The 533,748-nt window shown below is 37.4% G+C and overlaps 5 protein-coding genes, 5 long non-coding RNA genes, 1 other non-coding gene and 2 pseudogenes across 45 annotated transcripts, besides 75 other annotated features; 2 read left to right on the top strand and 11 right to left on the bottom strand.

Moving 5' to 3' along the window:
- Positions 1-10,784: 10,784 nt before the first annotated feature.
- LOC124900927 (uncharacterized) lies at positions 10,785-10,862 on the bottom strand (annotated as a pseudogene).
- Positions 10,863-29,870: 19,008 nt separating this feature from the next.
- Positions 29,871-39,230, bottom strand: LOC107986287 (uncharacterized). Its single transcript, XR_001741722.2, has 2 exons — positions 37,023-39,230; positions 29,871-36,204 (listed from the first exon to the last, which is right to left on the bottom strand). It is a non-coding gene; the product is annotated as an uncharacterized LOC107986287 (long non-coding RNA).
- Positions 31,956-32,005: an enhancer, noted in NCBI's record as "active region_21612". NCBI's record gives its function as "activates an Ori minimal core promoter by ATAC-STARR-seq in GM12878 lymphoblastoid cells {active_cell/tissue: GM12878}" and the evidence as "EXISTENCE:reporter gene assay evidence [ECO:0000049][PMID:35858748]".
- Positions 33,767-33,816: an enhancer, noted in NCBI's record as "active region_21611". NCBI's record gives its function as "activates an Ori minimal core promoter by ATAC-STARR-seq in GM12878 lymphoblastoid cells {active_cell/tissue: GM12878}" and the evidence as "EXISTENCE:reporter gene assay evidence [ECO:0000049][PMID:35858748]".
- A 2,332-nt stretch (positions 39,231-41,562) lies between the features above and the next one.
- On the bottom strand, positions 41,563-61,293 carry LINC02499 (long intergenic non-protein coding RNA 2499). Its single transcript, NR_046377.1, has 4 exons — positions 60,844-61,293; positions 60,371-60,421; positions 59,753-59,893; positions 41,563-41,683 (listed from the first exon to the last, which is right to left on the bottom strand). It is a non-coding gene; the product is annotated as a long intergenic non-protein coding RNA 2499 (long non-coding RNA).
- Positions 48,950-49,244: an enhancer, noted in NCBI's record as "tiled region #8651; HepG2 Activating non-DNase unmatched - State 23:Low, and K562 Activating non-DNase unmatched - State 24:Quies". NCBI's record gives its function as "activates a minimal TATA promoter and a strong SV40 promoter by Sharpr-MPRA in HepG2 and K562 cells {active_cell/tissue: HepG2 | K562}" and the evidence as "EXISTENCE:reporter gene assay evidence [ECO:0000049][PMID:27701403]".
- Positions 61,294-66,094: 4,801 nt separating the features above from the next.
- Positions 66,095-88,351, bottom strand: AFM (afamin). 4 transcript variants are annotated; one of them, NM_001133.2, is made up of 15 exons: positions 88,233-88,351; positions 86,107-86,155; positions 85,706-85,838; positions 84,023-84,234; positions 82,997-83,129; positions 82,275-82,372; positions 81,337-81,466; positions 78,010-78,224; positions 74,664-74,796; positions 72,347-72,444; positions 70,850-70,982; positions 69,869-70,092; positions 68,177-68,309; positions 66,986-67,046; positions 66,095-66,220 (listed from the first exon to the last, which is right to left on the bottom strand). In NM_001133.2, the coding sequence occupies exons 1-14, from the start codon at positions 88,318-88,320 to the stop codon at positions 67,026-67,028; spliced, it is 1,800 nt and encodes a 599-aa protein (NP_001124.1). In that variant the 5' UTR covers positions 88,321-88,351; the 3' UTR covers positions 66,095-66,220; positions 66,986-67,025. The 4 variants fall into 4 exon arrangements, with proteins under 4 accessions (NP_001124.1, XP_016863331.1, XP_016863332.1 ...); XM_017007842.3 differs by lacking the exons at positions 66,095-66,220; positions 66,986-67,046 and having other exon boundaries at positions 68,195-68,309; positions 69,869-69,914; XM_017007843.3 differs by lacking the exons at positions 66,095-66,220; positions 66,986-67,046; positions 68,177-68,309; positions 69,869-70,092 and having other exon boundaries at positions 72,403-72,444.
- Positions 75,089-75,590: an enhancer, noted in NCBI's record as "NANOG hESC enhancer chr4:74360223-74360724 (GRCh37/hg19 assembly coordinates)". NCBI's record gives its function as "activates a minimal SCP1, AML or CMV promoter by ChIP-STARR-seq in naive H9 embryonic stem cells {active_cell/tissue: H9 hESC(naive)}" and the evidence as "EXISTENCE:reporter gene assay evidence [ECO:0000049][PMID:30033119]".
- AFP (alpha fetoprotein) lies at positions 113,922-133,875 on the bottom strand. Of its 2 annotated transcripts, NM_001354717.2 has the most exons (16): positions 133,749-133,875; positions 132,885-132,936; positions 131,790-131,922; positions 129,437-129,494; positions 129,283-129,294; positions 127,668-127,800; positions 126,652-126,749; positions 124,974-125,103; positions 122,420-122,634; positions 120,629-120,761; positions 119,963-120,060; positions 119,343-119,481; positions 117,472-117,695; positions 116,199-116,331; positions 114,806-114,860; positions 113,922-114,465 (listed from the first exon to the last, which is right to left on the bottom strand). In NM_001354717.2, the coding sequence occupies exons 5-15, from the start codon at positions 129,288-129,290 to the stop codon at positions 114,816-114,818; spliced, it is 1,356 nt and encodes a 451-aa protein (NP_001341646.2). In that variant the 5' UTR covers positions 129,291-129,294; positions 129,437-129,494; positions 131,790-131,922; positions 132,885-132,936; positions 133,749-133,875; the 3' UTR covers positions 113,922-114,465; positions 114,806-114,815. The 2 variants fall into 2 exon arrangements, with proteins under 2 accessions (NP_001341646.2, NP_001125.1); NM_001134.3 differs by having other exon boundaries at positions 129,283-129,494.
- Positions 118,814-119,314: an enhancer, noted in NCBI's record as "H3K27ac hESC enhancer chr4:74316499-74316999 (GRCh37/hg19 assembly coordinates)". NCBI's record gives its function as "activates a minimal SCP1, AML or CMV promoter by ChIP-STARR-seq in naive H9 embryonic stem cells {active_cell/tissue: H9 hESC(naive)}" and the evidence as "EXISTENCE:reporter gene assay evidence [ECO:0000049][PMID:30033119]".
- Positions 118,814-120,186: a biological region, named in NCBI's record as "P300/CBP strongly-dependent group 1 enhancer GRCh37_chr4:74315627-74316826".
- Positions 118,987-120,186: an enhancer, noted in NCBI's record as "P300/CBP strongly-dependent group 1 enhancer chr4:74315627-74316826 (GRCh37/hg19 assembly coordinates)". NCBI's record gives its function as "activates an origin of replication core promoter dependent on BRD2, BRD4, P300/CBP, MED14 and CDK7 cofactors, with strong dependence on P300/CBP, by STARR-seq in HCT116 cells {active_cell/tissue: HCT116}" and the evidence as "EXISTENCE:reporter gene assay evidence [ECO:0000049][PMID:35650434]".
- Positions 119,315-119,815: an enhancer, noted in NCBI's record as "H3K27ac hESC enhancer chr4:74315998-74316498 (GRCh37/hg19 assembly coordinates)". NCBI's record gives its function as "activates a minimal SCP1, AML or CMV promoter by ChIP-STARR-seq in naive H9 embryonic stem cells {active_cell/tissue: H9 hESC(naive)}" and the evidence as "EXISTENCE:reporter gene assay evidence [ECO:0000049][PMID:30033119]".
- Positions 133,849-134,045: a promoter, noted in NCBI's record as "-169/+29 promoter fragment". NCBI's record gives the evidence for it as "EXISTENCE:reporter gene assay evidence [ECO:0000049][PMID:2462558]".
- Positions 133,849-134,045: an enhancer, noted in NCBI's record as "-169/+29". NCBI's record gives its function as "functions as enhancer of SV40 promoter; stimulated by dexemethasone" and the evidence as "EXISTENCE:reporter gene assay evidence [ECO:0000049][PMID:2462558]".
- Positions 133,849-134,131: a promoter, noted in NCBI's record as "0.3 kb promoter; -230/+29; SspI/HindIII fragment". NCBI's record gives the evidence for it as "EXISTENCE:reporter gene assay evidence [ECO:0000049][PMID:7541712]".
- Positions 133,849-137,617: a promoter, noted in NCBI's record as "3.7 kb promoter fragment". NCBI's record gives the evidence for it as "EXISTENCE:reporter gene assay evidence [ECO:0000049][PMID:2435718]".
- Positions 133,849-139,903: a biological region, named in NCBI's record as "alpha fetoprotein (AFP) 5' regulatory region". NCBI's record gives its function as "regulatory_interactions: AFP | LOC111832671".
- Positions 133,880-133,894: a protein binding site, noted in NCBI's record as "C/EBP site-1". NCBI's record gives the evidence for it as "EXISTENCE:protein binding evidence [ECO:0000024][PMID:17188819]".
- Positions 133,898-133,904: a TATA box. NCBI's record gives the evidence for it as "COORDINATES:motif similarity evidence [ECO:0000028][PMID:2580830]".
- Positions 133,918-133,945: a protein binding site, noted in NCBI's record as "-5C>A and -65C>T HNF1 sites; increased binding with mutations at -55 and -65". NCBI's record gives the evidence for it as "EXISTENCE:protein binding evidence [ECO:0000024][PMID:14699509]".
- Positions 133,986-134,008: an enhancer, noted in NCBI's record as "promoter HNF1 site; C/EBP site-2". NCBI's record gives its function as "enhancer when multimerized" and the evidence as "EXISTENCE:reporter gene assay evidence [ECO:0000049][PMID:15144905, PMID:17188819]".
- Positions 133,988-134,003: a protein binding site, noted in NCBI's record as "C/EBP site-2". NCBI's record gives the evidence for it as "EXISTENCE:protein binding evidence [ECO:0000024][PMID:17188819]".
- Positions 133,989-134,003: a protein binding site, noted in NCBI's record as "-119 HNF1 site; binding and promoter activity increased with A allele at rs587776861". NCBI's record gives its function as "positive regulation of promoter activity" and the evidence as "EXISTENCE:protein binding evidence [ECO:0000024][PMID:7684942]".
- Positions 134,035-134,055: an enhancer, noted in NCBI's record as "GRE". NCBI's record gives its function as "mediates induction by dexamethasone" and the evidence as "EXISTENCE:reporter gene assay evidence [ECO:0000049][PMID:11549270]".
- Positions 134,046-134,277: a transcriptional cis regulatory region, noted in NCBI's record as "Sp region; -400 to -169". NCBI's record gives its function as "negative regulation of promoter activity" and the evidence as "EXISTENCE:reporter gene assay evidence [ECO:0000049][PMID:1719374]".
- Positions 134,178-134,194: a dispersed repeat, noted in NCBI's record as "17-5". NCBI's record gives the evidence for it as "EXISTENCE:motif similarity evidence [ECO:0000028][PMID:1719374]".
- Positions 135,292-135,698: a silencer, noted in NCBI's record as "Sd region; -1822 to -1414". NCBI's record gives the evidence for it as "EXISTENCE:reporter gene assay evidence [ECO:0000049][PMID:1719374]".
- Positions 135,604-135,620: a dispersed repeat, noted in NCBI's record as "17-4". NCBI's record gives the evidence for it as "EXISTENCE:motif similarity evidence [ECO:0000028][PMID:1719374]".
- Positions 135,632-135,648: a dispersed repeat, noted in NCBI's record as "17-3". NCBI's record gives the evidence for it as "COORDINATES:motif similarity evidence [ECO:0000028][PMID:1719374]".
- Positions 135,638-135,668: a silencer, noted in NCBI's record as "31 nt silencer fragment". NCBI's record gives the evidence for it as "EXISTENCE:reporter gene assay evidence [ECO:0000049][PMID:1719374]".
- Positions 135,646-135,662: a dispersed repeat, noted in NCBI's record as "17-2". NCBI's record gives the evidence for it as "COORDINATES:motif similarity evidence [ECO:0000028][PMID:1719374]".
- Positions 135,669-135,685: a dispersed repeat, noted in NCBI's record as "17-1". NCBI's record gives the evidence for it as "COORDINATES:motif similarity evidence [ECO:0000028][PMID:1719374]".
- Positions 137,173-137,195: an enhancer, noted in NCBI's record as "C/EBP site B4 or B2 site-3". NCBI's record gives its function as "CCAAT/enhancer binding protein-responsive enhancer" and the evidence as "EXISTENCE:reporter gene assay evidence [ECO:0000049][PMID:15144905, PMID:17188819]".
- Positions 137,173-137,365: an enhancer, noted in NCBI's record as "domain B liver enhancer". NCBI's record gives the evidence for it as "EXISTENCE:reporter gene assay evidence [ECO:0000049][PMID:15144905]".
- Positions 137,177-137,195: a protein binding site, noted in NCBI's record as "C/EBP B2 site-3". NCBI's record gives the evidence for it as "EXISTENCE:protein binding evidence [ECO:0000024][PMID:15144905, PMID:17188819]".
- Positions 137,207-137,617: an enhancer, noted in NCBI's record as "-3.7 kb to -3.3 kb; HindIII/HaeII fragment". NCBI's record gives the evidence for it as "EXISTENCE:reporter gene assay evidence [ECO:0000049][PMID:2435718]".
- Positions 137,303-137,322: an enhancer, noted in NCBI's record as "C/EBP site B3 or B1 site-4". NCBI's record gives its function as "CCAAT/enhancer binding protein-responsive enhancer" and the evidence as "EXISTENCE:reporter gene assay evidence [ECO:0000049][PMID:15144905, PMID:17188819]".
- Positions 137,306-137,322: a protein binding site, noted in NCBI's record as "C/EBP B1 site-4". NCBI's record gives the evidence for it as "EXISTENCE:protein binding evidence [ECO:0000024][PMID:15144905, PMID:17188819]".
- Positions 137,324-137,406: an enhancer, noted in NCBI's record as "54 nt core enhancer". NCBI's record gives the evidence for it as "EXISTENCE:reporter gene assay evidence [ECO:0000049][PMID:2468995]".
- Positions 137,341-137,371: a protein binding site, noted in NCBI's record as "HNF1 AT-motif". NCBI's record gives the evidence for it as "EXISTENCE:protein binding evidence [ECO:0000024][PMID:14522900]".
- Positions 137,341-137,371: a protein binding site, noted in NCBI's record as "ING1 AT-motif". NCBI's record gives the evidence for it as "EXISTENCE:protein binding evidence [ECO:0000024][PMID:14522900]".
- Positions 137,342-137,365: an enhancer, noted in NCBI's record as "HNF-1 site B1; C/EBP B1 site-5". NCBI's record gives its function as "HNF1 and CEBPA-responsive enhancer" and the evidence as "EXISTENCE:reporter gene assay evidence [ECO:0000049][PMID:15144905, PMID:17188819]".
- Positions 137,347-137,358: a protein binding site, noted in NCBI's record as "C/EBP B1 site-5". NCBI's record gives the evidence for it as "EXISTENCE:protein binding evidence [ECO:0000024][PMID:17188819]".
- Positions 137,349-137,363: a protein binding site, noted in NCBI's record as "ATBF1 footprint site". NCBI's record gives its function as "antagonizes induction by HNF1A" and the evidence as "EXISTENCE:protein binding evidence [ECO:0000024][PMID:1719379, PMID:7507206]".
- Positions 137,629-137,661: an enhancer, noted in NCBI's record as "C/EBP site A7 or A2 site-6". NCBI's record gives its function as "CCAAT/enhancer binding protein-responsive enhancer" and the evidence as "EXISTENCE:reporter gene assay evidence [ECO:0000049][PMID:15144905, PMID:17188819]".
- Positions 137,629-137,993: an enhancer, noted in NCBI's record as "domain A liver enhancer". NCBI's record gives the evidence for it as "EXISTENCE:reporter gene assay evidence [ECO:0000049][PMID:15144905]".
- Positions 137,644-137,660: a protein binding site, noted in NCBI's record as "C/EBP A2 site-6". NCBI's record gives the evidence for it as "EXISTENCE:protein binding evidence [ECO:0000024][PMID:15144905, PMID:17188819]".
- Positions 137,657-138,057: an enhancer, noted in NCBI's record as "hE2". NCBI's record gives the evidence for it as "EXISTENCE:reporter gene assay evidence [ECO:0000049][PMID:15028291]".
- Positions 137,771-137,791: an enhancer, noted in NCBI's record as "C/EBP site A4 or A1 site-7". NCBI's record gives its function as "CCAAT/enhancer binding protein-responsive enhancer" and the evidence as "EXISTENCE:reporter gene assay evidence [ECO:0000049][PMID:15144905, PMID:17188819]".
- Positions 137,773-137,791: a protein binding site, noted in NCBI's record as "C/EBP A1 site-7". NCBI's record gives the evidence for it as "EXISTENCE:protein binding evidence [ECO:0000024][PMID:15144905, PMID:17188819]".
- Positions 137,893-137,920: an enhancer, noted in NCBI's record as "HNF-4 site A3". NCBI's record gives its function as "HNF4-responsive enhancer" and the evidence as "EXISTENCE:reporter gene assay evidence [ECO:0000049][PMID:15144905]".
- Positions 137,951-137,969: an enhancer, noted in NCBI's record as "HNF-1 site A2". NCBI's record gives its function as "HNF1-responsive enhancer" and the evidence as "EXISTENCE:reporter gene assay evidence [ECO:0000049][PMID:15144905]".
- Positions 137,972-137,993: an enhancer, noted in NCBI's record as "HNF-3 site A1". NCBI's record gives its function as "FOXA-responsive enhancer" and the evidence as "EXISTENCE:reporter gene assay evidence [ECO:0000049][PMID:15144905]".
- Positions 138,199-138,208: a transcriptional cis regulatory region, noted in NCBI's record as "NF-kB site II". NCBI's record gives its function as "mediates regulation by nuclear factor NF-kappa-B" and the evidence as "EXISTENCE:site-directed mutagenesis evidence [ECO:0005528][PMID:28970114]".
- Positions 138,544-138,553: a transcriptional cis regulatory region, noted in NCBI's record as "NF-kB site I". NCBI's record gives its function as "mediates regulation by nuclear factor NF-kappa-B" and the evidence as "EXISTENCE:site-directed mutagenesis evidence [ECO:0005528][PMID:28970114]".
- Positions 139,495-139,903: an enhancer, noted in NCBI's record as "hE2". NCBI's record gives the evidence for it as "EXISTENCE:reporter gene assay evidence [ECO:0000049][PMID:15028291]".
- Positions 139,667-139,691: a protein binding site, noted in NCBI's record as "C/EBP site 3". NCBI's record gives the evidence for it as "EXISTENCE:protein binding evidence [ECO:0000024][PMID:15028291]".
- Positions 148,614-165,809, bottom strand: ALB (albumin). The gene is made up of 15 exons (NM_000477.7): positions 165,690-165,809; positions 164,923-164,980; positions 163,335-163,467; positions 161,291-161,502; positions 160,609-160,741; positions 159,687-159,784; positions 157,971-158,100; positions 156,462-156,676; positions 154,929-155,061; positions 153,743-153,840; positions 152,427-152,565; positions 151,785-152,008; positions 150,457-150,589; positions 149,775-149,842; positions 148,614-149,004 (listed from the first exon to the last, which is right to left on the bottom strand). The coding sequence occupies exons 1-14, from the start codon at positions 165,766-165,768 to the stop codon at positions 149,798-149,800; spliced, it is 1,830 nt and encodes a 609-aa protein (NP_000468.1). The 5' UTR covers positions 165,769-165,809; the 3' UTR covers positions 148,614-149,004; positions 149,775-149,797.
- Positions 165,754-166,915: a promoter, noted in NCBI's record as "-1103/+47; SacI/BstEII fragment". NCBI's record gives the evidence for it as "EXISTENCE:reporter gene assay evidence [ECO:0000049][PMID:2304474]".
- Positions 165,754-172,411: a biological region, named in NCBI's record as "albumin (ALB) 5' regulatory region". NCBI's record gives its function as "regulatory_interactions: AFP | ALB | LOC111832670".
- Positions 165,769-166,174: a promoter, noted in NCBI's record as "0.4 kb promoter; -367/+39". NCBI's record gives the evidence for it as "EXISTENCE:reporter gene assay evidence [ECO:0000049][PMID:16608438]".
- Positions 165,833-165,839: a TATA box. NCBI's record gives the evidence for it as "COORDINATES:motif similarity evidence [ECO:0000028][PMID:3009475]".
- Positions 166,022-166,041: a protein binding site, noted in NCBI's record as "C/EBP site". NCBI's record gives the evidence for it as "EXISTENCE:protein binding evidence [ECO:0000024][PMID:16608438]".
- Positions 166,142-166,181: an enhancer, noted in NCBI's record as "Lf-B1 upstream element". NCBI's record gives the evidence for it as "EXISTENCE:reporter gene assay evidence [ECO:0000049][PMID:2304474]".
- Positions 167,454-167,674: an enhancer, noted in NCBI's record as "E1.7". NCBI's record gives the evidence for it as "EXISTENCE:reporter gene assay evidence [ECO:0000049][PMID:1321810]".
- Positions 172,331-172,411: an enhancer, noted in NCBI's record as "E6". NCBI's record gives the evidence for it as "EXISTENCE:reporter gene assay evidence [ECO:0000049][PMID:1321810]".
- Positions 199,981-200,688: an enhancer, noted in NCBI's record as "OCT4-NANOG hESC enhancer chr4:74235125-74235832 (GRCh37/hg19 assembly coordinates)". NCBI's record gives its function as "activates a minimal SCP1, AML or CMV promoter by ChIP-STARR-seq in naive H9 embryonic stem cells {active_cell/tissue: H9 hESC(naive)}" and the evidence as "EXISTENCE:reporter gene assay evidence [ECO:0000049][PMID:30033119]".
- ANKRD17-DT (ANKRD17 divergent transcript) lies at positions 211,073-310,930 on the bottom strand. Of its 2 annotated transcripts, NR_187399.1 has the most exons (5): positions 310,688-310,930; positions 267,711-267,832; positions 262,915-263,036; positions 220,200-220,324; positions 211,073-212,484 (listed from the first exon to the last, which is right to left on the bottom strand). It is a non-coding gene; the product is annotated as an ANKRD17 divergent transcript (long non-coding RNA). The 2 variants fall into 2 exon arrangements; NR_187400.1 differs by lacking the exons at positions 211,073-212,484; positions 220,200-220,324 and adding an exon at positions 252,143-252,269.
- Positions 226,289-226,790: an enhancer, noted in NCBI's record as "OCT4-NANOG hESC enhancer chr4:74209023-74209524 (GRCh37/hg19 assembly coordinates)". NCBI's record gives its function as "activates a minimal SCP1, AML or CMV promoter by ChIP-STARR-seq in primed H9 embryonic stem cells {active_cell/tissue: H9 hESC(primed)}" and the evidence as "EXISTENCE:reporter gene assay evidence [ECO:0000049][PMID:30033119]".
- Positions 230,009-230,508: an enhancer, noted in NCBI's record as "H3K4me1 hESC enhancer chr4:74205305-74205804 (GRCh37/hg19 assembly coordinates)". NCBI's record gives its function as "activates a minimal SCP1, AML or CMV promoter by ChIP-STARR-seq in naive H9 embryonic stem cells {active_cell/tissue: H9 hESC(naive)}" and the evidence as "EXISTENCE:reporter gene assay evidence [ECO:0000049][PMID:30033119]".
- Positions 230,509-231,010: an enhancer, noted in NCBI's record as "H3K4me1 hESC enhancer chr4:74204803-74205304 (GRCh37/hg19 assembly coordinates)". NCBI's record gives its function as "activates a minimal SCP1, AML or CMV promoter by ChIP-STARR-seq in naive H9 embryonic stem cells {active_cell/tissue: H9 hESC(naive)}" and the evidence as "EXISTENCE:reporter gene assay evidence [ECO:0000049][PMID:30033119]".
- Positions 243,152-244,351: an enhancer, noted in NCBI's record as "BRD4-independent group 4 enhancer chr4:74191462-74192661 (GRCh37/hg19 assembly coordinates)". NCBI's record gives its function as "activates an origin of replication core promoter dependent on BRD2, P300/CBP, MED14 and CDK7 cofactors, and independent of BRD4, by STARR-seq in HCT116 cells {active_cell/tissue: HCT116}" and the evidence as "EXISTENCE:reporter gene assay evidence [ECO:0000049][PMID:35650434]".
- LOC124900180 (small nucleolar RNA SNORA3/SNORA45 family) lies at positions 306,012-306,136 on the bottom strand. Its single transcript, XR_007058528.1, has one exon. It is a non-coding gene; the product is annotated as a small nucleolar RNA SNORA3/SNORA45 family (small nucleolar RNA).
- Positions 310,649-311,245: an enhancer, noted in NCBI's record as "NANOG-H3K27ac-H3K4me1 hESC enhancer chr4:74124568-74125164 (GRCh37/hg19 assembly coordinates)". NCBI's record gives its function as "activates a minimal SCP1, AML or CMV promoter by ChIP-STARR-seq in primed H9 embryonic stem cells {active_cell/tissue: H9 hESC(primed)}" and the evidence as "EXISTENCE:reporter gene assay evidence [ECO:0000049][PMID:30033119]".
- Positions 310,777-311,046: an enhancer, noted in NCBI's record as "active region_21610". NCBI's record gives its function as "activates an Ori minimal core promoter by ATAC-STARR-seq in GM12878 lymphoblastoid cells {active_cell/tissue: GM12878}" and the evidence as "EXISTENCE:reporter gene assay evidence [ECO:0000049][PMID:35858748]".
- Positions 311,207-311,606: a silencer, noted in NCBI's record as "silent region_15476". NCBI's record gives its function as "represses an Ori minimal core promoter by ATAC-STARR-seq in GM12878 lymphoblastoid cells {active_cell/tissue: GM12878}" and the evidence as "EXISTENCE:reporter gene assay evidence [ECO:0000049][PMID:35858748]".
- On the top strand, positions 311,298-496,720 carry ANKRD17 (ankyrin repeat domain 17). 25 transcript variants are annotated; one of them, NM_015574.2, is made up of 34 exons: positions 311,298-311,820; positions 392,563-392,716; positions 408,748-408,904; positions 413,930-414,077; positions 414,318-414,465; positions 415,983-416,216; positions 418,572-418,666; positions 421,046-421,283; positions 422,664-422,855; positions 423,223-423,332; positions 425,264-425,351; positions 427,329-427,456; positions 427,711-427,854; positions 428,253-428,355; positions 429,813-430,565; positions 434,834-434,979; positions 444,784-444,895; positions 445,038-445,183; positions 448,337-448,479; positions 449,002-449,215; positions 449,759-449,934; positions 451,246-451,408; positions 454,180-454,275; positions 456,188-456,304; positions 467,549-467,720; positions 471,576-472,023; positions 472,824-472,979; positions 475,868-476,017; positions 477,796-479,429; positions 484,650-484,847; positions 491,206-491,454; positions 492,563-492,741; positions 492,992-493,156; positions 493,806-496,720. In NM_015574.2, exons 1-34 carry the CDS (start codon positions 311,428-311,430, stop codon positions 493,863-493,865), a joined length of 7,809 nt encoding a protein of 2,602 aa, NP_056389.1. In that variant the 5' UTR covers positions 311,298-311,427; the 3' UTR covers positions 493,866-496,720. The 25 variants fall into 25 exon arrangements, with proteins under 25 accessions (NP_056389.1, NP_115593.3, XP_005265728.1 ...); NM_032217.5 differs by having other exon boundaries at positions 434,831-434,979; XM_047450039.1 differs by lacking the exon at positions 311,298-311,820 and adding an exon at positions 319,508-335,115 and having other exon boundaries at positions 434,831-434,979.
- Positions 313,646-314,146: an enhancer, noted in NCBI's record as "H3K4me1 hESC enhancer chr4:74121667-74122167 (GRCh37/hg19 assembly coordinates)". NCBI's record gives its function as "activates a minimal SCP1, AML or CMV promoter by ChIP-STARR-seq in primed H9 embryonic stem cells {active_cell/tissue: H9 hESC(primed)}" and the evidence as "EXISTENCE:reporter gene assay evidence [ECO:0000049][PMID:30033119]".
- Positions 459,356-465,751, bottom strand: LOC124900713 (uncharacterized). The gene is made up of 2 exons (XR_007058138.1): positions 465,663-465,751; positions 459,356-459,725 (listed from the first exon to the last, which is right to left on the bottom strand). It is a non-coding gene; the product is annotated as an uncharacterized LOC124900713 (long non-coding RNA).
- HMGA1P2 (high mobility group AT-hook 1 pseudogene 2) lies at positions 469,631-471,355 on the bottom strand (annotated as a pseudogene).
- A 1,553-nt stretch (positions 496,721-498,273) lies between the features above and the next one.
- LOC112268467 (uncharacterized) lies at positions 498,274-500,150 on the bottom strand. The gene is made up of 2 exons (XR_002959797.2): positions 500,067-500,150; positions 498,274-498,383 (listed from the first exon to the last, which is right to left on the bottom strand). It is a non-coding gene; the product is annotated as an uncharacterized LOC112268467 (long non-coding RNA).
- Positions 500,029-500,545: an enhancer, noted in NCBI's record as "H3K27ac hESC enhancer chr4:73935268-73935784 (GRCh37/hg19 assembly coordinates)". NCBI's record gives its function as "activates a minimal SCP1, AML or CMV promoter by ChIP-STARR-seq in naive and primed H9 embryonic stem cells {active_cell/tissue: H9 hESC(naive and primed)}" and the evidence as "EXISTENCE:reporter gene assay evidence [ECO:0000049][PMID:30033119]".
- Positions 500,029-500,611: a biological region, named in NCBI's record as "H3K27ac hESC enhancer GRCh37_chr4:73935268-73935784".
- Positions 500,092-500,611: an enhancer, noted in NCBI's record as "active region_21609". NCBI's record gives its function as "activates an Ori minimal core promoter by ATAC-STARR-seq in GM12878 lymphoblastoid cells {active_cell/tissue: GM12878}" and the evidence as "EXISTENCE:reporter gene assay evidence [ECO:0000049][PMID:35858748]".
- COX18 (cytochrome c oxidase assembly factor COX18) lies at positions 500,337-517,734 on the top strand. 6 transcript variants are annotated; one of them, NM_173827.4, is made up of 6 exons: positions 500,380-500,779; positions 501,967-502,067; positions 504,683-504,846; positions 505,197-505,318; positions 508,176-508,283; positions 511,809-517,734. In NM_173827.4, the coding sequence occupies exons 1-6, from the start codon at positions 500,447-500,449 to the stop codon at positions 511,980-511,982; spliced, it is 1,002 nt and encodes a 333-aa protein (NP_776188.1). In that variant the 5' UTR covers positions 500,380-500,446; the 3' UTR covers positions 511,983-517,734. The 6 variants fall into 6 exon arrangements, with proteins under 6 accessions (NP_001287658.1, NP_776188.1, XP_016863534.1 ...); XM_017008045.3 differs by having other exon boundaries at positions 508,176-508,287; NM_001297732.2 differs by having other exon boundaries at positions 505,194-505,318.
- Positions 500,546-501,061: an enhancer, noted in NCBI's record as "H3K27ac hESC enhancer chr4:73934752-73935267 (GRCh37/hg19 assembly coordinates)". NCBI's record gives its function as "activates a minimal SCP1, AML or CMV promoter by ChIP-STARR-seq in naive and primed H9 embryonic stem cells {active_cell/tissue: H9 hESC(naive and primed)}" and the evidence as "EXISTENCE:reporter gene assay evidence [ECO:0000049][PMID:30033119]".
- Positions 531,007-531,066: an enhancer, noted in NCBI's record as "active region_21608". NCBI's record gives its function as "activates an Ori minimal core promoter by ATAC-STARR-seq in GM12878 lymphoblastoid cells {active_cell/tissue: GM12878}" and the evidence as "EXISTENCE:reporter gene assay evidence [ECO:0000049][PMID:35858748]".

Genomic DNA, 533,748 nt, shown 5'->3' with positions numbered 1-533,748 from the left:
TTTAAGTGCATTATATTGTATTGGTGCCAATACAGCATCACATATTTAGGGTAAAGATTAAAGGTGAAACCTTTAGGAAGGTAACTTTATTATGAAGCTTATGATTAGGAAGGTAACTTTATTATGAAGCTTATTTCATTCAGTTTGGCAATAAACATTTTCAGTATTGGCATAGACAAAAACTCCAAGTTGCTTTTAGGGTTTTGTTCACTGTGGAAACTTGGCAGACAATTCCCAGCTTGGTGTGAGAGCCCATCACATCTACCTGAGCCCTTTGAAAGCTGTTTGATTTCATGTTTCTGTTTCTGCTCTTGAGAAGAAGAAAGCTTGTTGTTGAGAGAGAGGGGTAATTACGGTGGGTTTTCTGAGGGTTACAATAATTAGATTTCTCTGCTGGGTAAGAAAGGACAATTTCAGTGTAGACTGGCCAGTGTTCTTGAGCAACTTTGTGAGCACCTGAAAATTTATTTTGTTGATTCTTATTTTGAATATTAGATATGTTTGATGATTTATAAGAATAAGTGTAGATCTCATCAAAGATCCTACATTGACATTTTCTGGGATCATTTAAGCTCCCCATAGACACTAGTACTTTTTGATCCATTTGGACCCTTAGGAAAAGCAAACAAACAAATAATTACATTTGTGAGGAAAAAAAAAAGACAAAAAAAAGTAAAAACCTAAATACATATGATCACAAAATAGAAAAATGTCTAAGACTTAGCTGGGAAGGGCAGAACAAATTGGCCAAATAGAAGCCTCCACCAATCATCATTCTTCTCCACCAAACAGGAACACCAAATTTAACAATGATTTACACACACACACACACACACACAAAGAAAAAGAAAAAAAGAAAAAACCTTCATAAGAACCAAAAATCAGATGAGCAATCAAAATACCTGGTTTTAATTTCATATCACTGAAAGAGGCATTAAGAGGGTAGGAAAGACAGTCTTGCAGAAACCACCCATCCTCCATCCCCCAGCAGCTGTATGGTGTGGAGAATCTGTGCACTTGGGAGAAGGAGAGCACAAGGATTATGAGATTTTACATTTAACTTAGTGCTACCTTGTCACAGTAGAAAGCAGAACCATACTGAATTCATCCCATTTCTACCCATGGCGGGAGCATTTAGACAAGCCCTAGCCACAGGGAAATTGCCTGTCTCAGTCATTGGAATCTGAGTTGCAGCAAGCCTCAGAACCATGGGCTGAAGTTCTCTGGGATGCTAAAAAAAACATGAAATGCAGTCTAGACCACAAGGATTGCAACTTCTAGGCAAGCCCTAGTGCTGTGCTGGGGTCAGAGGCAGTGGATTTAAGCAGCACAAAACCTTGTGAGACACCAGCCAGGGTGGCTAAGGGAGTGCTTGCACACTCTTCTCCCAACCATAGGCTGCACAGCTTACAACAACTAAAGTGACTCCTTCCTTGTGCTTGAGGAGGGAAGAAGGAAGAATCAAAAGAATTTTGACTTGCATCTTGGTTACTAGCTCACCGACAATAGGATGGAGCACCAGGCAGAGTCATGAGACCCCCATTCCAGGCCCTAAACCCTGACAACATTTCTAGACACTCCCTGGGCCAGAAGTGAACCCACTGCCTAGAAGGGAAGGACACAGTCATGGCAGGATTCATCATCTGCTGACTAAAGGGTCCCTGGGCCCTTTATAACCAGCAATGATACTCAAGTAGTATGCTGTAGGTTTGGTTGAGACTCTGAAATGTGCTGGCTTCAGGCGAGACTGAGCACGTTTCCAGCTACGGTGGCTATGGTGAGAGACTCCTTCTACATGAGAAAAGCAGAGGGAAAAGTAAAGGGGACTCTGTTTTGTACTAGCTTGGCCACAGTGGAGCAGAGTATCAAGCAGGCTCGTGGGGTCCCCAGTTTTAGGCCTCGACACTTGGACAGCATTTCTGGACTGGTCCTGGGCCAGATGGGAGCCCACTGCCCTGAATTGTGAGTCATTGGCCTGGCAGCATTACCACAAGCTGACAGAAGAGGACTTGGGCCTTAAATGAACATCAGTGGTAGCCTGGCATTAGTCCCTGTAGGCCTGTGGTGGTGGTGGCCACAGGGAGATATTCCTTTGCCTGTGGAAAGGGGAGGGAGGAGGAGAGGGATGGACACTGTCTCATTATTTGAATGCCAGCTTAGCTACAGAATAAAAATCATCAGGTAGATTTCTAACATTTTTGATCCCAGGCCTTGGCTCCTGGACAGCATCTCTGGACTCACCCATGGCCTGGGGGAGCTCACTGCCATGAAGGGAAGGACACAAGCCTGCCTGGCTTCAGTATCTGCTGATTATACAGCCCTAGGGCATTGAGTGAATATAGGCAGCAACCAGGTGGTAACTACCGTGGACTTGGGTGAGACCCAGTGCTCTGCTGGCTTCAGGTCTGATGCAGTGCAGTCGAGTAATGGTGGCCACAGGGGTGCTTGTTTCATTTCACCCTAAGCTCCAGGCAGCTCAGCACAGAGAGAGAGAGAGACTCTGTTTGGGGAAAAGTAAGGGAAGAGAACAAGAATCTATGCCTGGTAATCCAGAGAATTCTTCTGGATCTCTTCCAAGACCACCAAAGCAATACTTCCACAGGCCGGCAAGAAACACAACATTGCCGGGCTTAGGGTATCCCCTAATGCAGATTGGCTTAAATCATAACACTCAAGTCCCTTTGAATACCTGGCAAGCCTTCTCAAGAAAGATGGGTACAAACAAACCCAGACTTTAAATACTACAATAAATACCCAACTCTTCAATATTCAGACACTGACAAACATACGCAAGCATCAAGCTCAGCCAGGAAAACATGGGGAAAACATGACCTCCCCAAATGAACTAAATAAGGGACCAGGGACAAATCCTGGAGAAACAGAGATATGTGACCTTTCAGACAGAGTATGCAAAATAGTTGTTTTGAAGAAACTCAAAGAAAGTCAAGATAACACAGAGTAGGAATTCAGAATTTTATCAGATAAATCTAACAAAGAGATTGAAATAATTAAAAACAATCCAACAGAAATTCTGGAGATCGCAGGAGAATGGCGTGAACCCGGAAGGCGGAGCTTGCAGTGAGCGGAGATCGCGCCACAGCACTCCCGCCTGGGCGACAGAACGAGACTCCGTCTCAAAAAAAAAAAAAAAAAAAAAAAAAAAAAAGAAATTCTGGAGATCAAAAATGCAACTGACATACTGAAGAATGCATTAGAGTGTCTTAATAGCAGAATTGATCAAGCAGAAGAAAAAAATGAAACAGATCTACAAGATCTAGAAAAATAAGCTCAAAACAGAAAATCTAATTGTTGTTGTCCTTAAAGAGGATTAAGAGAACGAGATGGGGTAGAAAATTTATTCAACAGGGTAATAATAGAGAAATTCCCAAACCTAGAGAAAGATATCAATATCCATGTACAAGAAGGTTATAGAACACCAGGCAGATTTAACCCAAAGAAGACTACCTCAAAAGATTTAATAATCGAACTCCCAAAGGTCAAGGATAACGAAAGGATTCTAAAAGCAGCAAGATAAAAGAAACAAATAACATGCAATGAAGCTCTATCTGGCAGCAGATTTTTCAGTGGAAATCCTACAGGCCAGGAGTGAGTGGCATTACATATTTAAAATGCTGAAGGAAAATACTGTTACCCTAGAATAGTATATCTAGTAATAATATCCTTCAAACATCAAGAAAAATTAAACACTTTCCCAAACAGACAAAAGCTGAGAGATTTTATTAGCGTCACAACTCTCCTACAAGAAATGCTAAAGGGAGTTCTACAACCAGAAAACAAAGGATATTAATCAACATTAAAAATCTTCTGAAGGTACAAAACTCACTGGTGATAGTATGTACATAGAAAAAGATAGAATATCATAACACTATTATTGTGGTATGTAAACTACTCTTAACTAGAGAGACTAAAAGATGAACCAATCAAAAATAATAACTACAATAAATTTTCAAGACATAGTACAATAAGACATAAAGGAAAACAACAAAAAGTTTAAAAGTGAGGGAATACAATTAAAGTATAGAGATTTTATTAGTTTTCTTTTTGTTTGCTTATGCAATCAGTAGTTAAGTTGTCATAAGTTTAAAATAATAGGTTAAAAGATACAGTTTGCAAGCAACATGGAATCTCAAATCAAAAATCATACAATGGATACATGAAAAAATAAAAAACAAGAAATTTAATCATACTACCAGAGAAAATCATCTTCACTAAAAAAAAGACAGGATGCAGGATGGAAGAAAAGGAAGAAGAGAACACCGCAAAAGGGCTGGAAAACAAACAACGAAATGACAAGGGTTAAGTCCTTACTTATCAAAAAAAAAAAAAACGTTGAATGTAAATGGACTAAACTCTCCAATCAAAAGACATAGTGTGGCTGAACGCATGTAAAAAAAAAAAAAAAAAAAAAACAAGATGCAATGATCTGAATGATCTGTTCCCTACAAAAAACACACTTCACCTGTAAAGGCACATTTACATTCAAAATAAAGGGATGGAAAATATATTCCATGCCAATGAAAAGCATAAAAGAGCTGGCATAGCTAGTTGGCATAGCTAGAATACACCTCCTGCTCAGCATATAATCATCCTCAAGACAGACCATGTGTTAGGTCACAAAACAAGTCTGAAAATATGCAAAAAATTGAAATAATATCAAGCAACTTCTCTGATAACAATAGAATAAAACTAGAAATCAATAACAGAGTAATTTTGAAAACTGTACAAGCACATGGAAATTAACATATTCCTGAATGACCAGTGGGTCAATGAAGAAATTAAGAAGGAAGCTGAAAAATTTCTTGAAACAAGTGATAATGGAAATGCGACATACAAAAACCTGTGGGAAGGCAGTGAAAGCAGGACTAAGAGTGATATTTATAGATATAAGCACCTACATCAAAAAAAGAAAAAAAATTTCCAATAAATAACCTAACAATGCATTTTAAGAATTAAAAAAACAGGAGCAACCAAACCCAAAATTAGGAAAGAAAAGAAATAATAAAAATTAGAGGAGAAATAAATAAAATTAAAACTAAGAAAACAATACAAAAGATGAATTAAACAAAGTTTGTGTTTTTAAAAGATAGATAAAATTGACAAACCTTTACCCAGACTAATTAATAAAAAGAGAGAGATGACCAAAATAAATAAAATCAGAGATGAAAAAGGAGACATTAAAACCAATACCACAGAAATTCAAAGGGTCATAGATGGCTACTTGGAGAAACTATATCCTAGTAACTTGGAAAATCTAGAAGAAATGGATAAATTCCCAGATATATACAATCTACCAAAGTTGAACCATAAAGAAATCCAAAACCTGAGCAAACCAATAGCAAGTAGTAAGACCAAAGCTGTAATAAAAGTCTTGCAGCAAAGAAAAGCCTGGGACCCAATGGCTGTGCTGTGAAATTTCCCAAACATTTAAATAACTAACACCAATCCTACTCAAACTATTCTGAAAAATAAAGGAGGAGGGCATACTTTGAAACTCATTCTATGGGGCCATTATTACCCTGATACCAAAACCAGACAAGATATTAAAAAAAAAAAAACCCACAACACTACAGGCCAATATCCCTGATGAATATTGATATAAAGATCCTCAACAAAATACTAGCAAATGAAATTCATCAACACATTAAAGAGATCACTTATCATGACCAAGTGGGATTTATTACAGAGATGCAAGGATGATTCAACATATGCAAATCAATCAATGTGATACTTCATATCAACAGAATGAAGAACAAAAACCAAAGATCTTTTCAATTGATACTGAAAGAGCATTTGATAAAATTCAACATCCCTTCATGATAAAAACCCTCCAAAAACTGGATGTAGAAGGAACTTACCTCAACATAATAAAAAGCCATATATGACAGATCCACAGCTAGGATCATACTGAATGGAGAAAAACTTAAAGCCTTTCCCCTAAGATGTGGAACGAAACAAGGATGCTCATTTTACCACTGTTATTCAACATAGTACTGGAAGTCCTAGCTAGAGCAATCAGACAAGAGAAAGAAATAAAGGACATCCAATTTGGAAAGGAAGAAATCAAATTATCCATCTTTCAAATGATATAATCTAATATTTGGAAAAACCTAAAGATTCCACCAAAAAACTATCAAAACTGATAAACAAATTCAGTAAAGTTGCAAAATACAAAATCAACATACAAAAGTCAGTAACATTTCTATATGTCGACAGTGAACAATTTGAAAAATAAATCAAGAAAATAATCTCAAATAACTACAAATAAAATAAAATACCTAGGAATTAGCCAAATAAGTGAAAGTTATCTGCAATGAAATCCATAATATACTGATGCAATAAATTGAACAGCATACCAAAAAATGGAACACTATTCCATGTTCATAAATTGGAAGAATCAATATTGTTAAAATGTCCATACTACCCAAAGCAATCTACAGATTCAACACAATCCTTATCAAAATATAAATGACATTTTTCACAAAAATAGAAAAAAATTCTAAAATGTATATGGAACCATAAAAGACCCAGAATAGCCAAAACTATCATAAGCAAAAAGAACAAAACTGGAGGAATCACAATTACCTTGACTTCAAATTATTCTACAGAGGTATAGTAAACAAAATGGCATAGTACTGGCATAAAAGCAGACAAATAAATCAATGGAACAGAATACAGAATGCAGAAATAAATCCAAACATATACAGTAATCTCATTTTTGACAAAGGTGCCAAGAACATCAACTGGGGAAAGGACACTGTCTTTAACAAATGATACTGGGAAAACTAGACATTCATATGCAGAAAATGAAACTAGATTTCTAACTCTCACCATATACAAACATCAAATCAAAATGGATTAAGACATAAATCTAAGACCTCAAATTCTGAAACTACTGCAAGGAAACTGAGGAAGCTCTCTAGGACATTGAACTAGGCAAAGATTTCTTGAGTAATACCCCATAAGCATAGGTGACGAGAGCAAAAATGGATAAATGGAATGACATCAAGTTACTTCTGCACAGCAAAGGAAACAATCAACAAAGTGAAGAGACAAACCACAGAATGGAAGAAAATATTTGAAAACTACCTATCTGACAAGAGATTAACAACAAGAATATATAAGGAGCTCAAACAATTATCATAATCTGATTCAAAATGGTCAAAAGATCTGAATACATATTTCTCAAAAGAAGACCTACAAGTGGCAAACAGATATATGACAAACTACTCAACATCACTGATCATCAGAGAAATGCAAATCAAAGCTATAATGAGATATCATCTCACCCATTTAATATGGCTTTTATCCAAAAGACAGGCAGTAACAAATGCCGGTGGAGGATGTGGAGAAAAGGGAAACCTTGTACACAGTTGATGGGAATGTACATTAGTACAACCACTATAGAGAACATTTTGGAAGTTCTTCAAAAAACTAAACGCAGAGCTACCATCCAATCCACGAATCCCACTCCTAAAAGAAAGGAAAGCATTATATCGAAGAGATATCTGCACTCCTTTGTTTATTGCAGCACTTTTCGCAATAGCCAAGATTTGGAATCAACCTAAAAGGCCAAAACCAGATGAATGGATAAAGAAAATGTGGTATGGAGTTCTATTCAGTGATTAAAAAAAAGAATGAGATCCAGTCATTTGCAACAACATGGATGGAACTGGAGGTTATTTTGTTAAGTGAAATAAGCCAAGCATAGAAAGACAAACATTGCATGTTCTCACTTATTTGTGGGAGCTAAAAATTAAAGCAATTGACCTCGTGGAGACAGAGATTATAAAGCTGTTACCAATGACTAGGAAGGGTAGTGGAAAAAATGGGGGACAAGTTGAGATGGTTAATGGATACAAAAATAGAGTTAGAATGAATAAGACCTTGTATTTGCTAGCACAACAGGTTGACTAGTCAAAAATGATTTAATTGTATATTTAAAAATAATGAAAAAATATAATTTGATTGTTTGAAATACAGAAGATAATGCTTGAGGTGATGGATACTCCCCCACCCTTGGCAAAAAGACTTACTATCACAGCCTGAGATGGGTTCTAATGTACCCTTTGATCAAGGTCTTAGGCATTCCCACAGTGGTAGTCCTTTAGCTTAAAGGCTTAATGAACTGTAATTCCTCTTCTACTTTCAGGGCTCCAATTGTAATAAATATAAATTTGCTTCCTCCTCACAAAAATGTGAGACTGGGCTGGGTGCGGTGGCTCACGCCTGTAATTGCAGCAAGTTGGGAGGTCAAGGCCAGGGGATCATCTGAGGTCAGGAGTTCAAGACCAGCCTGGCCAACTTGGGGAAACCCCGTCTCTACTAAAAATACAAAAAATTAGCTGGGCGTGGTGGCATGGCCTGTAGTCCCAGCTACTCGGGAGGCTGAAGCACAAGAATTGTTTGAACCTGGAAGGCAGGGGTCACAGTGAGCCAAGATGTCGCCACTGCACTCCAGCCTGGGCGACAGAGCGAGACTCCATCTCAAAAAAAAAAAAAAGTGATACTGTTTTGCTGCAGGGTAAAAAAGACCATCAACAACGGCATCTCACTGAATTTTAAACTATTCTAGGCTATTCCCACGTATCACTACATAGTTAGATACAAGAACTCAAGAGGAACAAAACTGCTAACATTAATCATAGCATCTCTAAGCCTCTCTCTCTCTATATATATATTGATATAGTCTTCTATATTAAGCCCAGAAGTTTTCTCCAATTTTTACTTGTATAGTATTTCTTCAAATAAAAATCATTTATAAAAGCCTAGACAGACAGATAAAAGTGAGATCTTCATTAGCTAAAGTTTGAATGGGACTCATAGAATGACACTGTTAAGGTATGTACACACACACACACACACACACACACACACACACACACCCTGGGGGATAGCTGACTTACACTCCTACGAGTCCCTAGGATCCTGTGAAAAATTGTTAGAAATTTGTAAATTTAATCCTTCCTCCCACTTTCAAACAGTACCACACTAAATTATTTGGGCAGATTATAACCTATTTAAGCTTGATTTTTAAAATACCTCTGGAGTTTAAGGTATCCTTGCTTCTTTGGCAATACATGACTTCCAAAATCAATCTTCTTGGGAAATTTCCCCATAAGCTTAACCCAAGATCTTTATATTTAATCTTGCCTATTTTCTCTGAACCTAGCAATAGCGATGAAAGTAATCTTTCTCTATATTTGTCCTTCCTGACTTCATGTATTCCATAGTTCCTTGATAAATCTCTAATTGTTATAACAAATGCTGTAAAAAAAATACTTGAGGCTAAGGTAAGGCAGAAGGAAGTCCTCTTAGAAGAGTACATTAATAAATGAGGAATTCCCTGCATTAAATATAAACAGGAATAATCACTTCCCAGTCGGAAATAGGCCCATGCCAGATTTTGTTATATAAAACATTGACTCGTATGATGGAATGTAGAGGACAGAGAAAAGAAAGGACAGATATTCCTTATGCTGAGTCCAAATTTTCCGCTATTTAATTTCCTAGAATTCTGGGCCTGTTGGGAGACTGCTAACATGTCACCAATCCTAAGACTTTGTAATAAACATTACCGGTCTATCCCTTCATGTCCCTGGTAACATGATTTTCAATCCCTTTTCCGTTCTGAATACTCTCTGGACATAACAGTTTTCCAACATACTCTTAAAATATGTTGTCTCTCATCTCTTCTGAAATCTCAATGCAATAATGGCAAAAAGATACAAAAAGAGAATAAAGCCTGGACAATGCTTTTAAAAAATGCACCATCAGTGTAAAAGATGTTGATGGACTTCTGGGGGGAAAACTGGAGAAAGCAATTTGAGATGATATTGACCAATATATTAAAGTGGAGAAATAGGAGCTCAGAATAGTAACATAAAAAGATATATCCGCAGTAAAAGACCAGAAAGGCATTGATTTCTGAGCCACTTTGATTCTTGTCTGGTGCCCAGCACTTTTCAAACTTCCCAAAGATGCCTGAAGCCACCAATATCATTTCAATATATTCATATTTACTTAGGTTAGCCAGAATTTAATTCCATTATTTATCATTTTAAAACCCCAACTGACATACCCGCAAAAAATACTGTGCAAATAGATGGACAAAATAATCAGTATAATGGTCCAATTATATGGACAAAATAATATTTTAAAATGCAAGGAACCAAAAAGTTTGTCTCCCAGTTGCCTATTTTGAAAAAAAAAAAACATATGTACATACATAACTTAAGAACATAGCCTAGCAAAACTTAAAAGAATCCAAGAATACAATATAAAATAATAGAAATAGTCAAATTTACTAAGGATTACACTGAAAATAAACCCTATGTAAATGGTCACTAATCTAACCTAAAAATAACAGGATCCAAACTGAAAGATAAATCAGAAGATGTTTTGAAATATAGCCTTAAGATGATGGAATATTCTATTACAGAAATTATATAATTAAGAACTTGAACTATGTTAGTGGTATAATGAAAATAAGTGCTTTGTGCTTTCTTTGTCAACATGGAAAAAGAAAGGCAAGTAAAAACTCAAAAAAAGGAAGGACATACTAGAAAATCATGTTCAAATTGCAAAAGTAAATACATGTGGCATGGTTTCCGCAGTTGATAGTAGGTAGTAGGTAGAGACTTTATTTAAACTTGACATCTGTAATGTTCTCTTATGAGAGATACAGGACAAGTCATTGACCCATAGGTTAATCCATTTATAGAACCTCTGTAAATAATATTCCAAGTAAACACCCTATTGAGTCTACTATTTAATGGTTTCTACATTTTAGCAGCCACCTATTAATAACAAACTATAGAAATGATCCCTGAAAGTATACTCTTAGGAGCCACCTATTAATAAAGCACATAGATGTTATATTTACAAAGCAAGATGTATAAATTTAAATAATGTGAATGAAAGTAATGGTATAGCTAGAAAAATAAAAGATAGGAAATATTGCAAATAAACCAAAGGAAGTTTTGACATGTTAATTATGTTTTGGACAATCAGTTAGATGCTGACTACAGTTGAAAGACCAAGAAATAGAATACAACCAATAAAACAATTAACAATATTTTAACTAAAAATTATTGAGAGAGAGTCTGTGAATAGTGTGGCTGAACTTAGCATAAGTTCACTGTGTTTCTTATGTGATGACTGTATTTTAAGAAACTATAAAGTGATGATGGTAATCACAGAAGAACTAAAAGGGAAAACTTGAAATTGGTTGTTTCTGGGAAATGGAAAATGTGTTCTACTCGTCTATTTGAACTTTTACCATGTTCATAAACTGAGCATAGTACCTCAGAATGATCTGGCTAGCATAGGCCAGGATTATCAGTTTGCTTAATCTGGTTCTTTAATTTTTCCCTTCAGAACTGAGTCCCAAGATTGCAGTAGCTTTGATAGTAGACCTATCAAATGTGGGAACTCATTGTTAAGTATGGACTTAAACCAAAAGGTCTTCTCACATGTGCTTCTGTTAAGCTACATCTAAAAGCAAAACAGTTTATTCTTATTACATTTCATGTTATTTTCAAACCATCATTTCAATCTGACCAAATTTCTGCTAAATCATAATAACTTTGTCCTATATTCACATTCTGTTGGCTAATAAATACCTAATAAGCAAGGAATAATAGTTATCTTTCGTCCTTGACCTGAAAGAATTTCTGGGAGTGGAATTTTCTCCTTGATCCAGTTGATGGCTATGGTTCTCATTATTTCATGAAATGTGAGATGTCTGCCTCTTCTTTGAATGGTTCAAATTCACCCTGGCGTATTGGTATATTAAGTGAATAAGCTATACACACTAGGCTATTATACCCTGTGTAAGTGAAGTAGACTGAGCTGCTCATTTTTCTCATTCTTTACATTTTCTTCTTACTCTTGTAAATATGCCAATATTGACATTGGTTCTTTTTTTCCTCCTTAAAATTATCCTTCATTCTTGGCTTACTTCTTAAAATATGTCTTCTCTCTTGTCTAAAAATGCTTTCTCCTCCCCAAATCCATAGTAGAAAGGCAAAGTTTAAGCCTGCCCACTCTCTCTTTTAACAGAAAAGAACAGGTTTGCATAATTGACTATTAGTATCTCAGAAAAAAAAAACAAAGAAAATGCTTTGTAGGTCCCTGGAGCAGTTAGTCTTTTAGAGGTATTGGAACACCTACAGACTGCCAGAAGCTGAACCTCCTCACTTGGGGATCTTGGCTCCATGGAGATGCCTGGGAAGCTACTAGGTATTATTCCTGTATACCATCGTCAAACCTAGACTTCTTGGGCAAACATAAAAGCCAGAGACTTACACAAATTTTCATGATAAGATTCTAAAATATTTTGATCATCTATTCCCACCGTTTTTGCTAAACCTTTTCTTTTTTTATTATATTTTAAGTTCTGGGTTACATGTGCAGACTGTGCAGTTTCGTTACATAGGTATACACGTGCTATGGTGGTTTGCTGCACCCGTCAACCCATCACCTACATTAAGTATTTCTCCTAATGTTATCCCTCCCCCAGTACCCACCCCCTGACAGGCCCCAGTGTGTGATGTTCCCCACCCTGTGTCCATGTGTTCTCATTGTTAACTCCCACTTATGAGTGAGAACATGTGGTGTTTGGTTTTCTCATCTTGTGATAGTTTGCTGAGAATGATGTTAACCTTTTCATATACTATAAGGTTATTTTTTAAATATTCCAGTCTTCTTATCCTATTTAATATCCTCAAATTCTTTCATTTTCTTTTATAAACATGTTATTTTTCTAGCTGTTTCAATATTTATTTTGCCATACATGGTTCCAACTCCTCAATCATTGGGAGGGGAATGGGGAACAATTTGTGATTGTCTATCTCCACCTTAGAAAAGTGGTTCCTAAAGTGTGGTTCCCAAATCAGCAGCATCAGTATCACCAGGGAACACGTTAGAAATGTAAATTATCAGGCCCCAGCCCAGATGAAATCAGATGAATCAGAAATTGTGTGAATGGAGCACATTCATGTGGTTTTACACACCTTACAGGTGATTCTGATGCACACTAAAATTTGAGAATTATTGCCTTAGAATAATCATACAAAGGTAAACCCAACCAAACTTTAGAGATTATGCATAATTATACATATTAAGCATTTTATCTGAAGATGTAGTTACAGAAAATTATAATTAGCATGATATAATCTTCAGATAACTTCTATTTTCTCTTTTAATTTGGGGGAAAATCCTAAAAGAAAAGAAAGGATAAAGATGGAAACAATTTTGAGATTTTTTTGTTTTGTTTTTTTATTTTTTATTTTATTATTATTATACTTTAAGTTTTAGGGTACATGTGCACAATGTGCAGGTTAGTTACATATGTATACATGTGCCATGCTGGTGTGCTGCACCCATTAACTTGTCATTTAGCATTAGGTATATCTCCTAATGCTATCCCTCCTCCCTCCCCCGACCCCACAACAGTCCCCAGGGTGTGATGTGCCCCTTCCTGTGTCCATGTGTTCTCATTGTTCAATTCCCACCTATGAGTGAGAATATGCGGTGTTTGGTTTTTTGTTCTTGAGATAGTTTACTGAGAATGATGATTTCCAATTTCATCCATGTCCCTACAAAGGACATGAACTCATCATTTTTTATGGCTGCATAGTATTCCATGGTGTATATGTGCCACATTTTCTTAATCCAGTCTATCATTGTTGGACATTTGGGTTGCTTCCAAGTCTTTGTTATTGTGAGTAGTGCCGCAATAAACATACGTGTGCATGTGTCTTTATAGCAGCATGATTTATAGTCCTTTGGGTATATACCCAGTAATGGGATGGCTGGGTCAAATGGTATTTCTAGTTCTAGATCCCTGAGGAATCACCACACTGACTTCCACAATGGTTGAACTAGTTTACAGTCCTACCAACAGTGTAAAAGTGTTCCTATTTCTCCACATCCTCTCCAGCACCTGTTGTTTCCTGACATTTTAATGATTGCCATTCTAACTGGTGTGAGATGGTATCTCATTGTGGTTTTGATTTACATTTCTCTGATGGCCAGTGATGATGAGCATTTTTTCATGTGTTTTTTGGCTGCATAAATGTCTTCTTTTGAGAAGTGTCTGTTCATGTCCTTTGCCCACTTTTTGATGGTGTTGTTTGTTTTTTTCTTGTAAATTTGTTTGAGTTCATTGTAGATTTTGGATATTAGCCCTTTGTCAGATGAGTAGGTTGCAAAATTTTTCTCCCATTTTGTAGGTTGCCTGTTCACTCTGATGGTAGTTTCTTTTGCTGTGCAGAAGCTCTTTACTTTAATGAGATCCCACTTGTCAATTTTGGCTTTTGTTGCCATTACTTTTGGTGTTTTAGACATGAAGTCCTTGCCCATGCCTATGTCCTGAATGGTAATGCCTAGGTTTTCTTCTAGGGTTTTTATGGTTTCAGGTCTAACGTTTAAGTCTTTAATCCATCTTGAATTAATTTTTGTATAAGGTGTAAGGAAGGGATCCAGTTTCAGCTTTCTACATATGGCTAGCCAGTTTTCCCAGCACCATTTATTAAATAGGGAATCCTTTCCCCATTGCTTATTTTTCTCAGGTTTGTCAAAGATCAGATAGTTGTAGATATGCGGCGTTATTTCTGAGGGCTCTGTTCTGTTCCATTGATTTATATCTCTGTTTTGGTACCAGTACTATGCTGTTTTGGTTACTGTAGCCTTGTAGTATAGTTTGAAGTTAGGTAGCATAATGCCTCCAGCTTGGTTATTTTGGCTTAGGATTGACTTGGCGATGTGGGCTCTTTTTTGGTTCCATATGAACTTTCAAGTAGTTTTTTCCAATTCTGTGAAGAAAGTCATTGGTAGCTTGATGGGGATGGCATTGAATCTATAAATTACCTTGGGCAGTATGGCCATTTTCACGATACTGATTCTTCCTACCCATGAGCATGGACTGTTCTTCCATTTGTTTGTATCCTCTTTTATTTCATTGAGCAGTGGTTTGTAGTTCTCCTTGAAGAGGTCCTTCATGTCCCTTGTAAGTTGGATTCCCAGGTATTTTATTCTCTTTGAAGCAATTGTGAATAGGAGTTCACTCATGATTTGGCTCTCTGTTTGTCTGTTATTGGTGTATAAGAATGCTTGTGATTTTTGTACATTGATTTTGTATCCTGAGACTTTGCTGAATTTGCTTATCAGCTTAAGGAGATTTTGGGCTGAGACAATGGGGTTTTTTAGATACACAATCATGTCATCTGCAAACAGGGACAATTTGACTTCCTCTTTTCCTAATTGAATACCCTTTATTTCCTTCTCCTGCCTAATTGCCCTGGCCAGAATTTCCAACACTATGTTGAATAGGAGTGGTGAGAGAGGGCATCCCTGTCTTGTGCCAGTTTTCAAAGGGAATGCTTCCAGTTTTTGCCCATTCAGTATGATATTGGCTGTGGGTTTGTCATAGATAGCTCTTATTATTTTGAAATACGTCCCATCAATACCTAATTTATTGAGAGTTTTTAGCATGAAGGGTTGTTGAATTTTGTCAAAGGTTTTTTCTGCATCTATTGAGATAATCATGTGGTTTTTGTCTTTGGCTCTGTTTATATGCTGGATTACATTTATTGATTTGCGTATATTGAACCAGCCTTGCATCCCAGGGATGAAGCCCACTTGATCATGGTGGATAAGCTTTTTGATGTGCTGCTGGATTCGGTTTGCCAGTATTTTATTGAGGATTTTTGCATCAATGTTCATCAAGGATATTGGTCTAAAATTCTCTTTTTTGGTTGTGTCTCTGCCCAGCTTTGGTATCAGGATGATGCTGGCCTCATATAATGAATTAGGGAGGATTCCCTCTTTTTCTACTGATTGGAATAGTTTCAGAAGGAATGGTACCAATTCCTCCTTGTACCTCTGGTAGAGTTCAGCTGTGAATCTATCTGGTCCTGGACTCTTTTTGGTTGGTAAGCTATTGATTATTGCCACAATTTCAGAGCCTGTTATTGGTCTATTCAGAGATTCAACTTCTTCCTGGTTTAGTCTTGGGAGGGTGTATGTGTCAAGGAATTTATCCATTTCTTCTAGATTTTCTAGTTTATTTGCATAGAGGTGTTTGTAGTATTCTCTGATGGTAGTTTGTATTTCTGTGGGATCAGTGGTGATATCCCCTATATCATTGTTTATTGCGTCTATTTGATTCTTCTCTGTTTTCTTCTTTATTAGTCTTGCTAGCAGTCTATCAATTTTGTTGATCCTTTCAAAAAACCAGCTCCTGGATTCATTAATTTTTTGAAGGGTTTTTTGTGTCTCTATTTCCTTCAGTTCTGCTCTGATTTTAGTTATTTCTTGCCTTCTGCTAGCTTTTGAATGTGTTTGCTCTTGCTTTCCTAGTTCTTTTACTTGTGATGTTAGGATGTCAATTTTTGATCTTTCCTGCTTTCTCTTGGGGGCATTTAGTGCTATAAATTTCCCTCTACACACTGCTTTGAATGTGTCCCAGAGATTCTGGTATGTTTTGTCTTTGTTCTCATTGGTTTCAAAGAACATCTCTATTTCTGCCTTCATTTCATTAGGTACCCAATAGTCATTCAGGAGCAGGTTGTTCAGTTTCCATGTAGTTGAGTGGTTTTGAGTGAGTTTCTTAATCCTGAGTTCTAGTTTGATTGCACTGTGGTCTGAGAGACAGTTTGTTACAATTTCTGTTCTTTTACATTTGCTGAGGAGAGCTTTACTTCCAACTATGTGGTCAATTTTGGAATAGGTGTGGTGCGGTGCTGAAAAAAATGTATGTTCTGTTGATTTGGGGTGGAGAGTTCTGTAGATGTCTATTAGGTCTGCTTGGTGCAGAGCTGAGTTCAATTCCCAGTTATCCTTGTTAACTTTCTGTCTCGTTGATCTGTCTAATGTTGATAGTGGGGTGTTAAAGTCTCCCATTATTAATGTGTGGGAGTCTAAGTCTCTTTGTAGGTCACTCAGGACTTGCTTTATGAAACTGGGTGCTCCTGTATTGGGTGCAGATATATTTAGGATAGTTAGCTCTTCTTGTTGAATTGATCCCTTTACCATTATGTAATGGCCTTCTTTGTCTCTTTTGATCTTTGTTGGTTTAAACTCTGTTTTATCAGAGACTAGGATTGCAACCCCTGCCTTTTTTTTGTTTTCCATTTGCTTGGTAGATCTCCCTCCATCCTTTTATTTTGAGCCTATGTGTGTCTCTGCATGTGAGATGGGTTTCCTGAATACAGCACACTGATGGGTCTTGACTCTTTATCCAATTTGCCAGTCTGTGTCTTTTAATTGGAGCATTTAGTCCATTTACATTTAAAGTTAATATTGTTACGTGTGAATTTGATCCTGTCATTTTGATGCTAGCTGGTTATTTTGCTCGTTAGTTGATGCAGTTTCTTCCTAGCCTCGATGGTCTTTACAACTTGGCATGATTTTGCAGTGGCTGGTACCAGTTTTTCCTTTCCATGTTTAGTGCTTCCTTCAGGAGCTCTTTTAGGGCAGGCCTGTTGGTGACAAAATCCCTCAGCATTTTCTTGTGTGTAAAGGATTTTATTTCTCCTTCACTTATGAAACTTAGTTTGGCTGGATATGAAATTCTGGGTTGAAAATTCTTTTCTTTAAGAATGTTGAATATTGGCCCCCACTCTCTTCTGGCTTGTAGAGTTTCTGCCGAGAGATCCGCTGTTAGTCTGATGGGCTTCCCTTTGTGGGTAACCCGACCTTTCTCTCTGCCTGTCCTTAACATTTTTTCCTTCATTTCAACTTTGGTGAATCTGACAATTATGTGTCTTGGAGTTGCTCTTCTCAAGGAGTATCTTTGTGGCATTCTCTGTATTTCCTGAATCTGAATGTTGGCCTGCCTTGCTAGATTAGGGAAGTTCTCCTGGATAATATCCTGCAGTGTTTTCCAACTTGGTTCCATTCTCCCCGTCACTTTCAGGTACACCAATCAGATGTAGATTTGGTCTTTTCACATAGTCCCATATTTCTTGGAGGCTTTGTTCGTTTCTTTTTATTCTTTTTTCTCTCAACTTCCCTTCTCACTTCATTTCATTCATTTCATCTTCCATCACTGATACCCTTTCTTCTAGTTGATCGCATTGGCTCCTGAGGCTTCTACATTCTTCATGTAGTTCTTGAGCCTTGGCTTTCAGCTCCATCAGCTCCTTTAAGCACTTCTCTGTATTGCTTATTCTAGTTATACATTTGTCTAAATTTTTTTCAAAGTTTTCAACTTCTTTGCCTTTGGTTTGAACTTCCTCCTGTAGCTCTGAGTAGTTTCATCATCTGAAGCCTTCTTCTCTCCACTCGTCAAAGTCATTCTCCATCCAGCTTTGTTCCGTTGCTGGTGAGGAACTGTGTTCCTTTGGAGGAGGAGAGGAACTCTGCTTTTTAGAGTTCCAGTTTTTCTGCTCTGTTTTTTCCCCATCTTTGTGGTTTTATCTACTTTTGGTCTTTGATGATGGTGACGTACAGATGGGTTTTTGGTGTGGATGTCCTTTCTGTTTGTTAGTTTTCCTTCTAACAGACAGGACCCTCAGCTGCAGGTCTGTTGGAGTTTCCTAGATGTCCACTCCAGACTCTGTTTGCCTGGGTAACAGCAGCATTGGCTGCAGAACAGCGGATTTTCGTGAACCACGAATGCTGCTGTCTGATCGTTCCTCTGGAAGTTTTGTCTCAGAGGAGTACCCAGCCATGTGAGGTGTCAGTCTGCCCCTACTCGGGGGTGCCTCCCAGTTAGGCTGCTCAGGGGTCAGGGGTCAGGGACCCACTTGAGGAGGCAGTCTGCCGGTTCTCAGATCTCCAGCTGCATGCTGGGAGAACCACTGCTCTCTTCAAAGCTGTCAGACAGGGATATTTAAGTCTGCAGAGGTTACTGCTGTCTTTTTGTTTGTGTGTGCCCTGCTCCCAGAGGTGGAGCCTACAGAGGCAGGTAGGCCTCCTTGAGCTGTGGTGGGCTCCACCCAGTTCGAGCTTCCCGGCTGCTTTGTTTACCTAAGCAAGCCTGGGCAATGGTGTGCGCCCCTCCCCCAGCCTCGCTGCCGCCTTGCAGTTTGATCTCAGACTGCTGTGCTAGCAATCGGCGAGACTCCGTGGGCATAGGACCCTCCAAGCCAGGTGCAGGATATAATCTCCTGGTGTGCCGCTTTTTAAGCCTGTCAGAAAAGTGCAGTATTCAGGTGGGAGTGACCCGATTTTCCAGGTGCCGTCTGTCACCCCTTTCTTTGACTAGGAAAGGGAACTCCCTGACACCTTGTGCTTCCCGAGTGAGGCAATGCCTCACCCTGCTTCAGCTTGCGTGCAGTGTGCTGCACCCACTCTCCTGTGCCCACTGTCTGGCACTCCCTAGTGAGATGAACCCAGTACCTCAGATGGAAAAGCAGAAATCACCCATCTTCTGCGTCGCTCATGATGGGAGCTGTAGACTGGAGCTGTTCCTATTCAGCCATCTTGGCTTCTTCCCCCCCAGTTTTGAGTTTTTTAACCATTAAGTTGAAGATTGTTGTTGGGCAAAAAGCATAAGAAAAAGCACACAAAAATCTTTCTATTTTTTTATTGATGAAGTAGTTCAAGCAAGTAGTATTCAGGCTCAAGAGCAAAAACATTTCAAGAAAATTTCCTTGGAAATTCACTTGGCACTTCACTTCAGCAGAAGTGTTTACTGAGTAGATACAAAATTGTAACTCAGAGAGATGTTTTCCTAATGTTTCATAAAAACTAAAAAGACTTTAAAATAAATAAATGGATTTTGGTGTAGGTGAGTTTATTTGTTTTGTACTAGTTCAGGGGTCAGCAAACATTTTCTGTGAAGAGAAATATTTGGGGCTTTACAGTTCATAAAGCAGTAGTTACTCATTCTGCTGCTGTAGCCTGAATGCAGCAGTGATAGACAATTTTTAAATAAATGGATGTGACCATTTACCAATAAAATTTTATTTATATAAACAGGAAGCAGAGCTTGTTTAGCTCAAGGGCTATGTAGTTTGCTTAATCTTGACTAAACTATAGACATATGACTTAACATAAGCATATGTGCAGTTCAGCTGAACAGGTAAAAAGGAGCCACTGCAGGTAAAGGCATTCATGAAAATTATTACCTTTGAAAACATTTCCCAAGGCCATTATTAAACTTAACCCAAGTCCTCACCAGCCCCAGCCTATTTTGCCAAAGCACAAAGCTACTTTGTGTTTGGTTTGTTTGGTTTTGTTAACTATACACTTGCATTTCTCTATTCAGACACTATCACCTGCTATATCTGAGTTTCCGCTCCTAAAGTCATATCACTGGTAGAGCAATCTGTGTCAGATCTCCCTGCCTCAGAGAATTTGCATGAATTTACTGTGCTACACGCTACCATGATATTCTCAGCAATTTAAGTCACACAACTATCTTGTGAAAAATAATTTACTTATTAACTATACACAATTATATTAATTGTATAAGTAGTCTCCTGGCAGTTGGTGTGTATGCATAGACTAGGACACTTTTTTCTCCTGTCCTTGATCTTTCCTCTATTCCTCAACCTCTATTCTCATGAACTTCAGACCACTGAGAAAATAAAATATTTTTTTACCTTGTTCCCTAGTTAAACCCCAAACCACATTCAGTGACTCTTTCTGATTATGCCCCAGAAACTTCTAGAACAAACCTCCCATTTAAAAGATACGCTTTTAAATTGTTATTTCTTTAAAATTTCTCTATATTTTCCAAGGATACCATTTCTGTACAATTACCAATGTTTTTCAATTCATCCTCTTTCCACCAACTGCCAATTCTAAGCATTCCCCCTCCAGCTGGGATCTTGACTGCTGTATTCATCTCTACTCATGTCTAGTCCTCCTGGTTTCCTCAAATGTTCATAAATATTAACATATTCTAAACCCAAATATAGCCAATTACTCCAATCCACCTAGACTGTGATTTTTCTCCTAATCCACTCATGATTGGAATGGGAAATGGTCTTGGCATTTTTTGTGGTAACTTTTATTTATTTTTTTACTTTAATAAACCCTAAGAGTGCTGAGAGAATAAACATGGAAACAAGGGAGTGTCTTGAAAACACAGTTTCACTTTTCTTTCCTTGGCAGCTCATCTCCAACAGGTGAACCAAATCCACAAAAATTGATTGGAACTGCATCCCTGTTGCACATGGTTCCTGCTTCACAAGGTTGTTCAGAAGCCGACATCAGAAATGAGGAGCAAAAACACAAGCACTCCCTAAGTTCTGGAAGGCCATCCTACAAGACTGCCTGCCTTGTTTAGAGACATGCACCAGCCAGACCTCTTCATTGTTCTCACTTTTATGGGTAAAGGCCGCTAAAAGGCCCTGATGTCCTCAGACTTCATAATATCCATCTCTGTTTTCAAGTTTATTAAACATATTTTTTCTGCAAGCAAACCTCCTAAACAGAATTATTACATTAAATTCTCTTTATGTGCTTATTATTAGGATAAACATTTTTGTTTTCTACTCTTTTCATTGTATATGTACCCATTGCATATGTAGTGGAATATTACAGAGACATTTTGGGAAGGAAGGTCACCCCACCAGATTATTTTGAAGAATAATAACCCCCCAGAAATGCTGTTTTGAAGAATAATGACAAAAATGCAAACATTATATGTTTGAAAAGCTATATTTAAAATAAAGGCAGTAGCCAATATCTTTTGAGTATATTAACATTTACCATAATTCATGCAATGTGCTAATAATTTTATATGTTATGTTATGCTTTCTATTGCCTTCTTTAAAAAGTTCCATATTATCTCCAGCTTGCATTTGTAACAGTGGTTTCACACTCCTTGGGAATAATTTAATCTGGACACATATAACAACAGGTGGGGTGCCCTTTCTTTTCAGAATGCATGAAGGTCGGGAACTACTTGTGAGAATTGATCCTGACATAAGAGGCCAGGCTCAAAGACTTCTACTCAGCAGGAAAGGCTTTCTTGGTTAGGGGAAGACAGGAGTAATCCTGTGGTTCCCAGCTGGGCCTCCACTAGACTCATTTCTAAGTCATGCAAGGATTAGGGTATGAAAACTACCAAAAAAGTACTTTCACTAGAATCTTGCAAACTGTTAAGACACAAATAGCCTTTCTATGGCACCCACTAAACATATACAATCCTCAGGGTAAGGGAGAGGTATTATCTTCCCTTCAGAATAAAACATAAAGAAGCTTTGCCATTTCAAGGAATCCAGTTTGCAACTGAGCAAGAGGAAACTGTACCTGGAGAGCATAACTATTCCCCATGGCGCAGGAGTAGTGCCCAGGAGAGCTACCATGGAGAATTCCTGAGAGGTGGAAAGGGGCGAGGAGTTTCATAAGCTCCTCTCAGAGGATTCTAGGGATAATCACTGGAACTGAAATTCTGTATAAGCAGTGAGTAGCAACAGCCTGCAACACCTGAATTATTCACCATTTAGATCCAAAGATTGATAGTCAGAAGGCAATTGTGAAAGTGTGCACACATATGTGCACTGTGTGTGTGTGTGCCTGTGTGTGTGCGTGTGTGTGCTTTAAAGTAACCTTATAGAAAGGCAGTGACTAAGACCCTTTCCTTGTTCCCAACTTCCTGTTAGGGTGTCGATTTTAGATCTTTCTGGCTTTCTCTTGTAGGCATTTTAGTGCTATAAATTTCCTTCTACACACTGCTTTAAATGGGTCCCAGAGATTCTGGTACGTTGTGTCTTTGCTCTCATTGGTTTCAAAGAACATCTTTATTTCTGCCTTCATTTCATTATTTACCCAGTAGTCATTCAGGAGCAGGTTGTGCAGTTTCTGTGTACTTGTGCACTTTCGAGTGAGTTTCTTAATCCTGAGTTCTAATTTGATTGCACTGTGGTCTGAGAGACTTTGTTATGATTTCTGTTCTTTTGCATTTGCAGAGGAGTGTTTTACTTCCAATTATGTGGTCAGCTTTAGAATAAGTGCAACGTGGTGCTGTAAAGAATGTATATTCTGTTGATTTGGGGTGGAGAGTTCTTAAATATGTCTATTAGGTCAGCTTGGTGCAGAGCTGAGTTCAAGTCCTGGATATCTTTGTTAATTTTCTGTCTCGTTGATCTAATATTGACAGTGGGGTTTTAAAGTCTCCCACTATTATTGTGGGGGAGTTTAAGTCTCTTTGTAGGTCTCCAAGGACTTGCTTCATGAATCTGGGTGCTCCTGTATTGGGTGCATATATATTTAGGATAGTTAGCTCTTCTTGTTGCATTGATCCCTTTACCATTATGTAATGGCCTTCTTTGTCTCTTTTGATCTTTTTTGGCTTAAAGTCTATTTTATCAGAGACTAGGATTGAAACCTATGTCTTTTTTTGCTTTCCATTTGCTTGGTAAATATTCCTCCATCCCTTTATTTTGAGCCTATGTGTGTCTCTGCATGTGAAATGGGCCTCCTAAATACAGCACACGGATGGGTCTTGACTCTTTGTCCAATTTGCCAGTCTGTGTCTTTTAATTGGGTCATTTAGCCTGTTTACATTTAAGGTTAATATTGTTATATGTGAATGTGATCCTGTCATTACGATGCTAGCTGGTTATTTTGCCTGTTATTTGATGCAGTTTCTTCACAGCGTCGACGGTCTTTACAATTTGGTATGTTTTTGCAGTGGCTGGTACCAGTTATTCCATTCCATGTTTAGTGCTTCCTTCAGGAGCTCTTTTAGGGCAGGCCTGGTGGTGACAAAATCTCTCAGCATTTGCTCTTGTGTAAAGGATTTTATTTCTCCTTTACTTATGAAGCTTAGTTTGGCTGGATATGAAATTTGGGGTTGAAAATTCCTTCTATAAGAATGTTGAATATTGGCCCCCACTCTCTTCTGGCTTGTAGGGTTTCTGCCAAGAGATCTGCTGTTAGTCTGATGGGCTTCCCTTTGTGGGTAACCCGACCTTTCTTTCTGGCTTCCCTTTACATTTTTCCCTTCATTTCAGCCTTGGTGAATCTGGCAATTATGTGTCTTGGGGTTGCTCTTCTTGAGGAGTATCTTCATGGTGTTTCTGTATTTCCTGAATTTGGATGTTGGCCTTCCTTGCTATGTTGGGGAAGTTCTCCTGGATAATATCCTGCAGAGTGTTTTCCAACTTGGTTCCATTCTTCCCGTCACTTTCAGGTACACCAATCAGATGTAGATTTGGTCTTTTCACATAGTCCCATATTTCTTGGAGGCTTTGTTTTCTTCTTTTCACTCTTTTATCTCTAATCTTGTCTTCTTGCTTTATTTCATTGAGTTGATCTTCAATCTCTGATATCCTTTCTTCCACTTCATCGATTCGGCTATTGATACTTGTGTATGCTTCACGAAGTTCTCATGCTGTGTTTTTCAGCTCCTTCAGGTTATTTATCTTCTCCTCTAAACTGGTTATTCTAGTGAGCAATTTGAATTTGTCTTATCTTTTTTCAAGGTTATTCCTTGCATTGGGTTAGGACATGCTCCTTTAGCTCAGGGGAGTTTGTTATTACCCACCTTCTGAAGCCTACTTTGGTCAGTTCGTCAAACTCATTCTCTGTCCAGTTTGGTGCCCTTGCTGGTGAGGAGTTGTGATCCTTTGGAAGAGAGGAGGTGTTCTCGTTTTTGAAATTTTCAGCCTTTTTGAGCTGGTTTCTCCCCATCATCATGGATTTATCTACCTTTGGTCTTTGATGTTGGTGACGTTCAGGTGAGGTCTCTGAGTGGATGTCCTTTTTGTTGATGCTGATACTATTCCTATTCCTTTCTGTTTATTAGTTTTCTTTCTAACAGTCAGGCCCCTCTTCTGCAGATCTGCTGGAGTTTGATGGAGGTCCACTCCAGACCCTGTTTGCCTGGGTATCACCAGTGGAGGCTGCAGAACAGCAAAGATTGCTGCCTGATCTTTCCTCTGGAAGCTTCATCTCGGGGGGCACCCACCAGATGCCAGCCGGAGCTCTCCTGTATATGTCTGTGGGCCCCTGCTGGGAGGTGTCTGCCAGTCAGGATAAACAGGGGTCAGGGACCCACTTGAGGAGGCAGTCTGTCCCTTATCAGAGCTCGAACGCTGTGCTAGGAGAACCATTGCTCTCTCTTCAGAGCTGTCAGGCAGGGACATTTAAGTCTACTGAAGCTGTGCCCACAGCCACCCCCTTCTCCCAGGTGCTCTGTCTTAGGCAGATGGGGGTTTTATCTATAAGTCCCTGACTGGGGCTGCTGCCTTTTTTTTCAGAGATGCCCTGTGCAGAGAGGAGGCACAGCAGCCTTGCTGAGCTGTGGTGGGCTCCGCCCAGTTCAAACTTTCTAGTGTCTTTGTTTACACTGTGAGGGGAAAACTGCCTACTCAAGCCTCAGCAATGGCGGGTGCCCCTCCCCCCACCAAGTTCCAGCATCCCAGGTCCAGTTCAGACTGCTGTGCTGGTAGCAAGAATTTCAAGCCAGTGGATCTTAGCTTACTGGTCTCCTTGAGGGTGGGACCCACCAAGCCAGACCACTTGGCTTCCTGGCTTCAGGCCCTTTCCAGGGGAGTGAATGGTTCTGTCTCACTGGCGCTCCAGATGCCACTGGGGTATGAAAAAAAAAACTCCTGCAGCCAGTTCAGTGTCTGCCCAAATGCCACCCAGTTTTGTGCTTAAAACCCAGGGCCCTGGTGGGGTGGGCACAGGAGGGAATCTCCTGGTCTGCAGGTTGTGAAGACCATGGGAAAAGTGCAGTATCTGGGCCGGAGTGCACTGTTCCTCCCAGTACAGTCTCTCACAGCTTCCCTTGGCTAAGGGAGAGAATTCCTCAACCCCTTGTGCTTCCTGGGTGAGGCGATGCCCCACCCTGCTTCAGCTCGCCCTTCGTGGGCTGCACCCACTGTCCAACCAGCCCCAGTGAGATGAACCAGGTACCTCAGTTGGAAATGCAGAAATCACCCTCCTTCTGCATCGATCTCATGGGAGCTGCAGACCATAGCTCTTCCTATTCAGCCATCCTGCCAGCCTCCCCTCCTTGCTCCCAAGTTCCTAAGTCTCAGGCTGCCTGTGGCACCAGGACTGCTGCCCCTGGGTCCCCCGCATTCCAGGGCAATGATGGAAGAAGGGGAAGCCAGGCCAAGCATGAGGAATAAACAGTCTTCAGTGGGCTTAAACCAGGAGTCCATGGGTCTTGAGGACCTCTGTGTATTTGTCAGTTTTCTTCTCTACATTCTTTTTGGCCTGTTTCCATAGCCTCATGAGCTGTTTCTTATGGTAGTGGAACTTGGTCTTCTCCTTTCTCTTTTCCTCCAGGGTAGCTGTCATTGCCTGGTACTTCCAGCCAACATCATGAGCCAGGCGCTCCCGACATTTATATATATATATATATATATATATATATATATATATATATATATACACACACACACACACTATATTTCTATACTATATATAGCGTATATATTTCTATATATACTATATATACTATGTTATATATACTATATATACTATGTTATATATACTATATATACTATGTTATATATACTATATATACTATGTATATATATACTATATATACTACGTATATATATACTATATATACTACGTATATGTAGTGTATATATATACTATATATACTACGTATATGTAGTGTATATATATACTATATATACTACGTATATGTAGTGTATATATATACTATATATACTACGTATATGTAGTGTATATATATACTATATATACTACGTATATGTAGTGTATATATATACTATATATACTACGTATATGTAGTGTATATATATACTATATATACTACGTATATGTAGTGTATATATATACTATATATACTACGTATATGTAGTGTATATATATACTATATATACTACGTATATGTAGTGTATATATATACTATATATACTACGTATATGTAGTGTATATATATACTATATATACTACGTATATGTAGTGTATATATATACTATATATACTACGTATATGTAGTGTATATATATACTATATATACTACGTATATGTAGTGTATATATATACTATATATACTATGTATATTTCTATATATTTCTATACTATATAGAATATATAGTATATATTTCCATACTATATTTCTATATATATATTTCTATACTATACATATCTATGTTTATAATGGATTTCTCTGCATGTTGCAATTAAATGATTGTTATTTTTTCTTTCTACTCTTCTGTATTTTCTAGATTTCCTGCAATAATTATGCATTACTTAATAGTAAAATAAATTAATATTTTAATAAAAATTAGGATAAGTAATATTTTTCTATACAACTATTCTGTACATATTCAGTCTTCATTCTAAATTAGGCCTAACTTGAAAAAAAAAACCGTGTTTGTGTCTCTATATTATTCAAGTCTGTATGACTAGGATATATTGTCAAATCAGATTGTACTACTTTTGAATAAGAATCATTTTTAACAAATTAATTCTTTAAAGTGATAAATATAGACTACTTCCCATTGGAATTGGTGGATTTTGTCTCAAAATATATTTTTTTACAGGAACAATATTGTTCGTGAGACTGAAATTCACTGGCAAACCCATAAAAGCTTAAGTCCCACATTACAGAAAGCAATCACTCCATGGGTAGCCTGGAGAAAATAAAATCACAGACCCTTCAGGCCTATGCAATGAGATTGCTCCATTTACAAAGCCTACTTGGGGCTTCCAAGGCCTGGCATAGGGGATTCAGCCCTGCAAGGAAGGGGACAAAGTTTACTGCTAGTTCATGCAAAATCTGGACTTCTCTTTTCTTCTAATATCACAAAAAGGGCACAAACTTTGAAGTCAAATGGACTTTGGTTTTAGTTAGGTCCTCCACTTACTCGTCTGTAATGGTAGTTGAGACACTTAACCTCTCTGATTTTCATCTATAAGAAGAAAACTTGAGCACTTATCATGCAAGGTTTTTGTGAGGACCGTAAATAACGCATTAAAAGGCTAAGCACAGTGCCCAGCACACTGAAGGCACTCAGCACATGAGAATGTGTTGATTCCCAAAGCAACAGAAACTTTGTCTCACTCAGCAAGATGGTATTATTGGACTAATAATATTTAGACCCTGCTTTGACAGAGTGAAACTTAGAGTAAATAAATTTGTGGAAATAAGCTGCCACTTCTTATAATCTTGGAGGAGGAGAAATAATATGAACCAGGGCCTGTGTTCTCCTGAAAACAGGAGCAGAGGTGTGCAAAGAGGCCAGGAAGGGTGGCTGGACACTGGAAGGGAACTGCCCCACTGTCAGGGGGGCACATTCTGCTAGTTCTGGGAAACTAGAATTTTACTATCTGACTTTTCCTAGAATAGTCATTTTTGGTAGATTCCAACAAAGGCCCCTAGCATCACTTTCATCACCAATGGAAACCATTCCAACAGAGAATGCATGGCCAAGGGACTGTCTTGGGTCTTGGCTCAGTCGTGGGAGAGGTGGGAGTGGAGAGATGGATGATTGATGGCACTAAGAAAGATATTTCTATGTCTATAGAAAAAAAAAATGTGCCTGACTCTTTTTCAAGACCCTGATAGGTGACTCAGTTCACCTCGATGGGTAGGATAGAAAGAATCAAAGGAACTGCCAGTCATTTGTAAGATCTCAATCACATTATGTTATCAGTAGCCAAGGCAAGACCAGCTACCCTGAGGTTGTGCATGCCACGTGTGCAACTGCCAAGGCCAAGCCCTTCATGCCCCATTCACCTCAGTCCCAGTCAGAAATTGAAGGCTCCCAAATCATGCTCCATCACACTGATGTTTTCCACATCTATAACCTGACCCATCGACTGCTCTCCCTGCCCTATTTAACTCTTCCTCTGACTCCTTCATAATCTGTGGCTTTTAGAAAACTTCCCTATATCCACAGCCTCTTCTCTGAACTTCTCTTTCTGGCTCTATACAAAACATGAGAGGCTCTCGTGAGAACAAAGCTTCCCCCCACAACCTGTCAGGAGGAGGCTATTTTTGCTTGAAAACCACTTACTTTAGCATCTGGTTCCTTTTTACTGCTTCCAATGTATCTCTCCATTCTCTTCTAAAAGCTGTAGCTTTTTTGAAGTACATGCCATTAAATCTGACAAATTCCAGATCCCTATTTATTTTATCCCACACAGAGAAAACCTAGTCATTCTCCTCATTTTTGATGACTTCAGACCCAGTTAATTGCCTCACTTTCCATGATTATCATGTCATTCATTATTCTCTGTAATTTCAACAACTACATTAATGATCCACATGCATGTTGGAGATTAGAACTTTCAGAACAGGCAAAGTCACGGATGTGGTTACCGAGTTCTCAATGCAGACAAACTGTTGCTTATGTCTCAGTGGGCAACATTTGGTGACAGCAGCTACCATCATCTTTGTGAACACAATCTACTCTATTTGTTTGAGACAGGAGTCTCACCCTGTTGCCCAGGCTGGAGTGCAGGGGCGCGATCTTGGCTCACTGCAACCTCCACCTCCCAGGTTCAAGTAATTCTCCTGCCTCAGCCTCCCAAGTAGCTGGGATTAGAGGCATGCATCACAATGCCTGGCGAATTTTACAACCAACTCTTGAGCAGATGGTTGTGGGGCTTTCTTACTGTAGAAGACTATGAACCTAAAAGAATATTTCCTCTTACTCCTGGCAATGACTGTTTGACCAAACATGAATTCTACCAAGCTTTCCTGAGTACCTGACATGATCTCTGATTTAGGATGAACACAGCATTAAACTGAGTTTAATTATATCCTTTCAGCCCTTATTCAAATGGCTCAATGGCTCTTTCAGTACACCTGGAAATGTCTTTTCACCTCAGGCATTGCTCTACCCTGACCCATCTTTTTTCTACTCATTAAGGTACTATGAAAGCTTATTTGGATAGCTGCAAAATCAGACTTGTAGTAAACAGCTTCTAAAATAAATATATGCATAGGTCATTAAAGCTTTTATTGATTTTCTAGCATGTGTAGGAATAGGGCTACAGCAACCATCAGGAAACAGTCCTATTCTCAGAGGGCTCACACCCTAGTGGGGGAGATAGACAGTACATTGGATGTATTAAGAGGAGTACCAAGTGCTGTGGGTGCTGCAAGGACACATAAGAAATTAAAAATAGGAAGCTTAATTCTATTAAAAATAGAAAAAGGCCTTACCCTTCCCTCCTTTTTTCTTAGTGTATTTACTTTAGAAAACTTAAAATTATTAGTACTGTCTCCTCTCTTTGAAATGTACACAAATCCTATTGAAAACCAGATATATTTTTTGTCAGCGTTATGCGCCAGAAATGTCTTTCTCAAGGACCTGAGAGACATCTTTTTGAAATACAAACAAGAAAAATAGCACCCCTATCTCCAAGTTTCTGTGGGAAGGTTTGCTTCAAGTTGCAAGACTACCTTCTCCCATAAAAATATAAGAAGTTTTTGTTTGGTTTTTGTTTGGGGTTAGTTTCCCCCACTCCCTGATAAAGCCACTTAGCTAACACAGTTAGTCACTCTAATCACTGAATAAAGTTAAGATTAATTACGTGTGATAAATGGTACGGCCAAGTTCTCTCACTTGAGGATGAGTTATTGTTTATATTAAAAACACGTGTGTAATGGGTTATGTCCATTTGGCTGCATAACAGGGTAAGATTTCCTTTAGTCTTTGGAATCTCTTAGTGGATGGCCTATGATGCACATTGCATATTGGTTTAATGCTTATTCAATTTTCTAAAAAACTAGATTATTTCTCCACTACCTTTGTGGAGAGGTTTCCCGAGGTGGGAGAAGATTTTGTTTACTTACATTTCCCCAACAGTGCACAAAGAACGGCATCTAATTCCATCCCATGGAGGTCAAGCAGGCTGCCCAAAGGAAATGATATCTAAGCTAAGATCTGACAATAACTCTGAATGAGCCAGGCGAAGTGGGGTGAGGGTGAGAGGGGAGTCTTTGGAAAGTTATTGAATGTCGTTTTATTTTCTTGAATGGAGGTGGTTTGAAAAGAGAGGAGGAGGCAGGGAGAAGAAAGAAAGCCTAGCTACAAAATCAGATTTACATTGTCTTTAAAATAGTTATTATTTCTTTATAATGAATGGATTGGAGATGGGCAGGAGGCAAAGTGAGGGAAGAAGCAGTTCAAAAGCTGTTTCCACCATTCAGGTGAGAGATGATGATGGCCTAAACTACGAGAGTAGTGGTGGAAGTCAGAAGATATGGAGAGAGATTTTAATAAGAAAGACTCTACGCAATTACATGTTGAGGACAACAAAGTATTAGAACCAATTACTACATTTATAATAGAAATGGAGTTGCGGGAAGAATTTAGTTTCTATAACAATCAATGAAACAGTCAACCTAATCAAGTGGTTCTCAAAGTGTGAACCCTGAACCAGAGTATCGGCATCACTGGTAATTTGTTAGAAGTGCAGATTCTCAGGCCTCATCTCAGACTTACTGGATCTGAAACTCGGGGTGGGGGAGTCTGTGCGTTTTAGTAAGTTTTCCAGGAAATTTTGAGGCCCCCTGGAGTTTGAGAACCATAGATCTAATTTTTATCCTGGGCATTAGCAACTGAATACAACATTTCTTTAAAAAAAAAAGTAATACGCCAAAAACTCTCTAAAATAAGAATAGCTTTTCTGGATCCATTATTCTGGATATTTAATTTAAGCTCAATATCTTAGGCTAATATAGCAAACTAAACTTTTCCTCAATACTCTGCTTTGACACAGAATTATAGTAAAATCTCAAAGATTACTCAAAATTGGCTTTTGTTTTTTGACAATTGAATTTTTGAAATACGAGGGGATTTCCCAGGCTCCCTGCCCACAAGAAAGGGTGTATGTTCCCACAGGCAAATAACTAATATATCTGTTTAGCTCTCTTCTTGGTGATGAAAATGCGAAATTTGCTCTGTGGATCTGACTTGAAACTGGAAAAGGAACCCTGGATTAGATCTCTGTCAGTCTTGACTCAAAATCATAGGCAAAGCCCCAAACTAAATGTTCAGGTGTGAGGGAGAGGTCTCTATGGGATTGCAGGAGGGCAGTCAGAGCCTGCTTTGCACCCTGACCTCTGGGCATTGTCTGGTATCAGAGGAATTGGCCTGGAAAGTAGTGTGAAGGCACCCAAAGTTAGGTTGCTGTCTATCTCATCAGAGAGAGCTAGGTTAATTCTCAGCTGACTTTTTTCCTTGGTCTCTGACATTTTTAAGTTTGGATGTAAACTCTTAGCAACTCTCAGCATCCGGAATGAACTAAAACCATCAAGCACAAATGTGAACACTATCTTACAGGCATCCCTGTCATGGAAGTTACTACCTCCTAACTTCTCATGTAAATCATAATGATTTTTTTACATGATAATTGCTTTTTACATACCACTCTTTGCAAAATCTGCTTCTGAAAAATAGAGATAATCAGTGTTAAACTATCATTGCAATAATTTATCTTAAGATTGCAAAAACATATTCTCATATAGTATAATGTAACTGTTTTCCTAAACCCAAAGCTTTATTTAGTTACTGAGTTTGCAAATATTGGAAGTCAAGTTTTGCTAAAAGGGAAACTGCCATGTATTTTGTGGAGAAAAAGTGGGACAGCAAGACTGGCCTTCAATTTTCTGTGTTATAAACTCATTTGTGGCCTTAAATGAAATACTTTACAAACACAAGGCAAATTATTTATCAAGCCAGAAAGAGAACCTTAGAGCTATTTTATCAAGGTAAGTTTGATTGGTCAGTGTGCATGTGTATGTATTGGTTATTTCAATAAAATGGGCTTTTTACATAAATGGCACAGATACAGAGATATAGACGTAGGTATAGAAATATAGATACATATTAAGAAGCCATGATTTAATAAAAGCATATACTTTTTATTTAGTAAAATATTTAGTATTTAGTAATAGTAATAGTAATAGATACATATTAAGAAGCCATGATTTAATAAAAGCATATACTTTTTATTTAGTAAAATATTAGTATTTAGTAAAATACTCCATGAATATAAATTGAAGTGAATTAAATGGATTCTCGAGAGAAAGACAAATTCAGAGTTCTTGAACCATGAATATAAGATTCCAGTGGGAAGGTACCAATAACCTTGTAGGCTTAGTTGTTTAGCAAGAGCGCTGGTTATCAGCTTAATTAGTCAGACCTAGTCCACCTTATCCTAACGAGCAGTGGCTGTTATAGGGAAAATTGTTATTGTTTTTGCAAACAGTTGGCCTGAATTTCACACTTAGCCCTGTCCTTACTGACTGTGTGACATCAGGCAAGTCACTTGAACCTCTTGAAACTCAATACTCTACCATCTATAAAATGTACTTAGTGACTCAGGCTGTTGTAATCAAATAGGACACTGGTTGTAAAGCTGCTTTGTAAACTCTAAATGTCCATTCTCAATCCCAGCACTTTGGGAGGCCGAGGCGGGCGGATCACGAGGTCAGGAGATGGAGACCATCCTGGCTAACGCGGTGAAACCCCATCTCTACTAAAAATACAAAAAAATTATCCGGGAGTGGTGGCAGGCACCTGTAGACTCAGCTACTCTGGAGGCTGAGGCAGGAGAATGGCATGAACCCAGGAGGCAGAGCTTGCAGTGAGCCGAGATTGCGCCACTGTACTCCAGCCTGGGTGACAGAGCGAGACTCCATCTCAAAAAAAAAAAAAAAAAGTCATTCTCCTGTAAGGTGTTATTATCATAATGACTCTTGTGGAGGCCTAACAGTGATGCCATCAGACAGTGCTTACCTGCAGGAGGCTAAATCACTCTCACTTATCCTTCTTTATGGGAAAGAAAGATGCTAGGCATACCTGCTTGAGCCCACTCAGGACAAGAGATGTTTTTGCCCTTCATTCTTCCATTTCTCCCCTCCACTCTAATAGTCTGTGCTGTCTTGCTATCTGCTACTATGCCAAGCAAACAGCTACATTCACTGTAAAGAAGAGATTGCAGAAGCTTCATGAAACACAGAATCCATAAGTCAGTGACTCATCCATAGAGTTGCTATAGTATGGTGATGTGGCCTGTGGTTTAGACGGAAATTTTATTTCTTGTCTAGTGTTTGCAGTTAGCAAAAACATGCACAATCATTTACGAAAGCATGGAACTACTAATAGCACTAGAATATTGCCTATTTTTATAATCATTTGTGAGAAAGGGGGTTTTTGCTTTTTTTTTATTTTTAAGAAAATTGTCCCACAGCTATAGCATTCCAAAGGGTTTTCTAATTTGTAGCACTTTCTCAATCCATTTTTATATACTATATCCACTCTTAAAATCACTGGAACTGCCAACTTTGGATATCTTTTTGAATATTCATAAGGAAACCTGTATCATATGAAACACATTAAAAGGTAAACAATAAAAGTCTGAGGTCATGAAGTTTTCCACAAAAGCCAATTATGACTATTAAATTTTAACTGACCTTAAAGCATTTGGAAACCTGGAAAGCTAGAAGAGAGGTTTTATTGCCTACATTTTAAGATAAGAAAATCAAATCAATACATGATTTTTTTTGTTTGTTTGTTTTTGAGACAGGGTCTCACAATGTTGCCTAGGCTGGAATGTAGTGGTGCGATCACCCCTCACTGCAATCTTTACCTCCTGGGCTTAAGAGGTTCTCCCGTCTCAGCCTCCCAAGTAGCTGGGACTACAGGCATGGGCTACCACACCCAGTTAATTTTTTAATTTCTTGTAGAGACAGGATGTCACTACGTTGCTCAGGTTGCTTTTGAACTCCTGGCCTCAAACAGTCCTTCTGCCTCAACCTCCCAAAGTGCTGGGATTACAGGCATAAGCCACTGTATCTGGCCAATTACATGATCTTTCTAAAGTCACACAGTAATGAGTGGCAGATTTAGAACTTGAGCCCGAAACATCCTGATTAACAACGGGTAGTTTCTGGCTCAGAGACTCTATTTACTTTTACTAAAAATAATTTCAAGTGTTTGGTGAGAATACACTTTTCCTAATAATCTTTAAGACTAAATTTTATATTAGTAAGTATGACCATTTTTTCAAAAAAAGTGCTGGCTGCCTGTCCCAAATAAACTTTTAAGTGAACCATCCATACATAATCTAAACATTCTTCTATGTCACAAGAAAGAGAAATTCGAACTCTAGAATATTTTCAAAGGAACAGAATTATAGAAGGGATCTTTGAAGTTATCTTCCAACCACCTTAATTTACAGTTGTAACACAAAAGCCTGGGTAAATCAAATGACTTGACCTCCATTCCACAGCTATGCACTCAAAACTAGGACTGGAACTCACATTTCCCAACTCACAGTCCAATGTGCTTTCCACTAGGAAGTTGTGCCTGTCAACATTTTACTACCAAATGCAAGTTTAGACATTTATAATAAGTGAGTTCAGATGGCAGCATTTACCTTTATTAACCAGTATCAAATATAATTTTGGAAATATAACTAAGATTATTCTACAAAGAACTTTGAGGAAAACTGAGATTCTGTTGTTCTGTTTAGCTCTAAATAACACTCCCTAAAGGGACTTTGGAAATATTTCCATTTCCAGACAATTTCCACAGCAATAATGTATTAGTGTATATTGAAATCAGTTTGCCTAGTTAATATACACTTCTGAATGCACACCAGAGATGTTAATACCCCAACTCTCTAATCTTTAAATGTTTTACCAAGGGTCTGGCAGTAGATATTAAGTTAATTAAAACAGAAGAGCTGACAAAGTATATGAATCTAAAGCTCTTGCTTATTTCTAAGTCCCTTAAAACAAAACCTGCATACACTTGACTTCATCTTTTTTTTTTAAATTCCTATGTTAGTTGTGAACATTTAAATACCAAGACATTTCTAGCTTCTCTCAAAATGCAGGAGACCCAACTACCTGAAGTCTGAGTTCCCATATGGCAATGTTTCTGGTGCTGAACAGTCACTGCCACCTCTGGACTCTACAAAGCATCTCCTCCTGCCCACAGTTCCCACTCCATCCCTGGCTGGCCCTTGTGGTCATTCGAGTTTGCAACCCTTCCCAAGGAATTCATAAATACATATTCTATCACTAAGAGTTTACAGAAAAACTGTATTATGCTTGTAGGAATTCTGGCTTGTAAGTGAATTGTTTGCATACAAATTGGTCTTCTGTAGAACTGCTGAGTGGCAGGGATGAAAGGTCAGGTGTGTCAGCATTTTCTGAGTTAATATGCCTTCCCCTTGGAATGGCACTGGCTGTTCACAGGATTGAGTGACCTTGCTGGATAGGATAGCCTGTTTAGAGCAGGGGTAGTTTATAAGCTGGCTCTATAAAACATAAAAAGGAGAAGTTATTTTTGAAGATTTCATTCTGAGATTATTTTTTATTGTTCTTAACAGAAAAACAGAGAAAAAGTTGGTAACTTATATTGCTTTATCCCTGGCAAACTGAGAGAACAAAGAGATCATTTATAGTGACTCACTCTAACAAAGAAAGCTTCTCTGCTTGACCATACTCAAGTGTCACAAGATTTTCAAACATCTCTTAAAGAACATAAGAGGAGACAGACTGTATTATTGTTCCCGTGTTTAGCCCAACAAAGTACAAATGGAGAGTTTTATTGTTTTTCTATTGTTGTTCTTATTTTAAGATCACAGTTTGGGAAGTATTTCATCTCTGAACCACATCACTATTTGTTAATTTACTATACACGTTGTATATTATTACTACTACACTTCCGTATGTACTAATAAACATATATACACAAATAATTGTGTATGGGTGTGAATAAGCTAGTCTCTACATTTAGAAACTCACACTTGGAGAGTGAAACAATTAAACAATACCAAGAGTGAAACAAACAATACCAATTATAATACATTATAAATAGAAGTTGTAAGAAAAGTACACATATAATGGTTTAGAAGAAAGAAGAGGGACTGGCTCCAGACTGGATGGAGGTCACCATGAAGATCTTGAACAATTTGAATCTTAAAGGACAAATAGAAGTTAGCTTGAAACAGCTGAAGAAAAAGAAGAGCATTTAGAACTATTCATCTTTATATATAAAGAGTCTTAGAGGTATAAAAACATGACATTTGGGAAATGACATACAAGGTATTTAGAGGCTATTGAGAAAAATTACCTTTAAAATGGTGAGGTTTGAACCAAATCAATGTCCAGATAGACTTAAGCACTTCTGAAAGGTAGAACTGATAATTTTAATAAACAACAATTAGTTTAGAAACAAAGTAGAGTGAAGAAAAATAATCTAGAATAATATAGGAGACTGGGTTGATGGTAGCACAATTTATTAAAATTGATATTCAGGAAAAAAGAACAGGTTTGAGGAGCGTGGCTAAAAAGCAAATCCAAATAGTTTGCTGTGTGAATATAGAGCTCAAGGATATTTAAGACTTCCGTGTAGCATCTACACATCTCTAAGCAGTCATGGATATAAACTAAGGGTTCAGGAAAGAAGAATTGGATGAAGATCTAAATCTAAGAGTGATACGTTGAAGCTACATTATGGCATCAGGTTAAGGCTGATAAGGCTGAGTGTGTGCAGCAATTAAGTAACTAGATGCACATGTATCCCTGAACTTAAAATGAAAGTTAAATTTAAAAACAAAAGAAGTTGCTTAGATAAGCAATGAAATATAAGGTTGACCAGCCTTCAAAATTTATCCATCCTCACTTTCCTAGCTAAATCTATTATCATAAAGACAAAAAGTATAAGATGCTTGGGTTTCCCTTGCTTCTGTTGACAATTGAGCAACATCCCTGAAATTTCTCTGGAAATAGGGAGTCTGGGCCTGCCCTGTAAGGAGAACTGAGCTTCCAGGAAGCCCAGTGTTGTCCTAAGTTGGAGAAAGTGATGTTAGGTAAATGTATGTCCTCAGAGGTCCACTTGTATAGAAACACAGTCTGGGCCAGGGAAGAAGCACACTGGGCAACAATCTCTTCCACCCCCAGCCCCACTTTTTCAGTTTCACGTGATGTTGGAGCAAAATTGTTCCTAGCTTCCAAGAGAAAAAAATACCTTTTCTCCTCCAGCCTTTACAATGCAGAAAAATTCAGTAAGTGCCTGAATCTGAACATCCAAAATCTTTTGTTCTCTGAGAAAGAGACTAAAGGATTTGAATGGATGGAATAAGTTGAAGTAGGAGATGACAAGGGCAGTTGAGGATTATGCCTTTTCATCTACATCTACGGCACTATGTGCCCTATTAGAACAGGCAAGTAACATAAGTGGAGAGAAAGGAGCCAGGTTTCCATTAACAGACTTTGTAAAATGAGAGATAAATGATTTTTCAAACAGGTTTAATCAAAAGGGGTGATTAACAACAGCAACAAAGTCTACAAATCTAGATATAACTTACACTGCTTTTTCTACTTCATAAGTAAATTTAATTACAGCATCTGTAAGAAACTTAAACAAATATATAAGAAAAAACAAACAAACAACCCCATCAAAAAGTGGGCAAAAGATATGAACAAGCACTTTTCAAAATAATTTCACATAAATTATGATATCTCAAAGATAATTCTCTAATATATTTTTGTTGCATTCTAGCTGTGATTAGAAAAAAACAGTTTATTAAAGAAGTCTTGCAGTAACAGAAAAAGTTAATCTCATTATTAATAAAGAAGGAAACAAAGATAAAAATTGTGTTTCTCTTCGAAATTAAAAAGTCTTCTACTGAGTTGTTTAAAAGAGGCCAAAATGCAGAAGTATAGCATGGTGTGTTTTATAAAATCTTTCTTTCCCAAAGATCACTTGTTCCGGAATCTCAAGCATTTAGAACATAAGTGAGCACAAGAAAGTAAGCAATCAAAAGTTCAGAGAGCCACCAGAACAAATTTCAATAATGTCTTAGAGTTGTATTTTGCTTTCATCCAAGTTACTAACCGTGTTATTTGGAACATATCTCATACTCATACTCATACTCCTAATCTTAAGTGTATGTTCCAGTTTTGTAATATATATTAGTGAACTCCCTCATCCCCTCAAATATTCATATCTTTAACTTAGGATTACTGCCAACTCTCTTACCAAGAAATGTTTCTAAATAAATAAAAACATAATTATGGAAAAAGAAGTACAGGCATGTTTTGTTAGGGTTGCAAAATTTTGGAAATAAATAAAATGGTTCAACAGAAGGGAAGGGTGACAGTTAAATAAATAATGTTCATTATTCTTGAGAAGATATATACTTCTAGTACAAAGTAGGTATGTCTAAATCTCTAATCAAAATTGTATATTCAGTGTGATCATATCATGTATAAAATAAAATCTGTGACTAGAAAAAAATAAGACAAGAAAATATACCAAAATTGGTATCTCTTTGTGGTAAGGATATAAGTCATATTTTAAAATTTCAGGGCCTGGTACGGTGGCTCAAGCCTGTAATCCCAGCACTTTGGGAGGTCGAGGCAGGTGGATTACTTGAGGTCAGGAGTTCCAGACCAGTCTGGCCAACTTGGTGAAACCCTGTCTGTGCTAAAAATACAAAAAAAAAAAAAAAAAAACAAAAATACCTGGGCATTGTGGTGCATGCCTGTAATCCCAACTACTCAGGAGGCTGAGGCAGGAGAATCACTTGAACCAGGGAGGCAGAGGTTGCAGTGAGCCAAGATCATGTCACTGCACTCCAGCCTGGACGATAGAGCCAGACTCTGTCTCAAAAAGAAATAAATAAATAAACGAAAGTTTAGAACAACTCCATATTTTTATTAAAAACATTATATTGATCACATATTGTTTTTACTATGAGTAACTGTACCTTACAGTGAGGTTTTCAAAAACAAGTTAGAAAATGCATGCAAAGGTGATATTCAAACCATAAAACTGGCATGATAATAATATTTTTATTTAATGAATATTATTAAATAAAATTTAATTATATTTTATAATTTATTATTATTTTGTTGTATCATACTCATTCAAAATCAAAAACAAGCAAATGTATTCACTTCTTCATAAGAGATTCTCTGAGGCTTTCCCTCATAGATCACATTATCTGATCATAGATAGAATGTTTATGCAATCTATTATGTAATTTTCTCTGAGAAAGGAGCAAACGCCACTAGGTACAGACACCCTGGCAGCAGCAAGGCTATAAACATCACAAAATGAGGAAGAAAAAGGAATCCCTAGCTTATGAGCATCTGCTTATGCTTAGCATTATAGGTGCATATTACACATTTAGCAAAAAATTTCCACTGAAAAAAATTAAGATTATGAAAACCTTGTAACTTAAAATAGTGTAAGTTATCTAAAAAGCTCACCTCTGTAAAAAAAAAAAAAAAAAAAAAGTCATTCTTTAGAAATGCTAGGTAATGGAATATAATAAGTCTGTGCATGAATACTGGTTTTTGGGGTTTAAATTAGTTTGAAACCGAAAGAAAACTATGACTGTTCTGCCTAGAAATTCAGAATTGGCTTCTAAAGGAATTGCAGTTCACCAGGAAAAGAAAGGAGAAGGAGGTAAGAAATATATATAAATAGGTTTAATGAAAATACCTGCAATCATTGAGTATGTAGCATATGCCAGAAACTCTTTAGACATAATATTTAATTTATGATATGAAGAACTCAACTTTTAAAATAGGCAACATTCTAATGGGCTTTGGAAGAAGATGAGATAATTTCTCACTGAGAAGATCAAAGAAGATGACAAAGGAAAATTCAGCACTGCATTTAGCCTTGAGGAATTCATCAGAATCTTTATCAAACTACTAATAATTTTCAGCATGCCTTTTGGAAAAGCCATCTGGTACTCTACCTCCTCCTGTAAAGTAAAGACGGCTATTGAGCATGCCAAAAAGTACCTTTAACCTGGAATTAATCACTGATTTACATCTACACAATAAAGGAGTAAAGGCAATAGTTATAAATATTAAGTGTGTCAATTGTATTTTGCAAAGGTGGCTACAACAATATCTCCTATACTATGCTCTTCTTACAGAGAGACTTTGACAATCCTCCCATGAAGAGGTAAGGTGTATATACTGTCTCCTTCAAACTGATGATGTTTTACAGTGTTTCAACAAATAGAGCATGGCAGAAGTGACTTCTAAGGCTAGATCAGAAAAGCCAAGCAACTTGTGCTCTCTCCACTAGAGTACTCCTTTTTGAAGCCATCGGCCATGTGTAAGCAGTCCAACTGACCTCAGGCTACCAGGCTTTGGGAAGCCCAAACTAGCCTAGCAGCAAGATTACATAGAGAGGCCCTGAGATTGTATAAGAAGAAAAAAAGATGTCAGACCAGTGACCAGGTGCTTCAGTCCACCAGAGTCCCAGATCCAGACATTGTCTGACTGCACCCATATGAAAGATCATAAGCCAAACACCCAAATGAGCCTTTCCTGAATTCCTCACAATAAAGTGGTAGTTGTCATTTTAAGTCATTAATTTTGGGGTGTTTTGCTATGCAGCAATAGTAACTGAAACATTAAACATTTATTATGAAGTAATATCTATGCTAGATCATACTTCTCAAATTTTAATGACTATATGACTTGCCCGGTTATATTGTTAAAGTGAAGTCTGTTTAGTAGGTCTAGATGAGAGCTTCAGATTCTGCATTTGCAACAAGCTGCCAGGCGACACACATGCTGCTGGTCCACAGTCCACACTTTGCATAGCAAGTTGACATAGGAATAGCATTTCTTTATCTAGAGGCATTCTGTCTTCTTTTCTTCTTGGCAACATGACTAAACAGCTGTTTCATAGCAAGTAGACATGCCAGGAGAGTAAGTCTATACAAGAATGGATGACTTCTAGAGGTTTCATAACTGTACCTGTAATTTGACAAACACAAAGTTGTATAACTTGGAATTCAAGAACATATGCTGACACTGTTTCTTAAAAACCTGTGAGTCATTGTTTTGTTGACGTGAAACTTCTAGAATTTCATGACGATGAAGATGAGTTAGGACTATATTTACCTGCATTAAATGTTTACTATGAACAGATCACTGTGAGGTAGGTCAGACATTCCTTGAGTGCCCATGAAATGACCAACTGCACCTTCCAGGCTAGTAGGGGAAGAAAATCATTGATTTAAACCTTTCGTTTTTACAGAGGGGAATGGTAGGTAGAAAGTTGAATAGTCTAAGCTGAATTGTAAATGCAGGATTGTGCAGCTGGTGCAGAGGAATTAAATTTAGAAGTATTGGTGGGTGGAGAAGAGTTCTCAAGAACACCCAGAAGTTTTTTCTAGACTAGGAAAGGTAATGCCATTGTCCCCTAAGATGTGTCATTCAATGTCACTAAATCTTCAGTCTTTATTTCACCTCTCTATTAGAGATTCCTCATGCTCAGTATAATGCCTGGGCATCAGACCTGCCTTTCATCTGTAATTATATCTCCTACTAGTCTGCAAAACTTGTGCAAAACTTACCCCCCACAACACACATACATACCCAACAAAAGCTGACATCACAGACAGAAATTGGCTGAATGTTCACAAAAAATCTCTTTTCTCTTCCTATATACACAAGAAAACTACTTTTCCAATCTGCCTTGACACTGGCTTGGAAACATGTAACTGAGTTCTGACCAGTGAAATATGAATGAATGTGCTATGCACCACATCTAGGCTTGGCCATTAATTTATTTGCACAGTTCCCTACTCTCTCTCCTTCTGTTTCCCAGTGACACTGGACACAAATGCTCCAGATAGTGTAGCTTCAAGATGGAAACATCTTGGATTCCTGAGTTACTCCTTGTAGAATTATAAGGAGCTGAGCTGACCTAGACAGAGCTAAGCTGCCAGGTATCAGAGTAGCCAAGAAGCAAAAATGAAGCAAGAAGCAAAAATGAAAGTAACAGTGAAACCTTTAATCACTTACAGGGACAGGATAAGCAAGAGGTTAACCTGAAGAAAATGGTGACTCCTCCTGATCAATTTTTTTCCCATGGACCAGCACCAGTCAAGAATTAGCAGGACTAGCATAGACACGGTATCTGGCTCACTCCTAAAGGAGCTTCCAAAAAAAGGCTCTTGGGATTTTATGGACGCTGGAGCAAGGGGAAAGGAAAGGGGAAAGGTCTGGGAGTGGAAAAGTCCTAAATATTGAGTTAGGGTGGAGAAATGTTTCTTCAAGTTTGATTCTTCAGCTCTTTAATAAGGAGGTCTCAGCAGAGGCACCTGAGGAAGGCCTCAGCTGAAGGCCTCCTATAAAGAAGCCTCCAAATGGAGGCATCTCATCTAGGAATGGTGATATGTATAAGAGCAAAGTCAGCCAGGGAGCCTGAGTCCTCAACTGCAACCTCCTTCAAAGATTGCATTTGCCACACCAAGACTGGTGTGGGGAGGGCAGCTTTGTGACTGCCTATTGTTTGTCACAAAAAAAAAAAAAAAGAAAAATCACATGTTGATTTTAGCCAGGAGTTTTAGTCAGACTCCTTAAGAGTGGCCTAAGGGAACCATTCAACTTAGACTGTGATATGAGAAAGAAATAAATCCTTATTGAATTAAATCACTAGAACTTTGGAGTTTACTTGTTAGCACAGCATAGCCTAGTTTATCCTATTATAATATTGCCCTTAATGAAAGTTTAGGATGTAATGTCTACAAAGTAGGCCTGTCACTAGAAAAATGACCCTGGTTCTCAACGTAAAAGAGCTAATGGGGAAGTGATAGATAAAGAACAGAGAAATGGTTCATGTTTTTATATCTCCCTCCCACCCCAGTTTCTTAGATAACATACAAATCTCAATTCCCGCAGCTTATCTATCTTCCACTCTTCTTGGGATGCCAATAAGGATAAAACTGCAGCAGCCATTGAAGTCCAGTCAAATGACAAAACAATTGAAAAAGAAATTATATCTCATGACAAAAGGCCTAGCATATGCTTAAAATATTTGAATAGATGTCCCCCATTTACACAGAAACTGGAAAACTAAATTACGCTAAAGAATGTGGCTAGAGTTTCTGGATTCAGGAACTATATCTATATATGTAACCTTATCACAATAGTATTTCCTGATGCTCTCTGGAGACTAGAGCCAGATATAGAATAATGATGCTGTCATGAAAGATGACAGATATTGTAAGAAACCTGAAGTACTAACCAAAAAATCAGTAGAGACATTATCTAACAACCAATGAGTACAGAAATCTTGTGGTAACATTTCTTTATGTTTAAAAATAAGAAATCTTTTCTTCTTGGTGGATGATTGAGGTAGTGGCCGTTAAAGTTAATTATATCAAATATTTCCAGCTCCTCTTTTTCAAGGTAAATGGTAGGGCTGCATGTTCACATCTCCTTTGAAGTGAAGTATGACAATATAACTTGCTGTCATTAATGGTATATGAGTAGAAATGATGTGCTTACTGCTGAATAGAAGCTTAAGAGATAATGCATGATTTAGTATCATCCTCTCCCTCTGACACAGCGAGCATATGGCAGGTGTTGAGATAAGGTCTTCATTGCCCTGAGTCCCTTAGTGACTATGACAGCAGACCTCCTACCAATCTACATTAGACAGGTGGCATAAGTGAAAAAGAAATTTTGTTAGGCTAAGTAAATTAGAGATAATTTGCTACCATGCTATAACTTTGTTTATCCTAGGATTATTATTTTTGCTTTTAACAGACTTATAAAGGAAAAAATCATCTGCAAGTCATGGAAGGAGAAAACAGGTCAGACACTAGATCAGATATTAGCAGCTGGGCAACACTTAGAAAAGTAGGCACATGCTTTGCATGAAACCTCCTCTTCACTCTCACTAAGGCACCCCAAATTTTGCCTCTGAAAGTTCAGTAAAATGTTTGTATCAACAGAGTGCATAATGTTAAACTTTGGATCCAATAACCCTGGGCATAGCTCTTTCGAGCAGAAAACCTTTTAGTAAGTGTAAATTCCCACACACTATACAATGGCCAAATAGATTTGTCATTCTCTATTGTTCACTTTTCTATACATTTGTTCATTGTCATATAGTTGACAGTTACTAAAATAAACACAAAATGTTCAGGACAAGGTATTTTTAATGAGAACTATCTGCCAAGAAAGATAAGGTAGGTTATTCTCTGGGTGGGGGCAGAGGACCTATTCCCCCTACCCCTTACAGGAACACCAAATTTAACAACCATCTACACAAAAAAAGTATGTACTTTATAACAACCAAAAATCAGGTGAGCAATCACAGTTCCTCTAGTTAACCTCATATTACTGAAATAGGTACTGAAAAGGGCAGAATAAAACAGTCTTGAATTGCCATTGCCACTCCTTTCCTACCTTCCTAGCAGCGGCTGCATGGCACACAGAATCTGTATGCTGGGAAGGGAGAGTGTAATGATTGTGAGACTGCATTGAACTCAATGCTCCACTATCACAGTGGAAAGCAGAACCTTGCTGTACTTAGCTAATGCTTGCCCATGGAGAGAGCATTTGGACCAGCTAGGTACAGGGAAATTGCCCATCTTAGCAGTTGGAACTTGAGTTTCAGCAAGCCTTGCCACTTGGGGCTGAAGTGCTCTGGGGCCCCACATAAACTTGAAAGGCAGTCTAGGCCACAAAGACTGTGATTCCTAGGTGAGTCCTAGTGCTGAGCTGGGCTCAAAACCAGTGTACTGGGAGGCCCAAGGACTACCGAGACACCAGCCAGGACAGCTAAGAGAGTGTTTAGAGTGTTTGCCCTCCCCCAACCCCAGGCTGCACAGCTCACAGCTCCAAAAGAGACCCCTTCCTTCCAGGTGAGGAAAGGGAATGGTAAAGTGGACTTTGCCTTACATCTTGGATACCAGTTCATCTACAAAAGAATAGGGCACTGGTCAGAGTTACGAAGCCCCATTCCATGCCTTGGCTCCCGGAAACATTTCTAGACACACCCTGGGACCGAAGTTAACATGCTGCCTTAAAGAGAAGGACCCAGTCATGGCAGGACTCATCACCTGCTGACTAAAGAGGCCTTGGGCCCTGAATAACCAGCAATATTACCCAGGTAGTATGCCATTAGCCTTGGGTGAGACGGAAACTTGCTGGTTTCAGGAGAGGCACAGCACACTCCCAGCTGTGGTGGCTGTGGAGAGATGCCCCATTTGCTTGAGAAAAGCAGAGGAAAAAGTAAAGAGGACTTCATCTTGTACCTTAGGTACCAGTTTGGCCACAATAGAGTAGAAAACCAGGCAGGCTCTTAAGGTTCCTAATTACAAGCCTTTGCTCTTGGACAGCATTTCTGGACCTGCCCTGGGCCAGAGGGGAGCCTGGAAGAGTGAGTCCCAGGCTTGACAACATTCACCACAAGCTGACTGAAGAACCCCTGGGCTTTAAGTGAACATTGGTGGAATCGTGACAGGACTCTCCATGAGCCTGTGGTGGTGGTGGCCATAGGGTGAGGCTCCCTTGCCTATGAAAAGGGAAGGGAATAGTGAGAAGGACTGTGTTACATGGTTTGAAAGCCAGCTCAGCTCGGCAGCAGTACAATATAACACCAGGTAGATTTTAAAGGTTTTTTTACTCTACTCCTTGGCTTCTAGATGGCATTTCTGGACCCACCTGGGGCCTAGAGAGCTCACCACTCTAAAGGGAAAAAGATAAGGTTGTTTGGCTTCACCACCTGTGGATTGTACAGCCCCAGGGCCTTCAGTGAACAAAAGCTATAGCAAGGTGGTAGTTACAGTGAGCCTAAGGCAAAACCCAGTACCGTGCTCCCTTAAGGTCTAACCAGTGCAGTCCCAGCAGTGGTGGCCAAAGGGGTGTTTGTGTCACCCCACCTCAAGCTCCAAGTGTCTCAGCATAGAGAGAGAGACTCCATTTGTTTGGGAGAAAGTAAGGGAAGAGAGCAAGAGTCTCTGCCTGGTAATCCAGAGAATTCTTCTAGATCTATTCCAAAACCACAAAGTGGTACCTCTAAAAGTCAATAAGAACCACAGCATCACTGGGCTTATAGTGTCCCCTAATGAATATAAGACTTAGATCACAATACCCAAGTCCTTCCAAATACCTGGAAAGTGTTCCCAAGAAGGATGGGTACAAAGAAGCCTAGACTGCAAAGATTATAATAAATACCTAACTCTTCAATGGTCAGACGCAGATGAACATCTGCAAGCATCAACACCATCCAGGAAAACACGACTTCACCAAACAAACTAAATAAGGCACCAGGGAACAATCCTGGAGAAAGAGAGATATGTGATCATTCAAACAAATAATTTAAAATAGTTGTTTTGAGGAAACTCAAAGAAATTCAAGATAATAAAGAGGAGGAATTCCAAATTCTCTCAGATAAATGTAACAAAGAGATTGAAATAATTAAAAAGAATCTAGCTTCAGTACCATAAGACAGGGTGAAAAATAAGAGGCCAGACACGGTGGCTAATGCCTGTAATCCCAGGACTTTGGGAGGTCAAAGCAGGCAGATCACTTGAGGTCAAGAAATAAAAACCAGCCTGGCCAACATGGTGAAACACATCTCTACCAAAAAATACAAAAATTAGCCAGCCATGGTGGTGCACACCTGTAATCACAGCTATTCAGGAGGCTGAGGTGGGAGAATGGCTTGAACCCAGGAGGCAGAGGTTGCAGTTAGCCAAGATCATGCCACTGTGCTCCAGCCTGGGCAACAGAATGAGACCTTGTCTCAAAAAGTGAAAATAAAAGATTAAAAACAATCAACCAAGGCCCAGCACAGTGGCTCACGCCTGTAGTCCTAGTACTTTGGGAGGCTGAGACAGGCAGATCACTTGAGCCCAGGAGTTCAAGACCAACCAGGGCAACATGGCAAAACCCCATCTCTACCAAAAAAAAACAACAACAAAAAAAAAAACTAGTTAGGCATGATGGTATGTACCTATAGTCCCAGCTACTCGGGAGGTTGAGGTAGGAGGATGGCTTGAGCTTGGCAGGTGGAGGTTGCAATGAGCTGAGATCACACCGCTGCACTCTAGCCTGGGTGACAGAGGCAAGTCATGTCAAAAAAAAAAAAAAAATAGAATCAAGCAGAAATTCTGGAATTGGAAAATGCAAATGACATATTGAAGAATGCATCAGTCTTTTAATAGCAGAATTGATCAAGCAGAAGAAAGACTTAGTGGGCTTGAAGAGAGACTATTTGAAAATACACAGAGGAGACAAAAGAAAAAAAGAATTAGGAGGAAAGAAACATGTCTACAAGCTCTTAAAAAAAATAGCCTCAAAAGGGCAAATTTAAGAATCGTTGGCCTTAAAGAGAAGGTAGAGAAAGAGATAAAGGTAGAACATTTATTCAACAGGGTAATAACAGAGAACTTGCCAAACCTAGAGAAATACATCAATATCCATGCACAAGAAGGTTATAGAACACCAAGCAGATTTAATCCAAAGAATACTATGTCAAGGCATTTAATAATCAAACCCCCAAAGGCTAAGGATAAAGAAAGAATCCTTAAAGCACAAAAGAAAAAAAAAATGCCATACAATGGAGCTCTAATACATCTGGCAGCAGAGTTTTCAGTGGAAACCTTACAGGCCGGGAGAGAGTGGTACCACATATTTAAAATGCTGAAGGAAAAACAAACAAACAAACAAAAACAGTTACCCTAGAATAATATATTCAGTAAAAATATCCTTCAAACCTAAAGGAGAAATGAAGACTTTTCCATACAAACAAAAGCTGAAAAACTTAACACCAGACCTGTCCTACGTAAAATGCTAAAGGGAATATTTCAATCAGAAAGAAAAGGACATTAATGAGGAATAATAAATCATCTGAAAGTACAAACCTCACTGCTAATATTAAGTACACAGAAAAAAAACACAGCATATTATAATACTGTGATGCATAAATTATTCTTAAGTAGAAAGATTAAATGATGAACCAAACAAAAATAACTATAACAGATTAAGATGGTAGAAAGGAATCAGGACTAGCTTGCAGCTCCCACTCGGACAGAGAGAGCAGCATGTGGAGACTCACATTGTAAATTTTTGTTCCAAGAACTATTGCAGAAACATACCAGGAAAGCTGAGAGAATCCACAAACCCTTTAAAGGAACTGGATCACCCCTGCAGGCTCCCTGAGATACTGAAAAACTGTGAGTCGGCTTGCTTTCTCAACAGGGAGGCTCATACTCTCGGGCAAGTTTTCAGCCCTCGTCACTGGCTGCCTGGAAATAGACTTGGTGCTTTTGGGGGAGCATAGTGGGAGGGAGACCAGCCTTTAGGATTGCAGGCTGCATGGGAGTGAGATGAGGCCTGTGGTTGCTGGCTTTCCCTCACTTCCCTGGGGACCTGTATGACTCAGCAGAGGCAACCATAATCCCCCTGGGAATATAACTCCATTGGGCTGGGAACCACACCCCCATCCCCCACAGCCTAAGCAAGCTCAGCCCAATGACAGGCTGAATTCAGACAAACCTATCCCTGCCCCCACTCGATGGTCTTTCTCTGCCCTCCCTGGTATCCAAAAACAAATGTCATAATCTCTTGGGAGCTCTATGGCCCTGCCCACCACCTGAGAAACCTGAATACTTAACCAGGTGTCCTTAGGGCAAGTTTGCATCCTCCCTATTGGACTGCAGTTGATGCACTCTTGAAAATCTTCGCCAGAGCAGGTGCTGGTATTCATGGCTGCAAGACCTGAAGATGGATGATATTGCAGGACTCTTTGCAGACACTCCCCAATACCACCAGCCCAGAGCCGGTAGCTCTGCTGTGTGGCTAGACTGAGAAGAGCAAAAACAATCACTACCATTTAGCTCTCAAAAAGCTCCATTGCTACAGGAAGGAGGAGAACACCACATCAAGGGAGCAGCCTGTGGGACAAAAGAATCTGAACAGCAGCTCTTGAATCCCAGATCTTTCCTCTGACATAGTCTGCCCAAATGAGGAGAAACCAGAAAAACAATTCTGGTAATATGAGAAAACAAGGTTCTTCAACATCACCAAAAGATCACACTGGCTCACCAGCAATGGATCCAAACCAAGAAAAAAATTTCTGAATTGCCGTAAAAAGAAATCAGAGGGTTGATAAGCTAATCAAGGAGGCACCAGAGAAAGGTGAAGTCCAATTTAAAGAAATCAAAAACATAATACAGGATATGACAGGAAAATTCTTCCATTAAATACATAGCATAAATAAAAAACAATCACAACTTCTGGAAATTAGCAAAATTCACTGGAAAGTCTCAGCAATAGAATTGAACAAGCAGAAGAAAGAACTTCAGAGCTCAAAGACAAGGCTTTGGAATTAACCCAATCCATCAAAGACAATGAAAAAAGAATTTTTAAAAAATGAACAAAGCCTACAAGAAGTTTTTGACTATTGTAAACATCCAAACCTAAGAATAATTGGTGTTCTTGAGGAAGAAGAGAAATCTAAAATTTGGAAAACATATTTGATGGAATAATTGAGGAAAACTTCCCCAGCCTTGCTAGAGATCTAGATATCCAAATACAAGAAGCTCAAAGAACACCTAAAGTCATCACAAAAGCATCATTATCTAGGCACATAGTCAACAGGTTATCTAAAGTCAAGACAAAGAATCTTAAGAGTTGTGAGACAAAATCATCAGGTAACCTATAAAGGAAAACCTATTAGATCAACAACAGATTTCTCAGCAGAAACTCTACAAGATAGAAGGGATTGGGGTCCTATTTTTAGCTTCTTTAAACAAAATAATTATCAGCCAAAAATTTTGTATCCAACCAAACTAGGCTTCATAAATGAAGGAAAAATACAGTCTTTCCCAGAAAAACAAATGCCCACCAGAACTGCTAAAAGGAGATCTAAATCTTGAAATAAATCCTCAAAATACACCAAAATAGAACATCCTTAAAACATAAATCTCACAGGACCTTAATAACAATAACATAATGAAAAGAAAACAAGGTATTCAGGCAACAAATAGCACAATGAATAGAATAATACCTCATATCTCAATACTAACATTGAATGAAAATGTCCTAAATGCTCCACTTAAAAGATACGGAATGGCAGAATGGATAAGAGTTCACAAACCAAGTTTTTGCTATCTTCAGGAAACTCAACTAACACATAAGGACTCACAAAAACAAAGTAAACAGGTAGAAAAAGATATTCCATCCAAATGGACACCAAAAGTGAGCAGGAGTAGCTTTCTTAGACAAATTTTAAAGCAACAGCAGTTAAAAAAGACAGAGGGATGTTACATAATGACAAAAGAACTAGTCCAACAGGAAAATATCACAATTCTAAATACATGTGCACCTAACTCTGGAGCTTTCAATATAAAACAGTTACTTCTAGAAATAAGAAATGAGATAGTGGATTCCATTCCAAGATGGCCAAATAGGAACAGCTTCAGTCAGCAGCTCCCAGCGTGATCGACACAGAAGACAGGTGATCTCTGCATTTCCAACTGAGGTACCTTGTTCATCTCACTGGGACTGGTTGGACAGTGGGTGCAGCCCACAGAGGGTGAGCCAAAGTAGGATGGGGCATCGCCTCACTTGGGAAGCTCAAGGGGTCAGGGGATTTCCCTTTCCTAGCCAAGGGAAGCTGTGATAGACTGTACATGGAAAAATGGGACACTCCTGCCCAAATACTGCCCTTTTCCAATGGTCTTAGCAGCCAGGAGACAAGGAGATTCTCTCCCACGCCTGGCTCAGTGGGTCCCACACTGACGGAGCCTTGCTCACTGCTAGTGCAGCAGTCTGAGATCGACCTGCAAGGTTACAGCCTGGTGAGGGGAGGGGCATCTGCCATTACTGAGGCTTAAATAGGTAAACAAAGCAGTCAGGAAGTTCAAACTGGGCAGAACCCACCACAGCTCAGCAAGGCCTACTGCCTCTATAGACTCCACCTCTGTGGGCAGAGCATAGCTGAAAAAAAGCCAGCAGAAACTTCTGCAGACTTAAACATCCCTATCTGACAGCTCTGAAGTGAGCAGTGGTTCTCCCAACATGGTGTTTGAGCTCTGAGAATGGACAGATTGCCTCCTCAAGTGGGTCCCTGACCCCCATGTAGCCTAACTAGGAGACACTTACCAGTAGGTGCCAACAGATGCCTCATACAGGCAGGTGCCCCTCTAGGACGAAGTTGCCAGAGGAAGGAGCAGGCAGCAATATTTGCTGTTCTGCAGCCTCTACTGCTGATACCCAGGAAAACAGGGTCTGCAGTGGACCTCCAGCAAACTCCAACAGACCTGCACCTGAGGGAACTGACTGTTAGAAGGAAAACTGAAAACAGAAAGGAATAGCATCAACATCAACAAAAAGGACATCCACACCAAAACCCCATCTGTAGTCACCAACATCAAAGACCAAAGGTAGATATAACCACAAAGATGGGGAGAAACCAAAGCAGAAAAGCTGAAAATTCTAAAAACGGGAGCACCTCTTCTCCTTCAAAGGATCATAGCTCCTCACCAGCAACAGAACAAAGCTGGACAGAAAATGACTTTGATGAGTTGACAGAAGTAGGCTTCAGAAGGTCAGTAATAACAAACTTCTCCGAGCTAAAGGAGCATGTTCTAACCCATCGCAAGGAAGGTAAAAACCTTGATAAGAGGTTAGACAAATTGCTAAGTAGAATAAAGTGTAGAGAAGACCTAAAAGGACCTGACGGAGCTGAAAACCATGGCACAAGAACTTCGTGATGAATGCACAAGCTTCAATAGCTGATTCAATCAAGTGGAAGAAAGGATATCAGTGATTGAAGATCAAATTAATGAAATAAAGCAAGAAGACAAGTTTAGAGAAAAAAGAGTAAAAAGAAAAAAACAAAGCCTCCAAGAAATATGGGACTATGTAAAAATACCAAATGTATGTTTGATTGGTGTACCTGAAAGTGACAGGGAGAATGGAACCAAGTTGGAAAACACTCTTCAGGATGTTATCCAGGAAAACTTCCCCAATCTAGCAAGGCAGGCCAACATTCAAATTCAGGAAATACAGAGAACACCAAAAAGATACTCCTCAAGAAGAGCAACCCCAAGACACATGATTGTCAGATTCAACAAGGTTGAAATGAAGGAAAAAATGTTAAGGGCAGTCAGAGAGAAAAGTTGGGTTACCCACAAAGGAAAGCCCATGAGACTCACAGTGGATCCCTCAGCAGAAACTCTACAAGTCAGAAGAGAGCAGGGGCCAATATTCAACATTCTTAAAGAAAAGAATTTTCAACCCAGAGTTTCATATCCAGTCGAACTAAGATTCAAAGTGAAGGAGAAATAAAATCCTTTCTACAGAAGCAAATGCTGAGAGATTTTGTCACCACCAGGCCTGCCTTACAAGAGCTCCTGAAGAAAGCACTATACAGGGAAAGGAACAACCGGTACCAGCCATCACAAAAACATGAGAAACTGTAAAGACCATTGATGCCATGAAGAAACTGCACCAATTAATGGGCAAAATAACCAGTTAACATCATAATGACAGGATCAAATTCACATGTAAGACTATTAACCTTAAATGTAAATCAGCTAAACACCCTAATTAAGAGACACAGGCTGACAAATTGGATAAAGAATCAAGACCCATCAGTGTGCTGTATTCAGGAGACCCATCTCATGTGCAGAGACACAAACAGTCTCAAAATAAAGGGATGAAGGAATATCTACCAAGCAAATAGAAAGCAAAGAAAAAAGCAGTGGTTGAAATCCTAGTCTCTGATAAAACAGACTTTAAACCAAAAAAGATCAAAAGAGACAAAGAAGGCCATTATATAATGGTAAAGGAATCAATGGAACAAGAAGAACTAACTATCCCAATATATATGCACCCAATACAGGAGCACCCAGATTCATAAAGCAAGTCCTTAGAGACCTACAAAGAGACTTAGACTCCCATACAATAATAATGGGAGACTTTAACTCCCCACTGTCTAATATTAGACAGATCAATGAGACAGAAGGTTTACAAGGATATCCAGCACTTGAACTCACCTCTGCACCAAGCAGATCTAATAGACATCTACAGAACTCTCCACCCCAAATCAAGAGACTATACATTCTTCTCAGCACCACATTGCACTTATTCTAAAATTGACCGCATAATTGGAAGTAAAATACTCCTCAGCAAATGTAAAAGAACAGAAATCACAACAAACTGTCTCTCAGACTACACTGCAATCAAATTAGAACTCGGGGTTAAGAAACTCACTCAAAACCACTCAACTACATGGAAACTGAACAACTTGTTCCTGAATGACTGCTGGGTAAATAATGAAATTAAGGCAGAAATAAAGATGTTTTTTGAAACCAGTGAGAATGAAGACACAACCTACAAGAATCTCTGGGACACATTTAAAGCAGTGTGTAGAGGGAAATTTATAGCACTAAATGCCCACAAGAGAAAGCAGGAAAGATCCAAAATTGACACCCTAACATCACAATTAAAAGAACTAGAGAAGAAAGAGCAAACGCATTCAAAAGCTAGCAGAAGGCAAGAAATAACTAAAATCAGAGCAGAACTGAAGGAGATAGAGATACGAAAAACCCTTCAAAAAATCAATGAATCCAGGAGCTGGTTTTTTGAAAAGATCAACAAAATTGATAGACCACTAGCAAGACTAATAAAGAAAAAAAGACAGAAGAATCAAATAGACTCAATAAGAAATGATAAACGGGATATCACCACCAATCCCACAGAAATACAAACTACCATCAGAGAATACTATAAACACCATTACACAAATAAACTAGAAAATCTAGAAGAAATGGATAAATTCCTGGACACATACACTCTCCCAAGACTAAACCAGGAAGAAGTTGAATCTCTGAATAGACCAATAACAGGCTCTGAAATTCAAGCAATAATTAACAGCCTACGAACCAAAAAAAGTCCAGGACCAGACGGATTCATAGCCAAATTCTACCAGAGGTAAAAAGAGGAGCTGGTACCATTCCTTCTGAAACTATTCCAATCAATAGAAAAAGAAGGAATCCTCATTAAATCATTTTATGAGGCCAGCATCATCCTGATACCAAAGCCTGGCAGAGACACAGCAAACAAAAAAAGAGAATTTTAGACCAATATCCCTGATGAACATCTAGAAAACCTAGATGAGATGGATAAATTTCTGGTAATATGCAACCCTCCTAGATTAAACCAGGAAGATGTAGAATCTCCGAACAGACCAATAACAAGCAGTGAGACTTAAATGGTAATTTTAAAAATTGCCAACAAAAAAAATGTCCAAGACCAGACAGATTCACAACTGAGTTTTATCAGACATTCAAAGAAGAATTGGTACCAATTTTATTGACACCATTCCAAAAGATAAAGAAAGAGAGAATCGTCCCTAAATCTTTCTATGAAGCTAGTATCCCCCAGATACCAAAACCAGGAAAAGACATAACAAAAAAAGAAAACTGAAGACCAATATCCCTGATGAACATAGACACAAAAATCCTCAACAAAATAGTAGCAAACCAAATCCAACAGCATATCAAAAAATAATCCACCATGATCAAGTAGGTTTCATACCAGGGATGCAGGGGTGGTTTAATATACATAAGTCAATAAATGTGATACACAACATGAACAGAATTAAAAACAAAAAATCACACGATCATATTAATAGATGCAGAAAAAGCATTTGACAAAATTCAGCATCCCTTTATGATTAAAAGCCTCAGAAAAATTAGCACAGAAGGGACATACGTTAAGGTAATAAAAGACATTTATGACAAACCCACCGCCAATATTCTACTGAATTGGGAAAAGTTTAAAGCATTCCCCTTGAGAACTAGAACGAGACACGGATGCCCACTTTCATCACTTCTATTCAACATAATACTGAAAGTCCTAGCCAGACAAGAGAAAGAAATAAAAGGTATCCAACTTGGTAAAGAAGTCAAACTGTCACTGTTTGCTGATGATATGATCACATATTTAGTACTTAGATCACATACTTAAAACCCTAAAGACTCATTCAAAAAGTTCCTAGAACTGGTAAATGAACTTCAGCATAGTTTTAGGGTACAAAATTAATGTGCACAAATCAGTAAGCTCTGCTATACACCAACAGCAGCCAAGCTGAGAATCAAATCAAGAATTCAACCCCTTTCAGAATAGCTGCGAAATAAAAATAAAATACTTAAGAATACACCTAACCAAGGACATGAAAGACCTCTACAAGGAAAACTACAAAACGCTGCTGAAAGAAACCATAGATGATACCAACAAATGAAAACACAGTCCATGCTCATGGATGGGTAAAATCAATATTGTGAAAATGACCATACTGCCCAAAGCGATCTACAAATTCAATGCAATTCCCATCAAAATACCACCATCATTGTTCACAAAAAGTTAAGAAGTGGAGAGACAAGTTAAGGTGTAGTTTTTATTAGGTTTCTTTTTGCTTGTTTGTTCATTTGTTTATTGAATCAGTGTTAAGTTATCGTCAGCCTAAAATAATGGATTATAAGATAGTATTTGCAAGCCTCATGGTAACCTCAGGTCAAAAAACATGTAGCAGATAAACAAAAAATTAAAAGCAAGGAATTAAATCATACCACCAGAGAAAATCACCTTCACTAGAAGGAAGACAGGAAAGAACTATATGGCAATAAATATTTTATACATAAAATAAAATACCTAGGAATTAACTGAAAAAAATGAGAGATCTTTACAATGAAACAGAAATAAGAATCCTAAAATTTACATGGGACCACAAAAGACCCATAGTAGCCAAAGTTATGCTGGCCAAAAAGAACAAAGCTGGAGGAATCACATTACCTGTCTTCAAATTATACTACAGAGATATAGTAACAAAAATGACATGATACCTGCATAACTGGTGTATGGTCTATGACATATAGACCAGTGAAACAGAATAGAGAACCCAGAAATGAATCCATACTTTACACTGAACTCATTTTTGACAAAGGTGCCAAGAACATACACTGGGGAAAGGACAGTCTCTTCAATAAATGGGAAAATTAAACATCCATATGCAGAAGAATGACACTAGACCTCCTAGCTATGGCAAAATACAAAAGTCAATTTAAAATGGATTAAATATTTAAATCTAAGACTTCAAGCTATGAAACTACTACAAGAAAAAAGTGAGTAATCTCTTCAGAACATTGGAGTGGGTAAAGATTTCTTGACTAATACCTCACAACCACAGGTAACCAAAGCAAAAATGGACAAATGGGATCACTTCAAATTAAAAAGCTTCCTCACGGCAAAGAAACAATCAACAAAGTGAAGAGACAACCCACAGAACGGCAGAAAATATTTGCAAACTACCCATCTGACAAGGGATTAATAACCAGAATATGTAATAAGCTCAAACAACTCTATTGGGAAAAATCTAACAATCTGATTTAAAATTGGCAAAAGATCTGAATAGACATTTCTCAAAAGAAGACACACAAATGGCAAACAGGTATAGGAAAAGATGCTCAATGTCACTGATCATCAGAGAAATGAAAATCAAAATTACAATGAGACATAATCTCACTTCAGTTTAAATGGCTTTTATCCAACAGACAGGCAATAACAAATGCTGGTGATGAAATGGAGAAAGGGGAATCCTTGTACACTGTTGGTGGGAATTTAAATTAGTATAACCACTATGGAGAACAGTTTGGAGCTTCCTCAAAAAAGTAAAAATAGAGCTACTATAGGATCCAGCTATCCCATTGCTAGTTATATACCCAAAAGAAAGGAAATCAGAATATTGAAGAGGCATTTGCACTCTCATGTTTAGTGCAGCACTATTAGTAGGCAAGATTTGGAAGAAACCTAAGTGTCCATCAACATATGAATGGATAAAGAAAATGTGGTACGTATACACAATTGAGTACTAGTTAGCCTTAATAAAGAATGAGATCCAGTCATTTGCAACAACACAGATGGAACTGGAGATCAGTATGTTAAGTGAAATAAGACAAGCACAGAAAGACAAACATTGCATGTTCTCATTTATCTCTGGGAGCTAAAAATTAAACAATTGAATTCATGGAGATAGAGAGGAGATAGAGAGTAGAGGGATGGTTGCCATGCCAGAGGCTGGGAGGAATAGTGAGGGTGGGAGGGGGCAGGAAGTGGAGATGATTAATATATACCAAGAAATAGTTGGAAAGAATAAGACCCAGTATTTGCTAGCACTACAGCGTGACTATAATTTTAAAAAAAACTATGCATTTAAATTAGCTAAAAATTTATAATCTGATTGTTTGAAACTCAAAGGATAAATGCATGAGGTTATGGATACCCCATTTGCCCTGATGCGATTATTGTGCATTGCATGCCTGTATCAAAATATATCATGTAACTCATAAACATATACACCTACTATGTACCCATAAGAATTAAAAAATTTTGAAAAGAGATATACAATAGTTTGCTTTCCTTATTTCCTATTTTTTGTTTGGTTTCTGTGAGAACTTGCCTTAAGAATTGAACTCTGAGACAATGCGTATTCAGTGTCAAATATCCAAATGAAAATTTAATAATTCAGTTAGTTTTCAAATATCTTTCAGTAGCAGTAAATATATGAGATTCTGTAAACCTCAGATGGCATGTGTTTTCAGATTTAGAGGGTAAGGGCAAACAATCATCATCTTTTGAAGCAGAAGCAAGTCAGAATTACTATAAAATAAGTAGGACTAGTCAAAGGCAGAAGTGCTTCATTTGAAATGTGTTTCTAATGAGACATGATTTTTTTTTTTTTGAGGTGGAATTTTGCTCTTATTGCCCAGGCTGGAGTGCAGTGGCACAATCTCAGCTTACCGCAACCTCTGCCTTCCCGGGTTCAAGCGATTCTCCCTCCTCAGCCTTCTGAGTAGCTGGGATTACAGGCATGCGCCACCACGCCCGGCTAATTTTTTCTTTTTTTTTTTTGTAGAGACAGGGTTTCTTCATGTTGGTCAGGCCGGTCTCAAACTCCCAACCTCAGGTGATCCGCCCACCTCAGCCTCCCAAAGTGCTGGAATTGCCGGCGTGAGCCACCGCACCCAGTGAGACATGATTTTTCTATGTCTACTCAGAGTCTAATAAAAGATAGGTAGGATTTAGCCCCAAGAAGATGAAGTTTAAAAATCTATAAACAAAGAATAAAATCATTCATTTACATTTTAAATTATTTAGCATGAGGATAATGGATCCAAAAAATATGTGGATTATAAGAATAGGTCAGTATTTATCAAGAATTTTCAAGTAGAATCACTATTTTCATGGGATTTGCTAATCACAAAATAGATACATTTTATAATGAGGCAATAATAACGCCAAAGATTTTCTACTTACTGGGAAAAGGATCCCATCATATATTTACTGTTTTTTTTCTTTTTCATATTTTCTCAGAAAATTTTTAAAATTAATACTTCAGTTTCCCAGGATTCATTATATGAGAATGTCAGACAATAGCATTCTGTGACAGAGGCACAAAATGTAAATTCTGTGTAACCAAATGTAACCAATGTAAATCAACCAATTAGTATTCTAGGTTATAATTCATTTTCTTGAGTGTTGGTTCTCAGATCCTGGTGTCCTAGGAATGAACTGATAAAATGTAGGTTTAGATTCAGGTGTGGTTGTTCACACCTGTAATCCTAGCAACTCAGGATGCTGAGGCAGAAGGATTGCCTGGGGACAGGAGTTTGGGACCAACCTGGGCAACATAGCAAGATCCCATCTGTAAAAAAAAAATAAAAGTCGGGTATGGCAGTGGACACCTGTAGTCCTAGCTACTTGGGAGGCTGAGGCAGGAGGATTGCTTGAGTCAGGAATTGGAGGCTGTCAAGAGCCATGATTGCATTACCAGCAATACCATAACTCAAAAAAAAAAGTTTATAAACCTACAACAAATACATCTAGGATATGACTCATCTACATATCTTTGTCTTATAAGCCCTTGCCTAATTATTCAAGCCCCTTCATAAAAACATCTTTTGGTTGCAATAGAGTTTAAAAAGAGAAAACAGGAGAACATAATTCACCTACCAATTGGTGAGTGCATTCTGAAGGTAACCATGTGACTTAAAGGTCCTGTGCTTCTCATTGAAATCTCTCAACTTTCTAACTGTGGTTTGTACTTCTCCATGAGTTGCTTTCTGAAGAAACTGAGCAACCATAATGTTGGAGCTGAAACATAATATTTATGTTAAAGATAGCCTCAAGCCCTTTTCTTCCATTGTTTTTTGTTATATCATTGCTCCATTCCCTCCAAAAACAATTAATGTTATTTCAAATTTCAGACAAAACAATAGTGATAATAAAACTCACATGTCTCTTACATTCTGCCCGGGTAATTCTGGCTATTAATATACTGTATGGCTGAATAAATGAGATTTTATTTGCTGCTGTGCTGCCTGAATGCTTGTGTCCCCTAAAATTCATACATTGAAAATCTAACCCCAAGGTGATAGTGTTAGTAGGTGGTGCCTTTGGGGAGGTGATTAGGTGATGAGGTTGGAGTCTTCATGACTGCAACTATTGCCCTTATAAAAGAAGCCCAAGGGAGCTGGTTTACTTTTTTCACCATGTTAAGACACCTCAGTAGGCACCTTCTATGGACCAGAATGTAGAGCCATCCCAGATTCCGAATATAAGGATGCTTACCAGATACCAAATCTGCCAGTGCCTTGATCTTGGAGGTCCCAGCCTCCAGAGCTGTGAAAAATAAATTTTTGTTGTTTAAAAGCTATCCAGTTTATGGTATTTTGTTATAGAATTCAGATGGAGTGAGATATTTGCATAAAAGAAAATTTTCCAAATTGAAATCCCTCTTTACAATTCTACAACCTATATTTGTTCTCTCATAAATTTCTAGATGTATTTTTATTTACTGTAAGTTAAGCAAATTCTCGGAATATGTCTTCACTTGTATTTAAACTGTATTCTGTGAATGACTTATATTCAAATATGTTGTGTAGGTGAAATCTATCATTGTTCTACAAATAAGCTGCATGTACTTCTGTTAACACTTCTGAATTAAACTTAATATTTCAGTTATTTAACTCTTTATATTAGAAGTTACTAGCACACCGAAAATTAAGGTTTAGCATTGGATATAAAAGTATAAACATTAATACCTTGCCAGGCTTAATTCGGCAAAGTCGGTGTTTCACACATCTTGGATCACCTCCATCTTCTTCATCATCTCCACTCACCAAAATCACATGCATATGTTCTCTATTGATAACAGTGTCATTTTTCCTATAATAATAGCTCCCAAAGAGCTTAGCAGTTGTTAAATAAACAAACCATTATCATTTACTATATTAAAATAAGAAAAGGTTTCAGAAACAGCTATTCTGAGTTCAACTTCTAGCTCTGGTACTTACTATGGTCTTGGGAAAATAACTTAAGTTCTCTGAGTTTCTGTTTCTCTGGCAATAAAATTTAAATAAGTTCTACTATATTGGGTGGTAGTTAAGATTACATGAAAGCATATATGGGCTGGGCATGATGACTCATGCCTGTAATCCCGGCACTTTAGGGTGCCAATGCAGGAGGCCAGGATGCCAAGACTTGAGGCCAGGAGTTTCAGACCAGCCTGGGCAATATAGTTAGACCTCATCTCTACAAAAAAATGAAAAACTACTCAGGTACAGGGTTAGGCCGCTGTAGTCCTACCTACTCAGGAGGTTAAGGCAGGAGGATCACTTGAGCCCAGGACGTCAAGGTGGTATGAATGATCATACCACTGCATTCTAGCCTGGATAACAGAGCAAGACCCTGTTTCTAAAAATAAAATTTAAAAATAAGAAAACAAAATAAGAAAGCATATGTGTGAAGTACTGAGCACAGGGCCTGGCACATAACAGGTACTGAATAATTTAGCTCATAATATTATTTCTGCTATTATTCAAAGTATTGCTTTGTCTGAAACTGCTTATCCAATTCTAAACGTAAGTTTAAAATAGAACATTCTCTTACCTAGAGTGGAAGTGAGGCTAAAGTGGAATATTCCTGTGTGTGTTGCTTCAATATATCAGCTCTCTCTGTATATTCATTCCACAAATTAATGTCTTGCAATTTTCAATGATTCTATTTACAGTAATGACCTCTGAAAAAGATAAGCCTTCTCATGTACACTGTAGTAGTCATTGTGGCTTACTTATCTTATCCTTATACCTGGAATATGTAAATTGTAAATAGGATTTTCCACCCGCATCTAGTAAACTTCTCTAACGAGATTGACATTTAATGTAGCTGAAGAAAACAAGAAAAGATGTGGGTTTAGCAGTCTTCATTACTTCGTGAGAACCTTTATGGAAAGTGTTCTATCATTTGAGAGAAATGAAGAACTTTATATTCTTTCCAAGTAATTACTATTAAAAAGAAACCTTTTTCTGGTGAATATTTTTTCCAAGCAACTATGGCCCTGATAAAACTGAGGAAATCTATGACAATGAAGAAATATTGCTGATGGATTGAATTCATTAATGAATACTGCATTTTTAAACAAGTCATGTCAATCTGCTTGTTTCTTTAAGATTTCAACATGCAAACTTTATAATTAAGTAATCCATAAACACTCTTGGCAAATGTTGGTCTGCAATACCTCATTTCTTAGAAATGATTGTTGACATGTCCAAAGTTCTAAAGTGGAAGGGAAGAAGATAAACATATACTACCACAGATTGACTAAATGGTCAGGGCTCAGGTTCTAATGCTGGGTACATTTTCAAGTCCCTGGGGAGAAGGGGAGTTAGGAGCTGTACAAGCATTGGGAGTGAACCTAAAAGAATGGGACCTAATTTATCAAACACTTACTATGGTCACTTTATATGACTCTCAGATAGTTAGCAATATTAGTATGTCTTGAATGAGAAATTAAGACTCAGAGTCAAGTAATTTGTTCATAGACTCACAGGTAAAAATTCATGTCTGTCTGACTTTACAGCCCACACATCCAAGAGCTAGTGTTAAGGCTGAGACACCAATATCCCTCAGCTATTGTCTGCTTTGCCTATCAACCAATTCTTGGGTCTAAGGCAGCAAACAGGTAATTAGTTACTAAATAACAATTGTAAGATGTCTATACATGTAAAGTCTAAAATTTTGAAAATGGGAGATCATGGGTTATTACTTTATTCTCTTCTCAATTTCCTCATTTTTAAATGGAAGGTTTGGATCAAATAAGCTCTAAGGCTGACAGTATCTTACTTAATTCTGCTACTCACATATTCTCAATACCATTTTTCTAAGCAAAAATATATCACAAGTGAGAGAGACATATTTGCCTGAAAAACAAGCCCAAAACATCTGTCATTATTTAGTTTTGGGACACATAGGCTTGTCATAAAGAATATGAAGGATGCTAGAGAGCCCACCAAGGTCAGCAAGGGGAAGACTATCTTTGGCAGGTCTCCATCATCCATTTTGAGGTCCTCTAAACAGTCTTAACATTCATTGTCTCTTTTGTCATGTATCCTTAGTGCTGTTCCCTTGAAATCTTACTCTAAACTTCTTAGAACTATCAAAAATGTACCTATTAAACTAAGTCCAATCTTTTGTCAAATCCTTTGGAAGAATGCTCCAAGACTGTTACCCACCGCAGACACTGCTATCTGATCACTGCACTCTTTCTCTCTGAGCTTATGCTCAGTCTTAGAAACACTCACAGCACAAAGCTGCAGGACAGCCACTATCAGTTGATTGGAGTTAACACTAAAAATTTTTTAACAACTGTTATGTGTGCTAAGCTAATTCCTCCTTAAAAAAATAACTGACCAAAATTAACATTCCTTGGGAACCCTTCTTCAGAGACATTTGCAATTAATAAGAGATTCTTGACAACATTTAAAATGTTAAATCCTTATCAGTAACTAGTGGTAGAATTCCAGACCACAGGAAAGAAAAGTAGCAAGGATTATTTAAGTAAAGGCAATGAGATAGGTTTTGTGATATCAATCAATAGACACCAGCACAGAATTGGCTCTAGAAGAAAATAAGCTCTTCAGGCTAGCCTTTAAGATAAAATATGGAAGGTATGCAAGTACAAGATGCAGTGATGATGTTTAATAAATACTATTTTCATAGAAAACTTAATTCTTGCCCAGGTCATAGAAATAGAGTTCAAAGAGGCCTTAGAAAGACCATGACTGGATGCCACCAAAAACCCAGGTGGTAGCTGCTCACACACATGCAGTCTTGGCATTGAGTATTGCAGCAGGAGGCTTATCACATGTATAAGCATCTCTAGTGTTAGAAAATTTTTTTCTGCATCAAACCAGATATGTTCTATTCATTGGTATGAGTTCTGTCCAAGTAATACAGAGTAAGACTAATTCATGCCCACTCCAAATCTCCTCCTTTTCAGGCAACTGTGTCTTTTGCAGAAGCCATTCTTCTCCCTCCTTTCCTGCTTTGATCAATGTGTGTTCTGGCATGGCAGTAGAGAAAGAGTTGTATGGCAGTTTCCATTGCCATGATAGAAACTTTATGATGGCGGCAAGTGCCTGGGTCCCTGATTTTGTATCTGCTTCTCTTAGCACAGTATTGAATACATAGCAGAATCCAGTATAAAATTAAGTTCACTAATTATGCTTTGTTTCACTTCCGTTTTCTAAATCTACTATCTATTGTTTAAGTAAAGCAATACTTCCTTCTTATCCTCATTGGTAAATGAGAGTGCTTGGAGAAAGTGGTTAGAGGACAAAATAACTTTATGACTTACACACCTGTTATCTGCTGGCCAATGTATTAAGTACTTTATATAGTAATTTAATTCTTTTCTCTAAAGCCTTTGTGACTTGATATTAGCCCATCCTACACAAAGAAATTGATGTCATAGAGTATAAGGAACTTATCTGGGGCTGTACAGTAAATTAATGGCAGTAGGGATATAAAGCACCCGCTGCCATCCCTTTCTCACTCTGCACCTTCAGCTTAGAGTGAGTGCCTGGACCCTGCACGTATGACATTGAAACGTGATTGCATGTTTACTGTCCCTCTCCCCTGCTTAGCAAGAAACAGGAACCAATTCTGTCTCATATTTGTATCCACAATGTCTGACACACAATAGAATTCTAATAAATACTTGTTGAATAAATCAATGAGAATCCCAAAGACTATGCTCTAAACACTCTACCAAAATAACTCTATGAATAGCCTCATGTATTATCTATTAAATGGCCAACATCTTCAAATGTAAACATTGGCATACAAAAATCTTCAAAGTTTAGAGAACCACCAGGAAAGCCAGGCCATGAGTCCATAACCAGTCTTCATTTCCTGAGTTACTTCTCCTTTGATATCAATATCAAGCATTTATATCACTAACACAACAGCAATTCTGGCTTGGAATGGAGGGCGAGAACCACCACTGTCATTGTTGCCTTGTACAATCATTCCACCTCTCTGAATAACAGATTTTGTAAGGCATGCAACATGGCCATACCTAAGAGGTAGTGTATGCAATGGTTAACAATATTGTTCCACAAAGCTGGAGGCATCACATTACCCAACTTCAAACTTCAAACCAAATACCGTGGGAGCTAAACATTGAGTACATGGACATAAAGACAGGAACGATAGATACTGGGGACTACTACAGAGGGGTGGGAGGGAGAGGGGTGTGGGTTGAAAAACTAACTACTGGGTACTATGCTCGCTACTTGGGTGATGAGATCCATACACCAAACCACAGCACCATGCAATATACACATGTAACAAACCTGTACATGAACCCCCTATATCTAAAATAAAAGTTGAAATTATAAAATATATAATATATATAAAATTCTGGAAGTATATATTATATTATATATTATATATTTTATAATATGTTACAGTAATGTAATATATTATACAGTATTATATATAATATATAACATTATTATTACATAATATATAATATATATGTTATATACATTTATATATAGTTCCAGAATTAGAGAACCTAAATTCAAACCCTGGTTCTGCCAATTACTAGTGATATCACACTGAACACATTAGTTTATCTCCCCAAGCCTTAGATTTCCTGTTTGTAAAATGTAAATGAAAATAATACCTACCCATAGAGTTATTAGATTAAATGAAATAATGCATGAAAACTAGCTAGAACAATGTTTGGTACATTGAAAACATTCAATGTCATCTACTAGTAGTAGCAGTAGTTGTAGCAGTAAAGTTTCATGCCCAAAATTCTCAGTTTTCTTTCTGGTAGTTTCAAGGACATCTTAGAGCACTGTGCCTACCCAGCTGCTATTCAGACTTCCATCTTTCATGGATAGGGAATGGTGCAGCCATGTGAGCAAAAGATGCTGATGGAATGAATGAATCATGATTGCTTGATTTTGTGATTAGGTTGATTTATGACATCGGTCTGAAAAATAACTTTACAAAATGTTGTGTTTATTGCTTGCTGCAATGTATTATTTCAGGTGACAGTTACAGAAAAATCCTTTTATTTTGTTCTCAGGAAATGCGATTCATCACCACACAGATAGGAAGCCTTCCCTGGAAAGAGAAGATAGTATTTCATGCATCAAAAAAACATGAAATGTTGAAAGTTGGGTGATAGAAAGTCGAGTATTTGAAAAAACTATTAGTGGTAACCGTGTTTTGTCCCTTGTAAATCCCAACCTACCTTCTGTTGAGGTCCAGGTCTCTCTTCACTGACACTGTATATAACTCCTATATCTACGCAACATTTTGTTGCTAAAGTTTGTGTTTCAGGTCTTACATAAGCCACAAAGGGGAGGGCATCTTTATATATCTTTTTGAAATCACAAACATATCGCTTTTTGTTCACGTAAATGCTGTAGCAATACCCTTGGTTTGTATGTGAATCATATCTCAGTAAAGCAATATTCTTAAAAGATTATTGGAAAGGGTCACTGAGGTCTGTCTGCCCACCTCAGTCCCCAGGGAGTTACCCCTCTTCTTTCTGTCAACATTCAGAGGTTCCATCATCCCTCCTTTGTGGTCCAGACAGCTGAATACATGAGTAGGAAGGCAGAGGACTTAAGCGCCTCTTGGTTATCTAGAAAACTGATTGAACAGCAAGAGAAGGGCAAGCACAAATGCAGCATTGCCACCCCATAAGGAGTGGCTGATACCCAGAAAAACACAGGAACAATATCGGGGTCTGTTAGCTACATGTGCATTTCTTGTTCATGTAGGATGAACCAGAAATAGACAAAGAAGCATGAGGGAGAAAAGGCAAGGAGATCAGATAAGCCACAAATACATTTGACATTTGAATGAGGCAGAGGGTATTACCTTTGGTGCTTTTTTCTTTACATATCTCCAGCAGCTGGCTTCAGTTGCCAATTTTTGGACTCTGAGGTGAGGGATGGAAATAAAAACACATAGGAAGAAAAATTTAAGACACTAGTTTAAATTTAGATAAGCATGTTTTCCTGAATTTTGAAGAAAATTAAATCATTCCCACGTTGTACAGGGAAACAGTAAACATTCTTTCTTCTAGTGAAAAAATAGACACCGAAAGGCTCTTTACAACTGCCAAAAATTCATCCTTTCCTTCACATGGCCCTAATGTACACACTCACTCAGATAAATGCTAGATATTGATTAATATCCTTTACTTAAAATTAGGTATATTTTTTAAAAACTAGTAATATGTACCCCAGAAAAATTTCCACAAACTAAGTGTCACTCAGAAAAGTAGATGGCTCACAACCAGAATGAATCACGTGTGTGAGTTTGTCTGCCTGTGAGTTTACATGAATTGTGAGTTTGGAGTGGAGTGAGTGTTCCTAGAAAAGAAACAGTGAGAAATAAAGTTGGAAAACAGTGAACAGGCATTTCCATGGAGCCATCCATTGGGGCTAACATTCACAGGTTGCTGAGGTTCAAACCAGAGCAAATGGCTACAGACTACCTTCACTGGAGCGAGGGCAAGCAAGGGACATTTCTCCCTTTTCTCCCTGACTACCCTTACCCTCCACTCCCTCATTATTCTCAACTGCAGGATGTTAGCACAAGGCCTGGGAAAGTGAGACAGCCACTCCTGAAAGACTTCACTTTCTAATACCCTTCCTGCTCTGCTCCATTTGGAGCTGTTTATGATTTCCTTTGCAAGTCGCTTTGACTCTGTCTTATTAAGATAATGAGTGGTTCAAAACCAAAAAATAAGAACCAAAGGTGTAATTCAGGGATAATTATTACCATCCTCATTTAAAGATAGTTAATTGCCATTCAGTTTAAGTTGCATGACTTACAAGACTGCTGGGGTTACAACCCAGGTCTTCCGACAGCTTTTTCTGTACTAAGGAGACACTGCTCAAAGTGTATTTCAGAGATGTCTACATATTAGTTGTGTAGCAATTGTGCTCTCAAATGTAGTCCTGGTAGACACTGCAGAGAGGAAGCAGTGTCCTGCAGGGTTCTGTTTTATTTTATTTGACCAGGAAAACCAGTTGAATTTCAGTAGAAAAGAAATAAAACTACCTCTTCATTAAAGCAGACTTCAGGACTCTCTGCTTTGCAGCACTTATCCACTACATTTGCGAAATTTGTAAACAAAGACTGCAGCTCTTCATCTGTGAGTTCATGCTTCAGCTTCACTAAGTTGACAAGAAACCTGTGGCCAAAAGATGTCAAATAAAATTAATTAACGCTTTCTTTCTGAAGCGTCTCTACTCCAAAATGCTTGTTACAGAATCACGTCTTGAGTCTCAGCTTGGGTGTGGGTAAAGAGTTGAAATATACCACTTTGAATGGGTCTTCTGAAACTTTCCTATTAAATTTAGAGAATGGTTTCCACAGTAACATTCTTTGAAGGGTTTTGTCACACACAAAATTATACAAAAAGTATTAACAAGGAGGAAGAGAGGGATGACGAGAAGTTGGCCAAGGAGTACAAAAATACAATTAGATAGCAGTAATAAGTTCTAGTATTCAGTAGTATAGTAGGAAAATTAAAGTTAACAGTAATTTATTGTATATTTCAAAATAGCTAGAAGAGGAGAATTGTAATGTTCCCAGTACAAAGAAAAGATAAATGTTTTAGATGATGGACATTCCAATTACCCTGACTTGATCATTACACATTTATGCAGTTATCAAAATATCACATGTACCCCCAAAATATGTACAACTATTATATGTCAATTAAAAATGATGTCAAAGGAGCAATTAAAAAAATAAGCTATCACAATTAAGTGTGACAACAGCCATAGACAATAATGATTTCCTTATTTTCTAGTAAATTCTAGAATTCCAGTATTCTAGTAACTTATAGAATTCCAAACTTCAGGGGGCAACCCATTGATGTCTTAAAAGTACATTTTAGAGTACATTTTTAGAGTAATTATTTTAAGTAATAAAATTTTAATGCACCAAAGAGGAAAATGTAATAAGTCCCGTATGCCCATCCTTCGATCTAAGAATTAACAAAAATTTGCATTTTCTCGCTTTCATTTTTAAAATGAAAACAGGATAGTTAAAAAGAATAAAATAGACCAGACTAGAATAGGATGGACTGGAAAATACAAGAGTGTATTGCACTGTGAATCTATGAATATTGCACATAATAAGAGTATTATTCTATTTAAAAATGAAAACATATATTAGGCCTTTATTATGCCAAGTATTATGGTATACATGACTACGTCTGATCTTTCCAGAAAATTCATGTCCAAAACAACCTCCATTTCCTCATATTTGGTAGCTGAATGTTGTCTCCACTACACATTAGGCAGACTCTGTCTAAATCCAAAAAACTAGGTCTAATTTCCTGGCATTTTAAAGCATTTATTGAGAAAATGAAAGTAAACTTCCTGGCCCTTTAGGCCTCTCCTTTGTAAACACTAAATGATATTCTCCGGGCATTCCCTCAAGGAAATGAAATTCATTATCAGCCTGCCTATGAGCCTTTTTGCTGGCTGCTGTAAACTTTCTAAAGGTAATGTTAGACTTGGACATTCCAAGTCTCTTTCAAATGAAAAGACAAGCTAGATATAAACAATGGCAAAAAAAAAATATGCACTTGTATTTTTCCATATAGAAGAGACTGGACAATTTGGTGGAAGGAACAGGATTGTGATATCAAAAAGACATATCCACTAGATAAACCTTCTCACTAATACATGGTGTGTCTTCAAACCAAAGAAAAAGAAGAATGGAAGAGATTATTTGTACCTGTCTGTCTTCCTCTGAAGCTCCTCATTCTGAGATTGACACATGTCTGCGTGAAAGGTAAATAAATCTTGAGAGAAAGGTGGAGGCACATATGTTTTATCAGCTTTCAAACTCTCAAAGCAGGGCCTTCTGAAGGCAAAGTTTGTTTTACAGCAGTGGTCCACAGCAGGGTTGATAGTTCGATTTTCATTTACTCCACATAACTCTCCAAAAACTAAATCTGCCTGTACCAACAAGAGTTGCAACTGAGATACGATCTTAAAACTTGAATGGAATTTCTAAAAATATGGTTAGATGAATACTTAGATCTTTCTAAGATCACTGTTAACCTCACTCATAAAACACATGCACTCATGACATATCCCTATATACAAGTAAAACTAGAAGCTGGGGTCCTAAATGGCATTATGACCAAAATCCAAGCCATAAGAATTTAGATGCCTACAAATTAATTTCTTGGTGGCATATAAACAAACTTTCAATTGCAAACAGACAGCTGCAAAAAGCCAACTGAAAGGGGCGATCAAACACTGTGGTACAGGGGTTTCTTCCCCTCCTGGCATCTGCCTCAAGGTACTCTCCACCCCAGCCCTAAAGAGATGTATTCAATGCCTGATTGCTGGATGAAGCAATGGGGCCAAGAGGAAGAATCTGTAACCTTACTTAAAATTATAAAGTTTCCTGTATCATTTTGAAACAATATTATGATTCCTAAATCATTTGTCCTAACAAATCCCTTCTAATACAATGAAGAAATAAGAAAGATAATTTGAAGTACTCTCCAAAAATATTGAAGACATTCTGTTTTACTTCTTAGGGTTTTCACAAAGTGAGCCAAAAGGAAAACTTGACAATTTTTGCTTAACAATATTAAAACAGTGAAGAAAGGAATATGGATAATCACGGTAAATCAATGAGTGCAAATATTCTTTTTTTTAAAAAAAAAAAAAAAGAGTAGTCTGGTACACAGGCCATGCTCACCAAATTATCAACACAGGCAAACTCTTCACTTAGCGTACAGCAAGTAGTGAAAGCTGTCACCATTTTCTCGCCAAGAGACACCAGTTCTTCAGTGGAGAGTTGGGGAGCTATCTTCGTGAGCCTGATGAGGTAACTGAAAGAACATTTGTCTGTTTGGTTCTGAATGAAAGCAGATACCCATTTTCCCTTGAATTACTGCTGAAGCCCAGACCCTTCAAGGCTAGCGACAACCAATATAGGTGCAACATGAACCTTAGCTCTCTCATAAAGTAGAGAAATATGTCTTTACTTCCTGTTTTCCTGCACCCTGCTTCCTATATCTATTTTAGCTTCCTTTCTAATTTCACGGTTGTCTCAGAAGCTCTTAGATTTGCCTCCCCGTGTTATCTTTAAGTATAGGAGCTCCTTGACAGCAAATACATTGGCTAGTATCTAAAATCTTGCTTAAAATAATTTACATCATTAGAAAATATTTTAAAGAAAGAATTTAATCAATATATGTTGTAAAAGGATAATCTGAGATGAAGAAAACTAAGATTTTTAATGAACTAAGTTTGAATTGTCAGCTAACAGCCAAATTGCAGAAATAGGAAAGTCAGATATTTTTAAACTGTGTTTTATTTTGATTTAAAGATGTTTAGTTTCAATAAATAATACATTAGCATGAGGCCAGGTGCAGTGGCTCACACCTGTAATCCCAGCAAAGTCCGAAGGGTTGGATTGCTTGAGCTCAGAAGTTCAAGACCAGCCTGTGCAACATGGCAAAACGCCATCTCTACCAAAAAATACAAACATCAGCCAGGGATGGTGGCTCACGTCTGTAGCCCTAGCTACTTGAGAGGCTGACGTGGGAGGATCACTGGAGCCTGTGAGGCAGAGATTGCAGTGAGCTGAGATCACACCACTGCACTCCAGCCTGGGTGACAGAGAGACCCTGTCTCAAAAATATGTAGTAATGATAATAATAACAATAATAATAATGATAATAAAATACATTGACATAATAATTGAAAAAAACCCAAACTGCATATTATTCACAAATGCTCACAAGAGCACTAAAAAGCTAAATATTAAAGTGTTAAACACATCCTGAGTTATTTCTATAAACTCAGGTAAGATAGCCGTAAGGCAAGGCAAGGCAAACTATCTCTTCCCCAAAGAAACTGTAATGACCTGAAATATGCAGTGTCCCACTTTGAAATGGGTGAGGATGCAGGGATTCTAGATTGGCAGTGAGAAAGCCAATGTCAAACAGAAACCAAAGCATTAGAGAATCAATGTCTCCAGAATCCTGTATTTCTTTTATTTTTAGCTTCATTTCTGATAAAAGATTAATGTGACAGTTCAATAGGCATTCTTGACTTTAAAAAAAAATTCTTCCAAGAGTTTATGAATCGGCCATAACTGAAAAACTTGACAGCTAACTTTTTTACGCTTCGAGGGATTATGTATTCAATTCTAGTGGCAAGTGTTAGCCCACTTGTGCAAACAACATACTGGTATTTCAAACCATCCTTCCCCAAATTCTGGAAATGTTTACATTCTTGTTGTACCATCTTGAGGCTTTTCTCAGTTGTCTCATTGAATTTGTCTTCCTGAAAATAAGAATAATCATGGTTACAAACATTTTATCTAAAATTTAACCATAAGCTTTACATCAATGTGTAGAATAGCATTTCTTATTTCTATGGTATTTTCAAATTCTCATTATTACACTAAATTCAGGGCACTTTTTACAAGCACGTGCAAGAACTTAATTTTTTAATTATGTATATAAAAATATATTTCTTGCTAAATTTAAAAGTCCAAATTTTTTTATTATCACCTTGTACATATTTCAGAGCCTTCCAAATTACAAAACAGAATTTAAATTGTATGTTGAAAATAATAACATTCAGTTGTCACTTTGAAGTGGCAAGAGCAGTTGTTATCTCCATTTTTAAGTAAAGGCAACTGGCCTTGTGAAATTAAGTGACTTACCCAGAATACCCCAGCTAGTAAGTGTTGTTACAGAACATTTTAAATCATGTTGCTCTTTTTGATTTTTTCATTGTTTAGATTTGGAACTTAAAACCTCCAACAGTTTTCTTCAAATATTTGATGGACTATCTCTCATGTGGCATAAAATTGGACATCTTCTGAGTGGCCACCAGACAGAGAACTAAACACCAGTGGATAGCTATTGTGGAGCAAATTGTATCTCCATGAAAAGAGAGAATTTTCTAGCGCTATGATTAATTTAAGGATCAGAAACAGACTACCTCATTAGGGACAGTTACAGAGCAGGGATCCAAGTCTTATTCCATTGCTCAAATTTGAGTGGGTATAAACTGGTGTTTGTGGCAAGTGAAAAAAAATGTTTTGCTAAAGCAAAAGTAGCACATATCAAAGGAAGGAGAAATAAATCAAAAAATGTCAAATTATTAATTTCTCTAATATGTATTCAGAAATACATATGAATTTATATGAAAAACACTAATTTCAACAGGAAAATGGGTAGTACACATGAACAGATTTTTCACAGAAAATGTGTAAATAGCTAAAATCATATGGAAAAAATTTAACAATTTAAAAATCAAATAAAGGTGTTTTAAAAACACAAACACTGTTATTTACATATAAATCTAGCAAAGTTAATTTCCATGTGCAATGTTGGTAAAAGTGACATTGAAATGAGCATTTCCAAGCACTGTTGTGGGGCCAGACACCAGAAACAACTTTCTTGACAGTAATTCAACAATTTGTGTTAAATGTTTTTTAAAGTTCATATATTTTGATCCAATAATTTTCCTTCTGATAATCCATCCTAAGAAAAAAGCCATAAATATTAATAAAGATAAATGGAAGGAGACGTTCATCTCAGGGTCACTTACAAAGTGAAAAACACCCTAAGCAAACATCCAAAATGTCAAACACACAGTAGGAAATCAGTTAAATAAATTAAATAATTATGATGGGATACCATCATTTAAAAAGAAGTTTATTTTCAAGTCTGTTTAATGACGTAAAAAGTTTTCTATACTAGACACAAGAAGAGTCAAGGACTAGCTTCCCTAGAGGGAACACAGCCCTTCTGACACCTGATGTTAGCCCCATGAGACTCATTTCAGGCTTCTGGCCTCTTGTGAGAGAATAAATTTTTGTTGGTTTAAGCCGCTCCCTTTGTGGCAACAGCAGGAAACCAAGGAAGCACAATTTATAACAACAACAACAAAAAAGTTTTCTATGATACCAAATAAAAAAACAGGTCCAAACATTTTCTAGGAATTATGCCAATCTTATTTTTAAAATACACGTATATATACGTATATGTACTGAAGAGTTGAACACAAATGTTAATTATAGCTATTTCCCAGTGGGAGAATCAGAAAAGGGTTCTTTGTAACCTTTGTTGCTTTCCTAATAATCAACAACAATCAATCATTACTTTTGAAACCATAAAGAATCCAATATGGCTTAATAAAATACAGAATATTTTCCTAGTCATCTACAGCAATCATTGCTTTTGAAATCATGTAATATCCAATACGGCTTAATAAAATACAGAATACATAAAGAAAAATGTAAATTTAAAATGTTTAATGGGAAGACTTTTTTGAATTAACACATTGGATTAGTAGTCCAAAACATTATGCATCAGCCAAACTGATGACATTGGCCTTCCCAATAATCTTCTTAGGCTGAATCTACAGTGGACTCAGATTAGCCAATCACATTTTCTACCCCCAGACTGCAGCAAAACTCTGATATCAATTTTTAAGTGTTTTCTAGTTGTTCTTTTTTGATTTTCTGAACCTACAACAATGGAACCTACCGCGTAACGGTAACAACCTGGAGGGTTTTCTGTGTTGCAGCAATTTCTCAGGAGATCTTTGTATATTTGAACAATTCTTAAAAGCTCTGGTATAGACAGGTCTGGATGTCTCCTTGAGTATTCAAAAGTAAACCTGCAATGTGTAAAATTTTGTATATTAGAAATTAGAGAAAGAGCAAAAAACCCAATTCCACTATTTTGTAATCCAGTCAGATCTAATACTGACTCTGCTTTCAAAAGCTAATTTTCTCCTCTGTCTTGGTCACAGAGTAATTTAAGAGGACATTTTGGCTATAGATCATTTTACAAAAGTTCTCTTCCATGGTACGTTTTAGATTAACAATATTTTTTATTTGAGAAGAGAGAATTAGTAGAATTATTTGGAACTAATTATTGGAATGATTTAATCTATAAAACATTGGAAATAATAAATTGTGAATATACTTTAAAAAATACATATTGCTTATAATTATGTTTGAAGATGCATTCAGATTTCCAACTTGACATGCTGGGAATATGGCTTCCTTCCCGCCCACAATGTGGTCTTCGTGAGAGATAGGGAGCAAGCTTTGCCCATTACTACATCCTGTCACTTGCCAACTATGGGAGTGTTTACGCCTTCAGCTCCAAATCACTGGCAGTGGCTTCCAAATCCTCTGTCAAGGACTTCAAGAGCATAGGTGGGTGTGATTTGGAAAGAAAGAGAGAGGAAGAAGGCTAACAGTTATTAAGCCCTTAGTAGGTGCTAGGCACTGGATCAAACTTTGGGCATAACAGATATAGATGTGCTTCCTGGACTTTATAAACACTTTCTCATTTCACTTCACTTAGTCCCCAAAATATGTACTGTTTTACAACTGAGGAAACTAAATCACAGACTGGTTAAGCACCTTCCTATCAATGGAAGATATAAAATTTGACCCTAAGTCCCCTGGGATGTTTACTCCATTCTTTACCAAGCGAACTCTTTTCTCAAGACAGAGATGTCATCTTGAAGTACCTCAGCTGGGCTATTTACAGTCTTCATAAAAAAAAGAAAACTCATCTATTCATTCACAATAAGTTCAGATCTTCCACGTTTTGTGAGCGCAATACCTCACAAGTTTTTCATGACCAGGTAACTCTTTTCATCCCCTCCCCACCCCTATTTTTTCAGGATTTGACCTTCTTGATTAATCTTGGTTTTTCTGAAACCATCTCTCCAGCTTCCCATTTGCTTTTTCAATTCCATTTGTGAGATATATTCCCATATCCCATGGCAGTAGTGCTTAACGTTCAGAGAATCAGGGCTCCTCTTAATATCTGATGTAAGCCATGGACTTCTTCTCTGGGAGTGGGGGAGTAACACACACACACACACACACACACACACCTAAAAACATGTCTCAAAATACTGTGAAGAAAAATCCCTGGAAGCTTACTCTAGGCTGGAGAAGCCACTGAGGACTTGCCTAAAATGTTCACATCCAGAAAGACTCTACCTTAAAACACTGAGCACTCTGACTTGGTGTGCTCACTGTTACTCTATCATTTCTCCCCATGTTTCAAACACTTTTTATGTTGTAATAGTGACGATTATAAAAATGGCTTTTATCTATCAAACACATATGTCAGGTACAATCTATCATTTTGTTTAATTGAACTTGATTTAATATCCACAACCATGAGAAGCCGTAGAGGACAGTAGTTATAAGACTAGGAGTTTGGAGCCACACTGCTTGCATTTGAATCCTGGCCACACCACATGTGTGACTTCGGGTAAATTACTTAACCTCTCTGTGCCTGTTTTATTATCTGAAAAATAAAGATTATAAAAGTATACTAACTTCAGAGGGTTGTTTTTAAAATTTGGTTGGTTAGTAGATGAGAGGCACTTAAAATTTAGTAAGTATTCAGTAAACATTAGTTGTTGTTATGTCCTAGATTTCAAGCCAGATTCCCTTCCAGAGCTACAGGTTCACATATAAAATTCTCTTCTGATAGTTCCAATTAGTTATTCTACTGGTACCTCAAAGTCAATGTGCTCATACTTAAACATATTATCTTTCTCACAAAACCTGCTACTTTTTCACATTGAATGGGAAAACTACCCACCCAGTTATCCAAGCCCCAAACTGGGATTTTCTTCAGATGAGGTTTCTAAAAACTGAAAGTGAATTTGTCCTTCCTCATTCTTCCATTAAAACCATTCAGTGGCATCCCATTACTTAGCATGCCTGCATGATCTGGCCCCACCTACCTCTCACCATGCTGGTCTCTCGCTGCAGATGCCCTACTCACAGCCACATACACAACAAACCATTATAAACTTCAATTCATGCTCTACCTATCTAGATTACCAAAATTTCTTCAAGTACCACTTCCCTATTAAGCCTTTCCAGGGTCCCTATATACAACTGACCATTTCTTCTTCTGTTCCCCTGCATTACCTAGAACAGGATGCTATTAGAAATAAAAGAACATTTTTTGCACTTATTTATTTATGTTTGTCTCTTCTCACTTTATACTCTCTATAGATGAAGGCTTCCAGGAGATAAAAAAAACAAACAACAACAAAAAAAAAAACAGTAAAGTCCCTGGATTATATTACATTACTAATAAACTTTAAATTAATAAATATTCTTTTTTTTTTTTTTTTTTGAGACAGTCTCACTCTGTCGCCCAGGCTGGAGTGCAGTGCGTGATCTCGGCTCACGGCAACCTCTGCCTCCCAGGTTCAAGCAATTCTCTGCCTCAGCCTCCTGATTAGCTGGGATTATAGATGAATGAGTATTCTTATATGAATTTTATATATGACAAAAAAAAAAAGCACAGAAAGGTTAACTTGTCCCAGCAACTCAACCAGAACTCAAATATAGTCCCTGTGGCTCCAAGTTCACTAGTCTTCCCCTTAACAGTTGTAGATGGCATAGCATAGCAGTTAAGCCTGCAACTTGCTAGGCCAGGCTTCCTGGAGTCAAATTCTTACTCTGTCACTTTTTAGCTGTGAATCTGAACAATTCACTTCATTGTATCTCAGCTTGCTCATCTGAAAAACTGGGAGAAATTGTACTTATTTTGTATGATTGCTGTAAGAATTAAAATAGTTTATCTGTATAAAGTATATAGTCCCATGACTGGCATATATTAAGTGCTCAATAAATGCTAGCGATTATTTTAATAATACAGTTGATTTTTTCTTAAAATTGTGTGAAAACTACACTCTATAGCCATGATTTAAAAAAAAATTATATGATACCTAGTGAAATAAACGGTACCATGTCCTTCCACCTAAATTAGCAACAAAAGTCAAATCTTATAAGTTTCTTTCTGTTTCCCTTATAAATTCAATAAAGAGTTATATTACTTCGCAAAGAAGGTGTCTGGGTCAGCATCTCGTTCTTGACACACATTTTCACTGTCAGTAAATTTTCCTTCTCTTAGAGATAAATCCTTTGGTCTATCATCTTTGTTTGAGTTAATTATGCACTGGCCGCGCTCTGGTATTTTCTTTTCACAGCACTCTTTGATTTTGCTGGAGATAGAATCTTGTTTTGAACAAATATGGTTCATAACCTTGCTCTGTACCAAATAAGAATGAGAGATTATTTTACTTTCAGGCTGGGTTTTCTTCCATTATGGAATGATGGCATGCAAAACCAGTCATGATCGCAGCATCTGGAATCACTTCATCAATTAATTTGCTAGATAATATTTGTTTGAATTAAATTTTGGATTTACTTAATGCACATGAAGTTTTACATTAAAACTTCTCAGGATTTAAGATGATATAATTATGAAAAAATAGGCTGTACTATAGATTCACATCCATTATTAAGCATTAGTCTTTTAAATAACCCTCCTACACTGATATATTTACATCTTATATTCTAAATGTTGTTTCTTTTCCATAAGAGTCCACTTGTGTTTTCAGTGGAGGCCACCAAAGACATGTTACTATAATATCTATAATCCTGGTCTTCTCTTGTGGCTGAGCACATGGCAAAATCAAAATAAATATTTGATAAATGAATGAAAGAATGACAAGTGAGTGAACTACAGCAACTACCAGATGACGATTCATCAAATATAAGAAGCTATTCCACTCATGGTATCATTTTCTAATGGATATCATTTTCTAATGGATATCATTCATTTGAAGCTGTTCAGGTTAGCAAATACTGCTCAAATGGACAACTTTATTCTGTCCCCATCCCTACCAATTGCCCCAGTTCTAACCTCTACATAAGAGTTGGGAATTAGAGAGAGGGTGGGGTTATCTTATTTACACATTAGTTGAATAATTTTTAAAAACTGTTCTGGGCCCTTCCAGACTCTAGAATGAGACTGCACATTATTTCCCCTCTCCGTTTCAGCCTCACTTGAATTATGTTGAGTTACAGCAACACACTAGACTATTTCAAGCCTTTATGACTTTACTCAAGCTATTTCCACTGACGAATCTTCTGGTGAACATGGAGGATAAGGAATAAGATGAAGCTCAGGACTGAGGTAAAAAATAAAATGGGGATCGGCACCATGTTTCCAACAAACCACATAGAACCAGGAAGCCAATCTTCAAAAAGACATTTACATCTCATGTAATGCCAGCATTGTTCTAGGCAGAGCATCTCTTATCCTCTGGGAAGTTACTTCTATTTTCAGTTAACTGTAATTCAATTCCTCTTATTTCTCCAAAAAGACATTAAAAAGAAGGAAATTTGAGACATAATCCCTTAACCTAAGCCTCAAATTTCACAGAAAATCTATAATTATATCCTAATTCAGTACCTTAGATTTCACATTATAAAACATACATCCTGGCTAATACAGTGAAACCCCGTCTCTACTAAAAATACAAAAAACATTAGCGGGGTGTGGTGGCAGACACCTGTAGTCCCAGCTACTCAGGAGGCTGAGGCAGGAGAATGGCGTGAACCCAGGAGGCGGAGCTTGCAGTGAGCCGAGATCATTGTCACTGCACTCCAGCCTGGGCGACAGAGCCAGACTCCGTCTCAAAAAACAAACAAACAAACAAAATCCTACATCACCAAGAACAATCAAGCAATACAAAAATAAATCGCAAAGGAGATTGATTTAACTTGGGTACAGTTAGGAGCAAAAATAATTATTGGGAACATCTGTTGTCCATTGTTTGAAATAAACATTTCTCAATACCCTAAAATTCAAGTTATTTAATTGACATGCTATCTTCACTGTAAGCCTAAAAGTTGAATCTTTCTTTCTTTCTTTTTTTTTTTTTTTTGAAATAAGGTTTCATTCTGTTGCTGAGGGTGTTGGGATTATAGCTCACTGTACTGTATCCTCGAACTCCTGGACTCAAGCAAGCCTCCCTCCTTAGCTTCCTGAGTCCTGAGTAGCTGCAATTACAGGTGCAACCTATCATACTCAGTTATTTTTTTAATAAAATTATATTACCTTTGAATGCATGAGCAATTTTTTTTCACTTTAAGTTCCGGGATACATGGGCAGATGTGCAGAATGTACAGGCTTGTTACATAGGTATACGTGTGCCATGGAGATTTGCTGCACCTGTCAACTTATCACCTAGGTTTTAAGCCCCGCATGCATGAGCTACTTTGATGCTCTCCTTTCAGCACCCAATCTCAACCCAACAGGCCCTGGCCTGTGTTGTTCCCCTCCCTGTGTCCATGTGTTCTCATTGTTCAACTCCCACTTATGAGTGAGAACAGAATGCATGAACAATTCAAACTATGCCAACAATATTCGTACCAATACTTTTCCTTGGAAAATCACTTTAAAGATTTCTAGAGGCTGGGAATTGGGGAGATGTTGGTTAAAGGACACAAAATTTCATTAGGACAGAAGGAATACATTCAAGACATCTCTTGTACATCATAGTGATTCAATGATGAATTCATACCACTATATTGAGTACTTTAAAATTGCTAAGATTTGGAGTATTCTCACCACAAAAAAATAAGTATGTGAGGTAATGCATATCTTAAATAGTTTGATTTAGACATTCCACAATGTGTGTGCATGTATACATTAATATATATGCATATATAACATGTTATATATACACATACATATATATCATGTTGTATACCATGAGAATATACAATTTTTAATTGTCAGTTAAAGGCCAGAAAGGAAAGGGAACGTGGAAAGAAATGAAAGGGAAAAGGGAGGGAACAGGAAAAGGGAAGGGAGAAGGTAAGGAAAAAGGAACCAAAAGAGAAAGGGAAAAGAAAAGTTAAATTAATGTATCCACTTATTTGGAAGGACTATACCTGAATAGCGTAAGGAAGCTCAGGGAAATCAGCTCTTAAAAACATAATGTTAACAAGTCATTCCTTGAAATTTACTATTTGTTTCCAACCTCTCTAAAAGAGGATTTATAATGTAAGAGAAAACTTCAATCTGTACTAAATGAACTATGAAAAATTTGAAATTTCTGAAGTTTTACATCAAGACATTTAGCCATATAATATACAATCTATTCAGTAATCTTTAAAAATTCCAAGTATAAAAAATCCCAAGGTTTATTTATAAAAATGTTTATATTTCATTTTATGCTTTCATTCAAAAGTTAAATCACATTCTGATTTCATTGTGGCAAAGTAACCACATATCAGGGCAACTTGAGAATAAAAAAATGATAATTGCCAAAAATCACTATTTTAACTTGGTTTTAGAGAATATTCACCGTGTCACGGATGCACTGCACAACATCCCCTTCACAGCATCCATCATAGTTGGAAGAAACATCTTCTACAAGAGAAATAAGCTCCTTAAATTCAATCTTGGGGAATTTTTGACTGAGTATCGCAATATATCTGGAAAGAGAATTGATAAACCACAAAAATAATTTGAACAGCAAGTAGAACAAGTGGGAGTAATTTGCTAATATGATATGAATAGCTACAAAAAGTATTGCCACCATTGCTGTTGTTGTTGTTTTTATAGAAGTCTTTATCAAATAGTTGGTGCACAGCCTACATGATCACTTTGAAAATCTTAGGGTGATATTTTAAGAGCCCCAAAGTCCTGGATGTGAAAAAAAACAAAACTGAGAGGTGTGCTTTCTTCCATAATTATTATAGTAAGACATGCTGTGTAAGGCCACCACTTCCTATTGTAAGCTCATGGCAGGCATAGATAATTCATGATAGAACTCTTTCCTGCTGATCTACCTGAAATCTCAAAATTTTTCTCAAGACATTGCCTTAACACCCATTACTAATTGATTAGGGTGAGCACTAGAGATAAAATTTATCTTTGCAAGCACTAGAGATAAAATTTATCTCCTCATTGTTAAAGTCAAAGACCAATGGATGAATTATTTCTAAAGCACTTGTGGGTTTTATAACCCTGGTTTGAAACATCCAGAGCAGTTCAGATTCTCAATTAACCTAAATATGTCTCAGACCCAGCCACCATTCTCTTTTGGGTCTCCTCACCTCCCAAAACTTCTCTCATCTCAACCTAATGTCCTGGTCCTGAGCTGTCTAAGTAGGCTCAGACTCACCCCAAAGCCCCTAGGTACTAGGAAGAATATAAATAAAAAGTTATCAACCATTTAACAAAAATGGGACACAGACAAGGAAATGCAAGCAGAGACAAGACATATAGTATAAAACTCACATAAAGTGTACAACTTTGGTTCCAAATTTCAAAAGTGCCCCACAGACATGTTTTTGATAAGAAGAAAATGCTTTTAAATATTGTGTGACAGGTATTGCCTGAAGAAGAAAGAGAAAATTCTTTTGAAACAATAGCAAAATCTCACTATTCTCTTATTTTTTAGTCATATTTCATTCAAACTATTACAAAATTTGTTCAGAGACAGAAAATCTACAGGATTTTTATTTCAGTAAACACACATATTAAAAGAAATATGCACTTACGGCACATCACAAAGGTAGGACCAGTCTTGCTGATGATTGAATTGCACTTGGTAAAAAGGTGCATAAGTGCTCCCTTGGTGGGGCAGCATGCTGTGAGCTTGGCCATCCCTACTGAGATTATACCATGTTGTTTGTAGTCAAAAGACTACAAATTGTCAAAGATAAAAGATAAAATGTCATCATTCACCCTGGGCATTCACTCACCAGGGCTTCCTTCCAATTTACAAAGAAAACAAAGCTGGAAGAGAGACCCTGAAAATGACTGGCTGTCATTCAAGAGTCTCAAGTAAAGAGAATATTTAGATCAGCACCTGGTGACCAATGGTTTGAAAATCACTGAATGTGACAAGAGAACATCATATATGGTAAGCAAGCCTTTTGCTATAATATAAGTCAGGGTCTGGATCTGTGGTATTGAGTGATTTCTTATCCTCTTCATGGAACAAATGCTATACCCACCCTTGTTTGAAGGCAGTTGACTTTGTTTTGTTCTTCACAACATGATTTGGCCACCTCCTCAAAATGAACAGCAACAGTTAGAAGTGTAGGGGCGAAGACAAATGGGTTCCTTCTGGCAACTTCATATAAAAAGCTATAAAAAATAAAAATGAAAGAGAGAAGACGGGTGAGGGAAGAAACAGGAAGCAATGAATGTAGACAAGGGAAGGGAAGGGAAGGGAAGGGAGGGTAAGATGGGAAGGAAAAGAAAAAATAGAAAGAGACAAGAAGAGCAAGTTGTAAAACAAGGTAAAAGGAAGAAAGGTTTCCAGTTATAGAAAACTTCAATATAAGGCAGCATTAACCAGTTCCCGATAAGAGTCCTTTGAAGTCCTTATCATTGAAGTTGCTAACTCCAAAGTAGGAATAATGATTGCAATTCTAATCCCAAACACTGAACTGTGGCTATTGTCCTTCCATCCACATGCTACCAGCTGGTCAGCAGTTCTCTCTTCCATGTTCAAAGAACAGCTATCTATACACACTCTATCTGAGATTCAGGGGTCCTGTTTACTTTTTTTCAGATAAATTTGTGATTTAGATTTAGATTTCAAGGAGCATACCAACCTTCCAGAAAAAGTCTGTTTCTGCAATGACAGCACTATATTAAAAACAGATGTTTTGCTAAACATCCTGTAATTGAATGTCTGCCTGAGGTGAAAACAGCAACTTCCCCTTGGGAAGAGTATATTATTTCCTCTACTGTGCATCCTACCAATTTAACACCATGTACACACCTCTGCTCTAGGACTTACCAATTAGAAGATAAAATTCGTTAATATAATGGTCTTGTAAGCAGGGTCCATATCTTGATCATAGTTATATCCTGAACACTGAGCACAGTATCTGACACACAGTATGTTTTGAATGAATGAAACAATTAATCAATAAATTAATGAACCCAGCCATATTTATTTGAGATAGATATTAGATTCAGCCTAAGACTAATTCTTCAACTGGATCATTTTTTACTAAGATTAAACTTACTGATTTAAAAGGGATTCTCTGTTACTTTCATAAGCCTGGCATTTCTCTTCGGGATCCAGGGTAGGGAAAGGAGGCAGAAATCCCACATCAGATTTCTTGTTATAGAAGAAACAGAGTCTTCTTTGAGCATCAACCTTACTGCAGCAGTGTGAGAAATTATGCTTTTGTGGCAGCCCCTCCATAGCACATATTTTTTCCTGTAAAACATTATTCTATACAACAGAGAAGAAAAGGACAATTTTTAGTCATGGTAAAGTAAAGCTTCTGTACTCACTGAGAAAACACAATGACTAATTTTCCCACCATTACCAACAGAGCTCCTTCTCTTTCTCCTACTCCTCTCCTTCCCCTTCCCCTTCCCCTTCTCCTTCCCTTCCCCCCCTCCTTCTCTTCCACCTCCTCCTCCTCCTCCTCCTCCCCTTCTTCTTCTTCTTCCTCTTCTTTTTCTTCTTCTTCTTCCTCTTCCTCTTCCTCTTCCTCTTCTCCTTCTCCTTCTCTTTCTCCTTCTCCTTCTCCTCCTTCTCCTTCTCCTTGTTTTCTGCTTCTTCTTTGGAATGGGATCTTGATATGTTGTGCAGGCTAGATTCGAACTCCTGGGCTCAAGTGATCCTCCAGCCAAAGTGTCCTAAATAGCTGGGAGAACAGGTGTGCCAAATCAAAGCATTTTTACCCAAACCCTTGACAATCATCCTGCACTTTCAGAATCTTTGTTCCTCTGTCTTGTCACAAGACACTTCCACCTCTTACTCTTCCCTTGCTGCCTACATTTCCCTTCCACCAGGCTTTTCTACTCACCTCCCAAGGTGATGACATGCTGGTATGTTAATGTATTGGTAGAGTGTTTAGAAGTAGTGTTTAGTAGTAGTTTTTTGGAGATGCAGATAGTGATTCTACTTGGAGGAGGCCCAGAAAAGGGATGTAACAATAGAATACATATTGAGAGAGGCAGCTAAGGAGGTACCTCTGTAATTTCATGTGCAGTTTCAAGCTATGGCTTCCTCTTCTGCCTGAACATATAGGGCATACTGTATACATACTGCAAATACACAGCAATCTCCTTCTGTGCATCAAAATACAGAATTAGTATCTTTTCCAAGGAAAGTACCTTGTTCTAAATACCAAAATTAAGCAAAATGAAAATGCTGCGCACAGAACATCTTTCATTTCATATTTTCAAGCCAGAAATTTTCTCAGTGTTGGGCAAAAAATCTTGTGTGTTTAAGAAACACAAGCAATTGGCAGGGCACAGTGGCTCACGCCTGCAATCCCAACACTTTGGGAGGCCAAGTTGGGAGGATCACTTGGGGTCAGGAGTTTGAGACCAGGCTGGTCAACATGGCAAAACCTCATCTCTACTAAAAATACAAAAAAATTAGCTGGGCATGGTGGTGCATGCCTGTGATCCCAGCTACTAGGGAGACTGAGGCATGAGAATTGCCTGAACCCAGGAAGTGGAGGTTGCAGTGAGCCAAGATTGCCACTGCACTCCAGCCTGGGTGACAGAGCGAGACTCTGTTTCAAGAAAAAAAAAAGAAGGAAAGAAAGAAAGAAAGAAGAAAGAAAGAATGAAAGAAAGAAAGAAAGAAAGAAAGAAAGAAAGAAAGAAAGAAAGAAAGAAAGAAAGAAAGAAAGAGAAAGAAAGACATAAGATAAAAGGAAAAGAAACACAAGCAATTTACTTACAGGTAATTTTGAACACTCTGGGAGCGTCTTGTCAGCCATACATCTGTCTTTGTATTCTACCATGTCTTTCACCAGCTTTTCCATTTCTTCAAAGGTTGCTTCCTGAACATACTGAGCAAATGCAATGATGGTGCTGCAACAGTTCACATGGGGTATACAAAGATCAGTTGCAGAGTTTCCATTTATGGTCAAGAAAAAGTCACAGGAACATCCTGACTAGCCTCAGGAAATTATCTATTGTAATGGCTATAAATTTTACAACTTCTTTGCCTGAATTTTATAATTAAAGTTGTCTTCTTGGATATGGCTTCTATTTAGTTAAATTACTTTTGAGAAGCATTAACATTTCTAGAATATATCATTTTAAAAATCATCATCAAAAAGTATTTAGCACAACTCACATGTATTCAATATTATCTTCTATAAATTTTTGAGTACTATTGAAGTTCTCTGAAAAGCAAGAATATTTAGGTTATTACATAGCATGGTTTTCTAACATTTTTCAAATAAATAACTATACATGGCATTTAAGTGTATAAAATACAAAATAGACCACTGATGACAGGAGATAATTTTGCATATTTAACAAGAAACAAATAAGTCATGTGAACAAAATAGGAAATCTTAGTCATTGTTGATTATGTGTTCAAGAAATATTTACCAAATTGAATTGACCTAAATAAATCTTAATCTGACTAGACTTTAAATTTGCCATTGATGGCTCCCCAGATAGAAATGTCAAATACATTACCATGCTAAATGTCTATCATTTATGACTAGAGAAGTGATATGAAGATTAACTAATGGCTGATTCAATGCCATAACAGAGCCTGATGAGAGATGCTGTAGCATGCTGGTGGTCAGCATAGTTTTTAGCGCTACTCAGTCACAGCTATTTAGGTCATCTCCAGATCCACCTAAAATCATGGATTCCCTCCCAATGAGCATACACTAATTGGAGCATATTTATGTTTGTTCACATAAGCTACATTTATTTTTTGCAAAGTGTTGTGCTGGACCCTGTGAAGCAATCAACAATGACTAAAATATCTCCCCTTGACATCAGGTTCCTAAGCTGCTCTCTAATAGAAGTTACTCGTGCATGTGACAATAATCTAATTTAGAATGGGATTAAGTTGGGAATGCTTTATGAATCCTGGGTGAGAAAGAAAGAAAAAAAAGGATTATAGGAGGAGTGAGATATGAGTTGAGCATGAGTAAATGTAAGAGATTCAGCTGACGGAAAAATGAAAAACCCTGTCTGTCTGTGTGGAGAGAGAATGATGTGAATAAATGCATTAAGAAATCTTGAGAAGTATTTAGGGAAAGTCAATCTATTTTGATGAGAAAGTGGGTCACAAAGAGGAATAATGGTACCTAGGATAGAAAGAACCTGGGCCCAGATTATAGGAGTCTTGTATATAAAGCTAAGGAGTATGGGCTTCATTTGGAAGACATGGAGAGCCCTGGAAAATGTTTATATAGGATAGTAATCTGATCATTTCTATACACTAAGAAATACGAGTCAGGTAGTGGTATATGTAATGTCATGGGACTTTCCACAGTGCCAGACAAATAGAAAAAGGTAGAAAGAACTATTGTCAAATAAATGGGCAAAAGAAGGGTGGATGGGACAAAGTAAGAAGGCCATAGGAGACTTTGCAACTGTCACACTGAGAAATCAGCAAGATCTAAATTTTGGTAGGAGTAATGGAAATGAAAAGGAAAATATAGATACAAAAGATATTAAAGAGGCAAAAAATCAAGATTTTGAAACAGGTTGTTACGAGGGAAAAGGAGCAGGAAAACTCAGAAATGACCAGTCTTCACTAGCTGGTATTGTAGGGGCATGTCAAATTGAGTAAGACACGTAAGACACGATCCATGCCTTCAGGGCCACTGCCATGCTTAGGGCACATTTGTTCAAGTCAAAGAAAGGAGCTCCTTCTAGGCCAAAAAGGATTAGAAAAAGACACCTCCTCTAGACATATGAGGTTCAAAATATTTCCCCTTTGGATGGAAGAAATAAAAAAAGTCATCCCTTCCTACAGACTGAGATGGCCTTGGCCAGGCTCAGGAGGGATGTTCAAACTGTACAGTTGAAGGAGGAACTAGGTTCTGCATTCCATAAAGATATAGTTGGGAAATATGTTGGACAACCAAAGGTTCCAGAAAAATCCCAGTTAACATCTATTGTTCCACTGTTACCATAAACTATACATATATGCAAGAAATACCAACATTAAAATCCAAATGTATCTCCCAGCAACACTTTCTGTCCTGTCATAGACTGCTGATTATTCTTCAGATGTGACAACTCTTTCTTCATATAGACTTGGTAATATAAAAATTACCATCAAAATAAAAATTCTGAAAAGGTTAGTTTTGGATAACTGGTTAGCCTATGTAAATTAGTGAGAGGGTGAAAAAAGCAAGTAAAGAATTAACTTGAAAGAAAACAAAATTTTAAAAATAGAAATTATCCTAACTGGTCATGCTTTAGCTGATATACAAGTAAATTTCTTACCTATATCCCGAGGTTGTGTGGGCAGGGTTAGGGATTCAGTCAAAAAAAACAAGAAAAAAATAAAACCTGTAAGTTTTAGTAGTTTCATCTTTGTAGAAACCACATTTACAAAAGAAAGTAATGTTGTTGAGGAAAATCAAGTTTTTATATCATTCTTTCACATTATCAGTAAAAAAGTAACCTATTTAATCTATTTCTGAAATACTGAGTATTTGATTTTTTTGATCACTCTGCAGAATTCTTGCTAAATATTAACCAGAAAAAAAAATTACCTTTGTGTTTCGCTGGAAAAAATCTACTGAGTTGGAACAAAAGTCCACAGGCTAAGTATGCACAATACTTAATCAAATAGACAACCAAAAAAAAACTTAAAATACTGCAAATGTTAAAGGAACAAAGGGCCAGAACAGATATAATCAAGCAATCTCTCTTATGCATATATATCCAAAGGAAGTGAAATCAGTATCTCAAAGATATATAAATATGTACGCCTACTATGTACTCACAAAAATTAAAAATAAAAAATTAAGAAGATATACCTGCACTTCGGTGTTTATTACCTCATTATTCACAATAGCCAAAATATGAAAACAACCTGTCAGTCAACATATAAAAAACTAAATAAATAAATAAATCTCACACGCACACACACACACACACACACACAATGGAATACTATTTAATCTTTAAAAAGAAGGAAATTCTGCCATATGAGAATATGTGGATGAACCTGGAGAACATCATGTTAAGTGAAATAAATCAGACACAGAAAGAAAAGCACTGCATAATCCTACTTATATGTGGAATCTAAAAAATCAAACTAGAAACAGAGCATAAAATGGTGGTTATCAAGGGCAGGAGGTAGAGGAAATGGGGAGATGCTTGTCAAAGGGTGCAAAGTTTCAGTTACGTAGAATGAGTAAGTTCAAATGCATCACATGGACTACAGCTAATAATACTGTATTGTATGCTTAGAATATGCTAAGAGACTAGGTCTTAAGAATTCACACTGTCTTAAAAGAAAAAAAAATAGATAACTGGCTGGGCGTGGTGGCTCACACCTGTAATGCCAGCACTTTGGGAAGCCGAGGCAGGTGGATCTCTTGAGGCCAGGAGGTCAAGACCAACCTGCGCCAACATGGCAAAACCCTGTCTCTACAAAAATTAGCTGGGAGTGGTGGCATGCGCCTGTAATCCCAGCTACTCAGGTGACTGAGGCATGAGAATCACTTAAACCTGGGAGGCAGAGGTTGCAGTGAGCCGAGATCGCGCACTGCACTCCAGCTTGGGGGACAGAGCAAGACTCTGTCTCAAAAATAAATAAATAAATAAAATACGTCAAGAGACGGATGCGTTGATTAGCTTGGCTGTAGTACTCAAGTCACTATGTATATGTATTCAAAACATCATCTTGCACGCCTTAAATATATATATTTTTTATTACCTTTTTTTTTGAGACAGTCTCACTCTGTCACCCAGGCTGGAGTGCAGTGGCGTGATCGTGTCTCACTGCAACCTCTGCCTCCCGGGTCCAAGCGATTCTCCTACTACAGCTTCCTGAGTAGCTGGGATTACAGGTGCACCCCACCATGCCAGGATATTTTTTGTATTTTTAGTTGAGATGGGGTTTTACTGTGTTAGCCAGGATGGTCTTGATCTCCAGACCCTGTGATCCGTCCACCTCAGCCTCCCAAAGTGCTGGGATTACAGGCATGAGCCACCACACCAGGCCTTTAAAGTAAAAAGAGTTTTTTAAATGCAATGGAAGCCGATGAGAACTTGATAATTAAAATAAATAATTACTGGAATATATTATAACACAGGAATTTTTTTAAATTCATGAACCTATACCAATACAAAATTAAAAATTGGGAAAGGAAAGTTCTTCTCTACAGAAGAATGCCAACTAATAATTGTAGTTAGAAACAAAGCATAAACATTTGTAACCACCATAGTAATAGCTGATTTAGGCCAGTTTCATGAAAGAATGATAAAGTCATAGGTGAATAATTATTGAGGAATAGCATATTTATACTTTCAAAATATCACTTCACAAGTCACTCATTAATTTAAAAGTGCAAAACACATCTTTGCAGGTGAATACATAAACAATGATATAGTCACTCTATGGATTCTTATTTGTCTTTAAATCTAATGAATATTAAAAATATGTCATATCAGAGGAAATATTTACTAAATGACTTTTGGTAAAACAGTAGAATACAAAATTTTATATGTGATGTGTAGAAAATGGCAGGGTGGACAGACTCACTAAACCAAAGAAAGGGAATGAGAGAGATAAAAGAGAGACAGACAGGGAGACTGAGAGATCGATTTTGTCTCCAAACAGAATTATGTAACAGTATGGTCAGCATCTTTGCTTGCAGTTAGTGAAATGTCCTAATTGTGCTGTCCTCTCATTGTTGCCTCTGTTCTAATTGCCTTTTGTCAGATGATTAAAAAGACCAAAACTGTTGCTAAGTATATTCAATTGGTAGTCAGAGATCCATTCACTTTTTATTTTCTTCTCAGATATGGTACTTCTTATTTCCAATTACTGGTTGACATCTGGCAAGTAGAAAATAGCTCTAATTCATCTATTCCACAAATTTAGTCCTCCCTACCATTAATAAGCATGGGATATTTTTATGGCCATATGAAGTGAAATAGCAGTATGTGCCTACTTAGAAACTTAATGTATTTAAGCTAATTTTCTTCCTGGTTATTTTGTGTATTTGCCTCAAATGATCTAATTACTGACCCCTTCATTAATGAGTAAAGTATTTTTAAATTTTCTTCAGTAAATACGTCAAATTTTGCTTCAACAGTATACATACATACATACATACATATACATCCATACACTGAAGAAAGAAAGAGAAGAAGCCAGCAGTATATGAAAAGCTTGAGAAAATCCTGGAAACTATAAAACAGATGGAATCAAGTTAATGGAGAAAATAGATAAGAGCAAGCTTCAACCCAAATCTTGGGAGATGACATTCATTCTTCCCAAGAGCATTCCAGAACTGTTTCAAGTCTAAAGAACATAAAGAACCGATATGGGCCATGGGGAAATAATCAGGAGAAGAAGCTAAAACCTTATATTCTGAACAGCTAAATTAGGACAGCACATTACTTCCTCCTCTCTTTCTCTACCACCACACACAAATATATAACATACTTGGGTAACAATGTTTGATATCTTTTACATCTAGGTCAAAATCCAAAAATGACTCTTTCTTAGTTTGGATTTCCCAAAAGCAGACCTCTAGGGAAAGACTTGTACTTTATATGGAAGGCAACTGGAGGAGGCACAGTGAGGAAGTAGGACCAAAAAGGGAGAAAAGCAGCCAATAATTCAGGTGTTAATGAGAACAATAATAGTGTAGGCAACTGGGATGTAAGCTTGTTCAGAACTGTCTGGGAAGTGGAAGATGCCCTAGAATCATCCTGACAGAGGACTGAGAGGCTGGGCCATTATTCCATTAACTGAAGACTACATGAGCAAGAATAACAATCAAGACTAATCAGATATACCTGAGCAACAAAAACAATAATTCATAATTATTCATAATTCAGGAAAAAAGAAAGCTATTGAGGCACACATTCTAAAAACATCATAATAGTTAAAACAGTGTGATGATATGGGCAATATGCAGATACAACAAAATGAAAGTCTAACATTTGATCCAAATTTTAGCCTATCTGTACAGTAATATACTTCTAAAAAGATCAGAGATCCAAATGTAGAAATTAAAAAAAGAGAAATTATAGAAGTACCAGAAGAAAGATAAGTGATGAGGGAAAAACTGTCCTAATTATAATGCAAAATAAATTCAACTACATAAACAAATTTTTAAAGACTTTGCATGAAGATTTGGCTGGGCAAGACTTCCTACTAGACACAGCCAGGTGGAACAGCCTTCCCTGAGGGACTGAGATGACTGGCACACTCCTAACAGATCTTCAGGGGGAAGGCACTGAGAGTGGACAGAGGAAAGACACAGAAGCTGGGCTGAAGTGGGAGGAAGCCGAGAACCCTGCATGGGGTTACTATGCACTGGGACTCACTCCCAGACCCCAACAACTCTGGGGGAATGGGTGAGTTGAACTGGCAAGGAGCAACTCGCTTTCACCACGGGCCTCAGGAATCCTGACATAGGAGACCCCTCAACCACCATGGACACTCAAGTTGGCAGAAAGAGCTGCTTAGAGAAGTGATAGGGGCCAGCACAACAGCTGATGTGTAGGCCAAAGGGATTGGTACAGAAGTATCTGTAACAGAACACAGCCAAAGACACCCATCCCCCTAGGCTCGACTTGCTCCTACAGGAGACTTTAGCCCTAGGAGAACTGCAGGACCTAAACTATAGAGGGTGGTCTCGCCCACCAGACAGGGCTGGTCTGACCTGAGCACTCCTTGGTCTGCTGGGCAACCTCGGGTGCCGTGGGGCCCGCATCACAGCTCCTGCACTGGCAAACTGTGCCTAACCGGCAGAAAGCCCCAGCGAGGCAGCCGCCATGGCCATGCACCGGCCCACCTGCTCCCTCTCCACACTGCAGCATCTCTCAGACACACAGCAACCCTCCACCCCCCACCTGCATCACATTGCAGGCACATGTGTGCACACGTAGGTTTTGTCTTCCTAGCCCCGCAAGTGTGCCTGTGCATGAGTCCTGCCTTGCCACTGCTTCAGTGGGGAAGTGCATTTTGTACCCCCTCCTCCCACCAGACGGGCCTTGCAGTTGGAACCTTGGTGGGCACAGAGCCAGACAACACTGCACCCTCCAGTACCCTTCCCTTGCACCAACACAGCCACAGGAGTGAAACTAGGCACGGAGAACAGCAGACCCTCCCCTATGCTGAGCAACCACCCCTGCCTGTGGCTCATAGAGAGCCAAACAGACCTGCACATACCAGTGCCCTGCCCTCCTACCAACACGACCACCAGTGGGACCATGCACACAGTAAGCATCAGGGGTCCTTCACCCTCCCCAAGCCATGCTGCCTCTGTCACTGTGGTGAATGCCCACACCCTGCTACACAGCCAACAAGTGTGCACCCCACCGTGCTGGCTTGCTGACGCTGCCACTGCTGCTGACACATGTAAATTAAGACAGATCCTAGGCCAGGCACAGTGGCTCATGCCTGTAATCCCAGCACTTTGGGAGGCCGAGGTGGGCAGATCACCTTAAGTCAGGAGTTCGAGACCAGCCTGACCAACATGGCAAAACCCCATCTCTACTAAAAATGCAAAAATAGACAGATGTGGTGGTCCGTGCCTGTAATCACAGCTACTTGGAAGGGCAGGAGAATCGCTTGAACCTGGGGGATGGAGGTTGCAGTGATCCAAGATCATTCCATTGCACTCCAGCCTGGGCAAGAGTGAGACTCTGTCTCAAAAAAAAAAAAAAAAAAAAAAAAAAAAGACATCCTGATGCCACCACACTACAAAATGCTTTGTGCTACTGGCACATGTGAATTAAGACAGATCCTGATACCACTACACTACAGAATGCTTTGGCTGACACCATTTGATCACTTGATATGGTTTGGTTCTGTGTCCCCACCCAAACCTTACCTAGAATTGTAATCCCCATAATCCTCACATGTCAACAGGGTGAAGTGTAGGGTACCAGGTGGAGGTAATTGGATCATGGGCGTGATTTCCGCATGCTGTTCGCATGATAATGAGTGAGTGTCTCACGACATCCGATGGTTTTATAAACATCTAGCATTTCCCCTGCTTGCACTCACTCTGTCCTGCTGCCCTGTGAAGAAGGTACCTGCTACTCCTTTGCCTTCCACCATGATTGTAAGATTCCTCCCCAGCCATGTGGAACCGTGAGTCAATTTAACCTCCTTCCTTTATTTACCCAGTCTCAGGTATTTCTTCATAGCAGTGTGAGAATGGACTAATACAGTAAATTGATACTGCAGAGAGAGGGGTGCTGCTATAAAGATACCCAAAAATATGGAAGTGACTTTGGAACTGCGTAACAGGTAGCGTTAGAACAGTTTGAAGGGCTCAGAAGAAGACAGGAAATGTGGGAAAGTTTGGAACTTCATTGAGACTTGTTGAATGGCTTTCACCAAAATGCTGATAGTGACATGGAAAATGAAGTCTAGATGGAGATGGTCTCAGATGCAGATGAGAAACTTCCTGGTGACTCTTGTTATGCTTTAGCAAAGAGACTGGCATTTTGCCCCTGCCTTAGAGATCTATGGAACTTTGAACCTGAGAGACAGAATTTAGGGTGTCTGGCAGAAGAAATTTCTAAGCAGCAAAGCATTCAAGAGGTGACAGAGCATAAAAGTTTGGAAAATTTGCAGCCTGATGATGTGGTAGAAAAGAAAAACCCATTTTCTGAGAATAAATTCAAGTCAGCTGCAGAAATTTGCATAAGAATGTTAATTGCCAAAACAATGGGGAAAATAAATGTCTCTAGGACATGTCAGAGACCTTCCTAGCAGTCCCTCCCATCACAGGCCAGGAGGCCTAGGAAGAAAAAATGGTTTCATGGGCTGGGTCCAGGGCCCCCCTGCTGTGTGAAGCCTTGGGATTTGGTACCCTGCTTCCCAGTTACTCCAGCCATAGTTAAAAGGGGCCAAGGTACAGCTCATGCCATTGCTTCGGAGGGTGTAAGCCCCAAGCCTTGGCACCTTCCATGTGGTGTTGGTCCATTGAGTGCACAGAAGACAAGAATTGAGGTTTGGGAACCTCCACCTAGATTTCAGAGGAGTGTGAAATGCCTGGATGTCCAGGCAAAAGTTTGTTGCAGGGGTGGAGCCCACAGGGAGAATCTCTGTTAGGGCAGTGCAGAAGGAAAATGTGGAGCTGGAGCCAGCACACAGAGTCCTCACTGGGGCACTGCCTAGTGGAGCTATGAGAAGAGGGCCACCGACCTCCAGATCCCAGAAAGGTAGATCCACCAACAACTTGCACTGTGCACCTGGAAAAGCCACAGACACTCAATGCCAGCCCATGAAAGCAGCCAGGAGAGGAACTATACCCTGCAAAGCCACAGAGATGGAGCTTCTCAAGGCCATGGGAGCCCACCTCTTGCATCAGCATGACTTGGATGTGAGACATGGAGTCAAAGATCATTTTGGAACTTTAGGGTTTAATGACTGCACTATTGGATTTCGGACTTGCATGGGGCTTGTAGCCCCTTTGTTTTTGATTGTCCTATTGGATTTTGGTCTTGCATGGGGCTTATAGCCCCTTTGTTTTGGCCAATTTCTCCCATTTGAAATGACTGTATTTACACAATGCATGTACCCCCATTGTATCTAAGAAGTAACTAACTTGCTTTTGATTTTACAGGCTCATAAGTGGAAGGAACTTGCCTTGTCTCAGATGAGACTTTGGACTTCGACTTTTGCATTAATGCTGGCATGAGTTAAGACTTTGAGAGACTGTTGGAAGGACATGGTTGTGTTTTGAAATATGAGGACATGAGATTTGGGAGGGACCAGGGACAGAATTATATGGTTTGGCTTGGTGTTCTCACCCAAATTTCACTTTGAGTTGTAATCCCCATAATCCCCACATGTCAAGGGCAGGAATAGGTGGAGGTAATTGAATCTTGGGGCCAGTTTTCTCCATGCTGTTCTGGTAATAATGAGTGAGTCTTACAAAATCTGATGGTTTTATATAAGCATTTGGCATTTCCGCTGCTTGCACTCACTCCATCCTGCCACCCTGTGAAGAAGGTGCTGCTTCTCCTTTGCCTTCCACCATGATTGTGAGTTTCCAGGTCTCCACAGACATGCAGAACTGTGAAACAATTAAACCTCTTTCCTTTATAAATTACCCATTCTTGGGTATTTCTTCATAGCAGTGTAAGAATGGACTAAGACACAACCCATCTGAGTGTAGCGAACAGTGGTCCAGAAGCACCTCAACCCTCCACAGTGCAGTTAGATTCCTAACTTTGAGGAGCCAGAGAATGAAGTCAGGGCCTGATACAAATCCTCCAGAATTAGAGCACACAGTCCAGGAGTTGAGAGATGAGTGCTGGCCCCCTAAAATCTTCCATAAATGAAGCAAGTCAGCTGAACCTACTTTATACCACAATCAAACCCTTAAGGTCATCAAACAAGATAAAAGGAAAAAGAAACCCGACCAATGGTCAGAACTTCAAAGATTGAAGAAACATCAGCCCACAAAGATAAGAAAGAACTCTAACAACTCAAAAAGCCAGAATGCCTTCTTTCCTCCAAATAACTGCTCTACCTCTCCACCAAGTGTTCTGAACTGGGCAGAGATGGCAAAAATAACAGAAATAGGATTCAGAATATGAATAGAAAGAAAGATCACTGAGATGCAAGAGATGTTGAAACCCAATCCAAGAAAACTAAGAATCACAATAAAATGACACTGGAGCTGACAGACAAAATAGCCAGTATAGAAAATAATATAACTGGCACAATAAAGCTGAAAAACACACTACAAGAACTTCATAATGCATTCACAAGTATTAATAGCAGAAAAAACCAACCAGAGGAAAAAAATTTCTGAGCTTAAAGACTGACTTTCTGAAATAAGATAGTCAGACAAGAAAAGAGAAAGAAGAATGAAAGGTAATGAACAAACCTCTAAGAAACATTGGATCATGTAAAAAGACTGAATCTACAACTCATTAGTGTTCCTGAAAGAGATGGGGAGAATATAAGCAACTCGGAAAACAAATTTCTGGATATCACCCATGAGAACTTCCCCAACCTAGCTAGAGAAGCCAACATTCAATTCAGGAAATGCAGAGAACCCCAGTAAGACACTCCCCAAAAAGATAATCCCCAAAACTAATAATCACCAGATTCTCAAAGGTTGAAATGAAAGAAAAAATGTTACAGGCAGCTAGAGGGAATGAGCAGGTCACCTACAAAGGGAAACTCATCAGACTAGTAGCTAATCCTTCAGCAGAAACCCTACAAGCCAGAAGAGATTGGGAGCCAATATTCAGCATGCTTAAATAAAAGAAATTCCAACCCAAAATTTTATATCCAGCCAAACTAAGCATCATAAGCAAAAGAGAAATAAGATCCTTTTCAGACAAGCAAATGCTATGAAAATCTGTTACCACCAGAAGTGCTTTACAAGAGCTCCTGAAGAAAGCACCAAATATGGAAAGGAAAGACTATTACCAGCCACTACAAAAAAACACACTTAAATACACAGACCAATAACACTATAAAGCAATCACACAAACAAGTCTGCAAAATATCCAGCTAACATCATGATGACAGGATCAAATCTGCACATAGCAATACTTACCTTGAATGTAAACAGGCTACATGCCTCAATTAAAAGATACAGGGTGCCGAGCTGGATAAAGAACCAAGACTATTGGTATGCTGTCTTCAAGAAATCTATCTCACATGCAATGACACACTTAGGCTCAAAAGAAAGGGATAAAGAAAAATCGACCAAGCAAAGGAAAACAGAAAAAAAAAGCACAGGTTGCAATCCTAATTTCAGACAAAATAGACTTTAAACCAACAAAGATTAAAAAAACAGAGAGAGACAGAAGGGCATTACATAATGGCAAAGGTTCAATTCAACAAGAATACCCAACCATCCTAAATATATATATGCACCCAACACAGGAGCACTTGGATTCACAAAGCAAGTTCTTAGAACCTTAAAAGAGACTTAGACTCCCACACAATAATAGTGGGACACTTTACCACCTCTCCACTGACAATATTAGACAGATCATCAAGGCAGAAAACTAACAAAGATATTCAGGACCTGAACTCAGCCCTGGATCAAATGAACCTGATAGACATCTACAGAGCTCTCCACCCTAAAAGAACATAATATACATTCTTATCACCACATGGGACACATACTCTAAAATCAACCACATAATCTAATAGAAAATACTGCTCAGCAAATGCAAAGAACTGAAATCATAACAACCACTCTCTCTGACCATGGCACTTACAAATTAGAAATCAAGACTAAGAAATTCAGTTAAAAACATACAGTTACATAGAAATTGAATAACCTGCTCCTGAATGACTTTTGGGTAAATAACGAAATTAAGGCAGAAATCAAGAAGTTATTTGAAACTAATGAGAACAAAAATACAACATACCAGAATCTCTGGAACAGAGCTAAGGTAGTGTTAAGAGGAAAATTTATAGCACTAAGTGCCCACATTAAAAAGTTAGAGCTCAATTTAACAACCTAAGAGCACAACTAAAAGAACTAAAGAATCAAGAGCAAACCAACCCCAAAGCTAGCGAAGACAAGAAATAACCAAATTAAAGCCAAACTGAGGGAGATTGAAACATGAAAAATTGTTCAAAAGATCAATGATCCCATGAATTTGTTGTTTGAAAACTGTAATAAAATAGACCACTAGCTGGACTAATAAAGGAAAAAAAGCAGAGAAGTTCCAAATAAACACAGTTAAAAACAACAAAGGGGATATTATCACTGACTCCACAGAAATACAAATAAATATCAGAGAATATTATGAACACCTCTATACACACAAACTAGGAAATCTAGAAAAAATGGATAAACTCCTGGAAACATACAGTCTCCAAAGACTGAGCCAGGAAGAAATTGAATCCCTGAACAGAACAATAATGAGCTTCAAAACTAAATCAGTAATAAATACCATACCAACCAAAAAGAGCCCAGGACCAGACAGACTCACAGCCAATTTCTACCAGATGTGCAAAGAAGAGCTGGTACTGTTCCTACTAAAACTATTCCCAAAAATTAAGGAGGAGGGACTCCTACCTAACTCATTCTGAGGCCAGCATCATCCTGCTAACAAAACTTGGAAGAGACACGAAAACAACAACAACAAAAACAAAAACTTCAGGCCAGTATCCTTGATGAACATCAATGCAAAAATCCTCAACAAAGTACTGGCAAACTGAATCCAGTAGCATGTCAAAAAGCTTATTCAGCACAATCAAGTAGGCTTTATCCCTGGGATGAAAGGTAAGTTCAACATACACAAATCAACAAATGTGATTCATCATATAAACAGAACTAAAGACAAAAACAAAATGATTATCTCAATAGATGCAGAAAAGACTTCTGATAAAATTTAACACTCCTTTATGTTAAAAACTCTCAATAAACTAGATATCAAAGGAACATACCTCAAGATAATAAGAGCCATCTATGACTAACCTACAGCCAACATCATACTGAATGCACAACAGTTGGACACATTCTCCCTGAAAACCTGCACAAGACAAGGATGCCCTCTTTCACCACTCCTATTCAACATAGTATTGGAAGTCCTGGCCAGAGCAATCAGGCAAGAGAAAGAAATAAATGTCATCCAAATAGGAAGAGAGGAAGTCAAATTATCCGTGTTTGCAGATGACATGGTCCTCTATCTAGGAAACCCCATAGCGTCAGCCCAAAAGCTCCTTCAACTGCTAAACAAGTGCAGCAAAGTTTCAGGATACAAAATCAATGTGCAAAAATCGCTAGCATTTCTATACACCAACAACAGTCAAGCTGACAGACAAATCAGGCATGCAATCCCATTCACAAGTGCCAAAAATAAAATGCAATACTTGTAAATACAGCTAACCAGAGACGTAAAAGATCTCTATAAGGAGAACTACAAAACACTGCTCAAAGAAATTAGAGATGACACAAACGGAAAAACATCCCATGCTCATGGATAGGAAGAATCAATATTGTTAAAATGGCTATACTGTCCAAAGCAATTTATAGTTTCAATGCTATTTCTGTCAAAATACCATTGAAATTCTTCACAGAACTAGGGAAAAACTATTTTAAAACTATTTTAAAAACTATTTTAAAATTATTGTGGAACCAGAAAGATCCCGAATAGCCAAGGCAATCTTAAGCTAAAAGAACAAAGCTGGAATCATCACACCTACAACCATCTGATCTTTGACAAAGCTGACAAAAACAAGCAATGGAGAAAGGACTCTCTATTCAGTAAATGTTGCTGGGATAACTGGTTAGCCATATGCAGAAGATTGAAACTGGACCCCTTCTTTACAAAATATACAAAAATCAACTCAAAAGACTTAAATGTAAAACCCAAAACTATAAAAACCCTGAAAGGCAATCTAGGCAGTACCGTTTTGGACAAAGGAATGGGTAAATATTTTATGACGAAGACACTGAAAAGCAATTGCAACAAAAGAAAAAATTGATAAATGGAATGTAATTAAACTAAAGAGTTTCTGCATGACAAAAGATCATCAACAGAGTAAATAGACAACCTACAGAATGGGACAAAATATTTGCAAACTATGCATCTGACAATGGTCTAATATCCAGCGTATATAAGGAACTTAGGTAAATCTACAAGAAAAGAAACCCGTTAAAAAGTGGGCAAAGGACATGAACAAACACTTTTCAAAAGAAGACATACATGCGGCCAACAAGCATATGAAAAAAAGCTCAACATCACTGATTGAGCTCAACATCACTGATAACATCATTAGAGAAATGCAAATCAAAACTGCAATGGGATACCATCTAACACCAGTCAGAATAGTTATTATTAAAAATTAAGAAATAACAAGTGCTGAAAAAGTTGCAGAGAAAAAGTAACACTTATACACTGTTGGTGGGAGGGTAAATTAGTTCAGTCGTTATGGAAAAGAGTGTGGTGATTCCTCAAAGACCTAAAAACAAAACTTTAACCCAGTAACGCCATTACTGGGTATATACCCAAAGAAATAGAAATCGTTCTATCACCAAGATACGTGCACCTGTATGTCCATTGCAGCACTATTCACAACAGCAAAGACATGGAATGAACCTAAATGCCCATTAGTGGTAGTCTGGATAAAGAAAATATGGTAGATATACACCACAGAATACTATGTAGCCATAAAAAATAACAAGATCATGTTCTTTGCAAGAATACAGATGGAGCTGGAGGCCATTATCTCTAGCAAATTCAGGAATAGAAAATCAAATACCTCATATTCTCACTTATAAGTGGGAGCTAAATGATGAGAACACATGGACACATGGAGGGGAACAACATACAATGGGGCCTGTCAGAGAAGGGAGGGTAGGAGAAGGGAGATCAAGAAAAATAACTAGTGGGTACTAAGTTTAATACCTGGGTAATGAAATAATCTGTACAACAAACCCCCATGACACAAGTTTACCTATATAGCAAACCTGTACATGTACCCCTGAATTTAAAATAAATGATTAAATATATATATATATTTAAAAATAGAAAAACATAGAGACATCACTGGTATCATAATAATAAAAAGAGTTTACATGAAGAAAATACTACAGGCAAAGTAAAAGCACAAAGGAAAAAATGAGAAAATATCTACAACTTATATCACGATATACGAAGAGCTCCTGAAAACTTGAGGGAACACAAAGACCGATAATCTCATAGAAAAATAGCCAAGTGATAAAAACAGACAGTGCACCAAATGAAAAAGATTAATGAACCTTAACATAAGAAAAAATGCACATAATAAGAGAAATGCTTATCTAAGCAATAACACAGCACCATTTGTTACCCACCTAGTTGGCAAAAATCTAAAAGTTTGACAACATACTGTGAAGATAAAATTGTGGAAAAATAAGCCTTCTCATTCATTGCTGGTGGGACTGCAAAATGGCACAATATTCATGGAGGAAAATGTGACAATATCTTAAAAAATATGCATTTATCATTTGAGCCAAGCAATCCTCTAATAGCTACCTATACTAAAAATACCCTGTCAATATTACTAAATGACAAAAGCACTAGGGTAATCATTGTGGCATTATTTGCAATAGCAAAAGTCTGGAAATAATCCAAATGTCCATAAATAGAAGGTCAAATGAATCAACTATAACATATCTACACAAAGGAATTATATAAAGCTGCTAAAATTTCTGAAGAAAAAAATTACAATATGTAGCAATCTTCAAGATTATATTTTTAAATGAAAAAGCAAGGTATAGAAGAATACATGTAATTTGCAACCCTTTGACTAATAAAGGTTAAGATGACATAATAGGAATATGCTGCTACATATATTTGCTTAGATCTTTAAAATAAAGAATAGAATGGGTAAACTAAAAACTAAAAAATCTATTTTCTATAGGAGCAAGTAGGAACAGGGTAGAAGAGATAGAAGAGAAAGTGAGACTTATCTGAATATATACTTTGTTATAGAGTTTAGCTTTGGAATCATATATTTTACAAATATAAAAAATCAAATAAATCTAAAAGAACAGAAAAAGCAATCTGAAAATAAACCAAATGAAACTAGGTAGCTATAAATTGAATTTATGACACAAGCACAAACAAAAAACTATTTTAAATTATTTTAGGGCACCGTGTTTTCACTGTAAATTAGTTGAATATGCTTTCAGAAAAAACAGCTGCAAATAAATCTTTTTAAATTGACAATAATTGTATATGTATTTATGGGATGCAATGTAATGTTTTGATACATGTATACATTATGAAATGATTAAATCGAGCTAATTAAATCTATACACTCACACACTTATCCATTTTTCTGGTGAGAACATTTGAAATTTACTATTAGAAATGTTGAAATAAACAATACATTACTATTAACTATAGTCACCATGCTGTGCAATAGATCTCAAAAACTTATTTCTCCCACCCCTAACCTCTCTGGTAACTACCATTCGACTCTCCACTTCTATGAGTTCAGCTTATTTCAGATTTCACCTACGAGTGAGATCACACACTGTCTTTTTGTACCTGGCTTACTTAACTTAGCATAATGTCTTTTAGATTTCTTAATGTTGTCTCAAATGAAAAATTTCCTTCTTTTTTCAAGGCTGAATAGTATCCCATCCCACAATTTCTTTATTCATTTACATGATGACAAGCAGTAAGGTTGCTTCCATATCTTAGTTACCGTGAATAATGATGCAGTGAATATAGGAGGGCAGATAACTCTTCAACATACTGATTTCATTTCCTTTGTATGTATAGCTAGAAGAGGGATCGCTAAATCATATGGTAATTCTATTTTTGCTTTTTTGAGAAACCTCCATGCTCTTCTTCATATCTCCATATCCTTTTCTCCCCAATCTTGCCAACACTTACTGTCTTTTGTCTTTTTGATAATAGTCATCCTAACAGTTGTGATGTAATATCTCATTGTGATTTTAATTTTTTTTTTCTTGATGATTAGAGGTGTTGATCATTTTTAATATATCTGTTGGCCATATGTATATGCTCTTTTGAGAAATTCCTATCCAGGTATTTTGCCCCTTTTTAATTGGGTTATTTGAGGGTTTTCTTCTATTGAGTGATTTGAGTTCCTTGTATATTTTGGATACTAACCCTGTGTCAGGTGTATGGTTTACAAATATTTCCTCCCATTCCATGGGTTGTCTCTTCACTCTGTTAATTGTTCCTTTGCTGTGCAGATTTATAGTTTGATACAGCCCTGTTTATCTATGTTTGCTTTTATTGCCTGTGCTTTTGGGAATCAAATCCAAAAAACCATTGCCCAGAACAATATTATGAAGACTTTTCCCTGTGTATTTTTCCAGGTATTTTATAGTTTTAAATCTTACAGAAAGTATTTAACCATTTTAAGTTTATTTTTGTGTGTGGTGTAAAGTAAGGGTCCAATTTCATTCTTTTGTGTGTGAATGAAGAGACTGTCTGTTTGCCATTGTATGTTCCCAACATCTTTGTTGAAAATCAACAGAGCGTAATTCATGGGTTCATTTCTAAGTTCTCTATTCTGTTTCATTGATTGATGTGTCTCTTTTATTGTTTTGTTTTGTTTTTGTTTTGGACAGTATCAAATGTTTTGATTACTATGGCCTTGAAATATATTTTGTAGTGCAGTTCCTGCAGCTTTGTCCTTTATATTTAACATGATTTAGGCTATTCAGGCTCTTTTATAGTTTTTATATAAATTGTAGGGTTTTTTTTCTACTTTTGTGAAAAAGACCTTTTGAATAGGGACTACATTTGATCTGTAGATTACTTTGTGTAGTATGGACATTTTAACAATATTAATTATTCCAATTCATGAATGTGAGATATCTTTCCATTTATCTGTGTTTTCTTCATGAATATTTTATAGTTTTCAGTAAATATTGATTATATATGATTATATGTGACAACATAATCTTACATATAGAAATCCCCCAAACACTCTGGCCTTTTAAAATGAGATTGGAAGTATTTCCTTCTCTTTTATTTTTTGGAAGAGTTTGAGAAGGATTAACATGAGTTATTCCTTAAGTGTTTGGTAGAATTCAGCTATGAAGCTATTCAGTGCTGGAATTTTCTTTAACTGGAGACTTTTACATTACTGATTCAATATCCTTATTCATAATTGGTCTTTGCAGATATTTTGTTTCTTCATGATTCTGTCTTGGTAGCTTATATGTTTTATGAATTTATACATTTCTCTATGTTATCCAATTGTTTGGCATATAATTGTTCATAGTAGTCTTTTATTCTTTGTATTTCTGTAGTTATTAGTTTTAATGTCTCCTGTTTACTTTTTGATTTTGACTCTTTTTGTTAGTCTAGGTAAAGATTTGTTGATTTTATCTTTTCAAAAACTTAGCTTTTAGTTTCATTATTCTTTTAATCATTTTTCTAGCCTCTATTCCTGTTATTTCTGCTCTGATCTTGATTTTCTTTCTTCTACTAACATTGGGCTTAATTTTTCCTTCTTTTTCTAGTTCCTTAATGTGTAACATTATTTATTTGAGAGGTCTCTTTTGTTTCTCAATGTAGGCATTTATTGCTATAAACTTTCCTCTTGGAACTGCTTTTGCTACAACCTATAAATACTGTATATTGTGTTTTCATTTTTGTCTCAAGACATGTTTTAATTTCTCTTTAATTTCATTCTTCATCTATTGGCTTTGTTCAGGAACACATTGTTTAATTTCCACATTTGTTACTTTTCAAGATTCCTCCTGCTATTGATATCTAGTTTTATACCATGGTCAGAAACAATACTAGATATTAATTGTATAATTGTGGTCAGAAAAGATACATTAAAAAAAAAACTATGATTCCAAACTTAAATTTGTTAAGACTTGTTTCATGGTCTAAGGTATGATCTATCCTGGAGAATGTTCCATGTGCATTTGAGAAGAATGTGCGTTCTATCGCTGCTGGATGGAATGTTCTATATATAGGTGTTAGGTCCATATGCTCTGACATGTAGTTCAAATTCAGTGTTTTCTTATTTCTGTCTGGATGATCTGTCCATTGCAGAAAGTGGAGTAGTAAACTTCCCTACTAGTATTGTATTGCAGCCTATCTCTACTTACAGATCTATTAATTTTATTTTATTTATTCAGGTGCTCTTACGTTGGGTATATATACATATTTATCATTTTTATATCTTCTTGATGAACTGACCCTTTTATCATTATATAATGATTTCTTTGTCCCTTTTTACAGTTTTTAATTAAAATTCTATTTTGTCTGAAATAAGTGTAGCTACCTCTGCTCTTTTGGTTTCTATTTGCATGAAGTATCTCTTCTACCCATTTACTTTCTGTCCCTGTGTGTCCTTAAAGGTGAAGTCAGTCTTTCATAGGCAGCATGTAGTCTTGTTGTTTCTTATCCATTCTGACACTACATTTTAAAAAAAATCTTTTTACATTCAAGGTAATTATTGATGGGTAAGTACTTCCTACTACCATTTTGTTTATTGGTTTCTGGTTGTTTTGTATATCTATTGTTCTTTTCTTCCACTCTTGCTGTCTTCCTTTGTGGTTTGATGACTTTCTGTAATAATAGACTTTGGTTCTGTTCTTTTTTTCTTCCATGTATTTACCATAGGTGGTTGTTTTGTGGTTATCATGAGGCCTATATAAACATATTACACTTTAAACAGGCTATTTGAAGTTGATAACTTTATTGCATGCCAAAACTCTACACTTTCACTTCCACACACATATTTTATGTTTTTGATGTCATAATCTATATCTTTTCATAACGTATATCTCTTCACAAGTTATTGTAGTTGTAGGTTTGTTTGTTTGTTTTGAGACACAGTCTCGCTCTGCCACCCAGGCAGTGGTGCAATCTTGGCTCCCAGATTCAACCTCTGCAACCTCTGCCTCCCAGATTCAAGCAATTCTCCTGCCTCAGCTTCCCCAGTAGCTGGGATTACAGGTGCACACCACCACGCCCAGCTTTTTTTTTTTTTTTTGTACTTTTAGTACAGATGGGGTTTCATCATGTTGGCCAGGGTGGTCTCGAACTCCTGACTTCGTGATCCACCCACCTCGGCCTCCCAAAGTGCTGGGATTACAGATGTGAGCCACCGCACCCAGCCTGTAGTTGTAGTTTTTTAACAGTTTTGACTTTTAACCTCCATGCTAGAGATATTATTGATGTACACACCATCATTACTGTATTAGAATATTCTAAATTTGACTATGTGCTTACTTTTATAATGAGTTTTTACTGGGCAGATGTCCTCACAGAAGTATTTCTTGTGTACGATTGTGGTGGCCTTTGTGCAAGGTTGTAATTTTTGCAGAGTATTTTGTGATAGGTCTTGTTATTACACATTCATATACGAGAACCATCTCTTCGTGGCCTTCTCAGCTCTATTTTTCGGAATATTTAATGCATGTGACTCTATTTTGATTCTGAAAATTTCCACAGAGATTAATTAGTTTCTTTTCATGGTGTCGCAATTCCTTGATACTTCATAATCCTTGTGTGTTTGCATTATGTACATTTGAAAAAACAGCCAGCTCTTTTGGACTTTATAGGTGTTCTTTGGCATAGAGAGAACTTAACTATTTAGGCTAGCCTGGGATTCTGAATGGGCCAGCTCGTAATGACCACAGGCAGGCAGAGCTTACTGTTAGTTCTCTATTTGGACTGGGCTTTTGTTCTGACATCAGATGGGGCTGCTAACTGGGCTGCACTTTCTGTGTAACTACAGGCTAGGCACTTCGGTTAGAGAGAACTGATGGATAGGCATTGCTATTATCTATGACGAGGCAGGTTTATAGACTGTATTTCCTGGCCAGGCACTACTGCTGTTTGTGTTCTTCCATTGGACAGGGCTGCACACTAGGCCCCGTGTTTAAGCAGATTTGTTGCTTGGGATGGACATTAACAGAGCCTATGAGCCATAGAAATGCATAGTTGAAATTTGCCTGATTTCCTGGGCAAAAGTTTAAGATGAGCTCTGAGGCTGGGTCAAGTTGCTGTTATGACTTCCAGATTGGGCAGCGTCAGCCCTATGCTCTGCAGAAATGTGCAAGTTTTTGTTTTCCTGGCCAAGTTTTTATCTCTCCCTTGTTTCTAAAGAATAGCTTTTATGGATAAGGTGTTCTTGGTTAAATTTTTTTTTCCTTTCAGCACTTTGAATTATCATCCCACTCCCTCCTGGCCTTGAAGGTTTCTATGGAGATGTCAGCTGCCAGGTGTGTTGTATCTCTCTTATGTTATTTGCTTATTTTCTCTTGCTGCTTTCAGGATGCTCTCTTTGTCCTTGACCTTTGAGAGTTTGATTATAATTATGTCTTAGGGTAGTGTTAGCCCTTCAATTTTATCTTTCTTTTTCAAGGCTGTCTTGGTTATCCTAGGTCCTTTGCATTTCCATATGACTTTTAGAATCAGTTTATTAATTTCTAGAAAGAAATTAGGTGATTCTGATTGAGATTGCATTAAATCTATAGATCAAAAGAATTGATATTTTAACATTATTAAGTTTTTCAATCTGTGAACAAGATATAACTCACTCTTTCTAAATGTCTTATTTAATCTTCCTAAGCAATATTTTGTAGTACACAGGTTATTCACATCTTTTATAACACTTATCTCTAAGCAGAACATATTTTGATGTCACTATAATATTTTTAAAATTAAATTTCCAACTTTTTGTTGCTAATATAAAATATACAAATGATTTTTGTATATTATTCTGCAACCTTTCTAAACTCACTAATTAGTTCTATTAGTTTTTTGTAGAATCCATTGGATTTTCCATTCCAAAAATTATGCTGTCTTCAAATGAAGACAATTTTAGTTCTTTATTTCCATTCTAGATGCCTTTTGTTCCTTTTTCTTGCATGATTTATCGTTAAAGCCTCTAGTACAATGTTCAACAGAAGTAATGAAAGCAGATGACCTTATCTCTTTTCCTTTCTTTAGGAAAAAGCATTCAGTCTTTCACAACTAAATATAAACTTAGCTGTAGGTTTTCATTTATGCCCTTTATCAGGTTTAGGAAGTTCCATTCTGCTTTTAGTTTGCTGACAGTTTTTATCAAGAATGAATGTTGGATTTTGTCAAATGTGTTTTCTGTATCTATTAAGATCATTATAATTTTTTTAAAATAATACACATATTGAATTATATTCATTGATTTTTCCAACGTTAAAGTAACCTTGTATTTCTGAAATAAATCTCACTTAGTCATAATATATTATCTTTTTGGCTTTTTGTTAGATTCAATTTTATCTATGTTCATGTGCAGGGGTCAACATACTATGGCCCGCATGCTAAATTCAGCTTTTAGTTCATTTTTGTATGGTATATGAGCTTAAAAAGGTTTTCACATTCTAAAATATTAAAGAGAAGAGAATGAAAGAGGAGGAGAAAGACCAAGAGAAAGAGAAGAGGGGAAGAAGGAGAAGAAGGAGAAGAGAAAGAGGAGAAAGAAAATGAAGATGAAGAAAAAGAGGAGGAAGAGGAAGAGGAAGAAGAAGAAGAAGAAGAAGAAGAAGAAGAAGAAAGAAAGAAAGAAGAAGAAAGAAGAAAGAAGAAAGAAGAAAGAAGAAAGAAGAAGAGGAAGAGGAGGAAGGCGAGGAGGGAAGGGAAGGGGAGGGGGAGGGGAAGTGGGGGGGAGAAGAAGGGGGAGAAGGGAAAGGGAGGGAGATGGGGGAGGGTGATGGGAGAGGGGGGAGGGGGATGGGGGAGGGGGAGGGGAAGGAGGAGGGGAAGGGGGAGGGGACGATGATGACTGTAAATAGCCTGCAAAGCCTAAAATACTTATCTAACCTTTTACAGAAAATATTTGTTGACCCCTGTTCATAAGGACTATTGGTCCATAGTTTTATTTTTATGCATTATCTTTGACTTATTTTTAGTATTGGGGTAATGCTGGCCTCATAGAATGAATCAAAAAATATTTCCATCTCTTTGATTTTTTTGGAAGAGTTAGTATAGAATTAGTATTATTTTTCCTTAAATGTTTAATAGAATTCATCGTGAAGCCTGGAGTTTTCTTTGTGGGAATGATCTTAATTACAACTTCAATTTCCTTAATACATAAATAACCACGTTAACTACTTGTTCTTGCATGAGCTTTTGTAAGTGTGTCTTTCAAGGAATCTGTCCTTTTCATATGTCATTGAATTTACTGACATATTTTTTTCACAACATTTTCTTCTCATTATTTTAATACTTGTAATACTATCACCTCTCTCATTCCAAACATTGGTAGTGAGAAATCTGGTTAGAGGTTTATTAATAGTATTGATCTTAAAGAACCGCATTTGGTTGCAGTGATTATATCTATTGATTTCTTCTGTTTTCTATTTTATTGATTCTCCTTTGATCTTTATTATCTTCTTTCTCATGACTAGTTTTTTAATTTGCTCTTTCATCTCTAGATTATTAAGGAAGAAGCTGATGTCATTGATTTGAGATCTTCCTTCTTTTCTATAACACATAGGCCTTTAGCGTTATAAATTTCCTTTAATTTAAATGTCACTGTTTTAGTGACATTCTATAAATTCTGACACATTTTTCATTTTCATTCAGGCAAAAATATTTTTTAAATATGCTTCTGATTTCTTTTTTGATTCATGAATGTTTACAAGCATGTTACTTAGTTAATGGATGTTTGGGGACTTTCTAGAGATCTTACTGTTATTGATTATTAATTTAATTCCATGCTATGGAGCAATTCTCTGGACCCTTCCTTAACTCTTTGAAAGCAGCATCATTGGAGGAGACAAATTCCTTATACGGTAATCCACAAGTCCTGGGAAAGTAGGCATGAAAGAGATTGCAATGATGGTTTCCAACTTCATCCATGTACCTACAAAGGACATGAACTCATCCTTTTTTATGGCTGCCTAGTATTCCATGGTGTATATGTGCCACATTTTCTTAATCCAGTCTATCATTGTTGGACATTTGGATTGGTTCCAAGTCTTTGCTATTGTGAATAGTGCCGCAATAAACATACATGTGCATGTGTCTTTATAGCAGCATGATTTATAATCCTTTGGGTATATACCCAGTAATGGGATTGCTGGGCACAGGTACCCTAAAACTTAAAGTATAATACAAAAAAAAAAATAAATAAATAAATAAATAAATAAAATAAAATAAAATAAAGAGATTGGAAGACTTAATTTTTAACAGTAGCTGTTCTGCACCCAGCTGTTTTCACCAGTCTTTTGCCCCAGCTGGAGTTTAGCCTTATCCCAATATTATCCTGTGGTCACCAAGCAATTTGAGCTACTCCTTCTGATTTATGCTTCACAGTGGCAGTGAAGCAAGTGGCAGCCTTCGTTGTAATTTAGTGTATAGACAAAAGCACAAGTTAAAAATCTATCCCCCAAACCTACCCACCCTCTTTCAAGCCAGCTATTCTAGAATGCCACCACTTCCTAATTCTCATTCTACACGATACACACACACACATGCCTACACACACATACACATGCATACACACACACACACACACACACACACACGTCTTTAACATCCTCAGTGGTATCTTATGGTTTTTATGTTAATTTCTTAGGCCTGTGCTTTTTTTTTTTCTCTAGAAAAAAATTTTATTAGAGGAAGCTAACAACCCCTCTAGTTTCACCACCTTATAAGAAAATATATATAGCCCATGGCGTGTAGTATTCCTCCACATACTCAAATAAATATTTCTAGAATGCCTATTATGTTTCAGGCACTGTTCTATATGCTGAAGATAGCCGAAGTAAACAAAGGAGACAAAAGTTACTGTTCTCATGGAGCTTACACTCTAGTGAGGTAGACAGAAAATAAACAAGTAAAATCTAGTGTTTGTCAGATGGTGATAAGTGTTGTGGGGACTGGGAATGGCATTTCTGAATTAAAATAAGGTAGTTGAGGAAAACATCATCATTTAGCAGATAACTACGAGTAGAAGCTTGAAGTTGGTGATGAAGTGAGCCTCACACATAGCTGAGGGTCTTCTAAGCCAGAAGGGTCATGAGGGCAAAACCCTGAGCAGGACATTGATTGGTAACTTGAAGAGCAGCAGGGAGACCTCTGTACCTGATCAGAGGAGTAACAAAAAAGGTCAGAAAGATATTATCATGTAGGGTCATTGGACAGACTTTGCATTTTACTCTGAGAGAGGTGGGAAGCCACTAGAGGATTCTGAGTGGAAAAGTGACATAATGTTCACTTTTGAGAATAGGGTTGAGGGTGGAGCAAGGTCACTTGTAAAAAGACCAATTAGGAATCTATTGCAATAACCCCAGTGAGGCATATGATTGTGACTGGTACCAAAGTATTGAGAAATAGTCAAATTCTGGATACTTTTTAAAGGTAGAGCCGACAAGCTTTGCTCATAGATTGAATGTGTGGGTGATATGCAAGAGAGGGGTCATCAATAAATCCAAAATGTCTGACTCATAAAAACAGACAGATAGACAAGATGGAGGTACAAATTTGGGACAAGGAGTAGATTCACATTCAATTTGTAATGTGCTAAGTTTGTGTTGTCTATACATTATCAGCATGGAGATGTTAAGGAGGAAGCTGACGTAAGAGCCTGTAAGTCAAGGAAGAAATCCAGGCTGGAGCTATAAACATGTGTTGTCAACATCTAGATGGCATTTAATGCACTGAGTCTGGATGAGTGAATTTCGGTCAAGGAAGAACTGTTCTGGGACACTCCAACATTTAGAGGTCAAAGAGTTAGGAGGACACAGCAAAGAAGATTGAGGTGAAACAGCCAATGAGGTTGGAAGAAAGTCCGAACACCAAGTGAGGAAAACGTTTCAAGGAAAAGAGAGTGATCAATTGTGTCAAATGCTGCTGAGAGAACTCAGATAAGCTAAAGACTAAGAATCCACTATTGGATTTTGCAGTGTGAAAGTTGTTGGTAATCCTGACTACAGCAGTTTAATACCCTGAGTCTTTATTTGTTATTTGCCTAACTTGTTCTGTTAATGAGGTAGAGATGTTTTAAAATCTCCAATTTGGCTGGGTGCAGTGGCTCATGCCTATAATCCCAACACTTTGGGAGGCCGAGACAGGCAGATCATGAGGCCAGGAGTTCGAGGTCAGCCTGGCCAACATGGTGAAACCCCGTCTCTACTAAAAATACAAAAATTAGCTGGGTGTCATGGCGCGTGCCTGTAATCCCAGCTACTCAGGAGGCTGAGGTAGGAGAATCGCTTGAACCAGGGAGTCAGAGCTTGCAGTGAGCCGAGATTGTACCACTGCACTCCAGCCTGACGACACAGCGAGACTCTGTCTCAAAAAAATAAATAAATAAATAAAATAAATTTTTAAAAATCCCCAATTTACAATTGTACTTACGTCAATTTATCCTTCTGCCTCCAATCATTTTTTCTTTATATATTTCAACAAAATATTATTTGACTCACAAATTTCCCTAACAGTTTTACCTTCATTGTGCTTTTCCCTTAAAAAAATAAAGCATTTTCCAGCTTAATGCTTTTATATTGAACGTGATTTTATTTTATTGTGATCTTTAAATTAATACCTTTTAGAATTACACCAAAATCAGACAAAGTTCATAGATGTTGCAGTACAATGGAAAGAAAAATGTCAAGTAGAAAGCAATCTAGTTAGAACTAAAAGGGCTAGGTGTAGTGGTTCATGGCTCTAGTCCCAGTTACTCAGGAGGCCAAGGTAGGAGGATCTTTTGAGCCCAGGATTTTGAGACCAGCTGGGCAACATAGCAGATTCCAATTCAAAAAAAAAGAGAAGAAGAACCGAAAGCACATTTTATTGCTCTAAAGCCATTGTCTTCTCCCAGAGCCCAGGCCAAAGTATGCATGTAATTTTCAGATTTCTATTCAAAGCTAAGAAGATAAACAGCTTCCCTACTGGGGGAATGGTCTTTTTGTCACCTCTTGCTGACTTTGCCCCCTCTACCCTTTTCCCTGCCCCATTGCCCATGCTCCGTATCTCATAGATTATCTTCCTCAAAGCTAATTATTAATAGCACACCTCTGCTTAGCTATCACTGTGGTCCTCTGTTACTCATAAGATATTGTCCAACCTCTTTAGAATAGAGCGCTGAGAGTCTGGATTAGCCCTTCATAGCTTCCACATCCTGCCTAACATTCTACATCTCTACCCTTCCTACCTACCCTGTACTCCTCTAAAACTATTCATCATACTTTGTCATACCCAGTACCTCTGACCATGTTTCCTCTTTCATAAAATGGCCTTCTCTTTTACTTGAACTGATGAATGCTCATTCATTTTCTAAGACTCTTCTTAAACATTTATGGCACCTTTTCCAGTCAGAACTGATGTCACCCACCCTTTCGTTCCCTCAACAATTTGTTGTCAACTCCTTGTGGTCATAATCTGAGGCATCATTATTGTGTTGCTTCCTTCTCTACTGAAGCGACTGGAGAACAGTGACTGTACCCAGCCCAAGGCCTGGAACTCAGTGAAGGCTTAATAAACATTTGTGGAATAAAAATTTAATTGATGAAAACATTAATTATATTCAATCAAAACTGTAATATTCTTATGTTTTAAAATGTCTGTGAATAGAGAACTGAACAAGATTGAGAAAAAAAGTAGATGTTAAATTTTCTTAGATCCCATAGAAGAATAATAATTTCTTTTCTCATCTCCAGATTATCTGTTAGAATACTTCAGTGATGGTCATTTAATAAACAAAATGCCCTGGTAGCATCAAATAGTGTTTAACTTGGGAACATTTTTCAGTTCACCAAGTGATCTAGTGCTGTAAATCCATCCTTGGATAGCTTTAATCTCCTATAATAACCAACACTTAATGCTATTTTAACAGAATCTGCTTCAGACAATGGTATACAAAACTAAAGAAATTATCGATAACTTTTCATAAATAAGCAAACTTGGAAAAGGAAACATTTGGAGATATTTTATTTCTGTGATAAGGAAATCTCACATAAAAGTCTTTATCATTTCATTAATTCACAAAAAGTGTTAAATCAGTTAAAATTAAAGAGAAAAGTTCACACCGAATGAAAGACTCGTTTTGTCTTCTCTTCCCCTGCAATATGAGCAAAAATATATTAAATACTAATTAAACTAATAGGTGCAGTAAGTAACTGGTTCTATTATTTTATATCAGAGAAATATTGGATACGTAGGAAAGTCTTCTGATAGCATTTGTTGAAGTCTTTTAAATAACCAAAAAGGATTTTGCATAGTTGAGCCACTAATTTAACATTGTGTGCGTAATTTTGTTCAAGTGTTTTTAAAATAAACTTTTTTTTGAATTCCATGTATTTTTAAGAGAATTAATGGCACTCCTCATGATCTATCTCATTATGGATTGATATTTCTGGAGAAACAACATTGTATTCAGGCTTGTCTGAATGTTTTGTTACCTGAAGTAATTTAAACTCCCAAAGCAGCACGAGTTTTTGAAATCAGTTTTTGTCCCTGAAAATTAAGAATAAACATAATCAGATAAAGAAATGGATTATTATACCAATCATACAGTTAACACTCTACAATCCGGGGTGAATTCATAGGTTTGTAGATTAACTAAGTTAAAAATGAAGAAACACATCTCTGATGCCAACAACCTGGGATAGTAAAAGCCAGGGAGAAAACAATATTCTTTCACATCAACAGTTTTCTTCTATAACAATCTCCAAATCAATGCGTATTCTCAATCTTTCCCCTTCCTCTACAAATTACAAGTTATTAGAAATTAAAAGGTTTGCAGATAAAGCACTGCTACTATTTGTTCATGTTCTCTATATCTAAATAAATGTCTTCTCAGATTAGAGAACATTAATCTTCTTGTGTCATGTTTTTCAGAAATGCTTCACATCAAATCTGTTTCACCAGTTTTATCTAATTTGGTTATCTATGTCCCACCCTACCTGATCCCACCAAAAACACACACATATACTGGTAAGTGCACACACTCAAATGCATCTAATTATATTATTTATAGAAAAACTCTACATTTCTAAATATATCTGTCTTTGGATTTTACATGGTGAGAAAGGTAAAATTGACAAAAACGCTAAGTTATAGAATATCTTTTTAAAGTATAGTGTTGCTATATTCAAATATATGTAGCAATACAAACTAAAGATTTGTAAAATTTAGCCAATTATCTTGATTGTGATAATCATTTCACAATGTATAAATATATTGAAACATCACATGTTCACCCTAAACATATATAATTTGTATTTGTCAATCATGCCTCAATAAAGCTGAAAAAAGGTAATTTTTTTAAATGTTAGGTAGAATCCCCTGGTTAAAGAAAATCTGGCTAATTATCCAGCTAAAATTACTATGTAATTAAAATAACTCCTAAATACTACTCTGTTGATGTACAAAAGCAAGCTTCTAAATGAGTTCAAAAACATTTTCTACAAATAGACTCCTAATACTCTGTTTGCACAATTAATTTGCTATTAAATCCTTTAATCCATTTAGCTGAATTGATCAATTTTAGGCCAGAAACTATCTAAATTACCGTCAATTATTTACACATTCACTTTATGGGTTTCTCTACTAGGAAATAAATTAAAATTACTAATTCTATTAATATATTTTAATATTATAAATTTTCCTAATATTAAGCAAGAAAATGTGATTATTTTTTAAATCTTATAGAATCCCTCAATCTGCTTCTCAATGAAATTTAAATCTCTCTGAAAATATTTTAAAGTTATAAATTTGTAGGGTCTTCCTTTCATTATCCACTACAGAAAATTCCATAGCAAGTATTTTGAGTATGAAATGAGCTGCATGTACCTCTTCAGCAAAGCAGACTTCCTGTTCCTGGCCTTGGCAGCATTTCTCCAACAGGCCTGAGAAATCTGCAATGACAGCCTCAAGTTGTTCCTCTGTTATTTGTGGCTTTTGCTTCACAAGGTTAATGAGAAACCTGTGATTTAAAACAAAACAAAATACAAGAGAAGTCTGTTATGCAATGCTATTTTTCTACAGCCTTCCTAGTAGAGAATTTTCAGAGCCTAAACCCTTACTCCATCAACCTATCACCAGACTGACCACACACACCTTGTCTAGTACTTTCAGTAGAAAGATTGAGGCTGAAAGCATGCCAAGTGTTCCACCAGCCTGGAGTTGTGCAGGTTGTGGATAAAACACTATTTCATACTTGACCATACTTATGTGTAGTGGAAGGCAATCTCCCCTCATCCCCCAGGAATATCCTTTCCTGTCCGCTCTTCTTAACTGTGTCTTATCTACACTCAAAGACCCAGATCTCCGAATCCTGCCCATCCAGTTATCACACCCCTTATCTGGGCACTGGCAGCACTAATTGCCTGCACTGCTCACTTAGCAAGCCTTTCATGTTGGACTTAGACCAGAGCAATAGAAAGTAGACCAGAGCAATAGAAAAAGCTTGCCAGAACAGGCAACATTCTTATCATACTGTGAAACATACCTCAGACTGTGATAGAGGAAAAAAGAGAAGAATGGGTTTTCCAATGAAGGAAGACTATTTACAAAACAAGTGAGGATTAAAATGCATGGGAGTTTGAAGAACATAAGCTCCATTGACTTGCATGACCATCACCATTACAAAAGAGCTCCCACAATGAACTGAAATGTACATGTCATTTCTTAACACCCAAACTGCATGGTTGAATTAAATAAGATGGTTATTCTCTTCAAAGTGTAAATAGTGTAAAAAAAGATTCAATGATGTGTTTCCTGTGCTTGGAATGGAAGTACCCAAATTTGCTGCAAAGATACACTCTAATTCCTCAGAATAGATTGCCCACTTTTCCTCAACCCCCAAATACATATCACAATAACAGTTACAACAGAGATTATTTTTACAAACAGGAAATTGTCCACCCTCGTCAATTTTTCTAGACCTGCTTCCCCAATGAGACTGTGAAGACACTGAGACAAAACTATTTTCAAAGGCATTTTAAGTGTTTTGGGAGTAACGCTCTGTTAGTGAGCCCAATAGTGTTAGGTGAGCGAGGTAGAAGTCTCAGTTACTCTTTGGGGTTGTCATTCTTTTCCATGCTAGCAAGTAACAGTTTCTTACTCTTGCTTCATTGTTTGCAGCGCTACACCCTGAGCTTGGCACAGATCCTTATGGAAAATGAACTTGTCATCAGAGAATGCAGGAGGGACATATGTTTCATCCACCACCAAGCTGCTGAAGCATGGCCTCCTGTTGGCATATGAAGAAGTGCAGCACTGGCCAACACCAGGGTTTACTGGAGTCATTTCATGTCTGATACATAAGTGTCCGATAATAATGTCAGCCTGGTTAGGAGAATGAGAAAAAAAAGTAAGGAGATTGGGCATTAGTCACAAAGTTGGTTCAGTTTTTCAGAAAACTGCTGCAATAATTTCTAATGCCCAGCAATTTATAATTAATATTACAGGAAAATTTGCTATGTAGGATCATGTGACATTATATTGTAAATTCCAGGATTTACCCATTTGTTTGGGCTAAGCCTTAGCAAGTAGTAGCAGATGGTCCATATGTGATGTTGAGGATAGTCATTTAGCTATTTGTGTCAGCTATTTGAAACATGCTTCCAGTTACATACACACTTCTAAAGGACAAAAATGTCTCTGCCTTTATGTTTCCCATGTGTATTTAGTTGAACTTTCCATTTTTCTTTTGATAATCACTATCTGAAGGTAAGAATAGCACAAACTTACCCCTTTTATTCACATACATATACACATGTATACACTTGCAGCTAATATATCATCCTAATTGAAAAGAAGTAAGAGCAATTTTGTGGGTTTTTAAGACTTTCCTAATGTAGAATCTTGCTACCTTGCCTACTTAGGAGATATTTCTTAATCACCTAGTAATAACTTGTAATAAGAAATAATATGTTTTGTGTGCACTTTATCTGTCAGACTAGTGCTGTGTGAGTTATGCAGATTATCTTGTTTAAAACAGCTGTCGTATGAGGGTGGTATAATTTGTATTCTCAAATGTCAGATGAAAAAACTCAAGCTTAATGACATAAGTTGCTTTCCCACTGTGATACAACTAAAGAATAGTGAAAGTAGAATGCGGTTGTTGGCTGGTGGCCTCCGGAACATACACTCCTGAACCATTACACCATCCTGCATCCCTGCAGCCTCCCAGCATGGGAAATTCAACAAACAATTGAGGTGACATTTAATCACAAGAACTCTCCTTTTACTCTTAACCTTTGGGGAAAAAATGTATGACATGAAGACTAACAGCAAATAACTCCCCATTATGAAAAAGAGGAAAAAGGATAAAATAGACAATTTTGTTTGCAATTATGACTTTATAGGAAAAATATTTTTAATTCATCCTGTAATCTTATGTATGATACTAGTGACATTAGGAAGTAAAGAATATTGGCATTACTGACTCGAAAGTCATTTTACTATTCAGAACATAATACTTATCCTGTGCTGTACCCTATACCCTGCGAAAGGGAACCAATTATTCCTGATGTCATAATAATAATATCATGTTACAAAAGGTGAAAATATAAATATGGCTAAAATAGCATGACTAATTTTAATCAATCAAAGATAAAGCTTTTTTAAAACATCAAAGTAAGTATATGAACAAAAAGCAGAAATTATGATTTGAAGTTATGAATTATGAATTGTTATGAATTATGAGTTACATGTTGGTCGTTCTGTCTTTCCGATATATAAAGTTGGCTCAGATATTGTTGACTAAACTGGCTGAACTTCCACCAGCCACCCTGGAGGAATAGGAAGCATGGCCACATGCCAGCCATCCAGAGCTGGGTTCTCACACCCCTCCAACCGTGACTAATCAAACAAGCCTCCTAAGGCCATCTCTACATTGGTTTTTACCGTCTTCCCTAGAGGGGAATTATGAGGCTATTTCAAGTCAAACAGGGCAGAAATGAGATGGGACCAAACCAAGCAGACACTCACCGCTCCCTCGCCACAGGCCAATAGTTTGTCCTCACTGAGTTGGCAACAAGTGGCTGCTGTGGCTGCCATTTTTCTGGTGATGGCCATCAGCTCCGACGAGGTCAGCTGGGGGGCTTTCTTTGTGTAAGCAACGAGAAACCTGAAAGAAGCATTTTTTAACTAAGTCCTGCTGAGTCATTCATGAGTTTTTAGCCGCCTTGCTTCTTCTCACAGACTCTCTACTCTCATGCCAGAAGACATGAGGTCAGCTCGTTTGTTTCATCTACATGGTATTTGAACCAACTTTTGAGATGCATTTACTCTAACAACCACTCCCTGTACTCCTATTATAGAAGCATATCACAATGAAAAAGCAAACTCCAGGAGGAAGCCTGACTTGTATTCTCAACCTCGGAGCTTCATTGATTTTAACTGTGATCTTTTGGTGCTTTAACTCGGACAGACTATGACAGAATGGATATCTTTACTGCAAAAATTTGCACAGTATGGGGAACTTAAAGTCAATACCACAGATCAGACCTCACAGGTCATTCTTGTTGCTTCCAAAGGAGGAGAATGGGGAAGGCTACATTCTCTTTAATAATTTTAATTCACTAAAAATACTGTTTACAAAAACATACGCATTTTGTAAGTAATATTCTCCTAGTTTCTGGAAGAGGCCGCAGCTTCGCTTTGCCAATGCTTGGCTCTCCTGGATGTATTTCTGTAATTCTTCTTCCTGAAAATGAAGAATTATTACATATACATTTTTCTTTTCTTGGATGCATAACTTTGTATATAAAATTGATCAATATTATATACTATTATAAAACCAATCAGAGATGTTTAAATATTAAATATGGTAAAGTGTAAATTTTGATAATTACAGAAAATGGATTTTGGGGAGATTAAGTTTAACATTTTATAAATCACAAAATCATTTAATGGCAAAACTCAATCTTTGGATAAATGGTTACAGTTCTTTCTGTACCAAATTCTTGCCTTTCTGAAGTTATCCAAAAATGAATAATGAATACTACCTTTATTTGTGGATCAAAGGACTTTTGGTTAACATTTTTATTTCTACACTTGATCTTAGCCAAAAGGCTGAGAAGCAATTAACATTTTTGTTTCTAAAGCAAGCCACTAGCTGCTGACTGCTAGTTAATAACAGCTTAATATCTAGACAAATAGATATAACTGGCTAACAACTAGTTGAAAACTAGAGGCTTTCAAACAAACAGCATTTTTAACAGATGATATCAATCCAGTTTTTCATACTCCCCTAAAATTCTAGAGCAACTTACTCCTTTATCTTGGCATTCAAGAGGGTTTTCAGTCTGGAAACACTTCTCCAATAACTCCTGGTATCCTTTAGCAACTCTTAGAATTACTGAGACAGCAAGCTGAGGATGTCTTCTTGAATATTCATGAACAAAACTGAAATATGTGGAGAAAAATATTTCAAGTTATTGGAACTAAGAGACAAAAGGAGCCATCACTTCTCCAGTTATTCCTATATAATATGGCATGTGGAAGTTAAATTCAAATAAATAAACCTGAAAATCAAATATGATTTGAATTATATGAATGGCAAAACTGTTAATACAGACTGTGATCCTTCAAATTGTCCTGTAAAATGGCTTTTTGTTTTCTCCTGCATCTCTCAATTTGACTTTTCAATTACGGACTTTATATTCATTTATTCAACAAATATTTTTCCAGTGTCCACTCTTTGCTAGCATTGCTTTAAGCAGAACGGACTCAATGATGTCTAAGATAAATACCTGCCCTCTGAAAAGCACACATTATAGGGAGGCAGAACAAATAAACAAGAAATAGGCCATCTCATTTCAGTTAGCGATAAATCAATGAAAATAAATAAAGATGAAAAAGAGAAAAAAGGATGATACCCAAGGTGGAGAGGCCACTAACTTTGAATGTGGTCAAGAAAATTCTCTCTAGGCAGCTGATATCAGAACAGAGATCAGCTAAGTGAAAGAAGCCATGCAAATATCTGGGGGAAGATCATTCCTGGCTGAGAAAATTCTACTGCAAAGAACCTTTGCAACTGAAGAACTGCTTCTATTAAACAATTAGATTTAGATGTGCATGGATGTGTAAACTTAAAGGTAATTCTTGACTTTACTAACCGTATTCCCAGATTATAGGATTAGTTCTGTCACCAATCAGTTGTCACTATGTGTCTCCTAAATCTGAACTTTATTCTAGCTTACATAATTTTATTTAGCAGTGCAAACAATGTGTGAATGTTTAATTTTAATGCAATAATAGAGTAATATCTTCAGGCAATATTAAAGAGAAAATTGGGCCTTTATTTTTATTACTACGTTAGAATCAGACTTTTAAATCTAGAAAGACCCTTGGAAATTATCAAGTATAATGTCCTAAGTGCTACACAAATCCCTCCTCTAATAGTGTCCATAGTTACATACTATACAATGAAGGAAAACGTATTAACTTGATTGCTTTCTTCCCTTAAAGGCAAATAGAGTGAGAACGTGACCTATCAGTTGTATTAAAACAAACTACTGTACTGCAAATGTCTCTAAACATGTTTTGATTTTCTTAAAAAATACAAAACATGTATTTAATACATAGCCAATAAGCTGTTCCTATAAAAGTTCTTCTACCTAGCATTATCTCTTGTGTTATCTTTTGGAGAAAAGTTTTTTTTTTAACATGCGTAGCAAGAGTTCATTCTTAATCATGAACTCTTCTTATTACAAAAATATCCATATCCTATTTGAGAGTTCAATGGTGGCCTTGATATGAGTAATCTTTACAGGATGACAATGCTTCTGATTCCAGAGAAATTGATGTGAAATAAAATTCAGCTTCATAAGCAAAGCAGTTAATGAGTCACAGTGGTGAACGCTTCACCGTTAAACACCAAATCCCATTACTTATTCCCTGGTTATCTACTGAAATCTATTTTGGCTCAGAACATTCTAGCCAAATATCCTCACATATTGAACTCAAAAACCATAATCATCACTCTCCATTTCAACAACGCAAATCTGTCAGCCACATAATCATTTTTACTTGCATGAACATGCATTTACAGAGTGTGTTACCTTGCCAAGAAGATATTTTTTTCCCCTGAAGAAAATTGGTTAAAATCTCTATCTCCTAAAAACCTGTTTAGATTTGGAGATAGACCTTCAGGTTTTTCATCATTTTCTGCATGAATTATACATTGACCACGTTCCAGCGTGGTCAGTTTGCAGCATTCTGTTATTTTGTTTGACAGAGTGTCTTGTTGAGAACATATGTAGGACATGATTTTTTCCTGCAACAGAGAAAATAAAGTATAAGTTTTAAAGATTTATTCTTTAATAAAGGATCTCAAAGCCAGCTTTAGAAAAAGGAAGAAAGGGGAGGGAGGGAGAAGGGAACAAAGAAAGAAGGAAAAAAGGCCAGGAAAGAAGGAAGGGGAAAGGGAAATAGAGAGGGATGGAGGAAGGAGGAAGGAAAGAAGAAGAAATTACATAATTTTATTTAGCAGTGCAAACAATGTGTGAATGTTTAATTTTAATGCAATAATAGAGTAATATCTTCAGCCAATATTAAAGAGAAAATTGGGCCTTTATTTTTATTACTACGTTAGAATCAGACTTTTAAATCTAGAAAGACCCTTGGAAATTATCAAGTATAATGTCCTAAGTGCTACACAAATCCCTCCTCTAATAGTGTCCGTAGTTACATACTATACAATGAAGGAAAACATATTAACTTGATTGCTTTCTTCCCTTAAAGGCAAATAGAGTGAGAACGTGACCTATCAATTAAAAAGAAATTTTAACTTGTCTCCCGTTTTAGTGCTTTCTCCCCACTTTTGCCTTTTCTCATTCCTTTCCACTTACCTGTTTGTTCAATTCTTCTTTCCATAGTTGTAAGCTAAATCCTATGTTATTTTAATTGAAAACCTTTACAAATAAGAGGGAAATGTGCTCAAATAAAATAGGATGCATGTTGCTATATGTATTTCTATTAGCATTCAAATTTGCCCCTAAACAACACTTGCAACTGGTATCATAACATGGAGAGCAAACTTTCTGCTCCACGAGAAATTCCGTAAGAATGATAATCATCTTTATCATAACATGGAGAGCAAACTTTCTGCTCCACGAGAAATTCCGTAAGAATGATAATCATCTTTATCAGAACATACTGCAGTGACTGACTATGACCTTCAGAGGGCAGTCTATAGATAATAAAATGGCAATGCACCTAAGTGGCCAGAGAGAGGCAGAGCTTACATATATACCTGTCATGGGACTGAAAATTCTGTACATTCTCAGCAAAGATAATTAGAACCCATTATTCAGCTATCAAAATCCAACTTACATATCATGCTGAAATTAATGTTTCCACTTTAAAGGAAAAGGGTGGTTATGAGCTCCAAAAATTGAAAAAATTAACTTTTTAAAAATGACAACGAGAAACAGTAAAATTGTCCGTTCAAAATGGGAAAACTGAGCTCAAAGAAAAACAAAATACTTCTTGTTGGTTTTCCTAGTATGCCATATTTTTAGAAGAAAAACAAGTAAAGTAGTACAGTCGCCTGCCAGGCTGCCTCCTCCCACTTCTTCCCCAGCTCCTCAGGGACTGTCACTCTCAGGCCTCCTCTGCAGCCTTGGCTTCTTGCTTACTTCAAGCATCTCACTGAATTGCCATCGGATGGGCTGAAATGAGCATTTTATCTTCACTTTCAGCCTTCTGGAAACCATAGTCCAGTGCTGGTTATCAAGCCATTTGAGTACCTAAGAGCAGTAATTTTTAAGCTCCTTGGATTTTAATCTCTTTGGTATGTCATGGAGCCCACAGAGACAGAGTAATCTGAGGGTCAACAGTCCTCTCTTGTAAAATCTAGGAAGTCTAGGGTTAGCCAAAATAAGCCAATGCCACACTGCTTAAACCACCACTGACTAGAGCACACTCAAGAAACTGTTGCTGGGTTTTTTAAATTTTGTTTTCTAATTCTCCGAGACCACTTTATTCACACTTGTCTTTGGCAAGGCTAGCTTTTTACCTGGTAGGACAGTTACTTGTGCAATTTTTATTGCATTCGTTCATTTAACAAACTATTATAGAATGCCTTCCATGTGCCAGGCATTGTGCTATGGAGATAACAGTAAACCAAGGCAGTCCCTAACTCCAAGGAGGTCACTGTCTTATCTCTCCTATCAGACTGTGAATTCCTTGAGGTCAGCCTGTGCTTTTAAAACAAGTGTCTGTCATAGTGGCTAGCAGATAGAAAGTATTTAATATATATTTATTTGTCAAATGAAAGAATAAATGAATGAAAAAATAAATACATTAAACCTTAGTTTCCTCCCGTCCTCCAAGTAACTATGGAGAAGCCTTCTGAGAAGTTCCCACGGTTTTTTTAGAAGTAAGAAATAGATGAGCCTTGGTTTCACAAAAAGGGGTATAGCTAAAGTGAAAGCCAGGATCAACAAAAGATGGTTTAAGTTTTACTACCGAGAATTCTGCAAATTTAAGGAGTCACCTAGTTTACATACTCTGTAACCAATTCAAGTCAAACAACCTTCTCCCTTTTAGAATGAGACAAAAAGAAAGAAAAGGGAGTGAAAATCTTCTATTTTAAGAAGCAAGACTCTTCACCCCATCCTGCAGACAATCCAGCACATCTCCTCTGCAACAGTGCTCATGTACATGGGCCACATCCAGGACTAGTTTCTGGATTTCAGTAAAATTAACTTTGGTAAACTTCTGACTCAGTTTAGTAACAGTTCTAGGGAAAAAAAAGAAATTAGAAATTAATTTCTTGGTTATCTGTCAAAATAAAATAGAATTTATAGAGTATTACTACAGTAGAAGTTTCAAAGAGAAATGACTGAAATTCCCTTGTTGTTTAAAAAGAAAAGGAAACATGTTTTAAGGCTTGATTCCAGCCATATCTTTCAAGGTGGTAGCTCTGTAAACTGTGAGCTGGCCCCACAAATGGTTTAGAAATAATTTATCTTTTCCTAAAACATGTCTTAAGAATTAAGGTAAATTATTTTTGCCATTCAACCCTTATGCTGAGCATTTGTATTGAGTGGACATAAAACTTTAAAAGGATAAACAATTAAGAAATGGAAAATTCCATGAAAATGAGAACCATTTTTTACTGGGGTAAAAAATACTTCTGAGAATCCAGGAAAGGAGGCGTATGTGCAAATCAATGAAATGGGACAAGAAAGTGGAGCAGATTAAACATTTCAGGCATACCAGTGTGCCAAGAGAGTAATGTGGCCAAAAAAGAAGTAAGAAATAAAAATTCTGGTTTCCTCTGCATATTTCATTAAATTTTAAGAGTTGTCTTTGTAAAACCATTGCTCCTAGAGAAAATAGTGTTACTCCTGCTTCTGATAAAGATGGATCTTCTCTATAAATTTAGACCACTTAGCTTTCACTTATGGATAGCAAATGATAAGGGTATTATAATACTATCTCAATTTCTATTTTATTACTAAGATAAATTTTTTTAAAGTAGGTCATAAATTAATCTTTCAATTTCTAATTGAGTTGGAGGGTAGTTAAGGCATAAATCTGACTTCTTACAAGAAGAAATTTCAGTCTTTAGAACTAATTCTATTACTAAAAACTTCATTCTAGATTTCCATTGTCTACAATATGCTTTAACGTGTTATTTAACCAAACAGCAATCAAATAAACTCTGAATATATATACTTACTACTATTCGATTAGCAGCTCAGATATTTTCATATACTAGAAATGTTTTATCATAAAAGAGTTGATGAGTACTTTAAAGAAGTTATATAATTTAAAATGTTCTTTTCTCCTGACACTAGATTCTAATATTATTGCCTCAAAGGAATATTTTTATGGGAAGCAATAAATGCTATAAAGAGCCTTATAGAAGATTAAGAAACACAATTAATATAAAGAATTTCTTGTTAAGGCAAAAGTTTTAAATGACACTCAGTGAAGGCTGACTTATTTTGTAGAAGAGCTAGAAAAATATGGTCTAGTGATGAGGTATAATTTGATGGCAGGCCAGAACTTAAGTGTCTTAAAGAACAGGTAAATAACATAAACTTTAAAAGTCTTTTCTATGTATTATCTCAGCTAGGCTTTAGTAAGTGTTAAACTGACTTATCCGTTAGCTTCCTTCTGATCCTAAGAGTTCATGGTTCTAATCCCATTAGCCCTCATCAAAGGGGTCACAAAGGGGTCTTCATTCTCTAAAACAGCAACAATTAAAAAAACGAACCCAAATTGCAAAATGGTAGTTCTGTAGCTCTCACCCTCTTCCCTAGATAGAACTTGAACTTACATGGCTTGGAAAGTTCGGGTCCCAAAATTTTTCATTACTGCACATGCATGTTGATTTAACAAGCTGCTTTCTCTTAATTCTTTTGTAACTGTTGCTGCCTAGATGTAGAGGAAACAAAATGTCATGAAAGCATATACTAACATTTTCTTTACAAGCTCTAATATTTAGAAAAACAACAAGTATAGGTAAAATGAAATTCCATAAAATATGTTTTTTACTAAAAATTATAAATGTCATACATTATCGCAGAATATTATTGACTCATTTATTCTTTTGGGTTAGTTTATATGCATCTGTGCCAGACAAATTTACTCAAAGTACCTTGAAACAAAAACATAACTTTTATACTGGGGATCATAAATGAACAACTGTACCTTTAAACAGCTTAAAGACAAATTGAAGCCTGCTAATTTCTTAAGTGTCTTCTCAGTTACAAAAAATACGATTGTATCACGGCTTGACACTGAGAGTAGTCAGTTCTCAGGAAATTTTTGTTATAGGACTGCTGGTAGCAAGTAGTTAATGGTGGATATTATTCTACCTCTCTAAACCTAAAAAAAATTTTCTTCTCTAAACCTCTTTCCTAGTTTGTTAAAGGACAAAAATACTTACACCTCAAATTTGTTCTAAGGTTTAAAAAAACAGTAAGTATAAAGCATTTATCATAGTTCTTCATTTTTTCTCTCTCCTCTGCTCCTCCTTTTCTCCGTTTTCTTTCACTTACTCCTTCCCATTTATAGCACCCTCTCTTTCTCTCTTTCTGTCTGTCTGTCTTTCCTTCTTTATCCCATCAAACTCACTTCCTTAATAATAAAATTATTGTTGACTTAATGAATAGATAATAAAAACCAGCAAATCCAGTTTTGTTCACTCGAAGAATATCAGACTGCTGAACTATTTCTCTATTCCAAAAACGATACTCTCCACAATTAAGCACGTTTTCATTTTTAACTTTGTTTTGTTTTAATGAGTCATAGACTACAGTACTGGTTCAGATATCCACGCAAATATGATACCTTTGTTTGGAAGCATTCAACTGCATTTTCAGCTTTGCAGCAAGATGGAATTATTTTGTCATAGCGAGCAGCCCAAAGAAGAATTGTAGGTGCATACAGGAAGGGATGCCTTCTTGCTATCTCATAAATGAATCTGTGAAATAAAATAGAGCTAGAAGATTTATAAACACCTAAAAATAGGACTACTACTGCTTGGAACTGGACACTGGGATTTATTTAAAGATTCAAAAACAACAACAACAAAATGCATTTGACTTTGTCTTTACTGTGTTCCTAAGGGGAAAATCATCATATTTTTTCCACATGTTGTCAAAATTTTCCTCACTAAAGATCCTGGGGGGAAAAATATCTGACAGATGGTACCAGATTCTATTATGAGAAGAAAATAGGCAGACATGCTAACCATGATTCTTATTAAAAGGTCCTTTTCAATAAGCCTACTCAGATATGTTTCAGGGATCAGCAAAGCCAGACTTCTGCTAAGTGCAACAGAAAGATGGACATTTTATCCCTTGTCAGTGCAGAATGGGGTTATGCACCTGGATAGTCGCCATAGCAGAGATGTTCTAAGGGCAATCTCTCTATTTATCTGGTTTAGGAAGTAACATGGAAGGCAGAAGTGATGAAGAGTTACGTACAGGCTTCTCCAACAGAGAACCTGGGGTCAAATGTACTAGCTGTGTGCCCTTAGCCAGTTGTTTTAGCCTTCCAACCTTCAATTTCCTATCAACAAAATGGGGGAAAGAAGAAGAATGAAGAGGAAGAGGAGAAGGAGGCTTCAAAGTTTGTTTGTGAGTGTTAATCTGATCCTCTGTGCAAGCAGACATGTTTCCACAACATCCTTTTTTTTTTTTTTTTTTTGAGACGGAGTCTCGCTCTGTGGCCCCGGCGGGAGTGCAGTGGCGCAATCTCGGCTCACTGCAAGCTCCGCCTCCAGGGTTCACGCCATTCTCCTGCCTCAGCCTCCCGAGTAGCTGGGACTACAGGCGCCCACCATCACGCCCGGCTAATTTTTTTTGTATTTTTAGTAGAGACGGGGTTTCACCATGTTAGCCAGGATGGTCTCGATCTCCTGACCTCGTGATCCGCCCGCCTCGGCCTCCCAAAGTGCTGGGATTACAAGCGTGAGCCACCGCGCCCGGCCCCACAACATCCTAAGTGTTCAGTAAACCTTTGCCATGTCTGTGTATCTTGACCATGCTTGACCATGCTTGGATCTCTAACTTTTATTTCTAGGCAATTAGGTGAACACAAAACACCAATATATGGCTCTGGAAAGCATCAATTTGGTGCAATACTAATATATTCTTGAACAAGGTAAAATTGAGAGTAGAATGGGTAAAAAGAAAAAAAAAAGGTGTATATCTCTCAAGGGACTAATGGAACCTCTGGTAGGTTTGTCCTGTGGTTTGTACTACATCTAGCGTGCTATGGAAACCAAGTTACATTGAATGTTGCTCTCCTAATTACCTTGTCTGGGACCTCAGCAGACACAACACCAAAGAAACATTATACCTCTTACTGGGAGTACATGAGTACATTGCAAAAATACTAAATTAGGCTTGCCATTGCTGTGTTTCTGAGGTTTGCATCTACCTTTAAACTGGATCCTTACTTGTTCATGAATGTCTCCCTGTCTTCTTCATATGCTTCACAGCTTGTGACAGGTTCTGGAACTTGGAAAAGTGGGATCGATGCTGGAGTGGGCTTTTTGTGTGCAAGAAAACAGTTATGTCTTCCCTCTTCACTTTGGCTGCAGCAGTCTGAATGTCCGTACTTCTCCAAAATTTCTTTCTCATGGCAAAGTTCTTCCAGAAAGGCAGGTAGCTATAAGAAATATTTTATGTTTGGAGAAAGACAACTAACTTTGCTTTAAAAATCTATAAGACACATGAAACATTTTCTAATGTCTAAAATCAGAACTATAGATTCTGAAAAATTTTCCATACAAATTCTAATGTATTTTGTTTCAGCCTGATGAAATAGATTTCTTTGCTGCCTTATGGAAAATGAGACTTTAATGTCCAAACAATAAAAGGAAAAAAGCCATGCAATCTTTTGTTTCTCTTTCCCAATTTTGAATTATTTTATTTTTCCTTTTTGTGTTATCAAAAATTTGGACTAGGATATATAAACTTTTATAAATATATAAACCATGTTTCATGGACACAGGGAGGGAAACAGCACACACTGGGGCCTGTCAGGGAGTGGAGTGCAGGGAGGGAGAGCATTAGGAAAAATAGGTAATGCACGCTGGGCTTAATACCCAGGCAACAGGTTGGTAGGTGCAGCAAACCACCATGCCACGTGTTTACCTATGTAACAGACCTGCTCATCCTGCCCGTGTACACCAGAACTTTAAATTTAAATTTAAATAAAAAAAGAAACTGAGCAAAATAATATTTTCATGATTCTCATTAAAGATGTAACTTTTGGAATTGCAAATACATATGTATATATTATGGTATATACATACATATATATACATATACACACACACACACAGACATACCACATTTCAGACATAAATGCTCATTTTACATGCCATCCTTACAAGACAATAAAAAACTGCATATTATTTTCAATTATAAATAAAAATGATTTTGAAATGAAATAATTATTTTTTAAAAAAACACTTTTCTTGGCCACAATTACATATTTAGCTAAAATGTTTTAAAATGTATGTGTTTCCTCCTCTGTGACTTACCCTTACCAAACTCAGATGACAGCATCAATATTCCACAGAAAGCATCTGAGGAATACATGTGTTTCATGTATCTGAGGGAACTTTTATGTAGCTTTTATAGCTGCTACAGTAATATTTAGAGAATCCTGGAAGGCTTACGTAAGATTTCTAATTCCCAATCCTCATTTAAAAGACATACCTTTGAATTTACAAGAATAAATCAGCGATCTGTAACATTACCTTGAACCTCTAATTGGTTGTAAAGTTGCAATAGATAATGTATTCTTGTTTTTTTATACACATTTTGAAAAGATTATCAGAACAAGACAAAAATAGAGATGCAAAACAGAAATTTTTGTCAATTCATAAATTTCAAAGTTGGAAAGAACTTAAACTATATCCTTAAAGGAGCATCTCTTCTATGATATTCCAGGTACATTGTCTTTCAGCCACCTAATTAACCCCACCATAACAGAGTATTCTCTGGGCATGTTGTTTTATAATTGGAGAGTTCTAATCATTATCAAGTTTGTTTCTATGTTGAGATAAAATAAATAATAAATATTATTTGTTGAGCTTCTACAATGAAATATCCTTATACTAAGAAAAGTATTTAGTGTTTATCTAAAATTCAGATTGAACTGGGTATTATGTTTTGTTGTTGTTTGCTAAACCTGGCAACCCTAACGATGTGCTATGCATCTTACATTCACTATAGTTATAGTGTAATGAAGCTACTAAGACTGTCAATTTTAAGCCAGATGGTCTAGTTCAAATCCTGGCTCTGCCATTTGGTGGTTCCCATAAGAAAGTTACTTAAATTCTCTGAGCCTCAGCTTCCTCAGTTGGAAGATTAGCATCTATCTTCAAGGATTATTTTAAATGTTTAATAAATAAATATAGGTAAGCAAAGCTGATATCCTGCCCAGAAGCCCGAGCCAGCATCTCTTGACTCACTGGACAACCATTCTGATTCATCAGTGCTATCTATCCCCTATGTCATAAAATATTTTTATTATCAATATACACATTATGCTCCCTAGAATAATGCCAGTCACATTGTGTGTATAATAAAAGTTAGCTACTATTGCTGTTATATCAATTTCCATGCTAACTATGAAATGGGAGCTATTATCATCCCTTATTTTACAGATAAGAAAACTGAAGCTCAAAAAAGTTAATATGCCCATAGTCATCAAGATAATCTTATTTCAGAACCTTAGCTCTCAGTCATCATATTTATATGGTCTCTTTATAATAACTACCTATTGTTCTCTTCTGCCCTCTTTAGCAATTCAGAATGAATCTAATCCCTCTTTCATACAATAGCTCTTCAAATATATAAATGCATTTTTCACTGCTATTTTTGTATCTTCTCTTCAGCATGCTAAATTTTTGTCAAATATCACAATGCTTTTTTAAAATTATTCACTCACCTGGTTTTCTAAACACCCTGAAGACTGTTCATCTCCAGTGGGTTTCTCAATTGCAGTCAATGCATCTTTCACCATTTTGCTTACTTCCTTGTAAGTGGCTTCTTGAACAAACTGGGCAAAAAATATGGTAGCCCTGAAACAAAAATACGTGTGAATCCTTAAGGAACAGACCTGCAGCAAGCTTATTTTTCTCAAGTATAGTTTTTCATTTGTTTGTTTTGTTTTCTATTTATGTTGTAATCTGTTTAGACATTTGATTTGTAAAATTATGTAAAATTAGCTTCCAGGTCATCTGAGAAGAAACTTTAGTCTTTTTCTTGTTTTCTTTTGCCATAAATATACATATAGATGTTAAAGGCTAAAATAAGTGGATTTCCCATAAGAGTGGTTTCTCCTTCTGTGACCATCCATCTACTGTAATGTACCCATAATTGAGGGTATCTATATTCTTTATGGTTACTTTTAAATTTAAGCAAAAAAAAATTGGTAATTAGACAGACCTCTAACAGTGTCTATTCCCAGTATGATCAAGGTCTAAAACCCAAGACTACAGTGCTCATGGATTGACTCAAAGCAATCCTTATGCAGGTTTGGATGTGCAAGGAGTAACAGCAACACACTACTTTAAATTCTTTGTTAGAAATTTTTAAAATGTGGAATGGAAAGACATCCAAGAGACTAACATACTCTCCACAAATAACAGCAAATAGAATATTTTATCACCTATGGTTTGCTGCTAAGATTTAAATAGTATACAGAAAAGAAAACATTATAATATCACCCTGTTGGTACTGATGAGAAAAATTCCTGAATTAGTATATGGCTGTCACTGATCAGACACTAATCTTCAGTTTCTAAAATCTGATTTGGTTTGACTCATGAGATTTCAAGGAATCAAAAGGTCAATGTCGAAGACATTAGTCAACAGTTTAACCTCTTCAACATCAAGTTGATATTCAGTATGAGTAACTTTTCTTGAAATTGTCCAAATTGCTTTTGTGCTTTTAAGAGCTCACAGGGGTACCCAATTTTATTTAAGTATTTACTTATCCTTGCTTTACACATTTAAAGTACATTTATATAAGCAAAACTTACAGGTCAGCTAAACTTATCTCTGCAGTACATTGGTAAGAATCCAATATGGAAGCTGGAAAGCAAAATAAACTTCATGAAACGTGTTTTCAACTGCAACCAAGAAAGTAATCATTGTTACATATGAATGTTTGTGTTTCAGTTAGAACTGTACAGTTTCAGAATTAAAAGAACATTAGGGATAACCTAAGCATCTTAATTTTATACTTGAGGAAAAGAAAACTAGGAAACTAAGGAATGAAGTTAACAAGCATAATTTATAGTAGACCTATCACTAAAATCCAGATTTTGTCTTCCAGTTGTTTGGTTTTTCCCTGTACTGTAGTGCTGTAACTGTCCTGAAAGTCAAATGGTTAAAAATATATTTCAGGCATTCTTTTGAACATAGTTATACTACGGTTTGCCATTCATATCCCAGTCACAATATTTCTTCTTCAGACCATCAAATAATGACCCATTTTTCTGTATTAAAAACAAAGATTTTATCTATTTTACTAGTCTGAGGGAGTTATGTGAAGGAGCATAATTCTGGCTTCTTCACATATAAAATTTTATTTATATTCATATATATGTACATATATGTGTATATATATAATTTTTCAAAGTTAATATGCATACCATTGAAGTGTAAAAATTAATTCAACATGAAACATACAAACCATTCATCCATTAAACACTGCTATAACTTTGTAAACCTCTTGTAAAGTTACAAGTTTATCTTTCATTTAAATATATCCATCAGTTAAATATTTTTTCTCCATGTGGAATAATAAATATGAATAATAAATCAAGACAAATTAATGCAAATTTTATAATTTAAAAAATTTTGATATAGAGAAAAGACAAGAAAAACACAAAATATCTCACCTATTCCATATTCATTTCTATGCAGTGTTCTGGATTCAGTAAAATTTAGTAGGAAAATTAAAAAAATTGATTCCACCCACTTCATGGTTGCTAGTTATTTTGTTATTGGCAGTGGTGGAAGCACAATATGGAAAATCATGCTGAAATTCTTTTATACTCTTTTCAGGCAATGCCTGTTAACTAGTAACCTTTTGTTGGTATATCTGTTACTTTATGGTATTTCCTTAGGTTGAAAATGGGACATTTGCCAATAATTAACAGCATAGCGGTTATTTGTATTTTATGTTCAAGGACACAGAGCTCTTTGGGGCAGAAAAAAAAAACTTGCAAACTTATTTTATTTTGCAAATATAACAAATATTCTCCTCAAACTACAGAATATTCAAAGAGATGACTTGTCCCTAAGTTGCAGAATAATTAATTTCTCTCAAATTAAGTTAATGAAGCCATAAAGAAAAGACAGCAGATTTGGTATGCAATTCATCTAAATACATTAATTCTTTAAAACTATTAAATGCCTATCATATGCCAGGCACACAAGACATTGTCTGACCAATTCAGACTCTTCATCTTGCAAATATAACAAATACTCTCAAAGTACAAAAAATTCAGAGAGATGACTTGTCCCTAAGTTGCAGAATAATAAATTCATTTCAAATTATCATTGCTTGATAATTATGCTGTCATTGTTTAGCTCAGAAACACTTTTCACTTAATATGTATGTCAATAAGGTACATTTTAAAGTATTTAGTATGCGATGTATGGCTTAACATAGAAAACTTAGAGCACAAGCCCTAATAAACCAAGTCCTATAATAATTTTATTTGCACATGTGTCTTTATAAAGTGGGTCAGGTGCATCATTCACTTAGCAACTCAAGATGATGATGTTAATACTAAATGATGGATGCTAAGAGTGGCTCACCTCCTATCATCCCTGTCTACAAGGGTTCCCGATCTTGGCTACACATTAGAATCACTGGGGGAACTTTTTGAATTCCCAATGCCTAGTCTGTAACCCAGACCAGTTAAATCAGAATCTGTGGAGTTGAGACCCAGGCACCAGTATTTTCTAAAGCTTCACAGGTGTTTCATTATTCTAAAGGTAAGATTATAAAATCAAATAACCCACACCAGGAAATAAATTAATATGGTACATTCATAAAGTAGGGTGATATACAGCCATCAAAATAACTTTGTGGAAGAATATTTAATGAAATGGAAATATGCTCATAATATATTGTTAACTGAAAAACAGGACAAAACAATACATGGAGAGTGCTCTCATTTGTGTATCATTGTACCTCCTCTGTATTCCTCCCACCCTCTAAAAAAAATGTTGAATAAAAGACAGAAATAATGGACAACAAAGTTTTAACATTGGGTTTCTCTAGATGGTAAGATAAGTGAATTTAATTCTATCTCTCTCTCAAAACTTCTTCAATGAAAGAGCAGTATGCAATTTTAAACATAAAATTTTTAAATAAGCTAAGTACAGTACTTAAAAAATAGATCATACTGCAAGCTACTAGGGCACACATTTAAACAAAAAGGGTTTACCGTCAGTAGCACTTCCAGCAAATACAAACATTTATCATAGTATAAACAAGGTCTTCAATGCTAATCAAGTACAATTCCCATTCATTTGTTAGTTTTTGTCCATTTTCTGCTATGCGTGTCTCTCCTAAGTTTTGTCTCCTAAGGAACATGTTAACAAAACAGGCCTTGCTCACGTACTCTCCAGAAAGAGGTAGCACCATCCTTGTCTATCCGTTTGGATTCCAGGATAGTATTTACAAAGTGCAGTTCTTCTACTCTTCCTCAAGGGGGACTTTACTCAAATATATGAAAGCCAAAGTATTTGTTATGAAGGAATACCTGAAAAGCAATAGTCATGAAGTATTAGTTATGAAGAACTGAAATAGAGTTTTATGAAGCAAACTATATAAGCTTGCCCAAGCATGGGCAAAATATCCCAAAGGCTTTCACAGTGTCTGGTTCATAGCCAGGACTCAGCAACATTTGATGAATGAATAATAAATGTATTTGTTCCAACATGGGTTTAATGTAGAGAAAGGGGTTACATTTGGCAAATCCCAGATTCTATAAAGTCTGAAATCTTTATAACTTTACAAAACATATTTCAGCTTTTCTGATATACATATATAGATATAGATATAGATATAGATATAGATATAGATGTAGATATAGATATATCATCTTCAAGGCCAAGTAATCCAATCTGATCATCTCATCAAAAGATTAGAGGGGACAAATGTAAAAATGCCTGGCAAATGGTAGGCCTTTAGTAAATTATGACTATTTCAATATTACAAATATATATATAAAAATACACACACAACTACAAATAATATGTACACATCAAGCCAATGTATGTTGTGTCAGCCACCAGTTCATCAAGATGTCGATGCGACTACACCAGGAGTAACAACTTTTCTATCAGTTCAGGTCCTGTTTGGACTTTTCCTCTGATATTATGCTGGTTTTGTGTCATCCTCCAATCTCCTTCCATATTCTGCCTTACGGAGCAGATGTCTGCATTCCATGCCATATGATCAGAGAGGCAGTATAGCACAGTATTAATCACGTAAAGTTGGGGAACTGGTTTGAATTTTTGCCCTGTCACTTAGCTACATGACTTTGGGTGAGTTAATTCATTTCTCTGGGCTTTATCTTTATCAACTATAAAATAAGGATAGTGATAGTACCTCCTTCATGGTTAAATGAGAATTAAATAAATCAATAAATATAAATGCCTCAGAACCGGGTCTTGCACAAAGTAGCACTCGATAGATGGGGTTTTATTTATTCATTCAATAAAATGTTAAGTCTGCATTCCAGGCACTGTTTTTGGATGGGAATAATCAGCAACAAGAGACAGGCACCATGTAGCTCTTGTTGAGCTTACTGCCTAATCAGAGAAACAGACAATAGTATCAGTAATCACAACATGGTGTGATGGATGCTGTGATTAGTAGAATGAAAAGAGGAACTCATGACATCTTTGGAGGGGTCAGATAAGGCTTCCTGGAGGAAGTAACATCTTCATGGAGATCTGAAAGAAAATTAGAGGTGGGCCAAATGAAGAGGGAGGGTATAGTGTTCCAGGAAAATGTAAAAGGTGGTGGAAAAACCAACCGGTAAGGGAAAACAATGCACACTTAGGGAATGAGAGAAAATGCAGTTTTGAAGAGGCACAAAGTTTAATAGTAGAAAATACTAGATATTGGGAATTCCTGGCAAAGTTGGCAAGGGCCACATCTCAAAGACTTTTTAAATGGAGTTTATAACTCCTTCTGGGACTATTATAGACAACAAAAGGGAGCTAATAAAAATCATATTTGTATTTTGAAACTGTCTCTTTTGTTTCAAAAGGGGATAAGACTATGATAAGGAGACCAGTTAGGAAGTTTTCGCAATAATACTGTCAAATAAGTGGCCTGGATAAAGCTGAGTGGTATGAATGAGATAAAGTCAAAGACTTAGTAACTAAGTACATGTTCAGTTTTGGATATATTTAGTTTAAGATAAAGTGACCAGTTTACCCAAACAGTCCTGGCTCTATGCCTATTGACTTAGTGTAATTATTAATCAGGCTCCCTTTTCACTCTCATCTCCCCATAGGTGGGATGAGCACTGGGCTAAAAGTAATTAGATTTTAAGGAACAAGAGGACCCTATGTGCTACAGGACACATTTTAGGAAACATTCCAGGCAAAACTCCCCGGTTTGTATGTTGAAACGTCTTTAAGCCCTCCAAGTGGAGACGTTGATGTGCATTTGAATACTACTTTTTATCTTCTGGAACAAGATTGAGGCTAGAGATAGATATTTGGGAATCATAAGCTTGCAGACAGTTATTGTAGCCATGTGAGTGGTTGAGAAAAATAGATAGCAGTGAAAAGAGAAACCATGAAGAACAGCAAATTTTCCAAGACAAGCAATAAAGAGGAGCTTTGAACCAGAGTTTGTATACTAACAGCAAACAATCCTCAATCTATATGTGTTATTGCTCAAAGTTTAGTCCTAAGTACAGAGTTCACAGCAATGCTTTTGCATTGATGTAATTCTGATTCCGTTTACTTTTTCATAAGTCTGTGAAGCCACTCAGAAGCAACATGGAACAGTAAACTGAACTTTGGTATTAGAAAGATTCAAAACTAATTTAAATCTAATTGTCTTATGGTCAATTATTAGCTGTATGACAGGCAAATAATTCAATCTGATTTTTAATTTTTCTCATATATCATGAAAATGATCTATCCCCTCAAGTTTATTTTGATATATAAATGGAATAATATCTTCTAAATGCCTGGTACTTATAGACATTAAAAAATGACAGTAATTATTATCATTATTAGCATGATGTTAGTGTTAAATATTAGATATATACTTCTTCAGAGCAGTTGAGCTATACGTGTGGGTTGTGAGAAAATTCCTTCTCTTATCTCACTGTTTCTGAGATTCTTTTCATTTTTTGTTTGTTGGATTGGGTGGTTGGTTAGTTGAAAATGTTTTCAAATATTCACTCTCCTTCTCCATCAATGCTTGAACAAAATGTACCCAACCCTTAAGGTCTATTCAAATAATTATCCCTGAATGTATTTCTGATTAGTCTCTAGCTAGAGAAGAGCCCTCTCACCTTTGACAACTTATTAAACCTTTCAGATTATTTTCTCATGGAACCTCTTGTTTGATGGTATATCATAGTCATTTGTAAGCTATGTAATTATTCCTGGACCATTAACTTCTTAAATTCAAAGACTCATCTTTGTGATTCCTGTGGTCCCGAACAAAACATTTGTCACAAGCATAAATAAATAGAAATAAGTATCTTTATAAATAGAAATTGAATAGTACCACCCCTACCCTCAGATTGTTGTACTAAGGATTTATACACTAATTGTCCTCATTCATTCATTGATACAAATGAATGACACATCTCTCATACTCATCTCACCACAGAACATTATTGAAATGTTTATATTTTCTCAGATATTCAAGCCCCAGAGGCCCCAAAACAGATATGAAAAGAGGACAGTACCTTGGGCCTGGGGAGAAAGTCAGTGAACCCTGTTGCAAGTTGCCAAGCTTAAAACAAGCCCCATAGAACAGATACAACCCAAGTGTTATGAGACAGACATCCTCAAAGTCCTCCAGCCCATAGTCTGTCCCTTAATTCTTAAGAAAGGAGAGGGAGAGAGAGAAAGCACATTTAACCCAATGCTTATCTCACCTATGGGGAGAAAACAGAATTACCACCACCACCCCTACCCCCATATTTCTAAGAATTCAGTGATAGGGGAGTTAAGGACTGCGTTTATCCTTGGTATCATTGGTTCTTATTTCCTCTTGCTGTTAAATTCTCTTTAACAAATGCTCTGTCTTTTCTCCTTTACATGCTGTTTCTTCCCTGCCCTAAACCCCAGATCAGATAGTCCCCAATCACTTTTTCAAGAACCCCCCACCACAAGTTTGTATCAAGGAACTAGGCATAAAACATAAAAAGATCTTTTCCACTCGTATCAATACCACCTGACTCTCTTCTTGTAGAGCCCTGACCGACCTCCTTCTTGCTTGCTCTCTCTCCCTCTCCTTTCTTAATGTCTTCCCATCCAGACCCAGCTTCTAGATTCCCCTCCTATTACTGCTTTTAGGCAGAACAAACTATCCCTCCATTTGTTTAATTTGAGCCTATCTATTTGAATCATGCTCTAGAGTACAAGACTTCACCTTTCCCATTTGCTGCCCCCCAAAAGCTATTATACTTATAAATAAAGTATTTGCTTAAAAAAAGAAGACTATTTCACTTCATCAAAGGGATCTTGTCCCTGGTTTGTAAAGGGAAAAAAAATACATTTTTTTCTCCCTCCCACACGGGAACAAATTCAAAGGAGTCAGTCAGATTAGGCAACCAATCTTGCCTGCCAAACTTAAAAGGATAGAAGTGCCTCAAGGTCAGCAAGGTGAACTAAGACATCAATACGGGTCATGCAGAGATAGAGCAAAGTAAGTCAAGGGCCAACTGAAAATACATTTTACAAAAATCTATGTTCCATTAACAGCATTTCTTATTCTGTAAGTTGGTTGCCTATGCTAGGCTGGGCATAGCTCCTTAAAACAGCAGAACTGGTCCACATGCTCAAAGAGACTGTCAACTGCTTGAGAGAAAAACACTTTTAAAGCATCTCCTAGAACAATAACTTGCACAGAAAATAACACTTCCTAAATCTTTTTTTGTAATGACTTTTTCATATGGACTCCTTCTCTTCCCAGCTTCTATAGCAATGACAGGGTATTAGAAATAACAAAGGGTGTCCATGGCCATCTGCCATCATCAGCATCATTGCTGAATACTAATACTCCCTTTTCTTAATGTCTTAGTCCATTAGATCATTTGTGATACCATAACAAAACACTTGAAACTGGGTAAGTTGAAAACAACAGAAATGTTTTTCTCACAGTTCCAGAGACCAGGAAGTCCAAGATTAAGGCACCAACAGGTTCTGTGCCGGGTGAGGACTGTTTCTCATTTAGGTGTCCCCACAAGTCAGAAGAAAGGGAATGCCAAAAGGGCACTAGGGCACCCTTCAGCTTCTTTTATAAGAGCATTAATGCAACCATGAGGGTGGATTAATCACGTCCCAAAAGGCTCTATCTCTTATTGCTATCACACTGGATATTATGTTCTTACTTGTGAATTTTGGAGCAACACATGCATTTAAACTATAGCATTTCACAAGGTTCAGTGATGGCTCATTGTTATAGAAGTTTCAGAAAAAATTCCTTACTTAGTCAAGAGATTTCACTGTCTGTTATGGACTAGATGTTTGTGTCTCTCTCTTCCCCTTAGCAAATTCATATGTTGAAGTCCTAACCCCCAATGTGATGACACTTGGAGATGGAGTCTTTAGGAGGTAATTAGGGTTCGATGAGATCATGCAAGCAGGAGCCTCATGATGAGATTGCTACCCCTATAATGTCAAAGAGCTTGCTTGCTTTCTCTGCCATATAAGGACGTAGCAAGAAGGTGGTCAACTATAGGCCTGGAACAGAGCCCTCACCAGAAACTAAACTTTGCCAGAATCTTGATCATAAACTTTCTAGCCTCCAGAACTATGAGAAAATAAATTCTGTTGTTTAAGTCACCCAGGCTATGGTATTTTGTTTTGACAGCTTGAGAAGACTAAGACACACACACACACACACACACACACACACACACACAGGGAAAGAGAGAGAGAGAGAGAATTGTCAATATATATTCTTATCATAGAAAATATATAGAATAAAAACTAGAATTATTATTTATTATTCTTAAGCAAGTCATGCCACTTCCCAGAAGATAGACTACCTATTTCTAAACAAGCTCTGTTTTATTTAGAGAAATGCTCTTATTTTTGATGTTCCTAAAAAAGAATAAGAACATATGTGCTCTCTTGTATTCTGCGGGATGTAAGAAATTTGTGAGTGGATTTTACTGTGGCCTCACAATTTCTGTCATTAAAAAAAGTCAGAAGCTAGGTCAGAAGAAATCTCCATTGCCATTCCCAATGCCTCCTGGTCATCTTTGCACTGAGTCAGTATTGTCCAAACATGGCATCTGTTGTCTGCCCCATCACAAAGTTAGGGAGGCCAGCTGTGTCATCCAAGACTGTTCTGAGTATAGAAGAGCCAATCCTTCAGGCAGTGGAAAGAATAAGTAGAGCTAGTATTTGGGTGTTGTTTGTGGTGTTCTACAATTTTTTTTCTATTACAGTTTTTAAAACCAAGAGATCATCTTTCCTATAGTGCAGAAGCATCCTAATTTTGGCACGTAGTCTTCTTGGCAGCCATTGGAGCTAAACTCTGTGCTCTGCTCCTTTGTAGCCTCTGCTCTAATGTCCCAGTGCCAAGCCCAAAGACATGGGATAACCTCATTGGAAGCTTGGGAGCATGTGTCTGCCTTGCAGGCGTCCTCTTCCATCACTTGAAGATATTTATGACTCCTAATACTCATCTGGATGGCTCTTCAAGTCACCAACCAAATTACTCCACCTGAGGTAGATGAGGACCTCTCCCCACACAAACAGGATGGACTTCCTCTATTTGGTATTTACAACACCCCTTATTTCAATTCTTATTTCAAATAGCTCCTTATTTCAATTCTTCCCTTGAGACTCTTTGCTGGGGTTTTAAGAAACCAGTCTCCAGGGCACAGATATCAATTGACCAAATGAATAAAGATTTTTGCAACAAAAAGAACTGAGTGAGACGTGAATGGAGATAGAGAGTAAATATGGAAAAGTAATTTGTTCATTTGTATGCAGTATTTTTCAGATATTGTCCAAGTAACTGCTTCACACTCTAGTGTTGAAGAAATTACACAGCATACACATGAATTAAGTAAAATGGGCAAATGACTATTACTCCCCCTGTACATCAACCATCACACATAACATTTTATTAACATAAAATATTTCACTGGTCAGAAGATTCTACCTTCCCCAAAAGATAAATATCAAAATGCCAAAGTTCTTTTTTTGGTGCCATCCATGTATTCATGTATTTATTCATCAGTTACTCACACGAGAGAGATAATTTGGATAATTCTAAACCAATTAAAGTGATACAAAAGTGACACCACCATATGAGACATTACTATGTCTGCCACCTTCGGACACGCAGTTCTTGATACTTCTTAATGTGGAGAAATTGTTATTATTCAAAGTTGAAAAATAAAATGAATCATGGTTATTTTCTTAAAGCACAAATTCTCATGATTCAAATATTTATAAAATTCAATATACTATATATGCTATTTTGGAAGTCCAGGAAATTATTGTAAGTCAGGATTCTGTGATTTGTAGTTTAGAATATTTAAAGCCCATGGTATAAATTAATTTATTCATCTAATTTTAATTGCATACTTACTATGTACCAGGTTACACTAAGTACCAGGAGAGATACATGGACTTCTAATTCATGATCCCTTCTGATGAGAAACACTATCTAGTTGAAGAGAGAGATATGTAATGAACTGACACCATTAAATGAGTCAGCTTTCAGGGGTCAGAACCTTGTGTGTTCAAATTCAAGCCCTGGGACTCAGATCATATATATTTAAAGTAGATATAAAATCTACAATTATTATAATAAAATATAAATGTGGATATTAACATGAAGTTTTTAAAAAGAATGTGAGTGCTGTAATAAGTCAGGTTCAAAGAGTCAAGGACCATCAGGAAAGAAATGACCAGCTCTATTCAGAAAAATTTCCTCAAAGAACGTAACATTTCAGCTGGATTAAACGGATAAAAAAGACAAAGAAAGACATTCCAGATAATAGGAATCCATGTAAGGGAGGCATGAAAAGCATGGTGTGCTAATGAATAGTATGAAGTTCAAACTGATTAGGGCATTGAAGGCAGGAAGAAAAAGAGATTGGAAGGGTAGTCAGGTCTGGACTTTGTAAAGTAGTTAAGAAGAGCAAAGAGACTTGTTAGGTCAGCAGGGAAGGGTAGGAATGATGGGCTTCCATGTGTACTTTCCATGTATCCAGCTCATCTGTCACAAAATAGCTGCCTTATCACAATCTCAGCTGCCCTTTCATAAACCAAATCCCTAAAATGTTAACAATAGTAATAAAAATAGCCCACGTTGCTAAATTCCAGGAGGCACCCTTCGCATTTTATTTTACATTAATAGTGCCCTCTGATTTATGCAACACCAGCATGCACTCATGTAAACTGTATTAATTTATTGAGATTTAGAATAACGAGTATAGAAGCCAGACTGACATAGTTTCTTACTGTCCAATTGGTGCACATGAAGATTCTTCTTAATGTTCAGGCACCATCTCTTCCTGTTCAGGTCTACCCTGTTGGTACCCTGTTGGTACCCTGATGGTACCTATTGGTACCATCCTGAGGTGGAACTACGTTCTTTATTGTCAAATGCATTTCATTCCGGGCTAACTTTATATCTCCCATCTCAAAAAAAAAAAGTAGCAATGCTGTTATTACTCAAGACACAATGTCTCTTTGGAGGTTGTTCGTATTGAAACAAATAAATCTTCTTGCCTCTACAGTTCTCGATTACCATTGATTTAATTTAAAGCTGGTTACATCATTACTTATGATCCTGCATCATCCATCACGTCACCCTCAATTCTGGCTTCCAGTGACTCTTGTGTTTCACTGATAATAAGCACAAATGCAAATCTCTGTCATGTTAAATTTACTACTCAGACTTTCTTAACATAAAGAGAACAACACATCTTTCGACCACGTTTTCTCCTAAATTCTTAGGACATGATCACAGCATTTCTACAATGTGACCTATTTTAATGTTACTTACACCCCTGCCTTCCACACACAACCACCAACAGTAAGAATAGGTGAGGGGCCTAAGGTGAAACAAAAAGAGTGTTCACATTCCTCCAAGAAATGTTTGGCAGGACTTTAAAACCAACCCAGGGAAGCATAATGTAACCATGTCGATGGAGGCAAGAGAGGACATCCACTGGAAGGGTCCACTGGTATTGCAGACCCATGGTCTTCAAAGCCCTTGGAAGAGATAGGCATGGTCACCCTCAAAGACTGCCTGACAATTGATGTGGAATCTATAGAGAAATGGAGTGACCACCCTGGGTACCTGTGGCAGAGAATGCACTGGGTAAAGGATACCTGTCACCACTGCTGCTACCTTTATGTATTGTAGGCAAAGCCTACTTAGGTGGAAAGAGCTGCTGGGTGGCCCACACATACAGCTCAAGCCCAAAGGCAAGTCAAAGGCCAGTGCCCTAAACTTATTTTGTGTTCAGTGTGAATGAGCCACCCAAAGTCACCTGTCATGACTTCACAGAAGATGGTAATGCAAAAATGGAGCTGACCTACATGACTTTGGAGAATAATGTTTTGACTGGAAATCGTATGGCTAAAGACAAAAGGAACTGTATGTAAACACTGCACTCTAGTTAGTAAATTTGATTTTCATGGAGAAATGGGTTTATAACTCTGAAACTCCTTTACATGCATCCTGAGGTGGAACAAATGGGTAGATGGAGGCTAGATAGTGGAAGAGAAGTTTCTTGCTGTCATAGAGGCAAGGAGGAAGGCTAGAATAAGTCCTGTGGTTCTGGATTAGAGTCAGAGACATCAGTATGAACTCATCATTAACCAGAAAGATAGCTACATACGTACAGAAATAATTACAGTTATGTTTGTGTGTGTGTATTCAAATGAAGATATGAATATTAGTATTCATACCTACCTTTCTTAGCTCCATTCCCTGAAATGGTCTAGAAGCAGTGATATCCCATTAGCAATGAGAATACCCAGCACTCAGATCTTTGTAAAACCATTCTCTAATAAAGAGAACCAGGCCTTCCTTAAGAAATGGCCATTTCTAGGGCTGGGAAAGGGAAATATAAGATGAGCCTGAGGCAGCTTGCAATGCCAGAAAGAAAACAAAGTATAGAGACCTGTCAAAGGCATAGGGGAGCCAACCAAAAAGAGGCCCCAAAGCTGAGATACTTTGAGCAACTAAATAATGTGGCATTGAATTATAACCCAAAGTATATAATATATATGAGTTTATACTGACATAAATGAACAATTAAATAACAAGTCTTTCTTATGAAAATATAAATAAGACATGTAGCTACTCCCATTTTCAGAAGCTTATCCCTCTCCCTCTCTTTCAGTGTGGGCTGGATTTCATGATTTGCTTCCAAAAATAGAGTATGGAAAGGGAAAAGTGATAACTTCACGGTAGAGAAACCTGGCAAACACCACCTTAACCAAGTGATCAATCCTAATATCCCCATGATAAATCATGTTGATATCATACCATGTGCCCTCCAATATTATATGAAAACAACATTTTACACACACACACACACACACGTGCACGCACATCGATGTGCCTGCACCATTGGTACATTCGGGTGTACCAATCTTCCACACTGTGCAGGAAAAAAACAAACAAACAAAAAAGCCAGCTAGCCAGAGTGATGAGCTTGCCAGACCACTCTCTGAAACTAGAGCAGTGAGTCTGGCTCTATAGGCTTAACTGTTGAGTTCCTCTGGGATTCTGGTCGACTCCATGGGAAGTGGGGAAGCTGGAGCTCAGGTTACCATATATGGGGGAATCTTTTTCCAAAAGTTTTAAGTTCGTCTTTGGTGCCTGAGACTGGTCAGGGTGGCATTGCTATTGATACAGGGTGCCCAGACCCGGTCCTGTGTAGGTCCAGTTCAGTGACAGCGCTTTATTGAACATTTTCTAGGTCCGTCTCTGGGGCCTTTGACCAGCCAGGGCCCACCATCTCCATTTCTCTTTTTCTGAGCACTCTCTGACTTTTGTGATGATTGCAACAAATGTGAAAAAAAATATGTTCGATACATTCAACACGGACCAAAGTGGGGGCTGCTTAGGGACAGGGGAGTGGAATGGTGGGGAGCGCAGAACATTCCAGCAATAGAAAGAAACTTTTTGTAACTTTGTACTAGAACCTTTCGTAAGCACCACACTTAAAATGAAACTATTAAGCAGTGTTGTTAAGAACAAGTTGTGGAATAGCATGTACAGTATGAAACCAATTTGATAAAAATTTTAAAAACACAAACTAATAAGGATAAAATAAGTATGTGAATTAATAGACAAAGATCTAAGAGGCCTGTAAATTCATAAACAAAGGTCTGATAGACTTGTACATTTATAGACAAAGGTATGATATGACTTACCTCTGGGAACAGGAAAAAGAGGCCCAGAATAATATTTTAGTGTTTTACAAGAAACATTCACCCTCCAACTCCTCCAGCTCATCAGTTCAGTAGACCTTCATCACTTCTTACTGTATGTTTCTCCAGGTGTTCTAATTCCTCTTCCAATAAGGCTTCTCCAAACTTCTTACACTCTTTGAGTGCTGTTATTCTAAACTGTCTTAAATTTCTTCTAAGATCACTTTTTTCCCCCAATTCTGTCAACCACACTTATCATCATCTCTATCTCCTTTGTTCCTCAAAATTTCTTATAGTGTCTGAATAGTAAAGAAAAGCCATGTTTTACATTTTGGCATATAATAAGTATTTAATAAATTTAACACCTACAGGACAAATGGCCCTGAAAATGCTATTGAGTGATGGTATAACATTGCATCATATGGGTGTTTTGTAATATTACTAGCTATTTTATTTTTTAAAATTTTTTAATTTCCATAGGTTATTGGGGAAGAGGTCGTGTTTAGTTACATGAGTAAATTCTTTAGTGGTGATCTGTGAGATTTTGGTGCACCCATCACCCATAACCCATCACCCGAGCAGTATACACTGTACCATGTTTGTAGTCTTTTATGAGTCCCCAAAGTCCATTGTGTCATTCTTATGCCTTTGCATCCTCATAGCTTAGCTCCCACTTATAAGTGAGAACATATAACGTTTGCTTTTCCATTCCTGAGTTACTTCACTTAGAATAATAGTCTCCAGTCTCATCCAGGTCGCTGCAAATGTCATTAATTCATTCCTTTTTATGGCTGAGTAGTATTCCATTGATATATACATATATCCATACACACAATGAAATACTACATATATATATGTATATCTATATATATGTGTATATATATCATCATGTATATCAATATATATGATGTATATCAATCAACGAGTGGATAAAGAAACAGTGATATATACTGTTTCTTTATCTACTCGTTGATTGATGGGCATTTGGGTTGGTCCCACATTTTTGCAATCGCAAATTGTGCTGCTATAAACATGCGTGTGCAAGTATCTTTTTTGTATAATGACTTTTTTTCCTCTGGATAGATACCCAGTAGTGGGATTATTGAATCAAATGGTAGTTTTATTTCAGTTCTTTGAGGAATCTTCACACTGTTTTCCATAGTAATTGTACCAGTTTACATTCCCACCATCAGTGTAGAAGTGTTTCCTGTTCATTGCATCCATGCCAACATCTACTATTTTTTTATTTTTTTAATTATGGCCATTCTTGCAGAGGTAAGGTGGTATCACAGTGTGGTTTTGATTTGCATTTCCATGATTATTAGTGATGATGAGCATTTTTTCATGTTTGTTTTCAATTTGTATATTTTCTTTTGAGAATTGTCTATTCATGTCCTTAGCCCACTTTTTGATGGGATTTTTTTTTTCTTGTTGATTTGAGTTCATTGTAGAGTCTGGATATTAGTCCTTTGTCAGAAGTATAGATTGTGAAGATTTTTTTCTCACTCTGTGGGTTGTCTGTTTACTCAGCTGACTGTTTCTTTTGCCATGCCATGCAAAAGCTCTTTAGTTTAATGAAGTCCCAGCAATTTATCTTTGTTTTCATTGTATTTGTTTTGGGTTCTTGGTCATGAAATCCTTGCCTAAGCCTATATGTAGAAGGGTTTTTCCCAATGTTATCTTCTAGAATTTTTATAGTTTTAGGCCTTAGATTTAAGTTCCTAATCCATCTTGAGTTGATGTTTGTATAAGGTGAGAGATGAGGATCTAGCTTCAGTCTCCTACATGTGCTTGCCAATTATCCTAGCACCATTTGTTGAAAAAGTTGTCCTTTCCCCACCTTATGTTTTTGTTTTCTTTGTCTAAAATCAGTTAGCTGTAAGTATGTGGATTTATTTCTGGGTTCTCTATTCTGTTCTATTCCATTGGTCTGTGTGCCTATTTTTATACCAGTACCTTGCTGTTTCGGTGACTATGGCCTTATAGTGTAGTTTGAAATCAGGTAATTTGTTCTTTTTGCTTAGTCTTACTTTGGTTCTGCAGGCTCTTTTTTGATTCCATATGAATTTTAGAATTGTTTTTTCTAAGGTAAAAGCCATGTTTTATATTCCTTACCTATACCATGGTTTTTGTTCTTTTATTCAGAATTATCATAATGTCAAAATATTATTTTGAATGTTTATAATCCATAACTTAGAAGAGTATTAATGATTTATTTAATTAGCCCACAAGAAACTAGAAATCCTCTACCGAAGTGGAATAAGAGAGAACACTGGAACTTCCACAGAACCTACAGAATTTTCAGGATAGCAACACATCTTTGAAAAATAACAGTGCTGTACCACTCTATTAGATTCTTTCCATTTTTTATTAATTGAAGCACAGAGAAAAGAGGCAAAATGATTAAAGAAATTTATGTTTTTTAGACAGGGTGTTGGCTTTACACCAACGAAAAAGAAAAACAGATGAATAAGCTTTTGATCTTCATTTTCTTTCTCTTATTCTCATGGTAGGCTGAAAAACAAAAGGACAAATATAAGTCTTATTTGTAAAATGGCATGTGTTTTTCAAACCTATTAAAATAAATGCCAAATTACTTAGATCATCTTTCTGCAATTTACACCAGTGAAAACAATTTAAGCCTGTCCTAGACTTACGGCTGCTGAATTCTTCTGTTGGGCTAGGCAAGGGGACACACCAATAAATGTTGTCATAAGAAGATAAGTCCTATTAAAGCTCAGCATGTTGACAAATTGGAAATGTAATAGCAGATTCTTCACTATAAAGTTCACAGAAGGTAGATCCATCATATTCTCCAATGGAAAGGATGAGTTGAACTATTAGGTTGAACCATGTGAAATCACTGATATTCAACTGTTTTTGCCCTATAAAGCACTCTTTCATGTGGTTCAGCCTAATTCCCAGAGTATTCCACTGCTGAGCCATCACTTACTTGGATGGCTCTGTGTACCGCATCATATAAGTCAGAACAGGACAATGGGCAACACTGAAACTTTGGTTTCAATTTTGAATTTTGACCCTTTGGAAAATTACTTAATCTATGCTTTGATGTTTATCTTCATTTTCTCATCTACAAAATAGAAATAATAGTGGTTCCCAACTCAGCAACTATTTTGAGAATTTTAAAAGCTAATATTTACATACATAAATAGTTTAGAATAGTGGTCGGTGCTGGTCTATATGGCTCTTGGAAATGGTCAATCTTTGCTATTTTAATAATAACTATTATAGTTACTTTTTTAAAAAATTCAAAATATAGTTACCTGAGATGCTTTTAAATGTGATGTTATAAGCCTAAGGCAGCTTGACTTGCAGCAACAAGTTTTTTACCCTGAACACAAAGACATGACAGATGTTAGGAAAATATTAGCATTACTATTAGGATACAAAATTAACATTTATGAAGCTATTGATGATTGCAAAGTGATTTCACGTGCATCATATCCTTTAATTACAATTTACTACTATAATCTCTGGACGGAAGCTCACGGACATAGTTGTCCCCAAATGAATAAAAAAAAGTTACTGTCAGGCCATAAAGGGCAATTTTAAGTGATTTAGACATTTGAATGTAAATTCTCCCACTAGCCTATAAAATCAACTAAATCACAAACCACCACATTTCAAGTAAATGTTTAAATAAATTAATGTTTTGATTTCATGATCAAAATATTTCAGGCCTTACAAATATTCCTATTAATATTCATAAGCATCACAAATTTGGAAACAGAACAGGCATTATAAACATTTAACAGTATGGCACAATAGAGCAGGAGATAAAAACAAAGTGCTGTTTTATTCATTTTGTAAGACAATTGTTTGTAAAATAAGATCCCTGTCCCACATGTACAAAGCCTCCTTTGATATATAAATCCCTAAGCCCTAGCCTAACCAAACATGCAAAAATGAATACTGGACATATTAAAATGAAGAGAACTGTAGTACCTCCTCGGCAAAGCAGGTCTCCTTATCGTCAGCCTTGCAGCACTTCTCTACAAAAGCTGCGAAATCATCCATAACAGCTTTCAGTTGCTCTTTTGTTGCCTTGGGCTTGTGTTTCACGAGCTCAACAAGTGCACTGAGTTTGAATGGAAAAAGAAAAAAAAAAAACAGAAAAAACATTACTCACGTATAGAAAAATGGAGAGAGTAAGGATGGTAGTCCCATCATTTAAGATTATAAATCTTGGAGCCAGGCAACTCTGAGTACTTTGGGGCTCAGGCATACCGCTATAAGTCTCAATATTCTCATCTGCATGATGAGGATAATAAAATCCACTTTCATGGAGTTGGTGGGAAGACCAACTGAAACAATCAGTATAAACCACTCATCACGTTATGTAGTGTCAACAAATTTCTTTTCAGTAAATCTCTGAAAAGAAGTATGTCATTGCAATTATATATTATTCAGATTTTGGAAGTGCCATATTATGTCATATTGAGTTTTATTGCTATTAAAGAGCTAAAAATGATCCTTAAAAATTTAATTATCTTGGACTTTATTTAAAATTTTTCTCATCTATAAAGATGAGAAACTTTATATTTGGTTCTTAAACTTTGCTCCCTTCAAAGCTAATAGTGGGGAGGCTATAGAAAATAAGGCTATCCAAACTCATGGGAGCTGCTGGTTCTCTTTCACTGACATCTGCAAAGACAACAATGCCAGGGAGAGATTTGTGTGGGCATGACAGGTTTTGCAATATTACTCTTAAGCCTAGACGATGATTACAGCCCACAAGAGATGACAGCAACTTTCTATAGCTAAATTTTATGCAATTATAACCCCTGTGATAGCAATAGGGAGTTGAGCTTCAGGGCTTGCATTTCTACATGTTTTTTATCCAAGTCTCATTCTCAAAAGTCACATCTTGGGGGTTTGTCTCATGTGTGGGGCCACCATAGGGCAAACTTAAAATAATTATTTACATCTAGAAATAAATTCTCCTATGGTTCCCATTAACTAATTTGCCATGTGCACAAATTTATCAGTTAATTGTTCATCTTTTTCTACTGAATATGGCCTAACATGTTATTCTATTGTGGCTTTAATCCACAATATTACTCTGAATAATTTTAGCAATATTATAACAGAGGATTTTGTCTTTAAAAAGTTATTCATTTTATTCTGGGTACTCTTATCAGCATAATAAGGGCAACACTCCAATACTTTCCTCTAAGAAATATAATCACTACTTCAGGAAAAAGTTGCTAGCTTGAATTGACAGTTCTTGCTATCAAGACTACAAACACATGCAGTAATGAAATACTCCTCACGTTTGTTTCTTGATTTGTCTCTCCTTCTCAGAAAGTGTGCATATATCTGCATGGAAGGTGAATGTTTCAGCATTAAACTCTTTGGGAACGTATGTTTCATCGACTTCCAGAGCTGAAAAGCATGGTCGCCTGTTCACCAAGGATTCTGTGCAGCATTTGGTGACTCTGTCACTTACTGGCGTTTTCTCATGCAACACACATAACTGGTTCAGGACCACGGATAGCTAAAGAACAGGCAGGAGAGCAGAAATTCAAAAGAGGTGAAGCTGAAAATTTTCTACTAAAAATACAAAAAATTAGCCAGGCATGGTGGCATGCACCTGTAGTCCCAGCTACTTGGGAGGCTGAGGCAGGAGAATGGCTTGAACCTGGGAGGCGGAGGTTGCAGTGAGCCGAGATGGCACCACTGCACTCCAGCCTGGACAACAAAGCGAGACTCCGTCTCAAAAAAAAAAAAAAAATTATCATCCTCGGGGCCTTGACTGCCAATATCACACATACACACACGTGCATGCACACACACATGCACACAAACATGCACACACACACATTACTTCCTTCTGCTTATGAAAGCTAGCATTATCAATATCTAAAGGTAAAATTTTTTCATTATTAATTTATTATATTTTTTTAAAGACTCACATAGTCTTCTGCACAGGGCATTCTTTTTGCTTCAGGATGTTTACAACATTTGCTGCCCACTTTTCCTAGGTTTCTTGAGACCTCTACAAGAGTTGGAGTTGACACTTGGGGTACTTTCTTGGTGTAACGAACTAATAGCCTGAAAAAAAGAAGTCATGTGTTTTCAGCAAGGCAAGAAACTGTCTAACATAGTAGATAAAACAGAGAACACTTGGCCGGAATCAACTAAGATGTTGCTATGTTCCATTCATCATATTATCTCCATCTGCAGAGTAGTGGGTTAGTGGAGGGTAGAAAACATTCTCCTGAACAACTAGTTAAACTTGGCTTTGAGTTCCACCTGTACCACTTGCATAATCTTGGGAAAGTGAGTTGCCTAATTCAGTGACATTAATAAATTTATTAATTTCTTCTTTCAATAAAACCTGGAGAGAGCTTCATATGTATCAGCATATGCTAAACTTGAAAGATACAAGTAGAAAATGGAAGGAAATATATCTGACTCAATAGGGATAGTTCAAGGGTTAAATTAAAAGTAGTAAAGTATTATAATTAATCTGACATGGTACCTAATATATAATAATCATGTATTAAGAATGCCAGTCACCATTAAAAGTCAATGTATGACTTTAATCTACTCGAGGAAAGAAACTATGTCTTGTTCACTGTTATTATCTCTAAAATCCATAATCAGAAGAGCACCATGTGTATGAGCCACACAATAAATATCTACTGTATAATATGTCTCTTCTTGTTTTTAACCTTCATAGATAAGACTCTATTGAATTGGGACATTAGTCCAGCAAGCCATTCTGTCTCTGTCTCTTCTATGGAGGGAAAGGTTTAACCATCAAAGACTAGGTGCATCTCCCAAACAACCTGAATTTAATATTCAAATATGTATCTAAATTCATTTGTTACATTTTTGTGTTCAGCTTACATATTACTTTTTGAGCGACATCTATTCAAGGCCTACTACTTGCTGCTCTACAAAATATTGCCATGCTCTATTTGCCCATTAACTATTTCTTAACCTTCAAGGGACATGCTCAGTTCTGATATACCAAGATTTGGTATTTACCCTCCCAGCCTACATACTTCCAATCTTAAGAGAACAATTTTTAGACTACATTCAAATATAGACCTCTCCACCCCATCAACTATTTTATCTCTCCTCTCCTATCTTTCTTGACAAAGAGTGATTAGAAATATGCAATGTATTTTCATTCTTAAAAGTTCTATGCTAGGTGGCTCATATATTAAGTCTTAAATAATTACAAATTGATAAAAAAAATCAGTCAATAAAAATTACTTACGCATTCTGGAATTTGTACTCTCCAAGCTGCTCAAAAAGCTCACAATTTTGTTTGATTAAATTCTGAGGCTCTTCCACAAGAGGTTTAAATTCATCGAACTGAAACATAAAAGAATTGTGTTAATAGTATTATGCCTCAGGATCAGATGCAGGTTGTTTTTCACCCCTCTGGTCAGAATGATATCCTTTCTTCTTCCTACTCAAAGCCACATGAATAGATGAATATCAATGCCGCTCTGTCACAATACATTCGAACTATTTATTTGGTGAGCTTGCATCATGTAAGTGGTTAAGAATATTCAGGCTCTGGAGTTCAATGACCAGTATTTGAGCCAAGTCATGTAACTCATTCTTCAGTTGTGCAATTTTACTTACCATCTCCACATTTCAGAATCCTTATCCCTAAAATAGGGGCAAAGATGGCACTCATCTCATAGAGCTGCTCTGTAAACCAGGTAAGCTAATGAAATTAAACAGTGCCTTGCATATAATAAAAGTTTAATAAATGATGGCTATGATTGTACATATTATTATTATTAGTTCACCTTTCCAGTTAGATTCCAGGCTCTCCAAAATGAGAGATTTTACGTTGGTCATTGTTTGTGCATGGTGCCTGGCATACAGTAGCTTCTTGAAAGCAGGAAAAATGAGTTTTCTCTGATTCTGAATAGTTCAGAAACCATTACATATGCTAGTGGGAACCCTAAAAATCCTCCAGAACAGATTTCCTCTCCTAACTTAATTTCTTGTAAAACTATTCCTAAACATCCTCAAAAAGATTTGAAAATATTCTAAAGGGATAGGTTCTATAATTTGCCATAAGATACTAATTCTAGTACTTGATTAATCCTGGAATCAGGTTAACTCACTTTACATCTAAGTTAAATATCTTCTAATTAACATTTAAATTTAATTTTTTTTTGTTCTCAGGATTGTGAAAAAGAGAAAAAAAGATCAAAATTTTTTAGAGATTGCTCTATTCAGATCTTTCTATTCTAACTAGTCTAAATTTTGTTAATCATTCTAAGGCTACTTTTTCTTTCATGTTTAAGATTCCAGAATTGAAACCATCTCAAGAAAAGATCTAAATTGCACTGTATATCATTTTACATTCTTGCATTATTTTTCTTTCTCATTATTGGAATCATCAGTCAAAGAACTACATTTTTTTCCAACAATAAACCTACCACTTTGGCATAGCATTCATGAGGATCTGCAGCGGCACAGCACTTCTCTAGAGTGGTTTCATATGTCTTGGCAAGTCTCAGCAGCAGCACGACAGAGTAATCAGGATGCCTTCTTGCATATTCATACAAAAACCTAATTAAGATGAAAATAAAATAGACTTTGTTGGACAAATGAGCACAAAAAATATCACAAAGCTAATCTCAAAAGTAACTCATATTCCAAAAGTCTTAATTTGACTAAACCCCATGCAGTAAAGCTTAGTAGCTAAGGACTTGGGGTCCAGAGTTAAAGTTACCAAGGCTCAATTCCTAGCTCTGCTACTTATATCACTGCATCACCTTAGGCAACTTATTTAAATGATCAGAGCCTTAGTCTCCTTCTCGGTAGAATGGAAATAATAATAGTATCTGTCGGCTGGGCACAGTGGCTCATGCCTGTAATCCCAGCACTTTAGGAGGCTGAGGCAGGCATATCACCAGAGGTCAGGAGTTTGAGACCAGTCTGACCAACATGGTGAAACCCCATCTCTACTAAAAATACAAAATTAGCCAGGCATGGTGGTGCATGCCTGTAATCCCAGGAGGCTGAGGCAGGAGAATCGCTTGAACCTGGGAGGCGGAGGTTGTGGTGAGCCGAGATGGCACCATTGCACTCCAGCCTGGGCAACAAGAGTAAAACTCTGTCTCAAAAAATAAATAGTATCTGTCTCGGAAGGTGGATTATGAGAACTATATGACATAATCTACACAAAGCACACACTGCTTGGCACATATGAAGTCTTTGATGAATGATACTTGTTATTTTTATTAACATTTTGTTTGATTTAAACTACATCTCAAAAGGATTCTGATAAATAGATGGGCAGAGATATGTTCTTAAAATATTCTCTTTCTTCTCTGTATGAGTGAAATCTTGTAGGGTACATAATTTTAGGAAATATTATTTAGTGCATTATCATAATCCAACAACAAAAATGCAGTTTATCACCACAACTTCTGACAATATGTAAACATTTATTTTGTAATTGAGTTGCCTACCATATTGCCATTATACTGAACTTCTGGTCTTTTCACCAAATATAAAGCACCTGGTGTCAGACTCTATATTTCTTTTTATACTTCTTTGCTATCATTGCATAGATTAGATAGATAGACTAGATTAGATTAGATTAGTTAGATAGACAGGCAATACATAGTCACACACATATATTATAGATGTTCAAGAAATACACTTGGAATGAATGACTGAAGTATACATAATTTATATATACACAAAATGTTTCTAGACGTATTTTCAGAAATACCCCTAAGGAGTAAGGAATGTTGAGCTTTGCCATGAACATGTATTATTTTATGACAATGTATTCAACTAATTAACTATTTCAAAAATTGTTAAAGCCTGGGAAAGGGAAGGATGAAGAAACATTCTGGGCAGCAGGGAAATTGTAGCAACTCCACAGAAAAGCCTAGGCTATCCTCCTAAGTTGTGAGGTCATGCCAAAGCTATAAAAGAATAATTTCTTATCTACTTACATGCCCAGGAAGACATCCTTTGCCTCAGCATAGTTTTTGCAAACATCCTTACTTTCAACAAAATCAGCAGCTAATGAAGGCAAGTCAGCAGGCATCTCATCATTTTCCACTTCGGCAATGCAGTGGGATTTTTCCAACAGAGGTTTTTCACAGCATTCCTTCAGTTTACTGGAGATCGAATCTTGATTTTCACAGATATACTTGGCAAGGTCCGCCTATAAGTAAGTTGGTGGAAATTGTTCAACACGAATTGACATTGCTACACTTTCTCCTCAGACCTTTATTAAGTTGGCAGAACATATTCATTGTATTCTAAGACCATACACATATTCCTTCTATGAACATACTCTGTTTGCTCCTAAACCTGGAGATGTAGATAGGACTACAAAAACATTCCCACTTAATTAAAATAGACTAATCAGTAGCAGGTGCTCAGCTCAGTTATTTATTAATTTTATGTTTCTACTGTTAGGGCATTTAAGTTTTTTTCATTAAAACTCAATGCTGTTTTTCCAAATAATCCCCCAAAATTAAGTGCAGGCCTTTTGAAACCAAATAACTAAATAAAATATAGAAGATTTTTGAAAAATGAGTCAAGATCATAGTCATAGGCCCTGCTTACATATATAAAATAACCGCCTTAAATTTTCCAGAAAGTGCCATGAGAGATTAGGATTCTAGTATTTGCCCATAAGTTTAATCTTGAAGAAAGGGAGAAAGAAAATATTATAAGTTTTGAGAAAAGAGATATCATTCCAAATATTTGCACATCTAACAAACAGAGTTAATTAAGGGAAGGAATATAGAGAAGAAAAATACATCATTTCCAAAAATCTCTTCAAGTAGTGACCTTCTCCAAGTCCACCTACCTCCCTCAAAAAATCTTCTTAGGCTGGGCAAGGTGGCTCATGCCTGTAATCCCAGCACTTTGGGAGGCCAAGGCGGGTGGATCACCTGAGGTCAGGAGTTCGAGACCAGTCTGGACAATATGGTGAAACCCCGCCTCTACTAAAAATACAAAATTAGCCAGGTGTGGTGGCGCATGCCTGTAATCCCAGCTACTTGGGAGGCTGAGGCATGAGAATCACTTGAACCCAGGAGGCAGAGGTTGCGCTGAGCCAAGATCACACCATTGCACCCCAGCCTGGGAAACAAGAGCGAAACTCTGTCTTAAAAAAAGAAAAAAAAATCTTCTTAGACATCTACCTTGCAAGATGTTCTGCCAAGTAAAACCTTGTAACTGTTCTACTTCAGTTTAAGCCTTCATTTACAGTTAGAGCATGACTGAAAGGAGTTACAAATCAGTGAATGGGTTTATCTGGTAATTTATAGCCAGGTTAAAAACAGAAAGGTACCACCACCATAGGCAGGGAAAGATTGAAGATAGGACAGACGAAAGCACAGAAGACAATCTCAACCCACTGTCAGCTATCACCAATGATACCAAACGCATCCATTCTACCAACTTGAGCATGCAAGCTACCAAAAAGCATATCGACGACTCTTTACCCTGTCATCAGCACATTCAAGCAGATCTCCATGGCAGCATTCCGTGTGGACTTTGGTAAGATCTGTCACTAACTTGGAAACTTCTGCAAACTCAGCTTTGGGAAATCTCTGGCTCAGGCGAGCTACTGCCCTAAAAAGAAAATCGCCAATCAAAATGGTATTATCATGCGATATTTTATATGAAAACACTAGGCAAATACTATTTCTCATAAGAAAATTCAAAATGGACATACAGAAATAATTTTTAAAATTCATTAGTTCTAGTTCTGAACCAAATGGTAATCACTTATCCTTAGGGCAGAATTATCCATTTAAGAGTGTGTGTGGTAGGTAGAAATCTAGCAAGTCATAAAAGCAGAAATTAAAAAGGAACTCTAAAAGGGGCAACAGGCTGAGAAGCATCAGGTTTGGAGTCCAGATGTGACTTCCAGCTCTGGCTTTATCACTTGTTAGCAGTAGGACTTGTTAGCAGAGGGCTCAGCCTCTCTGAGCTTCAGCCTCTGCAGTGTCATGACAACATGCTAAATTGAAGAAGTTTTGAGGATTAAATTAGATAATACATACAAAAGCATTTTATAATCTGGGAAGTACTACACAAACTCCAGTTATCTTTTTTCTCAATTGAAACACATTTTTTCTGACTTCTAAAGGTCTCTTAGAAAAGAAATCATAACTTCTACAGAATGAGGGAGTTTTTATTGATCTTACTTATAAAAAGAAAGATCCAGCACTATCTTCAAACTCTATGACAAGATGTAAACGTCTAATTTTCTTCATTCTCTAGTCATTTCACAGTTGCCTAAATCAGGTAAAGGTGACTTCTTTCCCAAAACCAATCATAGCCTGTTTATCTGTGTATAATTTTATGTTGGGGCTGTTTTTTTTCATAAATTTGGTTGATTTTGGTGGTGTAGATGGTAGGAATGATGAGCAAATACAGTTCAATTGACAGTTTCTAGAGAGCATGCATAATGTCTATTATTTTCATTTTATTTCCTGTTGTGTTGATTTGCTGTTGACTAGCAGGTGAGGAGTGTGGGTGACGGGGCAGCTAGTATTTTTCTTGACTCGGCTATTAAAGTATGCTCCCAGAACCAACTAAGTAATATGAAAACAGAGGCTCAGGCAAAAACATGAGATGAAGATCAGAGCTGGAGCTATGCAAAAATAAGAAGTAACTTCAACTTAGTTGGTGACTGAATTTAACTATAAGACATAAAAGGACAAGCAAATAGTTTTAGATCATTGGGGGGAAGATAAAATTAAATAAAGGGATTATATATGTTGTATACTTATATCAAAATATCTCATATACCCCGTAAATATGTATACCTACTCTGTATCCACAAAAATTAAAAATAACTTTAAAAAATTAAATAAAGAACCATGCCTACAGCTCTATAAAAATAATGAACCATTAGAATAAGAGTCCAAGATTTTATAAATAAATAGAACTTAAATATCTGTCCCTTTTTTTAGGACAAAAAGGACAGCGTCCTCTAAATTATTCAACTATTTAGAAAAGAAAAGATTAAAAATAATGTCAAATTGTCATTGATATTCTGATTTTTACCTCTATTAGAGTTCTACCTGTTAGACAACCAAAGAAATGTATTTGACAGCACTTTGCAAAATACATAAAAATGTACAATTTGTCACTGAAGCATTATCATTTACATCGTTATAAAGATGCCAACTATGTTTAAAAGTATTTACCATGCTTTGAAAGCTCTTTCTCCAAATTTTTGGAGACTGGCACACTTGAGTCTCTGTTTGGCAGACGAAGCCTTCCCTTCATCCCGAAGTTCATCGAGCTACAAAAAGGAATAATTTGATGAAAATTAGAAGAAAAATTCTACATGAAACACCCCTCCATAAGCTCAGATGAGACTGTGCCAAATTAAATTTTGAAGGCATAATTTATGCCTAAATTCCCAAGTACTCCCTTTAGCGAATAATGATTTTGCTCTCTAAGAAAAGGAAAGATCATTCGATCATTCTGGTCACAGCGGAATTCCCTATGTAGTTAGAAACCAACTGGAAACATTGCCAGGAAAAAGAGCCTTAAAAGTGGGAGAAAAGTCAGAGAAAGAGTACGCTAATATCCCAGGGGCTGCAATTTTGCTAATTTTTAAATTTTGTGTATAATTCATTTCAGTCTCTCCTCCACCAACATCAGTAAACTCCTCAGAAAAGAAAATAAAGCATTCCATAATATATATTTATGGAATGAATGCATGAACTCAGGCATCTAGATGCAGTAAAATTCTCTACTTTGAATTCCCTCCCTACTAAAAATTATCATGAAAAGATAAACAAGAACTGTGGCCCCTTGCTGTGCAATTTGACAAACAAGTTTCAGTATTTCACTATAGTGATCACCACCATAAAAAGTGGTGAAATCTTTAAACACATGCACAGTGATTACCTCTGACAGATCATCATTGGCAAATCTTAAAAGAAGAAACGAGAGTGTAGGCCTTCAAAGATGAAAGATTTTCAAGACAGATAAAAGGAAGGCTTTTTTGACCATGTCGGAAAGTTTGTATCAGACACTCAGGTTCCCTAAATCTAGCCACAAAATGGACAAAATCAGGTTGGATAATGAACTCTTTTTTTCTATTCTTTTGCATAATACCTTTGGCAACAGGCAGGCAGCTTTATCAGCAGCTTGGCAACATTCTGTAAAAGCAGCTTTATACCTTTTAGCAAAGAAAAGGAGTTCCGGGGCATAAAAGTAAGGATGTCTTCTGGCAATTTCATATAAGTATCTAAATTTTGAAAAAGAAAAACAGTCACTTTTCTATAGCAGACAATATTACAGAAATAATTGTAATCGACATTCTCCCCAGAACCTCCAAATTCCAAAGATATCTAATTAACCAATTAAGCTCAATTTGCACATGATGGTCTTGTCTCTGTCATTCTTTAAGTATGTGGAAAAAAGGGTTAAGTGTGTGTGTGTGTGTGTGTGTGTGCATAAATGGTTAAATTTTGGCAATATAATGTTGCTGACTAAAACGAAATCAATTATAACAACCATATATACATATCTTCGTAATACATTAAATAATTTGTCTATCTTAAATTTTTCAGAAAGATTGTATCCTGTTTCAATAAACTTCAAAATATCTTTGATCATATTTTTTGCTGTGTAGAATTTTGTGGTATCAAATACTACTTCTTTAAAAAATCATCATAACAAAACTTCCAAGTCTTAATGTTGAAAATATTTTTGTTATGGTAATTTTTATAGAGTGTTGGCCTATGGAGTTACTCCATGCTTTTTAATTTTGAACTATAAACATCTGATTACTTACTTTTTCAAAAATGTCTCTTCATTGTCATGAAAAGCAGTGCACATCACATCAACCTCTGGTCTCACCAATCGGGGGAGGTTTGGGTTGTCATCTTTGTGTTGCAAGAAGCATTCATTTCTCTCAGGTTCTTGTTTTGCACAGCAGTCAGCCATTTCACCATAGGTTTCACGAAGAGTTGCAACTGTGCATAATTTGTCTCCAAAAAGGGTATGCTAAATGGAAGAAAGCAGGTTTCAGTTGCTGGACAGTACCTTTTTTCTTTATAGCCAAAGAACAGTACAAAGGATTTAATATACTGGTTAAGCTTGGTCAGGAAATCATTTAAAAATCCGCTTCCCCTCCCAATCGAGGTTTACAGTTTCTGATGATTTAACCATCTCTATATAATTTTCATAAGAATTAACTGTCACACTATAACTCATGGTGAATAAAACAGGACAAAAAGACAGTCAATAGCTTTAAGGAAAGTTATATGACTCCTATTTTGAAACTTAAAACTAAAGGGTAAGAGCAATCATTATAACAGAAATCAAGAGAAAATAAGCTTCTAAGCAGCAGGTGAATTCACCTAGGGGAGAAAAACATTCAGAGAGTTTCTCATTTCATTTGCCCCCTTTTTAGAGGGCCATGTTTTAGTATATGCCATTGAAAACTGAGGAGTAACACAATCCATCATATATTAAGTGACTATTAAGATATAGACATTTTTCTTCCAGAAATGTTACCTAAAATCACTTTCCAATAAATGAGTCCTTTCCTTATCTCTAATTTTTATTATGAAAGTAACTGTAACCCCAGGGAAAATATACTACTCTAGACAGAATTTATTAATTTTTATGTATTTTTAAGATTTCATATGTAGAGCCATAGTATTGTGTAAAGTTAAAGTCCTGACTCTGCTGTGAGGGAGAGGTACATAATAAAAAGGGGAAAGGCTCCAGTGATAAAAACTGGCCTTGCCCACAAGAGGTATATATAGATTGAGTGGTGAGAGAAAGATAAACCTGTCCTTGTTTTGAAGATTGATCTGGAAATACTAAAAGTTTAAAGTTCTTCAACATGACTAAGTACTCTGCTTTTTTATTGTATGTAGAAATACAAAGATATCTAAAATGAGGAATATATAGCTGTACTATTATTCCACCCAGGTAACAAAATTAGCATAGAAATCAGTGGGTGTTTTCTGATGATAAAAACCATGATATCATCTCTAAGAGATAGTAGCTCTCCTGTGTTCATTGCAACACTATTCATGATAGTCAAGATGTAGAAAACCAACCTAAATGTCTATCAATCAACAAATTAATGGATAAAGAAAATGTGGTACACACATGCACTGGAATATTATTCAGCCTTGAAAAGAAGGAAATTCTGCAATAGGCAACAACATGGTTGGACTTTGAATGCACTATGCTAAGGGAAATAAGTCAGTCATAAAAAGATAAACAGTACATAATACCACTTATATAAGGTAGCTAAAGTAGTCAAACTCATAGAATCAAAGAGTATAATGCTGGTTGCCAGTGGCTGGGGGAGGACGAAACGAGGGGTTACTAATCAATGGGCACAAAGTTTTAATACAGCAAGATGAGTAAGCTATACAACAGTGTACCCGTAGTTAACAATAATGGATTGTACACTTAAAAATATAACAGGGTAGATCTCATGTTAAGGGTTCTTACTATAATAAAATAAGATAAATAAATAAATAAATACATGCTATCATATCCCTATTAGCCTCTACAAAAAGAAACCAAACCTCAAATTTTAAAAAGAGGTGTTTATAAATGACAAATTGCCATTTAAATACACCATGACTGTTGTGTTTGGTCTCAATAAAGAAATGATTTTAAAACTGTGGACATAGCTAAAGCATCTCTATCACAAAAGAAACAATGGCTTATCAGTCTATGAGCAACTTTTTAGTGTTTCTTACAAATCAGGACACTTAATAATAATTGAGAAAACTTAAAAAAAATTCCTTTGAAATGCTTGGGATTACTTCAAACAGAAGAAAGAATCTCCACAATTAGAATGTACTTACAAGTGATTTGTCACAATTTTCAGCTGACTCATCAGCAACACATGTTTTTGCAAATTCAGTTACTTCATTCACTAATTTTACATGATCTTCAAATGGACACTGCTGAAGATACTGAGCAAAGGCAATCAACACCCTGAAACAAAGGATGTAGAAAAATGTAGTATAATAAAACTTTAATATGTAACAGGTTGCTACGCTAGAGAACAAATCATGTATGGGTATAGGTTCTATCTTTTATACATCTTCTTCACCATTATCCAGAAAGCCTATTCATATCAGGTATGATCTGAGGCCTAGATAGGCATATGTGGCTTCCTACGCAAAGAGAATGGTAGTTCCCTAATGTTTATATGTATGCGTGTGTCAGTAGATCTATGCACACACATAGATTAAGCAAGCAAATTGTATGCCAAATAGATCTAATTGTCAAGACTAGGCATTTTTAAAGTCCTTAGAATTACTTAAAACTAAAACAAACCCCACAGATTTCCTTTTTCTTTTTTGAGACAGAGTCTCACTCTGTCACCCAGGCTGGAGTGCAGTGGCACAATCATGGCTCACTGTAGCCTTGACCTCTCAGGTCCAAACGATCCTCCTACGTCAGCCTCCTAAGTAGCTAGGACTACAGGCATGTGCCACCATGCCTAATTTTTTTGTTTGTTTGTTTTGTTTTTTTTAAAGAGACTTGCCCAGGCTGGTCTTGAACTCCTGGGCTCAAGCAATCCTCCTGCATCAGCCTTCCAAAGTGCTGGGATTACAGGTGTGAACCACCGCACCTGATCCCCACACACGTCTTTAATTAGCCTGTAGGATTAGGTAGACTTTTAAAAAAACAATTTTCTCATTTTTTACTAGATTAAAAAACATTTAAATAGGCCGGGCGCGGTGGCTCACTCCTGTAATCCCAGCACTTTGGGAGGCCGAGGTGGGCAGATCACGATGTCAGGAGATTGAGACCATCCTGGCACACGGTGAAACCCCATCTCTACTAAAAATACAAAAGATTAGCCGGGCGTGATGGCGGGCGCCTGTAGTCCCAGCTACTCGGGAGGCTGAGGCAGGAGAATGGCGTGAACCCGGGAGGCGGAGTTTGCAGTGAGCCGAGATTGCGCCACTGCACTCCAGCCTGGGCGACAGAGCGAGACCCTGTCTTAAAAAAAAAAAAAAATTAAATATTCCCAACTAAGCACAGGAATGCTTGCTATGTAAAGAAGATTTAGTGGGTAAGCCACCAAAGGAAACCTATATTAAAGTCCTTTCCACCAAGCAAGTTCCAGAGCTGTACTGTCCAATACAGTAGCCATTAGCCACATGTGACTATATACATTCAAATTAACTACAATTAAATACAATTTAAGTTTTTGTTTCTCAGTTGCACTTGTCATATTTGAAGTACTCAATAGCCATGTGACCAGTGACTACCTTATTGGATAGCCCAGATACAGAATATCTTCCTCAACGCAGAAAACTCTACGAGGCAGCACTGTTTTAGAATCTGAACCCTGATGACAAGGAAATATAAGCACTTTAGAATAATAAACAACACTATTAGAAACATTAAATTTGATTCATCAATATTTTAACTTACAAGGCTTTGAAATTTTCTTCTCCCAAATCTTTAAACCGATGAGCAACCTCACTCTTGTCTGGGCAAGGGAAGAAAAAAAAGGATTGTTAAATACTGAAGAAAACAAGAAGTAATAATGTTACTTTTTATATTTCTTTCCATTTGACTTAGATTATGCATTTGTTTCAAAATATTGGGCTCTGATTCCTACAGAAAAACTCAGGATGATGTTCAATTATTTCTTCTGCCTTTAAACAGAAGAATAATTCAATTACCAAGAATACTATTTTAAAAATTATTAAATATTTATAGCCTTATATTCAAACTTAGATAATATCTAATACTCTTTTAGTGTCTATCAACAGCAACCAAGAAGACAGACTAAAATGAAAATAAATATAAATACAAGTTCTATTTATGAGATCAACAGCACAGGTTTTGTGGTTTTTAAATAAAGCATAGTGCAATGGATAGGTCTTTGGGATAGTTATGAATTCAATCTTCAACCCTATTCTGTGAAGTTTCAGTCACTCTAAGTTACTTTGCACTTTCCTTAGTGCGCAAAAGAAAATTACAGTCACTAAACAATTCTGACCTTTTTTTTTTTTTACCTAGGATGTTTGAATTTTATTAATAAGATAACCTTGTAAGACTTCACAAATACAAAATACTATGCCATTTTAGAAATAAATGCCAAAATAATTCTTTAAAGATGCAGAGTTTACTAAAACTTTATTTTACTGGGAAAATAGAATAAAAGTTGAACAATAGAAAAATGGATTTCTTACGTGCATCTCGACGAAACACACCCCTGGAATAAGCCGAGCTAAAGAGAAAAAGAAGGGAAATAAAGGTTACCCACTTCATTGTGCCAAAGGCGTGTGGGGTTGACAGAAGAGAAAAGCTAGGACAAACGGAGGGAAATTAGCACTAATATACTTCTTTAACCAATAATTGTAGATTATTAACTAGACTCATCTTTGTATTTCATTGGCTGCCAACCGATTACAAAATTCATAATATTCTTGCCAAAAAATTGTTTGACTAAATCCCTTGTGTATATTTACCATCTGGAACTGTTTTCTCCACAAGACCTTGTCAATGTATTAAAGTTGTGTAAAACATCTTATCAAATTTTACATAAGAGTTTAAACGATTTGTACCTTTTATTCATTACCATGGTATTTAACTGTAATTTCCCACTTGAACATTTTAGTTCTTGGTGTTTGCAATTTAGTTCTCAGTGTTTAGTAATTACTAACCAAACTAAATACTTTGCTTAGAAATAAGACATACTGAAAGAGTTAAGTCCCAAATTGCATCTATTGCTAATTCCAAGTGTGCTTTTACCTATAGATAATGAAAAATTTACACACAAGTACTCACGCATGCACACACACATATACATACATACATATTTTAGGGCTTCTGTGTCTTTTTTACTATTCCAAAGCCATTCTGTCTGAAAAAGCTGATGTTGCCTCAGATGCAAACTAAGAAAAAGACATAGCAACAATAACAAGTAAGATAGGACTTAGAAATTCCATGTTCCCATTCCTGCTGTGGCCCACATGTGATTCAAGCCCTGAGATAGGCTATTTAGATTCAGTGTGAGTATATCTCATGGGATCTTCAGTTAAGCAGAGATGGAGAGGAAAATGGACCCAAATGAGATGATGATTATCTTTGCCATAATATACAATAGGACAGGCTGACCCCAAATTCTCTGTAGGTTATGAGAACCCTTGACCTTCACCAGGCATAGGATTCTTTCCATCCCTGTTTCATATTTTTTTCCTTTCTCTCTTTCAATAAGTAGAAAAATCACATGTTCTTTTATGTTGCTTTAAATTTCAAAATAAATTTAACATTATGTCTAAAAACAAAGCGAAGGAAGAATAATTTTTTAAATATTTCATAAATCTTCCTTCCCTACCCAAGGTTCTTATCTCTACCTCAGAAAAGCTATCCTACCTCTGCCCTTTTGCTCAGAATATGAAGAACTACTGAGCTCAACCAGTAGGAAGAACAACTTTCTCTGATACTACAGAACAATAATTAGTACTAAGCCAGTTATTTTACTTAATTAAATAACTCAGTCAGTCAAAACCAGTAGTCAAATTTCCTCATGGCACATAGAGGCACAGAGACTAACAAAGTATTATTTTTTCTACTCAGTCTTATAATGAAAGAAAATTTTTTCTATTCAGTCTTACAATGAAAGAAATTATTTTCTATAATCTTATGTTATTTCTTCTTCAGAAATGGGTACTAATTAACTAATAAAGCACAGAAGAGGAAAAAATCAAAGCTAGATGGATGATAGATACATAGATAGATAGGAAGATTTTTTTTAATGACTCAAGGGAGTCCTGAAAGGAAATACCAGACTTGTCTTTCTGACTACAGATGAACAGACATAAAACAAGTGTGCCTATTTTCCATTGAAGAAAAACAAGCATTTTTTCTAAAGCCAGAAAAACCTACATCTGAAAAGAAAAAAGAAACTATTCTAAGTTAAGAAAATAATTCTTTCTTGGATAAATTATGTCAACTTTTAACTTCCTAGAAATTGTAGGCATTATTTATTAGAAGTCAGTAACCAACTCTAGCTTTTTCCTTGTAGAAGTCCCTGGGAAAGGCCTACCCAAACATAAAATCCTTACTGTTGAATACAATTGTTACTAATTGACAAATTCAGGCCTTTGTCACTCTCACATATACTTTGTGCATACTTTTTCATTTAACAAATGAAAAGAATAATATTAGTCCATTTAGTTTTCACCACAACATTATAATGTAATATATTGTTAAATACAAAGAAACCTAAAAAAATCTCAAATTCATCATGACTGAATAGAAACTTTGAATTGATTTTCCTATATCTAATGAAGAGCCCTAGCTTTAAAACAAAATTGATGAAACCTAAAAGAATCTTTTCTTTTTTTTTTTTTTTTTTTGAGATGGAGTCTCGCTCTTTCGCCCAGACTGGAGTGCAGTGGCACTATCTCGGCTCACTTGCAAGCTCCGCCTCCCGAGTTCACGCCATTCTTCTGCCTCAGCCTCCCGAGTAGCTGGGACTACAGGCGCCCGCCATCACGCCCGGCTAATTTTTTGTATCTTTAGTAGAGACGGGGTTTCACCGTGTGCCAGGGTGGTCTCGATCTCCTGACCTCGTCATCCGCCCACCTCGGCCTCCCAAAGTGCTGGGATTACAGTCATGAGCCACCGCGCCCGGCCAAGAATCTTTTCTTACAGTACTAATGAGGCATTTTGCATATGTGCATCCTACTAAAAGATTAATAGTTTAGAAATTAAAATATTTAATTCTCAATGATATCTGCATACTTAAAATTAATGTTTCTTAAGAAATACTTGAACAATTGCATCTTCTGGATTTGCAAAGTAAAAATTTCTGCATTTTTCTCTGAAAACCTCTGGCATTAATTCTATATGAACATTCTATACTGAGAGAAATAAACCTACATAATTGTTAGTCATTTCTAAATTTCCTGTTCTTCAAACTTTGAAACTCTGTTTAGTCAGTCATCAACGGGCTCTGGCATGAGGGTAAATGCAAATATTTAGAGTAAGAGTTATAAATATGGTTTAGAGATTCTCTTTACTCGGTAAACAGAAAAATAGCCCCAATGATTTTTAAATGTTTTCTCATCTTTGTGGGAGAAGTTTAAAAATAGAGAGTAGTTAAGAAAAGTATTTTCTTTAGAAAGAATAAGTGTACTGATCATTTAGAAAAGAAAAAAAAAATACCTCAATTGAAATGTACATATACCTGGGATTTAAACCTGAGCCTTTAACCCTTTTGTTCTTTGTTTTGCATTCACTTTGACGTGATACAAAAGGCACAGTTTTTAAGTAGATAAAATGTCTCTGAACCGGTCTCCCATTTTCCAGCCACTCTAACAGTAACTTTAAATCCGCACCCTTCTGCTACCCTCAGGACTCCCGAAGCTTCTCACTGAGTCATTCACACCAGGTTTGCCCTCCATCTAGCAATCCATTTAGTCCAGCTTTTATGCCATCTCCCACTCTGATAGGTTATATTTCTGACTCTTCTTCTCTTAAAGATAAAGGGAAACATATTCATGGAAATGTAATAATATCTAATAATATCCTCAATATTTTATAAGAGACTTTCTATAAACAACCACTTTACCCAGAGTCATTCCAAAATACAAGAAATTTGGATTTGTTTGGAGAGAAAATTGGGGACAGGAAAATCTTACCATTTTTCTACTATAAAATAAACATATGCAGATCCTTCCTATCATGAAGAGCTTGTATTACTCTCTACAAAATATGCAAGAGTGGAAAAGTGAAAGACTGTTAAGCATCAAACTAACCAATTGAAACATAATCAGTAATTTAACTTCTTATTCACTTATGGAGATACATTTCCCTCAAAAAAAGTTAGAATGAAAGTGTATAAACTTATATAAGTATTTCTAATGCAAATAAAAATGTATAAACATATAGGTATTCTAATGCAAATAAAAAATTGGAATATAATCCAAACAATTGCTCCCTTATTTCCCTCCATAAGCCATCCCCCCAGATATTCACTTGAATTAGTGAGAAATATGGAATTGGCTGAAGATTTCATAGGGAATGAGGAGAAAAAAGGTTATATCATAAAAACCACCCTAGGTCACCATCTTTGGCTTGTCCCACCTTTTAAGTCCCTCTGCCCCCAGATCTTCCATGATGAAAGAGTCCCTCTCCTTGACTTTCTTCATGTTACACTGGGCCTCTGGAATATATATACATTCGAATTTCCTAACCTTTTACTTTAAATTTCTCAGTTCTTCTCCGTGTGGTTTAATTCAGCTCAGTGTCAGTTTCTAGCTGCAGAACTGGACATGCAGATCTGCATATATCTCTATGCCATATGGGTCAAGTTGGACTAAATTATCTTTAACGATCCTTCTACCTTGAACATTCTGCAATTCCATGTTTTCAATGTGACAGCCTTATCAAATGAGAAAAGGACCTGAGTGGTAGGAAAGAATATATCAAGTTAGGCAATTAGGATTCAAGTTTGAGAGCTTGTTCATTCCTAAGCCTCACAATTGCTCCTCAAGTATTACGCTCTAGCTAGTTCAGCTTAATATTTTTAAAGAATAAAAAGTTCATTTAAACTTATTTAAACTATATTAATGAGACTTTCTCATATTTTTTTATCAAGTTTTTCAAGTGCAAGAAAAATATAGTTAATGTCTGCAATCCATGTTTATCCATTCTTAATAAATTAACAACTAATAGAATCTATAAACATATAAATTGAAATTAATACTAATCCTGTCTCATAAGGATAGCCACAGATGGAAATTAAACAGAAATGAATGCACTTTGAATCTATTCATATTCTATATTTTAAACATGAAATTCAAGAAACTTGTTACTTAAGTTTAAAGTTATAAAATTGAACTTTATCAATCTTCTATAAAACAACTAAGATTGTATAGCTAAAATAGTCTCATGTTGAAATTTTAGTGGATAGAGTTTAGAATGTTTTTATTAAAAGGTATTTTTTCTTCTTGATGTCTTCTATAGCTTTAAGCTTTGCGAGATGTTTTGTAATCTTTTAGTGCCAGTTCTTAGCTAAAACTTTCTCAACCCGTAACCCAGCTGAAGCTTGGAATTTAAGCCTTGAAATTCTCAGGAGTTTTCCAAGAAGGTATGTGTGCGCTGACATCAATAAATGAATTATTTGATCCAAAAAAGTGTAAGTTTTAAGAAATATATCATATAAATAATTGGCAGATGTTCACTTTTTTGAGAGAAATTCATCTCTAGCCAAATTATAATAAACTACATAATATAAATGCTTTCAAAAATAATTGTAAAATATTTTTGGGTATATAAGCATTGAATTGTTCAGTATTAGTTTTTCATTATATAGATATTGAAAACAATAAAATTCTTTTGTTAGAATAATACTTTGAAAATTTGGTTTGCTAAAATCATTCAGTTAACAATAATATATTGCAACAAAAACATGCATTTAAATAAAACAAAGAACTAATTTTAGTAACATATGATGTTGACAATGGAACTCTTTTTCCAAAATGCTTCTGATTTACAGCAGTGACATAGTCTATGTATTTAACAGCAATAACTTAAGTTACTAGATAAAATACAGATAATTATTATTTTGATTCAATTTTAATTTTTAAATGTATACTGTTTATTTATTCAGTTATTAATGTATTGAAAGCAAATGGCTGTGTTTAAAGCATTTAATGTCTTGAAAGCAAATGGCTGTGTTGATGAGTCCAAACTTATATCTGCAGTTATGTGGAAAATTGACAAAAAATCCACATCAGAAGTGATGATACCTAAAAGTAAATATTGGCCAGCATCAACAAACATGCTAATTATTTAACAATAGCATTCTTGTTGACAGGGCACAACCCATAAGACAGTGTTTCATAATTATTTTAAGGAGCTGATTTCAAGGAGCTCACAATGTAACAAGGGATGCAGGAAAATAAGAAGATAATTATAGTGAAACATTATAAATTACTATGCATGTAGAATACAAGGTACTCCTGGGATAATAAAGAAGCAGTGGAGGAGAAGCTCTACATCCAAGGACAATCTCACGTGTAAATAAGCTGTGTGGGCTCTAACCTCCTTAGCTACCTATACAATCCAACAGACTTCAAATTTCAAATTTGTATTCACTGTGTTTATTTTTGCTTGTGAAGACAGTTTTCCTGGAGAAATGGAATGAGTAGGCAGAGGACTGAAGAAAGTAAGGAGGATATGATGATGTGTAATTTCTAAATGTTTCATAAAATATCAAAGCAAAGAATTAGATCCCAGCTTCAAAGACAATGAAACTTCCTGCAGAACCTTAAGAAAGAAAAGAAATGCAGGCTGGCAAGCAGAAAAAAAAAAAGCCGAGTTCGCAATTATCTGGGTTTTCAGGCAAAACTAAGCATGAAAATGATCATTTCTCTCTCCCATTCCACTGCCTTCTGTATACCTCAAACATCTATCTTTTAGGGGTCCCACCTTTCCAACCATTACCCAGCCTCTAAGTTCCATGTGCCTCCTTTCTAACATAAACCCCATACCAAAACTTCCCTTTCTTAACCTGTTGGCAAATTCGGGTAGGTCTTAAATATTAAAAATCTTACTAAGCTAATTCTACAAAATCTCACAAAACCTCTCCTTATCTGAACCTCATGCTCCTAATCTCATCAACACTCTATTTCCTCCCCCATACCTAACCTTTCTAGAATAGAGGCATTTTATTATAAAAGGGACTCCCATCATGCCAGTTAATTCCTAATGGATGGAATTTCAAACGGGTGGCAAAGTGGAAAAAGAACCTGAAACAGTGGTTCCACAGTTCTTCAAATCTCACCATGGGAATCCTATCCCACTAGAACAAAAGGTTAACTGACCCTTGTAAATAACTGTTAGGGTCTGAACTTTGGTGCCTGAACTTTGGAATCTCTGTTTGGCTGTTCAGAAAGCTTTTTTCCTTTTCTATTTGGGTCATTGAGGTTTTTAGATTAATGTTGCAGACAACAGAAATGCTACAATTTATATCCTACATCCCCAAGATAATAAGTTTCCTGAAAGCACTAACCATGGTTCATCCTCACTGTATCTAACACTAGATCCAGCTCATGCCTAGATACAGATAGATACAGACTAGATACAGAAGTCATTCAAAACTTTCATTGATTGTCAATTTAATTTGTCAGATCGAGTCAACTGTAGCCATATGGTAAATGGCCATGAGCACTTGATACCGTGCATCCTCTACATTTTTCTTTTCTCATTAGAACGCAATCCAGAAATTAGTGTAGTTAAAGGTATACCGTGAAGGTAAACAGGCTAGCAGAAGCTGCCTTACTTCAATCCTGACCAACTGAAGAGGTTAAAAATATTCTAGCCACTAGTCAAAACAGGGTCTATTTAAATGGCCCAATGATATATCCTATTGGCCCAGCAGCCACACCACAGTCATTGCCCAGAATGTTACTCAATACTTACAATGTGCTGTTATGGCTGGCTCTTCTTTGGCCTCCCCACTCAAATCCAAGTCCCAAACCAGTACTAATTCCCATTGATATTATTTTGTATTTGGTTTAGGTGAGTAGACAAAGGGGATGCTAAAGGAGTTTAAATATGAAAATCTTTCCAGTGACTCAACCACCCTGTGAAGCAATGTTTTTTGTTGTAGAGAAACTTGCTCATGGCCACTTACTACATTGGTGCAGTTGCTTCTTGATTAGCCAAATTAAACTAACAGCCACAAATCTGTCCATTCAGGGGTTGTTCTTTTGTTCACTCTTACTGTACCTTAAAATTGTTCATAATCCTGGAAAACATCAAATATGAAATGTATCTACAAGCATAGGGAGGGGAGGATATTGGGGACATTACTCACTAGGAAAAATCCAGTGTAGTTAAATATTAACACAGCTACCTTTATTTTTAAACTAAAACATATATTTTATAGTAAAAAAAATAGTGATGATATTTCATGCTATTTCTAATATTCTTTGTCATCCACATCCTGGGGTATATGTAACTAATTTATTCATGGGTTAGAAACTGTTCTGTTTGTAGTCATGATCATCTAGGAAAAATTTCTATACCCTGTGAACTCAAGCTTATTTCCTAATGCCATATGGCACAACCCCAAAATCTGGATTAGCCTTGACCTTTCTTCCGTAAGGGCCTCATTGCCAAAAATTTCTACAACACACCTACTATAGAAAGTTCCTAATTTTCAACTATCTTTAGAACAACTTTCAAACAGGGTCATGAAATAAATTTAGGATGTCATGGCCAGTATTGTTTAGTAAAATAAAATTAATAGAATAGAATTGATCAGGGTAAATTGCCTGTAGTGGGATTAGCACCATTTTGTAAAAGTTTTGCTATACATATGTATATCAGGTCATCATGTAAAATCTGTGTTTTACTCAGGTCACTGTCAAAAAAACTTGGAAATCCATTCCTCTTCATGAAACCCATTTGACATCACCTCAGCATGTCAGTATGTTCTTAGTCAATTGGCCAATTTCCCTCCACAACCCCCATCTAATTTTTTTTCCCAAATTTACCCATTTGGCTTATGATACTGTAAGTTTTCATGCCATAGCATTTGATAGCTTCGGAGTGCCTTTAATAATTTCTTCTCTTTAACTTCAAGTATCCAATATGTCCCTAAACAGTTTTGATCTATCTGTTAGTTAAATTGTTTTGACCCATTTTCACATTTATTCTTACTCACCAGGGCACTGAGGCCAGTTTGGTTCAGGCTCTCACCAAATCACACCTGAGTTATTACAATAAACTCTGAATTAATGATCATATTTCTAGTCCCTATCTACTCTGATTAATACCAAAACTTTCCTCTCCTTAAGATATTTTATTGGTTCCCCATTACATTTTAAATAAATGCCAAGCTTCTTGCTTTGGTATTCAAAATGTTCTGTAATCCATCTGGACAAGGTGGCTCAGACCTGTAATCCCAACACTGTGAAAGGCCAAACTGGGAGGATTGCTTGAGCCCAGGAGATTGATACTAGCCTGGACAATAAAGTGAGATCCTGTCTGTACAAAAATAAATAAATAAATAAATTGCCCAGATGTGGTGGTGCACACCTGTAGTCTCAGCTGCTCAGAAGCCTGAGGTGGGAGATTTCTTGAGCCCAGGAGTTTAAGTCTGCGGTGAGCTATAATCATGCCACTGCACTCCAGCCTGGCAACAAAGCAAGACCCTGTCTCCAAATTTAAAAAAAAAAAAAAAAGCAACATACTCTGTAATCTGATTCCACTAGTTTATAATGTCCCTGAAAGCAGAAGCTCTGTCTTTCTCCATCACAGCAGTATCCCCAGTGGCTAGCAGATGACTGGCGCATGTGTGTTCAATGTCTGTTAAACAGGTGAGTAGACAAATGAACAAATATGTGAAGAAATGATCTCCATAATATAATCTGTTATTCTCTTTCATGAATAAATTTTCCCATTAACTCAGTTATACTCCCTGTAACATTTTTTGCAAGCCTACAAGGTATTAAATGCCATACTAGATGAGAAGATGTGCAAGGTGCTATGAGGCCATCTTCCTTTTTCCCAGGGGGTCATGTTCATTTTCAGACACAAATCTCTGCTTATTGGGCTTTCTCCCACCATGATGATTTCCCCTGCTTTGTATCTATCTAAATCTTCCCATCTCCAGAGCACACCTCCAGACCTTCTCTTTTCCCAGGCTTACATTCTTCTCACTGTCTTCTGATGACCTGTATTACTTTGTTTTCATTCTTAGTTACATCTCTTGAATTTATAAGATTTTATTAAATTGTAATCATTTTATAAGAGTAAACATTTTCCCTATTCACTGTATTCTTTACAAAATCTCAGTTCAGTACTAGACAGTAGATAGTAATTAAACCTATGAATTAAATTCAGTGAGTAAAAAATTTCCAAGTGATTGTATTATGAAAAAACAAAGATTGCTATATCCCCATCTCTAGCAAATTTAAGATTCACATAAGTAATCACATACATTCCCAGCATGTAGCAAGTGCTCTATAAATATTTGTTGACTGAATGAATAAATGAATAAATAAATGAACAAATAAGCCACTTCCAGTCTGATGTCCATCAACTCCTTGATATCCATGAAAGTACAGTAAAAGTCCATGAGTTTGTTGCCAATAGTAGTTGAAAATAACAATAATAGAAATTTTGCATTTATTCATTATAAAGCTGCAAACACTAAAATCTTAAGTGTATTTATTTTGTATTAGAACTATATTAACTCTACTGAATCCCTGAGTGTGTGAGGGGAAAGAGGACAGCAGGGGATGCCCTGTTTGTTTAACAAGCACTTATAAAATGCCTTCAAACATGCCAGTCCCTGTTCTCAGCAGCGCTTTACCAGCAGTGGCATATTTGCTTCTCTGGTACTCTTACTAGAATAGCATTGTCATTATTGCATTTTACAATTGAGGAAACTGAGGTTAACATAAAGTAGCTAAGATTAAGTAACTTGCCCAAGGTCAATAGCTAGTGAACAAAACAGCAAAGAGGCATTCAAGATATATATATCCTATAATGCCTTTCAAAAAATTAGGACAACTATTCTCTGATAGTCCCTCAAAACTATTATTATGTTGACAAAGCTACATTCATTGCTATTGGCAATAGAAAATTTGGGAGAGGAGGGAAATTGAATTGCGACCTGAGATGAGGGTGTACCCTTTTTGTCTGGTGCTTTATTATTTGCTTATCTTAAATAGGCTTTCTAAGTGTCATAAGGGCTTCTTTGTACCTTTCCTGTAACCCACAGCAGCAAAACAGATCATTAGTACATGGGGCAGTACATGCCGAAGAAGAAAACAGACACTGGCAACCATGTTGGGAATGAGAAACATCCATGACTAGTTCTAATTTCAGAGTCTCACAATAAATCCAAGATGAAATCTACTATTTCATATTGCTTTATTCTACCATTTCTTTTTTCTTGAGACTGAGTCTTGCTCTTGTCACCCAGGCTGGAGTGCAATGGTGTGATTCCGGCTCCCTGCAACCTCGGCCTCCCAGGTTCAAGCGATTCTCCTGCCTCAGCCTCCTGAGCAGCTGGGATGACAGGCCCCGCTAATTTTTGTATTTTTAGTAGAGACGGGGGTTTCACCATGTTGGCCAGGCTAGTCTTGAACTCCTGACCTCAGGTGGTCCACACACCTTAGCCTTCCAAAGTGCTGGGATTACAGGCGTAAGCCACCGCATCTGGCCTATTCTACAATTTTTTAAACAGCCACACAAAGCTTTATTTTATATTTTAACTGACATTCTTTTTACTTATTACTTCATCACTGCTAGAAAACAGGTAAAAAGAATACTCTTTAAAACACTTAAAGTCTTTCTAACCTACACCAAGTTCTGCTCTTCTGGGAAGATTAGGTTTGAATTTGTTTTTGGTTTAGCTGTACTGATGATTACATCTGTGGAATTTGTTTAAAGACAGATGGTTGCTCAGATACAAAACTGCTGGATTAAGCAGAAGCAGAGTGAAGTGGAATGATAAATACAAAAATGCAAGCCATGTGAAGGCAGCAGTCAGAATAAAACCAGGTATTCATGAGAATGAGAGTCTTTCCAGTAATTACCTAGAGATTTTCTGGGTGAGATATACAGTCACTTCATAGAACTACCGCTGCACATTTTTATCTATTTCTTATTTATTCACCGAGCTCACTCAAATGAATATCTAGTGTCTGTTCTATTTCCCACATATTTCTAGTGTCTGAGCTAGGTACCACATGAAATATTATCGTGTATTGATTAAGAGCACTAGTTTGGAATTAGACTTCTCAAGTTTGAATACCAGCTCCACTTCTTACTAGTTGTGTGGGTAAGGTACTTCAACATGCTATGCCTTGATTTTCTCTCTTGAGAATAAATAATAATCTTAATTTATGGGGTAGCTGTAAAAATTAAATTAGTTAATGCTCATCAAGTATAAACATTGCCTGCCTCATATTGACACTCAGTGAATTTTAACTAGTGTTATCATTAATGCTATAAGAAAAAGCAGGGGGGACAAGCACAGGGTCTTACTTCAAAAGTGTTCAAGTGAAATTGCAATTACAAATATGCATGCAAGCGCACTTAACTAATAAGGCAAAGGTATTTGGCTAGCCATGAACTAACCCACAGAGACTCTATGGTTGTTCACGCAGGAAGGAAGAAAGATCTATGGGTCCAAGTGGTTAGAGATGTGACTTAACTAGGTCTTAGAAAATGGGTACAACTTGGACATTTTGCTATCCTCATTATTCAAACCAATCCAGTATTAAGAGAATAGAAAAGAATCTTAGGCCTAGAAAAGTCCTTAGAGATCATTGGTTTCATTCCCTTTGTTTTACAGATTAAAATATAAAGGCCAGTTAACCAAACCATCAGCAAATTTTTTTGATTACTTACCGTGTGCCAGTCTCTATTCTAAGTGCTGGGGATTCAACATTGAATAGACTGTACATATTCTTTGACCTGAAAGAGTTTACATTCCAGTGCAGAAGACAGCAAATTAACAAGTAAATAAATAAACCTTCCATGTACTGATAAGTTGAAGATGATAATAAAATCAGGTACTGAGAGTGAGTATGATAGTGAAGGACTACAGCTTTCCTGAGGGTGTCAGAGAAGGGCTGTCTGAGGAAGTAACACTCTCATTGAGATCTGAATGCTGGTAATAGCATACAAAGTGGTCAGCAGTGGTCTGAATATTCTGAAAATGTTTTCATTCTGAATATGTTTTGTGAGTAGCACTGCCAGTAATTACTGAAAAATTAGGTGTGAAATGTAAGAAAGAAAAAGATTCAGTAATGACTCAGGTTTTGACCTAAACAACTGAGAAAATGTTGTCACCATTTACGGAAATGGAAAAGACTGGGAATGGGGGGTACATGGAAAGGGGGAAATGGGAGGATATACACTAGGCTTAAGGAAGGTAGTTACTAGTTCTGTTTGGCCTTGTTAAGTTTGAAATACTTGTTAGACATCCTGGTAAAAATGTGATGTTGTGTAATATATGAATCTAGAATTCAAGGGAGGACTTCTGGCAAAGGATAAAAATTCGAAAAAAATTAGTACATAGATAGTATTCAAAGAGATCATCTGATCACCCAGGAGGAAAATGTAGACAGGAAAGAGATGAGTGCTGAGGGCGGAAACTTCCATTCTACATTTAGAAGTCTGAGGGTGGAGGGGAGGCCAGAGGAAGCCAGTGAAAAGGAGAAGGTGAAATGTAAGAGGAAAATCAGGAGCATCTGTGATGTACAAGTCTAGAAAAGTAGACTCAGACACTTATGCAATGTAATGTTGCTGGTTAGCAGCAGAGTTAGGAATGTTATTATTATTCTATAACTAACTTATAAGCACTTTAAAGACAGCAGGGGCCATAAATTCCCAGTTATTTTATTTATTTGTCACCAACAGTACTTAAGAGAGCTAAATATATGGTGAAACATATGGGGCAAACTCACTAAGTTATTATTAATTGGTCATACATATATGAAACAAAATAAAAACTAAGTTTACCTTGATAGGAAAACTTAATTTGAATTTGTTTTCAGTTTCCAGGCTTCCATTTTTACTTATTTGCAGTCCTACTGAGTTCCAAATTAATTTTTTTTTTCTACTATCACTTGGTTATCCCCATGAACCATTACTGGATAATCACATCACACTCTGATTTAGAGACATAATACCTATCTTGGTGATATATATATTGGTGCCTATGTATCTTGACACTAAGATTTAAATAATCTGTGCAGAGAACAAGATAGATTTCCAGTTGTGTTTGATTTGGACAAAGAGTTAACTCAAAATCTTTCTTGAGATTTTACATTGTTTTAAAAACAGTTTTACTGGTTAGGCATATGCAGAAACTCCTTACATCTTATACAAAAATTAACTCAAGATGGATTAAAGACTTAAACGTAAGACCTAAAACCATAAAATTCCTAGAAGAAAATCTAGGCAATACCATTCAGGACATAGGCATGGGTAACGACTTCATGTCTAAAACACCAAAAGCAATGACAAGAGAAGCCAAAATTGACAAATGGGATCTAATTAAACTAAAGAGCTTCTGCACAGCAAAAGAAATCATCATCAGAATGAACAGACAACCTACAGAATTGGAGAAAATTTTTGCAATCTATCCATCTGATGAAGGGCAATATCCAGAATCTACAAAGAACTTAAATAAATGTACAAGAAAAAACAAACAACCCCATCAAAAAGTGGGAAAGAATATGAACAGACACTTCTCAAAAGAAGACATATTTGCAGCCAACAAGCTATTAAAAAGCTCATCATCACTGGTCATTAGAGAAATGCAAATCAGAACCACAATGAGATACCATCTCATGTCAGTTAGTATGGTGATCATTAAAAAGTCAGGAAACAAGAGATGCTGGAGAGGATGTTGAGAAATAGGAATGCTTTTACACTGTTGGCGGGAGTGTAAATTAGTTCAACCATAGTGGAAGACAGTGTGGCGATTCCTCAAGGATCTCGAACTAGAAATACCATTTGACCCAGCAATCCCATTACTTGGTATATACCCAAAGGATTATAAATCATTCTACTACAAAGACACATGCACACATATGTTTATTGTGGCACTATTCACTAGAGCAAAGACTTGGAGCTAACCCAAATGTCCATCAGTGATAGACTAGATAAAGAAAATGTGGCACATACACACCATGGAATACTATGCAGCCATAAAAAGGATGAGTTCATGTCCTTTGCAGGGACATGGATGAAGCTGGAAACCATCATTCTCAGCAAACTACCACAAGAACAGAAAACCAGAAACTGCATGTTCTCACTCATAAGTGGGAGTTGAACAATGAGAACACATGGACACACGGAAGGGAACATCACACACCAGGGCCTGTCAAGGAGTTTGGGGCTAGGGGAGGGATAACATTAGGCGAAATACCTAATGTAGGTGAGGGGTTGATGGGTTCAGCAAACCACCATGGCAGATGTAAACCTGCGTAACAAACCTGCACATTCTGCACATGTACCCCAGAACTTAAAGTATAATTTAAAAAAAGAAAAAAAAAACAATTTTAAGCCTTTGTGAAGCACAAAAATATTAATATGCACATTAATTCCTTACACGGATTTTGCAAATTAAAAGCAAAGACACACCAAAAAAATCTCTAATCTAAGATAGGAGACTGTGATAGCTTAATAGAATAATAAGCAATATGTACTTCCATTCATTCATAGTACTTTCAAAATTTAAGATATAGAAGATCCAACACCTTACACTTTAGAATCGCCTCTGATCATAGTTCATTTCTGTTGCCTAAAAAATATGCCCTGTAGAAATCCTTCAATATATTAAAGAATAAATGTATTTAAATATTTTTAAACTGTAATATCAGCCCATCCACCACTTTGAAGGCCATTGACCTTATGTTTACACTTTAATCCTTTACCACTGATAATTTGCAAAACTCAGGCAGACAGCAAATACTCTACAACTCTAATCAACAAGGAGTGAACTATGTCCATTGAAAAGTATACTCTGAGCAAATGAATTACAGAAAGTCTACACAAAAAAAATGACCTTCAAGAACTAGCCTATCTCTGGGAGAAGGAGAAATGCTGAGTCTGGCATTTGTGTATCAACTGGAGATTTCATGGGCAGAGAATCAACAAATGAGTCTCATCATTCTGTAATGCGGTTGACAGTTTACAGCTCTAAAACCTGCAATGATTAATATAATAAAAGAATCATTCACTTAAATATGACAGTGATCTAATTTTGGGAAATACTAAAAATATATTTTATTGTTATATCCCACATACTCTGCTGAGCCCATTTTTAACACATTGGTGGACAGACATTTATAAGAAACAATATGGTGAAATAAAACTCAGGATTATAATGTCAGTTTTCTACAGTCCCTGGGAAAATTACTTTACCCCTTCCAATGTGAAAAAGTCCTTTAAAAATTGCAATGAGTGTCATATTACACACAAATTCGAAAATGATTTCAGGGACAGTGCTTAGAATAGTGCTAGGTGCATAGCAGAAACCTGCATATAAATGTTAAAACACGTCGGCCACTAGGTCAGCCACTAAACTCGGGGTGAGTTACTTTTTGGTGTCTCAGTTTACACTACAAATACAGAAGATAATATTTACTATGTATAATTCATACGTTTTTCTGATATTTAGTACTAATTGTTTTTCAAAATGAATTAGGGCTCATTGTTAAATAATCCTCATTTATCATTCAAAAAATAGTGTCATGGTAGAGAGCATTTCTCTGAAGATCCTTAACTTCTGTTTTAATATGACATAAAAATGCCTTTGATTAATACAAAAATACAGTTAAGTAGAAGAACAAATTCTAGTATTTGATACTACAGTAAGAAGTGAATCATAATTTATATTTCAAAACACCTATAAGAGAAAAATTGTAATATTCCCAACACAAAGAAAAGATAAATGTTTGAGGTGTTAGATATCCCAATTATCCTGATATGATGATTATACCTTATACACACATATCAAAATATTACATGTACCTGAAAAATATGGACAACTAAGACATATCGATTGAAAAAAATGTCAAGAAAAACCCTCCGGTTTGCTTTATTTTATAGGATTCCCAAAATCTTTGGGGTTGACACTGCCATCACTGTCATCTGGATGGTTACAAAAACACACAAACTGAAGCCAACCCAACCCCACAAAGTAAAATAAATATTAATAACTATGTGATGGGATAACATTTCTTGATCTAGTACACTCTCTTTTTTTCTTTAGAAAATGTCAATTTTTGTCATCAACCTGTTGAGTCATTGTGTGCTAAATGCTTTGGAGGAGGGAGGTAAAGGATGAAAAGCATGAACAAAGGGTTTCTTTTTTAATGTTAGTTTCTAAAACCTAAGCTCCTAGAGGAACTGAAAGCATTCTTGACATAAGCAGAATGTTTGGGAGAAATATTTGAGAAAGAGAAAAGGATCTGAGAAGATGCTAGAAATAATCTATCAGGATGGGGAGAAAAAACAGATGTGGAGGAAAGTAATAAGAATATGATCTCTGAAAAATTAACTCAAGATAGATTAAAGATTGAAACATAAGACCTCTAACTATTAGAATCCTAGAAGAAAACCTAGGAAATACCATTCAGGACATCAGCCTTAGGAAAGAATTTATGACTAAGTCCTCAAAAGCAATTGCAACAAAAACAAAAATTGACAAGTGGGACCTAATTAAACTAAAGAGCCTCTGCTCAGCAAAAGAAACTGTCAAGAGAGTAAGACAGCGTACAGAATGGGACAAAATACTTGCAAACTATGCATCCAACGAAAGTCTAATATGCAAAATCTAGAAGGAACTTAATCCAACAAGCAAAAAAGCCAGGCACGGTGGCTCATGTCTGTAATACCAGCTCTTTGGGAGGCCGAGGCATGCTGATCACCTGAGGTCAGGAGTTCAAGACCAGCCTGACCAACATGGAGAAACCCCATCTCTACTAAAAATACAAAAATTAGCTGGGTGTGGTGGTGGGCACCTGTAATCCCAGCTGCTCAGGAAGCTGAGGCAGGAGAATTGCTTGAACCTGGGAGGCTGAGGTTTGCAGTGAGCCAAAATCACGCCACTGTACTCCAACCTGGGCAACAGAGTGAGACTCCATCTCAAAATAAATAAATAAATAAATAAATAAATAAATCCAGTAAAAAACAAATAACCCCTTTAAAAAGCAGGCAAAACATATGAACAGACACTTCTCAAAAGAAAACAAACAAGCAGCCAACAAACATATGAAAAAATGTTCAACATCACTAATCATCAGAAAAATGTAACTCAAAACCACAACAAGATACCATCTCACACCTGTCAAAATGACTACTAAGAAAATGTTGGAAAATTACAGATGCTGGCGAGGCTGCAGAGAAAATGGAACACCTACACTGTTGGTGCGAATGTACATTAGTTCAACCACTTTGGAAAGTGATTGGAGATTTCTCAAAGAACTAAAATTAGAACTACCAGTCAACCCAGAAATCTCATTACTGGATATATATCCAAAGGAAAATAAATCATTCTACCAAAAAGACACATGCACTTGTATGTTCATCGCAGCTCTATTCACAATAGCAAAGACATGGAAGCAACCCAGGTGCCTATTAATGGTAGGCTGGATAAAGAAAATGTAGAACACCATGGAATACTATGAAGCCATAAAAAATGAGATCACGTCCTTTGCAAAAACATGGATGGAGCTGGAGGCCAGACGCCATTATCCTTAGCAAACTTATGCAGGAACAAAAAACCAATACTGCATGTTCTCACTTATAAGCGGGAGCTAAATGATAAAAACACATGAACACATAGAGGAGAATAACACACACTGGGACCTATTGGAGGGTGAGGTTGGAAGCAACAAGAGGATAAGGAAAAATAACTAATGTGTACTGGGCTTACTACCTGTGTGATAAAATAATCTGTAGAACAAATCCCCATGACACAAGTTTACCTATATAAAAATCCTGCACATATACCAAAATAAAAGTTAAATAAAAAGAAAAAAGAATATTTAAAAAAAAAAAAGAAATGGAAAATGTGATACATATACACTATGGAATACTACACAGCCATAAAAAAGGACAAAATTACCCATGTCCTTTGAAGTAATATGAACACAGCTGGAGGCCAGTATCCTAAGAGAATTAATGCAGAAACAGAAAATCAAACACCATACATTCTCACTTATAAGTAGGAGCAAAACACTGGGTACTTGTGGACATAAAAATGGCAACAATAGACACTGGGGATCAATAATAAGAGGGGAGGAAAAGAAGGGAAAGAGTTGAAAACTAACTATTGGGTACTACGTTCACAACCTAAGTGACAAGATCATTTATATCACAAACCTTAGGCAATATACTCATATAACAAACCTGCACATATACCCCATGAATCTAAACTAAAAGTTGAAATTATTTTAAAAACAATAATGGTGGTTGAAGAGAAGGGGCTTGTCTGAAAGACTCCTTTTTTCTGGAATAGCATAGGAAAGGCAAGGAAAAGCAATAGTATCTTGTGAGAGAAAAAGAGAGTCCTTTCTAGGAAAGCCCTCAGGAAAGGGGCAAGACAAGACCCCACAAAGAAAATGACCGTGTGTTATGTCTTAAACTGTCCCAAACTTAGGCAAATTCACAAAAATCAGGAGAAGTAACCAAATGATTCCAGCATCCTTAAACTAGGTGTAGAAGGAATAGAGAGTTTGAACAGTACTAAAGCGGCTGCCCAACAAGATGGAGGGGCGCCTCAGGGGTGAACTGCATAGACAGAGAATAGAGAACCAGATGGGCAATGACTCACATCTCAGCAGAGAGCTGTGTAGACAAACAACCAAGGAACCAATGAAGCCTCACACAATGTCTTGGCATTAGATGAATCAACTCAAGGAAAGCAAGGGGACACCAAACTGTTGACGGTGAATATTTCTCCACTTACGCAGATTCAAAATGGAAATGAATATGACTTACAAAAATTTAAGGAAAGTTTTCAGGAACAAAGAAAGAATGTCACCTCAACAATGTTTTTCAATATTGTTGCAAATGTCTGTCTTTGTTTGCAGATGACATAATCATCTGTGTAGAAAATCCAAAAGAATTAGGAAAACAAAAGCAATTATAGCAAGGTTGGAGGATACAAGGTTAATATGCAAAAGTCAATTGTTTTCCTATATATCAGCAATGAATAAGTGGAATTTAAAATTAAAAACACAATACTGTTTACATTAGCACTTCAAAAAATGAAACACTTAGATATAAATCTAACAAAATATGTACAAGATTTAGATGAGAAAAACTACAAAACTCTGATTGAAGAAATCAAAGAATAACTAAATAAATGAAAAGATATTCCATGTTAATAGATAGGAAGACTCAAAATTGTAAGGATGTCAGTTTTTCCTAACTTGATTGATAGAATCAAGTTAGGAATCGCAATCAAAATCCCAGCAAATTATTTTGTTGATATTGACAAACTTATACTGAAGTTTAAATGTACAGACAAAAGACCTACAATAGCCAACTCTGGGTTGGCTGAACAAAATCAGAGATCTGACACTACCTAACTTCAAGACTTAAATATAACTGACAGTAATCAACACGATGTGGTACTGACAAAAGACTAAGCAAATAGATCAGTGGAACAGAATACAAAGCCCAAAAAGAGTCACATAGATGCAAATGCACATAAATAGAATTATGATCAGCTGATATTTGACAAAAGAGCAAAAGTAATGCAATGAGTAAAAGATATTTTCAACAAATGGTGCTGGAACAAGTAGACATTCACACAGAAAAAATGACTAGGTACATGCCTTACACCCTTCATAAAAATTAACTCAAAATAGTTTACAGACTTAAATGTAAACACAAAACTATAAACCTCCTATAATATAACACAGGAGAAATTCTAGATGACCTTGGCTTTGGCAACAACTTCTTAGATATGACAACAAAGGTATAATATAAATTAAGAGATGAAAAGCTGGACTTCATTAAAATTAAAAATTTCTGTTCTGCAAAAGACACTATCAAGAGAATGAAATGAAAAGCCATAGGCTAAGAGAAAATATTTCCAAAAAACAACCGATAAAGGACTGTTATCCAAACCATACAACACTCTTTTTTTAAATTATTAAGTTCTAGGGTACATATGCACAACGTGCAGGTTTGTTACATATGTATACATGTGCCATGCAAAACATACAACACTCTTAAAACTCAACAATAAGAAAGCAAACAACCTGATTAAAATATGGGCCAACGATTTAACAGATACTTCACCAAGCAACATATACAGATGGCAAACAAGAATATGAAAAGACATTCCGCATAATATGTCATCAGGGAAATACAAATTGAAACAAGGAGTTACCACTACACACCTACTGGAATGGCCAGAATCCAGAACACTGACACCAAATGCTGGCAAAGATGTGGAGCAGCAGGAACTCTCATTCATTGCTGGTGGACTGCAAAATGTACAGGTACAGCCAGTTTGAAAGACAGTTTGGCAATTTCTTCCAAAACTAAGCATACTCTTGCCATATGAGCCAGCAATCGTACTTTTTGTTATTTACCCAAAGCAGTTGAAAGCTATGTTCACACCAAAATCTACACATGAGTATTTATAGCAGCTTTATTCATAATTGCCAAATCCTGGAGGCAAGGTTGTCCTTATGTAGGTGAATGGATAAACTATAGTTCATCTAGACAATGAAAAATTATTAATAATAAAAAACACATGAGTTAGCAAATCATAAAAAGACATGGAAGAAACTTAAATGCATAGTACTAAGTGTAATGAAGTTTGAAAAGGCTACATATGTGCTGTATAATTCCAACTCTGTGACATTCTAGAAAACGGAGACAGTAAAAAAAAAATCAGTAGTTGCCAGATGTTAGGAGGGAGGGAGGGATAAAGAGGCAGAGCACAGAGGATTTTTAGGGTAGTGAACCTACTCTGCATGATATTGTAATGGTGAGGCATGTCATAAATTTGTCCAAACCCACAGAATGCACAATACCAACAGGGAACCCTAATTAAAGTAAACTATGGATGGACCCTGGGTGATTATGATGTGTCAATGCAGGTTCATCAATTGTAACAAATGTATCACTCTGGCCGGGAGAGTTGATAATGGAGGAGGCTATGTATGTGTAGGGGCTGGGGAATATGGGAAATCCCTGTATCGGCCTCTTAATTTGGCTGTAAACCTAAAATTGCTCTAAACATTAAAGTATATTTTTAAAATTAAGGAAAGTCAGCCAGGTGCAATGGCTCACGCCTGTAATTCCAGCACTTTGGGAGGCACAGGCAGGCAGATCACATGCTATCAGAAGTTCAAGACCAGCCTGGCCAACATGGTGAAACCCATCTCAATTAAAATACAAAAATTAGCCGGGTGTGATGGCACACGCCTGTAATCCCAGATACTCAGGAGGCTGAGGCACGAGATTCACTTGAACCTAGGAGGCAGAGGTTGCAGAGAGCCAAGATTGCACCAGTGCACTCCAGCCTAGGCAGCCGAGTGAGAACCTGTCTCAAAAAATAAAAAAAGAAAAGAAAAGTTACATTCTTGCATAACTGCTTTACTTACAAAACATACAGTCACAGTTGTGCATGCATCTTTAAAGACAGATCTTTATCTGTCATCACAGATATATCACTGAACATAAGAGAGTGACAGAAGAGTAAACTCATTGTCTGAGATCAACAAGAAACTCAGCTGACACCAACAAAGAGCTAACAGATTATAAAATCTTAGGAAAAAATACTTTTATAGACATGCTCTCCCTTAATACAACACAACTGTTACCATGTATCTTTTATGTGTGCTTCCCTCAGGACAGTACATTATGATCATAAATTAAAATCAGCAAGCTTGAATTTTACTTGAGTTTTCTTATCCCATTTGTAGCCTTGAGTACATTGAAGATCTTAGATCTCAGTTTAATTTAGTGGGTCTTTGTAATCCGAGGTGGCTCAAATAATCTGGATATTTCATGATCACAGCTGAATTACGGTGACCCACACTATTAAGCTACATTGGGTTTACCTGCCTAATGGGAGACTATTTAAAGTCATGTTAGACATGTAACTCAGCTTCTGGGGTCTCAATTTTCTCATGTATAAAATGAAGGGACTAGACCACATGATTTATAAGGTGCTTTCCACAATTTTGATTCCTCTGAAACTATTATAAAATATGGATTTTTCCCTCCATCTCTAAAAACTAACCAGTTTCTAAGAGTCAAAACTGGGTAACATAAGGCAGACAAAATGAGCCTTAGTCCTTGAAAGAAACACCTAACTAGCACTTACGATGGAACAGGCCCACTTCTAGCACTGTACACATATGCATGCATTTAATCGTCACAACCGAGGTAGGTACTATTATTATGCCTGTTTAGCAGATGAGGAGCCTGAAGGGTCAGGCTAAGTAGTTTAATTTGTTCAAGGGTGCACACCTAGTAAGTAATGAATAGTGTCAGGATGCAAACCCAGGCAGTTTGGCTTTAAAATTCGTGCTCTTAACCACTTTACTCTGCTGCATGCATAAGATTCACAGAGCCCATATAGTTTATTCATTATGGACAACTAATTATGTTAGACTCATAGAACTCTTCCAGCTTCCATACACATTAAACAAGAGCATGGGGCAGGGCTGAACAAACATGTTTTTGTCAGAGCTCTATAAACAAATGTGACTCAAGACTCCTGGCATTGCTAATTTAATTGATATTGTCATCAAAAGTAACCTATCTTTGGAAAAAAATAATATTGTAACCCTGAAATTCCATTCAACATTATAATATTTGCTATTATATCTTGAAAATTGAGGTCCAATGAAGAATTCAGACTTCTTGGCCCATTTTCTTACTATAGTCTGAATTTTATTTAAATTTTCAACCTGCCTTTTGAAGGCCTTCAACGGATCCAGCTCCTCACCCTTAATTATAAAACACCTCTCACTCTAGACTGTAGGCTTCTTGTGATTTGGGACTTTGCTTGTCTTGATTGTCACTCTATCTCAAATGGGTAGAATACTGAGCATACAATAAGCATTTGTTAAACGAGTGAGTAGATATCCAACAAGTGTTTGCTGAATTAATCACATTAAAAACATGGCCAGGTGTGGTGGCTCATGCCTGTAATCCCAGCACTTTGGGAGGCTGAGGCAGGAGGATAACTTAAACCCAGGAGTTCAAGACCAGCTGGGGTAACATGGCGAGACCCAGTCTCAAAAAAATTAGAAAATTAGCCAATCATGGTGGTGTGTGTCTGTAGTGCCAGCTACTCAAGAGTTTAAGGCAGGAGGATCACTTGAACCCAGGAGGTCAGGGCTGCCATGAGTCATGATCATGCCACTGCACTCCAGCCTGGGTGACAGAGCAAGACGCTGTCTCAAATAATAATAATAATATAAAATATATAAAATTCATTTTTAGACAAATAGTCAATTTTCTTCTGCTTTGTCTTTCTAAATCAAAACAAATACACTTAATAAAGAGAAATGTTACCCCTAGTATTTTATTGGTCATTTTGCTGCCTTCAGAATCAAATTATTAGATCCTCTATATGACAAATCACTACCTGAATTATCTGAGACAAACTGATATTTTATTTAATTTTATTCTGTTCAATATTACCTTTAGTTAAAAACATGATTGATTATTATTTCATTTTATACATTTGAAGTCTTGCTATTTAAACTCACAAACAAAAAATAAATCATTTGTTAGATCATGAGTATTTTTAGCTCAAAATATGATCCATATAATTTAATTAAACAGGCATGAGTCTCTTATTTCAGGACCTTACAATGATTATAATAATGCTATATGTTAATGCAACAATATCACTTGTGTAATGTCAAATATAATTCTTCTAACAGCACTGGAAGGGAATGAGGAAAGTCCAGAGACAAGAACAAACTTGTCCTACATTAAAACACTAGTGAGTGGCAGAGTCAGGACAAAAACCTAGTTCTAAGTTGGGATCTACTAGCTGTCTATTATCCTAGTCTTCATTTAAAATATCTAAAATAGGTAATCTATGGAAGAGTAGGAAGATTTACCAACTTCTGCCAAAATAACCAAGAAATATGTATGTTAAATATAGATGTCAAATAAAATATTTTCAGAGCAACATCTACAAAAAAAATTATTTTTATGGCAGGTAAAAGGATGATTAAATCAAGAGATAATAACAATTGTGGTTTGGTTATATATATTATAAAATAGAAATGCAGATCTATCTTTTAGAAACCTTAAAAGAAAACTGAGAACGTATCACACTAAAAATGGGAAAGAGGAAATCTGAATAAGCAGTAGGAGGTGCTCAGTGAGTAAATGTTCTTGCATATTAAGCACTTGTTACATGAGTTTTGATGAGATTCAACCTCAACCAATTATCTTTGATATGTTTTCATTGAAAGATTAAACTTCTTTAACCAATGCACAAGAGATTTCAATTAAAAGTGGAATATCTGGTTTATTTAAAAAATTAAGGTCTATTTCTCTTTCAACAATTAAGAAACTAAACAAGAAAAACCCTAAACTTGAGTTTAGCAAACAAGTCACAAGCCCAACCCTGTTTCTACAGAGAATGTTAAACATCCTATTAGCTGCATTCGACCATCTGACATTGAGTTGAATAAGCTTAATTAAAATTAAACTCCAAAAAGAACAATTTAAAATAATGGAGCATGGGGTTAAGCAAAGGTAAAATATAGTCACCTAGTTTTAAGAATCAAGTAACCTATAGTGGAAATATAGTGGAAATCAAGTAACCTATAGTGGAACCTTAAGGTAAACACATAAATGATTAAAATGTGAATAGTAGTACTGAGTCTTACATTAATAAACTTGTACTTCTGCTGAAAGAGAGTCAAGGTTATCACTGCTTCTCTAAACAAATTCTAAAGCCCACGCATGGTAACCTTTGAAATTTTAACAACGCATCACCAGACGTGCACTGATTGCTTCAGTTTACATGTCACTGGTCACAGAACTTTGAACCAGCCATTTTTGTTTGGAAAACGTGTATATTTTGTATCTCTTTAAGTTAAACAAACCTTGGACATACACAAATGCTGTTTAATGGGTGTTGTCCCATAAATGGAAAATTTGACTGGTAAAAAATTGAATGGAATAGTACGGACCAAACCAAATAATCTCTGGACTAAAAAAACTCTTATTTTCTATCTTTTTTCTCACCTACCTTATATATAAAAGATATCTTTTATATCTTTCCATTTTATTCTTAAAAAGAATGGTCCTATATGATCTTGAGTTACACCTATTTGAAATTAATGTTAAAATATCTTATTGTAATATCATAAATACAATAAAACTTCATTTTTGCTTTATAATATCCTTGATTGAAATGCAGAGGAGTATCTAAACAAATTTCTGGTAGTGTAATTCTGTTTCTCTGTTAAATTTCATTAAAATATCAAAGGCATATTTTTATGGGGAAAATGTAACTCTTTAATAAACTAAGGCAAAGAAAGTTTAAATCAGTTAATTAAATAGAATTAATTTCCTATAAACATTGACAATATTCAGAATATTAATAATATTATTGAGCTATGATCACTACTATTTACCTTGGAATAAAAATCCTAAAGAGAGGCCAGATGCAGTGGCTCCCACCTGTAATCTTAGCATTTTGAGAGGCCAAGGTGGGAGGATCACTTGACCCCAGGAGTTCGAGACAAGCCTGGGCATCATAGCAAGACCCCATCTCTACAGAAAATAATAATTTTAAAAATTAACTGGGTATGATGGTACACACCTGTGGTCCCAGCTACTCAGGAAGTTGAGGCAGGAGGATCACTTGAGCCCAGGAGCCTGAGGCTGCAGTGAGCTATGATTGTGCCACTGCATTCTAGCCTGGTGACAGAGTGAGACACCATCTCTAAAGAAAAAAAAAACTTTAAGAAAGAAATACTAAAGAGAAAATAAATAGCATGTTAAACTCTAATAGCATTTAGTTATTTTTTTTCCTTTAATGAGAGTTTAAACAAAGAATCTGTCTTATCCACAGGTACAGTACAGTTACCTGATGCTGACATCCATTTGACAACTACTTATTTCTTTTTCAATTCATTCCACATTATTACTTTCCCCATTACTCTTCTGAAACTGAAACTTTTCAAGTCACCGTATTCAATCCCAATAGGGGATTGAATTTGCTATATGTTCCATGCATATGAAAGGACACATTTGATGGCATTTGATTAGCCTCTTTTATGTTGATCTTAATGAAATTCCATTATTCTAGCTCCCTATCTTCTTGAACTAACCGTTCACTTTCTTATTTGCTGACAACTCTTCTTTTTATCTTCTAACCAAAGGCTGCTTTGTCTCCTGTTGATTTGGTCAAGAAATTGTTTAGTTGGTTGAATTGGTGTTGATTTGGTTGATATAGTAGCACTGTTTAAATGAGGAAAATTGCCAAAAGTTTAAATTTATTGAGCTTGATGTCAGTTTGTCTTTAATGATTACTATCAGTCAATATAAACATCGATAGGCTAAATAAAGTTAACTATACCTGTATTTTTAAAAAGTCATTTAGTTTTTTTTTCTTTTGGTCTATTTTCTCTCCTCTCTTTTTTTCTCATTTCTGTTTTACTGTGGTAATGTATTAATGGATATATGTAATTCAAACAAACAATTCTGTACGTTACTCCCAGAAATATCTTCCTAGAATATTATATGCATTCATTACCCTCATTCCACTAAAAAATTCATAGGGGTTCTCTATTGCATATAAAATAAAACCCAAACTCTAATAAAGTTCTGGACCCTGTGCTCAATACAGAAAGGGAAGCAGCCTAGAAATGAGAGCCTTTCGTAATCTGAATCACTCGACCAACTTGCATGATAGGCACTTTTAAGGAAGTGAAAAGTCAGCAGATTGGTGGAATACAAGGTTCCAAAAGGAGACGATTATACATAATTGATGTTTGCTAAGTGCTCATCAATGAACGGAAGAGTCAGGTTTTACTTAGGGCAAGGAGACATATAGAATAGATAAGAAATAGGCTTGGGATGAAAAGAGTGAGGATCCAACCATGCTAATGGGAAGAGGGAGTAGATACGATGATATGGGGAATGTCGAGATGGCATGAGTTAGATGAGATAAAAGAAGTAATATCCATAAAGACTGGGTGAAGAGTAGTATGCTACAAAAGAAGTAAATGTTAGGAAAGAAAGCCAATTTACTGAAGGCAGGAAGGCAAAGGCAGATAAATAGACATGAACATTGAAACATATACATATTTAACAAGAATAATTTAAAAATTTTTTTTCTTTTTTGATCCCTTGTATATGATCTTCTCCCTATTCAATCCTTTGAGGAGGAGTAAAATTGGTATAGCAGAAATGCAAAGAGAAAGAAATGTTAATATTCATCTAATATTATCAAATTTTCAAGTGACACAATCATATTGATAAATTTTTGCTGAGAGAAAGGTTTTACTCCTTAATCTTGTTCATCTACATATCAAAAGCCTAACTTAAATGGTCTCAACCTAGAGTGTCTTTTTTTCTTTTACAGACCTTATAAACCAGATAGAACTCTGAATGAGAATAAGGCCATTCAATTCTTTCCAGGAATAAAATGGGAGAGCCTTTCCAGAGGAAGAATAGGAGAAGCAAAAGAAAAAATCAAAAGGAATGAAAATAGGATGAATACATTGCTAATGTCACTCTGAGACCTATTATCCCCAAACAGGGAAATAAGACATAAGATGAAAAATCAGGCAGGTTGAGGAGAAAGCCAAAAACAGTTTTGCACTGCTTCCCATTTGGAACTCTTAGGAAGACTCCTTCACAAAGTACCCATCGGCAGCATTATGCAGAGGCCCCTGTGGAGCAGAAATAAACAATTACATGGTAATGAGAGAGTTCTTTTAGGATCTATAGCATCATGTCTTGAAAATTTACAATCACATCTTATTGAATGAAAGAGAGGCATGTGCACTAAACTCATATGCCAGCTTATGGGTCTGAAGTGGAGGTAGGATAACCCTATTTGGTAAATTCATCTGCTATTATATCTGACTATAGCCAAATACGGTCCTCACAGAACTTTATCTTAGATACAGAAGGTTGAATTTTTGCATGTTTAACCACACAAGATTTGAGATATCCACACAGGATAGTATGCTGAATGGACAGTACACTATAAATCCTATGGAATAAGAAAATTAAATTCAAGAACACTGGAAAAAAGACAAGAAAGTACTCCACAACAGTAAAACTTAGAACTTCATATACTTGGCAGATCTGAGAAGCTAAATCCTAATCATTTCTCTTTAGGTTAGCTACAAACCAGAAAATAAAAGAAGTCCTAAAGAGTCACTCTCATTCTGATCATCATACTGTCCTTCTTGGACTGCCTTGTGATAAGAACATAGTGTTCTGGACAGGTCTCAGGCACAGTGGCCCAACCTATGAGGAGGTAACAGTCCCTTTGGCAACACTTTAATCACTAAGTCCAATGTCACATGGAAAAATCATCTAGAATAGTCACAACGTGTCTTATCCCAGAGAACTCACCCAGGCATGTTTGTCTACTCTGCTCTACTACAAAACTTTAACAATCCCATCCACAGCTTGTTGACTCTGGCCATGAAATTCTAACCACAGGGAGTAGAGGTCACATATAACCAAGTTTAAGGGCTCATGCCAGCAGCCCCCTCCTCACTAAAAAAAAAAAAAAAAAACTCATCTGGAGTAGGCATACCTTCCTTCGGCCTTTTCCCCTCTTGGCCCCAATATTTTCATGTACTCTTGACAAAGTTGCCACATTTCCTTTATTTCATACAGACCTCTGGCATTTACTTCTGGACAAACTACAAAAGTTACTAACTTTTCCTTTTTTAATATGAGACTGCTTTCCTCACTTGCATGGAGAGAAGTTCCTCTCACTGACCTATTTAATTCTAAGTTTGATATTCAATGGGATTTTAAAATATCTAGCCAGGCAGGCAGGGAGTACCAATGGAAAATAACCAGTATTTATTTGCCATTTTGTACCCACCAGAAGAATGTGATCACATATTTGATCCCCCTATTGTTCTAGGGGAGTAGGTTTCAAACTTTCCTACGCCTAAAGTCATCAGTGGGATAATGAGACACTGCCCAGTATTTTTATTTTTTTCGTATTCTTCAAACAACATTCCATACTAAGAATTACCTACTCCTGGTTTTAAAATGATCTTCCAATCATCTAAATGTCATCAATAATGTATCAATTCAATGTAATACTATGTCTTGTAGGAAAAAAAGAGAAAACTCCTTATAAATTTATGTGACATAGTCTCTAAGATAGATTGTTCAGGAAAAAAAGAAAGCAAAGTACAGAACAGAGTATATAGTATGCTATCACTTAGGTAAAAAAAGAAAAAAGGGCATATTGGGAAGGACATATGAATATTGACTGGTTCCCAATTTAAAAAAAAGTCTCTGGAAGTATACACAAGAAAATATACTGACAGGGAAGAAAATTTCTGGTCTCCTACTTCTGAAAAAAGCTGCTGCTGGCCATGGTCCATACATCAACCAATCTTGAATCACACTGGTTACAATGACTGAATAGAATAAGAAACTTCAGCAGCATCCTTCACGAATTACTTCTATCTTTGCACTTTTAAAATTCAACATTAAATCTCAATCATTGCACATGATATTTTTCATTCTATAAGCACTGAAGAGTGATAGAAATGATGTTAAAGAAGTTGAGGAAAAACAAAAGAAAATTTACTGCTTGCACAAGCAACAATTTTTATTCTAGTTGGAAACTAGTCAATGAACTACACTGATGTACATTTTATTGAACAGTGGCTCTGAGATCATGTGATTCTCTGAGACTAACACTATATCTTATTCATCCCTGTAGCACCCAGTACCTAGAACAGTGTTTTCCAAGTTATGTTCTATGGAACCTTGGGGTGCTTCAGATATCTGCAAATATTTGATTTTCTCTACATCTTTAAAAGTATACATAGTTTAAACTCTATGTATGCATACATATAAATACACACATATATACTACGTACGTATATATGTTCTATAACAATTCTATGTATTATAATACACATATAATAAACATGTGTATGTATACATACCCAAGTTGGAGACTTCAGAGATAATGAAAACATTAACTTCTATGGCCAGGGAAGTTCATTTTTTAATAAATCGAGGAAAAATATCTATACATACATTTGAATTTCTTGAAAATGTCGGTGCTTAGGAAGGTTGAATGTTATAAAATGTGTTTTCTAAAATTTTGAACTGAGCATATCCAACTATGTACAATTATATTTAAAATATTTGTTCTAGGTACATAGGGGTTCGTTACCTTAATCTCTCCAAACAGGTACACTTTTCCTAATAAAAAAATTAAAAAAATTAAATAAAAGGTTTGTTCTATTCTTCTGCTGTCCCAGGTGGGTAGACAATTTCAAACTGATTCCATCTAGTTATTTCTTCGTGAGTCAGGGGAAAAAATGTGGCTTCAAGTCACCATCACCCTTTGCAGTGGCTAAATTCTTTACCCTTTTGAGATTGTGTGCATTACAAGAGTCCTGGGCCACTTGAAGCCAAAGGTTCTTTTATGAAGAACTTGGCAGAGCCTCAAGGTACAGAGGATGTCACTCCAAACTGAACAAATGATGGAGAACAGACTGAGGTCTGGTGACTGGCTCTAACTGTGGGACAGCAATAAAAAAAATGTGGAACTCACTCAGGTTTCATGCAGCTTCTCAGTGCTGCATCAGGGGATGGAAGTCATTGCTTTGGTTGGTTGTGAGGTAAGGGCAGATGGTGACTTATGTCATTCCTACTCTTCCCTCTTCCCCAGACATGAGTAGTTCACCTCTTAAGAGGTGGGAAAATTTGCTCCTCAATTATGGATCCAAATCATATTTCCACAGCACCCTCTCACCCTCACCCTTTCCAGTAGTAGTATACTGGCTGGAAAAAAAAAATATCTTCAAGTTACAAGTTTAAGAATTTTGGGAGTCCTAGTTGAGGGACTTGGGGAAAGGGAAGATATAAATTGGTACTCAGAAATGCATGTGCCATACTCTAGTAAATGTCAATCAAGTTTTAAGCATATCTGCCTAGGACATGCTTTTATCAAATTATAATAATCATATGTGCAAAGACAAGTGAACTTCCAACAAGTAGCACGTGAAACCATCATAGTTTTATCACTTACTATATATTTGAGTCGTTCCTTGGCCGACTTACATTTATGATAAATAATATAAATGATCTGGGTGTAGTGGCTCACACCTGTAATCCCGGCACTTTGGGAGGCTGAGGTGGCAGGATCATTTGAGCCCAGGAGTTTGAGACCAGCCTGGGCAACATGGGGAGACCTCAACTCTACAAAAAATTTAAAAATTATCTGGGCATCGTGGTGCACATCTGTAGTCCCAGCTACCTGGGAGGTTGAGATGGGAGGATGACTTGACCCTGGGAGGCTGAGGCTGCAGTAAGCGGTTATCGTGCCACTGCACTCCAGCCTGGGTGGTAGAGCAAGACCCTGTCTCAGAAATAATAACAACAATATAAATGGTTGTTAGATGTTGTTGGTGATGAAGTTATGAAATAAAATTATCCTACTATTCCTACTAATCATGTTATTCTCAGATTGCAAGTCAGGCTGCTTTTCTTTTGTTTTAACTATTGTCATTTTTAGTAGAACCATTCCAACTATTTTACTTGTTATCTTTCAACCAAAGCCCTTCCAGACATAAATTCAGAAGGAGTCTGAAAAAAGCACTGCAACTGTCATTCATGAATTTCAATCAAATGGCTTTATTGGTCTTAATGATTAACTTCATATTATTAAATATTTTAATTTTAATCTATAAAATAAATGTATACCAATAGAAAACTGCTTTTATCTGTGTCTATATTGGGGTCTAAATATGTACAATATGGTACATTTACATATTGATGTTAGAATATTTTTAAAATAACAGCTTAGATCAATAACCAAAGAACAGGTTCAAAATAAGTTTAAAATTTCCTTTTCTAAGTAATGACCACTTTAGCTTTAACAAAATTCACAGAACCATGTAGGTTCTCAAACAAAACAGAGTTTGAGAAATCTATGGTGTGCAGAATAGTCCTGAAAACATCAAGCCACTTCTACCTTGCTATAAGGAGGTAAACTAAAGAAGTAAGAGAGTCCTTGTAAAAAAAAAAAAAAAAATCTGAACTCAAAAACTTGGTTTTAATAATCATGTATGGACAGAAAGGCCTTTCTTTTTTTTTTTTTTTTTTTTTTTGAGACAGAGTCTTGCTCTGTCACCCGGGCTGGAGTGCAGTGGCATGATCTTGGCTCACTGCAAGCTCTGCCTCCTGGATTCACGCCATTCTCCTGCCTCAGCCTCCCGAGTAGCTGGGACCACAGGCGCCCACCACCACGCCTGGCTAATTTTTTCTATTTTTAGTAGAGATGGGTTTTCACCATGTTCGCCAGGATGGTCTCGATCTCCGGACCTCGTGATCCACCCGCCTCGGCCTCCCAAAGTGCTGGGATTACAGGTGTGAGGCACCGCGCCCGGCCAGAAAGGACTTTCTTAAAATGTAAGAGCTAACTGTGATAATCAAGTCACAGTAACAGTCCTATTTATTTTTAGTAATCTTTAATGTTATTCCAAACTTCATAAACATATTTTACCATTTTAAAGTATATGTTACTTATCTATAAATGAGCAAGTATTCACATGTAGTCCTAATAAGCTGAGCACTATAAATACAAATTCTCAATACTACATAAATGAAATAAGTTTCTCAAGTTTTTTCACAACTTTAATCTATTTATTTATTCATTCAGTCAACAGATAATACCAGTTGAGTATCCATTAGCTGAAATATTAATACTTGGGACCAGAAGTATTTAAACTTCAGATTTTTTCAGATTTTGGAATATGCATGTGTATAATGAGAAATCTTGAGAATAGGACCCAAGTCTAAACATGAAACTCATTTATGTTTCATATACACCTTATACACATAGCCTGAAGGTAATTTTATGCAATTTTAAAAAACAATTTTGTGATTAAACAAAGTTTTGACTGTGACAAATCACATGAGGTCAGGCATGGAATTTTCCACTTGTAGCATCACGTCAGTTGCGCTCAAAACTTTTGGATTTTGGGGCACTTCCGATTTTGGCTTTTCTGATTAGAGATGCACAACCTGTATTGACAGCCTATTAAGAAAAGACACAAGCTCCTACCTTCATGGAATTTACATTCTAGCATGGTAGACAGAAAACATTAATGTAAATAGTTATTGTACAATATTTTAGAAGGTGAATAGTACTATGGAAAAAAGTTAGAGCTGGTTAAAGGAGATGGGGAGTGCAGGCAACAGAGACATTGCAATTTTAAATAAGACAGTAGATTTCAATGAGAATGCAGTATTTGAGCAAAGACTTGAAAGAGACAAGGTAGATGCCACATACATAGTAGGGAAAGAGTGTTCAAGGCAAAGGGAATGAGTGCAAAGGCTCTGCGATGGGAGCATGCCAAATGCGTTGGAATAACATTGAGGAAGTCAGTATGTCTGAAATAGGGTGACCAAGGGGGAGTGTAGTAGGAAACAAAGTCATAGGTAAGGAGACCAGATCATATCGTGTCCTATGCATGACTGACAGAATCTCGATTTTTTTCCATGGGTGAAACAGAAAGCCAAGGTAGGGGCATGAGTAGAAAATGTAGCAAACTCAATACTACTCCATAATAAATACTATTATGTAATAGTGCTGAGACCAGCTCGGTCATGGAGACCCTACCTCAGTGACGCTAGAGGAATTAAAGACACACACACAAAAATATAGCATGTGGAGTGGGAAATCAGGGGTCTCACAGCCTTCAGAGCTGAGAGCCTCGAATAGAGACTTACCCACATATTTACTGACAGCAATCCAGTGATAAGCATTGTCTCTATAGATTGTAGATTAACTAAAAGTATTTCTTATGGGAAACAAAGGGATGGGCTGAAATAAAGGGATGGGCTCTGGCTAGTTACCTGCAGCAGGAATATGTCCTTAAGGCACAGATCACTCATGCTATTGTTTGTGGTTCAGGAATGCCTTTAAGCAGTTTTCCACCCTGGGTGGGCCAGGTGTTCTTTGCCCTCGTTCCGGTAAACCCACAACCTTTAGCGTGGGTGTCATGGCCATCACGAACATGTCACAGTGCTGCAGAGATTTTCTTTATGGACAGTTTTGGGACCTGTTTATGGCCAGATTTGAGGGCCTGTTCCCAACATGTCCGCCTTCTTTGTTTTGCAAAGCGATAAAAGCAAAGGCAGCTTTGTCATGGTGAGCTGCTTCTCCCAGGAGTCGGGATCCACATCTGCAGACTATACAAAGACAACATGGATTAAAGGCACAATCATCATTTAAATCACAGAGCTTCCAAGTGTTTTATCCATTTTAATGGGTTACTAGCTGCTAATCTGTCTGCAGCTCCTTCAAGCACTCCAGTTCCTAGCATTAAGGTCAGGTGTGTCTGGGATGCTTTAAATATTTGTTCTTTTCATTTTGCAATATCCAAAGACAAGTTTGTAGAGTGTCCTTCTAGAGCCTTTTTTATTCATTCCCAAATTTTGATCTTATTAAGACCTATTAATAGTTTCCACAAATCCTTATGTTTAGCTCCTACAGTGGGCCATATCATTTGAGGTTGAGGTGCCACTATACTGCCATGGTTCCAAATAGGAACTCTTGCCGTATTTCTTATCATTTCTACCATCTGACCATTTTGTTCAAACCAGCTGAACATAGTGTGGCCATGGCACGCAGATTGAGAGGTGCAATTCAAGCCAAACATCCTCTCAGGGGACCAATCAATAATGATTCCATAAGAATCATTATGCAGCACCTCTGACTGTTCTGCAATGCAATCTTCCTAAACAAGGACGTTCATTTTTTTTGGCCAGGTTCAATTTTGTTTACAAACACGTTTTTGAGGGTGGTATGCCTTAATTATAGGAGCAGATTTATTATGGTAAATACTGAGATCAGAAAGCATGTGTAACTTTGTCATAGAGTGATTACATCCAGGTATTATTGCCAGCCAAGATTGACAAATATGCCCAATAAGTGTAATTGTTTTCTGTGTCAGCCCTTGTTGAAGGAATACTCAAGGAAACGGTGATCACCGCTATCATAACTACCATTAAATTACTCATTGTGACTGGTTGTCCCACTTTCCTCAGGCTTTCTTCTGCCATCTGCGACAGCTTCTTGATCCGTCCCCAGGTGGGTGGCTGTGTTCGACGGGTGTTGCTCATGACAGTTGGGGTCCTCCTCAGCATCAGTCTTGACATGGCTGCAACTGGGGAGTCCTCAGGATCCTCCCAGAATCTCTCACTCGGCATCTGGCTTGTGATAAGGTTTCAGGTGTCTTGATGGTATCCAAATCAGCTGTTGATTCGGTCCTGGAGAAACATAAGCATAACCTCTACCCCAAGTTATTTTTACCTATTTCCCAATTTTTGTTATCGGAGCTCTCCACCAAACTAGTTGTTCTGCTTCTGTCTTTGCAGCTGGTTTCTGTAGACACTGCTCAACTGCTCATAACATCTGGACTTTAGGCAGGCTCAAACAATTTAAAGTTAATAATGCTAGATTCAATTGCATATGGGGTGTCCTATAGTCCCTATTTCTCCCCCTTTTTTGTTTTTGTAACTGCTGTTTCAGGGAGCAATTTGTTCTTTCCACTATGGCTTGTCCTTGAGACTGATATGGGATACCAGTAATGTGTTTAATATTCCACATACAGAAAAATGTAGCTAGAGCTTGGCTAGGATAGCCTGAGGCATTATCTGTTTTATAGAAGCTGGAATGCCAATCACCACAAAACACTGCTAAAGGTGATGTTTAACACAGGCAGAAGACTCTCCTGATTGGCATGTAGCCCAGACGAAGTGAGAAAAGGTGTCCACACACACATGTACATAAGCTAGTCTCCCAGATGAGGGAACATGTGTAACATCCATTTGCCAAAGAGAATTAGGTTCCAATCCTCGAGGATTAACTCCTCCTGTAAAATATGAGGAATGCACCATTTGGCAAGTTGGGCATTGCTGGATAATAGCTTTAGCTTCTTTCCAGGTAATGCTGTATCTGCATTTGAGACCAGAGGCATTAACATGGGTTAAATTGTGAAAGTGTCTAGCATTAGGTATTGCATTAGCAAATAGGCAATCAGCCATTTGATTCCCTTCAGTTAAAGGCCCTGGAAGAGGTGTATAAGCCCTAATGTGAGTGACATAAAAAGAGTGCATTCTACTCCTGACTGCTGTTTGCAATTGGGTAAGTAAAATCATCAGTTGTTCATCTGTATGAAATCATAACTGAGCATTTTCAATCAATTGCATGGAATAAACCACATGTGAAGAATCAGGAATCACATTAATAGGCATATTAAAAGCAGTCAATACCTCAATTACAGCTATAAGCTCTGCTTTTTGAGCTGAAGTATAGGGCATCTGAAAAACTTTACCTTTCGAGCCAGAATAAGAAACTTTACCATTACTAGACCCATCTGTGAAAACACTTTCAGTACCTTCAATTGGTTTCAATTTAGTTATTTTAGGGAGAATTTAATTAGTTACTTTCAAAAATTGAAACAGTCTTGTTTTAGGAAAATGGTTATCCAGAATACCCACAAAGTCAGCTAAATGGGTTTGCCAAGTAAGACTATTTATAAAAGCTTGCTCTATTTGTGCCTTTGTGAGAGGGACAATAATTTTTCCAGGATCATATCCACGTAATTTAACAATCTGAGTTCTCTCATTACCTATCACACTAGCAATTTGATCCAAATAAGGAGTCCATGAATTAGTATGTGGAAGAAAAAGCCACTCTACAAGATCTTGCTCTTGAACGATACCACCAGTAGGTGAATGCTGAGTTGGAAAAGTTAGCAAATCTAGAGTCTTCTCTGGATCTATTCTATTTATTTAAGCTTTATGGACTTGCTTTTCAATCAGCTGTAACTCTGCCTCAGCTTTTTTGTTAATTGATGAGGGCTAGTGAGACTAGGATCTCCTCTAAGGATAGAAAACAGATTACTCATAGCGTAGGTAGGAATGCCTAGAGCAGGTCGTATCCAATTAATGTCCCCTAGTAATTTTTAAAAGTCATTTAATGTTTTCAATTGATCCCTATGTATGGTTACTTTCTGTGGCACATGGTAATGTCATTTACTAAGGTCCCCAAGTAGGAGTAAGGAGTAGTAGTCTGAATTTTGTCCAGAGCTATAATTAAACCAGCATGAGAAATCAAATTTTGCAAGTGATCATAACATTGGAGTAATATTTCTCGAGTGGGGACAGCACAAAGTATATCATCCATATAATGAGTAATGTAACACTGTGAAAATTTTTTACAAGTAGGTTCAATTGCTTGCCCTACATAAGTCTGGTAAATCGTTGGACTGCTTAACATGCCTCATGGCAACACTTTCCAATGAAAACGCTTAGCAGGCTGCAGGTTGTTTACTGCAGGAATTGTAAGTGCAAACCATTCACAGTCTTGCTCAGCTAAGGGGATAGTAAAGAAACAGTCTTTTAAATCTATGACTATTAAGGGCCAATTTTTTGGAATCATAGCAGGAGAAGGCAATCCTGGCTGTAATGCTCCCACAGGTTGTATAACTGAATTAATGGCTCTAAGATCTGTCAACATTCTCCATTTACTGTATTTTTTCTTAAATACAAAAACTGGAGAATTCCAAGGGGAAAATGTTGGAGCTATGTGTCCGCTTTCTTTTTTTTTCTTTTTTTTTTATTATACTTTAAGTTCTAGGGTACATGTGCACAATGTGAAGGCTTGTTACATATGTATACATGTGCCATGTTGGTGTGCTGTACCCGTTAACTCGTCATTTACATTAGGTACACCTCCTAGTGCTTTCCCTCCCCCAAGCCCACAACATGCCCCGGTGTGTGATGTTCCCCTTCCTGTCTCCAAGTGTTCTCATTGTTCAATTCCCACCTATGCGTGAGAACATGCGGTGTTTGGTTTTTTGTTCTTGAGATAGTTTGCTGAGAATGATGGTTTCCAGCTTCATACATGTCCTGACAAAGGACATGAACTCATCCTTTTTATGGCTGCATAGTATTCCATGGTGTATATGTGCCACATTTTCTTAATCCAGTCTATCACTGATGGACATTTGGGTTGGTTCCAAGTCTTTGCTATTGTGAATAGTGCCGCAATAAACATACATGTGCATGTGCCTTTATAGCAGCATGATTTATAATCCTTTGGGTATATACCCAGTAATGGGATGGCTGGGTCAAATGATATTTCTAGTTCTAGATCCTTGAGGAATCACCACACTGTCTTCCACAATGGTTGAACTAGTTTACTGTCCCACCAACAGTGTAAAAGTGTTCCTGTTTCTCCACATCCTCTCCAGTACCTCTTCTTTCCTGACTTTTTAATGATCGCCATTCTAACTGGTGTGAGATGGTATCTCATTGTGGTTTTGATTTGCATTTCTCTGATGGCCAGTGGTGATGAGCATTTTTTCATGTGTCTGTTGGCTGCATAAATGTCTTCTTTTGAGAAGTGTCTGTTCATAACCTTTGCCCACTTTTTGATGGGGTTGTTTTTTTCTTGTAAGTTTGTTTGAGTTCTTTGTGGATTCTGGATATTAGCCTTTTGTCAAATGAGTAGATTGCAAAAATTTTCTCCCATTATGTAGGTTGCCTGTTCACTCTGATGGTAGTTTCTTTTGCTGTGCAGAAGCTCTTTAGTTTAATTAGATCCCATTTGTCAATTTTAGCTTTTGTTGCCATTGCTTTTGGTGTTTTAGATATGAAGTCCTTGCCCATGCCTATGTCCTGAATGGTATTGCCTAGGTTTTCTTCTAGGGTTTTTATGGTTTTAGGTCTAACATTTAAGTCTTTAATCCATCTTGAATTAATTTTTGTATAAGGTGTAAGAAAGGGATCCAGTTTCAGCTTTCTACATATGGCTAGCCAGTTTTCCCAGCACCATTTATTAAATAGGGAATCCTTCCCCATTTCTTGTTTTTGTCAGGTTTGTCAAAGATCAGATGGCTGTAGACATGTGGTACTATTTCTGAGGGCTCTGTTCTGTTCCATTGATTTATATCTCTGTTTTGGTACCGGTACCATGCTGTTTGGGTTACTGTAGCCTTGTAGCATAGTTTGAAGTCAGGTAGCATGATGTCTCCAGCTTTGTTCTTTTGGCTTAGGATTGTCTTGGCAATGCGGGCTCTGTTTTGGTTCCATATGAACTTTAAAGTAGTTTTTTCCAATTCTGTAAATAAAGTCATTGGTAGCTTGATGGGGATGGCACTGAATCTATAAATTACCTTGGGCAGTATGGCCATTTTCATGATATTGATTCTTCCTATCCACGAGCATGGAATGTTCTTCCATTTGTTTGTATCCTCTTTTATTTCGTTGAGCAGTGGTTTGTAGTTCTCCTTGAAGAGGTCCTTCACATCCCTTGTAAGTTGGATTCCTAGGTATTTTATTCTCTTTGAAGCAATTGTGAATGGGAGTTCACTCATGATTTGGCTCTCAGTTTGTCTGTTATTGGTGTATAAGAATGCTTGTGATTTTTGCACATTGATTTTGTATCCTGAGACTTTGCAGAAGTTGCTTATCAGCTTAAGGAGATTTTGGGCTGAGACAATGGGGTTTTCTAAATATACAATCATGTCATCTGCAAACAGGGACAATTTGATTTCCTCTTTTCCTAATTGAATACCCTTTATTTCTTTCTCCTGCCTGATTGCCCCGGCCAGAACTTCCAACACTATGTTGAATAGGAGTGGTGAGAGAGGGCATCCCATTTCAAAGGGAATGCTTCCAGTTTTTGCCCATTCAGTATGATATTGTTTCTGAGTTTGTCATAAATAGCTCTTACTATTTCGAGATACGTCCCATCAATACCTAATTTATTGAGAGTTTTTAGCATGAAGGGCTGCTGAATTTTGTTGAAGACCTTTTCTGCATCTACTGAGATAATCATGTGGTTTTTCTCTTTGGTTCTGTTTATATGCTGGATTACATTTATTGATTTGTGTATGTTGAACCAACTTTGCATCCCAGGGATGAAGCCGACTTGATCATATGGATAAGCTTTTTGATGAGCTGCTGGATTTGGTTTGCCAGTATCTTATTGAGGATTTTTGTATCAATGTTCATCAGGGATATTGGTCTAAAATTCCCTTTTTTTGTTGTGTCTCGGCCAGGCTTTGGTATCAGGATGATACTGGCCTCATAAAATGAGTTAGGGAGGATTCCCTCTTTTTCTATTGATTGGAATAGTTTCAGAAGGAATGATACCTGCTCCTCCTTGTACCTCTGGTAGAATTTGGCTATGAATCCTTCTGGTCCTGGACTTTTTTTGGTTGGTAGGCTATTAATTATTGCCTCAATTTCAGAACATGTTATTGGTCTATTCAGGGATGCAACTTCTTCCTGGTTTGGTCTTGGGAGGGTGTATGTGTCCAGGAATTTATCCATTTCTTCTAGATTTTCTAGTTTATTTGCGTAGAGGTGTTTATAGTATTCTCTGACGGTAGTTTGTATTTCTGTGGGATTGGTGGTGATATCCCCATTATCATTTTTTATTGCATCTATTTGATTCTTCTCTCTTTTCTTCTTTATTAGTCTTGCTAGTGATCTATCAATTTTGTTGATCTTTTCAAAAAACCAGCTCCTGGATTCAATGATTTTTTGAAGGGTTTTTTGTGTCTCTATCGCCTTCAGTTCCTCTGTGATCTCAGTTATTTCTTGCCTTCTGCTAGCTTTTGAATGAGTTTGCTCTTGCTTTTGTAGTTCTTTTAATTGTGATGTTAGGGTGTCAATTTTACATCTTTCCTGCTTTCTCTTGTGTGCATTTAGTGCTATAAATTTCCCCTACACACTGCTTTAAATGTGTCCCAGAGATTCTGGTATGTTGTGTCTTTGTTCTCATTGGTTTCAAAGAACATCTTTACTTCTGCCTTCATTTTGTTATGTACCCAGTAGTCACTCAGGAGCAGGTTGTTCAGTTTCCATGTAGTTGAGCAGTTTTGAGTGAGTTTCTTAATCCTGAGTTCTAGTTTGATTGCACTGTGGTCTGAGAGACAGGTTGTTATAATTTCTGTTCTTTCACATTTGCTGAGGAGTGCTTTACTTCCAACTATGTGGTCAATTTTGGAACAAGTGCAATGTGGTGCTCAGAAGAAGGTATATTCTGTTGATTTGGGGTGGAGAGTTCTATAGATGTCTATTAGGTACACTTGGTGAAGTGCTGAGTTCAATTCCTGGATATCCTTGTTAACTTTCTGTCTCATTGATCTGTCTAATGTTTACAGTGGGGTTTTAAAGTCTCCCGTTATTACTGTGTGGGAGTCTAAGTCTCTTTGTAGATCTCTAAGGACTTGCTTTATGAATCTGGGTGCTCCTGTATTGGGTGCATATATATTTAAGATAGTTAGCTCTTCTCGTTGAATTGATCCCTTTACCATTATGTAATGGCCTTCTTTGTCTCTTTTGATCTTCGTTGGTTTAAACTCTGTTTTATCAGAGACTAGGATTGCAACCCCTGCTTTTTTTTTGTTTTCCATTTCCTTGGTAGATCTTCCTCCGTCCCTTTATTTTGATTCTACGTATGTCTCTGCATGTGAGATGGGTTTCCTGAATACAACACACTGATGGGTCTTGACTGTTTATTCAATTTGACAGTCTGTGTCTTTTAATTGGAGAATTTAGCCCATTTACATTTAAGGTTAATATTGTTATGTGTGAATCTGATCCTGTCATTATGATGTTAGCTGGTTATTTTGCTCATTAGTTGATACTGTTTCTTCCTAGCATCAATGTTCTTTACAATTTGTCATATTTTTGCAGTGGCTGGTACCAGTTGTTCCTTTCCATGTTTAGTGCTTCCTTCAGGAGTTCTTGTAGTGCAGGCCTGGTGGTGACAAAATCTCTCAGCATTTGCTTGTCTCTAAAGGATGTTATTTCTCCTTCACTTATGAAGCTTAGTTTGGCTGGATATGAAATTCTGGGTTGAAAATTCTTTTCTTTAAGAATGTTGAATGTTGGCCCCCACTCTCTTCTGGCTTGCAGAGTTTCTGCCAAGAGATCTGCTGTTAGTCTGATGGGCTTCCCTTTGTGTGTAACCTGATCTTTCTCTCTGGCTGCCCTTAAAATTTTTTCTTTCATTTCAACTTTGGTGAATCTGACAATTATGTGTCTTGGAGTTGCTCTTCTCGAGGAGTATCTTTGTGGTGTTCTCTGTATTTCCTGAATCTGAATGTTGGCCTGCCTTGCTAGATTGGGGAAGTTCTCCTGGATGATATCCTGCAGAGTGTTTTCCAACTTGGTTCTATTCTCCCTGCCACTTTCGGGTACACCAATCAGACGTAGATTTGGTCTTTTCACATAGTGCCATATTTCTTGGAGACTTTGTTCATTTGTTTTTACTCTTTTTTCTCTAAACTTCTCTTCTTGCTTCATTTCATTCATTTGATCTTCAATCACTGATACCCTTCTTCCAGTTGGTTGAATCGGCTACTGAAGCTTGTGCATTCATCTCGTAGTTCTCGTGCAATGGTTTTCAGCTCCATCAGGTTATTCTAGTTAGCCATTTGTCTAATCTTTTTTCAAGGTTTTCAGCTTCTTTGCATTGAGTTTGAACTTCCTCCTTTAGCTCAGAGAAGTTTGATCGTCTGAAGCCTTCTTCTCTCAACTCATCAAAGTCATTCTCCATCCAGCTTTGTTCCATTGCTGGTGAGGAGCTGTGTTCCTTTGGAGGGGGAGAGGTGCTCTGATTTTTAGAATTTTCAGCTTTTCTTCTCTTTTTTTTTCCCCATCTTTGTGGTTTTATCTACTTTTGGTCTTTGGTGATGGTGACGTACAGATGGGGGTTTGGGGTGGATGTCCTTTCTGTTTGTTAGTTTTCCTTCTAACAGTCAGGACCCTCAGCTGCAGGTCTGTTGGAGTTTGCGGGAGGTCCACTCCAGACCCTGTTTGCCTGGGTATCAGCAGTGGAGGCTGCAGAACAGCGAATATTGCTGAACAGCAAATGTTGCTGCCTGATTTTTCCTCTGGAAGCTTTGTCTCAGAGGGGTACCCAGACATGTGAGGTGCCAGTCTGCCCCTACTGGAGGGTGCCTCCCAGTTAGGCTACTCAGGGATCAGGGACCCACTTGAGGAGGCACTCTATCTGTTCTCAGATCTCAAACTCCGTGCTGGGAGAACCACTACTCTCTTCAAAGCTGTCAGACAGGGACATTTAAGTCTGCAGAAGTTTCTGCTGCCTTTTGTTTGGCTATGCCCTGCCCCCAGAGGTGGAGTCTACAGAGGCAGGCAGGCCTCCTTGAGCTACGATGGTATCCACCCAGTTCGAGCTCCCTGACTGCTTTGTTTACCTACTCAAGCCTCAGCAATGGTGGGTGCCCCTCCCCAAGACTTGCTGCCACCTTGCAGTTTGATCTCAGACTGCTGTGCTTGCAATGAGCAAGGCTCCGTGGGCATGGGACCCTCCGAGCCAGGTGCGGGATATAATCTCCTGGTGTGCCATTTGCTAAGACTGTTGGAAAAGCGCAGTATTAGGGTGGGAGTGACCCGACTTTCCAGGTGCCATCTGTCACCCCTTTCCTTGGCTAGGAAAGGGAATTCCCTGACCCCTTGCACTTCCTGGGTGAGGCGATGCCTCGCCCTGCTTTGGCTCACACTCGGTGGGCTGTACCCACTGTCCTGCCCCCACTGTCGGACGAGCCCCAGTGAGATGAACCTGGTAGCTCAGTTGGAAATGCAGAAATCACACGTCTTCTGTGTCACTCACACTGGGAGCTGTAGCCTGTAGCTGTTCCTATTCGGCCATCTTGGAACTGCCTATGTGTCTGGTTTTTAATTGTTCAGTAAGTAATTCCTCTAAAGCCTCCAGTTTCTCTTTACTTAGCAGCCATTGTTCTATCCAAATTGGCTTATCTGTTAACCATTCTAAAGGTGTAAGTTCTGGAGGCTTAACAATGGCCACCATCAAAAATGGTATCCTAAACCTTGGCGAGAACTCCGTCTTTCCTCTTGAAGTGGTTCCTTCAAACTCTGTAAATTTTTCCTAGTCCCATACCAGGGACATATCCCATTTCATGCATCATATGTTGACTTTGAGGGCTATATAATTGTTCTGGAATTAGAACTTGTGCTCCCCATTGTAATAAATCTCTTCCCCTTATATCTATAGGTACAGAAGTTACAATTGGTTGAATAGTCCCAGGTTGTCCATTGGGCCCTTAACAATGCAAAATATAACTACTTTGATATACTTCAGGGGCTTTACAAGTCCAATTATGTTAAATTGAGCAGGTTGAATTGGCCACGCGGACAGCCAGTGCTGTAGAGAAATGATTGAAATGTCTACTCCTATATCTACCAAACCTTTAAATTTCTTTCCCTGAATAGTTATTTCACAGGTAGGACATTTATCAGTAATTTGATTCACCCAATAAGCTGCTTTGCCTTGTTTATTTGTGCTTCCAAATCCTCCTGTTCATTTAATTTCACTTTTCCCCATTTCCACATATGGCATAATCAGGGGCTGTGCTATACGCTCTCCTGGTTCTGCTTTCCAGGGAACAGAAGTGGATATAACAATTTGAATTTCCCCATTGTAATCTGAATCAATGACTCCTGTTTGTACTTGTATCCCTTTTAAATTTAAACTAGACCTTCCTAGAAGGAATCCTATCGTCCCCGCTGGCAAGGGTCCACAGACTCCTGTTGGGACCTTTTGCGGGGGTTCCCCAGGCAGAAGGCTCACAGCTTTTGTGCAGCATAAATCTACTGTGGCACTACTGGCTGTGATGGGGACAGATATTGTACAGGGATGAGGGAATGGCCTGAGCTGGAAATGCCCCGTTTGGAATGGGGCCCAGGATGGGCCCCTCATGTCGTTTCCCGAAATCAGGTTCCCATCTTTATCAAACTTAGAGTGACAATGACTAGCCCAATGTTTTCCTTTTTTACATTTTGGACATATTTCAGGCTCAGCAGTTTTCTTTTTTCCCTTATCTGGTGGCCTGACTCGCTGATTGTTTCTACATTCTTTTTTAGTATAACCATGCTTCCCACAGTTAAAACAAGCTCCAGGAAATGGAGTATTCCTTTACCCACTCTCACTCCTGCCATTACCTGGGCTAGCAGAGTAGCCTTATGCAGATTATCTCCAATACCATCACAGGCCTTGATATAATCAACTAAATGTGCTTTCCCTCTGATAGGTCGCAGAGCAGCCTGGCAATCGGGATTAGCATTGTCGAAAGCTAATAACCACAACACTATATCCTGAGCAGCTGAATCTGCAATCACCTTTTTAAGAGACTCCTGTAACCAAGCTATAAAATCCGTGTATGGTTCTCTTGGTCCCTGTTTTACAATGCTAAAGGAAGGGTATTGTTCTTCACCCGAAGTGACTTTTTTCCCAAGCTCTAATGCACACTCCTCTAAGCTGTTCTATGGCATAGTCCTGCATGACCACTTGTGCATCTAAACCAGCCCAGCTGCCGACCCCTAAAAGTTGGTCTGCAGTCATATTAATTTGAGGTTGGGCCTGGGCATTGTGAGGAGCCTGAATGGAAGCTTCATCTGCCCACCAAGTTTTAAATTGTAAGAAGTGAGCAGGATTTAGACAAGCTCAAGTAAGAGCATCCCAGTTGGTAGGAATCATCGACTGGAAAGAGCAACATTCTTTACAGTCCCATTACAGAAGGAGAACCTGGTCCATATTGACTAATAGCTTGTCTAAATTCTTTGAGTAATTTAAAAGGAAAAGACTCAAATGTAGCTATAACATTTCCCTGTTGATCTGTGGGGTGTATTCTAGCAGGGAACTGCCAAGCCTCTAAATCACCCTCTCTTCTAGCTTGCTGAATTCCTGCCTGAACAGAGCTGAGAGTGGTCGCTCGAGGTGCTGCTCGAACAGTCACTAGGGCAACAACTTTCACCCAGTGTCCTCCGGAAAAGAAAGATCTGGAGGGTCAGGACACTCTTTTTCTTCAAAATAATGAGGGGGTGCAGAAGAGTAGGGATGAACCTCTTCCTCCTTTGCCACTTTAGCTTTAGTTGGCAAACAAACCTGCTCTGTTACTTCTTCTGTTACTTCCTTATACTTTCCTTCTTCTTCATCATCAGTGTGAAAAGGTTCCAAGGTGGAACGAACCAGAGCCCACACTAGTCCCATTGTTACCCTGATGCTTCCGAGCTCCCCTCTTACTCACCACAGGGATTGCTTAAGAGTACTCGGGTGTACTCCAGCTTAGTTCCACATTCTCCAACCATCACTCTGGTGACCCTTCGACCTGGGTTCGAGCCTCCATGTTGGGCACCTCTTGCTGGGACCAGCTCAGTCGTGGAGACCCTAACACAGCAGCGCTAGAGGAATTGAAGACACACACAGAAATATAGAGGCGTGGAGTGGGAAATCAGGGGTCCTCACAGCCTTCAGAGCTGAGAGCCTCGAACAGAGATTTACCCACATATTTACTGACAGCAAATCAGTGATAAGCATTGTTTCTATAGATTGTAGATTAACTGAAAGTATTTCTTACAGGAAACAAAGGGATGGGCCAAAATTAAGGGATGGGTCTGGCTAGTTATCTGCAGTGGGAACATGTCCTTAAGGTGCAGATTGCTCATGCTATTGTTTGTGGTTCAGGAACACCTTTAAGCAGTTTTCCACCCTGGGTGGGCCAGATGTTCCTTGCCCTCATTCCAGTAAACCCACAACCTTCAGTGTGGGCATCATGGCCATTATGAACATGTCACAGTGCTGCAGAGATTTTCTTTATGGCCAGTTTTGGGGCCAGTTTATGGCCAGATTTGGGGGCCTGTTCCCAGCGTAATAGCAAATTCAAGGTTCAGTGTGGGGTCAGGCACGGTGGCTCATGCCTATAATGCCAGCAGTTTAGGAGGCCAAGGCAGGTGGATCACTTGAAGTCAGGAGTTTGAGACCAGCCTGACTAACATAGCAAAACCCAGTCTCTACTAAAAATACAAAAATTAGCTGGGCGTGGCAGCGCACACCTGTAATCCCAGCTACTCGGGAGGCTGAGGCAGGAAAATCACTTGAACCTGAGAGGTGGAGGTTGCAGTGAGCCAAGAGTGCACTACTCCACTGCAGCCTGGTGATGGAGTGAGACTCTGTCTCAAAAAAAAAAAAAAAAAAAAAAAAAAAAAGTTCATTGTGAATGAGATGTATCATAAAATGGTTCCTCTAAAATCTTACCTTCTACAGAGCTTATATTCTAAGACACTCAAATAAAAACCATTTATTGAATATGGTTTTTGAATAGCACCTATGGCCAAGTGCTATTAATTAATTCAACAATTTATTAAGTGTATATTGTGTGCCAGTTGCTACTCAGTGTGCAGAGATAGGTACTCCAGACACAAAGATTAAAGAATATCAAAACACAGGAGGGGAAAGGGCACTCTAGGAAGGCATCTAGATTTAAATTTTATATTACTATTTACTAGCTGTCTGATATTGGATACATTTCCTAACCATTTTCAGCTCCAGTTGTCTTATCTGTAAAAGGGGATAATAAACATACTTCTTATACTATAGGGCTTTCTGAAGATTGTTCTGGTCATTATATGGAGAGTGGATAGTAAGGAGGCAACACAGGCAGGAAGAAGGGAGAGTTAGGGAGCTATTGCAATGGTACTGGGAGAGTCCAGGGTCATGACAGGAGTGGTGGGAAATCAGCAATCAGGATATATTTGGGAATTAGAACCAGTATGATCTAATGGGTGGTGGTTAATTTGATGTGGCATATGAGGGAGAGTGGAATCAAGGATAACTACTAGTGTTTTGGCCAAAGCAACTGCATTAATGATGGAGTCATTTGATTGGACTGGTAAGACTGGAGATTTCTAGGAGAAAATTGGGTTCTATTTTGTATATGTTATATCTGAGTTACCTATTAGACATCCAAGTAGACTCCAAATAGGCATTTGAACATATAGATTTAAACTCAAGGGAGAATCTGGAGCTAAAGGCCTAAATACAAGAAACGGCAATGTATTGATCGGTATTATACCATGAGATAAAATTAATTGATTAGATGGAGAAAGTAGAGAGAACAAAGATGACTAAGGACCCAGCTCTGGATAACACCAATAATCCAAGCTCTGGTATAAGGGAGGAGTCAGCAAGGGAAACAGAAGAGTAGTGAAGTCAGAGGAAAACTAGGAGCATGCGGTGTCCTATTTAAAAAATTGAGGATAAACGAATAATTTATAATCTCAAATTCTCCTGAAAGTTTGAGGAAAATAAGTCCTCAGATTTAACCATTGGTTTTGATTAGATGGGGGTCACTGTTGGCTTTGACAATAGTAGTTTCAGTGGAGTAATACATGTATCAGCCTGACTGAAGTATTGAGGAGAGAATGGGAAAGAAGAGGAAGTGGAGGTGAGTAGAGACAGCTCTTTTTTGTGGTGGTTCACACTTGCAGTCCCAGCTATTAGGGAAGCTAAGGCAGGAGAATTGCTTGAGGCCAAGAATCTGAGACCAGCCTGGGTAACACAGCAAGACCCCCTGCTCTACATGAATGAATAAATAAATAAATAAATAAATAAATAAATAAGGCAGCTCTTTTTATAAATTTTGCTATAAAGGGAAACAGAGAAAGAGGTCTTGGGCCAAGTGAGTACTTTCAAAGATGGTGGTGATATCTATATTCTGATGGAAATAATCCAAAAAGCAAAGCAAAAATTGACGATGCAGGAGGAAGGAGCTCAATGAAGGAGAAAAATCTTAAATAGGCTAGAGGATATGGGATCCCACACACAAACTGAAGAATAGAGTTTAAACAGAAACCAGGACGTTCAATCATTTAAGGAGAGAAAGCAGATTGCAGAAATAAGGGCAGGGAGCTGGTAATTTGCGGGTTGGAAAGATGGGGAAGTCCTCTTCTGTTTGTTTCTATATCCTGAGTAAAGTAAGAATCACAGCTTAGAGTGATGGGAAAGGGAGAGATATCCTGATTTCTAGATACTTTTTCTCCCTGGGGGTCTGGGTCACTTCATGATCGTGTGACCTGTGCAACAGCAGAGGGCTCTGCACCCTGAACGGGCCCATGCTTGGTTTAGAGCTCTGCTGTTTCCAGCTTCAAGTTCTTAATCACTTTTGAACAAGGAGCCTCCATATTTTGATTTTGTGCTGGGATGAACAAATTATGTAGCTACTCCTGCTGGAAGCTTTTGAATCTTTGTCATCAGCATACTAGAATTTCATCAAGTACCTTGCTATGGGTCTTTTTCAATCATTGCACTGAATCCAAAATTGGTCTTTTTCAAAGAGTAATTAATGTCCTTCCACACTAAGAAACTTTCTTGAACTCCTTCATTGATAATTTCCTCCTTTTCTTTTTATCTTTCTGCAAATCCTATATTCTGGATATTACAGCTCTTGTACAAATTCTCTAGTTTTCTTAAAATTTTCCTCCCATTACCCTCCTATTTTCTATGTCTTTGTATTTTTGTTCTACTTCCTGGGCAATTTCCTTATCTTCCAACTCAAATTCTGTCAAATTTTTTCTTCTGTCATATTTTTGTTTTACTTTTTATTTCTTAGGTAACCATTCATGTTTCTAAAGCGTCCTGTTTTTGATTCATAGATTCTGTGATATTTAAGATTAACTGTAAATTTTTGTTTTTGTTTTGTTTTCTTTTGCTACTAGCCTTTTCTGTTTCTTTTGAATTTTGTTTCTATGTTGTTTTGTTCTCCATCTCCAGCGTAAAAGACTCCTCTCTAATGTCTAGTGATCCTTGATTTTGCATACATACTTAAAAAGAAGACAGTAAATGTTATTTGAAAACTTTGTAAGCTGTGTGAAACTTATTGACTGTGGGCTTTGCTGCAGGATGAGTAGAATTCAGATATTTTATTGTTTTTACAGAGTTTCACTGGTTTCCTCAAAAAGTAAGTTTCCCTAATTGGCTGCTTAGATATATATAAGTCTGGTAGCCAATGTTCTGGAGATCAGCGGAGAAAAGGGAACTGACATCTCACTATTTAAAATACTGACTTTATTTATCTTCCCTATTTTCAATATGACGACTCGTTTTTCTTCCTCCTGAGTCCAGAGATGTTTCTGGTTCAACAACTTTATTGAATAAATCTTGTTTCCTGCTGTAGTAAGGGAAGGGTTGTCACCTAGAGGCACAGAATTGAAGGAAGATCTGAAGAGCTAACTGCTCTTTTATTATCACTTAATCCTTCAGTTATCCCTATCATCTTTCATATTCACCTATAAAGTTACCAGTTTCTCCCAGTCCTGATGATATACTAAATTTCATGGCATATATCAGTTGAATTCTTATCGGAGTCTATATTAGTTTGCTAGGGCTGCCATAATAAGGTACCAAAAACTGGATGGCTTAAAACAACTGAAATTTATTCTCACAGCTCTGGAGGCCAGAAGTCCAAAATCAACATGTCAGCAGGACCATGCTCTCTTTGAAGGTTCTAGTGCAGGATCTGTTCCAGGCCTCTCTCCTGGCTTCTGGTAGCCTCAGACATTTCCTGGCTTGTAGATGCTTCATTCCAGTCCTCCATTTTCACATGGTGTTCTCGCTGTGCTTCTTCACATCATCTTCTCTTGGTGCTTGTCTGTCTCTGTACCCAAATTTCTTCCTTTATGAAGACATCAGTTATATTGGATTAAGGCCCACCTAATGACTTCATGTTAACATGACTAAATCTGCAAAGACTCTTGTTCTAAATAAGGTCATGTTCTGAGGTAGCAGAGGTTAGGACCACAACACATCATCTTTTAGGGGACACAATTCAACCTATAACAGCCTCTCTCTCCCCCACTTCTCTTAGGTTTCAACTTTCTCTAGTCTGTTAAATCTGTTAGGTCTTTTCTATATTTCTAGATTTCAAAATGTTGTTGAATACTTCTTCCGCGTTGTGACTTCCTTTCTAGTTCTCTTTGTCTTTATATGTTTATTGCACAAAAGATAAATATGTATGCTCAATATGCTACACTTAATTTCCAGAATATTTTAAAACTTAAATCATATTACATTAATGCCCACCTCAACCATCCAATGTTTTCACATGACACTGAGAATAAAATCCTAAATCTCTATCATCGCCCACAAGGATCAGCCCCAGCCTAACTCTCTGAAGGCATCTCCTAACTCTCTGCCTTCACATGCCCCACTCCAGCCACATGGCCTTCTTGCTATTCTTTAAAATTGCCAAGTATGTTCCCACCTCAAGCCCTTTGGATTTGTTAGTTTCTCCTCCTTCAAATATTCCTGAGGCTTACTCCCTCACAAGATTCAGGTTTCTATTCAAAAGGCTCTCATGGAGAAATAAACTTGCTTGACCATTGTCTTGGTTTGGTTTCTTCCAAAACCAACTCTAAAACCAGAATTGGGTAGAAAGAGTCTATTTGGAAGGCAATCCCTGAAAGCAGAGTAAGGAAATAAGAAGATGAGGCAAGGAAGAGAAGAAAGCCAATTAAGAGTGTGCTGATAGGTGGGTCACTACTGTGGGCACCTGAGACTTCACACCACTGGAGACACTTAAGAACTATCACCAGCTCCATCTCTCACTAGTTGAAGAGATTGCTTCTGGGGACATTAGTTCCCAGTCTGCCCATGTGTTGTCAGAGCTGGTACTTGAGGCAGAGAACATAATAGGCTCCCAATGAACATTTGTTAAATGAATAAATGGAATGTGTAGAACTTTCTGGAGATACCAGGTAGAATACGTATAAAAAAGAAATCCAGAAAAAGATGTTAAAGCTTATTATTGATTTTTAAAAACTATCTACTTAGTAATTGAAATTAATGGTAAAAAAAAAAAAAAAACAGACAAACAAAAACAAGCTGGGCACGGTGGCTCATATCTGTAATCCAACAAGTTTAGGAGGTTGAGGCAGGAAGATTGCTTGAGGCCAGGAGTTCAAAACCAGTCCTGGCAACATAGCCAGACCCTATATCTACAAAAAAATTAGAAAGTTAGTCGGGCATGGCAGCATGCACCTGTAGCCCCAGCTACTCAGGAGACTCAGGCAGGAGGATTGCCTGAGCCCAGGAGTTGAGGCTGCAGTGAGCTATGATCACACCACTGCACTCCAGCCTGGGCAACAGAGTGAGACCATTTTTTTAAAGGGAAAAAAAAGAGAAAATAAGATAGAAGATAGTACTATAGAATGCTTCTGTTCGTTTTCGGTTTTTAAAAATATATTTATGTATAATATTATTTATGGTACGAATCCTCTGTCACAAAAAGGCTTCAAAATACAGTAGCTTAAATAAGATTCAAATGTATTTTCCTGTAATGTTACATCCAGATACAAGCAGTCTGAGACTGATAGGGCAGCTATCCTTGACATGATAATACCTATCTCTAGATTCAAAATAGCTGTTCCGCTCTCTCCACCCGCTAGCTAGTGAAAAGAGGGGAAAATTCTAGGGGAAAAAAAAATAGGCCCGTTCCTTGTTGTGTTTTTTTGAGACAGAGTCTGGTTCTGTCACCCAGGCTGGAGTGCAGTGGCGCAATCTCGGCTCACTGCAACCTCCACTTCCCAGGTTCAAAGTATTCTCCTGCCTCAGCCTCCTGAGTGGCTGGGACTACAGGCACGCACCACCACGCCCAGCTAATTTTTGTATTTTTTGTAGAGATGGGGTTTCACCACGTTGGCCAGGATGATCTTGATCTTGACCTCATGATCCGCCCTCCTTGGCCTCCCGAAGTGCTGAGATTACAGGTGTGAGCCACCGCGCCCAGCCAGGGCCTTTCCTTTTAAAGAAATAACCCAGAAGAGGCACGCATTATTTTTACTCATCCCATTGAGTAGAACAGTCTCATAGCCAAACCTAGATCCAAGGGAGCCTAGAAATGCAATCATTCACTAGATGTGCCTAGATAAAACTAGGGAGTCGATGCTTAAAGGAAGAATGGAGAATGGTGATTGGTGGGTAAGTAACAGTCTCTCTCACACATAAATATACTTGAACATAAACAATTTTGGAAGAATAAGAATTTCTGGGAAGTTAGAATGAACTCCCAGAGGTCTGGATTAGAGAATGGCTTACCTATTTGGTAAATCATTTTGTATTATTTGGAATAATTGCCGAGTATGTATATGCTACAGTTCGATGTTTTCTCCCCCAAAACTTTTGTTGAAATGTGGTCTCCTGTGTTGGAGGTGAGGCCTGATGAGAGATGTTTTGGGTCAGGAGGGTAGATCACTTATGAATGCCTTGATGCCATTCTTGAAGTAATGAGTAAGTTCTTCCTCTGTTAGTTCCCAAGAGTCGGTTGTTTAAAACAGCTTGGCACCTCCCCACCCCTTGCTTTCTCTCTCACCATGTGATCTCTCCCCTTCACCTTCTGCCATGAATGGTAGCAGCCTGAGGTTTTCACCAGATGCCCAATCTTACAGCCAGCAGAGTCGTGAACCAAATAAACCTTTTTGCTTTATAAATCACCCAGCCTCAGGTTTTCTTTTACAGCAACACAAATGCATTAAGACAGAATATTACTTTGGTGGCATTAAAAATTTATTCTCGCCACTGTCAGATGCATGATAAAAGTTTAGCTTTTTGTTTACCATAACTGGTCACACATTCTCTCCCCACTGAGTAGCAGGAAAAGGGATAAAATTTTAATTTTTGAATTATGGTATCTTTCTCTCTCAGACTCTCAAAAGAGTGCGAAAATTCAGTCTTTTTTGTTTTATTTTGTTTAAATGTCTACTTTCAAGTCACTCCCACCTTTAGAAACTTTTGCTGAGTGGCATGAAGCTACATGGATGGCGAGGGCTCATGTGCTCTCATGGCACTGTGGAAAGTGGCAGGTATACACTAGTGCTTGTCTTCAGATGTGTACTGCTCCTGAAGCGTGGTTGGTAAGGACCCATGTCAGACAATTTACTGTCTGTCACAGATTTTGGAGAAGAATGTTCAGGAGTGTGAAAGACACCCTGTCTCTGCACATTCACATTGTTCCACCTATTTATTCTGTCGGGGCTGCCCCATACAGCTCTCCCTGCAAAGTGGTTAACACTCAGCACACCAAAGGAATGGGGCAAACACCCCTCTGCCCTCAACATCCACTCACCAGAATAAATGTTCCCATGTCCTCAACTGATTTAGCACTTCTTTCCCCCAGGATTTCAGCATGAAGAGAAGCAGTCAAGACATGTGTATCTCATTGCTTTCTTACTCTCTCCCCTTATCATTCTCCTGGGGACAGAACAGACAGATTCAGGCTTTCTTCTTTCTTCCAATCCCTCTTTTCCCCTAGAATAGCAAACTTCATGGCCTAGCCATCATCCTTAGAGGCAGTACCATTTCAAAGCTGGGAAAAAATGCAACAACCTAAGTTCCCAGACCTGGTTCTTGGTATGTTAATGGGAGCTACACAATTGGAAATTCTTTTTCTTTCTCCACTAAGACTAGATTTCAAGATTATTATAAGAAATCCTTTTTGGTAGTTGGGAGTGGCACCACTGTATTTTTTTTTTTTTTTTACTTTTTATTTAAAATTTGCAAAACTACACAATAGTAAAGAAAAATTTTTAAATATGCATCATACAGATGCATATAATTGTTTCATCTATAACTCACCTTTTTCTGCTGGACTTTTTTTAAAAATAATTTCCACTTTTATTTTAGATTCGGGGGCACATGTGCAGTTTTGTTACATGAGTATATTGCATAACGCTGAGGTTTAGAGTATGATTAATCCCATGACCCAGCTTGTGAGCATGGTACCCATAGGTAGTTTTTCAGACCCTTGCTCTTTTCTCTTATTCCCCCCTCTAGTAGTCTCCAGTGTCTATTGTTGCCATCTTTATGTCCATGAGTACCCAGTGTTTAGCTCCTACTTATAAGTGAGAGTATATACTATTCAGTTTCCTGCTCCTACAATAATTCACTTAGGATAGTGGCCTCCAGCTGTATCCATGTTTCTGCAAAGGACATAATTTTGTCCTTTTCCATGTCTGCACAGTATTCTATGGTGTATATGTATGTACATTTTCTTTATCCAGTCCACCATTGATGGACACCTAGGTTGACTCTATCTCTTTGCTATTGTAAATAGTGCTGTGATGAACATATGAATACATGTGTCTTTTTGGTAGAATAATTTGCTTTTCTTTGAGAATATACCCAGTCATGAGATTGCTGGGTCAAATGGTAGTTCAATTTCTAGTCCTATCAGAAATCTCCAAATTGTTTTCCACAGTGGCTGAACTGATTGACATTCCCACCAACAGTGTATAAACATTCCCTTTTCTCTGCAGTCTCACCAGCATCTGTTATTTTTTGACTTCTTAGTAATAGCTATTTTGACTGGTGTGAGATGGTATTTCATTGTGGTTTTTTGATTTGCATGTCTCTGGTGATTAGTGATGTTGAGCATTTTTTCATACATTTGTTGGACACTTCCATGTCTTCTTTTGAGAAGTGTCTGTTCATGTCTTCTTTTGCTTGTTGAATTAAGTTCCTTCTAGATTCTGGATATTAGACCCTTTGTTGGATGCATAGTTTGTGAATATTTTGTCCTATTCTGTAGGTCCCAGCTACTTGGGAGTTTGAGGCAAGAGGATTGCTTAAGCCCAGAAGTTGGAGCTTCAGTGAACTATGAACAGCCACTGCATTCCAGCCTAGGTGACAGAGTGAGACCCTGTCTTTAAAATATATACATAGATAAAATTTAAAGATTCATGGTTTTCATAGTTAAATGCTTTGCATTAAAAAAATGCTTTTTTCATTTGGAAAAGTAAATATTATCTTATAATTATTTTCTTTCTTTAGTTCAACAACTGAAAAGTCTTTCACAGTTAAAACTGTCCTTATTTAGTGACAGATTTATAATTGACTCACATTTTTATTATTTTTAAAAGTATTTCAAAATTTAACTTTTTCTTTTGAATTTTCTAGTTGAAAATATAGTGCTTACGTTATCATAGTAAAGAATCAGAATATATTCACTGTATATATAATTATATTTTTAAAAAATAGATATAATGGGGTGTGGGTATAAACTAGAAGAAAAAACATTGTAATGTGATAACATCTGTAAAACTGAACCAACAATTTTCCCCCTTGAAGTTACCAGATAGTCTATAATGTAGCTATAGCAATCCTCTAGAGAAATAGTGTTTTTAAAACAGACAAAAATAGATCCTATAGATTTTCTTAATGTAATTTTCTGATCTTTTTCTTCCATCTGGTGGTCTCAAATTACAAATTATTTCCAATGTTTACTCAGTTACACAACTGTATACCAAGAGTTCCAGATGGCTTTTTACAACAAAGTTAAAGAAATGTTTCTGCTAAACACATTTTATGAAGGACTTCAAAAGACAAATGATGCAAATACATTTTGACAGAGAGACCTAACACTTTGGAATATGTAAATCTTTGTTCCTCTCTGGAGTATGTGGGAATGCTCTGTAACACTATTTAAATGATGACAAAATAATGTTGGGTATACAAACATAGTAGGGAATAAGAGAACTTGAATTCTAATCTCTCTTCTGCTCTAAATTGCTCTGCAATTTGAACAGTTTCTTAACCTATCTGAGCCTGTTGTCAGATGCAAAACCTGGAGAGCATGTTTCTCTCTCACATCACATTGCTGTTAGGCAAAGTTAAGGACTGCATTAATTAATGTTATTTTAACATTATTGGTTTTGAATCAGTAGCTAACCATCCAAAGAGAACTAGAATGTTAATTTGAAAAGTGTCTTATTAGCAGCAATATTAAAATGACCTAATTCAGTTGCACAAGTTTAATGGAAATTAGAATTGGAGAGAAAAGCAGCAAGTTCAAAAAGAAAGTAATAAAAAGAAGAAAATAAGTTGAAAAATACCACAGACTATTCAAAAGAAAGGCTCAGAGTTATTCAGAAATATTAGCTTTAATTAACCATAAAATGTATATACTAATTATCTATTAGGAAATTGTGCAGTGCAATAGGCTTGTCCAGATAATATCTACCCCTTCTAAGGATCTGCAAGCGAATTTTCTAAAATTCATGTATTCAAATAACTAATCTTTTGTAAAACAGTAATAATAATGCCACAGGTTTTTTGTTGTTCTTTTTTGTTTGTTTTTGTTTTGTTTTGTTTTGTTTTGTTTTGAGAGGGGGTTTCACTCTTGTTGCCCAGGCTGTAGTGCAATGGCACGATCTTGGCTCACTGCAACCTCCGCCTCCCGGGTTCAAGTGATTCCCCTGCCTCAGCCTCCCAAGTAGCTGGGATTACAGGCACGCACCACCACTCCCAGCTAATGTTTTGTAGTTTTAGTAGAGACAGGGTTTCGCCATATTGGTCAGGCAGGTCTCAAACTCCTGACCTCAGGTGATCCGCCCGCCTCGGCCTCCCGAAGTGCTGGGATTACAGGCGTGAGCCACCACGCCTAGCCCACAGTTTTTTTTAAAGTATTACTTAAAGTCTTACAAAAAGTGTTGCTATTGTAATCAGATTGAGAATGTGTTTTTGGAGGCTTAACAGGCATCTAGCATATTGCTGTCATTCTTTTACTAAGACAATATCATTAACAGTGGCTTAAGTTGATATGGTCTGCTATCTTTTTCTATTCATACATAAACATGCAGCCTTTTGTTCATGGATGCCCGTTCTGTTAGCCTGTTGTAAGATCCCAATTTATGTTCGTGGAACTGAATTGAGCTAACTATACAGATCTTTGACTACCACTTAGTACAGAGGCTTGTGCATAGAAAGCTATCCAGTTTAAATACGGGCCAAAAGTCCTGCAGAATTGCTGCTGCTTCTTGCAGACAATTATTTAAACATCGAATGCGTTTTAAATGGTGTATAACTTATAAGGCAAGAAATTTATAAGTAATACAATTTCTATAAAAGAGAAAATATCACTGTAAAAAATTTTTTTCTTCTACTTGTAGGAATCAGAAATGTCTCAAACTGAGTATAACCCACACAGTTACTATTGAGGAAAAAAATTCCAATTCTTAGGTACTTTAGAAAGAAATTAAAGGTGAAGATATTATATATCTAGAGAGTGTGTTTTGCATTACCTTTGTGCACCATTAAGCAACCCAAATTATTTTTGTCAACCAGTCAACATTTCAACCATATCTGGCTTCTTGGTGTTATCCAAATGTTTGTTTTTTTACATCATGTTGACTCCACAGCCACAGTAATTTTTAAACACTCGGTTCCTCTACCTTTGGACTTCAGGGCACTAATATATGGCAGGCATTTCAACAATGTTTTATATGACAGAAAAAGTATTCCACAGTGGTTTAATATGGAAAATTATAATAAACAGCTAGCATTTACTGAGCACTTATCTTGTGCCAGGCACTAGGTTTCACACGTATTATTTTATTTTACCCTCAGGGCAAAAAAGAAAACTGAGCGTTGGAGAGGTTAGGTAACTTATCCAAGGCCATAGGCTTAGTTAATAAATAAGCCGGGACTCAAATCCAGATCTAACTTAATCACTTATCTCTCAACACTCAACATCCTGTTATTGCAAGAGCAGTTCATTAAATGTTACAAGAAATTCAGTGTTTCAAGAATGCAGTACATGCTGACAAAGACATGGATACCATAGCTTCTTCATTCTTCTATAGATAACCATTATTTTATCTGTGTTCAGAGCTATAACTGAAGAAGTGGGAGAAGGAGGAAAAAGAAGGGGAAGAGAAAAACAGCAAGAACAAAATGAACAAGAACAGGAAGAAAGAAAGAAAAAATTAATTTAATATTTTTCCCTTGGAAAATAAAAGCTAAATTCCAAGAATATATCATTTGGATCATATTGGTTAGTTCTTAAGTTACTGTCTCTCTGATCTAAACCCATCCTTCTTTTCTTTATTTTGTAAAGTTGGGACAGAAACTTTGAGAATTGCGTTTCCCCTTTGTCAGTTAATTCCTGTTAAAATCTGCCAAAGACAGCTGCAGAAGAAGATTATAAAGCAGGAGGAAGACCAATATATTTTAGAAAGAAATAATATGGATAACAGCAGCAGTAGATAAACTGGGAAAAAAAAGAGGCAACAGAGAAATTCATTAAACAAATAAAATAAATCTTTAAAAATATTAATAAAATTTGAAAACTTCTGGCACAATTGATCAAGAAAAAAAGAGAAGCCACAAAAAAAATTGAACTGAATAAAAGGAATAGAGAAGTAGAGCTACAACAGAAATGAAGAAAGAATACTGAGGGTTTCTGCCTCAAGGAATGGCAGATAATTTATCTCTTATGAATACTCTGACTCCCAGTGGAAAATGGAATAGAGACAAAGTAGAAATGTGGGATTATTGGAACATATAATAAAGAAAACTTCCAACATAAACAAAATGGATTAGTATAATGAATCGTGAAAGAAGTCGGAACTTAAACATTGGAGGACAGAACACTACCATAGCTGCAGGTATTTCTGGGATGGCAAAATAAGGCTAGTTCTGGGAATATATAAAGAAAATGGAAATTGGAACCAAATGCTTCTTCAACATAAAAAGCCATTGCTAGGGTGAAGCTGACACAAACAGCCAGCTAACAGAAAGGAGCAAACAAAATTGGAAAATATTCAAAATACATAATGCATAGTGATAGTGCAAGTGTGTGCCAAACGTGCCCTCATACACTGTTTATGGTAATATTAATAGTATACAACCTTTCTGAAGGCAATGTGGCAATATGTTTCAATACCATAAAAATGTACATACTGTTTCATAAGGTGATCCACATTTGGTAGTTTGTTTAAAGACAAGATTCAGAGATGTGCCTCAAAATTTGCATTCCTAATGGTAATAAAATACATTCAACATGGGAATAGAGACCAAACAATTAAGCTGAGCAAGGATTATGCCCAAATCACCTCCTCCAGGAAGCCTTTCAGACAATCTATAAGGTGAAGTAGCTACCTCATCTGTGAGCTCCCATTGTCCCCTGCACTTCCCCCTAATTCACCACGCTTACAGTAGGCCATAAGGTGATGGTTTGATTATTTCTCTTATCCCCATCTGATGGTGTCTTTATCTCTGTATCTTCAGCACCTGCTCAAAGAAGGATTCAATAAATATTAATTGAATAAATTAAAGAAAAAAATAGGAAGAAAGGATACTTTTCATGAAAAAGGCATTGATCTGTAGACATGACAAATATGTGTAGGGATAAATTCATATTTCTTTTAATTAAAAAAAATCAATAGCCGAGTCTTCCACTTTATGAACAACGTAAGGCCTGTGCTGAGTTTCTTTCATTCACTTCGCCAGATCCACACCACACCCTTCTCCACCCTGGTCTGTGCTACAGGAAACTGACCTGCATGGACCGTGTCTACTGAATCCCTTGCCCTCTAGGTTCCATGAGGTTCTGTCAGTGGGAAGCCTGGTGGCAGATTGGGGTTGATAGGAGAATGAGGTAAGACTGTTAATTTCCTTGCTCCCTGCCTGCTGGGTCATTGTGAATCATTTGGTCTCTCTTTGGGAAGCTTCAGCTCTGGTTGGGCAGTTATCTCCAAACAGCCACCCACTCTGTGTTACAGTATCTGCTCTCTCCCCTTGCTTCTTCAGGCCTAGAAATAATACGGTCTCTCAGGCTGGGTGCAGTGGCTTACACCTGTAATCCCAGTACTTTGGGAGACCGAGGCAGACAGATCACTAGGTCAGGAGTTCGAAACCAGCCTGGCCAGCATGGTGAAACCTCATCTATACTAAAAGTACAAAAATTAGCCAGGCATGGTGGCACATGCCTGTAATCCCAGCTACTTGGGAGGCTGAGGCAGGAGAATTGTTTGACCCCGGGAGGCGGAGGTTGCAGTGAGCCGATATCGAACAACTGCCCTCCAGCCTGAGTGACAGAGTGAGACTTCTTCTCAAAAAAAAAAAAAAAAAAAAAAAAAGAAAAGAAAACAAAAAAGAAAAGAAAAGAAACGAAAAGAAAAGAAATAATACTGTCTCTCCATCTTGCTAGATCTGGCATAGTTGGGTTTTCTAAACTCTGCCTGCAGGTTTGTAAAAAAGTCCTCTTCTCAAATTACCTGGTTCGAATGGGCCCTCGGATTCTTGCCAGAACCCTGACTATTAAAAGGCCTTCATTCACAATTCTGAATAAGATCTTGAAAAGGGGACAAATTTTATGGTTGACCTTAGTATCCTCTAGTGTTTTTTTAATCCAAAGATATAATGATGAATATCAATAGGATCCTTTAAGGCAGTGTTAATTAGCAGAAATGTGCTAACAGTTTTACTATGGGCAAGCATTAATGCTTTTTAAAATCAATAATATAAACTATAGTTAGAAAATAGCATAAAACAAGCTGTTTCATAGCAGAAAAAAAGCTGTAAACCAGGAAAAACATTATCAGTTTTCTCTCCAAAGCAACGATGCAATTTAATCTTAAAATTCTAAAGAACAATAAATATTAAGAATCACTAGACAATAGGTGTCTCCATTATGCTATCCATTTTTATGTCCTATACTTTCAGTGTTTAGAACAGCACCTTGTACATGAGGACTGAGAAACTACTTATTCAACTAACTAATCAGGAAGCATACTGTAAACAAAACATAAAATATCATCTGTATAAAAAGGAAGATTTTACACTGAGAATATGAAGTGACAGTCTGGTTATTAATAAAGACATAAGTGACCAAAAGATCTAGAAAATAGTAAATACCCATAAATAAATACATAAAAATGATTGATATGTACATAGACTAAAACTATTGGACTTGTATGAAAACAGTAGATACCATTTGTTAAGTGAATACATCTATTAAGTACTTCACATATACTATTAATAGCTTCAATGCGCACATTCCTGTTACGTGGAGGTAATTAAGGAAGGCCTAGGAGGGGGTGATAGCTGTGTTAACCCAGAAAGAAGGAACAGGAATTGTCCAAGAAGATGAAAGGAGAAAGAAAGTTCCAGGTAGAACACCAACTTGTGCAAAATCACAGAGACAAGAGAGAAGGATGCATTTCAGGAACTTCAGACATTTCAGTCCTGAAGAAGGGGTGAAAGTTGCCAGGAGACAAAGCAGGATTTTATCATGAAGACCATGGGAAGCCATTATTTCTACATAGAAATATCATTATCTAACATTTGTTTTAGGCAAGTGTATGGCAAAGCAGTGTAAAGATGATTGTTATTAAGACTAAAATGAATAATAAGGGCAAGTAATAAATATACTGTAAAGCACAGACACTCGTTCTTATCTTTCTTAGGTTTTTGCTACGCTGCTTTTTGCACCCCTGCATTATTATACCAGTCTACATTCTAAGAAAAGTCACCTTTGGCTTTGTGCCCCCCAGTCAGCTGTTCAGTCTGTCCGGCAGATCCCCATTGGCGTTTATACCAACCAAATCTTTTGGAGTTGTACATCCTTTGCCTAATGCCCTAACAAGGCTCTACAGCACTCACTGGGACAAGAGCACCACCTTGTGTTGCATCACTGATTGTTCACAATTCTCAACATGCTTTGTTTTTGCTTGAGCTAGAGCTACTTGTGGCTGAGGCCTTTGAAGCTTCCTCCCAGGAGTAGCATAGAATAGAAAATTGTTAACAAATATTTTTCCAAATATAAAAAAAATGGAGCCCAAGCCCTTTTTTCAATACAGTAATAGTGCCAATGCCTAACATTAGTATATTGGTTACTACATGCTGGAAAATGCTTAGCTTATGTCCTCTGAACTCTTGCTATTTACTATTGTTTTTAACAGATTTATGCTTTAAAAAATGTTTTTAATACAACTCAAATTATGCTCTAGGAGCTAAAAGTCAGTTAAATGTAAACTTACCCTGTTCTGTCTTATAGAATCCCACAGTCAGTAAGTTTTTTAAAAGGATTCCAAGGAGTTCTTAGAAAGTACATTCCTTGATGTCTGCAAGCCTTTGCAAGCAGATCAACTATTTAAACTATTTTAAAAGAATTACTGTAGAAAGAAGTTTTCTTAAATTCCTGGAGAAGGAACATGCATAGATTCTTTCTGCCTCCTCCTCATTACACCACTCCACAGGCAGTTTTGCCTTACTTTTCTATTGTTCTGGCTTTATTTCTTTCTCATATTTATTGCAAAATAAGCTCCAAATAAGTAGAAGTTTATTAGTATTTTCTTAGAGCAGAAGCCAATATACCACCACTAAAAACACCACTGAACACACATGATGAACATGCAATACAAATTGAAAAGTCCATTAATGTATTATTGTTCCCATTTCAAGATGGGAAACTGAAGCTGAGGGAGGATTATAGAAGTTCATACATCTAGTAAGTGGTACAGTCATTTCAAATCCAGGTCTCTTGGACTCAGCACTTGTGACCAAAACCATTATGCTTTATTGTCTCTAACCATAGCATTCCAAATCATAAGCACATATTAATACCAAACATCTGTTAAGTATAATCCAAACAAATTATGTGCAAATGTCAAAACTGATACAAATTTGGAAAAAAGTTGATCATTCAAAACTTACTGCAAAACTACAGTAACCAAGGTGGCTGGCAAGATGGCCAGCTAAGAACAGCTCCAGTCTGCAGCTCCCAGAAAGATCAATGCAGAAAGTGGGTGATTTCTGCATTTCCAACTGAGGTACCCAGCTCATCTCATTGGGACTAGTTAAACAGTGGGTGCAGCCCACGGAGGGCGAGCTGAAGCAGGGTGGGCCGTCGCCTCACCTGGGAAGTGCAAGGGGTCAGAGAACTCCCTTGGAACTGGGTAACAGGCAGAGGCTGGAACAGTTTGGAGGACTCAGAAGACAGAAAAGTGTGGGAAAGTTTGAAACTCCTAGAGATTTGTTGAATGGCTTTGACAAAAATGCTGATGATGATATGAACAGTAAGGTCCAGGCTGAGTTGGTTGCAGATGGAGATGAGGAACTTATTGGAAACTGGAGCAAAAGTGACTCTCGTTAGGTTTTAGCAAAGAGACTGGCGGAATTTTGCCCCTGCCCTAGAGATTTGTGGGACTTTGAACTTGAGACAGATGATTTAGAGTATCTTGCAGAATAAATTTCTAAGCAGCATAGCATTCTACAGATGACTTGGATGCTGTTAGAAGCATTCAGTTTTAAAAGGGAAACAGAGCTTAAAAGTTTGAAAAATTTGCAGCCTAACAATGCAATAGAAAAGAAAATCTCATTTTCTGAGGAGAAATTCAAGCCAGCTGCAGAAATTTGCATAAGTAACGAGAAGCCAAATATTAATCTCCAAGACAATGGGGAGAATGTCTCCAGGGCATGTCAGAGACCTTTGCAGGAGCTTCTCCCATCACAGACCTGGAGGTTTAGGAGGAAAAAAATGGTTTCATGGGCAGGGCCCAGGGTCCCTGTGCTACGTGTAGTCTAGGGACTTGGTGCCCTGCGTCCCAGCTGCTCCAGTCATGGCTGAAATGGCCAACACAGAGCTCGAGCCATGTCTTCAGAGGGTGCAAGCCCCAAGCATTAGCAGCCTCCACATGCTGCTGAGCCTGCAGGTTCACAGAAGTCAAGAATTGGGGTTTGGGAACCTCCGCCTAGATTTCAGAAGATGTATGGGAATGCCTGAATGGCCAGGCAGAAGTTTGCTGCAGGGACAGGGCTCTCATGGAGAACCTCTGCTAGGACAGTGCAGAAGGGAAATGTGGGGTTGGCTCTCTGCGTGGGGTTGGGCCCTCTTGCATCAGTGTGACCTGGATGTGAGACCTGGAGTCAAAGGAGATTATTTTGGAGCTTTAAAATTTGACTGCCCCACTGGATTTTGGACTTGCATGGGCCCTGTAACTGTTTTGTTTTGGCCAATTTCTCCCATTTGGAACAACTGTATTTACCCAATACCTGTACCCCCATTGTATCTAGGAAGTAACTAGCTTGCTTTTGATTTTACAGGCTCATAGGCAGAAGGGACTTGTCTTGTCTCAGATGAGACTTTTTACTGTGGACTTCTGGGTTAATGCTAAAATGAGTTAAGACTTTGGGGGACTGTTGGGAAGGCGTGATTAGTTTTGAAATGTGAGGACATGAGATTTGGAGGGGCCAGGGGTGGAATGATATGGTTTGGCTCTGTGTCCCCACCCAAATCTCATCTTGAATTGTAATCCCATAATTCCCACATGCGGTGAGAGGGACCCAGTGGAAGATAATTTGAATCATGGGGGCAGTTTCTCCCATACTGTTCTTGTGGTAGGTTAATAAGTCTCATGAGATCTGATGGTTTTATCAGGATTTCCCCTTTTACATCTTTGTCATTTTTCTCTTGCCGCCACCATGTAAGAAGTGCCTTTTATCCCTCGCCATGATTCTGAGGCCTCCCCAGCCATGTGGAACTGTAAGTTCCTAATTAAACCTCTTTTTCTTCCCAGTCTCAGGTATGTCTTTATCAGCAGCATGAAAATGGACTAATACAATAGCCCAATTTAAAAATGGGCAAAGGAAGTGAATAGATAGTTCTCCAAAAAGGATATACAAATGGTCAATAAGCACTTGAAAAGATGATCAACATTATTAGCCACCAGGGAAATGAAAATCAAAACCACCAGATGTCATTTCACACCCAATAAGATGACTACCTGAAAAAAGATAGACAATAACAAATGTTAGCAAGAATGTGGAGATATTCAAATTCTCATATATTGCTCATGGGACTGTAAAATGGTGGTAGCCACTTTGGAAAATAGTCTGACAGTTTCTCAAAGGGTTAAACAGAGTTACCACATGATCCAGCAATTCCACTCCTAGGTATATACCCAAGAAAAATAAAAACGTATCTACACAAAAACGCACACACAAATGTTCATAGCAGCAGTATTCATAATAGCATAAAAGAGAAACCACCCAAATGTCCATCAATTGATGAACGGATAAACAAAATGTAGTATATTTATACAATGAAATATTGTTTAATAATAAAAAGAAATGAAGTAATGATACATGCCACTACATGCATAAACCTTGAAAACACGTTAAGTGAAAAACCTATCACAAAGGACCACATATTCCATGATTTCATTTATATGAATTTTCAAGAGTGGGAAAATTACAGAAAGTAGATTGGCAGTTGCCTGATGCTGGAGAGGAAAAGGAGATTGTAGGGTGATGGCTAGGGAATGTGGGTTTTTTGGAGGGGGTAATGACAATGTACTAAAATTGTGTTGATGGATGCATAACTCTGTGAATATACTAAAAACCCTTGAATTGTACACTTTAAGTGGGTGAATCATATGGCATGTGAATTATATCTTTAAAAACCATAATAAATTTACTTGTGATGGTCATTCAGGAATATTTTACTTTGCACACAGAAGCACAGGGGCATGTGATGATGCCGAGACAAAATCTTAGGTCAGACATAAATATGAAAACTGCAAGTCTCTAAAGCCTCATGTAGCTGCTCCTCAGAAACATATTTAAGACATAATTGGTTTCAAAAACAAGAAAGTTAGTGAACAAACAAAAGAAAAGCATATAAAGTAGTAAAACTGCTGCAAAGATTACCTTGATGATATTAAAGACATAAGTTCATGGGAATAAGTCACTGCCATAGGCAAAGAGAACTTACTTTCAGGTTCTCTTTGCTACAGTGAGCAGAGAGAAAAATGAATCAATGTTCTTGTGCCATAAATGAAGTATGGATAAACTTAGACACTTTTTAGCTTCTTTAACCAGGCTTAAAATGACAAAAAGCAATATATAGTCAAAACATTACTTCTGGAGAAGCCCTACTCTTGAATTTATCTTTGGAAATTAAGAATTGCCAAGGAATATTGCCATTTGGGGGTAGGCATGCAATATTGTAATAATTAATTTCTTTTGAAAAATATCCATTTTTACTTAGAAGAACCATTCAGTAATTCAAGGCAGAAATTTCTTTTTAATATTTAATTTTAATTTTTGTGGGTACATAGTAAGTGTATACAATTATGGGGTACATGAGATGTTTTAATGCAGGCATGCAATGTTTAATAATCACATCATGTAAAATGGGGTATCCATCCCCTCAAGAATTTATCCTTTGTGTTATAAACAATCCAATTATATTCTTTTTATTATTTTTAATGTACTATCGAGTTATTATTGACTATAAAAAGTGACCCTATTGTGCTATCGATTACTAGGTCTAACTCTTTCTATTTTTTCTGTACCCATTAACCATTGTCCCCAGCCCCCCACTACTTTTCCCAGCCTCTGGTAACCATCCTTCTACTCTCTATGTCCGTGAATTCAATTGTTTTGATTCTTAGATCCCACAAATAAATCAGAACATGTGAAGTTTGTCTTTTCTGTGCCTGGCTTATTTCACTTGGCATAATGACCTCCAGTTCCATCCATGTTGTGGCAAATGACAGGATCCCATTCTTTTTATGACTCAGTAGTACTCCATTGTGTATAAGCACCACACTTTATCCATTCATCTGTTGATGGACACTTACATTGCTTTTAAATTTGGGCTATTGTGAACAGTGCTGCAACAAATATGGGAGTGCAGATATCTCTTCGATATACTGTTTTCCTTTCTTTTGGGTATATACCCAGCAGTGGGATTTCTGGATCATATGGTAGCTCAATTTTTGGTTTTTTGAGGAACCTTCAAACTGTTTTCCATAGTGGTTGTACTAATTTACATTCCCACCAATAGTGTACAAGGGTTTCCTTTTCTTCACCTCTTCGACAGCATTTGTTACTGTCAAGGCAAAAATTTCAAGGAATGTTGTGCATACATATTTAGGTCAATTTCTTCAACATAAATTTTATTCTTATGTTTTATTTTAAAGTTGCTTTACAATTTATTTCTATAATGTCTATATATATTACTTATATGTTTATGAATTTTAGACGAAATTTTAATTGGAAATTATTACTTTTAAAATTTTATTGATGAATTCAATTATTGATGACTTCATATACTAACCAGGTCTTGCAAAATTATGATGCAGTAACAAAAATCCATCCTCTCAGGGATTACAACAACAAATATCTTGTTACTTTACATGTCAGTGGGAGGTTGCCTGTGTGTTCCACCTTCTTTTCCATTTGTGATTTAGGTAGAGTAGCAGTCTTCATGTGGAGCTTTGTCATTGTTGTGGCAGTGGGAAAAGAGAAGGCAGAGCCACAGATGGCCCTTAGTGCTGCTGGTCAGTAATAGCAGACATCATTTCTGCTTAGAGTCCATTAGCTAAAGCAAGTCATTTAGCAAAGCCTGACATCGCTAAACCTCTGAAGTGCACAGAAAAAAACACCATTGGTCGGTGAAGCCTGCCATCACAGAATGGAGAATTATCAGCCTTTCACAGGATAAACGGCAAACATGTAAAAACAGTAATCTGTCATCACCATGAATAACAGAGTCTGAAGGAAACATTAGAGATAATCTAATTCAATCTCACAAGTTTATAGATGAGAAATCAGAGGCCTAGAAAGGGAAAGTGATTTACTATAACTAATCAGGATGAAATATCTGACAGTCTCACACCATAGTAGAATTCACCTTTTTGTTTATAGGAACAATTGATAAGTGAAAAAGTAATACGGTAGGCCAACTTAACTATGTATCTGCACACACATCAAAACATACAAACATACATATACAGCAAGAGTAATAATTTTCAGCCAGCAAATTCATATTTATGCTACTAACTGATAAATATCATGTATATCTAACAAGGTACTTAGAAAAAGAGAAATTACTCCTGTTTATTTTTGGAAACACTACAAATCAAGCCTTGATTTCTTGTTTTGATAATAGACAAGAAAAGCATGGAGAAAATGTTAATAATGCAGATTAAAGTGTGTCATGTTATGTCATATTGTAAGTAGCACCAAAAAATTGGAGAAATATTCTCCCAGTATTTGAAAACTCACCTAATTCAGCAAAAAAGTCACACACATAATTGACAAACAAGTGATGTTTTAACATCAGTCTTTTCTTTTTCACTTCGTTCTTACTAGTTAATGTAAACAAATGTTATCAACCAACATTCATGATTAACCACATCATGTTCATCAACTACAACCATAGGGAAACTATGGATACAGGAGGCTGGTAAAAAAAAAAAAAAAAACTCAAAAAGAATTCTGTGAGAATCAATTGGCTATATTAAAAGCACTATATATTTTATTATTATTTCTAAGTTGTGCTACACATTGTATGTATCAATAAACTTTATAATAAACATATACATACATGCATACTTTTTTTAGAAAGCTGCTTGTTAAACATTTACCAGTAAGCACTACGAATAGAGATATTCATCAAATATCTCTCAAAGTTTCTGATATTATCAATGTCTACAGGAGCAATGAGGAAATAAAAGCTTTCACTATTTATCGATGCTTTTATGTTCATGCATTTAAGTACCTACAAAGTGTAAGGACCTGTTTCTAATTGCTGTGTTAAATACAAAGATGTAGTCTCCTCAAGGAGTTAAAAATACAACAGAGGAAATAATTGACATAAACCTTACTATAATGCGAAGCAGTATGAGCAACACCACCCCCACCACAGACACACACAAAAAGTAGGAAACATAGTAACAAAGTAACGTGCCAGTGCACTTTAGTAAGAAATGTCAAATCTGGAATTAGAAATGGTTTACATACATTCCTAAACACTCTAAAAGTTTTACTACAAACTAATAATTAGAATAGTGTTTGTCATAGTGCTTTGTGCATAGCAAATTATCAACATTATGTCATCAACATTATGTCTCTTGAATTGTACTAAAGGTAAATCTGGCTGGGCACAATGGTTCATGCTTGTAATCCCAGCATTTTGGGATCTGAGGCAGGTGGATCACTTGAGGTCAGGAGTTAGAGACCAGCCTGGCCAACATGGAGAAACCCCGTCTCTACTAAAAATACAAAAATTAGCTGGGCGTGGTGGTGTGTGCCTATAAAATCCCAGCTACTAGGGAGGCTGAGGCACAAGAATCGCTTGAACCTGGGAAGGTGGAGGTTGCAGTGAGCCGAGATCACCACACTGCACTCCAGCCTAGGCGACAGAGTAAGATGCTGTCTCAAAAATAAATAAATAAATAAAAATAAAATAAAAGGAAAGGAAAGGAAGAGAAAAAGAAAAAGAAAAGAAAAAACTGGCAAGGATTGGGTCAAAGAAGAGGCCCTCTGATTAGGCAAAAAAAAAAGTAGCAAGGAGGGAAGGATACATTCTAATAGACACAACTGCAGTGAGATAGTGAGGCCACAGATGGCATTTGGCATCCTCAGAAGCTCTTGAAACTTGGCTCTTGCTTGAACAGTCTCCTCAAAGGAACTGAGTTGAGGGCAAAGGAAGAAAGAACTCAATATATTCTGGTTCTGCATTTCGAGTTACTAAAGACAAACTCCAGGCTTCTTTCTGGGGGTTTTGGTTTCATATGCTTCCTGAGGTCTCAGGGGCCTCACTGACTCTCACCTTAATATATTCTCACCTCTTGCAGATACTTTTAAAACTCACAAAGAGGCCGGGCGCGGTGGCTCACACCTGTAATCCCAGCACTTTGGGAGGCCGAGGCGGGCAGATCACGAGGTCAGGATATCGAGACCATCCTGGCTAACATGGTGAAACCCCATCTCTACTAAAAATAGAAAAATTAGCTGGGCGTGGTGGCGGGCACCTGTAGTCCCAGCTACTCAGGAGGCTGAGGCAGGAGAATGGTGTGAACCCTGAGGCGGAGCTTGCAGTGAGCTGAGATCGCGCCACTCCACTCCAGCCTGGGAGACACAGTGAGACTCCATGTCAAAAAAATAATAATAAAATAAAAAATAAAACTCACAAAGAATAGAATTTAAACGCAGATAGATGATTAAAATGCAAATTAGCTTCAGATTAAATGTAATCAGACAGCAAGTGAGTATCAATGATAGATTCTCAGATTTTTCCTGGTTTTGGTGACATTAATAAAGAGAAGAAAGCTTAAAGAACTCAAAGAAAGGAAAACACTGCAAAAAGAATAATCTAGGAATGAGACAAAACTCTGAGCCATCACGTCTTTGACCCTGAAAAAAACTGTAGTCTAAGATATTTTGTGACATAACAGCAATGACAGCTGAGGTTGTATGCAAGTTTTTGTTTTGTATCATTTTTCTAAACTGAGAAACTTAACTGAGGTATCAAAATACATAGATTGATTTCATTTCCTTTGTTGCCACATCAGAATAATTTATCTATTGTTTTATTTAATAATGTGGTACACAAAAATAAGATACAGTATCTACAATCTACTGATTTTGAAAGTCTAACTTATATAGTTGGTTAGCTCAGTTTTTTAGAGTGTGGTGTTAATAAATGATTAATTTACATAAACAAAAGAATTTTTTAACTTGTGAAAATGAACAATAAAAATGACAGTTAAAAATAAAGTAAACTACCGTATACTAAAACCTGGGGGTGGGGGGGTGCACCCAGAGTACATCTAGAGTAGCAGTCCCCAATGTTTTTGGCACCAGGGACTGGTTTTGTGGAAGACAAGTTTTCTATGGACCAGGGTCAGGGGTGTGGTTTTGGGATGATTCAAGCACGTTACATTTATTGTGCACTTTATTTCATTATTATTACATTGTAATATATAATTAAATAAGTATACAACTCATCATAATGTAGAATCAGTATGAGCCCTGAGCTTGTTTTCCTGCAACTAGACAGTCCCATCTGGGAGTGATGGGAGACAGTGACAGTTCATCAGGCATTAGATTCTCATAAAGAGTACACAACCTAAATCCCTCACATGCGCAGTTCACAATAGGATTTGTGCTCCTGTGAGAATCTAATGCTGCCACTGATCTGACAGGAGGTGGAGCTCAGGTGGTAATGCAAGTGATGGGGAGCGGCTATAAATACAGATGATGCTTCACTCACTCTCCTGCCACTCACCTCCTGCTGTGAGAAATGGTTCCTAACAGGCCATGGACCAATAGTGGAACCCCTGATATAGAAGAAAATTTAAAGTCTTAACTGCATTTAAGGGAAGTATGAGGCAGGGGAAGGAGAACTACATTTGTTAAGTAAGTATACAAATTAGAGAGTGAGAAAACCCAACAAAGTAGCAGACAGAAAATAATAAAGCTACACCCAGAAACTGAAGAAATAGCAAACAAGCAGCAGAAAAGAATAGAGAATCTGGGCCAGGCACAGTGGCTCACGCCTGTAATCCCAGCACTTTGGGAGGCCGAGGTGAGCAGATCACCTGAGGTCAGGAGTTTAAGACCAGCCTGGCCAACATGGTGAAACCCCATCTCTACTAAAAATACAAAAAAAAAATTAGCCAGGCGTGGTGGTAGGTGCCTGTAATTCCAGCTACTCAGGAGGCTGAGGCAGGAGAATTGCTTGAACCCGGGAGGCGGGGGTTGCAGTGAGCCGAGATCACGCCATTGCACTCCAGCCTGGGCAACGAGAGCGAAACTCCGTCTCAAAAAAATAAAAAATAAAAGAATAGAGAATCTTAAAGCTAGCGTTCAAAAAGTTTAACAAAATAAGTAAGCTGTTAGCAATCAAGGCAAAAAAAGGATAAAAGAAAGAAGTCACAAAAATAAGCAATATTAGGTCCGAGCACAGTGGCTCATGCCTCTAATCCCAGCACTTTGGGAGGCCGAGGTGGGAAGATCACCTGAGGTCAGGTGAAACCTGTCTCTACTAAAAATATAAAAATTAGCCAGGTGTGGTGGCACACCCCTGTAATCCCAGCTACTAGGGAGGTTGAGGCAGGAGGATCACTTGAACCTGGGAGGCTGAGGTTGTAGTGAGCCGAGATTGCACCACTGCACTCCAGCCTGGGTGACAGAGCGAGACTCTGTCTCAAAAAAGAAAAAGAAAAAAAAAAAGCAGTATTAGGAATGAAAAGGGGAGCCTAAGCAGAAATAAGGAAATCCTTAAAATCATAAAATAATAGTGTAAGTTTTAGTCCATACTTTTCATTTTTACATATTTTATTTTGTTAATTTCAAAAGATGGTACATTCCCATGGGTTAAATTTAAACTACTCCAAATGATTATACTAAAAACTTTTTCTCATCTCTCCTCCAACTACCCAATATCTCTCTCAAAGGCAGTCCAATGGTTTCATTAACTCATGAGTACTTCCAAAGACATTTTATTCATTTATAGGTTAATACAAATATGACTTCTCTTACCACCTTTCTCACAAATAAAATAACTGGTAGGTTTTAAAGATTCTCCTGGACAAAAATGTATAGGTATACTTCACAAAACTTTCAAGAAAAAGATAATTTGTATCTCATACAAGTTGCTTCAGGTAATAGAAAAATGAAGGAGCTTCCACATAGCTGAACACGTGGAGGTTCAGAGGGTGGCTCATACCTTGCTTCCCCCATACCTCGCCCTACGCCTTTCTTCATCAATATCCTTTATAATAAACTAGTAAACACAGTGTTTTCCTGAGTTCTGTGAGCTTCTTCAGCAAATTAGTCAAACCCAATGACGGGGTCACAGGAACCCCAACCTGAAGCCGGTCAGTCAGAAGTTCCATAGGCCGGGACTTGGGACTGGTGGGTAGGGGGCAGTCTTGGAGACTGAGGCCTCAACCTGTGGGATCTGACATTATCTCTGGGTAAAGAGTGTCAGAACTGAATTAGAGGACACCCAGCTGGTGTCCACTGCTTGATATGTAGGAAAACCCTCCACACAATTGGTCACAGAAGTCTCCTGTTTTGACGATTGTTGTGGTGTGAGAGTAAAGGAAAAGCACAGTTTGAGGAGAGTATTCCCTACACATATTGGTGTCAGTAAAATGGAATTTGCTCGAATTGTCTTTGACTCATGGAAACATGTGGTTTGGGAAGAGAAAGGATAAAAGGGTGGGGGATGAGGAACTTTTGATTCCTGAGTGGCCATGTGGTCACCTGTCATATGAAGCCAGTAGCTGTACTGAGATCAGTTACTAAAGGTGAACGTTACCAGTGGAATCTCGAGATGGATTCAACTCCCCAGGAACTGGTTCAGTGGTGGATGCCTAAGAAAATGCAAACTAATAAGAGATAAAGCAAAATATTCAATCCCTTGGTTACTATTATCTATCCTGGCTAAAATGAAAGTAAAAGAAGGTGCTGGTTCAGGACTCCAGGCTGGACTAAGCTCAGATGTAGGTCTGTCTGAGCACAGGCCACTAGCCTCAAAGTCACCCACAAAAGAGAAAATTGTGCAGTGACAACAGAAAGTAGCCCTGAAACCTATGATTACCAATAACATAATCAAACGCAAAACCAGGTAACAGTTGAAACCAGAGGATATAATGTGAAGGAATTGTTCCATTTTGTAGATTGATATCAACTTCCTGAGAAACTTTTACTAAAATGGACTATGAGAGTATCAAATTTAGGGGCAGTAGCTTTGATTTTAAATGCTGCAGAGTGGAATAGCATGTCTGGGTTTATGTAAGACCCACAACTCACCATTGAACAATCGCAGATGGGTGTATACAATCCAGATACACAGGAGGTAATTCCTCAGTGAATAGCCAGCCTGGTGGACTGGATAAAATCCACTGTAACGTCTGTTTACCCTGAAAAGGGGAACTGTCCAACTCTACCTATAAATGCCAAGTGGAGCACCCCAGATGAGGCAGTTGATATGTTTTTTATGTAAGCCATGTGGGACTGGCTTTATGATGACGGGGATATTCACCACTGAATATGCCCATTACGCAGGTTATGGTAAATGTTGTGGTTAAAGAGGCCCCTTCTACCTGGGCATCCCACATGACATTACTCCTGCAGAAGAGGGCCCCTTAAAATCATTACCTGGTTTTATTATGGGAATGAACATTGTATCTGATTGGGGAATGTTTCCCCTACCTGGTACTGTAAAACAGAAGGCATGTAAGTCAAACAATATTTCTAGAAGCCTTATCAAATTTTCTGTCTCAGTTTCCGCTCATGGGTCTTACAGATGCTAATAAAAACATTAGGTTAATTAGACCAGGCACAGTGGCTCACACCTATAATCCCAGCACTTTGGGAGGCCAAGGCAGGTGGATCACTTGAGGTCAGGAGTTCTAGACCAGCCTAGACAACATGGCAAAACTCTGTCTCTACCAAAAAATACAAAAAAAAAAAAAAAAAAAAATTAGCTGACCATCGTGGCACATGCCTGTAATCCCAGTTACTCAGGATGCTGAGGCACAAGAATCTATTGAACTTGGGAGATGGAGGTTGCAGTGAGCCGAGATTGTGCCACTGCACTCCAGCCTGGGTGACAGAATGAGACTGTCTCAAAAAAGAAAAAAAAATTAGGTTAATTAATAAGAGAATGGTGAAAGGCAAAAGGGAGAGTCAAAGGACTCATCCCAGGAAGGTGGAAATTTTTAAAAGGTTATTAAGAAATAAGGTGAATAAAAAAAACATTGATGAGGTGAAACTAGAAGAAAAAGAAAGGGGAGAGTCATGGGACTCATCCCAGCAGGGTGGAAATCTTTAGACGGTTATTAAGAAATGGAAATGAGTAAGATGGAAATTGATGGGGTTATAACAAAGGTCTTAATATAATACTATCGAAGACTGGGTGGGCCAAAGGGAACCCCTTCTGGACCCCCAACACTAAAAGGCCCCAAACCAGTTTGAAGAAACTCAAAAAGCTAGAAGGCAGAGGTTACAATAAAAAATCTGATCTGAAACTGCCGGTGGCAATAATTGGGCAGAGTAATCAAGACAAATGTTGACAAAAGGGCCAGGGTCCTTTGGCTTAATCCTTGGCTGGGGATTTTTGCACAAAGCTTTTTGCACACAAGAAGGTAAAATAGTCTGAAGGTGGAGAAGCTACTGAAACTAGAAAATTAAAAATGCAAAAGTTGATGGGCTTCTGAAAGTTGATGTATTTGAACATTGTATCTGATTAGATGTTTCCCCCACCTGGTACTGTAAAACAGATGGCATGTAAATCTGCCCTTCAAGCAGTATTAATTGGACATGCTAAATGAGAACCAGTAAAACTTTCAAAGTCTGCACAGTACAGAGTAGAAGCTAGAGTGACAGTAGGGATAAATTCTTCCCTTGATAACCTTCTGTGAAGCATTCCCTAGGCCTTATGGCAAAAGCCTCCGAGCACCTCCCAGCAAAATCTACTGGGACTTTGGACTAGAGAATTTCCACTTGAGAGGGCTTGCTATGAAATGTTAGCTGAAGCTACCCCTGTGACACCTGAGATACCCATGTTGTCTTGGGTGGTGTCAGAGAAATAGTCTAATGGGGATGGTAGTGCCCAGGAGAGTTCCATAATAAAATGGACATGGTTTATAGAGGATCATGCTACCCGGGAAATGCCAGGAAGGGATACTCTTGAGCAGGGTGTTTCCTTTCCCCTAAGACTGAATCTGGAACTGTGTGAGAAACTGCTGGATTCTACAGTGCCTGATAAACAGCTCTCGATTGACTAACCAACAGCCACTTGGTTTGTGGATGCAATTCCAGGGTAAATGGACACCACCTATTTGGAAGGCAGCTACTTTGGTCAAGAAGGTAAAAACAGGTCTGCTCAGTGGGCTGAATTGCATGCTGTTTTTCTAACAGTGATGGAAGAATTGATCAGTGGTAAAAACCCCTGAGTTTGGGTGTTTACTGACCCATGGCCAGTGACCCATGGCCTGGCCATTACACTCAGGCAAGATGGCCATGGAAATCTGGCCTATTAAATGGATGCACATATGGAGGATGGTCCTGTGGAGAATTTGAGGGGTGTATTAAAGAAGAACAAGTCAATGCTCATCTGAAGAACTCCCTTCCAGGTTCAGAAAGTGACCGGAATCGACAAGCAGATATCCCCATGTACTCCCTTGAAGTGGCCACCTGGGTCCTTGAAATGAGTGGATATGGGGGTATTGTAACAGAGCAGAGACGGGCTGAATGTAGACATGTTTCTTTTGCACCTTCTCAGGCACAAAATGCCAGAAAGAACTGTTGTTTCTCAGCAAGAGAGACAGTGACTGCTGATGGCTATGGGACAGATTCTCTGTTGGGAAGGCCCTGAACATAGCTGGAAAGTGAGACAGATGCTAGTAGCCCTGGGGGACTACAAATGAGTCTTGACAGGAATAGACACTGGCTATGGAGTGGGCTTTGCGTATCCAACTGAAGACGAAAATGCTCCAAGTGCCATTAAAAAAAAAAAAAACCGAATAGAATATATTGCATGGATATGGATGGCTAGCCATCATTTTCCAAGACCAAGGAATACACTGTATAGCCTATAATATCCAACAATAGGCACAGATCCTCCTTAGAGTAATAGTTTGATAGAGAAGTAGAGCAAGCAATGGAAACACTGGTTGTCTAAATCAGGGGGAAATAAAAGCATGAAGAGCTGACTTACACACCTTCAAGAGTCTGCTCACACTCATGGTCAGTAGGACTAGAGTGTCCCTGCTAGATTTTTTTCTGTTTTTCTGGTGATCTGGGGAAGAGGGGCCGGGGAGCATGCTGGTATGACTATGCAGTTCTTGCCAAGCGAGGCATATACTGATACAATGACTATAATTTTTTCTTTCTTCCCCAAATCACCTCAGAAAAAATAAAAAATATTTTTTCTCCCTACCTGATGCAGTGGTCCTAGTGTGTCTGGAATTGGATCCTTCCAGTGTGTTCTTGGTCTCACTGAGTTCAAGAATGAAGCTGCGGACCCTCGCGGTGAGTGTTACAGTTCTTAAAGATGGTGTATCCGGAATTCGTTCCTTCAGATGTTCAGATGTGTCCAGAGTTTCTTCCTTCTGGTGGGTTCGTGGTCTCACTTGACTTCAGGTGTGAGGCTGCAGACCTTTACAGTGAGTGTTACAGCTCTAAAAGGTGGAGCGTCGGGAGTTGTTTGTTCCTCCCGGTGGGTTCGTGGTGTCACTGACTTCAGGAGTGAAGCCTCAGACCTTCCTAGTAAGTTTTACAGCTCATAAAGGTAGTGTGGACGAAAAGACTGAGCAGCAGCAAGATTTATTGTGAAGAGCAGAAGAACAAATCCTCCAAGGTATGTAAGGTGACCCCATCAGGTTGCAGCTGCTGGCTCGGGTGGCCAGCTTTTATTCCCTTATTTGGCCCCGCCCACATCCTGCTGATTGGTCCATTTTACAGAGTGCTGATTGGTCCGTTTTTACAGAGTGCTGATTGGTGCGTTTACAATCCTTTAGCTAGACAGAACAGTTCTCCAAGTCCCCACCAGACTCAGAAGCCCAGCTGGATTCACCTCTCACTAGGACCAGAACTGCCACTGCAAGTGGTGGAACAGCAGGGAAATTTCTGAGCAAAAACTGTAACTATGTTTTTAACCTTCTGTCAAAATTCCTAAGGGCACATGGGTGAGTTGTGCCTTCTCTCCATCTACCAAAACTGGGGCTAACAGTGAATGCAGCTATATTGCCTGGTAGTAAAAATAGCTCACTCATTCTGCACCTACATAACATTACCCTGTCTGAATGCCTGTGGACTGAGGAGCAGCTGCTTGCTGCACTTGTATTGCTACCTGCAATAAAGACCCCAGCACAGTGGTGATTCTAATGTTCCTTCCAAAGGTGAAAAAGTTTGGATATTAATGGAAAGAAAGAGAAATTGTAGCAGATAGTAAAGAAATAAATATATGGGTTATTTATTAAGGAAAATTCAATATTACATTAACAATTCAAGACTCTCAGAGCAAGAAGATATTGTCTCTTAGATCAGTTATCCCAGATGCCTGAATGGGTGAAGCTGTATCTTGTTTTTTTTTTTTCCTATCCAATGAGTATTTTTTTTTAATTATACTTTAAGATTTAGGGTACATGTGCACAACGTGTAGGTTTGTTACATATGTATACATGTACCATGTTGGTGTGCTGCACCCATTAACTCATCATTTACATTAGGTATATCTCCTAATGCTATCCCTCCCTCCTCCCCCCACCCCACAACAGGCCCCAGTGTGTGATGTTCCCCTTCCTGTGTCCAGTTGTTCTCATTGTTCAATTCCCACCTATGAGTGAGAACATGCGGTGTTTGGTTTTTTGTCCTTGTGATAGTTTGCTGAGAATGATGGTTTCCAGCTTCATCCATGTCCCTACAAAGGACATGAACTCATCCTTTTTTATGGCTGCATAGTGTTCCATGGTGTATATGTGCCACATTTTCTTAATCCGGTCTATCATTATTGGACATTTGGGTTGGTTCCAAGTCTTTGCTATTGTGAATAGTGCCACAATAAACATATGTGTGCATGTGTCTTTATAGCAGCATGATTTATAATCCTTTGGGTATATACCCAGTAATGGGATGGCTGGGTCAAATGGTATTTCTAGTTCTAGATCCTTGAGGAATCACCACACTGACTTCCACAATGGTTGAACTAGTTTACACTCCCACCAACAGTGTAAAAGTGTTCCTATGTCTCCACATCCTCTCCAGCACCTGTTGTTTCCTGATTTTTTAATGATCGCCATTCTAACTGGTGTGAGATGGTATCTCATTGTGGTTTTGATTTGCATTTCTCTGATGGCCAGTGATGATGAGCATTTTTTCATGTGTCTGCTGGCTGCATAAATGTCTTCTTTTAAGAAGTGTCTGTTCATATCCTTCCCCCACTCGTTGATGGGGTTGTATGTATTTTTCTTGTACATTTGTTTGAGTTATTTGTAGATTCTGGATATTAGCCCTTTGTCAAATGAGTAGATTGCAAAAATTTTCTCCCATTCTGTAGGTTGCCTGTTCACTCTGATGGTAGTTTCTTTTGATGTGCAGAAGCTCTTTAGTTTAATTAGATCCCATTTGTCAATTTTGGCTTTTCTTGCCACTGCTTTTGGTGTTTTAGACATGAAGTCCTAGCCCATGCCTATGACCTGAATGGTATTGCCTAGGTTTTCTTCAGGGTTTTTATGGTCTTAGGTCTAACATTTAAGTCTTTAATCCATCTTGAATTAATTTTTGTATAAGGTGTAAGAAAGGGATCCAGTTTCAGCTTTCTACATATGGCTAGCCAGTTTTCCCAGCACCATTTATTAAACAGGGAATCCTTTCCCCATTTCTTGTTTTTGTCAGGTTTGTCAAAGATCAGATGGTTGTAGATGTGTGATATTATTTCTGAGGGCTCTGTTCTGTTCCATTGGTCTATATCTCTGTTTTGGTACCAGTACCATGCTATTTTGAATACTGTAACCTTGTAGTATAGTTTGAAGTCAGGTAGTGTGATGCCTCCAGCTTTGTTCTTTTGGCTTAGGATTGACTTGCCAATGCGGGCTCTTTTTTGGTTCCATATGAACCTTAAAGTAGTTTTTTCCAATTCTGTGAAGAAAGTCATTGGTAGCTTGATGGGGATGCCACTGAATCTATCAATTACCTTGGGCAGTATGGCCATTTTCACGATATTGATTCTTTCTACCCATGAACATGGAATGTTCTTCCATTTGTTTGTATCCTCTTTTATTTTGTTGAGCAGTGGTTTGTAGTTCTCCTTGAAGAGGTCCTTCACATCCCTTGTAAGTTGGATTCCTAGGTATTTTATTCTCTTTGAAGCAATTGTGAATGGGAGTTCACTCATGATTTGGCTCTCTGTTTGTTATTGGTGTATAAGAATGCTTGTGATTTTTGCACATTGATTTTGTATCCTGAGACTTTGCTGAAGTTGCTTATCAGCTTAAGGAGATTTTGGACTGAGACAATGGGGTTTTCTAAATAAACAATCATGTTATCTGCAAACAGGGACAATTTGACTTCCTCTTTCCCTAATTGAATACCCTTTATTTCTTTCTCCTGCCTGATTGTGCTGGCCAGAACTTCCAACACTATGTTGAAAAGGAGTGGTGAGAGAGGGCATCCCTGTCTTGTGCCAGTTTTCAAAGGGAATGCTTCCAGTTTTTGTCCATTCAGTATGATATTGGCTGTGGGTTTGTCATGAATAGCTCTTATTATTTTGAGATATGTCCTATCAATACCTAATTTATTGAGAGTTTTTAGCATGAAGCGCTGTTGAATTTTGTCAAAGGTCTTTTCTGAATCTATTGGGATAATCATGTGGTTTTTGTCTTTGCTGCTGTTTATATGCTGGATTACATTTATTGACTTGCATATGTTGAACCAGCCTTGCATCCCAGGGATGAAGCCCACTTGATCATGGTGGATAAGCTTTTTGATGTGTTGCTGGATTTGGTTTGCCAGTATCTTATTGAGGATTTTTGCATCAATGTTCATCAGGGATATTGGTCTAAAATTCTCTTTCTTTGTTGTGTCTCTGCCAGGCTTTGGTATCAGGATGATGCTGGCCTCATAAAATGAGTTAGGGAGGATTCTCTCTTTTTCTATTGATTGGAATAGTTTCAGAAGGAATGATAACAGCTCCCCCTTATACCTCTGGTAGAATTCGGCAGTGAATCCGTCTGGTCCTGGACTTTTTTTGTTTGGTAGGCTATTAATTATTGTCTCAATTTCAGAGCCTATTATGGGTCACTTCAGGGATTTAACTTCTTCCTGATTTAGTCTTGGGATGGTGTATGTGTCCAGGAATTTATCCATTTCTTCTAGATTTTCTCATTTATTTGCGTAGAGGTGTTTATAGTATTCTCTGATGGTAGTTTCTATTTCTGTGGGATTGGTGGTGATATCCCCTTTATTATTTTTACATTTGCTGAGGAGTGTTTTACTTCCAACTATGTGGTCAATTTTGGAATAAGTGCGGTGTGGTGCTGAGAAGAATGTATATTCTGCTGATTTGCGGTGGAGAGTTCTGCAGATGTCTACTAGGTCCGCTTGGTGCAGAGCTGAGTTCAATTCCTGGATATGCTTGTTAACTTTCTGTCTCATTGATCTGTCTAATATTGACAGTGGGGTGTTAAAGTCTCCCGTTATTATTGCATCGGCGTCTAAGTCTCTTTGTAGGTTTCTAAGGACTTGCTTTATGAATCTGAGTGCTCCTGTATTGGGTGCATATATATTTAGGACAGTTAGCTCTTCCTGTTGAATTGATCCCTTTACCATTATGTAATGGCCTTCTTTGTCTCTTTTGATCTTTGTTGGTTTAAACTCTGTTATATCAGAGACTAGGATTGCAACCCTTGCCTTTTTTTGCTTTCCATTTGTTTGGTAGATCTTCCTCCATCCCTTTATTTTGAGCCTATGTGTGTCTCTGCACATGAGATGGGTTTCCTGAATACAGCACACTGATGGGTCTTGACTCTTTATCCAATTTGCCAGTCTGTGTCTTTTAATTGGAGCATTTAGCCCGTTTACATTTAAGGTTAATATTGTGATGTGTGAACTTGATCCTGTCATTATGATGTTAGCTGGTTATTTTGCTCGTTAGTTGATGCGGTTTCTTCCAGGCCTCGATGGTCTTTACAATTTGACATGTTTTTGCAGTGGCTGGCACCAGTTGTTCCTTTCCATGTTTAGTGCTTCCTTCAGGAGCTCTTGTTGGGCAGGCCTGGTGGTGACAAAGTAGCTCAGAATTTGCTTGTCTGTAAAGTATTTTATTTCTCCTTCACTTATGAAGCTTAGTTTGGCTGGATATGAAATTCTGGGTTGAAAATTCTTTTCTTTAAGAATGTCAAATATTGGCCCCCACTCTCTTCTGGCTTGTAGAGTTTCGGCCGAGAGATCTGCTGTTAGTCTGATGGGCTTCCCTTTGTGGGTAACCCGACCTTTCTCTCTGCCTGCCCTTCACGTTTTTTCCTTCATTTCAACTTTGGTGAATCTGACAATTATGTGTCTTGGAGTGGCTCTTCTTGAGGAGGATCTTTGTGGCGTTCTCTGTATTTCCTGAATTTGAATGCTTGCCTGCCTTGCTAGATTGGGGAAGGTCTCCTGGATAATATCTTGCAGAGTGTTTTCCAACTTGGTTCCATTCTCCCCGTCACTTTCAGGCACACCAATCCCACGTAGATTTGTTCTTTTCACATAGTCCCATGTTTCTTGGAGGCTTCATTCATTTCTTTTTATTCTTTTTTTTTTTTGAGACGGAATTTCACTCTTGTTGCCCAGGCTGGAGTGCAATAGCACGATCTCAGCTCACCACAACCTCCACCTCCTGGGTTGAAGTGATTCTCCTGCCTCAGCCCCCTGAGAAGGTGGGATTACAGGCACACACCACCACACACGGCTAATTTTGTATTTTTTAGTAGAGATGAGGTTTCTCCATGTTAGTCAGGCTGGCCTCGAACTCTCGAACTCAGGTGATCCGCCCACCTCAGCCTCCCAAAGTCCTGGGATTACAGGCATGAGCCACCGCTCCCAGCCTCTTTTTATTCTTTTTTCTCTAAACTTCTCTTCTTGCTTCATTTCATTCATTTGATCTTCTGTCACTGATACCCTTTCTTTCAGTTGATCAAATCAGCTACTGAAGCTTGTGCATTCATCACGTAGTTCTCATGCCATGGTTTTCAGCTCCATCAGGTCCTTTAAAGACTTCCCTGCATTGGTTATTCTAGCTAGCCATTCGTCTAATCTTTTTTCAAGGTTTTTAACTTCTTTGCCATGGGTTCGAACTTCCTTCTTTAGCTCGGAGAAGTTTGATCGTCTGAAGCCTTCTTCTCTCAACTCGTCAAAGTCATTCTCCATCCAGCTTTGTTCTGTTGCTGGTGAGGAGCTGCGTTTCTTTGGAGGACGAGAGGTGCTCTGATTTTTAGAATTTTCAGTTTTTTGCTTTGTTTTTTCCCCATCTTTGTGGTTTTATCTACCTTTGGTCTTTGATGATGGTGACATACAGATGGGGTGTGGATGTCCTTTCTGTTTGTTAGTTTTCCCTCTAACAGTGAGGACCCTCAGCTGCAGGTCTGTTGGAGTTTGCCAGAGGTCCACTCCAGACCCTGTTTGCCTGGGTATCAGCAGCAGAGGCTGCAGAACAGCGAATATTGCTGAACAGCAAATGTTGCTGCCTGATCATTCCTCTGGAAGTTTTGTCTCAGAGGGGTACCCAGCCATGTGAGGTGTCAGTCTGCCCCTACTGAGGGGTGCCTACCAGTTAGGCTACTCAGGGGTCAGGGACCCAATTGAGGAGGCAGTCTGTCCGTTCTCAGATCTCAAGCTGTGTGCTGGGAGAACCACTACTGTCTTCCAAGCTGTCAGACAGGAACATTTAAGTCTGCAGTAAGTCTGCAGAGTTTTCTGCTGCCTTTTGTTTGGCTATGCCCTGCCCCCAGAGGTGGAGTTTACAGAGGCAGGCAGACCTCCTTGAGCTGCGGTGGGCTCCACCCTGTTCGAGCTTCCCGGCTGCTCAAGTCTCTACAATGGTGGGCGCCCCTACCCCAGCCCCACTGCTGCCTTGCAGTTTGATCTCAGACTGCTGCACTCGCAATGAATGAGGCTCTGTGGGTGTAGGACCCTCCGAGCCAGGTGAGGGATATAATCTCCTGGTGTGCTGTTTGCTAAGACCATTGGAGAAGCGCAGTATTAGGGTGGGAGTGACCCGATTTTCCAGGTGCCATCTGTCACTCCTTTCCTTGGCTAGGAAAGGGAATTCCCTGACCCCTTGTGCTTCCCGGGCGAGGTGATGCCTTTCCCTGCTTCGGCTCATACTCAGTGGGCTGCACCCACTGTCCTGCACCCACTGTCCGACAATCCCCAGTGAGATGAACCCAGTACCTCAGTTGGAAATGCAGAAATCAACTGTCTTCTGCATTGCTCACACTGGGAGCTGTAGACTGGAGCTGTTCCTATTCGGCCATCTTGGAACCACCCCGAAGCTGTATCTTTATGAAGGTCACTCCTGCTTTTGAAACCTGACAAGATTGAGAAGAAATCTGCAAACCTGAGTGGCCTCATCTTGGGTGACATTCATACAATATGATGGACTGGATTAATTATTAATTGTGTGTGTAGATGATAAGAGATAGGTAGGTAGATAGATGATAGATAGATATAAAGGTTCTCTAGTCAAAATACCGGGGGTGGCTGTGGTGTTATGATATATATTGATTTTTGTCCATGGTTCCTGGCTCATAACTCACATAGCCCTTGTTACAGTCTTTTGTTATAATGTGGAGTATGTTAGGCCTCAGGGGCAGGCCTCTGACCTTCTCCTGCCCTCCTTTCACTCTAATGTTCCTCTCATGAGAGGGTCCCACCCTATACCCTGCAGGAAAAAATGCTAATGTCATGAAGCTTCCTCCATAAACACCCAAGAGGACATGGTTCAGAGAGCTTCCAGATAGCTGAACATGTGGAAGTTCCTGTAGGGTGGTGCACCCAGAGAAGGCATGGAAGCTCCAGATCCCTTCCCGCATACCTCACCCTACAGGTCTCTTTATCTACATCCTTTGCAATATCCTTTATCAGCTTTGCAATACCCTTTGTCAGAAAGAAATAAGAAAGAAAGAGAGAGAAAGAAAGAAAGAAAGAAAGAAAGAAAGAGAGAAAGAGAGAAAGAGAGAGAGAGAAAGAAAGAAAGAAAGAAAGAAAGAAAGAAAGAAAGAAAGAAAGAAAGAAAGAAAGAGAGAAAGAAATGAGGGAGACCCCTATGGGCATCAATGCTAATTGGCTCATACAACACCTATTCCAGCTCCGCAGAGCAGGCAGAAGCCATATAAAACATTGTATTTCCCAGAATCTCTTTTGCTCAGATACCAAATGTGATTTGAGCTCTGCTATCAAACTTTACCCATTTGAAACTTTAATTTGGAAGTGAATCAAATGGGAAGAGGTTTAGGACGCAGGGCATCCATTTTGCTGTGGGGGCTGGTGACACAGCTGGGCATTGGGGTCCTGACTGCAGATACCTTCCTGATTAGCAGAAGTGATGTGATTCTGGAGCTGCCAACTAGAGCAGCTTCTGTATCCTGATTTGGAGACAGCATAAGTTCCTGATTCAGTGGCTTCCTGATCGTGGAAGATATGGCATCTTCATAATGTTTCAAATTCTTGATTATAACACTGGCAGTATCTTCCCTGGGGGCTCAGTTCTGCTATACGGATTTAGTCACAGTTCCTGGAAATGCAAATAAGTCTCTTTCTTCAGTTCTCAAAACATGTCTGTAAGTAATCCATTTAGCACCTCACAGGATAAATCCTTTTTTTTTCAGGATGGAATCTGTTATCTTAAACTGAACCCTGACTAACATACTACCCAATTTACCTTAAAATTGAAACCAAGGATAATACAAGATAAGGATAATAAAAGGATAATACAAGAATGAAAAATGGTGTGTGAATGTCATTTATAGATACAGATTTAAAAACTGAAATAAAATATTAATGAATCAAATCCAGCGCAGGAGATGAACATAGAAGGGATCAAGTGGGTTTTATTTCAGAAACTCCAAAATGTCTGAAACACAGAAAACCAATTGATGTGATTCACCACATTTATAAATTAAATGAGCAACATAATTAGTTTAGTTAATGAAAAATGCATAAGAAAAAAATGCAACATACATTCATGAGTTTTTTTTTTGTAAAGCATACCAAGAATAGAAGAAAATGGGCGTATAGATCCTGAGACAAAAGTTGAAGTTTTTTTCTTTTTAAAAAAAAAGAAAGAAAAAGAAGGAAATGGACTTAACTGTCATCTTTTTAAACCTCACAAACATCTTATGTAATGATAAAATGCTAGAAATACTCTCTTTAGAGTCATAATACACAGATGTCCATTATAGACATCGCTTTTCAGTAATGTACTAGTGCTCTCAGATAATAAAATCTGAAAAGGAAAATAAATAAGAATTATAAATACTATAAATAATGAAGGATTTTATCCATATTTTTCTTTGCCCTCACTGTGTAGCAATACACCTATTGCTCTTCATGAATAGAATCAATCACCTCTGCCAACACCTGAATTCCCTTTTGGTCTGGTTTGTCCAGTGGCATCAATTATTCAAAACAGCCAGTTGGCAGTGGCCACTGTCGATACAGTTGAACTTTGCTTGTGTCTCTTGGTGGTTACAGGAAATCTCTTTTAGATATTAAGTAATATCTCTTAGACATTAAGATCTCTGAACCAGTAAAAACTCATGTTCTGAAGACATGATGCAAAAAAATGTATAAGTAGGCATTTGGTGTAATTTTATGAGCCACCACTTATAGTCATTGCTTCCCAAATCTACACATTCTGTTTATGAGGAAAACAGCCCATGTACTGATTACCAGTTCAGAGCATATAATACTTTATGCAAGACAACATCCTGACCTCCCAAGAAATTGCTTTCCTGCCTGGCACTATAGGTGCTAGTCTTCAGTACGACATTTCGACAATCTATAAAGCAGGTGGTAAGGGATAAATTGTAAACTGTAAAATAATTCCTTGGAGACAATGCTGTGTGGGATGCAATGACTGTGAATAAGACACTCAAAAATTCCAAGAAATAGTGCTGCAAACAAAAGCATGGCAGGCAGAGAAATCCAGCTGAAATCCTTTCTAGGTACCTGCTCTCTACTTGCCCTAGTCCAGTTTATGGTACTGTGGCAGAAAGACCTACGAGTGGCCCTTGCAATTCTCACCTCCTCGTATTTACGTCCTCCTATAGTCCCCTTCCCTTGAGTATGGTAGGGACCTATGACGTGCTTCTAACCAGTAGACAGTAGCAAAGGTGATATCACTCTTATGATTACATTATATGGCAAAGATGATGGATGTAATTCTTGTGATTAGATTATGTTACCAAAGTCTCCATCTTAGCAGACTGGAGCTAGAAACTCTCCTTGCAGATTGCACTAGCTACATAATTTGTGGGGCCCACTGCAAAAGCAAAACCTGGGGCTCCTTTTTTCAAAAATTACTAAGAATTTCAAAACAGCTACAAAAGAGCCTTAAACCAAGTGTGGGGCCTTCTAAGCACAGGGATATGTGACAGCATAGGATGTGTGCCCATAAAGCCAGCTTGGCTTGTATGTTTGATGAAGTAAGTGGCCATGTACTAAAAGACTATGTGTCAAGGGGCTGTGGGCAGCCTCCAGACAAAAGCTAGCAAAAAGTCAGGGCCTTCAATCATATAGCCAAAAACTATGAATTAACTTAGAATTGGACTCTCCCCTAATGAAGCCTCCAGACAAGAATGCCAGTATGGCCAGCACCTTGATTACAGTCTTCCGAGAACCTGTGCAAAGAACTCAGCTAAGCCATGTCCAGACTTGTGATACGTGGAAACTGTGAAGTAATAAATGCGTTTTGTTACCAATGGCTAATTTTGTGATAATTTTTATGCAGCAATAGAAAACGAATGGAGATGTCACATAAAAGATTGAGGATAAGTTCCTGCTGTTGGCAAGCCTTCAGGAGTAAAAATTGATGTTGTTGAGTCCATGCATGGCCTCCATCCCTGCAAGATTGGTATTTTTTAATGAGCCTATTAAGAAAGCAATGGTATGGTCATAGATAGAGGCTAACTGCCAGCCTCTTTGATTATTAAGAGCTTCTTCCATGGTAAAGACTTTTTGACACGCTTTCATTTGGGACAATATTCTCATATTCTGGATCCATAGGAAGACATCTATCCTTGTATTTTACTTTTCAAACTCCTTGTTTCTAAGACTCTAATCTTCCTCCTTCTAGTTCCACTAGCCAGTCACCATAAATGGGCATAGATTCTTGATTCAGGCTATGGTTTTCATAACTGGAAAATTACCTGGGATACTCAAAATTCTACCTATCAAGAGGAATTCATTTTTCATGGTCCTTAAGAGCTAACCCTGATTAGATTTGTAGGGAGGTGGTAGTCTACTTTCACCTAGTGCCAGCAAATTATGTTGACTCATCTGTTAACCAAGGTCAGAGATTTAGGTCATAGGTAACTTGCCATGAGGTCATAAATGAAGTTGAGAGAAAAATGACAACGAAGCAGAAGTAGCACACTCAGAATATGAATCATAAACACATGTATCCTTCTTGTGCCTCTAGATATTCTCCGGCTCAGTTCCACATATATTACTTCCTTTTTATAGTGGACTGCTACTAGGCATGACTAACTTGGTACTTTAATGGATAACATGTGGTTCATCATGATCAGCTCAGATCAAGTAGTTATCCAGACTAATGGTCAGGAATTTATGGTCTATAATTATGGTAATCACGCCAATTTGCCTTAGTAATTAAGTACTCTAATTTCTGTCAACCTAGGATCTTCACATTCTCACTGAAATTAAGGGTGCCCTCAAGAGGCATTCCTAATTCATTTGTTTTCTACTTTTTCTTTCTTTTTTTTTTCTTTTTTCTTTTTTTTTCTTTTTTTTGAGACAGTGTCTTGTTTTGTTGCCTAAGCTGGAAGGCAATGTCACAATCTTGGCTCACTGCAACCTCAACCTCCTGGGCTCAAGTGATCCTCCTGCCTCAGCTTCTCAAGTAGCTGAGACCACAGGTACAAGCCACCATGCCCAGCTAATTTTATATTTTTCATAGAGATGGGGGACTTGCTATGTTGCCTAGGCTGGTCTCAAACTCCTGGCCTCAAGCAATCCTCCTGCTTCGGCCTCCCAAAGTGCTGGGATTATAGGTATGAGCCACAATGCCCATGTAATGTATTTCTTGTTGTTGCTTATTGGGCAGCTACCTGAGCCACAGGTAGCTCAGAAAGACTCTCAAATTGTTTGTTTGTTTTTTAAAACAGAAACAAGGTTTTACTATATTGTCCAAACTGACCTCAAGCTCTTGGCCTCAAGTGATCCTGCTGCTTTGGCCTCCTAAAGTGCTGGGATTACAGAAGTGGGCCACTGCACCCAGACTACTGTCTAATCTATTTCTAACAGATTTGGTGAAGAGGTTATCTCTTGAACCCTCTTGAGGGATTTTATTAGGAGTGAGGAGAGCAGAATGCAAACAACAAATTAATCCACTACTTCTACCTTAAGATTTCTACCCAAGTCTTTTAACTCTTGTATTAATATCTTTTCTTCTCTAGAGCAGGTCCATTTCTGTTCATATGAGCTATGGTCTGGATTTCAGTCAACCAAACAAGAAAACAATTAAAACTACTCCCATATGTTTAAGCTAGGATATTAAAAGACTAATTTCTGACAAGGTTACCCATACTGGTAACTTCAGTTACGTCTTAAAATACATTCCTCCCTTATTTATATGTATACATTAACCAAATCTTCTTTTCATCACTGAACTAAAATAATATTTTTCTTAAACTATTTTAAAGTACAAGCTTTATCATCCTGGGGGTTATGCTATAATATCACTCCCCTAATACAAGTTCAAGCTGAGGATCTGGTTTTCATTATTGGTCTAGACATAATAAGTGTTAAGAGTAGAGCAAGAAGAGGACTGGCTTCCTCCTGCAATATGACTTCCTTACGTAAAGTTGTGACAGGGTTGTAAAGCAAGGTAAGAACAATCTCATGAGTCAAATGAAGGTAAGCGCTCCTGGAGGCAAGGGAGTCTCTATGAAGAGGAATCAGTATTTTCTGAGTCAATCAAATTAAATCCTTTCATGTATCCCATTTTAGTTTGGGGGGACACTACTCTTTCATTATCAAACTCTTACTTTCACATACTACACAAGACTGTGAATTCAGCTGAGTTTGGAATTTGGAAACCTATATAATTAAACTTTGAATTTGATCTTTGACTATCTCAACCCTGTGGCTGCAAGAAAGGAGATATTCTTTTAGCTGGTTTTCAATCTATGCCCTAAATTAGAATTTTGAGAATGTCATTCCTTTTTTATTTAGCTGTTCAGCGTCTTTAGAAACAACACCTCCAGCCCATTCCTGATACCAATTTATAAGAGTCAGGATTTTTAGCTAGAAACAAAAAATAACCAAGTTCAACTGATGAAGCAGAATAGGACATTATTACAAGGATTTGGGGGTAGTTCATAGAATCATTAGGAATCCTAGACAATTAGGGACAGGGCTTTGCACCAAAAACTATGCTCAAAATCACACCATAGAAATGATCTAATGAGAACCCCACTGTGGCCTTCACCAAACAAAAGTTGTTGCAACCTGCACTGCACACAGAACTGGCTCTGTGTACTAAATGCCACTAATAGCATAGCTTCCATTACTGATACAAAGTTTAGTCCTGCTGCAACAATCAACACAGCTGTGCAGAGTCCTCTCTTCTGATGCATTGGCTCTCAATTTCAAGCAGAGAAACAAGACCATGTGCCCACATCCTAGGTGCAAAGGAAGCTCACGAAGCAAGTATTTGGCATTTTCAGTGTTTATAGTGGAAAACAGGGTCGGCCTCCCACCATACTCATAAAATGGAAAGTTCCCAAAACATAGGCATATTAGTTGACGAGCAGCCAAAATGAATGACAAATGTCAAGTGTGATTAAAATTGTGTGCACCATATGTACCCTATTATGCATAAATTTGATCTCTAGAATTTCTAATGCAATTCTCACACACGTGCAAGACAAAAACAAAGACTTTTTTGAAGCATTGTATGTAAAAGCAAACATGTGAAAAGAAATCAAATGTCATCGGTAGAGGATTAGATAAATAGCTTGTGATATGCTAATATGATTTTTTTTATTTAGGTATTGAGAAACTGAGAGTTTTATATATGATTTTTTTTTTTTTTCTGAGGCGAAGTCTCGCTCTGTTGCCCAGGCTGGAGTGCAGTGGTGCAATCTCAGCTCACTGCAAGCTCCACCTCCTGGGTCCATGCCATCCCCCTGCCTCAGCCTCCTGAGTAGCTGGGACTACAGGCGCCCTCCACCACACCCGGTTAATTTTTTTTGAATTTATTTTTAGTAGAGACGGGGTTTCACCGTGTTAGCTAGGATGGTCTCGATCTCCTGACCTCGTGATCCGCCCGCCTCGGCCTCCCAAAGTGCTAGGATTACAGGCATGAGCCACCGCGGCCGGCTCCATATATGAATTTTTAAAAGACTGCCTTTGAAGTGCTCCCAAAGGAGAGTGAAGATAAACACAAATGTATATCATTAGGACATGTATAATGTATCAAAGCCTCAAATGGTATGGGACTGAGGTGGTACTGTTAGAAGAATCTGCCTGTGCTTGTGGAAGGGACATCACAGAGGAAAAAGATACATATGTAAGTTAGGATTTAAAAGATACACAGGAATGTATGATGTAAAAGAGGAGGGGTACATTCCAGGCAATACAAATTATGTTTTTAAAGTCACTAAAGCTTGTTATAGCACACTATTTTTCTGAAAAGTAAGTGTTTGTCATGTTTGATATTAAACAAACAGGACTTCATGGCAGTGTTGTAGCATGAGGGAGGACCTCCAGGAAGAAATTTTAAGTTTCTAGGAACTTCCCTTCAACCTCAAACTAAAGTAAAACAAAAATTAAATGAAATAGCAGATAACACTCCAATTTTTGTCCCACTTGAAACTGCTATGGTCACATTACATCATGTCACTGAAAAATCTTCCTACAAATAACAGTTATATTTGGCAAATCAAAGATAAATAATTTCTTCACAGAAAACTAGTCACTAATACTGTGGAGTTACTTTTCCACCTTAAGTAAAAAGAAAAACAAAATTTGCAAATATTGCCATCTAGTGGCTTCAAACTGAAAAAAAATTAACTATACTTTATGTGAATCATTCAACCATGTTTCCTAGGAAAAGTTTCCTTAGCAGTTCTTAAATAAACAAATATTACATTTGTGTCTCTGCTTGAAAAGAAAGGGCTCAATTTAGGCTACTAGGCTTCAAACTTTTGCTTCATCATTTACTAGCTGGATGACCACAGGCAAGTTGCTTAATCTCTGTAAAATGCACATAATAATAGTACCTACCTGCCAGAGTTGTTAAGAAGAATTAACGAGAAGATCGTAATACAGTTGTTTAGTGCAGCATGTCACTCATATTATACACCCAATGGGTAGTAATAATTATATTGCTTAAGGGGGAAAGAGTTGCAAAACGTAGGTTGTTAGATTGAAGTTTGAGTGACACAGCATTTAAAATGACAGTACTTTTGTTGGCAGTTTGGGTTAGAGCATTATACTTTTTTTTTTGAAGTAGTAGAAACATTGTAATGGTATATTGTTGCTATCTAGATAGCAGCTATCAATAACTGGTATTCTCTAATTTTGAAAGATCCTTGAATCAAATTATGATTGCGATTTACTGTTACAATATTTGTAAAGTCCAATTCATCCCTGATTTGATCTCTTAAGAAAATATACATCTTTCTATAAAAGCATATATGGAAGTGGAGGAAAAGGCAGCTTTACCAGTTGGTTAAAAAAATTGAGGCTCATATAGGATGCAAACAGTCTTAAAACTTCCTGTCATGGAGACAAGGCAGATAAAACTGGTTCTCTCTATTTATGACATTATTTGAGCTATAGTACTGCTATGACTTATTTTATTCTTCAAGACAGTCCTTGAGACTCAGTTTAACTTAATTTCACCTGTCCAGTGAAGCAGAAACAGCATGATTGTTAAAATGAATTTGACAAAAATGTCTCTTAAGATTTCCAAGGATATGATGACAAAATGTTTATGATAGCACCACTGAGAATTTGCAGTTAGGCAATCAGCAATATTCATAGTATTAATGGACTGGAATCAATCTTGGGGGAAAAAAAGCATGCCACAAAAGTCAGTCATGAACACCCCTTCTTGGATGTTTTTATCAAAAACTTGGACAAATTGAAAACTTGTTTCTTCTAAGTTGTATAATATTTTGGGTGGATAGGTTTTGTAGGCAGCCTTTAAGATGGCTCCAGTCATTCTTGCCATTCCAGTATTCACACCTTTGTGAAATCCCCTCCCCTTGTGTGTGAACTGCACCTAGGAACTCACTTCTAATCAATATAATGCAGCATGAGTGATGGGCGTCACTTCTGAAATTAGGTTACAAAAAGTCTGTGGCTTCCATCTTGCAAGTTCTTTTTTCTTCCTCTTGCTGACCAACTGTGATGTAATCTAGTTACCAAGTTGTGAACTGCCCACCTGGCAAGGAAGCAAGGGGGGACCTCTGGCCAACAGTCCGTTAGGGACTGTATCCTGCCAATAACTACATGAGAAACTCAGAAGCAGATTCTATTTCAGTCAAGTCTTCTGATGAGACTGCAGCCCAAGCCAACTGCTTTATTATATCCTGGGAAAGAACTCAAGGCAGAGGTACCCAGACAAATCAATGCCGTGGATTCCAGAACCACAATTTAGATAAAATATTTTGTATTTTAAGCCACTAAATGGTAGGGCTATTTGTTACACAGCAACAGATAACTAATACAGTTCACCAGAGGTTGGCAAATTACAACCTGTGGGCCAGATCTGGTCTGAGGCTTGTCATTGTATGGCCCTTGAGCTAAGAATGGTTTTTACAACTAAAAGAATTGTTTGTATTTTATTTAATAAAAGAAAAGGAATACTATATAAAAAAGATCCATAGCCCACAAAGCCTAACATATTTACTAGCTTTTTACAGAGAAAGTTTTATAATTCCTGCAGTAAATAATATGACCAATGACAGCCAAGATTCAAAATGATTGCCTCAACTGACTAGAATAAAGAAGTGAAGTAAATGAGATAAAACTTGGCAGTCATTAATAAAAAGTTCCATTCTTAGGTTCAAAAATTCAATCTCAGAGTTATAGGATAACGATTATGTGACAAAGATTGGCAGATTTTAGTGGATTCCAGGCTCACAAAGAACTAAAATATAATGTGATGCTTAAAATAAAAGTTAATATAATCTAACTTTGCATTAACATCCAGCTGATAAAAGAATGTTAGCTCAAGACTATCTATATGAGTCAGAGCATATGTGAAGTATTTTAACATGAATCATTTAAAAACTGTTTAGAGACAGTGGAAACGGTTTTTGTATAAGGCTCCTCAAATGTATTTCCTTAACTTATTGCAAAATGCATTTTTTTTCCATCAACTTGGTAGGTGAAACCACTGGTATCCAAAATTATGCATTTTATCGGTAGCAATCTCTGTATTTTTAAACTCAGCTCTTCCTTTGATACCTATTTGTGTTTTACAACAGGTTTATATTTTTCTTTCTTTTTGTTTTCTTTACATGTATTCCCAAAAAAGTAGGGGTAAAGGAAAGACAACCAAGGACGTGCATGTATTTGAGAATGGAGGTGGGAGGTTGGTATATTTAAGAGTGTTTTGTCCTACATATCTTCTTTAATCTCTTGAGATTTGGTCTATCTCTGTCTATTTATGTTGGCCTATGCTATACACATGTGTATATATATATATATATATATATATATATATATATCCCTGCAAATAAATCCCAGAGCTTTGAGGTAAAACTCACTGCACAATAAAATGTTTCTAGAAACAAGCAAAAAGCAGACAATCTTCACTAATTCTGAATTCACATTTTTGCATGTTATGAATGAGGAGCATAGAAACTAACCAAATGTTACAGCTTATTTGAGTTCAAAGTGTTTTGAAGGTTGACTGGAGATATGATGTACCCATAGACACAATTAGCAACATTCATTCCTTATTTCATGCCTTATTTACTGTCTCCTCACTTTTCTAGAGAGCTGCTTCAGTTTATTTTAACTTCCTAGGTCACAATTCTCTGTTGTTTACTGTTATCTCAGAGAAATTGTTCTAAATGTGTCAAGCAGAGCCTGACTCAGATTCAGTGGCTTCTTCAGCTTCCATGCCAGCCGGTAGGACAAAGAGGACTGCTGACAAAAATAGAATTTGGTGCTGAACCCTGAAAAGCAGAACTGTGGAGGCACTAATCAAGTTCCTCTGAGGAAGAGTATTTCTGCCTCAAAATGTGAAAAGTGACTGCTATTTTCATACTCTAGAGGGAGGTGCAGACTAGCACTAAACTGACTCAGTATGGTGAAAAGACAAGAGAGATTAGAAGAAAAGATGGAACACACAAAGGAGAGCAGAGAATCGCAGTGATAACGCTTCTGCTTATATTAAATCACTATTTGAGTGAAATTACTTAAATACTTAAGGTTAAAATTTAAATCTCGAATCTTTATTTGGGTAATACTCACATTTGACTTTCTTTTGTACTACAAGTCCAACACTGGTAGTCCTAAACAAAAAATTCCTTTTTTACATTTAAATCATATATCATGATACTCTATAAAAACCTTTAACCACCAAGGGTTTAGGTGGAAATCATAATGTGTTAAGCCTCTTAATTATAAGCGCCTCCATAAGAAATTTATTTCTTATAAATTTGAATTTGGTTGCTAGGAGATGCAAGGGGAAAAAAGGTTTTTTAAGTTACTCTAATAGTTTAGTAAAAAGAAACAGGAAAACAGTAAGTCAATAGATTGGTCTGCTTGTTAGAAAGAAAATTGAAAACATAGATGGCCATTGTATTTGTTGATTTATTACAAAGTAACTTAACAGAGATTATTTGAAGTCTTCAATATGTTTAGAAGATGACTCAATGCTCAATACGATTTCACTTGTCCAAGAATTGGAAAGCCACGGGTCCAGAAAATACTCTTTTGGGCATGAGATATATAGTTATGTGGCTATTGCATCTTCATTTTAAATGAGTTTTCTCAGCTACCATGTACTAGCCATAACAGATTCATGGGCCAATTAGAGATGAAATACTTCCAAAATTACTATTGCTTAATGTCTATTTTATCATTCAATTATTATTACAAATATGCTATTATTTGTATTAATTTATATTATTAAATATCATTATTATAAAATTTTATATCCATATAACACTGAATTTGCCTTTATTCTTCTGATTTTTATGAAGTAAACAAACAAAATGGCAGTAAAGAAAAAGAAATATGATTGGCATGCCCATCACTAACTCAATCACTATTTCTTTTCCCTTGTTTCCTTATTATTGTGCCCATATTCATGCGTAGTTGAAATTATTGCTTTCATAATAGACAAAATGTTATGCTTTAGCTTTTTCACTAAAATTATACCAAAAATGCTTTTCTACTTGCCGCATGGATGCATAATTAACATCTCAATGTACAGACATTCAGAGACTATAAATGAGAAAGTGTATCACCTGCGGAAGGCCAGGTGCCATACACAAGGTGCCACTTACCTTGGCAAATTCCTCGCTGTCCCTCCATCCTTACAGAACACAATTTGTTCTCTGTCCCAGAATTGATAGAACTCATGGATATCAATTTTAGCAAGCCTCAAAGAGACTGAAAAACGATGAAACTAAAACAGCAATTTATAAATTTACATTGATAAGTATGCCCATCAAGCTTACCTCCCTGTGTTTGCTTTGACCTATCACATTTTCTCCCTCTAGGCAAGCCACATGGATGTCTAATAATAAGGAGGTTGGCTGATCAATTTGGCCTCCAAACAAAAGGAGTCTCTAATATAATTTGAATGCCTATTCCCATAATATCTTCAAGCACTTCAAAGCAAGATAAAGTCCTAGTCAGTGCTGGATGGGCACACCTGTTTTGTCTTAAAGACTTCTTTTTTGTTGTTGTTGTTTCCACTGTTTGGCAACCTTGTCCTTAATTGACACATTCTTTCACTGAATGTGCCAGTAAATTCATTCTGGTTACAGTTTTATACTTTGTGCTTGGGAGCCATTCTCTCTTTTCTACCTTAATCCACCAGTATGCTTTGATTTTACTGCCTCCCTCTTGCAAAAAAAAAAAAAAAAAAAAAAAAAAAGTATATATATGATTTTTCTTAAAACTTAGTTATTGAGAAACACCCCACTTTTTTTTTTTTTTTTTTTTTTTTTTTGGAGACAGAGTCTTGCTTTGTCACCTAGGCTGGAGTACAGAGGCACGATCTCGGCTCACTGCAGCAACCTCCTCCTCCCAGGTTCAAGCAACCCTCATGCCTCAGCTTCCCGAGTAGCTGGGACTACATGCAAGCACCACCACGACCAGCTAATTTTTTGTATTTTTAGTAAAGCTGGGGTTTTGCCATGTTGGTGAGAGAGGTCTGAACTTCTGGCCTCAAGTGTTCTGCCATCTTCAGCCTTCCAAAGTGCTAGGATTACAGGCATGAGCCACCACACCCAGCCAAACACCTCTGTTGTCCTTCATGTATCCAAATATTACAGGCATGAGCCATCATACCCAGCCAAACACCACTGTGCTTCATGTATCCCAAATATTTCCTACAAATGGCAGCATAATATTCCATTGAGTTTCTGCATCACAATTTATTTAAGCAATTCTCTATTATTGGCCATTTATAATTTTCCTTCCCCATCCTATGAAATAATAATGTATATATTTTTTCTTCTTTGACATTTTTCACAAGAATTTATATAATTCCCATATTAGAAAATCAAAGGGAGAGGATCCTGTGTAACTATTTATATTTACTGCCTAATAACTTCACAGATGGTTTGAGCAGTCTATACTGACGTCAGTAAATATAACAATTTCATATTAACCTCATTATTAGTCATTTTATTTTTCTGAAATATTTGCTATGTTAATAGGAATAAAAGTATCTTATTTTAAACTATATTTTAATTACTATTGAAACTGAACATTATTAATCTCATTATTAACTTTTTGTTAAATAAATCAAATAGTCTGTTATTTTTTAAGACGGTATTAAGCTAATCACTTTGTATGAACTCTTTTATGACATAGATATTGTTTCTGTCAATACTGAGGCTAATATTTTTTCAATTAATTATTTTAATTTAAAATATTCAGATTTTTAATGTCATAAACCTTTTCAAATTGTGGACAAACCATTTAATTTTTTTATATTTATTTTTTAAATATCTTCCTCATTAAAATACCAGATTTGTAATATATTAAAATAAAGTATTACATATAGTCAGCTTCCCTCTCCAGTGTTCCATAGTAGATTTTTCAACCATCCTGAATAATGAATCAAGCCCTATTACCTCATATTCTACTATTATACTACATAGAGTTGTCCTTGAAAGAAGCAGCTCAATTTATAACCAATGCTTAAAATCAAAACTTCCTCTTTTATGAATTTTGATTGATGCTTACATTCAAAACTATTATCTGTTTTCTCTGTTCATTGGGTTTTAATATGCATAGTCTGTCTATCCCTATTGAAGTAGCACAGCTCAATTTTAGTTGTTGTAGGGAATTATTGGCTATCTCTTTGAAGTGCTCTCCACAGGACTCTCCAAAGTTATTTATGTAGACTGGATCTTTATAGGCTTCTTCTTCTGAATATATATCATATCATATCATAATATATATTACATTTGGAGGCCGGGCGCGGTGGCTCACGCTTGTAATTCCAGCACTTTGGGAGGCCGAGGCGGGTGGATCACGAGGTCAGGAGATCGAGACCCTGGTGAAACCCCGTCTCTACTAAAAATACAAAAAATTGGCCGGGCGTGGTAGCGGGCGCCTGTAGTCCCAGCTACTCGGAGAGGCTGAGGCAGGAGAATGGCGTGAACCCGGGAGGCGGAGCTTGCAGTGAGCCCAGATCGCGCCACTGCACTCCAGCCTGGGCGACAGAGCCTCTGTCTCAAAAAAAAAAAAAAAAAAAAAAAAAAAAATATATATATATATATATAACATTTTGGTTGCTTAAATTATTTTGCATCTCAGTGTTATCCCTAAACTAGGCCTGGTGCAACGGCTCACAGCTGTAATCCCAGCACTTTGAGAGGCCAAGGCGGGTGGATCACTTGTGGTCCGGAGTTCAAGACCAGCTTGGCCAACATTGTGAAATTTAGTTTCTACTAAAAATACAAAAATTAGCTGGGTGTGGTGGTGCGTGCCTGTAATCCCAGCTACTCGGGAGGCTGAGGCAGGAGAATCACTTGAAGGGAGCGGGGAACAGGGGGTGGAGGCTGCTGTGAGCGAAGACCATGCCATTGCACTCCAGCCTGGGCAACAGAGTGACTCTGTTTCGAAAAAAGTTATATATATATATATATATAAAATTATCCCCAAACTAAAATTAGACATATTGAAATATGTTAAAGATAATATTCTTGAAAGGGTGGTAAATTCTTTCTATTACTTGTATCACCTATCAAACTCTACATATAGAAAAATCGGGGGAGGGAGAGAAGAAGAGAGGGAACAAGAGATAATGAGAATAAAACAGTCATATAACTTTTTATAGCATATAAATGAAAACATAAATTGCATTTCTTGTATTATAGGTAAATGACTACTGTTTTCACTTCCAAGATAGAAGACGCTCTACCATTTCAGATAAAAAACTCTATGCTACGTTCTGATCAAACTTAAGACATTCTGCAGTGTAAGGTATGATTTTGTATATCTTCCGATCCTTGTATTCCCATGTTCTAAAAACAGGAATGTATAGATTTAGATATATGCTGCCCAGGGCAACAAAGAGAGTCTTTCAACTATGCAGGCAAGTCTTTTCCTGTTAGTCTGGTTTCTTCTATGTCACTAAAACTCATGCTTGTCTCTAAGTTGTCACAATGTGCATAAGTGGCATAGTTCATGTCTGCAGAAAAGGTAAGTGAGAAAAATACACGATACAATAACAAGAGACCCTAAACTCTAAAATAATTAAGGCACTTTGGGGTGAGAATTTAAAAAGGGAGATATTACTGCAATTTATCACTCTTTAGAGTAATAGGAGTAAAAATGGGGTTGAGCCTGGGAGGTGGAAAAAGAAGTGAAATATTATGATGTCTACAATATTATTGAGTCTAACTGTGACTATGTTTAAATAATCCCTGGAATTTACCCAGTGTAGCCAAATCACCTTGGAGGGCAATGATTTTTAAGTCTGGACCATCCTCAACATAGTTAAAGGTGGAATTTCACACCTAGAGATAAACAATATAGTTTTTCAGTAAGTTGTTTGGGCCAATAGATGGCTTTGTTTGCAACAAAAAGTACTGCAGTCATGCCCCTTGTAACATTTTGGTCAACAATGAACCTCATATATCATAGTGGTCCCATAAGATAATAATACTATATTTTTACTGTAGCTGTTCTATGTTTACATATGTTTAGATACACACAAATACTTACCACTGTGTTACAATTGCCTACAACATTCATGTACAGAAACATGCTGTACAGGTTTGTAGTCTTGAAGCTATAGGCTGTACCATATATCCTAGGTGTGTAGTAGGCTATACCACCTAAATTTGTGTAAGTACACTCTATTATGTTTGTACAATGACAAAAATCACATTTCTCAGAATGTCTCCTTGTTGTTAAGATGTATAACTGTATTTGCCTTGTGAACATGGAACCAGCAGAAAGCATTACAAGTTACTGATTGACATAGTTGATTTTCTTATTTTGGGTTTTACACAATCCCTAAAACCCTGATTGAAGAAAAGATTTTTAAAAGAGAAATCTGCCAAAAAAAAATTAAAAGAGTTTTGATAAAGCACCTGTAACTTAAATTCTCAATAAGACATGATTTGCCCCTAAATATCCTGTGGAAAGTAAGTCATTTTTTAAACATCTATTCTTGTTTTTAAAATATAAAATCTTAATGGTCATGCCATAAAATTATCTGAAAAAATATACACTTTTTGTTATTTATGAATATATGATCTTCAGTTAAAAAAAATTTCAGCCTTTAAAGTTTATGCATTAAAATAATATTTTTTCATAAATGTTTCATTGTGCCCTTTTCTACATATTCTATTTTCAAGTTGAAGGTTGAGATAGAAAGAGCTGTGTAGAAGTTATACGAACTGTTGCCAATCTAATCTTCTTTAAAAAATGTTATCAATGATGAATCCCTATTCCCAGCCACCTCCAGTCTAAACTACTTCTCAGGGTCCTAGAGTCTCCATATCTGGGCCTAACTTTCCTACTTTGTTTCCAATAATCCTGAGTGCTCCTCTTCTATCCTGGTTAGGTTTACCAAATTCATTCATTCAATAAATGTCTGTTAAATCCTTACCATGTGGCAAGCACGACAATGGAATGATGGTGCAGGCTCCAGAATCAGGCAGATCAGGTTAAAATATGAGTTTTATCCCTTACTGTGAGGTTCCTTAACCTGCATTTGCCTCTGTTTCTTATCTGTCAAAAAGGAACAATAAAGCATCATAGGTTTGTTGTAAAGATTAAAGGAAAGAATGCATGTCAAGTGCATAAAACAGTTTCTGGCACATGGCCCTCCACAAATGTTAGATGTTGCTATTAGGGAGCTTACACTGCAACAGGAAAACGAAAAATTAAAACAAAATCGGGTGCTATTCCAGGGGAAGTTCAGGATGTTATGAAAGGGACAAAAGAGGCAACTACATTATCAGAAACAGTTTCCTAGAAGAAGAAACCCTAAAATGTAAGTAGAAGTCAGCTTGGTGATAGGAGAAAGGAGCGGTCTACAGAAGAAGAGCTATGTGTGAAAAGGCCCAGGAATACATTAGCATGATAATTATGGGAAACAGAGAAATTCAATATAGCTGAGGAATGAGAGATAAGGCCAGAGAAAAGGAGCAGGATCCAGGTCAAAAGATTCTTTAAGAAATTTTTTTGTTTATTTATTTTAGAGACAGAGTCTCTGTCCCCCCAGGCTGGAATGCAGTGCCTCGATCATAGCGCACTGCAGCCTCAAACTCCTGGGCTCAAGGGATCCCCCACCTCAGACTCTTGAATAGCTGGGACTACAGGTGTGCACCACTCTGCTTGGCTAATGTTTTAAAAAATTTTTGTAGAGACAGGGTCTTATATGTTGCCCAGGCTGGTCTTAAACTCCTGTCCTCATGTGATCCTCCTGATCGCTTGAGGAGGCCTCAGCCTCCCAAAGCATTGGGGTCACAGGCATGAGCTACTGCGCCTGGCTTCTTTAAGGAATTTTCAACCTCATACCAGGAGAAATGAAAAGCAGTTTGAGGATTTTAAGAAGAAAAGCAATTGGATTCTGCTCAGGTTTGAAAATACGTGGCTGTTGGCCAGACGTGGTGGCTCATGCCTGTAATCCCAGCACTTTGGGAGGCCAAGGCAGGCAGATCACTTGAGGTCAAGAGTTCAAGACCAGCCTGGCCAACATGGTGAAACCCTGTCTCTACTAAAAATACAAAAATTAGCCAGGCATGGTGGCAGGCGCCTGTAATCCCAGCTACTTGGGTGACTGAGGCAGGAGGATTGCTTGAACCTGGGAGGCGGAGGTGCAATGATCCCAGATGGTGCCACTGCATTCCAGCCTGGGCAACAGAAGGAGACTCTGTCTCAAAAAAAAGAAGAAGAAGAAGAAAAAGAAAAGAAAAAGAACAGAAAAAAAAAAGAAAAGAAAAATATGTGGCTGCAGAAAAGAGATAGGATTATAGAAAAAAAAAAAAAAGAGAGAGAGAGAGAATAGAAACATTTCTTGTGTCCTACCATCATGATATGCCCTACCAGCCTTCAAAGGCCAGATAAATACCATAGTCTTTGTCAAGCTGTTCTTTACTGTCCAATCTTTTAGTTTAATTTTCTATTGATGCATAGGAGGTATATACTTTTTTCAGGATGCATGTGAAAATTTAATACATTCATATAATTTTTAAAGAGCAAATCAGTGTAATTAGAAGATGTATCATCTTAAATATGTCTTTTCTTTAGGCTAGAAACATTCAAATTGTTCTCTTCTAGCTATTTTAAAATATACAACAAATTATTTTAAACTGTCACCCTACTGATATATCAAACACTAGGTCTTATTTCTCCTATCAAATCGACCCATTATCAACCTCTCTCCTTCCTCTTCTCCTCACTACCCTTCCTAGCTTCTAGTAACCATCAATCTGTTCTCTATCTTTATGAGATCAACTTTTTTAGCTCCCAAATATGAGCCAGAACATGTGATATCTGTCTTTCTGTACTTGGCTTGTTTCACTTAATATGATTTCCAGTCTATTCATGTTGCTGCAAATGACAAGATTTCATTTTCTTATGGCTGAATAATATTCCATTGTGTGTGTATATATATATACACACACACACACACCCCATTTTCTTTATCCATTTATCCACTGAAGAACACTCAGGTTGAGTCCATAATTTGGGTATTGTGAACAGTGCTGCAATAAACATGGGAATGCAGGTATCTCTTGGATATATTGATTTCCTTTCTTTTGAGTATGTTACAGGATTCCTTTGTGCGCTTCACCAGCCAGAAATCTGCGGCTGCCGTGACCTCTGCCCAGGGACTGGCTCGGGCCTGCAGGCCTCACTCTGCCCCCTCAGCTCGCAGGCTGCATTTGGCTCACACATCCCACACCTGAACAGGAACTCCGCAATCAGCCTACAGCTGGACCGGGAGTGCCGTGGAAGGTTTTCACGTTGGTTGCCGGAGTCTGGCTGAGGGGAATCTGGTGGTGTCCAAAAGCTCAGCGATGCTGGCAACCACGGAGCCCCAAGGGGCATTACAGCTTTTGCCCGGGGAGTCCTGAGGTCTGAGCCCCCAAGAAATGTTGTAGGTTTTGTATTAACAGTTCGGCGAGCCAGCCAGGAGGGAATGGCGCCTAACTGCTTCGCTTCTTCACGCCTGCAGCTACTCAAACAGGGGCATGTTATAGCTCTCTCCACTGCCCGCAGCTTGGTGGATGGGGGCATGTAACAGCTCTCCCTGCAGCCCACAGCTAGGTGAATGGAGGCTAGTTATAGCTCTCCCCGCTGCCCACAGCTTGGAGGACAGGGGCGTGTTACAGCATATTCGTTTCTGCTGCCTGCAGTTCGGCAAACTAGGGTGTGTGATGCCCAGCAGTCTTTTCACACCCCTAGTTCGATGAGCAGGAGTGCGTGTTACAGCTCTTTTTGTACCCACCATTTGATGAGTTCCAGGTTCTTGTCCTGAGACCAAGAGGAATAAGGTAGGTGGACACCGGAGAGTGAGCAAGGCAGAGAATAATTTTATTGAGCAACAGAAAAGCTCTCAACACGAGCGGACCCAAAGTGGGTAGCCCTCTGTGTGAGAAGGGGCCCAAAGCGGGTAGCCATTTGTGAGACTGAGTCCAGGGTTTTTATGGGTTCAGAATGGGGGAGTGCATGCTGATTGATCCATGGGCAGGCCTGGAAAAAGCACCATTCCAGTTGGCCAAAAGGCATTGAGGACGTTTTCACTCTGGTGGTGGACTCTACCCAGACCTAGCAGCTCAGTTTTCAGGCTTCAGGTTGTCCTTGGCTTGAAGGTCAGGTTTCACCAGGGACCCATCCTTGTCTGCCTAGGAACTTTGCCTGTCTCCTGTTGCTATCAATTACATACCCAGTAGTAGACTTGCTGGATCATATAGTAGTTCTATTTTTAGTTTCTTGAGGAACCTCTATACAGATTTCCATAGTGATTATACTAATTTGCTTTCCCACCAACAGTGTACAAGGATTCCCCTTTTTGCACATCCTCACCAGCATCTGCTATTCCCTGTCATTTGATAAAATGCATTCTAACTGGAATGAGATATCTCATTGTGGTTTTGATTTGCATTTCTCTGATGATTAGTGATGTTCAGCATTTTTTATATACTGTTGGCTATTAGTATATCTTCTTTTGAGAAATATCTCTTAGAAACTTTTGCCCATTTTTAAATCAGATTTTTTTTCTGTTGAGTTGTTTGAGCTCCTTATACATTCTGGTTATTAATCCCTTGTCAGGTGGATAGTTTGTAAATATTTTCTCCCATTCTGTGGGTCGTTTCTTTACTTTGTTGACTGTTTCCTTTGCTGTGCAGAAGTGTTTTAGCTTAATGTGACCCCATGTATTTTTGCTTTGGTTGCCTATGCTTTTGATATCTTACACAAAAAAATTTTTTATCCAGACCAATCTCCTGGAGCATTTCTCCAATGTTTTTTGAATAGAAGGTTCATAGTCTCAAGTCTTGAATTTAAGTCTTTAATTCATTTTGATTTTTGTATATGTTGGAGTGTGTCTAGTTTCATTCCTCTGCATATGGTTATCCAGTTTTCCCAACACCATTTATTGAAGTAACTGTCTGTTCTCTGTCATATGTTCTTGCAACCTCTTTGGAAAATGCATTGGCTGTAAATTCATGGATTGATATCCGGGTTGTCTATTACATTCCATTGGCCTGTGTGTCTGTTTTTATACCAATGCCATGATGATTTGGTTACTATAGCTTTGTAGTACTATTAATTTTTCTGAGACAGGGTCTTGCTCTGTTGCCCAAGCTAAAAAGGAGTGGCATGATCATAGTTCACTACAGCCTTGAACTCCTGGGCTCAAGCAATTCTCTTGCCTCAGCCTCATGAGTAGCTGGGACTATAGATACATGCCACAGTGCCTGGCTAATTTTTCTTGTATTTCATTTTTTGTAGTGATGGGATCTTGCTATATTTCCCAGGCTGTTCTAGAACTGCTGGCCTCAAGCAATCCTCCTGCCTCAACCTCCTATAGTGTTGGGATTACAGGCATGAGCTGCCACACCTAGTCAGATGAGGACTTATTATAGCTTCAATCTCATTACTTGTTATTGGTTGTTGAAGTTTTCTATTTCTTCATAGCTCAATCTTAGTAAGTTGGTTGTATGCAGAAATTTATCCATTTATTCTAGGTTTTCCAATTTGTTGGCACCTAGTTGCTCATAATAGTCTCTAATGATTCTTTGTATTTCCGTGATATCAGTTGTTATGTCTCCTTTTTCATTTCTGATTTTGTATCTTCTCTTTTTTCAGTCTGACTAAAGGCTTGTCAATTTTATCTATCTTTTCAGAAAAACAACTTTTTGATTCATTGATCTTCTGTATTGTTTTTTAGTCTCACTTTCATTTATTTCTGCCTGATCATTATTCTTTTCTTCTATTAATTTTGGGTTTGGTTTTCTCTTGCTTTTCTAGTTCCTTGAAGTGCGTTGTTTTGTTGTTTATTTGAAGTCTTTCTACCTTTTTGATATAGGTGTTTATTGCCATAAACTTCCCTCTTAGTACGACTTTTGCTGTATCCCATAGATTTTAGTATAATATAATCCTATTTTGTTACAATAAATTTTTTAGCTGCTTCTTAATTTCTTCATTGGTCCAGTGGTCATTCAGGAGCATGTTGTTTAATTTCCATGTGTTTGTGTAGTTTCCAAGGGTCCTCTTATTATCGATTTCAAGTTTTATTTCATTCTGATCAGAAAAGATATCTGATATGATTTCCACTTTTTTAAGTTTGTTGAGATTTGTTTTGTGGATGAAGATATAATCTATTTTGGAGAATGTTCCATTACTCATGAAAAGAATGTGTATTTTGTAGCAGTTGGGTAAAATAGTCTGTAAATGTCAATTAGGTGTTTAGAGTCTAGTGTGTAGTTTAACTCTAATGTTTTTGTTGATTTTCTTTTTTTTTATTTGAAGATATTTATGCAGAGCTAAATATGAGTGATCATAGCCATGACACAGCCCTCAAGAGGTCCCGAGAACATGTGCCTAAGCTGGTCAGGGCACAGCTTGGTTTTATACATTTTAAGGAGACACGAGACTTCAATCAAATACATTTAAGAAATATGCTGGTTTGGTTCAGAAAAGTGGGAACACTCGAAGGGTGGGGGCTTCCAGCTTATAGGCAGATTTAAAAATTTTCTGGTTAACAATTGGTTGAGTTTATCTAAAGACCTGGGATCAATAGAAAGAAATGTCTGGGTTAAGATAAGGGGTTGTAGAGACCGAAGTTTAATTATGCAGATGAGGCCTCCAGGTAGCAGGCTTCAGAGAGAATAGATTGTAAATGATTCTTATCAGACTTAAAGATCTGTGTTGATGTTAATGCTGGAGAGGTATAATGAGGTATGTCTGACCCCCACTTCCCATGATGGCCTGAAACAGTCTCTCAGGGTAAATTTTTTTTTTTTTTTTGAGACGGAGTTTCATTCTTGTTGTCCATGTTGGACTGCAATGGTGAGATCTCAGCTCACTGCAACCTCTGCCTCCCGGGTTCAGGCAATTCTCCTGTCTCAGCCTCCCGAGTAGCTGGGATTACAGGCATGCTCCACCATGACCGGCTAGTTTTGTATTTTTAGTAGAAACAGTGTTTCTCCATGTTGGTCAGGCTGGTCTCAAACTCCCAAGCTCAGGTGATCCGCCCACCTTGGCCTCCCAAAGTGCGGGGATTACAGGCGTGAGCCACCGCGCCCGGCCTCTCAGGTTAACTTTTAAAAGAGTACCCTTGCCAAGGAGAAAATCCATTCAGATGGTTGAGGGTCCTTAGAATTTAATTTTTGGTTTACATTTTCCCCCTTCTGGCCAAGATTTGCCAGAGGCAACATCAAAGGCCAGCAAATCTTTATTTTGACCCATAGTGGCACCAGGGTGGCATGGCTGCCTGCCCCAGGTCCATCTTGGCCCTCAGTGGGACTCCCTACGGCCAAGGGCCTTAAGAGTCAAAAGACTTATAGCCAATTAATTGTTCTAGGCCAGATAGCAATGGATGTGGACAGGCATACAATACCTCTTAAAATTATTATTTTAAGTAAAAAGCCAACAAACAAAAACCAAAAGGAAAAGTTACAAAACTAATTTATTTTTAACTTCTACGTATTGAGCTACTGTAAGCTTGTTTTAGTTACAGACTTATAGTAATTTGCTATACCAAACATAAGCATACAAAAATTAGCCAGGCGTTGTGGCGCATGCCTGTAATCCCAGCTATTTGCGAGACTTGAGGCATGAGAATTGCTTGAACCCGAGAGGCAGAGGTTGCAGTGAGGCAAGATCAGCCACTGCACTCCAGCCTGGGTGACAGAGTGAGACTCTGTCTCAAAACAAAAAACAAAAAAAACAAACAAAATAAGCATTGTTCTGAAAAAAAAATTTTTAGATAGATAGATAGACAGATCTTAGCAAGCTCATAACTGAGAGCATTATACCCAGGAGGCTTTGTTATAAGATATCTTTATCCCATCAATAAATATTTTCATTTAATTTTACAGGAAGCAGAAAACTCTTTACGGTTGGGGTAGATGCAAAAGGGACACATAATAGCTTAGTCTTGTTTTACCAGCCTTCTTGATTTGGAGGGTCTTACCTTGACCTAATTCTATCCCTCAAAACTGGCCCTTAGATTCTCATGTGCCCACCTCTTCCATGACAGTCCCTGGGCCTAGAGGGAGAGTGCTTGTATAGATTTAGGAGCAGAGCACTCGCAGCAAAAAACAGATCTGGGCCAGTGGGATGCCAAATGAGGGAGATTAGCATCTCTGGTCTTCAGAATACCATAATTTTGGTTTCCTTGGAAGTAAAACAAGACTAGATAAATAACATTTATATTTTGACAATCAAAAGAGTAATTGTGTGTTAGAACTGAAAAAGAAACCTATTTCAGTAGGGTACCAACTAAAAATATGAAGAAAAATTATAAACTGGGGTACTCTGTAGAGGATTATTGTAGCCAAGAAATAATGATTTGATCTGCACTCAAAAAAACAAAAGTTAGGGCTGAAATCTATTATCAAGTGTTACACTTTTCCTCTGAAACAATTTCTCTTTCTCTAGCCTTCCTTTTCTATTAAAGAGAAATTATAGTAAGACCAATTTGTGTGCAAAACAAGTTTTAGGCTTATTATACTTGGCCTGATTATTTGCATAAAATGCAGCAATAATTAATTGGCCATATAGGCTTCTTTTAAGTTAGCTTTGCTGGAACTTTACCTAAAAATGTACTATTTTAGTTAAAGTCTTGGTAAAGGAATCAGTGTCTCTAATTGTTCTGTTTAAAAGACTCTTATTGAACTTATGCAAATAACTATATTGTCATAAAATCACAATCGAATTTTGGAGAACTCAGAGAGAAAGGTAAATTTGCTACAAAAACATACTTCACCCAAACAACTCAAAGGAAAAAGATTTTTCTTGACCCTTCTTTAACCAGAACAACAGCTTTCAAGCAAGATGTTTGTTTACCTTGGAAATGCCATTCACAAGCCAAACAGCTCATGGGAGCTGTCTATCAGGCACTGTAGAATCTAGTAGCTCCTCACACAGAAATTTTCCTAGGGAAGAAAGAGGCTCCCTGCTTATGAGTATCTCCTCCTTGTATCTCTAGGTAGCAAGATCCTATGTAAACCATTTTTATTTTATCATAGAACTCCTTGGGGCACCATTATTACTATTAGCATAGGGGTAGCTTTAGTTAACATTCTATAGCAGTGCAGTAAATGCCCCTCAAGTGGAAATTTTCTAGTCCAGTCATTGTCATTGGGAAGTACTACTCATAGTTTTTTGCCCTCAGCCCCAGTAAATGCTCCACAAAGGGGTATGAAGTGGAGCTTCGTACTCCAGCTTCTACCCTATACTTTGTGGGCTCAGGTGATCTTACTAGGTCCTATTTGGCATGTCTGATTAACATTTCTCTTCAGTTTTATAGTACTAGATAGGGGAAACAACCCCCTGTTAGATATAATACCCATTTTCATAAGACATTTAGGTAAAGGGGTTACAACTACCTTACATAAAGCCTGTTTAAACATCTTAAATTTCATAATATTTTTAATGTGCATTATTTTTATGTTCTGGTCACAGGAAATTATTTCTTCTCCCCAGGCCATTTTACCTTTTCTGTTGGAAAAGGGTTTGGGTTCCCAGCAGGGAGTTGCATCTGTAATACCCATGAGGGATAGAAAATTTGATAAGCCTTCTGAAAGACCCATGTAAAAGGGGCTCCTTTCACCCCAAAATTTACCATGACCTGGATAATAGGTATATTTGGTGGGAGGATATCCCAGTTATTATAAAGCCAGTCCCACATGGCTCACATATGAAGCATATTAACTGCTTCATCTGGTGTGCTCCACTTGGTATTTTAGAGGGAGAGTTGGGGAATTCCCTTTTCAGGGCAAACAGACCTGACAGTGACATTTATCTGGTCCACTAGGCTGATGGTTCTCTCAGGAATAACCTCCTGTGCATTTGGATCACATATACTCATCAGTGATTATTCAACAGTAAGCTGTGGCTCCTGCCTCAACCCAAATAAGCCCTTACATTCTGTAGTATTTAAAATTAAGAATTCTGTTCTTAAAGTGGTTATTTTTACAATCCACTACATAGATATTTTAAGAAACTGATAATACCAATCTACAAAATGGAAAAATTTCTTTACATTATTCCCTCTGGCTTTAATAGTTATTTGGTTTGGAGGGAGGTTCCAAGATGGCTGAACAGGAACAGCCCTAGTCTACAGCTCCCAGTGTGAGTAACGCAGAAGTTGGTGATTTCTGGATTTCCAACTGAGGTACCGGGTTCATCTCACTGGGGCTTGTCAGACAGTGAGTGCGGCCCATGGAGCATGAGCCAAAGCAGGGCAGGGCATTACCTCACCCAGGAAGCACAAGAGGTCGGGGAATTCACTTTCCTAGCCAAGGGAAGCTGTAACAGACGGTACCTGGAAAATTGGGACACTCCCACCCTAATACAGTGCTTTTCCAATGGTCATAGCAAATGGCACACCAGGAGATTATATCCCGCGCCTGGCTCGGAGGGGCCCACGCCCATGGAGCCTCGCTCACTGCTAGCACAGCAGTCTGAGATCAAACTGTGAGGTGGGAGTGAGGCTGTGGGAGGGGCATCTGCCATTGCTGAGGCTTGAGTAGGTAAACAAAGCAGCCAGGAAGCTCGAACTGGGCGGAGCCCACCACAGCTCAAGGAGGCCTGCCTGCATCTCTAGACTCCACCTCTGGGGGCAGGGCATAGCTGAACAAAAGGCAGCAGAAACTTCTGCAGACTTACATGTCCCTGTCTGACAGCTTTGAAGAGAGTAGTGGTTCTCCCAGCATGGAGTTTGAGATCTGAGAATGGACAGACTGCTTCCTCAAGTGGGTCCCTGACCCCCAAGTAGACTAACTGGGAGGCACCTGCCAGTAGGGGCCGATTGACACCTCATATGGCCAGGTGCCCCTCTGAGACGAAGCTTCCAGAGGAAGGATCAGGCAGCAACATTTGCTGTTCTGCAATAATTGCTGTTCTGCAGCTGCCACTGGTGATACCCAGGCAAACATGGTCTGCAGTGGACCTCCAGCAAACTCCAACAGACCTGCAGCTGAGGGTCCTGACTGTTAGAAGGAAAACTAACAAACAGAAAGGACATCCACATCAAAACCCCATCTGTACGTCACCATCATCAAAGACCAAAGGTAGATAAAACCACGAAGATGGGGAGAAACCAGAGCAGAAAAGGTGAAAATTCTAAAAATCAGAGCTCCTCTCCTCCTCCAAAGGAACACAGCTCCTCGCCAGCAATGGAACAAAGCTGGATGGAGAATGACTTTGACAAGTTAAGAGAAGAAGGCTTCAGATGATCGGTAATAAGAAACTTCTCTGAACTAAAGGAGGATGTTCGAATCTATTGCAAAGAAGCTAAAAACTTTGAAAAAAGATTAGATGAATGGCTAACTAGAATAAACAGCATAGAGAAAACCTTAAATGATGTGATGGAGCTGAAAACCATGGCACGAGAACTACGTGATGCATGCACAAGCTTCAGTAGCCAATTTGATCAAGTGGAAGAAAGGGTATCAATGATTGAAGATCAAATGAATGAAATGAAGCGAGAAGAGAAGATTAGAGAAAAAAGAGTAAAAAGAAACGAACAAAGCCTCTAAGAAATATGGGACTACGTGAAAAGACCAAATCTACGTGTGATTGGTGTACCTGAAAGTGACAGGGAAAATGGAACCAAGTTGGAAAACACACTTCAGGATATTATCCAGGAGAATGTCCCCAACCTAGCAAGGCAGGCCACCATTTAAATTCAGGAAATACAGAGAGCACCACAAAGATACCCCTCAAGAATGGCAACTCCAAGACGCATAATTGCCAGATTCACCAAAGTTGAAATGAAGGAAAAAATGTTAAGGGCAGCCAGAGAGAAAGGTTGGGTTACCCACAAAGGGGAGTCCATCAGACTAACAGCTGATGTCTCGGCAGAAACTCTATAAGCCAGAAGAGAGTGGGGGCCAATATTCAACATTCTTAAAAAAAAGAATTTTCAACCCAGAATTTCATATCCAGCCAAATTAAGCTTCATAAGTGAAGGAGAAATAAAATCCTTTACAGACAAGCAAATGCTGAGAGATTTTGTTACCACCAGGCCTGCCTTCCAAGAGCTCTGGAAGGAAGCACTAAACATGGAAAGGAACAACCAGTACTAGCCACTGCAAAAACATGCCAAATTGTAAAGACTATTGACACTATGAAGAAACTGCATCAACTAATGAGCAAAATAACCAGCTAACATCATAATGACAGGATCAAATTCACACATAACAATATTAACCTTAAATATAAATGGGCTTAATGCTCCAATTAAAAGTCACAGACTGGCAAATTGGATAAAGAGTCAAGACCCATCAGTGTGCTGTATTCAGGAAACCCATCTCACGTGCAGAGACACACATAGGCTCAAAATAAAGGGATGGAGGAAGATCTACCAAGCAAATGGAAAACAAAAAAAGGCAGGGGTTGCAGTCCTAGTCTCGGATAAAACAGACTTTAAACCAACAAAGATCAAAAGAGACAAAGAAGGTCATTACATAATGGTAAAGGGATCAATTCAACAGGAAGAGCTAACTATCCTAAATAAATATGCACCCAATATAGGAGCAACTGGATTCATAAAGCAAGTCCTTAGAGACCTACAAAGAGAATTAGACTCCCACAGAATAATAATGGGAGATTTTAACACCCCACTGTCAATATTAGACAGATCAGTGAGACAGAAAGTTAACAAGGATATCCAGGAATTGAACTCAGCTCTACACCAAGCGGACCTAATAGACATCTACAGAACTCTCCACCCCAAGTCAACAGAATATACATTCTTCTCAGCACCACACCACACTTATTCCAAAATTGACCACATAGTTGGAAGTAAAGCACTCCTCAGTAAATGTAAAAGAACAGAAATTATAACAAACTGTCTCTCAGACTACAGTGCAATCAAACTAGAACTCAGGATTAAGAAACTCGCTCAAAACCACTCAACTACATGGAAATTGAACAACCTGCTCCTGAATGACTACTGGGTACATAACGAAATGGAGGCAGAAATAAAGATGTTCTTTGAAACCGACGAGAACAAAGACACAACATACCAGAATCTCTGGGACACATTTAAAGCAGTGTGTAGAGGGAAATTTATAGCACTAAATGCCCACAAGAGAAAGCAGGAAAGATCTAAAATTGGCACCCTAACATCACAATTAAAGGAACTAGAGAAGCAATAGCAAACACATTCAAAAGCTAGCAGAAGGCAATAAATAACTAAGATCAGAGCAGAACTGAAGGAGATAGAGACATCATCACTGGTCATTAGAGAAATGCAAATTAAAATCACAATGAGATGCTATCTCACTCCAGTTAGAATGGCGACCATTAAAAAGTCAGGAAACAACAGATGCTGGAAAGGATGTGGAGAAATAGGGACACTTTTACACTGTTGGTGGGAGTGTAAATTAGTTCAGCCATTGTGAAAGACTGTGGCAATTCCTTAAGGATCTAGAACTAGAAATACCATTTGACCCAGCAATCCTATTACTGGGTATATACCCAAAGGATTATAAATAATTCTATTACAAAGACACATGCACACATATGTTTATTGTGGCACTAACTCACAATAGCAAAGACTTGGAACCAACCGAAATGTCCATCAATAATAGACTGGATAAAGAAAATGTGGCACATATACACCATGGAATGCCATGCAGCCATAAAAAAAGATGAGTTCATGTCCTTTGCAGGGACATGGATGAAGCTGGAAACCATCATTCTCAGCAAACTATCACAACAACAGAAAGCCAAACACTGCATGTTCTCACTTATAAGTGGTAGTTGAACAATGAGAACATATGGATGTAGGGAGGGGAACATTACACATTGTGGCCTGTCGGGGGCTGGGGGACTAGGGGAGGGATAACATTAGGAGAAGTACCTAATGTAGGTTTGATGGGTGTAGCAAACCATCATGGCATATGTATACCTGTGTAACAAAACTGCACATTCTGCACATGTACCCCAGAACTTAAAGTATAATAATAATAATAATAAAGAGAGCTTATTACAGTTATTTTCTTGCTTCTTTTCAGGTTGCTTTTTGTAATTCCTCTTTTCTTCCTTACAACCTTCCTTTTACTTCCTTTATGAGAGTGATATGGGTAGTACATTTTAATTTGTCACTTTTTATTTTTAGTGACTCTATTATAGGATTTGCATAGTGGTTACCATAAGGCTTACAAAAAATATCTTACAAATATAACCAATTATTTTCAAAAGATGACAACTTATCTCAGGTCACAAAGAATAGAAACAAAGTAACAAAGAAAAAAATTTTAAAACCCTCTACACTTTAACCACATCCATCCCACATTTTGACTTTATATTGTCTCATTTTACATATTTTTATATTGCCTATCTCTTAACAGGTTGTTGTAGGCAATATTGTCTGGATAGATTTGTTTTGGGGCTTCATATTAGCATTATGAGTGAATTACACAGCACAGTTACAGTATTAGATGATTCTGGATTTGTCCACGTACTTAATTTTACCAGTGGGTTTTATAATTTCCACTGTTTTCATTTTGCACATTAGTGGCTTTTTACTCATTTTGCACATTAGTGGCTTTTCTATTGAAGAACTCCCTTTAGCATTTCTTGTAAGATCTGTTGATGGTGAATTATTTCAGCTTTTGTTTTTCTGGGAAAGACTGAATATCTCCATACTTAAAGGACAGCTTTTCTGGATACAGTTTTTTTGGATGATGGTTTTTTTGTTTTCCTCTCTCTCTTTCAGCACTTTGAAAATGTCCACCCATTCCCTCCTGGCCTGTATGTTGGGTTGCCAGACAAGTTGGGGCTCCTTTATATGCTATTTGTTTCTTTTCTCTAGCTGCTTTTAAGATCCTCTCTTTGTCCTTGACCCTTGAGAGTTTGACTATTATATGCCTTGGGGTAATCTTATTTTGGTCAAATCTTTTTGGTGCTCTTGGACCTTTCTGTACCTGGATATTTATCTCTTTCTTGAGTTTGGAAAGTTTTCTGCCATTATTTCTTTGAATAAGCTTTATACTCCTTGATCTTGTTAACTCTCTCTTGAACACCACTAATTCTTAAGCTTTCAGGTAATTTTCTCTATCTTAAAAAATATATAGAAATCTTCGTTCCTTTTCATTCTTTTTTTCTTTTTTCTGTTCTATGTATTTTCTGTTCTATGTATTCCCTTAAAACTGCTTTTTTCTGTTCTATGTGTTTTCAAATAGCCTGTCTTTGTGCTCACTAATTCTTTCCTCTGCTTGATTTATTCTGCTGTTGAGAGCCTCTAATGAATTTTTCAGTTTGGCAAATGTTTTTCTCGGTACAAAGATTTATGTTTGATTTTTTAAATTATTATTTCAATCTCTTAGTTAAATTTATCTGATAAACTTCTGAATTACTTTTCTGTATTCTCTTGGATATCACTGAGTTCCCTTAAAACTGCTATTTTTGAATTCTTGGTCAAAGAGTTCATATATCACCATCTTGTTAAGGTCGGTTGTTAGGGCCCTTATTTTGTCTGTTTGAGGAGATTATGGTTCCCTGTCTTTTGTTGTTTCTTTTTTTTTTTTTTTTTTTCCGAAATGGAGTCTTGCTCTGTCACCCAGGCTGGAGTACAGTGGCGTGCTCTTGGCTCACTGCAACGTCCGCCTCCTGGGTTCAAGCAATTCTCCTGCCTCAGCCTCCTGAGTAGCTGGGATTACAGGCCCCTGCCACCACACCCAGCTAATTTTTGTATTTTTAGTAGAGAGGGGTTTCACCACGTTGGCCAGGCTGGTTTCGAACTCCTGACCTTGTGATCCGCCCACCTTGGCCTCCCAAAGTGCTGGTATTACAGGCATGAGCCACTGTGCCTGGCTTGCTGTTGTTTCTTATGGATGAACATGTATGTCTTTTCATTGAGGGATCAGCTATTTATTCTAGTCTTCTCTGTCTGGCTAGTATTGGTTTTTATTAGCTATGTTTGTTCAGAAATTCTTTGTAATTTAGCGATTATTTCTTTTATTTTTTTTTCTCTAGGTCACTGCCTCCTTTTCAGTACTAGATGGTTGGTGCCTTAAGCCCAGGTTAGCACTGGTTTTAGTAAATGATCAGAGTGCCACCCATCCTGAATGGGAGAGGTCCCAAAGAGGATATCCCAGTAGTGTGGGAAGGCCAGCCAGGGGTTTTTACCCAGGGGACCTGTGAGATGAAACTCTTACTGTGTGGTGCTGCTAAACAGCCACTTTGATTTGGCGTCTCCTTTGGCCAAGATATAGAGCAGAGTTTCCAGAGATAAGGATGGTATTTCTACCTCACCACTTTGTCTCTGGCTTTCCTCAGGGATATTCTCCCTTCTGGTACTCTCAACACTTCTTGTGCATTGAGGCAGGGAAAGATTTCTCACCAGAAAACTCAAGATTGTGGAGAAGCTGGTTGTTCACCTCAGTCTCACTTTTTCCACTGTAGAAACTGTGAGTTGGGGGGAAATTTTCCACACACTTGGTGTCAGGCACACTGGGGAAAAGGATATCATGAATATGGAAGTTTGATTCTCTTACTGTCTTCTTGGTGATTTTTTACTTCTCTGTGGCCCCACGAACTGTCTTATCATAATATTTGAGTTCTGGGATATTGTTGGTGATAATCTTGGCAGTATGTATTTGTTTGGTTTTCTGTGTAGAGGAGTGAAGCCAGAAATACTACCATTTTGGAACCTGCAAGCTCTTATTGATCACTTTCTTCCTTCTAAACTCTAATCACACATATTGTCTTTACTCTGACAGTGTATCTTTAATCCATAACCTCACCACAGGGCTAGTACCTGAGGAGAGGAAGGCAAAATGGAAGATTAGGCATCTGTCTTTCCAAGCATAGCTCTAACAAAGATTTTTACAGCTATAAAGGTGTTGTAGGTGGGATTTCCAGAAAGTAGACTTTGAGTTTAGTTCATCATGGAACTAAGGAATATCCATGGGATCAGTATCTGTGGAAGGGAGAGAAAGGAGGCAGGAGTCGGAAGAGTGAGGAGTCAAACAACAGACTCAGCCAACCCACTGGAAGCCCTGGAGCTAGAATAACCTTTCACATGGCAAGGCCTTTATACCCCACATAGTTATTGGGTGTGGGTTGGATGTGAGACTTCCCATGCACATCACAGTGTTGTCTACTACCCTGGGATGAGCTAGTTTGAACTGCTCATCCAAGAAACCTAACCAAGTTCATCGAAAGCTTCATCAGACTTCATACACAGTCACATACTCATACCTCCTAGTAGCTATGGCCTCCTTCTCAGTAAAAGGACGGATGAATTTTCAGTGTAGACTGACAGGTAGAAAGGACAGTGGAAGAGAAGCAGCAGCAGCAACAGCAACTGAATTTGTGCTGAACTCTGAACTGAACTAGAACATTTTGGGAGAACATGTCCAGGCATATATGTTAGATAGGAACCTACTGTTCAAGAGCTATTACATCAACTAACTAGAGACACACAATGCTGTGAACTCCAGGAACATTTAAGACACTGAACCTCACCTGAGCCCAGAATTCTCTTGGGCCATAGGGTAACTACTTTACTAGATGTTCCCATTCTTGAGGCTCCTATAAGTTATATTTTGCCTATTAAATGGTGTTCTTGAAAAAGGAAGCAAATATTAACTGTGAATAAACAGACGACTGCATGATCTACTTTGCATCTGTGGCTCAAATCCAAACAAATAAAAAACAGAAATGTACTTTGCTCTTAGATTATGCCTTTGAAATTATATGGATGAAATATCTGTGGCAATCCTTCAACCTTCTTTCCTTCTTTGCTAGGGCCCTGGTACTTCTTAAGAGAAGAATAAGAAACTCCAATTCTCATCATCCTCCCTCTCCTCTGCATTCAACTTATCTTCCTAGCTGCTGGCCCTGCTGACCAACAATGACCCCAGATCCTCAACCAAATGCTTGACTGTGGACTGATAGAGGCAGTAGCTTCATGAAGGCAACTTCCCATAGACCTTGCCACAAATCCTGTCTTTGCTGTTGCACTTCAACAGTCTGAAGTACTTGGATTTTTGCTTTTCCCTGCAAGATTTGCCTGTGAGACAGGTGGAGAGTATTGGTTGGTGATGATTTTTCTGAATCTCTAACTCCCTTCTTCCAGACCTTTATTTCTACAGTTCCATTCAGAGTTAATAAGTCACATATTCTGATAATTTTTATAGTGGCTCTATTGTCCTGATAGAATCCTGAATGATATTCTTTCTAGACAAGTAAGTTAGAGAAACCAGATATGACATAATTGGTTTACAAATGGTCATTACCTTTCGAGAATTACCTTCTTCATCTCAACCTTAATCATACCACTCCATTCATCTCCTCCCTTCTTCACAGAGAGGCCTCTGTGAAGGAATTCCTGCCATAGGGTTTCAGGTCAAGATGAACTCTGCCTGTCCACTTATTTCCAGAGAAAGTTGTCTATGGCAATAATTAATTGAACAACATATGAGACTGTTCACTGTAAACACTGCCTTTAAAGCCTGGATATACTAACTTGAGAGGCCTTAGAACTTTCCCATGACCTGATGTTCTTAACGAAGAACAGCAGAATGACAAGAGAGCTAGGCACAGTTCAGATGTAATCTGTCATATTCTTATGTAGAGTCAAATTCACATCATGTATACAGGAGGTATGAGGAATCTATGAATTTATTTATGGGCAAGTTCGTTCATGCCTGAGGGTCTTTACTTAAAGACTGACATGGCCCTATAACTACTGCTGGAAGTAAAAGGTTTCATCATGGGGCAACAATAGGCAGACACTTGGGACAAACAGTATCTGAGGGAGTTTCAGAATTATTGGAAGCAATTCTGAAAAATCAAGATGTTGCTTTACTTAAAGTGAATCCCAAACAAGTGTGTTAAGCTCCTATTAGAACATTGACTTGGCTGGATACGAAGGTCTACTCAAGACCCTGAATATGACCCACTAGGCTGTCTGGCAATCTTTTATGTATTTATTTAATTTTTTGAGACAGAGTCTTGCTATGTCGCCCAGGCTGGAGTGCAGTGGTGCAATCTCAGCTCACTGCAACCTCTACCTCCCCAGTTCAAGTGATTATCCTGCCTCAGCCTACTGAGTAGCTGGAATTACAAGTGCCTGCCATCATGTCTGGCTAATTTTTGTATTTTTTAAATAGAGACAGGGTTTCACCATGTTGGCCAGGCTGGTCTTGAACTCCTGGCCTCAGGTGATCCACCTGCCTCGACCTCCCAAGGTGCTGGTAATCTTTTTGTCTGACAAAACTTTCTGATGTATGCTACTGCTTGAAGTATTTGCATCTTTAACCAAAGCAGGCTCAGGATGCTCCAGAAAAAATTATACCCTGATCCCTCAGGATAAATTAAGAAACTTAACTGTTACATGATTTGCCCTAGCCCTTCTCCTTTGTAAGTATTTAACACAATTCTCAATATTTTCACCAAGATGGTACACCCTTTACATTGGATCATATTCTGCTCTCTTGCTGATTAGGGAGGTGTTTCATCTCTATAACTACCTGAAAACTTAAAGTGAGACCATGTATTACAATTAGACTTGTGTTTCTAGAGTGCAGCCCTCAAAGCCTTCCAGGTCTGAATTGACCCACTCTCCTATTCACTGTCCACAAATGATGGTTAAAAAGAATGATCAACCAAATACAGAAAGAAGATTACCATGACCACATATCAAATAAACAATATGACTAGGTCATCCATCTCACAACAGAGAAGTTTGACTATAAGCATTTTTCTATATCCCTTATATGACAAACATGGATTCCGGTCCTTCTGCTTTCCTTCACGCCTAGTACAACATTACCTTTGCTACAGGTCAGTTTCTGGAGGAGATCCAAAACAATCCAAAGGAACTATGGACATTGCCTGATTCCAGTCTTCTGTGGTTTTCTTATCCACCAGGCCCTGAAGCATGTGAGTCTTCGGTTTCTATATCCAGCATTGTCCAAACCTTCTCACATGCAGGTTGTCAACATCTGTGTCTACAACCACCCTGGTCAAATTATCTTGCCACCTCCCATTGTCTGCCTCCCTCAGAGAAATTGACCATGCCTTTTACCCATGCTTCTGTTGTGTGACAGATTGAATGGTCATCTATCCTTTACCTCACTATCATCAATGTAACTCTTTTCATTTGCTTTGTTTCAAGTCAGTCCCCTCCCCTTCCTTGCCTTCCAAACCTCAGTGAAGGGCCCAATAAAAGAGCCAATACTTGTCCAGAAGACTCCCTTATATCCTTAAAAACTTCTCTGAGCTCTCACTCTACTCCCTTGCTTTAACTGAAATCTGACTGTTCCCTGAAGACATCACTTTCTCTAAGCCCCTCTTAAGTTCATGTTCACTGGCAGGTAAATTAGGGAGTTCTTGTCAGATGGCTTCTATTTTCTTAGTAAAATAGGAGATGAGATCATCTTCTAAAAGTGATCCAGGAGGTGAGAGGTCAGAGATTTGAGGAAAATGTTATCTTTCATTTCCAATTAATCAGCAAGTTCCATTTACTTTTATTTCAAAATTTATCTTAAATCCAACCATTTCTAGCTATCTCCACCACTACCACAGTGGTCTGAGCCAGCATTATGTCTTTCCTGGATCTACCAAATCAGCCTTCTGATTTGTCTTCTTGCATCCTTTTGGCCTACTCCACGTAAGCAACAAGGATGATCTTTTCAACACATAAATCATAGCACTATCCAGCTTACCTCACTTTAATAGCATCCCATCTTTCTTTAGATAAAGACAGAAATCCAAAGGAAGGGATAAGGTGGCCAACTAAATGTAGCCAGGAAACACCTCTCCCACCTAGGGAAATCAAAATATAGAGTAAGCCATCACCCTCTGAACAGCTATTTTGAGAGAAAACACTGAAAGTCAATAGAGAGATGACGTAGACATTGAGGTTGAAGAGAGAGGAAGCTGGGACAACTGTATGGAGTCATCGAGCACCAGGACCAGCTTCTGGTCCTGAACAGGTGCTCAGGAAAGGGTGTGTGAAGGAACTCTGGGGCACCACACTGCCACCACAGGACTCTGGGATCCTAGCTACAAGAGATCCGATTCCCCTCTAGACATTTGAATTGGCAAGGGGAACTCCCCGGAGATTAGGCAGAGGCAGAGTTCAAACCTGCACAGAGCCCAGAAGGTTTCACAGCCTATGGGGCAGCTGCAGCAAAACGTGACCACAGGCACCCATGCCCCAGGCTTTTCCATCTTGCTCTGGGTGACGGCAGCCACTGCTAACTGTCAGGCCAGAGAGAGGAGAACTCTTTTTCAAAGGATTGCGGTGGATCTGATCCATATGCCCCCTTGACTCTGACCCCTCCCAAGGCCATCTGCCAGACTGCTCCTGAAAGTGGGTACACACAGCACAGCCTCCTGAGTGCCTCATCTGAGTGTTTTGCTGGCAGACTGTGAGCAGTTCAGTCCCCCAGCACAGCCGGTGAAGGAGCCAGAGTACAAAGTCGTGAGCCCAGTTCCCAATTTCCAGGGTTCGAGCACACTGTCCAGGGGTATTGAGCTGAGATCTGTAGCCAGAGCTTGAGCAGGGGAGAAGCCCCCACTATCAGGACAAAGAGAAAGTGGGGCATGGGTTCATGTGCTGATGTGGGAAGTAGGTGTCTTTCCCTCTGCAAGACCAGTCTGGGAAAGGTGTTGCCTGTTGGCCAGCTCAGCTTCGGCCTGAGGGATTCCCATGGGGCAGAATAGCTGGAACAGCCAAGCAATCTGGGCACAAAAGGCTTGGAACAAAACTAGCTGGTTTGGCCAGCTCCTGGGGCAGAAATTGGAGGAAGACCCAGTTGGGAAAGTGTCAGCTGCGCAGACTCAACAGTCACCTGCTGGGCTAAAAACCCTGGTCCATGGAGGTATACCAACTGCATACTTGTGGCACCACAGCCCTGCTCCAGAATCCTCTGCCTTTGATCCACTGCATCACCAGACATACCCCACAATTCACTCCGATTTTGCCAAGCTCAGAGGACCAGCAGGTCCCCTGGGAATTGCAGGTCTCCTGGTGACTTAACAAGTACTTCTCAACCTACAAAAAGACTTAGCCACACAATAATACTGGTAAACTTCAATACCCCACTGACAGCATTAGACAGATCCCTGAGGCAGAAAACTCACAAAGAAATTTTGGACTTAAATTTGACACTTGACCAATTGGACGTCTACAGAATCACAGAATATACATTCCATCAGCACATGAAACATACTCTAAGATCAACCACATGCTTGGCCGTAAAGTAAGTCTCAATAAATTTAAAAAAATCAAAATCTTACCAACCATACTCCTGGACCACAGTGGAATAAAAATGGAAATCAATACCAGGAATATCTATGAAAACCACACAATTACATGGAAACTAAACAACTTGCTCCTCAATGACTTTTAGGTAAACAATGAAATTAAGGCAGAAATCAAAAAATTCTTTGAAATAAATGAAAACAGAAACACACTATGCCAGAATCTCTGGGATGCAGCAAAAGCAGTGTTAAAAACAAAGTTTATAGTGCTAAATGCCTACCTCAAGAAGTTAGAAAGATCACAAATTGAACCTAGAGGAAGTAGAAGAACAATAAACTCACCCCAAAACTAGCAGAAGAAAAGAAATACTAAAATTGGACCAGAAATGAATGAAATTGAGACCCCAAAATCCATACAAACAATATATGAAGCCAAATTTGTTTCTTTGAAATGATAAACAAGATCAATGGATCACTAGCTAGATTAACAAACTACAAAAGAGAGAAAATCTAAAGAAGCACAATCAGAAATGACAAAGGTGAAATTACAACTGATCCCAAACAAATACAAAAGAGCCTCAGAGCCCAGGTGCGGTGTCTCACGCCTGTAATCCCAGCACTTTGGGAGACTGAGGTGGGCGGATCACCTGAAGCCAGGAGATCAAGACCAGCCTGGCCAACATGGCGAAACCCTGTCTTTACTAAAAATACAACAATTAGTCGGGCGTGGTGGCGCATGCCTGTAATCCCAGCTACACAGGAGACAGACAGAAGAACTGCTTGAACCCAGAAGGTGGAGGTTGCAGTGAGCTGAGATCATGCCACCGCACTCCAGCCTGGGTGACACAGTGAGACTCTGTCTCAAAAATAAAAAGAAAAAAGTTAAAAAAAAAAAAGATCCTTAGAGACTACAATGAACACCTCTATTCACAGAAACTAGAAAATCTAGAGGAAATGGATAAATTCCTAGAAAAACACACACCCTACCAAGATTGAATCAGGAAGAAATTGAAACCCTGAATAGACCAATAACAAGTTCCAAAATTGAATCAGTAATAACAAAAACTACCAACCAAAAAATGCCTTGGATCAAATGGATTCACAGCCAAATTCTACTAGATATACAAAGAAGAGCTGGTATCAATTCTACAGAAAATAATCCAAAACACTGAGGAGGAGGAACTCCTCCCTAACTCATTCTATGAAGCTAGCATCATTCTAATACCAAAATTTGGCAAAGAAACAATGAAAAAAGAAAGTTACAGGCCAATATTCCTCATATACACGGAAGCAAAAATCCTCAACAGAAGACTAGCAAACCAAATCCAGCAGCACATCAAAAGTTAATTCACCATGATCAAGTAGGTTTCATTCCTGGGATGCAAAGCTGGTTCAACATACACAAATCAATAAATGTGATTGCTCACATAAACACAATTAAAAATTAAAACTATATGATCATCTCAATAGACATAGAAAAAGCCTTTGATAAAAATCCAACATCCCTGCATGAAAAAAACCCTCAGCAAATTTGGAATAGAAGGACAATATCTCAAAATAATAAGAGCTATCTATGGCAAACCCACAGCCAATATCATGTTGAACCAGTAAAAGCTGGAAGGATTCTCCTTAAGAACTACAGCAAGACAAGAATGCCAAGTCTCACCACTCCTGTTCAACAGAGTAGTGGAAGTCCTAGCCAGAGCAATCAGGCAAGAGAAAGAAATAAAAGGCATCCAAACAGGAAAAGAAGAAGTCAAATTATCTCTCTTCACTCACAATATGATTCTATATCTACAAAACCCTAAATATGATACCAAAAGTCTCTTTGAACTGATAAGCAACATCAGTAACATTTCAGGAAACAAAATCAGTGTACAAAATCAGTGGCATTTCTATACAGCAATAGCATTAATGCTGACAGCCAAATAAAGAATGCAATCCCATTTACAATAACCACCCAAAAAATAAAATACCTAGAAATACATCTAACCAAGGAGGTGAAAGACCTCTACAAGGAGTACCACAAAACACTGCTGAAAGAAACCATAGATGACACAAGCAAATGGAGAAACATTCTCTTATCATGGACTGGAAGATCAATATCATTAAAAGGGCTATACTGGCCAAAGCAATCTACACATTTAACATTATTCCTATCAAACTACCAATGCCATTTTTTCACATAATTAGAAAAAACTATTCTAAAATTCATATGGAACCAAAAAGACCCTGAATAGCCAAAACTATTCAAAGCAAGAACAAAGCCAGATGTATCATATTATCTGACTTCAAACTATACTACAAGGGTATAATAACCAAAACAGCATGGTACTGGTACAATAAAAGACACATAGACCAAAGGAACAGAATAGAGAACCCAGAAATAAATAAAGCTGCACACCTACAATCAACTGATCTTTGTTAAAGTTGACAAAAATAAGCAATGAGGAAAGGACCCTCTATTCAATAAATGATGCTGGGTAACTGGCTATCCATAGGCAGAAGAATGAAACTGAACTTGTACCTATCACCATATACAAAAATTAACTCGAGATGGATTAAATACTTCAATGTAAGACCTAAAACTATAAAAATCCTAGACAAAAACTTAGGAAATATTTTTCTGGACATCAGCTTTGGCAAAGAATTTCTGACTAAGTCCTCAAAAGTAATTGCAACAAAAACAAAAATTCACACATGGGACCTACTTAAACTCTAGAGCTTCTGCACAGGGTAAGAAACTATCAACAGAGTAAACAGACAACCTTCAGAATGGGAGAAAATATTCACAAACTATACATCGGACAGGGTCTAATGTGCAGAATTTAGAAGAAACTTAAAGAATTCAACAAGCAAAAAAAACCAAATATCCCCATTAAAAAGTGGGCAACAGATATGAACAGACACTTCTCAAAAGAAGGCATACAAGAGGCCAACAGACATACGAAAAAATACTCAGCATCATTAATCATTAGAGAAATGCAAATCAAAACCACAATGAGGACAGGCGCAGTGGCTCACGCCTGTAATCGCAGCACTTTGGGAGGCCAAAGCAGGTAGATCTCTTAAGGCCAGGAGTTCAAGATCAGCCCGGCCAACACGGCAAAACCCTGTCTCTACCTAAAATACAAAAATTAGCCAAGCATGGTGGCACACGCCTGTAATCCCAGCTACTACTCGGAGGCTGAGGCATGAGAATCACTTGAACCTGGGAGGTGGACATTGCAGTGAGCCAAGATTGCACCACTGCATTCCAGCCTGGGTGATAGAGTGAGACCCTGTCTCAAATAATAATAATAACAATATTAAAAAACACAGTGAGATACCATCTCACACCAGTCAGAATGGCTATTATTAAAAAGTCAAACAATAACAGATGCTGGAGAGGCTGAAGAGTAAAGGAAACACATACAACTGTTGGTGGGAATGTAAATTAGTTCAGCCACTGTGGAAAGCAGTTTGGAGATTTCTCAAAGAACTAAAAATAGAACTACCTTTTGACCCTGCAGTCCTATCATTGAGTATATACTCAAAGGAAAATAAATCATTCTACCAAAAAGACACATGCATGCATATGTTAGTCACAGCACTATTGACAATAGCAAAGGCATGGTATCAAGCTAGGTATCCATCAATGGTGGATTGAATAAAGAAAATGTGGTACATATACAACATGGAATACTATGCAGCCTGGAAAAGAAGAAAATCATGTCCCTTGCAGCAACACAGATGCAGCTGGAGGCTGTTGTCCTAAGTAAATTAATGCAGAAACAGAAAACCAAACATCTCATGTTCTCACTTATACGTGGGAGCTAAACACTGAGTACACATGGACATAAAGATGGCAACAATAGACACTGGAGATTACTAGAGATGGGAGGCAGGGAGAGGGACAAGGGTTGAGACACTACCTATTGGGCATTATGCTCACTACCTGGGTGACGGATTAATCATACTTCAAACCTCAGCATCACACAGTATGCCCATGTGACAAGGCTGCATATGTATCCATTGAACCTAAAATAAAAGTTGAAATAAAAAGATTTAAAAGGACAGAAATTCGGCCGGGCACTGAGGTGGCTCATGCCTATAATCCCAGCACTTCGGGAGGCCGAGGAGGGTGGATCACAAGGTCAAGAGATTGAGACCATCCTGGCCAACCAACATGGTGAAACCTCATCTCTACTAAAAATACAAAAATTGGCCAGGCGCAGTGGCTCACGCCTGTAATCCTAGCACTTTGGGAGGCCGAGACGGGCAGATCATGAGGTCAGGAGATCGAGACCATCCTGGCTAACACGGTGAAACCCCGTCTCTACTAAAAACACAAAAAATTAGTCGGGCATGGTGGCAGGCACCTGTAGTCCCAGCTACTCCGGAGGCTGAGGCAGGAGAATGGCATGAACCCGGGAGGCAGAGTTCGCAGTGAGTCGAGATCACGCCAGGGCACTCCAGGCTGGGCTGCACTCGAGCCTGACAGAGCAAGATTCCGTCTCAAAAAAATAAAATAAAATAAAAAATTTTAAAAATACAAAAATTAGCTGGGTGTAGTGGCGCACGCCTGTAGTCCCAGCTACTCGGGAGGCTGAGGCAGGAGAATGGCATGAACCCGGGAGGCGGAGCTTGCAGTGAGCCGAGATCGTGCCACTGCACTCCAGGCTGGGCGACAGAGTGAGACTCCTCAAAAAAAAAAAACAAAAAAAAAAACCCAGAAATTCTTCTTCTAATGACCCTCTATGATTAGTCTTTACCCACTTCTACTTCTTAAACTCATCTGGCAACATGCCTTTCATAACTCTCTAACACAATGGAAACAATAGACTTCTTTCAACTCTGAAACCACGATTTTTCTTTAACCTCAGGTACTTGCATAGCTATACTTCATCCTTTCTTCAGCTAGTTAACTCCTACTCTCTCTTAAGTTCTCAGTTTGACCATAATATCCCAGGAAAGCACTATTACACTGTTTAATAGTACTATGCACTTCTTCCTTATAGCACTAACATAGTTATAATTTTCTATTAATTATAGTTATGTTATTATATTTAGACTTGGTTATATAACCAGTTATATTATTATATTGTATTTAGCAATAATTTTCATTAAATAATTTTTAGATTAATGTATAACATCTTTGCCCCACTTAGCTTGTAAGCTCAGTAACAGTGGAGGCCATGCCTGTTTTTGCTCATCATTATATCCCAAAGTTCTAGCCTAGCACCTAATGCATACATGGTAGGTGCTCAATAAGTGTTAAATAAATGAAAGTTTAAGCTGACAGTCTTAATTACTAAGAGAGACAATACAGAGAGCAGACTCTGTGGCTTTTCTCACAATAGATATGTCCCACTCATCACTACTTTCTCACCTATATATAAACAAGTCTCCTGAACCATAAAGTAGGGGTGGAGGCCTTCCACTTCCAGGTTTACCATTCATGCATCCCAAATTCATTTTAACTGGTCCCTGTGCAAATGGCCTTAGAACTCCACTTGTAACCCAATATCTTTGCAACTCACTCCAACTGCGAGAGACAAGAAGCCAAAATACACAACAGGGAATGATCTGGACTTTGCCATTATTGTAGCTAGCCTTGGCACTTCAGCTGGTAGGGACAGTATTTGTAGAAGAAAACCATATGAACAACCACTGATGTGAATCCCTGTGTAAAGTCCAGTGTTTTTTATTAAGGCACTGGTCCATGACCAAAAATGGGGCTTGGGTGCCTACAGAATAATGAAAGTGAAGTAGTTTGAAGTAGAAATGATAATTAGTACAGTTTTTTTTTTTTTTTTTTTTTTTTTTTTTTTTTTTTTGTGGCAGCAGGCCAAGAGTCAGAAATAGGAAACCAAATACTAAAGTCTAGTACGAAGGACAGGAGCAGAACTATAAAATGGGAATGGAGCCAGAGTCAGAAGCCAGATGGACTATGGAGTGAGTGCAGATCTGGAACCAGGGAATCATGTACATAATCATCATAGTGAACAGATCAGGGCAGGCAAATTTCTGGAACCATGGCCATGTTCGGTTAATTTAAGGCACAGAGCTGGAAGAGAACCTCCTACCAAAGAGAAGTGATAGCTTCCAGGGGAAGCCTGAGTAATTGTGTGGGGCCAGAGGGAAAATCTTCCCTAACCAGTTACCCTTTAACTTGAGCCCCCTCACATATTCACCATGTGACTCACAGACAATAACAGCGAGCTTCAGGTAATTCACCCCTCCTCATATCTAGAGTGCTACATTCTCCAGCCTTATTGCCCATCTTGCTTCTTTCTCCCACTGCATTCTTGTGTTGACACAACTCATGACTTCTGATTTGTCCTCTGGCTTTTTACGTAACATTCATTCCTTACATCTGACAACAGATTAAGTTTCATCCTTTTTTTTTTTTTTTGTCCTGTGGGCAATTCTTTGTACTTATCCTTTCCTTCCTTTTACTTCTAGCTGCTCTAGATAATAAACTAACCTACCTAATTAGATACCTCTATCTCTGGGGTCCCTTCTCTAACTTAAACTTGAGTGGCTGGTGTAACTACCCAACGTTTCCTAATCCTTCCTACTCTCAGAATTGCAAGTGCAGGACTTAAGGAATAAACACTTTAAAATGCATTCTGTTATCTTTTAAAAAATGGCCAATATCTTGTTTTCTGTATGCAAGTTTTATCTCACTAAATAAATCTTATGTTTCTTGAGGAATGGATTGACTCTGTATTACTTCTCTAGTCTTTATACTACTGACTACCTAATCAATATACTGAATTTGAAAATAATTGTAGGTGAGGTACTGTGTGTATGGCAATACTTAACTTTATTTAAAGAAGTCTTTCTGAGAATTTAAATGCTACTAGATCCCATTCAATACATTTATAATGTAATTTATTAAAATACAATAGTCTTAATAAGTAAGATATTTTACAAAATGATGTTTTTTGAAGAGTACGTACTATATCATAGAAATTTACAATGGGAAAGAAAGACCCTCGAATTATTTAACATAACACCCTGTTATATTACAGAGTATCTCCTTAAAATTAGTGTTGATTTCCAAGCCTATGGGGACAATCATAACAAACATGACTTATTGAGGAAGCCAAGGACGGTTTCCCTGAGAAAATGACATTCAAGATAAACTCTGAAGAACAGGTATAGGACACCTCTGTGAATAGGGGAGCACATGGCCGGGCGCGGTGCCTCACGCCTGTAATCTCAGCACTTTGGGAGGCCGAGGCGGGCGAATCACGAGGTCAGGAGATCAAGACCATCCTGGCTAACACGGTGAAACCCCGTCTTTACTAAAAATACAAAAAAATTAGCTGGGTGTGGTGATGGGCGCCTGTAGTCCCAACTACTCCAGAGGCTAAGGCAGGAGAATGGCGTGAACCCGGGAGGCGGAGCTTGCAGTGAGCCGAGATCGCACCACTGCACTCCCGCCTGGGCGACAGGGTGAGACTCCGTCTCAAAAACAACAACAACAACAACAACAACAACAACAACAAACAACATGTCGAATTATCTATCTTTCTTAATAGGATCTAAGTTCTCAAAAAAAAAAAAAAGTCGGGGGAGCACAAAATATGAGGTGAATTCTTGAGAGGAGGGACAGGTAGAAGTGTCTGCTGAGTTTGAGCAACTGAAAAGTTTGTGTTGCTGAAACAGAATTAATAAGGGAGAGCATGGGACAAGAGGAGCAAGGGGCGACGAGTTCTGAAGCCTTGGTAAGGATTATGGACTTTATCCTGAGAACAGTGATAAACCATTGACAGGTTTTGAGAGGAGCATAATATGAAAAGATTTGTGTATTTTTTTTTTTAAGTCCCTTTGGACATTTGTTTCTGGTCATAATGAAAAACTGGAACTGAATTTATCCTTCCATCTGAAACAACTAGAAAACTAGACAAAATTTATAAAGCAATGGCTTTCAAGACATTGGTTATCAGGCAATGAAAAACAGTCATCCTGTCATATGGGAACAAATGAGATAAGTTATACCATAGCCCCAACTTACTGGAAGAAGTTTCCTGGATGCAATGTAAGGAGGGGAAACCCTGAGTCAAAACCCTGAGCTGACAGTCTGAGGAAGTTGAAGAGGCTAGAGTTGGCAGGGCAGATTCTGGAAAGGGGGAACTATACAGATGAGAACTCTAGAGATCTGAAGGGAATGTCCTTGGATGTTCAGTTGAGTATTGATCAGAACATGCATGTGAAGAAACTACCCAGAACTGGGGAAAGAATCACACACAGGGATTAGAGGAAAGAGTATTTGTAGCTCATATATGGACAGGGATAGTGCCTGTTCCCAACAGCCAGATTGGAAAACCACATAATTTAGAAGACATCAGACATTTTTTTTTTTAGGATTCTAAGAAGAATCTTCCCTCAGTGGTGGGTAAGATTTAATCCTAGAGGTTGGGCACGGTGATTCACGCCTGTAATCCCAGCACTTTGTGAGGCCAAGGTGGGTGGCTCACCTGAAGTCAGGAGTTCAAGACCAGCCTGGCCAATACGGTGAAACTCCGTCTCTACTAAAAACACAAAATTAGCTAGGTGTGATGGCACACACTTGTAGTCCCAGCTACTCAGGAGGCAGAGACAGGAGGATCACTAGAACCCAGGAGGTGAAGGCTGCAGTGAGCTGAGATCATGCCACTGCTCTTCAGCCTGGGCAAGACAGAGCAAGACTCTGTCTCAAAAAAAAAAAAAAAAAGATTTAATCCTAGACTAAATGCTTTTTGGTCTTTTCTAGCGCAGCTTAAAAGCAAAATTTCCTAGAACCAGTGATAAAGAAACAGTGATTAAATCAACCAAAGGAAAAATATACATGATATAAAGAGGGCCAAAGGTAAAGATGAGAGATTTCTTATCAGAAGCAATGCAAACTAGAAGAGAGTAAAGCAATATCCTGAAAGTACTGAAAGAAAAAAAAAAACTTATCAATCTAGAATTTTTTACCCAGTGGAAATATCTTTCAAAAACAAAGATGAAATAAGGATATTTTCAGATATTAAAAGAAGCTGAAATAATTCATCACAAGCAGACCAGCACTGTAAGAAATAGTAAAGGAAAATTTGGTATTTTTTTCTTTTGCTTTTCCTTCAAGCAAAAGGAAAATAATACCAAATGAAAACCTAAATAAAAGAATGGAGAGCATCAGAAATGGTAACAACATGAACAAATATAAATACATTTTTATTATTTAAATGTCTTTAAAAGATAACTGACTCTTGAAAGAAACAACAAATATAATGATAATGTACTATGGCAGGGGTCCCCCAACACCCAGGCTGCAGATCAGTACTGGAGGTGAGTGGTGGGCAATCGAGCATTACTGCCTGAACTCTGCCTCCTGTCAGATCAGGAGCAGCAGGCATCAGATTCTCATAGGAGCACAAATGGTATTGTGAACTGCACATGCAAGGGATCCAGGTTGTGCACTCCTTATGAGAATCTAATGCTTGACGATCTGAGATGGAACAGTTTCATCTCAAAACCGTCCACCCCACAATGGTCTGTGGAAAAACTGCCTTCCACAAAACTGGTCCTTGATGCCAAAAAGGTTGGGGACCACTGTACTATGTGGTTTATAAAATATATAGAAGTAAAATGTAAGGCAAAATAGTACAAAGGTCAGGAGGGGAAAATAGAATTGTACTATTTTAAGGTTCTTGCGGTATATGTTAAGTAATGTAATACCACTTGAAGGTAGAACATAACAAATATGTATAATATAAACCCTAAATCAATAACTTAAACTTTATGTCCTATTACTGTGAATTATAAAGAATTATAGCTAATAAAACTTTATATATCGTTATTGTGAATTAAAAAGAATTATAACTAGTAAGCCAACAAGGGTGATAAAATGGAATAAATATTACACAGTTTTTCTAAAAGAAGGCAAAAAAGGAAAGGGGGAAGAAGAAAAGATGGAACAAACAGAATACAAATAGAACCAAAATTATCAATAATTAAATTAGATGTAAATAGTCTAAACTCTCTCATTTAAAAACCAGAGATTATTAAGATTGGATAAAAATGCAAGATTCAACCATGCTTAACATACAGCTTAAAAATTAAGGGAAGAAAAAAATATACCATCCTAATACTAATCAAAAGAAAGCAGACAAAATAGATTTCAGAGCAAATAATATTACCAGAGATAAGGAACATAAAATGGACAAATTATTTGAAAGATACAAACTACCAAAACGCATTCAAGAACAAATAGATAACATAAATAACTCTACATCTATTAAAGAAATTGAATTTGTACTTACAAACCTTCCCACAAAGAAAACACTGGGTCCATATGGCTTCATTGGTAAATTCTATCAAACATTTAAGCAGAAAATAACACCAATTCTACAAAAACTCTTCCAGAAAATTGATAAGGGAATATTTTCTAATTCATTCTGTGAGGGCAGCATTACTTGATACCAAAACCAGACAATGACATTACAAGAAAAGACAACTACAGACCAGTATGTGTCATAAAAATACATGTAAAAATTCTTAGCAAACTTTGGGAGGCCAAGGCGGGCAGATCACGAGGTCAGGAGATTGAAACCATCCTGGTGAACATGGTGAAACCCCGTCTCTACTAAAAATACAAAAAGATTAGCCGAGAGTGGTGGCAGGTGCCTGTAGTCCCAGCTACTCGGGAGGCTGAGGCAGGAGAATGGCGTGAACCTGGGAGGCGGAGCTTGCAGTGTGCCGAGATCGCGCCACTGCACTCCACAGCCTGGGACAGAGCCAGACCCCGGATCAAAAAAAAAAAAAAAAAAAAAAAAAAAAAAAATTGTCAGCAAAATTTTAGCAGAGCTAATACAATAATATACAAAAAGGATAATACATCATGACCAAGTGGGGTTTATCTCAAAAATACAAGGTTGGTTTGATATTCAAAAGTTAATCAGTGTAACTCATTGTAAAAACAAGAAAGAAAAATCCTATGATTATCTCAACAAATACAGAAACAGTATTTGAAAATACAAAATACATGCCTGACAAAAACTGTCAGAAAACAGAGAACAGAAGAGAACTTCCTTATATTGATAAACAGTATATGTGAAAAATCTACAGTTAACATCACACTTACGATCAGGAACAAGGAAAGGATATCGATCTTACCACTTCTAATCAGCATTGTAGTAGTGGTTCTAGCCAGTGAAGTCATGCAAGAAAAATAAAATCTCCATTTGGAAAATAAGAAGTATAACTCCCTTCATTCACAGACGGCATGATTTCTGTGAAGAAAATCCTATGGAGTGCATAAATAAGTTACTAGAACTAATACAGGAGTTTAGCAAGGTTCCAAGATACCAGATCGATATATAAAGTTAATTATATTTCTGTATATAGTAGAGCATCATTTCATATGTTTATTTTCCAGCCATATAGCTTACTTAGTGAATTGTCTATTCAAATATTTTGCCCACTTTTAAAAAGGTAAACATGTATCTATCATGTGACCCAGCAATCATATGAAAGCATGCCTGGTCGCAATCTTTTTTTTTTTTTTTTTGAGACAGAGTCTCGCTCTGTCGCCCAGGCTGGAGTGCAGTGCCGCGATCTCGGCTCACTGCAAGCTCTGCCTCCTGGGTTCACGCCATTCTCCTGCCTCAGCCTCTCCGAGTAGCTGGGACTACAGGCGCCCGCCACCGCGCCCGGCTAATTTTTTTTGTATTTTCAGTAGGGACGGGGTTTCACCATGGTCTCGATCTCCTGACCTCGCGATCGGCCCGCCTCGGCCTCCCAAAGTGCTGGGATTACAGGCGTGAGCCACCTCGCCCGGCTGCATGCCTGGTCACAATCTAATCTCGGGATGAATATGTGACCATACATGGCAAAGAGACTTTGCAGATATGATTAAGACAAGACTCTTGAGATGGGAAAGTTATCCTGCATTATGCAGGCAGACCTAATGTCATCACAAGGGGCTTTAAAAGATGGAAGAGGAAGGCGGAAGAGTCAGAGACAAAGTTATGATGGAAGCAGAGATTGCAGTGATGCGCTGTAAGATGGAGGCAGATGCCATCAGCCAAGGAATGCTGGTAACATCCAGGATCCAGAAAAAGTAAAAAGAATCAGCCCTGGAGTCTAGATAAGGAGTGCAATCCTGTCAACACCTTGATTTAAGCCAGTGGAATCCATTTCAGACTTCTGACCTCCAGAACTGTAAGATTATAAATTTGTGTTGTTTTAAGCCACTATCATGCAATTTATTGCAACAGCAACAGGAAATAAATACTGTTGACTTCTGAGAAGATTCTTTTGTGGAGCTTCTATTTTTACTTGGATAAATTTATATTCAGTACCAGAATGTAAAAAAAATGCCTATTATTATTCATTATCAAATTTATATAAATTTCATAAAAGGCCAGGCGTGGTAGCTCACACCTGTAATCTCAGCATTTTGGGAGGCCAAGGCAGGCGGATCACTTAAGGCCAGGAGTTTGAGACCAGCCTGGCCAATGTGGTGAAAACCCATCTCTACTAAAAATATAAAAATGTACTGGATGTGGTAGTGCATGCCTGTAATGCCAGCTACTCAGGAGGCTGAGGCACGAGAATCGCTTCATCCTGGGAGGGGGAGGTTGCAGTGAGCTGAGACCGTGCCACTGCACTCCAGCCTGGGTGACACAGCAAGACTCTGTCTCAAATACATACATATATACATACATACATTTGATATAACATTTAAGGAATCATAAAACAGAGATAACTTAATGAGCTTTGTCTTATAAAAATATTTGTCAAAGATCCTCTAAGTGGAGGCAAAAAAGACAATAACTGAAAACATTTGAGCTGAAATATTTAAATATTTAATAAGATAAAATCAGAATTGGGAATATACTCCATTTGGTATAATTTGCTCTGAGTTTACCAGATACCTATATTAACCTGTAGAGAGAGTATGTTCCAAAATTAAAATACTGAGGTAACTGAGAAGAGTCAGTTGAGGGCATCAGCAATTTTAAATTCATTAGCTGTAAAATGAAATGTGGAAGTTTAGAGATACTTTTATTAAAAATTATAATCATATAAAAATATATTCTTCAGAAGTAAAATATACCTGTAACATGACATGAGACAGATACAGTTAAGACAATGATTAAAATACATGAATATGTACAGAATTTATTATGGTTGTAACTTTTTAATGTATTGATAATCAGTATTAAGCAGTTTGTTTTCAATTTTCTCTAGTGTACCCAGATTTATTTTTGAAAATATTTTATTTAATTAATTAATTAATTAATTTTTGAGACAGAGTCTTGTTCTGTCATCCAGGCTGGAATGCAGTGGTGTGATCTAGGCTCACTGCAACCTCCGCCTCCCAGGTTCAAGTGATTTTCCTGCCTCAGCCTCCCAAGCAGCTGGGAATACAGGTGTGCACCATGACACCCGGCTAATTTTTGTATTTTTGGTAGAGATTGGGTTCCACCATGTTAGCCAGGCCAGTCTCAACTTCTGGCCTCAAGTGATCCACCCGCATTGGCCTCCCAGATTGCTGGGATTACAGGCATGCGCTGCTGTGCCCACCCTTGAAAATATTTTTTAAACAGAACTATCTTATAGGTTCACCAATATAATAAAACCAATTTGTCAACTCATACATATTATTAAACATTATGTATATTTGATTGATGCTTCATTTTATTCTTAAAGGTATCTCCATTTGGACAATAAATCATGTAGTCAATTATATAGTCAACCTGGGCATTAGGTCTAATAGTAATAGGTACATACACTGCACCTACATTGTTCTTGGACCTACGTATTCTGTTTACTAGGAGAAATGGACTCTGATTCCTGTAGGCCAGTACTTCCCAACCTGCAACTGGCATCGTAACTGAGTTCACTTTGTGAGTATGCTATACTAGTCCTACTGGAAGTATAGTTCACAAAGGTATGAGGGCTCCTCTATGACTGGGTTTCCCTGGAGTTTTTGACTCTCAGGCTTGTCCACAGTGAGCCTTCAGCATTTCATCAATTACAGTTCAGGTTTTCCTACCCCAGCACTGGTTCCCAGAGGTTTCTGCTCTGGTTATGATTTCCTGTATCTTCCTATCTGTCTCTCCAATTTTGAGGGCAGCAGTTTTCCCTGTGTCCTCATTTCTGATGAAGTTAAGAAGAGTTGTTGATTTTTGTTTGTTCAGCTTTTTACTTGTTATTAGGATGCAGTGGCAAGTTCTAAGCCCCTTATATGAGACTAGAAGCTCTGCCTGCTTTCAAAATTCATTGCTGTGTAAAAATATCAGTTTGCTTATGCTTTATTTTCTGGATTAAGTTACATGATATAAAACGTGCACATCTGAGGATCTGAGAAGATCTCTAGGTGAATTCCTGTATTTCAAGGGACTATTATACTACTTATTCCTTGCACAAAAGATATTCAGAGTTAAGCAGTTTGTAAGCTATACCCAGTGCCCTAAATAGTACTGTAGGTGCTGTATAAATACCATAGATACTTAATAAACATTTGTGGAATAATCTACAAATGAATGAATGAAAGATTTCCCTGGAACTCCTTGGATTCTTTCCAGTTTCACCAGATCACTCCCTAGTTTTCTAATAAACTCGATTTGTCCTGAGAAAGATAGAGGAAAGGAATTGTTCTAACTTTTAATATTGTTATTAGTTGTTAATATACTAACTTGGTCTGAATATGAACCTTGAAAATGTTTCTCCTGATTTTCAATTTGAAAGTACAAAATTCAGAAACTTGCAAATCTCTGTGTAAGGAGTTGTTCTATGCAATAACCACTCTAAGTCTTCCAAACAGTGACAAAAATTGCTAAACTGACAAACATAAAACAAAACAGAAAACTAAAATGTGGGTAGCTTATTTGTTTAGTAACAAGAGTTAAGTGCATTATTTTGTTGTAGATTATCTTTTGCATACTTTTATTCTCAAGCTGTCTTTCTCTGTTATCCAGGAATCTCTACGTTTCCCCATTCCCTTGTTCCCTTCTTTACCCAACCTAGGAGTACATGCAGAAAAACAATACTAATTTTAATTTCAAACTAAACGAATTTTAAGAGGTGAGATATATATTTGGGCAAATTTAACATGAGGGACATATTACCCAAATAACATTTAGTTGACTTTAAATGGATTTATTTAGGTAGCAGCTCTGTTCTACTAATGTGCCCAGTAGTTAATTACTATTTGTGCTAGACTGCCATCCCCAGCCTTCAGCTTAACTAATTTTTACTGGGCTCTGGTTCCAGAGCAGTGGACTAAGAAAATTATTAATGCTAGAGAAGGGTAGTAAGAGGGTGAAGGGGATTTCGAAATCATGCCATATAAGGAGTGATTAAAAAGAGAAGGATGTTTCCCTAAGGAAAAGAAGACTAGGGTAGATTCTTTATCAACATGTATCTCAAAACCCTTAGCATGGTCCACAGGCCCTGAATCATCTGTCTTCCACTTACTTCTCCAGCCTCATCTTGCAAACATTCTCACTTTCAGTGTTTCAGCTCTTTTGGCACAGTTTGATACCTCCTTTTTTAGGCCTTTTGCATATACATTCCTTTGGCTAGGAAGATTCTTCTCTGCTTTTTGGCCTATTTCCTACTATAGATCTCTGTTCACATATTACTTCCTCAGGGAAGCCCCAAAACAAAACAAAAGTTTCTAGCTCAGGTTTCCCTTGCAGCAGTTATTTCATTTGTGTGTCTCTCATGCTAGACCATAAGCTTCAAGATAGAAAGAACCGTGTTTGTTTTGCTAACCATTTTCTCACCTAACCCAGTGCCTGGTATGTAGCAGGTAGGCAACAAATACTAAGTGAATGAACATCCATGCTTATTCTGGCTAAATTGCTGTTTTCAACTCAAATGTCAAAAATTTCTTAAAAGCCCACACCGAAACAGTAACAACAACAAAAAAAGATAGGTGACATGAGTGAATAAGGACTGGGCATAATAGGAATTTATGGAAACTGTAGAGAATTGAAGACAGCATGCATTGTATAAAGGCATTCAAAAGTCAAACAACTCTGAAATGCTGTAATGACAAAGTATATAGCATGTTCATATATCACATTTGGCTATAGGCTGCCAGTTTGCAACACCTGTCTTAAGTAAATTGATATATTAATTATATATAATATTGTAGAGGGCATTTAATTCCATGAGAAAATGCTCACATATACTAAGTTTAAAAAAAAAAAAAAGCATGCTCCGGGATATCTTACTGGTGGATTGAAAAATAAAAATAAATAAAAAATTTTAAAAAGCATGCTAAATACAACAGTGGCATTCTCATTTAAAAATACACAGAGAAAACAACTGTGTAAAGGTTTGTACTAAAATGTCAACAGTGGATATCTCTAGATGATAGAATTGCATGTTCTGGTATGTGTGCTTTTTTGTATTTTCTTAGTATTTTACAATGAACATGTAGTGTTTTTGTACTCAGAAATAAATTGTTTTTACAAGGTAGAGAAGTAACTCAGGTGTCAATGTGGAGGATAAAGTAGAGTATAATAGGATCAGAGGCAGGGAGATTGACTATTGCAATAATGTGGGTGAAAACTCATGAAAGCCTAATTAAGGCAGTGGCTGGGAGGACAGTGGTTATCAATGTTACCTGGTCCTCTCTGCTTAAACATATGCTTCAATTTCTACTTGATTATAATTGCTTATGTTGGGCAAACTTTCAGGTGGAAAGCAGAGCACAAGCCACTGGCTCGCTGTTTTGTCTATTTTTTTATTTTTTAGCATTTGTTGGCATTTAGTGAACCTCTTTCCCTATGGCTTCAAGCCACCAGGACAAAGGTCCTCCCCACCACCGTCTTAATCTTTTTCCAAGCTCTTCTGCTACATAATTTGGCCTTCATGATGACAGACTGCTTTAGGAGATTTTCCTTCCCTAGCACTTTGTAGTAGCTCTAGAACAGAGAAAATAACTTACACTGTGGAAGGTACCAACTCCTTGATGGGAATGAGGAAAGATGCCTGCCAACCTACTTTCTAAAACCAAGGTACAGTATGTTTCTGCCCGGACACTTAAGGGGACACTGGTTGCCCCCATCAGTGAATCAAGACCAGCAGATGCTGAGGACTCCAGCACATTGGAGAAGAGCCGTGTCAGGATGTGACTCTAGTCTCAGAGAGCTCCTCTTTTGAATTCCCAAGTCTTCCTGGCAGTATCTATCCCTTACCTCTTGGAATTTCAATCGAGTAGAAACCCAGGAAATATTTCTCAATTCATGGGATATCTTCCCCTTCTGCAGTATCATTGAGACTGCCTCTGTTTCCCTGTAAGATTTCATTCTTAGGCAGGTTCACTCGACATGATGACCAAAGGCCAGATGTAGCTTGTGTTTTTTTTTTTTTTTTTTTTTGCTTATTCCAGAAGCAGGTGTCTTTTTCTTGATAGTGCTAGCCCAAATGATAAGACTATCTCTGATTAACTTCAGTTTTGTTAATCTGCCCATTCCTGAACTAATCACTATGGCTGAATGATAGGATACTTTGGCTAGCCTGATTTGTGGGCCTACTCCTGTGGTATAAAAATTAGAATTAGGTAATGAACGATTGCATCTGGAGAAAGAGGGACAGGTCTTTATTAGGGCACGCTCTGAAATCTCAGTGGCCTAACACAAAAGAATGCGTATGAGCTGTAGCACAAGTGTCCCTAATTGGCAAGCAAGTATCCTCCCAGTGAAGAGTCAGGAAACTCTAGCACAAGTGTCTCTAATTGGGAAGCAAGTATCCTCCAAGTGAAGATTCAGGAAACCAGGAGTCCTATCTTGCGGCTTTGCCATCTTTAACACATAGTTTCCAGTGCAAATTTGCTCATCTGCCTCAAGTTGATGGGGAGTGGGATATATTGGATTGCTCATGTGATGTTTCCATAGGCCAGAGCTGGAATAGGAGTGCATCACTTCTCACATTCCACTGGTTAGAACCTAATCAGCACACCTAACCCATATACCTAATTGCAAGAGAGGCATGGAAATATAGCTGTGTGGCCAGAAGAATTTAGCATTTGCAAGAATCTACTATTCTGATCACTAAACATGTATTTTACCTGTCTTTCCACACACAGAACATACCCTGTCCCAAAGGAGACAATCTAAAGTTTTAACCAGTTACTGGAACAGGCTCAAAGTCTAGGATTTTCAGAAAATGTGCAGTTCTCTTCATTAGGTACAGATGTGACCTAAGAACTAAAAAGACAAATTATCTTTATTGTCACCCCCATCCCTGCAAACCCAATATATAGTGGTAACTCAGGGACAGATAACTATAATACATTCTCTCATTCAGAAAAAAAATGTGATACTGAGCAATACTATTCATGTATAATAATGATGAAATACTGCATAAACATTTTGCGGCCCATCTCCTTGAAACTGAAGAAAGTTCTGATGAAACTCCAATTCTAGTCTTCAGGAGAAACTCCCTGTCCAGTCTTTAGTACAGCTCCTTATACGAGCTTCTGAAATGTTCTTTTTTTGTCCATCATTCTCCATGGCCACATCCTGTGTGGGTACTGGGGAGCTGTTAAGGTTTTATGCTCTATTTTTCTACTTATGCAAGCTTGGGGTTGGACAGTTACCCTCTGTTTTAACACCCGAACAATGATATTTGAGCCAGATTTAGTATGATTAATAAAATTCCTCTAAAAATGTAGTCTTCTGATTGATTTGCTTCTGGTAACTACACCCAAAGTTCTTTCTTACATAATTATCAAGCCTAATTTACTGCTTTGCTGCCTTGCTCCTATGCCAGTTCCTTTAGACCTTTATCGTAGCTATCTTGAAGCCATCTAAAATAATGACTTTGAATGGAAAGACCAAACCCTTTTCCTGATCTTTGTTGCAGGACTTAATCTCAAGGGTAACTATACTCAAGACCTCTTCTAGTTTTTTTTTTTTTTTTATTAGAAGTCTTATAAAAGTCAACTTTTCCAACCCTTCCTGAGAAATATTCCTGTACACTCTCACTTCTGTGAAGTATTTCCTGAGTTTCTCTCTTTAGTAAAACCTTACTAAAAGTAAAATGTAAAATTCAACACAGTATTACTTTTGCTCTTTTCAATCATTTCCTCTGGAGCTAATCTAAACAGATAGGTGATCTGATTTTGAATTATTTCAGGTGACAGTTTTACTAATTACTTTGCCACTGCAAACATGGGCCTCCTTTTTCTAGCCTCCAAATCACATTCTCTACCACCTGCTGCATCATAAATAAGCTGATGTAACATATTTTAGGTTATTGTTTTAGCAGTACTCCACTTCTTGTACCAATTTCTGGACTAGCTATGGTCATTCTAGCTCCTATACATATAAATTCTCAAATCTCAATTTTTTCTCTTACAGTAAGTGCAAAAAGGGGTGTTTCTAATTGGGGTGGCTGTCTTCCAAGTACTGTTTCAGCCACTCATTCTTCTCTTTTCTGGCTTTGGCATCTCCAATACATAGTTTTGAAGGTCACCATGCTCAAAGGCATCAAGTTGACGAAGAAAGAGTAAGGGAGAATAGGAGGACTTCATTAACCCTAAAAATGAGCACATCATTTCCATTCATATTTAATTGGCTAGAAGTTAATCACGGCCAGGCTCGGTGGCTCACGCCCGTAATCCCAGCACTTTGAAAGCCGAGGTGGGGGAATCACCTGAGGTCGGGAGTTCGAGACCAGCCTGACCAACATGGAGAAACCGTGTCTCTACTAAAAATACAAAATTAGCCGGGTGTGATGGCACATGCCTGTAATCCCAGCTACTTGGGAGGCTGAGGCAGGAGAATCGCTTGAACACGGGAGGCGGAGGTTGCGGTGAGCTGAGATTGTGCCATTGCATTCCAGCCTGAGCAACAAGAGCTAAACTCTGTCTCAAAAAAAGAAGTTCATCACATGACTATAACCAACTACAAGGAAAGCTGTGAAATTTAGTTTAGCTGTGTGCCCGGGAAGAAGAAATAAGTTTCATGGGCTAGTCAGTCCCTGCCAGAGGTTCTAACGGGGGGAAAAAAAGATAAAAATAAAAGAAAGTGACTTTACATGCCTTGTCCATTTTAATAGTTTTGAACCTTATCCTACTAGTGAAACAGGATCATCATTTCACTATTATATTAAAGAACAAAAAACTCATTTTCTTCCAAACAATGAGATTACTTTAAAGAGAGCATTTTTGGTAGCACAGCACGATAGACACAGAGACTAGACTGCAGAGGGCTGACAAGTCAATTTCAGAAAACAAAAAAGACACTGATTGTAGACACTTTTTTTTTGAGATGGAGTCTCGCTCTGTCGCCCAAGCTAGAGTGCAGTAGCAGGATCTCAGCTCACTGCAAACTCCGCCTCGCAGGTTCAAGCGATTCTCCTGCTTCAGCCTCCTGAGTATAGAATACTTTTTAAAGAAAGAAAGTTTGCTTGTGAAGGAAATAATTGAAAGCTACAGAAGAATTAGCTAAGGAACCAGAATTTGTAGAAGGTTGACAACAGAAAAGATAATAAATGCATGAGAAAGAGGGGTATTGGAACTAGAATATGTATGAAGAGTTTATCTCATATATGAACAGGGAGTCTCTCATTCGTTGATACTGGAGAAAAGGCAATCTCAGGAAATTTCTAGCACTTGGAAAATTGTGAAGTCTAAGTTAAAAGTCATATAATAAAATGGGCTGGGATTTAAAGATTGCGAAAAGTATTCAAGTGGAAAGGGAGAAAAAGATGCTGAAGAATATACAAAGTAGGAGGGAGGGATGCAGCTGAAATTATAAAATCTAAATCAGTAGTGGTGAGATACACAATGCAGTGCTCTGTTCTACACTGGAACTCAGCAACGACTGTAGGAGAGGAATAGGCAGATGGTTACCACTCCGTATATATATTTACTATAGCACTTATTACACTGTAAAGCCCCTGGAAACAAGAGACTTTGATTCCACAAATTATGCGCACAGTAGGCACATGATGAATTTTTGTTTGAATGAATTGATTTAGTCATTGCCAATTCTGCCTTGGTACTCTGTAGAGTACTGGCAACTGCCCACATTTCATATGGTATGCCAATGCTAAAAAGAAAAAAAATGCTAAAAAAAAAAAAAATCCAGGCATATTCAGCTAAACTAAGCAGTCTTAAAATGGCAACTATGTCAGCTGAGACATACTTTTAATCTTGTGCCAGTACATCTGTCTTTGATGTTTGCTTCATTTTCCGTATGCCACTATACTCCTACTAGACCAGAAAGGGATAATTCTGAGTTCAATGGGCTCCACTATCATTTCAAAAGTCCTGAAACTTCTTCAGACACCTAAAAATGAACCCACAACTCCCATAACAGCATTCCTTCCGAGAGAAGTATACAGACAACAATCACTATTTATGCTTGCTTCCAAGCTGAATCGAAGAGGGCCGGAAGAGCTAAATCAGGGTCATTCAGTGAATCGTCTACAAAGTCTGGCACAGACCACGCATCCTTCCCGTGTCTTCCTCCCCTTGGAAACTTGAGGTGTAAGTAATGATCTTAGACATCTCCTAATCGACTGCCTTCATATTACACACGTGTAAACTCAGGTAGAGGATGTCTATGAGCCGAGCTTAAACTCAGGTAAAGAAGGCTCTTTTCCCAACACGACGCCATCTCTCATGATCCAAAGCTCTATCTCTCGATTTGGCGGTGGAAAAAAATGACCAGGAATAAAACTACGTACAGCAGTCCAGAACGAGGCCCCACCTCCCGGATCTGGCGGACCGGCCTCCCGTCAGCAAAGTGTCTGGACCGCGCTTCCGCACCTCACACTGCCCGGGGCCGGCTCCTCTCCAGCCTCCCCGTACTCCCCACACGCCGCAGCACTGCGCGCCCGCGGGGCCCCAGACCCGGCCCTTGAAATCTCACTTTCGCCTTTCGGCCACCCGCGCGCCACGGCTCAGGCGACGGCTGATGGCGTCACTGCACTTCCGCCTGCGGCTGCGTTCTAATCACAAGCCAGGAAGGAAGAAGGGAGGGCTGCAGGGCTGTGTGTGCGGGAAATAGCGAGGAAAGAGAAGAAATCCGGGAGCTCGCGGGCGCTCTGGTTGCAATCGCGCCCCCCTCATCTGTCCCCGCCGTTCCCCTTCGGAAGCTGCCCCAGGCACACTTCCCCGCTTCTTTCCAGTCTCCTCTCCTCTGGTTCTCCCGACACCCGGTCTCCCTGTTACGCCTCACCCTCCTTCCCTTGCTCCCTCCCTCTCCCTCCCTCCCTCCCTCCCATCGTCAGGCTCCCCGCCCTTAGTATCGCGAGACGAGGTGAGAGCTGGCGGAGCGGCGGCGGCGGCGGCGGCAGTAGAGGTGACCGAGGCGGTGGCGGCGGAGGCGGCACCGATTGCTGTGTCGGCCCCAGTGCGGCCGAAGTCGCGGTAGAGCGTAGCCCCACGCCCCTCCCCCGTCCGCGCCCTCCCTCTTTCCCTGGGGATGGAGAAGGCGACGGTTCCGGTGGCGGCGGCGACGGCTGCAGAAGGAGAAGGGAGCCCCCCGGCGGTGGCGGCTGTGGCGGGCCCCCCCGCGGCGGCGGAGGTCGGCGGCGGCGTTGGCGGCAGCAGCAGAGCTCGCTCGGCCTCGTCTCCTCGTGGGATGGTGCGAGTCTGCGACCTGCTCCTGAAGAAGAAGCCGCCGCAGCAGCAGCACCACAAGGCCAAGCGTAACCGGACTTGCCGACCCCCCAGCAGCAGCGAAAGCAGCAGCGACAGCGACAACAGCGGCGGCGGTGGAGGCGGCGGTGGAGGCGGAGGTGGCGGCGGCGGCACCAGCAGTAACAACAGCGAGGAAGAAGAGGACGACGACGACGAGGAAGAGGAGGTTTCTGAGGCAAGGGCCTGGTTTCAAAGGAAGGAGGGAGGAAGGGACTGTAAGGGATAGGGGCCGAAGGTGGGAGGGGATTTGGAGTGGGACAGATTCCAGTGGGTTGATCTCTTAGGGGCCAGGCTTTCGACTGCCCCCTTTCTTCCCTCGGCCTAAATCGTGAGGTGTGGGAATGTGGGGGAGGGTAGCTGACACGTGGGGGTGGGAGGACCACGGAGTTCACAGAGTTGGTGAACAGCCTGTTATCATGGGATGGCTCACTTGGTTAAGGATGGAGGGAATTGGTTAGATTCCCTGTTTGCACGCCGGGGGGTGGGGGGGTGGTCTGCCTGGGGCCAGTAGGGCCACCTTAGTCTGAGGCGGGATCGGGATCAAAGCGGGAGGAGTAAAATAATGGGTAAATGAGTCTCTTGGGGACCAACTAGGAGGTTGATCAACTTCTCCCAGTTGTGAGGTGGAGGGGAGCAGTTTGAGGGGGGACGTAAGGTTGTAATGGACTCAGAGCTAAGTGTTTGTGTATGTGAGGGACACGTGAGAAGCTGTACTTTTCCATACTGTTCTGCAGGGTTTTTCGTAACTATCCTGGCTGCTGAAGTAACTTCATTTCCTCGATCTCCCAGGGATTTTCGATGAACTGATGCTGTATTTGTATAAATTTATCAGTAACTTTAAATAATTACAAATGACCATATACATTTGTAAGTGGATGAAAAATATATTTGATCCTTACACGTACATACATACATGCCTTCGAATGTTTCCTTAGTGAGTTAGAATTAAGCTAGGACCTGTTGTCCCGTAATATGGGACAGCCAAAGGGTAGGCTTTGGAGCCAGGCCTGGTTGTGGTGAGTTGGAATAGGAAGGCCTCTCGGTTTGTCCTAGTGATCTGGTTTCATAATAACTTTATAATTTTTCCTGGGTCCACAGACAGGCGGCGTTGCAGGACCTTATTCCTCACAGAAGCCCTTACAACCCAAAGGCTCAGTAAAACATACCATACTGACAACCAACTGAGAGTTAGCTTTACTAGTTATTAGCTGTTTTACCACTCTCTTGTCTCCTTCCTGAAATAGAATCTAGAAAAATCTTTATTTGGAGAGGGAAATCTTTATCAGCAGAGGGAAAACAGCTTTAAAGGCTGATTTTAAACTTAGTTCTAAGAGGAGACCAAGTGATTCATCTAAAAGTACCACTTACTATTTATTCTCTTCCACAAACATGGAACTTATTTTGATGCAAGTCTGGTTTTCCGAAAATTGGAATTATTGAATCCTGGTCTCTGTTGAAATAGAGAAGTACCTTTTAAAGGATTTGACACATGTCTATTTGTAGAAGACCAGATTCTCTTTTATCTCAGACTGGATGAAGTTGTATAGGTAGAGATATTAAGTGCTGAAGTATGTATGACAAAAATATGCCAGTCCTTGTTTTTATTCCCTTTTAGCCTGTTGGATTCTGAGAATAGGTTTGTATTGATAGACTTATATTGGCCTACTTGGATGTTTAGGATAGTGTGTTGCTCTGGCGGCATTTGAAACAAGGAAGAGAAAGATGTAATGGGGTCCTTATCCCTAATAAAATTTGTTATGGTACTTAGAATCATTCAATTGTATGATTCTTCTCAAAGGTGAGAAACATTTTACAGGTAATTCAGCCCTTTATTTTAAAAAGGAGGAAAACAAGGTTTAGAGGAAAGTGGTTGTGGTGGGTAGTAGCAAAAGTACAAATCAAAGTTTTCTAATGTCTCAGACCTGTACACTTTTTAATAATAATTTATTTCCTTTTATCACCCTCCTGATATCATTCAGAAAAATAGTTACTGAATAGCAAGGTAACACAATCATGCAGCTATAGGCAAAATACCATTACTTAAAATTTTAAATTCTCGTGAAACTATTAAGCTCTGGTTTAGAGCAAGGTTATGATAGTTGAATGCAGTACTTACTGGGATATTCTGCTGCAAACTTAACATACCTAGGTAGTTTTGTCCATTGGAATGCGGCCTAATAAGCAGAACTTTTAGTAATTCCTTAAATCATGAAGAATGGCTGTAAGTTTGTAGGTATGTTTATTTTGTGGGTCAGGTTTGTTTTCCTTTTGTAATATAGGAATGGTTATGTTGACTTTCACCAACTATGGTAGTATTTCTATGTTTTTAACATACCTTATCCTGTCTTTTACATGGTGTTAAACAATGGGTTTGTCATTTATGAAGATGAGTCAGGAGAAATACGTGTAAGAAAGTGTGCCCATTGGCCGGGCGTGGTAGCTCACGCCTGTAATCCCAGCACTTTGGGAGACCGAGGCGGGCGGATCACCTGAGGTCAGGAGTTTGAGACCAGCCTGGCCAACATGGTGAAACCCCATCTCTACTAAAAATACAAAAAAATTAGCCGAGTGTGGTGGCAGATGCCTGTAATCTCAGCTACTTGGGAGGCTGAGGCAGGAGAATTGCTTGAACCCGGGAGGTGGAGGTTGCAGTGAGCTGAGATTGCACCATTGCAGTCCAGCCTGGGCAACAAGAACGAGACTCTGTCTCAAAAAAAAAAAAGTGTACCCATTTAAAAAATCTATACAGATGAGGGATGAGCAGACAAAAAGGAGTACAGATTGTCTCTGCCCCATCTTCATCTTTTGATCAAAGTAAAGACAAATAAAACTGTAAGCTAAATGGGTGAGTTGTGTAATGTTTTTCTCTTAATTACCATTTTACTGACATGTCAGCAGAAGCCTAACTTTCTGGAGCTAGGAAGTCTTGTGGCTAAAATCACAGTGTTGTCTTTTCTCTAATTCATTCTGTTATAGGCTACACAATAAAAAAAAGTAGATAAAATGATCTTTAAAATTATCCTTCCAGTAAAAATCATCAAAAGATTAAAAAGGAATGTGAAAGGTTATGGTTTTGTGGTATTTAACCTGAAAGGATAACTTTAATTTAACAAAAATACATAGCTTTGCTATAAAGAAATGCTATCTGAATAATCTCTGTATCTGCCAAAAGAGGAAAAATGGAAGGAAACGAGAATCAATTCAAATAAGAGCTTCATTTAATTGTTGAACAATAAGAATATAATTTCTAGACATTGGAGTAGGTTATTGAGAATAGGATTTTACTTTAAAGTATTTCAGAATAGGGTAATCACGTCTTAGATAATTTGCATAACTTCGGGTATACCTGGAAACAAATAAGACCAAGAGCTACTTGCCTCCCTCTCCCCATCTATTTGACACAAAATCTTACATTTAAAATTGAAAATGCATAATTTTCTTGGTTTTCAGTGAGTGACTGACCAATATGGAAAATACAAATATATTTTCTAACATAAAAGCCATGATGCTCTTTCAAATTAGTGGACAAAATTAATTAAATTGCTTTTGACTATTACAAGAAAAAAATCTTATAATTTCAAGAGTTGATACTTTATTTTAGAAATAACATTGCATTCTATTGAATGCATTTTTGAATATGACTGAATGATCTTAGTATTTTTTCTTTCTTTTTTTTTTTTTGGAGACGGAGTTTCGCTCTTGTTGCCCAGGCTGGAGTGCAACAGTCTGATCTCGGCTCACTGCAACTTCCACCTCCCGGGTTCAAATGATTTTCCTGCCTCAGCTTCCCGAGTAGCTGGAATTACAGGCATCCGCCACCAGGCCTGGCTAATTTTTGTATTTTTATTAGAGACAGGGTTTCACCATGTTGGCCAGGGTAGTCTTGAACTCCTGACCTCAGGTGATCCACTGGCCTCAGCCTCCCAGAGTGCTGAGATTACAGGTCTGAGCCACACTGCGCACTGCAATCTTAGTATTTTCTAAGGCAGAATTCAAAGGGGGAGAAACATTTTTGTTGAAGATGCTTAAAGTATAAATACAGTAGGAGTTGATCAGAATTTCATCTGTTTTTGTAAGTAACCTGTGACTAAATCAAGAGATAAACCTAGTGAAGAAATTTTAGACAAAGGGAGCCGGTAAATAAATTAGTACTGACTTAGTATTGAAAGGATTTGCAAGGCCAGGGAGGATCTGTTTACAGACAGAAAAAGAGAGTTGAAAATGAGGGAGAAAGAAAAAATATTTCAGAATTAGGCTGTGTTCAGCTTCATTTGGAAATATTCTTGTTTGTTTTTTATTGGAAAAGTGCTATCTAAATTCCTTTTTTGTAATGCTTAGAATCCTAGATTAGCCCAGAGAAGCTTGCTTGTTTCATCTCTTAATTGATGTAGCAGTATTTGTAAACTAGATTTTAAGATCTTTGAAGCAGTAGTCTGTCTTAATTATAATTTATCTTGTCTTCTCTCCTGCTTAAGCACAGTACTAGAAAAAAACAAAACATTTTTAGTGAATAACTAGTACTTAGGGAGGATTCAGCATTCATTTAGGGAAAGAAGAGAAGGAATGGAAATTCTTCCCTTCTTGGATCCAGGGCTTCTGAATAGCTGAAGTTCAGATTTCAACATTTTCCAATTTCTTAATTCCTTTTCGTAGTGATGATGATCTTCTCTAAGTATTAAGGGGAGAGCCAGTTAAACTAATAGGAATTGATGAATGCCTGGTAAGTACCTTAAGCCTCCTAAAATTTTTAAAGAGTAAATAAAAATGAATACTTATTCAGTACCTACTGTTTGTGAAGTCTAGGTAAAGGTTAAAAGTATGGATTTTGGAGCTTGGATTTAAATCCTTGATCCATCATTTACTAGCATTGTGACCTTGGCCGAGTTTTTAAATCTCTACTGCAATTTCCTCATGTAAATGGTATAAATGGTAATGATAGTAGATTCTACCTTATAACATTGTTATGAGAGTTAAATGAGTTAATACAATTTTCTCGTATTCTCATTTTATTCTTGCCATAACCCTATGAAGTAGGTGCTGCTATATTTCTTTCATTATTCAATAAATGTTTGGAGTTCCTACTATGTGCTAGGTATTGTGCTGTACTGCGTGAGCAATGGTGAACAAAACTTGTAAGTCACCTTGATTTAAAAATACACCAATGAATAAATATTATAAGTTTGGGGAGGTGTGAGAGTGAGCTTAAGTGGTTAAATGTACATCTTGAATAATGTGTGAGTTTCAAAGTATACAAATGTTGGCAGGGAGCATTCATTTTACAGGTAAACATACTGGCATAGAAGGATTTTAGGCAACCTCATCAGGGTCACATAGCTAATAAATGTCAGAATGGGATTGAACCTGGGACTGTTAGATTCTACGCCTCCTCATTCATTCATTTATTCTCTCACTCATTCACATGCTCTGTTATGCTGTATGGTGTTGAGTACCATATTTCAGATATTGGCACATTCGGCTTGTATAAGGGGAGACGCTTTTTTGCAGTTGGACGGCCATTGAAGACAAGTTGGTCACCCCAAGTTTTCTTTCCAGTTCTTCTGAAAAACTCACTAAAGAAAAAGAAAGCAAGAAATACAGAAAAGTATAGAAAAATAATCCATATTCCCACCACCTAGAATTAAGTTGTTAACAAGATGAAAACTTCATACTGAAAAACCACCCTTTCTAGAGGCGATTTACCACTTATTCCTTGCCTTTCAAAATATTTACTTTTCAAGGTAATCTCTCCTTATTAATTTGAAAAAAAAAATGTTTCTTTTAAATAGAGATTGTTAACTTGGGGTCTGGCTAGGCTGTGAATCCTCTGATATTAAACAAAAGATTTTGTTGAAGGTGCTTATAAGGCTTTATTTTTCTTCCTTTCTGCTCTAGCCCCATATGTGCAGGATTTTCATTAGATCCTCAAAGAGTTCTGTGACCCCCACCCTCTCCCTCCTACCTTGTTACTTTGAAACATTCTCACTACAGATTTAGTGGGGAATTTGGTCATTTATTTGGATTATTAAGAGTTTGGAAACTGCTTCTAACTAAGCAGATGATGTGGTAACAAAGAAGGCTTATTTGTGAAATAGTGGGTCCAAGATTGATCACATCTTTCTGGTAAACCAGCCTTATGCCTACTCTCTTTTCTCTTATATCTTCATGTTTTGCCCTTTAATTAATGAAGCAGTTTACATTGTGTGCTGTGGACTGTCATATCTGAAAGCAAAAGCCTTGTCTTACTCATCTGTATATCTCCTGCTATACAGTACCATGTGTCTTATGTAAGTCTTTGTATCTCTGCTAGGTTCTCATGAAGTCCCATCTCTGTAGTAAGAATAACTCATAAATATTTCTTTATTAGCCACCTACTGTGGGAAATCTTTGGGACTTCAAGTCTTGAGGTAACAGAACTTGGTTGCAGCTATTATTTACAGTAGATCCCTGTGGGATGTTTTAATTGAACCATTATTTTTAGTTTAGTCATTTTTAACCTCACCAACTTAACTGGAGTTAGTATTGTGAAAGTTTTCAGTGTTTAATAAGCATCAAAGTAGCATATTTTGACTCTCGGAAATTCACTAGACTATCTGTTTCTGCTGTTACCTGATTATGCCATCTAGTTGATTAGGAAAACAGTTTTTAGGTCCTTGAGGCAGTGCAGTTGCATTTATGACAGTAGTTTATCTGAATTTTTATAAGGATAATTTAATGGGTTAAAAAATGTGGATTTAATGAGGACCTTCATAATTTTTCCATACTTGACCACAGATGAAAGGGAATTTTTACTTCACATTGGTATGCGAAGTAGTGCCTGCTGGTACCACTTATATTTTTGTTAGGACCAGTAGGAGGCACCAACATCCATGGTGTAACCTACACCAAACCTAACTTTTTTCAGCTTTCATCTTTTCAAAAAAAAAAAAAAGTAAGTCATTAGGGAATTGAAGGTGGTGGGTAAATACGAATACCCTTCTAGTCCCTTGAATCTTACCTATCTGGTACAGTTATGTCCATCCACTTCTTACCCAGAAGCAAAATACCCTTTCTGACTTAACAGTGCTTCACTTCTTAACATTTTTTTGTCTTTAGAAATTATTATTATTCATTCCTGAAGGGATGTAGAGTTGTGGGACAATATAGGTATCATTTTTATAATGATTTATAATTTGGGGTTTCAGTTATTGAAAAGGGAAATGTTAACTGTTATTTTCCCCAAGCATGCTATGAAACTTCAAATAATATAGCTCTAATTATTGAAAGCATAACTTAGACTGCCTTCTGTCCTGTGAAACTCATAAACATTACATGATCTTTTAAAGGAGTCAACTTTTTGTGTGTGTGTAGAGATGGCGTCTCACTTTGTTGCCCAGGCTGGTCTTGAACTCCTGGCTTCAAGTGATCCTCCTGCCGCAGGCTCCCAAAATGCTGTGGGATTATAGGCGTGAGCTACTGCATCCAGCCTGGGGTTAGTTTTTAAGTTTACTTCTGAGTGAGACTAGAGATAAAAGAGAGTGGGGAGAAGGAAATGTAAAGATTTTACATTTGAAACATCAGAGTGCTAAAAATAGAAAAATTAGTCGGGCGTAGTGGCTCCCGCCAGTAAGTCCCAGCTACTTGGGAGGCTGAGGCAGGAGAATTGCTTTAACCTGGGAGGCAGAGGTTGCAGTGAGCAGAGATCGCGCCCTTGCACTCCAGTCTGGGCGACAGAGTGAGACTCTGTCTCAAGCAACAACAACAACAACAACAACAACAACAACAAAAACCGTTACAGTACTTGAGGAATTCCTATTGGAGCCATTATTAGTGTCTTTAAAAACAACTCTTTTTTTCTGTTTTTTTTTTTTTTTTTTTTTTTTTTGAGACAAGGTCATCTATGCTGGAGTGCAGTGGCGTGCTCTCGGCTCACTGCAACCTCCACCTCCCGGGTTCAAGCAATTCTCATCTCACCTTCCTGAGTATCTGGAGTTGCAGCGTGAGCCACTGCGCCTGGCTAATTGTTTTGTATTTTTATTAGAGTTAGGGTTTCACCATGTTTGCCCGGCTGGTCGCAAACTCCCGGCTCCAAGTGATCCGCCCGCCTTGGCCCCCAAAGTGCTGGGCTTGCAGATGTGAGCTACTGTGCGCAGCCTTTATAAACAATTTTGATATATGGTGAAATTTCTCAAAGCTTGCTGATCATAGTGAATTATGCTGATAAGAATGGGAAACAAGATTATTGGGAATAAATTGAAAAATATTAAATAGGTTTTTATGCGTCAAGGGTAAAAAAAATGTGTTTTGAGTAAATGATCTGAAATACAGCATGCTTTTTTGGTAAAAGCTTAGTATAATGTAGGGTGAAGTTAAGGCGTTGGCGATAACCAGAATCATAATTCTCATTTTAAATAATGCTATGCTACATCTGCACAAAATAGATTATGTATATTTTTGGCTGCTGTACCATGAAAATGATGACTAAAACGAGGTCTAGAGAGGGATAGTTTAAAAATGATGGTAGGGCTAGAGATGGAATCCATGATTGAGGAGGACTGTAGATTTTACTTAACTATATTCTTTCTTTTTAATTTATTTTTATTTTATTTTATTTTTTTTGAGACGAAGTCTCGCTCTGTCTCCCAGGCTGGAGTGCAGTGGCGCCATGCCGTCTCACTGCAACCTCCGCATTCCAGATTCAAGTGATTCTTCTGCCTCAGCCTCCCAGGTAGCTGGGGCTACAGGCGCCGGCGCCACCACGCCCGGCTAATTTTTGTATTTTTAGTAGAGACGAAGTTTCACCATGTTAGTCAGGCTGGTCTCGAACTCCTGACCTTGGATCCGCCCCCCTCGGCCTTCCAAAGTGCTGGGATTATAGGCGTGAGCCACAGCACCCGGCCGATTTTACTTAAGTATATTCTTATTGCTTATTACTTCATACTCAAACTGACTTATAAGGTAGAGAAAATCATAATGTGTACCAGATAGTGCTATTTCAGTTTAGAAAATAAATTCATTTTTTATTTCTTGAGATTATTTGAAAGTACATTGTAGAAATGGCACATTTATGGAACTGCTTTATGGCTGTGCCTCTCTTGCAGGGAATTTTGCCTCCCCCTTTCCTTTTCCCAAAAATACTATTAGCTTGCCTAATTTAACCTTTCACTTTTTTTATCCCCATCTTCCCCCACAAAAGAAAGGAATAGAAAAGAAAAATACGAAAGTGAAGAAATAAGAACCTGCTCTAAAGTTATTTCTTGGTCTGGGTTTCTTTATGGATCATCTCTTAATTAGCTTAAAAACATTTGATTGAAACCTATTTTGGAAGTATCTATGGAAAGGTTGGTTCCATTAGTTTGGAATTTAGAATAAATATATGTTACCATAGAGATCTATTTTCCTTTCCCTCTTTTCCTGTCAACCTAAATGTGAAGATTGACAAGAAAAGGAAGCCCACCTGTTTGTGTTACAGTTAGTGTTAGAAATGCCTTTGACCCCATTGTTGTCTCTTTCTTTCTCTGTGCCATGTTTATTTTTTTAATGGCATTAATAATGAAAACAGTCTTGTTTCAAAGCCTCTAGTATAGCACATACTAGAATTAACTCCTACAGGAGTTAATTCTTTTACCTGACAAACATTTATTATCTCCTATGTGTGGCTGTTTTCATTGTCTAATCTGAACTATTTCCTTCCCAGTGAATATGAAAAAAAATTATATTTAAAATTATAGCTGTATATGTTAAATATGAATAAGTTAATTTGTACATATTGTAGTTAGTAAAACTTACATACATTGAAACTTAGCACAATGATAGAATTCAGTTTTCCACGTGATTATTAGCTATTATCTAATCTTATTAGCTATGATTATTAGCTAATAGTTTTATCACTATTAGTATACTCTCTGAACTAAATTTATTTAAGAAGCATTATTAACATCTAGCAAAATTACCTAGGTATTATAAGGGTTTTGAAGAAATGGGGACATTATTTCTAGATTCATAAAATTTAAATTTTGTTGAGATAAAACTAGTAATAATTTAAAACTGTGAAGATGATTTTAGCCCCGTATAAATCCTATACTTTTTTGGGGCATCTATGTTCATTTTTGGTGTAACTGTGTGCCTTATGATCATAGGGATCATTTTGTTTTGGTTTTTGAATACTAGTAGGGTAGACTTTATATCTTTTATGAGTGTCTCCTGGAATACTCAGTGATTTTTGATATTTTGTTTGTTCTTAAGATGAGGTCTGTATGTACGATTTTTCTAGAGTGTCCTTGACAACTAGATTATACTAAAGAGTCATCCATTCTAATTTTACCTTGAAGGTTTTATAGTAAGAAAGGAGAGTATCTATATTAATATACTTGTGATTGATGCAGGTGGAGATATGTTAAAATATGAAGATTGAATTACAAGACAGTGTAGGATGAAAATTCTTAAGATTTTAAATATAGCGTTACATATAATTAAATGTTATTCATTAATTTATACCTATTTGTAGAAACACATATTTGCAGAAAACTTGACAAACTCAAAAAGATCTAAAGAATAGAAAAATCACCTATTATTCTGTCTTCAGAATTAATCATTACCTGAAATACGTCTTTTCATTCTTTTTCCTTGTTATGTTGTAGTGAAATTATCACAAAGAGCAGAGGTACCACTTAGAAATTTTGCTTGCTGAAATTTTTATTGATGAGCTTTCTTCAAATATATCAATTGAAGAGATGAGTCTTCAGATTATGATTTTTATATATTTAAAAATAAAAACTAATGACGGTATTTATACTTACAAAAATGTCTTCTAGTATATAGGGCTTTTTATTCCATTCTTAGAGTAAATGCTGCTAACAGTTGGTGTATATCAAATGTTTGTTTCTTTCTTGAGACTGAGTGCGTGTGTGTGTGTGTTAGAGTATGTTAATATTTGCCACATTATTCTCATTTACTTATGAATGTTCCATAATATAAATGTTCATAATTTATTTGATCTTTTATTTTGGTAGACATTTAGATTGTTTTCACTACATTGCTATTAGTGAAGTGAACATCCTTGTACAGTTATTTTTGAGTATGAAACTATTTCTTTGGGATGGATTCCTGGAAATGGAATTGTTGGGCTAGAGTATGCACATGTTAAATTTGATAAATACTCTCAAGTTTTGCTTGCATCAGCAGTGTATGAGAATGTTCCTAGATGTGGTTAATTTACTTAGTTTTAAAAATCTGTTAAACAAAAAATGGTGTTTTGTTTTCATTTTTCTGATTACTGTCAACATTGAGTATAAGTTTTTTAATCTTTGTTTTTCATTTGGATGTCTTGAAAATTTCCTGGTTTATCCTTTACCTATTTTTCTATTAGGATTGTCTTGTTGTTTTCTTATTGATTTGTTGATAGTATTTATAGTATTAATTTTTCATAGTGTTATGTGTTACAGTATTCTCCCTTGACATTGTTTTCACAACATGGAAAAATTTATTGTTTAGTAAAATGTATTATTCTTTTATGACTTCTGGAGAACTTCCTCACTCCAGTATTTAACAATTCTTAGAAATTTTTCTTTGTACTTTGTTTTTCAAAGATACATGGATCTCTTTTTGGATATAGTATTTAATTCTTGTGTCTGTTTCTTATTTACTCCTTTTTATAGCAGTTGACTGATTCTTGCTTCTTAAAATGTAATCCTCTCTTCCTCATGTAATACCACCTTCTCCTGTTTGTACCTCACTGTTTTTTGTTGGTCATCTTGCTTCCTTTTACCCCGCACAGCAAACATACTTTGATTATTTACCTCATTGGACCCTTTTCTGTTTTGTGTCTGGTCTCATTTAGATGATTTTAACTATTGTGTCGTTACATATCTATATACCAGTGACTATCAGGTTTACAGCTCCAACCTAAACCTTTGTTTTTTTTGAGAATTGGGCTCACCCTTCTGGCCACCTACCATTTGTGCAAACCTTTCTTCCAACACCTAATTGTTTCTTTCCTCAAGAGAATCAATTCAAAGTCCCATCCAGTTACTACATACAGCTCCAAGTGAAAGATATATACAAAATGCTTTTCCTCCTAATTCAGAGAATTCTAGTGATCTATAAAGCAATAAACAACTATCTCTCCCTCTTTTCACCCAACCCATTGTGTAGTAGTGAGTAGGAATAGGATAATCATAATGAAAACTCTTCTAGAGAAGGGAAGAATAGGAAGTACACAGCAGTCATTGGTACATATTAATAATGAAATCCTTCGGGGGAGGAGTTGTGACAACTTTGCTCTGGCTACTGAGTAATTTTCTTGGTTATACTGATTTTCCTCTATGAGAGGAATGCTCTTTTCACTGCTGTCTGTTTCCTTTGCTTAGTTCTTTAGATGATTCTTTCTTGTTTGTTATCTTCCTTAGCCACATTTGAAGTAGTAGGCATTGGAGGGTGTGACATCCCTAGGAAGTGTACAACTTTTGTAGCCCCCTACCTGTTGGTATAGATGCAGGGCCGGTAGGGTTACTTAAAGTTCAAGTGTAAGATTTTTAGGCCAGTAATGTAGTTTGTTGGTAAAACTCTTTCAAAAACATAATAGATTTCTTTTCTGTTTTTCTTAGATCGGGACTATGTAACAATAACTATAGCAAAATATCTCTTAGTCCTAAGTTTTGGAAACCAGCTGATTCTCTTATTTACTGGTCTCTGTGCTAGGCTAGCTCCTCTCTCCCTTAGGTTTCCTGGCTACCTCGAGAGGATCTGAAATAATAGTCTTGGATGATGTATCAGTAAGGGTTTAACCAGAGAAGCAGAGCAAGTAGATTTATATATGATTGTTATGTATTAAGAGATTTATTACAAGGAATTTGGCTTACATGATTGTGAGGGCTGGCTAAGCAAGTGTGAAATCTGTACGGCAGGCAGTTAGTGGGAGAAGATTGTGGGCAAGGTGGAATCCATGGGCTTAGGCTGAAGCTGTTCTCCATAGGCAGTCAGGAAGGGAAGATACAGCGAAGAGAGAACAATTGTAGACTCAGCTGCTGTTTGGAGTCTCATTTGCTCGGAAGAACCTGATCTCTTTTAAGAGCTCACCTGACTAGGTCAGGCTCACTGAGGATGATCACCCTGGCTTAAAGTCAGTTGATTAGGAACTTCAATTACATCTGCAAAATCCCCTCACAGCAGTACCTAGATTAGCATTTGACTGAATAATTGAGAGAAGGTATTTGTGCTACAAAATGTCTGCTGTCCTGTCTTCTTTCTAAGAAGAAACCATTACAGGTGGAAAAGCAACACTCTTAACTTGATCTTTGCTACTACCTGACAGAGAACCCTTGAACTCACAAAGTTATTTCCTGGTATTTAGAGCACAGAAGCAGCTGCCTTTTCCATCCTGGGAGGCCCCAAATTACTGGACTCTTGTAGGTCGGAGTTTGCCACTGAGAAAGCTTCTTTTTAGTAGCACTGTTTTCATGTCTGTCTCTGCTTGCAAACTGCTTTATAGGTGAATTGATCTTTCTTGTTGATCTTTAAATAGCCAACACACCATATTTCGAGTTTTTCTAACTGCTTTTCTTAGAACTACAAACTTAGTAGGCATATGATGTGCCCTTCCAATTATTGCAGGCAAGAGTTTTACTAAATGTTCTGCAACTGTATAGCACAGATCATTAGATCTCCAGCCTGAGATGTTTCCTTGCTACCTGTTCTCTAAGCCTTACCAGAGATTTTAGGAGTTTGTTAGAGCAGCGTGTCATTTCCAATTAACTGTATTAGTTAAGGTATAGGATGGATCATTTGAACAAAGAGACTCCAGAACACATCAGGCAAGATAGAAGTTTGTTATTCTTTTATGTGCTACTCCAGAGGTAGACCTTCAGGTTATTCACACATCTAAGTATCTGCTGTCTTGCACTTGATACACCATCCCTTAATCAGTGCTGTCCAATACTGTAGCCACTAGCCACAGGTTGCTGCTGAGCTCTTGAAATGTGGCTAGCGCATCTAAGGATTTGAGTTAAATTTTTTTTAATTTTTAATTTAAATATTACATGTAGCTAGTGGCTACCATATTGGAGAGTGCATATGTAGAATATTTCCATCACAGAAAGTTTTATTGGACAGCTCTGCTTTGGAGTGTTCATCTACAAGATCTACTGTGGCTCACTAGCATCATGTCCATGTTTCAGCCTGTTATGGGCTGAACTGTGTGTCCCCAACATTAATATTAATATTTTGAAGCCCTAACCCCAAGTATTTCAGAATGTGATTGTACTTGGAGATAAGTCCTTTAAAAATGTAATTAAGGTTCAATCAGGTCATATGAGTGGGCCTTAATCCATCTGACTGATGTACTTATAAAAAGAGGACATTTGAACACAGGACACCGGAGATACATGCCCACAGAGAAAAGGCCATGTGGGGATACAGCAAGAAGGTGGTCATCTGTAAGCCAAGGAGAGAGGCCTCAGGAGAAACAAATCTGCAGACACCCAGATCTTGGACTTACAGTCTCCAGAACTGTGAGAAAATAAATATCTGTTGTTTAAACTACCCAGTCTATGGTATTTTGTTATGGTAGCGCTAGTAAACTAATACTGGAGAAATAAGAAACAGAAAGGTCAGCATAGGTAACTTCCTTTTGAGGAATTGACCAACAAGTTGCCAACGTCATTTTCCATTATATCCCATTGACCAGAAATTTCTTACGCAGCCATATCTAAGACTCAGCTCTTGCTGAGTGGCCATGTACCCAGGTAAAACTTGTGGAGAAGTAGTCTTTTGCTAAAAGAAGGGGACTGTGGATATTGGAGGGTAATTAATGTTTTATATTGATACAATTCTATGATTATATTGTCCTTATGACTACCAAAACAAGAATGAAAGTCATTCCTGGTTCCTGAAATAATCTTGTGGGCCAAGCTTTGGTCATGTGTCCATTCTTGAACCAGCCACTATCACTAAGGAAAAAGATGCTTTGTTTAGGACTAGGTCATGTTTCTCCACCCTATGTAGGAGGTAGACTAGGAGAGGTCCATTCTACCTCCAAAATATGTCTTGAATTTTTCTCCTTCTCTCCTTCTCCACTACCATCGCCTTAACCCTGGCTATTTTCTTACTTGAACTTCATAGTAGCCTCCTAATTTGATCTCCTGGCTTTTTCTCCTGAATCCCCATTCTTCATTCATTCTTCACGTAGCATTAGGCTAATCTTTCTGAAATGTCATTGTTATTTGATTTCTCATTGCTTTTAGAATAAAATCCAAACTCCTAACTTGCCCCACAGAACTTTGTATGGCTGCTCCTTGTTGTTCCAGCCCTTCTAGTTCCTTGACTGTCGTCTAGTAGCACTGACCCTCCTTGTTTTGAAACATGCAGACTTTCTAGCTAGGGTCTTTTTACTTTCTTCCTAGTGTGGTGTTCCCCTGGTTCTTTGTTTTTTCTCATCCTTTAGTTTTCAGCTTAGATATCCTTCTTCGTCCAGTATTGTTAGAGGGAACTTTCTCCCCTTACACCACTTCTTCTTTTACCTCCCTTTTAGTTTTTTGCCTTAACTGAGTAAGTTGCACTGTAGTGAAACATAGGAAAGAGCCCTGTTGGTTTTTCACCAAGCTTTATTAGTATTAAATATTTAGTAAACTCTTATGTCTGTTTCTTACTACGTGGAAAGAAGTTTGTGGGTGGAAGTGGGGTGGGAGACTTTGAGTGAATTTCACAGTTGAACCTTGGCGAAATTATTTTTATAAGCCACAAGTCATTGAATATCTGGTTTCATATGATTCAGCCTAATATGTTAGCATGGTTTGGTATCTTAGAAGGCAGTTCTCACTCATTGAGCTTCTTTCTCAAGAGTTTTGGATATTGTTCATTTAACATGTCAGACATGCTTTAGAATCATCTTTTGTACGTGACCATGAAATATTCTCAGATTATACATTGAAATTTGTGTTAATTTTGGAGAGAAATATATGTATAATACTGAATATTCCCATTCGGAAACATGGCATACTTATGTATTTTCAGGCCCTTCATCTGTCTTTAATAAAATTTTAGTTTTTGTATAGATTTTACACATTTCTTGTGGAATTTATTTCAGATTATTTTATAGTTCTTCCTGCTATCATGTATGGTATATTTTATTCCATTATACTTTCTTAATTAGTTATTGTTGGAATATAGGAAGCTATTGATTGGCATATTTTAATCTTGTATATGGCCACTAAACTGAATTCTTGTATTCAGTTTATTCTGTTGAATTTTCTGACTCAAATGTCATATTGATTCCAGTAAATTATTTTTTCTCTCATTTCCAGTATTTGTCCCTTGTGTTTGTTTTTGTTCTCTTATTGCGTGAGTTTTGAACCACCCCCAAAATGTTGAATGTCAGTGGTAACAGAGGTTATACTTGTCTTTCTCTTATTTTTAATGGAAGTGCTGTTGTTTTACTACTAAGTATAATGCAGATATCTTTTATCAATTTAGGGTACATCACTTTTTCTTAAATTACTTAAGTTTTATTAGAAATAATGTACTAAATTTTATCAAATGCATTTTTGGCATCTTTTGAAATGGTCAGTTCTTTTTCTGCCCCTTCAGTATGTCCATATGGTGAATTGTAATAAAAGATTTCCTAATTTTAATTGTGTTTTGAATACTTGGTATGATGAATTATTTTAATGCACTGTTGGTTTAGTTTCATTAATATTTTAATTTATATTTTCTATGAAGATTATTCATGTTAGTTTTTCAAATTTATTTGAAGAAACTGTAAATATTTTTTCCTTACATCAGTTTTGTAAAGATACTCATTTTACAGATTCAGTTTATGTGCATCCTTTTTCCTTTTAGTCTTATATGTTGTGTTTTTAACCTTATTGGCCACTGAAATGTTAGAAAGAAGTTAGAGTAAGTGGTTTATTTGATCTTTTTATAGTTTAGTAATTTTTTAAAAAGTGGCTTTAAGTAATTTAGTACATACCTCTTTTTAAAAATAATAACTTACTAGTTAGTTAATATACTATTCTCGAGGTTCATTTATGTTGTAGCATGTGACTGGATTTCCTTTTAAATATTCCATTGTATGTATAGATCACATTTTATTTATCCATTCATTAGTTAATGGACCGTTTGGGTTGCTTCCATCTCTTGGCTAGTGTGCCTCTTAACTTTTACATTTTATTCATTTATTTCAAATTTATATGGGTTCATTGAGGGGAATAGGAACTTAATCTTGTATTTCCAAATAGTTAATCAGTTGACTTATCTGTTTCATAGTCTGTCCTCATTATTTGAATAATGCCTTTATTTTATGTATTTCCACAATACAACAATAAACCAAATATCTGCTCAGTATATACATCTTTATAAGTACTGAATTTGGGCCGGGCACGGTGGCTCACATCTGTAATCCTAGCACTTTGGGAAGCCGAGGTGGGCGGGTTGCCTGAGCTCAGGAGTTCAAGACCAGCCTGGGGAACATGGTGAAACCCCGTCTCTATTAAAATACAAAAAAAATTAGCTGGGTGTGGTGGCATGCTCCTGTAGTCCCAGCTACTCGGGAGGCTGAGGCAGGAGAATTGCTTGAACCCGGGAGGCGGAGGTTGCAGTGAGCCGAGATTGTGCCACTGCACGCCAACCTGGGTGTCAGAGCAAGACTCATCTCCAAAAAAAAAAAAAAAAAAAAGAATAAGTACTGAATTTATATAAGCTGAAGGCCTGAATACTAAAATTGGCTACTTGTACTAAGCAGTTTCCTGTGTTTGTTAAGTAGCTAACATCTGTGTGGGGTTTTATGGTTAAAGGAATTTTAGATGTTTTCCACTTAATCAAGTCAGTTATGTGTTTTTTTAAATTCTAATTTTTTTAGGCACAGGGTCTTGCTCTGTTGCATAGGCTGGAGGGCAGTGGCATGATCATAGCTCACTGCCGCCTCGAAATCCTGGGCTCAAGTGTTCCTCCCACCTCAGCCTCCCAAGTATCTGGGACTACAGGTGCATGCCACCATGCCTAGCTAATTTTTTTTTTTTTTTTTGTAGAGATAGTCTTGCTGTGTTGCCCAAGTTATTCTAGAACTCCTGGGCTCAGGTGATCCTCCTGCCTTGGCCTCTCAAAGTGCTAGTATTCCAGGCATGAGCCCATGTGCCCAGCCAAGTCAGTGATCTTTTGAAGCAATTTTTCTTCTTTTATTGCTTAAACCTCTAAACAGGCTTGACATTTTTTTTTCTTTTCTCTTTCCCTCCCTTACAGATTCTAGTACAGAAGTACTTTTATGAAGAAAATATAAGCAATGCCAGCATCTATATAGTGTTCTTACTGATTTGATGATGCCCTTAGGTTGTCTTTGAACTTGAAAATCTCTATACATTATTATTGCAGGACCTATAAACTATGACTGTTGTGTAGTTCTCTTGCACTATCTTTCCAATGTTCTTTGAAGAACTGTTTCACTGTTTATTTTATCTATTTCAAATGAACTAGGAGTAATTTAAAACTTACATAGTTGCTGTTCAGAAAATGTCAAAAAAGAAGAGCTTGTATAAGATACAATGTAGATAAATTTAATTCTATTGAGGGGGTAATATCCTTTTAAGATACAATGTAGATAAATTTAATTCTATTGAGGGGGTAATATCCTTTAAACCAAACTTGTCTAAAGTTTTCACCAAATGTTAAACTGTGAGTAATGTTTTCTTTTTATTTATCCATTTGATTTTTTTATATTGGAGGAATCTTAAAATTGCAGTATCTTTTTCCACTTTTATTAAATCATATAGTAACTGTGAACTGAAAATTTAAACAGTAGAGGAAGATACAGAGTAAGAGTTGAAGATTTTTTATATCCCTAGGTGTAAATTGTAAGTGTATGTAATCCTATGCCTTTTTCTGTGCATTTTCACACATATACAGATATATCTATGTAATTTTGTTTTGCATAAATGAGATCATTATAAAAATATTGTTTGAAACTTTCTTTTTAAATTAATATTCCATCATAGATTTTCACGTTAATACACATATAGTTATCTTAGTCCTTTAAATGGCTGTGAGTATTCCCTTGTCAGGTATCAGGACTTAATTGCTTTCCAGTTTATGGAAATTTTGGTTGTATCCAAAGTTCTGCTGTTACAAACAATACTGAAGTGGACTTTTTGATATTGTTTCTGTATTGTGGTAAGATATATTCCAGAGGTAAAACTGCTAGACCAAAGGTATGGGAATCTATTTCTGTAACTGACATTTTATTGTGTGTCAGCACTGTATTTTAAAAACTAGTGATTTTGTAGTGGTATAGGATCTGATAGGTCAAACATCAGCTTTCAAGCCCTGTTCATCTCTGTTCTTTCTGGATATCCCTCTCTGTTGACTACTTTATCCATAAAAGGGCCAGATCATATATCACCTCTTTCCTGAAGGTGTTTATAACACCTAGAACATTGAATAATTTTAACCCCAGTAATAGTTTAGTGAGTGCTTACTGTGTGCCAGCCACAATTCTAATTGGTTTATGTGTATTACACTGCTGTATATCATTTAATCTTCCCAGTTCTAAGAGGTACATAGTATCTACACTTTGTAGTTGAAAAAATCAAGGTAAAGAATAAGTAACTTGTTCAAGGTCACAGTAAGTGATGGAAATGGAATATAAACATGGGTAGTCTCACATGAAAGTCTGCTTTCTTAACTCTCATATTGTACTGCCTTCTTACCATCCTTTTATGGCCTCCCTAGTAATTGCTCAAGAAATATGTTTTGTATGCATTGTAGAGTTCACTAGCCATTTCATCTTGCTTCTAAGTCCTCTTTACAGATCTGTATGAATACCGTCTTACTCAAATTTATGTATAGTGACCTATCCCCAAGTAGGATAACCAGAGAGAAATGATGGAGTAAGGAGGGTTATGGAAGACCTCCTTACTCCAAAACACTTTACCTGAATGTAGCTAGTTAATACTGCTCTGTTTTATTTCATCTTGTTTCCCTAACTCCTGTCTTGGGAACATTCATGGATTAATCTTGGGATGGATTTCATAGGTGGAATAAATGGGAATGTCACTCTTCAATATTTCTGAAACATCAAATCAAAATACATACCTTGTAGATTACCTCTTACAGTAAGTGCTCAAAATGTGAAGTGGGAAGAATGCTGTTTTAGACCCTCCTATACCTCTTAATTCATGCTGTTAGGTAAGTGTGACATGTAAAAATTAAATATCTCAGTCTCTCATAAAAGGGGCCTGGTAATACTTTCTTTTGAGGGAGGTTAGGTGACCTAATGTTTGTGAAAATATTTGTGACCTATAAGGATTTTCATAAATTAATTGTTAAAACTGAAGTATGAATAAAAATAGAGAGTCTTATGAAAATTCTGACTACTGAGATGGTTGGTTTTTTTTTTTTTTAATTTAGGAGAATCCCTTATTTTAAATTTCTAATTCTATTAAATTTGGTTATCTTATTGAATTTATAGATTGCTAGTAAATATTTTCAGTTCTAATTGTACATTTTGGTTAATTGTTTTAGGTGGAGCTGATAGTAGATAGGTTAAGGGGTTGGGATTCTGTAATGAACAGTTCACAAAATAATGGTTGTATTCTGAATTTGTTAAGTTTTTAGAATTTATGTAGAATATGTTCTTAAATTCCTTGAGAACTTAAAAATTTGTAGTACTTTATCATACTGTTAATAAAGAGGGAGAGATAAGGGTTATGGGAAATGCACATCCTTTTCTGACTCTTAAGTCCTTTTCTGGGAATATGAAAGCAAACCATATGCCTATGGCGTCTCTGCTATAGGCTTAGCAGATAATACTAGGGTTCTAGATAAAATGAAAAGTATGAAGGCAAAGATTTGATCATGCTGTTTTCTAAATCTCAGGACCTTTAGAATGTATCTCTAACTCACTTTGTGGACTCCTTTCACTTGTACCTTTTCTTCCTTTTCTTACTCTGCATCCAGATCCCCACCTCACAGTCCAAGATCCTCTCTACCACTCAGTCCAGCTTTCTGGCTGCCACCTAAACTTCAGTACCTGGCTTCTCTTGGCCAGATCGAAGGACTGTAATATGATTTAAGTTGTGAATATGCCTTAGTATGTGAGATGTCTTTTCATATGAGGGAGTTCTTAACCTACTTTAGCTTAATCACCAGATCCTTTTGTCTTTTATGCTAACACATAAAAAACACAGGCTTGGTATTACAGCTTTTTGTCTTCTATGCATGAGCAGTTTTGTTTTGTATCCCAGGGATCCCAGAAGAACAGCTTTGCTTGGCCAGGGTACCCATTCATTGGCTTAGGCAACCTAGAATGTTAAGATTCATATATCTTAATCAAATACGAAGGTCTTCCTGACCTCACTACCATAAGCAGAAGTTTTTCTGAAAACTTTGATCAGAGAGCAAGTAGGAAGAAGGGCCAGATTCCAGTTTCATTAAACCACAGGCATATGAATACTTCACAGTTTCTGTGCTTGACAAAAATTACATTTAATTCTGAAATAACCCAATGCCTTTGTATTTCTTTTCTTACACTATTTCTCCAGGAAAAAAGCATGATATGGAAAGAGTTTGAAATCAAGTTGAGCCACTTGCTTTTGAATCCTGCTTTAACACTGTGTGATTTGGGGACAGTTACTACTTAACCTTGTTGTCTTCATCTACCTTAGGGCTAATGATTTATTTTTAACAGAGTTTTTCTAAAGAATGGAGGTAATCTACATTATTTAGCACACTATACTACCTTCTGTGTTGGAGGTAATTTATTACTTATTTTGACATTTTACTGGATTTAATTCTTATATACTATTTTGGAATGAAGTTGTCATTTTTTTTTTCCCAGTCAGGATCAATTTTCTTTACCTTTTTTAGGTCATGGACTTTAGTTAGATTATAATGAAAAATGTAGACCTATTCTCCTCCAACATTTACTTAAATACATCATACAACATTTTGCCAGTTGTTTCTGGGATATAGAGTTTTTGAGGCATAGGTATTTGAGGTGTGAACCATACAATATGAACCTTAGCTCAAGAGGACTGGATTTCAGGCTGGTTGCAGTGACTCACATCTGTAATGACAGCCCTTTGGGAGGCCAGGAGGATTGCTTGAGGCTGGGAGTTTGAGACTCTCCTGGTCAACATAGCAGTAACCATCTCTACAAAAATTTAAAAATTAGGTGGGTGTGGTGGCACGTACTGGTAGTCCTAGCTACTTGGGAGGCTGAGGCAGTAGGATTGCTTAAGCCCAGGAATTTAAGGTTACAGTGGCAATGATGGAACCACTGCACTCCAGTCTAGGTGATGGAGTGAAACCCTGTCTGAAAAAGGAGTACTGGATTTTGTTTTTTATCCATTGAGGAGTTATTGACCATCCTTTTTCCCTACTCTGTCCCCAGTAATCACAACAGTAGCTACAGAATTTTTCTTTGAAAGGTTTCTGTCATATAAGAGAGCTTTAAAAAATAATAATTTGCTAGAAAATTTTAAATTATGGTTGGGCGTGGTGGCTCATGCCTGTAATCCCAGTACTTTGGGAGGCTGAGGCAAGAGGATTGCATGAGCTCAGGAGTTCGAAACCAGCCTGGGAAACATAGTGAGACCCTGTCTCTATTAAAACCAAAAAAAAAAAGAAAAAATTTTAAATCATTACGAACCTTCCCTTCTTCCTTCTTTTTCTTTCTGAAACTATTGGAATCCTGACTTAGAAGAAAACTAGTAAAGAGATAATTGGTTTTTATATCTGCCTTTTTTCCCTCTGAGGGTGGAAAGATAAGATGTACTAAATAAAGTTTATAGCTATTTCCTTATTGTATGTTTAACAAATTTTAAAAGTATAACTCTATTTATCCGGGCTTATTTTAGTTATTGACTGAAATTTTTAAAAAATGGTGGATTTAGTACATTCCTTTAATTTCTTTTCAGTGTCCCACTGATATTGTTTAAAGATTGAATTAAGTCATAATTCTGAAAAGCGGGAACAGATGTTATTATATTAGTCAAACTACCCTTAAGAGGAACAAAAGGACCTCATTAGCTCTATAACTTTAATGTGTACTTGGGTGTATGTGGGGAGAGAGGTAAGAAACTACAACTTAGGTGCATAGATGGATCTAAACTTGAATAGTGTTAGTAGTATGGCTGCAACCCTGTTACTGTCTCAACATTTTTGGTCTGCGTTTCCTTCTGTATCAGCTTTATTTTCAGCCAAAGATGACTGTCACTCAAAGGAGATGGGAATGGGATATTCTAGCCAGACCTAGGTATAGTGGCCACTCCTGTGGTGACTGGGAAGGCTCACCTCTACCCAAAGCACATGAATACATTCCCCATAAAAAAGAGGGATGATGTTGTTAGCAAAAGGGGTCAGGGAGAAAACATGTTGAACAGTAAAATTACAGTTCACAGTCCACTACAGGTACCATCAGAGGACCAAGAAATTTTGAAGAAGATAGAAAGTTCATGGAATCGGATTGACAGCAAAATCCCAGAGGAAACTGGAACCCAAGATAACAGAGGTAAGCTCAGGTTTTCCCAGGGAAACCTTGGAATGGCTCCAAACTTGGAGTCAACAAACACCAATCAGTAGTAGTGGGCAGTTGGGTAATACTTAAGAATTTTCTTAAGACTTCTTTTCCACAGTGCTAGGTCAGTTGGGCTTCCCTCCTACCCTTTCTCCAGCCTAAACAACTATGATGCCCACTCTTAGGCCTGAAGTTTCAGAATCATTCTCTTAAGAAAGTAGGTCAGCAGTTTAGTATGGGCATCTACTTAGGTGTTAGAACCTGAGAGAGAAGTGGAGGCACTGTGCTACCCCAGGAGAAAAACAGTTTTGTCTGTTCCCAGCCAACTTGACTTCCTATCCAGGTACCTTTTTGGGGTACCTGCGTATACGCGTGCCCTACCTGCTTAAATTGTACTGTTCTTCCATTTAAAGGAGAAGCCACTTAGGAAAACAAACCCAAATAACCTCAGGGAAAGCTCTTACACTCTATATACTCTAAAGTAATCTTTCATTTGCAAATATAAACAGACAGGGATAATCAGACAATTGAGGACAATCAAGAGGATGAAAGAAGATTAAAATGAATAAAAGAACAACCAACCTCAGCTATAATTCAGAAGAATACTTCAAAGTGTAATTAGTATTTTATTTAAAATTTAAGAATACGTAATGTTTAATCATAGTTGCATTTAAAAGGGGGCATAGAACTAGAAAAGGTTTTGAAAATTATAAAAATTTTAATTGAAGAGATAAAATTTCAGCATGAATCAAGACTCAATTGTTGATTTTGGAATTAAGAGGAGGAACTGTCTGCATATGTAAATCAAAAGAGAAAATAATCTGGAAAAACTTGAGGGAAAATTAAAGAAGCATGGAAAATATATCACAGTTTTTCACATCCATAAGTATGAGTTCTCAGAGCAAGAGATTTAGGAACCATGGGAAGGATAGAATAATGAAAGAAATAATTGAAGAAAATTTCCTGAGCTGTAGAAACGTAATGAATTTTCAGATTGAAAGAGCCCATCTAGTAACCAAAATGAATGGAAAAAGATCCACAATTTTAGAACTCTTAAGGACAAGAAGATCCCAAAATTATTGCCAGAGAGAGGGAAAAAATACGGAAAATCAAATAACTAAGTTCTTAGCAGCTGTGTTGAATGCTTGAAGGCAGTGGAACAGTGACTTCACTGTTTGAGAGACAATAGATTTTGACCTATGTTTTCTCTACCCAGCCCCTCTATTTTATCATGTGAGGACAATTGCATTTTCTATACTGGGAAAAAACGATGCACTTTGTATGAACATATTTGAGATACAGTAGCACAGAGAAAAAAATAATCCCAAGGTAGAGGATATGGTGGTAGTGGGGGGATGGGAGGGTGAGTGGGAAGAAATAGCTGCTGTGGCAATCTTGGGCCTTCAAAAAGAACTGAAGAAAGCTAGAAGGAAATTCAAGTTCTATTAGTCTGGAATACATGAACATTTCTTCAAGTAGTAATGTCTAAACAACATAAAATTAAATTTCCTTTAGTGACTAGTATTTATATAATCACATTGTAAGTACACTTTATTGATTTTCTGTTTTAGAATCAACCTAGAAAATGTATAAAATGGGCTTAATTATAGTTATGGAGTAGAATGCTTTATAAACCTTTATAATATAAAAATAATATCTATAAATTTAGGAGATGGAGGGCAACAAACGAAGGGGTCAGTGCTCGTTTTTTCGGTGGACAGTCAGTAGATAACAAGCATATAAAATTTGGTGAATCAAGATATGAAAGCAAAATGGCATTAAAGTTAAACTGGTAACTGTGCTAGAAGTCTATTAATGATGTAACATGTATTTTGCCATTTTGATGCAGGAGGGTAACAAGACTTATGGTTCGTCTTGTGCCTTTGTAGCCTTTGAATTTCTTAAAAACCCTAAGTGGATGCATCACATTTATAATGTTAAAAAGATTGCAAGGCTGGGCACAGAGGCTCATGCTTATAATCCCAGCACTTTGGGAGGCCAAGGCGGGTGGATCACTTGAGGTTAGGAGTTCGAGACCAGCCTGGCCAACATGGTGAAATCCTGTCTCTACTAAAAATACAAAAATTAGCTGGGCGTGGTAGCTGCGCCTGTAATCCCAGCTACTTGGGAGGCCGAGGCAGGAGAATTGCTTGAACCTGGGAGGTGGAGGTTTCAGGGAGTTGAGATCATATCACTGAACTGTAGCCTGGGCAAGAGAGTGAGGCTCTGTCTCAAAAAATAAAAAGGGGGGGTATTGCAGACATGTGGTGGCCTCTACCTAGTTGTTTAATACTGCTCTTTATGAAGTAAATATGTTCTCGGGCCAAGTGATTTTCGGAAATTGTCTGAGGTACAAATAGAAGACACAGGGATTAATTCTAGGAAATTAGAAAGTTGTGTAGAATACAAATGTGACTCTTTTAATGTAAGATGCCTAATTCTTTCTTGACTGGCTTACATGCTCGATTTTGAGTGTTAATTTCTGATCCCTTTCCATGAAATTTGACAGGAAACTCTTTTTAAAAAACAAATGTTTATTGTGAAAAATTCGGAAGTACAAAAAATTGGAAAATTCTGAGGCCTACTTCCTTCCAGTGCCTCTAAATAAGATGACATTTTATCCGATGGACTAAGGACCAAGTATAGAAACTAGTTTGTCCTTAAGGTGGAAGTCATGTGATCAAGGAGAGCTACAACTACTGGAGGCAAGGTATGTCTCCTGGAAGAGCTAGAAGAAGGAAGGTGGAAATAGAAATTGCCTTTTTCTCCCCCTTCCTTCTAAAGACGTGGCTGATCTTATATACTTAGCCCTCTCATCTTTGCTGAGGACCCATTGTGTGTCCCATGGCCTATAAATCAGGGTTCTCATGATCCCCTTCTTGAGTTTGATTAATTTACTGAGCAGCTCACAGAACTCAGGGAAACACTTATGTTTAATACATTTTATTGTAAAAGATATTACAAAGGATACAGCTGAAGAGATGCATAGGGTAAGGTATGGGACAAGGGGCATGGAAATTCTGCCCTCTCTGGGCGTGCCACCCTCCAGTAACTTCCACTGTGTTCTGTTCTCTGAAAGCCCTTCACGCCCTGTCCTTATAGGCGTTTATGGAGACTTTATTACATAGGCATGATTGATTAAACTATCAGCCGTTGGGGATCGATTTCACTTTTATTCTCCCCTTTTTGGAGTATGGGAGTTGGGGCTGAAAATCCCAACCATTTAATCTTCCCCTGGTCTTTCTGCTAAAACCAACCCTTATTCTGAAGCTACCTAGGGCCTGTCAGTCTTCAGTCAAATCTTAGCATATAGGAAGCCACATAACCACTTTGAAGATTCTAAGGATTATAGGAGTGTATGCCAGGAAACTGGTCTAAGACCAGAGACCAAATGTATATTTCATGATATCACAGGCAGTCTTTTGGTACTTTAAATAATTGCTTGCAAAAGTTACATCTTTAAATAATTGCTTGCAGGCAAACCATTCAAGGTTTGTTATGAATAGATTAGGCTGGAAATAGCAGAGCGCAGAGTGGTAACAGATATCTTGAGACCAGACTGATTGGAGCTTGTCAGGGACCCCAGACCATTAAGGAACCAGAGGAGAGCCAGTGATAGCAATGAGATTCCATGGTTACTTGGGTAGTTTTTACTTCCTGATTATTTTCCATGCCCTTGATGCTATCTTGAGTTACTTGGAACTGTTTCTTCATTCCCCCAGAGTGGTAGAAACCGGTGACTCAAGAAAATTGTCTTTAGATTTAAGCTTTTTCTTGTAATTTAAATTTTTATCCCCAGGTCCCCTAGACCTCCATTTTGTGTCTGTGTGTGTGTGGTGTGTATTTCTTTCTGTTGGTAGATATTTGCTTTCAAGTGGAGGACAAATGTGTTGCTGACGAGGTTGAAAGTGCTGTATCATCAATAGATTTAACCTATTTAAAATCAAAAACATTGAAATAAGTAATTTCTGTTATGTATGCACTTGTTTTTATTTTCATTTGAAAATGTACAATTCAGACAAATGGGAGGGTTGATTGTAAACAATAAATATTTTATCAGTTTTGTGTACATAGAACCTATTGTGAAATGCTGGAAAAAGAATGAATTCATGGTGTGACCCACCATGGGTAGAGACAACAAATGCGAGTGTCCAACAGACACAACTATTACTGGGGATGTGAAAAGAGGCAGCATTGCTTTGTTTCTTACTTTGTTTAGTACATTACTTACGTTGGGACAAGACTATGCTTGTATTTCATTCTGTACATAGGACACATCTGGATGAAGCGTTTTGTATCTAATATAATTCTCTTCTGTACTTTTCTAGGTTGAATTTCAGATTTCATTTATTAGTTGGATTAGAGAAGAATGGGAAGGGGACCAATTAGAGAAAAAAATCATTGAAGTTTTTAGTATTAAACATTGTCAAGAATCAGGATTGTGTTCTAGATTATAGCCTCTTGGAGGTGGACTAATTTTATTTGCCATTCTGTCTCCAGTGTATATAGTATAAACCCTGCCACCTAGTAAGTACTCAGTAAATGTTTGTTTAAATGAATGATCAAAATGCTAATGATGATCTTACAAAACAATTGTACTGGGGCTTTTTATAGTATGAGCCTTGAGAAAAATGTTTAAGCAAAAAAAAAATCTTTAATTATTTGAATATTACAAAGTAGTACATACCCTCCCTACCATTCCTTATATTTAGAATATACTACTGGATACTATGTTGCATTATTTTATTTATAATGTTACAATTTTATGTATCTTTAACTTAGTCCTTTCTTACATATATCCTTTAGATATTCTTCTACATTTCTCGAAGCATGTTCAACTGTCTTATTTTGGCAGTTCTGGTGAAGGCTTAATCATTCTTATTTTTAAATGTAATCATCAAAATTAGACCTGGAATCTATGCCAAGAAACTGAGATAGAAACTGTTTAGTGCTTTTTATGTTCATAAAAATTGTTTATGTGTGGCCCTGTATTCTTGTACATTAGATTTTTTTAATATGATGGATTACTTTAGAATTTCATGCTTTAAAAAGAGTAATTTGAACATAAATGTAGAAGGCAAAGAAATAAATGTATCCAGCAGTATTTTATTTAGTGAGAATATACCCAAATATTTCCCAAACAATTCTGGGTCTTTAAAATACTAAATTCTGGCAGAAGCATCTTTTCACAACTTACTACCAGGTTAAAAAACCCATTAAATATTGGGGGGAATTTGTATTTTATCAGAAGGAGATTTTTTTTTAAAGGGTAGATCATTGGACTCCCCATTCTTCTCTCTTCTCCACCTGTATATCAGCTGTATATATATATATAGACTCTGCATTGTGGTTGGGTTTTTTTTTTTTAAATAATCAATTGAAGTTCTTAATTTGTTGGAGAATTTATGTGTTTTTTTTGATAAGGATTTTTTAAATTTTTTTTGAAGTTAGATGAGAGGAGGTGTAACTTTGATTTGTGATTCTTGAAAAGTAGAAATGATGAACTAAGAATAAATCTGGATACATGATTTAAAACTAATATTGATTTCAGATCTGGATTTTTAGTAGACTTGTGTCAGTAACACTTTATATTTGTAGGGAAGCAGGCAGTCTCACTCACTGTCAGTATAAATTAGTTCAACTTTTTTAGAAGGCAGTTAATTGGGTAACATCTAAACTTTTATTTTATTTTATTATACTTTAAGTTCTAGGGTACATGTGCACAACGTGCAGGTTTGTTACATATGTATACATGTGCCATGTTGGTGTGCTGCACCCATTAACTCGTCATTTACATTAGGTATATCTCCTAATGCTTTCCCTCCTCCCTCCCCCTACCCCACAACAGGCCCTGGTGTGTGATGTTCCCCTTCCTGTGTCCAAGTGTTCTCATTGTTCAATTCCCACCTATGAGTGAGAACATGCAGTGTTCGGTTTTTTGTTCTTGCGATAGTTTGCTGAGAATGATGGTTTCCAGCTTCATCCGTGTCCCTACAAAGGACATGAACTCATCCTTTTTTATGGCTGCATAGTATTCCATGGTGTATACGTGCCACATTTTCTTAATCCAGTCTATCATTGTTGGACATTTGGGTTGGTTCCAAGTCTTTGCTGTTGTGAATAGTGCTGCAGTAAACATACGTGTGCATGTGCCTTTATAGCAGCATGATTTATAATCCTTTGGGTATGAACGTTAGAAACAAGATAAATGCCTGCTGGACTGGTTAAATACATTATGCAGTTCTGCAATGAAAATTTGAGCAGCTGTCAAAAATCAAAGATAAATATTTATGTACTAATCTGAAACAATTATGGAGTATTAAATATTAAAATTGGGATACAGAAAGTATGCATAATAGTATCCATCTGTATAAAAAATAATGTTACCCTAAGATGTGCTTGAAATATGTAGGTTATTTCTGGAAGGATACAATAACTGGTTGTGTCTCTTAGGATGGCTTGGTAAGAGGTAGGTTTGCTTTTCTCTTAAACCGTGAATGCTTTCCATGTACATGTATTACTTTTACATAAAAATCATAGTTAATAAAGAAGAAAATAAACTATAGTGGTAATAAAAAGAATATTACTTTTTATTCTTTATTTTGTGCTACATTAGACATATATCTAGATTCCTCAGTCATTTTATAGCATGAGTAGTTTAGGAGAAATAAAAGGTAAAATCATGAGAATGTGTTGTTTTAATAATGTATGGACTTTCAGAAATCTTACCAAATCGTATTAGCCTTTTAACTTAAATTCTGTTTTAATATCTTTCACTTATACTTGGTTTAGGCTCTTTCACACTTGGGTTTCATACTTATGCTTTACTATAATTTACACAGTAGAAAAGAGAAAAAGAGAGATACTATAAAGTAATGATTAAATTTAATAATTTTAAGAGGTAGAATTGTTTTAGTTTTTTTTCTAGTAGTTTATGTGAGTGGGCAAAATCATTAAATTTTTCCTACCACCAGTTGTCAGTCCTTGTTTTGTTTGAATATATAGATTTTGAAGCCTCACCATTCCCTAAGTTAAAAAATTGATAGGAATGAAACTCCTTTACAAGGAGTTTTCTATTAAAGTTTTACATGAAGGGAACAAACAACAAAGTGTTAAGTCATGCAAAACAGAGTTGCTTGCTTGTCAGCACATTTCTACATATTTTTTTGTTTTGATTTTCTTTTTCCTTCTTCAAGGAAACCAATGCTGGTCCTAAATAAAATTGTCAATTTTGGAAGATTCTTTCATTCAATCTAGGTATTTACTGAGCTTTTTTGTCCTTTACCTTCTTTTTATGAGAGGTTTCACTCTTCATTTTGGATATTTGAACATTTTCAGTCAATATTTTCTTTTATTATTTTAAATTATTTTTATATGTTTACATTTGTTTGCATAGCTTAATATGTTAATTGCTATTTACACTTTAATACTTCTGTTGGCAAAATAATGAAAAGTCTTGTGCCATTGAAATCCATTTTAGATAAATGGGAAGACAATTTTCTTGCCTATAAAATTAGGTTGAGGCTGGGTGCGGTGGCTCACACCTGTAATCCCAGCACTTTGGGAGGCCAAGGCAGGCGGTCACTTGAGGTCAGGAGTTCGAGAGCACCCTGGCCAACATGATGAAACCCCGTCTCTACTAAAAATGCAAAAATGAGCCAGGCGTGGTGGTGGGCGCCTGTAATCCCAGCTACTCGGGAGGCTGAGGCAGGAGAATCACTTGAACCCGGGAGGCAGAGGTTGCAGTGAGCTGAAACTGCGCCACTGCACTCCAACCTGGAGTGCAAAGCAAGACTCCGTCTCAAAAATAAAATTAGGTTGAACTGGAAGGTGGCTTGTTTTTAGGATGACAGGTTTTAGACAAATATGTATAAATTTCTCTTTATATCCTTTTGCCCATGGTATCCTGCAGTGACATAGGTAATCATATTGATGAAAAGGACTGGAAAACAGAATTAAAGGGGATACATTATTTTGCTATGTAACAAATAACTGCAGAAAATCTGAAATTTAGATTCTGTTTATATTCAATACTTCTAATATCTTATTTCAGTGATCCAGTGACCTAAAGATAGAGTAAAAGAACAAATGCTTTTGTTAGAAATTGTGGCACGTGCCTGTAGTCCCAGCTACTGGGGAGGCTGAGGCAGGAGAATCACTTGAGCCCAGGAGGTGGAGGTTGCAAGTTAGCCGAGATTGCGCCACTGCATTCCAGCCTGGGCGACAGAGCGAGACTCCACCTCAAAAAAGAAAAAGAAAGAATAAAGAAATTACTACTATTGGGCCAGGTGCGGTGGCTCACGCCTGTAATCCCAGCACTTTGGGAGTCTGAGGCGGGTGAATTACGAGGTCAGGAATTCAAGACCAGCCTGGTCAACATGGTGAAACCCCGTCTCTACTAAAAATACGAGAAATTAGCTGGGCATGGTGGCAGGCGCCTGTAATCCCAGCCGCTCTGGTGGCTGAGGCAGGAGAATTGCTTGAATCCAGAGGCGGAGGTTGCAGTGAGCCGGGGTTGCACCACTGCACTCCACCCCAGGCGACAGTGCGAGACTCCGTCTCAAAAAAAAAAAAAAAAAAAAAAACAGAAGAAAAGAAATTATTACTATTAGTAGCAATAATTTAAAAGGTATTAGGATACTGTAGTGGATATCAGACAATTCTCTTATCTGTGAATTTGTTCATTTAATCAAAAAATGCTGGCGGGCGCGGTGGCTCACGCCTGTTATCCCAGCACTTTGGGTGGCTGAGGCAGGCAGATCACTAGGTCAGGAGATGGAGACCATCCTGGCTAACACGGTGAAACCCCGTTTCTACTAAAAATACTAAAAGTTAGATGGGCGTGGTGGCACGCGCCTGTAGTCCCAGCTACTCGGGAAGCTGAGGCAGGAGAATTGCTTGAACCTGGGAGACGGAGGTTGCTGTGAGCCGAGATTGTGCCAGTGCACTCCAACCTGGGCAACAGAGCGAGACTCCGCCTCAAAAAAAAAAAAAAAAAAAAGCTTAAGAGCCTGCTCTATGCCAGAGTGCTGGCTCTAGGTATGCATTGGTGAATAAAGTGTTGCCTAATTTCTTTTTTCTTTTCTTTCTTTTTTTTTTTTTTTTTTTTTTTTGAGACAGAGTCTTGCCCTGTTGCCCAAGCTGGAGTGCAGTGGCGTGATCTCGACTCACTGCAACCTCCACCTCCCGGGTTCAAGCGATTCTCCTGCCTCAGCCTCCCAAGTAGCTGGGATTACAGGCGCCCACCACTACAGCCAACTTATTGTTTTTGTATTTTTAGTAGAGACAGGGTTTCACCATGTTAGTCAGACTCTTCTCGAACTCCTGACCTCAGGTGATCTGCCCGCCTGGGCCTCCCAGAGTGCTGGGATTACAGGACAGGCATGAGCCACCGCGCCTGGCCAAAGTATTGCCTGCTTTCAACAGTGTTGCCTGCTTTTTTCTAGTCTTTAAGGGAGACAGATAATAAATGATAGCCATAATTCTGTGAGAAAGCCATAATCACATATGTATTGTTAAAAACAACAGTAAATGTCAGAAAACAGAAGCACCCCATAATCCTAGAATGGAAGAGAAGGGGAGAGTGAAAGGTTTTATTAACTTTAGTCTTAGGGGCCCCCATTTCTTGTCAGATAAAGGATTTGGAAGGCCTATTCTTGGTTTATGGAAAAGGAGAGTGTTCCAGCATACGTTCCTTGAACTCAAACCTATCATTGCTTGATAGCATTAGAGGAAAATTTGAGGAAGGGAAACTTTGTTGACGACTTGTTTTAAGTCTAAAGATGGAGCAGTTTATTTGAAGCATAGAAAGAATTGACCTGGGAGGCAGGAAATAACAAAAGCCAGTTTGTAGTTTCTGTTTAAGCCAGGTCTCAACAATGTAAATTACTTTGAGCAGCCTTTAAATGCCAGGCATACCCATACCTAAATGTAAACACTAGGTATGGTATGAGGTAAAACATAGTGTCATTTGTTTGCCATTAATTCCACATACCCTTTGCAATCAGTTCTGGATTTGCATCTGGATTTGACTCTGCATATAACTGTGTGCCCTGTCTGATACTTGGTTCCCTTATTCGTAAAATGAGATTATCACAGGGAAGAAGTATAGTTGATGATTCTGGATATGGACTCCAGTCTGGTGCAAACTGCCTGAATTCAGATCTCAACTCTTCAACTTAATTAGCTTAGCTTGAAATAATTGGGCAAGTTGCTTAACCTCTTTTTGTCCCATTTCCACATACGTAAAATGGGGATAATAATAATATGTTTTAGGATTACTGTGAAAATTAAATGAGTTAATATATAAAAAGCATTTAAAATGGCATATAGTAAGCAAAATGTAGTTTAAAAATATGACATAGCTGGGTTGTTATGAGGATAAATAATATGTTTATTTTTTTAAAAAAAGAAATCATATATTGCTTGACACAGTATGGGTATTTCTTAAATACCAGAAACCGTGTAGTAGGTACTTTATATCATTTAATCTTCATATAAACTGTTAAGAAACCATAATCTGTCTAGTTGACTGCACCTAGAGCAGTTTCTGATATTTCAAGTTGAATGAATATTATCCCATTTCATGATTAATAAATTGAGGCCCAAGAGTACTCCAAAATCACCACTAAAACATGACATCACTTTGAGGAGATAGTACCAGCAATGTCATGCACATCATCACATCACTTTTCTCAGTTTAGAGCATAAAACATTGTTCCTTTTTGTTTTTGGAGACAGTCTCGCTCTGTTGCCCAGGCTAGGGTGCCAGTGGCACAATGGCAACATCCACCTCCCGGGTTCACGTGATTCTCATGCAGCCACCTGAGTAGCTGGGATTACAGGCATGCACTACCACGCCCAGCTAATTTTTGTATTTTTAGTAGAGACGGGGTTTCACCATGTTGGCCAGGCTGGTCTTGATCGAACTCCTGGCCTCAAATGATCTGCTCGCCTCAGCCTCCCCAAGTGCTGGGATTACAGGTGTGAGCCACTGCGCTCGGCCCATTGTTCCTTTTTCAGTGCATTTTTTCATATTCAAAGTTGTATAAGGAAGAAATTTGACAATCTAACAAGTTTTACTAAATGGAAGATCAATTACAGGAATGAATATAATATATATTGGCTCCACTGTCACTCACTCACTTTATTTGCTGTTTGATGATCCAGATTTGGTGTCTCTAAATTTCATTTATCTAGGATATTTTAGTCTCTTAGAGTATTTATTGTAAGAGAAAAAGGCCATTTCTTTGGTTAGTAAATGAAGTTAAAGGCACTACTAGAAAATGCATATATCAAATATTATAGCTTGCTTCAGTAACTGTAAATTAGTTGAATGTTAACCTGGTTCTCATAAGTATTTACAAGCAGATTAGTTTATAAAAACCAATTTACTATTAAAAAATCTACATTAGGATAATTATTTTTGAAACCCTGAAGTCAACTGTAATATGTATGTTATATAATACATTTGCCTGATGTAGCAAATTTCTAACTTGGCATTATCATGCCTCCTTCTTTGCGTCTTTAATACAACCATTAATCTCACTACAAGGCTTTACTAAGGATAAATTGCTGCGTAACCCACTTCAACCTCTTTTGTTCAACCAGGAAGCCAGACGTGTTAAATAGCTTTTTAAAAAATATGTTATTTCTTTTTTGAAATTTTAGGATTTTAAAAATTGAAGTGGTAAAATAAGAGACTTTATTTTGTCTGTTAAAATTACTTGACAGAAGTTTGCTTTGGAATAGAGCTTCTGTATCTTTAAAAAATACACAGTGAGTCACCCCCTGCTCTTTTGGTAGATGCCTGGCTAGTGAACAGCTAAGCTGCTTTAGGCATGTAATAGAACATTCCATTTCCTGTTCCCTTGCTGACACAGAGGAGTGTTCCTGCTGGCAATGATCTAATCATAGTGCAGTAAGAAACATGGCAGTTTGATAAAACATGGTGGAGACAGCGGCTGAAATGGAAGCATATGTTCTAGAAGACATTCTTGAGGTAGGGCTAGGTTTGTAAGTGAAATGAAAGTTGAAATCTGAACAAAGAAATCTTATCTGCCGGAATTATTTTACAGATGAATAGATTAGAGGAGAGAGCAAAGAGAAGCAGAGCATAAAAGCAAGACACGGTCAGACCTATTCCGTGTGAGAATGTTTCAGACTGGTTCACATGATTACTATAGACGTCTATAATTATTTTGTTTAAACTTCATGTTTCATAAATTGTAGATATATGTTTGTTAGGGAAAAAGGGGAGACTCAGGCTTAATAAAAAGCCTTGTGCTGGTGGTGACCTTTAGATTAACTCATTAGAAGGTGGGGTCTGCAAAGCAGCTTTGAGTAAGGTTTAGTATCATATGTCTTAGAATTCATTTACATATCTAAGCCTAAAGCTTTGCTGCAGTTAACTATTAAAAACGGTTATTTTAGCTTTAAACTAAGCATGTTTATATCAATCTGATTGCTTAATTTAGCTGGTATACTCTGGTCCTAGATTTTTCATGTGACTTTGATTATTATAAAACAAATTATTAAATTAAAAATATTAAAACCCTGAAATTTAGGGCACTGATGCTAGAGAGACATCAATACAAAATTACTATAATTTGAATCATGAACATTTTAAATTATATTTTCTCTTTTCTGGTTGTAAAAATTTTATAAGATCCTATTTGAGTATAAATCAGTCCAAGGAAATACATGTCAAAGTGAAACTATAATTGCTTTTGGCATTGAATGTAGTATACTATTAGAAATTTGTATTTATAGGTATAGGTATTTAAATCTCATATTCTTATCTGTGGGATTGTGTAGGGTTTTTCTTTTTTTTCCTCATTAGATAAAACCTGGGTAATTCAGATAAAGAGGCTTTATGGTGGTGAGTGGTATTCCTAATACTTAGACTGTTGAGATAATTTATTAACTATTTCACATCTTCAGGAAGATTATTTTACTGTGGGGAGAGGGCTTGGGAGAAGAAGCTGCAAAGGGAAGCTAGGCGGGGTTAGCAGGAGAAAAAAGCCTATGCGCATTATAAAGTGCTGCATGATCAATGAGTATTTTCTGGAGTCCCTCAGTGTGTGCTTGGAGCTGACATTGCAGCAAGTCTCATGGTTGTTCTGCAGAATGAAAACTGATTCCATTTATTACCTACCTCCTTGCAGACACCTGCCAATGTGCTCTTTTCCCCTTTCCTAAAAGCTGTTAGGTCTAAGTTGAATTGTGGTTAATTTTTATTCTTTTCTCTTTTATTTTTTACTTTGTTTCTATTAGTGAGTTTCCTTAAAAATGTGTGGTAAAATTATCTACTTAGAAATAGTAGTATAAACTTTCATCAAAGGAGTTTAGTAATTACAAGTGGCCACATGACTTTTTAGTGGTTCAGTTTAAATAAGCCTAATTAGATTACAGAGTTCTAGTGTTACATTTTAATTTGCTTTTAAAATTTTTTGGTTTGGATTTTAAAGAAGTGTGCTTTGGAGATTTTGATAAATCTATTTGACAATTTTTCTTAGCCATTTAAAACTTCAGCATATAACAGATTTTAGAAGTCTTATTTATGTTCTGAGGAAATCCTACTTGAGCACTGTTTTGTGCTTTATGCATAGGTTTTTTTAATGCTACCTGAACAACTGGCTTTTTATTATCTCAATTGTTTAATACCATGTTAAGATTTCATGTTACCTTATTTATTCAATGTTGCTAGTTATTAAAACAACCTCTGCAATTTTAGTTTTCCTAATTCTCAATTTATCTTAATTTAGTTTCTATGTACCTGTTGCATCCTATCATACTAAATAAGTAGCTTTTTCTCTTTATTTAAAATATCATTTGACTTAAATATTTGTCAATCTTGGTAACATTTTCTAAGTAGTAATAAAAGAGCCTTATCCAAAGTTATAAGTACTCATAATGACACAGTGCTAAAAATACAGAGTGCAAAGAATAAATTTGCTAACTTTGCAGATAAATGTACCATTTTCTAAAGCACCTCATATTGCAAGTAAACAGATATTTATTACATAATGAGCTTTCCAGAAAAATATATTCCCTAGCCCTCTACCCCCCACAGGGATAACTCCTTGAATAAATGTCCAGTAATGGATAATGAAGTTCATCTGTATACCACAGTGACAGTTTTATTATTGTACTTAATATTGAGCTACTTGAAGTTCATTACCGTAATTTTCACCTTTGTGATTTTATTTATTGAACATACGGAATTTTATGTAGATTATGCTTATTTGCATTGAATAAATATTAGACTCTTTTTTTCCTGTCTTTGTAACTTGATCTTTTGAATCATAAACTTCTTAAAGGTACTCTTATTGAATATTAGTTAACAAAAGTCAATATCATTAGTGAACATAACACAAATGATTTCTCATAATACTATGGCTTACCTTTTAAACTGTGATTACTGATTATATATGCCCACATATATTTAAGTTGACTATTTAGACCTTTAAAATCTTAAGTAAAATACTCTCTAAAATGTATAATAAAATTAGAAAAGGTGGATTTCAACTTACATCATTGCTTTTCAACAGTCCAAGGTAAGGGATTAAATAGAGTGTCTTGGCTATTTCATTTATTCAAATAATCCAGGCAGTAATTTTCTTCTCCAAACCAAAGGCATCAAAGTATTTCCGTTCCTTCTGCCTACCTTCTGTAAAAGGAACTAATACTCAGGAAAGTAGCCATATACAGATGGCAGAAAAAGGGCTGACAGCTCATATAAATACCTCTTTTCTTGTTCTGTTTATGTTTTCCTGAGACATGATTATAATTTTAGAATTTTGATGACCTTCCTGTAAAATTATGTGTAACAATAGATTGTACTACTTAGAATGATCAATAAGAGGAAAAATGTCTTCCAATTTTATATCCCAAATTTACATGGCCAAGGGCTGTGTATATAAACCTGTGGTTTATATGTTGGCTTTTTTATATGAAAACATGAAACAACTGAGAGATCATTTCAGAAACTTGGTTACTGTATATTTAGTGTTATTATTTATAATTGAGCCAGTTTTAGGAGTCTTAGTAATAAGAAATCTTCACAGATATTTCCATCCTTTAATTTTGATTAAGTTCAGATTGTTCTGGGTATAGTATTTGATATATTTTTGCTTTAAGAAAGTAGGAAATTTTATGAAAATAAAAATGTTTATATTGTTAAGTGTAATAATAACTCTCATACCCGTTCTTATTCTTTTGTCATCTAAAGCCAGGATGTCCAGCTTCATCTGTACTTGATGTTATAGGTTGTGGTATATAAAATAAAAGTGCCAACTCTCTATGGTTCTGTCTATGGACAGTGGGTTGAGGATTTGACTGAACCCTTTAGGTTGGAACTGAATTAAGGTTCAGATTTAAGCAAAGTAAGTAGGTTTATTATGGAAGCTTTTCTTGCTCTGTATTTATCTTAGCTGTTTTTGTTTTTTAAATAAAATTGAAAGAGTCTCAAGGAAGGCATCATTTCCTTTTGATTGCCAAGATTGTGGACTAATGGTAAATAGTGAATTCTAGGTCAAACAAGGGAAATCCACTTGCTATTTACCATAAAAATTATTTTTGGTAATGATATCAAATCTCCATGTGGTAGACTTTTTTTGACAGATACGTGTTATATTTCTTTTTATTCTGTAAGGCACATTGTTATATGTAATGCACATCATTTCTATACTATACCAGTAAGTCTTTCATAGATTTCTAAAGTAACCATGGTGACATTTTTCACTAGGAAAAGTTGTAGTAACTCTTAGAACCTAAATTGGTCTAGTGACTGAAAAGTTTAGATAAATATGTAAATCATTAAGAGTTGATAAAAGTAATATTTTCCATTCATCAAGAAGTTTTGGAATCAAGTTGAGAAATGTTGGACAGATATGGGTTTGGTTTGTTTGTTTGAGACGGAATCTTGCTGTGTTGCCAGGCTGGAGTGCAGTGACTCTTATCTCAGCTCACTGCAACCTCTGCCTCCTGGGTTCAAGTGATTCTCCTGCCTCAGCCTCCCGAGTAGCTGGGATTACAGGTGCATGCCACCACACCCAGCTAATTTTTGTATTGTTAGTAGAGACGGGGTTTCACTATGTTGGCCAGGATGGTCTCAATCTCTTGACCTCGTGATCCGCATGCCTCAGCCTCTCAAAGTGTGGGATTACAGGCGTGAGCCACTGCATTTATTGAGTACCTTCAGTGTGAGGCACTTGAAATTCAATGAGGTTAGTCCAGCTAATTTTGTCTCACAGAGGTGGAAGTGCAGAAGTAGAAGAAGATGAAGAAGAAATGTCTGCCATTGGTATCTTTTTTTTTTTTTTTTTTTTTGAGACAGAGTCTCACTCTGTCACCCAGGCTAGAGTGCAGTGGCATGACCTTGGCTCACTGCAACCTCCCCCTCAGGGGTTGAAGCGATTCTCTTGTCTCAGCCTCTGGAGTAGCTGGGATTACAGGCATGCGCCACCATGCCTGGCAATTTTTTGTGTTTTTAGTAGAGATGGGGTTTCTCCATGTTGGCCAGGCTGGTCACTAACTCCTGATCTCAGGTGATCTGCCTGCCTCGGCCTCCCAAAGTGCTCAGTAATGGCTTGAGCCACTGCAGCCGGCCTCTGCCATTGGTATCTTAAACAGTCTTGAATTTAGGATGCATAGATACATATTTTAATACTAGTATTTTACTTCATTGATTCCATCTGAATAGTTTGAAACTCATGTTTTCAGCAGTGGACTTAAAAAGCGGATATCCCTTATGCATTCTGAATTTTTCAGTAAGCAGATATTTTTCTTTATCTGGACACCTTTATGTTGTCACTTTTATGCAAATCTTTTTGTTATATGTATTTATGAATGTGGTGCTGACAAGAACATCCACTGGTTCTCATTTTTACCTATAAACCAGCATACGCGTGTGTATACACATACCTACAATACATATATTCACATTTATACTTACATATACTCCACACACACACAAACATACACACACATACTCATACACTCATGTTCTGCTTTAGGTGGAATATTTCTTATCTAAAATGTTTGGGACCAGAAGTGTTTGGAGTTTGGATTTTTTCAGGTTTTGGAATATTTGCGTATATGTAAAGATAACTTGGGGATGGGACCCACATGAGATTTACTTATGTTTTATATATACCTTATACACATAGTCCGAATGTAGTTTTATGCAATTTTTTTTAGTAGTTTCGTGCATGAAAACAAAGTTTTGATTGATCTGTCACACGAGGTCAAATGCAGAAGTTTTCACTTGTGGCATTATGTCAGTGCTCAAAAAATTACTGATCTTTGGCTAGGTGCAGTGAGTGGCTCGTGCCTGTAATCACAGCAATTCGGGAGGCTGAAGCAAGAGGATCGCTTGAGCCCAGGAGTTCAAGACCAGCCTAAGCAACATAGTGAGACCCTATGTCTACAAAAAAGTAAAAATTAAAAAAAAAAAGTTTTGGATTTTGGAGCATTTCAGATTTTGAATTTTCAGATTAGGGATGATCAACCTGTATATTTTGCAGTGAGGATACTCTTATTTGGAAGTCCAATTTTTCATGTAAGGGTGGGGTTGATGTTATAACATTGCTTTCATATGCCAATTTTGGGAGAATTAATGGGGAAGTAGTATAAGATACACTTATGTTAGTTAATCCCTGTAAAGAAGAATGATATTTTAGTGGAATATGGAGGCTCCAAATAGCTTGTGGAAAGGTAGTATAACTAGAAGTATGTGAATCAATGTATTACTCTTATATGAAAGTAAAGGCACGGTTGTCCAATGAACCACTAGTTTCCCACTGATCCATCGTAGTCTGGTAATTAGTGCATGTTATGGAGCATTAATTAGAAAAGGTCTACATCATATATTATCCATTTATAGAGGCAACAACATTGGCCCTTTACTGGTTCTGAATTGTGAGAGGCCTTTGTTTTGACACTTGATAACAGCTCATTCTGATATGAAGTCACTTGATCACTACAAAGTTGGTGAGCAGCACAGTCTTGTTAACCATTGGTTTGGTTTAGTATATATCTTCCAAATTTGCCAAACCAATGGCTTTTCACAAGGTGTTTATAATTGTTAAATGCCTATGAGGTGATAACTTTCATGTGTGGTTGGATTAATACTGGCCATTAATAATTTAGTCTTGGATGGAATCAGAACTCTAACTAGTTGGATATGTGTTGTAAGTAGGATAGCACATAGTTTTATGGTGGCAACAGTAATTGGCACATTAGCTACCCTTTATTGAGTATTTAAATTATATATAGAGAGGGAGTGTGCCAGGTACTACATAAGCATTGTTTTATTTAATCCTCTGAATGATTCTGTGAGGAGGTAGGTACCCACTTCATAAGCAGCTTATAAGGAATAAATGAAGTAATCTGCATAAACATTTAGCACAGCATTTAGTTACATAGTTAACCCTTAACTGTTAACCCTTTTTTAACCCTCATCTTCTATCCTTATGCTGTCACCCCCGCCATTTGACAGGAAAATTTGAGCGTCAGGGATTATTAGAGCAATAGTTTTAAATTCTTTTGGTCTTAGGTCTCTTTTTCACTGTTAAAAATTATTGAGAACTCAAAAGTTTTTTGTTTCTGAGAGTTATATCTATCACTATTTACTATATTAGAAATTATAGTTTAAAGAAAATTAAAATTAAAGTTGAAAGAAAAATTTAAAAACATTTACATATTTATTCATTTAAAAAAATGATAAACCATTGCATGTTAACATGCTTTTATAAAAAAATAATTATTTTCCAAAAGAAAAAATTTGTGAGAGTGGCATTGTTTTACATTTTTATAAATATCTTTAACATCTGACTTAATGGAAGATAACTAGACTCTCATATCTTCTTTATTAATTTAATTTAACTTTTATTTTAGAGTTGAGGTCTCATTACGTTGCCCAGGCTGGAGTGCAGTGGCTGTTCACAGGTACAGTCATAATGCACTTTAGCCTTGAACTCCTGGGCTGAGCAGTCATTCTGCCTCAGCCTCCTGAGTAGCTGAGACTACAGGTGCCAGCCACCATGCCCATCATATCTGCTGTCATATTCAGTCTATTGTGATACATTATTTGGTCGAAGTCTCTAAAGAAATTTAGTGTCACATTGTTAGGAGGATAAAAAAACAAAAACTATTTTCATAGCCCTTTCAGATAATTGTGGATAATCTTCTTTAAAACCATTCCTAAACTCCACAAGTGGTAGTTTCTTAAAGGTTAGTTGCAGTGTGGAATCTGAAACAATTACCGGTGAACTTTCTGAACTTTGTTAGATTAAAACTCACTGGCTTATTGTGCACTTTGAATTTATCAAAACCATGTATGATTTTTATAATATTGGTCATAGTAAAATACTGGTTTCTTTTATTCTGCAATATTTTTAAAAATCACATTTTCAGCCAGGCGCAGTGGCCCACACCTATAATCCCAGCACTTTGGGAGGCTGAGATGGGTGGATCACAAGGTCAAGAGATCAAAACCATCCTGGCCAACATGGTGAAACCCTGTCTCTACTAAAAATACAAAAATTAGCTGGGTGTAGTGGCATGCGCCTGTAGTCCCAGCTACTCGGCAGGCTGAGGCAGGAGAATCACTTGAACCCGCGAGGCGGAGGTTGCAGTGAGCCGAGATAGCACCACTGAACTCAAGCCTGGCGACAGAGCAAGACTCCATCTCAAAAAAAAAAAAATCACATTTTCTAACAGCATCAGTGTTCTCAGAAAAGTCAAAAACTGGGAAGCTGTCACGTGTCAGATATAAGATCTCCAAAATTCTAATTTTGCTTGGAAGTTTGAATTTTATTATTGATGACAAATCATTTGAATTGTTTTTCTTGAAATGACAGGCTCATATCATTCGTTCTTGAGAAAATGTCTGCCAAATTAGTGAATAATTATAGTATGTCTTAAGAAAAGATGGTATTCTATGAAAAAAAGTTGGCTACCATTTGCAGTTTGCACAAGTGTTTTTCTTGAGACAGCTACCGTACTTTGGGTATGTAATAGAAGTGCTTTCTGTTTTATCACACAGAATATTAAAGTAATATATTCAAGACTGAAAAAATTTCTTTTTCTTTTCTTTCTTGCTTTTTTTTTTTTTTTTTTTTTAATAGAGACGAAATCTCACTCTGTTGGCCAGGTTGGTCTTGAACTCCTGGCTTCAAGCAGTCCTGTTTTAGGAGTCTCAGGCTCCTAAAGCGCTAGCATTACAGGCGTGAGCGACTGCACCTGGCCTAAGATTGAAAATGTTTAAGAATGATATTTTCTACTGCTTCATGAAGGAAACTGGGTTTTTCTTTTTCTCTCTTTTTTTTTTAATACAAAATTGTGAGTGCATGCAGAGAAGAATATGATAACTACTAACTAGTACAGATTGGTATCATGGCCTTGATCGATGTTAAGAAACTAGCAGGTTTACCCACCATTGCTTTTGTGTCATCAGTGCAAGTGTCAACACAGTGCAACAGGCAAATAACCATCTTAGTTGTTTAAAAATAATTTTGACCTCACAGACTCTTTAAGAGTCTTGGAGATTCTCATAGATCCCATGGACCACACTTGCACAACTGCTGTTTTACAGTATATTGCCCAGTTTACAAGTTTACACTCATTAAGGGAGTAAAAGTAAGATTTAGACAAGTCTGCTTGATTCAAATGTATTCTTTACTATTTTATAAAATTTATTAATTAATCACATAGTACCAACTTCTCCAGTCTCTTTGACACACCCTGTAGGTCACTCTATCCTTTAACTACAATATAGCAATTTTAAAGAGCCGGAGAAAAACCTTGTGTGGAAATCTGTGTGGGAATTTGAATATTGCTTTAAAATTATCAGTCCAAGATTAGTCATTCAGAATTTCAGGAAGTCAGGAGTTTGAGGATTCCTGAAGGAAGTAGTGAATGCAAAGAGAAGCTATTAATAGAAATAAGTAGAAAAATATTTTGCTTGTGGAGTAATATTAAGTGGTAAGTGAAACAGATATATGAAATATTTGTCAAATTTGAGTATTTTTTTTGAAGGCTATAAAGTGTCTTTCCTATCCTTCCCTTCTTTCACAGGTATCACTTTGGTTTTCATCTGGTCAAGAGAAGTTCTTTCTCTTATTTTATATAGTCTATGAAAATGAAAAATAAAATTCAGATAATGTAGATCTTCCTCTATTTAAAAACTAAGGTTTTTCAAATTTCTTCATATAGAGGTAAAATTGAGTCATTTAAGATTTACTTCTCACCTTCTTTTGTTTATATAAATATCAATGTTTATATATACCATATTTTTGCAACAATTTATTTTTGATATTAGCTTTGGAACAAATAATGTTTTCACTGGGAAAGAGAAAGGTCAGTAACATCTGTACATCTCTGTCTTTCTCATTCTCAAATTCCATATCTTCCCACCACCATAAAATTTTGAGGAACTGCTTGAGGTGAGAAATACAGTGTTAGGTTCAGTGTTAAAAGTGTTTTTGGTGTTCTGTGCTGTCTGGATTCTTTGCTGTCCTGAGCTTTTGTCATTTAACCTCTTTCTCTCAGTTTTGGTAATACTGCCTACTTAATCATGATTTCTTTTTCTTGCTGCAGGTTGTCCAGATATTTATCCTGAACTCAGTGTTTGAATATTGCTGCCAGCCTAACTCTTTGATTTCACACAGACCTTCTCACTTCTTGACCTTATTCATCTAACTAGTGTTTATCCTTACCTGGTTCTAACCTTGAATCTGTCCTGTTGCCACTTGCCTAGTCCTTGTCATATGTTCAGCATTTGTAATTTATGCACTGTCATCATAAGACCAACATATATTTGTGTGACATGCTTAAGTTTGAGAAACTAAACCTCAATTTGGCTTTGAATTATATATTATTTGACTTGATTCTATCCACTCAGCTTCTAAATTCTTATATTTCTTTTTTTTTTTTTTTTCCCCTGAAACGGAGTCTTGCTTTGTCTCCCAAGCTGGAGTGCAGTGGTGTGATCTTGGCTCACTGCAACCTCCACCTCCCAGGTTCAAGCATTTCTCCTGTCTCCGCCTCCCGAGTAGCTGGAATTACAGGCACACACCACCACTCTGCGCTAATTTTTTTTTTTTTTGTATTTTTTTAGTAGAGACGGGGTTTCACAATGTTGGCCAGGCTGGTCTCGAACTCCTGATCTTAGGTGATCCCCGTGCCTTGGCCTCCCAAAGTGCCGGTATTACAGGCGTGAGCCACTGTGCTGGCCTAAATTCTTATATTTCACAAAGAAATAACTAGTTAAGATTTTCCAAAAACATGTGGTGGGTTTAAATGTTCACACATATCAGAAAGTTTTCGTTTTTAAGATTTTGTATCACATCTGCACAAGTACTTTTTTTTTTTAATATCTTTCTCAGTTTCTCTGTTCTATTATTTTTTAGTTTTCTCCATGAAATAAAGTCAAGGGAGATAGCTCTAGATAGAAATATGCTCTCTTCTGAAAACTTTCATTAGACAACCAGAATGTTAAGATTAAGCCCTACATATATCATTTAAAAAATAATCTTGGCAGGTGGATCGTTTCGTAAATGTTTTATGAATTATGGAAGAATATATCTTTTATAAAGTGTTAGGTAAATGGAAATGCTGAATTATGTTGACAGTGATTTTAAGTATTTCTAGACATTTAATGGGTTTCCTTTTTCATTGTCTTGAGCTTTTAGTGTTATAGTCTGATTTTCTGTGAATAGCTTTGTTGTTGGTATCTTCAGTGACTCAACATTGTACTTAGAACATAGTAAATGCTGGTTTTTCATTTTGAGTTATTCTTGTACAGTGAAAGAATCGCCACCCTCTTTCCCTCTGCCCAACCCACACCTTGGGAGTGTGTTTAGACTCTCCTTGGCTTTGGTTAGGTGTATATATTGTATAAAGAAGAACTAAAAGTAATTCATATTAACTCAGATCAATCCAGGTGATCAGTAGGTTGGGATTTTAAGGATAATAAGCTTTGTACATCATTTGAAATACTATACATTTTTCTTTATTCCTGTGTTTTTTAATCTCTAAAATTTAGTTGTACCATATAGTTTCTCTTAAGACCCCTTCTGCTTATGAAAGCTTACAATTAGATTTTTTTTTTTTTTTTTTTTTGAGACAGAGTTTTGCTCTTGTTGCCTAGGTTGGAGTACAATGGCACCATCTCAGCTCACTGCGACCTCTGCCTCCCGGGTTCAAGTGATTCTCCTGCCTCAGCCTCCCACGTAGCTGGGATTACAGGCACCTGCCACCACGCCCAGCTAATTTTTGTATTTTTAGTAGAGATGGGGTTTCACCATGTTGGCCAGACTAGTCTCGAACTCCTGACCTCAGGTGATCCACCTGCCTCGGCCTCCCAAAGTGCTGAGATTACAGGCATGAGCCACCACACCTGGCCGACAATTAGATTTCTTAAGGTAGTGGCTCCAATAACTACTAAACAAAAAGTTTGAGATGATAGTGTGTATCTCCTATATATGTCAAAGCCTTTGTAACCTGTTTTACTGTGTTATTTTACATTTAAGAATCAAACTAAAGCTCAGTTTGGCTTTGAACTATACATTATATGACTTCATTCTATCCACTCAACTTTATCTTTACAACACTTAATCTCAACCGTTTGCCTTTACATTGTATCCTAATACCCTGTTATTACCCATGTTGTCTACCTGCTACCCTCTTTATCTTCATTATTCAGAGCTCCACCTAGATCCTACCTCTTCTCTAGGGTTTTCCCACCCTAGTCTTCTTTTCACATTCTTTAGCTCCTACTATTTTCTGCTCTGTAAAAGTAATGTGAGACCATATACATTTAAAATATTTTATGGTCTGTATTATGTGCTTGACTATATGGTTAATTTTTAGCGACCCTGACTCTTTAAGTTAAAAAAAAGTCATCTATGTATTTAGGTAAAAGATATTTCATCCCCCAAAATGATTTGAAGTAGTTTAGAGTATATACTCTAAAAAAATAAAAATACAAAGGTAGAATTAGTAAATTAAGACCAAAGGAAAATGGATTATACAGAAAAATGTATGTAATATACAGTTATTAAACTTAGATTCAGTTAACTAGCAACCAGAGCCAAATTTGGAAACTTGATGAATTTTGAGATTTGCATAGTCCATAGCTTCATAGGTATACTAGATGATTTGGAGGACTCATATTTTCTGAAATTGAGATCTGAGAAAAAATTTCTTTTGGGCCCTCATAATGGAGATACTCCAGGTAGTAGATAACTTTTTCAGCATTTCTAAAATATACCCTTCACATTGTTTATACAGAGTATAAACTAAAGATTTGCTAATAAAATGCAATTTGGTTGAAAACAATAATGTAGTGTAAGTACTAGGTTTTCTGATGGTCTTGTTTGTTTCAACAATAAAATTTAGAACATCTAGGGCAAAGGTTCCAAACTTGTGGCTTCTTGGCCATATCAGACTTAGAACTGTGTTTTGTGTAGTTCATATAACATTGGCCCACACAGTGAGCATGACACATATACACACACACTCATTTATTTATATTTTCTTTAATTTCTCTCAGCACTGTTGTATAGTTTTCACTGTTCAGGTCTTATAAATATTTCATGAAATTTGTTCCTAGGTGTTTTAGGTTTTTGATATTATTGTAACTGCTAATTCTTTTTATTTTGCAATTGTTTGTTGTTCATATGTAGGAATACAGTGGATATTTGTGGGCTTAAATTCACTTAGTTCTACTAGGGTTTTTTTTATTTGTTTGTTTTTTTGGTAGATCTTAGGATTTTCTATCTACTTGGATCATATGTACAAATAAAGTCAGTTTCTACCTTCATCTCCCATGGTTATGCCTTTTAATTCTCTTATTTTCAATATTCTACCTTATTGCCTTAAGTAGGGCCTCCATAAAATGTTAAATAGAACTGGTGACTATGGGCTTCTTTGCCTTGTTTCTGATTTTAGGGAGATAAGTATTCAGTCTTTCACCATTAAGTATTCTGTTACCTGTAGTTTTTTTCTTGATTCCTTTATCTGGTTGAGGATGTTCCCTTTTATTCCTAGTTTGCTAAGGATTTTTATCATCAAAGGGTATTGAATTTTGTCAGGTGCTTTAATCTGCATCTTTTTAGGTGATCCTGTGATTTTCCACTGTTCTGTTATTGTATGAATTATATTAATTGACTTTTGCATTTTAAACCAACTTTGTATTCTTGGGATAAACTCCACTTGGTCACAATGTGTGACTCCTTTTGTATATGGCAGCATTTGACTTACTAATATCTTGTTAAGGATTTTAAGGCATAGTGCTCTTTATTTTTCTTGTAATATATTTGATCTTTTTTGCGTAAGGGAAATGCAAGCCTCGTAAAAAAAATTGGGAGTATATCCTTCTTTTCTGTTTTCCGAAAGTTTGGGTCGATTGCATTGACCAGTGAAGCTATCTGCACCTAGGGTTTTGTTTTTGGGAATGTTTTCAATTAAACATTGAATTTCTTTAGTAGATATAGGGCTGTTTAGATTTTTTTTCTGTCAGATTTGATAAATTGTGATTTGCAAGGACTTTGTCAATTTCAGTCTGTGGTGTTGAATTAATTGACAGAGTTGTTCGTAATAGTCCTATACTGTTTAGATAATGACAGGATTTGTGATAGTGTTTCCTCTTTCACTGGCAATTCACATTTTCTCTTTTCAATAAATTTTCAGTTGATTTTCATTTTGTGTCACTGATTATTTTCTATTTTGTTTTTCTTTGTTTTGTTTTGTTTTTTGTTTTTGACCCAGAGTCTCGTTCTGTCACCCAGACTGGAGTGCAGTGGCACGATCTTGGCTCACTACAACCTCCACCTTCTGGGTTCAAATAATTCTCCTGCCTCAGCCTCCTGAGTAGCTGGGATTATAGGCACGCACCACCATGCCCAGCTAATTTTTGTATTTTTTAGTAGAGGGGAGTTTCGCCATGTTGACCATGCTGGTTTCGAACTCCTGACCTTAGGTGATCTGCCCACCCCCGGAAGTGCTGGGATTGCAGGCATGAGCCACCGCGCCCAGCCTATTTTGTTCATTTTTTGTTTAATTGATTTCTGCTCTTATTTTTTCCCTTTTTTGAATTCAGTTTGTCCCTCTTTCTAGTTTTATGTGGAAGCTTAGGTTATTATTTGTAATCTTTCTTCTTTTCTACTACTAATATTAAACACTATAAGTTTCCCTCTATGCACTGCATTAGCTGTATACTACAAATGTTGATATCTTTTATTTTTATTAGCATTTAGTTCTAAATGTTTTCTAATTTCCCCTGGATTTCTTTGACTCATTCTGCCTGTCTTAACTGGGGTTTCCTTGGAGGATTGATCTCTAATGCCTAAGGCTGTTAGTCACTCTATTCTCTCCTGTGCTTGTGCTGTATTATGGTACTATTTATATAACATTTTTAGGAGAACTGAGAAAGTAGTCACTCAAATTATTTTTGGCCATCCATGGTTCATATAAGGAACCCTTTTGGGGAAAGGCTATGTGGGTTATTTAAAAGTTGGTTATTTCATTTCTAAATATGTTGGCATATTATAGGCTTCCCATTTAATTATGTGTGGTCAGAGAATGTACTGTACTCTTAATTTTAGTTTTTAAAAATGTATTGAAGCTTGTTTTATGCCCCAGAATATGGTTTATTTTGTTGAATGAGTTTTTTATGGGCATTAGAAAAGAATATGTTCTCTGAAGTTGTTGTGTTGAATGTTCCATAAATGACCAATAAGTTAATAATGTTCAAGTTTTTTTTTTTTTTTTTTTTTTTTGAGACGGAGTCTCGCTGTGTCGCCCAGGCTGGAGTGCAGTGGCCCGATCTCTGCTCACTGCAAGCTCCGCCTCCCGGGCTCACGCCATTCTCCTGCCTCAGCCTCCGGAGTAGCTGGGACTACAGGCGCCCACCACCACGCCTGGAGAATTTTTTTGTATTTTTAGTGGAAACGGGGTTTCACCGTGTTAGCCAGGATGGTCTCGATCTCCTGACCTCGTGATCCACCTGCCTCGGCCTCCCAAAGTGCTGGGATTACAGGCGTGAGCCACTGTGCCCGGCCTCAAGTTTTTTTAATACCCTTACTGATTTTTCTGTCTACTTGTTTTGCCAAATCTGAGAGAGGAATGTTGAAATCTCCAAAATATAATTGTAGAGAGTCCCATTCTTCCTTTCCGATTTGTCAGTTTTTGCTTCATGTATTTTGGAGCTTCCTCATGAGGTACATACACATTTAGAGTTACTATGTCTTCTTGCTGAATTAATCCTTTTATTGTTTCAAAATATTTCTCTTTGGCTTTGTTAATATTTGTTGTTTTGCTGAAGTGTACAGTATGTGAAATTGATAATAGCTCTACCAGCATTTCTATGATTAATGTTTGCATGGTATATCTTTCTCCATTCTTTTAACCTATCTCTGTCTTTATATTTAAAGTATGTTTCTTGTAGACAGCATGTCGATAGCTCTTGCCTTTTTATACAAACTGTCAATATCTGCCCTTTAATTAGTATATTTAATCCATTTTCACTTAGTATAATTAGCAATATTTTATATTTCATTCCACCATCTTGCTAATTGTTTCCCACTTCTCCCATTTGTTATGGCTTCTTTTTTCCCTTTGTTCATGCCTTTTATTAGGTTGAGTTTTTTATTTGTTTTTCATATATCTTTAATCTGACTTTACTTTTATTTAAATTGACAAATATTATATATATTTTTGGTGTACAACATGATATTTGAAATATGTATACATTGTGAAATGGCTACATTGAGCTAATTAACATATGTATTACCTCATATACTTATGTTTATTTGTGGTGAGATCACTTAAAAATCTACTCTCTTGGCTGGGCACGGTGGCTCATGCCTGTAATCCTAGCACTTTGGGAGGCTGAGGTGGGTGGATCGCCTGAGGTCAGGAGTTCAAAATAAGCCTGGCCAACATGGCGAAACCCTGTCTCCACTAAAAATACAAAAATTAGCCAGGCTTGGTGGCAGGCTCCTGTAATCCCAGCTATTCGGGAGGCTGAGGCTGGAGAATCACTTGAACCCCGTGGGGTGGAGGTTGCAGTCAGCCGAGATCACGCCCCTTCACTCCAGCCTGGGGGTAAGAGTGAAACTCTGTCTTGGGGGAAAAAAAAATCTATTCTCTTAGCAAATTTCAAGTGTACAGTACATTGTTATTAACTCTAGTTACCATGCTGTAAATAGATCTCTTGAACTTCTTCTTCTTCTTAACTGAAAATTTCTGTCCTTTGACCAACATCTTTCTGGTCCACCCTCCTGACCCCTCACCTTCCCTGTCAATCCCTGGTAACCACCATTTTACTCACTGCTTCTATGAATTCAGCTTTTTTAGATTCTACATATAAGTGACATCATGCAGTGCTTGCATTTCTGTGCCTGGCTTGTTTCATTGAGCACAGTGTTCTCCAGGTTCCTCCATGTTGTTGCAAGAGACAAGATTTCTTTCTATCTTTCCCTCCCTCCCTGCCTGCCTCCCTTTCTCTTTATCTCTCTCTCTCTCTCTCTCTCTCTCTCTCACTTTCTTTCTCTCTCTCTCTTTCTTTCTGTTCTATTGTGTATATAGGCCACATTTTTCTTATCCATTCATCCATTGATGGATACTCCGGTTTATTCCGTATCTTGGTGGTTGTGAACAATGGTGCCGTGAACATGGGTGGGAGTGCAGATATTCCTTCAGTATGACTGATTTCATTTTCTTTGAATATGTGTCCAGAAGTGGGATTGCTGGATCATATGGTAGTTCTGTTTTCAATTTTTTGAGGAACCTCTGTACTGTTTTCCATAATGGCTATATTAATTTACCTTCCTACTAATAGTGTACAGGTGTTTCCTTTTCTCCACATCCTTACCAATCCTTGCTATCTTTTGTCTTTTTCTTCATAGCTGTTCAAACCCCTGAATGGTAGTGTCTCACTGTGGTTTTAATTTGCATTTCTCTAATTATTAGTGATGTTGAGCATTTTTTCCACATCCATTGGCCATGTGTATGTTTTCTTTGGAGAAATGTCTATTCAGGTCCTTAGCCCATTTTTTTAAAAAAATCAGGTTGTTTTCTTGCCACTAAGATTTTTATGTGTTTTTGGCATTAACCCCTAATCAGATATATGTTTAAAAATATTTTCTCCCATTTCATAGATTTATCTCCTCACTCTGTTGATTGTTTCCTTGGCTGTATAAAAGCTTGTTAGCTTGATGTAATCCCATTCATCTATTTTTACTTTTGTTATTTGAGCTTTTGGAGTCATATCCAAAAATTCATTGCCCAACCAGTGTCATGGAGCTTTTCCCCTGTATTTTCTTCTAGTAGTTTTGCAGTTTCAGTGCTTATGTTTAAGTCTTTAATCCATTGTGAGTTGAGTTTTGTATTTGTTGTGAGATAGGATGTAATTGCATTTTTTTGCATGTCAGTATCTAGTTCTCCCAGCACTACTTATTGAAATTACTGTTCTTTTCACATTGTGTTCTTGGCATCTTTGTCAAAAATCAATTGACCATAAAATGGGTAGATTGATTTCTGGGTTCTTTATTCTGTTCCATTGGTCTGTGTTTTTTTGCTAGTGTCATGCAGTTTTGGTTATTACTGCTTTGTTTTTTAAATTTTTTATTTTGCTAAAAAATTTTTTTTAGAAATGGTCTTACTCTGTCACCCAGGCTGGAGTGCAGTGGCATGACCATGGCTCACTGTAGCCTGGGCACAAGCGATCCTCTCACCTCAGCCTTCTGAGTAGCTGCAACTATAGGCTGTGTGCCACCACACTTGGCTAAATTTTAATTCTTTAAATTTTTTTATTGTAGAGGTGGTGTCTTGCTTTCTTGCCCATGCTGGTCTTTAACTCCTAGCTTCAAGCTATCCTCCCACCTTGACCTCCCAAAGTGCTGGGATTACAAGCATGAGCCACCCTGCCTGGGCTGCTTTGTAGTATATTTTGAAATCAGGTAGTGTGATGCATTCAGCTTTGTACTTTTTGCTGAAGATTGGTTTGGCCATTCTTTTGTGAGTATTTTTACTCACAAAAAAAGTATTTTGTGAGTATTTTTAGTATTCCTTTTTGTCCCTTTTATTGGTGTATTACCTGTTTTTATTATTTTATTTGTGATTGTTCTAGTGCTTGTAATATATATGTGTTAGCTAATAATTGTTGTCACATATAATACCACTTCCCGAAAATATTAAGAACCTTACGACAGTATATTTCATTCCTTCTCTTATGTCTCTGGTCTGAATATTGTCATGTATCTTATTTCTACCTATGTTGTGAATCGCCAGAATAGATTCTTATTATTTAAAGATATTTTCTTAAATGAGGAAAAAGAAGATATCCATTTTATGCCATTTCTAGTGCTCTTTATTACTTTGGGTGGATCCAGTTTTATTAGGTATCATTTTCTATCCACTTGAAGAATTTACTTTAAAAAAATTTTTTATAGTGCTTGTCTGCTGGCAACAAATTCCTTCAGATTTTGTTTGAGAATATCTATTTTCCCTTATTTTTGAAGCATATTTTTACTGCATATTGAAAACTTTGTTGAAAGAAAGATTGTTTTTCTTTTCTTTTCTTTTCTTTTTTTTTTTTTTTTTTTTTGACGGAGTCTCACTTTGTCGCCCAGGCTGGACTGCAATGACGTGATCTCGGCTCACTGCAAGCTCCGCCTCTCGGGTTCACGCCATTCTCCCGCCTCAGCCTCTTGAGTAGCTGGGACTACAGGAGCCCGCCACCACGCCTGGCTAATTTTGTTTTTGTATTTTTAGTAGAGACGGGTTTTCACTGTGTTACCAGGATGGTCTCAGTGACCTGACCTCGTGATCGCCCGCCTGTGCCTCCCAAAGTGCTGGTATTACAGGCGTGAGCCACCGCGCCCGTACAAGATTGTTTATCTTTTAGCACTTTAAAGGTCTTTTTCATGTGATTTCTGGTTTTCCTTCTTTTGAATAAGAAGTCAGCAGTCATTCTTATCTTCCTTTCTGTGCACATGATGGTTTTTTCCCCCCCATGGCTGTTTTTAAGAGTTTTTTCATTGTTGTTGATTTTTAGTAGTTTCATTGTGATGTGCCTTGGTGCACTTTTCTTCGTGTTTTTCTTGAAGACTGTGGAACGTATTGGATTTGTAAGGTTATATTTTTCTATCCAATTTTGAGAATTTTCAGACATTATTTCTTTTTCTTTTTTTTTTTTTTTTTTTTTGAGACGGAGTCTCGCTCTGTCGCCCAGGCTGGAGTGCAGTGGCGTGATCTCGACTCACTGCAAGCTCCGCCTCCTGGGTTCACACCATTCTCCCTGCCTCAGCCTCCCGAGTAGCTGGGACTACAGGCATCAGCCACCAAGCCCGGCTAATTTTTTCGTATTTTTAGTAGAGACGGGGTTTCACCATGTTAGCCAGGATGGTCTCGATCTCCTGACCTCGTGATCCGCCCGCCTGGGCCTCCCAAAGTGCTGGGATTACAGGTGTGAGCCATCGCGCCCAGCCCACATTATTTCTTTAAATGTTTTTTCTACCCTCCTTCTCTCTTTCTGGAATTCCAGTTACACGTTTTTAGATATTTTGATATTGTCCTAAAAATAACATTGCCTCTGTACATCTTTTTTCAGCTGTTTTTCTCTTTATTGTTTAGTTTTGCCATTTGTTATTATAATTTAGTTCAAGACACAAAGATGAGGGTTTGGAGAAACTGAGGCATTTTCTACTAAAAAGTAGGGGCAGAAAACTGGGAAAGGGAAAACTGGGAAAAGAAGTGTTGGGGAGCTGTAAACTAAACAAACATAGAAACTCCCACAGGGTTGGTTGAGAAACATCAAGATCTAACCAACCAGAGGAAATAAGCCTATAGTTTTGCTATTTATATTTGCTATTATAAATTCTACTGCTATCTTGATGTTCACTGATCTTTTTTTGTGCAATGTCTAAATTAACTGTGACAGATCATCCAGTGAATTTTTATTTCAAATATTGTATTTTTCAGCTCTAGAAATTCTATTTGATCTTTCAGTTTTATAGACTTCATTTCTCTCATTGTTTCACATTTTCTTTAAATCATTGAGCACTTGCAAAAGGACTGTCTTAAAGTTATTGTTTGCTAATTCTACATCTGTTTCTGTTTACCTTTTTCCCTCCTAATTATGAGACACCTTTTCTTGCTCCTTTGCAAGTCTACTGATTTTTATTAGATGCTGGATGTTGTGATATTATATTGTTGAATGTCTGGATTGTATTGTCCTCTTTTAAAGAGTATTTATATTTGGCTGTAAGGTTACTTGAAAATCAGCTTTATCCTTTTAAGGCTTGTTTTGAAGCATTGTTAGATCATCTTTCTAGTAGTCTGTACTCTAAAGTTAGAATAGCCCTACTGGTATGTGTAGCCTTTCTGGATTTTCTGCTAAATACCTATGTGTTCAATGAAATCTCTCTCCTCTGGCTGGTTAGATTTTGATATTTCTCCACCAATCTTTTGGAGTTTCTATAATTGTTTAGTTTACAGCTCCTCAATAGTTCTTTTCCCAATTCTCCCTAGTTTTCTGCCCCCACGTTTTAGCTGCATTAATTTCTCTAAACTCTGATCTTTTTCTCCTGAACTAAGTAAGACTTCAGTTCTGTGCCTTTTTTTTTTTTTTTTTTTTTTTTTTTTTAATCCTGTTCCTGCCTTGGGTTTGGTAAATACTGCTAGGTTTGACAGAAAGATGGGAAGGAGTAGGACTGACTTCATCGTTTCTTTTCAGTGGGTCATACTCTTTTATGCCTGTTCATTGTCTGAAAAGAGGTGGGAAGTCTTTCCAAGTCCCAATTGCTCTGTTGTGCCTATAAGCCACATCGTACTGTATTTGAACTACTGATTGGTGGAGAGAATTATGCTAAAGTAGACCTACTGTGCTGTGGCAAATTTGCAGTGAAAAATCTTTCATGGCTAATAAAGTGCCACATCTTAGTCTTTGTAGCCCTTTCTGTTTAGTTGTGAAGTCATTTCATTTTGTGTAATATGTACTCAATAGAAATAGTGTCAGTGCAGTGCCATTGTAGATGCTTTTGCCACAGATGACTGCCAGATAGTGTCCATGTTTGTATAGCAGCATCTAATATGTTTATGTTTCACAGTATGTCTTAAGGAAACCTAAACATTTTTAGTGAGAAAGCCTGAAAATTGCTCCAAGCAGCTTATGTTTAGAAAAGTGAATACATTTTAAAGCAATTTAAAATAAACTGTTTCAGGTTATTCCTAATGGCAATTACTATATTATTAGCTCTTTAGGAATGACATGGAAAACTTAATTACAAAATCTCATAGAAAACTTGGAAAACATAAAAAGGTTCAAAGAGAATTATAAGCCTGTGTTAGAAAAATTAATGGTGTTATATTTTGATACATTTCCTTTCAGTTCATTCTCTGTGCAAATACAGATATATACACATTTTTAATATATTGGGACTGTATTATTTAAAAATATTTGTTTCTTGCTTTTTTTCCTCACGCACTGTTTACATTTTCCTGTAGTTTTTTTTTCTATTTTATTAATTTTTCTGAAAATCATTATTTTGGTGATTGTATAATATTCTAGCTTGGGAATATAACTTACTGTGCATTTGTGTTGTTGCATAACTGGGTTATTTCCAATTTCCCTATAGTAAAAAAAGTTTATAGATACCCTTTAGCCATTTTGCTAATGAGATGTGACTTTATTTTTCTAGAGAATTTTTGTATATTGATGTGAATCTTTGTCAAGTGTGATAAACATTTTTTTTCTGACTGTTATTTACATTTTTTGGTTTGGGATATTTTTTGCATACATTTTAAATAAATGTGTCTTTTCTTATTCTTTGTGACTTTTTATGTCTTTTGTTCTCCTGTAATTCAGGTAATATTACTCTATATGGCATTTTATTTAGTCTTGCTAGAATTTATTTTAAAATTTATATTGTAATACATGCAGTATTGTGATGAGATTAAGAATCTCCCCCCCCCCCCGCCCATACTGTTTAAGCAGGTGATTAATTCATAAAGCTATACCTTTTTTATTCTGGGTATCTAAGTTCAGCCTTTGTTGGAAAGGAGAGAGTGAACATAGTGGTGATTGAGGTGGAGGCATCTGAAAGGTGGAGGGAAATGACTGATTACAAGAGTACAGGGATCTGGTTCTTCAGTGCCTAGCACAGTATTGAGAAATTACAGGTTTTTTGATAAGCATTTGTTTAATAACTGACAGAAAGGATGGGAAAGAAGAATTCTGATTTTTTATGTGACTTATAAATTGGCAGTTTTTGAATATCAACAAAAACTAATGGCATTTAGAATGACTAAATGCCTTTCAGTCAAGATAGGTTATTATAATCTTTATATAATAAACTACTTTCATAATGGAGTTATTAATTTTAATCTTTTAAGCAGTGGTTTAACCTTCACCTGGTATTAGTATCACCTGGGGAGCTATAAAAAATCCCTATGCCCAGGCCACTCCCCAAAACTATTAAATCATAGTATCTGAGAACGTGGCCCAGGCTTAGTTTTGTTGTTGTTGTTTTAAAGAGACAGGATCTTACTATGTTACTCAGGCTCGTCTTACACTTTTGGGCTTAAATGATCCTCCTGCCTTAACCTTCCAAGTACCTTGGACTGTAAGTATGTACCCCGATGACAATTTTTATTTATTTATTGATAATTCTAGTGTGCAGCTAAAGTAGAGAACCACTGTTCTGAGACAAAGAGGATTTAAAGCAATGTGCCTGAAAACTCTCCAAGAGAGTAAAGATTTATTTACTAAATACTGAATGGAAGCAGACATTTGAATTGCCTGGTACTTTATAAAAAATTTCAGATGGGGAGATTTATGGTCTGTCATGGTAGACTTTTTCAATATTTAAGAAATTTAGACAAAATGTTTCCTCCTGTATAATTTTATTTTGTAATCTAAATCCATTTTGTTCCATAATCAGTGTTTATAGAGACAAAAGCTCTTCTGTGTTTCCTTTTTTGCTTGTATCTGTAAAACAGAATTCACATGAAATTTGAGCTGGATAAAAAATATAAGAAAATCTCTGTTAGAATAAGAGCACTTTTAGCATTTAATGTCTTTCTAGTTTCAGAAAGGACATATACTAATGTAATATTCATTTAACAAATGTTTATTGACTGCCCTCTAGGTGTCCTGCACTGTTCTTGGTTCAAACTACAACAAAAAGACAGATGAAGTTATTACTCATATTGAGCTTTCGTTGTCGTTGGAAAGACTGACAACTACAATACTTGGATAAGAAAATAAATACTACAGTTTTATATAGTCATTAGTACTACTAAATAATAAAGCCAGGATAATGGGGCAGACCGTGACTGAGGGGAGGAGGTATTCATAAGGACTTAGGAGTGACACATTTAAGCAAAGACCTGAATGTTGAGAAGCAGCTAGCCATTTGAAGATCTTCATGAATTCCAGGTAGAAGGAACTGTAATTGTTAAATTTCTGAGGTATGCCTCTACAGTTGATGTTTTGAAGGCAATTGAGAGAAGATGAAATTAATAGGGGTACTCTATATAAAGTAATGGGAAATTGAGACAATGTTTTTCTCAGCTAAATTCTTGCTGGGAGGTTGATGAATGAAAGGTGCTTGGCATCTCGCCTTTCTCTTTGTCTTTCTGGCTGGCTTTTTTTCCCTCCTTTTTTGTTCTTTTACTTTCCTTGTTTTCCCCTTCCCTCCTCCCAACACACACACACACACACACACACACACACACACACAGCCAAACTGTATGTTTTCGCAGCCTGTTAGGGTAGCAGTTCTGATTAGCCATGAAGAAAGGCTCAGGGCACTCATGGAGATGACTTTTATAACAGTAACATGATTGCTGATGTCTTGTCTTCATAATCTTGAGGTATAATTTGAGCCCATGACTAGAATGAAATGTATTGGGAAGAGTGGGAAAATTTAGAATTTTAGCATACTATAGAAGTTTTCTCTTGAATTTGTTCCCAAAGAGTAGTTTAAGTTTTTGATGCTATACTCTTCAAACTCTTGAATATCTTTTTATGTGTTACAAGTTTTACGTCACCTTCCTTACCCAGAATATTTAACCTTCACAATTCCTGACATTTGTAGTTTATTTTGTTTGGGCTCATCTAATTTATCATACAATTCATGGGAGAATGTCTTTGAGTATCATTAAGGGAAAGGATAGCTTTGATTTTGTTGGGATCTGTGGTGGGGGCCAGATGTCCAGTGAAAGGAATATTTATAATTTTGATTTAATCTCCTTTGTGACTTTGGGCAAAGCTGTAGTATAGTAAGAGTAAGTTATCTTTTAATTTTTTTCTTTTTGCTCTCATACTAGACTGTTTATACTAAGAATTCTTGAAATAGTAATGTTGAGTCATGACTAATAACATTTAATTTTTCTTTCTCCTTTTACAAAATTATGGGTTTTGGATGAAATTTTGCATATACATATTTCATTCATTTTGCCAGCATACCATATAGACAAGTTACCCAAATTTCTTGGAGATTTTTGAGTGTCAAGTAGACCTATCCTTATATAACCTAATTCTTTATCAAGTGAAACACAGAGCCATTGGGTATACAAATTTGTTAAGTATACTTTGCAGTATACCAAATTTTTCATTTTCGTTGAGAAACTAAATTTGTTTGGATAATTTAAAAGTCTCATTATATAGTCTTAAATATTTATATTGCCAATTAAATGATGATTATTTTATCACTAGGTAATGGGTCAAAGTCAGTGATATTTTAGTAAAACTATTCTGTATTTAATGCTTCTATAATGTGAATACTTGCAGACAATTAGCAGGTAGATGGAGTAGCCACATGTTTTAATTTGTTTGGGACAATTCTAGTATATACCTATTTTCCTGGCATAATTTTTTTAAAAAGTTTTTAGATTGTATGTATGGAGACTCTAAAGTTAGAGGAATGATGGTGGTTTAAATCTGAAGTTACAATCATTTATACATAGTTTTCCTGAATATTTATAAGTTTTGTAGCACCAAATGAAATCAACTGAATATAAAGTATACTAACATAGTTGAATACAAGCCAAAAACATATATTTAATACAATGTTCATTTACCTGAATTTCTTCAGTTTAGCTCAATGTTCTCTCTTGAAAGTACGTTTTCGTTTTTGTTTTTTTGAGATAGGCTCTTGCTCTGTTGCCCAACCTCGAGTGCAGTGGTTGATCACAGCTCATTGCAGCCTCAAACTCCTGGGCACAGTCCCCTGAGTAGCTGGGACTATAGGAGCATGCTCGTATGCCCGGCTGATTAAAAAAAAAATTTTTTTAATAGAGATGGGTCTTGCTATGTTGCTCAAGCTAGTCTCAAACTTCTGGCCTCAAGTTTATCCTTCCACCTCAGCTTCCCAAAGTGCAGGGATTACAGACATGAGCCATGGCACCTGGCCTTGAAAGTGCTTTTTACAGGATTCTCTTCTTTTAAAAGTGAAGACTTGGAATTTAATATGTCTTAAGTGTGCTAGTATTTGTATTACAATTGCTGTTTCTTTCTCTCAGAGTTCTGACTACAGAGTTGCGTAAGTATTGAGTAGAATGTCCCCAGCTCTGTTTTCTCCCTAAACTATATTATTTTAATGTGGTGTTTTACAGATTGGGAGGTTTATCACATTGCATTTATTGCATGATAGCACAGTTATCTGTATTGCTGTAAACATCACATAAGCCTTGATTTTCATAATGCAGACAGTATTCTCTATATGGCTGTAGGAATATAAGACTTCAGTGGTGTTTGCATAGTAACTCCTTTTTCACCTTCTACTACAAGAGCCCCTCTTGTAGCTGGGGAGTGCACCCACAAGATCTAACAGCTGTTTCAGAGCTGCTCATTTTAGAGTGATTGGTAGGGAGTTGGTGGCTCAGAGGTCCTAATCAGAATGTGTCCTGGGTTCTGAATGACTAGCAGACTATCATTAACCAAATAAATTATGGGATTTTGTCTTAATTATATACATATACATATACACACACATACACATACACATACATGTGTATATATTCCCTAAAACTTAATAAAGCTCAAATAATAAAATCAGATTTCTTAAGTATTCCAATTCCCTTTAAAATGTAAATCAGATTTTATAATTCTTTTGTTCAAAACTGTCCATTGGCTCCCATTTCACTTAAATCAAAAGCTAGTTTTTACAATAAGCTAAGATAGCAAACATTATTATCTATTTACTTATGAGTTACTTATGTAACTCAGCATCCAATAACACTGTAGGTGCTCAATAAAATAGTTGCTGAATGGATAACTTTCACTATTTGGATGAGATCCAACAGAAAAGAATACTCTTAGCTTGACAAACAATGGTAAACAGAAGTAACATTAGAACACTAGATCCTTGCTCACTTAAAATCAGACATAAGTATATGTTTGTGTGTGTGTGTAAATATAAACGTATATATGTATATAAACATACACATACGTGTATATATGGTACATATTTGAATTAAATGAAATATATCAGAATTTGTGGTACACGATTAAAGCTTAGGTCAGAAAAGAAGAAAGTTTTCAAATCAGCGATATAATAATTTCCAACTTAAGAAACTAGAAGAGCAAATTGAACCAAAGCAGGCAGAATGGAAGAAAGAATAAGATAAGAAAATCAATGAAATTAAAAGCAACAGAAACTAAGGCCAGGTGCAGTGGCTCATGCCTGTAATCCCAACACTTCGGGAGGCCGAGGTGGGCAGGTCACGTGAGGTCAGGAGTTTGAGACCAGCCTAACCATCATGGCAAAACCATCTCTACTAAAAATACAAAAATAAGCTGGGCATGGTGGCAGGCACCAGTAATCCCAGCTACTCGGGAGACTGAGGCAGAAGAATCACTCTGGGAGGCAGAGGCTGTAGTGAGCTGAGATTGCCACTGCACTCTAGCCTGGGCTACAGAGTGAGACTCCATCTCAAAAAAAAAAAAAAAAAAAAGAAACATGGTTCTTCGAAAGAATCATTAAATCTGCTAAAGCTCTAATCATACTAACAGAGGGAGAGAACATACAAATTATTAACACTGGCAGTGAAAAAATGTAATGTTGCCTCCCATCCCACCCATATACACTAAAAGGCTAACAGGGACTAATATCTGTTAGAGAAATTGTATTTCACATGAAAAATTCTTCAGCAGGCTGGGCACGGTGGCTCATGCCTGTAATCCCAGCACTTTGGGAGGCCAAGGTGGGCAGATCACGAGGTCAGGGGATTGAGACCATCCTGGCCAACATGGTGAAACCCCCTGTCTACTAAAAATGCAAAAATTAGCTGGGTGTGGTGGTATGCGCCTGTAGTCTCAGCTACTCGGGAGGCTGAAGCAGGAGAATAGCTTGAACCCGGGAGGCAGAGGTTGCAGTGAGCCGAGATTGTACCACTGCACGCCAGCCTGGTGACAGAGTGAGACTCTGTCTCAAAGAAAAAAAAAATCTTCAGCAAAGAAAACTCTTAAGTCTACATGACTTCGTGCACATATTACATGATATGTTAAAGGTAAAAATAATACTAATTCTTCACAAACTTTTACAGAAAATATATGATGAGGGATTACATTTCCACTCACATTATGAGACCAGCATTACCCTGATACCAAGACCAAGCAAAGATATTATAAGAAAAGAAAATTAAAACCAATATATATCATGAACATAGATAAAAAATCCTAATAGAATATTAGCAAACAGTCCAACAATATGTAAACAAGATAGCTCATCACCAAATGGTGTGTATCCTAGGAATATAAAGTTGGTTTAAATTGTTTAACGTTTACTGATCCATCAATGTAATTCACTATCAGCACACTCAAGAAAAAAAATTATAATCACAGTAGATACAGAAAAGGAACTTGACAAAATTCATCATCCACTGATAACAAAAAATTCTTAGCAAACTAGGAATATAAGAGAGTTACAATAATTAATCAGTGAGTTTAGCAACGTTTTCCATTCCTATATATTAGAAATGAACATTTGGAAAATGAAATTTTAAAAACGCACCAATTCTAATTGCACCAAAAAACATGAAACACTTAGGCATATATCTAATAAAGTATGTATGTAGTTTTTGTGCTGAAAACTAAAAAAAACAGTTAATGAGAGAAATAAAAAATGACCTAAATACATGAAAAAATATGTAGTATCTAGGCTTATGATTTATTTCAGGTTAATTTTTGCCTATGGTGGAAGGAGTAGGTTAAAGTCCCAAGCAATAGGTTGATAGCCAGATGTTTCAGCTGTATTACAGTATATGATATATACTACAATGTATAGTATATATATTTCCATGTATTTTTAAAAGTCAATACTGTTAAATGTAAATTCCCCCGAAAACAAGAGTATCAATGCAATCCCAATCAAAATCCCACCAGATCCTCTCCTTTTTTTAATTTACAAGCTTTTTAGTATCTATATAGAAAAGGCCCTATAATAACCAAAACGGTTTTGAAAAGCAAGAACTAAGTTGGAGAATTTAAAGATTTATTATAAAGCTAATCAAAACAGTGTGGCACATATATTAATGGATCAGAATAGTCTAGGGAAGATACATAATACTTGACAGAGATGCCAAGGCAATTCAATAGAGAAAATGTAGTCTTCTCAACAAATGATGCTGAAACGTTTGACTGTCAACCTATGTTTTGGAACTTCAACCTATTCCTTGGCACTATGTGCAAAAATTATCCTGACATTAATCATATGCCTCAATGTAAACAATGCAACTTCTAGAAGAGAACATAGAAAATCTGTGACTTTGGGTTAGATAGAAGTATTTTATATATGGCAAAAAACCACAAACATAAAATAACCCCCGATAATTTGGATTTCATTGAAATTAAAAACTTTTGTTCTTCAGAAGATACTAAAAAGAAAATAAAAAGACAAACTACTGGCTTGCAGAAAATATTTGCAAGCCATGTGTTTGATAAAGGACTTGTTTGGTATATATTAAGAATTCTCACAAATCAATATTGAGAAAACCCAATAAAAAGATGATTTTTTTGTTGTTGTTTTTGAGACAAGGTTTCACTCTGTCACCCAGGCTAGAGTGCAGTGTCGCAATCATGGGTCACTGCAGCCTCAACCTCCTGGGCTCAAAGGATCCTCCTGCCCCAGCCCCGAGTACTTGGGACCACAGGTGTGCACCACCACGCCTGGCTAGTTTTTGTATTTTTTGTGGAGATGGGATTTTGCCACGTTGACCAGGGCTGTTGCAGAACTCCTAGGCTCAAGCAATCAGCCCACCTTGACCTCCCAAAGTGCTCCAATTGCAGATGTGAGCCTCAGGGACCCAGCCAGGAAAAGGTTTTAACAGATACTTTATTGAAGATTTGCTGATGGCAAATAAACACAAGATAAAGGTGTTCAACACCATTAATTAGCCATTAGGGAAAAGCAGAGTAAAACTACAAAGGGGGGAAAAGCCAGAAGATACCAAAAGCTAGTGAGAATATGTAGCAACTGGAACTTTCATATATTGCAGGTAGGAATGTATAGTGGTGTCACGTAAAAGTCTGGCAGTATTTTATAAATTTAAACATACACTTCTCATATGACCTGTCCTCCTCTTATGTACGTATTTAAGAGAAGTGAAACCATGCCTGCATAAAGTAGTGTATTTAAATGTTCATTAGCTGGTGAATAACCAAACAAATTGTGATACATCCATATGATGAAGTACTGTTCACCATTAAAAAGAAATGAACTGATGCATGCTACAACATTTATGAATCTCACAAGCATTATGTGTTTGAGAAAGAAGCTACATTCAGAAACCTGTGATTCCATTCATTCTGGAAAGGAAAAAATGAAAGTAACAGAAAAGTCATGATTGTTAGAGGCAAAAGGTAGTGGTACATGATTGCCTACAAATGGACAGGACAAATTTTTGAGTGTTAAAATACTGTGTATCTTAATTGTAGATTATATATTTTTCAAAATTCGTAGATTTGTACCACGAAAAAAGGGTGAATTTTACTCTAAAGTATACTTCAATAAACCTGATTTTCAAAAGGAAGGAAAAAGAATTAAAAGAAAAAGAATTAAAAGAAGAGAACATAATATGTTCCTGATTTTACTTATCTTGAGAAAACGAGCAGTTGCTTTAACTAATTCTTACAATATTTTATTTTGTTGCCAAAACTTTTTCTTTCATTTAAAAAGAATGAGGTTGCATATGCATACTTTCAGATGAGTTACATGTACCAGCAAGTTAATCCTATATATCTCAAGACAATACAAATTGTTATGATAGCTCTTTCAGAATTTATTCTAGAAATATGTAAATGGTTGGGTGATTCTTTATATTTTTGTTTGAAAGTCTAAAGAAGTTGTTTTTTCTCATTAATTGTTTGCTAAAAATCACGGTAGAAAACTGCATTTTTTTTTTAAGGTAAGCAATATAGAAGGGTATGGAGTAAGTAAAAAGGTACAATTCTCTCTTTGATTTCATTCTTTGATTACCACTGTTAATAACTTGGGTTTACCCATCTTGAAATTTTTTGTGTACATTCTTGCACATGTGTATATGCTTTATTTTGCTTTTTAAGTCAACTTAAATAGGTACATACCATGTTTTTGTTTTTGTTTTTGTTTTTTTTGCTTCAGGCTGCTTTTTTCCACCTAACAATGTGAAGATCATTCTGCATCAATATTAATGTATCCATTTGGTAAATATTTTTTAAGTAGTTAATGTTTAAGGCACTATTCTAGATACAGGGGATAGAGCAAGGAACAAAATAGGTTCTTTGTCCAAGTGAACTTATATTCAAGTGAGAGGAAGACAATAAATTGGGGGGAAATGTCACTATTAATAAGTTCATGAAGATAAATAATGTAGGCAAAAGAGATGAGAGGTGATGGGACAAAATGAGCAGCACAGATAGTTGTGGTTTAGGCCTTTATGTGTAAATCTGCTTTATTCTTAAGGTAGCTATTATTCCATATATAATTTATTTAACCATAGTATTGATGGATATATGGGTTATTTATAGTCTTTCCTGTTAAAATAAAAAGAACTTCCATATACGTAGTTGGTTGCTTACATGTGCAAGTATTTTTATACTAAATTTCTAGAAAGAAAATTGTATTTTTAAATGTTGATTTTAGATTCTGAAAAATTATCCTTGAAAACATTAGATATTATCTGTCAATGGATGAAAAATATTTTATTTTAATTTATATTGCCTGATTCCCAGTGAAACTGGGCATTCGTATTTATCCTATGAATTGCCTACTCTGTAATATTTTGCCCATTGTGGTGTTTGTCTTTTTCTTACTAAAATTTAAAAATTTCTTTATAATCCTCTTTTTAATATGTACATTATATTTGTAATATTTTCTCCTAGCCTGTCAGTTTTTTTATTTTATGGCATCTTTGAATTTTTATTCTCATACTGTCCACATTTATTAGTCTTTTGTTTCCTAGTTTCTAGGTTTTGTGTCTTTCCAGAAAAGCTTTCTTGTCTACAAAATTATAGCAACAACATAATCTCTTATATTTTCTTCTACTACTTAGTTTTATTTATGTTTCTAGTAGATTTTCCTTTACATCTGGAGATACACACACACACACACACACACACACACACACACACACACACACATATATATTTTTTGGTAGGGGCCTATTTTTTCCAGCTTCATAGCTGTTCTCCCAAAATAGTTTGTTGAGCAGTATGTCTTTTTCCTACTGACTTGAAATCTTACCTTTATCACACTTTATAAGTCCCATATATATATGTTCTGGATTCAATACTCCACTGTTTTGGTTATTGTCATTTTATATTATATTTGACATCTGGTAGGGCATCCCTCCCCATTGTCTTTTTCAACAAATTTTTTTGGCAATTCTTGTGTATTTTCTCTTCCAGATAAACTTTAGAATCAACATGTCAAGTTCCATTAAAAATCCCTTTGGGATTTTGATTGGAAGTGCATTGAATTTACAGATTAATTTGGGGAAAATTGACATCTTTACACTATTGAATCTTCCCATCCAGGAACATGGTATGCCTCTCCATTTCTTCAGGTGTTTTTTTTGTTTTTGTTTTTGTTTTGTCCTTTAGTAAAGTTTTACAGTTTTTTTCCTGTAGGTCTTACACTTTTCTTGTTAGGTGTATTCCTGGATTTTTTTTGTTTTTGTTGTTGTGAATTACATTTTTTTCTTCCATTTTACATTTTATTTTCTCATGGGTTATTGCTGGTATGTAGGAAGGCTATTGATTTTTATGTTGATCTTACCATTTACTTAGTTTTCAGTTGCTTCTCTTGAAGTTTCTAGAAGGATGGCTGTATTTTCTGCAAATGATAGCATTTTGTCATTTCCTTTTCCTTTTTCTGTATGTGTTTACACCCTTACAGGTTTTTTTTGTTTTTTTTTTGTTTTGTTTTTTTTTTTGGAGGACATTTGTTTTGTTTTTCTGGTCTTACTACATTGGTTAGGTTTCCAGAATAGTTCATTACTAGTTTTGATTTGGGTATCTTGTCCCCGATTTAAATGGGATGCTTCTAAGTTTTAAACTTCTACAATAATATATATCTTAGATTTCTAGTAGAATATTTATTTATTTATTTATTGAGACGGAATCTCATCCCATCACCCAGGCTGGGGTGCAGTGGCGCAATCTCAGCTCACTGCAGCCTCTGCCTCCCGGGTTCAAGTGATTCTCCTGCCTCAGCCTCCCAAGTAGCTGGGATTACAGGCACATGCCACCACACCTGTCTGATTTTTGTACTCTTAGTAGAGACAAGATTTCGCCATGTTAGCCAGGCTGGTCTCGAACTCCTGACCTCAGGTGATCTGCCAGCCTCAGCCTCCCAACATGCTAGGATTACAGGTGTAAGCCACCGCGCCCAGCCCCAGAATACTTTATAAAGAATAAAAGTTTTCTTTTTGGCTTAATAAGTATTTTAATGAAAATGGATATTGTCTTTAATCACGTACTTTTGTTGAGATGATACATATTCTTTTTTACCTGTAATACCTCAATGTGGTGATTGCATTAATGTTAGTCATAATGTGTTCTATTTTTAATATTTATTCAGCAGATACCTGTTTGGTTATTGCATTGTGTCAGGAACTATGTCACACACTGGTGTTAGCACTAAGTCTGAAAGGTTCATTTTTTTTTATGGAGAAGAAATAATAAGCAAGTATCCAAGAACAAGATAATTTCAGGCTGTGGTAGTATTATGGAGGAAATAAAGAGGATGGTGTGGTAGAAAGATAAGGAGAGAAACTCCGTTGATAGTATCATCTGAGTAAGTAAAACATAAGCTAAGACCTGAAGAACGAAAGGGTTGGGAAAAGCATTCCAGACAGCTGAGTGCGATGGCTCACGCCTGTAATGCCAGCACTTTGGGTGGCTGAGGGGGCGGAATGGTAGCCAGGCATGGTGGTGACCGCCTGTAGTCCCAGCTGCTCAGGAGGCTGAGGTGGGAAAATAGCTTGAACCCAGGAAATGGAGGTTGCAGTGAACCAAGATGGCGCCACTGCACTCCAACAGAGTGGGACTCCGTTTCAAAAAAAAAAAAAAAAAAAACATTCCAGGCAGAGGAATATCACCGTATATGTATGATTAATTTTATTTGTGTGTGTGTGAGATTTGTGACAGAGAAACAGAAAAAAGAAAGGATTATATTTCTTAGTGTTCTCTATTATCCCCTTTCTTGTAGTTGTCTTTTATACTACTACTAAATTTAATTTGCTATTGGGTTTTTGTTGTTGTTGTTGTTATCTCGTTTAGGTTTGTTAATTGGCTATCTATAATGAACTAGAGAGTTTTTCCATCTGTTTTCTGGGCCTTGTAAATAAAAAAGTAGTGCTCTATTCCTTAAATGTTATAATAATGCTATGTAATTTTGATAGAAGTTGCCTCTAAATTCATTTGGGTTTAGGTGCCGTTTTGAAGGGTTAGATTTATCTGTCATTGACGTTGCTTCAGTGGACATATTCTACTTAGGTTGTCTACCATTTCTTGAGTTAATTTTGATTATCTTTCTTTCTAGAAAACCATCCATTTTGTTTAAGACTTTTAGATTTATTGATTCATAGATGTGCTCAACTTTCTGACTTTAATAACTCCTTATATTTTTCTCTGTCTCTCATTTTTCATAATCATTCTCGCCAAAGGCTTATATCCTCTTTCTAGACTTTACCCAAGAAACTGTGTTTGGTTTTATTAATGAAACTTTTACCTCTTCTCAATTTTCTCATTTTTGTTTTTTCATTATAAATTATGTTGATGCATTTTGATTTGTATTCTATTTTGAAGCTTTTCATTTATTTATTTTAAATCTCAGGTTCTAATGAATTTAATACATTTCAAGCTCTAAATTTTTCTTTTCTTTTTTGTTTTTTTTAGACGGAGTCTCACTCTGTCGCCCAGGCTGGAGTGCAGTGGCACAATCTCGGCTCACTGCAGCCTCTGCCTCCCGGGTTCAAGCAATTCTTCTGCCTCAGCCTCCTGAGTAGCGGGGACTACAGGCGCATACCACCATGCCCGGCTAATTTTTATATTTTTAGTAGAGATGAGGAGTCACCATATTGGCCAGGCTGGTCTCGAACCCCTGACCTCATGATCCGCCTACCTTGGCCTCCCAAAATGCTGGGATTACAGGTGTGAGCCACCATACCTGGCCTAAATTTTTCTTTAAAGATCGCTATGGCTAAATCCCATATGAAATAATATGCTTATAATTTTATTTTTCATTTACTCTGTATTCTGAGAGTTAATAGTAGGCTTTTTTTTTCCTTTTCTTTTTAAATTTTAAAGTAGTGTCGTCATCTTATAGCTAAGTTTTAGTTTCTTTCAACTTTATGGACCAAGAATGTGCCCTTGTATAATTTCTTCATTTTGAAATGTGTTGAGATTTTCTGTTTTGCTTAAGATATGATCAGGTTTTTGTTTTTAAAGACTTTTCTCTGTTTGTGATATACTAAGTTCTAGTTCACTATGAAATATAAGTATTACAGTTAATTACTTCTATTTCTAAATCCTCTTTATCCTGCCCCTGGAAAAATGGTCTTCCATGAAACTGGTCTCTGGTGTCAAAAAGGTTGGGGAGCACTGCCCTAGAACATAGGCTTTTGGCATTATTTCATTTGAATCCTGGCTTTCATATTTTCAAAATAATCAGAAATCTTTGTGATATATTTATGTTATATACTTCTGTTAACAGTGGAGGATGTCCAGGTTCTTGGCATCTGGAACAAAGAATTGGACAAAACACACAAACAAAGCAAGGAAGGAATGACGGGATTTATTGAAAATGGAAGTACACTCAACAGTGTGGGAGCAGGCCCAAGCATTGGTGCTCAAAGGCCTCCTTACAGAATTTTTGAGAGTTTAAGTCCCCTCTAGAGGATTCCATTGGTTACTTCAGTATGTCCTATGTAAATGGAGGAGATGAAGTAAAGTTACAAAGTCATTTATGGCATATACTCTAACAGAGAGGATATTTCCTGTTACAGCCGAAATGTGACTCGGCCTTATGTTCCCTGCCAACAGACCCCATTTTCCTGTCTCACTTCCACTTTTATAACTTTAGTGAATCATATATTAAGAATTACCTGAGATATTAAAAATACGTTGTATTATACTGGTTTCTTTTCTAGCTGCTTAGTCTTGCAATTCCAAGGCTGCCCCTTTCTTGGATGGGTTTTTCTTCTTGAAGTAATATTTTCTCTAAATTCAGAAAATGTTTGTGGCTTTTAAATTTCATAGTGTTTACATACCTAAAAAAATTTCATTATACAGTTTGGAATTTTACTTTCAAACTGTTCATCAGAACTTTTAATTGCACAGATATCTTCTAGCATCTGGTGCTGTATTTAGGAAGTCTGATGTCAGTCTGACCCCTAACAGGTCCCCACTGCTACCATCCTGGAAGTTTTCTAGACTTTATATCCTTAGAAGTTTGAAATGTCACCAGGCTTATGACTACAGGTTTTGTGGTGTGTATATATGTGTGTGTGTGTATCTGTGTGTGTTGTAAAGCCATCTTATAAGAATATTTATATTCTGCAGCTGCTTTTACAATAATTGATAAATGATAATTCCTGGAGCAGGCTAAATTCATAATTGAATTGCATCCTACTATTGATAAGTAATTTTGGGAGAATTTTTGACAAACCATATAACTTTAATTCTGTTACAGAAAAACCACTTAGAAACTCTAGATTTGAGAATTCCATAGAACTTTGTCTTATTTGAAATATTCATAATTTGTCCACTTTGTAAAGTTTATGTTAAAAATTTTATATTGAATTGTTAGTAATGTCATACTCAATTGTTGCAGGCAAATAGCAGTTTGAAGCATAAGAAGTCACGTTTTACGAAAGTGCTATAGAACAAAGCTGTGTTAACTGTTATATCACTGATTCCTAGATTATAGTAGCTGCTTAATATTTGTCAAATTGATAGACAAGTATGAATGAAAAAATATAAGAATAGATCAGTGGTTTATTCTGTAAATAGACTTTTTGAAAGGTAAATTATCTTTAATGAGGTTCACTTTAGTTTTATTTACTATAATCTCAGAATACCATAATGAATCATTGACCATTCTTTTTACAAGAAAGATTTTATTTCTTTAAGTGGGTTTTTATTTTCTTTCAACTTTTCAAATTTCAGTCTTATACTTGGATTAGTGTTCTGTGACATTACTGAAGATTTTGTCTTTGTATGTATAGAAAAAATATTTGAATTGTATTAATTTTGGAATAATTTACCCCATTAAGAATTGTGGTATTTTATCAAAGTTTACCCTTATTTAAGACTATAAAAAATACAGACAAAAGGAATTATTTCTGGGTCATGTTCAGAAGAGACTAAATTGTGATGACTTTACAATTATGAATACTTCTTATTTCTTATTTTATGTGTAAATCTGCTTATCAGTATTCAAAGAACTATAAGAGCAGATAGCCATATTTTTCCAGGCTTACTTGAGAGCCAGAAATTATTATAATTTCTTAATAAATTAAGAATTTATTCAGTCACTGTCATAAAATGATCATAAACTCAAGTTTCTTAATTTTTCTATTCACTTTTTAATATTCAGTTTTTAAAATATGTATTCATATGTAAAATGTATTTCATATTGATAAAACCAAAATTAAGACTGTTGTTGCCTTCAATTATGTTCACATAGCCTGTGCTTTGAATATCAGTGAATATGTTTTATATGTATGAGTTATATAATTCATCCCATAATGATAGCCGTAAGTCATTTCTAATGAACTTTTATTTTTTGTAGCCAAAGTGGTGTTAGTTATGGATTTATGTCTGTAAACCCATTTTATGTTACTGAAATGTCTAAATTGGTCCTAAAAATCAATCATTGACACTTACTAAAAGAAAAATTTAGAAAAAATATAAAATCTTTTTGGAGGGATTTTTCTGCATTGACTGGATTTATTAAGAGATCTTAAAATTTTAAGTATGGTAAATTTTTGACTGAAGATAACTTCTTTTCCTGGAATAAGTGTGGGGATTATTTGTTTTAAAATGCTTTTATAATATAGTCAAAATTTAGAACACCTTTTCTGAAATGTAGATTACTGGTTTAAAATTCAGATTACCAGCTTTTGAGATTCAGTGATAAATAGAGTATTTTCCAGAACAACAAAAACAATAATAAATATTTTTATTTATTACCAGCTTTTGAGATTCATTGATAAATAGGGTATTTTCCAGAACAACAAAAACAATAATAAATATTTTTTATTTATTTTTTAAATATTTTTTATTTATTATTATTTTTTCTTCGGAAAACATCAGATGGGGGATGGGGTTAGTGTTGAATGTAAAGAAGTCTAAATTTTGCGGTTGCCAGCATTTTACTTTTATAAAGTATGTTTATGCTTAGAGACTGGCCCTTTTTTCCATCTTCACCTCACATAATGCATTTGTTTTACTTAAGTTCGTAATTGGTTGTTTTGTCTCTGGTGTCACAGCTGTCTAAAATGATCTTTAACATGGTCTCTAATTATCTTTATTTTACCAGTTATTTGCCTTAATGCTTAAATCCTTCAGTAACTTAATATAAATTCTGAACGCAGCACAGTATTGAAAGGCGCCATCTTCCTGAAGCATCATTGCTTTTAGCACTCTCATTCATAATTGTTTTCTCATTTCTCTGCACAATCACTGTATTAGTATCTGTTTAGTACTTCTTTCAAACTTGTTTGATAGTTATTTGCACATAGAGTTGCCTTTCTTTATTGTGTATTTATGGAAGGTATTGATTATAACAAAATTATTTTTGTGTTTGTATAATCCAATGAGTAGCCTACTGCTTTGCACTTAGTATGTAATTTGTAGTTATTTGTTAAGTTGGAGTTTGTATGTATGGTATCAGTTAATTAAAATATACTAGTTTTCTTTTCTTTTTTTTTTTTTTTTTTTTTTTTTGAGAGGAAGTCTAGCTCTTGTCCCTCAGGCTGGGTGCAATGGCGCTATCTTGGCTCACAGCAACCTCTGCCTCCCAGATTCAAGTGATTCTCCTGTCTCAGCCTCCTGAGTAGCTAGGATTACAGGCACCTGCCACAACACCTGGCTAATTTTTGTATTTTAAATAGCAATAGGCTTTCACCATGTTGGCCAGGCTGGTCTCGAACTCCTGACCTCAGGTGATCTGCCCGCCTTGGCCTCCCAAAATGCTGGGATTAGGCGTGAGCCACCGCACCCGGCCAAAATATACTAATTTTCTTATCCTTTGGAATAAATACGAGTTTATTAAACTACAGAACGAACCATTCTTCTCTAGTATGGCAGTAATATTTCTAACTTGAGGAGTAGTTTGAAATGTAATGCTAACGATGACAGTTGGTCCAAATGACCCCGCATTACCAAATTTCCATGTGACTTTGTGTTTTGAGTGTAGAAGGATTTGAATTACCGTTAATGACAAACAAATTCATTCAGCTCTGACCATTGTTAAAAGACCTTGGTTTTCATTATTAAATATTTGTATTAAGTCAGACTTAATTTGGGGAGAAAGTGAAAAAGAATTCTAATTATCTTAGAAATCTAAGTAATATTACTGTTAAATAATAGTTTTTCTGTTTAAATAAAAGCAACTTCTACAGTGAAATGTCATCACCTTTAGTCTTTCAAAATTAAAAGGACTTAGCATGAACAAAAGTACAGAGACTCGTATAAAAAAAAACTCTATAGACCGGGTAAAAGTGGCTCACGCCTGTAATCCCAGCACTTTTGAGAGGCCGAAACTCACCTCTACCAAAATACACAAAACTTGTGTTTTGGTGAAAACTCATCTCTACCAAAATACACAAAAATCTAGGTGGGCCTGGTATCATGCGCCTGTATTTCCAGCTACTCCGGAGGCTGAAGGAAGAGAAGGAGGCTGAGGTGGGAGAATCGCTTGAACCCAGGAGGCCAGAGGCTGCAGTGAACCGAGATTCTGCCACTGCACTCCAGCCTGCGTGACAGAGTGAGACCCTGTCTCAAAAAAAACAAAACAAAACAAAAAAACCCTCTATATATCTATTTCTCAGATGCAACATTTTCAAGAATTTGCCATGAAGCTTTGTTTTCTTTAAGTATTTGATGACAAATTTCCGACACTATTCCTTCATACTTCAGTATGCATGTCTGAAAAACAAGGATATTTTCTTACATAACCAAAGTAATTCCTTTATATTATCTAATACCCAGTTCACATTCAGATTTCTTGTCTCAAAAATACTGTTTTTACAGTTGTCCTGTTTGAATAGGATTTAAGTAAGACCTATTATTTTGCTGGTTATATCTCTCGAGTCTCTGTAATTCAGAACAGTTCTTACTCTATTCAAAAAAGATTTTTTGCTCCCATTCTACTTACTTGAAGGAAATGGTCAGTTTTGCTGCAAAATGTTCCACATTTTAGACTTTCCTTTTTGGCTTATATTTAACCCAGTGATTCTCAACCTCTTTCTCCTTCATGATTTTTGTTGTTGTTGTTTTTAATTTTCTCTTCTAAGGGAACATTTAGCAATGTCTGGAGACATTTTTGGTTGTTACAACCTGAAGGAGTGTTGCTAACTGGCATTTAGTGAGTATAGGCCAGGGTTGCTGTTAAACATCCTAAATTACACAAGACAGCCCCAAACAACAAAGAATTATCTGGTCCAAAATGTTAATAGTGCTTTTACATTGAGAAACATTGATTTATCTTATTCCTGTATTTGCTTTACTAATTTTCATGTACTGGAAGTTATTTACACGTCTAAAAGTTCTAGTAGATTATTGTTTATTGGGGGGACAAGAATTCTTTATAGGAGGTGCTGTGTATTTTATGTTGCATAAATCGGGGGCATGTTAGGTTTGTTTGTCCCACTTTTAGTAATTAAACAATGGGTTCAGGTAGTTAACAGCCTGATCCCTAAATGTAAAATTTAAAGTCACCTTTCCCAGAGCAGTGTGAAAGTTCAACCCCTTATTATTCCAGCATTGTATTTGCTGGTGGAAAGTATATTGAGCTAGTTAATTGGATAACTGGTCTCTTGGTGCTAGGTATTTAGAAATCTCCTATTTAAATAAAGGTCCTTGTGTCTGGTTTTTTCATGTGTAAACACTGAATTGAACCTGGTGATTTCTACGCCTCTTGCATTTTGATGGTTCTTTATGCCTAAACATCATTTCATAAAATATCCAGCTGGTCAAAACAACACATTCAAACCACTTTAAATACAACTTTTAAAAAAGGCCAGTTGTAACTTTGATAACTTTTTTCCCCCCTTAGAGAATACATTTAGTAAGGACATTTCTTTCCTTTGTCTTCTCTCTTCATGGAAGTTATTTATATATTTCATTCAAATAAAATATTTTCGAATACTTTCTTTTAAATTTTTTTTTTTTTTTTTTTTTTTTTTTTTTTTTTTTTTTTTGGTGGGGACGGAGTCTTGCTCTGTCGCCCAGGCTGGAGTGCAGTGGCTCGATCTCGGCTCACTGCAACCTTCACCTCCCGGGTTTAAGTGATTCTCCTGCCTCAGCCTTCCAAGTAGCTGGGATTATAGGAGTGCACCACCATGCCTGGCTAATTTTTGTATTTTTAGTAGAGACAGGGTTTCACCATGTTGGCCAGGCTGGTCTCGAACTCCCAACCCCAGGCAATGCACCCGCCTCGGCCTCCCAAAGTGCTGGGGTTACAGGCGTGAGCCACCGTGCCCAGCTCAAATACTTATTTTAATTTCTTATTTGGACCATTTTTAATGTTTGTTATGTTCCAGAAGTTGGTTGTGATTCAAAATGATTTTTTTTCTGTAGAATAATATAATAAAAATGCGATAGGTTTCAGAGGGAAAATTCATTTTAGTTTTTAATCTGAACTGTCTCAGCTGGGGATGTGGTATGGCAGAGAGGTGTATGCCCATAATTTAATAAAGGAATACTTATTTTTGTATGTTTATAAGATTGCATCTCTTTATGCCAGTCTCTCTTCACTTGTTTTGTAATGTAACGCGAGCTCTTTCTAGTTGGAAAAAGAGGAACTGGAATTAAAGGAGGAAGTTCTCTTTTTCCTCGCTGAACTTTTATACCTCTTTTTCTTTCTCATTACCTTATGCACTTTCTATCCTGTATTATGGTTCATTTTTACACACACTCATTAAAGAAGTAGGGTCCTACATAGCAAGGCTGGTATCATGCATTTCTTTATCTCCCATAGTATTAAACAGTATTTTTTACACATAGAATGTTTGCAATAAATGTGTGTGTAATAAATCAATGAAGATAGCATTTTGCACCACCTACTACCTAATGTAAGATTCTGTATCTCCTCTAAGATCTATAAAATATACCTTTAGATGTATTTATTGTGATTACCCCTTTGTTCTCCAAATACACTAGAGCCTTTTAGAATCTGAAAGGGAAGAATACCAAAATCATCTGGTAAATTTCACCTTCTTTACAGATTCTGACTTATTCAATAGTTGCTTGAATCCTGACAGTGAGTTAGACACATTTCTAATTGCTGGGTGTACATGACTAAACCAAAAAAAGTGTTTGTTTTTACAGAGCTTAGAAAGACTGTATGTATAATATTCATGTGTGATAAATCTATGAAAAAATTAAGCAGAATTGGGGGTCTAAAGTTATAGATGGCTGAGAGAGAGACTTGGTTAGGTCACATAGGTAACAGCTAAAGCAATTCTGGTACTTAGGCCTTCATATTTTAGCAGTGTCCTTGAAAGTAGCTCCTTCATTAATCATAAATGAGGGATAGGGAGGAAATAATAAATATTCATTCCTGTTCTTTTCTGTCATTTTGATAGCCCCTCTCTTTTCTAAAGCTGTCTATAAGAATTTCATAGTCATTTGAATTTACAGTTTTTTAAGTTACCAAGTTTTGCATATAGTGAGAATAGTGGGCCTAAGAATAACATAAGAACTTTTGTGGAGAAGCTTAAAGTCAGTAGAAAGTAAATGTTTCTGTGTTTATTATATCTCATCAAGAGATGGAAATGCAATTTTCCTAGTAAGTTTTCACCAGGCTAGTTAGGATATCTGTGGCATAGGGGACTTTGTGTAAGACAGTCGCTTCTGATTGAAATTTGATATCTTCTGTGATCTAACTTCTAACCTATCTTTTCAAACCTACAGTAAAACCCTGTGTAAAACCCTGTGTTCTATCACATAGAAATTTTTTACTTGCCAGTCCATGTTCCTTCTTTCTCTTCTTTTATACAAATTAATTTTTTTGGTCAAAATCCTTTTATATTATTCTTTATGCATGCAGTGTCTCCTTTGAACATCTTTAGCACCTCTGATCTCTACCTTTGATTAATCAGTTAACTATATACTGCTTTTTGATGTCTTCTACTTTCTAAAATGTTCATTTAAAATATTGTATTATGGTATTTCATCTATTCATTTTACCTGTTCAATTTCATACATTTGTTTATTTGCTTTTATCTTTTCTTATTAAATTGAAATAATTGTAAATATTTTAATAAATTTCAGATATTAGAAAATTTCATTAGGAAACAGCTTTTTCTTTAGAAAGACTCATCTTCTGGACCTTTGACAATAAAACAAATTTTTTTACTGCTATAATTTTGAATCACTCTTTGCTGTGCCCAAAAATTTGCTTCCTAAAGTATAATACTTTAGTCAGCCTTTAAAATTCTTCCTTTCTCATACTTTTACTACTACCTTTAAAGATAACTTAAAATTAGCCAGGCCTGGTAGTGCATGCCTATAATCCCGTCCTTTGGGAGGCCAAAGTGGGAGGATCACTTGAGCCCAGGAATTCCACATCCTGTTGCTACAAAAATAAAAAATCAGCCAGGCGTGGTGTGTGCCTGTAATCCCAGCTACTTGGGAGGCCAAGGCAGGAGGATTACTTGATCCCAGGAGTTTGAGGCCAGCTTGGGCAACACAGTGAGACTATCCATGTCTCTTTAAAAAAAAAAAAAAAAATATATATATATATATATATATATATATATACACACACACACACACACACACATATATACATATATACACAGATATATATACACACACACATATATGCACACACATATATATATAATTTAAAATATATATAATTTTAAAAAATTGTTTTTGTATTTTTTATCTCCTTGCCATAAGGAGTTATAGATTAATTAAAGTTAATGTAGAACAAAATTTTATGAAATTTAAAAAATATTTACAGAATATTTTTAGAATGTTGTGTTTGTGTATAAAATATTTGAAATCTCAAATGTTATTCCACGTTAAACTGCTTTAGTTTAATGGAACTTTGTAGAGAAACATATTATTTCTTCCCAGATTTAAAATTTAGTATTAAATGTTTTGATTAATTATAGCAGTATTCCTGGTTACTTGATAGTTGACTTTTCAAGATGGAACAGTATCGTTTCTGAGGTTATGATGGTTAAGGATTTATTCCTTAAGTTGTCTTTTTTATTGTTGACCTTCTGGATACTAGGCATGAGCGTGATTGTATTCTAGCTTATTAGTTATTTTTACATCTATTTTGGTTATTGCAGTGTTAGTAGTACCTTAGATTTGTGAAATAAACTGATCATTTTAGTGATATTTTATATAATAATTACCAATTTTTATCACTAAGCAGAAAAGAATATGTTTTAGTACCTATTTGTAAGTAGCACTGTGATAGGGAATATCAAAACAAAACTTTACCCCTGTCTTAGGAGTTTGTTATTTTCTAATTCTTTAAATTTACTTGAATCGGCTAGACTTATATCAGTGTTTCTTAACACAGTAAATAGACCCCTCAGGGCCCAGAGACCATTTCAAGGTGTCCATGAGGTCAAAACTATTTTTATCATAATATTGAGATGTTACTTGACTTTTTTACTATGTTGACATTTACGATGATGGTGCAAAAACAGTGGTGGGTAAAACTTATGGACCCGAAGGCCATGGAAACAAACTGTACTGATATGATTGTATTCTTCACTACCACGTGCTTGAAGTTAAAAAAAAAAAATTAAATGCTAGTTTAAGAATATTCTTGATGAAGCGATAAAATTATTCATTTTATGAAAACTCCCCTTTTGAATGCATGTTCTTTCAATATTAGTGTGTGTAACAAAATGGGAAGTACACATAAAGCACTTTTGCTGCATATAAAAAGTATAGTGTTTGTCTGGAGGAAAAATAACTGCAATTTTTTTAGATGTGAGGTGAATTAGCCTTTTTTCCCCCATGAAATGTCATTTTTATGGTAAAGTACAAACGAAAAACTATAGTTATCAAACTTGGATATTTGGCAAATGCTCCTCTAAAAATGTTTGAAGTGAGTCTGTCACTTTAAGGAAAACAACAATACTTGTTGCCAATGATAAAGTTAAGCTTTGAAGCAAAAATTAGAATTTTGGAACTTGTTTGCCTAGGCTTGACAGCTTTCCAGTACTTAAAGACTTTTTGGATGAAATCAGTGGTGATATTAATGAATGTGATTTTTTGATAGTGATATTTGTTACTTAATTTCCAGTATGGTAAATATCAAGAAATACAGGGTTTATATAAAGTCCTTGGGAGTTCAGTACTTCATTGAGTCCTGAAAGCAAAACATTTAAAAACTGCTGATTTAGTTAGGTCTTCTATTCACAGTTAAAGTTTTCACAACCTAAGCATCACACTCAACCCTACATATACCTAATAACCAAATTAAAGTAGAAAAGAATATTAGTAAAGAAAATTAGGCTGCATATGAGAAATAAAGTTTTGAATTCTTCCACAAAAAAATTTCTTCTTTTGTTAATCAACAGGCTTAGATGTCATGTTGAACTTTTTAGGGTTGCACTGTGTTTACCATTGTTAATTATGTTAACATATTTTTTCCCTCCCCTGCTTTCTTTTTATTTCTCTCCCCTCTTTTCCTTTCGCTGTTCATTTCTCCCTTCCTCCCTCTTTTTGCATTTGTTTTATAGGTGGAGTCTTTCATTTTGGATCAGGATGATTTGGAAAATCCAATGCTGGAAACAGCTTCCAAGTTGCTCTTATCAGGTACTGCTGATGGTGCAGACCTCAGGACAGTAGATCCAGAAACACAGGCTAGACTGGAAGCTTTACTAGAAGCTGCAGGTATGTACTCTACATAGTAATAAGTCTACCTTGTTATGTAAAGTTGCACATCAATCTAATAAAAGCTCTTGTTAAAAATGAATGATATTGGGTATTTAGAATGATACTATTAATAAAGGTTAATTGATTACTTTCTGCTGAATTACATGGAGCGTTTTACTAAAGCATATTGTAATTTTCATTACCAGAGTAAAGTCCATGTGCTACAGTTGACCTTACAAAGAGAGATTTTTCAGTTGAGTTTGATTATTCGTGAATTATGTATTTGTGAATTTGCCTACCTGCAAAAATGCATTTTAACTTCAAAATCAGTACTAGCGGTCTTTCATAGGCATGTATAAAGTGGTGGAACATTTGAATCACCCTACATGCATGCTCCCAGTAGAAGTCGAACAAAGTGATGCTCTACATTCTTGTTTCAGCTCTCCTGCTATAAATAAGTGTCCTTTTGTGGCCTATTTAATGCCAGGTTTTACACATTTTTGTGATTTTTGTTGGTGTTAATTTTTTAATTTTTAATTTTTGTGGGTACATAGTAGGTGTAAGTATTTATGGGATACATGAGATATTTTGATACAGGCATGCAATGCATAATAATCACATCAGGGTAAATGGGCTATCCATCACCTAAAGCATTTATCCCTTGTGTTACAAACAACCCAGTTATACTTTTTTAGTTATTTTTAAGTGTACAATTAAATTATTTTTGACCATAGCCACTCTGTTGTGCTAGCACATACTAGGTCTTATTCATTTTTTCTAACTTTTTTTTTTTGATACTCATTAACCATCCCCACTGCCCCAACTACCCTCCCCAGCCTCTGGTATTCATCCTTCTACTCTATCTTGGCTATTGTGAATAGTGCTCTAATTAACATGGGAATGCAGATACCTCTTCAATATACTGATTTCCTTTCTTTTGGGTGTACACCTAGGAGTGGGATTGCTGGGTCATGTGGTAGCTCTATTTTTACTTTTGGGAGGGACTTCCAAACTGTTCTCCATATGGTTGTATTAATTTACATTCTCACCAATAGTATATGAGGATTCCCTTATCTCCACATCCTCTCCAGCATTTGTCATTGCCTGTCTTTTGGATAAGTCATTTTAACTGGTGTGAAATGATGTCTCATTATAGTTTTGATTTGCGTTTTTCTGATGATCAGTGATGTTGATACCTTTTCATATGTGTATTTGCCATTTATATGTCTTCTTTTGAGAAATGCTGTTCAAATCTTTGACCCATTTTTGGATCAGATTATTAGATTTTTTTTCCTATTGTTTGAGCTCCTTATATATTCTGGTTATCAATTCATTGTCAGCTGGGTAGTTTGCAAATATTTTCTCCCATTCTGTGGTTGTCACTTCAGTTTGTTGATTTTTTTTTTTTTCCTGTGCAGAAGCTTTTTAACTTGATGTGATCCCATTTGTCCTTATTTGCTTTAGGAGCCCATGCTTTTATGGTATTACTCAAGAAATCTTTGCCCATTCTAATGTCCTGGAGAGTTTCCCCAATGTTTCCTTTTAGTAGTTTCATAGTAGAGGTCTTATGTTTAAGTCTTGAATCCATTTTGATTCTATTTTTGTATATGGTGAGAGATCGGGGTCTAGTTTCATTCTTCTGCATATGGATATCCAGCTTTCCCAGCACCATTTATTGAAGAGACTGTTCTTTCCCCACTGGATGTTCTTGGCAACTTTGTCAAAAATGAGTTGGCTGTAGATGTATGGATTTATTCCTGGGTTTTCTATTGTATTCTAGTGGTCTATATGTGTACTTTTATGTGACAATCATGCCATTTTGGTTACTATAACTCTGTAGTATAATTTGAAATCAGGTAATGTGATTCTTTCTAGTCTTGTTCTTTTTGCTCAGGATATCTTTGGCTATTCTGGATCTTTTGAGGTTCCTTGTAAATTTTAGGATTGTGATATGGTTTGGCTCTGTGTCCCCACCAAAATCTTACCTTGAATTGTAATCCCCATTATCCCCATGTGTCAAGGGAGGAGCCCAGTGGGAGGTGATTGGATCATGGGGACAGTTTCCCCCATGCTGTTCTTGTAATAGTGAATGGGTTCTCACAAGATCTGATGGTTTTATAAGGGGCTCTTCCCCTTCCGCTCCTCACACTTCTCTCTCCTGCTGCCATGTGAAGAAGGTCCTTGATTCCTCTTCACCTTCTGCCATGATTGTAAGTTTCCTTAGGCCTCGCAGCCATGTGGAACTGTAGGTCAATTAAACCTCTTTTCTTGATAAATTACCCTGTCTCGGTTATTTATAGCAATGTGAAAACAGACCAATATAGATTGCTTTTTCTACTTCTGTAAATAATGTCATTAGTATTTTGATAGGAATTGCATTGACTCTGTAAGTTGCTTGGGGTAGTATGTACATTTTAACAGTATTGATTCTTCCAACCCATGAACATGGAATATTTTCCCATTTTTCTTGTGTCGTCTTCAATTTTTTGCAACAGTGTTTTATAGTTTCCCTTGTAGAGATCTTTCACTTCTTTGATTAAGTTCCTTCCTAGGTATTTTATTTTATTTGTAGCTATTGTAAATGGCATTAGTTTCTTGATTTGTTTTTCAGATTGTTAGTTCTTGGCATATAGACATGGTACTGAGTTTTGTATGTTGATTTGTTTCCTGCAACTTTGCTGAATTTATCAGTTTTAATAGTTTTTTTGCTGAAGTCTTTAGGTTTTTCCAAATATAAGATTATATTATCTGCAAGCAAGGATAATTTGACTTCTTCCTTATCAGTTTGGTTGTCTGTTTCTCTTGTCTGATTGCTCTGGCTAGGACTTGCAGTACTGTGTTGAATAGAAATAGTGAAAGTGGGCATCCAGATCTTGTTCCAGTTCTTGGGGGGATGCTTTCAACATTTTCCCATTTAGTGTAATGTTGGCTGTTGGTTTGTCATAGATGGCTTTTATTACCTTGAGATATGTCCCTTCTCTGCCAGTTTTGCTAAAGGTTTTAATGATAAAGGGATGGCTGGATTTCATCAAATGTTTTTTCTGCATCATTGAGATGATCATGCAATTTTTGTTTTTAATTCCTTTTATGTGATGTATCACATTTATTGACTTGCATGTGTTAAACCATCTCTGCATTCCTGGTGTGAAACCCATTTGATCAAGGTATATTATCTTTTTGCTATGCTGTTGGATTCTGTTAGCTAGTATTTTGTTGAGGATTTTTGCATCTATGTTCATCAGGGATCTGTAGTTTTCTTCCTTCCTTCCTTCCTTCCTTCCTTCCTTCCTTCCTTCCTTCCTTCTCCCCTCCCTTCCCTCGCCTTCCTTCTCCCTTCCCCTCCCCTCCCCTCCTCTCCTTTCTTGGTTTTGGTATTAGGGTGATACTGGCTTCATAGAATGATTTAGGGAGGATTCCCATTTACCCTGTGGGTTCTGCTGAAGAAAGTTTATGCCCAGTTGAAATTATTATGAAATTCAGTTGGAAGCTTTTTTCACCCTGTGACCCCTCCCTAATTCTGCTAGCTGCCTTCCCTGAGGGCCCTATCAGATGCAGTCAGGGATGGCTTCCCTGGGCTCGAGCTGGAGACTGGGTGTGCTTACAAGGCTCTTCCCACTGCTGCTTCTACCTTTATATTTCATGTGGCTCCCTGTATTCATTTTTGTTATAGGTGAGGTTAAATCCTTCTCCTGTGATCTGGATTTTCAGATTCCCCAGTGGACATGTGTGTTTGGAGACAGGTTTTCCTGCTCTTGTACTTTGGGAACTCACAGTTATTTGACTGTCTTGCAGAATTTGCAGCGATGTGTCACTTCTTTCAGAGAATCTGTGAATTATTTTGGTTTTCCTGGTAATGTTCCTGCAGTGGTTCTTAGAGCCGGAGTTTGTGGTGTGAGTCTCCACATGCTATTCTGCCCATCCAAGTGGGAGCTGCACATTAGCCCTGTCTCCTCTCCTCTCTGCCATCTTTCTTTCTAAGTCCAATGTTTCTTTGTTGATTTTCTCTGTGGAAGATCTGTCCAATGCTGAAAGTGGAATGTTAAAGTCTACAGCTATTTTTATATTGGGGTTCTATCTTTACCTTTAGCTCTAGTATTTATATAGCTTTGTGCTCCAGTGTTAGGTGCATATGTATTTAAAATTGTTATATCCTGTTGCTTAATTGACCCCTTTATAATTATATAATGATCTTGTCTCATATTTTTGTGTTGAAATCTATTTTGTGCAATGTAAGTATAGCTACTCTTGCGCTTTTTTGGTTTCCAGTGGCCTGGAATATCTTTTTCAATCCCTTTATTTTCACTCTGTGTGCATCTTTATAGGTAAAGTGTGTTTCTTGTAGGCAGCAGGTCATTGGGTCTTGTTTTTTATCCATTCAGCCTCTGCATGTGTTTTGGTTGTAGTCCTTTAAGTCCATTTACATTCAGTGTTGTTACTGATAAGTGAAGACTTACTCCTGTCATTTGGTTATTTGTTTTCAAGTTGTTTTGTATTGTTAACTTCCTTCTTTCCTTCCTGCCTTTCAGTGAAAGTGATTTTCTCTGGTGATATGTTTTAATTTCTTGCTTTTTATTTTTTGTATCTATTGTATGTTTTTTGATTTGAGGTTACCATGAGGCTTGCAAATACTATCTTATAACCCATTATTTTAAGCTGATAACAGCTTAACACCACTTCCATAAACAAATTTAACAAGGTAAAAGAAAACCAATGACTCGACACCTTAAGTTTGTCTGCTACTTTTTAACTTTTTGTCATTTCTGTTTATATCTTACTGTGCTGCATATGTCTTGAAAAGTTGTTGTAGTTATTATTTTTGATTTGTTAATCTTTCAGTGCTTCTACTTAAGGTAAGCGTTAACACACCACAGGTACAGTGTTATAATATTCTCTGTAGTTAATATTATCAGTCAGTTTGGTACCTTCAGATGATTTCTTTTTGCTCATTAACATTCTTTTCTTTCTGATTAAAGAAATCTCTTTAGTGTTTCTTGTAGGACAGAAGTGGCGATGATGAAATCTCTCAGCTTTTGTCTGGGAAAGTCCCTCTTTCTCCTTCATGTTTAAGGGATATATTTGCCAGATGTACTATTATAGGATAAAATTTTTTTGCCTTCAGTACTTTATGTCATGCCACTCTCTCCTGGGCTGTAAGGTTTCCACTGAAAAGTCTGCTGCTAGATGTATTGGAGCCCCATTGTATTTTATTTGTGTCTTTTTGTCTTGCTGCTTTTAGGATCCTTACCTCCTTGACCTTTGGAAGTTTGATTATTAAGTGCCTTGGGGTAGTCTTCTTTGGGTTAAATCTGCTTGGTGTTCTGTAACCTTCTTGTACTTAAATATTGGTATCTTTCTCTAGGTTTGGGAAGTTCTCTGTTACTATACCTTTACCTTATAAACTTTCTACCCCTATCACTTTCTTTACCTCCTCTTTAAGGCCAATAACTTTTAGATTTGCCATTTTGAGGCTGTTTTCTGGATCTTGTAGGCATGCTTCATTCTTTTTTATTCTTTTCTTTGTCTCCTTCAACTGTGTATTTTCAAATAGCCTGTCTGCAAGCTCACTAATTCTTTCTTCCGCTTGATCAATTCTGCTATTAAGAGACTCTGATGCATTCTTCACTGTGTCTGTTGCATTTTTCAGCTCCAATATTGCTGCTTGATTCTTTTCAGTTATTTCAGTCTCTTCGTTAAATTTATCTGATAGAATTCTGAATTCCTTCTCTGTGTTATCTTTAATTTCTTTGAGTGTCCTCAATACTGTTTTGATTTTTCTTTCTGAAAGGTCACATATCTGTGTTTCTCCAGAATTGGTCCCTGGTGCCTTATATAGTTCATTTGGTGAGGTCATGTTTTCTGATGGTCGTGATCCTTGCAGATGTTTGTTGGTGTCTGGGCATTGAAGAATTAGGTATTTATTATAGTCTTCACAGTCTGCACTTGTTTGTACCTGTCCTTCTTTGGAAGGCTTTCTAAGTAGTCGAAGGGACTTGGGTATTGTGATCTAAGCCATGTCTGCATTGGGGTGCACCCCAATCCCAGTATCGCTATGATTTTTTATGGATTCATAGAGGTACCACCTTGGTGGTTTTATTTAAGATCTAGAAGAATTATCTGGATTACCAAGTAGAGACTCTTCTTCTCTTTTCTTTCTCCCAAACAAATGGAGTCTCAGTCTCTCTCTCTCTCTCTCTCTCTCTCTCTCTCTCTCTCTCTCTCCCCCCTCTGAGCCATGTGGAGCTGGGGTTGGGGTGACACAAGTACCCCTGTGGTCACCACCACTGGGACTGTACTAGGTGAGACTTGAAGCCAGCAGAGCACTGGGTCTCACTCAATGCCCGTTGTGACTGCTACCTGGCTACCACCTATGTTTGCTGAAGGCCCTAGGGCTCTATAGTCAGCAGGTGGCAAAGCCAGCCAGACTTGTTTTTTTCCCCTTCAGGATGGCAGGTTCCCCTAGGCCCTGAGCTGATTCATAGATGCCATCTGGGAGCCAGGAACTGAGGTCAAAAACCTTAGAAATCTATCTAATGAGGGTCTATTGTACTGTATCTTTGCTGGCACTCAAACCACGATATACAGTCCTTCCCACTCTTCCTCTTTCCACAGGTAAGGAGTCTCAGCCCATGGCCGTCACCACCAGAGGCCCACAGGGAGTACTGCCAGGCTACCGCCAATGTGCAGTTAAAGCCCAAGGGCTCTTCAGTCAGCTTGTGATGAAAGCTGCCAGGCCTGAGACTCACCCTTCAGAACAGTGGGCCCCCTCTCTCCCAGGACAGCTCCAGAAATGTCATCTAAGTGCCAAGCCTTGGAATAGGAGACCCCGAGAGTCCACTTTCTACTTAACAGCCCCCCGCCCCCCGACCCCAACTGTGCTGTCACTGTTGCCACCATAGCTGGGAATGTGCTGGTTCTCACATGAAGCCAGCACATCTCAGAATCTCAACCAAGGCAGGTGGCATACTACTTGGGTGTCGCTGCTGGTTCTTCAGGGCCCAAGGGCTCTTTAGTCAGTAGGTGATGGATCCTTCCAGGGGTGGGTTCTTTTCTTCAAGGGAGCAGGTTCCCTTCTGGCACAGGGTGTGTGTAGAAAGATTGTCCAGGAGCTAGGGTCTGGAATGGGGGGCCTCACGAATCTGACTGGTGCCCTATCCTACTGTGGCTAAGCTTGTATCCAAGATGCAAGACCAAGTTGTCTCTGCTCTTTTCTCTCAAGCAGAAGGAAGGGGTCTCTTTTGGAGCCTTAAGCTGTGCTGCCTGAAGTTGGGAGAGGGGTGACTCAAGCACTCCCTTAGCCACCCAAGTGGTGGCTCAGGAAGTTGCCTGCTCCCCATCCCCAGTCCAGTGACTCCAAGTCCATCTTGGCACTAGGACTTGCCTAGGAATTGCAGTCCTGTGACTTAGACTGCCCCTCAGCTTCACTTAGGGCCCCAGAACACTGCAGCCCGTGTTGACAGGGCTTGCTGGAAGTCAAATTTGGACTGCTGGGATGGACAATTTCCTTGCGGCTATGCCTGGTCCAAAAGCTCCCTCCACGAGCAGGCATCAGCTGAGTTCAGCCTGTTTCTGCTCTCCGCTGTGACCGGGCAGCACTGAGTTCAATGCAAAGGCTCACAGTTGCTATGCTCTCCGTCTTACAGTTGCACAGTTCTTTGCACCATGTGGGGAGCTGCTAGGGGATTAGGGAGGGGTGTCATTGGCAATTCAAAACTGTCTTTTCTACCCTCTTTAATGCCTATTTCAGCAATGCGAAGTCAAAACCAGGCACTGTGTGTGCTCACCTGATTTTGGGTTCTTATGAAGATGCTCACTTTGTGTAGATAGTTGCCAAACTTGGGGAGGGGTGGGGAGATCACTAGAGCCCCCTTTTCAGCCATCTTACTCCATCTATCTCAGTGGTGAAGCCAGCCAGACTTTTTTTTTTCCCTTCAGGGTGGCTAGTTCCCCTAGGCCCTGAGTTGGTCTAGAGATGCCATCTGGGAGCCAGGGACTGAGGTCAAAAACCTTAGAAATCTGTCTGATATTCTATTGTACTGTGTCTTAGCTGGCACTCAAACCATGATGTACAGTCCCTCCCACTCACTGTTTAAAATGGCGCCCAAGCATAGTGCTGTCTAGTGTTCCTAAGTGTGAGAATGCTGTGATGTGCCTTTTGGGAAAAACATGTTTTAGGTTCAGGCATGAGTTTTACTGCTGTTGGCTGTGAGTTCAATGTTAATGAATCAACAACATATATTAAATAAGTTATATTTTACATCATGGAATACCATGCAGCCATAAAAAAGAATAAAATCATGTCCTTTGCAGCAACATGGATGCAGCTGGAGCCCATTATCCTAAGTGAATTAACGCAGGAACAAAAAAACAAATGCCACGTTATTACTTATAAGTGGGAGCTGAACATTGAGTACACATGGACACTAAGAAGGGAACAATAGGCACCAGGGCCTACTTGAGAATGGGAGGAAGGTGAGGATTGAAAAGTTACTTATCAGATACTATGCTCATTACCTCGGTGATGAAATAATCTGTACCCTGAACCCCCACAACATGCAGTTTACCCACATAACCAACTTGCATGTATACCCGCTGTACCTAAAATAAAAGTTGGAAGGACACACACAAAAAACGTACATTTAAACAGAAACACACGTAAAACAGGGTTATGTGCATTAATGACAATGCTGTGGCCAGGGGCTGGCTAACGCTATATTTCTCCCAGGAGCAGTGGTTGAGTGTAGTATTTGCTAATTCCGTGTTTCTAGCGACTTAACATAACTACTGTGAATAACTGAATAATGAGAATTGACAATATATAATTTTCCCCACTTGTTTGTTAGAGACTGTAGGCTGAAACCTCATGTGAATCATCGTGGTATTTTTGTGAAGTGGATCATTATATTATCCCCATAGGAACAATGTTTTAATTGAGGAGTGTATATATATATACACACACACAATCAAATATTTAGCACTATATATCATATCTTAAATATAAGGCAGTGATAATGAAATCTCTATAATCATTTTAAAGACATGATGTTTTCTTAGGTTTTGTAAAGTAGACATAAATACACTATGAACACTAATTGTTCATGGTTTAAGAACCCCAGTGCACTACCTATTATACATGCAATGCATGTAAACTGCTACTTTATTATAGCATAAAACTGACCTAATACTGTTCAATAATGCTTTCAGTAAACATCTTGTAATACAGTAAATTTTTTTTTTTTAATTTTTTTTTGAGACGGAGTCTCACTCTCCCCCAGGCTGGAGTACAGTGGTGGGATCTTGGCTCACTGCAAGCTCCGCCTCCCGGGTTCATGGCATTCTCCTGCTTCAGCCTCCTGCTGTAGCTGGGACTACAGGCGTCTGCCACCATGCCTGGCTAATTTTTTGTATTTTTAGTACAGACGGGGTTTCGCTGCGTTAGCCAGGATGGTGTCGATCTCCTGACCTCGTGATCCACCCACCTCAGCCTCCCAAAGTGCTGGGATTACAGACTTGAGCCACTGTGCCCAACCGGTATTTAAATATTTGAAGGATTCATGGTTAAACTTGATTTCCATCCAAGGTAAAATTCTAGAATGGATTATTAAAAGGATCTTAACCAAATAGACTTGGAAACATAATCAGGGCATGTGCACGGTCCTGTCTTGGAGTAAAGAAAACTATTTGTACAGAAGAGTAGAGACCTAATTTAGCATTTTCCGGCAATTTGACATTGCTCTAGAAGTTTATGAGAGAGAAATGCAGATTATGAAATTATTTAAAAATATACCTCAGAGGAGCAGGGAATGTTTCTCCTGAAGACAAGAAGACTCAGGTTGAATAAAGTGTTCTTCAAATGCTTAAGAGACTGTCATATAGATTTGTTTTCTGTGGCCCCAAGAGGCACAAGAAGATTCAAAGATGTTACACGGAAGTAGATTTTACATAAAAGCTGATTTTTGGAGATAAGATACCTTTTCATACGATGCAAATAGTTGCTTCATTTTTCTAAGTTGTGTAATTATTTCTATTTTTTATATTTTCTTTATGGTAGCTAACAAGCTAGCCTTCCCCCTACTTCCCTTTCTTTCTTTCTCCACCTCTCTTTCACTTTTCCTCTCCCTCACTCCTTTATTTCCTTCCCTTTTTAAATGGAAATTCTCACATACAAATCTAAGAGAATAGCGTAATGAAACCTGTGTATGTTTATCCATCATCCAGCTTCAGCAGCCTTCAGTGTACAGGCAGTCTTTTTTCATATCTGCCTATTACCACCTTGCTGACATTGCCACCTATGTTAATTTAAAGCAAATCTAAGCACCATACCATTTCATATATATAAATATTTTAGTATGTATCTGTAAATTAAGAGTGTTTAAAAAGAAATATAGCCATAATACTATTTCAGATTTAAAGGAAAAAAAAGTAATTCCTTAATATTGCCAGTATCCTGTCAATGTTGAGATTTCTTCAATTATTTTCTGTCTTTTTACAGTTGGTTTAAATCAGGATCCAAACCAGGTTTACATAGTTTTAATGTTAATTATTTTTCTTAAATATATACACATACTATGTACCCATGAAATTAAAAATTAAAAAAAATTGTTTTAAGTTTAATCATAACAGTTCCTCTTTTTTTTTTTTCTATTTATTTGTTGAAGAAATAGTCATTTCTCTCACTTTATGGATTTTGCCAGTTGTGCTTCTGTGTGTTGTATTTCCTATTTTAGATCCAGATACTTGATCAGATTCAGATTTATTCTGATTTTGACAAGAATAGTCATTCATAATGCTGTGTGTTTCCTTATGTATCACATAGGCACTGTCTGGTTGCTTCTCTTTTTGTGATGTTGAGATTGAACAAGGTTTAGGTATCCAATATATTTCTTGAGAAAGGATGCTTGAGAGGTAAAATTTTTTAGACTGTCTGAAAATGCCTTTCTTACTATCCTCATACTTGATAGTTTAGCTAGGTATAGAGTTCCAGTTTAAAAAACCACTCTCAGACCTTTAAAGTTACTAAACTTCTGGTGTTGCCAAACTTATTTATGACTTACCCTGTCTCTGTACCACTTGTCCCTATTCTCCTTCCCCAAAGCTTTATAATTTTGGCATTATAAAATTTCAGTCTCATTTTCAATACTTTGGTTGGCTTTTCATATTTAAGATTTTCTTCAGATGTCTGGTGATCCTTGGGTTCTGTTTTTAGTCTATAGCAATGCCATAAAAAGCTAAATTGGAAAGTCTGGATGCATGTTTTGTTGGTTCATTTCACTGTACAGCATGGATTAGTTTTCTATTGCAGCATAACAATTTACTATAAATATAGTGGTGTGAAACAACGCCCACTTATTATCTCTTAAATTTCTGTGAGCCAGACATCTGGGGACAGTGTGGCTGGATTCTCTTGCTTATGGTCTCAAGGCTGATATCAGCTATCCTATGTTCCTTATCTGTAGGCTGTGGGTGAACATTTACTTCCAAATTTATTGTTATTGGTAGCAGAATTTAGTTCCTTGCAATTGTAGAACCAAGATCCTGATTTTTTTTATGGGCTGTCATCTCCATAAGGTTGCCCACATTCTTTGACATGTGGCACCCTCCATCTTTAAGTCAGCAGTGGCAAGTAGAATCCTTCTTGTGCTTTTAATCTCTGACTTCCTTATCTCCAACCAGCCAAAGAAATCTCTGCCTTTCACAAGCTCATTTGATTGGGTCAGGCCCACCAGGATAACCTCGCTGTCTTTAGGTCAACAATGCTATATAACGTAACTTAATTTTGGGAGTAAAATCTGTCAAATTCACAGTCCCAAGGTTGTAGGATGTGTACATCAGGGACGGGTAACCTTAGGATCATTTTATTAGACACACACCTGCCAGTGTTTGTCTTCTGAATAATTAACCCAGCTACCATAATTCTGACAGTGGGAGCTGACAGTGGGAATGGGGCTGAGGATTTCACTACTTATCATGTAAACTTTCACTTAATGCTTTTATGTAGTACTTCATGTCATCCTCCTGTATACCTGATGTCTCCTAGTCCAGGGCCTTTCTAGTTTGGTTTCTTTAGAGAATAATCACCTGGCTGTTTAGTTTGGCAATGAAAACTTGTGTCTGATTACTCCTCACAAGTGTTCAGCTGGTCTCCCTTTTTTCTAACCAAAGCCTCACCCCTGTATCTGGTACATCTCATACCTGACTCCTGTTGGGCTAATGGTCTGTTTCTCTTTTGATAGTGGTGTTTCAGTTTATTCTGTTCTATAAGTTAGTTAGTTCTCTGGTTTACTTTGTCTTTATACATTTTAGCTTATATATTCAGCTTATATACAGATTTTTCCTAGTTTTACCATAGATGGAATTTCTCTTGCATTTTAGCCCTCTGAGTAAGTTCTGAGAGGAACATAATTACGCATTCAATTATCTTAAAATCAGATAATATTTAATAAGTTTAATAGTGTTAGTAATATTAATAATTTTATTATAAAATAATAATATAAATAATATTTTAATGTGCCCTCTATCTGAATTTCTATGGTTTTGTTGTTCAATTGATTAAATGAGAGCATTTGGAAATAATAATCTGGTCATTTTGTTCTTTTTTTTTTTTTCCTTTGGAGAGAGTCTCATTTTGTCGCCCAGCCTGGAGTGCAGTGGCACAATCTTGGCTCACTGCAACCTTCACCTCCCGGGTTCAAGTGATTCTCCTGCCTCAGCCTCCCAAGTAGCTGGGACTATAGGCGCATGCCACCATGTCCAGCTAATTTTGTGTATTTTTAGTAGAGACGGGGTTTCACCATGTTGCCCAGGCTGATCTCCAACTCCTGAGCTCAGGAAATCCACCCGCCAAGTAGTAGGATTACAGGCGTAAGCCACCACACCCAGCTCTTTTCTGTTTTTCGATCTTCACTTTAATATTCAATAGCTGGATAAGACCAGAAAAAAAAGAATCACCATAATTCAGGGTAGCTAGAATAAATTAATTTTTGATTACTGCTAATTAATTTGAAAGGTTACCATCTATGTCTTTGGTTTCTTCCTAGTTACATTTATTAAAATAGTTATCTTTACTTATGAAGATACAAGAAGTTCATAAAGATTTAAAGTGAGATTTTTTTAAAACAGTGGTTAGTTTTTACTGAGCCAGATCTGTCCTCTTGCCTAGTTGCTGTTGCTATCACTGACAAATATTTGTTATATAGTGATCTCAGATGGCTGAAAAATTGGAGCTAATTTTTTTCATGTGGAAATTCTTCTGTGATGTTGATCTCAATAGTGCCTTCATATATTTAACCGAAAGATGATCTATTAAATATTGTAGTAGATTCAGAATATAGTATGACTTTTAATATTAGTGACATAAATTATACAGTAGGTATCAGTCTTATCAGACCAAGACAGTTTTTATTCTTTATACATCTTAACTGTAGCAGATATGAAATTTGACTACTCTGAACATTTTTTTATGGCTATAATCATAAAGGCTTCTTGGCAGATTTATTTTTGGTTTTGTGAGATATAACATTTGCTATGTTAGTTTTTTTATTAAAGAAAAGCATAAAAATATATCTAAAAGTACTAATCTAAAAATCATTCAGGACGGCAACAGAAAAAAAATATTTTAAAGGCAGAGATGGTTAATAACCACCTGTATGAAACCTAATTGTTGCTTTTGCAGATATCGCTATAAAGCATGCTTACCCCTAACCTTTTTATTCTAACTCGGTGCTTAATCTAGGCTGCCTATTTTATTATAAAGTGCACTGTAAAAGTATACACTTTCAAAACTTTAAACATGAAACTTATGTGATATTATTGAACACCTTTCACTGTTACATACTTATCTGTGCAGATATATTTATTACCAAGTGAGTGGTCCTTTTTGTTTCTTAGTTAACTAGTTTGTTGTAAAACCTATAATAGCCTTTCTTTAATGTGCATTGGAATCATATGGGGATCTTTTTTAAAATGCAGGTTTTGGATCAGTACATCGTAGGGCCTGAGATTCTGCATTTCTGACAAGCTCCCAAGCGATAGCAGTGCTTCTATTCAGTGGACCACATGTTGGATAGCAGGGTTCTGTAATATCCATCATAACATTAGAGGTAAAGGTTTTTAATCCTAGCTGTTTATCAGAATTGCCTTAGAGCCTTTAAAATATGTAGGTGCCAGGCCCTGCTTTCTACTTACTGAATTGGATCCCCAGATGTAGAAAACCTCAGCATCTATATATTTGAAAACCACTACAGGGGGCTGGATCACACGTGTAAACCTAGCCCTTTGGGAGGCCAAGGCATGTGGATCACTTAAACTAGGAGTTCAAGACCAGCTTGGGCAACATAGTGAGACCCTGTCTCTAACAAAAAAAAAAAAAAAAGCAATTAGCCAGGCATGGTGACATGCGCCTGTGGTCGCAGGTGCTTAAGAGGCCAAAGTGGGGGATCACTTGAGCCCGGGAGGTCGAGGCTGCAGTGAACCATGATCATGCCACTGTACTTCAGCTTGGGCAACCAGGTGAGATCCTATCTTAAAACAAAAACAAAAACAAAAACAAAACAAAAAAGCACCACAAGTGATGCTGATGGGCAGCTTGGATTAAGCACCACTGAATTAAAATAATAAAGGTTAGGGGTAAGAATGCTGCATGCTTTATAGGGATATCTGAAAGAGCAACAGTTAGGTTTCATATAGATGGTTACTAACCATCTCTGCTTTTGAATTTTTTTTTTAATTTTGCAGTTCTGAATGGTTTTCAGATTAGTACTTTCAGATGATTTTAAGTATATGTGATAAGTTGTAGACATAACTCATTTATAGCTTATCTTTTATATATAGTCTAGAATGCCTTTTTAGGCCATATTTTGTTCACAGATGATAGCCCAGTAAACATTCTTAAGCAAAAATAGACATTGGCCCGATGAAGTAGTTTACACCTGTAATTGGGAGCACTTTGGGAGGCTGAAGTGGGAGGATCACTTGAGACTAGGAGATCTAAACTACCCTACACAACATAAATGAGACTCTACCTCTACAAGAAAGTTTAAAAATTAGCTGGGTGTCCTGCTGCGGTGGCTCACACCTATAATCCCAGTACTTTGGCATGCTGAGGCCGGAGGATTCCTTATGCCCAGGAGTTCGAGACCAGCCTGGGCAATGTAGTGGGACCCTGATTCCTCCAAAAAGTAAAATAATTAGCCAAGCATGGTAGTGCACACCTGTAGTCCCAGCTACTTGGGAGCCTGAGGCAGGAAGATTTTGAACCCAGGACGCTGAGGCTGCAGTAAACTGTAATCGTGGCATGCACCCAGCCTGGGTAACAGAGCAAGACCCTGTCTAAAAAAAAAAAAAAAGAGAGAGAGAAAAATCAGCCTAGTGTGGTGGTGTGAGCCTATAATTCCAGCTACTGGGAGGCTGAGTTGGGCGGATCACTTGAGCCCAAGAGTTCATGACTGCAGTGAGCTATGATCATGCCACCGTACTCCAGCTTGGGTGACAGAATAAGACCCTGTCTCGAAAAGAAATATATATAAATTAAAAAAAATAAAATGTAGACATTTCCCAAATCATAGAGATGGTGCTAGCTTCTGGCACTACTGGCGTCAATGAGTTAAAAATAATTTTATCAGGACTCTGTCCCCTTCTCTTTCTGTGTCTCTGTTCTCCTCTATGTTGACTTTATTTTGGGCAGTCTTTTTCTGTATGTGGTGACAAAAGTGGCTAAATAGCTTATGACTCACATCTTACCAATTTAGCAACCTTTGAATATACGTTCTTTCAGAGATATGACAGAGTCTAATTGTCCCATCATAGGCCAAAGACCCGTTTCTGGCACCAGAGGGTCACAGGATCAAGTACCTATGAACCACATGGAATGAATAAGATTATTAGAAAACTGGAGAAGAGTGATTTCTCAAAAGATGCTGGGCAGCCAATATATATGTCTACTCTACCATTTGGAGGTTATTTGTTAACATACACAGTATAGCTTTAAGTAACTTGAATTTTGCTTTGTTTCTCCTTTTGGGTGTGTCCATATTGGTGTGAAAATAATATAATAGGAATAGGAAAATTGTCCACGGCTGATGGTAAAGCCTTTGCAGATCCTGAAGTACTTCGGAGGTTGACATCGTCTGTTAGTTGTGCGTTGGATGAAGCTGCTGCTGCACTTACCCGTATGAGAGCTGAAAGCACAGCAAATGCAGGGCAGTCGGACAAGTAAGTACATTTTTGCTGCCATCAGTATGAAATCATTTTCTTAAAAATAATAACAAATAGCTAACATTTACTGAGCATTTATTTTGTGCCTGGCTGGCACTGTGCTAACCACTTAACATGTGATGTCTTATTTAGATTCACAAAAACTTTATAAGGTATAGATTTTGTTTTTACTCCCATTTTACAGATGAAAAGTTAAAGAGAGATGAGTAACTTAATCAAGATCAAATAGATAATAAGTGGCAGAGCACCAGTGTCTTTCCGACTGCAAGGCTGATGGCCTAGTCAATATGTTATAAAAGACTTTTTGCTTATTTAGATTTTTTTTAAAAATGTATTGGTGACAAAGAAGTAAATGTTTTACAATTAGGCCATTTTACAGTTCATTTGCGTAGTTCTGACCATTTTAAAGAGTAAGGCTTTTTATTTATTTATTTGCTTTCTGAAGTCTTAAAAGAAGTTATAGATCTAGTTCCTATAACTTGAATGTGAGTCCAGGGACTTTATTTTTTTATATCCTATAATTCCTTGTATATAGATAGCACTTTACAGTTAGTAAGGACTCAGTAAATGTTTTGTGACATGGCATTTTAAGCTGTTCTGATGATGTTATCCAATAAAAATCACACCATCTCATATATAAACACAATTATGGATGTATATTGAAAAATGGAAGCCAGGCATGGTAGCTCACGCCTGTAATCTCAGCACTTTGGAGGCCGAGGCGGGCGGATCACCTGAGGTCAGGAGTTCAAGACCAGCCTGAGCAACATGGAGAAACCCTGTCTCTACTAAGAACACAAAAATTAGCCGGGTGTGGTGGCGCACGCCTGCAATCCCCGCTACTCGGGAGGCTGAGGCGGGAGAATCGCTTGAACCTGGGAGGCAGAGGTTGCAGTGAGCCGAGATTGCGCCATTGCACTTTAGCCTGGGCAACAAGAGCGAAACTCCATCTCAAAAAAAAAAAAAAAAAAAAAAAAAGTGATAAGAAAAATGGATAGATACTTCAAGGAAGCAACTAGAAAAGAATCATTAATACATGTTACCATTTTCAACCGTTGGTGGCTTCTTTTTGCCTCCTCTAATAAAATGAAGCCATTTTATTTATTTTAGCAATTGCCTTAAAACAATTGAGAACATCTGAATATTCTATTTGGGTTTAGAGAGTAAATTATAGCATTTAAGAATTCTTTGTTGTCTAATGGTGTTTTCATACAACATTTTTAAGAGCATAAAAGAGAGGTTAGATAGTATTAACAAGGTCATGAATTTGCTGTTTCTCTTGGCTCTTTATTAGTGTTCATTCATCTAGATTTTTGTGTTTGTATTAACTTGCTTTACCATTCTTCTCATAGGTTGACTGACTCCCTTCTTTAGTTAACCTCGGTTTCTATTCCATAGTAAATGTTCAGTTTTACTAGCCTACAATATCATTGGTAATCTCCAAATATTTTTTAATGTGGTGCCTACTAAGATTGGCAAGAGAAAGAATTAAAACACCTTGAAGGGTATACTAAAACCAGTTCAAGCAGGAAATAGAATAGAAAAATAAAGTCACAAATGATTTTGCATTGAAAATACTGGAATTTAACAGCAAAAAAAATAGAACATATTTGTGAGAATTATATTTATTCAACAAAGTTTGAGAAAGATGGTGGACTTAAGTGCAGTGAGTACTATGTGCCACATTTTTATATTAGTTAAGGACAGTGCCATGTGCCAGGCTTAATATGCCCTTCGCCCACAAGTTCTTAAGTTCAGCTGTTGCTAGAGTAGATCCTGTAAGGTTGTTTTCAAGCTGGTATACACACATGGAAATTGAATGAAAAATTCAAATGATAATGTAAATTAGGGTATATGCATAAAGAAGTGAAAGAGACAGAGAGAGACTACTTTGAAAGAGAGAAAAGGTATGCTCTTATACAGGAAATGTCTTATGGGAAGGATTTGTTCTAAACATGCTTAAAAATGATAGCATTGAGTCTAGGGACTGTCAGTGTCCTGTGAAATGGGAAATCAGAAGAGATGTTTAAAAGACAAATTTATTTAGTACTGGTCGAGACTTTCACTTTGGTAAGGGGACAATACAATTAACATGTAAATAAAATATATAGTATTGCACATAATAATATAACTATGGGAAAAATTGAAAGGGAAGTGCTAAGACAGTGTTTGGGTTGGAGGTCATCTTGGTTCATTTTCTGTTGCGTGTAACAGGATTCCTGAAACTGGGCAAGAAAAGGAATTTATTTCTTACAATTATGGAGGCTGAGAAGTCCATGGTCAAGGGGCTGCATCTGGTGAGAGCCTTCTTGCTGGCAGGGACTCTGTGCAGAGCCCTGAGGCAGCACAGGCCATCACATGGCAAGTAGGCTAAGTGTGCTAGTTCAGGTTTCTCTTCCTTTTATAAAGCCTACCCAGTCTCACTCCATGATAAGTAATAGTTCATTTACCCATTAATCCATTAATTCATGAATGGATTAACCGATTCATGAAGACAAAGCCCCCATGACTCAGTCACCTCTTAAAGGCCTTACCTATCAGTATTGCCACATTTGGGGTTAAATTTCACATGAGTTTTGGAGAGGACAAATATGCAAACCATAGCAGAGGTCATATTACATTTTTTAATAGCGTGGTCAGAGAAGTCCTCACTTAAAATGGTGGCTTTCTAGGAAAGACCTGAAATAGGGAAGGGAGTGAGCCATGTCTGAGAGAGGAGCTGTCTTGGCACAGGAACAGCAAATGCAAATATTTGGAGGTTGGAGCTTATTTAGCATATTTGATGAACAGCAAGAAGACCAATGTGGCCAAAGTGGAAGGAATAAGGGTGAGAGGGTAGGAGATAAAGCCAGAGAAGTAAAAGGGAAGAGGAATATGGTATCCTGCCACTAGGCAGATCTTGTAAGGATTTCAGCTTTTACTGTGAGTGAGATTATAGGCCAGTGGAGGGTTCTGAGTAGAGGAATGACATGTTCTACTTTTCTTTCTTTCTTTCTCTCTCTTTCTTTCTTTCTTTCTTTCTTTCTTTCTTTCTTTTTCTTCCTTTCTTTCTTTCTCCTTCTTTCTTTCTCTCCTTCTTTCCTTCCTTTCTTTCCTTCAAGATGGAGTCTCACTCTGTCACACAGACTGGAGTGCAGTGGTGTGATCCTGGCTCACTGCAACCTCCACCTCCTGGGTTCAAGTGATTCTCCTGCCTCAGCCTCCCAAGTAGCTGGGACTATAGGCCACGCTGCCATGCCCGGCTAATTTTTTTTTGTATTTTTAGTAGAGACAGGGTTTCACCGTGTTAGCCAGGATGGTCTCGATCTCCTGACCTCATGATCCGCCCGCCTCGGCCTCCCAAAGTGCTGGGATTACAGGCGTGAGCCACTGTGCCCGGCGGACGTGTTCTACTTTTCTTTTAAAAAGATCTCTCTGGTTGCCTTGTTGAAAAGAGCCTGAAGGAGAGCAAGTAGTGTGAAGGCAAGGAGACTGGTTAGGAGGCTTTGCCATATCTGAGACAAAGATGTTGGTCTTAAATCTGGCTGATGGTAATAACAGGGCTATAGAAAAGTGATTATCTGTAGGTGCCTTTAGTATCTGAAATGAAAGGGCCATATTTTAAGAGGATAATAAAATAATTGAGTTATATTTGAAATAAAAAGAATATTAATAGCCCTGGATTTAGTTTTAGGATTATTTTATACGAAAGTGAGAATCTTTAGAAATGTCTACAATTGGAATTGTTTTGGGAAGTTTATGGGGCATACACTTTTCTCTCAGTTTAATTTTTTGTTACTCCACTTTTTCCACTCTCATTTTGCTTGAGTTTAGCTTTTTCTTTGCCTGGATTTGAAACTTCCCCCCAAATTTGATTGTATAAGTAAATACTTTCAAAACCAAAACCAAAAAAGGCTCATCAGTTATTCATTTATTAATATTACATTCTCCCATCTTTTCCGTCTGATTTCCCTTTACTTGATGGAAGGACTCACATAGATCTTTATAATTAGTGGAAGTTTTGCACATTTTATACTTTTTAATTAAATTTTATAAAAAATTTTCTACTGACCGAACAAAAGAAGTATAATTATGACCTGTTATTTGTATGTGATTTCTATAAACTTTTATGTTTTAAAATTTTATGTTCTTTCTCCACTTACCAGTAAATTAGACTTTATCCTTCAGTTGCATAACTGAAAACATTTTGGAATATTGATAATTTTAATTCAGTGCCATTAATATGTAGATTGTAAAAAACTCAATGAATTCAATCATTTTTGCCTTTTTGTTATGAATCATATTGAAATAATCATCCTTGTTGAGCACTAATGTTAGCATTAGTCTGTTCTCACTCTGCTATAAAGAACTACCTGAGACTGGATAATTTATGAAGAAAAGAGGTTTAATTGACTCACAGTTCCACAGGCTGTACAGGAAGCATAGCGAGGAGGTCTCAGAAAACTTACAATCATGGTGGAAGGCAAAGGGGAAGCAAGCATGTCTTACCATGGCACAGCAGGAGAGAGAGAGGGGAAGCAAGCATGTCTTACCATGGCGCAGTAGGAGAGAGAGAGAGAGCAAAGTGGGTAGTGCTACACACTTTTAAACAAACAGATATCATGAGAACTCACTCATTATCATGAGAACAGCAAGGGAGAAATCCACCCCCATGATCTAATCATCTCCCACCAGGTCCCTTCCCCAACACCGGTGATTACAATTTAACATGAGATTTGGGTGGGGACACAGAGCCAAACCATATTAACTGTCAAGATTTGACATAAAAATCCAATACTCTGGCTGGGTGTGGTTGTTCACATCTGTAATCCTAGTGCTTTGAGAGTCTGAAGCAGGAGGATTGCTTGAGGCCAGGAGTTTAAGGCTGCAGTGAGCTGATTGCATCACTGTACCCCCTCCTGGGTGACAGAGCAAGACTCCGTTTCTAAACAACAAAAAACAAAACAATCAAAAACAATATTTATGCTGTGCAATTTTTTAATATTCTTATATTCTGGTATTGTGATATTCTTTCCGTAATAGCCGCAGTTTGGCAGAAGCCTGTTCAGAAGGAGATGTAAATGCTGTGCGAAAGTTACTCATTGAAGGGCGAAGTGTAAATGAACACACAGAGGAAGGGGAGAGCCTCCTTTGTTTAGCTTGTTCTGCTGGATACTATGAGCTTGCACAGGTTCGTATTATCAAAATAAAGCTTATTTGTTGTTTTTTTAAAAACTGGCTTGCTTACTAAGGAAATAATAAAATAAATCCTTCCAACCATTAGGATTATTTCAACAAATAGTTTTGTTAGATAAATTTTGTGTGCTTATAGCTCTTTTACTATGACTAGGTAGACGTTATATAAATACGTGTTCAAAATTTTTTGACGATTATTTCCTAATATCTTTTTAAACTATTTTTCTCTCATAAGGTTTTGTTGGCAATGCATGCAAATGTGGAAGATAGGGGAATCAAAGGTGACATTACACCTTTAATGGCTGCTGCTAATGGAGGACATGTCAAAATTGTGAAGTTGCTGCTAGCTCATAAAGCAGATGTTAATGCACAGTCTTCAACAGGTCATGCCTATTTCTTTTTCAGTTTTACTACATAGTAACATCATTTGGTAATAATGATTTTGCATGAAAGTGATGTTTAGTGCTAATTTTTCAGTTCTCTTATTAGAAGTGCTACATATTCTCACACATCTGTGTATGAGTTTTGAAGTATATAGAATATATTTCAAATGATATTCTTCCTGTTTTGTTTATGAGGGCAATTGGCCTTTTAAGATTCTTTAAGATAAAAGTAAAACACTGACCCAGTTAGATGGACCACTCTCTTGGAAATTGAGAGGTGTGGGCCGTAGTGCTCAAATCCATGTTTCCAGTTTTTTAGGAGAGGAATGGGAAGATAGGGAGACCAAACAATTGTGGAACAAAAGGATAGTTCATTGTTTCCTACTGTTACTAAATTGTGGCCCACAGAAAAAAATATTGTGAAAACATTGTGTCCTGAAGAAGAGCATAACTTTAGTCTAAAATATATATTTTTTTCAAATTTGGGCCTAGATAGATTTGTGTAAAAATTCTAAAATTTCATGGAAATATTTTGTGCATTTCCTTCATTCAGATTTTTCAAATTTATTAAATTTTTTTTTTTTTTTTTTGAGACGGAGTCTCGCTCTGTCACCCAGGCTGGAGTGCAGTGGCGGGATCTCGGCTCACTGCAAGCTCCGCCTCCCGGGTTCACGCCATTCTCCTGCCTCAGCCTCCCAAGTAGCTGGGACTACAGGCGCCTGCCACTATGCCCGGCTAATTTTTTGTATTTTTAGTAGAGACGGGGTTTCACCGTTTTAGCCGGGATGGTCTCGATCTCCTGACCTCGTGATCCGCCCGCCTCGGCCTCCCAAAGTGCTGGGATTACAGGCGTGAGCCACCGCGCCCGGCCCGTTATTAAATGTTTTTTAAGGTCATGTTCTGATTTGAAGGGATTTTTAGAAATTCTTATTTTACCCAGAAGGTTGATTTTTCTTGTAACATGGGAAATTTTTATCAGCAGAAAAGAATGTTTTAGAAATTATTGAATTCAAATTCAAATTTAGAAATTTGAATTTGATCAGTTAACTGGTATTTGAAGTTGTAATGAAAACATATATGATTAAAAGGTATAGTATAAAGTATGTATATGATGAGTAATTTTAGGTTAGAAACATTAAAATTAAAAAAAAGCTTGTGAAGCATTTCTCTGATAAACATTAAAACAACTTTTTTCTCATCTTAAGGTAAAACTTAGCTCTGGGGCAGAGTTGCCCAGTTCTTTTACAACTCCCCAGTCTGGATAAGTGTATATGATTTTCCACATGTATTTGACTTTGGTTTTAAATGGAAAAGGAGAATAGGGAGTTGATTTCAGAAAGATAAAATGCAGTAGGAAAGGAATTTTATATATAGATATATATTTACATATATGTATATGTAATTTAATATTTATTATGGTTGTAGTCTTCTGTTTCCATTTTCTTAATGTAAATTAGCACTTTAATTTATTTTGGTATTTTATGTTAATGTCTTTTTATTTTTCCTAATTAAAATAGGCAATACAGCACTTACATATGCTTGTGCTGGAGGCTATGTAGATGTTGTAAAGGTGCTCTTGGAATCCGGTGCTAGTATTGAGGACCATAATGAAAATGGTCATACCCCTCTTATGGAAGCTGGAAGTGCTGGACATGTGGAAGTAGCCAGATTGCTGCTAGAAAATGGGGCTGGCATTAATACGCATTCTAATGAATTTAAAGAGAGTGCCCTTACCTTAGCTTGTTACAAAGGTACAGTATAAACCTTTCTTAAAACAAAGTTTTTAAATATGTGAAATTATAATTATTTTATGTAATCTTGTTTCTAAGTTAAAAAATAAAACAATGATAGTATATAGTATGTAATTAAAGGTTAAATAAGTGTTTGCAGTGTTGCAGTTTGTTTACTATTTAAATTTTTAAAATATAGATTTAACTATAAATATTGTCACTGAAAAATGAGTATTAATTGATCTAATTGTTTTATCAGAAACAGTTCTTTTAATATGAACTGTATAATAGCTTTGCATGTTGGGAAGATTTTGCTTGGTATGAAGGGGTACATGGTATTTTAAATGATGTCAATGAACCTGAAAATATTGATAGTACAGAAAATGCCCTCCTTTGGCAGACCGGACAATTGCCTAGAAAGATATTTTGTCTGTAGATAATTAATGTTCTATATTCTAGATTGTTAAAACACAGCCACAGAGCTGAACATTTTTTAGACTCCACATGTATGACAGATAAATGGCTGTAAAGTAAGGTGTTTTACTTTTTAAGAAAGTAAATTAAGAAAATTTTTTATTAAGGAAGTTTTTTATTAAAAAAAGTCATACAATTTTGTGTTTAGCCACTCATTTCTGTGTTTTATGTCATCTGTCTATATAGTTGTCCCATATTATTTACGTCATAAATTCTTGACCCCTAGGCATCAAGAAAAAGCTTTTGCAAAACCTAGTAAAAAATTTAAGGAGGCACTCATTCTCAGTGACTAACCTTTCACTTGCACAAGCTTACATGTGAGTGGCTCCTTAAATTTTGCACCCAGCACTTTGATTTCCTCACCCTAGTTCTGGCCCTGGTGTTGTTTTGTTCTATATAAGAGTAGCCAAGGTTGTATGATGCCTTTTGGAATAATTTCATTTATAAACATGAAAATAATCCTTATATATTTGGATTAATTGACTAAAATTTAACTTAAATTTGAAAAATATGGTTTATTTATAAAGTGCTTTTGATTATCTGATGTTAATAGATTTTCAGATAGGGAGCACAGCTGAGGTCCCTTAGTTCCCTTCCCCAATCCTGTTTATAATTAGGCAGAGGCTGATCTTCACTGGGAGGAGAGGAGGTAAGCCTTGGAGTGGGTTGATTGGGTGGCTCTCTCCCCTTCTCACAAATACTTTTGAACCCAGTACTGGCTGCATTTCACTACTGAGTCCCTGCTGGCTAGAGAGCTTTGAGATGGGGCTGCTTGTAACTACTCTGCCCTCTCGCCTTTGCTTGTAGCCCCACCCTGCTATCCAAAAGGGGGATCTGAGGTTGGGGCTTGCAGGCTTTAATTAGAAGCTGGATAGCAAACTGAGCTGGTGGAGAACATCTCTGCTACTTCCAGGTATCCATGGACCCCCTTCCCTTCCTCTCCTTCTGGTGAGGTTTTGTAGGATATAGACTGACAAGGAGGAGTTAGGGAAGAGAGACAAGTCAGGCTGAGACTGAGCACTAATGTGGATTTTGGGGAGGGGAGAATGACAGAGAGGAAAAGGGATGGTAGGTAGTTGACAAATATAAGACGCGGCAGATACTACACTTACTTATGGAAGTAAATTTTGTTTAATTGTTTACCTGTGACTCCACTATCTGTCCTTCTCCCGCCTCCCAGTTGAATAAGAATTGATTGTAGCTCATTCCAAATAAAGCTGGAAAAAATTAAATAATTTTTCTATTGTTTTTTGCATAGGATCTGAAGTCTTTTTTAAATTATAATTTGTCGTCTGCTTTTTAACCACTTGTATCTTTAAATGAACTGAAGCATATGGTTTATTTGAAACTGCATTAATGTGTGTACATGTTTATATTATAATTAAATATATAAATATAAATTAAATGGTGTGGTTTGAAGAATATTTTTATACATACAGTTCCCAGTTTATAAGCAGGTTTTTCCTAAAGTGTTTCTGAGTTAGGTATTGGAACTTTAAATACATTTTCTCACAGAAATAACTTGACTGATCATTATCTCAGGCTACTAGTTCATGAAAACTGATTTATTCCGTAGCATATATAACATAACTATATAACATGCCTGGGCTCTTAAAAGGTTGTAGAGGGAACATTTTGGGTGTTGGATTTTAATGGCATCTTTGTTCACCTCTAGCAGGGACTCTAGAAGCAGCAGTTTATAGGGCAGTAGGGTAAGGGGTAGAACAGCAAGATCACTTGTATAATTTGTGTTCTACAATTGAGGGTGGCTTCTAGTTGACTTTATTATGCTTATAAATTTAATGCTGTAAGTTAAATATAACTTTTCAAAATATTATAATTTTAAAAAATATTTTGGAATAATAAAATATTTTCAAGTAATCTTGTACACTTTTGGTTTAGGACACTTAGAGATGGTGCGATTTCTTTTGGAAGCAGGCGCGGATCAAGAGCATAAAACAGATGAAATGCACACTGCTCTGATGGAGGCTTGCATGGTAAGATTGGTGAAATATGTCAAATATGTTTATATATTAACCAGGGAGAGACAGAGTAGTATACAATGAATGCCTTTCCAATGGGTGCTATGATTCTGTTTGTCAGAACCTTATTGAATCAGTTGTACAACATTAACTTCTATTAAAGTTACTTTCTGAAGCTTTACAATGCTACCTGCATTTTCTTAGTCTCATATAACTATACCAAAGTCACTCTTGTAAAGATTGGTTGAGGATATGAAATAGGAAAATATGGCCAGGCATGGTGGCTTATGACTGTAATCTCGGCATTTTGGGAGACCAAGGTGGGAGGATTGGATTAACAAATTAAAATGGATGCCAGCAGTTCAAGACCAGCCTGGCCAACATACCAAGACCCCCTCTCTATTTAAAAAAATGTTAAAAAAAGAAAAAAGGAAATATAATTCAGAGTATGTACATTATTAATAAGCATAACATACCTCAAACCAATAAATTGACTAAACAAAAATTTAAAAGTAGGGCCTAATTTATGTTACATAATTTCCCCTCTCTCGAGGTCTTTTCTGAGCCCTAGATTGTCTTTTGAAGAGCTGCATTTTAGAGTTTGTATTCGGGAATGGCTCATAACAGTACTCTTAAACCTTTGTATCTTTGTTTATTTATGACACAGAAATGGGCCAAAATATCATAGAAAAATTTATGAGGAGAACAGGCCAGCGGTAGAAAGGGCCCCCAAAGAATCTGAAGTTTCTTGTCTCATCTTCCCTTCAGAGAGTAATTATTGAAAGGATGTTAAATTTTATTTACTATTTTTTAAAATATGAGGTAGCCATTTAAGACTTGAGTTATCTGTTGTTTTCCTTATTGCCATCTTAGTGTTTGCTTTAGCAAATTATTTTTTTTTAACAAATAAAAGTTTTTCTAAGCTTTTGAGTTCTTCATCTGTAAAATGAGGAAAATATCTTTCTCTGGAGTTGTGAGGATTAAATGAGATAATGGGCATAAAACACATTAATAGTATTAACAGTAACAGTTTTAAAAGTTCCCCATGATAAGGAAATTTAAACATTCTTGCCACCCCCTACTGAGGAAATGGCCTGTGTGTAGATTAAGAAATTAAAATGGAATAATCTGTAGGTCTAGCCAACATGCACTGGAAGTAAATATTATAAGTGAAAGATATTAGTAGGGGCCAGACATTTGAAAGACTTGCTATAATACTGAGTTTTTAAACTAGGATTTAAAGGAAATGTGGGAGTTCGCTATCGAGGAAGAAGATTCAGCACTGAAGAAATAGCAAAGTAATCAAACTAATAAGACATTAGAGTCTTCTCTACAAATTGAAATAGAAAAAAAAGTAGTAAGCCATTAAAATTGTGTAATGTGACAAGCATAGAGGCAAAAATAGGCATGGCATGTTTGAAAGAATATGTCTGGGAGATAACATATAGATGGAAAAAAATTACTGAAGGACAAAAAGAAGGGAAAAGAGGGCCTTGAAGTTGCCAGTAATTAGGAAAGCAGTGGGAAAAAGTGACCAGAAGACAGAATATAGAATTTTCTTTTCTTTTTTAATTCATTTTTGAGACAGGGTCTCACTCTGTTCCCAGGCTGGAGTGCAGTCGCATGATCATAGCTCACTATAGCCTCAACTTCCTGAGCTCAAATGATCCTCCCTCCTCAGCCTCTTGAGTAGCTGGGACGAAGTGCACACCACCACGCCTGGCTAATTTTTGTATTTTTTGTAGAAATGGGATCTCACCATTTTGCCCAGGCCTGGCTCAAACTCCTGGGCTCAAGCAATCCTCTCTCCTCAGCCACCCAAAGTCCTGAGATTACAGGCGTGAGCCACCACACCTGGCCCTTTTCTTAATTTCACTGGTACTTGGACGATGAACAATATAGAAAGTACCATGTACGCATTTGTGTTCCCCTAACACAGCATGTATCCTTCCCCCACTTCTCCAAAAAGGGTTCCATTTTTTTCTAACTAATCAAAAGTTTGCTTATCCTTAAAGATTCTTATGAAAATTCTTCTTTTCCTCTCTAAACTTTATCCTTTTAACATTTAAGTTTGTACCATATAGTGTTGATGTCTCACTATAGTCTCTTATTTCACATACTTACTGTTTTTTTTTCTAATGGTTAATAAGCTTCTTGATTGAAGGTATCATGTTTCTACTTATTTTATATTTTCAATCTCTATTTCCCTCTTCTATGTTAACAGAATATAGGCAGTGCATAATAAATACTGATTTACTCAACTGTTAAATGTAGCTCTATTCCTTTTTGAGTGGAGATAGATAAACTTCATTGTATAGTAATTGAGAAGTCTTCAAATTTTTCAAGATTTTTTTAATGGTGCTGATTTAATTTTTTAAATTGTATTATCATTAGGATGGCCATGTTGAAGTAGCTAGGTTACTTCTTGACAGCGGTGCCCAAGTGAACATGCCTGCTGATTCATTTGAGTCACCATTAACTTTGGCTGCATGTGGTGGGCATGTGGAACTTGCGGCTTTACTTATTGAAAGAGGAGCTAGCCTGGAAGAGGTCAATGATGAAGGTTATACACCATTGATGGAAGCAGCTCGAGAAGGACATGAAGAAATGGTGGCATTACTTCTTGGTCAAGGTAACCGTATCTATCAAGACACTAAAGTATAAATGTGTAAAACCTAAGAGTATAATTTTATAAAATTGGATTTTAGTATTTCACCTTTCTAGTAGAGTTGCAATGAGCTATTACACAAACCAGTGATAAAGTATTTACTGTGAAAATGGCTCCCATACTGTGTTAAAACAAAATCAAAGAAACTTCTTTCATATAGAGCTTTCAGAGACATCATGTGCTATATGTGAACGAAAAACAGAACTGGTGTTGGCAAGGCTTGTGAGTTAAATAGGGGAATATAAGAGCCAACATTTCTAAAGGTAATAGATCAAGAGAATGTATTCCTTTGGGGGCGGAATACCTACTAATAAGTATTTAATAGATCTAATGTTTTAAAAAACAGTATGGGAAACCACGCAGTAAAGACTAACTTGCTGAGAGTGCAAGAATGCGCACATATTAGAAGCTGCCAAGGGGCTCAGTACATAAACTTCTTTTTTGGGAAAAGTGAAACAATTACTTCAATATGTTAAGATATCTTCAGTTTAGAAGTAATCTCCCATCTCTGTATTTGTAGTGTGATTTTATTTTTCTTTCAGTAGTAAAGTTTTTGTCTGGACAAATTTAAGAGGAATGACACTTTTAAAAAAAACTTTTGTTTTTATTTAGAAGTAATGTTGACTATGATTTTTAAAGCGTAGGTTTTGGAGCAGACTTCTTAGGTTGAATCATAACTCCACTGCTTGCCAATTTTGTAACTTTAGGCAAGTTTCTAACCTTCTGTGCCTCAGTTTTCTCGTGTAGGGTTGTTGTGATAGTTAATACGTGTGTATAAAGCTAATAGAACAGTGCTTGTCATGTAGTGCCTGTTAAGTGCTAGCTATAGTGATGGTGGTAGTATTGATGACAATAATGTTGTGACCTTGTATAAGTTAAATAACCTCAGTTTCCTTAGCTGTAAAATGGAACTAATAATAATAATAATAATACCTAAATAAGTTGTAAAATGCTTTGATATTGCCTGGGAAATAGAGCTTATTGAATGTTAAGATTTTTATTATCATCATCATCATCATTATCACCAGTATCTTTATCATTTTTGAATCACTATAATGAGAGGATGTAGCTTATTTTTTTGAGTTCTTTTATCACCCGACTTGTACCTTCTGGCTGAGTAAATATTACTCCAGCTGTGGTACATCAAATCTGGGTGTGATTTTAATAGTTTTATTTATTTTTAGTTTTAACTGCCTTAGGAGTTAGGAGAGAGGCACTTTCTTATTTATTATAGTAATATAAATGTTCATTTTAAAGATTCAGTTTATTAAGAAACAATCATGTTTTTCATATCTCTGGAATAAGTTAATGACTTTCTTTAAATAATTAGAATCTTTATTTTAGGAGCAAATATCAATGCACAGACAGAAGAAACTCAAGAAACTGCCTTGACTCTGGCTTGCTGTGGAGGCTTTCTGGAAGTGGCAGACTTTCTAATTAAGGCAGGAGCCGATATAGAACTAGGGTGTTCTACCCCTTTAATGGAAGCTGCTCAAGAGGGTCATTTGGAGTTAGTTAAATACTTATTAGCTGCAGGTAGGCATTTTTGCATTTGGGAGAAGTTTTTTACATGATTTGTTTAAGTAAAAATGTCATAATGCAAATATTTTTATGATGCTATGATACACTGAATGTGTGAGTTTAAAAAAACGTGTGATATACCTTTGTATGTATTCTGAACAGTTTACCTTACTGCTGTTTGAAGTATCTGCAGCTTTAATTTCAACCAGTTTTGTTTGTAATTTTTTTAATGCCTACAATATTCTCTGTTTCTGGAAATGAGTGAAGTTTGAATTTGTTTAACTTGAGGAGGTATGACTTATCTAGAAGAAGTTTTTATTTTCGTCATATATGTCTTATGGCTCCTTTATTAAGTCTATGTATTATTTGTTGACTACTACAGGAGCTAACGTTCATGCAACAACAGCAACAGGGGATACAGCACTAACATATGCCTGTGAAAATGGTCATACTGATGTAGCAGATGTCTTACTTCAGGCAGGCGCAGATCTGGTAAGCTATGTTACTTTTTAAATCTTAATATTTAACAATAAGAAATTAATTTTAAATTATGGAGAGTCTAGACAAAAGGTATTTCTTTACCTTCAGTTTTATTGTTTTTTTTATTTTTATTTTTTTGCCATTCTTTCTCTCACTTAGTCACATTTTTTTCCACACTGTTTAGTGTCCATCCTTAATAGGGTTATTCACTGCATTATCCCTCATTTTCCATAGAAAAAGGAAATTTTTGTGTTACAGATATTAATGCAGACTGGTTTTCCCTTAGATATTAACTATTTTTAGAAGCTTTTCTGATTTGATATAAAAAGGCAAATGTGGCTTAGAGGAATTTCAGTATTGCTTAGGAAATAAATTATGCCTACAATATTCAGAACATTATTAAATAATAAAAGAGTTTAAAACATAAATAATAAACTTTTCCCTCAAGTACTTTATAATTTCAGAAAAAATAATAGGTGACAAATACTGAGGTTATTATAAGAGATGTTGTAGTGAAAATGCAGAGTAAAGAAGATCAGAAGGTAAAGCAGTCATCTGATGTATTATTTTGGGGATGGCTAAAGTTTAGAAAGATAGATATGGCAGTGTTGTGGCTAAAGAGATATTTCAATTGGAAAAAATGTTATGAGTGAAGCCTGAGGGGTAAGAAAGCATGAAGCAACTGTGTGTGGGTAGAATAGGTGGTCTTCCAGTCTAGCCTGCGGGGTAAAAGGAATAAGACATCCAAAGGCCCATTTTAGTTAAAATGTAAGCACCCATATATTTATGGCCCCGAGATTCTAAGATTAATAAGCAACTGTGCTCTTTCCTTCACAGTTTATGACAAATTCATGTGCAGGCAGCAACAAGCCCCCCTTCAGTAATTAATTTTATAAACTTAATAATTTATAATTTAATCTTTCTTTTGTCATTTATGAGAAGAGAATGTTGAATTAGATTATTGCTGGGGCCACTTAGTGTTAGCACTAAGTCTAACAAGGGAGACATAAGCACACAACTAACTAGAATAGAACGTATATAATAAGTGCTTCGAGCTTGTTAGACTTAGAGCTTCTTCAGTGTAAGAACTGTATTCCTAGTGTTTGCCACAATGGCTCTGAAACATACAGCAGTGAAATCTTTAGTACTTGGTTAGTTGATGGCAATTAGAAAAACCTAGGATATGGCTTAAGAGAAAAATCAGAAATTGTTCATCAGATGTGAAGGCTTTTTAAAAAAAGAAATAAAAAATGCCATACAAAAGATACTTTTTCTCAAATCTTTATTTTTTTAAGATTGAAAATTTCACCAGTAGTGTTCTTGATTACTTAGTAATCATAAGTATGCAGTAGAGTCTCCATCCTTTTGGGACCCAGAAAGCTCTTGTAACATCTTAGAGTTGATGGTTTTAGAAAAGTTTGTTATCATTTTTGTATAAGGGAAACTAGAGATAATAGGAAGTCTGTAAAGAGATGGTAATGATGTACTTACTAAAATTCATAGAGATGGGATACACTCATAAGAGGAAAATAACTTGGAGTGGATGAGGATAATGCTCATTATATTGATTGTTCGGAGAAGGCCATGCTAGAGTACCATACATGCATATTCAAGTACCGCAATTCATTGTGTAGAGAGAAGGACAAATTACTCAGATGCGTTTAGATGAGGGCATCATGATCACGTGACTATAACTTCAAATTTAAAATTATTTCCAGTGCTCACTTTGGCAGCACATATACTAAAATTATTTCCATAGAACATGTTTATGATTTGAGATTTTTTTTAAATTTAAAAGTATATTTCTTAATTTGCTTCAAAGCATTATATTTAAATATTTAGATTCAGAAATCAGTCCAATTATTTTCCTTTTGATTTCCATGAAAAAGAATACTTGTTCACTGGCAATTAAATGTCAAGTCTTTTTTTTTTTTTTTAAACAGGAACATGAATCTGAAGGTGGAAGAACTCCTTTAATGAAAGCTGCAAGAGCTGGTCATGTTTGTACTGTTCAGTTCTTAATTAGTAAAGGTAGGTTTGTATAAAACAGTTGTCTTTTTTTGAAAGGTATCTACCCCTGCCTTCATTTAGAGATTTAAGGGTAAAGGTCTTTTGAAGGCAAGAGGGTATCATATGAGGAGGGATGCTACTGACATTTAATGATTGAGTGGATAGTTGATAAACATCCTGCCATGCACAGACCAGCTTCAAACTAGAAATAATTGTCATACCAAGTAGCACACTTGTTGTGAAACGTATAAAGGAAAGGGAAATTTCTCTGTGTAAAAACTGAGGATTTAGGTAACAAACTCTGCTGTGTTCATGTACTATAGCACTTTCTTGAAACCTGGAATTTTATGATGTTTCTGCCACTAAAAAAGTTTGTGGCAAGTAACATTTCTACTATTTCCCTGCTTCTATGTTTCCTTTTTTATAAAATACAGGGAGCTGGTTATAAATATAGTACAAAAAATGTTCACAATAGAAATGTGACAAATATAGCAAATTGCATGAGGATTTTCATTCATGATCAGAAATTTTAGTTTGAATACCAAAGACCTTAATGACCAAATAAAATAAAAGGGAGTATATTATTACTTTCTTTAAATTGTTTCTTAACGTGCTTACTAGGAAAGTTCTAGTTGAGACAGTTTTCAATTCAGAGTTCATCATATTCTTAAGTATAAGAGATTACAGATTTTATTTTTGATTCTGCATTGATAAAAGAAAGAGGAAGCCAGGTGTGGTGGCTCACCCTTGTAATCTCAGCTCTTTGGGACCTCGAGTCAGGAGGGTCCTTTCAGTCTTGTAGTTCAAGACTAGCCTGGACAACACAGTGAGATTCTGTCTCTACAAAAAATTAAAAAATTAGCTGGGCATGGTGGCTTGCACCTGTAGTGCCAGCTAGTTGGGAGGCTGAGGTAGGAGAAGCACTTGGGCTCAGGAGTTCAAGATTATAGTGAGCTATGATTGTGCCACTGCACTCCAGCCAGGGTGACAGAGTGAGAACCTGTCTCAAAACAAAAAAAAGATGTAGGCCATATACAATTTTAAAAGGCAATAATATACCATTTTCTTCACATTATAATAATAGTAACGAAATCTCAAGTTTATAATTGTTTATAGGTAAAGAAAATTTGAAATAACTTACTGGCGAAATTACTTTCAACATTTTCCCATGCACTGGTGATATGCTTTAGAATACTGTTATGAATATATAGCATTATGTACATAATCGCTGTCCCCTCTCATTGGTTAATTTTAATGAGTTTGATTTCAGTTTCTTTCTGCTGTTTTATTTCCATTTCTCACATTACCTAGCACAGTAATCCAAATTAGGGATAGAGGTCAGGTGCAATGGCTCATGCCTGTAATTTCAGCATTTTGGCAGGCCAAGGTGGGAGGATCACTTGAGCCTAGGAGTTTGAGACTAGCCTAGGTAACATGCATGGCAAGACCCCATTTCTACGAAAACAACAAACGAATAAATTAGGGATACATTCCTATTTGGGAATAGGGGTGAATTATCTATTTTCCTTGTCAGGAATTTACTAATGGGAAAAAAAATGGTACTATTCTTTCTATTTAGTGTTTATTCTCTACATAAAGCCCATAGAGGGCAGTATAGTTTATTTTTATTCAGTCATCTTTTCTACTGAAGAACTTAAAATACAAATAAAACTTCATATTTTACTTTTAATACAGTTATTACATTAGGAGTAATGGGTACTTTGGTATCTTTTACTGGTGCATACTCAAACCTTTTCAAATTATATCGTGTTTGTCTGGGATTTATTTACTTTAGAATAATCCAAGATGGGAGAGGAGAATTAATGTAGGATATTTGTGAAATGAGATTGGCCTTGTGTTTATAATCATTAAAGCTCGGTAATGGGTATGTGGAGCCTCATAATACTATTTTCTCTACTCTTCATGATTTTTAAATTTACCATAATTTTAAGAAAAACCATTCTACTAATATGATTTTCCATGCCTTTTCTGTTTTAGGAGCGAATGTGAATAGAACCACAGCTAATAATGACCATACTGTACTGTCCCTGGCTTGTGCAGGGGGTCATCTGGCAGTGGTGGAACTACTTTTGGCTCATGGGGCAGATCCTACTCACCGTTTGAAAGTATGTAACTCAAATGTTTGTGCAGAATTGTGAATTAGTATTTCTCTCTTGGTCATTGTTACAACATATCATGTACAAGTTCCATTCATAATGGCATTCTAAGTGTAAATTTTCTCCTTTTTCACTTGAAGCGTTCTTTACCAAACCTATGATTTTAATGCGTCTGGGACCTGTTGGCTTTATCTTCCTAAGTGATTCTGTAAACTAACTTATTTTTCTTCACTTTTTTTCCCCTTCCATATTCACTCTTTTAGGATGGCTCAACTATGTTGATAGAAGCAGCAAAAGGTGGCCATACAAGTGTTGTTTGCTATCTCTTGGATTATCCTAATAACTTGCTTTCAGCCCCTCCACCAGATGTCACTCAGTTAACTCCCCCATCCCACGATTTAAATAGGGTAAGATTTTAAAAATTAAAGCATTTTATGGTATGTCTTCTTTATCCTAATTCTTTCACTTACAGTTTCTGTTTAAATTAGGGTTTTTTTTTGTTCTAATATGTAGTTCTGTTTGTAAATATGTACTTGATACAGTTAATGAACATCTGGTACAATATTCAGATCCTAGATGATATGATTATGCTTTAGCTTTTAAAGGTCACAACTTGAATTCAAAGCCTACTAAAAAATGTCGTGGTAAACAATTTGGTGCCAACATATTTTAAGTAAATATGTCATTGTCTAAGATGACATATTAAAAATATTGTCAAAAAATCTCTAATTTATTCTTTATTTAGAGCATATTACTTAATGGATTGTGTAGGACACTAATAGTCACTTAGTGTCCTTTGTCTTAGGCTCCTCGTGTACCAGTTCAAGCACTGCCCATGGTTGTTCCACCTCAGGAGCCTGACAAACCACCTGCCAATGTTGCCACCACTCTTCCCATCAGGAATAAAGGTCAGTTATACTTCTAAAGACTGTTTCTTACTTGGTGTCCAGGTAAAAATAAGATTACCAAAAAATAGACATTTCTACAAACAAAGAAGTTTACTAAGTTGGCATTACTAAATTTTTAACCCATGATAAAAGCATGTTATTGGGAGAAAAAAATAGTTAATAGCACTAATTTGTGCTACAATTAGAAGTTTTAGCATGAGAAATTCAGATGCTCATCTTTGATGCAGTTCTGATTATCCATGATTTCCTTTAATAGTAATTTTTATTCATGTAAAATGTTAAGCTGGGTATAGTTGAGCAATATTTTTATAAATTACTTACCTAAATCTCTGCAGTTATAAAGGCATAAATTAACAAGATGTATCAAATATTAGAAATTTATTTTAGAATGACTGGCTTAATATAGATTTTATATCTGATCTGGGATACCTTTTCTCAACCAATAATTCAGTTACTTGAGATATGCTTGTTTATTTCTCTAGAATTCTGAGGTCCATATTTGACTTGTGTATGTTACACCATGTGTGTTCTTAAGTAATGTCCCCAAACATTTTATACCTACCGGTTTGAATCAGTTTTTCTTTTTAAAAGTTTTACCTGAAGAAACAGTGCAGTTTTTATTTTTTGGTTTTTGGCTACGTATACTCTTTTATGAACAAGAATGCTAAGTATTTTCACCAGCTCTTTTCAGTCACTACTATCAACCTAGAGCCTTGGCACCTTTTTCAGTTGGTATAGCAAACAATTGATTGCTATACCTATAGCCAGATCTGTCTGTTCACCTGGCTGTCAGAAGATACAGTGGATGGCATAGTCCAGCATCTTTTCTTCCAGGGAAACTGAATCCCAATTCTCTACTGGCCAGATAGCTGTGTGAATATGTGAATTTATATCTTGCCTCTATTAGTCTTGAAGATGGTAGGCCCCAACAAAGACATATATTTTACTCAGATTTTAATTTCTTGTTACTTCTTAGTGGTTTGGGTACTTTTTGTGTGTATGTGTGTGTGTTTAAAAGGCACAGACTATGAAATGTGAAAAAACCTGACTTAGAGGTCTGTTTCCTCTTCACCCTAATAATTTAGCATTATTGTTCTGTTCTTATGATGAGTTTTAACATCTTTATGACCATATAAAATATCTACACATAGCCTTAGATGTTACTTTAATTGCACACTTAGATATCACAAACCTGCATTCCTCTATTGTCTAATTTAAGCCATGTGCTATTTTTAAGATTCTGAAATTAATTTACAAAGATTTTGCACATAAAATACATACATTTTATATTTGTGAAAAAGAAGGTGGATTTGTTTTTAATTTTTTAACAGTGCATTTTCACCTGTTATGGATATGATTACTTAGTGCATAACTGTTGGCACTAAACCTCCCAACAGTAACTCTGTAATGAGGATGCCATTCATGTGCACTTCTGAGGGGGTTTCTTTTTCACACAGCTGCTTCTAAACAAAAGTCCAGCAGCCATTTGCCAGCAAACAGCCAGGATGTACAGGGTTACATCACCAATCAGTCTCCAGAGAGCATTGTAGAAGAGGCTCAGGGAAAGTTAACAGAACTGGAACAGAGGATAAAAGAAGCCATAGAAAAGAATGCACAGCTGCAGTCCTTGGAACTGGCTCATGCTGACCAACTTACCAAGGAGAAGATCGAGGAGCTCAACAAAACAAGGGAGGAACAAATTCAGAAGAAACAAAAGATTTTGGAGGAACTACAGAAAGTAGAACGAGAGTTACAACTGAAAACTCAGCAGCAGCTAAAAAAGCAGTATCTAGAGGTTAAAGCTCAAAGAATTCAACTTCAGCAACAGCAGCAACAGTCTTGCCAACACCTGGGATTACTAACTCCTGTTGGAGTTGGAGAGCAGCTTTCTGAGGGAGACTATGCACGGTTACAGCAAGTGGATCCTGTTTTACTTAAAGATGAACCCCAGCAGACTGCTGCTCAGATGGGTTTTGCGCCAATCCAGCCTCTGGCGATGCCTCAAGCTTTGCCTCTGGCGGCAGGTCCCTTGCCTCCAGGGTCCATCGCAAATCTTACAGAACTGCAAGGAGTGATAGTTGGACAGCCAGTACTGGGCCAAGCACAGTTGGCAGGGCTGGGGCAAGGAATTCTGACAGAAACACAACAAGGGTTAATGGTAGCCAGCCCTGCTCAGACCCTCAATGACACGCTGGATGACATCATGGCAGGTGGGTTTATATTGTTATGAGCAGGTATCAAATATGATTTGCTTAAGGCGAGTAAGAATGTACCCAAATTTTTTGCCGTTACCCAACTTGAGAACTATTTTTGGACTGACTCATGTCTAGCTTTAGAAGTATTAGTTCAATCTCAGAAGTTCTCAGATGGATACAGGTCAAATTAAAGATTAGCTCATTCAGTACAAATGACTGAAGCTTTCTGGCTTAGCTTGGTAGCTTGAGAATCTAGGTTTTTCAGTAGTGGGGTTGATGTTTGATTTTTGTTTTTGTTTTCATTTTTTTCCTTTAAGTTCAGAATACTGAGATTGAATTTTGGCATTTTGCTTCTGTATTCACACCAATAAACTGGGAAATTGATAGAAGTTGAAGTGCAAAACTAGTAGGACACATCAGGAAGCTTATTTATGAACAGAAATACTTTATATCCTAATGGATCAGACTTCAAACCTGATGGATATTTAAAAAAAAAAACACTTTTACAAAATTAATAAAGTTCAAAACCAAATAGGGTTTAATTATACTGTATGTAAGTGATTTTGTCCCCTGTGAATGTTAATGTGTAGTCTCTTTCTAACTGTATCATGAGAAGGTGTGGCCCCCCTGAAAGTATCATAAATGATATATTTTTAGATGTGTAGCCAGATAAATTTTATTCGATTATAACTAGTTTCATTGACAAGAAGATACACTTTAGAAGACTGTTTTTATGCTTCTAGTTTTTGGTACTTATTTTTTGTGTTTTGTAACAAAGTAATGGGATGAGGTTTTATAGGGTTGTGAACCATAAGAATGCTGTACTGAGAAGGATAATTTGCTTCATTAAAAAAAGAAAATTTGAAAAGGAAGGAAAACAGAAAAATGAAAGGAATAAACAGTGGAATTTTGGTGACTTCCATCTGATCTCTTCCCCTTTTTTATTCATTCATCTGTACTTAGAGGATGATTGACTTTTTCTAATTTAAAAACTGTTTCAGTAGCATTAAATATGATGAGCTTATTTTTTTTTAAGTTTCATCTTTTAAATGGATAATAGGAAACTAAACTGTATAGTGTTTAGATATTTAGGTAACGTTCAGACACTAAGAATCCAGCTGAGATAGATTTTATACTTAAAAATATCTGTAAAGTTTGCTAGTCCGCCTTTAATAGCACCTCAGTAGTTATAACATGTGGAATGAAAATTTCTGCTAGTCTTAAGGGTTAAATAACCACATTGGAAAAATGCTAGTAATAATTACTAGTAAGAATTGTACGACTCTTATTGATGAGTGCAAAATTTTTCTATAGATTTGAAAGTCACTACTAATCATGACTAGCTGATTATAATAATTGAGAGTAAACTTTTAAAATTATTAAATATCCTGTGAAAGTTGGAGCACAGTAACCATTAACCCTAAATTTGATACTATGTCCATATGAATTCAGATCATAATAGTGCTCTATCATGTGAAACTACTAAAGGATGTATAGAGTTAAATATTACGTATCCACTTTAATGAAGAATAGGTATTACACAGTAATGGTTGTTTAAAAAAATTTTTTTTATATAATATCAGAGTTTACCTGATGTGCTTGGGCATGCATAGTTGTCAACAATGATTTGCTAGTTGTACAGTTTTGTATGCTGATCAGAATTATCAGAAGTTTGTAAAGTATCTTTTCTTTTGATTCATACATGAAACAAAAACAATTCTGTGTATTCTCAGTGTTCTGTATAAAAAAATTTTAAGTGCATATAACTTTTTAGGAAATATGACAGATGCTTGTCATAATACAAAAATATTTTACTTTTTTATTATGCTCATTTCTATGGGGAGAGAAACATAGCCAGAAGGAGGAAGAGTAGGATTGAAAACATTTGGCTACTTACCTGCAACTCATCCCTGACAACAGGCATGTGCACATTCACACACATGCACATATACTCATGCACTGACTTTTGCAGCCTCAATCTTAAATTTCTGTGGTAGGATGTATCCTTTCAGTTGCTTAATGATGATTTCCACTTCTTTCTTAGGGGTTTAAAGTATATTACAGCCTCATTAGTCTCATCGTCTTCTTTTCCTCCCTCTAGCACAGTCCCTGCTCTTTATTTCTTAGGCTTCATTTATTAGACTTCTACCATAAAATTTGCTGACCAAAATCGTCTGTCTTTCCTGTTCTTCACACTTGCCAAACCAGAATCAGCTCCCTGTTTAACCTGTCTCAACACCTTGCCTTTGCTATCATTTCAAGTTCCCTTTTTTCTATGCTGACATTAAAACTTTTCTGATGTGTGGTTCTCCCTCTCTAAATCTAACACTAAAATGAAGCCCCACATGTAAAGATTTTTACCAGAGTTCCTTCAGGTACCTACATATTTTACATTTGTTTCTTTTAGTTGTAGAGAATGGATGTGTGATTGACAGTCACCTAATTTTAGTAAACCAATTTTATAGGTACCCCGAAGGAAATGATGAGATAATTGATTTTTCCTGTCTCCTTTTAGATGAGGTGATAAGAACAACCAATTTGACTTAAAAAAAAAAAAAAAAAAAACTCTGTAATTTTGGTAGGTTCTTTAAAAGAAAATATTCCAGTTGAAATGTAAATTATAATTTAGTCATTTAACAATAAAACTTAGATTTTTTTTAACCTGTTTAGTATTATGAAATAAAATTTAGTGATTCGGACAGACTGGTGTTCATCCTGTTTAAGCTACTTTTTGTATTTAGCAGTTTTATTGTGAAAATCCAATCAAAGGAGATATGGAATCAATTTAAAGAGCTCTAGATTTTATATGATTTTGAAATGTATATCAACAATATGTACATTTAAATTATCTTGATCTTTTCGTAACATACAAAACTATCAATATGGAGTAACAATATCCAGATCGCTAGATTATCAATTTAATATATTAGTATATGCCCTTTTCTATTGGTCTGGATCCCTAAGGATTCAAACAGTGTTTTGTTTTGTTTTGTTTTGTTTTCTCCTTCGTTTTTCCTTTGGCTTTTAAGTGGACTTAAAAATGTATAATTATAGAATGTGTGTTGCTATAATGTATAGTGTATGTTTGTGCCTGAACTAAGGATTTCATGTAAAATAGATTTCTTAATTCATAATTATGTTTATAATTGTTATAATAAGATCAATTTCAGTTTTATTCTTGACAGGATCATAATCTCTTTTGCCTGGTTTCAGATCCAGTTGTGAATCATGATTGTTTTCTGTCTGATGTAGTTGATAACTACTTTGGTAATACACATCCACAGTACTGTTGACCAGTCAAAGATAAATGCCCATACTTTAATACTATAGCATTTTTAATGGGGTTGGGGGAGATGATGTTCACCTATCAACTCCAGAAATAAGGCAATGAGAGAATAAAGTACCCTCAGCTGAATCTACAGTATATCCTATGCCAGCATATTTGGAGTCCTCCCACCTCAAGTACTGATCAGAATAGCCTTTTCTTAAGTTGCATATTTTGGTGAAAATAATATCACAGCAACATCATACTTAGAATAATAGTAATCCATATTTGAAGAATGTTTGTGTGCATACATTTATTTCTACCCTAATCTTTTAATTTTGTCCTTAAGTCAGTGTGATTGCTGGATTCATTGGTGAGCATTTTAGCTCCCTCAGAATAATTCTTCACATGAGCAACTACACTTCTGTGTGAGGATAAATTTTTATATTTGAATATCCTGTCATTCCAGAGGGCTACAATGCAGAATATTACTATATCCCAGTCTGCAGTTAGTAAAACAGTATGGCGGTGTTTTAAATGATTGCATAGTGAGATTTCTCCCTCCCCGACAGTGATATTAATTTTACTAGTTCTAGAATATAAGGTGTGAAATTGGCAAGTAAAAACCACATATTCCCCCTTCTGATCTTGACTATTTTACCTTTGATCCCCTTTCTAATTAGGATATAATGGACAAGTTTCCATTTGCATTTATATTTAATACATAAACATTTTTGTTTTCAGGGTTATTTTGAATTAAGGTTTTACGACTGCTTATAACAGGGGAATTTGTTTTTCAGTTGGATTATTATTTAGAAAATGAGTTACTCAGTATACATTACAATTTTACACTGTCATCAGTGAATAATAACCAGGAAAATTAGTTATTAGTGCTATAGTAGTCTTCCTGTAGACATATTGTTTTAAGAAGTCTTTAAATATTTTTGAGTGAATATGTCTTAGTATTACTTAACAATGTTTCATCCTTATTAAGTGCAGTTATTTTGTTCAACAGCAGTCAGTGGAAGAGCATCTGCAATGTCAAACACTCCTACCCACAGTATTGCTGCATCCATTTCCCAACCTCAGACTCCAACTCCAAGTCCTATCATCTCTCCTTCAGCCATGCTTCCTATCTACCCTGCCATTGATATTGATGCACAGGTAAGTCCCAAACTTAAGAGAGATGGTTTTTTCATTGGAATTATGCCATAATTAAAAACATTAACTTTCAGAGATTTAAACCATGAAAGACTGCTTTGTCTCTAGGCAAAGTCTTGAGCCAGTTTTAAATTAATTAAAGTTCACATTTAAAAAATAAAATGCTAAATATAGATTATTAGTGATAATTATGTGATGGTCTGGTTTCCAAGGTCATCAGGTAACCTTTTTTTTAACTTTAGTTCACAAGAGGATATAAAAGAAAAATAATTTATTTAAGATTAGTGCATAACTTCTTCTAATAATAAATTAATAGAAGATATGGTTTGAAATATATAATGGATTGCATGTAAAAGAAAAAAGGTTCTAACATAAAATTATATTTTTGTATGTCATACACATGATTGATATCATATATCATCTTTGAAAATTCTCATCTTACTGATTGAAATATGTGGTGAGTCTGTGTCTGTATTTGTAAAATTTAGCTGTACGGGATTCCAGGCACTTTTTGAAGAAATAACATGGAGTGGGGGGAGGACACTGTTTAAGTTAAGCTTTAGAAAGTTTGAGAGCTATTAAGTATAATTTTTTATTAAAAAGTAGTTGACCATGAAATCTCAGGGCAAGGTGAGATTGGAGAGAATAGTGCGTGTTTTATCCTGAAGAAAAGTTAAGAGGTCTAGTTTAGAAGACTGCTGAATAAGGTCAAGAGTACATGGCCATCAGGACTAAGAAATGTTTGCAGTTTACTTAGTTTTTGTATTTTGATGGTACCTGGGGTGTGTACATTATAAAACTTTTAATTTTATATATGATTATTTCTTTATAATAAAGCCTGAATTTTAGCAGGGGTAACGTGGGGAGAAAGAGAGAGGAGTGAGTGTATGTGTGTTTGTGTTGGATGGACCATTAAGGGCATGTACTCTTAACCTATTAAAAATAAAGTTTCCTTTTTATTAAAATGATCCTCAGTAACACTATGAAAAAGGAATTTTATTTCTGCTCTTACTTGTTGGCCAAATGTCTGTTGTTTTTTATGTACTGACTTTTGTTGTTGTTGAGTACTTAAAATTGCCAGGGACTATTTTAAGGAATTGTCTCATCTAATCCTCAGACCACATACATGATGTAGCTACTCTTAATATCCATCTCCCTGAAGAAGACATTGTAGCTAAGAGAGAGGTTAAGCATTTTGTTTAGTCACTTCATTTAGGCTAAGAAGCGGCAGGGCTGGGAATCATTCAGCATGACTTCAAAGACACCATTCTTTTTTTCTTTTGTAATGGGTTCTTGCCATGCTGCCCAAGCTGGTCTCAAACTCCTGTCTCAGCCTCCTGAGTAGCTGGAATTACAGGTGTGCCACCATCCCCCAAAGACACTCTTAACTACCATCTACATAGCCTTTTAAAAAAAAATACGAGATGGCCGGGCGTGGTGGCTCACGCCTGTAATCCCAGCACTTTGGGAGGCTGAGGCGGGCGGATCACCTGAGGTCAGGAGTTTGAGACCAGCCTGGCCAACATGGTGAAACCCCATCTCTACTAAAAATACAAAAAAAATTAGCTGGGCATTGTGGCGCATGCCTGTAATCCCAGCTACTCGGGAGGCTGAGGCAGGAGAATCACTTTAATCCGGGAGATGGAGGTTGCAGTGAGCCGAGATCATGCCACTGCACTCCAGCCTGGGCAACAAGAGCGAAACTCTGTCTCAAAAAAAAAAAAAAAAAACACGAGACATTCATTTGATGAGCCATAGTTGTTTACATTTAATATTGATAGCATTGTAGAATTGGTTTGAACTTGGCATTGAATTTGCATTATTTTTCCCCAGTCTTTTTTGCTTTGAGGCTTTTTATTTTTTTTTTATTTTGAGACGGAGTCTCGCTCTGTCACCCAGGCTGGAGTGCAGTGGCAATCTTGGCTAACTGTAGCCTCCGCCTCCCAGGTTCAAGCGATTCTCCTGCCTCAGCCTCCTGAGTAGCTGGGATTACAGGCGCCCACCATCACGCCTGGCCAATTTTTTTGTATTTTTAGTAGAGATGGGGTTTCACCATGTTGGCCAGGCTGGTTTCAAACTCGTTGACCTCAGGTGATCTGCCTGCATTAGCCACCCAAAGTGCTGGGATTACAGGCGTGTGCCACCGCACACAGCTGAGACTATTATGTTTAGCAAGAGGTAGTTTTCTGATTTTTGTGGGCCCAAGAATTGATCCATTAGCAAAAATAAGTACTTCACCAAAATGTAAAAAGACTTCTTTATAAAAATGTTTTTAAACAGGCACAGAAAAGTTTGTCCAGTCATTGATTTTACTGAATATGAAATTACTGTAGTGATGGTGAAATGATTTTTCTGGGCTGTACCACTCACCAACTATCACCATGTTATAACTTAGTTCTGAGAAGTTACATGTAATTTTTTAATTAAAATTATTTTTAAACTTACATTTTAAACATAGTAGACATGCTTTTATAGAAAAATTTGACTATGACTCCTTAAAAATCTACTTTTTTTATCTGATCTCACATCAAGATTTGTCATTTGTTGGGTTAGCCAGACCTGAGTTAAACTACTCTCTGTGGAGTTTTACCATATGTGTTTAGTTAGAGATTAAAAAGTTCCTACCTTGGAAAAAAATACTGTTCAAAAATAATTGTTCACCATTTTTCTCCTTTAATTTTTGATGTTTGTTTTTAAAATTTACTAGTTTTGACCAGGTGTGGTGGCTCACGCCTGTAATGCCAGCGCTCTGGGAGGCCGAGGTGGATGGATCACCTGAGGTTAGGAGTTCGAGACCAGCCTGGCCAACATGATGAAACCCTGTCTCTACTAAAAATACAAAAATTAGCCGGGCATGGTGACACACACCTGTAATCCCACCTATTTGGGAGGCTGAGGCAGGAGAAGCACTTGAACCCAGAAGGCAGAGTGTTGGCCAGTGAGCCAAGATCATACCACTGCACTCCAGCCTGGGCGACAGAGTGAAACTCTGTCTCAAAAAAAAAAAAAACAACTAGTTTTTATATCAAGCAGGTAATTTAAGTGATTAAAAATGAAGATCCTTTTATACTCAATCAAACAAAAGCTCAAAGTTTTTGTTTTGATAAGAAAATAAAAATTTTGTGGGCTCTTACATAGTGGGTACTTTGATTATGTGTGATAATACTGTGCTGTGACAAATAATATAATGAAGAAATTAATACCAAGATTGCTATTCTGAAAGATTAAACATTCTTTAATACTTAGATCTTTCATCTGTTTATGTAACAAACCCTAACATACAGGCTTAATGCCTTGCAGATATTAACTTCTTTAACTTAATCTTTGTAACAGTCCCATGAAGTAGGTACTATTATTATTACATTTTCCATTTGAGGAATATAAGACATAAAGATATTAACTACCTTGCCCAACAGCTAATTAGTGGTGGAGCCTACTTTTGAACTCAGACACTCTGGCTCTAGACTCTTTTCTTTTATTAACCACTGCACTATGTTACATTGTTTTTTTATTTTTAACTTAAGTGTGTTAACCTTGAATTTGAATTATGTTGTATTAGCCTGGTAAGTGGGATCACAGAAACGTGTCCACTGCCTAGATGGTAAGAGATCATTTGTCTTTCATCTTTGCATACTTAACATCAAAATATAAGGAAGAACAAAGGAAATGTTAATCTTTTAAAGCCTCAAAGTATAACTCCTTTTAAAATGCTAATGATTCTGGAAAATGGTCAGACCTTTAACTGCTTTAGTTGAACATTTTAGACAGGAGCTAATATTTTTAACAAGGATTAGCAGGAATCATATGTTTTATTTCTGATCCTTGACAAATGCTGAAGAGTTTGCATTCTTCATAAGGGGCTTCAACTCTCTGCTACACAACTAGAACTCACTTGCCAAGGGTGTGCCACAGACTTTCCAACTCTCCAGTTTTACTGAATCAAATTTGTCTAGGTATTTTCAAAACTTTTAAGATGAATACCACATACTTTGCTGCTATCAAAATCTGTTTTAGGAAACCAATAAATAATAGTTTGAAGGAATTATTTGGGACTATTTTTATTACACCTTTTGATAGCATTGCTCTGACCTTTGTGTTTATTTTGCTTGAGTTTAAGTTGAGTTTATTTTGCTTAAGTTTGGTATAACCAAACTTATTTGTGGGTTCTGTACATACAGAAATGAGGAATTATGTAGAGATTTTTTAAAACCACAGGCTTTATGTGGAACAATAATTCTGACTTGAAGGTTAGAACTGAATACCACAAGTTAATTAAATATTTTTTGTATTTTATTGTGTAAAATATGATCGATTCTAGGAGCCACTACCAATGAGAAAGAACCAGTTGTTTTGTTCTTGGGCTATAAAAACTTGTTCCAGCCTCTTTTTTGTCACATGTCCTCCCTATATTCCTAAACTGCTTGTTGTTTTTATTCTGAGGCCGCTGAAGTCTTTTCTTGAACTTGGAGTACCTTATTCTAGTACATCTCAAAACTGAAAAAAAAAAAATAGATCTTTATAGAATTTTGCTTTCTTTCACTTTTTAATAATTAACATATATTCATTATTTTAAAGAAGGGTAGACATCAAATTTCACTTGTGACGTATCAAGACTGAAATTGTTAAGTATGTAAAATTATATTTTACCTTTAATGGTATAAGTATTATATGAATATTTTTCTCTATTCTTATTGGTTTTGCAATATAAAGAACAGTTTAATCACAGTGATTTAACATGAGAAATTAGAGAGGCCAGCAAAAATTAGTTAACAGTGATACATATATAATATGCTACCATTAAAGCATTCTGCTTTAAAATACATGCATTCTACTTGTTCATATGAACTGCTTTTAATAGGTTATTTATTTTACTGATTATTCTCATTTATTGAATACCTTGAAGTGCTATCCCACTTTTTAAGCTTACATGTAACCTGAGTGGGTTAGAGAATGAGATATTAAGGATTTTGAAGGTTGTGGAAGTGTAAAAAAAGTTCAGCTCTTTAAGTCCTAGTAGTTTTCAAGGTAATTTAATTATGTTAAGAGTAATTAATAGGCAGAGTGCAGTGGCTCACACCTGTAATCCCAGCACTTTGGGAGGCCAAGGTGGGAGGATCATGAGGTCAGGAGTTCGAGACCATCCTGGCTAACACCGTGAAACCTTGTCTCTACTAAAAATACAAAAAAAAATTAGCCAGGCGTGGTGGCAGGCACCTGTAGTCCCAGCTACTCGGGAGGCTGAGGCAGGAGAATGGCGCAAACCTGGGAGACGGAGCTTGCAGTGAGCTGAGTGAGCCACTGCACTCTAGCCTTGGCGACAGAGCAAGACTCTCTCTCTCAAAAAAAAAAAAAAAAAAAGTAATTAATAGATGTACTTTTTTGTTGTTGTTGTTGTTGTTGTTGAGACAGGGTCTCACTCTTGTCAGCCAGGTTGGAGTGCAGTGGCACCATCACAGCTTGCTGCAGCCATGAACTCCTGGGCTCAAATGATCCTCCTGCCCCAAACTCATGAGTAGCTATGAGTACAGGCATTGCACACCACTTCTGGCTAATTTTTTGCAGAGATGGGGTCTTGCCATGTTGCCCAGCTGTTCTCAAACTTCTGGCCTCAAGTGATCCTCCTGCCTCAGCCTCCCAAAGTGTTGGGATTACAGGCATGAGCCATTGTACCCAGCGTATTTCCTTTTTTAAAGACACTTCACACAGTTCAGTGCTTTTTCACCTGAATTTCAGCTCATTAAAAGTTGTCTTTCCTTCAGTATTGCCATCTGTGTTACTATTTCTTGTTTTTCATTCTGTACCACCATTATAAAATTGAATAGTCATGTTGATAACTTACAGAATATTTTTGCATTAAATATATTTTTTATCATTTTTTATAAGCCAGAATTCATCATAACAACCTCTATTAATGGTATAGAATGGTGTATATATTATGGCATCATGGGCTAACTGAAATTTTCTTTAGAATAGAAACCTGAATGAGCTCTTAAAGCTCTGGACATCTATCTCCTTTTTCAGGTTCGGGACTTTCTCTTAGATCTGTGACAAGGAATATAACTTCTTGACTAATGTAACTTTGTGCAATATAATTTGAATCTAAGGATTCTTCCTTTAATTGGTACTTTGCCTTCTACAAAATAGTCAGCTGTATTATAATTATTTCCATGATTAGCAGTATTTGAAACACCTGTTTTTTTCTTTACTTTGTCATTATTAATATTAACCCAAATTTCTATTTCAGTTCATTTGTTTATTGATGTATTCAGAAATAGAGTGATATTTCTGTCATGTTAGTTGGTTTAGTTTCTCTTAATGCAGAAATACAATGGAGTTGCCCACTTTTAACTTCATTTCCACAAGGAATTTAAAGCTGTTTTCTTAGCTTTAAATGTTTGTTTCTTGAAATCTCATAATATATTATTATGCTTGTCTCCTAGTTTGAACCTGAATTTGCCCTGTGTAGTAATCAGTAAGCTTCTTTGAGTCCTGTATTATCTTTGTCAACCCTCGAGCACTTAGTAGAGTGCTTTGAATATAAAAGGTGCTTAATAAATGTCAGTTGAATTTATGTTTTATAATATTGGAAAAAACATTTTACTGATCCACTAAAATTTTCCGTGCTTATCTTTTGCAAATTTTATGTACATCTCTTCATTTTCTATTTAAGCTTTCCTAAATTACTCTTTAAACCCTGGAAGAATTTTAGAAACCTTATAAACTTCATCATAAAATTGATTCTTCTGCTGATTGCATATGCACCAACGTAGAGTGGACATAAGACACATACACTTAACATTATATTCAGCACAATCTGCTTTGCCTTAGGGCCCCTCTGTGATATAGTGGGGAGAGCAGGATTTTGTTATCAAGATCTTCTTGGGTTTTTTAAAGCACATATCTACCAGTTGTTAGCTTATGTGGCCATCGGAAAGTTATTTATCAGAGCCTTTATCTCCTTTTCTCTGAAATCAGATATAATTTCTTCCTATAAACCTGAAATGAAGATCAAATAGTATAACACAGTCAGAGCTGTCACTCATTTAAGTTTCATGTCCTTCTCCATTGTTGTAGTTGGTGCATCTCTCCCTTGTGGCCATCCCTGATCTCTGCAGTCAGTAGCTCTGCTCTCTGCCAGCCTCTTCTGCAGAGCAGCTTTTGCCGTCTCCCTCTTCATCACTGACTAGTAGGCTTTTTCTTTTTTCTTAACTCTTACTGATTTTGCCTTTTGTCTTTTGTTTTTCATTTCTTATAATGGAATTTGGTCTGTAGAGTTATTTACATTCTGGGAGAATATGCTTTTCCTTTTTATAATTATTATGTACATTCTACAAATACAATGTGTAAATGTAATCAATGCTACATATATAGTCCCTTGCTTATTATGTTTATTAGTAACAGTTTTTGAATCTATGACCTTTTGCAGCTATTGCCATTCATTTTACTTAACTATCATTTATTATTTCCTAAGTAATTTATCACTACAGGTAGAAAATACAAACATGGATAAGACATGTTCCTTACCTCCCAGGAATTTATAGTCTCTGTGGGTGATAAACATATAAGGCAGATTGGTGATAAGTACTATAATAGAGATACATATGTGAAAGTGAGGGAAATGCTTAGAGCAACACTGTTCAGTTGAAAAATATGATGAGATTGTAATTTTAAATTCTCTAGTAGTCGCATTAAAAAATGTGAAAAGAAACAAATGGGATGAATTTTAAAATATATTTAATTTAATTTAATATATCCAAATATTGTTTTAACATGTCATGCAATCAATACACCACAATTGCTGAGATAATTTACATTTTTATTTCATACTAAAAGTCTTCAAAACTTGGGCATGTTAGACTTACAGCTGGAGTGATCAAATCATTTTGGTTTTCCTGGGACTTTCCTGTTTTAGCACCAGAAGTCCCTCATCCCAGAAACCCCCTCAGTCCCAGATTTGTCACCCTACTTAAAGTATATCTGAATTTGGATTTCATTGGAAATACTCAATTTGTATCTAGATTTAATTAAATGTGCAGTCGAAAAGTAGATTCATTTACTCAAATTGTTTGAGACATCCTAAATTTTCCAGTAACCAAATTGAATATCAGTTATTACATTTAAATTAAAGTTAAATACAATTTAAAATTCAGTTCCTCTGTTACACTAACCATATTTCAAATGCTAATAGTCACATGTTGCTTGTAGAGTACTAAAAGGTATCTAGCTGGGCGTGGTGGCAGACGCCTGTAAACCCAGCTACTCAGGAAGCTGAGGCAGGGAGCGTTGCGTGAACCCAGGAGGCAGAGATTGCAGACAGCCAAGATCGCGCCACTGCACTCCAGCCTGGGTGACAGCGAGACTCCATCTCAAAAATAAAAAATAAAATAAATAATAAAAGTATGAGAAATTAGATAGTTTGCTAGGTTAGCATTGAAACTATAACAGAGTATGAACACTGGTAAATCTAATATGTTGGTCATTATCATTAGCAGAAGGCAGAAGCAAACCATATGTAGATAGTGTCATGTCTCATTATAATAGTCTTTGTTTTTCAAAATACACAGTATATTTTGGATATTTGGTTCCTTTAAGTATTTTGGGGCTTTGTTCTCAAATACAGCTAAGTTACTTGGAAACAATTTTTTTTTTTTAAATTTCAAGGCCTACTTCTCAGTTTGTTAGGTGGGTCCACAACTGCTAATTTGGCCCTACTACTGAGGATTCTACTTGACATCCTGTGTGTTTTGAGGTCTTTCTACTCTGGCTGGTGGGAACCAAACTATTCCTGGCTCCGTGTGAGCCCTGGGTATTATTCAGCCTGACTCTCTCTGGTGGTCCTTTCCTGGCCTGGGATAATTTCCTCATGCACATGGACTGATCAAAACTCAGCTGAAGATTTGAGGGGAATCCTCTGCACATCTCCAGAGTACCCTTTCTGCAGTACTCTCCTCTTCAATAATCTGCTCCATGAATTCTAGCCACCTTGATCTCTCCAAATTCTGTCTTCTCAAGTTGGGGAGACTGCCAGGTTGTTTGGATACTTGCTCCTTGCACTATAGCCTGGAAACTCTCCAGGCAGTAAGTTGGGCTAATCATTTCTGTCTTCAGAGATCACTCTTCTGCACTGCCTGTCTAAACACCATCGTTTCAAAGAGGTTTTTTTTCTTTTTTAGTTATTTGAAATAGGAAAATAAATCTGATCTATGTTTCTCCATTAATGGCTGAAAGCAAAAGTTAATCCACAGTATTTCTTTCAATCACGTGATTGAAAGTCATACTTTATTTTTCTTGATGTTTGTAGCCTTTTTAAAAAACTCGCAAGTTGGCTGCTAATATGGAAACAAGTAAACCTTGCTTTTCTTTTCTTTTCTTTTTTTTTTTTTTTTTGAGACGGAGTCTCGCTTTGTCACCCAGGCTGGAGTGCAGTGGCGTGATCTTGGTTCACTGTAACCTCTGCCTCCCAGGTTCAAGCGATTCTTCTGCCTCAGCCTCCGAAGAAGCTGGGACTACAGGCACGCACCACCACACCCGGCTAATTTTTATATTTTCAGTCAAGATGGGGTTTCACCATGTTGGCCAGGATGGTCTCAATCTCTTGACCTCGTGATCTGCCCACCTCGGCCTCTCAAAGTGCTGGGATTACAGGCGTGAGCCACCACGCCCGTCCATAAACCTTGCTTTTCAAATGCTTGATATTGTAGAGTGGTACATATGTATTTGTGTGTATTTGATATGTTTGCATATTATGTATTTGATATTAACATCTTAAGTTATTTAATAAACTAACCAAAAAATAATTTCTTATAGACTGAGAGTAATCATGACACGGCACTAACACTTGCCTGTGCTGGTGGCCACGAGGAACTGGTACAAACACTGCTAGAGAGAGGAGCTAGTATAGAGCACCGAGACAAGAAAGGTAGGGCCTACTTTTGTTTTATTTTTTGGAATACTGGTCAAAAAATTTATTTAGGAACATTATTTTTTAGTCCTATTTTGAAGGTCAGATATTTTGTTCTTTTGCCTTAGCATGTAGTGAGAAGATCATTATTTTTCTCCAGGTTTTACTCCACTCATCTTGGCTGCCACAGCTGGTCATGTTGGTGTTGTGGAAATATTGCTGGACAATGGTGCAGACATTGAAGCCCAGTCTGAAAGAACCAAGGACACACCACTCTCCTTGGCTTGTTCTGGGGGAAGACAGGAGGTAATGTTTCCCCTTAGTGTAATTGTTTTCCTTTCTCTGTTTAGCAAATGTGTACTTTCACTTATATTATTTTTTCTATCAGAACAATGCTTTGACGTTTAGATTTCTCACAATAACTGAAACTATTATCTATTAACAAAAAGATGAGTATCATTGTTAGCATAAGCTATCTTGCCAGAAAAATCACACATTGTTTAGAATCCTGCTCATCTAAAAGTAGGAATGCCATGCATTTACGGTAGGAGAAAGACTATTCCAAGTCAAATCAGTAAGTTCCTAATGTACAGGGCCTATATTCACTCATCTTTGCCTGCCCTATAGTACATGGCATAGAAGGTACTTAATCACAGTCTCTGTTGCTGTCTGTAAGATTAGTAGGGAATTAAGAATATTCAATTTTTATGTGTTTTGAGAACTCTTGTCTTGCTTTGATTTTTCCCCACCCTTTCTCAACTCTGGAGGAAAGGTTCTCAGATAAGATGGTAAGATTATATGACCTTTTGTTTTTTTAAGGAAACTAGAACAACTGATAGAGATTAGCTAGGCTCAAGAAAATGTAGCTTTACACTCACTTATGTATCTTGTGGCATTTTATAATCAGCTAGATAACCTTTTTTTTTTTTTCAAATTCAGTCCTTTGTACAGGGGATATAAACCAGATGTGTTGTCTCCATAGATTCCCTTCTCTATCAAGGAATTATTGAATCTTAGATTTGGAAAGCACCTTAGGTCATTCAGATCAGTGTCTTAGCTTTAAAATCTTTTTTCTCTTATTCTTTTATAAGGTTTTCCTATTTATCAGGCCTGAAGTATGCCTTTTTTGTTTCCCCACAGTTCTTAGTTTTGTTCTTTAAACAAATAGAAAGAGGTTTAACCTTTTCTATCTTCAGATTTTTTTTTTCCTGAAGTCACCTATTCTTTGTGTGAAACAAGTCTTGTTTCGGTTGTTAGCCTAAGAATACCTTTTCCAATCCCTTCATCATCGTGACTGTTTCACCCTTTATGTCAGTATCCTTCTTAAAATATTATATGTAAAGGTATTCTGACGAGTGAACTGGGGAACTGTTACCTCCCATTTGAGCATCTTAAACTAGCTTTTCCCCCCACTTCCCCCCAGTCATAGCACATAAGGTTATATTGAGCTCTAGTTAGTTAAACCCACTAGATTTTTAAAATAAACTAATAAATAAACAATTTTAATAGATATAATAATTCCTATACAAAAGAATGGGAAATCTAATAAAATTATGTAAGTGCAGTAAGGGTAGGGCTTGGTCATCCTTCATTTTGTAAATTAAAAAGAACTGAAATCTATTAACAGTGATAATATAGGCATTTTTTTCCATAATTTTTGTTCCCTTATATTTGGAATAGATATTATATGAATGGATAGTTAGATACACTTATTACTAGAATACTCCACACAAGAGACAAGGAGCCTGGCCTGTCCCTACTGTTTTGTTTCTTCTACTTGTGTCACTTTTTTCTTCTATAATTCATAGTAGGGGCAATAGATAGGTTAAAAGTATTATAAGCCAAATATTAAGATAGTGAAAAATGAACCACTTAATTTGATAAATTATTTCTACTATTCCAGAAAAAGTAAAAATCCCCATAAATCCCGGAAAGCAAAATTTTGCCTTTCAATCATATTGCCTTTCAATCATTATTTAGCTTGAAAAAATACTTGCTTTATATAAGAACAGATTTTTTCAATATTGAGTCAAGAAGATATTAGTTGATTTTCTTTATTTAAAAGTAGTATTAAAGCCAATAGGGCACTGTAATTTTTATGAATTATGTATTTTTGTTAAAATATAACAGATTAGGTTATAACAATTGTTGAAGTATGTTAGGGTAACAATTTTGCCTATAAACACTTTGTTACTTTAATTTGGTGTCAATAGAAGAGGTAAGTATTTTGAAGTGATTAATAAAATGTTGGAAAGTCATTTTACTATAAAAATCATACATTTTTGTTGTATATTGGATGTTTTGGGAGCAGAAGAGTTCTCTGAAAGAATTGAGAAATATAATGGCATTGAGAAAACTTGAGAAATTTGATTAGAGTTTTCTACTATACTGTTTATAAAATAGCCTAACGCTATATTTTTTCTTGTTTTTATAACCTTGTCACTCGCTCTGAAAGCAAAAAGTGATGGAAAGAATGTGATATCTAAAATTGGACATAGCTTTGCTGAGATGCAAGATAAACCACTATTCATTAACATTTATTATTTGCCAGTTAGTATTTTAGGATATATTATTAATAGTAAGAGCAGGGGTAAGAGCTATGATCTTGAGCCAGTCTTGACTTCTCTATATCTTATTTATAAAATGAGAATGAATATTGTGTCAAAGGATTGTTTAGGCATTAAATGGCATAGTGGACAATGATCTGTGAATGGCCCATCAGTACTTAAATAAATGCTAAATATTTTTAGGTTTCAGGAAATGCAATTAAGATCCAGTGGGATACAACTACACATCCACTAGAATGGCTAAAATTGACGACTGGCAATAACAGATGTTGCCAAGACTCATGCTACTAGAACTCATGCATTATTGAAGGGAGTGTACATAGTACAACCACTTTAAGAATAGCCTGGCAATTTCTTACAAAACCATACACCCAGAAATTCTGCCAGTAGGTGGGACCTAAAATCTAGGTAGTGAATGTATATAAGGTTTTTTAATGTTATCTTAGAAAATTTTCATAATCTTGTGAAAATATAGGACCTTTTATACCATGCTTTTAAAATACTTACTGATTAAAAGGTTTAAAAATATGTTAAATACATTCACATGTATAATACGAAAAAATCTTGTCCCATATTACTCTATTTTACCGCTTTGTGGTGAAATAACAAATATTAATTTCCAAAGCATGTCACAAAATTTTCAGTCCAGACCTTTCATGAACACATTGTAGCATTTTAGTGGATTTCTACATGGGTTTTACTTGAGAAGGTATCTCTTTGTTGGCTTCTAAGACCTCCTGCTATCATTAGAGGCTGATTTTATGCAGAGCATGAAGGAAGAACTTTCCCCTTCTTTTATTGTACAGTATACCAGAAAAAGAAATTTAAAAATACACACTTTGGTAATTTGTCTCTCCATAAGAAAACATATTTTTTTCTATTTTATTTTCAGGTGGTGGAGCTATTGTTAGCTCGAGGGGCAAATAAAGAGCACAGGAATGTTTCTGATTACACACCTCTAAGTCTGGCTGCTTCTGGTGGCTATGTGAACATCATCAAAATATTACTAAATGCAGGAGCTGAGATTAACTCTAGGCAAGTTGTATTCCCTTTCTGTAAGCCCCTTATTTAGTAAGACTGTTATAGATATTTGTAGAACACCTATTTTTTAGTGCCAAATTTAGTAAATCCCTTTATTACAAATTTGGCATTCAAAGTGTTAGAGATTTTTGAGATGAACTTTATTTAAGTAATTAAAACTTGATATAGAGTTTGAAAAATATTGAGTACTGTTTCTTATGATACTAAATGTAAACATCTTAGAAGCTTTTATTAAGCAAGCTAATACATGCTTTAAGATTGAAAGTTTATCCTAATAACTTATTAATCACCTTCCAGCCTAAGTCATTATGTTGAGTGAAATACAAAAAATATTCTAATAAAACATTTCTAATGGAGTCTTGGTAGTATCTCAGAGACTTACTAAGGTTGAGAAAAATGGATATTTTAAACAATCCTTCAAAATAATCTTAGATTAGAATTATATATCATCTCCAATTTTTCTGTCATTTAAAATATATATTTTTCCATTTGTTTTCCCCATACCTGCACCCCTAGAACTGGTAGCAAATTGGGCATCTCTCCTCTGATGTTAGCAGCTATGAATGGGCATACAGCTGCTGTTAAGCTCCTGTTAGACATGGGCTCTGACATAAATGCTCAGATAGAAACCAATCGGAACACTGCCCTTACTTTAGCCTGCTTCCAAGGAAGAACTGAAGTGGTTAGTCTTCTGCTTGATAGAAAAGCAAATGTTGAACACAGAGCTAAGGTAAGAAAAAGTCTGAGATTTACACATGAATTTATTGCTTTGATATTTAAGATATATAGTAGCAACATGTTGATTATAATTTTAGTTCTTTCTAGTAACATTTATCTCCTATGTATATATTTAATTAGAAATCATTCTGTATAACTCAGTCAAACATTAACTCTTGAAAATACCTGAGTGATAAATTTTTATAGGCAACAATGACAGTAGGATTATCAGCTGAAAAAGAGAGACTATTTTGAAAAGGAAGGGAATGGAACATTTATTGAGTACCAGTTATATGCCAAGTGCTTGCATCTTAAACAGATTTTTTTTTCTTTCTTTCTTTTTTTTTTTTTTGCAATACCGTTGAGATTAGGTAGAATTATTTTCTTTTAATAGATCAGACTAACTCAAAGGAGCTAATAAGGGTCAGTGATTAAATTTAGTTGTGAATCTTGGTAACAGCTGTATCATATTCCTTCTTCAAGTTGTTATTCTTTACAATTTTAGATCTTTCCAGTCTCTTACGTGTCATTACTTTTAATTTTACACTAAACTTAGACTGGTCTCACACCACTAATGGAAGCTGCCTCTGGTGGATATGCGGAGGTGGGCCGAGTTCTTTTGGATAAAGGTGCTGATGTTAATGCCCCTCCAGTTCCCTCCTCAAGAGATACAGCTTTAACCATAGCAGCAGATAAAGGGCATTACAAATTCTGTGAGCTTCTTATTGGCAGGTATGTTGTTACCATACCCTTCATATATGAACACAAGTGTTACTAGTGGTTATCATTCTCTCTAGGCAATTAAACTATTTAAAAAATCAAATGTGATTATTTCTTCTTTTATAAACAAGTGCTTTTTCCCCCAAACCTACCCATTGTTTTCCAACCCTCCAGAGCTATGCTACATTGTCTGATTTGTTTCTGTGTAACCTAAAAATGTTTTTCTTTCATTCTTGTCTATATTACTTTTAACGTCTACAATAACAAGCTATTTGAACATCCATCTGTTATCAGACATACTTACATCCCCCACACACAAGTCTTAAAAGTCTGGCAGTGATCTAAGGCTTCATTGTCCATTTTCTTGTTCTTCACAGTAATTAAGGCTTTTAGGTGTGGTTATGGGACTATTTAAGATAAACAGACAGGATCCAAGGTACTTTCTACTTTCAGTCACGTAGAAGTTGCCTGCTAGTTTTCCAAAGATGCTTGTCTGTTTAACTTGTTTTCGTGCACTCTCAAAGACCTTTGCATGGTATTCTAAGCAGTAGTATTTGGCAGTAACTGCTGTTAACTCTTACTAACCATGGTTCTTCCCATCTACATCATGCCCACTGAATGAATGCTAAACCTGCATGTTATCTTTAACATAACTACAAAAACAGATTGAGTATCCCTAATTGGAAAAGCTCCAAAGTATGGAACTTTTTGAGCCCTGTTATGACACTCAAAGGAAATGCTCTTTGGAGCATTTCAGACTTCAGATACTGGATTTCAGATTAGGGATGGTCAAATTGTATATGAATACAAATAATCTGAAACGGTTACAGTTGCCTCATAGGATATTGTTTGTGTAGTATAATTCTGAGAGCAAGACATATTTACATCTTTGAATATTGAAAACAATTTTTATCTTTACAGAATATTTTCACATGTTGATAGTTGATTTTTGTTACTGTGTCATTTCATTCTATTTAAGACAATGCTAGGCTAGGTGTGGTGACAATGCCTATAATTCCAGCACTTTGAGAGGTTGAGGCAGGAGGATTACTTGAGCCCAGGAGTTCGAGACCAGCCTGGGTAACATAGGAAGACTCCATCTCCACAAGAAATTTAAAAATTAGCTGAGCGTGGTGGCATGGGACTGTAGTCCCAGCTACTCTGGAGGCTGAGGTAGGAGAATCATATGACCCCTGGAGGTGGAGGCTGCAGTGAGCCATGATCTCACCACTGCACTCCAGCCTGTGTGACAGAGCAAGACCCTGTATCAAAAAAAAAAAAAAAAAAAAAAAAGACAATGCTATCTGTGTCATTGGTTTTTAGGGGAGCTCATATTGATGTACGTAACAAGAAGGGGAACACTCCATTGTGGCTAGCAGCAAATGGTGGACACCTCGATGTGGTTCAGTTACTGGTGCAAGCAGGTGCAGATGTGGATGCAGCAGATAACCGCAAGATAACTCCTCTTATGGCAGCATTTAGAAAGGTATAAGTCTTTCATCCTCATTTACCTGGATGTTTTTTTACTTACACTAGGAAGTACATGGCTTAGTGATCACTAAAGACTCATTTTGTGCTTTTGCAGCTGTGATGAAAGCAATAATATGCAAATAATTACTCTTATGGCAACATTAAATGTAGATATATACAGGTTTTTCAGAAAAGCCATTAATTTTAACCTTATTGGACATCAGAGCTAAGTAAACTTTTAAAAAGCTGTTCTAAGTAATGTGTTCAAAATCTAGTTGCAGTCTTAATCTTCACAAAGTGTAAATCCAGTTAAGATACTTAAGTAAGTACCTCCAGTTAGTTACTCTTAGTGAGTGTTTTCTTGTATTACCACTACAGAGAAAAATATCACTTAAACTGGTTATTTTGCTGGGGGCGGGGGTTGTGCCACGCATGGTGGCTCATGCCTGTAATCTCAGCACTTTGGGAGGCCAAGGCAGGCAGATGTAGCGAAGCCCTGCCTCTACAAAAATTATAAAAATTAGCCGAGCGTGGTGACATGTGCTAATAGTCCCAGCTACTCAGGAGGCTGAGATAGGAGGATGGCTTGAGCCTGAGAGGCAAAGGTTGCAGTGAGCTGAGATTGCACCACCGCACTCCAGCCCGGGTGACAAGAGTACGACCCCGTCTCAAAAAAAATTTGTTTTCATTTCAATTATTGACTTTACTAGGAAAAAAAATGAATTAAATAATGAAAATGCCACTACCAGCATTTTAAACTACTAAGTTTCAAGTATATTACATTTAAAGGTAAAAATACAAATTCCGTGAAAGTAAAACAAACTTTCTCTTTCTGTACATAGCACAGAGCTGTGTGTAAGTAATTTGATTTAATGGTTTGTTTGATAATCCATTGATCTCTTAAATCCAGCTTTAGTTTGTTATTGGGAATATCAGATTACTGTTACAGGGATTATAATTTTGAGTTTTGTCATTTGGAGATATGTAGATAAAATTCCCTGTAGATGCCAAAATGTTGAAAATTTTTAATAAATAAATCACAATAAGCTATTTCTTCCTTTTTCTCTTATTATCTCTGACCGCTGTTCTTTATTCTACCTCTTCCCTAGATAATCTGGACTACCAGTGACTCTGTATTTTTGACTCTCTATATTTTTGTTTCTCAGCAATCCAACTTATTCCTTCTCACTGGCTAGCTGCCTCTTCTCCAAGCAAGCTAGCATATCATTATCAAGTTAATCTTTCTAACCACTCTACTATATTAGAGAACCTCTTCAAGAACCTTTCTGTGTCTCCCCAGTTTCTGAAATCATTTGAAATCCAATCTTAGTTTGGTATTCACAGCCACCACAATTTAGTGCTTGTAGATCTTATCTCCCATTAGAATCCTTAATGTGGAGAATTATCTTCTTGCTTGGTCTTTTCCTTGTTCCTATCTCTCACATCACCTTTGTTCTCATCTCATAGAATGCCCATGTCTTTCTTCATTTTTCCAAAGTTACTCATTCTTTAGTTATAGTTGAAGTCTCTCCTACCAAACTCTTCATCCTATTTGAGTTCACATCGAGATCTCTAATCTCTAGAGGTCGTACAAGTTTGACAGTGTTTATCATTCATTTGGAGAAATACATATTTTTATATGTTATTACTCTAACTATTAGAGTTGTTATTTTTATTAGTTATTACTCTAGTATCTAACATGCATATATCTTTCCAGATAGACTTATTGACTTCAGTTGAGCAGTGCTTATCTTTTATACTCTTATGTATTTGTTCCATTATTTCTTGAGTACCTAACATGTGCAACTGTGGGCTAGAGTACTATATTATATAGGGTGCAACATAGTATATGTTGTGTATATATGTCTATATACATTGTCTATATATGTATATACATATTGTCTATATATGTATATATAACATATACTATGTTATATAGGGTACAATATGGAAAGGTAAGATCCATACCCAAAGTTAGGTAACTGTTTGAGTTGTCCCATGTAAATAGTTTAAACACTGTAGAAGTATTAGAGAGATCCTTAGGGAATGATGCAAGTGGCATTTGAGCTATTCATTTAGAGAAAAGTTTAGAAACATGCAGTCTAAAAGGAAGAGATAGAGGCAATAGAAAAAATATACTAAAGATTAACAGCTGTTTATCCCGACTGGCTAACTTCAGATGTTGTGTCAGAAAGCAACAGTATGGGCTAGACAAAGTGGGAATGGCGTTTAAGAAGTAGGAAAGGGCAAGTCTAAAGATTTTGAACTTAGATACTAACTTGTGTTGCAGTGAATAATCATAGCTTATTCTTCATGAAAGTATATATTCTTTCACACTACCTAAGACAGTATTATACATTTGTTTTTTATCTGAAGGAATGAAAAAACAAAATTATTATTTTTGCCCTTTTAATCCTTAGAATTGAAACTAGACTCTCATATTTAGGGAGTTAGCAAAGAAAAAAATAAGAATCCCCACCCCCCACCACCCTTCAGACATATCCCCTACTCTTTGTATTGATTTTGGGATTATTGTTTTTTTTATTCAGAGTTGTTTAGAATTTTAGCTCATATTATTATGTACTTTTTTTGGAGGGTAGGATGAGAATGATCAATGTGGATTTAACTCACTGGAACCAAAGCCTGTCTCTTTTTCATTTATAGTGTAAATATGCAATTTAGTCTTTACTTTGTGGCCCTAATCTTAACTGTTAAAGTTAGTTCAGGCATAGATTTACTGAACTGTTAGAGTCTGTTTTCAATCTGACATTGATATCTATTTTTTAGGGTCATGTGAAGGTGGTGCGCTACTTAGTCAAAGAAGTCAATCAGTTTCCATCAGATTCTGAATGTATGAGATACATAGCAACCATCACTGATAAGGTAATATGTTGTTCACTATATGAGCAAGGGACTCTATTCGGTTAATATATCTTCCATTCTAAGAATTCCTAGTTTGAGTAGTAAAGTGTAATATGTAGCCATTTTCATTTATCTAGTATTTGGGAATGAAGTATGCGATTTAAGAGATTCTTGCAGATTATTTACTTACCTAATGAATCAATAAAACATCCTCTGCTATAGGATTACCTTATCTTTAAAAATAATACTTGAGGCCAGGTGCAGTGGCTCACCCTTGTAATCCCAGCAGTTTGGGAGGCCGAGGCAGGTGGATTGCATGAGCCCAGGAGTTCAAGACCAGCTTGGGCAACATGGGGAGACCCCATCTCTACAAAAATACAAAAATTAGCCTGGCATGTTGGCATGTGCCTATAATCCCAGCTACTTGGAAGGCTGAGGCACGAAAATCGCTTGAACCCGGAAGGTGGAGGTTGCAGTGAGCCAAGAGTGTGCCATTGTACTCCAGCCTGGGCATCAAAGCAAGACTCTTGTCTCAAAAAATAAAATAACAACAAAAAAATTCTTGAGCTAATTTAATTTTTATGTGAACACTAAGTAATTCAAAGCAACATGTTATTATTCATTAGGGCTGTCCTCTGTATATGTGTGTTTATCCAGACTGATACCTATATTGAGAAAGTAATGAGTCCAATAGATTTTTATTTCCTAGTAAAATGAACATACTACTTTTAATCATGAGCAAGAAGTCTTGAGCGTGATGTAAAAGTTAGGGTAACTAACTTTTAGTTTTAACTAAGTTTTAGAATGAATTGGCTAGGAATTTTGCAGGAAATGCAAATTTTGCAGGAAATTTTATGGAAGATAAAACTGAATCCTATTAGAGATCCTAATTGAGACCTTCTCCTGGAGACATACATTTTGATTTGGAGTTTACACTAACACTTGAATAAGATCCTAACACATGCCTCTGAAAACCAAAGAGGACAACAAATCTTAAAAATGTCTTCTTATGACGTTTACACAGTTGCTATTACATGATAGTGAACAGCTTTTCCCTATAAGTTTTAATTTAAACTAGCTAGGTCACTGTCTTTCCTAGCTCTAGACTTGTCCATGACAATTAACATTCCTATATATCACAGGTTTTTAGGGGCAGAGGGGGAGATTAAAAATAAATTATTTTTAATAATACTAAGAATAAGACTGGTTCAGTGGCACACAGCTGTAGTCTCAGGTACGCATTAGTCTCATGTACTTGGGAGGCTGAGGTGAGAGGATTGCTTGAGCCTAGGAGTTAAAGGATACAGTATACTATGATTATGCCTGTTAATAGCCACTGCATTTAAGCCTGGGCAACATGGCAAGCCCCTATCTCTAAAATTAAATAAATAAAAATTTTATAAAAATAAGGAAGTAGTGTTTTACTGTCCTAAAGTGTGACTTGAGAATGAAATCACTGAGAAAATTATGTAAGTACATGTATCTGATTCCTTTGTAAATGATTATTGTACACAAAATTGGAGCAACAAAGCTTAAATATTTGAGGACATTTCTTGAAAAATTTTCACATCTGTTTTCTTTGTTGACATTATTTCCTTTAGCCTGTTAACCAGCCAACATAAATTATTGTAGTTCTGTTTGCTGTACAATTTCTTATATTTAAATTAGAGGATAAATGACTTTAGTTTCTGAAGTGCCTGCTAAATGGATATTATTTTGAAGAATAGCAAAAGCTACTCTTTGATTCTTCATTTGTATATATTCCTAAATATACCATGTCAATTACGTTTTTATTTGCACACCTTTTTTCCCCCTTTCATGGATCTTTATTGCTTAGGTTTGAGTACCTTACTAAAGATCTTCGTGTTTTTAGGAATTTCTCTAAGTGAGAATTGTTCTGTGAGCCTGGAAAAATCTTAATTTTTCATTATAGGAGATGCTGAAGAAGTGTCATCTTTGTATGGAGTCAATAGTACAAGCCAAAGATAGACAGGCTGCTGAAGCAAACAAAAACGCCAGCATTTTGTTAGAGGAGTTAGACTTGGAAAAGGTAACAATAATCTTTACACATGAAAACTACCCACTTTTTTCCATCTTGTTTTCTCTTCTTTTGATTTGTAATCCGTCTTTTTGTTTTGTTTTGTTTGCTTTAAATTACGTACATGATTTCTTTCTACATTTGGCTCAAATCGTGGAGAGAATTATGAGTACATTGAACATCATTGAAAGCTTCTTTGTAACTAACAAAATTTTGTTATAGGAATTACATTGATCTGGAAGTCAGAAAACTTAGCTTCTAGTTCTGGATTTTAGTCTTATCTCAGCTAATGATCTCTTAATCCTCAACCACATCTGTTGTTTTTTGATCTTATAATTTATTGTTTTAGACCTTGTAATTTATTGCCAACAGGTTTATCACAAGTACCAAATGCACTACCAAGGCATAACCAACTAGTGAAATACAAATCTTGGAATGTCAAATGAGTACACTTTTTAAATGGGTGACTTCTCTTGTACTTTTCTCTTTCAGGCAGACTACAACATCATTCCCATCTATTCCCATGGGGAGTAAAATACACCAAAACAGCATATAGTTTGGACAGTCTTATAGCTTCTTCACTTCCCTTTTCTGCCACATTTTCCCCTATAATTCTGTACTCTAGAACTTAACTGAATAGTAATCATAGGAAAATAATTGGTTTGGCATTGAATATTATGGAACTGCCATATCTCATCTTTTATAAAAAGGTCAGTGGCTGGGCGCAGTAGCTCACGCCTGTATTCCCAGCACTTTGGGAGGCCGAGGCGGGCACATCACCTGAGGTCAGGAGCTTGAGACCAGCCTGGCCAACATGGCAAAACACCGTCTCTACCAAAAATACGAAAATTAGCCGGACGTGGTGGTGCATGCCTGTAATCCCATTTACTCTGGAGGCTGAGGCAGGAGAATCACTTGAACCTGGGAGGCGGAGGTTGCAGTGAGCCAAGATCACGCCACTGCACTCCAGCCTGGGCAACAGAGTGAGACTCCGTCTCAAAAAATAAATAAAATTTTTTTAAAAAGGTCAAAATGCTATAAAATTTAACATCTACTATTTAAATTTATAAAGGAGATGCAGTGATAATTATGCATATGCGTTTTTTGACTTGTTAGCTACATTCTTTTTTACTATACTTGCTTTCTTTATTAAGTTCTACATTTTGTCCTACATTAATATGAATCATTTGAAGTACTTTATTCTAATTTAAATTTGAAAATACTATTTTCTGAAAAAATGTATTTTATTTTGGAAGCTCTTCATTTTTAAAAATTTGTGGTTTATATTCTGAGCAAATTAAAAGTAGCTGTTTTGGCCATTTAAAAATGTTAAAAGAATATGAGTGCATTAAGAGATATAATGACCACTATAACTATTACTTGACCTGTTTTTATATTCACTACCTAACATTTATTTAATGCCTGCTAAATACAAGGCAGTATAATTGAGCCAGTTTGTGTGATAGAATATATATTTGATTCTTTAAATTTTTGTTTTTTTATTATAACAGTGTGCTCAGTTTAAACTGTGAAACAAAGACAAGAACAGCTGCCATCATTTTAAGATAACTGAAGTTAGAAATGTGATAATGGTTGTTTTAAAATCTTTACCTCTGCAATTACCTATAAGGCCTTTTAAGATCCTGTAATGATCTGCCTACCCACACCACTTCTTAAACCTCTCTGGCCTTGTTTTTTATTACTCTTTCTCTTAGTCACCTTGCTCTATCCATACTGACCATCCTCTTTTTGTTTGTGCTGTCAGCAGCATCTTCCATGAATGTCCCTTAGATGTCCTCATGTTTTAGTTTCCTCTTCACAAGCACTTTTCTGCTCTTCTCTGCTTTATTTTTCACTTTTCAACATTCTAAATATTGTATTCATTCAAAATACTTAATTATCTTGTTTGTCTCTATTACTAGAACATAAAATAGTGTCTGGCATATAGTAGGCACTCAATAAATATTTGTTGAATGAATAAATGTTCACACTGATTGTGATGGTGTACTTTTTTTAAAAAACAGAATCATGCAAACATATTACTCTAATACTTGCTTTCCCCTCTCTTAGTAACTGATGGATATTGTCATTTGATAGTGATTTTAAATAACTGCAGAATAGTCCATAATAAGTTTGTTTCCAGTTTTTTGTCACGACAAATAATATTGTAATAAACACCCTTATACATATTTTTTAAATATTTTGCTCCTTTTATTTTTATGAAATAAGTTCCTTCATGTGGGTCAACATATAGTAGTCCCTTTATTTGTGGTTTTGCTTTCCCTATGGTCTGAAAATATTAAATGGAAAATTCCAGAAATAAACAATTCATAAGTTTCATGTTGCATGCCGTTCTGAGTAGTGTGATGAAATTTTGCGCCGTCCTTTTCTGTCCCACCTGGGACATGAATCCTCCTTTTGTCTGGTGTATCCACTTAGTAGCCCTCAGTTATCAGATTGACTGTTGAGGTATCACAGTGCTTGTGTTCAAGAAACCCTAATTTTACTTAATAATGGCCCCAAAGTGCAAGAGTAGTGTTACTGGCATATTGTTATAATTGTTCTATTTTATTGCTATTGTTGCTTATCTTTCATTGTGCCTAATTTATAAATTAAATTTTATCATGGGTTTCTTTGAAAAAACATATATATACAGGGTCCAGTACTATCCAAGGTTTCAGGCATCTACCAGGGATCTTGGAATGTACTTACTCATCATGGATAAGGGGGCACTACTGTATTTTTAATTTAGTAGATACTTGCAGAATACTTTCCTAGTACCATTAGCAATACACCAATGTCATTTCCTTGTATTCTTGCCAGCGTTATTTAACCTTAATGTTTATACTTTCAAGAGCCTTAGTTTTAAGAGAAGTCAAGAGAAGCTTCTTTTAAATATCGTTGTATATTTTTCCATAATATTAAAACCAAAAGCTAATGAAGAATTCTTAATCATTAATCAATTCTATCTAAATTGATTCCTGCACATGCATTATATACTTTTATGTATAGTTTTGAGTGAACGTGGAACATATGTAAAATTTTTAATTATAGAGAAGCCACTTTTTTCCTGAACTACAGCCCATATTTTTATTTGAAAGATTATCACATTGGGATATTAGAGTTTGGCTCACTATTTTTTAATTATAATTTACATCTGGGAAAATGGACTTCTTTAGCCTTTTGAGATATATTACATTCTGGCTTCATCGCTGGAGTTGGTCTTGACTGGTCCAAGTTGAGATTCTCCATACGTAAGTTATTCCTCGTATAAAAGTGCTTCTTTGGTCAGTCTTTCTAATTTGGAAAATTTGGTTTATAAAAACTGCTGCAGAAAACTGGGCATGGTGGTACATGCTTGTAGTCCCAGCTACTCGGGAGGCTGAGCCCAGGAATTCAAATCCGGCCTGGCCAATGTAGTGAGACCCAGTCTCTACAAAAGAAAAAGAGATCAGTGGCCATTATGTTAAGGCCAGCAGATTTTTTAATACTTATTAAGTAAACATTTATTTATTGAGCATTTACTAAGTGGAAGAGTCCCTGCTCTGAAGTAGTTCCATCTGGTCAAGTTATGGAATCTTCTTAACAGTTAATTGCTTGCTCTCAGAACATTAACAACTAAGTTACGTTCTTGGCTGTTAGAATCCCTAGCAGATATTTTAAACTTACATTTTTGATATAATTATTTCACCCCCTTCACTTCATTTTAGTTTTTTTCCTCTACCTTTTTTTACCCCCTTCACTTCATTTTAGTTTTTTTCCTCTACCTTTTTTTTTTTTTTTTTTTTTTTTGGTAAACTTTTAGGGAGCTAGGTAATAGTATATTTTTCAAACACAACCTATCCCATTCTCGGTTTCACACATTTCATTCTCTGATTATTGCTTTCTATCTTTTCAACTTTACTCCCTCTAGAATTCTACTTTTAATAATCCTGCCAACACCACCGACCAATAAATGGTAAGAACCATTTATGTCATACTACCCTTTCATTGTTTCTTACTCCTTTCTTCTTATTCTCACATGAACCTCAGTAACTAAACGTGTCGAGAAAAAACAATCTTTATGACTAATTTTACTTGAAATGTGTGACAACGAACCCTTTTATGCTGACAGTAGCTTTACTAGATTTCCCTAGCCCTTTAATGCTGACCAGTAGTTAAAATGCTGCATTTCCTTAGTTTAATTTAGTCTTCCATTCATTTAGACCACTGTTTCTTACTTTCTCCCTTATCCTAGGAACTCCAGCACCACCTCTCTTTCACCTTCAGTAGGTGACCTTGCATCCTGAGAAAATTGAACTATCAGAAGAAAACTTGCAAAGACTTTACCTACACCATCTATCTGCCCACCAATACCTGCACCTCCTCTTCTTTACCTTTAATGAGAAAATGGAAGCATCAAAAGAAAACTTCCAAAGACTTTGCCTACCCTATCTATCCACCCACCAATATCTACACCCATATACTTCCTACCAGTGACTAGATAAAGTTTTTTTTTTTTTTTGAGACAGCGCCTCACTCTGTCACCCATGCTGCAGAGCAGTGGTGCGATCTCAGCTCACTGTGACCTCCACCTCACAGGTTGAAGTGATCCTTCTGCTTCACCCTCCCAAGTAGCTGGGATTACAGGTATGGGCCACCATGCCCTACTAATTTTTGTATTTTTGGTAGAGACTGGGTTTCACCATGTTAGCCAGGCTGGTCTCGAACTCCTGACCTCAGGCAATCTGCCCGCCTTGGCCTCCCAAAGTGCTGGGAATAACAGGCGTGAGCCATCATGCCCAGCCTAGATAAATTTTTGGTAACCAGTCCCTTCATTGTGTACCAGATCCTATATGGTTTCTCCTTCTCAACAGCACTGTCCGTAGCAATTCCTTTTCTTTCTCCTATTTTTTTCCCTCTCTTGAATCATTCTCATCAGCATACACACTTATTTCTCCAATCTTAAACACAGAAAACCTTTTGACTTCAACCCTCTTGCCTCAACCTTTTAGCTACAGACCCATTTCTCTGCCTCCCTTTGCGGTAAAGATCCCTGAACCGCCGCTTTCAGTCACCTCCATTTTTTCTTCCATTATCCTGAATCTGTTCCTGACAGGCTGGCTCTCAACTCCCACAACTCACTAAAATTATGCTTTTGTGGTTTCCAGTAACTTTCATATAGCTAAATCCAATGGTTACTTCTCCTCTCCATCTTTTATCTTACTGAACTAATAACATTTGATATACTCTCTTCACTTGGCTTTCATGCCACTACAGGCTCTTTTTTTCCTCCTACCTGTCTGGATGTTCCTGTGTCCTCTTGCTGGTTCCTCCTCTTCTCCCCTACCTTTTAGCGAAAAGCCTTTTGACTTGTTACATGGTCTTCTTTATCCACTGGTGGTCTTATCCTGCCCCCTAACTTTAAATGTACACCAGTTGATTCCAAATTTGTATCTCTAGCCCAGACTTCTTTGCTAAACTTCAGTCTCGTGTATTCAGCTAGCTATTCAACATGTCCATTTGAATACCTTATTAGGCATCTCACACTTGATGTGTCCAAATATGAACTCCTGATCCTTGCCCACCCCAAACCCACAACTCTTATTGCTCAGGCCAGAAACCTTGAAATCATCCTTAATTTCTCTCTATACTCCATCGCGTTGAAAAATCCCGTTACCTTTGCCTGAAAATTAGCTACTCAGGAGGTGGAGGTGGGAGGATCACCTGAGCCTGGGGAGGTCACTGCGGTGAGCTGTGATTGTGCTACTGTACTCCAGCTTAGGCAACAGTGTGAGACCTTCTCTCAAAATATAGATATATAATCTTAATCACTTCTCACCATGGTTCAAACAATTAATTTAATCTCATACCTGCATTAGTCATTTAACTGGTCTCCCTGATTCCATCATTGCTTGTAGTTTATGTAGCACCCTGATCCTCTTCAATTATCTAAATCAAATCATATCACACTTCTGTTCAGAGCCCGACAATGACTTTCCCTCTCAGTAAAAGACAGTCTTTAAAATGCTCTGCAAGGCCTTAGGTGATCAAGCCTCCTGATACTGTTCCCCGAAACTCATTTGCTACTGTTCTTAGCCACGCTAGCTTACTTGAATATACTGGGTCCAGTTCTAACTTAGAGCTTTTGTACTGGCTTTTCTCTTTGGCTGAAATATTTTATGTCCTTCAGGTGTTCACTTAACTTCATCTCATGAGGGGTACACTGATTACCCTATTTAAAAATCAAAACCCTCCATTTGTCTCCATACACACATTTTTCATCTCGCTGCTCTTTTCCCCTTTTTTACATTGCACTTATCACCTTTTAACAAACTATAATGTATGCATTCTATTTATCTGTATCCACCCTCCCCTAACCAACTAAATGTAAACTTGAAGACAGGGATGTTTTATCCGGTTTACTGATGAAACTAGAACCGTGCATAGCACATAGCAAGTTACCAGAAAATTTTTGTTGGATCTTTCCCCTACCTTCCTTTGAAACTTCTTGATCTCTTTCTGCTGTTGATATTACTACTCTTTATTGAGAAATGAAATCTTGATGCTACTTTTAGGTTCTCAATTATTTTTGCCTCCCATTCTTTACATCCAGTAAATGAATTAACTTGGTGAGTTAACTTAGACCAGTATCTGGCACATATTAGACCCTCTATATATTAGCTGTATCAGCACTGTCATCATGATTATTATCATCATCACTACCATCACCTTTTATTTAGCTTTGGCAGTCTCTGTGTCTGCCTTCTGTTCCATCCACTTCCTCTCTGAGTGATCACTTCTCACCCAAAATTTTGCATTTGGCTTCTTAAAAGTCTACCTGTATACATATCTGTGTCTCTCTCTTATCTTTTGTCTTCAGTATTCCTTTTCTGCTCCGGTGTAACTTTTACAGTTTCGCTTTTTTTTTTTTTTTTTTTTTTTTAAAGACGGAGTCTCACTCCATTGCCAGGCTGGAGGGCCATGGCGCAATCTCGGCTCACTGCAACCTCCGCCTCCTGGGTTCAAGCGATTCTCCTGCCTCAGCCTGCCGAGTAGCTGGGACTACAGGTGCGCACCACCACACCCAGCTAATTTTTGTATTTTTAGTAGAGATGGGGTTTCACCATATTGGCCAGAATGGTCTTGATCTCTTGACATCGTGATCTGCCCACCTTGGCCTCCCAAAGTGCTGGGATTACAGGCGTGAGCCACCGTGCCCAGCCCGCGTATTTTTTTAATACACAGGTGGGATGCCTTACTTTCTCCTCAGAAACCCTCAGTGCCTCTTCGTTGATTGCATGGGAAATTCTAAACATTCAGGTCTTCTCTCTTATTTCTCCAGGCTCATCTTTCACTATGGTTTGCTACTTCTCACATATCCCATTCACTTTCATATATCTAAATCTGCAGTATTTGTTTAGTCTGGACTGGCTTTCCCCAAGTCCTTAAATTCTTATCTTATAAAGCCTAACTCCCAAGTGTCACTTTGTTTCCTGAGCCCTCAATTAGAAATCATCAGTTGGGTTAGTGCCCTTTCCCATTCCACAGTGAAGTTATTTTTATTTATTTATTTTTTTTGAGACGGAGTCTTGCTCTGTTGCCCAGGCTGGAGTGCAGTGGCGCGATCTCGGCTCACTGCAAGCTCCGTCTCCCAGGTTCACGCCATTCTCCTGTCTAACTTGACCCTTTTTCTCAGAGCCTCTAACCTCCCCCACACACACTAACAAACATGACAGCAGTTCTCCAAGAAGTAAAATGAGATTTAGGCTTATGAGAGAAAGTGAGAGAAAATATAGAAAGTGAGACTGAATTTTTAGTTTTATTTTCTTATGCCTCTGGACGTATTTGAATCTTCATGGTTTAGTTACTCTTTCCATATGCTGTCTGGGATTTTCTATCAGTTATTAGCACCTCTCCCTATGCCTTTATCTTCAATTTCTACTGTTTTACTAACTCCTACCCACTACCTACAGCTTCAGTCAAGGCAGAGGTACAATCAGGGTAGCTCTATCCTAATGGAACTTTTTCTCAAATTTAGTATTTTGCCTTTCTTTTAATGCTTATAATAATCTCTATGTCTTATTAACTATTTTAAATTAAATCTTAGGTCTGAACCATGTGACCTCCTTCTCCAATAAACTAACTGTGGTGGAGGTAACCAATGGCATCTTAACTGACAAATCCTTCTTTTTTTTAAATTTTATTTTTTGTTTCTTTTCAGTTCACAAAGCACGCCAAATCCATTTACCTCTTTTCAGTTCTTATTGATGCCCACCACTTTTGTGAGGTTTACCAGTGTTGATCTGGCCTTCCTTTTCCCATTGGAGTTGCTTTCTCCTGTTTGTCTTCCTCTGATTATGCCTTTCAGAAGCCTCATTTGTTCTTCCTTTACCCCTTAGATATTCTGTCACACACACATATACATAAACTCTCTTTATATATGTATAATATCTATATATTTTATTATATATAGTAAAATAGTAGGTGTATGTGTGTATGTATACACACACACACAGTTACACCTTTTTCCTCTGGTTACCTCATTTGTTAGTTTCAGCTACCGCCTGCAAACTTATGATGCCTCTTAAATCCTGTATCTGTTGATCCACACTTGCTAATTCTGCTTACTTTTAGAGCTCCGTGCCATGTAAAGTTGGGTCATTTTGTAGCCATAACTTGGTATCTCCCCCCAGAAGGTTTCCCTAGGACCTCTGAATTAGTGCCCTACCTACTCTCAGTGAATTCAGAGGGTTAGTAAAATATATCAGATTATCAAAACGCCGGCTTTAAAACTTCAAAATTTAGAAACGAGCAAATACTTACCTCTTAGGGTTAAACTCTGAAGTTCGATAATCCAAACTCATATTACTCTTGCCAAAGGGCTACCCCTGACTGACTCTGCCAGCCCTGAGAAATTTACATATCTAAGACCCAGCCACACCCTATGACCTACCCAAACCTACCACCCCCATCAACATCTAGGACATATGGGCTTAAATGAAATCCTGCTTTCTGAATTAAAACTCTTATTCTTTTAAAAAAAATTCTCCACCCCCAAATCCCCCCCACCTCCCGCTTAAATAGCAGTCATAATTAGCTCCTGCTACCAGGTAAGTACAAAATTCCAGCAAAATGAACAACCCATCATGGATGAGCCAAAATTCTAAAACTTCATTTGCTGTTTTGATTCTCCCCCAAAGCATTCCTTTCCCAGGATTTTTCTGTCTATACAGATACGATACAGATAAAATATTGATTTTGTTATTCCTAATCCTGAAGTAGAGAGACTTAATACACACTTGTAGCCATAGCTGCTTTGATAATACGTTTTTCTGGTGCACGTTTCACCTTTGCTTTCACTCCTCCTCTCCCTCTTATACTTACTTACCTGTTCCACAAAATCAAAGCTAGACAGAACAAGCACACTTCTCCCTCCTTCACTGGGGTCCACGTGGAGAAAACACATAAGCAAGGCTCAAATGAGCTGAGTCACACATGCTCAGTTTCTTCTTTCAAACTCACCAATCAGATATTACTCCTCCCTTGTGGTGATCCAGGGAGTAAAGGTCACCAGTTACTGTTTTGTTCCTAATACTTCAGCAGGGGTAAAAGCTCCTCTACTGATCTTCAGACTGGAGCTTTCTGGGAGTCCAGCAGAAATTTCCAGGGTTACGATGCAGGCAGTTTCTGTATCTTTAGCTTTTAGATGCATTCTTTCCTAAAATCGATTTGCTGGAGAAAGTATGGGTATTCTACCTACAGGTTTTCCTTCACTGTTGCCCTTTTCAGGAACAAGACTTATCTCTCACCTAGCCTAAGGTAAGTATGTTGCATTACCGCAGGGTGTAAAAACCTGGTGGTGGGCCAAACTTTTCAAGAACCTAGCAGAGAGCTGGTTTGAGTGTCATGGGTTATCAGAACTTATTAACGTTAGTGTCACTAAAGTTGGTATACAACCCCCAGCTGCTAAATTTGGCTTAAAAAAAAAAAAAACCGGAGAGGGTTAATTTGAAAGGCAGGACAGAGAGTATCTAGCAAAAGCACAGCACTTAAAAGATGAAGTCAGACTTTTTTGAATGAAAACTAAATATTGTTTGGCTTATGAATTTATGAGGACTGGTTTTACATGTTGTAGGCTCCATGCCTTAACTGACATTGTTTTGACACATATTTAAAATACACATAAAATAATTCAGAATGCTAGATTATGGGTGGAGAATAGTTTTTAAAAAACATCTTTTAGATGACATGCAGACAGAGTTTGAAGATGATTTTCATACCTTTATGAGCCAAGAAAGAAAATTTAACAGTTAAAATAGTTTATTAAGATATATTTTTGGACTTTTAAACCTACAGTTAGTTTTTTGACTATGAAAGTAATAATGTACTCATTTTAACAAATAGAAACACTGTATAGTTATATAAAGTAAAATTGAAAGTCACCATCATTCTGCTATCCCTCCTCCTGTTCCACCCTCCAGAGGTAGTCTCTGTTACCCTTTTATTTATAACTTTTATGGTTTTTTTTTCTGTATTTATACAAATCGATGCACAAAGAGGGTTCTCTTCTCTCATAAAAGTGATTATTAGTCTTCAGTGTGCCTTTTTTTCTCCTAACAAATGTAAACTGGGAGCATTTTCCCAAGTACATATTTATAATACTTACGGTGCCTATCTAGTATTCTGTGAATATATACTGTTAATTTATTCCTTCCCATTGACAGACTTACCTTGTTTCCATGTATTGCCATTATAATCAATTTGCAAAGAAAATTGCTGAACCCTTGTTTTTTCACTAGAGATAGACATTTTATATAATAAGTTGTTGGGATAAGCAGTTTGTAATTTTTGTTAGGAAGCTTTCAAATTACTTTTTCTAAAATGTAAATATTCATGCCCGCAGCAGTACAGGAGAGAATTCAGTTTCTCAAACTTGTGCTGATATCTGATACCTTTTTAAATTTCGCCAAATTAATGATCAAAAAATGGTATTTTGTCGGTTCAACTTACATGTCCTTAATGATTAAAAGCTATGTATCTGTTTATTATTTACCCATTTTAAAATTAGTCTTATATTGTTAATTTGATCTTGATATTGTAAAAATATTGTCTCTTTAGAGTGGTTTGAATATGATCTTGATAAAACAATGAATTGAACTAGATGACTTTGAATTTTATGATATCATGGTTTCCTTATGATTAAATGATTATGTGACAACTTCTTCTCCAGGGTAAATTTCAACGTTATATTTCTGCTTTATTGATCTTTAACAGTTAAGGGAAGAAAGTCGGAGGCTGGCTTTGGCTGCGAAAAGAGAAAAAAGAAAAGAGAAGAGAAGGAAGAAAAAGGAAGAACAAAGAAGGAAACTAGAAGAAATTGAAGCCAAAAATAAAGAGAACTTTGAACTCCAAGCTGCTCAAGAAAAAGAAAAGCTTAAAGTTGAAGGTATTTTCTCTTAACAACCATCCCATTTGTTTTATATTCTAGTTAAAATTATATTTACTTGATTATCAGTCACTCTTGAAAATATGCTTTCAAGTTATTAACCCCTTAACATAGGCCAGGCACAGTGGCTCACGCCCGTAATCCCAGCATTTTATGGCAGGTCAAGGTGAGCGAGTCACTTGAGTCTAAGAGTTCAAGACCAGCCTGGGCAACAAAGTGAGACTGTCTATACAAAAAAAGGAAAAAAATTTTTTTTAATTATCTGGACACAGTAGCATACTCCTGTAGTCCCAGCTAGCTACTGGGGATTGGGGGGATGGGGAGGTAAGGTGGGAGGATCACTTCAGCCTGGGAGGTTGAGACTGTCATGAGCCATGATCTGGCACCACTGCACTCCAGCCTGGGTGACAGAGCAAGACCTTCTATCAAAAAAAAGAGAAAAGAAAAGATATATGCTTTTTTTTTGTTGACTGAATTCCTCCCTAACTTTATTATGAAAAGTTTCAAAACTACAGACAAGTTGACAGATGATAAAATGAATACCTGAATACATTCCACCTAGATTGACAAAATTGTTAAAATTTTACCATATTTGCTTTATTTTTCTCTTTAAGTACTTGTACATATTTTTTTCTGAGCCATCTAAAAGTAAATTGCAGAATTGCAGACATCCTGACATTGCGCCTATAAATCCTTTTTTTTTTTTTTTTTGAGACCGAGTCTTGGTCTGTTGCCCAGACTGGAGTGCAGTATTATGCTCTCGGTTCACTGCAACCTCCGTTTCCCGGGTTCAAGCTATTCTCCCACCTTAGCCTCCCAAGTAGCTGGGACTACAGGGACGTGCCACCATGTCCCCCTAATTTTTGTATTTTTAGTAGAGATGGGGTTTTGCCATGTTGGCCAGGCTAGCCTCTAACTCCTGATCTCAAGTGATCCCCCCTGCCTCAGCCACCCAAAGTACTGGGATTACAGGCATGAGCCACTGCGCCAGCCACCTATAAATAATTAAGCCCACATCCCAAGAATGACATTTGCTTACATCATCATAATACCATTTTAGGTATTATAAATGGTAATTTCATAATATCATCTACAATCCAGATCATCGATTTCTTCAAATGAAGGAATCATTTTTAACTAGGTTATAATCAAAAGGTTATTTGGGATGGAAGTATAGTAATCCTGTCCCTTTATATCCACAGGGGATGGTTTCCAGGACCCTCACGGATACCAAAATTCAGATACTCAAGTCTTTATATAACATGGTGTAATATTTGCATAAAAATTATGCACATTCTCCCATATACTTTAAATCATCTCTACATTACCTCTAATACCTAACGCAAATGCTATGTAAATAGTTGTTATACTGTATTTTTTAAATTCGTATTTGTTTTTTGTTTTGTTTTTTGAATACTTTCAATCTAGTGTTGGTTAAATCTATGGATAAAGAGGACTGACTGTATTGTGGGAAGGAACCATTGCCATGAAACCACCAAAAATATGTGCATGCAATGTGTGTATGTGTGTGTGTGTTTTGTTTTGTTTTGTTTTTAATTTCCCTTCTCCAGCATTTTATTTTGAAAATTTTCAAACTACAGAAAATTTTAAGGATTAATATGGTAAATACCTCTATGTCACCTACATTTTTAAAACATTTTGGCACACATGGGTTGTGTCTTCTCTTTTTTTGAGTTGTTTGAGGTAAGCTATACATATCATGTGAAATCACCCCCAGATACTTGATTATGTATCTCCCAGAAAGAGGACATTATTTTACATAACTGCAACGACATTAAGAAATTTAATAATTACATAATAATACGTAATATACAGTACATACTTATATTTTCCAAACTGTCCCCCCAATTTTTTTTTCTCCGAGAAAAGGATATATATATATATGTTTTTTTTTTTTATTCAAGTAACTGCAAATAGGAAACCAGAGGGAGAGCCCCAGGCTGGAACAAATCATGGCTACCCCTCCCCAACAGAACAGGGGGAGGGGGTGGTCCCTACACCCTTTATGGTCGATTCAGGCCCCCTTGCTCACTCTGCTGCAGCATCCTAGGGGCAGGGCCCCACCTTCCTTGGGACTGGGGTGGTCGGTCACCCAGCCTGCCATGTGCCAGCCCCTCTTCCCCACAAAGAGTATCTTAGGGGAGGGGATCGTGGCCAGAACAGGAGGCAATGAGGATGAACATTTGGTGCTGGTAGCGGCAGCAATAACGGATGTCGAAGAATGGAACACTGAACAAAAAACACCACCACTGTCCAGAGGTAGTTTGTGAACAGAGGAAAAATGGAACCAGAACCTTGGGGGGCAGGGAGGAGCAGGAGGGTTGGGAGCAGGCAGGGTGAGCTCCTTGTTATTGGTGCCCCTTCTGAGGAGGGGGAAATGGCTGAGTGGCAGAAGCAAAGTAAGTATGGGGGAGCGGCCCCAGCCCATCTCAGGTAGCCACAGGGCTTGTGGGCCTCACCTGGACAATAAATGACTGCATCTCCATCACCGCAATGTGTACTCAGATCCCAGGTGGAGGGCAACGGGGCTGGGGCCACAGTGAAGAGGAAGTAAGAGGCTCACACCCCTCCTGCCTTCCTGTAGCCAAAGGGGACTGTCCAACCTAGTGCAGGGACTAGGGGAGGTGGGAAAGGATGAAAAGTGTGAACCCCACATAGTGACAAACACAGTTTGGCTGGGGGAATCCTGGCGCCAGCACCCCCTCCATTGGCCACACCTGCTGCTAGGGCAGTGGAGTAGGGCATGCCAGGATGAGATGGGGCTTGGGCCCCTTTTAAGGCCAGGGGAATCCTCCCAGACCACACTATGGGAAGCCAGAGGGAACAGTGGAGGAGCAGAGAGGGTGCCCCCATCACCAGAGAGCAGTGTTGCTACTACTAAGGGAGTGGGGATGCAGCATGTGCAGGGTGTGGCTAAGTGGGATGTTAGCATTGTCCAGGAGGGTACGTGTGTATGTGTGGGTGGTTGCGGGGAGCTGGGAACTGAGGCCAGGGGAAAACTGCTTCCCACTCAGCCCATGGGGCCCCTGCAGTGGCTGGTGTGCTGTGTAGTGTGGTGGTGAGGGTGCAGGTGGAAGGATGGGGGTGGCAGCCGGAGGCAGTGGTGATGGTGAGCCTGGGAAAGGGGCGGGGGCGGTGGGAGCGGAGCAAAAGCTGTCCAGTCCCAGAAGGAAGCTGCTCCTTCAGTGAGGCACAGGCAGCACACACGGTCACTGCTCCTCCTCTGAGGACTCCTGCCAGATGCCCTCCTCTTCCTCCTTCTCCAGTTTTTTGGGTCTGCCCCTTGGTTTCCTTCCTGGAGTTGTGGTGGTTTTCCGGGTCTTGGCAGCTCCCTTGTTTTTGCTTCCCTTTGGTTGGCCCCAAGGTCTCTTAGGTGTTGGCACTTCACTGGGCTCCTTCTGACTCCCTACCAGTGCTGTCCCGGAACTCACCAGAGGCTGCTTGCGGGGCCTGCCCCGGCCCCGCTTCTCAGTGCTGTCCATTTCCTGCTTGGAGGCCAAGGGCTGGCTGGACTTCAAGCTCGACTCACTCATCTTCCCTTCTCTAAGGAGCAGGTGGAAGATTGATGGCTGGAATGGCCTTCCTGGAGCCACGCCAGCACCAGAAATGCCCCCCAAAATATTTTTTATAACTACCTGCTATTCTTTGAACAGAACGTGGGTACACAGAGTATATCAGTCCTATCCAGCTCATTACCGATGAATGTGAGAATAACTTACATGGCTAATAGTAGTAGAGTATCTCTCCTGGGTTTTTCTTTTCTTCAAGTGCTTATAGCTAAATACATTCTGGGAACACTTAGAACTTGCTAATTCAGTATTGCTACTTTTACAGATGAGCCTGAAGTCTTGACAGAACCTCCAAGTGCCACAACCACTACTACCATAGGTATATCTGCAACCTGGACAACTTTGGCAGGTTCTCATGGTAAAAGAAATAATACCATAACTACAACCAGTTCAAAGAGGAAAAACAGGAAAAATAAAATTACTCCAGAAAACGTTCAAATTATATTTGATGATCCACTACCAATTTCATACAGTCAGCCAGAGAAGGTGAATGGAGAGTCCAAGAGCAGCAGTACCAGCGAGAGTGGGGACAGTGATAACATGAGGATTTCCAGCTGCAGCGATGAAAGTAGTAACAGCAACAGCAGTCGTAAGAGTGACAATCATTCACCAGCTGTGGTCACTACCACTGTGAGCAGCAAAAAGCAGCCATCAGTTCTTGTTACATTTCCAAAGGAAGAGAGAAAATCTGTTTCTGGCAAGGCTTCAATAAAGTTAGTTCCAATTTTTATTTTCAATATTTATAGTGTCATCATGAAATACCTTATTACTGAATTTGTTGGTAAAGAAAGTAAATTTGCAACTTGCAAAATAGGATTTTTCTTTGTGCTAAAGAAGGTACTGTTTCAATTGAATTGAAGAATAAGCTTTTGTTTAGATTTTATATAATGAGACATCAAATTATTTTTACTATGTAATTTCTTTTTTTTTTGGTTGTTAAACTTAGCACATGAAAAATATGGATTGTGGTTTCCAAGGGATTATTACTGTGATTAAACTCTGCTAAATGTGTACCCTAGATAGTATCTTCTTAAAGTTGGCTCTTCAGGCTGGGTGCAATGGCTCATGCTTATAATAATAGCTCTTTGGGAGGCCAAAGTGGGAGGATTGTTTGGGCCCAGGAGTTCAACACCAGCCTGGACAACATAGGGAGACCCTGTCTCTACAAATAATTTTTTTTTTTAATTAGCCAATGTGATGGCATGCACCTGTGGTCCCAGCTACTCAGGAGGCTGAGGCAGAAGGATCACCTGAACCCGAGAGCTCAAGGCTGCAGTGAGCTGTGATTGCACTGTTGCGCTCCAGCCTGGGTAACAGAGCAAGACCTGTCTCAAAAAGAAAAAAAAAAAAAGGCTCTCTATATTATATGCTAAATATGAGGAGAAGTGAAAAATAAGGTCGTCATTTGTTATTTAAAAATAAATTTTTAAAAATTGGGTAGTAGACTACCTTTATCATTTAAAAATTCTACATCTGTTCCATATTTAATGTACTTTCCCTCTCTTTGTTAAAGATTGTCAGAAACTATCAGTGAAGGGACCAGTAATTCTCTATCTACTTGTACAAAATCTGGTCCATCTCCCCTTTCTTCTCCAAATGGGAAGTTAACAGTAGCAAGTCCTAAGCGTGGGCAAAAGAGGGAAGAAGGATGGAAAGAAGTTGTAAGAAGGTGAGTAATTGTTTTTGTCATTCTTTTTATGTGCTATATATCACAGTCAAGTGTTATCTACCTTATAATTAAATTCCTCCTACTCTTCTAAAGGTTGCAAACAAACTGATGGTTCAAGGCTAAATTTGACCAACAGAGAGAGCCTGTGCCATATTTTAGATGAAAAAAATTACGTGTTAATTTGGCCCCTCAAAAGTATTGGAGTTTGCTTTGAGAACTATTTTAGATTGTGTCTTTCTCAGCTTCGTTATCTCAAAGCCTTATATAATACAAAGAAGTATTATAAAAGCTACTTGTAAACATTTGATGAATTAGTAGGTATTGATGTTAAACTGTTGATCTAATCATAGTAACTGTTGTCTTTAAATCATAAGATAACTTTATTTTAAGGGTTTCAGGATAAAAATATTTTGTTTTGCATGGGATTTTAAAAATAATATGTATCCAAGAGTAAAAATACAATATCTCAGAAACGTAAAAGGAGGTAAGACACCTGAAATCCAGAAAGAATGTGATCCATTGTCACTCTTTGATAACTTATTTTAAAGAACTTTCCGGAAATTTCGTAAAAATTTAAACTTTTGGTTATCTGAAACAAAAGCTATAGTGAACCAAACTTAGTAACTACTGTTAATCCCTAAGTGCAGTATACAGGTTTTTGGCTTATTTCCTCCGTATTTTAGACCAAATCTTGTCCCCGTCATACCTATGTTTATTTCTGTCTCTATTTTCACACACTATACACACATTCTTTCTTTCACTCCTTCACATACACACTCTATTGGATTAATTGAAATCACATCATCAGAATATTCTCTATACACTAATAAGATAATTTGGTTTTTGTATATGCATTTAATACTGTGTTATACAGTTTGGAAATGATGATCACTGGCTGATTATCATGCTCTTTAGGTTAAAAAGAGTTGTTAGGTAACTTAGTTGTATATATAGAGAACAGGGATCATGCCCTTCCTTTTAGAAAATATGACAATTTTTAATACTTAACCATTCTCAATAAATAATTTGCTTGTTTATTGAACTATACTTGACTGCTTCTCTTTATTGAGAACTTTATACTGTATTTCTTTTAGAAATATTGTTTAATCAGCTTATCAGGAATTCGGGCCTGACACCTGTGGCTCATGTCTATAATCCCAGCATTTTGGGAGGCCAAGACAAGAGGATCACTTGAGACTATGAGTTCAAGACCAGCCTGGGCAACATAGCAAGACCCCATCTCTGCTAAAAACAAAATTAAAAAATTAGCTGGGCATGTGGTTTGTGCTTGTAATCTCAGCTACTTGGGAAAGGTGGGAGGATTGCTTATGCCCAGGAGTTTGAGGCTGCAGTGAGCTATGATCACACCACTGCATTCCAGCCTGGGTACAGAACGAGACTCTGTCAAAAAAAAAATAATAATAAAGGAAATCTATAATCTATATCTGAATGTTTAAAATTAAAATGTAATTTTGCAAGTATTAGATGGATATTGCTTTTTTTTTTTTTTTTTTGAGATGGAGTTTTACTCTTGTTGCCCAGGCTAGAATGCAATGGCGTGATCTCGGCTTGCTGCAACCTCTGCCTCCCAGGTTGAAGTGATTCTCCTGCCTCTGCCTCCCGAGTAGCTGGGATTACAGGTGCATGCCACCATGCCCGGGTAATTTTTTGTATTTTTAGTAGAGATGAGATTTCACCATGTTGGCCAGGCTGGTCTTGAACTCCTGACCTCAGGTGGACCACCCACCTTGGCTTCCCAAAGTGCTGGGATTACAGGCGTGAGCCACCGTGCCCGGCCTCAGATTTTGCTTTTTAAATTCTAGTAGGATTTTCTTTTTCCGGACATTATTAAAGATTTTTAGAAAGTTTTCATATTTGTGGATGGTCATTTTAATGCTACTATAAGAATACAGGGAAGTAATGAATATTTTTTCTTTTTTCCTGAGAAGGAGTTTCACTCTGTCACCCAGGCTGGAGTGCAGTGGTGCAATCTCAGTCCACAGCAACCTCCATCTCCCGGATTCAAGTGATTCTCCTGCCTCAGCCTCCTGAGTAGCTGGGATTACAGGTGCACACCACCATGCCTGGCTAATTTTTGTATTTTTTTCAGTAGAGACAGGATTTCACTATGTTGGCCAGGCTGGTCTCGAACTCCTGACATAAAGTGATCTGCCTGCCTTGGCCTCCCAAAGTGCTGGGATTACAGGCATGAGCCACCACTCCCAGTCATGAATTTTTAACATCACTCTTTGAGTTATGTATATTAGAGAATAAAAAGAAGCATATGAGTAAAGCACCAAAAGGGGCCCACAAGAAGTCTTTCTTGACTCTTGAGGCTAGATTAGATGCCCAACCAGTATATATACACACACACATATAATATATATATATACACATATATACATGTATATATTATACGTATATACATATATATGTCTATATATACATATATGTATATATAATACATTTGTGTGTGTGTACACACATACTATTGCAACACTCATGACATGGTGGTGTTTTCATAATTAGCGTGTAGATAGTCAATATATGTGGGCAGAAACCCATGTCTGTCTTATTTACCGTTAGTATTTGCATTAGCACAGCACGTGTCTACATAGTATGTGCTTTACCGATACAAGTGAAGAATGATAATCAACAAAGCAAACAATCTTTGATAGTGAGATGAGAAGCTATAATAAAGCTTATCTGTCTGTTGCTCCTGATTGCCTTTTCTCTGTTCATCTAGAGTAAGAGTAAATAGAAGAGGCTTATTCAACAATATTCTGTATTTATAGAAAGACATTTTAGTAATACTCTTTCCTCTTTTAAAAATTACAATAACTATTGTTAATGACTAATCTTAATTTATATATACAACTTTTAAACAGGTCAAAGAAAGTATCTGTTCCATCAACTGTGATATCCAGAGTGATTGGAAGAGGAGGCTGTAATATCAATGCTATTCGGGAGTTTACTGGTGCACACATAGATATTGATAAACAGAAAGACAAGACTGGAGACCGGATAATCACTATAAGGCAAAACTTTGTCTCTTACATTTTCTTCCTTTATTTTATTGCACTATAGCTTAATGAAATACAGCCATATGAGTTTTCAGTGGAACTTTGTGTTACATAGTATACTTTTTAAAATGGGAATTTTATTAGTGTTTGAGAAGATAAATTTTATAGTTTTCTTTTTTCCTAGGTAATACACTTTTGTGAAGTGTTTCAGAGACTTTTATAGGAATTTGTATGCATGTGTAGCAAAGGTTTAAATAAATAATTTCTGTACATAAACTGTTTATATGACATTCTTAAAAATTTGTTCTGAGACTTTTAGGGAGCGCATTTCTAACATTTTAAGCAGTGGGTTTTTGTCTTTCTCAAATAACCTTTGAGATTTGTTATTCTGAGATTGTGTCTTTAGAATTTGAGTTCTTGGGCTGGGCACGGTGGCTCACGCCTGTAATCCCAGCACTTTGGGAGGCTGAGGCGGGCGGATCACCTGAGGTCAGGAGTTCGAGACCAGCCTCAACATGGGGAAACCCCGTCTCTACTAAAAATACAAAATTAGCCGGGCATAGTGGTGCATGCTTGTAATCTCAGCTACTCGGGAGGCTGAGGCAGGAGAATTGCTTGAACCTGGGAGGCAGAGGTTGCGGTGAGCCGAGATCGAGCCATTGGACTCCAGCCTGGGCAACAAGAGTGAAACTCCCTCAAAAAAAAAAAAAAAAAAAAGAATTTGAGTTCAGATTTGAATCTGAAGTGAAGATATAACTTATCTTGAATAACTCGTCGAATATGTCTATGCCTGAATATTCTTAAAATAAAAGTGATGTTCTAAGAAATCATAAGAATGTAGGAAGCTATATTTAATTACTTTAAAGTAAATTCATGTTCCTTTGAAAAAGAGTTTTATATTTTTTACATGGCAGATATAAGTTTGTATGAGGCAGATGCCCCTTTGCATTATATAGGAGAGCTAATAGTTACATCATACCTCAAAAATAAGAAAGCAAGTAGCCATCTCTATTTTATTCATCGTCCTCTCCTTCTGACTGGTTTTCCCCTGGGTATTTGGGTAGTCACAGCCTATCTTATCTAGAAAAGAGGGAACCAGATACCCTTTATTGGTAATTGCTCCCTTGAGTTTCCATAAATATCAAATATTTTCCTGAAGATCCAGCACTAAGGTTTTATATGGCTATTTTTGGCACTATCAGGATTCCTGCATCATTTTAAGACATCTTCCCAGAGGAGTTACAATAATTATCCTATTAATAGACAAACTACTAATGAATTTTTAGTAGACGGAGTCATCCCAGATACCAAGATTTAAAATAAAATACTGTTTTCTTACTCAGTTGTATTATTTTCCTTGTTTACTTCTATTATTTTTAGTGTTGATTAACTGTTTCAATATTTTTAGGATTAAATGTTTCAATAACATTGTGGATTACATAGGCTTTTATGTGCAGTGGTTTTTCTAACTGTAGTGTATTTTACAGTAGGAAAATGGTTTCTTAGTCTAAGGAAACAATAGTGAAATGTATTTTTGAAAAATAAGTCATTTACTATTCTTCTGAAAAATAAAAGTAGTAATTCAGGACAGTTTATTGCTTTGTTTGTAGAATACCTCAGGAATGGTAAGAAAATTGCTGCCCAGCTTTTGTTATCTGTCCTTTGTTTGTATGTGTGTATGTATATACACACAAAACTGTGTGTGTGTTTGTGTACATAAATACATATTAAAAACACTTTACATACTCAAAAGTAGGGAAAATTCTACCTAATTTTTTTTTCTCAATTTATAGGGGTGGCACTGAATCAACAAGACAAGCAACTCAATTGATTAATGCTTTGATCAAGGATCCAGACAAAGAAATTGATGAACTTATTCCAAAGAATCGTTTGAAAAGCTCCTCAGCAAATTCCAAAATAGGGTCATCAGCACCTACCACCACTGCTGCTAACACTTCCTTAATGGGAATTAAAATGACAACTGTAGCTCTGTCATCAACATCTCAAACTGCCACAGCACTCACTGTGCCTGCAATTTCTTCTGCATCCACTCACAAAACCATTAAGAACCCAGTGAATAATGTGAGGCCTGGTTTTCCAGTTTCTCTTCCATTAGCATATCCTCCTCCACAGTTTGCACATGCTTTGCTTGCTGCTCAGACTTTCCAGCAGATCCGTCCACCAAGGTTGCCCATGACCCACTTTGGAGGTACTTTTCCACCAGCTCAATCCACTTGGGGTCCGTTTCCTGTCAGGCCTTTGAGCCCTGCCAGAGCTACTAACTCGCCTAAGCCTCACATGGTGCCTCGCCATAGCAATCAGAATAGCAGTGGTTCTCAGGTGAATTCAGCAGGTTCTTTAACTTCAAGCCCAACAACTACAACCAGTTCATCAGCTTCAACGGTGCCTGGTACATCTACAAATGGCAGTCCAAGTTCACCTTCTGTCCGAAGGCAGCTTTTTGTCACAGTTGTGAAGACATCCAATGCCACCACAACAACAGTCACAACCACGGCAAGCAACAACAACACTGCACCCACAAATGCCACATATCCTATGCCTACTGCCAAAGAACACTATCCAGTATCATCCCCATCTTCCCCATCACCACCAGCCCAGCCAGGAGGGGTTTCTAGAAACAGCCCTTTGGATTGTGGATCAGCATCTCCAAATAAAGTGGCATCTTCCTCCGAACAGGAAGCAGGTAGTCCACCAGTAGTAGAAACAACAAACACTAGACCTCCAAACAGCAGCAGTTCTTCTGGGAGTTCATCAGCTCATTCTAATCAGCAACAACCTCCGGGATCTGTTTCTCAGGAACCAAGACCACCTCTTCAGCAGTCTCAGGTTCCTCCCCCGGAAGTTAGAATGACTGTTCCTCCTTTAGCAACAAGTTCTGCTCCAGTGGCGGTGCCTTCTACTGCCCCAGTGACTTACCCTATGCCTCAGACACCAATGGGATGCCCCCAGCCTACTCCTAAAATGGAAACCCCTGCTATTAGACCACCCCCTCATGGCACAACTGCCCCTCACAAGAATTCAGCTTCAGTGCAAAATTCATCTGTTGCAGTCCTCAGTGTCAATCACATTAAAAGACCTCACAGTGTTCCCTCTTCTGTCCAGCTACCTTCGACCTTAAGTACACAAAGTGCTTGTCAGAATTCAGTACATCCAGCAAATAAGCCTATTGCTCCCAATTTCAGTGCCCCCTTACCATTTGGGCCCTTTAGCACATTGTTTGAAAACAGCCCTACTTCTGCTCATGCCTTCTGGGGAGGATCTGTTGTTTCATCTCAGTCAACACCAGAATCTATGCTATCAGGAAAATCCTCATATTTGCCAAATTCAGATCCTTTACATCAGTCTGATACTTCCAAAGCTCCAGGTTTTAGACCACCATTACAGAGACCTGCTCCAAGTCCCTCAGGTGAGTTTATATTTTCTGAGATTCTGCAGCTGTTCATTTGCACAAGTGATGTGAAAATTCTTGGTCATTTTCTAATATTTTTATTCTCTGGACGATATAGACAAAGATTGTTGGATTTAGTTAACTCAGATGCTGTTGTTTGTGTTTAGTATGGTGTTATTTTTAAAAATCTTTTTAAAAGCTACCATAGATTTTTATTTAATTTTCCATAAATAAGTCTTCTGATCAGGCGGGGTTTTTTTGTTTGTTTGCTTTTTGAGACAGAGTCTCGCTCTGTCACCCAGGCTGGAGTGCAGTGGCATGATCTCAGCTCACCGCAACCTCTGCCTCCCAGATTCAAGTGATTCTCCTGCCTCAGCCTCCCGAGTAGCTGGGATTACAGACGTGCACCACCATGCCTGGCTGATTTTTGTATTTTTAGTAGAGATGGGGTTTCACCATGTTGACCAAGCTGGTCTCGAACTCTCAACCTCAGGTGATTCACCCACCTTGGCCTCCCAAAGTGCTAGGATTACAGGCGTGAGCCACAGTTCCTGGCCTAGGCGTGTTTTTCTCTCTCAGAAGTCTTTCATGTTTTAATTTAATAAGGTACTGTCACCAAAAGTTTACATTTATTACAAATACAAAATAACAGATTTAAAAAATTGGGTTTCATTTCGCATTATCTTTTTTATTTCTAAAATAATTTTAAAAATAGAGCTACACAGTCTGATATGGTAGCCAATAACCATGTGTACTTTTTAAATTTAAATTAATGAAAATTTTAAAAATAAAAAAATTAGCTTCTTAGGCTACCCATATTTAAGTGCTTAAAAAACACTTGTGGCTGGTAGCTACCATATTGGACAGCAAAGATCTAGAACATTTCTATTATCCAAAATTCTACTGGGCAACACTGATATATGTAGAAGATACAAAGATCTCCTGATTGTAAGCTATTGCTTTTTTAAAAAAAACTTTTTACTTTAAAATATTTTTAGATTTATAGAAGAATTCTATAATTCCTCAGCTTCCCTTCATGTGACCATCTTACATAACCATGATACATTTCGAAACTAAAAAAATTAATATTGGTGTAGTACTACTAACTAGACTACAGATTTTAGGCAGATTTCACAAGTTTTTCAAGTAATATCCTTTTTCTATTGTAGGATCTAATCCAGGATGCCAGTTTCCATTTAAAGCTGTTGGGTTTTAATATAAGCATTTCAAGTAATTAAAGATAGTCCACGTAAGAGATGGACACACTATGGTCTATGGGCCAAATTTGGCCTGCTGCCTGTTTTTACATTTCTTAAATGTTTAAAAAAAAATTTTTTTTTTTAAGAATAGGCTTGGCACGGTGGCTTGTGCCCGTAATCCCAGCACTTTGGGAGGCTGAGGTGGGTCGATTGCTTAAGCCCAGGAGTTCCAGACCAGCCTGGGCTTAAGGGGAGACCCCATCTCTACAAAAATATAAAAATTAGCTGGGCATGGTGGTGCATACCTGTAGTCCCAGCTACTTGGGGGGCTGAGGTGGAAGGATGACTTGAGCCCTAGAGGCAGATGTTACAGTGAGCTGAGATCACACCTCTGCATTCCAGCCTGGGTGGAGACCCTGTCTCAAAAAAAAAAAAAAAAATTTAAAAAGAATAAACATGCAACACAAAATATGAAATTTTAATTTCAGTGTTTGTAGAGAAAGCTTTACTGAAACACAGCAATGCCCATTCATTTGCATATTGTATAAGGCTACTTTTATGCTACAATGACAGAATTGAGTAGCTGGGACAGAGACCATGTGACCTGCAAAGCCTAAAATATTTGGTATTTGGCTCTTGGTTGCCAACTCGTTATCTGTGTTATTGGAAATATGACATTCCGGGACAAAAATTTCCAAGTTTAATGGGAACTCAATGTTATTTTTACCTATTTCTGTAACATGTAAATAAAATTTAATGAAGGTGGTCAGTAAATATTCTTTGCTAAAAGTCAACTGAAATATTTATGTGTACTATGAAAAATAATTTATTTTATATTAAAACAATAGAATCAATATAATTAGATTTTAGATCATTATGTGCCAGTGCGTAGGAAATGCTTTAAGTTTGATTTTTATAGTAGTTGGAATTTAATACTTTACCTTTCCAAAAATGTGATAATCTAGGTGTGGGATTCAGAAAGGCTAAAATTAAGCTTTAGAGAACAAAAAAATAAATTCCTATTTTTTGAAAAGGTATAGAAGAAAGACCTCTGTAAGAAAGGTGAGGTTTTTAGGGAGTGTATAGTTGATGAGAGCCAAAATTAGCATTGAAGTTTAACTTACAAGTCAATTACCTAATTCAGGTCATTTTGAGTTAAAGATACTCCTTTTATTACATAGGAAGTATGTCCTTTTATTTTCTCCTAAACCTCTCTCAGATCCTAATTTTCACTTCTCTCTACTTCTTCCTAATTCATTTTGTGTTCCATATTTTTCTTCCTTTGTTTAACTTTTCTTATGTAAATAATTTGATTATTTGTATTTTAGACTCAGATCTGTTTTTATAGTTTGTATTTTGAAAAGTTATTTAAGTCACATAAAGATCTAAGGACAGAATAAGCAGCATAGTAAATACTTGGTATTTCCACATTTATTAATATATTCTCTGCTTGTTAACATCTTTTCAAACTCTCTCCCTCACTCCCCTCCCTTCCTCTCTCCCCTTTTCCTTCTTCCCTCCTTTTTTTTCCTCTCTTTTGCTGCTTCCTTTTCTTCCCCCTCTCTTGTCTTGTCTTACCTGTCTCTCCCCTTCTTCATCCTTCTTTCCTCCTTTTCCCCCTTTCTATCCTATCTCTATTTTCTTTTCTTCCCCATCTTTTGTCAAATCATGAGAAGATAACTTTCAAACATGATACTTTACCCCTAAATACTTTGATATGGATCTTCACAATGTTTGCCTTCACAGCTATGCCACTATTACTGCACCCAATAAAATGAGGATGAATTTGATAATAACACCCAACATAAAATGCCATTTTCCCAAATATATTCTTTCTGACTATGTGTGTCTCTTTTCCTTGCCATTTGATCCAAGACTCAATCAAGATTCACACATTACTTTTGGTTGTTATGTGTCTTTGGTCTCCCTCTGTCTAAAGTATTCTACTGCCTTCCTCTGTAATTCTTGACATTGACTCTGTGGGCAAGTTTAATTCAGTGATTATGTCAATCCATGATTAGATTCAGATCAAATATTTCAGGAAGGAGCATCATATAGGTGATGTTTTGAACCTCACACTGCATTTTATCAATGACAGATTGGCTGGATGTGGTGGCTCACACTTGTAATCCCAACACTTTGGGAGACTGAGACAAGAGGCTCATTTGAGGCCAGAAATTTAAGACCTGCCTGGGCAACATTGTGAGACCTTGCCTCTACAAAAATAAATAAAAAAGCTGGGTGTGGTGGCATGTACCTGTAATCCCACCTACTTGGGAGGCTGAGGCAGGAGGATCACTTGAGCCCAGTAGATGGAGGCTGGGGTGAGCTATGAGCAACAGAGCAATCTCCTGTCTCCTTAAAAAAAAAGAAAAAATGATAAATTGTTCCAGTATTGGCTGTGGAAAGCATGGCCGTGTGGTTAGTATGTAATTATCAGATCTCTTCATTGTAGAATTGTATCTACAGCCCTTTTTTGCCCTGTAGTTTTATACAACTCTTTGGTCCTTAAACCTATTTAAAATCCTACAGATATATATATATATATATATATATATATATATATTTTTTTTTTTTTTTTTTTTTTTGAGATGGAGTCTCACTCGGACGCCCAGGCTGGAGTGCAGTGGCACAATCTAGGCTCACTGCAACCTCCGCCTCCCAGGTTCAAGCATAAAATCCAATATTGACATGTGTTCTATAAAAGCTAATAAAAGGTAAAACAAAAATATAGCTAGGTGTAATGGTGAACACCTGTAGCCCCAGATACTCAGGAGGCTGAGGCAAGAGGGTTGCTTGAGCCCAAGAGTTTGTGGCTACCGTGAGCTATGATCACATGCCACTGCATTCCACCCTGAGCAACAGAGAAAGCTGTCTCCTAAATTAAAAAAAAAAATCGTTGACAATTATTTTCTTTCTTTTTTTTCTGTATTTTTAACCCGTTAGACTAAAATCAGATAGGTTACTTGTGTAATAGTTTAGTGTGTAAACATTTGTAATACTTTTTTAATGAACATATTTCAAAAACAAATGTGTACCTGTAAGAGAGAAAAAGAAGAGGAAGAGTAAATGTTTTATCTTTATCCCTAAAAATAAACATTTAAAAAAAAATGTTATCTAAAAATCCCTAAAGGTAAACGTTTATTCTTCCTCTTCTTTTTCTCTCTCACAAATACACATACATTCGTTTTTGAAATAGGAACATCTGGAAGTTTCACTTTCTGTTTTATATATGGTTTTTGGTTTTGGATTTTTTAAATAAGTTTGCATTAATTTTATGATCAATAAAGGCAACAAAAGTCCACTTTGACAGAAAGCCCATGTAAAGGAAAACTAATGATCCTTTTTAACTAAAACATTAATGCCCACTAGTGCTGAAAGTACTAAAATCAAGAATTAAATTTGTTCCCAGTAAATTATAATTTGAATTTAAGAGTATAATGTGATAATTGTTTCTTTTATAATTATCTACATAGTTTAGTTTTTTGTGTGTGTGAGACAGGGTCTCACTCTGTCACTCAGGCTGGCATGCAGTGGTGCCATCACAGCTCATTGCAGCCTTAACCTCCTGGGCTCAAGCAATCCTCCCACCTCAGCCTCCCAAGTAACTGGAACTACAAACACGCACCACCAAACTTGGCTAATTTTTTTTTTTTTTTAATTTTTTGTAGAGGCAGTCTATCCTGGCCTTGAACTCTGGGTTCAAGCAGTCCTCTCACTTTGGCCCCCCAAAGTGAGATTCATGCCTGGGATTATAGGCATGAACCACCACACCCAGCCAGGAACTTTTTTTTTTTTTTTTTGAGGTGGGGTCTCGATGTGTTGCCCAGACCAGTCTTGAATGCCTGGCCATAAGCAGTCCTCCCACCTTGGCCTCCCAAAGTGCTGGGATTACAGATGTGGGCCACCACTCCCAGCCGGGATTTTTTTAATTATCTAAAATAGTTTTGAATATATTTAGGGCCTTTTAGAATTTTAAGGTATCTCTATTTCTTGCAGGAGTAACTATTATAAATTATGATGACCTTCTACATTATAGGTATTGTCAATATGGACTCGCCATATGGTTCTGTAACACCTTCTTCAACACATTTGGGAAACTTTGCTTCAAACATTTCAGGAGGTCAGATGTACGGACCTGGGGCACCCCTTGGAGGAGCACCCGCAGCTGCTAACTTTAACAGACAACATTTTTCCCCGCTTAGTTTGTTGACTCCGTGTTCATCAGCATCAAATGGTGAGTTTTATACACCGTAATTCCATAAGAATCTGCATATGTTTTCTTAAAAACAGCAGGTTTCAAACCTCATCATAATTTTAATACCATAAAAAGGTAATTTGTACTCTTAGAAGTCTGGAATTTCAAAAAAATTTCTAGGTATTTAAATGATTAGAATCAACCTAGGTTCTATCAAACCTAAAATATTGAAGTTTTTCTAAGAGGGATTTTTATTATTTTTTATTTTTATTAGAGACAGGCTCTCACTGTGTTGCCCTCGCTGGTTTCGTCAAACTCCTGGGCTGAAGCAGTCTTCCTGCCTTCCAAAGAGCTGGGATTACAGGTGTGAGCCACCACACCTGTCCTGAGGGATCATTTTTTGGGGGAAAAAAATTAATCCTTGTACCTGTTATTAATTTATGTTTACTTTTAGTTTTGAGAATACAGGTACCAAGGAGAAAGATTTCTACCCTTGAGTGAAAATTACATCCTTTTAGTCCACCTTTAAATCTCATCTAGGCTGGGCACAGTGGCATACACCTGTAATCCTAGCACTTTGGTAGGCCAAGGCGGGTGGATCACCTGAGGTCAGGAGTTCAAGACCAGCTCGGCCAACATGGCAAAACCCTGCCTCTACTAAAAATACAAAAATTAGCCAGGCGTTGTGGTGTGCACCTGTGATCCCAGCTACTTGGGAGGCTGAGGCAGGAGAATTGCTTGAACCCAGGAGGCGGAGGTTGCAGTGAGCCGAGATCACACCACTGCACTCCAGCCTGGGCAACAGAGCAAGACTTCATCTCAAAAAAAAAAAAAAATCTCATCTGCATTAACAACACAACAGATTTCACATTATCACATGTGTTTTTTAACTACAGGCAGACTTTTGAAGCAGTGATTAGATTTTCTTTCTTTCTTTTTTTTATTTGAAATGGAGTCTCACTCTGTCACCCAGGCTGTAGTGCAATGGCTCAAGCGATTCTCCCACCTCAGCCTCCTGAATAAATGGGACTACAGGCATGTGCTACCACACCTGGCTAATTTTTGTATTTTTAGTAGAGACAGTTTCACTACATTGGCCAGGCTGGTCTCAAACTCCTGATCTCATGATCTGCCCACCTCGGCTTCCCAAACTGCTGGGATTACAGGTGTGAGCCACCAGGCCTAGATTTTCAAACTAATGAAGATCAGTCAGCAATAGAGAATTCAACTCAACTAAGAGAATTCTGTAGTAAGGTTGGATATGTTTGTTTTCCAGGTAAAGATGTGAAATTGCTTATCCCTTAAGGAAGTTATAGTAAGACTTCGGTTTTTTTTTTTTTGTTTTGTTTTTTTTTTTAACTATCAAATTTCTTCTAACTAGCAATACTGGAATAAATAACAGTTAACCTAATTAACTTAATGAAAGAGTAAAGAGTTATAATTATTTTAGAGATACATGTCAGAGTACATTGCCAGTTAAAGCATGAGGTAAATTGTAGCCTGCAATGAATTTATATATTCATAGTTTTTCTTGTGTTTGTCAAATAGTGGCAGTCATATAGAATATTAATTATCCTTGCACAGCTCCCAAAGTGCTGGAATTACAGGCGTGTACCACCACACCACCCAGGTTAGGTTTTTTAATACATGCTTTTGAATATAGTGCTATATTGTAAATACAGAGTATCATTGAGGGCATTACAATTGCTTTTATTGTTGCCACATTCCAGTAACTATTTTGTTACAAAAAATTTCAGACCCATAGAAAAGTTAAAGAATAGTTCAAGGAATATCCATATTTCCTTCGCCTAAATTTCCCAATTATTTTGTTATATTTATTTTCTCTCTCTACTGTTTTGCTGAACCATTTGTAAATAAGGTGCAGATATGACACTTCAGACCTAAAAACATGCATCACTTAAGAATAAGGATATTTTCTTATGCAACCATGATACCATTGTCAAATACCTAATAGGTTAACATGAATTCAGTAAGAATTAATCAGTCCATATTCAGATATCTTCAATTATTCCAAAACGTTTTTTATAGATGTTTCTTTCTTGAACCAGGAACTACCACTCAAGGCTCACATATTGCATTTGATTATGTCTCTCAGATTTTGTAATTAATAATTTTAAACTTTCAAGAATACCACAAGGATCCCTTGTATATTTTTCCCAGATTCACCAATTAAACTGCATTACTTCCTTTCCTCATCATATATTCCTCTGTGTGTGTGTAAAATTATTTTATTCCTGAACTATTTTACAGTTAGTTGTAGACGTCAAGCCCTTTTGCCCCTAAATAACTTAGTTTCCTAAATATAAGAATGTTCCCTTCAACAACTATGATGCAGTGTTTAAATTCAGCAAACTTTACATTTTATATTATTATCTAATATATGGTGCATATTTACATTTCATCAGTTATCTCAATAACTTTATTATTTTCTCTCATCCAAGATTCTAATTAGGACTGCAAGTTACACTTAATTCCCATATCTCTTTAGTCTCAAATAATCTAGAACTGTTCTCTGAGTCTTTCTTTAACTTTCAAAGAAAGATTCATTTTATGAAGACTACAAGCCAGTTGTTTGCTAGAATGCCTTTTATTTTTATTTCCTACTATTTCTTCCTGATTAAATTCAGGGTATGTTTAATAAACACTGAACTAAACTGTGAGAAATGTGCAGTGTAATTTTACTGTAGGAGCACTTTTTGTTCTTCTCCTTTCTTTTCATGTAATTTTACTGTAGAAGCACTTTTTGTTCTCTCCTCTCTCCTCTCCTTTTCTTCTCACGAGTTCTGTCTCTGTCACCCAGGCTGGAATGCAGCAGTGTGTGACCATAGCTTACTGCAGCCTCAATCAAACTCCTAGGCTCAAGCAGTCCTCTTGCCTCAGCCTCCCAAGTAGCTGGGACTACAGGCACTTGCCATAGCACCCAGCTAATGTTTTTATTTTATTTTTATGTATTTATTTTTTGTAAGATGAGGTCTTACCATGTTGCCCAGACTGGACTTGAACTCCTGATCTCCAGAGATCCTCCCACTTTAGCCTCCCAAAATGCAGAGATGCTGAGATTACAGATGTGAGCCACCACGCTTGGCCCCCCTTTTTTTTTTTTTTTTTTTAAATAAAAAGATAATGTATCTCTCTGTTGCCCAGGCTGGAATGTAGTGGCACAATCTTGGCTCACTGTAACCTCCACCTTCTGGGCTCAAGCAATCTTCCTGCCTCAGCTTCTCAAGTAGCTGGGACTACAGGTGTGCACCACCATGCTTGGCTAATTTGTTAAATTTTTTTTTGTAGAGATGAGGTTTTACCACGTTGCCCAGCCTGATCTCAAACTCCTGGCCTCAAGTGATCTGCCCACCTGGGCCTCCCAAAGTGTTGGGATTGCAGGTGTGAGCCACCACACCCAGTGGCCCCACTTTTTGAATTTGTAAATCACATTGCTCTTTCAATTTTAACTCAGGACTCTGTTATCATTTCTAAACTGTGGTGAAGTTACCGTGGTATCAGTGAAACTTAAATCCTTAGGCCACTTCATTTTATGGGGTACTTCCAAGTGCTGTACATGATTTTTTTATTTGTAATTTTTCATTCTTCTAAAAAAGGTTCCCAAAATTTTGTAAGTTTAAGGCCCCACAAAACCTAGATCTGCCCCATCCTCTGAAACCTGTTTCTCTAATATATAAGCTGATGTTTTTAAATAACATGGCTCTGAATTAAATTTTGCTTTTTTTCTAATTGAAGTAATTATAATAATTAGAGATGTGAAAATTATTTTAGTTAGGTTCTTTTCATGAAAAGGAATATAGGCCCATCCAGGGACTCTCATGGAAAATGATGTTTATATAAGGCTATGCAGAACCATTTTCCAAACCGTCCAGGACTTAGGGATAGCTATTCTCTCTCTCTCTCTCTCTTAGAGGATTTGTGGTCTCTCACTCATGGTCTGTTTCTTGTCAGTTTCTTGCATTCTGCTCTCTTTACACCTAAACTTCTTCATAATCTTACCTTGTATATGCACATCAGTGGTTCAACTTCATAATTAATTAAACCAGTTAACCCTTTAATTCCCCATTCTTTGATGAGGAATGTGATTGGCTCAGCTCATATGTTCAAGTCAGACCATTTCAGTCAGATTACTGACTAGCCTAAAATAAAACTTGGATGGGTGCCTATCCTTAATCCAATAGTTGTGCAGAGAGGGAGCAGAAAACAGGGTCATCTGATAAAAACTATGACTAGAGGGGTGGCAGAATCTGTGCAGAGAGTAAACTTCTTAAATGGCGCAGCTCAGCGGGCAAGCCTAGTAATTCTGTTTATTAAAATAGAATGTGTAGGAGGCTGAGGTGGGAGGATGGCTTGAGGCCAGGAGTTTGAGGCTGCAGTGCACTGTGATTGTGCCTGTGAATAGTCACTGTACTTCAGTGTGGGCATCATAGTGAGACCGTCTCATAAAAAACAAAACAATGTGGAAGGTTGTTGTTATTTTGCTCTACTTTGGTTCTAGAAGGATACAGGAAATAAAAGGGAAACCAGAGTGAACACAGAGGTTAAGGTAGGCTCCCAGGGATGAACCTAGGGGAAAGCAGGATTCATTTGTTTATCCTTCTTTCCTTCCTGCCTGCCTGCCCTGACTATGTCTTGATGTTAGTTGTTCTGGGTTGATTTTTCCTAGAGGTTTAGGTGTGGCCTTTCAATATGTAGGTTTTTAAAAAACAAGCTTTTGTTATTTATCTTTGTGTTTACATTTACATGTCTGTGTATTCCTTGTAGTTTTTGTCTGTTTTCTACTGCATGTATAATTGCAGAATTTGGTTTTATTTGGTCTTTAGCTAAAATATTCTTTTACTTCTAACACTTTCCTGAGTTTTGTCATATTGTTTCCGTTTTACTAATTCTGAATTATGCTGTTCCTTCATATCATTTTCTTTTCGTTCATTTTTGAATTTTAGGTTATAGCTTTTTTTCTGGAGTGCTTTTATTGTCAACAGGAATGCTATAGGTCTTTCTCTTTTATCTTATATAATAGGCTTATTTGGAATTCAACTGCAGTTCTGTTGAATCTGCAGGTAACAGTTTTGATTTTTAAGCTTCAGACTCCTTTATTATTTATACCATTTTAGTTTAAATGTGCTTTAATATTTAAGCTTTTTTGGGAGGGGGAGGGGGGATGGAGTCATCTTGCTCTGTCACCCAGGCTGGAGTGCAGTGACACGATCTCGGCTCACTGCATCCTCCGCCTCCCGGGTTCAAGTGATTCGTCTGCCTCAGCCTCCTGAGTAGCTGGGACTACAGGCGCGTGCCACCACGCCCGGCTAATTTTTGTATTTTTAGTAGAGACAGGGTATCACCATATTGGCCCCTCGAACTCCTGATCCCATGATCCGCCCGCCTTGGCCTCCCAAAGTGCTGTGATTACAGGTGTGTGCCACCGCGCCCGGCCAATATTTAAGCTTTTCACATAAAATATAATTTTGGTTATTTTTGTTTTTTCTCAATAATGTATAGAGATTGAATCACTAATGAATAGTCTCAAATCAAGAAATCCACCTTGTTTGCATAAGTAAAAAAGATTCTCATTACCAAAAGCATGTTCTGTGAAGTACTCACAAGATAAAATAAAACAGACTTAGGCAATGATCCTCTTATTGGTATTTTATCAGTATATATAATGTTCTATAAACTTCAGTTCTAATTTGAAGAAACTTTTTTTTTTTAAACTGGACATGATGGCTCATCCCAGTAGTCCCAGCTGTTCAGGAGGTTGGGGTGGGAGGATCGCTTGAGCCCAAGAGTTTGAGGCTGCAGTGAGTTATGATCGAGCCTCTGCACTCTAGCCTGGACAATGGAGCAAGACTCTGTCTCCAAAAATACATAAATAAAATAAATAAAAAATGAATAAATAACAAAGAAACGTATTTCTTTTTCCTAGGCTAGGTTTTCCAAATTTATTAGATAGCTGAATCTCTTTTTCATCATAACACAAAGAGCAAGTATTCCCAGGGAATACAGTTTGGAGATTGCCACTACAGGCAGTGATTCTTACCCATCTCCATTCTGTTGTTGTTGGTTTGTTTTTTAATTTAAATGTCTTATTGCTTGCTACATTTTACTTAATGTCAAGGGTTAATTCATTTGAATATTATTTAATTTAATGGTTTATTACCTTTGTAGTTGAACATTTTGCAGCATTGACATCATATTCTACCTTGAAGTCATGGAACTTTAGCCAAATTTTAATATGCATCATTTTTAAGTATTATTTTTACACTTTGTTTTTCTGAGAATATATATTTAAAACATCTCCTGGTTTTAAGATTTGGTTTTATAAAATTACATGTTCTATAGATGACCTGTATTTTATTTCAAAATATCTCTTCTCTAGATTCTTCTGCACAGTCAGTATCCTCGGGAGTTCGTGCACCATCTCCTGCCCCATCATCAGTACCGTTAGGGTCAGAAAAGCCCAGCAATGTGTCTCAGGACAGGAAAGTTCCAGTCCCTATTGGGACTGAACGTTCTGCACGTATCAGGCAAACTGGAACGTCAGCTCCATCTGTTATTGGGAGCAATTTGTCTACATCAGTAGGACATAGTGGCATCTGGTCCTTTGAAGGGATTGGTGGCAATCAAGGTAGGATATTCTGTCCTGCTCTCTAGAAATTAACTTAATGCATTTAACTATAATGTAAACAGTATTTAACTTTAATAGTCATTTCCTTTTTTTTTTTCTTTTTTTGAGATGGAGTTTCACTTGTTGCTCAGGCTGGAGTGCAATGGGGTGATCTTGGTTCACTGCAACCTCCACCTCCCCGGTTCAAGCGATTCTCCTGCCACAGCCTCCCAAGTAGCTGGGATTACAGGCATGCGCCACCATGCCCAGCTAATTTTTTTTTTTTGAGACGGAGTCTCGCTCTGTAACCCAGGCCGGACTGCAGCGGCACAATCTCTGCTCACTGCAAGCTCCGCCTCCCGGGTTCATGCCATTCTCCTGCCTCATCCTCCCAAGTAGCTGAGACTACAGGCGCCCGCCACCACGCCCGGCTAATTTTTGTATTTTTAGTAGAGACGGGGTTTCACCGTGTTAGCCAGGATGGTCACGATCTCCTGACCTTGTGATCCGCCCGCCTCGGTCTCCCAAAGTGCTGGGATTACAGGCGTGAGCCACTGTGCCCCGCCTGTATTTTTAGTAGAGACAGGGTTTCACCATGTTGATCAGGCTGGTATCAAACTCCTGACTTCAAGTGACTCACCCACCTCAGCCTCCCAAAGTGCTGGCATTACAGGCATGAGCCACCACGCCCAGCCTCGTAGTCATTTCTAAAAGATCTGTATTCCTATTTTTTTTGTTATGTGAATATTTAATCACTTCTTTATGAGCTCTGTCCCCATGTGACCTTTCTCATTACATGTATTTATTACTGCTTTCAGAAAATATCTAATGCAAGCATGTTCTTTTCTTCCTTTCATCATATTAAGGACATAATAATATTTCCTTTCAGTCCCTTTAGGTTGTACTTAGGTTTTTTTCTTTTGTTTTATAACACCAAGTTTTTAGATTATTTCATTAAGCTATTATGTCACTACTTACAAACCATGGAAATATTGCTGTAAATATATAAAAGTAGGTCATTATATTGAAATAATTTACGGTTCAATGTGGAAAATATTAGAAAAACAAAATATTTGATTTTGATTTTAAATATTATCTATTTTTGTTTTGCCTCTTTGTTTGCCCTCAGACAAAGTAGACTGGTGTAACCCTGGGATGGGAAATCCTATGATCCACAGACCGATGTCTGACCCAGGAGTATTTTCACAACATCAAGCAATGGAGCGAGATAGTACAGGAATTGTAACTCCTTCTGGTACATTCCATCAGCATGTTCCTGCAGGCTACATGGACTTTCCTAAAGTTGGGGTAAAGTCCTGATTTTGTACTAGTTATTTAAGGGAGGATTTTCTGAGAAAATGTTTTGAATATAGTAGGCATATGTATAATCTAATGTTAAAATAAGTTATATAATGGGTAATAATTTTTAGATTTCTTAGATAAGTTACACATTCCCAGGATGAGGTGAACTTTCAAATATCAATTTTAAGGCTATTGATTATATTGGGAAAAATGAACAATGACTTGGATGTTAATGTGTGTGTTTTCCTTTTTTAAGGGTATGCCTTTTTCTGTGTATGGGAATGCAATGATTCCTCCAGTAGCACCTATCCCTGATGGTGCTGGAGGACCCATATTTAATGGCCCTCATGCTGCAGACCCTTCTTGGAACTCACTGATAAAGATGGTTTCCAGCTCCACGGAAAATAATGGCCCTCAAACGGTGAGGCTGATCATTCAGTGAATAAACAGTTGTTTTGTGTTTAAGAAATGCAAAGACAAATAGGATTCAGGTAACTCATGATAGCAAGAGAGTTTGGTGAATATGGGCAGTTGAGGAAATCTAATATAGCTGCAATATAGCAGAGGGCTGTGGGCAGTGGTACCAAAGGCAGGTTTGGGGCTAAAATTATGAAAGGTATTGTATATTCTACTGGGTAGCAGATAATAAATGAAAGATTTTAAGTTGCAAAGTGACTGTCATATGATTTTATACATTAAAGTTTACTAGTGGTGTGAAAAGACCATCTAAAGGTTATTTATTAAAGGTACTATAAATAACTCTGAGAATTCACATAAATGGTTGTATATTTTAGTTTAGTGTATGTTTAATATCTTTGATTTATTTTTCTTCCACAACCGTGAATCTATAAATGCTCAGGTAATGATTTTTTTTTTAAAGGTTGTAAATCAGATTCTGTTTGAGGGATAAGAGGTAGGAAAATAATAGAAAAAAGGTTTTTATCATTTTTTTCCATTAGTTCCTAGTATATTGCAAATTGAAGAGTACCTCCTTAGTTTTTTAAAAGTTTTATTTTAATAAAATATATGCTAGATATATATTTTGTAAAATGCATGCTCTATATTCATAGGTGTGGACTGGACCCTGGGCACCTCACATGAACAGTGTGCATATGAACCAGCTTGGCTGATGAGGATCAGCTTGTTAGCCTGCAGATTCCTTTTCATTTGGAGGAAATCACAAGTGGCCGAAAAAAAAAATTATGCTCCCAAATCATTCTACTGATGTGCTTGACTGAAGTGTGTAGGCTTTTTGCAGAAGATCTTACTAACTGACCTATTTTCTGTGAACATTTGTGACTGCCCATTCCCCATCATCATCCGTTTTACCTTAGTTAGCATTTTTCTTATCATTTTTCTTTTTTTCTTTCCCTCTTCCCCTTTGGACATAACTTTCTGTTGAAGCTGTTCTTTGGCTGGTTGGTTTTAGTACTGTAAACTGCTTCTGAGCAAACACGGAAATTTAGCAAAATTATGTAAACTTGATCCTGAAGTTTTAGAATGGCAAATAAATGTACAATTGTTTACATAACAGAAAAGGCTAAGCAGAAAGTAAATTTCAATATGTCAGTATAGAGGCTCTACTTTATGTAGACTTAAATTAATGTGAGATATGTACCTTCATATTCAGAAATCTGGATGTTTCCTTCATACATTAAACTATTAATAAGCATAACTTTTCTACTGGTGTAATTTAAGTATAAAGTAAAATAATGGGCATTATCATTGGATGTTTCCCCACATTGGCTTTTAAAATACCCATCTTGCTTTCTTTTTGGTTTATTTGTAGCAAGGCACATATAGAAGAAGAAATTTCTGGCTTTTCCATGTTGTTTTATTACCTTTTCTCACTTTTAAAACTAATACAGACTTATCTCCTCACTCCTTTTTCTCTCCTTACCTTTACCACTAATACCAGTAAAATTATCTTTCTGATAGTGAAAAGGTTCTGTCAAGATTTTCACTGTAATGGCTGCTACAGAGATGGACCATCTTCATCATCACCAGTGGTTTCTTCTAATTATAAAATGTTTAAACTTTCTGAGAATTTAAAAAGCCACCACTGTTCCCAGTCAGCATATACAAGCTCTTAATATTCTGTTTATTAAATAATTCAATGTACTATTTTATATTGGATGATATTGATTCTTAACATTGGCTTTTCAGTCATCAACAGTCAACATAAAAATTTCAATTTTCAGTAATTTAGTGGAAAATATCTTATTTCTTTTTTCAATTTTAAAGGCTTCCTGCTTTTTTACCCTTGTATATTATCAGTGAAAAGGATCAACAGTTAATTTGAGCCAAGTAATAAAAGAAATTCTGCATTTGTCACGAAGACAATTTATGGTAGACAGATAAATACACAGATTACAGTGTAAAGTCTCCATTTAACCTGTTTATAAAAGATACAAGGCCACACTAAACTACTCAGTGGGATTTATATATTCCATCCACTTGAAACAATAAACAGTAATGTATCCAAGAAGATTATGTGTCCTACCCTGTCTCATGGAAAAATTAATTATATGGTTGAAATGTAAAAGAAAGTAAGCATAAAAATCGAGTAATGTATATATCAATTTGTCTTCTTTTTTTTTAATTAGACATAAAATTTCACACTGGTAAAACATAAAAACTAACTAAAATTCATATAAATCACCTAGAGTTGATGATATTAACATGGTTCCTTGGTTGTCAAGTAAATCAAATGATTTCTTCCATCTGAGTAAAGAGTAAAGCCTGAGTAAAGAGTAAAAAGATGACTTCTCAAACATATCCAGAAATTTGTAAACAGTACACTCATATCTTTTAGTTTAAGAAGTGGTCTTAAAATATATAAATTTGTTTTTCCACCTATGTTTAATATGCCCAAATTTAAAGGGAGAGCTAAAAGACAGCCTACAAATAAATATAGCTATGAAATAAAATTATAGCACTTTACTAAAAAAGGGATGTAATAATGTTATTTAACGAAGTATTTTATATATGACTTGCCACTATTCTATACATAAAATTTTTTTTCTTAATTCTTTCCTGTGTTAACTAGGGTTATTTTCTATTTAAGGTAATCCTGCTGGAGAACAGATGCTATCCAATATTTATTACAACACATGAGTTGTGTTGTTTCACAATACTGAATTTCTTAGGTGAGGTATTTTATTTAAAAAGGAGGGGGAAAACTCCTATATTTTCTTGACTTCAAACCTGTGGGGCCAGGGGATATAGATTGAAATGCTCCGTATTTAGTCTTGGGGATCAGGCTTGTTTAGTACAATACCATGGTTTTAGAAGTCTGTACTAGGAACATTTTTAAAATACATTTTTTATATTTCAGATGTAATGCAGTGCACTTTTATTTGAACAATAAAAAAACCCATAACTTTTTGAGACCATGAAGGTCTTTTATTTTTTAATTTTGAAAATATGTGGTATGTGTATATGCAGACTACATCATTGTTTTAAGAAATGATTTAACTCTTGGACATTACACTTGGGTTAGTTCACACCTTAAATCCCCAAGTAGTTAATATCTCAATTATTGTATAATCAGTTTATACCATCCATTCCCAACAAAATTCCACATTTCATGCCTTTTCAACATACATTTCAACATAATCAACATATTTACAAACACTGACTTCACTGTTTATAAAGAAGAAATTTCCCCTCCTATTTCCCATTACTGAAAAGTCAAGTCATTTTTATTGATACATGAAAATTAATTTTTTTGTAAATGACTACGTATAGTCATTTTTCTCCTTTGGAAAAGGTAAATAGCTTATTAACTAATCCTGTCTTGTTCTTCACAAAAATAATAGTCCATCCGTGTTTTGACTCAAATAACCTAAATACACATTTTGTAAAAATTTTGTACCCTATATTACTTATTTTTAAAACAGTACAGTGTTAGACTAAACAGGAAAACTCAAAGTTATAAAATCTCTTCAGATCCTCTAGTTTATTAAATCTATTTTCATGTTGATGTTTTTCACAACACTTATTCCCACAGATCTGGCATTACAGAACATTTAAAGTGTACCAAAACATTGTTTTAATAACAGATTTTAAAATCAGGATTATTTCAAAATGATTAAAATAGCAAAGAACAACCAAGTCACTGCTTTTAATCACTATAAGCAGAAATTCAGTATTCCATTCTCAGTATATTTTACTTACGTAAATGAATCTATGCAGATATCTTACACTTTTAATGTTTGCTGTCCTTGACACTAAATTCCGAATGTTCCTTAATGTCTTTGGAAATACATATACTATTGATAAATGCTTGCTTAAGTCACAGCATTTGATTAACTCAGGTGACTGGAATTTAAGATGGGAGCATTATCAGTGCTTTAATAAGTCTTAATGTGTTGCACACCTTGATTGCAAAAATATCACTTGAATTTTGGATAAGTGTAAAAGAAAATGTGCTACTGTGGCTTTGACAGAATACCTTTGTAACGTAACAAAGTACAAACCTAATATCTGTGGTGTAGGAGGTTGCATATTATACTTCTGCTTTTAAATGGATTCACACTTCTGAAAAACAAAAGCCAACTTTGCATTTTCAATGCTTGAAAACCAATAATAAGAAAGATGGCAAGGGGATGTCTTTCAATAAAGAGAAAAAAGCCAATTCTAAATTAGGTAGCTTTGGTTTTGAGAAGTAGTGCCTTAAGTAAGAAAGAAAAACTGAAATCTTAATCTGATTCTAAGGGATCACTAACAATTGCTCATGGAAATAGTTTATTTCTTAAAGGTGTTTTGTTGTTGTTTTATATATACCCTAGTAAGCTACAGTCATTTAGTTTGACAAACATTTCAGAAGGCATATTTGGGAAAAGAGAAGACTAAATGATTACATGATAATTACACCCCATATTCAAATTTTCAGCACTTAATTCAGGCTACTACAACAAAAATACTGTTGACTGAGGAGATTAACAGAATGTGTTTCTCACAGTTCTGAGAGCTACAATGTCTAACGTCAACATGCCAGCCTTTATGGTTTCTGTTGAGGGCCTTTTCTCTGGTTTGCAGATGGCTGTTTCCTTTTCAGTTTCTTTGTGTAGGGCAGAAAAAGGTCATCTTGCTTTTGTCTTTTCCAAGAGACAGGATCTCTGTCACCCAGGCTGGAGTGCAGTGGCATGATCATAGCTCACTACAACCTCAAACTCCTAGGTTCATGTGATCCTCCCCACTCAGCTTCCCAAAGCACAGGGATTTACAGGTGTAAACCACCATGCCCAGCCTTGTTTCTTCCTATGAGGGCACTTACCCAATTCAAGAGCTCTACCCTTAAGACGAATTACCTCCAAATACCATCACCTTGGGGTTTCAAAAAAGAATCTGGGGAGGACAAAAATATTCAGTCCATAGCAAGCTCCATTCCTGTGTTTGGCACCATGATGGTTAAGAATTACAGAGACTGCAGAAAGAAAATGTAATACGTAGTCTCTTCTTAAGGAATTTAAAGTTGAGAAATTAACTGACATAACACTAATATCAAAGACTGGAATAAGCTAATTATAAATGTTGAACCTTTAAAAATGTTTTAATACATTGCACAAGTTCATTTGCAAAGAGGATTGACAAATGATTTCAGTTGGTCCACTCAATAGTTGTAGATCATTTTGTACTGTACTCTGAAACAAAAGATACAAAATAATCACAATGTTGTATAAACAGTACCTATACATTAGTAGTAACACTTTTCTTTTGCATTGGGCTTTAAAATTGACAACTACTTCCCCCAACATCCTCTACCAAGTAGATAGCAAGTTCTAGTCATCCCTGTTATATAGATTAAGAAATGTGTTTATACACATATATGAAATTAGCAGAAACTAAATATTCATAAATTTTATTTAGATCAATATTCAAACTTAAGGAAATACTTTTTAAAATAAGAATGTAATATATGAACACAATGTATAGCAAAAAATGTGTTCCAACACTGAAATCTCATTTGTGACCCCGATAGAACTCCACAAAATTAAATCTTAGGAATTGAAGAACAGCTTACAGCTTTTTTTTTTTCTTTTCTTGCTTTTTTTTTTTTTTTTTAAAGAGATGGGAATCTTGTTGCTACCCAGGCTGGAGTGCACTGGCTCGATCATTGCTCGCTGCAGCCTTGGACTCCGGGGGGCTCAAGCAATTCTCCCGCCTTAGCCTCCTGGTAGCTGAGACCACAGATGCAAGCCACCACATCTGGATGATTTTTGTATTTGTTGTAGAGATGAGGTCTTGCCATGTTGCCAAGGCTGATCTCTAACTTCTGCCCTTAAGGTATCCTCCCATCTTGGCCTCCCAAAGTGCTGGGATTACAGGCGTGATCCACTGTGTCTAGCAAAAATAACTTTAAAATTCTGTTCAGATTATGAACAGCTGAACAGTAGTCAGTAGCAACTGATGGCTTTTTTGTTAGCTTAATAAATGGATAAAGAAATAGATTGGTAGGTTTTTCTTTTAGAAAAAGTTTATATATAGTGTGTGTTGTGCTGTGTGTTTAAACACATTTAAAAATTCATGTATAGATTTATCAGTCAGTTTGGAAAGCAGATGAATTCCAGAATCCTGAGAAAGTTATCGTAGGGTACCCTTGGTTAGGTGCACAGTGAAGGGCAAACAATAGCTGGCGTTTGACATTACCCAACATTGTTGGAGGCTTCTTTTCCTAAGTAAGTAAATAAATAAATAAATAAAAATCAAGGTTTACTCCTCACAACATATTTTAGTCTGTAGTCTAGGGGTGACCCTTCGGTGAGGAAACTCCTCCACAACATTCCATTTTGTTGTTTCCAGGAACACAAAAGTTAAAACTATATAGTCCATGTAGATTCAACGTATTCCTTTAAACCAGAAGACAGCCAGTGCTGCTGTTCAGGCTCTTTAAAGCTTATATAGGATACAAGTAAACTCAAGGAATTCACCGTACTGCCAGTGATAGTTTCCCTTAAATAAAGAGATGATACTTTTACTATAAGATTTTTGCTGCTATTTATCATGGAAGACAAAACACCGAAGAAATTCAGTTTGCAGTTGGTGGTCCAAATACTAACTGGAACAGATGGGCCAATTAAATCTACAAGAGACTGAACTATCCCTCGTGCTTAACACTCAGAGTCAGCAAGAAACATGCGTCTCTCTACAAGCAGGTACTTTAGCAACGTGTGACTCTTGAGTATGATAATCTATCGTAATCGCTAACGGAAGCAATCAGGTGCACGTAAAGAGGTTGGGGATCAGCTTCTGGTCACAAAAAACCGAGCAAGGATAATTCCACTACAAATGACTATTAGCTTTAGTGAAAAAGAATGGTAAGTTACACGGTGTAGATGAACTTTACAAGGCGAGAGCTCCCTAAAGAACACCCAGCCTGGCGGAGGGCAGCAGGCTCCACCCATGTCTCTGCAGTTTTGGTCCGGCCTCGGACTAACTACACCCTAGCAGCGGGAAACTTTCGCGTGTGCGCAGTAGGCCTGTCCAGTGCCGCGTGGGAAAGGCGGGACTTTCCTATCTCTTGCGTCACATCCACTGCGACGCAAGACGTCACCGGCTTGACTGGGAAGGTCAATCGCGGCTGCAGGCAGGCGCGCATGCGCTTTATGCCCGCTGTTGCTGGCGCGTGCGCGTATCAGCCTTGGCTGGCCGGTGTATGTCCGCTGGATTGTGAGGCCCGGGATCTGGGCTCCGCCGTGGTGCAGAAATGCTGTGCCGGCTCGGCGGTCGGTGGCTGCGGCCGCTCCCTGCCCTGCAGCTTTGGGCTAGGGACCTGCCGCTTGCGCCGGTTCCTACGAGCGGCGCCAAGCGCCCCACTCTCCCAGTGTGGGCAGTGGCACCAGTCTCTGCAGTACATGCGAACGGCTGGTACGAGGCCCTGGCCGCGTCTTCGCCGGTGCGGGTTGCGGAGGAAGTACTGCTCGGCGTGCACGCCGCCACGGGCCTGCCCTGGTGGGGCAGCATTCTGCTCTCCACCGTGGCCTTACGGGGTGCTGTCACGCTGCCTTTGGCAGCCTACCAGCACTACATCCTGGCCAAGGTGAGGGGCGCCGAGCCGTGCGCGTACCCTGCGCTGCAACCCCTGCGGCGGAGGAAGGCCGACATTCACTCAGGGTTTTCGATCGCACGATGTTGCCTTCTGCAGTGCTTAGTGTTTAATCATCGTGACCATTTCATTGTGACCATTTTAGCGTTAAAAAAAATTGAACTAGCATTAGGTGTGTTAAATAAGATACTTTGTGACACGTGTACCTGTCATTTCTTTTGTCTTACTGGATTTGTGCTCCAAGCACAAGTGGTTACTATACTTGCTCTCGGGGAACGGAGACAAAGAAATCAGTCGCAGAAGAAATTGTGTTGGCGAAACCTACAAAATTTATGTCTTAAAAGTTTTAATAGCCAGTATGTCTGCAGTGTCTTTCGTCCCAAAGTATTCCAGCTGGTCTTTCTTATTAGGAAGAAACTACTAGACTAACAGTTTGCGAACTTGTTTCCTCTCCAGACCCGACTAAGACTGTGTCTGGTTGGTCGCAGTTACTTGACCTTTTAATGCTGAATCCTTTTTTCTGAGGAATCAGGCTAGCAGTACCTTCCTTGCCTACTTCACAGCGTTATCAGAGCAAGTCAGATAATACGGGTTAAAGTGCTTGATTATTCAAATGGGATATTTCAAAAATAGTGGCTTTCTTGTTTTCAGGTTGTGAGCATGGGGAAAAAAAACCGGAAACAAAACAGGAACGGAATCAGCAGCAACATTAAGGCAGTGAGCCATTTTACAGGAAGAATGAGCACAGGGCAGGAATAAATGCTATTTTTACTTTTGATTTGTGGCTATCACAGTGTATTAAAGGTTCTTAACAAACTGCTGTTTTCTCCGCTTACGTTACTAGGAAATGTAGAGATGGAACAGTAAAGCCCAGGGTGCAGTTCTTATCTAATATTTGTAACCCTGTGAAGTAGGTGCTGTTATATATTTTATATGTGAGGGAACATGATTTTAGAGGTTAAGTTACTTGCACAGGATCACATGGATAAGTATGCATTGTGAATTTGGTTGTGACTGAGGACATTTTAAGCAAATTAACATCTTGTGCTTAGAATTAAGATTTCTTGATATGATCAGTAAACTACATTTTTAAATGACTCGAGGGAATAATGTGAAAGATTATGAGTCATTATGAATAAAGATCCTTTATGTGCTCATAACAAAACCTATTTTTTAGCTAGGTGGAAAATTTGCAGCCAGAAATAAAAACTATTGCCAGGCATCTTAACCAAGAAGTTGCAGTTCGTGCAAATCAGTTGGGGTGGTCCAAAAGAGATGCCAGGTAAGCTAATTATATCCACGTAAGACCATACGCACACATACACACACACACACACACACACACACACACACACATACATAAATTGTGATGTTAATTATAAGTTTGAGTATTCTGTAGTTTTGGCAGTAAAGTATTTCTTTTTTTATATATATATATATATATATTTTTTTTTTTTTTTTTTTTTTTTGAGACGGAGTTTTGCTCTTGGTGCCCAGTCTGGAGTGCAATGGTGTGATCTCGGCTCATCACAACCTCTGCCTCCCAGGTTCAAGCGATTCTCCTCCCTCAGCCTCCCAGGTAGCTGGGATTAACAGGTAGGCACCACCATGCCTGGCTAATTTTGTATTTTTAGTAGAGATGGGGTTTCTCCATGTTGGTCAGGCTGGTCTGGAATCCTGACCTCAGGTGATCCACCCTCCTCGGCCTCCCAAAGTGCTGGGATTACAGGCGTGAGCCACCGTGCCCAGCCTACTCTTTTATATTTTCATAAGTTATTAATATGGCATGATAGTTTCATATGCTGGACTGAAAGCAAAGAAATAAATAGATAAAGATAAGAAGAGTATGTTCCTATTCTTTAGGGATTCCAGCCTATTGAAAAAGACAGACCTGTAATCAAATAATGATGTCAGTGAACTAACTGTTATATAAAGATGATGTACAAGGAGCTAGATCATCAAGGAAGGTCAGGGCAGGGTTCACAGGATGAAGGCACTTTGCCATTCTTTTGTGATATTGGTCAACAAATGACACAGGTTATTTACAATCTTGACCTTTTGGAAAAGATACAGCAGGTAATAGCCTACAGGAAAGAGGAGGTAGAAAACAAGTGCCACAGTAGAAACACTTTGATAGCTAAGATGCTGTCTATCCTTTGTGGTTATTCTGTGCAGTTGTCTGCCTGGGTTCTTGGAAAGTCCCAATCTAAGGGTGCTTGATTGCGCCCAAGGATGTCTGCATTCATTCACTGGGAACTTACAAGCCCTCTTGCTTCAATCAACTCCTCAATCAGTTTCCCAAACTCTAATCCTTACTAGACTGCGAAAAATTATTCTCCTTTTTACAGCAATGGAAAAAGGCCTTTGTGGTATCAATCTGTGTTATGTGTATATTATTAACCATATATTTTTATATAGTTGTACATTTCCCAACTATCTTTAATACGAGATTGTGTCCTATATTTAGTGTTAAAAAGATCTGACATTTTAAAAAATCGTGGTGATAGCTTAATGTCTTTATTTGGTAAAAATTAAAAGTTGACCTATAGGTTTGAAATTTTACTTATCAAAGAAGTCGAAAGCTTCAGCCATAGGCCAAAAGAACCAGATTAATAGCTGCTTGCCTGGGTTATCAACGCAGCCTAGATAAGACTTGTGGCACCTTGCTTAAGCAGTACTGGCAGGATGGTTGTGCAGATACAGCCTTACAGATGTTTCTTTCTAGGAGGAAACATCTGAGGGCTTCTGGCATTTTCTTTTCTTTTCTTTTCTTTTTTGTTTTTTTGAACAAGACAGAATCTCCCTGTGTTGTGCAGGCTGATCTCAAACTCCTGGCCTCAAGCAATCCTCCCACTTTGGCCTCCCAAGTAGCTGGAATTACAAGTGCAAGCCACAGTGTTGGCCAGCTTCCTGCATTTTCAATAGTATTGAGTCTTGAAGGGTAAAAGACGGTGTGTCAGATGGACAGCCAGGAAAGTGGGCTTTCCACACAGATGATATAATACAGTACTTCCAAAGGCATGCCTATGCGGAAGTCTGATTTGTTGGATGAACTAAAGTCATTCAGACCAGAATATGCAGGTGTCTAGAGGAGTAACGAGATAAAATTGGAAGAATAGGCAAATGTGAAATTATGGAGGACCTAGAATGTCTTTGTGTACTGTCTTATTATACACTATAATTTGACTAAATTCAGAAAAACTATTGAATGCCTCCTCTGTACAAAATATATGATACAGGAGATTTAAAGATGAATAAAATAGAACACTGTCCCCTAAACTAAGAATACTTTAGTTTTTGTTTTTTAACTCCTATTCTCTTGGACCTGAAGGAAGACTGTATTCTAAAAAGTAAAATTTCAGGAAAAAACAGTAGTAACTAATATGGTTAACAGAGAAACAGATTAAAAATATCTTTGTGAGATAGTTGATTGAAAAATGGAGACTATTTTGACAGGCCAAGAGCATACACAGTATAAAACCACATAGCTCCAAAAGGTATATTCAGGGATGAAGTGGTTAAGTTTGGCGGGAGTGGAGAGATTTGATTAAAGTTTGCTTTTAGCTTCCATATTTCCAATATTAATTGTAGTTATACCATGTCAGTAGTGAAATTTACCTTTAAAGCCTAATCAGCCAAAGACCACCAGAGACAAAGCCTGTAGTCTGACAATTTCAGATTGTTATGTAACTTGTGTACCATACTGTAGAAGTTTTGATAAAAGGCTTTATTTGCCTGTTGTTTAGGCAACTCCTTAACATGCCTGTGACAGCTGAAACCCTTATACAAATCCTTTAGCTAATAACTACAGCAGGCGCTATTTGTGCTATGGAAATAAAGCACGATTCTTAGATGACATTTTCTCTTTCCCCTTTTTTCCCCCTAACCTCAATCTAGGCTCACTTATCTAAAGAATATGAGGAGGCTAATTTCAGAGCTATATGTGCGAGATAACTGCCACCCTTTCAAAGCCACTGTGTTGGTTTGGATTCAGCTTCCAATGTGGATCTTCATGTCTTTTGCTCTCCGGAATTTAAGCACGGGGGCAGCACATTCAGAAGGTAATTATTGTATGTCTTCTCCCAAAGAAGTTCTCTAACATTGTCTTTGTACTAAAAAAAAAAAAAAAAAAAAAAAAGCATACTTTTCATAATTACGATATGTTTACTATCTTCCTTATAAGGGTATAGAATTTAAAGTCTTAAGTGTAAACAGATTGGTTGTGTTGTGAACATTTTGTATTGAGAAAAAATATATATATTGTGCGTGAAAAACTGGAATAAATCCAGTGCAGATCTTTCCTGTGAGGGACACCTTATTGGAATTGTCAGACTACTTATTTATGTCTTATATATTTTTCTCTGCTATTTTTAGGACTTCTATTGTTTTATTTATAAAACTGTTTTAGCAGGTTTTTCTGTTCAGGAACAGTTAGCTACTGGTGGAATTCTGTGGTTTCCTGACCTCACTGCACCCGACTCCACTTGGATTCTGCCTATCTCTGTTGGCGTCATCAATTTGTTAATAGTGGAGGTCAGTAGTTTTAAATGAAATTTGTTTGCCATTTATGGGGATTTTTGTTGCTGCTGTTTTGACTTCAAATCTGTTTTTGTTTGAGTTGGTGAAGATAGCTCTGAGTTAGAAGTGAGATCCCTTGGTTCCTGGTTCCACGTCAGGCATTGGCTTAGGCCTGTCCCTTAACCTCTCTGGGCCTCAGAACTCTCGAAATTAAAGTAAAAGCACTAGTATACTTCCAAGTCTCTTTCAGCTTCAAAATTATATGATTCTGATACATAGAATTTTGTGACTTGCTTTTGGCAAAAACAGTAATAAAGATGCCCAGTCAATCTGGTTGTATTCTTAAAATAGAGTGATGTTCCGTGTGTGTGTTTAATATGTGAATTTGTAGGCGGAGAACACAAGTCAGGCCCTGACTGCTATTTTCTTGCTTTATGACCTTAGAAAAGTCATTGAATGTCTTTATAAGATGAAATGGGAAAAACATACACATAGAAAATGTGACCTCTCAGTCATGTCTTTTTTTTTCTTTTTTTTTTGAGATGGAGTTTTGCTCTTGTTGCCCAGGCCGGAGTGTAATGGCGCAGTCTTGGCTCACTGCAACCTCTGCCTCCTGAGTAGCTGGGATTATAGGCGCACACCACCACACCCGGCTAATTTTTGTATTTTTAGTAGAGACAGGGTTTCACCATGTTTGCCAGGCTGGTCTCGAACTCCTGACCTCAGGTGATCCACCCGCCTTGGCCTTCCAAAGTGCTGGGATTACAGGCATGAGCCACTGTGCCCAGCCCTCTCAGTCATGTCTTAACCCTTATCACAGGCTGCTTTACTCAGCAGTTTAGGGAAAGCGTGCATATAATTTCATAAATTGTTCTCAGACTCTGAGTAGAACAGACTGGACTGGAAGAAATCTTAAAAATGATTTACCTCAGTAGAGATCTCCCAGACCTCATGACCTCTGATGCCTGTTTGTGAAATCTAATATACCCCTTATTCTTTCAGATGAGGAAAATGGAGATGATAGAATATAAGGTCTTAAGTGAAAGTTTCTTGAGGAAAGACTCTACCTGTAGTCCAAATATGTTTCCCTAAGAGCACTAGCACAGTCCCCTGTGGTTGGTGTTCAGTGAATATTTGGTAGAAAGAAGGAAGTGATAAGCACAAGGTTACAGTGAATCAATGTCAATCCCCTAGTCTTTTCCTCTATGTCATCTAAAGACTAATAAAGGTGTTTTCATAGCGGGGCATGGTGGCGTGCGCCTCTAGTTCCAGCTACTTGGAAGCTGAGTCAGGAGGATTGTTTGAGCCCAAGAGATGGAGGCTGCAGTGAGTTGTGATCCCACCACTGTACTCTAGCCTGGGCGACAGAGAGAAAGACCTCACCTCTAAAAGAAAAATAAAAGCTTATTAAAAGCTTATTCTTACTCAACATACACTATGTGCAAGGCATTGTGTTTTTTGTTTGTTTGTTTGTTTGTTTTTTTCTTGAGACAGAGTCTCACTCTGTTTCCTAGGCTGGAGTGCAGTGGTGTGATCTCCACTCACTGCAACCTCCACCTCCCAGGTTCAGGTGATTCTCTTGTCTCAGCCTCTCGAGTAGCTGGGATTACAGGCGCCCGCCAACACACCCAGCTAATTTTTTGTATTTTTAGTAGAGACTGGGTTTTACCATGTTGGCCAGGCTGGTCTGGAACTCCTGACCTCAAATGATCCGCCCGCCTCAGCCTCCCAAAGTGCTGGAATTACAGGTGTGAGCCACTGTGCCTGGCCATAGGCATTGTTATAAGCAATTTACATAAATCAACTCATTTACTTCTTGGAATAACCCTGTGAGCTAAATATTATCCTTTTTTAATGCAGAGAAAGTGAGGCATAAAAATGTAAAACTACGTAGTTTGGCTCTAGAGTCATAATTATGGAGAAGTCTTTTTTTTTTTTTCCTTCTTTTCTTTTTTTTGGAGACGGTCTTACTCTGTCACCCAGGCTGGAGTGCAGTGGCGTGATCTCAGCTCACTGCAACCTGTGCCTTCCAGGCTTAAGCGATCCTCCCACCTCAGCCTCCCTCCTGAATAGCTGGGACTGCAGACATGCCACCACGCCCAGCTAATTTTTGTATTTTCTGTAGAGATGGTTTCGCTATGTTGCCTAATTGCCTAGGCTGGTCTCAAACTCCTGAGCTCAAACAATCGGCCTGCCTGGGCCTCCCAGTTCTGGGATTACAGGCCCCCAGCCTTACGCAGAATTCTTAAGTGGAGCTTGAAGAATCCTGTGACAGTAGCTACCATATAAATCATTGTTAAGTGGAGCTTGAAGAATCCTGTGACAATAGCTACCATATAAATCATTGCCCTTGTTTTTTGGTACAAAGTGTCAAAAAACCTCCGTTTAAGAATTTGACATAATTAGTGTTTTTTTTTTGTTGTCGTTTTTTTTAAGAGACAGGATCTTGCTGTATTGCCCAGGCTGGAGTGCAGTGGCATGATTATAGCTCACTGTAGCCTCAAACTTCTGGACTAGAGTGATCCTTCCACCTAGGCCAGTTAAGATTTTTAAAAGATGGATGATCAAGCTGAGTGCAGTGGTTGGTGCATGCCTATTATCCCAGCTACTTGGGAGGAGGAGGCGGGAGGATCACTTGAGCCCAGGAGTTTGAGACCAGCCCTTAAACTGGTCTCAGTTTGATAGCAAGACAGGTCTCAAAAAATAAAAAGATGATCAGCCATATAAATTAATCAGTGTTTTGTGTGTATATATATAACTTTTATTAAAGTGTAGATGGAGGCCAGTGAAAAATCAGTTTATATTTTAAAGCTTGTCTGATTTAATATGCGTTTTAATAATCATTATGCATGTATATGTTCTACCCCTTCAGATTTGTGCTCTACAAAAAATTGGAATGTCTCGTTTTCAGACGTATATTACGTACTTTGTCCGTGCAATGTCGGTGTTGATGATACCAATTGCTGCAACGGTACCCTCAGTGAGTAAGCACCAATATTGTGTGTAGCATGTGCTAAATCCTCTCTGACTTTAGCTTAGACTGGCTGGGATCCTGCCTCTTCTTTTTTTTTTTTTTTTTTTTTTTGAGACGGAGTCTCGCTCTGTCACCCAGGCTGGAGTGCAGTGGCGCGATCTCGGCTCACTGCAAGCTCCGCCTCCTGGGTTCACGCCATTCTCCGGCCTCAGCGTCCTGAGTAGCTGGGACTACAGGCGCCTGCCACCACGCCTGGCTAATTTTTTGTATTTTTGGTAGAGACGGGGTTTCACCATATTAACCAGGATGGTCTCGATCTCCTGACCTTGTGATCCTCCCGCCTCGGCCTCCGAAAGTGCTGGGATTACAGGCGTGAGCCACCGCACCTGGCTGGGATCCTGCTTCTTCTGCTGAACTTCCTCTGACTACTTGATCCCTTACCAAATCAGTGTTTCTGTGGTAACTAATCTGTCTCTATTTCTTGCCTTTTTTTAAATTTTGCAACGTGTTTTGCATAATACCATGAATATGGTATTTCTTCCATTTGACTACTTGGTATATTGAATTAGTTCTGCCTATGTAGACTGGAGCAAAGAATTTAGCACTTAAAAAGAAACAAAACAAAATGCTAAGACCATTTGGGTTTGTGTATGGTATTATTTAATCTCATAACAACTCTATGAAATAGGTAAACTTGTCCCTGTATATACCTAATTAATCTTTATAGAAATAGAAAAAGAAATGGTTATGTTTGCAGTTAGTTCAGTCTTTTGCATGTTTCCCACAAATACTTTAGAAGTTTCTAAGGAGGCAAAAGCTGTGTTAGGTATATCTCCATGTTTACTCAGAGCTAACACATAAAGTCGAATTCAGTTGTTATTAATAGTTAGGGTGTAGCATATATAAAACTACCTCACAGTATTTTTTTTTTTTTTTTTTGAGATGGAGTCTTGCTCTGTCGCCCAGGCTGGAGTGCAGTGGCGCAATCTCAGCTCACTGCAACCTCCTCCTCCTGGGTTCAAGTGGTTCTCCTCCCTCAGCCTCCCTAGTACCTGGGATTACAGGCACACGCCACCACACTTGGCTAATTTTTGTATTTTTAGTAGAGGTGGGGTTTCGTCATGTTGGCCAGGCTGGTCTTGAACTCCTGACCCAGGTGATCCACCCGCCTCGGCCTCCCAAAGTGCTGGGATTACAGGTGTGAGCCACCATGCCTGGCCCACAATATTTTTTATAGGAATCTAAAACAGTATGTTTTTGCTATCAAAATCTATTTTTTAGGCTGTTACTGAACATAATACTGTCATTAATCCTATGCAGAATAAGTTTGTTCATCTCTAAAATAGATATCATAATGCCTGTGAGAATTAATGAAATGAGTGCCTATTAGAGAACTTTTTACATAAAGTAGTAGTGTTGTAAAATACCCTGTAAAAGTAGAACGGCACAGATTCACTACATTTCCACAGAGCAATCATACCAGCTATATACTGAAGAACGCCTCAGATAAAATAAAATACGAGCAGTTAAGTTTTAATGAGGGATTGAGTTCAAAATGAGTAACAAGAGATCTAAAACACAATGCCTTAAATACCCAAAATTTATCCTGTCAATTATAGGAAATCTGATTAAGCAGCTTAGGGATGATGAGACAAGTCCATGAAGATGAGAGACCCAGACTGCTGCTCTCTTTCTGCTTTGTTATCCACAGCCTGTGATTTCAAGGCTACACTACGGTCATGGCTGTTAGAGCTTGTTATCATGCAGGAATAGAAAAGGGTGCCTCAAGTGCAGTCAGCCCCTTTTAAGGAGACTTGCCAGATGTTCCACCAAACAGTTGTGTTAACATCTTAGTTTTATGACCACCCCTCACTGCAGAAGAGGCAAGGAAATATAGTCTTTTTTTTTTTTAGATGACAGCCTACTCAAATAAAAATTAAGATTTTGTTACTAAGGAAGAGGGGAGATTGATACTTAGCTGGCAACTTATAGACTGCTGTAGTTGGCCGCAGGTTCTTTTTCTTTTGGTGGATAAATCAGATAATGATGATAGCCAATATTTATTTAACACTGACTTTGTGCTAAGCACTGTTTTAAATGGTTTACATATTTTACCCCATGTAATTGTCCCAACAGCGCGACGATAAAGGTACTATTATAATCTTCACTTTGGTGATGAGGAAACTGAGGCACAGAGAAGTTAAGTAACTCATCCAAGGTCACTTAGCTATAAGTGATAGAGTCTTAACACACATCTAAGCAGTTTGGCTCCTCCTCTTAACTACTGTGCTAATCTACCTTTGAGGATGTGCTGCTTTCTGCCCCTAAAGACTGACTTTGGAACAAATAACAAATGTAAGTGCTGAATGTGGACCACATACTTGCATACCACTCTACATGAATTATCTCATTTATTCCTCACAGCAATCCTCTGAGGTAGATGCAGTTACTGTCCCCACTTTACAGATGAGGAAACTGGAACAGAAGGAAAATAACTTACTCAAAGTCAAATAGATGGCAAGTAGGATTCAAATTCAGGCAGTTTGCCTCCAGGACCTAGACTTAACAACTGCATGATTTTGTTTCTGGGGCCTGATTACCTTCTGATGCTAAAGAAAAGTTTGGAACAGGTGTAAGTATAGGAGTATTTCAGGAGGTTGTAGAACTTCGTATTGACCTAAATAAATGGTCACCCGGGGCCACAGACCAGTACTGGTCCATAGCCGATTAGGAGCCGGCTGACAGCAGGAGGTGAGTGGTGGGCAAGTGAGCCTTACCACCTGAGCTCCACCTCCTGTCAGATTAGCAGCATTAGATTCTCATAGCACGAACCCTATTGTGAACTGCACAGGTGAGGGATCTAGGGTGTACACTCCTTATGAGGATCTCATTCCTCATGATACGAGGAATGGAACAGTTTCATCCCAAAATCTTCCTCCTGTCCATGGAAAAATTGGCCCCTAGTGTCAAAAATGTTGGGGACCACTGCTCAAGATGGTAATACAAAAGAAATTTGGAGATAATGCTGAGGCTGTTTGTCTCAGAAGAAGGCAAAGAAAATGCATTCCTTACTACACTGAGAAACTGGCTGTTGGGAAACATTTGGAAGATAGATGACTGTATGGGGAAAATTAGGTGTAGGGAGGCTAAGTTTGCCATCATAAGTGCCACACTTCCAGCATTCTACCTTCAGTATGTAAGCAGTTGGACAGGACTTTTGGTGGGGAAAAAGTTATGTTCCATTGTCGAAGAAGGGAGATAAGATCTCTCTTGAGCCTCTGCCTAGGAGCTTCTCTCTTTTTACTTTCTACCCTAAATACTTCTCTTTTTCCTTTATTTTTGCTTTTTGGTCTGTCTGTAACCTTTTTTCCCTGTCTATTAAATCTATCCCAGGAATCTAGTAGCTGCTGCAAGTCTTGCTTAGTCTTGGCATACTTGTATTTACAAAGATTGTCATTTTATTTTTTATTGTCTGGACTGTGATGTCCTTGTAGAATTACAGATGCTAACATTTATGTCTTCTCTTTATAGTCAATTGTTCTCTACTGGTTATGCTCCAGCTTCGTGGGCCTTTCACAGAATTTGCTGCTGCGTTCTCCTGGATTTCGCCAACTTTGCCGAATACCATCGACCAAGTCAGATTCAGAAACTCCTTATAAAGACATATTTGCTGCCTTTAATACCAAGTTCATTTCAAGAAAATGACATATTTTCCAATAATTTTGAAACAGTTGCAGGAGTCACTATCATCTAAATGTATTTAGACTTAGAAATTCAGATGTTACTTGATTTCCTTTTATTTAAAATCATTAACTTCATGAAATATTGTAGGTTAAGATGTAATCCAGACCAGGCACAGTGGCTCATGCCTGTAATCCCAGCACTTTGGGAGGTCGAGGTGGGTGGATCACCTGAGGTCTGGAGTTTGAGACCAGCCTGGCCAACATGGTGAAACCCTGTCTGTACTAAAATAACAAAAAAATTAGCTGGGCTTAGTGGCAGGTGCCTGTAATCCCAGCTACTTGGGAGGCTGAGGCAGGAGAATCGCTTGAACCTGGAATACAGAGGTTTCAGTGAGCTGAGATCACCCCATTGCACTCCAGCCTGGACAACAAGAGTGAAACGCTATCAAAGAAAAAAAAAAGATGTAATCCAGATATATTTGACAGTAATTAAAATCTTTTAAATGTTATAAATGCAGTATGTTTGTGAAAGTATTAGAATAGAACCAAAGTGCCTGTCTCTGTTTATAAAGTTACAGTTTGTTAGAGCTACCAGAACTTTGGAGAATAGGGTTAGCTACTGAATGATGGCAAGTTAAACTAAACAATACTGCATATTACTGTTTTGTAAAATAAGAGGATCAGTGAGATGATTCATGTTTTTTTTTTTTGAGATGGAGTCTCACTGTGTCACCCAGGCTGGAGTGCAGTGGCGCAATCTCAGCTCACTGCAACCTCCATCTCCCGGATTCCAGTGATTTTCCTGCCTCAGCCTCCAAGTATCTGGGATTGCAGGTGCACACCACCACGCCCAGCTAATTTTTGTATTTTTAGTAGAGATGGGGTTTCACCATGTTGGACAGGCTGGTCTGGAACTGCTGACCTCAACTAATCCACCCTCCTTGGCCTCCCATAGTGCTGGGATTACAGGCATGAGCCACCTCACCCAGCATTTTTTTTTTTTAATTTTTTTAATGAGACAGAGTCTCTCTCTGTCACCTAGGCTGGAGTGCAGTGGCACGATCTCGGCTCACTGCAACCTCTGCCTCCCGTGTTCAAGCAATTCTCCTACCTCAGCCTACTGGGTAGCTGGGACTACAGGGGTGCACCACCATGCCCAGCTAAGTTTTGTATTTTTAGTAGAGATGGGATTTCACCATGTTGGCTAGGCTGGTCTTGAACTCCTGGCCTCAAGTGATCTGCCCACCTTGGCCTCCCAAAGTGCTGGGATTACAGGCGTGAGCCACTGTGCCCAGCTGAGATGTTTCTTATTATTTTGGAGGTGGAGAGGATTTTAGACCTCTTTGAGCATCTGAAAAAAGGCTATATATGTATGGTTTTCTCTTCAGAAAAATCTTAAGACTCACAATACGGGGACTTCCTTGTTACCAGGAAGATTTTCTGGCAATTCCTAGTTAATAAATCTTATTCTAATGGAACATACATTGATCTTGAGTTAATGCGTGGTTGAAAAAAAAAGCGGGGGCAACTTGAAATATATGCAGTAAAGTAGTCCATGCATACAAGTCCCTAACATGGTAGATGATGTTGCCTCCCGGCCCTGCTCAGAAAGAATACAAAAAGTGTACATTCCTTTTTCTATAATTTAAGAAGTCTGGAATACAGAGTGTAACACTGTGTACTGCTAGCACCCAAAGTGGAAAATCTTAAGCATTCAGATTGTTTAGTCAAAGAAGAAAACCAGAAGGGCAGTTGCCTATTGAGGTGATTTTAAACCTGTTTATTTGTAAGGATTAAGTACCCTAATAGGCTTAAACTATGATAGAGGTTTAATACAGAAAAAATTGACAGGTATTATAAATTGTGGATCCAGTTACTTGCTTATTTAATTTGTAAAGAGGTAAAATTAGCTCTGGTTGAGATATCAAGTATGGCAGGTATTTGAGAAGGCTATAAATCATAATTTTCATTTAGTTAAAATATGGACCTGATTCTGGGAAACCCTATCATTCCATCTCAATGTTTTACAATAAAATAAAAACTAAAGTGAAATTCATTAGTCATTTCTTTGATTGATGTCTCTTAAATTTTAGTTCACCTGCTTAATGAAGTTATGACATTTTTTAATAGAAAAAATGTACAGCATACAGAGGTAAGAATTCTGCTTCCCTGAGAATTTATTTTAGACATAGATGGTGGCAATTAAGACTAGGTTCTTTTTTCATACAAGTTCCTAGTCCTGGTTTCTGACTGTCCTATTGGGGCAATTGTGCTTTCCAACCACATTGAAGGAATTGAAATATCCTCATTATTTGTGGATTTTATATTTGTAAATTTGCCTCCTTGCTCAAATCTATCCATAACCCCAGAACCAGTACTTGCACAAGTGCTTTTGAGCCATTTGTAGGCAAAAATGTGAGTCACCTCCCAACAGAAGTGAAACAAATGGTACTCTGCCTTCTAGTTTCAGCTCTCATACCGTAAACATGTATCCTTTTTGAGTCTACTTAGTCCCATCTCTTCCTAATTTCTGTTCTTTTTGTTGGTGATTTTACTGTTTAAAATGGCCTCCAAATGCCCTGCTGGAGTGCTTTCTGATGTTCCTAAGCTCAGGAAGGCTTAGGAGAAAATAAGTATATTAGATAAGCTTCATTCATGCACAAGTTATAATGCTGTTGGCAGAGAGTTCAGTGTTACTGAATCAACAATATGTTGCATTGTTCTGTTGACAAAAACAAAGCTTGCAGAAACCTAACCCTGTATGTTTTCTAGGAGCAGTGATTTGGTATTCACTACTTCAGTGTTTGTGGACTTTATGGAACATAAGTACCACAAATAATGCAAATTGACTATATTTGCAGCGTGTACAATCAAGGATGCAGAGGCAGAAATGTGTGTGCAGCTTAGGTCATAGTAAAAAGAGGAAAGAATTTGAGGAAAATTTTGCCAGTTACATATTACCTCTGGAATAACTTTGCCTTTGCCGTGTGTGTTACTGTGTACACTCAGATATTTTTCTCATAATGGCCTTTGCCGTGTGTGTTACTGAGTGAGTACACTCAGATATTTTTCTCATAATGGCATGAGGGAAATCAGTCTCCTTTTCCCATTGTGTTTGTCACTTTTGCTGAGACGCAAAAAATAACGTGCTATGATATTGTGAAATATGTATTTGGTCTTTATCCCCAATCCCTGACATCCAGCGGAATCTGCAGAGTTAAGTGTCTTTTGTATGCTCATGTGATGACTGGTGGCTGGGGGCCCCTAGAAAGTTTCAGGATAGGGCAGATCCTTGTGGCCAGGAGTTCCAGATCAGCCTGGGCAACATAGTGAGACCTTGTCTGTACAAAAAAGAAAGTAGGAAAAAACATCTTTGGTTTTTCCTATCTCCAGATACTTCCTTTTCAAATAAATGAATCTTCTTTCATGTGCATAATTTACCTTGTTTACTGTGAGTCCCCTTGATTTCAAAATGTATATTTGTATCTTTACAAATGTATATTGTGCTTAGTTTCCTGTTGCTCTCCCATTGTCAAACTTTCAAACTTGAAATTTCTTTTCAAATATATACAGGAAGTTTGAGAATACAAGGCCCTTCCTCCAAGATCTCAAAATAATTTCTCACAAGTGGGGGTTGCTGGGATCTTGGGATAAACCCATGTATAAAGAAAACTGGTGTATTATGAACTGAAGTGAATCAGTTACCTGAACTTACCTGACTTCAGGATGGTAAATACTCTTGATTTTTTTCTTCAGGCAGATTTTTTTTAGTAAAGAGCAAAAAATCTGTATTGTATTTCAGAAAATTGCAAGTCTGTGGTCTTATTTCTAACAGTTTGTCATAGCCTGGAGCAGTTCCAGAACCTGAATGAAGTCAGGGCTACAGAACAGGGAATATGCATGCTCTTAAGACCCCTTGATGTCTTGCTGTCTGGCTTGCCTATATCCCCTCAGTTGCTGAGGCTCTGCGCTGGGCCCTGCAGAGTTCAGGAAGGTTTTTGTCTCCTTAGATGAGGACTGTAATGTTTGTGTTACCCTTCCCCACAGGGGTGTTACCCACCCTTCTCGTCCTTACAGGAGATCTGTTTTTCCTGTGGGTCTCATTTTTGTCTCTAGGCCAGATTCACTGTCTTAATGAATGCTTCTCATTTCAAGAGTCAGGAAGGGAGACTCACTCCTGGATCAATTTATAGTATTTATACCATTAGGATACCTGAGTTCAAAAGTATATTAATAGATAGAATTGGCGTATCTGAAATGATCCCAAATTACTTTTCCCTGGGACCGTTAGAAGAGAAAACTGAACAAATCCCATCCTAGTCAGATGTCCTAAGTGGGAAGATGAGGCTTACAAAGGAAAACCAAAATTCTTAATTGCCACCCTGACAGATAACCCAGGAGAAGGTGCAAAGCCTCATTAAGAACCTCGAGGGAAAAGCCAAACTTGGGGAGAAGACTTTTCAGGTACCTTTAACAGCACTTAAGAGCTAAAGACCATATCTTCATCTAAGAACCACCCATTTACCCGTCCAAACCGAAAGAACAGACTTGGAGACCTGAAGAACAGTGGAAGCAAGACTTTTAATGGCAGTCTTGCAAGATTGGGTGTCTGGTGGGCAGGCACACCTGGGGCAGTTACAGCAGGTAATTTATCTCCTAGCACACAAGTCCTTCCCCCAGTTTCTGATTGGTTAAGTACTATGGGATTACAGTCTTCCCAGACATCGCGTAAGTTTCATTATCCCCCTTGTAAGGTTATATACCCCATTCCCTTCCCCCCTTAAGTTTTGATTTCCCAATAACGAAACTTTCTTCCCTTTTATGGGCTGACTCCTCCTCTACATTCTGTTCGTTTATTGTGACCTTCTAGGTGCATGAGCAGTGCGGTTTGTTACATACCAAGGCTGGCTGCCAGTGCTTAGATTTATCATGCCTTGAAAATGGACCATTTAAAATGTTTTCCCACAGTTCACATCTCAGAGGAGGTACAGAGGTCCTCCTAGATGACATTGGGAAAATTGTAGTTAGTGTGAAAAAATGAGTGCCCAAAAAAACCTTGGTACCTTCTGTGTTTTGTTCCTATTTTTTTTTTATTGGACGCATAATCTGCTTATATTTTGCACCTATTCTTAAATCACACTTATACCTTCATATTTTATTCTTCTAAGAATCCCAGGAATCACCTTTTTTTTTTTTTTAGGAGTCACCTTTAAAATTGCCTATATGTCAGATTTAAGTCCCAGAAGCAGTAGGAATGCAGACCCTAGAAAAAAAATTAAAGAATGTAGTTTATTTTTTCCTCTGGGGTGTTAACTGCAGCTACTACAGAATGCAGACTTTGGAATTTCAGGCATAACATCTGAAACCATGCAAGAATTTAGATTTCTGTATTAAAGCTAAATCTTCATGTAAATATGGTGTAAAACAATGCATTATCATTATAAACACTGTGCCTTACGAGCTGGTTCAAGCAGAACCCAGATAATTGGAAATTATATGAATTTATAGATTTTCCATTTGAACCTTATTAGTGTTGTTTAAACTTGTAATAATGGATATTTTCTAGTTATCTGTTTTCTTTTTTTCATACACTGTGATGGTATTTTATGAAATCATTTGGTTTTGGGAAGTTGGAATTTCCTAAAGCCACAGCATTAAAGTCAGATAATTTTATTTACCCAAAAGTTTCTGGAACGCTGTGGTTCTGTACTGTGTATACAACTAAAATAAGAATATAAATTTATATAAAAATAAAAATACAACTATATAAGTAAGAATTTGATCTATGTACAGTTTAAGCAAAGCCCTGAAGACCCTGAATTTACGTGTATTCTTCTGCTAGTGATATGGAATATGAAGATTCAATATCTCCTTGATAACTCTTAAGAAAGTAAAAAGCGAATCGTTGAACCCAGGAGGTGGAGGTCGCAGTGAGCCGAGATCACGCCACTGCACTCCAGCCTGGGTGACAGAATGAGACTCTCTAAAAAAATATAATAATAATTAAAAACTACTAGTGTGATGCAGCTAATGCTAAGTGGGAGAATCCCTTAGATGGGTAAACCTTGATGGTACGGTTTGAATGTCTTTTTCAAAACTCATGTTGGAACTTGATCTCCAGTGTGGCAGTATTGAGAGGCATGGGGCCATTACATGGTGATTGGATCATGAGGGCTCTCTTCTCATAAATGGATCAATTGGCTTATGGATTAATGGGTTATAATGGGAGCAGAGCTGGTGTCTTTACAAGGAGAGGAAGAGAGACCTGAGCTAGCACTTAAGCATGCACATCCCCCTCACCATGTGGTACCAGGCACTGCCTCAGGGCTCTTCAGAGTCCCCACTAGCAAGAAGGCTCTCACTAGTTGTACCCCCTTGATCTTGGGCTTCTCAGCCTCCATAGCTATAAGAAATAAATTCATTTCCTTTATAAATTATCCAGTTTCAGATATTCTGTTAAAAGCAACAGAAAACACTTAGTATAACGAAACAAGATTAAGTTGATCTGAGAACCTTATAAAATTTAAAAGTTCATAGCTTAGAAAAAGCAAGTAATCCCAGCACTTTGGGAGGCCGAGGCGGGCGGATCACGAGGTCAGGAGATCGAGACCACGGTGAAACCCCGTCTCTACTAAAAATACAAAAAATTAGCCGGGCGCAGTGGCGGGCGCCTGTAGTCCCAGCTTACTCGGGAGGCTGAGGCAGGAGAATGGCTTGAACCCGGAAGGCGGAGCTTGCAGTGAGCGGAGATCGCGCCACAGCACTCCCGCCTGGGCGACAGAACGAGACTCCGTCTCAAAAAAAAAAAAAAAAAAAAAAAAAAAAAGAAAAAGCAAGATAAATTTAAAAAGCTTGCTCTTTGAAAAGCTTTGCTAAAGGATTTAGCAAATTTTAAGAACAATTACTGAGTATATGACAGTATATTTTAATCTTAATAGAAATTAAATCATAGGTGAAAAATTAATCAGCAAGAGAGCATGCGTGTGAATCCTGTTTATAATTATGTATTCAACATTCTAGATGGATCACATAGTTTCAAAATAAAATTGTACATAATTTTGAAGACAGCCATTTGGTTTTTTGTTTGTTGGTTTGTTTTTGAGTGGCGCAATCTTGGCTCACTGCACCCTCTGCCTCCCAGGTTCAAGCGATTCTCCTGCCTCAGCCTCCTGTGTAGCTGAGACCACAGGCATGCACCACCATGCCCAGCTAATTTTTGTATTTTTAGTAGAGACGGGGTTCCGCCATTTGGCCAGGCTGGTCTCAAACTCCTGACCTCAAGTGATCTGCCCACGTTGGCCCCCCCCAAAGTGCTGGGATTACAGGCGTTAGCCACCGCACTGGGCCTATTTGAGTGCTTTTTATCATCTCAAAATAGAGTAGACCCTCCTCTCTCCACACCTGAAAGCCATAATGTTGTAAGAGCTTCTAAATGACAGCTGCTAGGATGCCAACGAATAAAGCAAACTGAAACTGAACTAAACTGTTCATCAGGTAAGGACTAACAGCCACAGAGAGGGAGCTATTGGGTGACTCGTGAACAACCAATAGCTGAACCAACCACTGAAAACCATTAGTGGAATACAATCCAAAAGCAAAAGGAATTATTAGAAATTTTGAACTTTATGTAGTAATTATATTGCTGTTAATAATGCATTTTTAAAAAACTTTTAGTAAATAATTATGTTTAGTAGGTATATTAGTTTGCGCTGCTTATTACCACCAAGAGAAAGATATTGAAGAAATCTATTGGAGATATTTTACATCTTTTTGAAAATTTTCTTTTAAGATTGTGGAAATTAGGATCAACCCAAAGCCAAAATTTTGATAAACTAATTTTTTAATCTGGCTTTAGAGATTGCCCCTAAGGAAAAGGATTAGTTCCACCAAAAGAGGATCCTCTTTCTCCACAGTTCTCTATCCCCATGCTCAGAAAGCCTAGCCTTCATATCTGTTTCAACTAAGTCCCTCCACAATCCCAATTAAGAACTATATATAAGGCCGGGTGCGGTGGCTTACACCTGTAATCCCAGCACTTTGGGAGGCCGAGGCGGGCGGATCACGAGGTCAAGAGATGGAGACCATCCTGGCCAACATGGTGAAACCTCGTCTCTACTAAAAATACAAAAATTAGCCAGGCATGGTGGCACGTGCCTATAATCCCAGCTACTTGGGAGGCTGAGGTAGGAGAATTGCTTGAATCCGAGTGGCAGAGGTTGCATTGAGCCAAAATCATGCCACTGCACTCCAGCCTGGGCAAAAGAGTGAGACAATGTCTCAGAGAAAAAAAAAAAAAAACACTACGTATAAAAGCATTTTGATCCTGGTTGATATACATCCATAGGAACCACAAGGTTGGCAGGGTGCAGTGGCTCACTGCCTGTAATCCCAGCACTTTGGGAGGCTGAGGTGGGTGGATTACTTGAGGTCAGGAGTTCGAGACCAGCCTGGCCAAAATGGTGAAACACCATCTCTACTAAAAATACAAAAATAAGCCAGGTGTGGTGGCACATGCCTGTAATTCCAGCTACTCAGGAAGCTGATGTAGGAGAATCAATTGAACCTGGGAGGCAGAGATTGCAGTGAACCAGGTAACTCCAACTGCATTGCATTCCAGCCTGGACAACAGGAGTGAGACCCTGTCTTAAAAAAAAAGAACCACAAGGTCTGGCTGATAGCACAAGAAAAGGAAAAACAAATAGCAGGCAAGGAACAGCTAGAAAATTTTCAAGTTTTGTTAATCAACTATATTAAAACTAAGGAAGCACTTTCCTAACAGGCCTTGCCTACTTCTCACAACACTAAATTTTTGGAGGGCTGTAACTTGAACTTGAGGGAGACAAAACTTTACCCAAAGCGTGAGTAACAGAGGGACCATGTTTCCTTGTGTTCTACAACTGACTACCTTCTTTATTGACCGGTGTTTAGGTAAGTGTTGCAAGGTAGCCTTACTTTCAATTGCCTAGTCCTATACTGCTGGTTTTGTTTTATAAAATAAGGACTTTTTTTGTGTTTTAGAACAAACGCATCAATGGAAAGACCTGAAATAAAAATCAGTGCTTCAAGAAAGCAACCTCAACCATTCCTATTGAATTATTCTAAGGCAACAAAAGATAAATTTCTATCCTTTGTTTGTTTGTTTGTTTGTTTTTTGGAACACAGATTTTCACTTGGTCACCCAGGCTGGAGTGCTATGGTGCAGTTTTAGCTCACTGCAACTTTGAATTCCTGGGCTAAAGCAATCCTCCTGTCTCAGCCTCCTGAGTACCTGAGACTACAGGTGCATGCCACCATTCCCAGCTAATTTCTAAAATTTTTTGTAGAGATGGAGTCTTGCTACATTGTCCAGGCTGGTTTTGAACTCCTGTTCTGGCCCCAACACCTGGCCCAAATTTCTATCCTTGAAGATCTCTGCTAGAATTTCATTAGAAAGAGGCCACTTTGGAAAATGACCAATTTCTCTTTTCCATTTTGAGATTTCACAGGCATGCTTCCCTCTCTTTGTACCTCTGATGAGGCAATTCTTAATACATTTGTTTTGCCTTAACTGGGAATTGGGAAGGCAGTATTGTATTTAATTTAGCTTTGATTTTTGTCTTTTGGGAAAATTATAGCTCTGCAGGACAACATAAAAATGGAATATGAAATATACCTTACTATATTCATTTGATAGCATTTGTGTTTTTGTATATCTGCATGTTCCAACTGTTGCACAATTAATAATTTGAAGAATTTTTTTCTAATTATAAGCTTCTGTGAAAGGGCCACATGCACAAAGCAGCCCCCAAATGCAGAAGGACCCAAGGAACCAAAGAACAAGGCAGACAAAACCAGTTTGCAGTAAAGGATGATTTACTGGGGAACTTAGAGATGGAAGCATGGTCTTGGGCAGCAGCAAGACAGGTAGGCCTCTGCATCAATACTCCCCAGACCCAGGGCTTTTATACCATAAGGAAAGGGTGTACATGCTGTATAGAGACAGTTAAAGGCAAACCTCCAGAAGAGGCAAGACTGCTATGTGGTCATAGCCTATAATTTGTGTGATAACATCAAGGTTGCTTGGATCTAATGGCCGGCATGTTCTTACACTAAGGACAGTAAATAAAATAGGACTCAGGAGGCGTCTTTAGGACTGGGGTTAATTAGAAGTCAACATGGCAGATTAGCATCCAATATAGAGTCACTTTTATTGCCACAAACCTCAAGTTTCCTGGATTTTCAGTGAATGATGGATGCCTCTGAGGGTGGACATACTAAAAATATAAAATCTGTACCTATAGGGAGAATTTGCAGCTTCTTCTATGCTATTTAAAATTTATTTCGTGGGCTGCTAAAAGTAAGAAATTTTCTTCTTGTAAAGTTTATTATAGAAGCTTCAGTTATGCTTATCAATATTGTTTTTGAGTACAGATGTTAAATGTTCTGTTTTGTGGTCCAAACAAAAACAAGTTCCCATTTAAAATTAAACTCGCAACAAAATACAATCTTAAAATGAAATATCTTCTTCCTCATCTTTATTTCTAATCCCCTCCCCAACAGAGAGAAAGACTTACAGATGAATTATTGGAACTTATACTCTATATCTATGTGATAATGTGTTATTTTACTTAAAATGCAGTCAATCCTCATTATTTACATATTATAGGAGTGAGTTATAATGCTGTTGGCTGTGAGTTCCATGTTAATGAATTAATACATAGCTTTGTTCTTTGTGTGTTTCTATTTGAAGACGTTAATATATACATATATGCACATTTATATGTATAGTATCTATGTATGTTTATTTTATATACAGGCATACCTTATATTGCACTTTGCTTTCGTGTGTTTCACAGATATTGTGCTTTTTACACATTAAGGGATTGTGCCAACCCTGCTTCAAGCAAGTCTATCAGCCCCATTTTTTCCAGTATCATGTGCTCACTTTGTGTCTCTGTGTCACATTTTGGCAACTCTTGCAATATTTCACACTTTTTCATTATTATATCTGTTATGGTGATCTGTGATCAGAGATCTTAGTGTTTATTTTTTTATTTTTTAAAATAAACTATATATGTATATATATTTTTTGTAGCGATGGGGTCTCCCTATATTACCTGGACTGGTCTCCAAGTTGTGGCCTCAAGTGATCCTGCCACCTCAGCATCCTAAAGTGCTGGGAATACAGGTGTGGGCTACCATGTCTAGCTCGATCAGTGATCTTTGATATTACTATGATCATTGTTTTGTGGTGTCATGAAACATACCCCTATAAGACTAGTGAACTTAATCCATAAACGTCGTGTATGTTCTCACTGCCCCAGTACCGGCCATTCCCCCATCCCTTTCCCTCTCCTTGGGCCTCCTTATTCACTGAGACATAACAATGTTTAAATTAGGCCAATTAATAACCTTACAGTGGACTCTTAAGTGTTTAAGTGAAAGGAAGACCGACATATCTCATTTTAAATCGGAAGGCATGTCAAAACCCAAGATGAACTGAAAGCTAGACCTCTTGTGCCAAACAGCCACATTGTGAATGCAAAGGAAAGGTTCTTGAAGGACATTAAAAGTGCTACTCCAGTGAATGCACAAATGACAGGAAAGCAAAACAGCTGGATTGCTGACATGGAGAAAGTTTTAATGCTCTGGATAGAAGTTTAAACCAGCCACAACATTCCCTTAAACTAAAGCTTAATCTAGAGCAAGGCCCAACTCTCTTCAATTCTGTGAAGGCTGAGAGAGGTGAGAAAGCTGCAGAAGAAAACTTGGAAGCCAGCCGAGGTAGGTACATGAGGTTTAAGGAAAGAAGTCTCCATAACATAATAGTGCAAGTGCAGCAGCAAGTGCTAATGTAGAAACTGCAGCAAGTTCTCCAGAGTATCTACCTAAGATGACAGATGAAAGTGACTACACTGAACAAAAGATTTTCAATGTAGATAAAACAGCCTTCTAGTGGAAGAACGTGCCATCTAGGATTTTGATAGCCAGAGAGGAGAAGTCAATGCCTGGCTTCAAAGCGTCCAAGGACAGGCTGACTCATACTACGGACTAATGCAGCTGGTGACTTTCAGTTGAAGCCAACGCTGATGTACCATTCTGAAAAATCCTAAGCCCTTAAGAATGATGCTAAATCCATTCTGCCTGTGCTCTGTAAATGAAACAACGAAGCCGGTATGACAGCACATCTCTTTACAGCAGAGTTTACTATTTAAAGCCCATGGTTGAGACCTCGTGCTCAAAAAAAAGATTCCTTTCAAATATTATTGCTCTTTGACAGTGTACCTGCTCACCCAAGAGCTCTGATGGAGATGTACAAGGACATTAATGTTTTCATGCCTGCTAACACAGTATCCATTCTGTAGCCCATATATCAAGGAGTAATTTCAACTTTAAGTCATATTTAAGAGATACATTTTGTAAGGCTAAAGCTGCCATAGATAGTCATTCCTCTGATGGATCAGGGAAAAGTACATTTAAACCCTTCTGAAAAGAATTCACCATTCTTGATGCCAAAAAGAATATTTGTGATTCATGGGAGGAAGTCAAGATATAAACATTAACAGAAGTTTGGAAGAAATTGATTCTAATCCTCATGGGCGGCTTCAAGGGATTCAAACTTAAGTAGAGAAAGTCACTGCAAAAATGATGCAGAAATTGCCACAGCCACCCCAACCTTCAGCAACCGCCACCCTGAGGAATCAGCAGCCATCAACATCAAGGCAAGACCCTCTACCAGCAAAAAGATTACAACTCACTAAAGAGTCAGATGATTGTTAGCATTTTTGAGCAATAAATTGGGGTTTTTTTGTTTGTTTGTTTGTTTTTTGCTTTGAGACAGAGTCTCACTCTGTCGCCAGGCTGGAATGCAGTGCCGTGATCTCGGCTCACTGCAACCTCTGCCTCCTGGGTTCAAGCGATTCTCCTGCCTCAGCCTCCCGAGTAGCTGGGACTACAGGCACGCACCACCACCCCTAGCTATTTTTTGTATTTTTAGTAGAGACGGGGTTTCACCATGTTGGACAGGATGATCTCGATATCCTGACCTCATGATCTGCCCACCTCCACCTCCCAAAGTGTTGGGATTACAGGCATGAGCCACTGCCAGCCACAATAAAGTATTTTTAAATTAAAGTATGTTCATAGTTTTAAGACATACTGCAATTGCACATTTAATAGAGTCCAACATAGTGTAAACATAACTTTTATATAAATTGAGAAACCAAAACATTTATGTGACTTAATCGTGATATTCAGTTTATTGCCCTGGTCTGGCAATTACTTTTCCATAATTACCTCTCTTTGTTCAACCTAATATGTAAGCACTGTAGAGATAGGGTTTTACTATGTTTCCTAGGCTGGCCTAGATTTTGCCACCTCTTTGGGAGTTGCTGTGTACACGTAAAAATCCAAATGATTTTCTTCTGCCCATCTATCTTATGTCAATGTAACTCTCAGGCCCAGCCAAAGATCCTAAGAAAGGAGAGGTAAAGCTTTGCCTTCCCTATACAAGTAATGATCATAATTACCTCTATTCTAAAGAGCCTCCCACTGCGATGCAGCACAGCAATGAGGAGCAGATTCGCTCTGAAGAACAACCCGAGCCCATTGTTTACAAGAAATAGACCTGTATTAAGGCCTGTTGCTAAAGAGACAGAAATGGAGTCGGGACCCACAGACCATACCTCTGCCAACTTTCTGTCTTTGCTTGCCAGAGCATAGAATTGTGAAAAAGTGAATCAAGAAGCAGATGCTAAATTTTCAAGGTAAATACATTGCCACGGGAATCCCATGCCTGGATTACCAAGGCTCAGGACAGCTTAACTCCTGAGGTACCTCCTCGGCAGGAGAACCAGTACCAAGAGGAATTTGGTACAGCACCAGAAGTGGAAGCCTCCTCAGTGTCTATTTCACATGTGGCCATGAGCACAACATACTAAAACCTAATTTACTTCCAGGTCAGGGACCCCCCAGGATGTGTGTGTGCTATCGACTTGTCCCCTTCTTCCCTCTTCTGAATGCAAACTTTTGTTGTAATTTTTTGTTTCCTTCCACTATTTATTATTGGATTCTTATGTAGATTTCTTGCCATGTAGAATTTCATGGACCTGACTCAAAAGAATATGAATCACTCAAAGATCCTAGATGTAGTAGATTATACCACAATAAAACTGGGGAAATATGAAAAACAAGATTAAAGAGAACAGAGAACTTTTCATAGTTTTCAATAACCATTTACTGAACAAGTACCACTATAACAGTATTAATGGAAATCAAACATATTTCAAAATAAACTAAGAAAAACCTCTCCCAAAAAACCCACCATAGAAACCAATCTGCTTTCTTTTTCAACCTTTTTTATTTTAATCTTCATACACACACAACTGAGCAGGATATAATCTGAAAATTTTACATACATATATAATCTTGGAGCTTTATTGTAGATTCATGGAATGAAAAATTATGGATCTTGTCAAAAAAAAAAAAAAAAAAAAAGAAGGCTCTGGATTCAAAATGAATGCAGGACCTAAAGGATAATTTGGGCTGTCTGCTGTTGAGTAATAGTCACATTACGTTTTACATTTCATGTGTATAAAGGGCTGCTAGGCAGCTATAAGGAGTAGGGTGGAGAAGTCACGTATCGTTGAAGATCCATTCCACCCCAACACATCATTCATTTGGTTTCACTGGACTTAGCCCAACCCGGATTCAGGGATTGGTGTATATAACCCACACCAATGGACTACCTCTCACTCGCCACCACAATCAGAGCAGTTGGCTCAGGGAGGGGCAATCATCAAAGGTTGAATTACTTTCCTCTTGCTTTGGTAACAAATTACCACAAACTTAATGACTTAAAACAAAGCAACAAGTTTATTATTTTACAGTACTAGAGATCAATCTAAAATGGGTCCTTGGGGCTACGTTCATTCTGCAGACTCAAGGAGAGAATGTGTTTCTTTGCCTTTTACAGCTTCTAGGCCACCTGCATTCCTTGGCTCATGGCTCCCTTCTTCCATCCTCAAGTCCAACAGCATAGTACCTCTTCTCTTCTCTGACCTCCTGCCTTTCATCTATGATTACTTGGGGCCCACCTGGATAATCCAGGATAATGTCAAGAGGGGAGGTTATCTCAGTGAGGATCATCTCATCTCAAGAACCTTAACTTAATTACGTCTTCAAAGTTTCTTTTGTCATGTAAGGTAACAGACTCGCAGGTTCTGGGATGGGATGTGACATCTTTGGGGAGTCACTATTCCATCTATCACACAAGCCAATTATGTTCTTCCCTGGAACATTTGCTATAAGTAAAGCAAGCACTAACTGAAGGGATATTCTGAGCCTACATCTATTAGTAGCCTTATTTGTACTTGGAACTTAAGAATTAGACCAATCCAAAAGAAAGCAAAGTTGAACAATAAAGAAAAACAGTCCAGGCCGGGTGTGGTGGCTCACACCTGTAATCACAGTGCTTTGGGAGGCTGAGGTGGGCGACCTGAGGTTGGGAGTTCAAGACCAGCCTGACCAACATGGAGAAACCTCGTCTCTACTAAAAATACAAAATTAGCCAGGTGTGGTGGCGCATGCATGTAATCCCAGCTACTTGGGAGGCTGAGGCAGGAGAATCGCTTGAACCTGGGAGGTGGAGATTGCAGTGAGCTGAGGTCACGCCATTGCACTCCAGCAGCCTGGGCAACAAGAGCAAAACTCTGTCTCAAAAAAAGAAACAAAACACAAAGAAAACAATTGTCGTAGTCCAAAGAATATTGTGTAGTCTCCTAGGCTCACCCATGCCTAAAACCAACCTTACCCATAGACTTTGTGGTTATGTGAATAAATCTATTCCCTTTTTGCTTAACCTAGTTTGAATTTGGTAGTTTGTATTTTTTTTTTCTTGTCATCCAGGCTGGAATGCAATGGCGTGATATCAGCTCACTGCAACCTCCACCTCCTGGGTTCAAGTGATTCTCCTGTTTCGTCCTCCCAAGTAGGTGGGATTACAGGTGCCCACCACCACACCCAGCTAATTTTTTTATTTTTAGTAGAGATGGGGTTTCACCATGTTGGTCAGGCTGGTCTCAAACTCCTGACTTCAGGTAATCCACCCTCCTCAGCCTCCCAAAGTGCTGGGATTACAGGCATGAGCCACCACGCCCAGCTGGTAGTTGGTATTTTTTGTAATCAAAACAGGTCTTGTAATCAAATCAAGTGGTGGAAAAGCAAGATATAAGATGAAATTTATTTGTTCTCCATCATTGAATGAGATTTAAAATGTGTTAAATGTTTCCCTCAGGAGCAACCTGAGGAGGTGCTACCATGGCTTCAAGATGACTTGGGGATATTTTCTGGGAAGAAAAAACTCCTGTCCATATCCCTGACAACTGAGGAGGAGGCCTTGCCAAGTTCACCCAGGATGTTTTTCTTACATAATCCTGTTGCATGAGATTGATTGAACTCACCTGCAGATATACCTGCTAACCCAACTAGACTGAAAGATCAACAAGAATTTATTCACTTGTACATGGACAACACTTCCCAATGGGCCCAAGAACCCACCCACCCATAGAGCATAGTCCTGCCACTGCTAGCACCAGTTCAAGGCACCTGAAGGGTCAAGGATCAACCTGCTGTGACCTGATATTACTGGTGCTTGCATACACTACCCAGGGACCCAAGGATTGGCCCATTCAGCCCACCACTTCCACCAATGTGGCCCAAAGACCAGGCCCTCCTGGTGTCCCTGTCCCTAGCAAAGCTTCACCACAGCCTCCACTGAATACCATAGCCTAAGCCACTGAGGAACTCACAAACACCACTGCCACTAATTAGAGCCGAAGAAATAATACAGAGACGACACTATGGCATCCATCTAGAATCAAAGCCAAAGTACCCCATCCAATCAATGCTATAGATACATCTACAGAAAAAAAAGTATTTCCCTACAAAAACCAATTCATAAAATTGGAAGAAGTGATTATTATACCAGATGTGCAGATATCAATATAAAGACACAAGCAAAATTAAAAATATGATGCCTCCAAAGGAACACAAAAACTCTCCAGCAACAGATTGCAATGAAAAATATATCTACAGGCTGGGCGTGATGGCTCACGCCTGTAATCCTAGCACTTTGGGAGGCCGAGGCGGGCAGATCACGAAATCAGGAGATCGAGACCATCCTGGCCAACATGGTGAAACCCCGTCTCTACTAAAAATACAAAAAAAAAAAAAATTACCTGGGCATGGTGGCACGTGCCTGTAGTCCCAGCTACTCGGGAGGCTGAGGCAGGAGAATCGCTTGAACCCAGGAGGCAGAGGTTGCAGTGAGCCGATACCAAACCACTGCACTCCAGCCTGGGTGACAGAGTGAGAGACTCTGTCTCTAAAAAAAAAAAAAAAAAAAAGAAAGTACAATATATAAAATGCCTGAAAAGGAATTCAAAATAATAACATTAAAGAAGTTTGATGAGACAAAGACGTGCTAAAATAGCATGCAGACCATCTAAGAAAGAACACTGGAATTCAGCACAGAAATGATGGAAAACACCTAAAGCAAGGAAGGAGAGAAAGACAAGGCAGCTTGTCCAACTGGGATCAGCTGGCAGCTTAATATACCCTGCTAAAAAAAAAGAAACAACATTGCAATACAAAGCTCTCTGCTTTCTAGGAAGTATTCTAGAAAAACCATTTTATTATAGAAAATTACTCACTTGACCATATTAACTAAGTATTAATGTCATAATATTTGGAGTTTGGAATCCATCAAACTTAAGATACATATGAAATATGGCATGAGACAGTTTGTTAAAAATAGATCAGTTTTTCACATTGAAAATTTTAAATGTGGCTGGGTGTGGTGGTTCACGCCTGTAAGCCCAGCGCTTTGGGAGGCCAGGGTGGGCAAATCGCCTGAGGTCGGGAGTTCAAAACCAGCCTGACCAACCTGGAGAAACCCTGTCTCTACTAAAAATACAAAATTAGCTGGGCATAGTGTCACATGCCTGTAATCCCAGCTACTCAGGAGGCTGAGGCGGGAGAATCGCTTGAACTCGGGAGGCAGAGGTTGCTGTGAGCCGAGACCGTGCCATTGCACTCCAGCCTGGATAAAAAAAGTGAAACTCCGTCTCAAAAAAAAAAAAAAAAGAAAAATGTAAAATGCTCTACCTGCTGAGCCAGTGCTTAGTGGTGCTAGTGGTGTGTTGGTGATGATGGTAGTGGTTACATTGGTGGTGGTGGCTTTTTTAAATTTAATTTTTTTAATTTAAATTTTAATTTGTTTTTAATTTTACATTTTAAGTGGGTATTTTTCCAGAGGATTCATCCTGTTCTTATGGGAGATATTACCACAAAACGATGCTTCCTTCTCATGGAATCAGATGAATTAGTAGATTATGAACAGTATCTCTTGTTCTTCAACAATATATTGCAAGAATCTCTATGTTCCTTCTAAGAGTACATAATGCTAAAGGAAAGAGAATATGTAATGCTTCTAAAATCATTCTGAAATAGCCTTCTTTTTGTCTGTAAAATATGCTTGCTTGTCTTTTATATATAATATATAAATATGACATATAAAAAGATATGTAAATAATATATATACATCTTATATATTTTGCATATTAAAATATTTATTATATTAAAAATAACATAAGAGATTGTGAAGGACTAAGAATCTTCCACTGGGTTTCTGCAACTATTCCTCTCTACTCCCTTGTATACATGACCTCAGATCCCAGCTATTTTCCATTCCTGTTGAAAAAAATCGAAATTTCCCAAATCCTGGCTGCTAATCTGCACAAATTATTGGTAGGAGAAAATCCTTGACTAATTCTCCGAACTACGTAAACTTCAATTGACGCTGTTAAGCCACTATACAAATTTTGTTCTTCTTCCCCAGGTTAGCATTGTTGAATAAAATTTGCATAAAATTTATGCTAACAGAGCTCTGGGTAGTTATTGCCTACAGTGGAGAGAGAGAGAAAAAAAAAGACAAACACGTTCTCTTCAGTATACTGAAGGAGGAAAGAAAGTTTTGATTGACTAAATATCACCCTGAGTCTACAATTTCTTCCCCAAAGAAAGCAAGACAGAATACTTCCCTCCAGTGGATCATTGTTGTAGATGCAGGCAGAGACATGGCTAATGGTAGCTGATTTGTAATCTGACCTCTCTGACGGGTGTGGTGGCTCATGCCTGTAATCCCAGCACTTTGGGAGGCCAAGGCAGGCGGATCACCTGAGGTCGGGAGTTCAAGACCAGCCTGACCAACATGGAGAAACCCCGTCTCTACTAAAAATACAAAATTAGCTGGGTATGGTGGCATATGCCTGTAATCCTAGCTACTCAGGAGGCTGATGCCATTTTAGACCTATTTGAAGACACCTGCCTCAGACTCAGGGAAGTGAGCATGTAATATCTGAATATACTTGGGGGTAAAATGGAAGAAAAACCCTGTAGACCAGCCAATAGCAGTTTTATTTCAATAAAAATATTAAAACAAACAAAGAAAAGAAAATATCTAGCTTAGAAAAAAAAATTAGTCAACCCTACTTTAGGTGGAAGAAAAACACCAAGTCTAAAAGAAGCTGTGTCTCCGGGACCCCAGCTACCCCAGCAGTTGATATGGAGAGAATATCTGAAAATATAAATTCTTTGGACATAGTGGTGTATCCAGGCAATCTCATTATATTTGGTAAGTCTTTGGAAGAACAAGAGAAGAGACTTTAAAGCAGTGGGCACCTCAAAGAGGTAAATCTTAAACTTTCTCTTGACAATCCCCAATTGTACTGTAACCCTGTGAGGTATATGGGGCACAAGTATCTCAGCAAATACAGACCCTTGGAAGAATTCTGCTCAAACACTGCCTCTGTCCCATTCACTTAGAGAACTAGAGATGTTATGGGAGTTACATATTTTTTTGTTTGTTTGCTTGTTTGTTTGTTGTTTTTAAGGATTTGAATTTGGAGGATGAAGGCTCTCAAAGTGAATCATAAGATCCAATGACAGCTCCCCAGAGGGCAGAGAGAAGTCTATCCAGGACGTCAGTTAATTCATAAGGTACTGGGTGAGCCTGGAGAGGGAACATCCCATGAGGTTGGCTGCAGCACAGTGTGTGGTAACAATGCACTTGCCTTAGACACCACATGGTCCTCACTGCTAAGGTATTTCTTGTACTTTGTAATACTAAAAGAAGATCAGGTTTTCCCCAAACTTGTATAGCTACTCTAATTCTCCTTTTACTTTTCCTAACCTTGAGAAGCCTCTGGCTCCAGGAAGAGAGAGAGTATGTGTGTATCTGTATGTCTGTCTGTTTTGGTTTGGGGAATGGAATGGGCAGAGAAGCATGCCACATCCCTCATTAGTGGGCACCTCTCTACCCACCATAGAAAGGAAGTGAAGTATCAGTGGGCATGGGGAGACAAAGAGAAACACTTATAAATGGAACAGATTAGGTTTAAAAAGTTCCCATGGAAGGTGAGAGATAACTATCAACTCTGTAGGACTGCCAAGCAGACGTGAGAGTCTAGGCTGGAAGTCAGAACTGTATACCCGCCTAAGTGGTGTAATTTTCTCTAGCAGCCCTCAAGGGCACAAGTATAGGCATGAAGAAGGCAATTAGACAGATCTGGATTTAGAATTTTTCCAGTGGATGCAATTGAAGGGCAAGGGATCAATGGAGTGTTGCAGCTTTCCTACTTCCACTGTCCAGCGAGCGGGAGGGAGTGGTGCCCAGTGGCTTCTTCACTTCTGTATTTCGGCAAGTTGGAGGAAGTGTTACAGCCCTTTTAGTCCTGCCACCAGCAGCTCAGTGAGCTGGAGCACTACAGTTCCTGTGCTCCTGCAGTTTGGTGAGTTCTGGGTTCTTGTCCCATGACCAAGAAGAATAAGGCACATGGACACTGGAGAGTGTGTAAAGCAGAGTAGGATTTATCAAGCAACAGAAAAAGCTCACAGCAGAGAGGGGATCCAAAAGATGGTTGCTGGCTGCAGGGCTATGGTCAGGGTCTTTATGGACTGAGAAGGAAGGAGGAGTGTGCTGACTGGTCTGGGGGCTGTTTTGGAAAAAGCACCACTCAGAAAGAGAAACGATAGTGTAAAAAAACGTATTGAAGGCAGAAGTGAAGGCTCGGCCCACAACTGATTGGGGGCTGGAGTGACGTTTCACTCTATGCAAATGAACATTCGGCCCACAGCCAATCACAGAAAGATAGGTATATGTTGAAAGGTAAGGACCAATTGGAAAGAAGCATGCCAGATGGGAGTGGGAGTCCTCACTCTGGTCCGTGGATTCTATCCAGAACTGGCATCTCAGTTTTCAAGCCTTAGACTATCCTTGGCTTAAAGTTCTGACTTCCAGCCTAGTTCTGACATCCCTGCCTGCCTAGGAATTCACCTGCCTTCCACAGCTTTTAAGAGGAAAATATTGACAGTAAAAATTAAGTTTGTTTTGGATCAGGGAATGTAAGCTATGTAGAAAGAAAATAAAAAGGGAGAAAATAGAGAAAGCAGAGGCTGAAGGCTGTGGTGAGATCAAAGAGCAGATGTATCAGGAGAAACCAGGTGGGACATTTTGAAGAGTAAATGGCTTTGATAAGAGTGGGGTGTTTGAATTTATACTGTTAAAGGTGATTAGGGTAAAACATACTGTTCTCTCCACTCTTTGAAAATTTTTATAATTAAAAAATGATATATCAGGTGGAGCACTTTCTGATATTGAACTGAAACCTACCACATCCTTCATTAGTGGGGACCTCTCTACTCACCACAGAAAGGAAGTGAAGTATCAATGAGCATGGGAAGACAAAGAG

This window comes from Homo sapiens, chromosome 4, assembly GCF_000001405.40.
Source record: "Homo sapiens chromosome 4, GRCh38.p14 Primary Assembly".
NCBI classification, from domain to species: Eukaryota; Metazoa; Chordata; class Mammalia; order Primates; family Hominidae; genus Homo; species Homo sapiens.
Note: the sequence above shows the minus strand (reverse complement) of the source record. Positions and strands in the feature narration are given on the sequence as shown.

Coding starts and splice junctions, on each gene's coding strand:
- ANKRD17 (NM_032217.5), top strand. CDS start 311,428: ATGGAGAAGGCGACGGTTCCGGTGGCGGCGGCGACGGCTGCAGAAGGA. Junction 448,480..449,001: donor GGAGCTGAGATTAACTCTAG/GCAAGTTGTATT, acceptor CTGCACCCCTAG/AACTGGTAGCAAATTGGGCA. Junction 467,721..471,575: donor AGAAAAGCTTAAAGTTGAAG/GTATTTTCTCTT, acceptor CTACTTTTACAG/ATGAGCCTGAAGTCTTGACA.
- AFP (NM_001134.3), bottom strand. CDS start 133,833: ATGAAGTGGGTGGAATCAATTTTTTTAATTTTCCTACTAAATTTTACT. Junction 132,937..133,748: donor TAGAAATGAATATGGAATAG/GTGAGATATTTT, acceptor TTTGCTTTCCAG/CTTCCATATTGGATTCTTAC. Junction 126,750..127,667: donor TTGAATGCTTCCAAACAAAG/GTATCATATTTG, acceptor CTCTACATCTAG/GCAGCAACAGTTACAAAAGA.
- AFM (NM_001133.2), bottom strand. CDS start 88,320: ATGAAACTACTAAAACTTACAGGTTTTATTTTTTTCTTGTTTTTTTTG. Junction 85,839..86,106: donor GAAGATAATATTGAATACAT/GTGAGTTGTGCT, acceptor GAACTGTTGCAG/CACCATCATTGCATTTGCTC. Junction 68,310..69,868: donor CTTCAGAGGAAGACAGACAG/GTACAAATAATC, acceptor TTTTGGCCACAG/GTTTCTTGTCAACTTAGTGA.
- ALB (NM_000477.7), bottom strand. CDS start 165,768: ATGAAGTGGGTAACCTTTATTTCCCTTCTTTTTCTCTTTAGCTCGGCT. Junction 163,468..164,922: donor GAAGAAAATTTCAAAGCCTT/GTAAGTTAAAAT, acceptor CCTTTGTTTCAG/GGTGTTGATTGCCTTTGCTC. Junction 155,062..156,461: donor AAGGATGTCTTCCTGGGCAT/GTAAGTAGATAA, acceptor CATCTTAATTAG/GTTTTTGTATGAATATGCAA.
- COX18 (NM_001300729.1), top strand. CDS start 500,337: ATGCGCTTTATGCCCGCTGTTGCTGGCGCGTGCGCGTATCAGCCTTGG. Junction 500,780..504,682: donor AGCACTACATCCTGGCCAAG/GTGAGGGGCGCC, acceptor ACCTCAATCTAG/GCTCACTTATCTAAAGAATA. Junction 508,284..511,808: donor TTGCTGCAACGGTACCCTCA/GTGAGTAAGCAC, acceptor TTCTCTTTATAG/TCAATTGTTCTCTACTGGTT.